The sequence below is a fragment of the Saccopteryx leptura genome, chromosome 5 (genome assembly GCF_036850995.1).
Source record: "Saccopteryx leptura isolate mSacLep1 chromosome 5, mSacLep1_pri_phased_curated, whole genome shotgun sequence".
Lineage (NCBI taxonomy): Eukaryota > Metazoa > Chordata > Mammalia > Chiroptera > Emballonuridae > Saccopteryx > Saccopteryx leptura.
The window spans coordinates 1,605,723-2,153,012 of record NC_089507.1 but is presented as its reverse complement, the minus strand read 5'-3'; the positions used below and the strand labels follow the sequence as shown (position 1 = coordinate 2,153,012).

The window sequence follows — 547,290 nt, the reverse complement described above, 5'->3', positions numbered from 1 at the left end:
TGTTTGTGAACAGTTTGCAGCCGGAGCAGCTGCGTGCGCTGAGCCAGCACCTAGCCGGGGGGGGGGGGGAGTTGCTGGCCCCCTGACCAGCAAAAGGCCAGGCAGAGAGGAGGCTGGGCGCACTGGGCTCCGTGTTGCAAGCAGTGACAGGAAGGGGACTTCTGTTGTCTCTCCTAGGATGAGCCTGGAACGGGGACCCCTGGAAGTACAACGGGGGACGGAACCACAGAGCGCGCCTCGGTCTGCCCTGGCGTGGTGTGCCCGCCTCTCCCGGACTCCCTCTTGAGTCCCCAGCAGAGCCCTGGCCAGGTACCCAGGGGCCGCCAAGAGCCACAAGGACCTGGCTTGGGGTCCTGCGCGGTCCATGAGCGCCTCAGTCCCCATCTGTGAGCTGGGGGGGGGCACGCCTTACATGCCGCTGCAGAAGCCCCCCCAGCCCAGAATGCAGGCTTCCCACGTGGGGTGCAGAGGCCGGCCGGCCCTGGGTCGACCTCGCTGTGTGCCCCCAAACCATGTGCCATCAGCGCAGAGGGAGGGAGAGGTGCTGGGCACAGGGGTGCTGACCCTCTCTCCATTGTGACACCATCCCCCCAGGTCCTGCTCAGAGCACCGCTCCCTGGGGCCGCTCCCTGGAAGCATCCATAACAACCCCACAGCATTGTGCTCTGAAGCCTGACAGACCCAGCAAGAGCAGACCCCACCCCTCCCCCACCAACTCTGAGGAGGAAGGGTGTTGGGGGCCCCTCAGCATTGAGCTGTCAACCCTGGGGTTCCACCGAGGCCACCTGGGACAATGGCGCCATCTCTATCTGCTTCAACCCGACACCACACAGTGCCTCTGCCCCCTGGCTTGCCACCCGTCCCTTTCTGACTCGGCTCAAGCCATTCTGTAACCAAACTCATGCCAGCCTCAGGACCTTTGCACAGCCTGGACACTCGTTTCCTAGGCCTTCTCAGCAGTCAGGTTCCCGCTCAGATAATCCCTCCACAGACAGGCCCCGGCCAGAGCACCCCTCCAAGTGAGGTCAAGGGCAGGGCAGCTTGAAGGGCCCCCACTGTGCCCCAGAGAGGAAGGCTCGCAGTGATGTGCAGGGGAGGGTGTGAAGTGGACAAGACCAGAAGCTGACCTGTGGGCTTGCCTCCTCAAAGCCCGAGAGCTGTTTCTTCTCAGCCCCAGCCCTGACGCGGTCACGGAGGCCCCAAGGAACGCCGCCCTGAGGACAGACGGGGCCTGGGGCCCCAGCACGCAGGAGGAGGCCAACGCTCAGGGGTCCTTGAGACTCTTTATTGGGGGACACTGGGGGCGCAGGGGACAGGGCCAAGGAGCCCTTGAGCCATCCCTGGCTCGTGTCCAAGTCCAGGCCCTCGGCCCTCTGCTCGTTTGGCTCCCAAGGGCATGGCGGCCAAGGCCACCCTTCTCCAAGGCCCTCAAGATGGGTTTGGGCTGCCTGCACGAGGTCATGGGCCTTCATGTTTGTGTCCAGGCAGGCAGCTCGGACGCAGGGGCCGCTCGGACGCAGGGGCTGCCAGCGGGGCAGGGCAGTGGGCAGCTTCAGACGAAGGTGGCGTGGTGCGGGCTGGCTTTGGGCTTGGCGGGCCCCCCTGGCACAGGGCTCAGGCTGCGGAGGTCTGAAGCCGGGGGGCTGCTAGCCTGTGGCCTCCTGGGGCCCGTCCACACCCCTGGGACTCTGTGGCTCAGTCTCGGTGCCGGGCCAGTGACGAGGTCCACATCGATGATTGTGTTGACCGGGAGGCCTCGGCTGCTGTGGACCCCACCTCCTGTCACAGGGGAAAAGAGAGAGGCTGTCACCTGTCTGCCTTGCAGCCCAGCTAACCCCAGGGCAGGAGTGCCCACCCCACCTGCCTTGCTCAGACACGGGCCATTGGATGGGTAACTTAAATGCCCAAGTGCTTCCCAGAGGCTGGTAACCTCTGACTTCAGCCTTTCCACCCAGGTCAGGGGTCTGCAGAGCAGCAACCTCGAGCCTCTTGTTACACCAGCAGCCCCTCAGGGGCCCACCCACGGGAGCCCCTCGCAGAGGCCACACAGTGCAGGGAGGGCAGAGACTGGGCTGTTGGGGGTGAGGTCGGGTGTTGTGCCATGGGACACAGAGGAACCCCTACTGGTGATGGAGACACCAGGGCCCCTTGTACCCTGCCCTCATCCATCTAGTCTGTTCCGGACCGGGCTGGGCCCCTCAAGAACTTCTCAGTACCCGGGCGCCTACCGCAGCCACCTCCTCATTCCTCCACCCCCGCCCTCTGGCTCCCCAGCCTGACGGCACTGAACTGTCCCCTCAGCCAGGCTGAGTGGAGTGGGTGTGCAGGCTGTGCCGTGGGGTTTGGCGGGGGCTCCGCATGGCAGAGGAACTGGAGAGAACAAGCATGGGTCCCGGGCTGCTCAGAGGGACTCGCTGGGCTCGAGTGGGCAGTGGCCAGCGGAGAGCAGTGTGGGAGAACTGTCTGTACTCCGCCCCCGTCTCAGGAACGGAGCTGGGCCCCTGCCGAGGTCTGAGCCTCATCTTGCCTTGAGCCCCCCAAGGCCAGCACAGCCCCCCACCCCCTCCTGGGGAGCTGGTGAGTGCCAAGAGGCAGCCCCCTTGCCTGGGCTCAGGGTTGGACCAAGTGCTGGGTGGGGGTTCGGAGGGGACTGGGGCGCTTGAGCCCCACCCACAGGGCTTACTGTCAGCATCTCCGCAGGACGCGGCTCACAGGGCAGGGACGGGACAGCTTCTGCACCCTCAGGGCCCCCCAGCCTGGCCACCGGGTCGTCCACCTGCCTGTGGCCTCAGGCCCATCTTCTCCCTCACAAATTCAGTCCTTCCTGGCACCCCGCCTGGGTTCTGACGATACCTCCAACCCTCACCACGCCTGGGCCTCAGACCCGGTCCCCACCCAGCCAGCTGTCTGCCGCCCCTCCAGGCTGCTCAGTGCCCAGCCGGCCCTCTCCTCGCCCCCAGGACTGCCGGGGCTGCTGGAAACCGGCCTTGGAAGTTTCCAGACCTTGGGAGGGGCAGCCCCAACACCAGGCCGATCACCTCTGGGAGGCCCGCCTGCCTCACACCAGGGCTGCTCGGACCAGGTGTGTCATATCTGAAATAATGGAAAAGGTTTTGGGGAAAAGCTGCCCCTCCTGAAGTCCAAGGGTCCAGTTGTTTAGTCATTCAACAAACACTCCAACTGCCCACTGGGGTCTACCCGGTCCCAGCTTGTCACTGGGACCCCATGCTCTGAATGCCGGCTACAGGGTGGGAGAGGGGGCTGACCTTGAGTTTGGCTTCAGAATGCGGAGAGCATGATTTGCCCCCATTGGGGCATTTGTCAGGAGCACTAAAGGGCCTGGCCCTTTTCCACACGGCCCCAAATGCACCCCTGGGAAGACAGAGGCCTGCATGGGGGACAGGCCCCAGCCACAGGCCCCAAGCCCAGGACAGCTCGAGAGGCTGGTGCATGGGCAAGCACGTGCATGTCACAGGGAGGGCGGCCCAATCTTGCTCTTTTGAGTAAGGGGCAGCCCAGGCCTGTGACTCGGGCAGCCAGCGGGCGGCACAGCGGGGTCCGGCCTGCTCCGGAGCAGCTGCCCTCCCGGTCTCCCTGGCAGGCGGTGGTACAGAGCACCCCACAGGCCCCGGGTGCCGTTTCCAAAGGGAGCCTGATTCTGCTCGTGTCTCGTGTCCCTCACACACCACATGTGAGGCTGGAGCCAGGACCCCGTCTTGCCCCTCAGGCTGCCCTGCCAACCCCTCCCCCCTGGAGTGCCACTGCCCCCTACTTCAGCTGACCGAGCTCTGACCCTGCACAGCCAGCCCCTCTGACGGCCCTGCTGGAGCACTCACTGCCATTTGGGGCCCCGAGAGCCCCTCCTGGAGCCTGCAGAGACCCTGCCCTTTGCCTGGTGGTCAGCCCACCTCCTCCCCTCTGCCGCCTGCCACTGGTCCCCTGGGCCACCCTTTCCTTCATCCAGTAGCATTCTCTGCAACGGCTGCCATGTCTGCTCTGGCCCTGAAGACCACATCAGGACCCCACCCCTGGGTGAGTGGGTACAGGGCTGCACTGGCGGGTCAGGGTGGGGGTACCGCCCGACCCCTCACCACCTTGAGCTTCTTCTTGTGGATCCAGCCCCGGCTTCCTGTCCCAGGGCCCCTTCCTGCCCCCGGGGGACTCCGCTTGTCCTCCTCTGCCCTGTCTGCCACTGCCGACCGGCTCTGACCCCCGCCGTGCCACCTCCTCCCAGGCCAACTTAGCCCCCCCAGCACGGGCCGACGCGGGCACGGCGTGCTCTGGCTCGGTGTGGCCCTGGCTGGGATGAACCTGAGTGGGGCCCTGAGAGGCCCTCCTGCTGCGTGCCCAGGACCCCACACCAGCCCAGCGTGCTCCGTGGGCCCCAGGGGTTCAGAGCATGACTCACCCCACCCCTCCTCCCGGGGTGCAGTGTCTCCTCACACCCGGGTCCCTAGACCCTGTGTCTGGACGCTGTATGAGGGCTCCCCCGGGAGAGACCCGCCCAGTGTGCAGTGTCTCCTCACACCCGAGTCCCTAGACCCTGTGTCTGGACAGCTGTACGAGGCCTGCAGTTTCGCTCCTGCATGACCACTAAGGACTGACAGTTGCTGAGGACACCTGCAGCCCAGCTAAGGAGAAGGGTGTGTGTGTCCGGAGGGGTCCAGATGGGCTGGGAGGGGTTCAGTCAGAACCCTGCCCCCGGCTTCGGGCTCCAGCACAGCCAGGTGGTCTGAGGGGAGGTGGGCAGGGCTGGGACCGCAGAGGGGCTGGTGGGGGCAGGGCTCTCTTGGCCCACCCTACAGGCAGAGGCAGGGGCCGTGGGAGAGAGATCTCTCCAAGCCCTAGGGAAGGGCTGCAGACGGCCCCTTGCAAAGACCTCTCCCAAACACCACACGGTCGCACCTGTACCCTGGGGTCTCCTGCCTGCGGACACTTAGCTGAGTTTTGCGGAATGCTCAGCCCTGGGAGCCAAGGAGAGGCCAGGACTCAGACCAGCCAGCACCTCAGTGCAGGGGAGGCTGGGCCAGGGGCACTGGGCTGCTGGTCAGCACGGCAGGCAGCTGCAGGGTCAGCTCTGGCAACACCCTCACCAAAATCGCAGCTCAGCGGTGCTTTTCTCAGAAGGAAGGTGACGAGGTAGCTTCCACACCCTGTGTCTGCTTGAGGCCACAGGGCCTCTCCCAGCAGTGACCATGCCCATGGCCCCACAGGACTGACAATCAGAATCTGACACTGGTTCTTCCGGGACCCGAGAGCAGCCACTGCTCTGCCCGGTCCTGCCCAGGACGGGAAAGGCTGGAGGACACCCTCACACTTCCAGGCTGTCTTGGGAATTGGGACCCAGGCAGCCTCCGGACACCTCTCACACTGTGCCGGGGGGGGGGGGGGGGCACCGGACACCCAGGCTCGCTCTTCTTGCTCATGTCCTTCCTGAACATCTGCATCTTCCCCAGAACCTGTTCTAGAACCTCCGTTCCAAAACCCGCTGTCCTCGGCCATGCAGGGTGTGCACGGGGCGGTCTGTACGTAAACTCGGCACTGGGGCGGGGCCGGGCCGGGCCGGACCGGGTGGGGCGAGCAGGGTGGCTCTGGGTGCTGGCGGCCCACACGCTGTGCCATGGGGACCCAGGGCCCGGCTGCAGCACCACCCTGTTCTCATCCAGGACGAAGGGTCCCTTCTGGCCACCAGGCAGCAAAGAACAACAGCAGTTGTTGAAACCGGGGAAAGTGACTGAAAAAAAGCCACCTCCAGACACTGGGAACCTCGGTCGGTCTGACAGTGCCGTCAATCACCACACTCTGGGCTCAGGTTCCCTTTATCACAGAGGTGTGGCGGTGACACAAGGCTGTGCCCGCAAGCCATGGTCCCAGGCCCTCCCGGGCCCTGCCCAGCAGCCGCTGGTTAGCTCCAGGCAGACACTGGGTGGCTCCTCATGGCCAAGCCCCTCCTCACCGCTCTCCTGCTCAGGACAGCCGAGAGCTACAGGTCCCCATCCCCCTCCCTGGGGCTGGGGGCTGGCTGTGGCCCTGGAGGTGGTCCTGGCACTCCTACCGAGCTGGTGCCCCCACCCTCCACTGTCCACCCATCAGGGGAGCTAGGTGGTGGAGGGCGCCGTGTCCCTGCAGGATGAGCCAGGGAACAGAGGGCACCTGGCTGGGGCGCACCGCCCCGGAGCAGGTACACCGAGGGGCCCAGCACGCCTCAGCGTGGGGTGTGGAGCCAGAGGCAAGAGGGAGCTGAGACGTCAGCCACCACAGGGCTGCCGGCGCCACGCGGCTGTGCATTACCAGGGACACAGGGACACAGGGACACAGACAGGCGGGAGGGCGTGGCCCGGCCACCTCACCTACCAGGTGGCAGCAGATGGGCGGGGCCTGCCCATCCCCATCGACAGCACCGGTGCTCCCAGAGGGAGAGGAGGCCCTACGCCCCACCCCACACCGACCCCGGCACAGCCCAGGGTGCCCGTGTGCTCGCCACGCCACCTCCCAGCACAGCTGAGCTGTGGGCACGTGTAAGGTAGGTGGGAACACCGCTGAGTGAACGGCTATTTGAAAGCTACCGTGTTAGGGTGAACCCACTGAAGTCCCTAAATGTGTAATATTTTTCCTGCAGTAAAATAGAACTAGAATTTGCTAAGAAGAAAATATACATTCAAGTAGAAAAAATAAAGTTTTAAACCAGTCCAATGATGAGCTCTAGAGTTTATTCCTCTTGGAAGAACACAGACTCAGACACGGGGGACACGGCGCACGGGTGTCCACAGGAAGAGCAGAGGCAGCCGCAGTGCCGCCCATCAGCATGCACGCCCACGCCAGGCTGCCCCGTGCCTGCGGGCCGTCTTGGCGGGAAGGTGTGGGCACACCCACCCAGCACGCACCTGCACACGCCAGGTGTGCGGGTACGGAGCACAGTGACAGCTGCAGGGCCTGGGGCGGGGCCTAGGCCACCAGGGGACCCGGACGCCCCAGCACAGGGGGTGCCTGCAACCCTGCCCGCAGATCATGGCTGAAGTGTCCACACTTCCGAGTGGGACCCGGACGCCCCAGCACAGGGGGTGCCTGCAGCCCGCCAGCAGATCGTGGCTGAAGTGTCCACACTTCCGAGTGTGCAGAGGGGGAGGTGGCCACTGGGGGCTCTAGCAAAGCGGACACTGAGGGGCTCCTTGTCCACACCACGGGCGGGGACGGGGTGCAGGCACACAGCCGTGGCACTGGGTGGGGCAGGGAGCCCCTGTGGCAGGAGGCCGGGAGCCTCGCTTCCACTTCCGACAGGCTGGCTCCCGGGGACAGACCTGGCGCAGCCACCCTCACGGAGCTCGGAGAAGGAGACTCAGGCTTCGGGAAGCTCAGAGAAACGCCTGTGGCTGCCGGGGCAGGGGCGGCCCATGGAGCTCCCTCGGACCCCGGGACCGGGCCACACCAGGCACAGTGCGGGCGTCCCTGTGACCGGGCTCCGAGTCAGAGCACGGTCTTCCTAAACCGCCCGGCTTTACTTACTTCTCAAGATGAATGTTCTGTTTTGTTTCAGTCTTGAGACTGAAAATACTAAAAATGTTAGCTCTGCGTGTTTTAAAAGTAACACACACATTTTTCAGACACCCGCAGGGCCTCGTGGCGTCTCTGGACCCAGGACCAGGGAGAGGCTGGTGAGGAGAGGGTCGCTGTGGTGTGCACGACACGGGCACACCTGCTCAGAGCCCCTCCGTGACCCATCCTGACCACATGCCAACCAACCTCAGCTGCCGCCCAACGCCGTCCTGGTGGCAGGGGCAGGGGCAGCCCACAGTAACCATGGTAACTGAGAGGGACGGAGCTATCGAGATGCCTCCCTAGGCGATGGTGGGGCAGAGGGTCGACCTACCACACTGTGTCTTTTTCATGGGGACCACATGGACGTCCCGGGTGGAGTGGAGAGCAAACAGTCAGAGGTGAGCAGGGGAACCAAGCCGAGAGGTACCTGGTCTGGGAGGTCCGGCCGAGTCCTGCGGGGTGGACGGCGGCGGCAGCAAAGTGCTATTGGGGCTGCTGATGTCCCCCTCCCCCGTGAGCGTCAGGTCGGCCACGTGCTCGCCCTCCACGGTCTGGACGCCCCCGGCCTCCACTTCCTGTGTGTGGGGCGTGGGCATCACGGGGCTGGTGGGGGCGCAGGAGGCGGGGCTGTCAGCCGAGCTGGGGCTCGTGGTGGGGCTGTCAGGGTGGTCTCGGGCGGGCCCCCAGGACTCCTGGGGCCCAGGCGCCTTCTCCTGGCCGTGGTGGGGTGCGGTGACCTTGCCGGGGAGGCCGGGCTCCGCGGTGCCGGGGGGTAAACGCAGAAACTCAGGCAGCACCAGGTCTTCCTTCCTCAGCAGCCCACGCTGGTCGTCTGCTCTGTTGCTCTGAGCTTTGGAAATAAGCTCAAAAAACGCTATTGGAAGAAAGCCCACATCGACAGTTTTAGAGTTTCACACCTGGGCACCCCGCAGCAAAAGTGCACATCTGGAAATTCTTGTCCTGTTGTGTCGCTGCCCTCAAAGTGCAGGCTGCAGCCGGGGCCACCCTCGCCTCCACGGTGACCTCCACGCACAGAGCTGTGAGAAGGCCCATGCTTTAGACCATTCCAGAGACCGGGGTGAAGTCCAGCCTGGAGCTAGTCACGCCGACGGCCCGGCCCAGCACAGCTGAGCCAACAGACTTCAGGAGCATGCTGCCTACGCTCTGGCCAAGAATGATGGCTCGGGGGGTCCTCACACCCAGTCCTGGGTCCCGCCCAAGGATGAAGGGAGTGACCCACAGGTGCTACAGCATGACACAGCAAGGGGCCAGGTGAGCCCGCCGTGACCAGGACGGGGACCCAGAGGGGCTCTGTGTGAAGGAAGCCCGTGGTGGGGAACCCCACACCTGGGCCTGGCAGCAGGGCCACGCCCTCTCCTGCCAGGGCCACCTCCCTCTGGGCCCGCACCTCCCTGGCATCCTCCACAGCCTGCTGTGCACCTGCAACTTCTGCACTGGCTCCTCCAGAACCCCCTTTCTTACCTGAGGGGCTTTTCAGCTGTAACTCAAGGCCACTGTTCAAAAGAGAAGGCACTAAACTGAGCTCTCTCTAGCATTTCAACTGCACTCTCCATTTTTGAACAAAGACAAGGACTTTAAAATCTCAAATCTGAATGCTTCTCAGAAATGCGCCAGCTTCAGAGTGGGCGTGTCTTTCCCCTCTGCCCGTAGCCGGCGGGGACGGAGGCAGGGGCAGGGGCTGAAGGGCGGTCTGCCCCGGGAGCTGACAGCTGACGAGGAAGAACCCCTGAACTGAAACCCAGGAAACAGCAGCTGCTGCTGCTCTGACTGCTGTTCATGCTTCTTTTCATCCGAAGTTTGTGGAAGAGACCCCCCCCTCAGCCCCACCCACAGGCCCAGGCGGTGCAGCCCAGCAGGCCTCCTGCAGGCCCACCCATGCAGGTCAGCAAGCCCGGGACCACTGTGCTGACCCCCGGCCCCCACGGGGACTCCCTGACTCATGGGAGCCCGGCTCAGTCTGAAAACGGGTTCTGGTAAAATTGCACCGAAAACCCCAGAGACACAGGGGAGCACACTCATGTGACAGGGATCACTCAGAGGAAGTTCTAATAATCGTAATAACTAACATTGTATTCACTAAAAAACGTGCAAGTTCAAAAAGTACACATACCCTCAGCTTCGTCCAAATTAATTTTCTGATTTTTTTTTTTCCCAATCTTTCCAATAGATTCTTCTCTCTTTGAAAGCCGGGAATCCCTAGCATTTTTTCCATTTTCTCCTTTTATTTTAATAGAATTAGACTTGCCTAGTGTTCTCTCCTCTCCCTGCATTAGAAGGAAAGTCACAGTTCTACTCACATTTCAGACATGACAGCACACAGTTCATCAGTTACAGACAGGAAGGTCTGAACCAGACCGCACTGACGTACAGGAAGCAGTCACCGTGACAGAGATTCAAGCAGCACGCAAGGGACAGTGCCCACCACAGGGGCAGCGAGCTGGCGAGTCCCAGGTCCCAGGAGAGGGCACCCGAGGGCGCCACAGGGGCTCACTGGGGAGCATGTGGCCGCTGCCCCGGGGCGCAGGGCACCACACGGGTCGGGCGGGGGAATTACCGTAGCCGAGAAATGTCTGGAGCTGGAGTTTGCAGCCATGTTCTGTTTGACCGGCGCCCCTTTCTGCTTGTCTGCAGGGCATGAACAGAGGGAGGTAAGCGTTACAATCACAGTGAACAGTTACACACACTCCTGGTCCTATGAAGACAAAGGTGTGACATGTCTGTATCTAATCTGTCGGCTCCACCTTTGCCAGGGCAGGATGTGCTGTGTGTGCAGGGTTTTGGGGGCATGTGGCAGCTTGACCACATTTATTAGGACATTTCTAAGGTAACCGAAAAGATTCTTTCAGCCTTGGCCAGGTGGCTCAGTGGATAGAACACCATCCTAGCGTGCTGAGATCGCAGGTTTGATCCCCTGCCAGGCACGTAGGAGAGGCAATCAATGAGCACACAACTAATGTAACTAAGTGACGAGTTGATGCTTCCCTTCCTCTCTCTCCCAAATCAATGGAAATTTTTTTAAAAAAGAAAGAAAAGAAAAGCTTGTTTTGTGGACTATTGGCATGAATATCCTCCGAAAAGAAGAGAGTCATGTATCTTCAAATACAACTATTGCCCCAGTCAGGGCTGACGTCTGACTTCCAACAGCTCACATGACCCTGAGCCCACTTCTTTGGCCCAACGAGGCTGGAGGGCTGGCCACACGGCCTCCCAGCAACTGCTCAGACCCCCGCCTGCCCTCCTTGCAGCTGCTCAGAGGCGTCTGGGCACATGCAGCCTGAGGTCCACCCGGCAGCCCTGGGCCGAGGCGCTCAGAGGCGTCTGTGCACACGCAGCCTGAGGTCCACCCGCAGGCCCTGGGCAGAGGCGCTCAGAGGCGTCTGTGCACACGCAGCCTGAGGTCCACCCGCAGGCCCTGGGCAGAGGCGCTCAGAGGCGTCTGTGCACACGCAGCCTGAGGTCCACCCGCAGGCCCTGGGCAGAGGCGCTCAGAGGCGTCTGGGCACACGCAGCCTGAGGTCCACCCGCAGGCCCTGGGCAGAGGCGCTCAGAGGCGTCTGTGCACACGCAGCCTGAGGTCCACCCGCAGGCCCTGGGCCGAGGCGCTCAGAGGCGTCTGGGCACACGCAGCCTGAGGTCCACCCGCAGGCCCTGGGCAGAGGGGCTCAGAGGCGTCTGGGCACACGCAGCCTGAGGTCCACCCGCAGGCCCTGGGCCGAGGGGCTCAGAGGCGTCTGGGCACACGCAGCCTGAGGTCCACCCGCAGGCCCTGGGCAGAGGGGCTCAGAGGCGTCTGGGCACACGCAGCCTGAGGTCCACCCGCAGGCCCTGGGCCGAGGCGCTCAGAGGCGTCTGTGCACACGCAGCCTGAGGTCCACCCGCAGGCCCTGGGCCGAGGCGCTCAGAGGTGTCAGTGCACACGCAGCCTGAGGTCCACCCGCAGGCCCTGGGCAGAGGCGCTCAGAGGCGTCTGGGCACACGCAGCCTGAGGTCCACCCGCAGGCCCTGGGCAGAGGCGCGCCGTCCATCCACCCAGGAGAGCCCAGGGAGGAGAGCACAGCGTGCTGGACCGAGCTGGCCCAGGAGGTTCTCTGCTTTGACACGGGGTCCTGTGGCAGAGGAGCCACCACCAGGGCCCCCACTGCCGTGCACCAGACGGGACAGACATCTCAGAACTGAGCAGCTCTCAGAAACCATCTGGTCCAGTGCTGCTGGGCCTCAGGCAGCTCCTTGGAAGCCACCTCCCCACCCAGGTAATCAGCAGGCAGTGCCACAGCTCTCTCCAGGGTCACTCCCCACCGCCCCCGCCTGGAAGGGGGCTGGCGGGGAGGCAGGGGCCTAGCTGCAGGACCCCAGTGCCCCGGATGTGGCAGGATGTCGCTGAGGTAGCAGTGTCCCCATGGGAAGAACTCTACAGACCACAGGACTCCCGCACAGAGAACGGGGTGTGACACCTCCCAGTCCGTGAGGCCCCGGGACCGTGTCCCTTGTTCACGGGGTCTTGACGCGTCCCAGTAGAGCTCTCTCGTTAAAGCCATCCACACCCAGGCATGCCGAAGCTCAGAGCAACCCTGGGGGTGAGGGGACTGCAGGGCCTGTCCCCTGAGACAGGCTCAGGGACGTCTGTTCTCAGGAGGCGCATGGCTCCCCGCGAGGCCCTGTGTCCTGCTCCTGGGGCCTCCTGCCCACAGTCAGCCCTCGGAAGCCCAGTGTGGGCTGTGCTCTGCCCAGCTCTACCGGCAGGAGTGGCGGCCGTAACAGGAGGCCCTCGGAGTGGGCAGCAGGGTTGGGCTTCTGGGAGGCAGCGAGGGGGTGTCAGGGCCTCACTCACCTTTCCCTCTGGAGGGGTCCTTTTCTTCCAAGATGACCCGTTGTCCGTCCAGACTCGATATAGGGGCACCCAGGTCCAGGGGCTCTTTCTCTCCGCTCTAGAGACCAAGACGGTGCGCTGAGTAACTCACCCACACTGGACCTTTCAGGACAGCGGCCAGTGAGCCAGCTGCTGCTAACAAGACCAGTCCAGACTAGGAGTCACATGCCAAGTGACCTGGTCTGGTCACCTCAGCAGGGCTACCCTAGCCTGAAGGGCCTGGGGCTGGGCACAGACTCCCGAGGTGGAATAACGAGGCTCAAGCCCCGGTGGCACCTGGAACACGAGGGCCTGAGGCTCCATGTGTTGGGGCTGCTTCCGCCCAAGTGACAGCTGGTGGCCTCACTTCACCAAACCAAAGACCCAGGGGTGAAAGAACACACAGTGGGTGCTGCAGAAATCTTAGTCCATAAGTTCAGTGTTTTTATTTTATTTTATTTTTTTAATTTTTCTGAGGTTGGAAATGGGGAGGCAGTCAGACAGACTCCCGCATGCGCCCAACCGGGATCCACCCGGCATGCCCACCAGGGGGCGATGCTCTGTTGCAACCAGAGCCATTCTAGTGCCTGAGGCAGAGGCCACAGAGCCATCTCCAGCGCCCGGGCCATCTCTGCTCCAATGGAGCCTTGCTGCAGGAGGGGAAGAGAGAGACAGAGAGGAAGGAAAGGGGGAGGGGTGGAGAAGCAGATGGGTGCTTCTCCTGTGTGCCTGACCGGAAATCGAACCTGGGACTCCTGCATGCCAGGCCGACGCTCTACCACTGAGCCAACCAGCCAGGGCCAAGTTCAATGTTTTTAAATATAAAGCCAAGTTGGCACAAAAGTGCTGACACTGCTCACAGCCTGGATGAGGGGACCCTAACACCCACGTGCTGCCCGGCAAACACTGTCAGGAGGTGCATGCGGACAGCAGATGCCCACTTTGTGGACAAGGACACGGGCAGCGATGTGAGTGGGGCTGAGAGGGGACATGGGGAGACCACCTGCTATTCAGGACCCACAAGCACTGTTTAAAAAGAAACCTCAACTGGGAGCTCGGCTTCTAAAATTCCCTGACAGCCAGGAGAACAGTGAGCGTGACCAAGGGCCACGTCAGGGAGTGACCGCCAGCTCCCTGAAGGAGCCCGTGGCCCTGGAGCTTGGCCCAGTGCAAAGACCACCATGGCTAGCGGGGCCCTGCCTTGCCTATGACATTGCCAGCTCAGGTGGACGCACACATTCAGTGAAGGTCAGCTCATATGTTCACTGAAAAGCCACGTGTCACAGCCAGGAGCCAAGGAAGCTGAACTGCTTCCTGGCAGGGAAGCGGCCTTACCACCGGCCGGCCGGGAAGTCCCACACAGCCCTACAAACCCATTTTACAGAGAGGGAAACTGAGCACAGAGAGATTAAGCAATGGCTTGGAGGCTCAACAGCAGGAGAGCAGGGAGGCCGTGGGGAGCCCACGCCTGTCTCCGCCCAGCACATCTGGACTCTGGGACCGTGGTGCTCCGCCCAGCTGGGAAGGGACTCCAGGTTACCCTGGGATGTACGTGAAAACTTAACACAGTTTTGTCCACATGAGAAATCCTGAACAGTTTTAGGGCCTGTTTCAGAGAAAATTAAAATGCTAAAAATATTTCAAATCATAGTTCTGATAAAGTTCATTTTCTAAGGGAAATGAGAACACAAGGCAAGCTACACCGTAAGTCACTGCATTCTGAAGCAAATGCACGCAGTTTGCTAGACACGCAGTGATTCCAGACTCAACGAGACCCGACACAGCTCCCTGCATGCCCTCAGGACACAGTGATGGGGACCTGCTCTCGCCAGTCCTGCTTTCCTCTGTCCCCAGTGTTCTCGGGGTGCCAGGGACGTCAGACCAGCCGAGGGAACGTGGGAGATGGGGAAACGTAATGAGGGTGCACCCAAGCCGCCAGCTCAGGCCTGGCGACCGCGGGGCACAGGAGGTGGGGCCTCCCCAGTCTCTGCTCCTGCTCAGACTTGCAAACAGTAGTCATACTTCAGGGGTCTTTGTTTGTTTCTCATTTGGGTTTCCCACGACCAAAACCAAATCTCAGATACCAAGCCCAACCCCTCTGGGAATGACCCAAGGATAAATGAACGAGTGTTTCCACTCCGCAGGGTGAGGAGGTGGGGGAGGGAGGCAACGCCCCCCACGCAGGCGGGTGTGCCTGGGCCCTCAGAGCTCCGCGTGGGGGGAGTCGGCACCCTGCCCCACCAGCAGGCTCGGAGCCTGTGGCTCAGGGAACACGCGCAGACCCTCACATCACTCACCAGCCTGGCCACCAGCTCACTCAGGTGCAGGCCGTACTTGGCCACCACGGGCCGCAGCACTTCTGTCACGGGCTTGGTGGGCTTGGCCTTGAGCCCCACGGACCGGTTAATGGGAACCAGATCCAGCCTGGTGAGGAGAGACAGGACGCGCTCCACTACAAACCTCCGCTGAGCTCCCTCAGACCTTCCGTCTCCAGAACAGCAGGGCACCCACGGGCCCCCGCAGTGCCTGGGCACCTGGCTCAGCCCGGGCTCTGACTAGGAGGTGAGCCTGCAGGGGCTTCTCCAAGGTCCCGTGGGGCTGAACAGAGTGGGCACACCTGGCAGAGAGGGACCCTCCCCAGGGTGACCAGCTCTCCACCCAGCCTGCCCACCCCGGTGTGGCCCTGCTAGGGTCACGGGCAGGAAGGGACAGCGGCCCTCGGGCCCCTGGGGCTCGAGGGTCTGCGTGCAGCTGCCACCCCCACCCCAGCTCATGATGGGGCTGGCGTTCCCTTCCCGGCGACCCCCTGCCAGAGCAGAGGCCAGCGGGACCGCTGTCAGAACACAGTGTGGCTCTGGGGACCTCACAGGAATGACAACTGCAGTGTTCTCACCTAAACAAAGTACGCTTTTCCAGGCGCAGGTCCCTGGACGCCAGGATGCTACTGTCCTGATGCAGCACCAGAGGCTTGGGACACAGGGAGGAACAAAGGCACGATCAGCGTGGGAGCAGGGGCGCCCGGCGTGCTCCCTGTGTGCAGCAGACGCACAGCTGCGCACAGACCCGCACCAGCACGCAAAGGGCCCCGGCAGGGGACCCAGCCCTCAGGACAGCCTCCCTCAGACTGATGAGACACGGGGCGTGGAGCAGCGTCCACCACCAGGACCTAACACGATGGGCCAAGAGGGCAAGTCATCAGGCAGACTTGGTTAACAAGACAAAGAGATTAGCTGGTTCCCCCACAGGCCAGTTCCTCACGCTGGTCCCCACAGGCAGGTCCCCCAGAGGGCTGGCCCCCACAGGCAGGGCCCCCAGAGGGCTGGTCCCCACAGGCAGGTCCCCCAGAGGGCTGGTCCCCACAGGCAGGTCCCCCAGAGGGCTGGTCCCCACAGGCAGGTCCCCCAGAGGGCTGGCCCCCACAGGCAGGTCCCCAGAGGGCTGGTCCCCACAGGCAGGTCCCAAGAGGGCTGGTCCCCACAGGCAGGTCCCCCAGAGGGCTGGCCCCCACAGGCAGGGCCCCCAGAGGGCTGGTCCTCCCACGAGAAGGTTCCTGAGGGTCCTCTGGGCAGAGTACCTTGTCCCCGCCCACCAGGAAGAGGTCCACTGCGGCCCCGTTGATGCCATGTCGCTCACAGAGCCCGGACAGGACCTCCTTGATGGACAGCCCCGCCTTGACGAGCACTGTGCAGGATGTCCCGTCGGGGAGCTGGATGCAGCAATGCTTGGCGGCCTTGTCCCTCTCGGGCACCAAGGTCCTGCAGGCCTCTGCCTGGAGAGAAGACAGGCACTGGGCTCAGCTTACAGGGAGCACCCAGGGCGCCCGAGAGGCCGTGGCTAGCTCACACCTGCTCAGGGAGGCCACGTCCACTGCAGAGATGTGGACCTGCTGGGACACGACAGGGACTGCTGGGCTCAGAGCCGACGAAGGGCCAGGCTTCCACGTGACACAGGAACAGCCATAATCTTCTTCTTGACCAGACACTATTTACACTCGTCCCAGGTCTCAGAACCCACATGCTCCTGGGCACCCTTGGGAAGGAGCTCTCCTAACAGGACGGGCCCTCTGCGTGCTCTTTCTTGGGCCTGGCCCAGAAGCAGACGGGTCACGCTCTGGAGCCCACAGAAGCCACTCTGTGACCTGAGCTGCCCTCGCCCACCTGCGCCTGTGGGACTGGGACCCATGCGGCGGTCTGAATCACACGTGGGGGCCCAAAGCCTCCCAGTCTGGGCCTCTGCTGCTTCTCCTCTTCCCAGCTGACCCTGCCCGACTCCCCAGGCCCAGGTCTCTCCAAGAGGCACGGACTGACCTCGTGGGTAGCTAGTCAGCCTGAGGGAGGAGGCCGGGAGGGGAAACGGGAGTCCTGGGAAGCTACGGGGTGGGGGTAGGGGCTGTGTGGGCACAGTGGGAGTGTAGGGGGCGGGGGCTGTGTGGGCACAGTGGGAGTGTAGGGGGCAGGGGATGTGTGGGCACAGTGGGAGTGTAGGGGGCAGGGGCTGATTGGGCACAGTGGGAGTGTAGGGGGGTGGGGGCTGTGTGGGCACAGTGGGAGTGTAGGGGGCGGGGGCTGTGTGGGCACAGTGGGAGTGTAGGGGGGCAGGGGCTGTGTGTGTGGACACAGTGGGAGTGTAGGGGGCAGGGGCTGTGTGGGCACAGTGGGAGTGTAGGGGGGCGGGGGCTGTGTGGGCACAGTGGGAGTGTAGGGGGCTGGGGCTGTGTGGGCACAGTGGGAGTGTAGGGGGGCAGGGGCTGTGTGGGCACAGTGGGAGTGTAGGGGGGCGGGGGCTGTGTGGGCACAGTGGGAGTGTAGGGGGCAGGGGCTGTGTGGGCCCAGTGGGAGTGTAGGGGGGTGGGGGCTGTGTGGACACAGTGGGCGTGTAGGGGGGCAGGGGCTGTGTGGGCACAGTGGGAGTGTAGGGGGGTGGGGGCTGTGTGGGCACAGTGGGAGTGTAGGGGGGCAGGGGCTGTGTGGGCACAGTGGGCGTGTAGGGGGGCGGGGGCTGTGTGGGCACAGTGGGAGTGTAGGGGGGCAGGGGCTGTGTGGGCACAGTGGGAGTGTAGGGGGGCGGGGGCTGTGTGGGCACAGTGGGAGTGTAGGGGGGCAGGGGCTGTGTGGGCACAGTGGGCGTGTAGGGGGGCAGGGGCTGTGTGGGCACAGTGGGAGTGTAGGGGGGTGGGGGCTGTGTGGGCACAGTGGGAGTGTAGGGGGGCAGGGGCTGTGTGGGCACAGTGGGCGTGTAGGGGGGCGGGGGCTGTGTGGGCACAGTGGGAGTGTAGGGGGGCAGGGGCTGTGTGGGCACAGTGGGCGTGTAGGGGGGCGGGGGCTGTGTGGACACAGTGGGCGTGTAGGGGGGCAGGGGCTGTGTGGGCACAGTGGGAGTGTAGGGGGGTGGGGGCTGTGTGGGCACAGTGGGAGTGTAGGGGGGCAGGGGCTGTGTGGGCACAGTGGGCGTGTAGGGGGGCGGGGGGCTGTGTGGGCACAGTGGGAGTGTAGGGGGGCAGGGGCTGTGTGGGCACAGTGGGCGTGTAGGGGGGCGGGGGCTGTGTGGGCACAGTGGGCGTGTAGGGGGGCGGGGGCTGTGTGGGCACAGTGGGAGTGTAGGGGGGCAGGGGCTGTGTGGGCACAGTGGGCGTGTAGGGGGGCGGGGGCTGTGTGGGCACAGTGGGAGTGTAGGGGGGTGGGGGCTGTGTGGACACAGTGGGCGTGTAGGGGGGCAGGGGCTGTGTGGGCACAGTGGGAGTGTAGGGGGGCAGGGGCTGTGTGGGCACAGTGGGAGTGTAGGGGGGTGGGGGCTGTGTGGGCACAGTGGGAGTGTAGGGGGGCAGGGGCTGTGTGGGCACAGTGGGAGTGTAGGGGGGTGGGGGCTGTGTGGGCACAGTGGGAGTGTAGGGGGGCAGGGGCTGTGTGGGCACAGTGGGCGTGTAGGGGGGCAGGGGCTGTGTGGGCACAGTGGGAGTGTAGGGGGGTGGGGGCTGTGTGGACACAGTGGGCGTGTAGGGGGGCAGGGGCTGTGTGGGCACAGTGGGAGTGTAGGGGGGCAGGGGCTGTGTGGGCCCAGTGGGAGTGTAGGGGGGTGGGGGCTGTGTGGGCACAGTGGGAGTGTAGGGGGCAGGGGCTGATTGGGCACAGTGGGAGTGTAGGGGGGCGGGGGCTGTGTGGACACAGTGGGAGTGTAGGGGGGCAGGGGCTGTGTGTGTGGACACAGTGGGAGTGTAGGGGGCGGGGGCTGTGTGGGCACAGTGGGAGTGTAGGGGGGCAGGGGCTGTGTGTGTGGACAGAGTGGGAGTGTAGGGGGCGGGGGCTGTGTGGACACAGTGGGAGTGTAGGGGGGCGGGGGCTGTGTGGGCACAGTGGGAGTGTAGGGGGCGGGGGCTGTGTGGGCACAGTGGGAGTGTAGGGGGGCAGGGGCTGTGTGGGCACAGTGGGAGTGTAGGGGGGCGGGGGCTGTGTGGGCACAGTGGGAGTGTAGGGGGGCGGGGGCTGTGTGGGCACAGTGGGAGTGTAGGGGGGCAGGGGCTGTGTGGGCACAGTGGGAGTGTAGGGGGGCGGGGGCTGTGTGTGTGGACACAGTGGGAGTGTAGGGGGGCGGGGGCTGTGTGGGCACAGTGGGAGTGTAGGGGGGCAGGGGCTGTGTGGGCACAGTGGGAGTGTAGGGGGGCGGGGGCTGTGTGGGCACAGTGGGAGTGTAGGGGGGCGGGGGCTGTGTGTGTGGACACAGTGGGAGTGTAGGGGGGCGGGGGCTGTGTGTGTGGACACAGTGGGAGTGTAGGGGGGCGGGGGCTGTGTGGGCACAGTGGGAGTGTAGGGGGCGGGGGCTGTGTGGGCACAGTGGGAGTGTAGGGGGCAGGGGCTGTGTGGGCCCAGTGGGAGTGTAGGGGGCAGGGGCTGTGTGGCACAGTGGGAGTGTAGGAGGCAGGGGCTGTGTGGGCCCAGTGGGAGTGTAGGGGGCGGGGGCTGTGTCGCCCAGTGGGAGCCTAGGCTCCATCCTGTTCTGGTTGCTGGCACAGGGTCCGCCCCATCAGCATGAGGGACAGACCACAACTGGTTCTGCCCAGAGAAGACTAACAACCTTGCCTGGACGAGAATGTGGCCCCAGTTCACTTGCAGCTCCCCCAGACTCACAGTCCTGAGACACATCTGCAGGTGGGGGCAGGCCTTCACAAGAGCAGCATCTATGATTGGGTCGTCTGCACTACTGACCCCACACCAGGTCAAGAGCCCGGGAGACTGCTAGTGAGCACTTTCCCCAGGCACAGAGGAGGGGCTCCTAGGCGGCTGTGGGTGGGAGCCAGCCCAGGACAGCGAGTCACTAGCAAACCTGGGGCTCTCCTGAGACCTCCTCTGGGTCCCTGAGTCACAACCTCACTTCCTCACCAGAAACGCTCCCTACACACAGCCCAATGTACAGCTGGCCCTGCCGGTCACTTCAGTCTCCTCGGGACACTGAAAGTCACCCACACGTCACTTCAGAAGACTAGTTGGCAAGCGGCAGACTGCCTGCGGCGGCCTGGGCTGGCCCTCCTCCCACACTCAGCGCACTGAGCCCGAGCTCTGGGTGGCCTGTCGGGGCAGTGGCTAACTGAGGCCTGTAGCCCTCACAGCTGAAGAAGAAAGTGCTCTACACACATTGCCGCTTCCATTCCCCGTGACCAGGACACTGGCAGCAACAAGGTTTTCCAGAACAGGACTCGGACGGCAGCTAGTAAACCAGCAGGTCCTAGCCCGTCCCTCTCCACCTGCCCTCACCTCAGGGAAACCAGGACAGAGCCAGCAGCTGGACAGCTGGGTTGGCAGGTGGGGGGCGGAGCGGCCCGGGGGGCCGGGTGGGTGGGGAGGAGGCCTGCAGCCCCCCAGACGGGAATGTCTGGGCCAGCGGGGTGTTCAAACGGTGAGACAAGGACAAAGAACCTGCCTGCAAAGCTTTTCTTTGTTCTCAGTGGGAGTTTAAAAAAATGGTAACTGAATGAGAACAAAAGATGAAAAAAATCAATTCAGAGATCGGTTAGTGCCTGGGGAGGCCCCTCCCATCTACCAAACAGTTTCTCACCCAACCTCGGAGCCCCCCATCTCCGAAGCACCCGTCAGGTTTTGACACGTGGGCTCCCGGTGAGCAGACACGCGTGGGGCTCGGGACACGTGGGCTCCTGGTGAGCAGACACGCGTGGGGCTCGGGACACGTGGGCTCCCGGTGAGCAGACACGCGTGGGGCTCGGGACACGTGGGCTCCCGGTGAGCAGACACGCGTGGGGCTCGGGACACGTGGGCTCCCGGTGAGCAGACACGCGTGGGCCTCGGGACACGTGGGCTCCCGGTGAGCAGACACGCGTGGGCCTCGGGACACGTGGGCTCCCGGTGAGCAGACACGCGTGGGCCTCGGGACACGTGCGCTCCCGGTGAGCAGACACGCGTGGGCCTCAGGACACGTGGGCTCCCGGTGAGCAGACACGCGTGGGCCTCGGGACGCGTGGGCTCCCGGTGAGCAGACACGCGTGGGCCTCGGGACGCGTGGGCTCCCGGTGAGCAGACACGCGTGGGGCTCGGGACGCGTGGGCTCCCGGTGAGCAGACACGCGTGGGCTCAGGACACGTGCGCTCCTGGTGAGCAGACACGCGTGGGCCTCAGGAACGCGCGGCCTTTGGGCCAGGGGCAGGCGGTGACTCACCAGGTCCAGGCTCCCGGCAGAGGACACGGAGCCCTGTGACTCCCTGCGGCCCAGGCCTCCGTTGGCGTGCAGGGGGTCTTGATGGGGAAACACAGTGACTCAGAATCAAATAGCTCCGCTTGTCCTCAATACAGAAGCCCCAGTCAACGGTCAGGACCCCCCACCCTGAGACCCTTAGGATGAACAGACGCCTGTGAGGACAGAGGCAGAATGGGACAGGCCTCCGAGGTGCTGCCCTCCCCAGGACTCAGCCCGTCCTCGGCATGTGCCGCAGCCAGGGGCCGCCACGGCTGCAGAGACGGGGCTCCCGCTGTGCGTGGCCACACCCACCGGGTGCCCGCGGCCTGGATCAGGGAAGTAAGTGCGGCCCCTGGGCAGGACCTCCCTTCTCTTCCTTCAGCCCGGAATTTTTATCCAACTGGTGGTTTCTGGGCCTAACCAGAAACTCCCCTGTGGACAGCAGCGAACACCCAGCTGGTCACTGCACCGTTACCTATGACTCCTATCACGCTTTCCTGCAAAGTCCTAAAGCGAGCCAACAGTCACACCACCCACTGTCACTGGCGGGGCTAGCTGTGATCTCAGACTAAGCTGAAACCATGAAAACCCTCATCTAGAAAGGCCCTTTCACAACACGGAGCCTGCTCCCCAGTCATGCTGCTGTCCTGGGGTGAGGGGGCTGCAGGGGGCCGGGGGTGGGGGCTCAGGGACTCCCAGGTCCCACTGTCCCTCTGAACCACTAGCCCACCTTCCAAAAGCACAAGGCTGCCAGGACACCACCCGAAGTCCTGGGCAGTGCCCTGGAATCAGGATCTCAAGTTCTCTAAAGAGCCGCCAGCCACGAGGCCCAGCCTCCGGGTCCTGCTCGGATGGGCGGACTGTGAGCTGCCGTCACCCTGGCCACCCTGCAGCTGCTTGCTCACTGACTGGCTCTACCGCTGCGCTGCCTGCATAAGTCACCCACAGCACAGCCCAGGGACACGGCTCCCAACTCAGGCCCACATCCTGCCTCCTTCCTTCTGGAACATGGGCTGCTCAGAGGAGGAGGTAAAACACACCATCTGCCCGCCGGGTACAGCTCAGCCCTGTCCCGGGAGCGGCTCCTGGAGCTGCCAGGCCAGTTCCTGGAAAGCACTCCATCCTTAACAGTCTCTAGAGGGGAAACCCTTCCAAACTCTCGTCTCCACACGTCTCGGCAGCTGGAGCATCCAGCCGGCGCTCTGTCCCCTCTGGCCCTGCAGCGCCCGGCCGAGCTGGCACTGGCAGCTGGCAGGGACCCCTCGGCTCCAGGACAAGCCCATCTCTGTCTCACTAGCTTCTCAGTGACACAAAGAAACTGAGGGAAAACAGCTAGAATGGGTGACCTTTAAGATTTACAATAAAAAACTACAATTTTGAAAACACTTGATGCCAACCTCTGGCATCACGTTCTAGAAAGAACGCCAAGGCTGGCACCGCTGGGGGGGGGCCTGTGCCCCCCGAGGGCAGTCAGCACTTCAGAGTTCCCGCCCGCGTCCCGTAGAAGTCCAGGCAGAAAAAAGAAAGCGGTCTGGGTGGGCAGGTGGCAGGTGTTTTGGGGGTTTGTTTGTTTGTTTTGGTGTTTTTACTTGGTTCTATTTTTCAAGTTTTCTCCCAAAAGCAGCTATTCCTGCGCGAGCCAGACGAAGGCAGGACAGGGACACCAGGCGAGGTGGTGGCATGCAGGGGACCCGAAGCCCCCCCGCCCCACGAGCCTGTGTGCCCCCCGCCCCGCCCAGGGGCCCGCACACCACAGACCGTTCGTGTGGTCCCCGTGGTCCTTCTTCTTCTGGGAGCGCCCGGTGCTCCTGGTCCTGGACCAGGAGAAGAATGCGCCCCTCCGCCTCTTCTCGCTGTCCTCGTCCCCCAGCTCCTCATTCAGGGACCGGCCCGATCTCGACTTTCCACCCAACTGTCGTGACATGGATAACGGTGGTCAGCCCTGTGCAGGCGCCATGACACAACGAGACGCACCAGGACGCGGGCGGGAACTCTGAGTGCTGACTGCCCTCGCGGGCACAGGCCCCCCAGCCCCCCAGCATGGCTCGCCCTAGACCAGGGGTCAGGAACCTATGGCTCGCGGCCAGATGTGGCTCTTTTGATGGCTGCATCTGGCTCGCAGACAAATCTTTAATGAAAAAATAATAACGTTAAAAATATAAAACATTCTCATGTATTACAATCCATTCATTTCCTACCGCTCATGTTCATGGTTGTGGGTGGCTGGAGCCAATCACAGCTGTCCTCCCGGACAACACCAAATTTTTATTGGATAATGCGTAACGTACACAGGTCGTTGTATGGCTCTCACGGAATTACATTTTAAAATATGTGGCGTTCATGGCTCTCTCAGCCAAAATGGTTCCCGACCCCTGCCCTAGAAGGTGCGTGCCCCCCGCAGCTCTCGTCACCACAAGGGAGAAGCCCCCACAGCACACCACGCTTCCTACAGGCCGCTTTCCTCTGAGGAGACGAGCAGGGCAGGCCGGGCACCTTTTTGGGCGTGGACACGTTGGAGTGGTCGGAGCTGAGGCTGTGCTTGGAGGCGGGGCTGCTGGGCACCGGCTGGGAGTCGGGGAGGGAGCGGCCCTCCACCTCCGCCAGGATGCACTCCTGGTACAGCGGCGACTTGAGGAAGCGCGTGTAGCTATCAAACTTCATCAGGTTGAAAATCTGCAGTCAGAGCAACACGGCTGGGTTATGAAAGGAACCAGAAGAGTCAGCCCTGAGGGTCCCAGGGCACAGGACATGCGGATCACCGACGGGCCCTATTCTGAAAGGACGTCATTGGCCCTCTGTCCTGCCCACCTGCCCGAGTCACTGTCCCGAGCTCCTTTACATCTGACCACATTCCCTAGCAGGCCGGTCTTTCGTTCATCACAATCAGCGGGTCTCGACCGCCTCCCTGAAGCCAGCCTCACGTGGAGCCCGGCGCAGCCAAGGTGTGGCCCTGCAGGAGCCGGGCTGAAGTAAGAACGAGCCCCAGACCAGGGAGGCTCCGGAGGAAGTGGGGACTGTGTTTGAAATGGCTTCCTCCATTTTCTACGTGACTCATAAGACCCCGTCTGGGCCGCACCCGTGGCCTGTGCTCTCACAAGGGGCACGTGTCCCGGTGAGCCAGCACTGTCGCTTGTGGGTGGTCCCACCGAGCTGCACGTCCGGTCCGCCACACTGTGACACCAGAGCCTGGCGGGCGGCGAGTTCCTTCACTCCACCTACGCCGACCGGCTCCTCCCTCCCACCCTGGTGGTGCCTGGGAGCTCGCTGCTGGGGACCTGAACCCCCACCCCGTGTCCTGGCCAAGAGTCCCTGTGGGAAACCAGGGTGTGCCATCACCTGGAGCTGCTGCTCCTTGAACATGTCGGGGTGCGGGGCGCTGAGAATGTCATCGGCCAGCTGGGCCTGGCTGTCGATGTTGACCGGGGTGGTGGCTTTGCTGCATAGAAACTTGCTGAAAATCTCACGGGCCCTGCAGGAAAGCTGACAGGCCCGTGTGTGAGCCAGACACACAGAACACAGGCTCCCTCGTGTGTGTCTCCTGCGTGTTTCACTGCTGTATCCAGATGCCTGACATGGTTCCAGGCACTGGAGATACAGTTTTGTGGGGCCAGCAGATCCTTCTTGTTTGAATAAATAAATACAAGAAAAAGCCAACATGAAATGTTCACTGAATCAGCTCCTCTCTAAACTTTCTCCACGGCGATGATGTGTCCCAAAGACTCAGAGGCAGCACTGCCACCACGGGACCCGTGTGCCAGGCCTCACACAGCTGGTCTGTAAAGTGGGCACTGCGTCTGGGAAGCCCTGGGTGCCGTACGCAGACACGTGGCCTCACCACGATGGGCCTCGGGCTGCCGGGGTCAGGACCAGCCAGGTGCCACACCCAGGGCGGCTGCCCCTCATGTGCTGACACAGTCCCAGGGTGCTCTCCTGCCTGGACCTGCCTGCGCGGGCCCTGTCCACACTGAGTGGGGACGCGGCTGTGGGGGGAGGCGGGGCTGCGACGTCTGTGCAGACTGTTTAGCACAACTGAGCACCGCGCGCGTGAAGAAACCTGCTCTGAAGAGCACGTGAAGACGCCCTCACACGACTTTCGGACTGCGCCAGAGGCTGGCCCACAGTCAGATCGTCCTGCTCTGGGACCACCCACTTTGGGGACACGAGAAAGCATACCTCTTTTTTGTCGTGTGCGGGAACATGATTGAAATGTTCACAGGCCTGCCAGAATAAAATGTTCTCTTCACTGAACTCCTTCCGTAGGAAATCCTAGAAAAGCATAGTCAGTTACTGTCCACACAGCGTCTAGAAAGCTTAGGTCAGCAGTTTCTGTGGGACCGGCCGTCCTCCTGGACTGTCCCTTCACTCCTCCTTCCTCAGCCGGGGGACGCGCTGGAAGGTGCCCGCTGTCAGGGCTGCTCTGCATGGCAGCTGTCCTCATAAGGGCTCCGCACCCCGTGGACGGGGGACCTGCCCACACGCCACTGCCTCCCACGCGTTCATGAGGAACTCCGACGCTAAGCAAGCGCCCACCTGGTGACCCCCCCACTTCCCCAGCCACCGTCCTGGGCGAGCCAGCGTGCCGAGGCCCGGCCACACTTACGGAGAAGTACCGGACGCCGAGGGGGTCCTGCAGAAGACGCTCGAAGGACACGGCCCAGCTGGCGACCCTCCTGTCCCGCAGGCGCCGGCAGCTCTGCACGCTGGGCAGGCTGGCATTGCTGCTCAGGCTGTGGGTACTCGCGCAGTCCTTCAGGTCGGCGCCGTTCAGCTCTGTGGGGCCGGCACACACTCAGCCTCAGCTGCGTCCGCGCCCGCCGCGGGCAGCCACACTGTGCACCGGAGACGTGCCCGGTGTCGCTCAGGGTACCGGGGACAGAGCGCGTGGCAGGACTCACCCTGAGCTCAGGGGCCGCACGGGGACACACAGTTGGCAGGACGAAGGGCGACCACACCATGCACAACAGGCCACCCCAGCAGGAAGCCCATGGGAGACCCCCGTGAGGCTTGGCGGTGCAGGAAGTCAGGCTGCTCACCGTGGTGAACAGCGTGCAGGAGCAGGGCCCGGGGGCGTGGCGTGGGCTGCGAGCCCCTCGCACAGGCACACCTTCTGTGCTGGGCTGGCCTGTGAGGGACGCTCAGGCAGAGCACCCCAGTGCAGTATCTCAGCACACACGTCAGTGTGGCAGCTCGGTCACAATGCGGCCGTCACATGTGCCCCAGGGGCTTGCTGCTGAGCCATCTACAAAATGGCAGTAGAAGATGTCTAACCGCCCTGGCCGGTGGCCTGTGGACAGAGCAGCACCCGGTGCACTAAGGCCGTGGGCTCGCTCCCTGGTCGGGGCACGCAGAGGCAGCCAGTGGGTGCACTAAGGCCGTGGGCTGGCTCCCTGGTCGGGGCACGCAGAAGCAGCACCCGGTGCACTAAGGCCGTGGGCTCGCTCCCTGGTCGGGGCACGCAGAGGCAGCCAGTGGGTGCACTAAGGCCGTGGGCTGGCTCCCTGGTCGGGGCACGCAGAGGCAGCCAGTGGGTGCACTAAGGCCGTGGGCTGGCTCCCTGGTCGGGCACGCAGAGGCAGCCAGTGGGTGCACTAAGGCCGTGGGCTCGCTCCCTGGTCGGGCACGCAGAGGCAGCCAGTGGGTGCACTAAGGCAGTGGGCTGGCTCCCTGGTCGGGGCACGCAGAAGCAGCACCCGGTGCACTAAGGCCGTGGGCTGGCTCCCTGGTCGGGGCACGCAGAGGCAGCCAGTGGGTGCACTAAGGCCATGGGCTCGCTCCCTGGTCGGGGCACGCAGAAGCAGCACCCGGTGCACTAAGGCCGTGGGCTGGCTCCCTGGTCGGGGCACGCAGAGGCAGCCAGTGGGTGCACTAAGGCCGTGGGCTGGCTCCCTGGTCGGGGCACGCAGAGGCAGCCAGTGGGTGCACTAAGGCCGTGGGCTCGCTCCCTGGTCGGGGCACGCAGAAGCAGCACCCGGTGCACTAAGGCCGTGGGCTCGCTCCCTGGTCGGGGCACGCAGAGGCAGCCAGTGGGTGCACTAAGGCGTGGGCTCGCTCCCTGGTCGGGGCACGCAGAAGCAGCCAGTGGGTGCACTAAGGCGTGGGCTCGCTCCCTGGTCGGGGCACGCAGAGGCAGCCAGTGGGTGCACCACTAAGTGAAACAGCGAAGTCAAACACGAATTGATGCCTCTCTCCCCTCAGATCAACGAAAAAAGTCTAACCACTGTGCACACACCTGAAACTAATGTAACATTGAACGTCAACTGAAATTGTAAATTTTAACTATTTTCAGAAAAAAAATGGGTAATATTAAGCAGAAAACTCAAACTGAGAAAAGAGCCGTGGCTCCTACGCTCTTTACACGACTCTGGAATGATCTCCCGTCACAAGGAACCCCACGTCACCCTCGCCACCCCGTGAGCAGCCTGGACGGCCGTCCCTGGGTAGACAGGCCTGGCCAGCGAGGCCTGAGAGGAAGGGACGGAGGCCAGGCAGGCAGGGGCAGAGACCGGGACCAGGAGTCCCCAGGCCCGCGTGGGCACAGGGCTGAGGCTCGGCCTCTCACGGCTCTGTGGCGCGAAGCTGCCCCACAAACCAGTCTCCGTTTCCTGTGTCCCGCGTGGCTGTGTGTCTGCCTGCTGCCCGCAGTACCGTCACTGTGTGCAATGACCCGTCCGGGCTGGTGGCGGTGAGCCGTCTCGAGCACCAGTTAACTGGCTGCCGGCCATTTCAAAGGCATCTCGTTCATGACGAGGGATCGAGAGGTGGGAGCCTTGTGAGGGAGTCCGTGCAGCCTTGTGAACCCCGGACGGGGCAGAGGAGACGCCCACCTCTAAAGAAAATCCCTCCACAGACACGCGGACGTTGGTGGGGACAGAGGCCCAGCCCGAGGCTGCCAGGCCACGCGGACGTTGGTGGGGACAGAGGCCCAGCCCGAGGCTGCCAGGCCACAGCCCAAGATGAGGGCAACCCAGAGCCCGGAGGCTGCAGAGGAGGCCAGGGCGCAGACCGCCATGTAGGGAACGAGGCCTTCAAGGGCCAAGAGAGCGAGACCAGGAACAGAACAATCGACTCCTTTCCTCCCAAAAGCTCAGAAAGCAGCTAGACGTGAAAAGGAAAACAGGAGGCCGAGAGTGATCAAATAACAAACTACTACAGAAAAATCCAGCTAAGATTCAGAAGTTCTGCGAGACCAGAGGACACTTAACTTCTCCCGTGAGGCTCATTAAAACCACCATGCGGCACACGTCACTCTTGAGATGACACACGGTGACAGCCGCCACCAGTGCTGAGCAACGACCTAGGCAGCGGCTCCGACCTGAGCTTGTCCACAGGTTGGAGCCGGCAAAGCTGCAGCACGACAGACAGTGGGCAGCAGGGCGCGGGTCCACGCTGGGCCTCACGTACACGGAACTCCCCGGAAACACCTGGCTTGAAGGATCCCGACCTACGGCCCTTCCCCACGTGGAGAGCTTTCCCTCTCACACGCTCAGGACGTGGACGGAAAAGGGTTCTGCGGAGGGTGACCTCACAGGAGATGGGCTGTAGAACCCTGACCCGGCAGGTGGCGTGGGTGCCACACCCACCGACACGCCCCTCCGTAGTGAATGCCATCGTCGCCGGAGGCCAGCCTGTTCCTCTTTCTGGGCCTCTAGGTCAGGGCTCTCAAACTCTGAAGTTGGGGCGCATTTAAGATCCTACAAATAATTGTAGGTGCACTATATACAAATTTCTTAGAAATATGTTATAATAATTAAGTCAAATATTAAAGAAAAAAATATAGTCCAAGCGTGCTTTTATAGTAATTAAAATAAATATGACAAAGTTAAATTTATTCTGACATTAAAAACCATTTTTATGTTACATTTTTTGAGCAATGCTTTTTAGAATTGTAAAATAGAGGGGCTAAAAAATTAAAAAACAACAAAAAAGTTATCTGTTTATATATATATACATACATTCTTAGTAAGATTTAATAAATTCGGCAGGTCCTGGTGCGAATATGTTAAGTTTTTTCATCCTTGTGTTTATGAAAAACATGAGCCTGATGTGTCCTAGTGATTTCTTCAATGCATGGGCATATATTTGAAAGGCAAACTCTCATTTCCTCATCAATACATTGAAGAATTCCTCTCTTTTTACTCTTAATTGTGCTGAGTGCAGAAAACCCCCACCACAGATATCATCTTAACTTTACACCAAACAAAGGATAGAAGAAACTTGCCTCCAGTCTTTCCGGGGAATATGGGAGATAGTGTAAACAATCCAGCACCACAGTTTAACAGCCCTTTGCAAACTAATCAGACAAGTGAGTTGGGGGGTTGGGGGGTTGGGCAGACTGTTAGTTTACAGCCAATTCCCCACACCTCTGTCCCCCAAAAATCTAAACTCCAAAAGCCCTGTTGGTTTTTTGGTCCCCAACAAGCACATATTTCTCTGGAATACCATTGGGCGTACCTGGAAATCTTCTAGGGCGCACCAGTGCACCCTGGCACACACTTTGAGAACCACTGCTCTAGGCTAACACACCTGTGAAATGCCTCTTTTCAGACTCCTCCTGTCAACCATTGCCACCCTCTGAGAGAAGCACCTGATCTTACACTCCTGCCACACATCCACCCTGCTCTCTCCCACCTCCTGGGATCTCCTCCATCTTCCTCCCTCACCTTCCTCACTCACCTTCCTCCTTCACCTTCCTCCCTCACCTTCCTCCCTCACCTTCCTCCCTCACCTTCCTCCCTCAGCTTCCTCCCTCACCTTCCTCCCTCACCTTCCTCCCTCACCTTCCTCCCTCACCTTCCTCCCTCACCTTCCTCAGCTTCCTCCCTCAGCTTCCTCCCTCAGCTTCCTCCCTCAGCTTCCTCCCTCACCTTCCTCCCTCACCTTCCTCCCTCACCTTCCTCACCTTCCTCCCTCACCTTCCTCCCTCACCTTCCTCCCTCACCTTCCTCCCTCACCTTCCTCACCTTCCTCCCTCACCTTCCTCCCTCACCTTCCTCAGCTTCCTCCCTCAGCTTCCTCCCTCAGCTTCCTCCCTCAGCTTCCTCCCTCACCTTCCTCACCTTCCTCCCTCACCTTCCTCCCTCAGCTTCCTCCCTCACCTTCCTCACCTTCCTCCCTCACCTTCCTCCTTCAGCTTCCTCCCTCACCTTCCTCCCTCAGCTTCCTCCCTCACCTTCCTCCCTCACCTTCCTCCCTCACCTTCCTCCCTCAGCTTCCTCCCTCACCTTCCTCCCTCAGCTTCCTCCCTCACCTTCCTCCCTCACCTTCCTCCTTCACCTTCCTCCCTCACCTTCCTCCCTCACCTTCCTCCCTCACCTTCCTCCCTCACCTTCCTCCCTCAGCTTCCTCCCTCACCTTCCTCCCTCACCTTCCTCCCTCACCTTCCTCCCTCACCTTCCTCCCTCACCTTCCTCCCTCACCTTCCTCCCTCAGCTTCCTCAGCTTCCTCCCTCACCTTCCTCCCTCACCTTCCTCCCTCAGCTTCCTCCCTCACCTTCCTCCCTCACCTTCCTCCCTCAGCTTCCTCAGCTTCCTCCCTCACCTTCCTCCCTCACCTTCCTCCCTCACCTTCCTCCCTCACCTTCCTCCCTCACCTTCCTCCCTCAGCTTCCTCCCTCACCTTCCTCCCTCAGCTTCCTCCCTCACCTTCCTCCCTCACCTTCCTCCTTCAGCTTCCTCCCTCACCTTCCTCCCTCACCTTCCTCCCTCACCTTCCTCCCTCACCTTCCTCCCTCAGCTTCCTCCCTCACCTTCCTCCCTCACCTTCCTCCCTCACCTTCCTCCCTCACCTTCCTCCCTCACCTTCCTCCCTCACCTTCCTCCCTCAGCTTCCTCAGCTTCCTCCCTCACCTTCCTCCCTCACCTTCCTCCCTCAGCTTCCTCCCTCACCTTCCTCCCTCACCTTCCTCCCTCAGCTTCCTCAGCTTCCTCCCTCACCTTCCTCCCTCACCTTCCTCCCTCACCTTCCTCCCTCACCTTCCTCCCTCACCTTCCTCCCTCACCTTCCTCCTTCAGCTTCCTCCCTCACCTTCCTCCCTCACCTTCCTCCCTCACCTTCCTCCCTCACCTTCCTCCCTCACCTTCCTCCCTCACCTTCCTCCCTCACCTTCCTCCCTCACCTTCCTCCCTCACCTTCCTCCCTCACCTTCCTCCCTCACCTTCCTCCCTCACCTTCCTCCTTCACCTTCCTCCCTCAGCTTCCTCCCTCACCTTCCTCCCTCACCTTCCTCCCTCACCTTCCTCCCTCACCTTCCTCAGCTTCCTCCCTCACCTTCCTCCTTCAGCTTCCTCCCTCACCTTCCTCCCTCACCTTCCTCCCTCAGCTTCCTCAGCTTCCTCCCTCACCTTCCTCCCTCACCTTCCTCCCTCAGCTTCCTCCCTCACCTTCCTCCCTCACCTTCCTCCTTCAGCTTCCTCCCTCACCTTCCTCCCTCACCTTCCTCCCTCACCTTCCTCCCTCACCTTCCTCCCTCAGCTTCCTCAGCTTCCTCCCTCACCTTCCTCCCTCACCTTCCTCCCTCACCTTCCTCCTTCACCTTCCTCCCTCACCTTCCTCCCTCACCTTCCTCCCTCACCTTCCTCCCTCACCTTCCTCCCTCAGCTTCCTCCCTCACCTTCCTCCTTCAGCTTCCTCCCTCACCTTCCTCCCTCACCTTCCTCCTTCAGCTTCCTCCCTCACCTTCCTCCCTCACCTTCCTCCCTCACCTTCCTCCCTCAGCTTCCTCCCTCACCTTCCTCCTTCAGCTTCCTCCCTCACCTTCCTCCCTCACCTTCCTCCCTCAGCTTCCTCCCTCACCTTCCTCCCTCACCTTCCTCCTTCAGCTTCCTCCCTCACCTTCCTCCCTCACCTTCCTCCCTCACCTTCCTCCTTCAGCTTCCTCCCTCACCTTCCTCCCTCACCTTCCTCCCTCACCTTCCTCCTTCACCTTCCTCCCTCACCTTCCTCCCTCACCTTCCTCCCTCACCTTCCTCAGCTTCCTCCCTCACCTTCCTCCTTCAGCTTCCTCCCTCACCTTCCTCCCTCACCTTCCTCCCTCACCTTCCTCCCTCACCTTCCTCCCTCACCTTCCTCCCTCACCTCCCTCACCTTCCTCCCTCACCTTCCTCCCTCACCTTCCTCCCTCACCTTCCTCCCTCACCTTCCTCCCTCAGTTTCCTCCCTCATCTTCCTCCTTCACCTTCCTTCAACTTCCTCCTTCAACTTCTTCCCTCACCTTCCTCCTTCAACTTCCTCCTTCAACTTCCCCCTCAGCTTCTTCCCTCATCTTCCTCCCTCACCTTCCTTCCTCAACTTCCTCCTTCAACTTCTTCCCTCACCTTCCTCCCTCACCTTCCTCCTTCACCTTCCTCCCTCAGCTTTCTCCTTCACCTTCCTCCTTCACCTTCCTCCCTCACCTTCCTCCTTCACCTTCCTTCACCTTCCTTCCTAAACTTCCTCCTTCAACTTCCTCCCTCAGCTTCCTCCCTCAATGCAAATGCGCAAAAGAAGCTGCAAACTTACTCTCTGAAGTATCTGCAATCTTGCTCCCTGGCATATGTTGTTAGTTTGGCTCAGATAAACTCTTATAAACACTTTCTACAGGCCTGACTAGGCGCTGGCACCGTGGGTAGAGATGACCTGGGATGCTGAGGTCCCAGGTTTGAAAGCCTAAGGTCACTAGCTTGAGTGTGGGGTCAACACCATCCCAAGAGTGCTGGCTTGAAGCCCAAGGTCGCTGGCTTGAGTCCAAGGTCGCTGGCTTGAGCAAGGGGTCACTGGCTCGGCTAGAATCCCCAACCCCCATCAAGGCCCGTATGAGACGCAAGCCATGAACAAGTAAAAGTGACTCAACTATGAGCTGATACTTCTCCTCTCTCTCTCCCTGCCTGTCTCTTCCTCTCTCTCTTGCTAAAAAAAAAAAAAAAAAAGAAAGGAAAAAACTACAGGTTTGCTTGTTTTGTGCGGTGACGTGTGGTGACAGGCTGTAGGAAATGCTCCGCATGCACTCACACTCACACTCACTCACACTCACTCACTCACACTCACTCACACTCACACTCACTCACACTCACTCACACTCACTCACACAGTCTCTCTGGGGCCAGAGTCCTGGACAAGGCCCAGCTCAAAGTCTGATGTCTGCCCAGTAACTGGAGCATTGAGGGCTAAGCACCACGATGTCAATGCTCCCTAATTAACACAGAGCCCAATATACTTTCCCACCGATGTCTTATGAGAACTAGACAAGCTGGGTGTCAAAGTCCATGTGGAAAACTAAACCTGAAACACTGGGAAGACAGAACAGGACAGAGGGACGCGGCAAGGCCAGCCCTGCCCAATGTTAGACACGTCCCACCCGGCCCTCAGCGGTGGGCGACGGAGCCAGGCAGAGACAGCACCGGACAGAACACCCCGGGACTGCTTGGTCAGTGGTACAGGCACACCTGGGTGACCATCTGGAAAACAGGTGATCGGGCCCTTCCAGCACACGAGAGTGAATCCCACTGCACCCAAGATTTCAAATGTGAAAATGAAATGAGAAAAACACGAGAAGCAAGCAGGGTCACACTCTGAAGTATCTGAGTCGGGGGCCAGCGCACGAGCCTGACGTTGTAAAAGAGAACATGACACCACAGGCCGGTGGGAGGGAGGGTGTCCAGTGGGTCACGTGGGTCAGAGGTCCAAAGTGAATGAGTCGGGCATGTGATGTGCGGCACGGCGACTGCAGGTAGTAACACCGTGTTTTGTGTTTGAAAGCTGCTGAGAGTGTAGATCTTAAAAGTTCTCATCACAAGGCTGTGGAGAAAAAGGAACCCTCACTCACTGCTGGTGGGAATGTAAACTGGTACAGACACTATGGAAGACAGTATAGTGGTTCCTCAAAAAAACAGAACAGGGGGCCCTGGCCGGTTGGCTCAGCAGTAGAGCATCGGCCTGGTGTGCAGGGGACCCAGGTTCGATTCCCGGCCAGGGCACATGGGAGAAGCGCCCATTTGCTTCTCCACCCCCCATCCCCTCCTTCCTCTCTGTCTCTCTCTTCCCCTCCCGCAGCCAAGGCTCCATTGGAGCAAAGATGGCCCGGGCGCTGGGGATGGCTCCTTGGCCTCTGCCCCAGGCGCTAGAGTGGCTCTGGTCACGGCAGAGCGACGCCCCGGAGGGGCAGAGCATCGCCCCCTGGTGGGCAGAGCGTTGCCCCTGGTGGGCGTGCCAGGTGGATCCTGGTCGGGCGCATGCGGGAGTCTGTCTGACTGTCTCTCCCCGTTTCCAGCTTCAGAAAAATACAAAAAAGAAAAACAAAAAAACAGAACAGGCCTGACCAGGCGGTGGCACAGTGGATAGAACATCGGACTGGGATGCGGAAGGACCCAGGTTCGAGACCCCGAGGTCACCAGCTTGAGCACAGGCTCATCTGGTTTGGGCAAAGCTCACCAGCTTGGACCCAAGGTCGCTGGCTTGTGCAAGGGGTTACTCGGTCTGCTGAAGGCCTGCGGTCAAGGCACATATGAGAAAGCAATCAATGAACAACTAAGGTGTCGCAAAGCGCAACGAAAAACTGATGATTGATGCTTCTCATCTCTCCACTCCTGTCTGTCTGTCCCTGTCTATCCCTCTCTCTGACTCTCTCTCTGTCTCTGTTAAAAACACAAAAACAAACCAGAAGAGAACTACCATCTGACCCAGCAACCCCTCTACTGGCTATGTATCTGAAAACTCGAAAACACTGGCACCTAAAGACACATGCACCCCCATGCTCATCGCAGCATTACTCACAGTGGCCAGAAGACATGGAAACCACCAGTGTCCCTCAATAGGGGACTGGATATATGTGTGTGTATAGGTGTACACATATACAATGGAATACTACTCAGCCATAAGAAATGATGGCATAGTGACATTTATGACAACATGGATGGATCTTGAGAACATTATACTGAGCAAAATAAGTAAATCAAAAAAAGCTAAGAACTGTGATTTCATACACAGGTGGGATATAAAACTGAGACTCATGGACACGGATAAGAGTGCAGTGGTCACTGGGGAAATGGTGGGGAGTAAAGAGGGACAAATATACGGTGATGGAAAATGATTTGACTTTGAGTGACGGGCACACAATACAATCCACAGTGTTTTTTTTTGTTTTTTATTTTTTTTACAGAGACAGAGAGAGAGTCAGAGAGAGGGATAGACAAGGACAGACAGACAGGAACGGAGAGATGAGAAGCATCAATCATTAGTTTTTTGTTGCGCATTGCAACACCTTAGTTGTTCATTGATTGCTTTCTCATATGTGCCTTGACCATGGGCCTTCAGCAGACCGAGTAACCCCTTGCTTGAGCCAGCGACCTTGGGTCCAAGCTGGTGAATTTTTTTTGCTCAAATCGGATGAGCCCGTGCTCAAGCTGGTGACTTCGGGGTCTCGAACCTGGGTCTTCCGCATCCCAGTCTGATGCTCTATCCACTGCGCCACCACCTGGTTAGTCACAATCCACAGTTTAAACGCTATAGAGATGTTCACCTGGAACCTGTGTGTTCTTAAAGACCAGTGTCACCCCATTAAATTTAATTTCTAAATTAAAAAAAGTCCTCATCACAAGAAAAAAAATTCTGTAACTATGCCAAATGATGGATGTTAACTAGACTTACTGTGATCATTTCACAATATGTACAAATAACAAGTCATTATTGTACATCTGAAATTAACAATGTTGTGTATCAATTATACCTCAGTAAGAAAACCAAAAAAGCCCCACAACCAAAATAAATAAAATAAAACCTGTGTGTAAAAAACACCATAAGCTAAGTCAAAGGACAAAAAGAAATTGGGAAAATATACTATATAACACATAACACAAAGGACCAAATTCTCTTATATTTAAGACGACCTACACATCAATAAGAAAAAGATCAATGAATCAAAGAAAAATGAAAGCATGGACATCACAAAGCAGGGGCCTGCGGTGGCTCCTTCCCTCACAGAGACGTGCTCAGGCTCACCTACGAGCTGAGGTGAGCGCAGAGGATGCGCCCTTCCGCACCCACTGACAGGCCAACACCACAACCAGCCCGGTCTGAGCAAAGGCCCCGGTGCCCTTTATGTTGATAAACAAGGCGACCTCACAAAATGAATATTTTTAAAACACTCTGTACTTATCAGCACCAACACATTCTCCCTCAGCTATTTTTTCCCTTGCGGCAACAAAGGTTGAACTGAGGACTGAGGGATGAGAAGGTAACTGACCTCAGGATAGCAGAAAAAGCCTTCCACGACAAGGTCGTGCAAAGGCCCTGTGACAGCAGAGACCTGGCTCAATTGAGGAGCAGGAGCAATGTGTATTTTACCCCATGGGACAGGAATAAACAATGGAATGTCAAGAAGAGACCTTCCTTCTTTACAGGTCCTCTGGCTGTGTGTGGAAGGCGGCCCTGAGCTCAGTCCCAACAGGCCAGCTGAGGGATCTGGTGGCCAAGACTGTTGAGGCCACGGAGGCCACCAGAGGCAAAGAGGAAGACAGGCCGCAAACTGCAGACAGAGCAGCTAAACCCTGTCAAGGGTGTTGGGGCTTTCATTTCTCAAATAGAAGGTGTTCGGATTCCAACAACACAGCAAGTGGAGTGATTTATAACGGTGGTTTTTTCAAACACAGGTCCACCAGATTTTCATGCCTGTCCGCGAGAGTTAACCACCCTGATGTCGTGTAAAGACTATAATCTTGATACAGTATCAGGGTGGTTAACTCTCTCACAGACAGGCACAAAATCTTGGCGGACCAGCACTGGTCTCCAGCCCAGCAGGGCACACAGGGCCACAGGGAGACTGCCCTGCTGACCCACAGAGCCGGGTTCCCACTCTCCTTCCAGGCTCCCTCTCTCCCTCCGGAAAGGCACCGGCCCACGGCCTCGTTTCTGACTGACACGCCCAATGCCTGCTCCCTGGGCCTTGACTCAAACATCAGGGGAGCTCACAGAGGGAACAGCAGACAGGTGACCAGCCAGGGCGGGCCAGGCCACACAGGACACGAGGCCGCAACTCTGGCCATCTCCCCCTGAGACAGCGGGGCTCCAGAGAGACACTGGCTCACAGGGCACAGCAAGTCCTTTCCCTCATAAAACCTTCAGGTGCTGGCTGACGGTCCCTGAGGAAGAATGTGGCGCCCCTTGCTGGTGCACAGCCCTGGAGGGAGGTTAAGGGAGGTGCCCACGTGATCTGAAAATCCCAGCACCTTCCTGTGTCCTCGACACACCCGGAAGGCCCCTCATCTTGAATATTCATTTTCAAATTCTGAACCTAGTAATGCACGCCTCCTTCGGGCTCGCGCTGGGCCTGTTCTTGACACATAGAAAATGCCACACATTTATAAAAATGACTTTCAGCCTGAAATAAAGTTCCTTCAAATGCCAGGACTCCCACCCACCCAACTCCAAGGCCAGGAAACGGCGTCCCCGTATGTCTGATCTGCCGCCCGACCCTCCCTGTGTCAGGTGTGCTAAAAGCACGCACCTGCACACTCAACAACGGGGGCGCCCACCACCCCGCCTTACAGTGTCAGCTCAGAGAGCATTTCCTGCTTCCTGTTGTCACTCCTGTGGTTTCTTTTTTCTTTCAACTGACCAGTCTGAGTCAAAGACATGCCTTCCTGGTGAGAAAGTTTTAAGGTCTGTTTCAGGCCCGCTGAACTCTGGAAAAGCCCCACTCTGTGTGGGTGGGACACACAGGTTGTCTGCTGCAAGTGACGATGCCATCGTATTCAATAGCGGACGATTCTGTGACTCGGTCCCACTACTGTTCCACCAGACTGCCTCTCCCACACCATGGCCTCAACAAGCCTGGGCAACGTCTCCATGCCAGCCCAGCCCCAGGGCACCTGCAGGGCCGCATGCCGCAGGCGCCCACAGCCCTGCACACATACCTGGAGACCGCACAAGCCAGCCTGCCCCCGCCAACCACAAGGCGCACAACCACGAGGGACTTTACCTGGGTAGAGCTGATAAGAGCCACTGTGATGCCATTTAACCAAATACTTCCAACCATTCACCGCAAACCACCCCTCTGAGTCCATACCAGGGTCAGCCGGCACGGCCCCCAGGGGCCACACACAGAGACATTGCTCCTAGCTCGCTCCCCAAGGAGGCGGGTGGGTTAGCGCGCTTTCTCCGCGACGGCAGTGGCGCAGGCGGTGCAGGCGGACAAAGCGCTTCTCCCTGCAGGCTCCCTCCGGAGAGGAAACCAATAGTGCACTTAGCACAAAGCACCACAGGAGACGCATGTATAATTCACAGGAGACCTTTAGCCTGCTGCTGCGCACAGCTGAATTATTTAGGCAGCTGAGCGAGCGCTGCTGCAGAAGCTGCACTTAGAGGCACAGGTGCCCAGGACAAACACAGCCGGGCCTTCCCTGCACGGCTCCGCTTTGCCAACTGGGTTTGTTAAACTCACAGTGGTGAGGGAAAAAATAAATACTTGTAGCTTTTTATAATAAGTATGAGGGCTTAACCTCTTATCTCCCTATGTATTTTCCATCTAAACACATTTTCATCTCATAAACATAAACCCGATCTTTTTCATGAGAAGTGAGCATCACAAATACACCTGGCATCAGGAAGAATTATTAGGTGCTAAGCAACTACACCAAATGGAACTTTTACTCTGTAAGGAGCAGTTATAGGTCAAAGCACAGGATGCACGTGATGTGTGCCCTGAAAATACTGTTACAGATGGTGGCCGGCTGGAGCTGGCGGCAGGCCGGTCCCTCTAACAGTCTTGGACGGCTATGGTGCACAACCACCACAAGCTGGTGACAGCTTGCATCAATGTCAACATTTTCCAAGAAAACAATTCCGGCCTGACCAGTGGTAGCACAGTGAATAGAGCATCAGTCTGAGATGCTTATTAGCTCCCTGGTCGAAACCCCTGGGGTTGCTGGCTTGAGCAAGGGGTCACCAGCTCAGCTGGAGCCCCCCAGTAAAGGCACATATGAGAAAGCAATCCGTGAACAACTAAGGTAAAGCAAGTACGAGTGGATGCTTCGCATCTCTCTCCTCCCTCTCTCTCTCCTGTCCTGTTCCCCCCCCCCCCTCTAAAAAAGAAAAAGAGAAACAAACAAAAACAATTCTGGAAAAGGGTCCAGAGATGAAGCTTGGCCTCCGTTGGCCCCACCCTCCCGTCAAGGTCCTTTCTGACCGCAAGGCCCTGCAGCAGAAGATGAGGCCACAAGGGCTCCCCGGAGGGGCTGCGTCAGGCTCGGCCCTCCCTGTGCCTCTGCCCCTCGGTGTCTCGGTGTCTCGAGGACAGTGCAGTGCAGCTGGTGTGCAGGTTTCCCTCATAAAACCTTCACTCGCACTAGAATGGCCCCTTTCTCCCGCTATCTGTTTGGGGCAGCTTTTTATCTGATGTAATTTCAAACCTGCAGAAAGGTTGCTGAGAATAGTCAAAAGCTCCCACAGACCTTCCAGCCAGACCCGCTGTCTACCTTTGCCCTGCTGGCTGTGTCCGTCTCTCCTCTTCCCATCCTCTCTCCTACCACGCACACTCACACACCACACACTCACTCACACGCATTCTCTCACACACACTCATGCACGCAGTCTTCTCCAACCTACTGGACTCACCTTGGAGACACAGACGTCTTGGTCCTTAAATACCTCAGTGTGCGTTTTCTGTAAGCACAGACATTCTCTGTCATAACTGCAGGGCAGCTAATACAGCTAAGAAATATCACCAGTCCTCACTCCCATTTCATCGGGAATGCCCTTTCTAGCTATTTCCCCGCAGTCCAGGATGGAATTCAGGGTCACTTCCCTGTTGTCTCTTTAAAAGTCTTTCTTTTTCTTGGCCAGTCCTGCAAATGCTAGCCGCTTCCTGATGAGAAAAGCCAGGCACCAGGATGTCCTAGCTCAGGGGATCTATCGCATCGGGCCCCTCCCCACGAGCCAGGATGCCCACCCTGTGGCCTGAGTTTCCACCGGAATCAGTCAAGGACTTTCCCCTAGCACAGCCTCGGGCCCTGCTGGTACTCAGACCCACCGCACCTCTTCCGCATGTAGTCTAGAACTAGCGGTCTAATTTGACAAGTGGATCTGTGAGGTTTTAGGCCCGAGATGACTCAGTGACAGCGCTGGAACACCTCTCGCTCCAAAATGAGGTTCCTGCGTCCCAGGTCAGGAGCTCCCACAAGCTCACGTGGTCTGGCCGCCCAGCTGGGTCTCACAGCCCTGGGGAGGAGGTGCCGTGCCCCACGCTTCTCACGGAACCCTCCACGTGCCGTGGAACCCGGGGGCGCTCCGCAGACTCCCACCGGCCGGGGGAACGTGCACCGGGGAGAAGTGTGAACTCAGAGCCCTTCTGGGGTCCGCAGCAGAAGCGTCTGAGCTCTGCCTGTCCCAGCCGGGCGGAGCCCAGCCAGCCTCCTGCCCGCCGTGCGCCCGCACTCCTGCAGTGGGAAGTGCAGGCAGGTGCGGAGGTGCTGGAGAGCTCACCGCTGTGGCAGGAACAGCAAAGGGTCCATGTGGGAAGCGGGGAGATGAGCAGACACATGGGGTCCGTGTGGGAAGCAGGGAGATGAGCACATATAAGGTCCGTGTGGGAAGCAGGGAGATGAGCACACACACGGGGTCCGTGTAGGAAGCGGGGAGATGAGCAGACACATGGGGTCCGTGTGGGAAGCGGGGAGATGAGCACACACACGGGGTCCGTGTAGGAAGCGGGGAGATGAGCAGACACACGGGGTCCGTGTGGGAAGCGGGGAGATGAGCAGACACATGGGGTCCGTATGGGAAGCGGGGAGATGAGCACACACACACGGGGTCCGTGTGGGAAGCGGGGAGATGAGCACACACGGGGTCCGTGTGGGGAGCAGGGAGATGAGCACACACACGGGTCCGTGTGGGAAGCGGGGAGATGAGCAGACACACGGGGTCCGTGTGGGAAGCGGGGAGATGAGCACACACGGGGTCCGTGTGGGAAGCGGGGAGATGAGCACACACGTGGGGTCCGTGTGGGAAGCGGGGAGATGAGCACACACGGGGTCCGTGTGGGAAGCGGGGAGATGAGCACACACACACGGGGTCCGTGTGGGAAGCGGGGAGATGAGCAGACACACGGGGTCCGTGTGGGAAGCGGGGAGATGAGCACACACACGGGGTCCGTGTGGGAAGCGGGGAGATGAGCACACACACATGGGGTCCGTGTGGGAAGCGGGGAGATGAGCAGACACACGGGTCCGTGTGGGAAGCGGGGAGATGAGCAGACACACGGGGTCCGTGTGGGAAGCGGGGAGATGAGCACACACACATGGGGTCCGTGTGGGAAGCGGGGAGATGAGCACACACGTGGGGTCCGTGTGGGAAGCGGGGAGATGAGCACACACACATGGGGTCCGTGTGGGAAGCGGGGAGATGAGCACACACGTGGGGTCCGTGTGGGAAGCGGGGAGATGAGCACACACGGAGGGTCCGTGTGGGAAGCGGGGAGATGAGCACACACACGGGGTCCGTGTGGGAAGCGGGGAGATGAGCACACACACATGGGGTCCGTGTGGGAAGCGGGGAGATGAGCACACACACACGGGGTCCGTGTGGGAAGCGGGGAGATGAGCACACACACGGGGTCCGTGTGGGAAGCGGGGAGATGAGCACACACACATGGGGTCCGTGTGGGAAGCGGGGAGATGAGCACACACGTGGGGTCCGTGTGGGAAGCGGGGAGATGAGCACACACGGGGTCCGTGTGGGAAGCGGGGAGATGAGCACACACGTGGGGTCCGTGTGGGAAGCGGGGAGATGAGCACACACGTGGGGTCCGTGTGGGAAGCGCGGAGATGAGCACACACGGGGTCCGTGTGGGAAGCGGGGAGATGAGCACACACGTGGGGTCCGTGTGGGAAGCGGGGAGATGAGCACACACGTGGGGTCCGTGTGGGAAGCGGGGAGATGAGCACACACGTGGGGTCCGTGTGGGAAGCGGGGAGATGAGCACACACGTGGGGTCCGTGTGGGAAGCGCGGAGATGAGTACACACGGGGTCCGTGTGGGAAGCGGGGAGATGAGCACACACGTGGGGTCCGTGTGGGAAGCGGGGAGATGAGCAGACACACACGGGGTCCGTGTGGGAAGCGGGGAGATGAGCAGACACACACGGGGTCCGTGTGGGAAGCGGGGAGATGAGCACACACGGGGTCCGTGTGGGAAGCAGGGAGATGAGCACACACGTGGGGTCCGTGTGGGAAGCGGGGAGATGAGCACACACGTGGGGTCCGTGTGGGAAGCGGGGAGATGAGCACACACACGGGGTCCGTGTGGGAAGCGGGGAGATGAGCACACACGTGGGGTCCGTGTGGGAAGCGGGGAGATGAGCACACACGGGGTCCGTGTGGGAAGCGGGGAGATGAGCACACACACGGGGTCCGTGTGGGAAGCGGGGAGATGAGCACACACGTGGGGTCCGTGTGGGAAGCGGGGAGATGAGCACACACACACGGGGTCCGTGTGGGAAGCGGGGAGATGAGCACACACACGGGGTCCGTGTGGGAAGCGGGGAGATGAGCACACACACGGGGTCCGTGTGGGAAGCGGGGAGATGAGCACACACGTGGGGTCCGTGTGGGAAGCGGGGAGATGAGCACACACACACGGGGTCCGTGTGGGAAGCGGGGAGATGAGCACACACGGGGTCCGTGTGGGAAGCGGGGAGATGAGCACACACACGGGGTCCGTGTGGGAAGCGGGGAGATGAGCACACACGTGGGGTCCGTGTGGGAAGCGGGGAGATGAGCACACACGTGGGGTCCGTGTGGGAAGCGGGGAGATGAGCACACACGTGGGGTCCGTGTGGGAAGCGGGGAGATGAGCACACACGGGGTCCGTGTGGGAAGCGGGGAGATGAACGGACACACGGGGTCCGTGTGGGAAGCAGGGAGATGAACGGACACATGGGGTCCGTGTGGGAAGCAGAGAGATGAGCGGACACATGGGAAGCCCGCCACTGTCACACTGAACGTTCAGGACTCTAGGCTCAGAGCTATCAACTGACCACAAGTGGTTAACTTTGATTATTTACATTTTCCTAAAAGTTGTAATTGAATGTTTTAGTATAAAGTTACTCATGGACTTTTCTTTTTTAAATTTTTTATTTTAGTGAGAGAAGGGGAGGCAGAGAGACAGACTCCCGCACGAGCCCCGACGGGATCCACCCGGCATGCCCACCAGGGGGTGATGCTCGGCCCCTCTGAGGCCCTTGCTCTGTTGCTCAGGAATGGAGCCATTTTTTTTAGTGCCTGAGGCAGAGGCCACGGAGTCGTCTTAAGCACAGGGGCCAACTTTGCTTGAACCAATGGAGCCTTGGCTGTGGGAGAGGAAGAGAGACAGAGAGAAAGGAGAGGGGAGGAGTGGAGAAGCAGATGGGCGCTTTCCTGTGTGCCCTGACCAGGAATTGAACCCGGGACTTCCACACACCGGGGCAACGCTCCACTGCTGAGCCCACTGGCCAGGGCTCACAGACTTTCTTTACAACTTAACTTCTTCTCTAACTGCAGTTAGAATCCTTTTTTAATTACTGATGTTATCTTTGTCTCCTTATTCTTTTTCTTGATCATACTTGTTTTGTTTTCCATTTTGTTAGTTTCTATTTTATCCTTATTTTCTTAATCTTAATTCGTATTTATTTTTTTCTGTTTTTCCTGACCTCTTGTGTTGAAAGCCTATTGCCTATATTTTCTAACTTTTCTTTCTTTTTTTTTTTTTTTTTGTATTTTTCCGAATCTGGAAACGGGGAGAGACAGTCAGACAGACTCCCGCATGTGCCCGACCGGGATCCACCCCGCACGCCCACCAGGGAGCGACGCTCTGCCCACCAGGGGGCGATGCTCTGCCCCTCCGGGGCGTCGCTCTGCCCTGACCAGAGCCACTCTAGCGCCTGGGGCAGAGGCCAAGGAGCCATCCCCAGCCCCTGGGCCATCTTTGCTCCAATGGAGCCTCACTGCGGGAGGGGAAGAGAGAGACAGAGAGGAAGGAGAGGGGGAGGGGTGGAGAAGCAGATGGGCGCTTCTCCTGTGTGCCCTGGCCGGGAATCGAACCCGGGACCCCTTGCACGTCAAGCTGACGCTCTACCACTGAGCCAATCAGCCAAGGCCTAACTTTTCTTTTTTAAATATATATATTTAACACTAAAATTTTTCTCTGAATACTACTTTGGCTACATCCCACTGGTGTTAATTTGTAGCACTATGATTGTTAAACAGTTCTAAATTGTAATATAATTTCCATTTTAATTTTCTCCTTGACTTATGCATTATTTAGAAGTACAGTTTTAAACTTTCATTGTATAAATTCTTTTTATTGTTCTTTTGTGGCTGATTTCTATTTAATTACAGTTAGCATGCATAATCTGTCAATATTTTTAATTTGTAGGTACTGCATTTCAGGCATGGGACGTGGTCAGCATGGTGAACATTCATTGCACCTTTGGGAAGACACATCTTCTCCATTGTGTCAAGTTCTCTATAGAGCTGCTGGATTTCACGTTCCCGTTTTACTATTCAAATACTCTGCACTCTCACCTTTTAGCAGCTTGTTCTCCCGGTTTCGGGAGAGGGTGTGACAGTCTCCCCTAAGGGCTTGTCCACTCACCGTAGCTCCACCACTCATGTCTGAGTGGGACGCTCTGTGGGATGCACACGGCCCCTTTGTTCCCTCACAGTCTGTCCCTCTGATGCTCTGCCTGGTACTCACACTGCCCTGCCCGCTTTCTTTTCTTAGTATCTGCTTATTAGAGCTTCTTTCATTGAATTATTTTTAATCTTCCTGTGTTGTTTTGCTTTAAAACTGAATTTTTAGCAAGACTAAATGGAGACCCTGTTCCCTCCAAGGCCCCCCCCCCTCCCCTGGCTCTCAGCTGCCCCCCACCATCCTGGGCTCCCTCTCTACCCAGTCCCTCCAGGGTCAATCACACTGGAATTACTCGTCATGGTAGCGATCATTTTTTAGCTCTTTATTATGGACCAGGTGGTACTCTAAGTGCCTTACAGATGTTGAAGCATGAAACTCTCACAACAGTACTGTAAGGCAGCCCCCAGAACCCCGTTTTGCAGATGAGACAACTGAGGCATACAGCTGGTGGCAGAGTTGGGATTTAAATCCGCACAGTCTAACAGTGGAGCCCATGTTACTTCCCTGTGTTCTGTTGCCTTCAAAGCTCTCTCTCCAGCCCTCTTATCTCATAGGATTTAGACTTGCCTCTCCTGCATGATCTCTTATTCAAGTCTACTGAGACATTAAATCATTGTTATACTAATGACTTCCAAATGTATGCTTGCTGTCCAACCCTTTCTCTGCATTCATTCTTCACTCATCCAACTGTGGCCACTTAGAAATTAAATAAGCACCTCCAAGCCTCGAGTCCAGAGCAGAACTCTGGTTATCGCCCACTATCTGTTCCTTCCCATCCCTGCAAAAGCCATGATGGTCCCCGGGTGCCGGGTGGAGGCCGAGGGTGCTCTGGGCCTGTCTCCCCGACTCCACGCTCCCTCCGCTCGTGGCACACAGTCGCTCCCCCTCAGCATCCCCACTCCCGCCGCCCCTCCTGGCTTCCTGCTGGTCCCCCCGCACCCCAACTCAGCTCTCAGGCCTCAGCTCTGTGCACCGGCCAGGGCCTCGACCACGTCCACACCCCACCACACCCGTTGGCCACAGTCAGCCGGTGGCACTGTGGCCTCCCCACTGCTTCTCCCCGAGGGGCCCGGCCACCTTAGATACAGGTCCTTGTTCTCCCTGACCTCCTCTGAACAATGGAGTCTATCTGAGGGTGGCACTAATGCTGGTTTTAGACATTTACAGACATCAGTCATCTAAAAGAAACGGTGTTTCAAAGGCAAACAACCCGAGCCAGGTTTCGTTCTCACCACTGGGGAGACGACCTTAAGATTTTTAGTCAGTAGAACAGCCAGTCAATGGCCACGTAACAGCTTACAAGTGCGCAGAAAACTTCTGATCCTGTGACCGAGTGTGAGTGCCGGCTGCGGCTTGTGCCGGCAGCCCCAGCGCTGCTTGCCCAGCCCGGACAGAGGCCAGCACCGGAGACCTGCTGGGACTCACAAACGGGCTTGGATGTGCATATGCAGCGCAGTGGGCCTGGCACAGCCAGGGTGACCCCAGACACAAGCCACCACCCGATGACCCGGCCTCACTACAGAGCGACAGCACCCACGACAGGTGGTACTGCTCCAATGACACAACAAAGACAAACGGAACAGATACAGAGGGCAGAAACAGACCCGCAATATACAATTACCCGATAAAGGCGGCCTCAGCTCAGTGGGGAAAGGGTCCTCTTGTCAACAAACGGAGCATGTTCGACCGGACCTCATGTGGGGAGAACGGGTCTCCGTGTCCCACCACATACACAGAATCAGCTCCAGAGGAGCAGTAACGGTTTCACCCGCATGGCCTTGGGAAGGACACTGTCTGCTCTCAACGGGCATAAAAGGCTGTATCAGGAAGGAACAAAGGGCAGATTGGGTGGTATTAAGATAAAGAACTTTTGGCCATCCAATGGCATCACCAAGAGAACGAACAGGTGAGCTGCAGAAGGCTTCCCTGCTTACATAGATTCAACACAAGAATCACTACCAGAATATGTTTTATAAAATTTCTACAAACCAATAAGGAAAGGCAGATGATCTAATAGAAAAACGAGTATAAGTCTTATACAGGCACTTCACAGAAGAAGAGACTTGAATCACCAAAATCACGAAAAGGTGCCTGCTTCTCTAGTCGTCAGGGAACTGCAAGTGGCAGCACGCCTGTGCCGGTCCCCGCTGGATGGCCACAGGACACAGACCGGTCCCCGCTGGATGGCCACAGGACACAGACCACACAGAGCTGGAGGTGCGGGGGGCCCAGAGCCCCGTGCACTGCTGCTCGGTGCGCGGACCGTAACCCTGATCTGGAAAACTGGCAGTGCGTACTAAAGCCAACACTCACCAACCATGACCCAGCCCAGCACAGCAGGAGCGTGGGCATGTCACAGCAGCACCGGTGCAAACGCCGGAAGTCAAAACCAAGCTGAGCATCAGAGCAGTGGAATGGTAAGTCCACGGTGACGTGGCCATGAGAGTGAACAGTGACTGGTAACACAACAGGGACAAACTCACAACCCTAAGGTTAAAGGAAAGAAGCCACACACTGGGCCCTGGCTGGTTGGCTCATGGACAGAGCTTCAGCCCAGTGTGTGGAAGTTCCGGGTTCGATTCCCAGTCACGGCTCGCAGGAGAAGTGACCATCTGCTTCTCTCTCCCTCCCCCTCCCCCCCCCCCTCTTCCCCTCTGGTAGCCAGCGGCTCAGCTGGTTTGAGCATCGGCCCTGGGCGCCAAGGACAGCTCTGCTGATTTGAGCATCGGCCCCTAATGGGCATGCCTGGTGGATCCCAGTAGTGGAGCCTGCGGGGGTCTGTCTCTCTAGCTCCCCTCTTCTCACTACAGAAAAAAAAGAAAGGAAAGAAAAGCAAGACACTAAAGAGTACACATTGCATGAATCCATTTCTTTAAGTTCAAAACTGGGCAAAACTTGCAGATGGTGTCAACAGTCAGAGTAGGGGTCAGCTTTTTTTTTTTTCTTTCTTACAGAGACAGAGAGAGAGTCAGAGAGAGGGATAGATAGGGACAGACAGACAGGAAGGGAGAGAGATGAGAAGCATCAATCATCAGTTTTTCATTGCGACACCTTGTTCATTGATTGCTTTCTCATATGTTCCTTGACCGCAGGCCTTCAGCAGACCGAGTGACCCCTTGCTCGAGCCAGCGACCCTGGGTCCAAGCTGGTGAGCTTTGCTCAAACCAGATGAGCCTGTGCTCAAGCTGGCGACCTCGGGGTCTCGAACCTGGGTCCTTCTGCATCCCAGTCCGACGCTCTATCCACTGCGCCACTGCCTGGTCAGGCAGGGGTCAACTTTGAAGGGGAGTGGCCGACAGCAGTCATGGGGCTTCGGGGTTCTAGTAGCACAGGTGTGCTCAGTCTGTGAAAGTCCCTCAAGCCATTCATGGATGGTATGTGTGCACTTTTGGTGTTAAAGTTATTCTAAAATAAGAACTTTTCACTACTTTCACACAGTTATAACAAAAAATACATCTGAAGTGTTTGAATAAAGCAGTATCGTGAAATGTGAGAACAGAAGAGAGGTCTTTCTAAATTAGTATCACTTATTATAAAATGTAACTTTGCATAATGACGTAGGCTACATATTCTAATTAGATGCTTGTTATCTCCGTTCCTTTCTAGATTTGTTATCTATATTTTACATATTCAAACTGGCCAAGGTTGAGTTTGGGACCTGTCATTAGACAACAATCAAGACTTTTCTAAGTGAGGGCTTCCCCATGTTTGTCCAGCGTCTGTGTCCGTTGGGCAGGGCAGGGAAACACATGTCAGTGCTGCCCTGTGTCCCTGACACACAGACCTGGGGGACAGTGGAGGTGGCGTGCCTTTCAGCAAAAGAGACCAACGGGGCACAGCTGGCAGGAAGGGCAAGGGCACTGTGGCACAGGCCACCTGGCCACGGTGAGGACTGAATGCACGAGGACAACACCCTCGCCGCGTTCAGCTGGGACTTCTGCTGCCGCCAGCACCCCAAGGCCTCTCCTGACCCGAGGAAATTCACTTCACCGCGTGCAGCACCTCTGCTCTGTACAGGGGCTGTACAAGCCAGGCGCCCCGTCCAGCACCGCGCAGAGAAAAGGCGATAAAGAGAAAATCTGAGAAGCTCTCTTCCAGGTGGTCTGCCCAGAGGCACACCTCCGCTTCTGACAGGGCACCTTGCATGGGGGTGGGCGACCTTCCCAATGTGCTCAGCGGTCCTCGGGCAGAGGCCTGGAGAAGAGCAGGAGCCCTCCCCACCCTCTCCTTCTGGACCTTTGTCCTAAATTATTTTGGCCAATCAGATTTTCAACACAATCTATGTAATACATCCAGCAATTTTATACATTTACTCCTGACAAATGAATCTATTAAAAATTCCAGACCATTTAGAAAGTTCTTAGGTAAAAAAGCTTCAAATACATAAAATAATATTTATTATTTTAGTAAACCCTTTATTAAAGTCTACTTGAGAACACAGAGAAACATAGAAAAGTGCACAAGTCCTAAGTGCGTGGCTCACTGGATTTTCACAAGTAAACCAACTCGTGTAACCAGGGCCCGGACGTAGGGCAGAGCGCCCCCAGCGGGCCCCCAGGCCCCCGGCCGCAGTCCTTGCAGCTGTCACACCAGTTTCCTGAGAGGCTTTCCCCAGGGACCGGATGGACAGACCCCCTGCTGTGGGAAGGACACGCACCTGCGGCCAGGGCGGCCTCTGGAGAGTGGGGGTGGACACAGGAGTGGACCTCCCCTGTGGTCTGAATGCTTCAGACAAAATATGCCCAAACGTCAACACACAGTTCTTCTTGGAGCTGAGTACTCGGTCGCTGGTCTTACGACTTTTGAACTTCTGTTTGCTTGAGAAGAATTCCACAGTATAAATACTTACTAATAAAGACTCTCTCCAAATATCTGCGGGAGTGGAGAGGCGAGCCTGCTGGAGGCGTCCTGGCAGAGATCAAGTCTGCGCTTCCTTCGGCAACATCTAGTCTGCGAGTGTTTACAGACTCTGTACCCTATAAATATACTATGTTATTCTGCTATAATTTTAAGTTCCAAAGCAAACCATAAAGAATGTGATACATTAAACCAAAAAAAAAAAATAGAGTTCTGGTTAAAACAACCTTTCTCACACAGCAAATTACAAATTACTGTAATTCCATCTCTACCACTTAGCAAACATTTTTGAAAAATGTGTAATTAGGCTGCCCTGTTTTTCTAAGAAGGAAAATGTGAATTCACCAAAATTGTGCAAATGCCCACGGCACTGTGCTGAAACCTTCACACTGCTTTTTCTCTTTCATCGTTTTAGAGAATGCAAATCCATTTGCCAACACTATGAAAGTGTAGTTCCTTATACTCTAAAGAGGGACGCAGTGGAGCTCCTCCACTTCATCTCAGTGCTGGTCCCCTCGGGTAGGCAGCAAGGCCCCAGGTCACGGTGCAGGGGCCTCAGGGGCCTCAGCCCGGCCTCTGCACAGTGCTCCTCACACAGCGGAGAAGACACCCGGAGGGGGGATGAGGGCTCCGAGGGAGAGCGGACACGCCCTGCGCCCTGAGCTCTGCCTGGGAGCCGTGTGGCTGTGGAGGACCCCACCCCAGGCAGGGCCCCCGTGGGGAGGAGCCGGGTGGAACTGCAACGGTGGCAGGTAGTCAGCCAACGACCATAGGCACAGGGACCGCTCTGCAAGCCACACTCCTCTCCCATGCGGGTGACGCAGAGGAGCAGCCCTCTGAGTCTCAAACACCTGAAATAACGCCTCACTTGCACTTCTGGAAAGCAAGGCTCCCAGGAAGTTGAGGGAGTTCATGCAGAACAGCCTGCGGCAGACCCAGGCAGAGTGGGGCTGGGCTGTCAGTGGGAGGAGGAAGAGAGCCCAAGACTGGAGGTGGAAGCCTGACCAGGCGGTGGCACAGTGGATAGAGCATCGGACTGGGATGCAGAGGACCCAGGTTCGAGACCCCAAGGTCGCTAGGTCAAGCGCGGGCTCATCTGGTTTGAGCAAAGCTCACCAGCTTGGACCCAGGGTCGCTGGCTCGAGCAAGGGGTCGCTCGGTCTGCTGAAGGCCCAGGTCAAGGCACATATGAGAAAGCAATCAATGAACAACTAAGGAGCCACAATGAAGAATTGATGCTTCTCATCTCTCTCCCTTCCTGTCTGTTCTTATCTGTCATGCTCTCTGTCTCTGTCACAAAAAAAAAAAAAATTAAAATTAAAAAAGAAATAAGGGGGGAAACCAAGGCAAACCTCTGTGACAGAAGGTCTGACAGGTTTGTGTCTGACCCACAGGAGACCCAGCCGTCTCCCTGGGAGGACGTGAGTCATCATCCTGACACTCCTTCAGCGCTTGGACTGCGGAGTAGGATTTCACATCCACTTCTTCATGACTTCAGTGACGTTGTTTGAATCAACTCCTTCATAAAGTTGTTTTGACATATGAAGTAACGTGTGTCAGAATGTCATCTCACCGAATCTGTCCCTGATAAGCACCCAGCCATGCAGCAAGAGGACCCTCTGGAGGCTTACTGGTAAGACCATGTGGTCAAGTGACTACGGAAGGAGACATTTAGACTGCAAATCCTAGGAGCTGGTGAGGACTATTCCCGAGTTTCAGTCTGGGCAAAGCACCCTGGGATGACCTAAAGAACTCTCTGAAGGTCTTGAGATGTCTGTCCTTCTGTGGCCAAGGAGACCGGATGGCAGTGATACCAGCCCAGGCAACGCCCTAGAGCGGTACCCTCACAGCAGCCTGGCCCGCCCACCAACACACGCACCCTCCTGCTCCAGCCATGTGCGCCAGCAACAGGGACAGAGTCAGTCCAGCTCTGCTGCCTCTCCCGGAACAAAGCAGGCAGCATACTGAGGAAGCCAGGGGCAGTCAAGGATAAACCCTGTGGGCAGAGCCCCGTTTGGCACTGAGAATCTGCCTCAGGCAAGGACATGGGCTCAATGCTGTGGTCTCTCTGGGCTTGAAAATGTCAGTGCCAAAAAGCACAGTGTCAGAGCCATGGGACTGCTGACATACGTAGATGGGAGGATGAATGGGTGACTGGATGGAGGGATGGATGTGGATGGAGGGATATAAATGGACAGATGGAGGATGGATGGATGGGTGGGTAGGTGAGGAGGTGAATGATGAGTGGAAAGGAGGTATATAACATGCCAAAGGCAAACACAAAGTCTGGTCTGGAAAAAAACAGCCGCAAGAACTTTAAAATTCTTCATGATCTATGAGAGAAAGAGGAGAGCGCAGAGCGTACTAAACAAATGGAGGAAAAAAATCAATAATATTACAGAGCCAGTAAAAAGTAAGGAAGAGGAAAGATATAACTGAAATATAAATTAACTGATGTAGAAAAAAGACCTTCACAACCAAATTGCTTTGAGTATAATGAGACCCGACGGCGTTTCTCTAGGAAGCAGACACGGGAGGAGCAGGAGGAAGGCCCTGTGGCTCTTAGAAACCCCTGGGGAGCACGGGAAGGAGGCTGGACAGGAGGCTGGGGACGGATGCAGCCCTCTCCCCCCGACTCAACCCAGAGGGCAGCGCCCTGGGGCTCTGGAGAGGGTGCTCTGCTCACCCTCTGTGCCCAGGCAGGCAGCCTGGCACCTGAACCAGAGCAGTGGGGGCAGAGGAGGAGAAAGCGTGAGGTGCGGAGACAGCCGACAGGGGCAGCACCCGAGGCCGCAGGGGCCCACGGCGGGACGAGGCCTGCGCCACGCACTCCGCACTGCGACCTGGTGAGGGTGCTGGCGTGGCTCCAACAGCAGCCCACCTGCCCAGCGGCTCTGGGTAAGCAATGAAGCAGCGTGGACCTAGTTTTCAGTTGTTAAATTTGGGTTGGTTTTTTTAAAAAACCATTTTCTGTTTTACTTTTTCTTATCACTTAAATTATTTATAATGCATAACTATCATTTTACCAAGAAAGATTATTCTCAAATATTAGATATGTAAAATCAAATGGATACTAAAGATTCACGCCCATCAGCCCCCTGGCACTGCCCCCTCTGCGGGACCCCGCCTCCCGGAGCCCCCGCTCCTGGTGGTCCCTGCCTCTGGACCGGGGGCCGGGCTGCGGGTGCCGAGCACGCCCGAGACCCTCGTGTCAGCCATGGTGCCCTCGCAGTGCAGCTGTGGACCCTACGTCCCACTGCGGGCGCACCCCACGGTCCCTCCTCCACCACCTGCTGATGGACTGCTGGACCTGCCCAGCCGGGGTCATCACAACGGAAGCCAAACCGCACGAACGTGACCAGCACTCAGCTGGAACACAGCACAGATTATCCGGGGGCAGCTGTGGCCTCCGAGGTCCAACTCGCTGGTCTCGTCCGGCCCCCGGGCCTCATGCCCACAGTGCCAGCGGCCAAAGGTCTGAACTGCTTAGTGGTGGCCATGCACTGACAAGTCCCTCTGCAGAAGATCTGCAGACATGTGTGGCAAAGGGTTTATTTCCAAGTTTTACAGGGAACTCATACAAGTCAGTAACAAAAGACCAAATAACCAGATTAAAAACGGGCAAAGGGTCTAAGAAGACATTTTTCTTTTTTTTTTTTTTTTCTATTTTTTTTTTTTTTCTTTTTCATTTTTCTGAAGCTGGAAACAGGGAGAGACAGTCAGACAGACTCCCGCATGCCCCCGACCGGGATCCACCCGGCACACCCACCAGGGGCGGTGCTCTGCCCCCCAGGGGGCGATGCTCTGCCCATCCTGGGCGTCGCCATATTGCAACCAGAGCCACTCTAGCGCCTGAGGCAGAGGCCACAGAGCCATGCCCAGCGCCCGGGCCATCTTTGCTCCAATGGAGCCTTGGCTGCGGGAGGGGAAGAGAGAGACAGAGAGGAAAGCGCGGCGGAGGGGTGGAGAAGCAAATGGGCGCTTCTCCTATGTGCCCTGGCCAGGAATCGAACCCGGGTCCTCCGCACGCTAGGCCGACGCTCTACCGCTGAGCCAACCGGCCAGGGCAAGAAGACATTTTTCCAAAGAAGACATACAAATGGCCAGCAGGTACACAAAAACATTCTCAACATCACTAATTTCAAGGAAATGCAAATCAGAACCACAATAAGATATCATCTCATACCTGTGAAGATGCTATCAAAGAGACAAGAGATAAAAAGGGTTGGCAAGAGTACAGAGAACAGGGAACCCTCGTGCACTGCTGGTGAGGATGCGAACTGGTGCAGTCACTGTGGAAAACAGTATGGCGGATCCTCAAATAATTAAAAGTAGAATGAGCACATGATTTAGCAATCCCAATTCTGGGGTCTTTATCCATAGGAATTGGAATCAGAGCTCAAAAGATATCTGCAGTGCCGTGTTCACTGCAACACTGTTTCAATAATCAAGACATGAAAACAACTGGTGTCCACTGATAGACAGATGAAGAAATTGTGGTGTGTATATACAACGGAATGTTCTTTGGTCTTAAACAAGAAGAAACCCCTGCCTTTCAACAGCACGGATGAACCTAGAAGACATCATAAGAGGTGAAACAGCCAGACACAGAAAGTCAATCCTGCACAATGTCACTTCCGTGTGGAACCTGACAGTCAAGCTCACAGAAGCAGAGGAGACTGGCAGGTACCAGATAACTTTTAAAAGAATAAAGAAGCAGCTCCCGTGTGGGAAGTAGCTACTAGAAGTGTCAGGACAGTTCAGGCAGGCCGGGTACTGAGCCCGACCATGGACACATGACCTTACCTACAACTCCCTTCTCTTTGACACTGTGTTACAAGGCCATTTTATGATATAATCTTAGATATTTAGAATGATCGGCTTAGTTGTCTATACTGATTACAATTACCAAGTGACCCTCACCTGCTAGCACAACCTCTCAGCTACCTGTTAAATAAACTGGCAAGCAGGTGGTGAGTCCCGTTTCTGAACTCCGAGGACTGAGTTGATAAAGCCAAGGTCAGTCTCCCAGCAGATGAAACCCAGCACAGCTGCACTGACCTGACCAGTGGGGGCTCCTCTGCTGCCTGGTGACAGGGAGCCCCACCACATCGCCTTTCTTTCCTGTCACTTCCTAACCTGCCAGCCACCCTCCTGACCCCAGAGCCCGGGTGCACCCACAAGACAAGGGAAGCCTGCGGAAGGCAGGCAGAGAGCACTGTTACATCCCACCCATCTCCCTTCAGAAAACAGACAAGAATTTTAAAAGGTTTGCCTTTTCCTAAGACTTACTTCTGTTTTAAAAAGGTCCAAGTTTCTAGGTGAAAACAATAATCAGAATGATCAGAAATTAGTGGTTAGTTTATGGTTTAAAGTTTACAATCTACTTCAATGATTGTCAGAGCTAGGACGAGGTGACTATTGGAGGGGGGGACAGAATGGGCCCGATGGCCCGGGAACACGCGGCCGCAGGAGGCAGGGGCTGTCCTTGCTCAGGTCCACGGGCCGCAGCAGAGAAGCTCTGGGGAGGCTGGCCGACCGCCACCAACCAGACACTTCTGCTTCTGTGTTCCATCAAATGCATTCTTCTCCTGTCTGCCTGTCCTCTGAGAGGGGCTCACTAGAAAGGAAAGCTCCGCAAGCCACTGTCCTAACCCAGGTTAGGAGTAGGTCTGTCCCATGCTCCCCCTGACGTCAGCATAGGGTGACAGTAAATGCCTTAATTCAGTCGTTTATTCAACACTTCTCATGCCGTCCACCGTGCAGGGCACTGAGAGCAACCCTGAAGCCATCGCGTGGCACTTTCTAGTGGGTGGGGGAGCAAACAGAACCAATGACACAAATACTAAGTTACAACATGGGTCTGTATCCATTGTTGGGAGGAAAGGAAACTGGACTGACACTCAGGATACGGGCTGGTGGTCAGTGCAGGCTTCTCTGAGGGGCTGCCACAGGCTGGGGAGCAGCACACTGGTGGGGGGCGGCACCCGGGGAGACGCCTGGGGGGACGGCACCCGGGGAGACAGGGTGGGGGACGGCACCCGGGGAGACGCCTGGGGGCCCTGGGAGACAGGGTGGGGGGCGGCACCCGGGGAGACGCCTGGGGGCCCTGGGAGACAGGGTGGGGGGGCGGCACCCAGGGAGACGCCTGGGGGCCCTGGGAGACAGGGTGGGTGGACGGCACCCGGGGGGACACCCGGGGACCCTGGGAGACAGGGTGGGGGGGCGGCACCCGGGGGGACGCCCGGGGGCCCTGGGAGACAGGGTGGGGGGGCGGCACCCGGGGAGACGCCCGGGGGCCCTGGGAGACAGGGTGGGGGGGCGGCACCCGGGGGGACGCCCGGGGGCCCTGGGAGACAGGGTGGGGGGGCGGCACCCGGGGGGACGCCCGGGGGCCCTGGGAGACAGGGTGGGGGGGGCGGCACCCGGGGGACGCCTGGGGGCCCTGGGAGACAGGGTGGGGGGACGGCACCCGGGGGACGCCTGGGGGCCCTGGGAGACAGGGTGGGGGGATGGCACCCGGGGAGACGCCTGGGGGCCCTGGGAGACAGGGTGGGGGACAGGGTGGGGGGACGGCACCCGGGGAGACGCCTGGGGGTCCTGGGGGACAGGGTGGGAGACAGGGTGGGGGGACGGCACCCGGGGGACACCTGGGGGCCCTGGGAGACAGGGTGGGGGGATGGCACCCGGGGAGACGCCTGGGGGCCCTGGGGGACAGGGTGGGAGACAGGGTGGGGGGACGGCACCCGGGGGGCATGAGGGAGCAGGCAGAGAGCAGAGCCAGGTTAGGCTCCAGGTCAGGGCGAAGTGCGATGCCCCTGTGCAGGGGCGAGGTGAAGGGAGTGGGGGGTGCTGCAGTCTCGTGGGGCTGGGCTGCGGGGCGGTCACAGACCGGCACACCGCTGTGGGGCCCTCCGGGACCAGAGCCACAGAGGAGGCCCGAGAGGGACCCTGCGCTGGCTGAGCCGCACGTTTCTGAGACAGCCAGAGTGGGGGTGTTGCGAGGACACGCCCCAGACCCCGGAGCCAGCTTCCTCGCAGACTCCCCCACGCAGAGCCCGACGTGTGCCTGTGGGTGTGGGCGTCTGACACCACACGTTCTCCACTTCAGAAGTCAAACCCAGAAATGGCAGAAAACATTCAACCTTTGAGGATGTATGAGTTGGTGGCAAAGTTGCTTAGCACAGAGTGAAAAATGAAAAAAATAAAATAAGAACCAATTTTGTGACAATCAAGCCGCAAGGTCAGGCACCAGGCAGGGCTCTCTCCCATCACACGGGAGGGTCGCCCCTACGTCCTCCCAGCCGGGAGCCACCCCCGCACACCCGCTGAGCGCTGGGGGCCCTGTGCACACACAGGGCTGAGTCACTTCCCACGAGGCAGGTCGGCACATTTCAAGCCTCTCTCTAATGCTGGAATGTTCTTCTTTGTCTTGACATGGAACCTGCCTCCCTGGACCTCAGCCCGGGCTCTGGGGCACCCTCCACAGAGACTGACCACACGCCCCTCCTTACCAGCGATCTGGGCCTAGGGGGGCTGTCCTTCTGAGAAAGTGAGAACACCTGGAGCTGACAGAGACTGAGGAAGGAGCCCTGTCCAACTTCCTTAAATAAAGCCACAAACTGCATGGGGGGACACCTGGGATAGAAGCGTCACTGGGAGAGGGAACACAGCAGTTAGATGTCTCCAAACTAACTCCCTGACAAGGCTGACTGGACACAATATTTCAGAGGGCACAGTCTACTCATCACCAACGCGAGGCTTTCCAAGCGGGCCCCGAGTCACTGCGTGGAGCCGAGGGGTTTTTCCCGTAGAAACTGAGCGGCTGGCACAGCCCCCGGTGAGCCTGGGCGTCCTGCCCGACAGGAACACAAAACATCTGTGTCAGAAAATCCTGAGTTTTCATCCAGATCCTCTCAAAACACCTTTGTCCACTGCTGGGGGGGGCAGGATGGGGTCTCCTCTCCCCCCCGAGGTGTCCCCAGGAAGCAGGTACCAGGAGTGAAAGGGGCTCTTGGAGATACGGGATGGGACACGAGAGCACACAGGCCTGGGCAGCCAGGGGCCCCGGCGGCTCTGGTCACAGCCACTGCCCTCGGTGTCTCTGTGGCCCTGAGCCAACTGCCCCTTACTGCCTCAGAGTCTGCACGGGTCAGGATGGCAGAATGTAACATACGCGTCCTAGAACTAACATGCAAATTGAATGAGAGAATCTTCTCTTCTCATTTCAGTGAAGAAATGGAATAATGAAAGAGAACGAAACGTGACAAAGACTAAATAAAACATCTAAGCTGTCTGGTGCCGCACCTGAAACTCAGGCATGCTCCTGGAACAGTGGCCTTTCCCACTGCCCTCTGCCACGAAGCGACTCCAGGGACAGGCCGCCCAGTGACATCAGGGTCTGAAGTGGGACCAGCAGGCAAGCCCAGAGGGGTGGAAAGCCCCTGCAGAGGCGAGCCACTGCCACCAACCAGGACACCACTTCCTTAGAAATGACACCAGGCCTGTGAGCCAAAGATCTCCCACACTTGGCAAGTTCAGCTTCTTAAAAAACTATAGAATGGACTTATAATAACACTCCCTAAGGTTGTGCATCTACTGCTGACAGAAGAAAACTTCAGAGACAAATAAAGCTTAATAATTATTATTCAAATGAACATTAAACTTCTAAATTGATGGATGTTTTCTGCAGAAGTTAGAACACTGTAAGAAGGGCAAGCGTGAACAGAATCTCACAGAAACCACTCATTTTATCCTAGATTTGGTGACAGGTCTTATTTCTTTTAAGAAAGTCATTCCTACTCCCAGTGTAGGATGGGTTAAATGACATGCTTATCATTGTACATAAAATAGGTAACACAATTCCTTGTATTAAAAAAATAAATCCCCAAACACAAACTTTAGGACCTTGGTCTCAGCTCCAGGTATGAGATGTCTGTAATTCCAGGTGTGCGCCCCCTGCCCCGCCCGCGGCTGGCCGTCAGGATGACCACGGAGGGCCCCAGGCTCTGCCCCTCCTGGGAAGGCCGCGATGAAGCCAGCAGTTGTGGGACAACACAGTGTGTCATGAAAACAGGCCCTTGTTTCTCTGTAACCGACAGGGCGGAGGGCGGCCTCGAGCCCCCGTGGGTCCCGCTCTGGCCACTCTGGCTGTCATCGGGACTCCGGACCCACCGCCAGCACATAAATGAAAAGACAGCTACTGCTGGTACCTTTTGATAAATTATAAAATGCAACTCTCAAAAGACAAGATCAATTGAAATCATGTTTAAAAAAAAACCCTAAAAGCATAAGGACTTTAATGTGTTTATAAGAAACAAGGAAAATTTGGAAGAAATGCTCCAAATCATCTTGAATTAAAAAAAAAAAAAATCACTGAACTGAAATAATAAATATTAGAGAAATCTGCACTGAAATCATGTTTCTGGCCGTTTCCTTTTGGACAGTCAGCCAAAGAACCCCCACACCCGAATGACTTAAAGGCAGGAGGTTTTTTATTACTTTCCCTCAGAACTCTCAATTCATCTATGACACTTTTTCTAAGAAAGGGAAATTTATCAGCTGAGAGTGTCACCTGAATTTCCAGAATTGCTCAAACTCAGCAAGAGCTCCGAGCTCTCCCCTTGCTGGTGTCAGAGCTGGTTCTGCCGCCGGACGGCAGGCTCGGGCTTGTCGAGCCCGGGCTGAGGCCGGATGTGCCGCGGCCCAGCGCCCACTGACCGCAGCTGCCCGCCACGCTGAAACGCAGGGTCAGGACGCGTCTCTGCAGTCTCAGCACCTCCCAGAACACACTTGGCGGCCGCCCGGGAGTGAGGGAAAGCTCCCCTAAGTTACCCTGAAATCCGCCCCCCACGGGATGGAAACGGCAAAGAAGACGCCCATATTGAGTGAGTCAATGGAAAAACACTTTCTCAATTTGAAAACTTCATTAAAAATAATAAAAATATACAGCAGAAATTGTGACTTACCACCGTCAGATACAGTTGCAGACTGAAAGAAAAGAGAGAGAGACATGAGTTAATTAGGCCTCATGACAGAAGTCAGGACACAGCACGTCACCCAAGGAACAGAGCCGAGCTCTTAGGAGGCTCCGGTGTCCCAGGTGCAGGTGTCCCAGGAAGAGCAGACACCTCAGTGAGTCAAGTTACGCTCCCACTTCCTGAGCGAACTCCACCCCAGCTGGTGGGTGAAGCAGGCCACATCAGGGCAGAGCGGAAGTCATCGTCATTTTCATTGGAAAAGAACAAATCCCAGCACGTTGGACAGCGCGGTCTCAGCAGAGCCTCCGCGAGAACAGGCCTGGACATTCCAGTCTGATGAGCCAGGGCTGCCGTCTGGGAGCACACACAGCACCAGGGAGCAGGCCACCTGCCAACAGTCTGTTCAGGGCTCCTGGCTTGCAAGTCAGCTGTGCCCCGTGCCGGCGCTGCCCTGGACACACCACACCCCACTCGGGGCCCACACCGCTGGCACCAGGGTACTAGTACCACCTCCACTCCCCAGGGCAGACCCCAGGGTGCTAGTACCACCTCCATCCCCCAGGGTACTAGTACCATCTCCACTCCCCAGGGCAGACCCCAGGGTGCGAGTACCACCTCCACTCCCCAGGGCAGACCCCAGGGTGCTAGTACCACCTCCACTCCCCAGGGCAGACCCCAGGGTGCTAGTACCACCTCCACTCCCCAGGGCAGACCCCAGGGTGCGAGTACCACCTCCACTCCCCAGGGCAGACCCCAGGGTGCGAGTACCACCTCCACTCCCCAGGGCAGACCCCAGGGTACTAGTACCACCTCCACTCCCCAGGGCAGACCCCAGGGTACTAGTACCACCTCCACTCCCCAGGGCAGACCCCACGTCCAGAGGGCTCAAACAGCTCCCTGGGTTGGCAGACCACCGCCAGGTGGGGAGGAGGCCACAGCAGGCAATGTGGGGACAGTTTCCACGGACGGCAAGGCTGGGGCAGAGGGGGGGCCGGCTCTGAGGCCCCGGGGCCAAGACCACGTGCTGCAGCCGGCACTGGAAGGAGGAAGCTGTGCAGGGAGGCCCCCAGTGACAGACACTCAGAAAAACAAAGCAGTGCAGCCCTGTGGTGAGCGGCAGGTGGCTGGAGAGTCTATCTGGGGACATGTCTGCAGGTCAGACAGCTCTGAGACTCCCTCCGTCAGAAGGTCACTTCCAGCTGGACACGCAGAGGAAGGAGAATCTGGGGAAGTGGGCAAAGGGGCAGAATCCTGGGCTGGGGAGCTTGGAGGGAAGTGGGTTCAGTGCTCCGGCGGAGGTGTCCTGGTCACAGCACAGGCCACAGCTCCAGCGAGCTGCACGCGAGCCTGGGCCCAGAGGCAGCGGCCTTTGATGTTGGCACTGGATCGGGGACCGGTGCAGAACACCTCCCAGCTCTGAAGAGTGAGCCCACACACTCTCAGTGGCCACAGACCCCTGGACTCCAGCTTGGAAGTGAACTCACGTCCTCTGTGAAGGGGGTGACCCTGGAGGGCAGGATATGCAGAAGGCCTTGCCAAAGGCAGAGGGAGTGGGTGAGAAGGGCACGCGGACAGGCTGGCTTCCCGAACAGAGAAGACACCCCTTCCCAGGTCCTGGGTCCCAACCAGACCCTCAGACCAAACTGTCCACGAGCGAGACCCAGCTGTGCCAGGTGGGCTGGTTTCCCGTGAAACCCTTTCCCGCTGCAACGGGCACCACCAGGCCTCCACAGCACAGCAGGGGCGAGAGCAGGCCGTGCGCCTGAGCTGTAAAACACTCCGTGTCGACCCGTCTGCCACTTCTGCTATCACCGTCCCAGCGCCCACGCCTCACACCTGGCCCTCGGCCTGCACGGAACACGGGGCCCACTCCCACTCCACGCAGACCTGCTCTCAGCCCCGCACTGGGTGGGGCTGACCTGCAAGGCCAGAGAGTCCAGCTGGGTGACCCACCTTCTCCCCAAGAAAGGGTCTGACCGCGGACAGCGAGGAAGCCACTTCCTGACGGGTTAGACGAGGGGCTGCCTCAGCTTCAAAGCGTCCTGAGTCTCAGGACAGAAAGATTCTGACACCGGACCCTGCGCCTCATGAACAACCTTCAGTGTAAAACATGGCTGTGTGTGTCCAGTCTGTAAACTGTCACCCGCCAGACACCAGGCAGAAGCACCCGCGCAGCCAGTCCTGCGCTCTGGGCCCTGCGCCGGGTCTGGCTTCTGTCACAGGAACAGCAGGTGGGTCCCCTTCCCAGGGCTGACAGGAGGTGGAGCATGGCTGGCTGTCCTCCCACACTCACAACACCGCATTTCCCCATGTATAACACACACTCTTTTTCAAAAAATTGGGGTCTAAAAACTGGGTGCGTCTTAAACAGTGGTTGTAGGAGTGTGGCATTTCCAATGCCATAGATGGAACTGAGGACGAGACAATATGTGAAGACAGAGACTCGTCATCAGACACAGATGAGGACAAGCTAACGGATGGGAGTTTTGACAGTGATGAGGCGCTGTATGGATTCTATGATGCTCTGGCAGGAGGCTGCGGCTCCAGCCCTCGGGGCCTTCGCTGCACAGCACGCTGATCCCGGGAAAGCTCAGCAATCGTGCTTCTTAAAAGTATACTTTACCTTTTAGAACAGCTTTAAGTTTATTGAAAAATTGTGAAGACAGGACAGCAACAAGCACGCTTCCAGGCAGCCACCACCCCAGTCCTCTGGGGAGAAAGCAGGGGCCCACAGCAGTTCCAAAACCGAGCCCACCCAATATGAGCCCACAATTCAAAGAACCCCTAAGCCCAAAGGGAAAACCCACCACAAGAAAGAGCCAGCAGAGCCGACAACAATGGGATCTCAGATACTGGGCAGTCCTAACAGTCCATCAAACAAGTATGAAACCGTAGAGAAGTAAAAAAGTGCAATAAAGAAAAGAGGGCCCTGGCCTGCTGGCTCAGCGGTAGAGCATCGGCCCAGCGTGTGGAAGTCCCAGGTTTGATTCCCAGTCAGGGCACACAGAAGAAGTGCTCATCTGCTTCTCCTCCCTTCCCCCTCTCCTCCTCTCTTCTCCTCCCACAGCCATGGCTCAACTGGTACAAGCATGTTGGCCTTGAGCACTAAGGACATCTCCATGGAGCCTCTGCCTCAGGTGCTAAAAATAGCTTGTTTGCAAGCATGGCCCCAGATGGGCACAGCATTGGCCCCAGACAGGGGTGGCCAGGTAGATCCCAGTTGGGGTGCATGCGGGAGTCTGTCTTTGTATCTCCCTTCCTCTCACTTAAAAAAAAAAAACAACAACAACAAAGTATGGTAGCAGATTTGAAAATCAACCTCACAGAATGTTTGACAATGAAAACTACAGTTGTTGAAATGAAATGCTCAATAGAGAGGTTCACAGAGGTTAGCGGGGTGAAGAGAAAGTCTGGGAACTGGAAGACAGACCTGAAACAGTCACAGCACCGGCAGCAGAGATGAGGCTCAGACACCAGAAGGCACGGAGTCCTGGTGGGCGTGGAGCCGGTGGGAAGCCTGAGGAGCTCACGCCCACAGTCGTCCCTTCAGAGCTTCTCAAGTCCGTCCACCCGGAAGAGGTGTCCAGGGTTCCATGTGTCTCAGGGGCCAGCACTTTCCTTGGGGGACTCACAATCCTGAGCCACAGTCTCAAATGTACTTTCTTCCCTTCGTCCTGTCTAGGTCACTGTGCCAAAAGAGTATTTTCCAAGTCCAAAACTCTAAGGAAAGTTCTAGGCATCTGGGGAGCTGCAGCCTGGTGCCCCCTCTGTTTGCTGAGGGTCCTGCTGGGAGGGCCAGTGAGGACCCGGAGGTGACGGATATCCCCTGCCCACCCTCCATCTGCTGTGACCGCAGAACCAGCCAGATGGGTCCCATCCTGTTTCTAACGAGACCTGGACCAAAGTTCACAGCCTGGACACACCCCTCACAAGTGACACTTGGAACTGCTCTCCTCACCATGGAACCAAAGAGCCAGGACGTGTCCCGGACCGACCGCAACATGGGACCCTTTCGGAAGTGAAAGGTGTGCTGTCCAGGAGATCCGGTGCTGAAACCCTTAAATCCCACCCCAAACCCGGATGGAGAGAGATTTAAGCCTTGCCTCCTGTCTGCTGGCCAGTCAACTCACAGATGAAAGCTGTCATCTCTTCTCAAAAGCCAGTGCCATAGCGCTGGCTCCTCTGTGCATCGGGCAGTGAGCTCTATCTAGAAGCCCTGGGTCCAAGGTAAGCAAGTTCATGCTGGGATTGCTCCCAACACAACGCAGTGCGAAAGGGCCCCTGGGAACCAGCCACACAGCCCTTTATTTGTGGTCTCCCACCTCCTGTTCACAACACAGCCTGGCAACGGTTCAATCCCAACCAGATGTTAATCCAAAAGGAAGCCCATGGAGACCCGTCCTTCTCCAAGGTCACCACGAGCGAGAACCAGGCTGCTCACTCTGCAAACAAACCATGTATAATTGCCACCACCCCACTTCCTGTCTGCTGTCTGACACGTATCGCTTTGTAAGCACACATGTGGCCCTGGCAGAGCTGTGCCACTCTGCCGACCGATACCTGGCTACCTCCTGGGAAGGGCCCGGCGTGCGGCAGCAGCTCAGGAGCTTGTGGCTGGGCGTCATCCTAGGAGGCCGGGAGGTGTACCAGGGTGAAGCAGGCGCTGCCCACAGGGAGAGGAGGGCGGCAGGGCCCTGCGGGGAGTGTGGGGTACAGCCCACTTCACAGGTGGCCAGCGTTTGGTGTGGGAGGAGGAGGTGCAGGCAGCCAATCCACTGACAATGGGGAGTGTGGAAAGGATGGGTATCCCCAAATCATGTCTATTTGACCTGGGATTCCTAACATGTCCAACTCTGACCAAATTACCCTTTTTAAGCCTGGCGTGGCCTGACCTGTGGTGGCGCAGTGGATAAAGCGTCGACCTGGAAATGCTGAGGTCGCTGGTTCGAAACCCTGGGCTTGCCTGGTCAAGGCACATATGGGAGTTGATGCTTCCAGCTCCTCCCCCCCTTCTCTCTCTCTGTCTCTCCTCTCTCTCTCTCTCTCTCTCTCTCTCCCCCCCTCCTCTCTAAAATGAATTAAAAAAAAAAGCCTGGCGTGCATATTTTGAGCACATCCTAGCTGACAGGCAAAGCACTCCAAAATGGCAAAGCCTCAGAAACCCCCGACAACCCCAGAAGGACAGGCACAGAGCGCAAAGGAGGACAGACCTCGGCTCCATGTGACTCCTCACGTCAGGCCTTCCCTGGGTCCTCAGGCCCCACAGACCACTAGACCACCCTAGACGTTCTCATGAATTAAGACTTAACACCCAGCACACAATCTGTATTAGTAACTTTCACTTTCTGCGCTCCTGGTCTTCCCAAATGCCCAAGCCCACATGTGACTCTCCCAGGAGGAACACGGCGCAGAAACCCACATGTGACTCTCCCAGGAGGAACACGGCGCAGCCACGAGCTCCCAGGGAAGGTCCTGTGAGTTAGCAGCTCCCTCCGCTCACAACTCACACAGACCAGAAGTGGGCGGCTCTCGAAAGGTCTGCGGCAAGCCTCCCTGCTGGAATTCACACCAGCATAAATGTACTTGTTTGAAGGAACTTACAAAGTGTCACAGTGATGTAATTTAAGTTCAGACTGTCTCCAGCGCTGGGTCAGCTGCGGACACCAGCAGTTCAGTGGAAACTGACTTGAGTTTATTCCTGGCAGGAATTTGGACCACACACATTCCAAATATATTCTAGTTAATGTTTAGAAAGTTGAAATGATTTATATGAAGAGTGGTATATGATGAATCTGGCCTTTATCACGGTGATTCTGTTAGTAACATTACACAAGATAAATTATTAGAATATACCATTTCCAAATTACCTTGATATATAGCAATATACAGTGATATAAATTTTCAGTTTTGAGCTACTGACAAAATTTTCTACCTTTTTTTTTTACATGAGAATGTTTTATATTTTTAACATTATTATTATTATTATTTGTATTTTTCTGAAGTTGGAAACGGGGAGGCAGACAGACTCCCGCATGCGCCCGACCGGGATCCACCCGGCACGCCCACCAGGGGGTGATGCTCTGCCCATCTGGGGCGTCACTCTGTTGCAACCAGAGCCATTCTAGCGCGTGAGGCAGAGGCCATAGAGCCATCCTCAGCACCCGGGCCAACTTTGCTCCAATGGAGCCTTGGCTGCAGGAAGGGAAGAGAGAGAGAGGAAGGAGAGGGGGAGGGGTGGAGAAGCAGATGGGCGCTTCTCCTGTGTGCCCTGGCCGGGAATCGAACCCAGGACTCCTGCACACCAGGCCAACGCTCTACCACTGAGCTAACTGGCCAGGGCCTCTACCTTGGACATAAAAAAATATTAAATTACCACATATGGCTCTGAAATAAGGAACCAAAGGCCTGCAAGTTGCCCAATGGCACCCAAAGCTTTAAATACAAAAAGAAAGATAATCCAAATGATGAAAAACCTTAATGTAGCAATCCAATTTATATCTATGTAACTGGATACATATTTGACCTTTCAAACACCTGACCATTTGTTTTCAGGCAGCCCCTCACTGGCCGCGGTGCTTTAGGGAGCAGGCAGGTCCCCATGGGGCAGGGAAGACCTGAGAGGCGGGACCAGGGGCAGCAGACCGGGGGGCACAGTGAGGCACACAGGACACTCGCTGCGCAGCTCCTAGCCTGCCGGTGGGATCATGTGAGGGGACTCGGGCCTGCTGTGCCCTCTCACCAGCCTGCCCCCTGCCCCCTGAGCCCAGGGGTCTTCTCACCCAGCATGCTTCTTCAGGGACCTGTCCGATCAATTCAATGGGCTGTGAGCAGCATTTGTTAAATAACAAACTAAGATGAGACAGACCGTGAGAGCCATCCTAGGGGCTGTGCTGCCTTGATCTGGCTTCAGAGCAGGCAGAGCACGTGTGCACAAGGTCCTGCTGTGACTCGCACTGTGGGCTGTAATCCCAGGACCCTGAGAGCTCTGTTCAGAAGGACCCAGTCCTGTCTGTCCCCTCCCTGTGCCCCCGGAACGCCCCTCCCTGCGCCCCTGGAACTCTCATGGGCAGTCTCGCCTGGTGAGCCCGCCCTCCTGGGCTGCAGCGCACCGACACCTTCTCAGAAGCCTTCCGTGCGAGGCCCACCACAGCTTTGACAAGTGCCCTCGGGCAGCTCCCGGGCCCATCAGGTACTTGGGAGGGACCTCCTGCAGCCCGGGCAGGGCAGGGCCTGCGCACGGCAGCTGTGCTCCAGGTCCCACCCCGCACCAGCATCCCACACGTTCACACGCATGTGCACATCACACTGCTCTTTCCAGCAGGTGTGACGGAAGAGACAGCTGACAGAGGCTCTGGAGACGAGGAAAGGCGAGGAAAGAGGCACCGACTTCCAGGTTCAGACCATGGTGCTCACCATAAGGAATTCCTGCAACCCAAGAGATGATGAGGACGGGATGAAGGCACAGGGGGTGCGTGCGGTACTACGCAGTGACAAACAGATCGCTGGACCCAGGCAGGGATGCTGACGAGGGGACGGGCGCCCACAGCGCAGCACGCCGTCCGGGGAGCCTGAGAGGAGCGGCTGGGTGGTCGAAGGTCTGCACCCAGACGGAGCTCAGAAGGGAGCTGTGCTTCTTGTCAAGTGTGTGCGCACATGCGCATGAATGTGGTCCAAAGAGCTCTTCCACATTCAGTAAAACCAGGCAGACCCACAGTGACAGCCCTCTCCTGAGAACTGAGTAGCTCGTGCTCCGTCATGCCCTGGGGGGAGACTACCACTACTCACTGGAAACACGTTAGAAGTCAGAGGGACCAGCCTGCTGGGGCAGTACAGGCTCTGCCCCAAAGCTGTCCTCGGCGCCCCGGACCTCGCTGGCCTGACCTGACAAAGACAAGAGTCCCCGATACGGAGACGGGGAGGGGGTCGCGGCAGGGTCTGGGATGACATTCGGGGTTGGCATGCCAACAGGACAGCACTGAGCCCTGCAAGTGAGGTCGGTGTGAACACTGGCCTTGGAGAAGGCTCAGCCCAGACAGACACTGCCGCCTGTCGATGCTGAGACTAGCGCCCGAGGCCTCTCACCTGAACTTGAAGCCCACCCCAGGGGCACACTTCCTCCACAGAGACCACCTCAGGAGGGAGCCCTGTGTCCTGCCAGGGTGGCTTCTGCAGCCCCCGATTACCCCAGGCCCCCAGAGCGGGGCGCAGGCAGTGGAGGGAGTTGAGGGTGTGGGTCCTGGAAGTCGGCTGAGACTGCTTCCCGGTGGAGGTGCTCAGCTCCAGGGGAGGCGAGTTCAGAATCGCCAGGTCTCCGCCTCCAGCCACCGGGCTGGGCAGAGGAGGCGGCAGGCAGAGGTGGTGTCCCGGAGACTCTCAGTGGAGAGGGGTGTGGGAGGAGGGCTGTGCGGGGCAGAGTCGGGGGCCCAGGGCTCCAGGGGGGAGTGCAGCACTAGGGACAGGTGTGGGGCAGAGTCAGGGGGGAGTGCAGCACTAGGGACAGGTGTGGAGGGCTTGCTGACATGGATGACTCAGGGCTAGCCGAGAAGAGCAGCCTCAGAGAAGATTTGGGTGTGGAGAAGTCCAAAACCAACACGGACACTTTGGCCGCCAGGCCTCCTGCATATCCAGGGAGGAAGAGGAACATGGATGTATGGGGTCTGTGAATCCCGCCACAGGGGCAGGTTGGGGGGTAGTCTCTAAGTGACAGCACAGAAGGACCTGGGGCAGGAGGGAAGAGGCCAGAGAAGAGCTGCCCAAAGGCTGGGCATGCAGACAAGCCCTGCTCCAGAGGACGAGAAGCAGAGTTCCCAGCCGCTGGGGGTCAGGGAAGAAGGGGCAGAGAAGGGGACATGCGTGCATCCATCAGGGCCTGGAAGCAGGGGAGATGGGACAGCTCTCTAAACGGGGGCCAGAGAGGAAGGCTGTCAGTTCCGGATGACTGCTTCTTGGGGAGCAGGGACTGAGAAGAGTTCCCCTCAGATACACAGCTTACAGGAGTCAGAGCGCTAAAAAGTGAGGAAAGAATTGACCGGTGGTGGCAGTAAAAGAGCCTCGATCCAGAGTACCAAGGTCGCGGGCTTGAGCCTGGAAGTCGTTGGTTTGAACACAGGGTTGCTGACTTAAGCCCAAGGTTGCCGGTTCAATCCCTGGTCAAGGCATGAATGAAAGGCAATCAATGCACAACTGGAGCACCAAAGTGATGCTTCTCTCTCTCTCTCTCTCTCTCTCTCTCTCTCCTCCTCTCTCTCTCTCCCCTCCTCTCTCTCTCTCCCTTCCCCACTCCTCTCTCTCTCTCTCAAAAAAAGAATTTAACCAACTGAGTCGGGTAAACTCAGCCCCTCATCCACTTGGCTTTGTGGGGCTGAGTATGTGGGACCAGCGGCCAGGACTCTGCACAGGCCGGGGGTCCACATGGGGAAAGGGACAATGGATACAAGCCGGTCCATCCGAGCTAGACAAGAACCTCAAATGTCAAGGAGCGCGGTGCCAGCCGTGAGCTCATCCCTGCCAGGCTCCTCGACAGCAGGAGGAGGTGCCGCCAACACGTCGCCCGCAGAAGGGCATGCCTGGCGCTCCTCACATCCCACGGCCACCAGCAGCCGAGCACACAGCTCCAGATGCACCCCACGCCCCTTGGTGGTCCCCTCCTTCCCTGGGGCCCAGGCTGAGCTGAGAGTGCAGAGGGGACCCTCCCCTGCCCAGGCTGCCTGCTGGCCCGAGAGGAGCAGGACGGTCCTGGACCATGACGCAGGAATGAAGGCCTGGCTCTGGCACCAGAGGGACCTCACTTGTCACCGGTGGCCCCAACTGCTCTTGACCGCCAGGCCATCCTGCTGGGGACGCTCTCATTTCGCCAGGCACAAATGCAGAGCCCTGCCCTCCTCAACAGCAGGGCCGGTCTCGCCCGCACCCTGCCCGGCCCCCTGGGGTCCTACTCCTGCTCCCCTCGTGCACAGGCGCTCCACGCTGCCCAGAGCGCACGCAAGGGCCAGCACGTTCGTCTCCGACCCTGCTTGGAGCCCCAGTGCAGAAGCAGGTCAAAGCCCTCGGCCTCTGGAAACCCTTTCCTTCAGACCTGCGCAGCCCGAGTCAAAGCTGCTGCGCCACGTGCTCCCACACCGCTGCAGACGAGCCTCTGCCTGATGCCTGCTGCAGCCCAGCCTGCACCTATGCCAGGAAGGGGGGAGAGACCACGGCAGTGACAGCCGCTGCAGCCCAGCCTGCACCTATGCCAGGAAGGGGGGAGAGACCACGGCAGTGACAGCCGCTGCAGCCCAGCCTGCACCTATGCCAGGAAGGGGGGAGAGACCACGGCAGTGACAGCCGCTGCAGCCCAGCCTGCACCTATGACAGGAAGGGGGGAGAGACCACGGCAGTGACAGCCGCTGCAGCCCAGCCTGCACCTATGCCAGGAAGGGGGGAGAGACCACGGCAGTGACAGCCGCTGCAGCCCAGCCTGCACCTATGACAGGAAGGGGGGAGAGACCACGGCAGTGACAGCCGCTGCAGCCCAGCCTGCACCTATGACAGGAAGGGGGGAGAGACCACGGCAGTGACAGCCGCTGCAGCCCAGCCTGCACCTATGACAGGAAGGGGGGAGGGACCACGGCAGTGAGAGCCGCGCAGCCCAGCTGCACCTATGACAGGAAGGGGGGAGAGACCACGGCAGTGACAGCCGCTGCAGCCCAGCCTGCACCTATGACAGGAAGGGGGGAGGGACCACGGCAGTGAGAGCCGCGCAGCCCAGCTGCCTGAACCTGGCGCAGAAGGAGCCACTGTCTCAGCCTGGCGGTGCTGGGCACTGCACACACAGCATGGTGGGCACCCGCCTCCACAGCAGAGGGGAGCAGAGGACACAGGGTGGGCAGCAGGTCAGCAGCACCCTGGGCCCCACATGGGACTCGCCCCCGCTGCTCAGAGGAGGGAAAGGGCGGCCTGTGTTCAACACTGGTCGCCATGGCGTCGCCACGCTGCTCCTGCCCTGCTTCCAACTCATAAAGCCCTCCAGCCGGGCCCTGAGAGCTGCCCCCAGCAGCAGCAGCGATGGTCACGGCCCTCCAGCCGGGCCCTGAGAGCTGTCCCCAGCAGCAGCAGCGATGGTCACGGCCCTCCAGCCGGGCCCTGAGAGCTGTCCCCAGCAGCAGCGATGGTCACGGCCCTCCAGCCGGGCCCTGAGAGCTGCCCCCAGCAGCAGCAGCGATGGTCACAGCCCTCCAGCCGGGCCCTGAGAGCTGTCCCCAGCAGCAGCAGCGATGGTCACGGCCCTCCAGCCGGGCCCTGAGAGCTGTCCCCAAGAGCAGTGACGGTCACGGCCCTCCAGCCGGGCCCTGAGAGCTGTCCCCAACAGCAGTGACGGTCACGGCCCTCCAGCCGGGCCCTGAGAGCTGCCCCCAGCAGCAGTGACGGTCACGGCCCTCCAGCCGGGCCCTGAGAGCTGCCCCCAAGAGCAGTGACGGTCACGGCCCTCCAGCCGGGCCCTGAGAGCTGCCCCCAAGAGCAGTGACGGTCACGGCCCTCCAGCCGGGCCCTGAGAGCTGCCCCCAACAGCAGTGACGGTCACGGCCCTCCAGCCGGGCCCTGAGAGCTGCCCCCAGCAGCAGTGACGGTCACGGCCCTCCAGCCGGGCCCTGAGAGCTGTCCCCAGCAGCAGTGACGGTCACGGCCCTCCAGCCGGGCCCTGAGAGCTGTCCCCAGCAGCAGTGACGGTCACGGCCCTCCAGCCGGGCCCTGAGAGCTGCCCCCAGCAGCAGTGACGGTCACGGCCCTCCAGCCGGGCCCTGAGAGCTGTCCCCAACAGCAGTGACGGTCACGGCCCTCCAGCCGGGCCCTGAGAGCTTTCCCCAGCAGCAGTGACGGTCACGGCCCTCCAGCCGGGCCCTGAGAGCTGTCCCCAGCAGCAGTGACGGTCACGGCCCTCCAGCCGGGCCCTGAGAGCTGTCCCCAACAGCAGTGACGGTCACGGCCCTCCAGCCGGGCCCTGAGAGCTGTCCCCAGCACAGGAGCTGTGGAGCCTGCCCAAGGGGGCTGCAGGAAGCTTGTTAAAGCTTTCTTCTGTGACGACCTGCTTCTCCCAGGCTGTGGGCTCACGTCTCCTCAGCCAGTGCCTCCCTAGCAGCTGGCCTGGGACCGCCCTCGTGTGTGCTCTAAAGACAGAGGGCTCGGCTCTGGCGAAGGGGCATGGACACTCTCAGCCTACTTCAGCTGCATCTCGCTTCAAAACAGACGGGGAACTGGTCCAACCCTCCGGCCAGTGAGAGCGTCCACTCCTGGGCAGGCCCGTCGGCTCTCCTGGGCATGTCCAAGAGGCCTATGGGAAAAGCGCCTGTAAAGGCCCCGAGCTCTCCACTTCACCGTGAAAGCAGCTCTCGAGGAACACAGACTTTTAAACAAACGCCCGGTCACAAAGCACGGTCTCACTGCGCACACGCCCTCTGCACGGAGCCCAGCCTTCTGGGCCCCAGCATTGTCAAGACGAACAGGCTGAGGGCCAGAGAGGAGCCTCCCACACGGTCCCTCCAGCCTCAGCCCCGCCCACGTGGCCAGACCCCACGCAGGGCTGCCCTGTGATGACTGACCTGGTGCCCCAGCACCCCCCACCCCACTGCACAGGAGGGAGCGTCAGTTCCTGTACAACCACAACTAGACGGTGTTAGCACACGGAAGCAAGCAGCTCACTTGCCAGGTGGAGCATTTGCAACCATTTCCAAAGTAATCCAAATCATTATATAGGCTAGAAGTACAAAGGCAGATTTTAGTGACCATTTAAAAAAAAACTCAGAATAAAAGCCAACATTTTCTACAATTTGCCTTAATATTCTATTAAAATGAAAATGCAGTCTACATAGAGACAGAAACAACTGGTTACTTAGTCCATTAAGGACATAATCTGTCCAAAACACACCTCTCCAGCCCGGATGTGAAGCTGACTTAAAGGAACACATGTTCACCCGGCACAGAGGGCCGGAGGCCAGGAGCCCCACACGGTCAGCACTGCCCCTCCAGCCGGTCAGTCCGCTGTCAGCACAGGGGTTCCAAAATACATACTGAACATTTTTAAAATACATTAAAATCTGAAAGTATTTCAGCAGCATAATTTTCCCCTGTTCAGCAGTGTTATTTCTGCTTCCTATTTAAAAGGAAGGGTGCCGTCCAGTTTCCTGTCCCCAGGCTCCAAGCCCAGCAGGTCAGAGCGAGTCCCGTCCCCTCACTGCCTCCAGAAGGCTTTCCTAGACCCTAGGGAAGCCTGTGAAGATGCACCAGAGAGCACAGGTGTGAGACGCACTGCAGCTAGTGACCGTCTCCTGCAAACACTTCAGTTTAGGTCTGCGCACAGGAGAAAAATAAACATTACTCTCTAACCTTTAACAAATGTTAACAATAAGTTAACTTGATAAACTCAGAATAATCAATCATTAAATATGGTTGCCAGGGGCTCCCTATGAATGTATAGAAAACAGAATCAACTTGTGACATTTGAAAATGTGAGATGTAAAGTAGCAATTAAGAGTATAATAGATTTTAATACACTTATCTAGTTGAAATTTACTATTTCGACAAAATAAACTCACTCATCTTTAACAGCTGTTAGCATTTCTATGGGAAGGACAGAGAGCACCGTGCTGTCTGTCTGTCGAGCTGACTTAGGGGCCAGCAGCGTGGCCCCCAGGAGGCTGGGCTGGCCCCTGGCGCGACCCACCGCCACCCTGCCCGCTCTGGGTGCCGGCCTATGGCCGCAGAGCCAGGCGGTCACTTAAACGCTACCATTCGCTAAACAGGCTGAAGACAGAGCAGTCATCAAAATGCCAGGTTTTCTTCCACAATTCTGTTTAAATGACAAGAAACAGCTGGAATAACTTACCTGCTGATCACTTAAAATATGTGTTTCCTCTGACAACCCTTTTCCCAAATTCATCTTAAGACAAGAAAACTTCCGAACCTCGCCCGGCACGCAGATCTAAAATACACCGTTCGCACCACAGCATGCCTGTGCACGTCAGGGAAGTTTAAAGACATTTCAGATGAAGTTCCAGTCGGCTCCCTTCGTAACCCATGGCAACAGGACACTGCAGGAAGCTGTGGCTGGCCAGGGACTCAGACTCTGGATTGTCTCGTGCAAAGAAAAAGCCGTTTACATAAATCTCACTGTGAGATCATTTTTCAAGTATTTCCTCTATCAAATCAGAAGAATAACACTGCAGCTGATAGGGGTAATTTCTCAGTCGGAACACCAGCTGCAGAGAGCGGCAGGGAATCAGCAGCACGGGGCAGTCCACAGCCTTAATTACAGTCGCTGGTCCTATTGTTAGCCTGCATACGCACGAGTGCGCGTGGTGCCAGCCGGCGGACTCTGTGTCTTCCTGACCCTGCCCCGGGGCCTCTACCCAAGACCTGCTTTGCCTGTCTCCCCACATCTGACACAACCCAAGTGAGAACACCACGACCGGTCCTGGTTTAAAAAAGGACGGAGAGGAACTAGTTCTAGAACCTGGGTGTCCCTCAGAACTACCTGTTAGCGTCCTGGAGGCTCACCCCAGCGCAGCCTCACTGTCCCGTCTCACCGCAGTGGACATCAGCAGGGTCTCACTGGGACAGCTGAGGGGTCCACTAGACTCCCGCAAGGTCAGGAGGAGCAGGCCTCAGAAAGCATCTCGTCTGGGTTGCCATCAGCGCCCACGTGGACACCGGGCTGGGATGATGGCCCTCCAGTTTGGGGTCAGGCCATCCACTGACAAGTACTGAGCCCACCCTCCCTTCTGCTCTTCCCCGGGAGGACCCAAGAGTTCCGACATGAGCACCCATGGACAGAGTGAGGCTCCCGGCTCTGCTTACCACAGAAACACACACCTGCCTAAAAAGAGGAGAAGGGGAGGAGGGGGAGGGGAGGAGGACAAGGAGGGGGAGGGGAGGAGGAGGGGGAGAGAAAGAGGAGGGGGAGGGGGAGAGGGAGAAGGAGGGGGAGAGAAAGAGGGGGGGAGGGAGAGAAGGAGGGGGAAGGAGAGAAAAAGAGGAAGGGAGGAGGAGGAGGGGGAGGGGGAAGAGGAGGGGAGGGAAAGGAGGGGGAGGGGAGGGGAGGAGGAGAGGGGAGGAGGAGGGGGAAGGGAAGAAGGAGGGGGAGGGGGAGAAGGAGTGGGAGGGGAGAAGAGGAGGAAGGGTGGAGGAGAGGAGGAGTGGGAGGGGAGGAGGGGAGGGGAGGAGGAGAGGAGGAGTGGGAGGGGAGGAGGGGAGGGGAGGAGGAGGGAGAAGGGAAGGAGGGGGAGGAGGGGGAGGGAGGAGGAAGAGGGAGAGGAGGTCAAAGAGGTGGTGAAGGAGCTGAAGGAGGAGGAGACAGCAGGTCTAGGGCTGGGGCAGTGAGGGTGGGCGGGGCGGGGGGAAAGCACTGGGACTTGCGGTCAGAGAAGTGGGGTGGGAGCAGCAGCCATCAGCCTGCCTGGACGACATGGGTAGGACCCTTCATGTGCACTGCTGCCCCTCCCTAGAACCTGCAGCCGTGAAACAAGTCATGGAGAAGAGAAGCCTGCCAAGTCACTGTTAAGTCCCCTGGCGCACCACGTCCCCTGTTCTCCGGGCCAGGAGACTAGGATTCACTCATCAGAATCAAACATGAACACTGGGCAGTGTGATGGAAGGGGCTTCCACTCACAGAGCAGACCCTGTGGACACTGAACAAGGTGAGGTTGCTGTGAGCCTGCCTACCTCCGCAGGCAGCGACACCAAGGTGGGGAGCTGCCCGAGAGCTGTGTGGCACAGGGGCAGCCGGGCCACGCCCGAGGCAGACACCGGCCACAGCACCGCCCTTCCTCTCCCGACCCTCATGCTCCTCTGGCCCAATTCACCCCCCGACACACACACACGCACCCACACATGCGTGTGCACACATACGTTCTCAGAGAAAACACAGCAGAGGGTTCTGGAAAGAGCTGGCGATGGTGGCCTCCAGGCCAGCGCAGTGTGAGCATTTGGGAGTGGCAGGGGGTCCCGGGGACATGGGAGTGGCAGGGGGTCCCGGGGACAGGGGAGTGGCAGGGGGTCCCGGGGACATGGGGCTCTCTGGGCAGCGCAGGGAAAATGTCAGAGGAGGGGCCAGCCAGAGGGCCAGAGGAGAGGGCAGCAGAGGGCACTCCAGCAGGAACAAGGAGCCCGAGGCCGAGAGCACCTCCTGAGATGTGTCCAGGGCCCAGAGGCCTGGGCAGGGAACGCTCCTGTGCAGGGCCTGTCCCAGAGTGCACCCCACACTCTGGGTGCCAGCGTGGTGCTCACTAGCCACTGCCTCCAAACCCACGCCAGTCTTGGAAGGCCCTGGAGCCAGCAGGCCTTCCCACGTCCTCTGCCCAGTCCTAGGCCCAGCTGGGACCGAGGGGACAGACATACACGCTCTACTCAAGGTTCACAGTAACAGAGCAGATATGAGCATGAATAGCGAGACCACCTCAGATGAGGTTCCCATCGCCCTACGGCCCCTCAGCTCCCCAGCAGGCAAGGCTCAGACCACCCGACACACAGGGATGTCCAAGGCTTCCCCAGGAAGAGGTCGCGAGGCTCGCTAAGGGACGAAGGGCAGCAGAGGGTCTGCTGTGTGACCCAGGAGGGGCTCAGGCAGCGCGGCCTCGTGGGCCCTCCCTGTGTCTACCCCCAAGCCTCCCGAAGCCAGGGCTGCCTCTGACCCTGTGTGTGGAGACCCTGCCTGAGTCTCCCCCCAACTCGACGTCACCCCTGGGCCCAGGGAAGGTGTCTGTTTGCTGCCTCACTGGCCCAGGCCCCCAGCCCCTTACCTGGACCACCACATGACCCATAGTCCTAACTGCCCCGCCAGCTCCCACTGCCCGTTCTCAGCTTGGGGGCCAGAGGGGCCCTTCTCAAAGCTGGCCCAGAGGCCACCCCGTGCAGCACGCCTGTGCACGTGCACTCGCAGCACACACACTCCCACACACTCCTGCTCAGGTTGCTGCCAGCAGAGGCCCCTCCACAGGGACAGGGGCTATCGGTCTGTTCACAGGGGACGCTGCCACAGGGGACGCTGCAGCGGAAGCCCCAGCGCTGCCCCCCCACCCCCCACCCCCGCCGAAGAAGTCTGGACACGTGCTGGACCTTGGTGCCCCCTGCTGTCCAAACCGGGATCTGCCGGTCCCTGCCATCAACACCTGGGCGCCCTCTAGCTCAGCCCAAGCGAGAGAAACCTCGTGGGCTTCCTCCAGCCTGTGCTCTGGTCAGTGTTCTTCAACTGCCGGTCTGGGGACTGCGATCCACCAGAAACTTCGTGCCGATCCGTGAAAGAGTTAACCACCCTACTGTTGTTAAAAAAACCTGCTCTGGCTGGTGCAGAGGAAGGGCCGGGCTGGAGGGGCTGCAGGGGCAGCGAGAGGCAGGAGCCATCAGGGGCTGCAGGAAGGGGTGGGGAGCTCCGGTCAGGGATGTAGGCTACAGCCAGCCAGTGACAGAGTCCCGGCCAGCAGGACAGGTGGCCAGCAGGAAGAGGGTGGTGCCTGGGCCATGGGGGGGGGGGGGGCTGGAGGAGCCCACACACAGGCCAGAGAACAGTCTGGAGCAGGGCTGGGTCTCCTCCTGGGCCCTGCCTCCCGCTCAGCCCGGCACGGGGAGCAAGCTCACCAGGTGGCCTCACCAGGGCAGCCCCAGCTCTGTGGGTGACGCTCAGTCCACCACTCAGCTCTGCCCAGATGTGTGAGCTGCATGGCCGCATGCCAATAAAACTGTCTTCACCAGCCTCGGCCCAAACCACCACACCTCTGCCAGCCCAGCCCCACCCCCCTTCTCTCTGGTCTAGTCCACAGTGTGGACCACTCCTGGTCTTTGGAAACTTGAGAGCCTCGACTGCGAAGGTGGCTGTGTAGCCCCCAGCTGCCTGCACTGCCCCCCGTGAGTCGCACAGCCCCTGCCAGCCTCCACGTGTTGCCAGAGGGGCCCTCTAAACATGCGCGTGACCCCTCCAGAGGAGGGCGCCCAGCTCTCCACAAAGGCCGCAGAGCCAGGCCTGGACGCGAGGAAGTCGCGTTCTCACCGGCCCCCAAGGCTTCCTTCACACTTCAAACAAAACCCAAGGTCTCAGCCTGACCACCCGCCCTCTGTCCCCACATATGCTGCCTGTCCCCTGTCCCTAGACCTTCATGGCTGGTCCCCTCTTAGCAGCAAGAGCTCAGAGCAGCCCCCAGACCATGGCATGCGAGGAAGCCCCACCTCTCCCCCACACACCTGGCCTTGCCCCCACTGCCGTCACCTGCCCGGGAGTCGCTGCCTGACGTCCTCCTGTCTGAGGCACCTGTCTGGTCACATCTCTCACCTGGAGAGCGGTTCCCTGAGAGTGACCCCCTGAGCAGGGTGTGGACTCAGGCGAGGGCAGGAGCCTCACGTGGCGTCCGGCAGTGCAGGTTATGGTGACCCCACTCTGCACAGGGCCCGTGGGGTGGGGAGCTGCCCTCAGAGACTGCGGACACCATGGTCCTCATCACCTTACACAGAAACATGAGCCAAGCAGACCCCAAGGGGGCGGCGGACGCTGCAGGTGCCGGTGTCAGAGGATGACTCTAGGAACAAGGACCTCAAGGGCTTAGTACTTCTTACGAAGTCACAGCATTTAAACTGAACATGATGGCCACTGCTGATTTCTGAATTCCTGTCCACACCAAGCTGCTTGGAAGACTGAAAATGTGACATTTCAAGTCACAGACAACGTGACCAAGTGGAGTCGGAGACCCCAGGGCACCTCCGCCTCTCCAGCACGTGTGTGCTCTGCAAGCCTGCAGCCTGTGTCCTTTCCCTCCCACTGTCCTCTGGCTGCACAGCCGCCTCCGGCCTTTCCCTCCCACTGTCCTCTGGCTGCACAGCCGCCTCCGGTCTCTGAGACCCCAGGGCTCCTCGCTTGTCCACTTCCTCAGGCACCTTCCCGTGGTGGCTGCTCTGTCCATGACCCCAGGTCCTCCTTGGGTCAAGTGCCAGGTCTCCTGGGTGTCCCCTCTGATACTCCCGTAGCAAAGGTCTCATTGTCTTGCCTCCACTTCCTGTCTCAAGAGCCCCTTTCCCACGCTGTCATGAGCTCCTGTCGGCCCCATTCACCACCCCATCCACACCCCCTGCCCTCAGTCCCGTCTTCCCTCAGACTCATCCCACTCCCGCATCTCAGCAGGGCTAGAAGAGGCACGCACACCATGCTGATCGCTCTGACTACAAATTCAAAAAGAGCACAAAATATACACTTCCATGACTTATCTCAAAGTGAAGCCTGCGTAGCCTCACCCTGGTCATGACAAAAAAACTCAGTGATGTTCTCATCTTTCTTAATGGTTCTACGCTGAACACACCACCAAAAGCCAGGGCTCAGTCTGGCTTGTTTTCAGCTCCAGTGGACGGAGTCATACGGACGCACTGCTGTGTCTGTCCTCTTTCTGTGACACGTCCACGGGACAGAGGCAGCCACAGAGCATCTCACTGTGTGGGTGGAGTCATACGGACGCACTGCTGTGTCTGTCCTCTCTCTGTGACACGTCCACGGGACAGAGGCAGCCACAGAGCATCTCACTGTGTGGGTGGAGTCATACGGACGCACTGCTGTGTCTGTCCTCTCTCTGTGACACGTCCACGGGACAGAGGCAGCCACAGAGCATCTCACTGTGTGGGTGGAGTCATACGGACGCACTGCTGTGTCTGTCCTCTCTCTGTGACACGTCCACGGGACAGAGGCAGCCACAGAGCATCTCACTGTGTGGGTGGAGTCATACGGACGCACTGCTGTGTCTGTCCTCTCTCTGTGACACGTCCACGGGACAGAGGCAGCCACAGAGCATCTCACTGTGTGGGTGGAGTCATACGGACGCACTGCTGTGTCTGTCCTCTCTCTGTGACACGTCCACGGGACAGAGGCAGCCACAGAGCATCTCACTGTGTGGGTGGAGTCATACGGACGCACTGCTGTGTCTGTCCTCTCTCTGTGACACGTCCACGGGACAGAGGCAGCCACAGAGCATCTCACTGTGTGGGTGGAGTCATACGGACGCACTGCTGTGTCTGTCCTCTCTCTGTGACACGTCCACGGGACAGAGGCAGCCACAGAGCATCTCACTGTGTGGGTGGAGTCATACGGACGCACTGCTGTGTCTGTCCTCTTTCTGTGACACGTCCACGGGACAGAGGCAGCCACAGAGCATCTCACTGTGTGGGTGGAGTCATACGGACGCACTGCTGTGTCTGTCCTCTCTCTGTGACACGTCCACGGGACAGAGGCAGCCACAGAGCATCTCACTGTGTGGGTGGAGTCATACGGACGCACTGCTGTGTCTGTCCTCTCTCTGTGACACGTCCACGGGACAGAGGCAGCCACAGAGCATCTCACTGTGTGGGTGGAGTCATACGGACGCACTGCTGTGTCTGTCCTCTCTCTGTGACACGTCCACGGGACAGAGGCAGCCACAGAGCATCTCACTGTGTGGGTGGAGTCATACGGACGCACTGCTGTGTCTGTCCTCTCTCTGTGACACGTCCACGGGACAGAGGCAGCCACAGAGCATCTCACTGTGTGAATGTCACCATCTGCCCCTCCCACTGTGGGGGACAATTAGGTGCTCTAGTCAGGGATTTTACAACCACTGCTGTGTGAATCCTTCTGCATGTCGTTGGGTACACAGGGTGTACATTCTGGGTGCAGCAGAATTGCTGAGTCATGGGGCACTTTATCTTCAAACACAGTTGATGCTATGATGCGACCAAAAACTCCCCCAGTGGTGCATCATGTCCACCCCAACATCTGACACAGCCCGTGTCTTTTTACTCCGGCGACTCTGGCATGCAAACCGCACCACTGCTATCACTTGCACCTCCCTGGTGACTGATGGGGTGCAGACCTCTTCACATATGGCTTTGCCACTGGGATATCATCTTCCATCAGTGTCTATTAACCTCTCCGGCCCACTCTGCTCCTGGACGTGCTCAGGACAAACCGGCCTGGGCAGTTTCGGTGGTGCAGCTGCCTCGTCCCTGGTGAGCGTGGGTTTGGATGACGCAGGTCCACCAGACTCACTGAGTCTGGTCGGCGATCCTGGCCTTTGCGCCCAACCCCCTGGAGGTGTGTCTGTCGCCCTCCCTTAGCTCTCCTGATCCACTTAGATCTGCAGGACAGACTCCACCGCGTCTGTAGGCAGGGGAAACTGAGGTCCTTCTTTGTTTTTCCTCCATTTATTCCAGCACCACTGAAAAATCGAACTCATCCTGCTCTGGACACACGTCCCAAGGTCTCTCTCTGCTGCTCCCCTGTCTGTCTACCCTGAGATAATGCTGAGCGTCTTAAACTCTCTGAAACTTCATAGTAAGTTTTGGTAGCTGACAGAGGAAGTTTTCCTTCCTCAAACTTCTTCGAGAACATACTGGCTACTCCTGGTCTTTTGCATTTCCATGGAAATTTGAGAATCAGCTCCTTAAGTTTCATCAAACACCTGTTGGGATTATAATTAAAGCTGCATTGAGCCTGACCTGTGGTGGCGCAGTGGATAGGGCATCCACCTGGAACACTGAGGTCACCGGTTCAAAACCCCGGGCTTGCCTGGTCAGGGCACATATGGGAGTTGATGCTTCCTGCTCCTCCTCCTTCTTTCTCTTTCTCTCCCTCCCTCTCTCTCTCTCCTTTCTAAAATGAATAAAATCTAAAAAGAATAAAAAAAATAAAAAAAACTGCACTGAGCCCTGGCCGGTTGGCTCAGTGGTAGAGCGTCGGCCTGGCGTGCGGGGGACCCGGGTTCGATTCCCGGCCAGGGCACATAGGAGAAGCACCCATTTGCTTCTCCACCCCCACCCCCTCCTTCCTCTCTGTCTCTCTCTTCCCCTCCTGCAGCCAAGACTCCATTGGAGCAAAGATGGCCCGGGCACTGGGGATGGCTCCTTGGCCTCTGCCCCAGGCGCTAGAGTGGCTCTGGTCGCCGCAGAGCGACGCCCCGGAGGGGCAGAGCATTGCCCCCTGGTGGGCAGAGCATCGCCCCTGGTGGGCGTGCCGGGTGGATCCCGGTCGGGCGCATGCCTCTCCCCGTTTCCAGCTTCAGAAAAATACAAAAAAAAAAACAAAAACTGCACTGAGCCTGGCCTGTGGTGGCGAAGTAGATAAAGCGTCAAGCTTGTTTCAAAACCCGGGGTTTGCCCGATCAAGGCATATACAACAAGCCATCAATGAACAACTAAAGTGAAGCAGCTCTGAGTTGATACTTCTCATTCCACCCTACCCTCTTGCCTCGCTCTGTAAAATCAATAAATAAAATCTTTTAAAAATAAATAAAATTGCATTGAATCTGTAGGTCAGTTCCTAACTGTATTCAGAACTAATTTCTGTATATCCAGTAACCTTGCTAACCTCTTTTTATCAATTTTAACAATTAGTCTATAAATTCTTAAAGATTTTCTAATTTTAATCATATCATTGAGAATAACACCTTAATTTTTCTTTGCAAGCTTTTTAAACTTCAATTGTTTTTAACTTCATGAGACACTGACAAGCTCTTGCAATAAAAACTAAAATAGAAATGGCGACAGCGACATCTTTCTCTTGATCCTGACCTCAAAGGGAAAGTGCAAGTGTGAGGCATGCTCAGAGGTTTTCACACCCTCTCAGATCAAGGAGATCCCCTGTAATTCCCATGTTAAGCTTTGTGTTTTTATTAACCATGAACAAATACTGAATTTTACCAATTTCCTGCCTCTGTTGAGATAATATACAATTTCTCTACTATAGTTTTGAACGTGGCTAATCAGTCATTGATTTTGAAGTATGAGAAGAAACAGGACGTCCTTGGAATAAGCGTGCATGCAGGGGTCAGCTATGGACTTGCTGTTCCCCTCACACCTGTGTCCCGGGAGCCTCCCCTCCCCCTTCTCTCCTCTGATGTCTGCCAGGGTGCTGAGGCCCCACAAAACAAGCTGGGAAGTGATCTCTCTTTATTTACTCTTTTGCTAGTTTAGTATGTTAATTTTCTGTCTATTAATTTCTGCTTTTGCCTTCATTATTGCCCAGCTCTGCTCCCTGTGTGTCTGTTTCCAGCTTTCTTTCTGACCTCCTGAGGTCACTCTCCTCTGACCAGCACTGCGGATACACCTGTCGTAAAGCCCCGAGCGTCCCTGCCAGCAGAGTTCTAGCTATCGACCACGGGTTCAGACGTGTGTGTCTTCATCATCACTCAGTTTCCCACGGAGCGTCCCTGCCAGCAGAGTTCTAGCTATCGACCACGGGTTCAGACGTGTGTGTCTTCATCATCACTCAATTTCCCACAGAGCGTCCCTGCCAGCGGAGTTCTAGCTATCCACCACGGGTCAGACATGTGTGTCTTCATCATCACTCAGTTTCCCACGGAGCGTCCCTGCCAGCAGAGTTCTAGATATTGACCACGGGTTCAGACGTGTGTGTCTTCATCATCACTCAGTTTCCCACGGTGGTTCCTGATGGAGCCCCGGGTCCCTCGATGAGGTTCACTCCCTCCAGGCGGGCTTGCGGCCCCTGCTGCTGGCCTCCACTTCCGGTGGCAGAGGGCAGCTGCGGGGAGACCGGCCATATCTGTTGAGGCTTGCTCGATGGACCCGCACATGCCAGCTCTCGCAGATGCTGAAAGGAGGAGCGGGAAAATGTGTGCCCTGGCTGAGGGCCAGGCCGAGTCCAAGAATGCTGTTCACATCCTTGTCCCTGACTGATGTTTGGTGCGGTTCCTGAGCAGGGAAGGCTCACGATCCCCTGCTGTGAGTGCGGGCCAGTCTCCTCCTCCTCCCCCTGCTGTCAGTTTCTGCTCAAGATACGTTGAGACCACGGTGCTGAACGCATACAATATTCAGAATGACAACATCCCGCTCCCTTTTATCACTACGAAGGCTCCCTTTTCATCTTCAGATGTGCTTTCTGCCGTAAGTCCAGAGAGACAGGACTATGCCATTACCATCTTCTCAGGAACAGTGCGTGGCACATCCCTCTCCTTTTATTTGCATTCTGTGTCTTTAAGTTATAGCTGTATCTCCAACAAACAGAATAATAATAGATTTCAAATGAAGTCCGACAATCTTCTTATTGGAATAGTCAGTTCACACTTAACAGGAATGTAATTTTCTGATACATCTGGTCTGAAGCCATGCTGTCTTTCCTCTGTCTCTCCTCTTCTTTTTCACCTTCTTTCAAATTGGGTATTATTTATAATTCCATTTTTTCCTTCTATTAACTTGAAATGTATTCATTATTTTACGTCTGAGGTCACCCTGGAGATTACAACAAGCATCCTAACCTTATACAATTGTCAGGTGGCACCTTCCCCTCTCTCGCCAATGCGCCCTGAAACAGCCAGCTCACCGCGCTGTGCCCCCGCTGGTGTACTTGTGTGAGTCGACCTGGGTCTTCCTCCTCGTCTCGGTGTTTAGATGGCCTTCCATCTGAGTCTGCCCACGGGAGCCCAGGAAGTGGACTCGAAACTGGACTTGCGCAGAGGAGCAGCATCGGTCACGGTCAGTGGGAGGCCCAGGCAGGCTGCAGTGCGCAGAGAGCAGTACTAGGAAGCCCTGGGTGATTAGGTACCAATTAAGGGCACGACGACAAACTCTGTGCCTCTGGGGAGGGGGCTACACAGGTGTGAAGACCAGGAGCATGGGCCCGAGACTCAGGGAAGTCAGATACTGTGTTCAGCAGGCTGACTCCGCTTGGAAAGAGCCTTACAATGATGAGAACCAAAGAAAGTTATTTCTCGTCCTACATTTAGAAATCTTCAGGCAGAAACGTAGCAGAGATTCGATCCCATGCCTCTAATGTACTGTTAAGACAAAAAAGGCTGAGTATGTGGTGGAGGTCACGTGCTGGGCAGCCAGGCATGGCCCAAGCATGCTGCTGACCATCCCCGTGTCCGTCTGGTCTAAGTGAAGACAATGACATCGCCTCACGGGGCGGTCTGAAGACCAGAGATAAGAGCCACGGCTACCCAGTTGCCCGTGACCCCTCACTGGACAGTGGCACACACCGTGGTTGGTCGTGGAAAGTCCCAGCACGCCCCCCTGAGGACAAGCAGCAGTACCGCGGCCAGCGGAGCGCTCTGCCAGGGCCAAGTGTCACAGGAGAAGTGGAGTCCGGCCACACGCCGTTGCCACGCAGCGGGCAGTCAATCGCCAGCTTCTCCACCGCTAGGGAGTCTCAGAGACCCTCCTCCCAGGGCAGCAGGGGCCCAGCACTTGGCACAATACCAAACCGAGAAAGCAAGCTTGGCCGAGACCACCTGCCGGCAGGGACCAGGACAGAACCGAAGGTCCCCAGCAGGCGGGCCAGGCCCTGTTGGGACAGTGAAGACCCTGGTCTCCTCCAGAGTGCAGGGGGCCCCCAGAGCCTGCTCTGACCACAGCTGCCAAGCACAGCGCGCTGGCCAGGGGAGCCCTGGAGCACCCCGAGCCCCGCAGCCCAGCGGCAGCTCTGCTCCAGCCCCCGAGCGCCCGTGCCCCCCCGCACCCCCCCAGTGCCCCCCCCCGCACCCCCCCAGTGCCCCCCCCGCACCCCCCCAGCACACACTGACGGGGCTGCCAAGGCCTCGTCCAGCTCCAACCGCAGTGACTCCAGTTTCACATCAGAACACAAACTAACTTACAGTTTTCAGAAAACAAAACAACCAAAGTCAATATCCAGTTTATTATTAGTCTAAACAAAATACCTTAAGTTAATTTTTAGAATATAAGTCAACTCAAACAGGCATTTGTACCCCCATGTTCACAGCAACATCTCATGGTAACCAAAGGGGGGAGCAACCGTCCGTGTCCACTGGTGGACGGGGAAACAGTGTGGGACATCCACACGAGCGACACATTCTGTTGTGGAAAAGAAGGACGCTGACGCCTGCTACAACAGGGAGGACCTAGGACAACATGCAAAGTGAGCGAAGCCAGTCACGAAATGATGCGTATTGTGTGATTCCCCTGACATGAGGTCCCTAGAGGAGTCAAAGTCATGAAGAGAAAGCAGACGGATGGGGCGGATGGGGACAGAGGCTGGGGGAGGGGACAGAAGGAAGTGTGTTATGGGGACAGAGTCTCAGTTTGGGAAGATGAAAAAGTTGTGAAGATGATGGGGGTGGCCGCTGCACAACTACATGAATGCACCTGATCCACTGACACTGGACACAACAATGGGCAATTGTACGTTATGATAGTTTACCACCATTAAAAATATATATATATAACTAAAGATGTCCTAAACAAGGGTAGAAATAAGCCACAAAGAAGATATTTTCAAAATGTGTTTCAAAGAATTGTATCCGGAATATATAAAGAATTACTAAAAAAAAGTCTATTAAAAACCCAGTAGAAAAAGGACATAAACAAGCTACTAATTCAAAAGGAGAAAACAACCAAAAACCCATGATGCAATGCTCTGCCTCATTCGTAATCACTGAAATACAAATTAAAACAAGATGCCATTTCATTGAAACGAGGAAAAGTTCAGGTCTGAGAGTACCAAGCGTTGGTCAGGAGGGGGCACAGGAACCACACCCTGCTGGTGACCAGAGCGTGAGGGAAGAACTACCGTGAGCGGTGTCTGGCCAGGCCCTCGCCCTGCGACCTGACTGCTGGGAGCGCTCTGTCTGTCTCCCGTGTGGGCTCCAGGACACCTGGTGGACGTCCACTGACGCGGCCCTCAGATAGGCCATTTCCCACTTTGCACCAAGTGCCCGCCACCATTGGAGTGGAGACAAAAGTGCGGCACGTGCACAGTGGAAGGCCACATGACAAGTGAAGTGACTGACGCTACACGGGCAAGCCTTGAAACCATCAATCACACTACGCTTTAAACATAGTGGAATCAGACATACAGGACACTGCAGCGGATAAACATTTAAAACATATCAAGTAAACCAGTGAAAGATCACTGATGGCCAAGGGCTCAGGGGCAAGAGGGGAGGGACGAACAGACAAAGCAGTGAAGCCACTCTGCACGAGACCCTGACAACTGCAGACACCATCCATCTGTCCCAGCTCCAGAACGCACACTCCAGCAGCGAGCCTGAAGGACCGCATGTTTTGCTCCATAAGACGCACTTTTTTCCCCAAAAAGTGGAGGGAAAATGCCTGTGTGTCTTATGGTATTTTATTAAATATTTTAACACGCCATTTGGTTCAGAGGTTTTTTTTTTCTTATTTTCCTCCTTAAAACCTTAGCTGTGTCTTATGGTCAGGTGCGTCTTATGGAGCGAAAAACAGGGTAAACTACAGACGTCAGTCAGCTAATAATAAGGTACCACAGTGGCTCCTCCACTGGAACAACGCCCCACACGGATGCAGGATGCTGGCACGGCACGAGCTGGGAGCACACGGGAACTCTGCGCTTTCTGCTGAACCGTTCTGAAAATCTAAAACTGATCTAAAAGTAAAGTCAATTAAATGTTTAAGATCAAAGAAAAGAACCACATAAAATAGTATTATCTGTTTCTGTGCATGAGTATGGTATCTTTAAAAGGGGAATAATGATTGGCCTTCCCTTCCTCAAAGCCTTGTGAGGTTAAACAAGTTCATGTGTATACAGTACTTCTGACAGTAACTGATACACAGAATACAGCACTAAAAACACTACAACAGTGGCCTTGGCTAAGTAGCTCATTTGATTAGAGCATCGTTCCAATATGCCTAGGTTGCAGGTTCAATCCCAGGTCATGGCACATACAAAAATCAACCAACAAATGTGTAAATGAGGGGAACAACAAACTGATGCTTCTCTCTCTCTCTCTCTCCCTTCCTCTCTCTCTCAAATCAATAAATAAAAACTTTTTAAAAAACCCCACCTTGACAGTCCTACAGGAGCAGAAAAGCACCCAGATGTGCACTAGAACAGGGGTCCCAACCCCCGGGCCGCGGACCAGTACCGGTCCGTGGGCCGTTTGGTACCAGTCCACAGAGAAAGAATAAATAACTTACATTATTTCCATTTTGTTTATATTTAAGTCTGAACGATGTTTTATTTTTTTTTAAATGACCAGATTCCCTCTGTTACATCCATCTAAGACTCACTCTTGACGCTTGTCTCGGTCACGTGATACATTTATCCGTCCCACCCTAAAGGCCGGTCCGTGGCCCATAAAAGGTTGGGGACCACTGCTCTAGAAGACAGTGTTTACCTCGGGAGGGAGAGGAAGGCAGGGTCTGGGTAGAAGTCGAAGGAGCTTCAGATGTGTGTCTGTGAGACTGGTTTTCATGTCCAAACACCCGAAGAAGGGAAGAGCGACGACAATGCTTACCTCAAGGTCATCAAGGGAGCGAGTGACACTGAATCTCTTGGATCTTCCAAACGATCTCCGAGCAGAGGTGCGTTGAGAAGTCTGAGCAAGTCCAAATCCCCGCCCGAATTTTGAGCCCTAAACACAAAGAAAAGGTAAACTGAGTTGCCTCCTTGGGAGGAATGTTTAGCTTCGTCTGATGCATGAGCTTGCAGAGAACAGAGGGCCGAGGTGCAGAGAAAACCACGGTCAATGTCATGGAATGTAGGCATTACCTCTGTAACACAGTGCAGAGCTGGAACAAAAAGAGTCGTCCAAGGTCTGCAAGGATTCGCTCTGCCCCTGACCACCATGTGCCCAGAGACGACCCAGCCTCACCCTCCACAATCACCAGGGGACCTGTCGCCACGAGCAGATCATACAGCACGATGAACGCCTGTGCAAGCACAGTGTGATAGGGCAACGCTGTTACCACAAAGGCTGTTACATGCCTGTGTAAGCATTCAGGGAGACTAAAGACGCCCTAACATTCAGCCGGCATCTGAAGCCTAAACTGGCTCAGGTGCAGGAAATAACCAGCCAGGGAAACATCTTGTTCTCTCTCTGGGAAATGACTAGAATTAATTCACTGTTATTATGCCAGACACTTCTCCAAACGTGATCTTGGTTCCAGCAAACAGTCATCACATCTTTAAAATAACAACACCACAGCTGAAACCCTCAGATGTCCTGGGGCGTGAAGTCCTGAGTGGCCGAGGACAGGCAGAGGGAGCACCTGGGTAGAGACAACCCCCCTGGGACGGAGCCACACACCAGGAGGCTTGGAAGCCACCATCCTGAAAGTGACGCCACCCACACAAGTGCCAAGAAGAGCCACTGGGAGGTGAAGCCTCACAGCGGCCGCATGGAGGCCTCTCAGTTGCGCCCCTGCTGGTGCCAGCTGGAATTCCCACTATGAAATCAAGTTGTGCGGGGGAAGGTCTGCTTGTCCCCAAACAGGGAGGAGTAGGTCACCTAGGGTGACCTGTGTGTGCTCTCTGAGGTGAGGAAGCACAGGTTTACAGCTCCCGCCTATCACTCGGAGGCTGGCTGCTGGTCTGACAGTCACCAGACCCCGCCCTTCCAGTAAATGGCCTCTGAGACACTCCTGGGGTGAACCTTGTGTTTCCAACTCAGACACAGATGTGTCCTGCCCGGATGTTTCTCCTCCTGGTGACAGTGCCCTCGGGCTTCTCTGTGACAACTGGTGACCGTTCTGGGCATCTGCCAGGACTGCAGGCACCCACGCTGACTTCAGTCAGTGTCTGAGCTGAAACCCCTCTGCTGCTCTACCCCCTCTGGGGCACACCCAGCTGCTCACCCCGCTGCTTCCCTCTTGCAAGTCACAGAATTAGACATATTCTCCAGAAATATTTGTCCAAAAAATTTCTTGGTCCTGGTTGGCTGGCTCAGCAGTCGAGTGTCAGCCCAGCATGTGGATGTCCTGGGTTCAATTCCCAGTCAGAGCACACAGGAGAAGCACCCATCGCTTCTCTACCCCTCCCCCGTCCTCCTTCTCTCTCTCTCTCTCTCTCTCTCCCTCTTCTCCTCCCGCAGCCACGGCTCGACTGGTTCAAGTGCACTGCCCCAGGCATTATGTCTCAGGTGCGAAAAATAGCTCAGTTTCCAGCATGGCTCGGATGGGCAGAGCATTGGTCCCCAACAGGGGTTGCCAGGTGAATACTGGTCAGGGCACATGTGAGAGTCTGTCTCTCTATCTCCCCTCCTCTCACTTGGAAAAGGAGAAAAAAAAGAAACTTCTTTTCCAAAGAGTACGCCCCAGAGCTGACTCTATCTAGAAGATGTGTCTGAACCCAGCCGTCTCTTTCCAGGCACACTGCTTCCTCCTGGCCCGGAGGCCCCACCCGAGCCCTTCAGGGGCGTCCCTGCAGCACCCTGCAGGCTCTGGTCCCCGCCACCTGCCTGTCCCTCCCTGCGGCCCTCAGCCAGGGGCATCCCCGCCAGCTCTCCTTTAACCCCGGCTCCTAAACACACAGAATGAAACTGCACACACCAGCCTCGGAGGCCAGTCCACTAGAATCCTGTGTCACCGAGGGCAGCAGGACCTCTGTCCCTCCTGAGCCCGCTGCCCAGAGCAGTGCTCAGCTGCAGACAGAGCATTTGCTCAGAAAACATACGAGAGCAAACAGCATGGGGCCCTCTGTGCCCACCATACGGCCCCGGCCCCTGAGGGACATGCCAGTCCTTGTGGCCATTCAGGAGCACAGGTGACTCTACGGAAAATGTTCCGCATCCGTTACTAAACCAAAGAAGGCTCCGGATATGAAAATGAACCCTTTGTACAGATTCTACATTTGTGGGTCAGCATCTACACCGTTGTTCTGGTGGGAGGTGGTGGGCACGTGCTCTGTGATGAGAACGAGGTTGAGTTTCTAAGGCCCGCATCTGCAGAGCCCCCATGCAGTGGCACAGCTCCTGCGGCAGCCCAGGCACCGGGCCCTCCCGGGCACTGAGGGGAGCGCCTCACGTGCCCAGCTGTGCTGACATGTTGACACTTGGAACAGAAGGAAAAACCTAACAAGCAAGAGGCCAGAAAGAACTTCCTGCAAAGAGCCGGTCAGCTCCGTGGCGCGCTCCCTCACAGGGAGTCGCAGTGTCAACTAGTTCGTCTCCCACCTCGGATAAGACACACGTCTGATCTGTTAGGAAACACCAATGAGTGCCCCACGCAGGACTGCGCAGTGACGACCACTGTACAATGGCCGAAAAAGCAGCTCCTTTCTTCCAAGTCAACTTCACTGTTCAAATTGCAAACAAATCACAACAGCTCGGGAAGCGAGTGGAGACCAGGCCTCACTGTCGAGGCAGCGTGCACACCCGGTGGTCGCTGCTCCCCGACGTCAGGGGGCTGGGGGACTCCACCTCACTGCCCCAGGCACACACGAGGCCCGGCTCTAGGCACCGGGCACAGAACCTCACTGCCAGCGTCGACCTCAGCAGCCACACCTGGGCCGATGTGGCCAGTGTGCTTCCACAACCAAAGGACCCTCCACTCCTCCTGGTCCCTGCTTAGCACTTACAGAACTGACCCACCTGGTACTGTCGCCTCAAAATGCAGGGGTGGAGGGGTCCTGAGGGATGCCTCCAGGGTCACAAAGGAGGCCCAGAGAGGTGTCAGGATCCCTCCGGGGTGAAACAGCCAGTATACAGGGTGAGCACAGAACCCAAGTCAGCAGGCCCCACCCACCGCCCAGGGGGTCCAGCTGCCTCGGCCACTCTCAGCGCCAACACTGAGCTGCCCCACGGAGCCACTACTTCAGGGAGAGGACTCCTCCAGCACCGCCAGGCACCTCCTCGACCCACGGATGAGAGCTGGCTGCAGCGGGACTTGCTTAGGGCCACACGCAGGAGGGAGGCGGCAGGCAGATCCAGGTCCCATTCTGTACACTGTGACGTCCCAGTTACAACCAAAACTAGAAGGTCCCAACCTACAGAGCTTCAACACTGGACCCTGAGCCCCAGCGGGCAAGGGCTGGGCCTGTCAGGCTGGCCACCACGCCTCACCTCCCACGGCTCCTGGTACATAGTGGGTGTTCAGGAAGCACTTACTGAACAAATAAGCTCTAATCAAGAGGCCCATTTAGTTGAAAATAGAGACCAGATCATCGGAGTATTTTTCAAAACAGGGAACATGGAGATTCCGAGGTAAGGTTTCCAGCTGACCTATTTCTCCCGGGGTCGTGGGGGCTGGTCAGAAAGCAGACTGCACCAGTTGTTTCAACAGAGAGGATTTCGTGTAAGTAAACGCTGACCAGGAGCCTGAGAACCGGGAGGGCCGAGAGATCCAGGTCGTCAGGAGGCAGCCGCAGAACGACCACCCAGCATCCGGGACAACAGAAAGAGGAGGAGTTCTCTCGCCTCAGCAGCAGGACAAGGGGCCAGGCGTGCTGGGACCCAGACCTCGGTGTCTGAGAGGCGACAGGCTGTTCTGGGAGAGGTGAGGGACTGTGGCAGGAGGCAACGCCTGGCTGGGGGGGAGCACGGCTGTGCGAGACCAGACAAGAAGCAGGACCCCCCAGGCAGACCCTGCTGGGGACCCAGCGGGCAGAGGGGAAGGAAACACACACCCCTGGGTCCCACAGCTGTCACACAAGGCAGGCTCCGGGGTAAGGGACAACAGCTGAATAAAAGGCATAGCTTGTTAAATCCTATTACAACAAAACTCGACACACCAGGAAGAATGTGAAGTCCAAAACCAAAACAATTTTAGAATCAACAAAATTCCACTGAAACATAAAGCTGGAACCGTACAGAGGTGCCCACAGGAGATGAAGAAAGGGCTCCTCGTCCTGGGGAGTCGCCATCTCGGAAGGAGAAACACAGACAGAGACTGGGTCTCCTGTTCAAGAAAGAAAAGGATGAATACAGAGGAAAGGACATTTAAATCGAGACAAAATTAGGGGAAGCATTTATTTATTCAACAAATATCTAAGAGCTTATTATGTACCAGGCAACCAGCTAAGACAAAACCTCTAAAGAACAGGAAGAAAGCGTAGAACGCCCGCACCGATGGGGGTGATGGAGTGAGGGCACACACCCAAAGCAGCCCTGAGGACGGACCAAGGCTCTGCAGAGGCAGAAGACAGTCCAGAAAACACACTCACACAAAGCACCCAGGAATATCACGAAACCAAGACGACAGACCAGTAATCCCAGTAACTACACATGGACTAAATTCACCAAGTAACAGTCTTATAACATGGAGACGTGAAAAGCTTAAATAGACAAATAGAAAATGCTGATTCAGAAGAGCTTATATAATTGTAACAGACAAAACAGACTTCATCTGAATAGAACTCTTACAATAAAAGACTCAATGCACTAAAAGAAGGGGAGGAAGAAGAGGAGGAGAAAATGCCACCACGGATTTTATAACTTTCTGAGGCGAGAAAAACCTTGACACCAGCACCAGAGAAAAGACAATGAGAGAAGGGAAAACTAGTGCAAGGCCCACTCATAAACACAGACTGAAAAGTTCTACAGACATAGTGACAAACCAAACCCATTAGCGAATAAAAAGATAATCATAAGCTAGGTTTACCTCATGAATGCAAGTGCGATTTAACATCCACAAAGCTATCAGTACTAATCTGCCACATCGCATTTGAAATGAAGAAGCCTAGTGGATCTCAATGAAGGCAAAATAACCAAAAAAGAAAAGTCACAACTCAGCACACATTCATGATGACAAGTATTAACAAAGAGAAGTAACCTCAACAGAGCAGCTGAATATAAAATCAACAAATCAATTGTACTTTTACATATCATAAAAGTAAACATTTACAATTTTTAAGTAGATACCACTGAAAATGGTAACAAAATGTATAAGGGACCTAGGAATAAATCTAACTAAATAATCTAAGACTAGCCTGACCAGTGGTGGTGCAGGGGATACAGCATCGACCTGAGACACTGGGTCCCAGGCTCGAAACTGTGAGGTGCCTGACTCGAGCTCAGGCTCACCAGCTTGAGCATGGGATCATCAAAATGAGCCCCATGGTCACTGACTTGAGTCCAAAGGTCACTGGCTTAAAGCCCAAGGTCATCTGCCTGAGTCCAAGGTTGCTAGCTTGAGAAAGGGGTCAATGGCTCAGCTGAAGCCCCCCAGTCAAGGCACATATGAGAGAGCAATCAATGAACAACTAAGGTGCTGCAACTATAAGTTGATGCCTCTCATCTCTTCATCTCTCTTCCCTTCCTGCCTGTTTCGCTCTCTCCTCTCTCTCTCTCACACACACACACAAAGAATCTAAGACTAAATATAAGTAAAGATGTTCAAAAAGATAGTTATAGCCTGACCAGGTGGTGGCACAGTGGATAGAGTGTTGGACTGGGATGTGGAGGACCCAGGTTCGAGACCCTGAGGTTGCCAGCTTGAGCACGGGCTCATCTGGTTTGAGCAAAGATCACCAGCTTGAGCCCAAGGTCACTGGCTTGAGCAAAGGGTCACTCGATCTGCTGTAGCCCTCACCCCCATCAAGGCACATATGAGAAAGCAATCAATGAACAACAAAAAGCTGCAACGAAGAATTGATGTTTCTCATCTCTCTCCCTTCCTGTCTGTCTGTCCCTATCTGTCCCTCTCTCTGACTCTCTCTGTCTCTGTCACAAAAAAAAAGGTAGTTATAAAATTTTACTGAAAGAAAATAAAAGCTAAATAAATGGAGAGAAATACCATTTTCATGGATAGGAAGGCTAATATTCTAAAGACATTAACTCTTCCAAAGTGGCCTACAGATTAAAATATAACAAATAATCCCGGACGAGCCCCCAAAAAACAAAAAACAAACAAAAAATATATAACTAATAAAAATGTCAATAGCATTTTTAGAAAATTTATAAACATCATAAAATTTATGTAAAAGGCTCAAGCACAGTCAAGATACAGTGAGTTTTGCCCTCTCGGATATAAAGACATTATAAAGGTACAATTTTAAAATTTTTTTTTAAGATTTTATTTATTGATTTGAGAGAGGGGGAGGGTAGCGAGGTAGTGAGATCACAGTTGCTTCACTTTACTTGTTCATTGATTGCTTCTCCTATGTGCCTTGACCAAGCAAGCCTGGGGCCTTGAACTGGCAACCTCAGCATTCCAGGTCGACACCTTATCCACCATGTCACCACAGGTCAGGCTAAAGCTGCAATTTTAAAACAGTCGAGTACTGGCCCTGGCTGGTTGGCTCAGTGGTAGAGCGTCGGCCTAGTGTGCAGGAGTCCTAGGTTCGATTCCCAGCCAGGGCACTCAGGAGAAGCGCCCATCTGCTTCTCCACCCCTCCCCCTCTCCTTCCTCTGTCTCTCTCTTCCCCTCCCGCAACCAAGGCTCCACTGGAGCAAAGTTGGCCCAGGCGCTGAGGATGGCTCTGTGGCCTCTGCCTCAGGCACTAGAATGGCTCTGGTTGCAACAGAGTGACGCCCCAGATGGGCAGAGCATCGCCCCCTGGTGGGCATGCCGGGTGGATCCCAGTCGGGCACATGCGGGAGTCTGACTGCCTCCCTGTTTCCAGCTTCAGAAAAATACAAAAATACCCCAAAAAACAGCTGAGTACTGCTGGGGGCCCTGACGATGGATGGAGAAGAGCACTGAGACCAGTCCCACAGATAGACGTGCACATGGTATGCAGCAGAGGGCGCTCCTGAGAGGGAATTTAGTGCTCTAACACCTGGTCATCCACACAGGAAAAACTTAACTTGCCACCCACCTTATTCCATCATAAAAATCAACTCTAAAAAGTTTTAGTAAAAAAAGAAGAGGCTCTTTCTGATATCAGGGTAGCAATGAATGTGTCAAAGCAAAAGTGCAAACCATAGGAGAAAAGATTGACAAATTCATTGCTAAATGAATTTTAAAATTAAGAACTTCTACTCACCCGGACACCATAAAGCAAGTGAGAAAACAAGCCATGAACTGGGGGGAGGGGAGGGAAATGTGTGTGTGCGTGTGTGTATGGAGAGAGAGATAAATATACATTTATATGCATATGCATAATCAGCAAAGGATTATCATCCAGTGTCCATAATTCCTACAAGTCAAAGAGAAAAAGACAACCCAATAGAAAAATGGATATCAACTAAAGGAAACCCAAACCTTCATGATCAAGGAAATGCAAACTAAAGCCACAAGGAGAGGCCACTTGACAACTGCAAGATTGCCAAACACTGAAGACGTCCGAGAATGGCAAGTCCAGGTGAGGCCACGGAGCCATCTGAGCTCTTACACTGCCCGGTGTGGAACTGTTGGCATTCCGAGCAAATTCTACTGAGACCTGGGACCTAGACTAAAAGCATCAGGAACTTGATGGTGAACTGATGATGGGACAGACAGTGAAAACTCCAGGGGAGACTTCCTCCCCAGGGCAAGTTTCCCTCAGGGTGAGAGCCAGAGGACACCTCCCAGGAGCAGCTGGTCTTATTGATACATTCCTCTTGGGACACTTGCTTACACTGCAGAGGGGAAGAGGATTCTTCCCTTGGCCTCCGAAGAGAATTTGGTTACAGACTCCTCTCCCCGCTCAGGAGAGGAGGAGGATGGCATGAGTCCTGCTCTGGGGGCGCCCTGCGTACAGCACAACGCTGGTACATTCCTGGTAACATCTGATGTGGGTCTCACTGTGTTGCCCCAGGGTAAGAACTAGGCATGGGCCACCAGCACGGTTCCTAAGTAAGTAATTAAATCTGGTCTCCCTGCAGAAACCTGGTGTCTACTGTCAAGGTGAATGAAGAGACACAAAAACCGTGACACGCAGCCACTGCCTGCTCTGGGAATACCGCTCGAGACTAGCCAGTCTGCTCCTTTACACACAAGCGCGGAGACGCAGGAGGTCTGCCACAGCACCCCAGTCTCTCCGCAGCGGCTGGGAGTGTGTGTGCTGTCACGCAGCGGTAATGGGTGAACTGTAGCTGCAGGTGATCTCACAAATAAACTGGTGAAGTGACGATGGATGATGGAACACCAAGGGCTGAGACTGCTATAAAGCCAGAGGCGCAGTGCTCACTAGGTGTACACTGACCAGGGACTCAGTCAAATCAACAACTGTGCTGAATAAGGTGGCCGCTGAGCTCTGAATTTTCTCACTTTCCTGGACACAAAACGCAAAAGAGAACAGCACTTGGTGGCAGTTCGGTGCCTCTGTCCCTTTGGTGTTGCTGGCCAGGTCCAGCTTCTCCACTGTTCCCCTGGCCCCTCAGGCAGCCGTGGGGGCAGCTTCCCAGGTGCAGAGACCCCAGACAGCAAGCACTCAGCACACTCTGTCAAGGGAACTGGGAGCCCAGAGCCCCAGCCCCGGGGGCAGCGCAGACCTGTGGAACTACTTAACGGGAGTTTATCCCCACAGGCCCAGGCTCCCCGCACAAGCTGCCACCCTTCTTCCCTTCCCTGTAATCTGGGAGAGTGAGGCCCCATTGCCCGTGGGCACTGTTTGCCCAGGGTCATGATCAGAGCGTTCTTCTCCCAGGGACACTCTCCTCCCAGGGAGGTTGGCAGTATTCTCCAGATACTTTTACAATCTATTTTAAAACTTCCTGTCATTGTACCAGAAAAATGACAAGCTCCGTGTGTTGGATCGGCCCTCCCGGCTGGGGAGCTGCTAAGCCCGTGGCTCGCTGTGCCGCCGGAACTCAGCCGAGGCCCCCACGCCCGGCCGAAGCCTGTCCCACCATGCCCCCCAGCGCTACCCCCTTCTGCCTCGTTCATCCCTCCCAGTTTCTCCAATCCGACCACTGCTGTGCTTGCTGTCTCCCGGTGGGTCCTGACAGATACCGTCCCATTTTATGAAAAGTAAGGCACTTATGCCACTGTCACCAGAGACTTAGAGGAACAGGACTCGACGACAAGACACCGCAGGCCCCCAGCATCACCCTTCCCTTTCCTGGGGCCTCTTCCTCTTCTCATCTCCAGCACTGCCTTCTTCCTTTCTGGCCTGTCTTCTGCTCATCCTGACACACCTCCAGCCAGCTCCGGCCAGGCCAGGCCGGGAAGGGCCCCAGGAGACCCACCCAGAGCCTCTGGAAGCTTCTGTGTGCAAACAGAGGTGGCTGTGGGTTGACACTGAGCTAATGATGCAGGGAGCCCATTTAGTAAAGTAAAAAGCAACTGAGACATTTTACGGGATGATAGCAGGGACCCAATAAAACACAACGCGTTACTACTTATTTTAGATAAACAGTGTGTCCCATCACATTACAGAAGGAACTGTAGGAGGAGGTGATAGGACCCCTAAGTCTGCCTTAGTCTCAGCACTGACCTGCCACTTGACTGTGACAAATTGTTTACTATGCATAAGCCCTGTCAATAAATGCAAATAAAGGGATCCAGACTGAGGAGGTCACAGAACCCCTCCCCAGGTTCCACAGAGGACAGGGCACCGTGCCCTAGGGAGTGCTACACTGCTATCGGCCAACACGAGGGCATGTCACTCCATCACAGGCGCTCCGTCTTCGGTGAGCGTGCTGCACGCCAGTGCCGTCCTCCTCACTCCATCTTCTGGAATTTGAGCTCTGAATTTTCTCTGGAAAGAACAGGAAAAAGGGCCCTGGCCGGTTGGCTCAGCGGTAGAGCGTCGGCCTAGCATGCAGAGGACCCGGGTTCGATTCCTGGCCAGGGCACACAGGAGAAGCGCCCATTTGCTTCTCCACCCCTCCGCCGCGCTTTCCTCTCTCTCTCTTCCCCTCCCGCAGCCAAGGCTCCATTGGAGCAAAGATGGCCCGGGCGCTGGGGATGGCTCTGTGGCCTCTGCCTCAGGCGCTAGAGTGGCTCTGGTCGCAACATGGCGACGCCCAGGATGGGCAGAGCATCGCCCCCTGGTGGGCAGAGCGTCGCCCCTGGTGGGCGTGCCGGGTGGATCCCGGTCGGGTGCATGCGGGAGTCTGTCTGACTGTCTCTCCCTGTTTCCAAGCTTCAGAAAAATGAAAAAAGAAAAGAAAAAAAAAAAAAAAAAAGAACAGGAAAAAGGAGCCCAGGATCCCCACAGATACAGTCAACTGATAGTGGACAGAGCAGCAGACAGCACAGCGCATGAAGGATGGCCACTTCCACAAACGGTGCTGGAGCAACGCGACATCCACACGCAGAAAAGTGAACCTGGACACAGACCTCACACCCGTCACCAAAACCAACTCAGAGTGATCACAGGCCTAAACGTAACATAGAAACACAAAACTCCTGGAAGATAACAGGAGAAAACCCAGATGGCCTTGGGTGTGGTGATGCTTTCTCAGATACAACACCAAAGACACAAACCATGAACGGAAGAATTGATCATCTGGCCCTCATCAAAATTAAAAACTTAGCTGACTGGTGGTGGTGCAGTGGATAAAGTGTCAACTGGGACACTGAGGTCCCAGGTTCAAAACCCCGAGGTCACCGGCGTAAGCACAGGCTCACCAGCTTGAGTGTGGGATAATCATGAGCCCAAGGTCGCTGTCTTGAGCAAGGGGTCACTGGCTTGGCCTGAGCCCCCAGTCAAGGCACATATAACAACTGAAGTGACATAACTACAAGTTGATGTTTCTCCTCTCTCTCTCGCTTAAAAAAAGACAAATACTTCTGCTCTGTGAAACATAACATCAAGAAAATGAGAAGATGAGCCACAGACTGGGAGGAAATAGTCACAAAAGATACATCCGATAAAGGACTATTACCTAAAATGTATAAAAACAAAACTCTGAAAATTCAACAATAAGAAAACAACCCAGCTGAAAAATGGACCAAAGGCCTGACACCTCACTAAGAAGACACACCGGCCCTGGCAGGGTGGCTCAGTGGGCAGAGTGCTGTCCAGCACACCAAGGTCGCGGGTTCCATCCCCGGGCGGGGCACGTAGGAGAAGCAATCAATGAGGGCACACTAAGTGGAATGGTGAGTTGATGCTTCTCTCTCTCTCTCTCTCTCCCTTCCCTCCTCAAAACAATGGAAAAATTAAAATAAAATGAAAAACAAAAAACACACAGATGATAAGTAAACACTGAAAAGATGCTCAACCTGGCCAGACAGCTCAGCTGGTTAAAGCATTGTTCTAAAAAGATGCTCAAATTCACAGTCATCAGGGAAATGCAAATTAAAATGAAGATGAGACACCATGCACTCCTGTCAGAAGGGCCAAACCCCAGGACACTGACCACAGCCTGACAGGACAGGAGCAGCAGGAATGCGCCCTCGGGGCTGGGGGGTGAGGTGGTGCAGGGACTTCGGAAGGACTCTGGTGGCTTCTTACAAAACTAACCATGCACTCACCACACAATCACGCAACTGTGCTCCTTGTGTTCACCCAGAGGAGCTGAAAACTCACATCTACAAGAAACCTGCACAGGGCTTTACAGCAGCTGTACGCATAGTTGCCAAAACTTGGAAGTAATGAAGGTGGTCCTTCAGCAGGTGATGGATAAGTACGCTCTGGTCCATCCAGTGGAATATTCTTCAGCTCTAAAAAGAAATGACCCGGCCCTGGCCGGTTGGCTCAGCGGTAGAGCGTCGGCCTAGCATGCGGGGGACCCGGGTTCGATTCCCGGCCAGGGCACACAGGAGGAGCGCCCATTTGCTTCTCCACCCCTCCGCCACGCCTTCCTCTCTGTCTCTCTCTTCCCCTCCCACAGCCGAGGCTCCATTGGAGCAAAGATGGCCCGGGCGCTGGGGATGGCTCTGTGGCCTCTGCCTCAGGCGCTAGAGTGGCTCTGGTCGCAACATGGCAATGCCCAGAATGGGCAGAGCATCGCCCCCTGGTGGGCAGAGCGTTGCCCCTGGTGGGCGTGCCGGGTGGATCCCAGTCGGGCACATGCGGGAGTCTATCTGACTGTCTCTCCCTGTTTCCAGCTTCAGAAAACTGCAAATAAATAAATAAATAAATAAATAAAAAGAAATAAAAAGAAATAAAAAGAAATGACCCACCAGACATGAAAAACCACGGAGGAACATGAACGCACATTACTAAGTGACAGAAGCCCATCTGAAACAGCCGTACACTGTGTGGTTCCAACTCGGTGCCACTCTGGAGAAGGCAGAAGTATGGGGACAGGAAGGAGCCCAGTGCCTGTCAGGGTCAGGGGAGGGAGGAAGAGCCAGCCAGCACCGAGGGTGCTCAGGGCAGTGAGAACAGTCTGCATGACACGTGATGTGAACACCAAGCACAGAGGATGCACAACACCGAGCGTGAACCTCGCAGACTCTGGACTCTGGACGATGACGCCGTCTGTGGAGGGTCACCAGTCAGAGCAGAGCACCACCTGGTGGCGGTGTTCCCAGTGGGGAGGCGCTGCATGTTTGAGGGCAGACAGCATCTATGACATCTCTGTGTCTCTCTCAACTTCACTGGAAACCTGAAACTGCTCTGAAAAAACAGCCTTAAACCACGACCCTGCTTAACCCAACTCTGAGCCTGAGGCGTCCCGACCCTCCCAGGCAGGGGCTGCACCTGCGGAAGGACCACAGCCCCGTCTCCTGGGCCCCAGGCTCAGCCCCGCAGCGTGAGCAACCTCAGGGCAGTGCTCCCAGAGACAGACAGGACCCCGCGCACCCCATGCAAGTGCCGTGAAGGGCACTGCAGCCTCAGCGGGCAGACGAGAGACCCTCACTTACAGCACAGCAGCTGAGAAAGCCATTTACAGGAAATGGATTCCAAGAGATGGTGGGTTGCTTAATTTCATAGAACATTTTTGCCACTTCCAGGGCCCTCCCTCCCCCGCCCAGCCCCGCCCAGCCCCACCCAGCTCCAGGGCGGAGGCCCCTGGAGAAGGCTATGGGGAGGTGGGCCCCCACCACAGGTGTGCAGCCTGCGGCTCAGACCCTGGACGGGGTGGGGGGCGCACAGGGCAGAGCTGCGGGCACCCCCACTCAGGCCCCGACAGGTACGCCGCGGGGTCACCACTGCGCTCGTGGAGGAGAAACCCACGTCAGACACGCGAGGTCAGACTACGGGAGGCTGTCCTTCGCGCCCTCTGCACATTTTCTTAGTGTGTTTTATGATGAGAAACAGGACTCAGGAAGGGCATGGACCTTGAACAAAACCTCCACCGTGCCCACAGGGCCCACCCTGCAGGCTGCCCCCATGCCCTGTTGTCCTGGAGCTGCCAGCAGCCCATGGAGGGTTTGTGTGAGGTTTCAGCAACCGAGGACAAAACATGAGCAGACACAGACACGGTCCTTTACAATCATCAAAGTCCTCTGAGAAAATTTCCTTTGGAACCACTGAGCTCAGTGCCGACCTCCCCACACACTGAGCCAGCGCACACCTGCCCAGCCGCACAGCCGCACCGCAGGCCGCCTTCCCCCTCACGGGGCGCCCCCAACCCCCACACCCCGCGGCTGCCCTCCCTCCGCGGGCACGGGTCCTAATTTACGGTGAGCCCTCCCTCAGGCCGCAAGCAGAGCGCCTGTGTGGGGAGACGGAGAGCCCACAAGGACACTGGTGGACCCAACAGCTCGCGGGCTGTGCTGGACCCGCGTGGCCCCAGCTGTCTGACACTCAGCACTAGCCACTCTGGAGCTCGCGGGCTGTGCTGGACCCGCGTGGCCCCAGCTGTCTGACACTCAGCACTAGCCACTCTGGAGCTCGCGGGCTGTGCTGGACCCGCGTGGCCCCAGCTGTCTGACACTCAGCACTAGCCACTCTGGAGCTCCCTGGTGTCTGCAGCAAGTGTTCTGGAAGAAGGAAACAATGCGAGGATCGGTTACACAGGGCCACCCAGAGAATCCAGGGTGCCCTCCTGTCTCGGGACCCTTCGCCTGATTGCAGCTGCAAGGTCCCTCTGGCCATGTGAGGTGACATTCATGGTTCCTGAGATTGGGCATATTTGGTGGTAGGGGGACATTAGTCAGCTCATGACACCCCTTAAACAGGTCCAATGAGAAGACACTAAAACACATTTCTTGGACATCTTTAATATATATATTTTTAATGATTAGTATTAAATATTAAATGTTTACTCATAATATTTACATGATTAATTTAGCACCACTGAGATATTAAATAATATAGTAATTTAGAAATAAATTGAAACATTGTTTTTTAAATTTTTTTAAGGGAGCTGTGTCCTGACACGAACAGTCTCTGCACTTCCAGAATGTTCTCACATCAAAAGGGCACTCTGCCTTGGCCACTGGGGTGAAGACGCAAGCCAGAGACGTAATGGGCTTCAAAGGGAACTCAGAGACAGGACCGTCAGGGCACCGGCAGTAGGAAAAGGGCCAGAAGGAGTGAGAGACCCTTACACGGGCTGTGAGAAGTTACCGTCCCTTCCACCACCGCCTGGCCCACCAGACGTCCTGCCCAGGACTCTGAGAGCCTGCAAAGCCAGGGCCTGCTGGGGATGAAAACCCCCAAGGGTTCCAGGCAAGACAGGGCCCCTGCAAACAATCACAGCGGGCACCCCGTGACACAGACAGGTACCGCGGGCCGGGGACTGGGCAGTGGTGTGCTGTCATCCCACCAGTCATTAACTAAGCCATCAATCAGATCAAGTCCACTCCTGACCCACTCCCAGCAGCCTTACCTTTTTGTCTTCCTTTGTCTTTCTCACATTTCGATGAGGACCAAAAATGTTTTGCATCCCAAAAGCCTTCCTGGACCAGTCTCTCTTCTGGACGTTCAGGGGGGGCTGCACCAAGCTGCCCTCGACCCTGTAGCGGTCGGCGGGGATCTTGCTCATGGGTGGGGGCAGGGTGCCGCAGTTGACACTGGACCAACCGTCAGTGGAGTCCGTGTAAGACTCCTGGTCACTGGCGTGTCCGCACTGCCACTCCTGCAGGACATGGACCGGAAGCCACCGCTGGCTGAACCCACCGCCAGGGCCTACAGGGCCCCTCTTGGAAGGAGGAATCGAACTCCGTAAGGAGGCAGGGGGCACCTCCACATGAGAAGTGATCCCCAAAGGCTTGCTGAAGTCCCAGCACCTGTCAGTCTGCAGAGCAGCCTCGAAGGGGGGCCCTGCCTCTGGGTCGTGGCAGAAGGCCCCGTTCCACGGGCTGCCCCACGGCTGGGAGCCCCTCCCGCCCACACCCTCCCAGGCGCTGCTGCTGGGCCCATGCCTGCTCGAGCTGGCGCCCAGGTCGACCACAAGCACCCGGCTGTTTCTTTCTTCCTGGTTGAAATTGCCAATGCCACTGTCACTGTTGCTGCTGGTGCTGGTGTTCTGGTGGGCGTCGGCATCCCCGTCCACAAAGGCCCGGGCCCGCACGCCCTCGATCAGCTCGCCCATGTCCCTGTACAGCACAGAGATGAACTGCAGGACCGGGAGGGAGGATGCGGGGAACTCCAGGCAGCCATTGGTGTCGGGGTCGGCCGTGCACTCAAATCCAAACCGCCGGGCGATGCCTTGGTGGACCTTGTGGTTGAACAGGTCTGGGTCCACCATGAACACGTGGCAGGAAGTCCGCAGGACGCCCTCCTCCTCCTGCACCAGGCCGCCGTCGCCACTCTGCATCGTCACGAGCCCAAAAAACCTTCGGTCGTCCGGGCACACGGCGCTGAAGGCCAGCTTCTCGGCGGGGTACTCGGCCAGGACGGCGGCCTTGTCGGTGCACAGCTGCACGCCGTCGTGCATGATCTTCATGCTCACCAGGGAGTGGATCTTCTGCTCGGCCCGCAAGCGTCGCAGGCAGCCGCGGATGGCCTGGAAGCTGTCGGACTCCAGGTTGCAGCTTGTGGAAGGAAGCTCAATAGACCCTAAGTAGCCGACGACCATGGCAACATTTAGAATGCTCGCATCTAATCCAAAATCTTCATGGTTCTCCAGTCCAATACTGAAAACTGAGTCATCGTTAATAACTTTTGAGATCTCCTCCTTGGAAAGCAGGCCGGGGTGCGGACCGTTCACACTCCCATGTCCGAGGTCAAACCGCGCAGCTGCGGACTCGGAAAGGGATCTCTGTTTCAATTTCAAGGGCTCTGAACTGCTCGCACGAACCCGCGGGTTTTCAAAGATCATACTGAAAATGCCACCAGACTGCATTTCTTCAACGACCCTCTCCGCTCTGTTTATACCTAGTGCTTTGGAGTCGAGCCTGGGCTTCCGCCAGCCTTTCCCGTCAGACAGCCCCACTTCCTCGTCGCTGGAGCACGACTCCAGGTGGCCAAGGCCCTCGCCCACCACCATGTGCAGGACCCCAGAGCACTTCCCGATCAGTTTCACCACATCCTCATGGGATGCTTTCTTCACATTGATCTCATTGACAGCAAGGATCTGGTCTCCAGCACGGAGACCCACAAAATCGGCGGGGCTCCCTCTCATGACACAGCTGAGCACACAGGGTGCCTGGCCGGAAAGGGTGAACCCATACCCTGCTCTTCCTCGGGCGACCTCCACACTCCTCAGGCGCGGGGGTGCCGTCCCCGGTGGCGGGCGCTCCGCGGAGTCCCCCAGTCTGTGCATCTCAGTGTGCCTCCAAGACGGCCAGCATAGTCCTTCCCCCAGGCTCCGGGCTCAGAGAATGCTGGATGGGGCCATGCTGTTCTTGAAATAATGCCCTAAGAGAGAAAAACAAATAGCTCATTATTAAAGAGCCCAGATCCCGATTGCTTACTGGTATTATCTAAACATAAAGATAATCTGTAACAAAACCCATCACAGAAGGAGCCTCCAGTTACCACGTAAATGTCAAAGTGGAGGAAAGGCAATGAATCTTGAAGTCAAGCTAAGAATTTCCTTCCACCGTTTCCCAGGATGGAGCCTGTCAACCCGAGGCCCTCCTGCGAGGCTGCCTTCAGGACGCCAGGGGGTCTGCTTTCCGGCACTGCCCGCCTCCCACACCGAACAGCGAGAGGGACCCAGACAGCACACTCGCGATGTGGCCCGGGGTCCAGCAGCCCACCGCCAATGGGAGCCGGCCGCAGCACAGCGCTGGGCTCCCCGAAGACCCGTGTGTCCGAGGGGCATCTGAAATGAAGGGCAGAGTCCTACGGAAGAGCAGTGCTGGCTGCGGACTCCGGGTGGGGTGGCCCCGGTCCGACCCGTACTTGATCATAAACCCTCTCCAGAAGTTTTCCCCAGAGAAGACATGACCCAACACATCTCATGGTCCACCACACCCCCCGCAATCAATTTATTTGAACAAGGTACCGTGCGAGGAAAACATTCTGAAATACCTCAGTCCAAACAACAGAGAAAACTGCCAAAAAGAGCACAGGAGTTCAACGCTAACAATTATTCCAGGGGGACTGCTTCATAATTACAAGGTTGTTGTCACCAAAACAAACCCCACCGGGGGTCCAACGTGAACTAGAGATGACTCAGTAGGAGGACAAGGGACTGCGCACACAGCCTACCCACGGCTGTGAGTTCCTGCAGTGACGGGACCCAGAGCAGAGTTGGTGACAGGGGCTCAGTGTGCTCACGGCTGTGAGTTCCTGCAGTGACGGGACCCAGAGCAGAGTTGGTGACGGGGGCTCAGTGTGCTCACGGCTGTGAGTTCCTGCAGTGACGGGACCCAGAGCAGAGTCGGTGAAGGAAGAGGGGGCCTGGGTGCAGTTTCCAGAACCCTCTTTGAGTCACGGGACACGCTCAGTTCCACGCATTGCGAGTGACAGCACTGCGGAGTCAGTCCACCAAGGAGGCCCCTGAGACACAGAGCAGGGCTGGCCCCACCCAACTGCAGATCCCAGGAGGAGAGGGGCGTTGGCACAGACACACTGCTGGCACAGGGAACTGAGGCTCAGGGAGCTGCTCCATCAGTTAGGGTGCTGGGGACGCTCCCGACACCCGGCTCCCGGATGCCAGCCAAGGGCAGCCCTGATGCAGGCCTCCTGGAGGTCGGCAGGCAGGCCTGCTGTGAGAACGCTCTTCTGAACAAAACCCTTTAAAGGTCACTTTAAAAGGCAATACAGTTAACCAGTGTCACGCCAATAAAATTCAATTTTAAAAACAGCAATATACTAAGTGTTATGTAGCGAAAATCAAAATATAATAAAAATACGTTTTTTAAAGAGTGGGTTTTTAAGTAAGTTTTAACATTATTAGGAGAAATTCTTATGTCTTGGGATCAAGTTTCCAGTAACACAAGCATAATTTAAAGTAAGTTACATACACACAAACTGAGAAAACTGGACAGAGTGGGAGGTGATTAAATGACTCCAAGAGCAGCTCTAAGGAGGATGAAAACACTGCCACGTAGGAGGCATGTTTGAATAAAATTATTTCATGACAAGAGTAAAAAAAAAAGTTTCAATTTATTTCTAAATTATTATATTATTTAATATCTCAGTGGTGCTAAATTAATCATAAATATTATGAGTAAACATTTAATATTTAATACTAATCATTAAAAATATATATATTAGAGCATCAGCCTGGTGTGCAGGAGTTCCGGGTTCAATTCCCAGCCAGGGCACACAGGAGAAGCACCCATCTGCTTCTCCGCCCCTCCCCCTCTCCTTCCTCTCTGTCTCTCTCTTCCCCTCCCGCAGCCGAGGCTCCATTGGAGCAAAGTTTGCCTGGGCGCTGAGGAAGGCTCTGTGGCCTCTGCCTCAGGCACTAGAATGGCTCTGGTTGCGACACAGCGACGCCCCAGAGGGGCAGAGCATCGCCCCCTGGTGGGCGTGCCGGGTGGATCCTGGTCGGGTGCATGTGGGAGTCTGTCTCTCTACCACCCCATTTCCAACTTCAGAAAAATACAAAAAAAAAAAAGTGTGTATATATATATAAAGATGTCCAAGAAATGTGTTTTAGTGTCTTCTCATTGGAACTGTTTAAGGAGTGTCATGAGCTGACTAATGTCCCACCACCAAATATGCCCAATCTCAGGAACCACGAATGTCACCTCACATGGCCAGAGGGACCTTGCAGCTGCAATCAGGCGAAGGGTCCTGAGACGGGAGGGTACCCTGGATTCTCCGGGTGGCCTCGTGTAACCACGGGGTCCTTGCAGAAGGGGTGGAGGGTCAGGGTCACAGAGAAGGCCGCGTGATGAGGGAAGCAGAGACGAGAGGGATGGGCTTGGAGGAGGGAGGAAGGGCCAGGAGCCAAAGGAAGGCAGTGGCGTCAGGCAGCTGAAAGGTGAGGAAAGGGGTCCCCCACTCAGGGACCCCCAGAAGGAGCCAGCCTGCCAGCACCTTGACGTTAGCCAGTGAGACTGAGTTTGGACTTCTGAGCCCCAGAATGTGAGAGAGTAAATGCGTGTTGTTCTAAACCACTAGGTTTGTGATCATTCATTTCAGCAGTCAAAGGAACCTCATTCAAGGGGAGCCACCATATTGGTGGGCGTTTTTGCATGAAATAACCTACGTAAAAATGCTCAGAACAGTGCCTGGCTCCTACGGTTCCTGACATGGCTGCAGGGGCTGGCTGTCACTGTGAACTCTCCCAGGACAGAGGCCACTGAGGTCCTTGCTTGCTCCTCCAGGAATAGAAAGCCTCCTGGCTTTCTCTTCCAAACAATAACAGATCCTCTGTGGAAGAAGGATTCCCCAGTTTTATATGCAGAATCATTCTGTAATTCATCTGACCCCCAGAGTCATGATGCTGTATGGCTAACAGTTTTGTATGCAGTTCACCCAAACATTTCTATTAGATTCTTACTGTCATGTTCCTCTATTGATTAAAAGCAAATTGTTTCTAAATCGTCATACCTACAAGCACATTTTTTTTTTTTGTATTTTTCTGAAGTTGGAAACGGAGGCAGACAGACTCCCGCATGCGCCCGACCGGGATCCACTCGGCAAGCCCACCAGGGGGCGATGCTCTGCCCATCTGGGGTGTTGCTTTGTTGCAACCAGAGCCACTCTAGCGCCCGAGACAGAGGCCATAGAGCCATCCTCAGTGCCCGGGCCAACTTTGCTCCAATGGAGCCTCGGAAGCAGGAGGAGAAGAGAGAGACAGAGAGGAAGGAGAGGGGGAGGGGTAGAGAAGCAGATGGGCACTTCTCCTGTGTGCCCTGGCCAGGAATCAAACCCGGGACTCCTGCACGCCAGGCCGATGCTCTACCACTGAGCCAACCAGCCAGGGCCTACAAGCACATTTCAAAAGTTCATCCTACAGTTTCATTTTTCCTGAAACTGTATCAGTAATTAGTAAAACTAACAAACAGAAGTTCAGAAGAAACCACAGGGCACTAGTTTCCAGCTTCAACTGGCATCTCACGACCTGGGCAATTTGGGGTCCCTCCCCTGCACCCAGAGGCTCTGGGTTGAATGTTTGCATTCCCCCAAATTCATAAGTTGGAATGGACAGTATTTGGAGATGTACCCTTGGGAGTGATTAGGTTTAGATGAGCCCCCATGATGGGATAGTGTCCTTGTACAACAGGAGAAACAGGACCTCCCCACCACCCCTCCCTGCTCTCCACCATGAGGACCTGGGCCAGACAGCTGCCCATGAGCTGGATGCTGGAGCTGCCAGCACCGTGACTCTGGACTTCCAGCCCCGGAACTGAGAAGTGTGTGCTGTCGTTCAGGCCTCAGCCTGTGGTCTCCTGTTCCTGTTGGAGCACCGAGCTGACAAAGACATTGCTCACCCTCCTCAACCTGCAGAAAGGTAACTGAAGGGCTTCATGCAGGTGACAGCTGCCGAATGGCACCAACAGCTGTGACACAGGGTCTCCACTCTCACTATGCCCACTACCAGGGTCAGCCAAGTGCATGCCCAATGGTACTGTCATCCCTCCATTCACTCATGGGTCAAACCGATGGAACCTAGAATTACCGTATTTCCCCATGTACAAGACCCTCCCATGTATAAGATGCACCTTAATTTTGGTGCCTGAAATTTGAAAAAAATATATTACATAAAAGTTATTGAACTCAAGTTTTATTCATCATAAAACTCATACTGCTCCTCATCACTGTCAAAACTCCCTTCCATTAGCTTGTCCTCATCTGTATCTGATGACGAATCACTGTCTTCATATATTGCCTTGTCCTCAGTTCCATCTATGGCATTTGAAATGCCACATTTCATAAATGACTTGAAAATGATCTCAATCTTGGTATTATCTCAGGATCTTTTCACCCAGGTACAAACTTCTCCTATAGTTGGCTTCTTCACTCTTCCTGCTGGTGTCAAATTGTCCCCAGAAGACTCCATCCATTGGTTCCATTCATCTCTCATGGCAGCTCTGAAGGGTTGGTTCGAGTTGACATCAAGTGGTTGTAGTTGAGATGTCAAGCCTCCAGGTATGACAGCAAGTTTTGTGTTTTGCTCTGCAGCAATCTTCTTTGTGTTTTTTGTTGTGTGTGCCCTGAACTGATCAAGCACCAACAGGGCAGGTTTGTGTAAGAGCCCACCAGGTCTCCTCCAGACTTTCTCAAACCAGATCTTCATCCCATCCTGATCCACCCAGCCCTTGTCATGAACGTGGACAATCACTCCTCGAGGAATGTCTTCTTTTGGCATTGGTTTGTGTTTGAAAGTCAGCATAGGAGGCAGCTTGGTTCCGTCAGCACAACAAGCAAGAACAACTGGATAATGGCTCTTTTCATGTCCACTTGTCTTCACAGTTACAGTTTTCACCCCCTTCTTATCAACAGTTCTGTTACTTAGGATATCAAATTGAAGGGGGACTTCGTCCATATTTTCAATCTGTCCCAACTCAAACTGATGTGTCTTCTGACATTGACTGACAAAACGGTGAAATTCAAGGACCTTCTGCTCATAGCTTTCAGGCATCTTTTGGGCAAGTCTGATGCATATATGCATGCTTAGTCCATTTTGTTTCATGAGCCTGAAGCACCAATTGTGTCCTCCTTTGAAATCAGTAACTTCTTTTTCATCAGCAATTCTTGCCTCATGCTGGACCATCTTTGTGGACACAGGAATTCCAATTGCCCTTTGCTCTTTAAGCCATATGTTCAATTTCCTCTCTAAATCAGGCCACTTTGCTGACTTGCCTCTCATGGCCGTCTTCTGCCGTGGTGTTTTCAGTAGGGTTTCCTCTTCCTGTAGCCAGTCTCGGATGGACTTCTCAGTTGGAAGAGGACCAAACGTATGTTCAGCAGCACAATTTCCATTCACTTTTGCAAACTTGAATTCAGCACTATATGAAAATCTTTTCTACGCCATTTCTGGGCAGAACATGGCAAAACGTAACCTGCCGTCATATACCGGTGACAAGTGCGAAACAGTGAGAGCAAAGACAACAAGAGCAAAAAAGCAGGAAATGCAAGTAAAAAATCTACAGCCACTGTATAAGACGCAGCCAGTTTTTAGACTCCAAATTTTTCGGAAGTGGCTGTGTCCTATACATGGGGAAGTACGGTAAACACCAGGCACCACAACGTTTCCCTACTCCTTCCTTTCCAGGGTTTAAATCTGCTATAAAACAAGTCCCATTCCGGTGAATTCCGCCACTCACCGCCCTGGAGTGAGCGCCCACCCCATGCCAGGCAGCATCCTAGACCCAGAAGCTACAGAGAGGGTCCAGGATGCCCTGAGTGGGAAGAACAGATGAGGCCAGCGGCCACCCCTCCAGAGCAGAGCGTGTCCAGCCCCAGGCGTACGCTTGGTGCCTGGAGCAGAACGCTCTGCCGATAAGAGGGAAAACCATGCCATGCAGAGGGGACGGGCACAGTGTGCACGACTCAGGCCTTCAGTGCAGCCTGCATCTGCCCATGCAGAGGGGACGGGCACAGTGTGCACGACTCGGGCTATCAGTGCAGCCTGCATCTGCCCATGCAGAGGGGACGGGCACAGTGTGCACGACTCAGGCCACCAGTGCAGCCTGCATCTGCCCATGCAGAGGGGACGGGCACAGTGTGCACGACTCAGGCCACCAGTGCAGCCGCATCTGCCCGTGCAGAGGGGACGGGCACAGTGTGCACGACTCAGGCCACCAGTGCAGCCGCATCTGCCCGTGCAGAGGGGACGGGCACAGTGTGCACAACTCAGGCCACCAGTGCAGCCTGCATCTGCCCGTGCAGAGGGGACGGGCACAGTGTGCACGACTCAGGCCATCAGTGCAGCCTGCATCTGCCCATGCAGAGGGGACGGGCACAGTGTGCACGACTCAGGCCGTCAGTGCAGCCCGCATCTGCCCATGCAGAGGGGACGGGCACAGTGTGCACGACTCAGGCCACCAGTGCAGCCTGCATCTGCCCATGCAGAGGGGACGGGCACAGTGTGCACGACTCAGGCTATCGGTGCAGCCTGCATCTGCCCGTGCAGAGGGGACGGGCACAGTGTGCACGACTCAGGCTATCGGTGCAGCCTGCATCTGCCCGTGCAGAGGGGACGGGCACAGTGTGCACGACTTAGGCTATCGGTGCAGCCTGCATCTGCCCGTGCAGAGGGGACGAGCACAGTGTGCACGACTCAGGCCACCAGTGTAGCCTGCATCTGCCCGTGCAGAGGGGACGGGCACAGTGTGCACGACTCAGGCTATCGGTGCAGCCTGCATCTGCCCGTGCAGAGGGGACGGGCACAGTGTGCACGACTCAGGCTATCGGTGCAGCCTGCATCTGCCCGTGCAGAGGGGACGGGCACAGTGTGCACGACTCAGGCCACCAGTGCAGCCTGCATCTGCCCATGCAGAGGGGACGGGCACAGTGTGCACGACTCAGGCCATCACTGCAGCCTGCATCTGCCCATGCAGAGGGGACGGGCACAGTGTGCACGACTCAGGCCGTCAGTGCAGCCTGCATCTGCCCGTGCAGAGGGGACACTTTGTGAGAACAATGCTCAGTTGATCAGGATTGTGCCACCAAATGTTAGACATTCACAGTGCCACAGGCCTGGGCTGAGCACAGGCCAAAAGACCAAAGCAATAAAGAACAGTGCATGAGGCATGACCCGAGGAGAGACACTGAGCAGCACAGGGCAGACAGCATCCAGTGCACGAGGAGGAGTGAACGCTCAAGGTAGTGCCAGACAACACTCACACCTGCAGTGCTAGGATGGGCAGGGTCCTCAGGACGTCACACACAGTCACACGTGTGCCCATGAGCAGCATCACGTAAAGCAGGTAAGATTATTATCTCCATTTTGCAGATGAGGAAATGGAGGCACAGAGAAGTTAAGTAACTTGGCTAAGACTGCAGAGCCAAGCCTGACTTGTGGTGGCGCAGTGGATAAAGTGTCAACTTGGAACGCTGAGGTTGCTGGTTCAAAACCCTGGGCTTGCCTGGTCAAGGCACATATGGGAGTTGATGCTTTCTGCTCCTCCTTCCTTCTGTCTGTCTGTCTCTCTTTCCTTTCCCTCTAAAAAAAGGAATAAATCTAAAAAAAAAAAAAAAGACTGCACAGCCAATTCGTGTCAGAAGTGGATTGGAACTCAAGCTGTTCTCGGCTTTCTATACCACACACAGGGGTTCTTGAAGGAAGCGGAAGTGCCTCGGCTGAGGGAGCAGGCGCTGTCCACTTCCACAGTTCCTCCAACACTGGGGACGCCCCATCAGCCTAGCCCCAGTCAGTACAGGGGCCTGGTGGCACCATGCTACCTTCTCTAACTGGGATCTGCCCACCAACAGACCCCAGCCCCTCATGCCTGCCCCCAAAGCCATCCTATCCCAGCCGCTATCTCCAATCACTGCCCTGGCACTGCCCATGGTGCCAACTACCCACAAGACACCACCTCTCCCAACACCTCCATTGGGAACATGCACTCAAAACACCCTCCACACAGACACACGCTGACTGTCCCTGTGTCTCAGCCACCTCCCCCTCCAGTCCATCCTAGCGGCCACCACCTGACCCTTGAGATGCTTTCCCGAGCCCCAGCCTCTCTTCCAGCCCAGCCCCTGACCCAGGCTGACCTGGACCCGCCCTCCCTACACAGCAGGTGCCCACAACACCAGGAAGGACAATGGCTGATTCTCAGCCCTCCAAGACACTTCTGGGCCATTTAGTCACCAACAACCAACAACCAACACCCTTGCCATGCTGTGAGCCTGAAAGGATTCCTTTCCAGCCCTTGCCACCTGACCCACCTGCTGTTCATCTGTGTCACCGAGTGCTGACAATGCACACGACTGGACCAGGCACAAGCTGCCACATGAGGGGAGACTCCCTTCCTGAGGGGTGCTGGCTCCCTAGCTATGCAGCACCCCCCACCTCTGCACACCTGGGGCTCACACACAAGGCCTGGACAGCAGTGCCCAAGGGGCCTGAGGGGCACAGCACACCCAGCAGGCACCCTCTGGTGGTCACAGCCCCACCCCCTGCACTCCATGGAAGGTGCTGTCCACTCCCTCAGCCCAGGCCAGGACCTCTTGTCTGTCTCCCTGTCCCTCATCCCTTCAGGGCCCATTTCCTCTCTAAACTTCAGTACCCTCCCCCAAGGTACTGGTGGGTGACCCCAAGCTCCCCCCACTTCCCTGGGAAACTGGGCCCACCTCCAGGTTCTGGTCTCCCACGTGCTGGTCACTGGCCCACGTGTTTTCTCCTGAAAGCTTGGGGGCACCTCAGTCCCAGCAAAGCAACAGTCAAAACACACTCTCGGCCCTGGCCGGTTGGCTCAGTTGGTAGAGCGTCGGCCTGACGTGCAGGAGTCCCGGGTTCGATTCCCGGCCAGGGCACACAGGAGAGGCGCCTATCTGCTTCTCCACCCCTCCCCCTCTCCTTCCTCTGTCTCTCTCTTCCCCTCCCACAGCCGAGGCTCCATTGGAGCAAAGATGGCCCTGGCCCTGGGGATGGCTCTGTGGCCTCTGCCCCAGGCGCTAGAGTGGCTCTGATTGCGGCAGAGCATCGCCCCCTGGTGGGCGTGCCAGGTGGATCCCAGTCGGGCACATGCGGGAGTCTGTCTGACTGCCTCCCCGTTTCCAGCTTCGGAAAAATACAAAAAAAAAAAAATTAAAAAAATTAAAAAAACAACACACTCTCTTCCCAGAGTGGCCCCTCTCAGTGACTAGCTGCCATTCCCACAGACTCACAGGCAGGACACAAGTGGGACTCCCAGAGGGACTCCCAAAATCCTTATCAGGACACATGGAGATTCAGAAAGATTCAACCTCAGAAACAGGCTATCACAAATAAGGAACAATCATGCAAAGAGAGTCTACAAAAATGTACAAACAACACAGGGCTAGAGGGTAACACAGGGCAGCTTCTGCAGCAGAGCAGGGACCAGGAGATGGAAGACACACTGCAGAAAAGCTGAGAGACCACCCAGGAGCTGCCACGCAGAGAAGGATAGAACGGAGGGGAAGAAAACACACAGTCAATTCAATGAAAGAGTCTCTGTTCATCTGTCCAGGCGTCCCCCACAAAGGGCAGCCAGAAAGGATCTCCCCAAGTTTGCAGGTTATATTTGGGGTTGTAGGACTTAAATTGTAGATTCAGTGTTCTCTTTGGAGAACACAAAGTTCTCTTTGGAGAACCTTGGAGACAGCTGAAATTGCAGCAGCTAGAGCTTAGTATTTAGTGAAATATTTGGCCTTGTTTGATGGGGGTAGGGGGAGGAAGGACTGAGAGAAAGAAACCTCAAGAAATAGCAGAGGGATCCTGCAGCCACCAAAACACAGGGAGCACTCCCCAGCTCCACTTCCATGACTCAGGGGGCATGGGCTATGGACTCAGGCTCCAGTGGACAGAAAGTTTCATTACAAGCCACCAATTATGCTCAGTCTCAGGGAGTGGTTCACAACCAGGCTGCTTTCACATGAGCAACTGGTGCCCACAGCTCAGGGGACACAGCTCTGGCTATAGGTAGATAGATGGGTGGTGGGTGGATGATGGCTAAATAGATGGATAAACAGAGGAGACAGAGGAATGAACAGAAGGGTGGACAGGAATACGGGTGGGTGGGTGAATGGATAGACTAAATTCAGTAGTGGTGGTCAATGTTTGTCCAATAACAAATTCTGGTTGACTAGTTGATCCAAAAATTAATGGACCATTTCCCAGAGTTACAGAAAAACAAGACCCTTTAAATTCAAAAGCCCCACCAAGTACTAACGTGCTGAGCAGGGCAAGTGAAAAAGCCCCCCCCCGAAACTTTCAGAGAGAAAAGATACGCTCACGCAAAGGAACAGAATCTGGCAGCCAGTGTCTAAGGGGGGAGGACCTGGCCGGCAAGGTCCTGTGGCCCCACGTGCTTGTTGAAGAACAAACATGTAAGGTGAGAAGGCGGGAGGCAGCGAGGGCCGGGGCTGGGAGTTCTGGCCAGGGTGCCCTAGTGCGTCCGCAGCGCACCTGCAGACTGGCCACACTCCTGGGTGCAGCTGGCAGCCCAAGTATTTGTGTGAGCAAGTCCACTGTTAACGCCACACCCGAGACTTCAACCTGTGGAAGCTCTAAACCAGTGATGGGCACTCTTTTGAGCTTGGTGTGTCAAAATTCGCCAAAAAACCGAGCATAACTCTGGTGGTGTGTCACTTCGAGAAAAAAACCATAATTTTGTGATATTTATAGTTTAAATAACAAAAATGTATAATTGTAATATATAACTGTATTTAATAAACCAAAACTAATTATTTAACTTAGCTGCTTAGTGGCTTCTTTGTTCATCTGTCAGTCGGTTTCTTTTGTTGGTCTTGATATTATTTAACTTGTGTGGGGTGCCATGAACTAAGATAAGTGAGGGGGAGGGGGAATTCTTTAACCTGCCTATTAGTGACTTTTTTGTTGCTGAATTTCATTGGCTAAATCTTCAATTGAAGGTTGGTATTTTGTACACTTCAAGCCCAAGCAAGCACTACTAACTTCATCTGTCAATCTGTTTCTTTTGTTGCTTTTGATATTATTTAACTCTGAGAATAAGGTCTCACAAAAGTATGTAGAGGGGAAAATTGTGAGTAAAGCCATTGCTATATTTTTCAGGGTGCTAAAAGTGTCTGGTAATCGGTTCCAGGCACTCCAAACCTCCTGTTCGTAGTGGCACTCCTCTTGATTCTCCAAGCGGCACCTTTCCAGATTCTCAAGCTTTGACCTCAAGTCGACAAACACCTGAGCCCAGATGCTGTCTTGAAATTCTGCAAGTTGCATCTTATGTAAATTAAGATGGCTGCTGCTATTTCTAATGGCGGGAAACGGCACCCATAGCACAGGCCCTCGCCTCTCCCAGCCTCCCCCTCACTTCTCTCAGTAATGATGGTCAATTAGAAATCCATGACACCCCAGAACAGCAGATTGGATGATGGTCGCTGTGGTTATGTGGTTGCTGGTAATGGCGATCACAGGGCCCCAGAGATGCGTCCCCCGCAGCATTCCGCTGCTCCCTGCTCCCCCAGCGGGAAGTGAGGTCAAAGATCCCCTAACAGCCTAACCAGAAGTCCCAGAACTAGACGCTCTGTGCCGGAGTTCTGTTGTTTTGGCCTACCGACCTTCGGCACAGAGTGTCTACAGTAGAGCAAATGTTTTATCCTCGGCTACTGCACCTGGCCCTGCAGGAGCCAAGGATGAAACGTCCTTCTCGGCATGCGGCCCCATACTTCTCTGGTATGCGCCCGCATGCGGCCACGTGTCATCGAAAATGGCTACGCGTGTCAGTGCTGACACACATATCATAGGTTCGCCATCACGGCTCTAAACTGTGAGGGTGACCAGAAAAAGTAGCATGTGTCAGCTCACCATTTTAGTGTGATGGTCAGCCTCGAGCAAGGGAGGCTGCAATGAGGTTTTCTGTGTTTGAGTCCGTCCCACTGCCATTACCGTCAGGATGAACTGGATATTCCTGACTGGGAGCAGTCTCCTACCAATACCATTAGTCTAACTCCTTGGATTACGTTTCTCTTTGTTCACCCACCATGCAAGCTCTAGCCCAGGGCTGGGCTGCCTTGGGAGGGACCAGCCCTGCCCCCATGTAAACATCAGCAGAAGAGCAGACTGAATTAGTCACCCAGCTAAGCAGGCAGATGCGCTGCAGGCAAAGAACCCTCCAAATTTGGTCGCACCCTCTTGAACTCCAAGAATCTGATAAACAAGTCCCCGTGCACTTCCTCTGCCCAGGCCCCCAGACACAGAGTGGGGTGGACTGGAGCCCAAACACCCCAGGCAAGGAAAACTGCCCCCCTCCCTAAAACACTTCGTGGGCTTTGGGAACAAAGAAGGAAGTGCTCTTTCTAAAGCGACTGCTAGGCAGTCCCTTCTCAGTGTAGAACTGACACCTTTCCCTCAACACCAGAGGCACTAAGACAGCTCTGCAATACAAAAGGAGCTAGCTACTGGTCCTCTCCAACCCACAAACAGCCAGGTGCCGTGTCCTGTTCACGCACTATTCTAGGAACAGGGGACACGGAGACAAGAGGTCCATTTGGGGGGGCTGCCTGTCCTGGAGGAACATCCTGGGGGACCCCATTCTGAGAGAGCCTGACATGGAGTGGCCTGTCCCAGGGAGACCATCCGAGGCAGGGCCTATGAGGGGCCTACCCTGGGGGGGCCTGCCTAAGGGAGCCTGCTTTGAGGGACTCCATCCTGAAAGAGCCTGTCCTCGGAGACCTGTCCTGGGGGAACTTGTCCTGGGGGACCCTGTCCTGGGGGAACTTGTCCTGGGGGAACTTGTCCTGGGGGACCCTGTCCTGGGGGGCCTGTCCTGGGGGAACTTGTCCTGGGGGACCCTGTCCTGGGGGAACTTGTCCTGGGGGACCCTGTCCTGGGGGCCCTGTCCTGAGGGGCCTGTCCTGGGGGAACTTGTCCTGCAGGGCCCTGTCCTGGGGGGCCTGTCCTGAGGGGCCCTGTCTTGGGGTACCTGTCCTGGGGGAACTTGTCCTGGGGGGCCCTGTCCTGGGGGAACTTGTCCTGCAGGGCCCTGTCCTGGGGGGCCCTGTCCTGGTGGAACTTGCCCTGGGGGGCCCTGTCCTGGGGGGCCTGTCCTGGGGGCCCTGTCCTAGGGGCCTGTCCTGGGGGCCCTGTCCTGAGGGGCCTGTCCTGGGGGGCCTGTCCTGGGGGGCCTGTCCTGGGGGCCCTGTCCTAGGGGCCTGTCCTGGGGGGCCTGTCCTGGGGGAACTTGTCCTGGGGGACCCTGTCCTGGGGGGGCCTGTCCTGGGGGGCCTGTCCTGAGGGGCCTGTCTTGGGGGACCTGTCCTGGGGGAACTTGTCCTGCAGGGCCCTGTCCTGGGGGGCCTGTCCTGGGGACTCTGTCCTGGGGGGCCCTGTCCTGGGGGAACTTGTCCTGGGGGGCCCTGTCCTGGGGGGCCTGTCCTGAGGGGCCGTCTTGGGGGACCTGTCCTGGGGGAACTTGTCCTGGGGGGCCCTGTCCTGGGGGAACTTGTCCTGCAGGGCCCTGTCCTGGGGGGCCCTGTCCTGGGGGGCCCTGTCCTGGGGGGGCCTGTCCTGGGGGACCCTGTCCTGGGGGACCTGTCCTGGGGGGCCCTGTCCTGGGGGGGCCTGTCCTGGGGGACCCTGTCCTGGGGGACCCTGTCCTGGGGGGCCCTGTCCTAGGGGGCCCTGTCCTGGGGGAACTTGTCCTGGGGGGCCCTGTCCTGGGGGGCCTGTCCTGAGGGGCCGTCTTGGGGGACCTGTCCTGGGGGAACTTGTCCTGGGGGGCCCTGTCCTGGGGGGGGCCTGTCCTGGGGGGCCTGCTTTCTGGCAGCGCAGCAATAGTGGAAACAGTCCAGCAGGTTCAGTCAGGCCCTCAGACTGCAGAACCAGATGCAGGAGGCCCAGCCCTGGCACACATGTGACCTTGGTGGTGACAACCTTGGTACCATGAACAACAGACCACAGCGCCCCCTGCCTGAGGCAGTGAGGGTCAATGAGGTCACATGGGAGAAGCCTGGTAGAGGTCCACTTGCCTTAAACTTCAGCTGTGGCTTCATCCTTGCCTCGTGGTACAGAAATGAAGATGGCCTTCCCTCCCCAGTCACACACCAGTCCTCAGCAGGCACAAAGCAGTGGGGAGTGGCCCCTGCAGTGTGCACCTGCTGCTGCTGCGGGGATGGCAAGGCTGGGACACACACACCTCCAGGCCCCGGGAGCAGACGAGCAAGGCAGACTGCACAGGCTGCGGGTGGAAACACGACCATCGCCTCAGACCACCACCCTCCCAGAGCGTGGCGAGCACCTCCGGAGCGGGGGCGGGAGGCGAGCACCCCCTGGGGCGGGGGCGGGAGGCGAGCACCTCCGGAGCGGGGGCGGGAGGCGAGCACCCCCTGGGGCGGGGCGGGAGGAGAGCACCTCCGGAGCGGGGGCGGGAGAGGAGCACCCCCTGGGGCGGGGCGGGAGGAGAGCACCTCCGGAGCGGGGGCGGGAGAGGAGCACCCCCTGGGGCGGGGCGGGAGGAGAGCACCTCCGGAGCGGGGGCGGGAGAGGAGCACCCCCTGGGGCGGGGCGGGAGGAGAGCACCTCCGGAGCGGGGGCGGAGAGGAGCACCCCCTGGGGCGGGGGCGGGAGGCGAGCACCCCCTGGGGCGGGGGCGGGAGGCGAGCACCCCCCCGGGGCGGGGGCGGGAGGCGAGCACCTCCGGAGCGGGGGCGGGAGGCGAGCACCTCCGGAGCGGGGGCGGGAGAGGAGCACCCCCTGGGGCGGGGCGGGAGGAGAGCACCTCCGGAGCGGGGGCGGGAGAGGAGCACCCCCTGGGGCGGGGCGGGAGGAGAGCACCTCCGGAGCGGGGGCGGAGAGGAGCACCCCCTGGGGCGGGGGCGGGAGGCGAGCACCCCCTGGGGCGGGGGCGGGAGGCGAGCACCCCCCGGGGCGGGGGCGGGAGGCGAGCACCTCCGGAGCGGGGGCGGGAGGCGAGCACCTCCGGAGCGGGGGCGGGAGAGGAGCACCCCCTGGGGCGGGGCGGGAGGCGAGCACCCCCTGGGGCGGGGGCGGGAGGCGAGCACCTCCGGAGCGGGGGCGGGAGGCGAGCACCCCCTGGGGCGGGGCGGGAGGCGAGCACCCCCCGGGGCGGGGGCGGGAGGCGAGCACCTCCGGAGCGGGGGCGGGAGGCGAGCACCTCCGGAGCGGGGGCGGGAGGCGAGCACCCCCTGGGGCGGGGCGGGAGGAGAGCACCCCCTGGGGCGGGGGCGGGAGGAGAGCACCCCCTGGGGCGGGGGCGGGAGGCGAGCACCCCCTGGGGCGGGGGCGGGAGGCGAGCACCCCCCGGGGCGGGGGCGGGAGGAGAGCACCCCCCGGGGCGGGGGCGGGAGGCGAGCACCCCCTGGAGCGGGGGCGGGAGGCGAGCACCTCCGGAGCGGGGGCGGGAGGCGAGCACCCCCCGGGGCGGGGGCGGGAGGCGAGCACCCCCTGGGGCAGGGGTGAGCAAAGCCCCAGGCCAATCAACAACAACCTGGATCAGCATAACTCAGAAGAGTGAAGGAATGAAAGGGAACCAAACAGCAGAAAGCTGACAAAATCCCACTGACATGTGTCCGAGCTCCCTGAAGTAAAGCTAGAGTCCCTCCTTCCCTATTCCCAAAACCTATCACCCCTTAACCCCTTAACCCCACTCCTCCAACCACAGCTGTCGGCCTAACCGCTGGTTCATCAGGCAACAGGTGTAAAGTCCCCCCGCCGTGTCTCTGAAGACATCCCAACCCAAAGAGCAGCAGAGTGCACGGTGAATTCCTCGCCACAACCAGGACCCTTACTAGGAGCACCGGAATGCCCGGGTCACAAAGGGTCTTCTGTCCCACCAAGGGTCTGAGTCTTCTGGCATGCTTGCCCGCACGTCTGCGGGAGAGTTTCTTATGGACACATCCTAGCAGAAAGACGCAGCCTTTATGTCTCACTGACCCACTGGCCTGCTGACAGCATATCCATGTACCTTCCTGGTCCAGTGCTGACCCCTGGTCCAGCAGCCTCTCACAGACTGCCGCAGCCTCTCACGTCAGCCATGGGGTGGCCTCCAACAACAAATTCAGGCTCTCCAGCAACCAGATCACCACGGTCACCTACATCTCAGAGGAGGTGAGTACCTTACATGAGGAAGGTACTCCTCAGGTGCACACAGGTGCCTAGCTGACACACCCAGGTCGTATCTCTGTGCTGCTCTGACCACGTTCCTGACCATGCCCACAGTGTCCAGAAGCAGGGCCACACACCGCTCCACTGCATGGCTGGTGTGCACTGCTCGCTGCCCTCTGCCCCGCCTACCTTGTCAAGTACCCAGCCATGTCCCTGCTGGACACCCACATGTGGACCAGGTCATGTTAGCCCATTATCCAGCCCAACAACGGCTTCTGGGAGCCGCTCACCCACTATGAGTTCCAGCTCTTTGGCAAGATTCCCTATGGGAGTGATCCCTGATACCCGCTGCTGATTCCACCGTGAGCCATGCCACCAGCTCCCACACCAGGGTCAGAGGTACAGACCTACTGTTGATCCTACACTGAGATCTGAACTTAAACATTCTACATTTGTGATACAGGAAAAAGCAGGCGATGCCTTGTTATCAGAGCAATAAAAAAGGGTGCTGTAACTTAAAAAACAAAAGAAAAGGCAGCAGAAGCAGCCCACAAAGCAAGTCTTTGGCCAACAGCAGCCAGGGTGCTGCCAACAACAACCTTACTGACCTGGGAAGTGGGTCTTCTGAGGCCACGGCCACCACGTGCGCTCGCAGGTAGATCCTCGCCCACCGTGGCTCTGGCCAACAGTGTGTGTGAGCCCCGGGACAGAGGACCCAGCGAGCCTCACGTAGGCTCCTGTCCACAGAAACTCTTGAGATAATAACAGCCGTTGTTATAAGCTGCGATGATCTACCCAAGCAATCATGATCTCACAGGCTAAATATGCCAACTCCATTTTGCAAACAAGGAAACCGAGGCTCGGGCACCTTGCCTGTGACCGTGCCTGTGACCTTGCCTGTGACCGTGCCTGTGACCTTGCCTGTGACCGTGCCTGTGACCGTGCCTGTGACCTTGCCTGTGACCGTGCCTGAGACCGTGCCTGTGACCGTGCCTGTGACCTTGCCTGAGACCGTGCCTGTGACCGTGCCTGTGACCTTGCCTGTGACCGTGCCTGAGACCGTGCCTGTGACCGTGCCTGTGACCTTGCCTGAGACCGTGCCTGTGACCGTGCCTGTGACCGTGCCTGAGACCGTGCCTGAGACCTTGCCTGTGACCGTGCCTGTGACCTTGCCTGTGACCGTGCCTGAGACCGTGCCTGTGACCGTGCCTGTGACCGTGCCTGAGACCGTGCCTGTGACCGTGCCTGAGACCGTGCCTGTGACCGTGCCTGTGACCGTGCCTGTGACCGTGCCTGTGACCGTGCCTGTGACCTTGCCTGTGACCGTGCCTGTGACCGTGCCTGAGATTGTGCCTGTGACCATGCCTGTGACCATGAGGACTCACACCAGGGCTACTTCAGCTGGGCTCTTCGGTTAGCCACACCCTGTCCACTCCCATCTATCAGCACACAAGCAATGCCTATGTAGAAGCTGACCTCTCTTGAAGTATTTCTGCTGACAAAAATTATTAACTTGGTTCTCAAAGACTCTATCTCAATTCCCTGGCCGCTTCATCTCCCAAATCTGAACACTAACATAAGTTTAGGAAGCATATATAAAATGTGCCCATTCAGCATTTTATTATACAGAGATTTTGTGTGGGTTTCTTAAAAATGTCAATTCTTGATGTTTTACCACTTCAAGCCCCAAGAAATCAACAGGCCACGCTGCAGGGCGAGTCAGCGGCCTTGGTCCGGCTCCAGGAGCACGGCTCCCTGCCCCCGCGGTCTAGGTCGCCGCCATGTAGCCATGCAACGAAAAGCAGCTCTTGGAATTAGGAAACGAGGAGAAAGAAGTAAGGGAGAGAAGAAATTAAAGACTAGCAACTTTGAGGTCATTTCATTTCTTTGAACACATCAGAAATTTTTATACACAATTATTACTCACAATCTAATAATGTTCAAAGAACTGGAATTCCGAAAATATACAGTGAAGAAATATAGTCATGCATCACATAAAGTTTGAAATGCTAGCCTTACACTCGTCCCCCTGAGCCCCCTCCCGGCCTGGCTGCAGAGGAAGAAGGGGCAGCCCCTGAAAGAAGGGCGCGCCCACAGCCCCCCAGCAGAAGGGCGCCGGGAACAGGATCCCTGCCCTGCTGCTTAAATATTTTATCGCAGTTACTGGTGTCCCCGCCTACAGAAGGCCTCACACCAGCCAGCATCTTTAACTCAGACCTTTTCCTTTTTTAATATGTAGAGAAGAAAGTCTTCTAGAGTTAGTAGAAAAGATAATATTCTAAGTTACAAAGGTCCGTTTCACTGGTTCAAAAATATTAATATACAGTTGACCCTTGAACAACGAGGGGGTTAGAGGCACCGAAAATCCACGTATAACTTTTGACTCCCCCCAAACTTAACTGCAGTCCCTTGATATCTGTGGGAAATTGGTTCTAGGACCCCCCACACGAGACACCAAAATCCGAGGAGGCTCAAGTCCCTCCTACAAAATTGCATGAAACCATGCAGCTGGCCCTCCACATCCGAGGATTCCCAACCATGGGTCAAAAATACTGTTTTCAGCCTGACCAATGGTGGCTCAGTGGATAGAGTGTCGACCTGGGACAATGAGGTTCCAGGTTCAAAACACTGAGGTCCCCACCTTGAGCACCAGCTCACCAGCTTGGGATCAACATGATCCCAACATCACTGGCTTAAGCCCAAAGGTCACTGGCTTGTAGCTCAAGGTCGCTGGCTTGAGCAAGGGGTCACAGCTCAGCTTGAACACCCTCTGCCCACCAAGGCATATATGAGAAGCAATTCATGAACAACTAAAGGTAACTCAACTACGAGTTGATGCTTCTCTTAAAAAAAAAAATACTGTTCTCGGCTCTGGCTGGTTGGCTCAGTGGTGGAGCGTCGGCCTGGCGTGCAGGAGTCCCAGGTTCGATTCCTGGCCAGGGCACACAGGAGAAGCGCCCATCTGCTTCTCCACCCCTCCCCCTCTCCTTCCTCTCTGACTCTCTCTTCCCCTCCCGCAGCCAAGGCTCCACTGGAGCAAAGTTTTCCCGGGTGCTGAGATGGCTCTGTAGCCTCTGCCTCAGGCGCTAGAATAGCTCTGATTGCGGCAGAGCATCGCCCCCTGGTGGGCAGAGCATCGCCCCTCCGGGGCGTCGCTCTGTTGCGACCAGAGCCACTCTAGCACCTGGGGCAGAGGCCAAGGAGCCATCCCCAGCGCCCAGGCCATCTTTGCTCCAATGGAGCCTCGGCTGTGGGAGGGGAAGAGAGAGACAGAGGAAGGAGAGGGGGAGGGGTGGAGAAGCAGATGGGCGCCTCTCCTGTGTGCCCTGGCCAGGAATCGAACCTGGGACCTCCACACGCCAGGCCGACGCTCCACCACTGAGCCAACCGGCCAGGGCCAAAAATACTGTTCTCAATCTGAGGTTGGTCGAATCCAAGGAAGGGAAACTCAGGGATGCTGAGGGCCGACTGGATTTACTGAAAACAATCTATGTCTAAGTGGGCCTGCACAGTTCACACCCGTGCTGTCCAAAGGTCACCTGCATTCCATGTTGATTCTAATCCTCTGTAATGTCAAGTTTACACCAAGCAAAATCCATAGGATAACAAGTTGAGAGAAACAAACGTGCACAAGCTCTTTCATCACTTGAAACTCATGGTTTTGTGAACCATATGCCATCAAAAAATATTAAAAAATTAATTTAAAAAATTAGTACAACCATTATGGAAGAAAGTATGATGGTTCCTCAAAAAATTAAGAATAGAACTACCATATGATCCAGCAATCGCTGGACCCCCAAAACTTGAAAACATTGGCACGTAAAGACACATGCACCCCCATGTTCATTGCAGTATTATTCACAGTGGCCAAGACATGGAAACCACCAAAGTGTCCTTCAATAGAGGACTGGATAAAGCAGCTGTGGTATATGTATACAATGCAATACTACTCAGCCGTAAGAAATGAAGACATAGTGACACTTACAACATGGATGGACGTTCAGAACATTATAGTGAAATAAGTAAATCAGAAAAAAACTAAGAACTGTATGATTCCACACATAGGTGGGATACAAAACTGAGACTAATGGACATAGATCAAAGTGCAGTGGTTACCAGGGGGAAGGAGGTGTGGGGGAGGGGGAGGGGACAGAGGGTGGGGGAAGGGTGTAAAAAAGGACAAATATAAGATGACAGGAAATGGTTTGACTCTGGGTGATGGGTACACAGCAATCAACAGTTCAAATGCTACATAAAATTTACCTGAAACCTATGTATTCTTTTTTTTTTTTTTTTTCTGAAGTTAAAAGTGGGGAGGCAGAGAGACAGACTCCCACATGCGCCCAACCGGGATCCACCCGGCATGCCCACCAGGAGGCGATGCTCTGCCCATCTGGGGCGTCGCTCTGTTGCAATCAGAGCCATTCTAGCGCCTGAGGCAGAGGCCATGGAGCCATCCTCAGCGCCCGGGCCAACTTTGCTCCAATGGAGCCTTGGCTGCAGGAGGGGAAGAGAGAGACAGAGAGGAAGGAGAGGGGGAGGGGTGGAGAAGCAGATGGGCGCTTCTCCTGTGTGCCCTGGCCGGGAATCAAACCTGGGACTTTCACACGCCGGGCTGATGCTCTACCACTGAGCCAACCGGCCAGGGCGAAATCTATGTATTCTTATTGATCAGTGTCACCCTGTCAAAGTTAATTTTCTAAATAAAATTTTTAAAAAATGAAATAAATAAAAATATAAGACTGCTGACAATTAGAAAGTGCACTCTATTTAATAGTGGCTGGGTCACACACAAGCACGAAGGGCAGTGCAGACACCTCAGCCTCAGAGGACAAAGACAGGCATCCACGTCCCACAAACCCCTGCCCCCAACAGCGTCCCTGGTCTGACTCAGGGACTTTTCCTGTCACTTCCCATCACTCTCCAGTGTTTTGGGCTTAACACAGACACTGACGTGGTGCATTCTGAAGTAACTTTATTCGTATCACATCCAGGGCACTTTCTGCACATGAAGGAACTGAAGAAAGGTCTCAATGAAGTCAAGAAGCTCGGCAGGAGGAAGGCAAGCAGACGTCCAGGTGGAAGGTGGTGGAGTGATTGCAGCAAAGATGGGGGCAGGAGACAGGGTGAGGGGACAGGCTGGGGGGCTTCCTGTCACCCGGCCACCCGCACAGCCAGCGGTCCAGCACTCGGCCTCTCCTCCCTGATGCCGTCTGGCCCATCCACACCCACCCCACCCTCCTGGCTCATCTTCCTTACCCACATCACCCGCGCATCCCCATGATGCTTCTCAAAAGACTCAGCCGTACCCCAGCTTGCCTTCCGAGGCCTCCCTCTCTGGGCCCCGGCCTAACCCCCCGTGCACCACAGGCAGGCCCGTGCTCACAGACGCATGGTCTCCCTGCTCGCTCGCTCACTGACTCACTCGGTGGCCACTGAGAACCTTCCACAGCAGAACCAGGGTGACCAGCAATGGTCCTGCCCCTGGGGGACAAGACAACGCAACAGGCCAGTAGCACTCCACAGAGACGGTGGGGGACACACAGGAAGCAGACAGCCCTGACTGCGTGAGGAACTGCTCTTCCCTGAACAGACCCTCCACTCCTCGCTGCTCGGTGGCTCAGCTCGGAGCCACCTCCTCCCAGAGACTCCCACTAACTCCTCCATCCTGATCCAACCCCAACAGCCCCACACAGCCCTGGGCCACACGCCCTGGCCGTGCCTGCTGTCCACTCGCCAGGGCAGGGACATCACCGTGCAGGCCTTCCACATCCTGCAGGGGCAGCGCTGTGGGCACACGTGGCACTGGCACACACACTGAGGACACGTGCAGGCTGTGGGGACACATGCAGACATCGAGCTGAGACAGGCTGTGGGGAAGCTGTGAGGCGATGAGCGGGGAGGGGCACCTGGCAGTCCCCAGGACGCGGGGAGGGCCTGTGCTGGGGGTCCACCTGCCAGGGGCTAAAACACACGAGGCCACGCGCCCCAGAAACCCTAATGACCCGGAAGCACCACACCAACCGGAAGCTCAGGGCCAGGAGCCCCGCTGGCTCCCACCCAGCCCCGCAACCAGGACTGAGCCCAAAGGGCTCAAAGAGGGGAGCAACCTACCCCCCAACCAGGGGGCAGCCTCCGCCAACGAGCTCTGGGCACCATGGGCACCAGCTGCTGAGACAGGAGAGCCGAGCTACCGCCTTTCAGGGTCTACAGCGGGTGGGTGTGAGGGCCTCTTTCTCATTCCAGAAACAAATTCGGGCTCCATAACCTTGAAATGCTGAAGGTTAAGCCATGGCAGCCTTCCCTTCCAGGTACTGGCTTTCCCTTTCTCTCTCTACTTAATATTTCTGTTTGCGGTTTTTAAACCTGAGACAATGGGACTATAAATAGAGTTCCCAGATTTAGCGAGCAAAATACAGGACACCTAAACTTGAATTTCAGATAAAAGATGAAAAACCCTCTAGTATAATTATGTCCCAAGTATCGCCAGCACATTTTATCTGGCAGATCTGTGAAGGGACAGGCAGGCTGCGTGTCCTGCAGCCCTCACCTGACTCAAGGTCCCTGCCCTTGCTGGTCTGGCTGGCTCCCTTTGTCCCACCTAGATGTCACCGCCACCCCCACAACCCCTCCCCAAAGCTTCACAACTGCTTCTCTGGGCAAAGCTGACGGCGGCAGGTCCAGGACAGGAGGGCAGGCCCAGCCCTGCGTCCCTCTGCCCTGCCTGACCACCCCTCAGCCACACCCCCAAACACCCAGGACGGGCCACCTAGGTGTGACTCACCCACCACATACAAATGTGGTCGTGCCCTACACGATTCACGGCAGTGCTGGCCTGTCCTTCGTCTGTGTTTTCACTGGGGCTGTCTCTCCGCCACCCCCAGGAACACAAGAAAACCCGCATGCACACGAAGCCCTGGGCCCCCACTTCAGCAAGCACCTGCGGGAGAAGTTGTGAGCCTCAGTCCTGCTCACAGGTGGCTGGCAGCAGAACCCCTCTGGAAACAAGGGAGGAGGGGTGGCCAGAGGAAGTCACATTAGTGAAAGCCCTGTCCCCTCCTTGAACCCACATGGCTCACCTCCTAGGTCCAGGCAGGAGATAACAATGGGCTGAGTGGTGGCCCCAACGACCCCAGATAGACCCTAATCCCCATAACCTGGAACTGGGACCTTATTTGGAAAAAGGGTCTTTGCAGATGGGATTAGAATACCTGAGATGGGAGATGACCCTGGATTATCCAGGTGGGTCCTGAATGCAATCACAGGGTCCTTATAAGAGGGAGGCAGAGGGAAGGTCAGGCACAGGGAGAGGCCATGTGGCCAGAGGAGAGGCAATGCAGCCCCCAGGAGCTGGAAGAGGTGGGAAGGACCCTCGCCCAGAGCCTCTGAGAGCACAGCCCTGCTCACACCCTGGTCTGGACTTCTGTTCTCTGCTGCTTTAAGCCGCCCAGCTCCTGGTGCTCTGTTACAGCAGCCTCGGGAAAGTTAGACAAGGGGTGGGCCCAGAGAACCGTCCTCCTCCCGGCCCCACGGCTCCTCCCTCGCAGCGAGGAAGCTGACCCACTGCTGACTGCTTAGCTCCACAGGAAGTCCTCAGGGCTGGACCCGGCCTGGTAGGGAACCTGGTGAACGGGGTCTCACCAGAGAAGGACCAGCACTGCTTCACACTGTGCGGTATCACAATCGAGCTGTTCCACACGGAATCGTTTCCCTTTCACCACACCCCAAACGGGATTCCTGTTGGCACTGAACTGGCACCTATGAGGTTGACATTTCCTGTTAACCCTCACCACAGCCTTGCTATTAACTATTTTATAGTCAGAAACTGCAGCACAGAGAAAGTCTGACCATGGTCAAACCAGGTAACAGGCTGAGGTACAGCAGGTGGTACCAGGAGGCAGTGACCTGCATCTCTGCCTCTCAGCCCTCCGCTGGAGCTCGAGGCCTCGTCAACTCGTGCCAAGCCCAGAGAGCATCCACCTCTGGGAAGTCAAAAAACAACAGACCCCAGTCCTCACCCCCACGTGGCTCACATCGGAGAAGGACAACGAAGAACGCAACGCCTCTACGCCCCGTGCTCATCAGCTCCTTCACGTAAGGAGACACCAAGCGCCTGTCAGGCCAGCCCTTAGAAGACCTGGCCCTTGGCTTTATCTTACTCAGGATGTGTTCAGGAAAAGCTCTCTTTTAGACTAGGGTAGCTCACTCCCTGATTACTTGAGTCTCCGGATGAGAAACAAGTAAATCTCAAAGATCAATGCCTGGGCACTAATCCAGACTAATCCCAGTTCATCAATGCCCTGCAAAGCCTCGTGCACTCCCCTTTCTTGCTTCAGTCAAGCTCCTACTTAAAGACGCGGAGAGCTACAAAGAGCAGGCAGACCCTGGGAAGGAGCCATCCCCTGAAAGAGGCTGCAAAGCACAAGACCATGTGCGTTCACACCAGTGACGAGCTCAAGCAGAAAGCCGAAGTCCTCCCAGCTCCGAGCTAGAGAAGGGTTTGGGCGTGGCAGGCTGCCTGGACCGAGGGGGACGTCGCAACACCTCAGGAGGAAGGGAGCTGGAGCGAGGGGAAGGCCTGACATCTTTTCACAAACTGAGCCTCGGTCCCTGGCCAGCCCCTGAGCTGCCTGCACAGGGAGAATCCAAGGAGCAGGAGGAGGCCGCTGGCAGGCCAGAGCACCAGAGGAGAGTCAGCAGAGATGTCAGTTTGAGTCCACAGTACAGGGGGTCCGGGGTTACGACAGCCTCGACATACAACTTTCCAGTTTACAATGCTCACTCCCGTAAAAACTTTAAAAAATTGAGACATGAGTGTTTTGGCTTTATGCTGTTAACATCGTACTTATGGACTACGTGGGCGAACTAGTTTGGCTGCGTGCGGGCAGAATAATACACAGTAGGACGGCGTACGAGTGAGGGAGTGGGCGTCCCCCATATGCTCACCTGCGCCACTTTAGACTGTTAAAAGCGCAAGTGTTCCATTTGTGTTGGTTTGGTGACTTTTTGTCCCCTATTATGGCTCCTAAATGAAAGAGTTTTCAGATGGCAGTGCTTCAAAGAGAAAGTCATCACGATGGATGTCACAGAGCCACTGGCATCACACGGAGAGGAACTGTCTGCTAAGGATCTCACTCAGCTGGAGAAGCAGCTGATTGAAGAGGAAGAGGTAGAAACCTCAGAACCCAAGAGATTTCCTAACAAGGGTTTGGCAGAAGGTTTTCCTACGGTAGAGGATGGGCTGGCAACATTTCAGGCTGAGGACCCCAGCGATGACAGATTCAGTAAGGTCTACAGAGCTGTATGGATTGGATGCCTTGCAGTGCTATAGGCAGGTTTTAGAAGAGAAGACATCATCAACCTTCCAGACTAGCCTGGAACAATTCTCTAAGAAGGGAGAGAGGTCTGCAGCAGATCCTGTACCCTCTACATCAGCTGCTTCTCGAGATGAAACACCTGTCGTACAGGTAGAATCATCTCCAGCGTCTCCTGCTTGCTCCTTAGACAATCCTGATTCCCCTGACCCAGTGTCTCCAGCACCTTCTGCAGGTTCTCCTGCCTCTCCAGCTTCCTCCTCCCAATAGGTCCCTCTCTCCCACCTTGCAATGCCCCTTCCTGTGTGCCAGGCAACCACAGGAATAAAGGAAAGGAATTGTTTTTACACTCACTTTTTGTCATATTTTCTGTTAATACAGTACAGTGTACAATACAGTATATTTATGTCCTTTTTCTGTGGCTTAGTTGTGTTTCTATGTTCTAGATTATGATTTTACAACTGTGTTAGGACAGGTTAAGTGACTTAGGCTAGGGTGTGTTAAATCTGGGTTAAATCACTAGCGTAGGAACAGAACTGTGTTGTAACCTAAGGAACCCTTGTATCTTCCAGAACACAAAAATCAACCCTCTTCACAAAGAGAGTCACTGCAATGAACCATCTACTGCACCCAGTACACAAGCAAATATTACTAGAGTTCAAAGACACAAGATGTGACCCACAGTCAAGAGAAAAGGTCAACAGAGATGGATCCTGAGATAATCCAGAAATTGAAATGAGCAAATAAGAACTTTAAAGCAGCTAATAAAGTGGGATCAAGGATTTAATGGAAAATATGGTCACAATACACAGATGGCGTATCTCCGTAGAGAAACTGTAGAAGGAGGTGAAGAGAGACTAGTTTTCATCAGATAGGCAACGGAGCTGGTGGTCACCAACCCCAAAAAGTAAAGAACAAGTGATTTATCAGACTGGAAGCTTAAGGCAGGCTTCTTTCCTGGGACACCTTTTCTAGGGTGACTCCAGCCTCTGCTCCAGGGCAAAGCCGGGAAACCACAGGCCCTTCCGGACACAGGGGGGGCAGCACCCAGGACAGACCCTGCCCACGGCACAGGGAAGGGGCACGCGATGGGGCTCTCCTCAGCACAGAACGGGACAGCCCCAGTCCTTTCGGAAACAGTCAGGAGCACTGTGGTAGCTGAAGGGTGGGCCTCACAGACATCAGGTCCTAGCCCCTGGAACTCTAAGTATCACCGTACAGGGACTTTGCAGATGTGACTAACTTAAGGACCCTGACACGGGAGGGTTCCTCGGTTACACAGGTGTCCTTACAGGAGGAAGGTGGGGAGAGTGGAAGACAAGAGAAAGACAGAATGCAACCATGAAAGAAGGGGCGCTGGGCGCTGGGCCGGACGGCCGAGGGCAAGGACTAAGGACAGCCGCCAGGAGCTGAAACCGACAGGAGCAGCCCCCACCGAGGTTCCGGCCCGCGAGACCCAGGTCCAAGTCTGGCCAGAACTGCACGGGAGTAAGTTCCTGCTGTCCAAGCCCCCAAGTGGGTGAATGTTTCAGCAGCCACAGGAAAGTCACACAAGTGCTAACTGAAAAGTAAAATGCTTACAGGAGTGCCACCAAATTCAGAGCAAATAACACTCTGGCTGGCTGTTGGGTGTGCTCTCCTCACAGTACTGTGGGGTCATAACTAACATGCTTTCTCCTTCATCCTGACTCCTGTCAGAAGGTAAAATCAGAGAGGGACAGGCTGTTGCCTTCTGCTGTGGAGTGCAGGCTGTGGGCAGAGAGCCTGGCTTCCACGCATTACTCCTTCACTGTCTTGCTCCTGAAACGGGAGCTGCCCGCCTCCTGACCTCGCAGTCCCTGCCCCAGAGTGGGGCCATGTCGTCAGCCCGCACCAGCCCCTCACTGCCCCCTGCCTGGCCGCTGACGCCTTCCTCTCCGATGCCTTTACTCTAGCAAGGGGAGAGGAGGCCACCCCACACCCCAAGGCCCACGAGCCTCCAGTCCCCTCCTCTGCTGCGCAGGCTGGCTCCGTGCGCCTGCCCTCCCGACCCACCCCACCACCACCCTGGACGCTCCGGCCACCGTCACCGTCTTCCCCTGCTCGCTCCAGAGCCCGAGCCCACAGCCTGCCCTCCCGACCCACCCCACCACCACCCTGGACGCTCCGGCCACCGTCACCGTCTTCCCCTGCTCGCTCCAGAGCCCGAGCCCACAGCCTGCCCTCCCGACCCACCCCACCACCACCCTGGACGCTCCGGCCACCGTCACCGTCTTCCCCTGCTCGCTCCAGAGCCCGAGCCCACAGCCTGCCTTCAGCCTTCCTCTCCGGTGGCCTCCTCTGCTCCCCACAGTCACCTAGGTCGGGAATGCCTCAGCGAGGCTCCTCCAAAGAGCACCCCTGAAGCTGAGGTCCTATGCTGGGAACTTCATGCCCATTGGCTTCGGCCCTCAAAGCCACTAGGTAAGGAGGCATTTTTATGAAACGTCATACTGAGACAGCCATATTTCTAGAGTAAAACTCGCCTGGCCTGTGGTGGGACAGTGGATAGTGTCAACCTGGAATGCTGAGGTCACTGGTTCAACACCCTGGGCTTGCCCGGTCAAGGCACATATGACAAGCAAGCAATGAACACCTAAAGTGAAGCAACTATGAGTTGATACTTCTCGTTCTCCCACCTCTCTCTCTGTAAAGTCAATAAATAAAATCTTTAAAATAAAAAAATAAAGTAAAACTCGTCGGCTCCTGCTGTCACCCTCCCTCCACTGCCCATTCTAGGCTGTCCCCCACCCCTCTTCTCAGCGTCAGCCCTGTCTCTCCAGCTCCTCCACACTTCCCTCCCTGTCCCCCAGACCACCCACAGGGGACTGCTTGCTCTTCCATCCTGCTCTCAGGGAAGCCTGTGGTCCCTGTCCTGCACGCCACAGCTTCACAGGTGCCCTGCGATACAGCAGGCTGCAACCACGCAGATAACCACCACTACCTACCCTGAGCACCCCAGGCAGATCCACTCATGATCTGCCTCAAGGCTGGTCCCATTACCAACCCCATCCACCAACGAGGAAACCAGGGCACAAAGGGGTCACCTGCCCAAGGGCACATCACTGGAAAGTGAACAGGCTGGTGCCAGGCCATGCCCACTCTGGGGCCTCAGTCCACATCCCACAACTCAGGGCTGCTCCATCTACACCCCACAACTCAGGGACCATGCTCTGTCTACGCCCCACAATCCAGGGACTACTTCTACACCCCACAACTCTGAGGCTGTTCTCTGTCTACACCCCACAACTCAGGGACACTCCACACCACCCCGGTGCTCTCTCTACACCTCACAACTCAGGAACCGCTCTCTGTTTACACCCCACAGTTCAGGGACCACTCTGTCTAGACCCCACAACTCAGGGACCATGCTGTCTACACCCCACAACTCAGGGACCACTCTGTCGATACCCCACAACTCAGGGACCGTGCTGTCTACACTCTACAACTCAAGGACTGTGCTGTCTACACCCCACAACTCAGGGGCGCTCTCTGTCGATACCCCATAACTCAGGGACCGTGCTGTCTACACCCCACAACTCAGGGGCACTCTCTGTCGACACCCCATAACTCAGGGACCGTGCTGTCTACACCCCACAACTTAGGGGCGCTCTGTCTATACCCCACAACTCAGGGACTGTGCTGTCTACACCCCACAACTCAGGGACCGTGTTGTCTACACCCCACAACTCAGGGGCGCTCTCTGTCTACACCCCACAACTCAGGGACCACTGTCTACACCCCACAACTCAGGGGCGCTCTCTGTCTACACCCCACAACTCAGGGACCACTGTCTACACCCCACAACTCAGGGGCGCTCTCTGTCGATACCCCACAACTCAGGGACCGTGCTGTCTACACCCCACAACTCAGGGGCACTCTCTGTCGACACCCCACAACTCAGGGACCGTGCTGTCTACACCCCACAACTCAGGGGCGCTCTCTGTCGATACCCCACAACTCAGGGACCGTGCTGTCTACACCCCACAACTCAGGGGCGCTCTCTGTCGATACCCCACAACTCAGGGACCGTGCTGTCTACACTCTACAACTCAGGGGCACTCTCTGTCGATACCCCACAACTCAGGGGCGCTCTCTGTCTACACCCCACAACTCAGGGACCGTGCTGTCTACACTCTACAACTCAGGGGCACTCTCTGTCGATACCCCACAACTCAGGGGCGCTCTCTGTCTACACCCCACAACTCAGGGACCGTGCTGTCTACACCCCACAACTCAGGGACCGTGCTGTCTACACCCCACAACTCAGGGACCACTGTCTACACCCCACAACTCAGGGGCGCTCTCTGTCGATACCCCACAACTCAGGGACCGTGCTGTCTACACCCCACAACTTAGGGGCGCTCTGTCTATACCCCACAACTCAGGGACTGTGCTGTCTACACCCCACAACTCAGGGACCGTGTTGTCTACACCCCACAACTCAGGGGCGCTCTCTGTCTACACCCCACAACTCAGGGACCACTGTCTACACCCCACAACTCAGGGGCGCTCTCTGTCTACACCCCACAACTCAGGGACCACTGTCTACACCCCACAACTCAGGGGCGCTCTCTGTCGATACCCCACAACTCAGGGACCGTGCTGTCTACACCCCACAACTCAGGGGCACTCTCTGTCGATACCCCACAACTCAGGGACCGTGCTGTCTACACCCCACAACTCAGGGGCGCTCTCTGTCGATACCCCACAACTCAGGGACCGTGTTGTCTACACCCCACAACTCAGGGGCGCTCTCTGTCGATACCCCACAACTCAGGGACCGTGCTGTCTACACCCCACAACTCAGGGACCACTGTCTACACCCCACAACTCAGGGGCGCTCTCTGTCTACACCCCACAACTCAGGGACCGTGCTGTCTACACTCTACAACTCAGGGGCACTCTCTGTCGATACCCCACAACTCAGGGGCGCTCTCTGTCTACACCCCACAACTCAGGGACCGTGCTGTCTACACCCCACAACTCAGGGACCGTGCTGTCTACACCCCACAACTCAGGGACCACTGTCTACACCCCACAACTCAGGGGCGCTCTCTGTCGATACCCCACAACTCAGGGACCGTGCTGTCTACACCCCACAACTCAGGGGCGCTCTCTGTCTACACCCCACAACTCAGGGCCCTGTCTCCCCCGACCACCCTGAGCCGGGCCCCGGCGGCACAAGCGGCAGTTCAAGTCCGGAGCTGAGGTCCCCGGCGACGCCGCTGCCCACACAATGCGGCGCCTGTGAAGTCCGGCCCGGAAACCCCGGAAACCAGGACCCCCGCCGGCGGCGAGCGGGCGCGGTGGGCACGGCCGCGGGGTCGACCGACCCGGTCCAACCCGGTCCGACCCGGCCCGTCTGGGCCCGCCCGGGATCACGCCGGCCTCGCGGCGACCCACGGCCGGGCCCACGACAAGTCCCCGGAGTCGGGCCGGGAACAAAAGGAGCGGGGCTGGCGGCCGGGCGCGGAGCGAAGCGGGGGTCTCCGAGGAGCCGGCGGCCCCGCACCCCTCCGCCGAGCCGGGCGGGGTAGGGCCTCGGGGGGCGCGAGCGCGCGCCCAGAAGGGAAAGAAAGCGGAGGCGGGGCGGCCCCGAGCCCGGCCCGCAACCTACCGGCCGCTCTCCGCCCGCCGCGTCCGCGTCCGCGCTGTCCGCGCGCCCAACGGTCGCCGGAGCCGGAGCCGCCCGGGGCAGGGGCGTGGCCCGGGAGGGGCGTGGCCCGGGCCTGAGGGGCGGGTCCTGGGAGGGGTCGACGGGGTGGGCCGCCCGGGGGCCTGGGCGTGGCTGAGTGTGGCCTGCGAGCGAGGCAGGGGGCGTGGCCCCCACCGGCGTGGGCGTCTCAGGAGGAGGCCGCAAAGCTTAGCCGAACCCTCCGGGGGCGGAGCCCACAGGGGAGAGAAACTGGACGCGCCGCCCGGCCTCTAGGGGCGGGGCATCCGGGGACCGTGGTAGAAAGAAATGAGGGCGGGGCCTCAATATTGGGGGCGGATCTGGTGGGACGAGGGGCTCACAGGCCGGGGGCGGGACTTCCGCTGCCCGAGCCGCGGCGGCTGATCCAGCTCTCCCCGTGCAAGTTCTGCACACGCACCCCGCCCTCGGTTCCCTCCTCCGGACAGCCGCCTCTGCCTCCTCCGGAGGCCCTCCTGGGTTACCTCTCCGCCTCCCGCTGTCTTCTTTCCCCGCAATCACTATTTCTTTGGAAATTCCGTCCCCTTTTGTCAGTGGCCTGGCAGTATTTTCAGGAAACAGGCCACGTGGCGTTTACTGGACAATCTAAGTGCAAGTGCAGCGCTCCTGGCTAGTCAGGGCCTGGTGGCTCCAGCCCCGCCACTGGCTGGAACAGTCAGTCGGAGAACCTAAGTTGTACTTCGTGTGCTTTCCGGTGCTTTCCACATGACAGCTGGGCAGTTTTGTTTTACCACCTGGAAGGTTGTCAGTATGCATCTTCCCCCTGTATTTGCACATAAAATACCTCGACCTTGTTATGGAATGTGGAACTGGCCTTTGTAGATGAGCGCTCCTCAGAGGACAGGAAAGAGACTCTGAAGCTCAGGGGACATTGTCTCTACAACAGCACTACCATGGACATGTGTCATGCCCCCCTCCCCCAAACAAAAACACCTTATGTGCGATGTTGTTACAAGATGTGGCCTCTGGGAGGTCATTAGATCATGATGGTGGAGCCCCTGGTGAATGGGATTAGTGCCAAAGAGACCCCCAGAGAGTGCCCAGGTCCCTTCCACCTTTGTGAGGTGACAGATGTTAACAGTCTACGAACTGGGGAGTGGGCTCTCACCAGACACCAAATCTGCGGCCGACTCCCAGCCTCCAGAACTCTGAGAGATGAGTTTCTATTGTTTCTAAGCGCCCCAGCCCACCCTGTTTGGTATTTCTGTTGTATCACTGGGACAGGCTGGGGCAAGCACCCACACCCACCCCTGCTGTACGAAGTTCAGGGCAGGAGGGCCAGTCAGCGGCCACTGCTCCTTTCTGATCACAGGGCACATGCCTGCGTCCCGCCCCCTGGAATTGTCTTGTCTTCTCTAGCCTTGTCCCAGCCACCTCCTTAGCTCGGAACTTTTTTCTTCCTCTTCTCGTTTGCCCCCCCCCATCCCATCCCCCGACCTTCCTCTGCTCCTTCTTGCCTGTGCCGCCTTCTCTCCTGGACTTATCCCTCTTTAAACACATCACTCACAGCCTGTCCATTCTCCAAACTGCGTGCCCTGGGGACTCGGGTGCAACCCTTCTGTCTACTTTCCTCTTCTGAGTGTGTCGCCTGCTTTGTTTGACCTCAAGGATACCCCTTCCCCCTTCCCTCCCCCCTTCCCCCTTCCCTCCCCCCTCCCTCTTTCCCTCCCCCCCCTCCTTCCCTCCCCCCTCCCCCCTTCTTTCCCCCCCTCCGTTTTGGCAGCTTTTCCTTATTAGCTCCTTTGTTATGACTTCTGGTCCCAGGAGGAAACACATGGCATTCTCAAATGGGGAAACCTGAGAAGAGCCCAGTAAAGCCTGGATCTTTAGGGAAACCAGAGGGCTGGTTCAGAGCTGAACAGAAACAGCAGGGAGGACACAGACCACCACCTCTAGGGCGGAGAGATTGGGGGCAGCATAGAGTTTAGGGAACCCAGAGAGAGGAGGTATGGGGGGAGAGAAAGGGGAAAGAGAGAGAGTGAGGGACAGGGGGGAGTAAGGGGGGGAGAGAGAGGTGGCACTCACATACTTCTCTGGTGTCCACTCCCTCTGTCACATGGGTGCCACCAGGTCAGCTTCCCCAGCCCCTGCTCCACCTGTGGGGCATCAGCAAAGGGACACCCCATACCACCCCAGCAGATGCCTGCTCACCCCTGCCTTGCACCTCGCATCTCCAGCCATTTTCCCAGCGCCCGGCTTCAGCCTGAGGCCTCCAACACCTTCTTGCCTGGCATAGCCAGCCACCAACCTAGTTACCACCTCACTGGCCACTACAGAGCCAAGGCCTGGTGCCAAGAGCATCCCTCACGCTGGATGCACCCACCACCAATCACCCTCCAAGGTAGGTGTGTGCCACCCATTTTCCAGATGGAGACTGAGGCTCGAGCAAGGTCCTGCAGCAGCGCCCCACTAAGCAGCGGAGCTGGGATTTGGCTCCCAAAGCCTGACGCAGCTCCATGGCACCCCCCGCTTTCGTGCCCTGGACCACCAGCTGGAAGGGCCTCCCGGACCCAGCATCTCCTGCCCAGTGGCACCCACTGCCAGCCTGGAGGGCCGAGGCACTCTCCCCCTCCCCCGAGTTGGTGCCCTTCTGTTCCCTGTCTTGTCTTGGCAGGACTGCTGAAAGGCCACCTGCTCCCACACCTGCTGGCTACCTCCTCGCCTGTCAGGGCTCGGCTCAAGTATCACACGCCACACACCCCCACCCAGGCGGGAAGGAGCTCGTCCCACGCACTCCGCAGACCCATGCACACACCTGTCACCATCCTGTCACTCCGTAAGGAGGTCAAGTTCACAGCTGTCTCAAGCCCCCCACATTGGAGCTCCTGGACAGGAAGGAGCCCCTTTCATGGGACACTTCTGAGCTCCCCCCTGTGCCAGCCGCCACGAGCTAGGCTCGAGGACACGACGTCCAGGGCTCCAAGAACTCGTGGCAGACCAGCCTGGACGGTGTGATGGCCCGCGGGGGGCGAGCCGTTGGAGAAACCAGCAGGGTCACTTGGGAAAGGTTTGGGAACCCTATGCGAGGAGAATGGGCAGATTTGTGTTTCCAGAGGAGCCCTTGGCTCTGTGGAGGGAACGGACAACAGAGAGAGCCACTGGGAGGGACACTGGGGGACAGAGAAAGTGACCAGCCTCGGAGAGGGACAGTGTGCCCTGGGAAAGGAGCCATAGTGGACTTGAGAGGCTGGAGCGGGTGGTGTGGGCAGGCGAGGGGGTGGGGACCCTGGAGCAAGGACCAGAGGAAGGCGAGGTCCCCAGAGCACTGGGGCAGCCTGAGGACAAAGGGCTTCGATGTGGCTGAGGGCCCACCCAGGCCCAGCTCACACCCTGCCCCATCCGTAATGCTCCAGCCCCAAGCTCCCCTTATAAGGCCTTTCTGTGGGGAGCAAGACCTCCCCTACCTGAATACCTGCCAAGCCCACCGGCTGTAGCCCCCCATCCCCCGTGTTTTGGAACTCATTAGAATCAGTGAACAAATGAAACAAATCAAATGAAGCGTCACTGTTATTAACCAGGAGGCATGAGAGTAATTATTGATAAATTGAACAGAGCACTGTATTACTAAATAGAATTCAGGCTAACCAGGGACACTGTCACCAAATAGAATAGGTGTTCATTAAATAGACCCTATTGTTACAGAGCAGAATGTGTACTAACTAACCAGCCCACTTTGTTCCTACAATGGGACCTACTTCACTTTTCCTGGGGCCCCGAGAAGAAGTACCAGGGGAAGCTGGTGGCCCAGGATGAGGTGGGCCCACTGGCAGGCCAACCTCAGGCACGTTCGTTATCCCTGGGGGCCGGCGTGAAGGTGACCCTCTTGTGCGGGCCCGCCTTGGAAATGTTCAGCCTGTCAAACCACCCGCACACGCTGGGACAGCCTTGTTCCCGCTGGAAAAGTCCCTGTTTGGAGAGGGTTTCCCTTCCACAGAAGATACACAGACATGAAATACATCGGAACGCTCCCCTCACAAGAGGAAAAGGACAATGTGATAAATCCCCGAACGTGGCATTTTTGAGTCCCCTGAGCAATGACCGCGATCCTGAGTGCTTCACTCTCCAGGGGATACAGTGCGCTTTGCCATCCAAGGTTCACTTTCCTGGCCACTCAGGGAGCAGGACATTCCAGAACTCGCCTCATTATAGATGAGGATTTGGAAGAAAGGAGTGATCCATCTCTTAACACGGTGAACATCCCTGTTGTCCCCAAATGTGTGCCCACACATGCTACTGGCCAGGCCCTCGCCCAGCATGTCCCAGGCCAAGGCCACGTCCTGCAGAGGTGGAGCTCCCGGTTCTGTGCAGAATTCCTTCTGGCAGGACTCGCACCGACGGTCACCACCAATTAGGCGCCTGCTGGGTACCAGACAGAACGCTGAGTGCTGTGCCCTCCCTGACTTTTCAATCCCCGCATAACCCCGCCCATGACGACACCGAGGCTCAGGGAGGAGACTGAGGCTCAGGGAGACACGTGCACGGCCTAACCCAGGGATCCCCAAACTTTTTACACAGGGGGCCAGTTCACTGTCCCTCAGACCGTTGGAGGGCCGGACTAAAAAAAAAACTATGAACAAATCATATGCACACTGCACATATCTTATTTTAAAGTAAAAAAAAAAAACAAAATGGGAATGAATACAATATTTAAAATAAAGAACAAGTAAATTTAAATCAACAAACTGACCAGTATTTCAATGGGAACTATGCCCCTCTCACTGACCACCAATGAAAGAGGTGCCCTTTCTGGAAGTGTGGCGGGGCCGGATAAATGGCCTCAGGGGGCCACATGTGGCCCGCGGGCCGTAGTTTGGGGACCCCTGGCCTAACCCTTCCCTGCGTGCGGGGCCCCAGCCTGGCCTCCTGCCTCCCTGAGCTGGCTCCGGGCCAGGGGGCGGCAGGGGACTGGGAAGCGAGGCTCACTGTCCCGGAGGAGGAAGGAGGGTGTGGCTGGCCAGAGGGGCCGCCGTGGCTGTTGTGTGCCCTCCTCTGTCTAAAAACAGGAGACAGGCCTTGGCCAGTGGTAGAGCGTCGGCCTGGCGTGCGGAAGTCCCGGGTTCGATTCCCGGCCAGGGCACACAGGAGATGCGCCCATCTGCTTCTCCACCCCCTCCCCCTCCTTCCTCTCTGTCTCTCTCTTCCCCTCCCGCAGCCAAGGCTCCATTGGGGCAAAGATGGCCCGGGCGCTGGGGATGGCTCCTTGGCCTCTGCCCCAGGCACTAGAGTGGCTCTGGTCAGGACAGAGCGATGCCCCAGATAGGCAGAGCATCGCCCCCTGGTGGGCGTGCCGGGTGGATCCCGGTCGGGCGTATGTGGGAGTCTGTCTGACTGCCTCCCCGTTTCCAGCTTCAGAAAAATACAAAATAAATAAATAAATAAAAACAGGAGACAGACCATCTAGAGCTGAGCTCCATGTCCCCAGGGCCGCCCGGCAGACAGGTGGGGCGGGACAGGGCGGCAGGAGTCTGAAGGTCAGTTTCCTTCTCAGTCTGCACACGGCAGGGTTGCGAGGAGGTGAGCCACAGGACAGGATCAGGGCTCTTGTACGTGCACCCTCAGCCCTGGCAGGGAAGAGCCAGGGTCGGTCTGCGTCCGGGTGACAGGAGAGCCCAAGAGTAGGGTAAGGAGCTGTGACAATGGAGGTGAGACCTGGTCCCCGGAGAGAGCAGGAGGAGTCGGCGAGAGGTTCTCCAGGGTCTCCTGCTGCGGGGCCCACCAGCTCGGGGAGGAGGGGCTGCCTCCTCTGTGTCCCGTGCCCACCGCAGAGGGGACACGAGGGACCCGGTGTGGCCCGGGCGGCCGAGCCCATTCCACATCCTCAGTCTACGGGCACGAGGGATGCCTCGGTGCCCACTGCAGAGGGGACACGAGGGACCCGGTGTGGCCCGGGTGGCCGAGCCCATTCCACATCCTCGGTCTACGGGCACGAGGGATGCCTCGGTGCCCACGGACCACGTGTGGCGCCAGCTCGTTGACCTGTCACCCCCGGGAGCAGAGGGTTCAGAACAGGGACAGAAGTGGGCCCAGGTTCTGAACAAGGACAGAAGTGGGCCCAGGTTCTGAACAAGGACAGAAGTGGGCCCAGGTTCTGCAGGCCTAGGGAGGAGGGGGGGCCCCCACCCAAAGGACCCACAAAAGCACCCACAGAGATCCCAGGCCCCTCAGTCCTCTTCCTCTCCCCACCCAGCCCTCGACCTGCAGGGGTCACAAAAGGGGTGCCCGGCTGGGATGTGGTATGAGGGGAGGGGGCGTGGGGGGCCGCCAGCATCCAGCAGGCCGAGGGCAGGGGGAGGGGACAGGAGGGCTAGACTTGACTTTAGTATGGAATTCTGATCAATAGGTTAAACTTAAGAGCATGGATTTGAACTAATTTTTTTTTTTTTTTATTGATTTTAGCAAAAGAGGATAGTTGAGACAGACAGATAAAAACATTGATCTGTTCCTGTATGTGCCCTGACTGGGGATCGAACCGGCAACCTCTGAGCTTCAGGACGACACTCTAAACAACTGAGTGGATTTGGACTAATTCTGAACGGACACTCTATTGGCTGCTTGAGTGATGGAAACTGCCTTTTATGAAGAGTGAGCAGAAAATCCAAAGGTCAGTCAGAAGTTTTGAGGGCCAGGGGAAGTCTGCCCACAGCATCAGAGAAAACAGAGAAAGCTTCCTTCTGGTTGTATCATGAGAAATGCTTTTCAATGCACCAACCACGTACGAATAGATGTTCCAGACTGCTGGGTAAAAAGTGCAACCTTGGTCCCTTCTAGGGGGACCAAGTGTCCTGGTTTGCCTGGGCGTCTCAGGATGTTAGCATCCAACGTCCTGCTCCCCTGGTCCCAGGCACACTGGGAGGTTGGTCACCCCACTTCTGATGGACTTCACAAGTAACCGGGGAGATACCCCAGGCTTCACACTAAAAGGGATTCGGCCTCTTCACCACGTTTCCTGTTCATCTTCTCTGAGAGCCGGCGCCCAGCGGCTGATGTGCCGGGTGCGTTGGCCTGGGCCCACCCTGGCAGGACACCCTCCGGACGCTGCTCGTGTGCAGCAAAGCTCCCGTCCCCTCCTGAGAACGAACAGAGAGGCCCATGGAGGCCAGCTCCCCACGCTGGGTGCTCCCGAGACAGGAGACCTTGGAGTCCTCCTGAGCACTGTCCTCGCCCTCCAGGGACGGTCACAGGGCAGACCCCAAGAGGAAGGGCGGCCCCCGGGGCCCCAGGCTGGGCAGGACCCGCCCAGGAGAGATATGAAGACAAGCCGTCTCCCTCTCTCTCTCCAACTGCATTTATTTTTTAAACGTGAGACAATCAACCTTGCTTACTTGTTTACCATTTTCCATTTCTGGTGAGCGTTCTCAAATGTTATTAATAGCAATCAACATACTAAATGGCTGGAACGCAGAATCCATTTGAAATTGGTTCTGTTTTCCCTGTGAAGACGGCGATTCGTTGTTACGGGGGTCGGGGGGAGGAGTTTGCTATTTTGCTGGCCTCTTCCAGTGCAGCTTGAATCTTGTATAAATTAAACCTAACTAGCCCTGGTTGGTTGGCTCAGCGGTAGAGTGTTGCCCTGGTGTGTGAAAGTCCTGGGTTCGATTCCGGGCCAGGACACACAGGAGAAGCACCCATCAGCTTCTCCACTCTTCCCCCTCTCCTTCCTCTCTGTCTCTCTTCTCCCCTCCCCTCCATTGGAGCAAAGTTGGCTCTGGCACTGAGGATGGCTCCATGGCCTCCACCTCAGGCGCTAGAACGGCTCTGGTTGCAACGGAGCAAAGCCCCAGATGGGCAGAGCATTGTCCCCTGGTGGGCATGCCGGGTGGATCCCAGTCAGGTCACGTGCATGCAGGAGTCTGTTTGACTGCCTCCCTGCTTCTCACTTCAGTAAAATACAAAAAAAAAAAATTAAACCTAACTGCTTTCACAAGCATTTCATTGAATTCTTTTCACATTTCTGAGGGTGACGATAAGCTCAGACCTGATGCCTGTTTCATGCAGACGCTGCACCTTTGGGCAGACGGAGAAACCATCCAGCAGAGGCTTTGAATGATTTCCGCAGCACGTCACCCCTGTTGGCAGCCTCACAGCCAGGCTCCCAGTAACAACTCCAGGCTTTGGGTCCAGCTGGCACAAGGAAGGCTTCCGGGTTTCTGGCCAAAACCGTCGCTTGATTTACCTTCTTCTTTAGCCATCATGATGGCACCGTTATCACACGCTTCCCTTGACCGTCTAACAAAGGATTTAAATGAAGGCAACATTGTTTATTTGACTTTGGAAACATGGGATCAAATCGTATTAAATGACACGATCCACACCACGAGTGTCCGTCCATCTTGTTGCCGCGCATGAGGCAGCAGCCGTTTCGCTGCTAGGCCTCGCCCAAGGCGCACGGAAACATGAGAGAAATATGAACATGCGGCTTTGCAGGCACTCCTCAGCTGCTGCGGGGGCGGGAATGCGGGCCCCACCAGTCTCTGAGAGCCTCTGGAAACAGTCACCAAGAGAAATATGAAGCAAAGCAAGACATGCCTGACCTGGCGGTGGCGCAGTGGATAGAGCATCAGACTGGGACGCAGAGGACCCAGGTTCAAAACCCCAAGGTCGCCGCTTGAGCACAGGGTTGCTGGCTTGAGCGTAGAATCATAGACACGACCCCATGGTTGCTGACTTGAGCCCAAAGGTCCCTGGCTTGAAGCCCAAGGTTGCCAGCTTGAGCCCAAGGTCACTTGAGCAAGGGGTCACTCAAGGCACATAAGAGAAAGCAATCAATGAACAACGAAGGTGCCGCAATGAAGAATTGATGCTTCTCGTCTCTCTTCCTTCCTATCTGTCTGTCCCTGTCTGTCGTTCTCTCTGTCTCTCTCTCACACACACACACAAAGGAAAGACAGATGGACGCGGGCACTGTTGGGAAGCAGTACTGATGGGGTGAGAATCTACGGCATCCACTCCCCCTGAAGACAGGATTTGGCAAGTTGATTCATTTGTCTTCGATCTTAACCTAGGAACTTTCTGTGTGAAACACAGCAAAGGAAAGCAGGTGGCACTTCCTCTTCCAGCCGAGGAAGTAGAGGCTACTAAAGACTTTAAAAACCCAGGGGGGGGGGGCTGACCAGGCGGTGGCACAGTGGATAGAGCGTCGGACTGGGATGCGGAAGGACCCAGGTTCGAGACCCCAAGGTCACCAGCTTGAGCATGGGCTCATCTGGTTTGAGCAAAAGCCCACCAGCTTGAACCCAATGTTACTGGCTCCAGCAAGGGGTTACTCGGTCTGCTGAAGACCCATGGTCAAGGCACATATGAGAAAGCAATCAATGAATAACTAAGGTGTCGCAATGCGCAACGAAAAACTAATAATTGACGCTTTTTATCTCTCTGTTCCTGTCTGTCTGTCCCTCTCTGACTCTCTCTGTCTTTGTAAAAAAAACACAAAAAAAAAACCTGGGGAGGGGAATAATAATAATTGTACTTTTCTCTTGGGTTCGCAGACCAGTGGATGCAAGGCAACTTTTATGAACTGAATTCCCAAGATAGATGAGCCCTTCGCCAATGAACAAAGTGTGGCAGAAAGTCCACACCTGAGACAGGAGTCTGGTCCGCGTACCCGTGGACGGCAGAGCAGGGAGGGGAGGAGCAGCCCGGTCTCAGATGACAAGTTGCTCGGCCCTATCAGTCTGCATTCTCCCACCATCCTCCCATTTTGCGAAGAAAGTGGAGAGAGAGGCCAGAAGGCGGCGTGGGATCACTCAGTCCCCCGTCGTCTCCCGAGGCTGGGATTGCAGCGCTTGGCCACAGTCAAATCTAAGGGGAACCACACAGATGTGAAGCCGCAGGGGGCCCCCAGTTCAGACTCTGAAAAGACCCGAGAAGGCGCCGGGGAAAAGGAGGAGGTATGGGTTGGGCTGGACGAGGGGCACTCAATGTCACGGACGCTGAGTCCCAGTTCCGGAGCCAACCTGACTTTCGGAGGAAGCTGAGGATGAGCACCACACCCACACTGAGGAAACTGTTTGCATTCTGTGAGAAAGAAGCAGAATAAAACCAAAACATTGGCCCTGGCCGGTTGGCTCAGCGGTAGAGCATCGGCCCGGCGTGCAGGGGACCCAGGTTCGATTCCCGGCCAGGGCACATAGGAGAAGCGCCCATCTGCTTCTCCACCCCTCCCCCTCTCCTTCCTCTCTGTCTCTCTCTTCCCCTCCCGCAGCCAAGGCTCCATTGGAGCAAAGATGGCCCGGGTGCTGGGGATGGCTCCTTGGCCTCTGCCCCAGGCGCTAGAGTGGCTCTGGTCGCGACAGAGCGACGCCCCGGAGGGGCAGAGCATCGCCCCCTGGTGGGAAGAGCGTCGCCCCTGGTGGGCGTGCCGGGTGGATCCCGGTCAGGCGCATGCGGGAGTCTGTCTGTCTCTCCCCGTTTCCAGCTTCAGAAAAATACAAAAAAAAAAACAAAAAAACCCAAAACATTACGCATTTGTCTCTACCGTTCACTCACTATGATTTCTGGAATGGAACAGAAATGACAAGGCACATGAAAAAGTAGAAAAATACAACCTATGATCGAAAGAAGACGCGATCAAGAGATGTGTACTCCACATGAACCAGTAATTGAAATCAGCACAGACATAATGTAAAAAATATATATATACATATATATATGTATGTATATTATGTATGTAATGTAAATATATATATATACATATATATATGTATATTATGACTGTGGAAGAATTTACAGATAAAGATGGAAACAACAGGTAAAGAGATGAGGTCTCCTGGAAGAGAAATGGAGACTCTAAGATCTCCAAAGAAATTCAAACACTAAAAACTACAGTAACACAATATCTGAAAATTTTAAAAAGTGTATTAGGCTTCTAGACACTAAAAATAAAAAAATCAGTAAACCTGAAGACACATCAATATGAATAATCCAAACTAAATCACAGAGAGCAGAACAAATGATTAATAAACCAAAGGAAAAGAGCACCTGTGACTTGTGGAATGATATGAAGTGATTGTGACATAGGTGTAATTAAAGTTCCAGAAATATAAAATGGAGGTCATCTAGCTGCAGAAATAGCAGCCAAAATTTTCTCAAATTTGATATATTAAAAACAACAGCAACAACAACCACCAATCCATGGATTCCCAAAACTCAACAAACCCCAAGCAGAATCAATATAGAGAAAACCACACACCTAGGCATGAATTTATGAAAACTAAAAGGAAAATCTTCGAAGCAACAGGAGGAATAAAGATACATTGTACACATTAGTCTAATAACAAAACTGGCCCAGTTATTTATTACCAGAAAGGACAGAGACCCAAAGCTGTCAACTGAGAATTCTATACCCAGTGAAGATACTCATGAAAAATTAAGGCAAAATAAAGGCATGGGTTTAGGTCACCAGAAGCTGAGAGAATCCATTGCTAGTAGAGTCACACTCTAAGAAAGGCTAAAAGAACGTTCTTTGGCTGGAGGGAGGTGAGGCCAGGTGAGAACTCGAATCTGCACAGAGGAGTGAGGAACAGGAGCAATGGTGACTGCGTATGTACGAAAGACTACATTTTCCCTTTCTTCATCTCTTTAAGCACAGTTGAACTTTTAAAGCAAAATGATAATAATGTATGATGGCATTTATAACATAACTACATGTAAATTAAATGGAACAAGAGCACCAAAGATGAAGAAAATGGAATTATATGTTGAAAGGTCTTTACATTATGTGTGACGTAGTATAACGATTTCAAAGTAGATAGAGTGAGCCTGACCAGGCGGTGGCGCAGTGGATAGAGCATCTGACTGGGACGCGGAGGACCCAGGTTCGAGACCCCAGGATGGCTAGCTTGAGCCCAAGGTCGCGGGCTCCAGCGGGGGGGTTACTCGGTCTGCTGTGGCACCCCGGTCAAGGCACGTATGGGAGATCAATCAATGAACAACTAAGGTGCCGCAATGAAGAATTGTTGCTTCTCATCTCTCTCTCCCTGTCTGTCTGTCCCTATCTGTCCCTCTCTGTCTCTCTATCTGCCACAAAAAAAATTAATTAATTTAAGAAAAATCAACTAATGATGGCTTGAATGGGTGGAGCATCTCTCTGTCTCCCTTTCTCACTCTCTAAAAATCAATAAATTAAAAAAAGGTTTAAAATTTATTTATCGACTTTAGCGAGAGGAAGAGAGAGAGAGAGAGAGATAGGAACATCAATCTGTTCCTGTATGTGCCCTGACCAGGGATTGAACCAGCAACCTCTGCGCTTTGCGACGATGCTCTAACCAAATGAGCCATCTAGGCAGGGCTAAAAAAAGTTTTTTCAAAAAGGATATATATTGAAATCCCTGGAACAAACTCTAAAAAATAATACAAAGAGCGTTGAAGCTAAAAGCTCAAGGAAGGAGATAATTTTTTCTTTTTTAGATTTTATTTATTCACTTTTAGAGAGAGAGGAGAGAGAGGCAAGAAAGAGAGAAGGGGGAGGAGCAGGAAGCATCCACTCCCATATGTGCCTTGACCAGGCAAGCCCAGGGTTTTGAACCCGCGACCTCAGTGTCCCAGGCTGATGCTTTATCCACCGCGCCACCACAGGTCAAGCCATAAAATTTTTAAAAATTTAAAGCAGTTCATTCAAAAGAAGGCAGAAAAGGAAGAATAAAAGAGCTAAGAACAAACAGGACAAATAACCAATTGGTAAGATTATAGGTAGATGTGAGCCTACCTATATTAATAATTACATTACATATTAAAGGGCCAAACACAAAAGACACGGTAGAGCAGACTGGATTTTAAAAACACTTGCTATATTCTCTTTGAAAGAGACCCACTTTAAATGTAAAACCATATTTGGGTTAAAAGTAAAAGGATTTTAAAAAATCACCACAAAAAATAAGCCCAAGAAAACTCGAGTGGCTATATCTACAAATATCTGAAACAAAAACTGTGAGAGGCCCTGGCTGGTGGCACAGTGCATAGAGCATCATCCCAGACCACCGAGGTCACTGGTTCAATCCCTGGGTTGCTGGCTCGATCCTGAGGTAACCGGTTCAAGCCCCGGTCAGGGCACATATGAGAAGCAATCAATGACACAACTAAGTGGAGCAGTGAGTTGATGCTTCTCTCTCTCTCTCTCTCTCTCATAGCTGACTATCTTACATTTTTTCTATCATAAATTGATGAGAAAGCCTGACCTGTGGTGGCGCAGTGGATAAAGCATCGACCTGGAAATGCTGAGGTCGCGGGTTCGAAACCCCGGGCTTGCCTGGTCAAGGCACATATGGGAGTTGATGCTTCCTGCTCCTCCCCCCTTCTCTCTCTCTTTCTCCTCTCTCTCTCTCCTTTCTAAAAAAAATGAATAAAAAAAAAACACATAAATTGATGAGAAAACAAGGCAGTAAGAATATAAGAGATTGGAACAACAATCAGCCAACAATTAACTGATTGACATGCTAGAAGATTCTACTCATTAACTACAGAATGCAGATAATTTTCAAGTGCACATGGAGCATTTACCAAGAGAGAGGATATGCTGGGTCATAAAATAAACTTTATTAATTTTAAAAAACTGAAGCCACACAGTTTATGTTTTCTGACAACAACAGAAACAAATAACAACATGTAGAAAAGTATTCAACTTTCGACAATTAAGTAACACACTTCTAAATAATCCACAGCTCAAAGAAAATAATCACAAAGGAAATTTTAAAAATATTTTTTAACTGAATAGTAAAGAAAAGACACTATACCAAAATGTATGGTATATAGCTAAAGTTCTTATAGACATAAATGTATAATTTAAAGTGCTTATATTAGGAAAAAAATGGTTTGAAATGAATAATCTAAGCCTCCCTATTAAGAAGCTAAAAAATAACAAACCAATCCTATAGTAGATAAAAAGTAAATAATAAAAATAAGAGTGGAAATTAATAAAATAGGAACCACAGGAAATAAAACAAATAGCCAAAGGCTGACTGTTCAAAAAGATTAATAAAATTTATCTGGCCCTGGCCGGTTGGCTCAGTGGTAGAGCGTCGGCCTGGCGTGCAGAAGTCCCAGGTTCGATTTCCGGCCAGGGCACACAGGAGAAGCGCCCATTTGCTTCTCCACCCCTCCCCCTCTCCTTCCTCTCTGTCTCTCTCTTCCCCTCCCACAGCCAAGGCTCCATTGGAGCAAAGATGGCCCCGGGTGCTGGGGATGGCTCCATGGCCTCTGCCTCAGGCGCTAGACTGGCTCTGGTCGCAACAGGGTGACGCCCTGGGTGGGCAGAGCATCGCCCCCTGGTGGGCATGCCGGGTGGATCCCAGTCAGGTACATGTGGGGGTCTGTCTCTCTGTCTCCCCACTTCTCACTTCAGAAAACTTCAGAAAAATACAAATAAAAAAGAAGAACTCTTAAAAAGAAGTGTGCTGATCCCATCTTACTTAGGGATGCATCAAAAATGAAGAGTAACAAAGAGATGAGTATCTGATAAGGAAAGTAAGTCATTAACCTAGGAAAGGAACACGGCTGCTCATCATACAAGGCTGTCTACTTCTCTGAGCAGTTGAAAATTTGCATAATAAAATCTGAGGACAATCCAGCATTTTCCGTAAAGACACTCACCCACAGATAAAACCCAAGGACTAGACCAGCGGTTCTCAACCTGTGGGTCGCGACAGGTTGGCGTGAAGAAATGATACCACTGTGACTCGAATGCTTTTGGAAAATAGAAGATGATGGAATGAATGGCTTGAGTACAGGTTGAGGCCCACACGCCTCTTGAGGTCAAAACCTGACGGAAACGTCAACGAGAAAAGGACACGACAGTTCCGTGTTCTTAGGAACATGGGCCCAGAAATCCTTAGCAAAACACAACTACATCGAGTTAATACAGCATGAACAAGTACAGCCCACCCAAGGAACGCACGGTGGGACTGAGCATCCGGAAAGCAATCCCTGTGACTCGGCACGTGATCAAAACAAACGAAGAAGGAAAATCCTGTGATTGTCTCAACAAGAGCTGAGAAAGCACTGGTCAAAATGCAAGGCCTGTGTATGATGAAAACACCTGAAACAAACTAAAAATGGAAGGGAACGTCCTCCATCTGAGAAAGGGCATCTATGAGAAACCTACACAGCTCACACCCTCCTCACGGGTGAAAGACGATTCCCCCTAAAGTCTGGAACAAAGCAAGAATGCTACTCTTACTTACTTACTTTCAACCTGGTCCTGGAGGCGTCACCCAGAGCAATGAAGCAAGAAAAAAAAATAAAAGCATACGGAGTTGAGAGCAAGACGTCAACGGCCTTTCTTCACAGAAAACGTGACTGCGTGCAGAGAACGTTCTAATGCATGTATTTTTTTAAAAGATTTTATTTATTCATTCTAGAGAGGAGAGAGAGAGAGAGAGAGAAAGGGGAGGAGCAGGAAGCATCAACTCCCACAGGTGCCTTGACCAGGCAAGTCCAGAGTTTCAAACTGGCGACCTCAGCGTTCCAGATTGATGCTTTTTATCCACTGCGCCACACAGGTCAGCCCTAATGCATGTATTTTAAAAGCTTTTAGACTAATATATATATATAAGTTTAGCCGGGCTGCAGGTGACCAATACAAACATCCATTGTGCTTCTATATACTATCAACAAACAAACTGGAAAGTTAATACACTGAGGACTAAATTTAATAAAGGATGCCCTCCAAAGGGAACGATGTCCCAGGTCCATAAATCGGAAGACTCGGTATTGATGGGTGACATGCCAGGCCTCTCCAAGTTTAGCTACAAATGAACGCCATCTCATTCAAAATTTCAGCAGGCTTTGTTGGGGTACAAGTGGACAGGCTGACTTAAAACTTACTTGGAAATGCAAATTATCTGGGGCCACCAAAACAATTTTTGGAAAGAACAAAGAGTGTCTACACCACCTGACCTCAAGACTTTCTAATAAAGCTACAGTCATCAAGAGAATGTGGACGTATGGGACCAGTGGGACAGAATGGAGTCTAGAAATAGACCCACTCTTGCTCAGGGAATTGATTTTTTTTTTTTTTTTTGCACTTTTCTGAAGCTGGAAACGGGGAGGCAGACAGACTCCGGCATGCGCCTGACCAGAATCCACCCGGCATGCCCACCAGGGGGCGACGCTCTGCCCACCAGGGGGAGATGCTCTGCCCCTCCAGGGCGTCGCTCTGTCGCACGACCAGAGCCACTCTAGCGCCTGGGGCAGAGGCCAAGGAGCCATCCCCAGCGCCCGGGGCCATCTTTTGCTCCAATGGAGCCTCGGCTGCGGGAGGAGAAGAGAGAGACAGAGAGGAAGGAGAGGGGGAGGGGTGGAGAAGCAGATGGGCGCTTCTCCTATGTGCCCTAGCCAGGAATCAAACCCAGGACTCCTGCACGCCAGACCGACGCTCTACCACTGAGCCAACCAGCCAGGGCCGGGAATTGATTTTTGACAAAAGCAATAGAAAAATTCAATGGGGAAAGGGAAAGGCTTTTAACAAATGGTGCTGGGCAATCATATGGGGAAAAAGACATTTTAATATCTAACTCACAGCGGCCTGACCAGGCGGTGGCACACTGGAGAGAGCGTCGGACTGGGATACCGAGGACCCAGGTTCGAGACCCCGAGGTCACCAGCTTGAGTGCGGGCTCATCTGGTTTGAGCAAAGCTCACCAGCTTGGACCCAAGGTCACTGGCTCGAGCAAGGGGTTACTCAGTCTGCTGAAGGCCCGCGGTCAAGGCGCATATGAGAAAGCAATCAATGAACAACTATCTCGCAATGAAAAACTAATGATTGATGCTTCTCATCTCTCTCCGTTCCTGTCTATCTGTCCCTATCTATCCCTCTCTCTGACTCTCTCTCTCTGTCCCTGTAAAAAAATATAAAAATAAAAATATCTAAAAAAAAATAACCCACAGCATATACAAAAATTAATTCGAGACAGATCCCAACCACAATCACGGCTTCTAGAAGATGATTATAAGAAAACACCTGAAGGTTTTTAGGACACAAAAGCTCTAGCCGTAAAAAAAATAATAATAATAAGTTAGATAATTTTTTATTTTCTCAAAAGTAAAAATCTCGCCTGACCAGGCAGTGGCACAGTGGATAGAGCGTCGAACTGGGATGCAGAGGACCCAGGTTCGAGACCCCAAGGTCGCCAGCTTGAGCACGGGCTCATCTGGTTTGAGTAAAGCTCACCAGCTTGGACCCAAGGTCGCTGACTCGAGCAAGGGGTTACTCGGTCTGCTGAAGGCCCGCGGTCAAGGCACATATGAGAAAGCAATCAATGAACAACTAAGGTATCGCAACGTGCAACGAAAAACTAATGATTGATGCTTCTCATCTCTCCGTTCCTGTCTGTCCCTGTCTATCCCTCTCTCTGACTCTGTCTTGGAAAAAAATAAATAAATACATAAATAATCAAATATAAATAAAAAAGTAAAAATCTCTGCCCGTCCACAGACCCCATTAACCTCCACTTCCCACCACGGTGGTCACAGGGTGTGATGGACTCGCCGCTCCTCCACTGAAAACCGTCCCAGACACACGGCACGGCGGCTTTCAGAGGCTGTTGGCCTGTAATTCTGAGATGAGAACCCAGCGAGAGGGGCCTCGTGAGGCCCCGGGCTCTGCCTGGGGCCGGCGTGACCGGGTGGCAGTGAGGACACCTCAGGTGTGCGGGCCCCCCTGGAGGAAGTCTGCTGTGTGCCCGGGCTTCCGGAGCTGGGATCAGGTGGCAAGGGAGGGGAAGCTCAGACCCTGGGCGGAGCCTGTGGGCCTGGCGGACAGGGGCCTGTGTTTTCAGGGGAAACACACTGACTTTGGGGCCCCAGCTCCGGGGTGCAGGTCCCACTCCACCTGACGGGGTGAGTCCCATCGCCCCGAATGCCACCTTCCCGCCAGAGGGTGGGCCGCGCGGCGGGCGCTCAGGTCCGCGCTCCGGGCTTGCTGCAGCGTTACTATTCTTGGCTGTCACCTAAGCAGCTGCCCATTAAAATTCCATTAGTTTCGGAGGCTGAGCGGCAGTGCATACTTCTAATTATTGTGAAATTAAAATTGTCTCCTGTAATTTAAGGATAATTGCAGGAGAAGCGCCAGCTGGCGCCCCGGGGAGCCCACACTGTTCCCGAGCAGAGCGTGAAAGAGTCTCTGGAAAGTTCTCTGAACGAGGGAAGACGTGCTTTGGAGAACGAGGGGGCTCGGGGGGTCCGGCACACAGCTGGAATCTGAATTTCAACGGTCACGGGCTCCGGTGGCCTCCGGCCTGAGCCTGGGACTGGATGGAAGGGGGCCCCACGGTGGGGGGAGTAAGGACACTAACAGCTCTCACGAGATGAGGATGGGAGAGGAGGCGGAAGTCAGAGCTGGAGGAAGGGTGGGGGTCTGTGTGCCCGGGTCTCTCCCCTACACAGGTGGGTGCCAGCCTGGCCCTCTGCCCTCCCGGTGGCTCTCACAGCTGACTGTGGCCCCCAAGTCCAGCCCCCAACTCCAGATGGACAGAGCCCAAGTCCAGAGGACCCCACAGGAGGAAGAGCAGATAAGTGTGGAGCCCAGGGCTCCCGCGGCCCCCTCTGTGGCACTCAGGGTCCCCCTTCTCCCAACTTGGGGCTCACGTGCATGGATGGTGTCTGGGGGGCAGCGGCCATTGCCTGGGACCCCGCACCCCCCCGCAGTCCCCGCCCCCTGGGGTCCTGAGCTGCCCCCCACCCTGCATCCCCGTCGGAACCAGCCTGGAAGTGGAGAGAAGAAGACCTGGCGTGCAGCCCAAGTCCAGGGCTCGCACTCACACGCGTCCCTCACGGCACGGGCTCCCCGAGGCTGCTCCTCCTGCCCTGGCAGGACCGTCCGATGTGACTGTGTCCCCAAGGTCACCAGAAGTCCCTCGACCCTCGGAGGGCCCCCACGGCTGGTGCCCAGCAGAGCTTTAGAAAACCGATTGTGTGGGCCCGAAGACTGAGGGCACCTTAAACTCGCCGCGTCGGGGGGGCAGCCCTGCAGCGCCCCCCCCCCCAGAGGAGGCGTGGGCTCGTCCTGTGGGCAGGCCACAACAGTCCCCACTGTCTCTGCGGCACGCGGCGGCTCCACCTGCATCTGCCCTCCTCTGGGACTTCGCTCCAAGCGGCAACAGGGGACCCACCTCACCAAGTGTCCTGGCCTCTCTCCCTCTGATGCTGCCGTCTCGGCCTGGGCGTGGTCTGCCCGCCAAGGTGGGCCGGTGATGGTTCCCGCGATGTGACGTGGGTCACCAGCTCTCCAGCCTGCGACGCATGGGTCCCCATGACCCCCGTACTGCTGCCTGCAGTCAGCCAGGACGTTGTTCTAGGAGCTGCTGTTGCCAGCCCCTCCTCCCCTTTCCTGGGACTCAATTAAACGCCGTTGATAAAGGAGTTTGGCTGCAACTCACAGAGGCTCGTCCGTGTTTTCCTGCCTGTCATACCGACTCAGAACCAAACACAAGGTCACAGTCGGCACGTCTGTCCCACGCGAAGTCCCTGCAGTCCTGTGTCTGGGCCTCACCGATGCCGTGACCCCGTGGCAATGCCATGTGACTGAGCGCCCTGGTCACTGACTTTTGCATTTCGCAGACCTTTACTCGCCTACGAACCGCGTGAGCCTGTCCCTTCAAGCAAAGCAGCAGCGAACAGTCCTTATCAACAAAAAAAAACTCAAGCTTATGTGCAAACATCAGAATTTTTGGAAAAGTTGGCAATGGCCTCCAGGGGTGTGACAGCTTCTCAAAGAAAAGGCTTTTCTGCTGAGGTGGACAGTGATACTAACACGAGTGACTTTCGGACACCGTTTCACCAACCGCGTCCTCCTTCAGCAGACCCGGGTAACCCCGTGAACCAGCAGCCTCTTCCGAGCGCCGATGCGCGGTGTGCAGAAGCCCGTGGGGACGACACTTGACTCTGGAACGACTGGGAGTGCGCTGAGTTCCTCCGTGTGCTCGGGCGTCTCAGACGACCCGGGCCACCTGGACGTGTGGTGTGGCGGTCAGAAGAGCTCTCGGCCCTCTGTGGACTCGCTGTTCCGGGTACACACACACACACACGCCCCAAAAACGGAGCTGGTTTTCACTTCTCTGCCAGCCGCCTGCCCGGCCTGGTGCTTCCGTCTCTGTGCATTGGCCGTGGGTGTCAAAGACCAAAGGACAACAGTGAGTGACAGAGAGCACACTCCGGTTTTAATTTCCACGTTCACGTGTGGTTTGGCTGAATCCTGTCAAATATTTTAGCATCGACAAAGCCACTTTTATCTTCCTCCACGGGCCAGTCACGTCAGGAGAAGCGGGAAGGTCGCTAAAGACAATGTGCGTGAAGGGCGCGCGCCCGGCGGACTGCCCCTGAGCTCCGCCCGCCCCGACGTGACTGCTCCGGAGCAAGGACCGCCCCTGAGCTCCACCCGCCCCGACGTGACTGCTCCGGAGCAAGGACGGCCCCTGAGCTCCGCCCGCCCCGAGGTGACCGCTCCGGAGCAAGGACCGCCCCTGAGCTCCACCCGCCCCGAGGTGACCCCTCTGGAGCAAGGACGGCCCCTGAGCTCCGCCCGCCCCGAGGCGACCGCTCCGGAGCAAGGACCGCCCCTGAGCTCCGCCCGCCCCGAGGTGACCGCTCCGGAGCAAGGACCGCCCCTGAGCTCCGCCCGCCCCGAGGTGACCGCTCCGGAGCAAGGACCGCCCCTGAGCTCCGCCCGCCCCGAGGTGACCGCTCCGGAGCAAGGACCGCCCCTCAGCTCCGCCCGCCCCGAGGTGACCGCTCCGGAGCAAGGACCGCCCCTGAGCTCCGCCCGCCCCGAGGTGACCGCTCCGGAGCAAGGACCGCCCCTCAGCTCCACCCGCCCCGAGGTGACCGCTCGGAAGCAAGGACCGCCCCTCAGCTCCGCCCGCCCCGAGGTGACCGCTCGGAAGCAAGGATGGGCCGGGCAGCCTGGCTCTCAGAGGCTGCCGAGAGGGCGCCGCCCCGAACTTGGACAGAGTGGGGAAGAGAAAACAGACCATGAACACAACCTCGAGGTGCAAATGAGAAAACGCTAAGTAATCCAACAAGGCGCAGTCACGGCTCTAGGGACGCAAAGATGTTAACGGTGTAAACCTGCTACAGTACCTGGATCCTCAACGTCACCTCGTGGTGGGGACAGCTGTGGGGCCTGGGCACCCTGACAGGACACACACATGGGCAGGTCGGTCCTGCGCCCTCTTGGGTCCAGCCAGGGCCCAGTGTTGGTTCAACGATTAAATTCTTGCAGGGTGTCTTGTTGAAGAGGCAGATGGGCGCCTGAGCTGGAGATGAGCAGGGCCAGCCCTGCAAACTCAGGTCTTCTGCACGACTTGTACCCCGTTCCCAGCCTTCTCAATGCACTGCTGGACTGGGCGGGTGTGCCTCTCCCCAGCGACAGGGTCGGGGAGGTCACGTGGCAGCTGGGGCTCTTTACACCACGGCAATGGGCAAGTCCCTACCTACATCGGGGCCCCAGCCACCGCCCTACACTGGTCATCATTCATTCACCAGACACACCTCTGCCTCCAGCACCAGAGCAAAAGGTTTGTGTCCACGGCACATGATTGAGGAGAGGCCTTCCCCACCCAGCTCTGCCGCTGGCCTCACACTACCGGCTGACCTCTGCCTGGCTGACCTCAGGGCCGCTGGAATATCATCAGATGAGCTAACAGCTGCTGCCCTGGATGACCAGGGTACCCTTTCTTTCTCGCTCCCCAACATCACCCAGCACAACCAGATGTAGCTTCTCTAGACCAGAAGTCAACTGTGTCCCCTCTCACTCATCCACCCACCCACCGTGTCATCTCAGAACCTGTTCTGTGGGCAGCAACGTGCTTGTCCCAGGGCAGAACGAGACACCCCTGGGCCCAGCCTCCCTGGAACCACTGACCCAAAGCCAAAGGCGGCAAGGGGCTTCCAGAAAGGCTTTCCTGCTGGCCCCTGTCCAGGGCCCGTGGCCGGAGGCTTCCCGGCCTCAGCCTAGCCGGCCTGCGCCCCTCCTGTGGCCTCTGGGATTTGCCGGGCCGCCCCGGCTCTGGGTCCGGCCCCTCCTCCGCCGTGGGGCTGGCCCTTTTCTTCCCGTGATCACAACCCACTCGACTTTACTTCTCTATTTATGAGTTTGTCTCCCCCGCAGGCGTAAGCTCTGAGGACAAGCCTGTCCCACCGCTGCCACCTGGGCCCAGACAGTGACGGGGCGGGGCACGTCAGCACAATTGTTAACTTTATTAGTGTGATCGCTGAGGAGGTGCTCACCGCCCCCGGTGGTCCAGGGAGGGGAGCAGAACGGCGCTGGCAGGCAGCCCGCTCCCTCAGTCTCAGAGGCTATTCTAGGGCAGATGCGGGGGCCCTGGTGAGGGAGGAGGCCGCCCCCCCAGGAGAGACTCCACTGCCGGGCCAGCCTGCCACCCACCTGTGTGCATTTGTTTTTGTTTCCGGAACGGACCAACCTGGCGTGTCCCTTCGGGCCCGGGAAAGCGGGCTCTGTCTCTGGGCGGAAGGAGAAGGCGCCCCCACTATGGGACGCCGTGTCCAGTGTCCTCGACGGCGACGACCGTGGTGGAGAGTGGACGGACTCCGGCACGCTCCCTCTGGGGAGCCCCCGGAGTGACCCCGGCCTGTGTCCGAGCAGAGGCTTCCACGCCGGAGGTGGGGCCTCAGGGTGAACCAGGGCCCGTGGGTCCTCGAAAGGCCCCTCGGAAGGGGCGGCCCGGGCCGGGGGCGAGGCCGGGGCCGGGCCGGGGTGAGCGGAGCCCCGCCCCGCGGCGCCTAGACGCTGGACTTGGCGATGATCTTCTCGAGCAGGCTCATCATGCGCTCCTGCAGCTGCAGGCCCTGCACCTGCAGGAGGTGCTGCTGGTCCAGCACGCGGCGCACCTCGCGGCAGGTCTCCTCCACGGCGCGGCCCAGCCGGCGCTGCTCCTCCAGCATGGCCTGCAGCAGCCGCAGCTTCCTCCTCTGCAGGTGGCCGGTCGGCACCTTGCGCTTCTTCACGGGCCGCGCCTCCGACCTGGGGGACAGGGCCCGCCGTCAGCAGCCGGCCGGAGCCAGGGCCCCAGAGGTCCCCCCCGACCCTCCCTGTGACCCCGCCGGGACCAACGGGACACGGACACTCCAGGGGGCGCGGCCACTGGCTGGCGTGGGGCCCGTCGTCTATGATGAGCGGGCACTGTTCCTCTTGGGGGCCCCATGACCTGGTCACAGGACACCTGCATCCCCTCGGTCCGGGGGGTGGAGACACCCCAAACTCACAGAGCTGGGCGGGCAGGGAGGCTCGGGCCCAGGGGGGGTTGGGTGAAGTGGTCCCCCCCCGGGGAGAGATGGAGGGGGGCGCTCAGCAGTGTGGCTGCTCCTCAGAGCCAGAGAGACCACCGGTCCTGGCTCTCCTCCAGAATACGGAGAAACGGAGGTCCCAGAACAAACGAACTGGCCCCGGGGTGCCCTGGACTGCCCAGCCAGCTGGGGGTAGGAAGGCAGGAGGACAGACACCTAGGGGGTGGGGCCCATGGAGAACCGGCCTCCCTCCCCAGGACCGGACCCCTGGTGGATGGGAGGTGAAGGCTGCCCAGGCCTGGGGCGCTCCCTGGGGCTCTCCGCTGTGGGGGGGTGGGCACCCCTGGTCGAACTGATCCCCACTGGTGGGCAGGAAGTTGCCCCATCCCACCAGACCCCAAGGTCCTGCCTGTCCCCATGCTTCTGAACAGAATACTGACCCAGCCCATCCTGGGGGGCAGCGGGGCTCTGGGTCCCCACCCCCCAGCCCAGGAGCACCACCTGTGGACGTGGGTCTGAGGGACCGAGCCCGGCCCACAGGGACAGGCCGTCGCGAGTCTCGGCTTCCCTGCTCAGGGGGCCCAGCTATCAGCAAAGACACTTTGCCTGGAGTCTTTGGACAAACTCAACAGTGGCCCCGACTCTGGGGGTGTCAGAATGGGGGCCCCTCACCCCAGTGCTGCCTGACAGACGGGAGGACAGAATGGGGGTGTCAGAATGGGGGTGTCCCTCACCCCAGTGCTGCCTGACAGACGTCAGAATGGGGGCGTCCCTCACCCAGTGCTACCTGACAGACGGGAGGACTGGAACTCGGGGAACGGGGGGCCATGGCTCAAACGCACAGTTCTGTTCTCCTCCCAACGGCCAACTCCTAGTCCCCCCTGGAAAACTCACCCCAGATGTCCCCTCCTCTGGCTCCCCCAGCCCCCACACCGTGGCGGGGAGTCCCCTGCGTGCCAGTCTGTGCACATCTTGAGGGCAGGGTCACGTGGCAGGAAGCATGTGACCCACAGCCGAGAGGACGGCACACCCACCATGGTGAGGTTGTTACAAAGCACCCTGTGCAGGCTCAGCCCGACACCCCCTCCCCGGTGCCCAGAGCACCAGCCAGCCCAGCGAGGGAGCCCCAGGCCCTGCACCCGTCTGCCCGCTCCCTGACACCCCGCCCTCCCCAGAGAAGCCACTGACTCATCCCCACGTCACACGAGGGAGACCGAGGCCCAGAGAGGTCAAGAGGTTTCCACACAGCTCCAAAGTGATACCAGCCAAGAGACAGACCCAGCCTGTGGCCGGGCCGGCCCAGGCCCAGGGCCACCTGCCGTCCTGCGGGCCCCCCCTCGGAGGCCTCCCTGTCCCTGCAGCCGCTCACACGCCACCGCCCCCCAGGCCCAGGGCCACCTGCCGTCCTGCGGGCCCCCCCTCGGAGGCCTCCCTGTCCCTGCAGCCCCTCACACGCCACCGCGCCCCTCACAGCCAGCCAGCCACCTGCGCGACAGCGCCCCTCGCTGCTCGGAGCCCCGCCTCTGGACAGCCGGCTCCTGGCCCCGCTGCGGTGGCAGGAGGGGGGGACGCACACTACCTGAACTTAAGGGACAGTAAGCTGGAGGAGCTGTCGGAGCGCTGGTCCCGGAGGCGGCCTTCGTAGGAGCACTGGTTATACGGGAAGTACAGAGGGGTGGACTTAGCCGACGGCGACAGGGACTCCTCGGTCTGGGATGCAGAGGGCCCCGGCTGCTGGCCGTCCGGCAGTTTGCCATCACAGGACTCGGGGACCTTGGCCAGAATCCTATCAATGGTTAGGTAATAGGGCCAGTCGGGCGGGATGGACTCGCTATCTGTCATGCATTTTAATTTCCTGAAACGAGACACACACAAGAGTCAAGGGTGAGACACAGACCTGGTCCCGCCTGGCCCGCCCGGCCCCCTGGGCGGAGACACGGTGGCTCCGGGACCCAGGGGGCCGCATGGCGCGGGCAGCAGCCACACGTGGGCGGATAGGCCTCTCTCTACAAAAACTGGCCAGGCTGCAGGGCCAAGGTGACACTGGACCGAGAAGTCAGACTCAGGAGGTAAAGTGGCCTTGGCCGTCCAAAGCCCCGACGTGAATGAGGTCACGGTCAGAGGCATGACCTCAGGCCGCCTCCTGTTATTTTTCTCCTCGCTCTGCTGTGGTGTCTGAGCTCTACAACGAGCAAGGACTGCTCCTTAGAGAGTCAGCCAGCCGTGGTCAAGTATCGTGATGCGATAAAACACGCAACACACACACACGAGAACAGAGCATCGTGACGTACAAAGGTCGTGAACCTGTGTTTCTGAAGAGGGCGCCTCGGAGCGAGAACCAAGGAGTCAAGAGCACAGGCTTCGGTACCCAGTCGGGCTGAGTCTGTCTCATGTCCACCACTTTGCTGTTTGACCTTGAGCAGGTTCATTAACCTCTCTGAGCCTCCATGTTCACATCAGTAAAATGGGGATGACCCACTTGAGCTGCTCACAGGCTGTAGAGAGGATTTAAAGATCGCCTGGTGGCCCTGGCAGGTTGGCTCAGTGGTAGAGCGTCGGCCTGGCGAGCAGAGGTCCCGGGTTCGATTCCCGGCCAGGGCACACAGGAGAAGTACCCATCTGCTTCTCCACCCCTCCCCCTCTCCTTCCTCTCTGTCTCTCTCCTCCCCTCCCGCAGCCGAGGCTCCATTGGAGCAAAGATGGCCCGGGCGCTGGGGATGGCTCCTCAGCCTCTGCCCCAGGTGCTAGAATGGCTCTGGTCACAACAGAGCGACGCCCGGAGGGGCAGAGCATCGCCCCCTGGTGGGCGTGCTGGGTGGATCCTGGTCGGGCGCATGCGGGAGTCTGTCTGACTGTCTCTCCCCGTTTCCAGCTTCAGAAAAATACAAAAAAAAAAAAAAAAAAAGAACGCCTGGTGCCTGGCAAACAGCAGGCTGTCCAGGTATCATGTTCGCTGAAGGTGCCAGGGGGCGGCAGGGCTGTGTCTGACAGGGGTGCTGCTCAGATGGCCTGACATCCTGATCCAAGGGTCTGCACAGCCCACCACAGGCCTGACCTGGGCCCAGGCCTTCCTCTGGAGGTGAGGGCTGAGGAGATGGAGCCCCCCGGGAGCTGGGCAGCCCTGGCCAGACCAGGAAAGAGGTCCCATTGTGGGTAGGGGGACTCTCTGCCCTATCAGACCCAGTGATTCCTGAGGTCCAGGGTGCCCCAGGCCTCCAGCCTCAGCCTGGACGCCCCCCCTCCAAGTTCCTGACCCAGGCTCCTCTGATGTGGGCAGACCATCAAGCTAGAATGCCCAGCGGCCAGGTGCCTCCTGTCTCCTAATATAGAGTTCCCGACCAGAATGTGGCCACTGGTCACTGGAAACGGGGCTGGCCATCTGAACAAGCTGCCCCCAGCCAACAGGTACAACCCAGAGGACGAGGGGGCTTGTGTCTCAGGGACGTGACCAAAGGCTGGCTACACGCAGTAGGACATGGCCTCGGGGACAGCACCCACTAAGTGGAGTGTCCTCAGCAGAATGCCAGGGACAGAGTATGTGTGGGAGAGAGTAGCTGCTGCACCATCCAAGCCATGGGCCCACTGCCCATCGCCCTGGCGGGCTGCGCAGACGCTGCACCCAGAGAGCGAAGGCCCAGTCTCTGCCCAGGCTCCCACCCAGCTCCTCTGCAGGCCCCAGTCAGGCCAGCCCTCTCGTTGGAGGAAAGAGGAAAGCCTGCCCCCAGCACGAGGGAACCCCGAATTCTAACAAACCACTCTCCACGGAGCCAGGCCACCCCTTCGGGCTCCCTTAGCTTGCTTGATAACCTCCACATATAAAGAGCTACTGTGAATAAATAAGAAAAGCCTCTGCTGGGAAAAGGAGGGGCATAGATTAAAAAAAAAAAACCTCATCAGCCAAAGTGTCGACCGTTTAAGGGTTGAGCAGCCTTGGGCAAGTTTCTCTCCTGCTCTGGGCCTCAGTTTCCCCCAGGGTGAGTGGGAGCCTTGAGGGGCCACAGTGTACGGGCGCTTCAAAAACTGTGAAGTGCTGCACAAGCCTGCAGCCCTCACCCCCAGCCCCAGGCTGCCGTGGGGGGCCGGAGTAGAGCCCCCCGGAGCGCCAGGTGTCCGCACCGCTGTACCCTCCTATCCTGCAGCCGCCTCGGCCCAGGTCCCCCACCCCCGGGAATGGAACCAAGTTCCTCCTCCAGGACACAGGAGGTTTTCAGGGATAGACAGGGAATAAGGGGGCCAGACACCAGTCAGAGCCCGAGCATTGCCGAGTCCGACCAGAGGCTGGTGGAGGACTCCTCCCCACCCCCACAGACGATGCAGCCCCGGCTGCCGCTGGAACTTATCACGGTTTTGCTAAGTGGCTCTGACGCCTGACGGAGCAGCTTGTTTCTGGTCCGGCCCTGGCTGGGGCTCAGAAATGGGCCTCTGGACAGAGCCAGACTCTGGACCTGTTTCTCCAAGGACCAGTCAAGTTAAGCTGATGCAACTGGAAACAGCCTTTTGGTTGTCAAAGACCCAAGGAGACTTTGCACACCTCCGGGCTCCAGAGGGCCGGGACCACGGACCAGGTGGAGGACTGTCGAGGAGGACCAGGTGGAGGACTGTCGAGGAGGACCAGGTGGAGGACTGTCTTCTCGCCTGGGGGAGGGGAGGGGAGGGGTGGTTCTCCCACAGTGTGACTCACGGTGCCCATGGCAACCCCGCAGGGCCCCTGGGAGGAGGACCAGGAGGCAAACAGAGTTGGAACCAGCTGGATCTCTAAAGGCAGCGCCCTCACTTCCTGGGACAGGGACAGACTCCTGGGGTCGCCCACAGGACCCTACGCACTCTACACTGCTCTCCCTCGGGGTACTGACCCCTGCTTGACCTTCACCCCGGCAAGACCATGGCCTGCCTGCGGCCTTTCGCCAGCCAGTGACTTTCGCCTGGACCGTGACCCTCTCCACACTGTGCACCTCTGCAGACAGGCCTGGGCCCCACGCCCCCTGACGTGCCAGGCCCATGGGCCCCACTTGGTTCCCTCTGCGGAGGAGCCTGGAACCCCATCTGTGGCCCTGACCCAGGGGCTCCCCTCAGGCTGCCGGGGCAGGGGAACCACCAAGGGGACGGCCTGGGGTCACACTGCCTCCGTCCACCAAGAAGGCCCCTCCCACGAGCAAGATCCTCCTGGGTGCTCAGGGTTCCCTGGTGAGTCCCAACAACACCTGTCCAACCCTGAGGTCCTGTGTGCCCACAGCGGGCTCAGTGGGCGCTGGAAATGCTTGTGTGTCAGGGCCCGGCAGGACGCACGGGCGTGTGATCTGAGCCTCTTTCCTGCCTCGGGCCTCAGTTTCCCCGCGCGGCAGGTACCCAGGAGAGCCGGGGTCCGTCCCAGCCCTGCCTTCCCCGGGCCTCGTCCCACCCCACCCCCCCGCCCCCCTGGAGGAGGCTGCACGCGTGGCTCCCATCCGCCCGGTCCCGTCTGCGTGGCAGCGCGAGGCGACCCCGCCAGCCTCCTGCCGGCACGGTCCCGGGCGAGGGCCTGGGGCGGCCGCGCGGGGGGCCCACCTGTACTGGAAGGTCATGTTGGTGATGGGGGGAGGGCCCACCTGTACTGGAAGGTCATGTTGGTGATGGGGGGGGCCCACCTGTACTGGAAGGTCATGTTGGTGATCGGGAGGGGGGCCCACCTGTACTGGAAGGTCATGTTGGTGATGGGGGGGGCCCACCTGTACTGGAAGGTCATGTTGGTGATGGGGGGGGCCCACCTGTACTGGAAGGTCATGTTGGTGATGGGGGGGGGGCACCTGTACTGGAAGGTCATGTTGGTGATGGGGGGGGCCCACCTGTACTGGAAGGTCATGTTGGTGACGGGGGGGGCCCACCTGTACTGGAAGGTCATGTTGGTGATGGGGGGGGCCCACCTGTACTGGAAGGTCATGTTGGTGATGGGGGGGGCCCACCTGTACTGGAAGGTCATGTTGGTGACGGGGGGGGGGGCCCACCTGTACTGGAAGGTCATGTTGGTGATGGGGGGGCCCACCTGTACTGGAAGGTCATGTTGGTGATGGGGGGGGGCCCACCTGTACTGGAAGGTCATGTTGGTGACAGGGGGGGGGCCCACCTGTACTGGAAGGTCATGTTGGTGATCGGGGGGGGGGGCCCACCTGTACTGGAAGGTCATGTTGGTGATGGGGGGGCCCACCTGTACTGGAAGGTCATGTTGGTGATGGGGGGGGCCCACCTGTACTGGAAGGTCATGTTGGTGATCTTGATCTTGATCTCCTCGCCCAGCCGGGGCTCGCCGGTCATCTCCAGCAGCCGGCTGGCCATCTTCTCGTACACCTTGGCGTTGCGCTTGGTCTGCTTCAACTCGTCGAAGAACTCCTCCCAGACCAGCATGAGGCCACGCATCTCCGCGTCGGTCCAGTTCCGGGCCCGCCGGTGCTTCTCCGCCTGCGGGGACACCAGGTAGCCGGGCGCTTCGGCGGCGGCCATGCCCAGGGCGCCTGCGGGGGCTGCGAGGGGCACGCTCGGAGGCCTGCGGCCCGCGCTGCCGGCGGGAGCCCCGCTCGGGGGGAGGCAGGCGGCTTCCACGCTCAAAATGGGGCCTACATCTGACAGGCAGGAATTTAGTTAAAAGCTTTTAAACGGGAAACGTCATTTTGATGTCACGTTTCCATAGCAACAGAGCAACTGCATAAGCTACAACAACAGAAACCTTTTAACGGAAAGCGCCGGAATCAGGGCCGCCCTGACGGGCCATCAATATTGCAGCGGGAGGGCCAGGCCCCAAAACCAGCAGCCCTCCCGGGCTCCGGCCCTGCCTCCGCCCCCAGCCCCAGGGCCGGGCCTCCGTGGCCACGGATCGGATCGACACGGAGCCGCGCACCCAGGCGAGGCCGACCCGGCTCCCAGAAGACAGAGTGGGGATGGAGACAGGAGCACGGGGCGCAGTCAGGCCAAGAGAGAGGGAGACGGGGAGGGAGACAGAGAGGACAGACAGATGGAGGGAGCAGGAGGGGCAGAGGTGGACACGGAGGTGAGAGGGGCAGGAGCAGACACCCCGTGGGACACGCCAGGAGCAGGCAGACACCCCGTGGGACACGCCAGGAGCAGGCAGACACCCCGTGGGACACGCTGGGAGCAGGCAGACACCCCGTGGGACACGCCGGGAGCAGACACCCCACGGGACATGCCCGGAGCAGACACCCCGTGGGACACGCCGGGAGCAGGCAGACACCCCACGGGACACGCCGGGAGCAGACACCCCGCGGGACACGCCCGTGCTCCTTGCCCCAGGCCCACGCACCAAGTCCCTGGCCCACACGCTCCCCCTTCCCAGTGGGGAGCAGAAACGTGTGAATGCCAGACTGGCCCGGAGTGGGGCTTTGGCCCTGAACACACCCACCTGCGTCCCTTCCCTATGTGGCCACCTCCCTCTCTGTGGGTGGGGCTGTTTGCCGGTCTGGGAGGACCCCGGGCAGTTCCTGAGCCCAGGGAGTCACTGGGAGCAGGTGGGGCTTCATGTGCTCCTCCTGCCCTGGGTGGGCAGCCCCACTACAGCCCTGACCACTCTGCTAGCCCAGACCCGCCTCTTCCCCTGGCTGGGCGGGGTGCTCCTTGTCTCCTCAGTACCCCACAGGAAAGGGCTGGCTCAAGGCTGGCTGAGGAAAGAAATGAACAAGTGAAGGGGACAACCTTCAGGAATCCTCCATTTCCCTTCCGAACAATCATTGAGGCTTTGCCTTGGCACTGACTGGCAAACTCCTATTCATTCCTCAAAACCCTGCTCTGGCGTCGTCTCCTCTCTGAAGTCCTCCTTCCCCTTTCCCCTTCTGCTGATGGGAGCTACCTTGAGCCAGCCTCTTATAGTCTCTCCTTCCAGCTGTGTGACCCGGGTTTAAGCACCTGCAGAAGCAACAGCCATGAGGACTGAGCCCTCGGTGGGCACAGTTGTACTCGCTATGTGCTTTCTACTTTGACCCTCACAACATTCTCGTGGGGGAGGCAGGAACTGTTGTTAATTCCCGTTTTATAGACAAAATCCTGGGGCCAAAGGGCAGCTAGCGTGGAGCTGGGGTGTGACCCTGCACTGGCTGGCAGGCAGGCTGCCCGGAAGGACATCGTCACCGTCCTCTGCATCTACGACGTGGCCGATGCAAACGGTTGCAGCCGGGGCCAAGTCTCCCAAGTTACCCCAGGGCCTCCTGGGAGGTCCCCGATGCTGGCTGACCCTTGGGCAAGGTGGCTGCTGGCACTGGAGCAGATCCTTGACTGTGGGACCCTCACCCTTTTTCAATGGGCCTGTCAGGGCTTGACTGAGGCTGTCCTGATGTCTCAAGGGTCAGGGGCCAGGACACTGACCTCCAGCACTAGCTGCATGGGATGGGCACTGTGAGATAGTGAAACTGTAATGGGGGAAGCAACCAGCGGTGGGGTTAAGAGCCAGACTGGGCTTGGGTCCCCACCTCAGCAGGGCTTAGGGACTGAGGTCCGTCCCCACTGGGGCAGCCATAGGACAGGAGACCAGAGCAGCAGAGCCTGTAGGGACAGCAGGGAGCTAGTGCCACCTAAAGGCATCAACATTCACACAGAAAGAGATAAAAGCAAGGGGTCCATCACACGAGCTCATTGCACCTGCTGGACAGGCCCCAGTGGCTCCCCCCAGTGATGCTGCCCAGTGTCCTTGGGGTTCTGCAGGGGCCTTAACTCCGGGAGGTGCCCAGGATGGGCGGCTGCTGGGGCGCCCTCCTCCCTGCAGTCACGGCTGCAAGGGCAGCGGGGGCACGTGTGGGAATCTGAGCAGGTTCCTGGGTCAAGGCCTGCCACCAACACTGACGGGGGCCCCGACCTCTCTGGGCCCCGGGGGTCACCGGGGGACATGGGGACTCCACCGTGCGGCTCTGTAGCGCCGCTCAGGAAAGCTAAGGAGTGCTGTCCTCGGGGTGTCTGGGCCCAGGAAGCTCCTGCTCCTCAGGCAAAGGCGGTGACGTTCTCGAGTGGCCCGGGAATGGCTCTCGGCCCCACCTGAGGACCCTGCCCCTCAGCATGTGGGGAGGGGGCACAGGAAGAGACAGAGCATGGCCTTGGAGCCTTGGGGAAGGGCAAAGGCTGGATGCCGGACTGACGGGGGGCGGGGGACTGTCAGGACATGCTGCCGCCCAGGGTCCCTGGCCTGGGTAAACACCAGGACAGCCAGTCCCAGTGCCTCTGGGGCAGCACGTGGCCTGTGGCTGTGTCACTGCCCACGCGCAGGGCCCTGGTGCCCGTGACTCCACAGGAGGCTCCTACCTCTGGCTTGCCCACCAGCTGGCATGTTCAGAGATGTCGGGGAAAGGGCTGGACTCTAGCTGTCTTTGTGCAGATCTCAGTGGACATTGGAAGCCCCGCAGTGGGGAGGACCCCTCAGGTCCAGAAGCAGAGCACTGACATTGGGTCCCCAAGGACAAGAAGCTGGGGGTGCCCATCTGTCCTCTGCTGGGGAGAGACTCCGTACCTTGGCACAGCTGCCTGGCCTGCTGGGACCCTCAGTCTCTGGGAGAAAGAGCAGAGGGCCAGGGCTAGGCGTCCGGCCACACCTGCGGGGAGAACAGGCGGTCAGGCTCAGGCGGGGAGGTCCGGGTATGCCTGCGCCCGTGCGAGGCCTCGTCTCCCTCTAAATCAGGGGTCCCCAAACTACGGCCCGCGGGCCACATGCAGTCCCCTGAGGCCATTTATCTGGCCTCCGCCGCACTTCCAGAAGGGGCACCTCTTTCATTGGTGGTCAGTGAGAGGAACATAGTTCCCATTGAAATACTGGTCAGTTGGTTGATTTAAATTTACTTGTTCTTTTGAACATTGTATTTGTTCCCGTTTTGTTTTTTTTTACTTTAAAATAAGATCTGTGCAGTGTGCATAGGGATTTGTTCATAGTTATTTTTATAGTCTGGCCCTCCAATGGTCTGAAGGATAGTGAACTGGCCCCCTGTGTAAAAAGTTTGGGGATCCCTGCTCTAAATGATGCTCCGTCCAGTCCCTGCGACAAGCAGCACCTGGCAGCCGACACGGCAGCCTGCAGCAGGGAGCACGCAGCCTCCCGAGGGGCCTCCAGGCAGCAGTGGAGGGAAGTCCAGCCCAGACACAGGGGTGTGGGGGGACGTGAGCCAGGCCAGGGGTGGCGGGCCCAGCTGGCTGACACCATCCTTTCCCTGCGTGTGCCAGGGGCCCAGACTCTTCACCTTAGGCCCTCTGCCTTGGTGGGCAGACCAACCCTGGCCCAGGGGCTCCCGTGGGCCCACCCACACCCCAGCACTCCCTAGGCCAGGGCAAGTGGAAGCCTGGCCATTGCTTGCCCCACCCCCGTGGGGTGAAAGCCTGGGAACCCCGAGGTCCCCAGAGGACATGGCTGTGACGAGGTGAGGCCATCTGGGTTGCCACCACACGGGGGGTGGTCTGGGCTGTGGAGGCCGGGAAGCCTGTGGGAAGTGCAGGAAACACTGGGGGTTTCCAAGTCCTGGTGAGTCCACAGAGCAGCCAGACGGCACCTAGGCCCTGGCAGCACACCTCGCCCGTGGGTGGCACCGCGAGGCCGCCGAGGGGCGAGGTGTGGGCGCACCGAGGCACACTCCACCCCAGGAGGGCTCTTCTGAGGGGACGGTCTCGCCCTGTGCGGCAGGGACTGGGCAGGGGTTTACAGCAGACAGGCCACTAAGACCAGGGCGCAGCCACTGCTTCCCAGGGGACCTGGGGCCCTTTTCTTCCTGGAAATAAGAGGTGTGACCAGGGGCACCAGCAGGGTCTGCCTGTCCAGACGTCACTGGGGAGCGGGCAGAGCTCACGCAGTTCTGAAGGGTGAAGCCACGAGCCCTGCAGTTTTGTCACAGCGGAGACAAATCTGGGAGGTGAAGTCACCTCCATGAAATGTTTAGAGCACCTGAGGTGGAACCCGAGTCAGATGTGGCCATGGGGCCTGTCCGCCTGGCCTCAGTGGCCCAAGGCTGCCACCGGCCGGGCCAGAGGAGGTCCTGTGCCTCAGGAGGGTGGAGGCACGGAGCTGCCCTGACTCTCAGGATGCCCGAGGGCATGGCCGAGGCTCTGCCCCGCTCTAGGACCAAGCACGGTGCCCGCTTGGGGTTGCCCTGCTGAGGGCCTGGAAGGACCACTGCCCAACATGACCGGAAGCCATAGGACTTCAGCAGACATTTCCAAGGTATCTGCCGAGCAGCTCACAGCCTTGAGTTTTCTTTGCAGGTTGGTGAGTAAACATCTGTCCCCAAGATCACCAGTGACGACGGCCCAGGCTCCCAGGGACAGGCCCACCAGAGATAAGGATGCACCTGTCAGCTGAGCAGACTTGGAGGACCCCTGTTCCGGGTGGGAAGGGCTTGTCGGCTCCAACAGTGGCAGCGGCGGTGGCACCGTCATACTCCGCAGCCCGGAAGCACAGGTGCTGATGGCCATGGGGCAAAGGGGCCAGCCAAGCCAAGGAGGGCTCACAAGTCAGGTCGTGGCCCCGTGGGAGCACTGCCATCCTGGCTCCGGCCCCTGCCGCCCCTCTGGGGCCCTGGGCCGACACAGAAGCCATCTCAGTGCTGAAAAACGTGACCCGTGTAACGCTTTACATCACATGACCAGCGTGGTGCCGGCGCCTGTGTCTGCTGGGCAGGACCACCGCGCTGGGGTCTCTGGGCCACATCCTCCCCAGCAGACGCGGGGTCTTCCCGCCGAGGCGGCAGCCTCTGCTCCCTTAGCAGAATCTCAGTTCCCCAGAAGCACAGCAGGCTTCGCACAGTTCAGGGTTTAATTTTTCCTTTAATTCAGACAGACGTACAACGTTTGCAGCAGTTTAGAAAACTTACACAGTTCACGTCAGTCCTCCCCTCCCGTTCCAGAAGCGGACAGTCCGGTCTGGGTCAGGCTCCGGGACACGCCCATCACAGCCCCGACCCCTGCCAAGAGCTCAGACACCCGCAGATGGCCACTCGCCCGCAGCCCCGTTGAGCTCAGAGCCAATCCACCTGCAGCAGGCCTGTGACGGCCGGGGGTCATCACAGTTTGCAACGGAGATTGCGGTGGCTGTCCAGGGTCAGATACTCCCAGAAGCACTGGGGGAGAGGAGGTCCCTTGCATTGCATAAAAAAATGACAAGGCTCCCAGGAGAGCGTAGCCTGGGTTCTCCCAGACGACCTGTGGCTGTCACCGCCGTCTGAGTAGGAGCCACCTTGCCAAGCACACAGGCTACAGCCCAGGACAGTGCAGGATGGCCCCAGTCTCCCGGGCCAGCCCTAGAGGCTCTCCAGGCCCCGCCCACCACCTCCTGGACAGAACAACTCGTCTCACCCCGGCCGGCGGCCACGGTGAGGGACAAAAGCCCAAGTGAGGATGCCTGCGAGGAAGGGAGCCCCCGGGACAAAGAGGAAGCTAGGCCCACTCCCCCGCACGACAGAGTGCCAAGCCCACAAGCAGCCACGCGGCCGCGGTCACCGCTGGTCAGCGTGTGTCCCACTGACCACAGCACAGTTCACACCAGCCCCACGGGAGCCACCCTGCCTGCGGCCCCCAGGAGCTCAGAAATACACCCAGCAGCAAGGGGTCTTCAGGGAGCGGGGCCTGGTGATGCCACATTCTGGGTGTCTGGGGGTGTTCTGTCACCACTCGCCCCCCTGGAAGGACAGTTGCGGGCACGGGGAGAGCACGGTCAAGTGCACCTGGCCGCTGGAAGGGACCCCTGCACACACTCGGCGGCCTGCAGGGGGCGGCATGTTTCCGGAGAAGACACACTCCTGTGATCGCCAGACAAGTCTACCCTGGTTTCGTTCAAATCTTTTACTGGCAGGAAAACACCCCCCCCCCCCAAAAATAACCCCCCAAATGTGACAAATTAATATTTCCAGCAAAATTTGACAATACAATTGGTGCCTACTGTAGACTCCCATTCTGCAGTGTTGACAAGGAGGGGTATTTTCTCAGTGGGACTTTAATGGGCCATGCCACCACCCCTCCCGGTCTTAGATGTCCCTGGCACACAGCTGGCTCCAGGTGGCAGGTCTAAGAGAAGTCAGCTTCTACACAGAACCGACAGGGCCCCTCCTGGAGGCCTTGCATCTTTATGTCTGGAGACACGTGCATCCACACCTGTCTGAGCACAGGAACTCCACTCACTAACACACACCCGGCTCCAGAGCACACAGGCATGCACGTCTCTGGTCGAGCACAGCCAGGGCTGGGCTCCAAGCCCTTTGTTAAGAGCTGACTGTTCAGGTCATTCTTAAAAGAGGCAAGGCCCATTAAACTCCCAGTGGAGCCCGGTGGTGTGAACCTAAGGAGACAGGTCCCCAATTCCACATTCACAATGTTCTCTCACAGACGTGAACCCCTGCTGGGAGCCAGCACCAGCCTGTGGCCTGCCTGCCTCAGAGCTGCAGACACCACACGGGCCGGTGGGGACGGCTAGTTCTGAGAACGTCCTGTGTTCACAAACCAGGACGTGAACGGGCCTTTTAGGGAAGAACCAGGATGAGAAATGGGAGCCCAAGTGAGCACGGAAGAAAGGCGACTTTCTCACCCCCGGTTAAAGCTCAGCAGTGCCCGAGGGGTCTGCTCAGATGCCCCCCCCCACCGGCCGTCATGCCTGCTGGGCCAAGGCTCTGCCGGGGCTACCGGGAGGAGATCAGGCTGCCATGAGGAGGGCCCGCGCCTCCCTTGTGTGTGAGCCACGGGCAGACCCTGCACCCTCGCTGTCCCCAAACCCTGCACCGGAGGCCGGAGGGAAGCAGCAGCTCTCGAAAGCCTCTTGGGTTGGAGCCCTGCGCTGGCCAAGACAGCGAGGTGACAGGGGAACCAACCAAAATCCTCTTCCTTCGCAGATATACAAAAGCAGTTTCAAAATTATCTCCACTCGCCACGTGAAGTTCCTTGAATGCTGACTACACTTGTTCTCAGGACCAAACAGCCAGCCTACCTCCGGGGACCAAGGAAGCAGAGTGCCCCCCGGGGAGGGGCCCTCGGTCGGACAGCAAGCAGAACCCACCCCACGCCTGAGCTACCAGGCCCAGGCTGACGGACTCTCCAGGCCTCGTTCACGTTGATATTGACTACTTTGGGCCCAAAAGCGAAAGCTGATCTGGGGCCCGGAATAGAGGCAAGTCTGAGGGGCCATGGGCTGGCCAGTCACTGCCCACCCCTCCCTGCCCCTTTAGGTAAAGCCCATCACACGGGCACGGCCCTGGCTCTCCTGGACTGAAAGGACCCCTGTGCACGGGTTGGGGCGGGAAGGGGCCCGAGGAGGTGCTAAGATCCTTCTCTAACAGTTGCCAAGACGCCGACCTTTGCTCTTGACCAAGAGGGGCCCCGACAACTGGAGCTGTTACACCTGAGGGACTGTGGGGCCAGGCACACAGCTGGGCCCCAACATGCAGGAGGGGCCCCATGTCCACGGATCCCTGGGCAGATGCAGCCCTGAGCCAGCTGGGGAGAGGAGGCTGGTCACAGCCGGGTGGCTGGCCTGGTCAGCGCAGGGCCTGGGAGGCCGCCCCTCACCGGTAGTGCCTCAGAGATGCCTCCTCCGCAGGGCAGCTCCGTGGGCACACTGAACCCTCAGCACGCCGCGGACAGGGACTCTGGGCACAGACGCCTGCAGGTGAACAGGCCCCGCGTTCTAGCTGACGTGACTTCAGGAGGACGGGGACTGTGCTGTGGGACGCTGCCGGAGTGCCAGGGAGGAGGCAGGTGTCCGGAGCTGCCGGACAGAAGCGACTGGGGGGAGGGCCGGGCCTGTCTCTCCCACGGGGGCTGCGGCGTGCCACACAGACTGTACACGGGGCATAGAAAAGTACCTTAAAATTAATCTCTTTACTGATAGAATTAAACTTTAAATCCTGAGAAGAAAACAGAGAAGGGGAAGCATGGCGCTGAGCCTCGTGCTCTCTGCCGCCCACCGCCCACCGCCACGCCACCACACCGCCACGCCGCGGGGAGTGGGGCGCAGCCCCCGGCTCCCTGGCTGCCCTGGGGGCGCTGCCTTCCACCTCTGAGGCAGCAGGGGGTCTCACGGCCAACCCACAAGAGCAGAGGACTCGTGTCCCAGACCCAAGAGCAGTGGCGGCTGGTCCCGGGGACCATGCCGGACGTCAGGAGGAAGGTGGACACCGGTTAACTGGCATGACCACTTGCTACACGGAAGGGCCAGCGACACGCTGCTCGTGCCGTCCACCAGGACTCAGGCTCAACCCCACGCTCCACTGCAGCACCCCCGCACGCAGCCTCGCTCGGAGAACCGCTGGCCGTGCTGCCTGCGCTGTCAGCAGGTGGCAGCCCTGTGGACGTTCCGCAAGCAAGCCAGCAGGCGCTGGTACGGGTTGCCCGGCGCCGCGACCACCTCGAACACGGACTGGAAGGCCCGGCGGTCCAGCTCCTCCTCTATCTGGTGTCTGTAAAAGTCCGTGGCCACCAGGCAGAAGAGATTGACGTCCACGTGCTCCAGCTTGCCCATCCGGCTGATGACGTGGGGAAGGCTGAGCCGACGTTAAGGAGCAGGGCTGCACGAGGGGCACCCCAGGGGTCCCAGGAGCTGACCAGAGCGGCCGCCGCCCGCCGGGGCCACCCTGGCCTAGTCAGCAGTGGCTCCCAGAGGCTGCCCTGTCCAGCTGAAGGCAGCACTGCCCAGGCGAAGCCGAGGGGGTGCAGAGCTGGCTGGGGAGGCCAGAGCCCTGCAGGGGCCACTCCTCTTGCAGCACTTACCTGGCCTGGTTCCCCACACGGCGCTGGCTCTGGTGCTCCTGGCCAGCCCTGAGCCCACAGAGTGAGGGCAGAGCCGTGGCCACCCAGCCCCGGCCTCCCAGGAGCTGGGTGAGGCCCGCTGTCAGCGCCAGGACGCCGTCTGCTCAGAGGCCCCGTGGACTCCCCCTCTGGCAGCCAGCACTTGGGGGAGGAGTGGATCTCTACTTAAGCCTTTACCCGAGGGGATGACACAGGGCACAGTGACCGAGACTAATGAGAAGCAGGGCCAGCGCAGACCTGGCTGCACAGGGAGGGCCGCAGGGGCCTCTGCCCACCTGGCCCCGGGCCCTGCCTCCCTGGTCGCGGTCAACATGCTGTTTCCCTGTGTTTCACTTTGCTGGGGCTTAGGGTAGATGTCATCTCGACATCTGGGGTCCTGACAGAGGTTAGGCTCAGTAACGAGCAGATAGCACCCGGGAGGATGGCCGGAGAGAGAAGGCAGGTGGGAAGCGGGGGCTGCACCCAGCCTGGCCAGACCCCCGGGAAGGATACATGGCCGACACCCACGGGCTGGTGGACGCGCTGACGAAGAAGCAGGAGAGGCTCCACATGGCCATCGCCACCGGGGTCCGCTGCGTGAAGTTGGAGAGGGACAGCATGACCCAGTCCCGGACCATGGACGACTGCCCCGTCCTGTGCAAGGTCTGGAAGACCTGAGGGGGGAAGGCCCCGAGCGTCAGGGGGGCTGGAGGGGACACAACCCCTCGACACACCAGCACTGCTGGTTTCAAGGGGGAAGGAGCCAGCACGTCCCCGTGGTGAAGGCCCCCAGGCTCCAGAGCTGGGGTTCAGCTGGCTCAGGGCTGCCCACCCCGCCCCTCACCTCGTACACCACAGTGGCCATGAACTGCGGGTAGGGCTGCTGGTTGGACAGAAACTCTCCGATGACTTTGTTCATGACATCTTGGGGTGGAAAGAAGTCGTCTAGAAACTGAGGGAGGATCCGAGCCACAACTCGGGCTTCGCAGGGAAACCCTTTCCTGATCCTGGAAGGGGGAGCACAGTCTGAGCCCACCCTGACCCGGCTGGGACCTTCAGGGGCTTTCCACGCAGCTGTCACAAGCTGGGTGCCTAGAACATCAACTAGGGGCCTCCCCAGTGGCCCACAGACAAACGCCCAGGCTTGGGGCTCCCTTCCCACAGGAGGCCAACGATCTCAAGAGGGGTTTGCAGTCATGTACGGTATGAGGCAGAAATGGTCTGGATGGTGACACTGCAGATTAAACCTGCAGTGAAAACACTGGCCCATGTGACATCCTGCTTTCGTCCATGCCCAAGCGCTCTGCGTCCTCTCCTGCCATGTCCTGACGCTGTGGCGCTGCAGTTGGGGGCCTTTCCTCTGACCTAACTAGACCCACATCCTCATGCGGGCTCCTCCCTGACAGACCCTGCAGTCTGCACTCGGGCAGCGTCTGGACGCAGGGAGACCGCCATGGGGCTACCTGGTGGTGCACATGGGAAAGTGGTTTACACTGAGCTTGCACCTCCGGCCGGGTGTGCCCACATCTGCGAGTCTGCGGCCACTAGCACGGGCCCAGCACCCACAGCTGTCAGCCCCTCCTGCCAGCCAGTGTCCCCACCTAGGGTGGGCAAGCTGACGCCCGTACCACAGCTGCTGGCACGCTTCCCTTGTTGGCACTGGAGTGGAAGCCCCATGAAGGCAGAGACCAGGAGTGGCCCCTGCCCACCACCGGCTGGACGGGGCCTGACCATTATGGGTAGCAGATGTGCATAACCACATGTGGAAACGGACCTATCTACTCAGCTGTCCAGAGCGGACACAGAGGAAGTCTGGCTCGGCCAAGCAAGGCAGAACCACCCTCCCCTGAGCCACAAACATCACGTCCCCTGGACTGAGGCCTGGGGAAAAACTCAGGACTCTGTCCTGCAGAAAAAGCCCAGTGACCAAGAGGTGGCACAGTGGATAAAGCGTCGGACTGGGTGGGATGCAGAGGACCCAGGTTCGAGACCCTGAGGTCGCCAGCTTGAGCGCGGGCTCATCTGGTTTGAGCAAAGCTCACCAGCATGGACCCAAGGTCGCTGGCTCAGGCAAGGGGTTACTCGGCCTGCTGAAGGCACACAATGAGAAAGCAATCAATGAACAACTAAGGTGTGTCGCAACGAAAAACTGATGATTGATGCTTCTCATCCCTCTCCATTCCCGTCTGTCCCTATCCTTCTTTCTGTCTCTGTAAAAAAAAAAAAGAAAAAGAAAAAAGAAAAGGCCCAATGAGGCGCCTAGCCCATTTTACAGAACTGGCAAGCTGAGCGGATCCTGGCCACCAGCAGTGTGGGGAGGGGGCTGAGTCCCACTCTCAAAACGCGTGTGCTTGTCCACCTTTAGCCGGTCTACCGAACTCTCTGCCTGAAGCTGTCCTGACGCAGTGCTGTCCCGTGGCCCTGAAGGGACTGTGTGTGCTGCCAGGACCGAGGGGCTCCTGTCCCCAACGTCAGCAGTGTCTGATGGATGTTCTTGTCGCTGTTCAGGGCTCCACACCCAGCCCTCCACGCATCTCACTGATGTGCCTCCCGACACCCACACTGCTGGGTGCTGCCCAGCCACAGAGCTGGTCAACTCCACACTCCTGGGTGCCAGGGTCCAAGGACTGCCCTCTCCTGCAGAGCCCTGAGCGAGGCACGTGCTCAGCCGGGCTGTGAGCTGGCAGCTCTGGGCAGTGGCGGGCTTCACTTCTTACCTGTCGAAAAGAACAGACACACGCTCCATGGCCACGATCACAGACTCGCTGTCAGGGGCGGCAGGGCTGGGGTCAGAGGTTCTGCCTGGACTGATCTTCTCCTTTCCTGAGATGAAAGGCACTCAGTATTATTACTGCGTAAGACTGGACAGGCTTTGGGGACAGTGCCCTGAATGCACACAGGAACCCCCAAATGATCTGAAACCAGGTGCGGGAGCCCTGAGCCACTCAGGGCACAGTGGCCAGTCCTGTGTACAGACCTGTGTACATGCAGGTGAGCATCAGGCCCAGGGCCGCCATGGCCCGGTGTGGGCTGTGCACGTTCACTCTGTCCACACTGAGCTTGACCAGGGACTCTGCGTCCAGCCGGGAGAGCTGCTCGGACAGCAGGAGGCGCTCCAGGCCCCTCAGGACACAGTGGTAGACGGTGGACGGAGTGGACTCCTCACTCCCAGACAGCATCATCCCACACATCTGAGCGAGAAGGGTGACATCCAAGTCAGGAAGCTCCTGTCACCGTGCTTCCTCCCGAAGCGCAACCTCTCAGGGGCACCACCCTCCCCGGGGAGGAGGAAGACGCCCGGGGCCTCGCACCTGTATGATGGAGGCAGAGAACTCCGGCCCCACGTCCAGAGGGTAGTTCTCGATCAGGTAGAAGGCGGTGGCACACATCACCAGCACGTGCTGCTGGCTATGGACATTCACGCAGCTGGAAACACCAGACAGTGAGCTCAGCCACACCAGCAGGCCGCTCCATCTGGCAGCGTGCAATGTCTCAAGTGACCCCAGCCACTGTTCCCATGGGAACGGGGTCTGCTTGGGCTCCCACTGACCCCAGCCTGTGCGCTGGCCCGCCAGGGTCTTATGCACACTTTGAAATGGGCAAGGTCACTTCCCCAGCCCAGCCGGGCCCCCACCCAGCCAGCCCCGCTCACTGGGCTGTGCCTTTGAGATTGGAGAGGAGATAGTCGCTGATGATGGGGATGAGCTGCTTGGCCGTGTCGTCCAGGAGGTCACACTCCAGCACGTAGAGGACGCCGTGCAGTGCCCCGATCTTGCTGGGCAGATGGCTGCTCCTGAGCGTGCTCTCCAGCAACCGGCTGACTGGTTCTGCCACAGCCTTGTCCTAGAGCAAGGTGGACAAGAGGCCAGACCCCCGATGAGACAGGAGAGGCCATAGAGGGGCTGACCTCCAGGAGGCCTGGCATCCGGGAGCCGGTGTTGGGAGCGTCCCCAGCACCCTGACGGAGCAGCTCCCTGAGCCTCAGCTCCCTGTGCCAGCAGTGTGTCTGTGCCAACGCCCCTCTCCTCCTGGGATCTGCAGCTGGGTGGGGCCAGCCCCCGGGCCAGCCCTGCTCTGTGTCTCAGGGGCCTCCTGGGTGGACTGACTCCACAGTGCTGTCACTCGCAGTGCGTGGAACTGAGCGTGTCCCGTGACTCAAAGAGGGTTCTGGAAACTGCACCCAGGCCCCCTCTTCCTTCACCGACTCTGCTCTGGGTCCCGTCACTGCAGGAACTCACAGCCGTGAGCACACTGAGCCCCCGTCACCGACTCTGCTCTGGGTCCCGTCACTGCAGGAACTCACAGCCGTGAGCACACTGAGCCCCCGTCACCGACTCTGCTCTGGGTCCCGTCACTGCAGGAACTCACAGCCGTGAGCACACTGAGCCCCCGTCACCGACTCTGCTCTGGGTCCCGTCACTGCAGGAACTCACAGCCGTGAGCACACTGAGCCCCCGTCACCGACTCTGCTATGTCCCGTCACTGCAGGAACTCACAGCCGTGAGCACACTGAGCCCCCGTCACCGACTCTGCTATGTCCCGTCACTGCAGGAACTCACAGCCGTGAGCACACTGAGCCCCCGTCACCGACTCTGCTCTGGGTCCCGTCACTGCAGGAACTCACAGCCGTGAGCACACTGAGCCCCTGTCACCAACTCTGCTATGTCCCGTCACTGCAGGAACTCACAGCCGTGAGCACACTGAGCCCCCGTCACCAACTCTGCTCTGGGTCCCGTCACTGCAGGAACTCACAGCCGTGAGCACACTGAGCCCCCGTCACCAACTCTGCTCTGGGTCCCGTCACTGCAGGAACTCACAGCCGTGAGCACACTGAGCCCCCGTCACCGACTCTGCTCTGTGTCCCGTCACTGCAGGAACTCACAGCCGTGAGCACACTGAGCCCCCGTCACCGACTCTGCTCTGGGTCCCGTCACTGCAGGAACTCACAGCCGTGAGCACACTGAGCCCCCGTCACCAACTCTGCTCTGGGTCCCGTCACTGCAGGAACTCACAGCCGTGAGCACACTGAGCCCCCGTCACCAACTCTGCTCTGGGTCCCGTCACTGCAGGAACTCACAGCCGTGAGCACACTGAGCCCCCGTCACCAACTCTGCTCTGGGTCCCGTCACTGCAGGAACTCACAGCCGTGAGCACACTGAGCCCCTGTCACCAACTCTGCTATGTCCCGTCACTGCAGGAACTCACAGCCGTGAGCACACTGAGCCCCCGTCACCGACTCTGCTCTGGGTCCCGTCACTGCAGGAACTCACAGCCGTGAGCACACTGAGCCCCCGTCACCGACTCTGCTCTGGGTCCCGTCACTGCAGGAACTCACAGCCGTGAGCACACTGAGCCCCCGTCACCCACTCTGCTCTGGGTCCCGTCACTGCAGGAACTCACAGCCGTGAGCACACTGAGCCCCCGTCACCAACTCTGCTCTGGGTCCCGTCACTGCAGGAACTCACAGCCGTGAGCACACTGAGCCCCCGTCACCGACTCTGCTCTGGGTCCCGACACGGCAGGAACTCACAGCCGTGAGCACACTGAGCCCCCGTCACCGACTCTGCTCTGGGTCCCGTCACTGCAGGAACTCACAGCCGTGAGCACACTGAGCCCCCGTCACCAACTCTGCTCTGGGTCCCGTCACTGCAGGAACTCACAGCCGTGAGCACACTGAGCCCCCGTCACCGACTCTGCTCTGGGTCCCGTCACTGCAGGAACTCACAGCCGTGAGCACACTGAGCCCCCGTCACCGACTCTGCTCTGGGTCCCGTCACTGCAGGAACTCACAGCCGTGAGCACACTGAGCCCCCGTCACCGACTCTGCTCTGGGTCCCGTCACTGCAGGAACTCACAGCCGTGAGCACACTGAGCCCCCGTCACCGACTCTGCTCTGGGTCCCGTCACTGCAGGAACTCACAGCCGTGAGCACACTGAGCCCCCGTCACCGACTCTGCTATGTCCCGTCACTGCAGGAACTCACAGCCGTGAGCACACTGAGCCCCCGTCACCAACTCTGCTCTGGGTCCCGTCACTGCAGGAACTCAGAGCCGTGAGCACACTGAGCCCCTGTCACCAACTCTGCTCTGGGTCCCGTCACTGCAGGAACTCACAGCCGTGAGCACACTGAGCCCCCGTCACCAACTCTGCTCTGGGTCCCGTCACTGCAGGAACTCACAGCCGTGAGCACACTGAGCCCCCGTCACCGACTCTGCTCTGGGTCCCGTCACTGCAGGAACTCACAGCCGTGAGCACACTGAGCCCCCGTCACCGACTCTGCTCTGGGTCCCGTCACTGCAGGAACTCACAGCCGTGAGCACACTGAGCCCCCGTCACCGACTCTGCTATGTCCCGTCACTGCAGGAACTCACAGCCGTGAGCACACTGAGCCCCCGTCACCGACTCTGCTCTGGGTCCCGTCACTGCAGGAACTCACAGCCGTGAGCACACTGAGCCCCCGTCACCGACTCTGCTCTGGGTCCCGTCACTGCAGGAACTCACAGCCGTGAGCACACTGAGCCCCCGTCACCAACTCTGCTCTGGGTCCCGTCACTGCAGGAACTCACAGCCGTGAGCACACTGAGCCCCCGTCACCGACTCTGCTCTGGGTCCCGTCACTGCAGGAACTCACAGCCGTGAGCACACTGAGCCCCTGTCACCAACTCTGCTATGTCCCGTCACTGCAGGAACTCACAGCCGTGAGCACACTGAGCCCCTGTCACCAACTCTGCTCTGGGTCCCGTCACTGCAGGAACTCACAGCCGTGAGCACACTGAGCCCCCGTCACCGACTCTGCTCTGGGTCCCGTCACTGCAGGAACTCACAGCCGTGAGCACACTGAGCCCCCGTCACCGATTCTGCTCTGGGTCCCGTCACTGCAGGAACTCACAGCCGTGAGCACACTGAGCCCCCGTCACCGACTCTGCTCTGGGTCCCGTCACTGCAGGAACTCACAGCCGTGAGCACACTGAGCCCCCGTCACCGACTCTGCTCTGGGTTCCGTCACTGCAGGAACTCACAGCCGTGAGCACACTGAGCCCCCGTCACCGACTCTGCTCTGGGTCCCGTCACTGCAGGAACTCACAGCCGTGAGCACACTGAGCCCCCGTCACCGACTCTGCTCTGGGTCCCGTCACTGCAGGAACTCACAGCCGTGAGCACACTGAGCCCCTGTCACCGACTCTGCTCTGGGTCCCGTCACTGCAGGAACTCACAGCCGTGAGCACAGGTGAGCTGGGCTAGTGCTAGCAGCAAACACGGGGGTGGTTGTGGGATGCAACCATCGTCTACACAAGCAGCTGTCAATTCCACTTAGCATCCTAAAGACAAGTTAAGTAGGAACCTGAGTTCCTTTTTTTTTTTGAGACAGAGAGAGAGTCAGAGAGAGGGATAGACAGGGACAGACAGACAAGAACAGAGAGATGAGAAGCATCAATCATTAGTCTTTCATTGCGTGTTGTGACACCTTAGTTGTTCATTGATTGCTTTCTCATATGTGCCTTGACCGCGGGCCTTCAGCAGACCGAGTAACCCCTTGCTGGAGCCAGCGACCTTGGGTCCAAGCTGGTGAGCTTTGCTCAAACCAGATGAGCCCGCGCTCAAGCTGGCGACCTCGGGGTCTCGAACCTGGGTCCTCAGCATCCCAGTCTGAGGCTCTATCCACTGCGCCACCACCTGGTCAGGCTGAGTTCCTACTTTTGAGACAAATTAAGTAGAACACCGAGTCTGTGCTCTTCACTTGAGAGAAGACTCCGCAGAGCGCGTGGGGTGGAGGGTGACAACAGTAGTGTCTCCCAGTCACCCCTCGCAGGGGGGGCGGCCACTGCTGGGGGACCCTCGGTTCTGTCCACTCCTCAAAAGCAACAGGAGGCTGTCTGACCATGCAGCCCCACAGGAACTGTGTCCCGTGTCCTGGGTGACAGAAGACCTCCTTCTTTCCTCCCACCAGCACCCACGGATGGCCAGACACCTCCAAGGGGCTCCCACCCGTTGGCGGGCCCCAGCTCTAGAAGCACCAGCAGGGGCGCAGCGAGGGGGCAAACGTGCCAGGAGGAAGAGCTGCCCCAGCACCGCTGCTGCGCAGGGAAGCCCCGTGCCCGGCAGCACCGCGGAGTCCCCGTGGGCCCTCTTGCCATATCTGATGACCACTCACTGCACTTACTGACACTCAGCATCTGCCCAGGGCACGGGGCCTGAGCACAGAAACACACACTGAGGACGAACCAGGGGCGGGAAGTCCCCTGGAAGACAAAGGGCCCTTCAGGTCCAGCTGCTCCTACATCATCTCCCAGCACCCGAGGGTGCAGGCTCGCAGACATGTGCTCACGGAAGGAGCCAAGGGACACTGCTTCTGTTCCTGGGACGCGAGCACCAGGCAGAAGGCCACCCAGGATGAAGGATACCTCTCTGGGCCCTTGATTCAGAGGGACAAATTCTGCGGGAAGAATAGCTGGGCACTGGCATGGCCTCACACACCTCTGCCCTGTCCTGGGTGACCCAGAGCAAGATGGCTACCACCCTGGCATAGATAAGACACAGGGCCTCACCTTGGGCACACCATGGAGGGGACTGGGCGGGGTCCAGGAGAAGGGCTGCTGCCATGGCACATGCTTACTGTCACTGTCAGGACAGACAGGACCGAGCATGGGACGTGGCATGAGACAGGCTAGGGCAGGCCTGCCACACCTCTCACCAATGGTCCCAAGTGTGCGGCACATGGCCCCCTCGTGTTGTAGAGTACCCGCGCCATCATAAGGAGGGACCCCACAATTACTGGCCGATGTCACAAGGTAGAGAGCAAGCCACCGCCAGTTGTGGCCAGTGTGCATCAAGTACTCTTCCCTAACAGCAGAGCTAACCCTCGCCAACACGCGGAGGGCCCCTTCACCTGTCTACATGGGGTCTGTGTAGCAGACACCGTGTGGGGGCAACCGCACAGAAATGGGGGTGGTGCTGGCCGCTCTCATCAACGAGAGGCAGAATAAGGAGGAATTCAAAACAACGCCTGTCTGCCCTCGTGGTAAAAAGGATGCCAATGCCCGCACCTGTGGGGCAGGTGTGCAGGGTGGCTGTGACAAAGCATCCCCAGGAGGGAGGCCCTGTCGACAAGAGGCACGGGGTCTACAGCATGTCAGAGGGGCGCGGGGGAGTCGCAGGGTGCGGGGGAGTCGCAAGGAGACTGTGCAGCAGTCAGTCCCACCGCCACCGCCCGCACCCCCAGCTCCTGTGATGACCTCACAAAGCGGGCTCACCACCCACCACAGCAACCCTCACAGCACCCTGAGGAGAAGCCCCAAGGGAAAGGAACCCCCCAACACCTCACAGCTGCTGTGGATGTTCCGGACAGCCCTTCCAAGGCTGACGTGGCCCCCACGGCACTGGGCCGCCACCCCCGCTTACCATGCCCAGCACGGCGGCTGCCTTGCAGGTGGCGGGCACCAGGTACTGCAGGAGGATCTCGTCCTCTGAAGGGTGCACCCTCCGCAGCTCCGTCAGCGTCTGGTACATCATCTCAAACTGGCTGCGCTCAGTGAACAAGTCTGAGACCACGAGGAGCTGCAGGCAGAACATTCGGACGGATGGGGCAAGCTCCCCATCGGTCCAGCACGCACATCCTCACAGCCGAGGGACCAGGTTGCTGAGGGAGGGGTCACAGCGCCCTGACTGGGCAAGGACACGGGCAAACGCCCGGAGACCTAGAATGCAGTGCGGACATGTGACATGAACACGAACGGGCCAGTGACGTCCCCTCACAAGGTCCACGCCACAGGTTGGGCTGAGCGGGACGCAGCCGTGACTGCACGGGAGGGGGGAGGGGCCCCGAAGCCGTTCTGCTGACAACCCCTGCGTCTGCTCCGCTCCAGAACACCCGGGCCTCCCCCTGGCGAGGCGGGTCAGGCTCTCCACAGCCCGAGGACAGAGACGTCGTTTCAGAAACAAATGCTCTGCCAACTATTCTTTCTGTCTCCCCCAAAATGTTTAGCTCTCTACCGTCCAGTTCTTCATGTTACATCTGAAAAGGAGCCCACGAGGCGTGAAGGCCCCTGCACTCCAGGGGCGCGCGGGAAGGTGGGGCTGGCCCTTCTCAGAGGGCCCAGGTGAGCTCAGGCGGGACAATAGGGGGGTCACCAGGTGGAAACTACTTCCATAATAACGTTAAGACCTTATTTGCATTCTCACATCTGTTCTTTTCCAACTGGGTGGTGTTTTCTAGAAGTTACACGCAGGGGTCGTCAAACTTTTTATAAAAACTGCCCATTTTTGCAGTGCTGGTCAACCTGGTCCCTACCGTGCAACCAAACAGCGCTGCGATTGGCCCATCATGAAAGCTGGAACACCCACTAGTGGGCGGTAGGGACCAGGTCTACCAGCACTGCAAAAGTGGGCGGTTTTGACGACCCCTGACTGAATGCAGAGCAGGTGGATATGAGAATTCAGCTGCTCTCCGAAAGCCAGACTTTAAAGAGACTCGCAAAAATGTCAAGGAGGCCTCTTCTCATTGATTCAAAATGTTATTTTTAGATAAAAATTATCACTGTTATTTTAAAACATTAACAAGTAACTTTTTTCTTAAAAATTTAAGGCTTTTATTCATGGTGCTTATAGTTTGACAATTTTTTAAATATCAAGTTGTAAATTTTTATTAAAATTAAAAATAAAGTTTTTAAAAATCTTGACTAGACGTGGGTCAATTTAAAACCCTTTAAAGGTGTACTGAGAAAAACCAGGCTTAATAAAATACATCTGCATTACTAAGAAGCAGCCCCTTCATGTAAAATAGTCAAGTCCCACGCTGGGTGCATAAGGCAGCGGGGTCCAGTGCTTGGGTCATAGGCAGAAGGGGGCAGCCACAGGTGCTGGCCGTAGCCGGGTGCCCACGCCCGCCTAGCGGACAGCTGCCTGAACAATGGGAGAAACGGTGAGCCGGCAGCTAGGAAGTTAAAGTTCCTAAATCTTTCCAGGTATAATTTCCAATACTGTAAATACCAACAGAAGTCAGTCACGTGACAAAGGCCCTCTGGGGTCCTCACTGATTTGAAGCAGATCCCGAGAGCCCAGTGTGAGAATGAGAGATCCACCTCGTGCTTCTCAAGGGGACCGGGGACCGAGGCCCAGGCCTGTGGGCAGAGACTCATGGACAAGGAGAGGGAGCCTTCAGAACTGGGACAGCAGCGTGAGGTTTCCACACACTCCCCCTGTGCTCGAGACTGGCATGCAGAGAGCTGCTCCTGCACAGGCTGGAGAAACACTTCAGGGTCCCTTATCTCTGAGCTCTGTTTCTTAGGTTCCCAGAGATGACAGATCCCGTGTGTGTGCGCGTGCACCCGCCTGAGCACTGTGCACACAAGGAGGGACGGGCGGGAGACACTTACGGATCGAACCACTTCGCTGATCAGGATGACGGGGGTCCTTCGGGCCAAACCAGACGGCAGGATCCAGCGACTATACAATTCCAGTAGGAACTGCGAGCAGGAGTGGATGTCAACGCCAGCCCGGTGTTTCCTGCAGAGCATGCGAGACGGGTAACTGCCCTGCACACAATGGGACAGGTTTGTCTAAGAGGCATCCCAGATAAACCAAACAACCACTAAACCTCAAACTGCTTTAACCCAGAAGGCAGATGGAGACCTGGAGTTAACTGGAGATGTGGGTGGGGACGAAGGTGCAGGGACATCGGCCTCCTCCTCCTCCTCCTCGTCCCACTCCTCCTCTCTCAGGGGGGTGATGTTGTTCCCCAGCCACACCGAGTGAATGGACACCTTCAACAAACACAGGACACCGGGGTCAGTGTGCAGAGGCCAGGCAGGTGCAGCCCGGGGTCCCAGGAACTAGGCAGACCTGTCCCTGAGCAGTGCCTGTTCAGACTCAGGGGGTTCCGGGTGGAGAGCCAACAGTCTGGGAGGGGCACAGGGCACTTTGGGACAGTCTGGGAGGGGCACAGGGCACTTTGGGACACTCTGCCTTCAGAACTAGAGACTGGGAAGAGGGAGCATCTGAGGACGGACACAGTGCAGGGACGCCTGAACAAAGCCCGGCAACACAGAGCAGCATGGGACTCCCTTCCCCAGGGGCGAGCCTCCCTGGCAGTCATCTGCGGTACACCTGCAGCTCAGAACACCCCGGCAGAAGCAGAGGGGTGGTGCCGTATTCTGGAGACAGCAGAGTGGGGAGGGCTCTGGGAAGCCTGGGAGAGAACCCACGGGGCCGGCAGAGGAGCAAAGCCTGGGAGAGGACCCACGGAGCTGGTACGGGAGCAAAGCCTGGGAGAGAACCCACGGGGCCGGCACGGGAGCAAAGCCTGGGACAGAACCCACGGGGCCGGCAGAGGAGCAAAGCCTGGGACAGAACCCACGGAGCCAGTACGGGAGCAAAGCCTGGGAGAGAACCCACGGGGCCGGCACGGGAGCAAAGCCTGGGAGAGGACCCACGGGGCCGGCACGGGAGCAGAGCCTGGGAGAGGACCCATGGGGCCGGCACGGGAGCAGAGCCTGGGAGAGGACCCACGGGGCCGGGAGAGGAGCAGAGCCTGGGAGAGGACCCACGGGGCCGGCACGGGAGCAGAGCCTGGGAGAGAACTCATGGGGCCGGCACGGGAGCAGAGCCTGGGAGAGAACTCATGGGGCCGGCACGGGAGCAGAGCCTGGGACAGAACCCACGGGGCCGGCACGGGAGCAGAGCCTGGGAGAGGACCCACGGGGCCGGCACGGGAGCAGAGCCTGGGAGAGGACCCACGGGGCCGGCACGGGAGCAGAGCCTGGGAGAGGACCCACGGGGCCGGCACGGGAGCAGAGCCTGGGAGAGGACCCACGGGGCCGGCAGAGGAGCAGAGCCTGGGAGAGAACCCACGGGGCCGGCACGGGAGCAGAGCCTGGGAGAGGACCCACGGGGCCGGCACGGGAGCAGAGCCTGGGAGAGGACCCACGGGGCCGGCACGGGAGCAGAGCCTGGGAGAGGACCCACGGGGCCGGCACGGGAGCAGAGCCTGGGAGAGGACCCACGGGGCCGGCACGGGAGCAGAGCCTGGGAGAGGACCCACGGGGCCGGCACGGGAGCAGAGCCTGGGAGAGGACCCACGGGGCCGGCACGGGAGCAGAGCCTGGGAGAGGACCTACGGGGCCGGCAGAGGAGCAGAGCCTGGGAGAGGACCTACGGGGCCGGCAGAGTAGCAAAGCCTGGGAGAGAACCCACGGGGCCGGCACGGGAGCAGAGCCTGGGAGAGGACCCACGGGGCCGGCACGGGAGCAGAGCCTGGGAGAGGACCTACGGGGCCGGCAGAGGAGCAGAGCCTGGGAGAGAACCCACGGGGCCGGCACAGGAGCAAAGCCACCTGCCCCACTGCCCCCTGCCCGTCCAAACAGACCATGCCCCCTGCTGACAACCACCTGTCCCCTGGGGGGGCTCACGAGGAGTCACCAGCACTCGGCATGTGCCGTACTGCCCCCATCGTCCGTGACTCCAGCCGCCAGGCCTGCTCGGCACCACAGCGAGTGCTCCTCCCAGCCCAGCCCGCAGTGCAGCCAGAGCAGCAGGGGCTTGGGCTGTCGGGCCGCCCCCAGCTCAGGCTACACAAGACCCTGGCAGAACCTTCAGACCCAGGGGCAGCCCTGTGCTCCCTCGCTCCCTGCCCGACACCCTGTCCTAGGAGCCAGCGGCGGCTCAGTGCAGGGCAGGAGTCATCACACTGCTCTCGGTTCTCGGGGCAAGCTGTGGCACAGACACTGAAGGAAGGACGCAGCTGAGCAAATGCCACTGGGCCCTGGAACAAGTCCCGCAGCCCTGGGCTTCTTGCTCACAGCCAGGTGCTCAGACGCTCCTGCTTAATGACACAGAAGGCTCCCACTCACTCTGATCGGGGGAAACTTCTCTGCAAAGGACAGCGCGGGGAGTGTCTGTGGCTCCCTGATTGCTGATGGAGGCGGGCAGGACAGCTGGGACTCCTGTGTGGCCCTGGGGTCCTGCTGCCCAGCGCTCGTGAGGAAACCCCGTGAACTGCTTTCTGAGTAAACCAACAATATGCTAAGAGGAGGAACATGGCAGCCATGGGGCCCACGCTCCCACACACGTGTCCTCACACTCCACCTCACGGCTCCCAACCTCACTGTCATAGGCACTATGTCCCCATTTTTCTGATGAAGTGCAGTTCAAAGTGACCCACCCAGCAGGCTGTGTGACAGCACCTCCCTCTGCTGGCAGCTGGGCTGCGCTGGCCTCACCGCTGGCCCTCCGTGTCTTTCCCACCTAAGTCTGCCTCACACTACGTCACTGTCCTTATACACACCTGTGTTATCAACACACCCTTCCTGGAATAAACAGCACAAAGCAGATAAAGATAACCCTCCCGTCTCCTGAGAACACATTTAACTTGGCTTCTGAGTGTGCTCAGGGGTCCCCACCTGAGGACAGGCCAGAGCGGGGGCGCGGAGCTGGGGGAGGAGGGACTGACCTGGCCGAGCTGGTAGCTCACGCTGCCCAGCTCCCGCTCGGCGTTGGTCTGCAGCAGGAGCTTGTCGTGGCTGATGAGGACACCTGCAGGCGACAGGACCGTCAGAGAGGCACAGCTGGGCCCCTCAGGAGGCGCTGTGACCTGTCACTTCATGACCGCAACGCTAGCAGGGCCAGCGAGACACTGCAGGACCGTCCCCTTCTCTCCCTGACACACCAGCTCTGACTCTCATGGGAACCGGCTTGGGCTGAGCTACAGAAGCTTAAGTGTCAGTAGCTACGGACAAGGCAACAGGCCAGCAGGCGAGCCTCTGGGCAGCGGAGGACGAGAGCAGTGGACACCTCCCAGGACCCTGTCTCAGTGCCACCTGTCCAGCCGCGTCTGCCAGGAGCAGGTGTGGGCCAATGCCCCCTTTACCCATCAATCTTCCCCCAAAACCCCTCACTGTCTTCCAGCCCCCCAGGCCCAGGCCAGATGAGCCCACACTTCCTTCCGAGGGGTGTCAGCCTGCCCCAGCTCTTCAGAGACTGCCCAGACCCCCAGAAACGCCTGCTCTCCTCAGAGCTCCTGCAGCAGATGCCTGGACCTCTCTGACAGCCATGCCATCTCCCTCCCCTACTGGCCATAGCTCCTTGAGGGACCCAAGCTCCCACACAGCGTCAGTCAGTGCCCAGTCGTGTCTGAGGGCATGGGACACACTGCCTTTTCACGTGGAACCTTTACCAGGTTCAGGACACTGAAACTCGCAGGACCTACAACTCCTAAGAAACCTCGGAAATCAGCCCTGGCCAATAGCCCAGATGTTTAGAGCATCGTCCCAAAGCGCAGAGGTTGCTGGTTCCATCCCGGGTCAGGGCACATGCAGGAACAGATCAGTGTTCCTGTCTGTCTGTCTCTCTCCCTTTCTCTATTGCCAAAATTGAAAAAGAAATAAAAAACTAAAAAATCAGAAAAACTGTGGCCTAAAACACTGTTTGTTCAATAGCAAAAAATGTGCATTAAAGAACTTCCCCCCACACACACAACATTCCCTTCTCTGAAGCCAGGGACAGGCTCCAGTGCCCACACAGGGCAGGCACCCAGCGGCAGGCCCAGCACCCGTCTCGCGAGACGCAGAGCTTGCGTCCCATCCGGGCTTTACCTCCCGGCCCGAGGGAGATGCGTGTCGCAGGGAGCGAGGGCCGCACACCAAGTCAACAGCCAATCGCTGTCAGCACATGGGCCACACTCGTGTCCGGTCCAGAGACACGGGCCCCTCCCCACAGGTACCTGTAGTGGCTGGAGACAGAGAAGGGACGGGGTCCCACACTTGGTATAAGTGATGGGTGGCGATATTCTCTCTCTTGGAAACCATTGCTTGGATTTCCTGCTCTACGATTCCTCTGATCACGCTCAGCTTCCTCCCAAACCTGAAGGTCAGGACAAAGGTTACATACATATTTGGTTCCTTCAAAATCTTAGAAGTGAAAGACACTAGCCACCCCCCCCCCCGCTTTGCCTGAAGGAAAGAGGCACCTACAACACCAGATGACGCTGCCCTTTAAGCCATCCCTGCCCCACGTCCCTGTGCAGACATTCTGTTAGCAAGCAAATCCTTGCTCTGCTAGAGTCAGGTGACCCCATGTCACCATACGTCTCCTTTTCACTGTCACTGGTCATCAAATCGCTTTGAATTTGCAGCCCTTGCAGCATGGCAACAGGCACAGTGTTCTTGTTAATTTCAGCAGCAAAGGAAAGGGCCCTGTTCCCGGCCAGGGCACACAGGAGAAGCGCCCATCTGCTTCTCCGCCCCTCCCTCTCTCCTTCCTTTCTGTCTCTCTCTTCCCCTCCCGCAGCCAAGGCTCCATTGGAGCAAAGTTGGCCCCGGGTGCTGAGGATGGCTCTGTGGCCTCTGCCTCAGGCGCTAGAATGGCTCTGGTTGCAACAGAGTGACGCCCCAGATGGGCAGAGCATCGCCCCCTGGTGGGCACGCCGGGTGGATCCCAGTCGGGTGCATGTGGGAGTCTGTCTCTGCCTCCCTGCTTCTCACTTCAGAAAAATTTAAAAAAAAAAAAAAAAAAGGAAAGGGCTCTGGATGAGGCTGCTGGTCACCCTGGGTGGGTGGGGGGCACCTCGTAGGCCCACCATGGCAACGCAACCTACCTGGTGTCAAGAGCTTTCAGGGGCTTGTTCCGGGGCTGCTGCTCCAAGCAGCTCACGGCTGGGTTGCCGGCCACAGGCACAGTCATCGCACTCAGCACCAGGGAGGTGATGGCCTGCACGGCCAGGACATTGATCTGGGTCCTCTCCGTGTCCTCCTGGAAAGAGAGCCCACATGCCATCACGTTGTGATTGGCAGCCAGATACCAACCACCATCTGTGGCCCCAGCGGCATGCAGACCAAGAAGTCTGTGACCTCAGACCCTGTGGCCTTATAGCAGGAGCCCTGAGTGCCACCGTGGGACAAGCTTTCCCAGCCAGGGTCCGGCTGTCTGCCCGCCCTCACAGCCTACACACACTGATGACTTGAAACAAATCTGATGGGCAAGTGTCACTGTTCAAAGCAAGGCCTCCCTTGGGAACAACCTCCAGATAGGAATATTTAAATTTCCCAATTTCAAGAACTCTGCACATGGCAACCCATTAGCTTCCACACCTGAATTCGGAATGTTGGTTCTGACACTCGTCCACTCTGACCTGTCCCTTCTGCAAGTCCTGCCACACCTCCTACCAGAATCAAGGGCCTACATCCCCTGACTATTAGTATCTCTATTTTTGCCTTATCTAACCATCTAATATCTAAGTACCGACTTATCCAACACTGGCTTTAGTACACTAACATGTTAACATAGTACATGCTCCAAGACGGCGGCCTTTGCAAGGCACACGGTCCCCGCGCAGCCTTCGTCACGTGCCCACCGTTGATTCCAGCTGCACACTGAGAGCCAGAACGCAGACCTGTGACCTGCTGACCACTAACGTGGACTGCACCGCGATTAAACACATTCCAGCCGTGGCGTTCTAGGCAGGACACCCACCCCTGGTGAGATTTGTTCCCGCCCTGGGGCATCAGTCTAGACACGACCTGGCTCCTCTTTTCAAAATAAAATGAGACACAGAATATGAGCTCGCTGCCCTCCCTTGCCCACTGCTAACAGTTCACGAGCTGCCCCAGCGGACGCACGGCCCGGGGGCGACCTTACTTCTGGGGGGCTCTCCTCCTGCTCCGTCACAAGGGGCTGAGTCACCAGGACACCGAGGAGGGTAGCCCACGTCTCCTCAAATTGCGTTCGGCTGGTCCACCCTACAAATGCAAACGTTACGTGAGATAGAGGGTCACCCACCCCTCAAACTCTTAACGTGATGTTGGGCCACCAGTTCTCACTAGAACAGGCAGTGCCACACACAGCAGCTCCTCAACCCAGGACAGGTCTGCGATGCAAACACCTGGGCAGCTCCGCCCGTCAGCGAGGACACTGAAGCACATGTGTCCAAGCTCAGCCCAGGTGGCCGGTGGAGAGGTGCCTTGGCCCTGCCCAGGAGCTGAGCCCAGCAGACCGGGTCCCAGGGTCAGGGGGGCTGAGCTCCTGGATGCACTCTGCACACACCACCGGCCAGCACCTGCAAGTGAGGGGCCACGTGTGTGCAGTGTGAGCCCCGCTCAATACGACTGCTGAAATAAAAGGTAAAACATGGCGTCTCTGGCCCTGTCTAAAACAGATCAAAAGGTAGCAGTCTAGAGAGGGGACGCAAGTCCTCAGCGGGAGCGGATCGGACAGGCCTCCTCGGGCGTCCACACCACAGGCCGCACTCGGGCGTCCACACCACAGGCCTCCTCGGGCATCCACACCACAGGCCCTCCTCGGGCGTCCACACCACAGGCCGCACTCAGGCGTCCACACCACAGGCCGCACTCAGGCGTCCACACCACAGGCCGCACTCGGGCGTCCACACCACAGGCCTCCTCGGGCGTCCACACCACAGGCCGCACTCGGGCGTCCACACCACAGGCCGCACTCGGGCGTCCACACCACAGGCCGCACTCGGGCGTCCACACCACAGGCCTCCTCGGGCGTCCACACCACAGGCCCTCCTCGGGCGTCCACACCACAGGCCGCACTCAGGCGTCCACACCACAGGCCCTCCTCGGGCGTCCACACCACAGGCCGCACTCGGGCGTCCACACCACAGGCCCTCCTCGGGCGTCCACACCACAAGCCTCCTCGGGCGTCCACACCACAGGCCGCACTCAGGCGTCCACACCACAGGCCGCACTCGGGCGTCCACACCACAGGCCTCCTCGGGCGTCCACACCACAGGCCGCACTCGGGCGTCCACACCACAGGCCGCACTCGGGCGTCCACACCACAGGCCGCACTCGGGCGGTGCCAGAGAAGCGGCTGTGTCTGAGGGCTGCGCTCCGTGTTACCACTCGCCACCCGGGACGTGGAGGTGCCAGGCCACCTGCACTGCAATGACATGTGACAGGATCTCCTTGCCAAACTGGACGTAAAAACAGAGATCGGCAGACTAAGATGTGAGCTAGACACACACGGTTGGTAAATACAGACAGAAACATATATGGGAACCCACCCAGGGGAAAAGGAAGAACGAGTCCCACAGGAAGAGCAGGCAAGAGCAAAGGCAGACATCGGGACAGATCACAGAACTGCCCTAGTCCGCGTCCAACTGACAGTTCAAACACAAGACAGCTCAGGAAGGAGGAGGAGCTGGTATCAGGTCGGGAGGTCAGGGGCTGCCCGAGAACAATCTCTAAGGAGAGGAAGGAAAACCCCTCCCAACACAGCCGCCCAGCCTGCTGCTCAGATCTCATTTTGGATGGGAGGGGGGTGCACGGCGGGACGGGGGTGGGGCCCAGCAGGGACGCACTGCAGACAGGAGGGAAAGGCAGATGAATAGGGTGCCTGCTGCCTGAACCTTCAGGGTCAAAGTAAGCAGCATATCTGCGCCAGCCCGAGGTAGGAGGGCACCAGGGGATGAAGGGTGAGCCTGTCATGTGCCCAAGTGCCTATGTCAGAATCCCAAGACGCATGTCCCTGGAAATGCCCTAGCAGGGCATGGCCCCGCAGCACTGCTAGCCACAGCCCCCCCTCCCCTTTTTTTTTTGTATTTTTCTGAAGCTGGAAACGGGGAGAGACAGTCAGACAGACTCCCGCATGCCCAACTGGGATCCACCCGGCACGCCCACCAGGGGCGAAGCTCTGCCCACCAGGGGGCAATGCTCTGCCCCCTCCGGGGCATCGCTCTGCCGGGACCAGAGCCACTCTAGCGCCTGGGGCAGAGGCCAAGGAGCCATCCCCAGCGCCCGGGCCATCTTTGCTCCAATGGAGTCTTGGCTGTGGGAGGGGAAGAGAGAGACAGAGAGGAAGGAAAGGGGGAGGGGTGGAGAAGCAAATGGGCGCTTCTCCTGTGTGCCCTGGCCGGGAATCGAACCCGGGTCCCCCGCACGCCAGGCCGACGCTCTACCACTGAGCCAACCGGCCAGGGCCTAGCCACAGCCCCTTAACAGATCACACCTATAGCCACAAAGTGGGGACAGAAAGAGGCCACGTATGCTGTGCCATAGCAAGCAGGAGTCCTGACAGCTGTGGACCGTGTGCAACTGTGTGTCCGAGAATTAAAATACGCTGCAGCTCTACGGGGTGGCCAAAACCCCTCTGATGGATGACAGAGCTGGGCCTAGGAGCCGAGTGGCCTGCCCACACCAAAGCCCCTCACTCTTGCGGTGACAATTTTGTATATACTCAAAATGCATCCAGGGAGCAGGTCATGCCCTAAATCCCTGATGGGACAAGAGCAGAGCCCCCTTCCGGAGTGCCGGCTTTCCCCGAAGCTGCGTGCTGTCCCTATGCAGGGGCGGCCCAGACTACCTAGAGTGTTGATGCGGTAGATGAACTCCTTAAAGACTTCCTTTTCCTGGAGGAACTCCACAGGGATCTCGGGGAAGATGGTGCCGAAATCCCCTCCCGGCTTGGGTGACCACCCGAGTTTCCAGACCTGAGGGTGGAAAGAAACAAAGCTGCTGAGCTGCAGACGGCAAGCACACCGGTCAGCCGCCTCCCGTGCACCTGCCTCGGGCACTGGGCCCGCCCTGTGCAGGAAGAACCCTCCGTGAGGGGCTCACCCAGGCAGGGTCTGCGCGGGCGTGCTCCCCCAGCCCCGTGTCAGACGAGCCAGCACCTCTGCTGACTCCAGCTGTCCGTCAGGCCCGAGGGAGCCAGACAGCTGTCAGGACATGTGCAGCACCCTGCCCACCGCTGGCAAGGCAGCCCCGGGGCCAGCCCGACCCGGGTCGCTGGGATCCCGCCCGTGGGCCCGTCCCTGCAGAGAAATGGCCCGACTCACCAGGGGCGGGACACGCGTGTAGCTGTTGACAAGGGGGAGGCGGCCCAGACTGACAATGATGTTCCTGAGCGCCGAGGTCAGAAAGGCGGGGGTGTTGCTGTTCCTGTTATGCCCCAAGGCCAGCACGGAGGTCAGAGACTCCACCATTTCTGCCACCATCCTGCAGGCTGCGGCAACATACTCAGGGCCTGAATAAACACCGTGGTTAAGCGAGGATGGGCTATTCAGTGGAAACACAACCCAAGCCCCCCCAACCCTCCCACCCTCTCAGAGGAGAAGGCATATCCCACAACCAGACAGGAGGCCCCGCTCCCCCGCAGACTTCTGGTTGGTCACTGACTGTCTCATCTCCCTAACCGCGCACGCAGCCCTCCCCATGTCAGCCAGGGCTGTCACCATCGTCTTGAACCTGGTCTCCCACCTCCGCCCCTGCCCCCAGCCAGCCGTCCAGGGACCATGGCATCAGGCCCTCTCTGGGCGCCAGCTCTCTCTGCTTCTCCTAGCCCCTGCGCTCGTCCCTAAGTGGCGTGCGAAGACCACGCTTGATCCCAGCTCCCTGTTCCCGAGACGGGGGTGCTTGGGGCAGTGGGTGCCCCAGCCCGGAGCCTCCGAGGCAGGATGCTGAGGGAACCCTCGCCTTCAGGAAGTCCCTGGCACCCGGAGAGCAGGACTGCTGTGACCCACTGCAGTCTAACGGCGCGTGTGTGCCAGGAAACGACCTGCTGCGCTGGTGAGTGTTAAGGGCTGTGTCACCCAGGGTCCACGAGCCTCAGCAGGTAAGGGCACTTCCTCATATGGAAACGGAATGGCTAACTTTGACCAAGTTTACTGGACCATCTTTAGAGGAGACCAGCCTATGCAGGTGATAAACAAGCTTCTTCCTCGGCCAGGAGGAAGCCAACGGGCCTGACCTAGGCCCCAGAGGAAGAACTTAGTCATAGCAACCCCAACTACAGGGCCCCTCCAGTGGCCCGCCTGGACTCACACCCTTCGGTGCCCGAACTGTGTCCAGAGCGATGGAAATTCAGGCTTTGACGGAAATCCCAAGAACACTGGCTGAGTGCCAATAATGAGCCTGGTACCTGTTCTGTGTTCACAGGGGTTACTTTACTCAGTCCTCACATCAGCTCCGTGAGGTCGAGGCTGCTCTTACCCTCCTGTGAGGCAGGAGTCAGGATAGCTCACTCGCCAGGGGCACTCAGCTAAAGGGCGGCTAAAGAGGGAGCTGAGCGTTTCAGAGTCTCGGGCACCAGCGTGAAATCACAAGCGAAGGGCTGACAGAACCAAGTTTCGAGAAGCACCTGGCAGGGAGCTTGGCCATGTGATGAACCACTGCCTCTGGGTGCTGTGTAACCACAGGACCTGGAGCAGGTCACCAGGAGGGAAGTTACTACGCTCAGGACTAACGCCGGGAAACTGTCATTACCTACGATTGTACAGAAGCTGGCAACAACAATAAAACCACAAAGCATTCATGTACTTGCTATGAAAAGGGTATGTTTCTTGAGCCAATGGGGCACGAATAAGACTCCAGTATTCCAAACAAGTGTCGCCATGAGACACAGTCCAGAGCTGCAGGGGCTGCGGGGTGAGGGATCTAGTCCCATCTCTGTGGAACAGGCTGCAGGCTGGCATCCAACCAGACCCTCCATGAAGGGCTGAAATGACCCTGGAGGCTGGAGGCAAGTGACAAGAAACCACTCAGCCTAAAAGTCGCCCTGCCACCCTGCCTTGCTACCAGCCTCAGAGTAAAACACCTGATTCAAGAGAAAGTAAAGAACTCAAGAACAGGTTTAAGTGAATGGGAGGGGCACTTTTTGATGCTGTAGGAAGAGAAAAAATTTTCACTTAAAAATCCATCAAAGTAGATGGCAAAAATAGACATTCAGGTTACCTAATGTTCAGGTAGGTATTTCTACTAGCTGCAGGTACCTCAGTATTTCTACTTATTCATTCATTACTCACAAACATCTGTTGGTCACGTATAGTAGTGAGAACACAGAGAAAGGAAACATACTCCCTGTCCTCAAGGGGCCAAAGTCTGAGGTGAGAAACACACAACGCTGTGAGTATGCAGAGAACAGTGAAAGGATGGAGGAGAGATGAAGGAGAGGATGAGTGGAGGAGAGGATGGACGGAGGAGAGGATGGACGGAGGAGGTGGTGGATGGAGGAGAGGATGGATGGATGGAGGAGAGGATGGACGGAGGAGAGGATGGACGGAGGAGGTGGTGGATGGAGGAGAGGATGGATGGATGGAGGAGAGGATGGATGGAGGAGGTGGTGGATGGACGGAGGAGAGGATGAGTGGAGGAGAGGATGGACGGAGGAGAGGATGGACGGAGGAGGTGGTGGATGGAGGAGAGGATGGACGGAGGAGAGGATGGACGGAGGAGAGGATGGACGGAGGAGGTGGTGGTTGGAGGAGAGGATGGATGGAGGAGAGGATGGACGGAGGAGGTGGTGGATGGAGGAGAGGATGGACGGAGGAGAGGATGGACGGAGGAGAGGATGGACGGAGGAGGTGGTGGATGGAGGAGAGGATGGACGGAGGAGAGGATGGACGGAGGAGGTGGTGGATGGAGGAGGTGGTGGATGGAGGAGAGGATGGACGGAGGAGGTGGTGGATGGAGGACAGAGGATGGACGGAGGAGAGGATGGACGGAGGAGAGGATGGACGGAGGAGGTGGTGGATGGAGGACAGAGGATGGATGGAGGAGGTGGTGGATGGACGGAGGAGAGGATGGACGGAGGTGGTGGTGGATGGACGGAGGAGAGGATGGACGGAGGTGGTGGTGGACGGAGGAGAGGATGGACGGAGGAGAGGATGGACGGAGGAGGTGGTGGACGGAGGAGGTGGATGGACGGAGGAGGTGGTGGATGGACGGAGGTGGTGGTGGATGGATGGAGGAGAGGATGGACGGAGGAGGTGGTGGACGGAGGAGGTGGATGGACGGAGGAGGTGGTGGATGGACGGAGGTGGTGGTGGATGGATGGAGGAGAGGATGGATGGAGGAGGTGGTGGACGGAGGAGAGGATGGACGGAGGAGAGGATGGACGGAGGAGGTGGTGGACGGAGGAGGTGGATGGACGGAGGAGGTGGTGGATGGACGGAGGTGGTGGTGGATGGAGGAGAGGATGGACGGAGGAGAGGATGGACGGAGGAGAGGATGGACGGAGGAGAGGATGGACGGAGGAGAGGATGGACGGAGGAGAGGATGGACAGAGGAGAGGATGGACGGAGGAGAGGATGGATGGAGGAGAGGATGGACGGAGGAGAGGATGGATGGAGGAGAGGATGGATGGAGGAGGTGGTGGACGGAGGAGGTGGTGGATGGAGGACAGAGGAGAGGATGAACGGAGGAGGTGGTGGATGGAGGACAGAGGAGAGGATGGACGGAGGTGGTGGTGGATGGAGGACAGAGGAGGTGATGGGTGGAGGAGAGGAACGCTCTCTGGGCGTGTGACGCCCCTTCTGAGTTTGGAGGGTCAGCCGCAGGGAGCCTGAGGAAGGGTAGAGACGTGCAGGAGGACGGAGCAGGTGTAGGACAAAGACCCAAGGTCGCTCTTTGATGTTGGGATGAGCAACAGGTCAAGGGCCCACACTTACCACTTCAACTATCTCTACTGTAAAGGAATTTCAAGCCTCTAGAACCACAGGTAAGAGAAGACAGGTCTTGACACTTACTCTGCATGTGTGCATCTACTTCGTCCTCTCTCGCAGCTTTTGGGGCGTCTGTCCTTCTTTCTGGACTGAGAAGCTGGTCCCCGGGCTGCACCACAACTAAAATCATAATAGAACACACAGAAAAATTTCCAAACACTTTTACCATTCCTTTTTATTCCAATTTCACCTCTATTCAGTCTCACAACATTTCAAAGTGATAGGCCTTGTCAAACGAGACCTAAACATTCTAGTACCAACTTTAGACCGTACGAGGCTCAGACATCAATGTCGTGGTCAACCTGAAATGCACAAGGAGCTTGGCTATTACTAGATTCCTAAGTTCCTCCATGGTCTGCCGTGGCCACCTCCAGCCCTGAAGGTTCTGTCAGGCCATTCAGAGGTCGTTGCTACTGAGAGAACACCATAACCCCGAGACGCCTGGCTTAGGAACATGACTCCCTGGACCTTCATGTTCAAGCTGACTGCAAATGCACAGATGAAAGCAATTTAAACAACAAAACTTCAAAGCACCACTCTATAATGCTCAATTTAAAAACACAAAACTTCAAAACTCTCTCCAACATGTAAACTATGTCTAATTTGTTAAAAACTTTGGCTAATGACCCTTGATGAGGACATCGTCCCTTGGAAAGAATTGCTTTTATGTTTTACAACAGATTAGAGTATTACAATGCAGTATAGAAACAAGCACTTTGACTACAATAGAAAACAAGTAAGCTTTTGAATGTAATCTTATTCATCTACGACCATTCAGGTCTAAAAGCACAAAAACAGTCAACTAGAACCAGATATCAGAGATACACAAAATTACAAGTACTTTTATGAAAGCCGGAACTCCAAAATCTAAACAAAATGACCACGAAAGCAAATGTGGTTAAATCCTAGAGTAGACTGCAAGCTCCTCGGGACCCAGGCAAGGAGGCAAGGCCCATACCTTACCCACCTCTACGCCTCCGCTTTTTTTTTTTTTTTTTGCATTTTTTTTTGAAGTTGGAAACGGGGAGGCAGTCAGACAGACTCCCGCATGTGCCCGACCGGGATCCACTCAGCACGCCCACCAGGGGGCGATGCTCTGCCCATCCGGGGCATCGCTCTGCCGCAATCAGAGCCATTCTAGCGCCTGAAGCAGAGGCCACAGAGCCACCTTCAGTGCCCGGGCAAACTTTTTGCTCCAATGGAGCCTCGGCTGCGGGAGGGGAAGAGAGAGACAGAGAGGAAGGAGAGGGGGAGGGGTGGAGAAGCAGATGGGCGCTTCTCCTGTGTGCCCTGGCCGGGAATCGAACCCGGGACTCCTGCACGCCAGGCTGACGCTCTGCCACTGAGCTAACCGGCCAGGGCCTTACGCCTCCGATTTCTAACGCAGCACCTGGCAGACAGGTGGCGCAAACTCAATGGGTGTGAGCAGATCTGTAGAGCTGAGTACTCGTTGTGACAAAGGACAGAAACCCGGCAGGGTCAGGGACTCACTGGCTTCCAGGATGAACCGGACGCAGTGGATGAGGGAGCAGGCGTGGGTCACCATCTCCAGGGAGCACAGCAGGCTCCAGAGGCTGGGCAGCTGCAGGGCCAGGCAGCAGCAGTCCAGGCCGGCCTGGAGATCCAGACTCAGTGGGATCTGCTCGTGGATCAGGTGCCAGGACAGCGCCTGCAGGGAAGGTCTGCATTCGAGGCCTGGGCCCGCTCTCCCTCCGGCAACAGGTGCTGCTGGGGAGCAGACACCTCTGCCTGTCCAGAGGCCATCAGAGACCCGAGAGGCCGGCAGGCCCCCAAATCCCCGCCCAGCCAGAGGGACAGGCAGGCATTGCCACTCCCTTCCGTTCAGTCCTGACGCCCCGCTCCCCAAAGTGCCCGGGGCTCCCCTCTCTGCCAGGATGCCTGCCCTTGACCACACTCTCGGCCAGAATCTTGCTGGGGATGGGGTCACAGCCACCTGACTGGGCCTCGCTTCAAGTCAGTGCTTTCTCTGGTGTCACAGTGGGCTGACTGTACTCTTCTCTGCTGCGAAGTGGCAGGCACAGCTGCTGCGGGCTCGGCCAACGCAGCTCCCCTCTCTGCTCCAAGGAGGCAGGTCAGGCACTTTCCAAAGTTGTAGGAAAGGCTGTGCACTCACAATATGTATCCATTCTGGGGTCATTTTAAGTGTTAACAAAAACAGAGTTCATTCCCCACAGCTGAAAAGTCCAGGTTTACTGCTCATCATAGATTTCCCAGGTTATTATTTCTCAAGTATTGAAAGTCAGGACTCACACTAAATTTGTGGTGCTCCCTTTTCCCTGAGAAAACACTGAAATGGTGGTCTGTGCAAAAGCAAAGGCATCCTAGAACCCGGGAGGCAGGCACGTGCTGCTCAGACCCAGAGGGCTGCACTCTCCCCTCAGCCACCCCGCTTCTCCCTGACCTTCCTTTCTCCCGCCCGCCTCTGTGAGGGACGCCCTCTCTGCTGAGCTGCTTCCAGGCACGGCAGCACCAGCCATGGGCATGCGGAGGTGGAACGGGCTGTGGGCAGGAACCGGGTCTCGGGCTGGCCCCCGGCCCCAGAGCCTCTGCCCTGGGCTCTGAAGAGGGGCAGGAAGGGCAGTGTGGCCATCGCCGGAGGCAGCGGCAAGCAGGCACGAGACAGCGCGCAGGAAGGTGAGGGACAGCCCAGCGCTGGACAGGCAGGTGTGGCTGGATGAGGAAAGGGCACACCGGCCTGTGCACACGTCCGGGCTTCCAGCTAAAACTGCCTTCTTGTTGCAAGTGCCAGTGCCAGTCACGCTTATCTCCGCACAGAAACACCGAGTGCCGCAGCACCCCTACCTCGAGGGTCGTGACCACAAACTTCACAGTGTCTCTCTCCTTCTCGGGAGGAAGGTGCAGGTGGCTGGGCAGCCTGGGGAGGAGCAGCAGGTACTGAGCCAGGGCGCGAGCCAGCGTGGTCAGGGAGCGATAAGGCCCGGCGTCCCCTGAGAAACGGAAGGTCTCTGTGGGTGGACGGAACTCGGCAGAGGCACGTGACCCCCAAAGATCAGTCAGGCAGTTTTCTGAGACGCAGCTCCCACAGCCTGCCAACCTGTGCGTGTGCTCTGGACCCACACCCCCCGGGGCCTGCGCTAGTGTGCCTCCCCGGCTCGGAGCCCAGGCTGGGCCAACACCCCAAAATACACGAGGAGCTGGGGACCCCATTGCTGCTGTTACCCCTGATAATGCCTTCACTGCACGAGAGCCACAGCATTCAGCACATGTGTACTTGGTGTGAAGCACGGTGCTGGCTCTGGCATTTGTACATGAATTACCAAACAGATCACTCAGCTGGCTCCAGTAGGCGGTGGGCTCTGTGGGCAGGAAGGGCTGGAACACCTGGTGGACAGCAGGGAGCTGCTGGACCACGCTGGTCACACGGTCCAGAGTCGCCACGCGAGCCGCTTCAAACAGGGGACTCTTCTGGCCTCCAGAAACCTCGCGCATGCCGAGGCCCAAGCACGGGGCTAACAGGCTTACGTTGAACTCCTGAGTCAGGGCATTCAAGGGTCAACAGTTACGAGCTTTCGATCAGGCAAAAAAAACACACAAAAAAACAACGAAAGACAGGATAACGCAAACAAGTCTCAGAACAAAGATTAGAACACTGTAAAGAAAATTGTGAAGAATATTTTACTGTTATAAATAAATGAACTCAAACATATGCTAGTGAAGTAGACTTCTGGTGCTTTAATTTTAAAGAAATATTTTTATTTTATCATGCCTTCAAATTTGTTTGAAGTTAAAAATGTAATACAAGAAAAATTTGATGAAAATACTAAATCAAGCTGATTAGTCATCCAAGAAGTCAGAAAAACACCATAACAGTCCCAAAGTTTGAAAGAGGTGGGTTATGTTTGAAAGCAGCTGAAATAAATCAAAGTACCATGTAAATGCCACACTTTTGACTGGAAAAATAGCATTTTATATGAGGTTGCAATTTGTATTATTTTGCCAATTTTTAAAACCGTTTTGGGATTTTTTGGCCAATTTTCAGGCAGAATGTCAATCTTTAGCTAATGTTCAGAACAGCATGTCATCAGCATCAATGACCAAAACTGAACCTCTGTTACAGCCAGAACCTTTAAAAGCAGTTGTAAGTCGCTCTGGCTGGTTGGCTCAGCAGTAGAGCGTCAGCCCAGCGTGTGGAAGTCCTGGGTTCAATTCCCAACCAAGGCACACAGGAGAAGTGCCCATCTGCTTCTCCATCCCTCCCCCTCTCCTTCCTCTCTCTCTCTTCCCCTTCTGCAGCCAAGGCTCCATGGGAGCAAACTTGGCCCAGGCACTGAGGATGGCTCCATGGCCTCCGCCTCAGGTGCTAGAATGGTTCCAGTTGCAACGGAGCAACGCCCCAGATGGGCAAAGCATTGCCCGCTGGGGGGGGGGATGCCAGGTGGATCCCGGTCGGGTGCATGCGGGAGTCTGTCTGCCATCCCACTTCTCACTTCAGAAAAATAGGGAAAAAAAGGCAGTTAAAAATCCAACTACCACTGCACTTGGAGAACTTAATAAACTGGTCATTAAACAAACAGATCACATAGCAAACAGCTTTCACTGAATGGATCTTAACTTAGCAAACTGATTTTGGGCCAATTCTCGTGTTTTTTTCCCCCAGGGTAGCTCTTATTTTGACACTGATGGAGAATCAGTACTTGGGGACACTGTCATCCTCACCTGGCCAGTCTTTGTTGCCCCCACCCAGCACATCTGCCAGCCCCACAACCCCCAGTGCAGCACCCTGCTCCTCCCAGTGGGTCTGAGGAGGAGCCCATGATGGCTGTGGCTGAGGACACAGAAAAGGGGGCTCCACTCCTCACAGGCCCGCCCAAGCGCAGGCAGGGGCACAGAAGCTCTGCAGGGGCATCTGGAGTAGGGGGTAGGGGGCCCGGTGACAACTAGTGAGGAAGTAGGGACCTCACTGCATATGGGAAGGGCTTACTAAAGGTCAGTTTCCAGAACACGAGAGTGTGAAGTCACACACAGTGCATGGTGACAGCACTAACTATGATGCCTTTCCACCAGCCCGCAGGAACAAACAAGCACGGCAGACCCTAGTTCACGTGAGCCCATTTCCTTTACACGCGGGAAAAGCTGAATTCAACACAAACCGCCTCCTTCTGGACTCTAACTAGACTGAAACAACGTCCCGACCTGCCTGGACCAGAGTCCCTGCCACTGAGGCAGAGCGGGAGGGGGACCCAGCCCAGGGGCCACACGACAGCGAGAGAAATCAAGCATGCTTAAGCAACGGCAGAAAGAGAGATGCCTCGCTGCTCCCGCCGTACCGAGTTCATCATGAATGCACTCATGTCACCTGCAGGAATCCGATTCACCAGCTCCGCCCCCTCCAGCAGCGCAGAGTCAGACCGCGTCCAGCACTGGGATTTGACCAGGCATATGTACCAGTCCTGGAAAGAAGGGAGAGGTAATGGCCTGCCGTGGAGCAGGGCTTTCGGGGGCTTCAGCTCTCCTGCAAACAGGGACCCCTGCCCCAGACTGGAAGATCAGTGGCCTCCCTGGACCATGAACGCAGTTCCGTAAAAACACCGCTGGCTGGCCATGCAGCCACTGCCCACACCATAGGAACTGCTCTGCGGGCTTGTCTGTGAACTTGCTTTGCTTTCTGGACACCTCCTGCTCCTTCTCCCCTTCACCTGGAGAACGGCCAACTGTCCTTCAAACTCAGCGACAGTACTGCGGTCGCAGGCCCCCTGCCCTCACTCTCACTGCTTGGCACTGTGCCCCTCGTCTACCACTGGCTGGCAGCTTCTGCTCCTCTCTCCCCAGGGCCAGCAGAAATGCTTAACACCTGAGAACAAACCGAACCTGAGATCAGAGGCCCGAGCTTTTGCTCTCTGCCTGGCCTGCCGGTTTCTGAAATCCAATTCACATTTAAAACTCCCCAGGAACGTAGAGTACCACGGCTCTACCAAGGGCCCCAACGGCCCAGCTCTGAGTGTGAGTGGAGACGGTGAGATGATCTAGCAGGGTCCTTGGGGTGGCGGGGTCTATAGGCAGGCGGTCAGCAGGTGTAAGGACAGGGAGAAGGCCTGTGCAGGCATGCGTGTGGGCTGCGGCCACCCAGCTCCTGCTTCCCCGTCAACAACCCGGACACCCTGTCACAGTGTCCCGCGTCAGCATTTCCTTTCTCACCCCACACCCTCGCCAACACCCTGAGCTGGGCCTCAGGCATCGTGTCGGGGTCGGTCCCGGCGCCTGGCTGGCAGGAATGGCAGACGGGAGCCCTCCGGAGCTGTGCCAGGTGTGCTGTGCTGCTGCCTGGACCACTGCTGCACGCTCAGTGCCCCGACCGGGGCCATGCGGCACATACAAGGCACGCTGGACACTTACTTTGTCTGGACTCACTGTCTCGAGTGCCAGGGGCCCATCCCCGTCCAGCGGGTGGGACGTGACCAGAGGAGAGGGGCCACGGGACCCTGGGGCAGTGGCAAGACGAAGCCTGTCCAGTAGGGAGTAGAGCCTCTGGTGTCTGGAATTCAATCACATGTGGGGTTAGAGCCCCGCGTCACCGGAAGAAATCACTGTGCTTCTTACAGTGAGATGCAACATGACTGACAGCTAGGCTGTCAGAGCCATTTCTGACCAAATCTCAAACAAGTCATGATGCATATTCATGCCCTACTTTACTTCTTTTAAATTTAGAAGTTAAATGCAATGAGGGTGACACTGGTCCATAAGAACACGCAGGTTTCAGGTGAACGTCTACCGCATGTGAACTGCTGACTGCATTGTGTGCCGTCACCCAGAGTCAGATCACTTTCCGTCCCCGTGTACTTGTCCCTCTTTAGTCCCCTGTCCTGCAGCTTACTTTTAATAACCAGTCTGTGCCCTACAAATGTTTCTCAGAAACTTTCTGTATACTCAAACACTGCAAAAGGTAATATAAGGAATAACCACTAATAAAAGCATTCTTTTTTTTTTTTTTTTTACAGAGACAGAGAGAGAGAGAGGGATAGACAGGGACAGACAGGAACGAAGAGATGAGAAGCATCAATCATTAGTTTTTCATTGCGACACCTTAATTGTTCATTGATTGCTTTCTCATATGTGCCTTGACCGCGGGCCTTCAGCAGACCGAGTAACCCTTTGCTCAAGCCAGCGACCTTGGGTCCAAGCTGGTGAGCCTTGCTGAGACCAGATGAGCCCGCGCTCAAGCTGGCGACCTTGGGGTCTCGAACCTGGGTCCACTGCATCCCAGTCCGGCGCTCTATCCACTGCGCCACCGCCTGGTCAGGCAATAAAAGCATTCTTTATAAATGCAAAATAGATAGTCTGTTCTAAGATCCATGTGCCCTAAGGGCCCCAACAAGCCGTAATTTATACCAACCTGGGCCCTGCCCACCAATCATGCTCATCTTCAGTTAGAAACACCTTCAAGCTACTCTTAAGACTGGGTGACAGCAAATACATAGATGCTCTGTCTCTCTCACATTCATCGGCTCCCACCCACCCCTGGGGTAGGAAAAAAGGTGAAAGTTTCTCTTAATTTACTTTGCAGTATAGAAATAGATTCCTATAATAGATGCCATAATTCCTGATAAAGGCTACTGAAGACTCTGCAAACAAATTAGGTGATAAACACCTATAAAGAGATAAAATTGAACAAGTGGCACACAAGAGCTGGGTAAGGTCTTTCAGAGTTGACAACTCTTACCTAGCAATCAGGTTATATGCTTCGACCTTGCTAAGATAAAGCTGATCACTCACGTTCCCGTGGTGATCAGAGGCAGGAGAAATGCATACTACCTCTCAAACCACCCACAGGAGCGCAGGCCCACCTCCATCAATGCACAGAGGAGATTCTGCCGGTTGTTCTTGACTTTTTATAGAGAGAGACCCAACGGTGTTTAAAGTGGAAAGGCTCTCTGTCAAGGCCTCTACAAAAAAGCATCCGTGAAGCTTGTCCCCTCGCGTGCTGTGTTCATCCCCTATGAGTGAAGTATATCCAGAAGCAGGGAACGCTGGTTCCGGCCTTACCTCTGAGCTAGCCCGCTGCTCTGAAGGTGCTCCTGGATTCTGTTCAGTTCCTCCACTGGCAACTGGGCCATGCTGCTCTGAAGTAGACAGGACCACATCAGGGGTTTGTAACACACAATGAATCAAAATAGCCAAGAGCTCACTCAGAGGATCAACTGACGTGTGTGTCTATAGTAGCAGAGGCAGACGAGAGGAAGGTGCAGAAGCACCCATACTACACACACAAAGACCACCATTCACACGCTGTGTGCGTCTCTCTCAGTGGCTGTCAGAAGAACATGCCCGTGGAGGAAAACACCCAGCCAGCTGTCTGGCTTGCCCTGCTAAATTCTCAGTAAAAATCAGTGTCCGTTTTTTATTCAGTACCTGTAAATTTGCAGCCAAAAGCATTTCTACCCGGCGACAAGCAAGGGTGTCAACCATGCGAGCCAGCACACGGAACGGAGTACACAAAAGCTTGTCCACATACAGCGTGAGCACGGCGCCCGACTGGCTGAGGTGGATCCCTTCCAAGCACTGAAGGGTTTTCTTCAGAGTGGTGGGCTGGTGTCAGAGAGAAATCAGCAGTTAGAAACCCCAGTGCTCTACTTTGCAGGCACAGAGCACTGTGACTGACAACAGCTGGCAGCAGGGACACTCACGGCCGAGAGGTTTTCACAACGAGACTGGATGGCCTGGATGAAGAGACCGCTGGCGGCGGAGTTCCGGTGGACAGCGCTGATGAAGTCCTGCACGGGAGGCTCATGGGACAGGCTGATCAGATCCTGGATGTGGTTCACAATGAGCCACGTCAAGTGCTCGGAATCGTGCAGGTTCTGGCACTGTGGAGACAGTCAGTCCAGGACTCACCCTCCAGCAGGCCCAGTGGAGACAGCAGACATCAACGCCACAGTCAAGGCCGGGAAGAGGGAAGGGGAAGCCAATTCCCAATTACAGCCTTCCCTGGAAACAGCTAGTGTCTGCCCACCCCTAAGCGACGGCGTAGGAACAACTTCACAGAGCCTGTCACCTGCAGCCACACACTGTGGCTGAGACGTTCCAAGGGAGACCCCACCGGGGAAAGGCCATCCAGCAGTCCAGCTCCAGGGGACACAGCCAGTGGCTGGAGGAGGAGAGAGCACGGCCCAGGGCTGTGGGGGTCATCGGCACCCGCTGCAGCCAGCACCGTCCCAGAGCAGCCGTGGCGGGCGGGGCACTGTCCTTACTGGTGACCAGCCCGAAGCTGGGAGCTCAGATCCGCGGCCAGCCCTACTCTCCATCAGGGTTCAGTCTGGCCTCCTGAGGGTTTTCTCCAGTTACTCTTTCTCCAGGGTTGGGACAGGTCAGTGGAAACAGGGAATTCCCTATAAATATCGCAGTTTCGATAGGACTCCTAAATCCACAATATGAATGGATGCCACATATCTACCCAAAAGGGAGGCAATTTCACTTAGATTTATAAGGAAACAGGAAATACCCACTTTGAAATACATATGCATCATATAATTCTGTTATTTCTCAGAAGTCTAACAAGACAAGAAAAACTTTCAAGATCAGGAATGTAAAGCAACAAATGAACCTCAATAAACTGCTATCACAAGAAAAACTGCAATGAGAACTAGTTCAGTTGAAGAAAGAAGTCTGTACTTTCTTTTCTGATTCCGAATGTTTAACAGTGTTCTGCTCTGTGAGTCCACCGTGCATACAGTACTGTGTTTGTACCAAGAAACACCTAAGCTTTATACTGGTGTGGAAAAAAGAAACCCTAGCCAAAAAGTAACAAATGTGAGGATCTCTCTTGAGTAATACAATTACAGGAAACTTTATTTTCTTCTGTTTAGTTATTTGGTTTTTAGAATTTGGGGGGGGGGGGGAGGGTAAGAAAGAGCAAGGGACAGAAAGGGAAGAGATGAGAAGCATCAACTTATAGTTGTTCACTGATTGCTTTCTCAGATGTGCCTTGACCCGGGGGCTGCAGCTGAGCCATTGACCCCTTTCTCAAGCCAATGACCTAGGACTCAAGCCAGAGACCTTCGGCTTCAAGCCAGCAATCCTGGGCTGAAGCCAACGACCATGGGGTCATGTCTATGATCCCCTGCTCAAACCGGTGACCCTGCGCTCAAGCTGGTAAGCCTGTGCTCAAGTTTGTGAACCTACACTCAAGCTGGAGACCTCAGGGTTTTTTTGTTTTTTTTTGTATTTTTCCGAAGCTGGAAACGGGGAGAGACAGTCAGACAGACTCCCGCATGCGCCCGACCGGGATCCACCCGGCACGCCCACCAGGGGGCGACGCTCTGCCCACCAGGGGGCGATGCTCTGCCCCTCCGAGGCGTCGCTCTGTCGCGACCAGAGCCACTCTAGCGCCTGGGGCAGAGGCCAAGGAGCCATCCCCAGAGCCCAGGCCATCTTTGCTCCAATGGAGCCTTGCTGCGGGAGGGGAAGAGAGAGACAGAGAGGAAGGAGAGGGGGAGGGGTGGAGAAGCAGATGGGCGCTTCTCCTATGTGCCCTGGCCGGGAATCGAACCCGGGATCCCTTGCACGCCAGGCCGACGCTCTACCACTGAGCCAACCGGCCAGGGCCGAGACCTCAGGGTTTTGAACCTGGGACCTCAGCATCCTAAGTCGACGCTCTATCCACTGCACCACCACCAGTCAAGCTAGAAATTTTCTATGTTAAACATGTAATGTTAAGTTTTCTGGTCAAAAATTAAGTTATTTTTTTAAAAAAGAATGACATTCAAAGAAAACTCTGTTTTAAAACGTAGTAATAAACACCCAAACCTTCTCCCCAGACCAAAAAAAACCTGTTAACCAGAAGCCTCCTCTAGTGAACACCCCCAGGGCTCCCCCCAACACCACAGCCTGCCCAGCACTCGGCGGGCACGGAGCCGTCACTCCGCGTGCGCTCAGCAGGGAGCTGGACGAAGCCTGCAGACACACCTACACCATCTCCTTTCGCAGGTTCCGTCCCAGCAGGACCGAGCACCACCACACCTACACCACATCACACCCATCTCCTTTCGCAGGTTCCGTCCCAGCAGGACCGAGCACCACCACACCTACACCCCACATCTCCTTTCGCAGGTTCCGTCCCAGCAGGACCGAGCACCACCACACCTACACCCATCTCCTTTCGCAGGTTCCGTCCCAGCAGGACCGAGCACCACCTCTGGGCTTCCCCTGTGGGACGACGGGCAGGCAGCCTGGCCGCAGACGGGGTCCCTCAGGCCCGCACCGCCCTCACGCGCCCCCACTCACGACGTAGTCGCAGAAGAGGATGAGCGCTCCGCGCCGGACGATCTCCCGGTGGCACACCCCCAGCCTGGACGCCAGGTCGGAACCGTGCTCCTCTCCGGACATCTGGGGACTCAGCGACTTCGTGCTGGACAGACTGCGTCTTCTGGAAGGAGCAACAACAGACGCGCTGCCAGGGTTTCCGGGAGGCAGTGAGCTTACTCCCACAAGACTGAAGGTGGGGAGGGTCGTCCTGGCTCCAGGGCAGGTGCTGTACACCCGCCACGGCAGAGCAGGCACGCGTGACACAGACCCTCAGCTACTGACTTCGGAGGGGCACACACGGGAAACGAAAGGAAGCGGAGGCCCTCACAGGAGGAATACAGCAACACCGGCCGGAAGGTCACGTCTGCGTGGCTGCGTGTGCACCGGCACACGTACTCCCGGCTCCCTGGCGGCTGAGCCCCGCTTGGTCTGCAGGAAGCTGTCAACAGCCAGGAGACCTTCGGGTTCTGTTTTAATTTTCCAGTGCCAACGAAACGTACAACTACAGCTGTGCCCACAGTGTACATGCTGTGGTGGAAACCTGCTTAAAAGCATTTCTGCAAAACGGATTCCCACTGTGAAGGTCACTGCGTTCACGTTTCCTTCTTCTGTCTCCTTTCTAAGGAGGCAGGAATTACAAATCTGAGACTCTCGGTTCTATCCCAACACTTAAACCACAGTGGCTGCCCACTCGCAAACAGCTCCTCGAGCTTCCCAGCCACAGGGACCTGTGCGTCTCTGCTAAGGGAGACACGGAGGTCCCGTCAGGACAAGAACATTCAGAAAGGTGTCCACTTTTCCTGTTACGCCTCAGCTTTTAGAAGAGGGCTGGTACAAAAGATCCAGGCTGAAAAGTTAAAAACTACCATTTCTCTGTTTTTCACCTGGGGTATCCACATAAGCAGGGAGCAGTTGACCTCAGCTCTGCAGCCCCAGCAGTCTACTATTGCCAGAACGTTCTCTCCCCACCGTGGGCCCTGCAGCCCCAGCAGTCTGCTATTGCCAGAACGCTCTCTCCCCACCGTGGGCCCTGCAGCCCCAGCAGTCTGCTATTGCCAGAACGTTCTCTCCCCGCCATGGGCTCTGCAGCCCCAGCAGTCTACTATTGCCAGAACGTTCTCTCCCCGCCATGGGCTCTGCAGCCCCAGCAGTCTACTATTGCCAGAACGTTCTCTCCCCGCCATGGGCTCTGCAGCCCCAGCAGTCTACTATTGCCAGAACGTTCTCTCCCCGCCATGGGCCCTGCAGCCCCAGCAGTCTGCTATTGCCAGAATGTTCTCCAGCAGTCTACTATTGCCAGAACGTTCTCTCCCCGCCATGGGCCCTGCAGCCCCAGCAGTCTGCTATTGCCAGAATGTTCTCTCCCCGCCATGGCCTCTGCAGCCTTCCAAAACACTGCCCTGAGGACTCCACTGGGGGGACAGGGTGTCAAACCTTTTATTTCTTCATGAGCACAAAAGCCTGAGCCACACAGCGCCCAGAAATGGAGGCTTAAAACTGAAAACTTTCTGCAGAAACAGGGCCTCCACCACCAGGTATTCAACATGTCTTTTTAAGTAATAAAAAATAAGGTATTTCCAAACAGTTCTGAAATGTTGCTAAATAATTACTGCATTATCTAAGAATAACGAAGATCATATTTAACTTATAAGAAGTTTTAAGACATGGCCACAAGCTTGGCTCTGGAACCAATGTAGGGACGAAAACCTAGCAGGAGGCATGCGGGGTGACAAGACGGCCCCCAGGACGGAACAGTGTCAAAGAGTGTGTCACACACATCACGCTCACAAAGCAGCACCACTCTGAGTGCCTGCAGTCAGAACACACTTTCCTCTACAACAGCACCTGGGAAAGAAAGATGAGCATGCAGCCAGACTTGCCAAAGCCTCCCGGAACCGCGGCCAGACCTCGGCCTCCGAGGGGCTCTGGGGCGGGCGACGTACCTGGGGGTCTGCTGCACCTCGGCCCACCAGCGGTAGTCAGTGTGGCTGACGAGCAGCAGGATCTGACACCAGAGCAGCACGAGGGCCGGGTGTGTGGGGACCATTGAGCGCACCCGCGCATTCAAGCTCTCCAGGCTGTAGAAGCTGCCGTTGGCACAGTCTGCGGTGAACAGTCTGGAGGCAGCTGCCGTGATTCTCCGGAACATCCCTAGAAACAAACCCAGAGCAACACTGATCGAGGGAAGCTCTCCGTGTGGCTCACTTTGTAGCGAGGAGGAGACTTTACGTAGAAAGGCCCGCACAGCTCTTTCCCCGAGTAGTACTCAAGACCAGCAAGCCCTCTCTGCACTGCAGCTGCCGACCAAACAGCCCCTTGAGGGCCGCCAGCAACGACAGGCCCATGTGGCCACGACAAATGCCAGAGGAAAGAAACAGACCGTGCACCACACGAGTCCCTGGGTCAGCGCCCTGCAGGCTGCTGAGAGCCGAGGGCTGGCTCGGGGCCACCACGAGGTGTCCTGGGGCTGGGAGGCCACAGGATCAGCGCGTTAGACACAGCGGGACTCGGCCCAGGAGTTTCTCCACAGCACCCTCCTCAGTATCTAGAAAAATCCCCTGGGAATGAGTGGTCTCATTCCAGCCCCTTTGCACAGACCCAAAGTCGGCTTATAACAGGCCCCCACTGTCACCCTGCATGGCTTCACCTGGGCTGGCCCTCGCCCTAAGGACGCGGACACTAGCCGCACGGCACGGCACGGCACGGCAGGGAAGTGGCTCCTTGTCCCTGAGTCTTGGGTCTGGTGGAATCATGGTGGAGAACCCAATCTTATTTCCGGTTTAAATTTCAACACGTGGCAAATGCAAAAGGGCTCTAACACGGGAAAAGAGATGGAGGACTTCTTCCTCATCAGTACGCGACTGGTGACACCTCTGACCCGAGCAGGGGGAAGAGCCCTAACAAGAGCACAGCTATCAGAGACAAGGCGTCGAGATTGCAATTTGGTCTCTGGGCCCCATTTCCAGGGTTTCTCTCTGCTGGTTCATGGCCAGCCTTGCCCACTTCCGTCCCCCCACCTGCCCACTCCTTCTCTGCGCCCTCCGTGACCACATAGGCTCCTTGTGCGGTCAGTGGACACAGGGAAGACACTGGAGCCAGGCCAGGAGCATGGGAACAACAGTCTACAGCTGTGGGTTTCCTGCGCAGGTACAGGAAACCACAGTCAGAACCAAATGTTTCCATGTTGTCGTCAGGGGAGGTTTTGGGATAACACCCACCCCGTGGTGACGGGAGGAGGAACCGGACCCACCTGGTGGGAAGGCTCTGGTTCCAGTCTGCAGAGCCCGGGTGGACGGCTGCCGGGAAGCGGAACTGGAGGTGGGGTGGGACCCAGCACTGGTCAAGGCTGCTGACAGCACCCTGCTGCCCACCCGGTGCCCCTCGGCAAATGGCTCACTCTGAAGCGTCTGCTCATCCTGCCGGGACCTGCCTTGTCCCCTGACCTCGGTCACCTGGAAGCTCCTGGTTTCCATCCCTGTGTCTCTATCAGAGGTGGCAGACTGCCACCCAAATGTGTGCCACCCCCCCCCCCATGAACACTTTGCAGCCCGTGTGGGGCTGGGCTAGAACTAGTCATCACCAGAGAAACGTGAAAAGGCATGCGTGTCAGGTCCAGACCACGGCAACGACGCCTTGTCCACCTCCCCTCACCTCCTGCAGCCAGAGACCAAGGCCTGCCGGCCGGGACCAGCACTCCAGGCAGGAGGGACTTGGGCCTGGATCCCCAGGGAGGGCATCTTCCTTCTCCCTGACTCTGGGCCATGGGGACCCGGTCACCCGCCTCAGTGCCCCATCCCCTCGACCCCTCCCACTCTCAGCCGCCTTCGTGGCTGCTCAGGTCTGAGCTCTGCAGTCACCCTCCATGTGGCTGTCACTCACTGTCTTTCCTATCACAGGCAACACCAAGGCTTCCAATGACGCAGCCGCGAACCATCCTCCCCACCTGACTGCACGCGCTTCGAAGGCAGGCGCCGTGCCAGCCTCGCGGCCCGCCCGCCCCCTCATGGTGGCCAGCTATGTGACTGCTGGTGAGCGATCAAGGCCGACACTGGCAGCTGTCTTCTGCTGCAGGTGTAGGGTGTGTGCGCTCTAACTTGTACTAAAATAAGGTCCACGTGACTTAAAGTCACATAACAGGGCTTCTAGGTTCGTTTTGTTTTCTGCTTTCTAAACAACAAACTTAATCCTCACACTTCTGGAGGCTGAAGTCTAAGGTCAGGGTGCCGCACCGTCACGTTATCAGAGCCTCTTCCAGGCTGCAGACGGCCACCTCTCACGGTGTCCCCCCTCCCATGCCGGGAGGGTCAGGAGCTTTGTCCTGTCTCGTTCACAAGAGGATTAAGCTCAGTCCTGAGGTCTCCACTCTCATGACCTAAGTACTTCCCCAAAACCCCTCCTCCTCATACTATCCCTTTGGCCATTAAGATTTCTCTCTTTTTTTTTTGCATTAAGATTTCAGCATATGACTTTTGGGTGAACACAGACATTCAGACCATGGGAAAGACTTCTGCTCCCTCTTAAGAGTCTCAGAAGCTTGCACAAGACACTCTGGTTTTATCCATTCATCAGAAAGTCGCCATGTGTTATATCCAGTTACAAAAGGAGATGTAAAAATGAAATCTTCACGTGGACAGCCATGGGGCCGCATACAAGTCGGGTTCGTGTTGCTCTGCTAGAACTGGAGACAGTTATTTAGGAAAGTCAACAATCTATGCCACGCGTAGGGCTGCACATCCACGTAGTAGACGGACGAGGCTATAGGGACCCGACCAAAGATGTGAGACTACGGTGTTGGCATCCAGGTTTGGGAGATGCCCTCCCGGCCCCCGCCCAATTACTCAGGCCTCACCCAGTTAGGGAGCTGGCTCTTACTTTTACTTCCTGACTTAGTCAGAGGTGGCTACGGGTCTCCTTCAACAAAAAGCACACTCGAGGTTGGCAAACCTGTTTGGATACGCAGAACGGATCACAAGACGAACCCAGCTTGAACTATATCCTTCATTGACTTAAAACTCTGCCAAAGAGATAGATCAGATCTTTTCATTCTGGTCATTTATAAGGCCAGAGTAGGGAAAAGGAAGTTTCTAAGGGCTTCTGGTTCTTAAGTACCCTGCCTCATCACTGAGAGCAGCGACCACACTGCAGGAGCCCACACCAGGGACCTGCTCTCCGGCTCTGGGAGGGTGAGGCCTATCCCTGCCACCAGGTGGCTGACAAGGTGTCTGTTCTGGTTTACAGACGCCACCCCGTTAGCACAACACGCTACCTCCTTCTGACCTAAGCGACCTTTTCAGTTCTGTGCAGTGACTGCCTCGCCTCCAGGTTTTGATCTGTCAACCCCAGATATTACTGCCTAACCCGACAACGCAAGGTGGGAATATCGGTGCCCCCAATATCGGTGCCCCTATCCCTCTGCCTCTTCCTCCACCTTCCAGTTCCCAAATCAAGTTGGTCAGTTTCCCTTTTATGTTTGTCAGAACTGGAAACTTTCTGTTCTAACACCATACTGGAAGTAAGTGAATTTTCAGCTTTATTCATACAGTGACTAAAAAAAAAAATTTCAATAAACAGCACTTACAGTGTGACTACTGTGGCCACAGTTCCCAACAAGGCCAAGAAGCCTACAGGGACAACAGCTCTTTCTATGGGTCTGGGGTCCTGACCTCTGAGCCACTTAGAGAATCTTCATACAATTAAGGGTTTTCATCAGATCAAGTGCTGAAAATCATGCCATGTTTGGGTCATTTCACATCTGGACCAGGACCTCCTCACTGCCTGTTTTCCTAGAGATTAAAACTCTTCATTTTCTGCTGAGAAAGTATGCCTGTTCCCCATGCCCACGGTCTTTCCACATCTCAGTCACTCACTGCGTCTGATGCCCGGCCCTGTGCCCACGGTCCCCTGCACCTCACTCACTGCGTCTGACGCCCGCCCCCATGCCCATGGTCCCCTGCATCTCACTCACTGCGTCTGATGCCCGTCCCCGTGCCCACGGTCCCCTGCACCTCACTCACTGTGTCTGATGCCCGTCCCTGTGCCCACGGTCCCCTGCACCTCACTCACTGCGTCTGACGCCCGTCCCTGTGCCCATGGTCCCCTGTATCTCACTGCGTCTGACACCCGTCCCTGTGCCCACGGTCCCCTGTATCTCACTCACTGTGTCTGATGCCCGTCCCTGTGCCCACGGTCCCCTGTATCTCACTCACTGTGTCTGATGCCCGTCCCCGTGCCCATGGTCCCCTGCACCTCACTCACTGCGTCTGACGCCCGTCCCCGTGCCCACGGTCCCCTGCATCTCACTCACTGCGTCTGACGCCCGTCCCCGTGCCCATGGTCCCCTGTATCTCACTGCGTCTGACGCCCGTCCCCGTGCCCATGGTCCCCTGTATCTCACTGTGTCTGACGCCCGTCCCCGTGCCCATCACTGAGTCTGATGCCCGTCCCCGTGCCCACGGTCCCCTGTATCTCACTCACTGCGTCTGACGCCCGTCCCCGTGCCTATGGTCCCTTGCATCTCACTCACTGTGTCTGACGCCCGTCCCTGTGCCCACATCTCACTCACTGCGTCTAAAGCAAGGCCTTCTAGAAAGCACACATTTCACTTGGGAAACGTCAACTGTCCTAGAATCAACTGGCTGCTTCCTGTGCTTGATGCATGACCGGCATCTTGTGACGTCCCTCTGGGGTTCAGTGTCTTTTTATATTCACAATCATGTATAAAGTAACAGAAACATCACGGCCTCCCAAATACTGAGAGCAGGAGAAAGCTCTCGGGTTGTGCTGACCACCCCCCGTTTCCCAGCGCCCCGAGCCGGGCAGAGCCGCCCTACGCAGCACCGGGACACGCTCCAGCAGGCGCAGCCTGCACCTACCGGACTTGAAGACGTGGATGAGACACATGAGCAGCGTGCCCAGCTCCTGGCAGTAGAAGGTGTGCTGCTGCTCACTCATGTCCACTCTCAGCTGCTTCGTGACGATGTCCTCCAGAAGAATGCCGACCAGCTGGAGAAGAAACCTTCGAGGGAGAGGGAAAGGGTGACGGTGAGTGAGGAGACATTCTGGAGCACGGAGGTGGGACAAGCCTGTAAAAATGTACCCAGGAGATACAGTCTGCACAGGACACGCGAGGAAGGGACACCGAACCCTCAGACCGAGTCCGCTGCCTCTCTGCATCCCCTCTTTCCTCGCTCCTGAGGGGGCGGTAAACAGAGCACCCTCCTGTCACAAGGACACCATGACTTGTGAACTGTAAAGATGCCGGTAATGGGACGGAGCACGGGAATTTAATTTCGTCCGTTTTAGCAACTCGCTTAATGACCCTGCAACCAGGTGCCATGTGGGCCTCCAGGGCTCATCTCTCCACACACGGCACCCCCCCCCCCCCCCCCGTGACCATGAAGGACGGCTAAGTGCACATTACGGTGGCCCCGGCTGGAGGGAACATGCGGCAGAAACTGCAGCCACAGCATGTCCTCTGAGCCACTCTGCCTCGGTGAGCGCCCCGAGTCCAGCCAAGGTGGGAACACACTCGTCCAGCACAGCGTCTGCAGAGCTGAGTTGGAATCACTACCCTAAGGAGCCTCTGAACAATGTGGGACAGACACGATTTAATACCACAGTGTCCCACAGGGAGCATGACGGGAGCGGCCTCCCTAGAAGGGAGAGGGTTTTATTACAAACACCGTTTAGCATGGCCAGCCCAGGTGCGGAGGAGAGTAAGAGCGACTTCCAGTGGGTCCACATAGGTTCTGATTTCTCGGCAGGCAGCACACGCCCGCACTGCCTGCACCCAGGACGGGCACCCCGCACATCGTCTGTCAGGAGGACATCAGGCAGGATGTGACTGGGCCGTAAAAGAGGCACGGACCAGAGCCACCAGCAGAGCAGCCATCTGCACCCGGCTCAGAGGGTGGAGGAAGATGAGCAGCTGTCCTGACTTTCTCATGGCCAAACACACGGCTTCCAGGAGGACAGGAAGTAGAAGGGTCAGACATACAGCATACCTCGAGAATGTTTCTTCTGGCAGAGAATTCTTCACCTGTCTCCCTTCACTGGGTTCTTCTGGTGTTGAGTTACTGTCCCCATCTCTTAACCTGCTAATGACCGGGCAGGAGATTAAATACGGAGAGAAGGACAGCTCCTGAATACGAGAAAGAACAATATCTTCGGTGGACTGGGAGATGAGGACCCTCAGGACGGCCAGGATTCCTGAGACCCAGAGCTGGACGGTGCTCACAGACGCCTGAAAGAAAGAAGACAGTGCGCTGAGTCAGTCAGCGCAAGAAGAGGACACTCTTCCCGACTGCCGACATCACCTCCCCCAGGTCTCTGCGCACTGAGCTCTCGGCGTGGCCCTGGACAGGCTGCACCGCCACCGGCTGGGAGACGGGCTGCAGGGCGAGTCTCAGGCCCACCGTGGCCCGGCGGAGCAAAGCCGGTGCCCTGGTGCTGGATCCAGGACGCCGTCGGGAGGCCAGGGACTCACCATGGTGTCTGGAGTAACGAACATGCTGCGCAGAAGCATGTCCACGGGCCGGAGGGAGGAGGGGGCCAGGATCTCAAACAGAGTGTTCAGCACGCCCAGGGCTTCATGGGAGTCAATGTGCATCTGTTGCAATTAAACAACAAAAACGCCAACGCTTACACCTCAGGGTGGGTGGCTGTGGGCCGTGTGGCCCTGACCTTCCCATCCTCACCACCCTGGCAAGAAAGGTATCTCAACGTCAGTAGTAACCAAGCAAACACTTTTCAAAACCAATTGTACCAGCTCCATTTTTTCCCATAAAGCAAGTGTTTTCACACAGATTTTTATTATAGAAACAGTATGTTTTCTGTAAGAATTAAATACATAAAAGAACAAATCAGCCTGATCAGGCGGTGGCACAGTGAATAGAGAGTCGGACTGGGATGCGGAAGGACCCAGGTTCAAGACCCCGAGGTCACCAGCTTGAGCACGGGTTCATCTGGTTTGAGCAAAAGCTCACCAGCTTGGACCCAAGGTCGCTGGCTCGAGCAAGGGGTCACTCGGTCTGCTGAAGGCCCGTGGTCAAGGCACATATGAGAAAGCAATCAATGAACAACTAAGGTGTCGCAATGCTCAACGAAAAACTAACGATTGATGCTTCTCATCTCTCCGTTCCTATATGTCTGTCCCTGTCTATCCCTCTCTCTGTTTCCAAAAAAAAAAAAAAGAACAAATCAGCTGGAAACACGCCCCTGATACAATCACACCCACGTGGGGAGCCAGCCCCGTGCACCTTTATACATACAGTTGCCCTAAACAGGTACAATCCACACAACCCGACTGTTTTTCTTTGCTTTACCTGTGCCCCATCCCTATGGTGCCGTTAGAGTAGCAAATGTTAACAAATTTATCTACTGTATTTCTTTCTTAACTTTCTCCACTGTTCCACACAGAAATTTTGTTTAACTTGTTTTGATACATCATATAAGGTCTACTGGAAAGTTCTGTCTGTTTCTATCACAATAAGTTTCAACACGTAAGCACGTTTATTTGGCGCATGTGTGCCTCTCTATTTTTATCACTTAATGTATACATACTGACGTAGCAAATTAACTAAAAGTTGATTCACGTTAGTCTTATGTGTGAAGCGATAGTGTACTCATGGCTACTGATAAAGTTCATTTACGCCACTGTAATTTTTATGCACCCTCCGACTATCACTTATTTTTGTCCTTACAAAATTTTTTGAAGGGCAAAAAATTCAAAAATGAAGAAGATATCAAACAAGCACTGGTTCAATTTTTCGCAACATAAGATAAAACATTTTTCAAAAATGAGATATACAGGCCTGACCTGTGGTGGTACAGTGGATAAAGCATCAACCTGGAATGCTGAAGTCGCCAGTTCAAAACCCTGGGATTGCCTAGTCAAGGCACATATGGGAGTTGATGCTTCCTGCTTCTCCCCCTGTTCTATCTCTTTCCTCTCTTTCTCCCCCTCCCCTCTAATAAAAATGAAAAAAAAAAAAAAAAGATATACAAATTGCCCTCACGCTGGCAAGAAATCATTAATAATAATGGCAATTATATTACTTAATAGTTTATTGACGGTAAGAAAAATTTGTATTTTGTTTTATTCAAAAAACGGACAGAACTTTCCGGTAGACCTTATATAAATGTCCCTGCTTAGACTCTCAAGGCAACAGGCTTTCGAGTCTAACATTTTTAGTGGATGCTGGGTCCGCTAGGACACTCGGAGCTGAGCCTCTACGCAGTGCATCTAGCGGCCCTCCGACCACGGCGGGCACCGACCTTCCCAGTCTGTCACTACTAACCAGTGTAAATACAGTCGGCACCTCTGCCAAGGGATGTCCTTTTCCAGGGGCAGACCTGAAGCCACGCAGTGCTGGGCCACACCTGCCTGCAGGGGACCGTGGAGCATGGAGAGACCCGCGTGCGCCTGACACCGACCTGGACTGCATCCAACTCTGCTCTTCCTGGTGCCCATCGACAGGGCCCACCTGCCTGTGAGCAGCGTCCCTAACCCAGGGCTGGTGTCCCCTCGGGGACCCTACAGTCACAATGCCCTAAGTCCCGCATCGCCAGCCCCCTCTGCTTCTGCTCTCAGCGGACATGCAGACCCTCCCTCCTCCAACGTATCCCTCCTCTGACCCCTCTCCTCCTTGGGCAGCTGCCTGGGCATGCTCCTTCTTAGAGCAACTCCCACTGACACCCAGCGGGGCCACTGCTCCCTCGGCCCCTCCTCTCGGCGGCCCTGGTCTGCCCTCCGCCCCTCCTCTCGGGGGCCCTGGTCTGCCCTCTGCGCTGCCTCTCGGGGACCCTGGTCTGCCCTCCGCCCCTCCTCTCGGGGGCCCTGGTCTGCCCTCCGCCCCTCCTCTCGGGGACCCTGGTCTGCCCTCCGCCCCTCCTCTCGGGGGCCCTGGTCTGCCAAGCACTGGCTCAGTCCCCAGGGCTCACAGACACAGCCTCTCAGCAGGCCTTCCCTGCATGTCTGCTCTTCTTTTCCGCGCTGCCTGTCCCTTCCGCGTGTCCGCAGTGGCTCTTCCGCACTGCTGTGGCCTCTAGGCTGGGGCTGCCTGGGTACGGAGCTCGCCCCCTCCTCCCACTGCTCCCCTGGGTCCCACAGTGCCCTTGTGCAGTCTCAGGTGCTTACCCCTGCCCGGCTCTCTCCCAACAGTGCCAAACCCGTGCACCCCAACGCCTGTGGCAGCCTGCACACATGCCTACCAGGTATCCCAAGTGAACACCCCCAACTCCAGCTCTGCCTCCTCCTAAAGCCCACTGCTCTGTCTCCCCACCTCGCAGCCCCCCCACACCCGTGCAGTGGCCCACCCACCTCTCCTCTAACGCCACACACCTAGGCCATCAGCAGGGTCGACTGCTCCTGTCTACCCTGGACTGCCAGGCAGAGGGCCACTCCCGGCCACGGCGCTGCCGCCACTTGCTCCACACCTCCCTTCGCCTCAGGGGCTGCGCTGCTCTGCCCGCCCACAGCCCGCAGTCTGTTCTCCACTTGAAGATCAGCCAGGCCCCTCCTGTACCACGTGCTCCGTGGCTTCCCAACATCCCGGCAGCAGCCAGAGGGACCCTGGGACCGTTCCAGGCCCCACTTCCTGCCCTCCTACTTGCTGCTCCTTGACCCCAACAGAAGGCTCCTGCCTCAAGTCGGTGCTGCACCTTGGCCTGGACACTCTCAGCCCAGGGGTCTGCTGGGCTCCGCCATGACTTCACCTGAGCCAGGCATGACTTCCCAGTCCAGCCTCACCCTGCACCTCCTCAGTCGATGCCCAGAACGAGGAGAGTGGGCAGACCCTTCGTGGCATTACTCTAAAAACTATGTGCCCACAGGCATGGAGTCCTGACCTCATTAAAACACCAATTGTGACAACTTACTAAAACTGCCGCTTATTAGCTTAACACTTGCCCGCTCTACGTGGCCTCGGTGACAAGTCTGTACAGAAGCAGCACCAGGCTGACGTCATGCAGACAGGAGGAGCAGTGTGCGTCCACGCTCCTGTCACGTGCCGAGAGCCCTGAGCATTGCTACCCAGAGTTCTTGCTTCCTCAGCGGGGCCAGGACGAGCACAGCGTCCAGGTGCTGAAGACCGAGAGCTGGGCCTGCACCCGGTGAGCTGTCCTGGAGGGACCTGCCCTGGTGACAAAGCTGCTGCCGCCAACAGGTGCAGAGCGTCCTGTCCCCTCACACTGGTGGCAGACATGGCTTGGACACCTGGAGACAACTGTATGGCACAGCCAGACCACCTCCTTCCCTGGGTTTGTGGAAATAACCAACTGTGCCATTTGGTAACAGAAACTCTGACTCAATGATGGTTAAGTGCTGATTACTTCCTGGGTGAGAAGCGAAAGTGCCCACCTACAATCAAACAGGACTGAGGGGACCGGGAGGCAGGACAGTACAACAAGAAGGACACAGGCCCCGGGGACAGACTGCTCATCGGGTCCCACCTGTCCCTGCCTGCTGGGCGCCCTGAGGAACCACGCCACACCCCTGAGCACAGGCGCCCAGCTGCAGAGCAGGAGACGCTGAGAGACAAGGGGAGCCCCCAGCTGCAGAGCAGGAGACTCTGAGAGACAAGGGGAGCCCCCAGCTGCAGAGCAGGAAATGCTGAGAGACAAGGGGAGCCCCCCCAGCTGCAGAGCAGGAGACGCTGAGAGACAAGGGGAGCCCCCAGCTGCAGAGCAGGAGACGTTGAGAGACAAGGGGAGCCCCCAGCTGCAGAGCAGGAAATGCTGAGAGACAAGGGGAGCCCCCCCAGCTGCAGAGCAGGAGATGCTGAGAGACAAGGGGAGCCCCCGCTTGGGGACCCACACTGACGCCGCCGTGGGAGGTGGCGCTCCTGTGATTCGCTGCAGGCTGGCACAGTCCCCCACAGCCCCCCACGGCCCTGTCCCAAGGACACACCTGCTGCCTGGCTAGCATCGGGAGGATGACGTCGGCGACCTGCCGGGACAGCCGCTTCCACTTGTCCTCGCTCTCCTTGTGGCACTGCTGCAGCACGAGGATGAACATCTCCAGCACCTGCGGGTGCGGGCAGCGGTCAAACCCTCACTCCACGCTCCCCCCACGGCAGGTGGTCAGCCCCTCACCACGCCCCCCCACCCCAGCTCTGCTGCAGGAGCACCAGGACCCCCCGTGAGGGCACGATGAACCCACAAAACCCTGCCCTGGGACGAGGAAGACAGGGGGCCAGAGGACAACACCAGAACCCGGGAGATACTCCTCAAAGGCGCTCTGGCCACACCTGCTTCGGCAAGACGCACCCTTGTTATTTCGTGGGAGTTCATAGCCAGAGACAAGGCACAAAAATAAAACCAAACTTACATCAACCTTTGGCAAAACCCACACCCAGTCCTGACTAAACACCTGTAGCCGCCTCGTGGCCTTGTGGACACTGACGTCAACTGTGTTCCCTGCAAAAGTCTTCTGCTGGATAGCGCTGACATTCGGCAGAGTGACCGTGCTTGAGCACAACCTCACCGGTGACCATTTCTCAACAGAGGTATCTAACGGCCTGCAGTTGTAAGGTGGGCACACAGCCGACCCCTGATGAATATCCTAACAGTTTTATCCACAAAGCAGATGTGAGTTGCAACAAGCCACATGGCCTGCAAAGCTAAACATATTTGTCATCTGCTTGTCTACAGAAAACAAGGGAGTAAACAAAGAAAAAGTTTGCCAACATGGTCTATTAAACGTAACTGCTATAAAGACAGAGACAGGCTGACTGGTGGAGACACAGTGGACAGAGCGTTAGCCTGGGACACTTACGTCCCAGGTTCGAAACCCTGAGATTGCTGGCTTGAGCATAGGCTCATCCAGCTTGCATGCAGTGTCAATGGCTTGAGTGGTGTGGGATTGTCAACATGACCCCATGGTCACTGGTTTGAGCCCCCCAGTCAAGGCATGTATGATAAGCAATCAGTGAAAAACTAAAATGATGCTACTACAAGTTGATGCTTCTCATCTCTCCCCTTCCTGTCTCTCTCTTTCTCTTGCTCTAAAAAAAGACACAGACATACCCATGGAAGCCCCGTCTACAGAGCCACCCCAGCGCCCCTTTCCACACTGTGCCTGTGCTGCATGAGAAAATATCTGCATGGGACCGACTCCCCTGCCCGTGACCGGCCCGCCCTCTCTGCTCTGACAAACCAGGCCGCAGCTGACCCACGCTCTCCAGGCTCCCACCAACCCAGCGCTTGCCCAGTCGGGCTGACTCACAACCTCGCTGCGGCAGTTGTACTTACTATCGTAATTACAGGATTCAGTTGAACAGCTGGGCGTCTAAGTATTACTTAAATTAACCCAAGTGAGACTGCACAGAGAAAAGTGTTCTGTGAGAAACGCTTCTGACTTCATCAAGGTTCAAAGACAGAGGAAAAGGAAGTACAAAATGAGTGAGGGCTAAGCTGCCAGGACAAACCAAAAGGGAGGAGTCACGGAGAAGTCAGATGTCTGCATGTAACTCGTCTCAAACTACCTGACATTCTTGCTCCACCTCAAGGAAAACTACTCCAGAATCAGCTCAAAGAAACAGATCAACACTGTCCAATAATTATTTCTGGTCCTTGTTTTAGAAAGGAGGGGCTGGGCGTGCACCCCACTCTGACAGATGTGACCGCAGCCAGTGTCGGGCTGTGGTGCCACGTCACTGACAGACCTCTACGGACCGCCCTCTCCTGGCATCTGCCCCGCCGAGCACCCAGGCTGGCACAAAGCCACAGGCAGACAGCGGCCCCGTGGCACCCCCCGGACCTGCACGGACGACGGAGGACAGGGCGGCCCGTGCTGCCCGCACCTGATGGTACTGGATGAGTCTCAGCAGCATCGACACCACCACCTCCTTCTGGGTCTCCAGCTCCTTCCCCGCATCGGCTTTGTTGGTCCCTCTTAACACGAAGAGGTCATGGACTATGGGCTGCAGAGCTGGGATGGCTGCGGGGACACAAGTCTGCACTGAGAAGCCATGGAGTGACGCTGACATCTGCAACACGGTGTTGAACACCTCCAGACGGCTTCAGTAAGGAAATACAGGAAGCCCTAATCCATACGCGGTTATGATAAGGGACAAATCAGGCTTATTGATCATTGTGACATTATCAGTACACCACTGGGAAGATCACTGATCTTTCTCGGACACTTAAATGGGAATTTTGCAAAAGCTTTAAAAAAAACAAAAAAACCTAGGCGGCCTGACCTGTGGTGGCGCAGTGGATAAAGCGTCAACCTGGAAATGCTGAGGTTGCCGGTTTGAAACCCTGGGCTTGCCTGGTCAAGGCACATATGGGAGTTGATGCTTCCAGCTCCTCCCCCCTTCTCTCTCTCTGTTTCTCTCTCTCACTCTCTCTCTCTCTCCTCTCTAAAAATGAATAAATAAAATTAAAAAAAAAAAACAAAAAGAAAAAAAAAAAAAAAAAACCTAGGCTTTCTGTGACATAATATCACTCCTGACAAAGAAGAGACACAAATCCAAAACTAAAACTCAGAATAATAAAACCTTCCCAGTAACAACCTATATTTATACATAACCTACTTAAAGGTTTTTCTGAAAAAAGACAAATACTTCTTTGGGCCCTGGCGGGTTGGCTCAGTGGTAGAGCGTCAGCCCAGCATGTGGAAGTCCTGGATTCGATTCCCAGTCAGGGCACACAGGAGAAATGACCATCTGCTTCTCCATCCCTCCTCCTCCCTCTCTCTCTTTTCTCCTGCAGCCATGGCTCAAATGGTTAGAGCAAAGTTGGCCCCGGATACTGAGAATGGCTCATGGCCTCAGCCTCAGGTGCTAAAAATAGTTTGGTTACCAAGCAACAGAGATATGGCCCAGCTGGGCAGAGCATCACCTGGTAGGGGTTTGCCAGGGGGATCCCCATCAGGGCACATGTGAGAGTCTGTCTCTGTCTCCTTGCCTCTCACTTAATAAGAAAAAAAATATATATATATATACTTCTTAGGAAATATTTCCTCCAAGTGTCAGACTTCTATGTCATCACCAGTAATTAAACTGAGGTTTTTCTTTTTTCCCTAAGTTTCTTCTTTGTCTGAACAGCAGCCAAATTCTTTCACAACACTACATGAATAAACTCTAAGAAATGCCTCACTGGGAAGGGTGCTGCCCAATCATGTCACCAAGATCAAGGCACACTGTCACACCTAGTGACACCCGTGGGTATGCTTATCTAGTGACACACACACATGCATATACTCACACTGGTGACACATACAGAGGCACACCAGCCTTGTGTGCACACAGAGCACACAGTGACTAGTGACATGTACACACAGGCATGCCCACCTCATGACCAGTGACACGCACTCACCCTGGAGACACACACCAGCACACATGCTGACTTCCCACAGGTGACAGCTTTCCTGCAGAAAGCAGTGGGGTTTGGCTGCACGTTTATTTTCTATCCACAGACCCTCTGATGTAGGACACCTGACGTCCCTCTATTGGACATTTGCACCGTCCACTATGTCCAGTGACCCTGTGTCCATCCATGTAGCACGGCGTTTTTGCTGAGCCATGAATTCTGGCCCCCACGAGGCCATGTGAGTGGGGACACGGAGATGGGCCCCTGCCGTTTGCTTGGTCCCCTGCTGTCCTGCAAGCACACTGACGGACAGCACATGTGGAGCAGCGCCACCCTCACGTCTGGGTTTGCACAGGTGTCAGAAGTGTCCCTGTCAAAGTTCAAAAGCCTACAGGTTCCTGACTATAGCCAGAGAGGAGTCAGAAGAGAATGCTGAAGACCAAAGCTCAAAGAAAGATTTTAGCTGGTTCTTAAAACCGCACTGCCTTGTTCTACGGGGGGAACGGGCTGCTTAAGCAGCCGCCCCTTACTCTGGGGCCCTTACAGAAGCTCCTGTACAATCCCTGATGGACAGAGGGTCCTGCCCCGAGGCCACTGTGCCTAATGCAGCAGGAGCTGGACTTCTACATTCCCCGTGTCATGTGGACAGACCCTGTCTGCACCTCACAGCAGCTCAGTGTCTACACTTCACCTGAGTAAGCGCAATGCCCTCTCCACACACACAAGCACACGTGTACACGCACACAGCGCCCACAAAGCGTGGAGCAGTGCGGGCAACCCGTGACACCGCCGTCCCGTTACCGTGCGTCACAGCCTTCCTCCCGCTCGCCATGATGCCATCACAGAGTTGAATGATTTTGGGAATCCCAATAATCTGTTTTGAATGATAGCGTTCGTAAGACAGGAGTACCAGGAAGAAAAAGATGTTTGGAATAATCGCCTCCGATTCCCTAGAAACAAAAACATCCATTTAGACATTTCCCTTTTAAAATAAGATACACGATCAATAAAAACTACAGTACATCGCTCAAAGCGCAGTGAGAGCTCGCACACAGGGAGCCCTGGCAATCTATCCCAGTCCCGTCTGGGGTGGGATGCCTGTCCGTCTGAGGAGCCTGCGCTCAGCAGGGCTACACGAGAGTGCAGAAAGCACCCCAGCACGGGGGCCACCGCTCGGGTCCTGAGCTCCCCCCTGCTCCTGCACTCTGCAGGAGAAGAAACTGAGGCCCACGGAGGAAAGGTGACTGCCTCACGTCAACAGTCAGGGTGTTGCAGGATTAGAGTAAGAACCGGGGCCTCCAGGCCCCAGGGACTCTCAAGACACGCTCCTCTGCACTGCCTCCCAAACTACTTAGTAAGCAGTGCAGACTCTAAAGCATTTTCATTTTCAATAGTTATACACCTGTATGCACAGGAGAAAGTAGTAAACCTTCCTGTCTAACAAGGAAAGTGCATAACAATTACCTTTACTAGTGTCAACTGTACCTAAAAAAACATTTTCTTTAAAATTAAAAATTACTGTTGTACCAGATGAGATTTCATTTAGCAACCTTGTATGATAATTAACACACTTTGAAACCCAAAATGAGAACTGGCATCTATGATTACCAGATGCAGAACGGCTTCTAAACAAGTTTTCAGATACTTACTAATTTCTAAGGGAAACAAAATGCATGGCACGTTAATCTGACTGCCATTCAAAAATACCTAGCAAAGATACCTAACAATCCTTTAAAGTATGTTCATGTTAATCATCTAAGTGACCCGTACTCAGGTAACAAGGACATGCAAAGTTACAACACACTGCTACCTGAACTGGCCCACTTCAATGTATTCAAACTGCTTCAGCACGAATCCAATAAACACCTGCAGCAGGAAAGAAACTTCACGTCAATAATCAGTGTGCCGAGGGGGCTATTTTTCTCCCTCCCTACTTGTGTGAATTTATAACAGGTTTCCTGACAGCTGACCCGTTTCTAGTGTATAAGAACTCAAACGTATTCTACTGACAGACTGGACCAGCTCAGGACCCACCCTTCCAGAAACCTCTTTCAACACAATCACTGAGCACTGGGGTGGAACTCTGGGAAGCACGAACAAACCCCAGGAGACGTCAGGCAGTACCCGGAAGACACAGGCGGGACCCTGGGTCAGAGTGAGGAGCCCCACGCTGGAGGTGCTGACAGGTGACCGACGGCCCAGGGCAGACGCAGAATGTCAGGCCTGCGTGAGAACCGCCTGTGCGTCCCGCTCAATTCTGCGCCCCGTCAGCGCCCTCGCCCCTGAACATGGAGACGGAGCTTCACGTCAGCTGCTTCCCCAGCTCAATTCTGCGCCCCGTCAGCGCCCTCGCCCCTGAACATGGAGACGGAGCTTCACGTCAGCTGCTTCCCCAGCTCAATTCTGCGCCCCGTCAGCGCCCTCGCCCCTGAACATGGGGACGGAGCTTCACGTCAGCTGCTTCCCCAGCTCAATTCTGCGCCCCGTCAGCGCCCTCACCCCTGAACATGGAGACGGAGCTTCACGTCAGCTGCTTCCCCAGCTCAATTCTGCGCCCCGTCAGCGCCCTCGCCCCTGAACAGGGAGACGGAGCTTCACGTCAGCTGCTTCCCCACGGCCCTGGCGTGACACCCACCCGCAGCAGGTGCTCAGTGAACCATGTGAAGTGCGCTCGGTGGTCCACCGGCTCTAGATTTCCTTCCTGTTCAGACAAACTGTCACTGCACTGAATCCTGAGAACTGGGGAGTGGAACTGAGTAATACACACAAGTGAAAACCAGCGAGAGGGAGAAGATTGAGTGGCAGAAACCCCAAGACCCCAAGTCAGGGTGGGGGAGACTTGGCTGTGGTGGCCGAGGGGGAAAGGGCTGGGTCCCAGAGGGACTCAGCACGTCTGCCGAGAAGCACGGCCCGGAAGATCCTCAGGGTGGCCTCCCTCCATGTTTATGGATCAAGTGGAGGGTTTAGAAAGACAAGAAAGCAACATAAACTGTACTACCTTTAAGAACAGGCTCTACATAGAACAACTAAAGAAAGAGTTTGATGAAAGTCAAGTCTATCTGAGAGGTCTACACCAGCGTGGGCAGCTGTTTATGCCCCTTGTCTCCCAGGGAGAGTCCTGAGAGACCAGCCTCTGATACAGGGACATCTGTTCTAGCTGCAGAAAGTCAGAATTGGGAAGTGGGGAGTGGGGACAGGCGGGCCACAGCTCCGACACGTCCTCACTGGCATGGATCAAGCCAGCGGCCTTGGCTTCCCCTCAAAGTGGCTCTGGCTATGAGCCCCGGGCCTCTTCCCAGGAAGCCCCACGAGCCCTGCTCTGTCCTCAAACTCCTGTCCCGAGCCCTACATGCCTTGGCTGCCCGGTCCACCACTTCAGACAAGGGCTTCCCCTCCCAGGAGAAAGAGAATGACAGCTCAAACCAACCCCCCAAAAGTATCTCCTACGAAGAAGAAAATGGTGCTTTTCAATGACATTCCGCTAACTGGAGCAGAAGGAAGAGTGAGCAGGCACCCCTGCTGTCCCCTGCCCCGGGTAACAGCTCCCAGGCTGGCTCTGGGGAAGTCGGCACCTTGACCATGCTTCCTGGTTTCTCCTGAAGGAACAGACCCTTTAGGGCAGGGGTCGGGAACCTATGGCTCGCAAGCCAGATGTGGCTCTTTTGATGGCTGCATCTGGCTTGCAGACAAATCTTTAATAAAAATAATAATGTTAAAAATATAAAACATTCGGCCCTGACCGGTTGGCTCAGTGGTAGAGCGTCGGCCTGGTGTGCAGAAGTCCCAGGTTCGATTCCCGGCCAGGGCACACAGGAGAAGCACCCATCTGCTTCTCCACCCCTCCCCCTCTCCTTCCTCTCTGTCTCTCTCTTCCCCTCCCACAGCAAGGCTCCATTGGAGCAAAGATGGCCCGGGCGCTGGGGATGGCTCCTTGGCCTCTGCCCCAGGCGCTAGAGTGGCTCTGGTCGCGACAGAGCGACGCCCCGGAGGGGCAGAGCATCACCCCCTGGTGGGCAGAGTGTCGCCCCCTGGTGGGCGTGCAGGGTGGATCCCGGTAGGGCGCATGCGGGAGTCTGTCTCTCCCCGTTTCCAGCTTAAGAAAAAAAAAATATATATATATATATACATAAATATATATATATATAAAACATTCTCACATATTACAATCCATTCATTTCCTACCACTCATGTTCATGGTTGCAGGTGGCTGGAGCCAATCACAGCTGTCCTCCGGGACAACACCAAATTTTTATTAGATAATGCGTAATGTACACAGGTTGTTGTATGGCTCTCACGGAATTACATTTTAAGACATGTGGCTTTCATGGCTCTCTCAGCCAAAAAGGTTCCCGACCCCTGCTTTAGGGTGTCAGTGATGACGAGTGTCTATGTCTAGGGAGAGAACTGTAGTATTTCTAACTCAAAAAATGTCCTACCTCACATAGGCAAGTAGGCAAGATCACAGCTCAACAACGAAGCCACATTTTGATGACTTAAAGGCAACTTTCTCTGTAGTGAATTTACTGGCGTAAACCTCGGTTTAAGAGAATTCACACTGGGAAGTGACACAACTGGCCAGTCGCATACCCATAGCAGCTACGTGAGCAAGGCCCAGCAGCTGAGCCCCCTGGTGAGAGTGAGAACAGCCAGGGACGCAGGGGCTCCTGGGACCCAGGGATCAGTGACTCCTTAGAGCCCCTTACTTGTTATAAGGTGAGCCTACAGTCAAAAGCTTCAGACTGGATATCACAACTGACAGTCTGTTTAAAGTAAGTCTCTGGATTTTGTAAAAGTGGCCCCCAAACAATAACTCTTTTTTTTTTTTTTTTTTTTTTTTTTTTTTAATTTTTCTGAAGCTGGAAACGGGGAGAGACAGTCAGACAGACTCCCGCATGCGCCCGACCGGGATCCACCCGGCACGCCCACCAGGGGCTACGCTCTGCCCACCAGGGGGCGATAATCTGCCCATCCTGGGCGTCGCCATGTTGCGACCAGAGCCACTCTAGCGCCTGAGGCAGAGGCCACAGAGTCATCCCCAGCGCCCGGGCCATCTTTGCTCCAATGGAGTCTTGGCTGCGGGAGGGGAAGAGAGAGACAGAGAGGAAAGCGCGGCGGAGGGGTGGAGAAGCAAATGGGCGCTTCTCCTGTGTGCCCTGGCCGGGAATCGAACCCGGGTCCTCCGCACACTAGGCCGACGCTCTACCGCTGAGCCAACCGGCCAGGGCCAAACAATAACTCTTAATTATATCTCACAATTTCAATTCAAACTTATCTTGTAGTGGGGGAGGGTGTGCACAGGAAGAACCTCTGGCGGATGTGAAAAGGGGTCGAGGGTCACCCTAATGGCCCAGCATGGATGGGCACGCCTGGGGTGGGGGCTGGGCTGCCAGGCCAGTACGCCCCAGGTCCTCCGTATGGCCAGCCACAACCGGTGAGACACAGGTGGTGGGGAAGACAAGCGTGCACGCCTTTCAGGGAGGCAGTCTCCCTGTCTGTCTGAAGTTGCGAACGTGCCCCGCAGCTGAGAGACCAGAGTAACCAACCTGGTCTGAGTCCAGGAGGCAGTAGTTCACCCGTAACTGAACCAGCTGCGCCAGCAAGTCCAGAACCTGCTTCTGCAGCTGCACAGACGTGGTGGTCGTGTACTGCTTCAACGCCTTTATGACCAGTGGCTCGAACAAACGAATGTGATTGTGAATAGCGTTCTACGAAAGAGAAAAACAGAACCCCTGAGTGAGTCCTCCAGCAGCCAGCTGGCGGGTGCCGGCCCGGTTTCCCTCCCGGCCGTCACCTGCCGGCTCCTGATTACCTTGTCTGCACGGTTCTTTGTGACGCTTGTGAGGTTTGTCTTCAGCTGGGTGGACACTTTCTGGAGGACATCAAACCACCTGCCAAGGGAAAAAAGGCGAGGGAACAATGCCCTTCGATATCCCGCCGCACGCTGAGCAAGCCCAAGTGGCACGCACACACGCACACTCACAGCACTGCCAGGGTGGAAAGAATGCACAGCCACGCTCTTCCTTTAATGAAGGTGACTAGATGACACCGAGTCACAGCTGAGTGAGCAGAACCCTCAGACAGCACCTGCCACCTCAGGACACGGACTGCTCAGCCCCACAGGCCTGAGGGGACAGCCATGGCAAGACCAGGGACGCAGGAGCTATCACTTCATTTCCTTGGAAAGCACTGTAACTACCTACATCAGTTACACTATTTTCTTTGTAAAAACTGCATACGAAAGGACAGTACCACACACCCTCACACACGCTTTATTTATGCCCTCGTTGTTTCAGGGTTTGCAGAGCCTGCTCCTGAGATGGGGACACGAAGGAAGTGTGTCCCCAAGGGGAAGCCCGGGTCACGCCTTTCCCCTGGTTCCTAACTCGGGCATTCTAACTGTAGCTGACTTACCACTGTATCCATAAAAGGGAAAAAAAGGCATTCCACAGATACTACACAGAGTAGTAACCAAATATCTGCTCATAATTATGGTAATTTAAGAAACACCTACTCTAGTTCAGGCATTAAAAATATAACCATCAATTTAAGTAAAAAAAACTTTTAGCCATCAAGTTACAGAATAGAAATACTATCCAACGCTGCCCTCTGGTCCTCAAAAGCCTCTGCACACTACAGCACCGTCCACACGGAAGCGTCCGCTCATTTAGGTGTCTACCCACAAAGTGCGCCGACACGCAGCGGCTGCTGCAGGAAAGTGCAGGGGAGCACGGGGACAGCCCACGCCTCCACACGGGAGGACATCACGCACAGGGGAGCACGGGGACAGCCCACGCCTCCACACGGGAGGACATCACACACAGGGGAGCACGGGGACAGCCCACACCTCCACACTGGAGGACATCACGCGCAGGGGAGCACGGGGACAGCCCACACCTCCACACGGGAGGACATCACACACAGGGGAGCACGGGGACAGCCCACACCTCCACACGGGAGGACATCACGCGCAGGGGAGCACGGGGACAGCCCACGCCTTCACACGGGAGGACATCACGCACAGGGGAGCACGGGGACAGCCCACGCCTCCACACGGGAGGACATCACGCACAGGGGAGCACGAGGACAGCCCACGCCTCCACACGGGAGGACATCACGCGCAGGGGAGCACGGGGAAAGCCCACGCCTTCACACGGGAGGACATCACGCGCAGGTGCCGGCCTGCAGTCGGCAGTGAGGCTGGCTGCTCACTCTTCCTCGTCCCCTGGCCTGCCCCTCTGAGGGCACCAGCCTCAGGACCCCTCGCTCACCAGGCCACACACTCCTCTGAGCACCTCTGTAGCAACCATATGTCCTAGGGTTCTTTGAACAAAACAGGCTCTTAGAAGATGTTGGTTACTATCTTTCCGTATTTCCCCCACAGACCACGCCCGACAGAGTGCCCCAGAGGGACAGGTGCAGTTACCCCGAGGTGTCATGGTCCTGCTCCGCCTGCACCATGTTCCGCAGGCTGGCATCGGCCAGTGCCTGGGTGAAGTGGGTGTAGGGAGCCATGAAGCAGTAGTGGTACAGGCCTGGCCGCACGCTGGATGAGCCAAGGCGCTGGGCTCGGCCCTGAGACTTGCTGGGGTTGGACGATAAGCCATCAAACTGGGAGGCCAAGTTTGTCCCGAAGAGAGTCTTCAACAACTAGAGAGAGAACAAAGCCACTGACATGTCACTCAACGCAGCACGAGCCACACGCCCACACCAACAACACAGCCATCCAAGAGGACAGGGTGGGTGAGCACAGGTGCAGACAGGAGATTCTCAGGGAGAATAGCCGTCACTCCCCGTGAGACCGCTGCTGGGAGGGACTGTGTCCACCTTCAGGGACCACCCTCACAGTGACGGTCCCTCTGTGGCTGTAAATGAGACCGCGCATCCTAACACCTAGAGGACACGAAGACTCTGCCCTGCCCGCTAACAGGCCTCCTCCTCTGGGACACAGCACAGCACCCCCTTCCAAGTGACAGGCAGTGTGACGTCACTGCGCCTGGAGTGATGGCCTGGGAACCCGTCCTACCTGCTGGACGCAGACCGTCGTCATCATTGGCTCCCGGCTGAAGCAGGACTTCAAGTAGCCCAGGATCTCCTCAACACACTGTGGGAGGAAGTGGTGAGATGTCAGGAGAGGGACGTCCTCTCGTGGTGACGCCCAGACTGACCTCTCCTAATAGACGCGAACAAGCACACGGACGCTCAGTTAACAAATGCTCGCGGGAAGCGACCCCCTCCCAGGGACCACTGCAGGCGCAGGGAACACAAAGATGCAAACAGAGTCCAGAGGACGTTTGCTGGCGCCACAGTCAGGGAGGAAAATGAACAGAGAGAAGACTGTGTGCAGGTACAAGCGTAGACAGGGTGGCCGGGCAGGCCTCACCGAGGGGGCGACATCACGACACCTCTGACAAGTTTCACTGAGGGGACACTAATTGAGTATCAACAGAAGAAAACACTAGCTGTTAGAAACAAGCGTATGCACTTGACGTGACAACCGGAAAACGGCACAGGAGTAGCCAAGAAGAAATACCACGTGTCCAATGATTAAACCCAGGCAAGCTCTCATGCACATCAAGAGAAAGATTGAAGAAAAAAAAAGAGAAAGATTGAGATGTGAAGACAAGCGAACGTCACTAGGTATCCTGCATTTCACTTACGGAGACGCATGTTTAAAGGGGGCTCTCTGTACCTCCCTTTGAAATTCAGCCAAAAATAAGATGCCAGACAGATGGATACAAACAGCAAAGCAAAGCCAGCAAAACGCCGTCGGCAGCCTCTGGGTCGTGCACACACGTCGCACGGGCAGGCTCTGCGCTCTGCACAGCACTCTGCGCTCCCCTATGCGTCTGAACGTGTCCTTACAGGACGGGGCGCAGGGAAACGCTGGACGTGGAGCCCAAGTCTCCTCTGCTGCTTCCCAGGGCACCAAGGGGCTCGCTGCGCACCCTTGTCAGGTCTGCCGCTGCCCTTCCCACTTGCGACTGTCAAATAAGACACTAAAGAACTCCGCAGCACAGTGCAAACCCACCCACTCTCTTCTAGACTAACATGGACCTAAGCTAATGTACAGGAAGTAACTGAAAACAGGGTACAAACTGAACCCCCAACCTGAGGCTGAGACAGATCAGATTCGGGTGCAGTGACATAAGCACAGCAGCGTCGCAGAAGCCCCTCCCCAAGCTGTGACCGCTTCCTGACTGTGCCGGGAGGGCCAGAGCCCACCCCCGGAGGCACTGGGCCCCGCGGTGCGTATCAGGTGTGCCGGCTACGGCTCAACGAGATGACACGAAACCCGAACCTTCCCGATGTCGTGCAGCGTTGCCAACTCCAGAATCTGAGACAGCACGTCCAGGGCAGAGCGCAGAAAGCCCCCGAACTTCTCCGTGCTGTTCTGAAGATCCAAGGTGACCTGGAGGAGGTGGAGAAGACAGGCTTACTGCACGTCCCACGGGCTCGTCTGAGACACTGGCCGTCTGGGGTGCTCCTTCCTGTCTGCCGTCTGCTTCCAGTGCTGGGAAGTCCCCGGGAAGGAGACTGCGCTTCCAGGAAGTAACAGAAAACCGCTCTCCTTCAAAGGCACCTTCCAATTTATACTGACTCCACCAACAGAAATAACTCTTAACCTTCTGTAGTAACGGAAAACTACTTAAATGTCCGTTGTAACCAATACCTGACAAGCAGCATATGAAAAAATAGAAAATGCATGTCCTGCTCCATATACATAAGGATCCCTGGGCAAAATCATTATCAAATTCACACTCAGCCTTTCAGTCTGGCTACAACAAAATATTAAATTAGTCTTGATAAGTATTAAGATTCTAAAAGCCTCAGCTTAATTAAATTATGCAGCACCTCCCCCATGAAATAAACCAAGAGAATGTGGGTCAGGTCTGAAAATATAATACAGTATTGTAAGAACAAGGTCAAGGGGGAAGACATTGACCGTGAAAATAAAAGTTGGCAAAAACCCTGTAAAAGTGTTACAATACACAGAAAGTTGCTCAGTGAAATGAAACCAAGAACCAACAATGAACCAGGAAAACAGTTAAGACACACACAGGAGGAAAATACAAGGGGACCCACCCCTGCAACCACCCCCGTGTCACCCTGAGGTGACAAGCCAAGAAGGAGGGGAGCTCCAGGAGTGACAGCAGCACAGACCGGGACTGGGGGTGGCGGGGGAAGGGCCTACCTCCAGGGGGCACTGGGGGGAAGGACCCACCTTTGAGTTGGTGGGACGGGGTCAAGGGAGCGCATTAAGATCAAAGGGTTCTGGCCCTGGCCGGTTGGCTCAGTGGTAGAGCGTCGGCCTGGCATGCAGGAGTCCTGGGTTCCATTCCCGGCCAGGGCACACAGGAGAAGTGACCATCTGCTTCTCCACCCCCACTCCTTCCTCTCTGTCTCTCTCTTCCCCTCCTGCAGCCAGGGCTCCATTGGAGCCAAGTTGGCCCGGGCGCTGAGGATGGCTCTATGGCCTCTGTCTCAGGCGCTGGAATGGCTCTGGTTGCAACAGAGCGACGCCCCAGATGGGCAGAGCATCGCCCCCTGGTGGGCGTGCTGGGTGGATCCCAGTCGGGCGCATGCGGGAGTCTGTCTGACTGCCTCTTCGTTTCCAACTTCAGAAAAATACAAAAAAAAAAAAAAAAAAAGATCAAAGGGTTCTGAGGAGAGCTGAACAAGGACCTGGAGGCTGCCATAAGTAAGGATAAAAAACAGCCTTGGGAAAAAAAATGACTGTAACTCAGGTCCCCCTGTACGTACAAGCTATGACCCTGAGGGAGAACATCAGGAACCCACGAGACACCTGGGTATGTTGCACACGTTTTTAAGAGCAGTGGTACCTTGTAGTTGGCGTGAGTAGCTTTCAGAACATCATGCAACTTGAGGTATGAAGGAAGGTGGTAGAAACTCCCCAGCGATGAGGATTTATTTGCTGTGACAGGTCCTGAGGCATCTGATTGTCGAGGAGCTTTAAAGAAAAACACATAAAAAAAAGTTAAAATCAAATGTAAACATTTGCTAAGTTTTAAAAAAAGATTAAACTTGGCATGCCTGACCAGTCATGGAGCAGTGGACAGAGCATCAACCTGGGACACTGAGGTCCTGGTTCGAAACCCCAAGGTTGCTGGCATCAGAGCTGGCTCATCAGTTCAAGTGCGGACTTGCCAAGTTGACTGAGGGGTCACCGGCTTGAGCACGGGGTCATCAACATGATCCCAAGGTTGCTGGCTTAAGCAAGGGGTCACTGGCTCCGCTTGAGCCCTTCCCCCCACCCCTCCATCAAGGCACATAGGAGAAGCAATCAACGAACTACTAAAGTGAAGCAACTACGAGTTGATGCTTCTCATCTCTTTCCTCTCTCTCTTACACAAAATTTAAAAAAAAAAGATCACTAATAATAATAATTTTTTTTTTTTTGTATTTTTCTGAAGTTGGAAACGAAGAGGCAGTCAGACAGACTCCCACACACGCCCGACCGGGATCCACCCGGCACGCCCACCAGGGGGCGATGTTCTGCCCATCTGGGGCGTCGCTCTGCCAAGACCAGAGCCACTCTAGTGCCTGAGGCAGAAGCCATGGAGCCATCCTCAGCGCCCGGGCCCACTTTGCTCCAATGGAGCCTTGGCTGCAGGAGGGGAAGAGAGAGACAGAGAGGAAGGAGAGGGGGAGGGGTGGAGAAGCAGATGGGTGCTTCTCCTGTGTGCCCTGGCCGGAAATCGAACCCGGGACTCCTGCATGCCAGGCTGACCCTCTACCACTGAGCCGACCGGCCAGGGCCAACAATAATAAATTTTTAAAGTATTCTAGTAAAATAAAATCCAAACTTTTCTCTGACTTTTGATTAATTAGAAATAATGAAAAAAAGACTAATAAACATAAGGAGAATCTGGGTACCTCTCAAAAAACAATAAAATATAAAAACAAACAAGAAAAGCATCGTGACGCTCTTGTTCACTTGTCTTGATCTGGACGCCTATCTAAAATTGGAGGAGCAACTCATTCAACGGCTATGGGCCAATTACAATGACACAAGCTCTCAGAGTCCGAGGCTGCCAGTGGCAGGACGGGGCTCACCCACAGCAAGTTAGGTCATCATGGCACGTGCAAACACGCTCTGACAACTATATAAAGGACACACATCATCATTAAAGCAGTATTGATGTTTAAATGCCAGGCACTACATAAACTGCTCAAGCTTTAAAGAGTTTTGACTTGGAGTCCTCCGTTTATTAGTCATCAGAAAGACGAGCAGCCAATACTGGTAACTGCTTCTGTGACGTTCTGGAGCTTTCCAGCTGGTAAACCGTTCCACAGAGCTGCCGTCAGCCATCCCTTAGGAAGCAGCAGCTTCAGAGCCCTTAGGTACAGGCTTCCCGGCAGAACGCATAGGCGGGTGCTGAGCAGCCCCCCTCACCAGGACAGGGAGTCCACGGTCACCCGGTGTGCCTGGCAAGCACAGACTACGGAACTGTGGTCAGTGAACCTCTGGCCCTGCAGCTCCGAGACTCCCCGGGGTGCAGCAGCCCCTCTAAGCAGCTGTGAATGTTCCAGGTCCCTCTCACTCAGACGACTGTTTCCCTTCCTTATCCCCCGGTGGGCACTCCCCACTGCAGATTTCCCATTTCCCACTCCAGAACCCTCCCGAATCACCTCCCCTCCAGGACCTCTGTTCCCAGCCATCCCCCCCTCCTCACTTAACACCAGGACCGTGTCCACTCTGCAGGGAGGGGAAGGTCAACACAGGAAGGGGGCAGCCAACGCGGCTCCTGGCTGCGGGCTTGGCTCGGCTTGGTTCGGCACGGCCCAGCCCAGCACGGCCCGGCCCAGCACAGCTTGGCACGGCACGGCACGGCCCAGCATGGCCCAGCATGGCACAGCACGGCCCAGCATGGCACAGCATGGCACGGCACGGCATGGCCTGGCACGGCACGGCACGGCACGGCCCAGCATGGCCCAGCATGGCACGGCCCAGCATGGCACAGCATGGCACAGCACGGCCCAGCATGGCACAGCATGGCACGGCACGGCATGGCCCGGCATGGCAAGGCACGGTTCGGCTCAGCATGGCACGGCACAGCAGTAAGTGACACTGAGAGCTGCTTAAGACCAAGTGTGGTCTGTGTGTGCTCCGTAATTAACATGCACTATCTGAAACCACACCTGGGAAACCACTTCTCTGGCTTTACTGCTGTGCATTTCATTTCCAAAAAGTACCAAGTAAGACGCTAACTTTGAGGTGAACATGGTACACCCTGAATTTCTGTGACACAGACGATGTCCCACATCCCCTTCTTCCCGTTGCCATGTCGTACCTGGACTGGCCTCACTGCCCTTCTTGGGGCTCAGCGGTGCAGATGCCTGCTCGCCTGGTTCCTTCTCCTTCCCCTTCCGTCGGATGGGACTCAGAGAAGGGGGGTTCGTGAGGGACGGCAAGGCTGCCTGAAAGAGAACGGGGATCTGGGAGCCCAGCCAGCACAGAAACTGCAATCTACAGCATATGCTTTTACGTGTATTGAAAAGAATCAACCCATATGTTTCCTCTTCGAATCCCCATTTCCAGAGCTCAGAAACTGTACATACCCCGTGTACTTCTTTCAGCCCACACGACAACCACACACTTGGGCGGTAGCCGAACTTGCTGACAGGTTAAATGTGAGGTATGGAAGGGGTCCCCAAAGCCCTGGGCCCGTCACCTCCAAGACCAGCAAACAGAGCGCAGTCCCGGAGCCACGACCCCGCAGAGGGTGTGAGGCCATGTTTTAACCTCTGTCTCCCAGCAGAGGGGAGGAGCTCAGAGCAGAAGTAACCTATCTGAGGTCCCAGCTGACGGGCAGCAGAGCTAGAACTGAACAGACTACAGAGTGCCAGGCTCTCACACCACCAGAGACCATCGGCACGGGCAGAGCGAAGGTGACAGAGACTGGACAGCGGCCTCAGCTCCACTGCCCATTGGCAATCTCAGAGAAGTCACTGTCCACACCAAGCCTGGTCTGCACAGCAGGTGAATGGCTATAGTCGGGGAGGACTGAGGCAGCAGGAAGGAACACAGAGCAGTGCAGAGGCTGGTGCCCCTGGGAACACACAGACACTGCGTGTACGGCTCCATCTCCATGAATGCTGGAACAGGCACATCCGCAGAAACAAAAGGAAGGCTCCTGGTTGCCTGAAGCCAGGGGCACGGGAGGGTTGAGGGGTGACAGCTAAAGGGCACAGTGTTCTTTTCTGGGTTCTAAAACTGACAGTGGCGATGGCCAAACAATTCTGTGGGCACCCTGAAACAAACTGAACCGTGCACTTTAAGTGGGGAGTTACATGGTATGTGAATTATGCTCTAATTGTACCGTATGTCAATAATGCTGTTTAAAAAAATAGAGGCGCCTGACCAGGTGGTGGCGCAGTGGATAGAGCGTCGGACTGGGATGCAGAGGACCCAGGTTCGAGACCCCGAGGTCGCCAGCTTGAGCGCGGGCTCATCTGGCTTGAGCAAAGAGCTCACCAGCTTAGACCCAAGGTCGCTGGCTCCAGCAGGGGGTTACTCAGTCTGCTGAAGGCCCGCGGTCAAGGCACATGTGAGAAAGCAATCAATGAACAACTAAGAAGTCACAACGCACAACGAGAAACTGATGATTGATGCTTCTCATCTCTCCCCGTTCCTGTCTGTCTGTCCCTGTCTATCTCTGCCTCTGTAAAAAACAAAAAAAAAAAAACAGGCAACTACAGTCATCCAAAGGAGAGCCCCCATCCACCTAGACCAGAAAAGCAGCAGTGAACATGAAGAAAACCGTGTGTGTGCACATGGACATGTGCGTGTACACATATTTGTGCATGTACGTAAGTATGCAAGATATAAAGTTCAGCATAGGGAATGTCAATAATATTGTAATAACTATCCATGGTGCTAGGTGGGTACTAAACTTATCACTGGTCACTTCATAAATTATATAAATGTCTAATCACTGTACTGTACACCTGAAACTAACATAATGTTGAATGTCAACTGTACCTCAAAAAAATAATAATTTAAGAAAAGTCCAGTCCCTCTGTCACAGTGACATGGCAGGTGTGCAGCTGCCAGATGCTAGTGTCCCGGCTGACGCGTTGCCAGGTCACAGGAAGCTGTCCCGGATAGCACTGGCCCAGAGCAGGAAGCAGGACAGAGCCTGGAAAGCACGTGGTGGCCTGAAGACCGAGCCCAGAAAGCGCCTGGAGTAGTGAGGCCAGGGGCACCGAGGCGGCCCAGGAGACGAGAGCAGCGCGCAGCGCAGGACGGGACGCAGTGTGCAGTGGGGCAGAGGGAGAGGAGACAGGGCCGGGGGCGCCCACACCACGGGAAGCCTGACCCGGCAGGAGGAGCTGCGTGGACAGTGGTGGCAGGAATCAGACCTGCAGTGGCTAGGGACTAGGTGGCCGGCCAGAGCAAGGGACAAAGGCCAGGCAAAGAGCCTCCCAGAGGGGGCCAGGGTCAGAGCGGTGGCTGTCCTTAGGGGAATGGCAGACAGGACTGCTCAGCGGCGTGCGTAGGAGGGAGAGGCAGCGGGGCGGCCAGCGGAGCCCCTGAGGTCAGACCAGTCTCCCTGGGATGGAGGGGACCGAGAGGAAGACACAGGCAAGGGGGGGAATAACCAGATGTCATTAGGAGTGTACTGATCTCAAGTCCGCTGGGCAAAGAGTTTGCTATTTTTCTTGAAGTTGATTTTATTGAACTGCACTTCACAGAGAAGCTAAACTATCTGCCAACATTTCAGGAGAGAGCGAATGTGTCAATACGCCAGCACTTCACATCCTGCTTTCTCAGCGAATGCTAAAAGCCTAAGAACAAAGGCAGCCTTTCCCCCTGAGAGGTGACAGTATTCAAGATGACACCAAAAGGGGTCTGGGTTGGATGATCGCATTTTGTGTTAAATTCAGTGTCCGTTTAAAGCGGAAGAGAGCAGGGAGGGGACGGAGGGTCAGCAGACACAGGCGAGCTGAGCAGCCCATCCCTTGACACAAGGTTACCTTCACCGCGGGCCCGGGAGCCACCTCGTCCAGCACGTGCGCACAGATGTTGAGCACCTTCAGCAGGTGGGAGAAGAGCTGGTCCACCATGGGCACCAGAGTCCGGTCACCCAGAGCTGGCCACGCCTCTTCCTGCTTGATGGCTGCCGGGCTGCCCTCTTCCTCAGCAGTCCAAGAACTTCTCAGAGACCTGGGGGCACTGGCTGCAATACAGGCACCTGCGTCAGCTCCTAGCTCCACCGTGTGTGGAGAGGAAATGGCTTAGGAAACATACCACTCAGACCCACTCACATGGACATCTCCACCTGATGATAATCAACTGATACCTCAAGTTCAATAGGGGATTGACATTCCCCCCCCAAAAAAGTTTCCTATTTCCATGACTGTCACCACACACCCCCAGGATGTGACGGTCACCCTGGGCCCCTCCTTCATCTCTACAACTAAAGTTCAAGAGGGGACCCAGGCCCGCTCTCCTACCTCCTTCATTCTCCTTTCCCAGCCTCTCCCCACACCGCACAGCCAGCATCTTGCTTAGACCCTCCCCCTCCCCCTCCCCCTCCCCTCCCTCTCCCTCTCTCTTCTTCCCTCTCTCTCTCCCTCTCACTCTCTCTCCCTCTCTCTCTCCCTCCCTCTCTCTCTCCCTCATTCCCTCCCTCCCTCTCTCTCTCCCTCCCTTTCTCTTCTTCCCTCTCTCTCTCCCTCCCTCTCTCTCCCTCCCTCTCTCTCTCTCCCTCTCTCTCTATCCCTCCCTCTCTCTCTCTCTCCCTCACTCCCTCTCTCTCTTTCTCCCTCCCTCTCTCTCCCCCTCTTTCTCTCTCCCCCCTCCCCTTGGTGACAGTATGAACCTCCCTCATTTCCCGCCTTCTCCTCCCGCCCACACTCAGGTCAGACTAGTCATCTTTCTAAAACATGGGGGCAGACAAACACAGGGTCACAGTTGTGAGGATAGAACACAGGCGTGACTGTTGTGTTTATTACTAACACTACTGTTGCCCACCCATGCCAGTCCGATGGTTGGTCCCTGTCCTGACCTCTTCAGTGAACTCCCACAGCAAGCAATACAAGTCCCCTCCCCCAGATGGAGACTGGTGACACCCACACCACTGATTTCCACGGGTCTCTCTCGCTCCTAGTCACATTCTCAATCCTACTCCTTGTCCTCACGTATGACATCCAGTTCTCAATGTCACACCATTTTTCATGTCTCCATGCCTTGGCATGCTGTGCCCTCCATCCGGTGTGCCTTTCCTGCCAGCTTGTAAGTCCTGCTTCCTGTCCCAAGCCCCAAAGGACAGCAAGCACGGCCACTCTGTGCCACCACTGTACTTCAGTCTCCTGTGTCTCCCCTAATTGACACTGACTTGAGGACAGAGCCCACACATGATACTCCCCGCCCCCGCGCTGGGACAGTGCCTGGCCCATGGCGCCCCCACAACGGGTCTGGCTGTAGCTGAGGGAGGCCTGGACTGGGAAGGCTCAGCTAGAACACTGCACACAGACCTCTGCCTGCAGCACACACGTCTGCCGTCGCCGTGGAGGCCGGGCAGTGCTCTCCCTCCACGTGCACACGACACCCACCCGCAGAAGGAAACCAAGAGCTCCCGTCCAGGCCTCTGCTCGGCTCAGTCCCCATACCTGCAAGCAAGTTCCCCGCCAAGATCAGAGCGTCCTGATGGGCGGAGAGGTCCAGCGGGAACCACGCTGACGAGAGCAGGGTGAGGACCACGGTGGCCATCCCGACAGTGCAGCTCTTCCTGGACTCCTCGGAGGTGCTCAGCGGGGGCGCCCTGGGGGCACGCGGGGCCAGGTCAAATTACAGAAAAGTCTTAAGGCAAACAGTTTTGCTTTTCCTCCTGAGCCAAGAGGAAGGCAGGTCACTGTACATTTTACACCAGCTCATAAAGAAAACTTACCACTAACTAACATCTCTCCTATAAACCACAGCTCTGTGAAAATCATTTCAGAAACGAGAACAGGTAGCCAATCTGATTAAAGTATTACCACTGTTTATTTTGATAACTTTCTAACTTCCTTTAACGTTTGGGTTAGCACATTTTACTCAGTGCTAAAGTCAAATGCTGGACCTATGACCGGAGACTAACTGCCCGGCACTCGCTGGCAGAGGAAATCACCCTTCTGGACAGGACGATGCAATCCGGGTCCGCAGATGCCGCTGGGCCTGGCGCTGACACACCCGTGAAATCTGCACATTTAGTTCCCACAGTGACGGCGACTAGTACCAGCCAACATAAAAGAAGCTTACTCACTCCTTACTGCTGCGGAAGACCCAAAATTACTCCACAGGAGCCACTGGGCCCCCGGCGGAGCATCATTTCAGAGGTCTCAAACTCGCGGCTGTGCGGCCCGCCCACCAATTTTGTGCAGCCCGCAGACTAATCAAACTTCGTGGATTAATCTGCGGGCCAGTCTGCGGGCCACACAAAATTGGTGGGCGGGCCGCATGCGGCCCGCGGGCCACAAGTTTGAGACCCCTGTTTAAAAGGAAAACTGCTGGTGCAGTTCCTGACCCTCATTCCTGGGATTTACGGTTTTACATGACAGTCACATTTGATTTCAAACAAAAAAAAGTTGTTAAATTTTTAATACATATTGAATAATTCTAAAGAGAAGCAAGCCAATTTAGTAGAAGTCTTTGGCTGGCATATACAGTTCTCGTAAACGCCCCCCCACACACACACAATGCTGGAGAGCGAGCGTCTGACGTCCCTCATTATAGCCAGCTCGGCATCTCCCGGAAGCGCCCACCGCCCGTTCCCACACAGCTAACAACAGAACAAGCGTCCATCGAGGATTTTTCCAACAGGCCAAGCTAATAAAGCACTTAAGAAAAGAAAGACAGGATCCCGATAATTGTGTTTGTGCCATGTAACTATAGACAGCCACATGGCAAGACATGTACTTACCCACAATGCCAACCTAAACTCCAAATGCAAACCGGAAAGGCAGTTGAAAGAAGACACAAAGCTTCACAGCATCCGAACTAAAGAGAGAAATAAGGCAATCACACCCAAACACCAGAAGGCATTTAGTAAATCAAACCTCCCCTGACCCTTTATAAAAAGCACAGTGGAGATCTGGGTTGAAGGCTGGGATGCCTGGCCAGTGTGGCACAGGCCCTTCTGCTGAGAGCTGCGATCACCCTGTGCCGCCACCTCTGCCCGCAACGCCCTCCCCACCCCACGCCCACTCTGCTCCAGCTGGTTAACGTCCACCCCCAACCGGACGGCAAGAACCACAAGGGCAGGATCCTCTGTCTTTATCAAGCCTAAAACAGTGCCCGACACATGGAGGTCACAATAAATACAAAAAAGTTACGCGTATGATGTTTTTGAACAAATCAATGGAAGACTAATAAGCTACAGAGTCCAAACAACCTTGAGGTCTGAAAGGCAGGTATGGACTTACTGACACAGCTTAGTCATAACTGTTTTCCACAACATGGAAGCGTTTCTTCTGCCACATAAAATCAATGACAAGGTTTGACTTGGTAACCAGCAAATTAACACTACTTTTGTATAATACCTTTTTATGATTATAATAAAAGTTACAGCTGGGTCCTGGCCAGGTTGCTCAGGGGAGAGAACAGTGTCTTGATGTATCGAGGTTGGAGGTTCAATCCCTGGTCAGGGCACGTGTAAGAAGCAACCAATGAGTGCACAACTAAATGGAACTAAGAGGAACAAATTGATGCTTCCCTCTTTCACTCTCTCCCCCTCTCAAATCAATGGAAAAAATTTTAGATAGTTGCACTTGTTTTAGACGTAAAAGAAAACAAAATTCCTCCAAACTAAAATTAATTTTGGCAGTATTCTGCCAGTCCTTCTCGAGTATGTGAGAAATGCATTTACGTAAATATTATTTATCGTAACCGAGATCTGACTACACACAAGCATACAGTTTTATTGTGCCATTTTCCACTCAATATTATAACTCAGGTAATTTCTTTGTGTGTGTGTGTGTGTGTGTGTATGTGTGTGTGTGTGTGTGTGTGTGTATGAGAGAGAGAGAGTCAGAGGGACAGACAAACAGGAAGGGAGAGAGATGAGAAGCATCAATTTTTCATTGTGGTACCTTAGTTGTTCATTGATTGATTTCTCATATGTGCCTTGACCAGGGCGGCTACAACAGACCAAATGACCCCTTGCTCAAGCTGGTGAGCTTTTGCTCAAACGAGATGAGCCCGCGCTCAAGCTGGCGACCTCGGGGTCTCGAACCTGGGTCCTCCACGTCCCACCCAGTCTGATGCTCTATCCACTGCACCACTGCCTGGTCTGGTCAGGCTTAACTCAGGTAATTTCTCTCCGTACTGTTAAAAATTCTCCAAGCATCAAAATAATAGGTATGTAATAAACTACCATATACACTGAGTTTAGTCATAATCAGAACTTAATCATTCTTGGAGGCTAGGATATTAATAGTTTGTTTCCAATTTGAGCATCACAATGGTAAAAATAGTTACATTATGCAAAAATTTTTGTTGGCATTGTTTTAAAGATTTTATTTATTGATTTTAGACAGAGGAGAGAAAGGCAGGGGGGAGGAGCAGGCAGCATCAACTTGTAGTTTCTTCTCGTAGGTGCCTCGACCGGGCAAGCCTGGGGTTTCGAACCAGCAACCTCGGCGTTCTAGATTGACACCTTATCCACTGTATCACCACGGGTCAGGCAGTATTTCTGATTTTGATATACATTACAAAGTCACTGAGTCAATTATATTAGAAGCAGTTTAAACTTCTGATTACCAATTCAGATTATTTTTACTTTTCTGTCCTCTTTTATTGGCTATTTTTTTTAATAGCTAGCATTTTTAAAAGATTTTATTTACTGATTTTAGAAAAAGTAGAGCGAGAGAAAGAGGAGCAGGAAGCATCAAACTCATAATAGTTGCTTCTCATATGTGCCTTGACCGGGCAAGTCCTGGGCTTCGAACCAGCGACCTCACCATTGCAGGTTGACGCTCTATCTCCTGTGCCACCACAGGTCAGGCAGTAGGGCTGGATGTTTTTACGACTATTTGTTACTTTAACAATCAGAAAAAAAGTTGTTTACATTCCTATTGGAAGGAAACACAAGTCTGAGTAAGCCCCACATACAGAGTCTAATGCATCATCTTTAAGAACTGACCTTACAAACTACTGAACACTAATTCATTAAGGCCAACCAGAGGGGACTCACTGTGAGCGCCCGTGTGGTGGACGTGATGAGCTGCTGAGACACCGCTGCGACCGCTCTGGAGAGGTTATTCTCCATGGTTACGTCCGTTATGCTTGGTAGTAAATTATAGCCTCTATATATTCTGATAAGAAAAAGATGAAAACTTAAAACCTACTGTTAAAGCTTATGACACTTCAAAATTCAACTGGCTTTTTACAGTTTAAGATTAAAAGCCACAAAACGTTCAAGTAGCCTTGGCTTACACATTAAAGAAAGACTGGAAATAAATTGGCCACTATACTATAAAAATGGCTGAAACGACCCCTGCCTCCCTCCGGGCTGCCCTGACGCCTTCGCCGCGGGCCTGGAGCAACACTCTCCTCACCATGGCCTCGCCTGCAACCCCCCCCCCATGTCCTGGGTCACCCATTTTTCAAACTCCAAGTGAAAAGAAATCTGACATGAAGCTACTCCTGGTTCCAACAAAAGGAAGTCCTTCTCCCACGGGACCACTGGCCCCATCCCACTCACCATCCATGGCTTGTAGGACTCAGACCCCTCCCTGTAGCCACACAGGAATCCCAACTCTCTGACTCTACGAACGAGGCCCGAACAGGCCGGTGTTCAATGCACTTCTGCACAGTGTCCTATCCACGGAAGCGCTCAACAATACACTAAGAGAAGGCTGTTCTCTGCTGACATCAATTCTGCAACAGCGGATAGCAAAGCTACAGACACAGCACCAGTGGCCCTGGTGTTCACACGGACCATGGCTGAAGGTCAAGGCCAGCCTGGGTTCGGAACTGGGAGAGTTCTCAAAGTTCAGAGTTAATAACCAATTTTAATGAAACTCTATCTGTGGGCACCTAACATACATATTCTGAAATGACATTTAGAAAAAGCGACTCCCTAAGCTTAACAATTCCTTGTACAGTCTGTGCTGCTCATCTGAGAATCAGACGAGACTGTAGAGCCATTTGAAACTGCACATAAAAGTTTCTCACAATGAATGTTAATATTTACTGCAAATCACTGACCCAGTGGATAGCCCTAAATAACACTGGCATTCTTAAATATCCCGCTCACCTAAAAATTAACAGGCATGCTGCAACCAGGCACATAGAAGGTAACTGAAAGTGAAAAGTTTAATGGACAAGTTCTCAGATAAGACAGCAAACAGAAAACACACTGTCGGTATGTGGCTTGTGATGAACAAGCTGAGGTTTACGGTGTCACTCTGCGTGACTTACTCAATAAAGAGGTGGGTGCTAAATTCTGAAAAAGAGAAATCTCCTGTCCAAGGAAGTCCATCTTCTCAAACAGCCTCACCTAAACCCCTAAAGGGTTTTTCCCCCTAAAAATCCTTTGTAGACAAAAGCCCTACAGCAAGGCACCAGGAAAGGGGGCGTCCCCCCACGCTGCTCGGCGGTGTACCTGGTGATTGTGCTGACGGAGAAGTGCGATGCGGGCTGCGCCTCGTGCATGAGGAGCTTCAGGTAAACACTGCTCTGGTCCCTCGCCACAGCCACGACCGGGTCAGCCTGTCCTTGGTCGCAGTCATAAAACAGCTTTGGGACAAGCCTAGGGCATAAGAGTAAGGTTTATTCACTTCCAGAGTACCGGAACTCACCTTGTGGGCTCACCACCCTTCTCTGCCGAGGTGGCCAAGCCTCCAACACCGCCCGCCCACAGAAGACCACCCCCCTTTTCCACAGGCGTGGCCACCCCTCTCAGCTGAACCCCACGCAGGGCACGGGTGGGCGGCTCTCCTGCAGGTGCTGTTGGCACTCAGTGCGCACTGTACATGCGAGAGGACCCGCACACTCATCACAGGTGGTGTGGGGGGTGGAGCTGCTGGAAACAGCCCACTGTTTTATCACGTCGGTTTGTAAACCCCAATATCTCTCATTTAAACCTCCTCCACAGAGTCTTGGTCATGAAGCACCATTTTCTCCAGGGTATATAATAAACCGCTATCATTTTCAGAAAATGGTAAAGATAGAAAATCTTTGACGAGGCAAGTCACACAGACCCAGTTAAGTCACTGAAAAGGTTCACCTCACGTGCAATCAAAGAAATGCAAATGACAACACTGCAAATGGACAGGATGTCACCAAGTATGACTTTGGTTTTCACTGAGTAGTTTGATCACAAAGATTTTTACTTATTTTTTTGTTTTCCTTATACTTTGTTCAGTAAACAAAGTATCTTTAAAGTATCTTTTATCTTTAAAACCAAAGTGATTTTAAAAAAATACCAATTTCTTTTTTTTCTAAATTTTTATTTATTTTAGAGAGAGTGGTAGAGAGAGAGAGAGAGAGAGAAAGAGAGAGAGAGAGAAGGGGAGGGGCAGGAAGCATCAATTCCCATATGTGCCTTGACCAGGCAAGCCCAGGGTTTTGAACCAGGGACCTCAACGTTCCAGATTGATGTTTTACCCACAGGTCAGTCAGGCAAAAAACACCAATTTCTGTAAACAGCTGACGTGTATTTGACTGTTCCTGTACTGTCGGTCTGGCGAGCAGAACGAGGCACGGTCACGGCCTGGCGTCGGGAGAAGAAACTGGCACACGTCAGGAGAGTCGCCTCACAGCGCGTGCCAACACCCACAAAAAGCCCACTCCTGGGGCCAATCCCAGAGAGTGAACAGGAGCCCACACAAAGTCTTCTGGGCAAGTGCTCCCAGCAACACTCAGTCTCAGGAAGTAAATAATACCCATAATCTGCGAAAGGGAAGAACGAAATGGTCCCTATGACAGAAGACTCTGCAGCGATCGCAGGACGCACCACTGGGAGCCGCTACAGCACGCTGACCCTCACACACTCAGTGAAAGAAGCCAGGGCCAGCTCACCTACTGTATGGTCCCGTCTACAGAACATGTCTGGAAAGGGGGGCTCTCTGGAGACAGGAAGTGGGTCTGTGGTTGCCTGGGTATGGGTGGGAACTGGGGGTTTGCAAACGGGCACAAAGGATCTTTGTGGGGTGATAAAGATGTCCTAAAATTGGATTGTGGTGATACTTACACAAGTACGTAAATGTACTAAAACTCATTTAATTTTACACTCAAGAAATATAAATTATACCTCAAAAAAGCTATTAGAAAAAAAAAAGCATCAAAAAGCTTCCCTTAGTACCTCAATTGCCAAAAATTAAATTAATGGAAAAAGAAATGATACATAAACTTTTATGTGTAACAATGTTGACTGAAGCACTGTTCATTATTTAACTTTAGCCTGACCAGGTGGTGGCACAGTGGAAAGAGCGTAGGACTGGGATGCAGAGGACCCAGGTTCGAGACCCCGAGGTCACCAGCTTGAGCACAGGCTCGTCTGGTTTGAGCAAAAGCTCACCAGCTTGAAGCCAAGGTCGCTGGCTCCAGCAAGGGGTTACTTGGTCTGCTGAAGGCCCACGGTCAAGGCACATATGAGAGAGCAATCAATGAACAACTAAGGTGTTGCAACGTGCAACAAAAAACTAATGATTGATGCTTCTCATCTCTCTCTGTTCCTGTCTGTCTGTCCCTGTCTATCCCTCTCTCTGACTCACTGTCTCTGTAAAAAATAAATAAATAAATAAAATTAAAAAAAAATTAAAAAAAAAAAAACCTTTAGAAGATTTGTGGTAGTGAATACACAATATGCAGATAGTATTATATAACTGTATACCTAAAACCTATATAATCTATTAACCAGTGTCACCCCCATAAATTCAATAAAAAAGATAACTTTAACATCCAAACAAATAATATTTATAGAAAAGCTTATCAGAGCAATATAGTAAAAAATGGCACTAATCAAAATTTCTTCTTTAGAGGAGTATTAGGTAACTGGAAGATGCTAATAATATAAGTGGAAATTATTAGATTGCCAAACCACACATATATTTTGACCCGATGTTGTGAAAAGAAACTCCTAGACAGGACACACAGCAAAGTATCAAGAGTAATTATCATCTCCAAGAGGCAGAAGTGAAGGGGACTTATACATTCTCTAAGTTCCAAAGTCTTCACAATGAAAGTCAATACTGCTATAACAGGAAGTTAGTATTTTGTTGTTGTGTCCATTGTCATTGTAGACTCTTGCAGGAGAGAACAACTTCTTTTTTGAGAGTTTAGGAGTAGCTAGAAGTGACCTCGAGATTCAGGAACACTGACCTATGACCTGCGAATGTTCCCTCTCTCCCCACTCTCACAACCTTAGTGCTTGAAGCAGAGACGCGAATAAGGAGACAGGTGCGTGGTGCGTACCTCATCAAGGAAGCAGCAGCAACGTGTCGCACCCTGGGGTCTTCATCTCCGAGCAAATAGATGACCACGTTGTTGAGCACTCGTTCTTGTAGTTTTAAAAGCTTTGGGGATAAGAAAAGAGACAATCTCCATATTTAACTAAAATTTTCAGTATGAAATTTTGGAAAACCAATGAGAAAGAACTCAAGAGCACTCGTCTCAAGTTAACACCAAACAATCACAACTTGCACAACTGAACAGGAGTGAGACTCCGCACCAGGACAGGGTGACATGGAGGACCAACACAGCCTCACGGAGATGCACTGCTTACCCCTGTGTAGTGGTGAGCGCCTCTGTGCAGGTGTTCTGCTTTTGCTTCCAAGAAACTCACCAACCTAACGAAAGAACACATTTCACAATGCAACAGTTCATTACTCCAAACACATCTCTGATGGCCGGAATGATGCTATTAATAAATCGCTAGGGCAGGCCGGCCCCAGAGTGGTTTAGTCTGGGCACTGAAGAAACCTGAGGGCAGAACTTACTTAAAATAATGGAAATACTACCACGTTACAGCAAGAACTTGTATCCCCTCATACTTGCAGACTCCGGGTGCCCTGAGGATTAGCTAAAGGCAAAGGCAGAACGTGGGCAGCTTCAAGAAGGGGTCGCCCCGCCCCGCTCACTAGCTGCGGCCAGTGGCACTCAGTGTCCCTTCTGGGGGTGTAGGGGAGACGATCCCCAGTTCTCAGAGGGGTCCTGAAGATGCAAGCAAACATCCAGCAGAGGGTGGCAAGCACGCCCCTGGTACACGACCAGCCTCTGCAAATGGAGTTCCAAAAAAACCTGGGTAATAAAGGAAAATTTCGCTTCTGAAAGAAAGCAACACGAACCAAAAAACTCAGTTCTAATGAAAAACTACAGCACATCAAAATTCATTTTTTTATTGTGACAGAACAGAAATCTGCTCTCTGGCCCACATTCAGGATGGTGATGAACACACTCCTCATAAGAATGCAGACCTGACATGAGCTTTGGATCTTAAGTCTGAGCCCTCTGACCTCACCATCAGAGAAGACGAAGACCACCAGAAAAGTGCCCGCGCTGCCGCACTGAGAAATGTCCAGGAGAGGGTGGGGTGAGACAGGGAAAAGCGCTATCGGCTATACACCCCTCAGGTTTCTGCTGCTGGTCACCTGGGGATGCCCACTGCCTGGGGGGGGCCCGGTACAGCTAAGTACCTGGGATTATCGAGTGATATCTGGGGGTTGCCTGGAGACGCTACCTGGGACTAACTGGCAATGCTCACCACCAGGGGCTACCTGGTGACAGTACCGGGGCTACCTGGCGACACTCACTACCTAGGATGACCTGGTAACCATCACTACCTGCATCAATGGCCTGGGCCTTCCAATACGCAGTGTGAACCCTGAGCGACCGCAGTCCCCGTATAGAGAAGCCGGCACACACACCTGAAGTCCATCTCCGCAAGAGTGTCCAGCAGCTCCGTCCTCACCAGCCAGTAGGAGCTGCTCCTCAGGCTCAGCACGTCGGTGACCAGCTGCAACCCCAAGTCACTGTAGCTGCTGCTGCAGAGGCTCATGACGCAGTGCTGGAAAGCAAGGCCACCGCGACGGCGTCCGGTCAGTCACCTCACTCGCACACACTTGCTCCACGTGTCTCAGCGATGCTGACAACATAGGCTTCGCTCCAGTCAACTCAAGTTTCAGAGCATCTTCCTGCCTAATCTTAATTCTCCTCTTCCTCCCCCAAAACACCCACCTCACAGACCCTTACCAGCAGCAGAGGGAGACTGGGCAACACCACCCCACTTCTAAAGCAAGTCGAAGAACCAGGGCGCAACCCGGGGCCCACACCCTTGCTGATGTCACTATGCACAGTGCTCCACAAGGGGACAGAACAGGGCTCCAGTGGCCACACGGCCCCTGTGCCCCAGCACACACATGGCACTTCCACACACAGGCTGATGAGGGGCCAGCGACCTGACCATGCTGACAGCACATCTCTGCTCGACCAAAACTTGGCCGTTTGGTACTGAGGAAGGATTCTGGCCAGGCCACGAAATTTGAAAAAGGGAAGGCAGCCTACAAATGGACAACTTAGGGCTTTTGTTTTGATTTCTACTGGTTAGGTTTTCCCCTGGTGACTGGCCCGTGTCATTTATGAATCAGGTGGCACAGAAAGGTTGGACATGCTACCACACAAAGGACAGAGGCCACGCCACTGACACCAACAGAGGTGACTCATGACCTCTAGGCCTTATTGTAACTCGGCATTCTGTGGCCTAATGGAGCTGTTGTTTTTAATTCAATAGGTTTGACACTTCATGTTAGCAAGCTCTACTTCTAAATATACTCATTTTTAATTTTATTTATTGATTTCAGAGAGAGAGGAAGAGAAAGAAAGAAAGAAAAACATTGATTTGTTGTTCCACTTATTTATGCATCCATTGGCTGACTCTTATAAGTGCCTGACCGGGGATCAAACCTGCAACCTTGGCGTATGGGGACAATGTTCTAACCAACTGAGCTGCCCAGCCAGGGCTCTAAATATACTCTTCATGAAAAAGTATATGTCAAACAAATACTCTGAGAATCAAAACTTAAAAGTCAACTGAACCGCAACTTTATCAGCAATGGTTTGTTTCTCTCCAAAGCTAAATATGTATTATTGTTTACAGCTTGAGAACATCTGGATGTATTTTATATTCTAATTATAACAATGGTCAAGTTTCCAGTTCTCAAAGAAACGGGTTCCACGATGCTCACCCGCACAGCTGTACACGCCAACTTGCAAGTCACGGATGACTCATCCTTCAGGGTTCTCTGCAGCAAAGGAACACAGTCCACCAGAGAGAATGTATTTCCTGACCAGAAGAGCAAGGAACAAACGCCCTTCATGTCCACTGGGACATGGCAATGGCACCCAGGAAGGGCCATCCTCAGAGGTCGCAGTTACCTGTCTGAGTTCGAACGGAGCCCATCCAATCCCCCACCTGGAAGTGGGACCGGCTGAGGATGGAGCAAATGAGCGTCCCGCACAGAATGGCCGTGGCCCCTCGGACCTGCGGGTCCCCATGGTCGATGTAGCTCAAGATGTCTGAGACATACTGCTCCTCTGTGGGGACAAATGGCCCAGGCGCTCGGAAAGGTCCCACCTTCAACTTCCTGACTCAATTAAAGCTTAATTCCCAGGAAAGAGGTAAGAAGGGCCACGGGCGTTCCAGATCCAGACAAGACCCGACCAGAGTAACCTCAGTGGTAAATGTGTCCAGGGAACAGAGGCTCTTGATGTGGCATCTCCCTGGTGTCACTCAACACACAGCAGGTGACAACCACAGACTGTCAGCTGGTAAGCAAAATTCTAACTTTTGACTTCAAAGAAGATTAGAAAAAATTCAGACTAGTCCACACCTAGCTAAAACATCCAAAAGCACAAGTCTGTCCCCTCACCCAAAGAAAGAGTGAGGAAGGGAGGGTGCGAGGCGAGTTTCGGGAGCGAGGCCTCCCCGCCACAGCTCAGTAAGGAGGTGTGACCAGGACGTTTGCTGTGGGGGCCACACCAGAGGACGCCCCGGCCGCCCTCAGTCCCCACCTGTCACTGAGGGTGAACATCGGGCCCGGCCAGTGGGGCTGCGGTACAAATGTTGATTATGTACGAATTTGTGCTTTTGGAAAAAACTCAACATACAGTCAACTGGGCCTTACACTCCCAGAATTCTATTGTCCTGTTGTGTGTATTCCAAGACACCGGGATCTATGTGTTAACGGAGTGCCACACACAGTTCAGATACCAGTCAGCTGACCACGCAGTGCTCTGAAACTAAAATAGGCACGGTGGACAGAAATCGTTTTCAAAATAGCGATTAAACAGAGGAAGGAGGCGGGAACTGTTAACGCACCAGGGCACTCCGCGGTGGCCAGAGGCACTTTATAGAGCTTGCTGAAGAAAGCCTCGGGGAGAAGCGCCACTGCGGCCCCGACACAGCTGAGCGCCAACGCCTTCACGCTGACACGCACGTCCCGGTCCGGAACCAGCGCTGCAGAGAAACCCCCTGCATCACCTTCAGCTTCAGAGCAGCAAACATTTAGCTCCCAAAAAAGCAACACCAGACCCACAAAAGCCGTGGCCTGTCATTCCCTCCCTTCGCCCTCCTGTCTCTGAAACCGATGCTCACGCTCCCCCCGCCCTGACTTCCTCAGCAACTGTGACCGGACATGAAACTGGTCACCAGGCCGACTCTGAAACCCAGCGAGGCTTCCCTCAACTCCGCGCCGGCCCTTCCATACTCACCATTTTTCTCCCCGGTCAGCAAAAACGAAGCCGATAAAAGGCGGACACAGTGGACGAGGGGGGCAGAGTCTTCGTCAGCAGGCTGTCCGATGTTGCCTTTGATCCGGCACGGCTAAAACAGAGAAGCTGACACTTGTCTGTCTGAGAACCGAAGATCCTGCACATTCGGCCTTTGGTTCACCCCAGACAGTTCCCGAGCAGAGGCCAGGCCGGGTGCGGGGGATGCACACACGCCTGCTTCTCTGCCCGTGGACACACGTGACCTCAGACCATGGTGGGGCAGGCTCAGACTGGTAAGGGGTCATTAGGACACAGGGTCATGTGGGCTGTGGCGGGGATGAGCTCAGTGCAGAGGGCACAGCAGAAAGGAAGGCAGCTGAGAGCCAGCACTCAGGAGAGGCTGCTCGAGGTGTACATTATGAGCCACACAGGACAAGGAGGAACTCCAGCCTGCGGAAAACTCAAAGCTGAGAAAGAGGAGGCCTTGCTCAGACATGAAAGGAATGATGGAGGTTGCCATGGTGACTGAGCACCTATGTGGGACTAAATACAAAACACTATTTCTTGCCCTCAAGGGACTTAAAATTAACTGGGAGGACAGGCAGTTTATCAAAAGGGTAAATACAGAATTACTGTATGACCCAGCCATTCACATCAGAGGATTGAGATATACACTCATGTTCATAGCCACATTGCTTTATTCATAATGGCCAAAAGGTGGAAGTAACCGTGTTCATCGGTGGACAGAAAAACAAAATGTGGTACATACATATAATGTAGTATTATTCAGTTTTTTTAAAGGAAGGAAATTCTGACACCTACAACAAGGATGACCCTTGAGGACATTATGCTCAGTGGAATGCACCAGTCACACAAAAGGTCAAATACTGTATGATTCTACTTATATGCGTCCCCCAGAGGAGTCCAATCCAGAGAGACAGAAAGGAAAACGGTGGGTCCCAGGGGCTGGGACAGGGAATGGAGAGTCTGTTTAATGAGAACAGAGTTTCAGTCTGGGAAGATGAGAAATATCTGGAGATGGATATGGTGATGGTCACAACAATGTGAATGTACTTAATGCCACTAAACTGGAAAATTTTAAGTTCTGTATATTTTATCACAATAAACAATCAATCAATTCAATGGAACAAGAACAAGAAATGATGCAAGGCCATACGGACCATCGAATGACTGGTGCAGGAAATCGGGAGGGAGACAGGACCGGGTGGGAGAGCAGCCCAGGGAGGCGGAGCCCCAGGCAGCGGTCTGGGAGTGGGCAGGCCCTGGAGAGGCAGGCGAGGAGAGCAGCCCAGGGAGGCGGAGCCCCAGGCAGCGGTCTGGGAGTGGGCAGGCCCTGGAGAGGCAGGCAAGGCAAGCAGCCTGGGGGAAGGCTGGGCAGAGGCCCCGCCCAGGAAAGCCAGCGAAGCACATAGCTCTGACCCCCAGCAGCCCCCACGCTGCCCTGCCCAGCCTCAACCCCGCACCTTGTTCTCCTGCTCTCCTGGGTCAGCAGCCTCCTCTCTCGATACAAATCTGTCCATGCTGCTGTCCGAGGGCTGTCTGCCGTGGCCCATGCTTTTCAGTAAGTGTGCCTGCTGAAGGGCTTCCGAACACAGAAACCGGGACTCAGTGACACGCTGCCCATTAAAATACCCATGTGCACACTGACACAAAGACAACGCTAAAGAGATCATTTCTCCGTTGGTCTTCCTCCTTAACAACTCAGGAAACAGAGACAGCAAACTTTCCTCCTGGGAGCTCAGGTTCCTCAGCAAGTCACTGACGCCGACCTACCCACTGAGGAGTCTGTGAAGGCATCGATGTCTTCATCGGGGAGGATGCTCATGGGCTCTTCCTCCTCCTCCTCCTCCTCCTCGTCCTGGGATGGGCCCAGCTGCGTCTCCATTGCCGAATACTGGCCATCAGCGCCATCTAACACCTAAACAGTTCACAGGGGGCTGTGAGGGTATGCAGTGTCACCCCCGGGGGACAAGCCCTCACCACAGAAGGGCAAAGGCGATACCATACATGTGACGGACCACGTCTCAAACACGAACAGAGGCTGTTCCTCAAATGCATATAGAGACACGTGCATAAATTATCAAGAGCTGACCAGTCACATTACTACTACGTTATAAAGAGCTTGAACTCTAAAAATTCCAAAGAATTTCCAATCTGGAAATTTCTCTTTCTGAGATATATATACATATGTATTTGTGTGTGTATGTGTGTGTGTGTGTGTGTGTGTGTGTATTTTTTTTAATCCAAACAAAATCTTCGTCTTCACAAGCAAGTTTTACAGTAAGTCAAAAATGAGGAAAAATCTTTCAGACCCAAAGCTAACAATATACCAGGCTATCTCCTCAAATGCCAGGCCTGAATCAGCAGATTCTTGGACACAGTCTTTCATCTATGGAGCCACAAACTGGGTTATGGTTCCACACAGCAAGACTTCTCACATCTACTCAAAGCCCCGTGTAACTGGTGAGCTTTCCATATGCTATTAAATTACTACAGAAATAAGTTCTGTATCATATTTAAAGTATCATTTCAAATCCTTCTAGTTAGTTTTTCTTTAAATAATTTTATTGGCCCTGGCCGGTTGGCTCAGTGGTAGAGCGTCGGCCTGGTGTGTAGAAGTCCCGGGTTCGATTCCCAGCCAGGGCACACAGCAGAAGCGCCATCTGCTTCTCCTCTCCTTCCTCTCTGTCTCTCTCTTCCCCTCCCGCAGCCTAGGCTCCATTGGAGCAAAGATGGCCCGGGGCGCTGGGGATGGCTCCTTGGCCTCTGCCCCAGGCGCTAGAGTGGCTCTGGTCGAGGCAGAGCGATGCCCCGGAGGGACAGAGCATCGCCCCCTGGTGGGCAGAGCATCGCCCCCCTGGTGGGCGTATCGGGTGGGGCGCATGCGGGAGTCTGTCTGACTGTCTCTCCCCGTTTCTAGCTTCGGAAAAATACAAAAATAAATAAATAAATAAATAAATAAATACAATAATTTTATTTAGAAAATTACATTTAATGGAGACACTGATCAGTAAGAACACACAGGTTTCAAGTAAACATTTCTAAAGCATTTGAAGTGTTGATTGTGTTGTGTGCCCATCGCCCCAAGTCAAATCATTTTCTGTCACCATATATTTGTCCCTCTTTACTCCCATCCCCCTAACACCTCCCTTGGTAACCACTTTTTTTTTAAATTAATTTTAGAGAGAGAGGAAGGGAGAGAAAGACAGAAATATCAATCTGTTTCTGCATGTGCCCTGACCAGGGATCCAACCAACATCCTTTGCATATCAGAATGATGCTCTAACCAACGAGCAATCCAGCCAGGGCCCACTTCACTTTTGTCTGTGTCCATGAGTCTCAGTTTTATATCTTACCTACGTGTGAAATCAAATACAGTATTTCCCCATATATAAGACACACCTATTTTCGAAAAATTTGGGGCCTAAAAACTAGGTGCTTCTTATACAGTGGTTGTGGCATTTCAAATGCCACAGATGGAACTGAGGACCAGGCAATATATGAAGACAGTGATCCTCATCAGACACAGATGAGGACAGGCTAATGGATGAGAGTTTTGACAGTGATGAGGAGCTGCATGAATTTTATGATGAATAAAACTTGAGTTCAATAACTTTATGTAATACTTTTTTTTCAAATTTCGAGCCCCAAAATTAAGGTGCATCTTATCTTATACATGGGGAGATATGGTCGTTCCTGGATTTTTCTGATTTTCTTATTTCATTTAGTATAATGTTCCCAACCAGAAAAAATTATTTCCTCCACTCTCCATCCTCCAGCTGAGTTAACAAAAAAAGCCAGAAGCTCCCTGACAATAAACAACATGTTCTGAGTGCATCACCGCACACCAGGCAGAGTGAAAAGCACTTTTCAAGTATTACGTGCCCCAACCTTCATGAGTCTCACAGCACAAGCACAGTGACCATCCCTCCTGTGTGGAAGGAGAGCAGGGACAAGAAGGGCATACCTGCTCCAAGCTCCACGGCCCGATGGCACAGCCCCATTCTCCTCCTGGCAGGCTCCCCAAGCCAAGCCCCGCAGCCCCTACACCGAGCTGTCACATGAGGAAACTCCCACCCCAACCTTCAAGTTGCTTGTTTTTCTCTATGGCACTTAAAATCACCGGGCTATGTGCTTGCTTGCTGACTGGTTATTGGCTCATCACACGCACCACACATCAGGCACACATAGTAGAAGGGCGTGCACACCTGGCCCACTACCTGTTTTTGTAAATAAAGCTTTATTGGAACACAGTCATCCTCATTTGTTTGCACACTGTCTACATCTGCTTCTGCTCCACAAAGGAAAGGTGTGTATACGACAGTCCACACACTCCAAAACCGAACAGGGTCACTCTCTGCCCTCCAAAGAAAGTCTGATGACTGGTACTCTGGTTTACCAGCTGCATGGGAGCAGTCTCGTACGTTGTGCCCTCAATTTCAGCCCCAGCTTGTAGGACACTCCCTGCATTTGTTCAACCAATAATTAACAATTAGATACAGGACATGGCAGCACCTCGACAATGGAGAGAACGACAGGGTGTGAGAAACACCAAGGGAAGGCGCTGCGCCCACCACAGGCCAGAGAGACCAGCGCCAGCCACCCCAGCAGTGTCCCCCGAGAGAGAGCATCCACCATTTCCTATGGTCAGTCTTCTTCCCTCGAATAAATATATCCATAAACCACCTCCTAAAAAGAGGAGAGCTTCCCATGGAGCTGAGGCTGTGAACAAACAACAACACCCTCCACAGGCTCCCAGCTCCTGAGCCAAGCACCCTCCCCACCCCCTACCCCACCCCACCCCCGCCCCCAAGTGCTAGCAGAACTCGCTCACCCATTCCTTGCTTAAAAACACTGCCCAGGCCCTGGCCGGTTGGCTCAGTGTTAGAGCGTCGGCCTGGCATGCGGGAGTCCCGGGTTCAATTCCCGGCCAGGGCACACAGGAGAAGCGCCCATCTGCTTCTCCACCCCTCCCCCTCTCCTTCCTCTCTGTCTCTCTCTTCCCCTCCTGCAGCCAAGGCTCCATTGGAGCAAAGTTGGTCCAGGCGCTGAGGATGGCTCCGTGGCCTCTGCCTCAGGCGCTAGAATGGCTCTGATTGCCGCAGAGCATCGCTCGCTGGTGGGCATGCCGGGTGGATCCCGGACGGGCACATGCAGGAGTCTGTCTGACTGCCTCCCCGTTTCCAACTTCAGAAAAAAAAACAAAAAAAACACAAAAAACAAAACAAACACTGCCCACTATGCACTGTCTGCCCCACCCTCCTACAGGTCGTCTGGTTAAAACCCCAACCACCAGCCAGCTCATGTAACCAGGGAACTGTAAACCCACATGCAGGGCACAGCTGCTCAAAGGGGACATGTGGGTGCCTGAACCCAGAATCTGCAGCTGGGTGTTTCTGTATTCATTAGCGTATAAACAAAACAAAGCCATGTTCCTAATAAGTTTGTTCAGTAGGAGCAAAACACTTAGTTGTACAAATGTTTTAAAATAAAATTGGGGTATAAAACTTAGTAATACGGAGTGAAATAAGTAAATCAGAAAAAACTAAGAACTGCATGATTCCATACATAGGTGGGACATAAAAACGAGACTCAGAGACATGGACAAGAGTGTGGTGGTTACAGGGGGAGGGACACAAAGAAAACCAGATAGAAGGTGACGGAAGACAATTTGACTTTGGGTGACGGGTATGCAACATAATTTAATGTCAAAATAACCTGGAGATGTTTTCTCTGAACGTATGTACCCTGATTTATTAATGTCATCCCATTAAAATTAATTTTAAAAAAAGAAATAAAAAAAATAAAAATAAAAAAAACTTAGTAATAATCACTCTTGCACTAAACTTCTGATTTTGACTGTCCTTGAGGTATTTCCTGTCCACTAACGCAGAGATGACAGGTACCTAAGTACACGCTGTAAGGTGGAGTATGTTGTAAACATTTTTAGAAAAGTCAAGCATCAACATAATGCAGTGTTAATGTTATTAACCACATTGCATTAAGCCCACAGATCTGTTAATAATAGGTTCCTTAAAGATTCTTTTTTTTTTAAATAATGATTTTCACTTCTACCCAATAAGTCTTAAAGAATTTAAAATGCACTCAATTTTGCCTGACTGGTGGTGACGCAGTAGATAGAGCATAGATCTAGGATGCTGAGACCCTAGGTTCAAAACCCCGAGGTTGCCAGCTTGAGCGTGGGATCATCGATGATTCCAAGGTCACTGGCCTGAGCAAGGGGTCACTGGCTCTGCTTGAGCAAACCGGTCAAGGCACGTATGAGAAGCAATCAATAAACTAAAGTGATGCAACTACGAGTTGATGCTTCTCATCTCTCTCCCTTCCTGTCTCCCTATCTCTCTCTTTCTCTCTCAAAAATTAATAAAAAGGCCTGACCTGTGGTGGCGCAGTGGATAAAGCATCGACCTGGAAATGCTGAGGTCGCTGGTTCGAAACCCTGGGCTTGCCTGGTCAAGGCAAATATGGGAGTTGATGCTTCCAGCTCCTCCCCCCCTCTCTCCTCTCTCTCTCCCTCTCTCTCCCCTCTCTAAAAATGAAAAAAATAAAATAAAATATTTTAAAAAATTAATGAAAAGTAAATGCGTCTGGCCTGTGGTGGCTCAGTATACAGAGCATTGACCTGGAACACAGAGGTCGCAGGTTTGAAACCCTGGGCTGGCCGGGTCAAGGCTCGTATGACAAGCAATGAACAACTAAAGTGAAGCAATTATAAGTTGATACTTCTTGCTGCCCCCTAACCTCTCCTCTCTCTATAAAGTTAATAAATAAAATCCTAAAAAATTAATTTAAAGCACTCAGTTTTAGCCGAGTCCATAGCATCAACTAATCTGATTTCTGACCTCCATGTTCAACACAAAAGACACTAGGCCAATTCCCTCAGGGAAGGTCTCAGAAGGATCAAGCTCTCTAGTCACGAGCTGAGCTGGTGCCCTCTGCACTGTTTTTACTGAGTCAGGTGGGAAGAGGGTCCGGATCTGGGCCACCAGGAAGAACCCCTGGCAAAAACCAGGGCACCCCTCGTCCACTTACAATTTCTGAACTGTCAGAAGGGGTCACGGCTGAATCGGGGCCCTCGGTGGTGGTCTGGGAGCTGTCACTGAGGGGTGAGGAGGCCTGGGTCCCGTCGTTCAGGTCCATGGCCGGGTCGGACGGGACAGCGCTGATCTGACTGGAGCTGTGGCTCAGGATGTCCTCCTCGTCCCCATCGGTGGCAGCGCTCGTCAAGTCACAGCCGGTCAGATCCACCGAGTCTGGCTGCAGGGTGTGCTGGGAGCGCGGCTGCTCGGTGATGATGTCATGGCCTGTGGAGTCGGCGGCCGAGCTCACAGAGCCAGGAGTGGAGACCCCAGAAGAGGCCGCCAGCTCCCCGCAGATCTCACCCTTGACTGAGGCTGAAGACAAAGAAACACTCATTCCTCAAAGGGCCGGGGAAAGCATCCCATGGGGATCAAATACCCTAAAATCCACTGTCACCCTTTTAACTGCAAAATTCCTGAAATACAGTGAAAATATGAACTAGCGTATTTCAAAAGCTAGATCATAGTGCATCCTTCAAACGTAACCAAAAGTGCTTCCTTCTGTGGCATGCACCTCTCACCACACCATTGCATCATGTTAATGAAACCAGGGTCAGCAGCAGACGCCTATGAAGTGCTGAGTGTTCCCCTCACATGTCACTTTGTATCTCAAGGCAAACCTGAACTGCATCCACCGCTGCAGCCTCTGCTCGGAGCTGCATGGCAAGAGCGGCCGCGCGTGGGCAGCGGGCTCACGGGCAGGGGGCTCACGGGTAGGGGCCGGGGCCACACCCGCAGCACCCTCTGCTCCAGGCAAGCAGTGTTCAGAAATGACAACATGATGGTAAACTCAGCACCACTCCCAGGTGGCTTCTCCTCCTTCCCAGGCCTGTTCAAGACCCCAAGCTGCTCCGCTTCTCCTAGAGCACAAATCTGCACCCCACGTTCCTCACTCAGCTTTCAGTTTCCATAAAAAAAAAACCAAAACACTACATAAAAACAACTACAGAAAGAACTACACCAAGCTGTGAGCAGTGGTCACTCCTGGAAGCCACGGGGTCAGCAAGAACTTGAGCTTTATTATTATAGCTATACTTCTGTTGTTTTAACTCTGTTTTTTGTAATTAGAAAATCAATTTCTATTTTGTAAAATAAATATGTAAATAATCACCACTAGGGTTATCACATTTTTCTTCCCTAATAGTTCAGCCTTATTTTCAGTTACGTAAAAATACTTTCAAATAGGATCCCACAACCTGAACGACTCTCTTTTAATCCAATTATTAGTATCTGAGTCAGTGCTCAGCCTCTGTAAGGTGAATGAAGAATCCTAAGCGGTAATTACCTGTAAACAAATGGAGAATTCTTCCAAGTTTATTAGACACAAGTTTTAATCCCATTTCCCCCTCACAACCCATGCAGTTCACTTTTACCCACCAGCCCCTACTCAAAAAGACTTAGCTCAAGGAGTATAAACCTAATTTTAAAACAGCCCAGGAAAACAGCAAATGTATGATGCAAGAAAACAGACACATCTTTTAAAGTAACCACTAAAAGAAGCCTGAATTCTCCACCTCCACCATGAGCAGGCTGGCTTCACCGCTGCCCAGGGCAGGGGCAGGGGCCAGAGGACCAGAGGAAGGGGGACTGGAGCGCCACCCCTGAGAGCTACCTGCAAAGGCCGGGCTGCTGGCCTCCGACCTCGACTCAGAGTCTTCCTCCAAGGCTGATGCTTCTCCAAAGAGCACTTTCCCTGGGGAGTGACACAGCAAGAGTTCTTTAAAGTTTGCCAAAAGGAAGGGCTTTGAAGATCAAATAAGTGACCAGTTTAAGTGGACAATCGCATATTTTATTCACCCTCACACAGTTTATCATTATATGCATTTTTATCCCTCTAGAGTGTTAAACACAAAGACTGCAGAAATATTGTAGAGTATTATTAAAATTAATAAACCTGGCCCTGGCTGATTGGCTCAGTGGTAGAGCATCGGCCCTGCATGTGTAAGTCCCGGGTTTGATTCCAGATCAGGGCATACTGAAGAAGCAACCATCTGCTTCCCCACCCATTCCCCTCCCCCCTTCTTCCCTTCCTGCAGCCATGGATAGATTGGAGTGACTTGGCCCCAGGCGCTGAGGATGGCTAAATGGCCTCCACCCACCTAAAGTGCTAAAAAGAGCTCAGTTACTAAGCAACAGAGGAATGCCCCAGATAGGCACAGCATTGCCCCCTAGTGGGCTTGCCGAGTGAATACCAGTTGGGGCGCATGCAGGAGTCTGCCTCCCCTCCTCTCACTGAATAAAAAAAATATATACACACACACACACACATATATTAATAAACCTGTATGGAAGAAAGTTTAAAGCAATAATTCTCCAATAGTACTGCCAAGTATTTTAATAACTAATAAATATTTATTGGCTGAGATTACTGTTAATGTTAAATAATTAATACTCTAGTTTAATCTTAACAATGGTAAGCTATGGCTGGAACAACTCTATGAGCCCTTGTGATACTTGTGCTGGGTCTCCAATAGCATATCAGAATTTATGTATAAGACTGTTACACCAAAAGGTCACTTCTATTTTGTCATCTTTTTTTTGTTGTTGTTTTTGTTTTTGTTTTGTTTATTTATTTATTCATTTTTAGAGAGGAGAGAGAGAGGAGAGAGAGACAGAGAGAGAGAAGGGGGGAGGAGCTGGAAGCATCAACTCCCATATGTGCCTTGACCAGGCAAGCCCAGGGTTTCGAACCGGTGACCTCAGCATTTCCAGGTTGACGCTTTATCCACTGTGCCACCACAGGTCAGGCTTATTTTGTCATCTTTTAATTTGCTAGATTCTAAGGTTAACAATCAGAACTCAAGTACTGTACAATTTGGGAAGTTTGAATAACATCTCATCTTTTGCAAAGTTCAATAAATATATTTTATAGATTATGGTTTCAAGACTACATTAATAAGAAAATAAAAAGTCTTAACACAGCGGTTCTCAACCTGTGGGTCGCGACCCCGGCCCACAGGTTGAGAACCGCTGTCTTAACATAATCTAACTGGGCTTATTAAATCTTATGGTTACATTACATATAAATGTCATTAAATGACAGTAACAAATAATTACTGGCAACTTCTAATTTTACTGCTCTTCAAAGAACTAGTCATAGGTGTAACAATGTCCAAAAGTCTAAACTGATGTGACATTGAGGGCAAAGTTAAAAAAAAGCAAAAGAAACCCAAAATGTAGATGAAAGTGACACAACTTCACTTATCTACTAAATAATAGGGTTCCCTTGCCTGACCTGTGGTGGCACAGTGGATAAAGCATCGACCTGGAACTCTGAGGTCGCTGGTTCAGAACCCTGCACTTGTCTGGTCAAGGCACATACGGGAGGTGATGTTTCCTGCTCCTCCCCCCTTTCTTTCTCTCTCTCTCTCTCTCCCTTTCTCTTTCTCATACTCTCTACTCTCTCTCCTCTCTAAAATGAATAAATAAAAGAAATAAAAAATAATAGGGTCCCCTTTATTCCAGAACAAGCTATTTACCCTGAGAAAGCCCATGAAGTGCCACCTTGTGAGCTCAGGTGTCAATGAAAGCAGTCTGCCTGTGGAACCAGCGGTTTACAGATCTGTTCCCAGCAGCCCTCCCCAAGGGGAGCAGGGCCCGCCGGGGCCAGGCCACATACGCCCAGCCTCACAGGATCCTACATCCAACAACTCCACTTTTTTCTCTTAGATTGGCAAATATTGTTTAAAAAATAAAAAGATTTTGAGGTTACAACACAAACATATAAAACTACAGCTCTCAATGAAAAAAAAAGAATGCTGGAAAAAAATTAAAAGGCATGTGAGGACATATCCCTTGTGCCAGCCGAGAGGACACAGGACAGCTCCTCCCGGCCACAGCGTGCAGCCATCTCCCTTCATCACTGGACAGAGCAGCTCAGAGGCAGGCAGGCAAGCAACGGAGTAACTTGGCCACAGGCTGAGGATCTCCAAATTCAAGAACAGAAGGACCAGCTTTTCCTGGAATCTTTTGGCTTTCAATCTCAGTGTTTCACCAAAATCTCAAAGTTGACTAAGTATCCCACACCAGGATGGCCAAAATAGCCTAAGTTCTTCTAGGAGATGGTTGCTTAGCTCAGTCAAAGGTAGGGTATGATTCCTATTAACATCATCTTCAACACTTCAAATACTATTAAGCCTCAGGTTCTCACTCAACTCATGACACACAGAAAAGATTAATATGCTGTATGTCAATTACACCTCAATAAAAAAAATTTAGTCTTTTAAGATTTCAAAATAAAAATATGATAGCAATTACCTCCTATGGTAATCTAGACTAGAAATAAATAACTGGTGTTGCAAAGTGATAACATGTACCAAACTATCAAATTATATCAGAAACACTTTGTTCTAATTAAAATAATTAATTATATGACAACACTTTGGCCTGTACAAAGCCAAATACAGCTGAAAAATTAAAACTAGGCCCAAATTAACTAAGTAATTAACCAAACATTATTCCTGACTAATACTAAGCAAATTTGACTGGCACAATAAGTTATCTTTATAAAACATAACACACTCCTAAAACAGAAACAGGCAACGTACGGTCCGCCTGCTCTGTAAATAAAGTTTAGTGGGCCTGACCTGTGGTGGCGCAGTGGATAAAGCGTCGACCTGGAACACTGAGGTTGCTGGTTTAAACCCTAGGCTTGCCTGGTCAAGGCACATATGGGAGTTGATGCTTCCTGCTCCTCCCCTCTTCTCTCTCTCTCCTCTCTTTAAAATGAATAAATAAAAGCTAAAAAAGAAAAAGTTCAGCTGGAACGCAGCCGTATGCACTAGCTTAGTGCCATCAGTGTCTGCCTTCCCGCCATGGGACAGAGTCCACGGTCGCAAAGGGGGCAGCGAGGCCCACAGGGCTGAAATATGTACCACCTGGCCCTTTACAGACAAAGGTTGTTGACCCCTGATCTAAAACATTTACAAGTTTATGATAAAAGCCACCCCACTGGGCCTATTCGATTCCTGCTACAGTGTATCCACAACCACTCTGTAAGAACAGGCACAGTCGACTGCATTATGGAAATACAGAAAAATCAGCAAGAATCAAGTCTCTGATTGTGGAAATAATCACCTTTTTGTTTTCTTGAAAGGACAGGGCTGCATGAAGAACCGCCTCCAGCTGCAAATCACACACACACACACACACACACACACACACACACACCCAAAAAAAAAAATGGCAGAAGTAAGGTTACAAGCTACTAAAATCCAGGAGGAATTAGAAAAACTCCAAAAAGCTTGACTCAACTTTAAAATCAGAAAATGTGTGAACATATTCATGCAGCTGGTGCTTAAACACTGCACAGCTACGCTTTAACTTTGACAACATGAAAACTACATTATCACTCGAGTATACTAGTATGTCTAAAGCTCTAGACCTAAAATTCCAAAAGAGCTCATATAAAATGCATTTAACCCTGAGTATTGAGTTTTTTTCAAGCTTGCTGAACCCCGGGAGTGAGGTGTTTTTTTTTCAAAAAATAAAATTAGTTACAGTTACAGTTTTAACTTAAAATCATATTTGTTTAATAACCAATTTATGGAAACAAGAAGAACATACATTTGCCTTTTTTTAATGTTGCCTTACACATTTTTAAAATAAATCAATCATACTCTGGATGGTCAGGAGGCACAAGGACATACATGATGAACATTTTTGTACTACTCAAAGGGTTAAAAAGCCAAATTGAAAACATTAGAAACATCAGATTATTTGATCAACTAATAATCACATATAAACTTTCATTAGAAAAAATCATTAGAAGCCCTGGCTGGATAGCTCAATTGATTAGAGTGCCATCCCGACATGCAGAGAAACAATCATTAGAAATGAGTATTTCAGCAATCAGTTTTTGTAAGGCCCGCATTCCACAGAGAAAAGGGTCCTTCAGCACAGAGGGCAGGGGACAGGCACACTAACATTTCTGCTCCTGGTTCAGGCAAGCATTTCTGTTAACAAAGCAGCAGTCAGGCAAACGAGCCAGTCCTGTGGTCTGTGGGTGCTGAGTCAAGGCCACGCCCCACACCTGCTGTCCTCTGCTGACCAGACAAAGCGAGGCGGAGGGGAGGCTGGGAGTTACGGGAGCCTCTGCTCCAGACTCACTGCAGAGGCTGCGACTCAGGCCCCCATGGGCTCCAGCTCCCTAGAGGCAGCTCCATGTCAGACAGGGCCCAGTCTCCAGGAACCAGTGGTCAGTGTGCGGCAGCATGGGGGACGGCCTCGGAGCCCCCTCCCCAGAGCACAGGAGGAGGCCCAGGGGCAGGACCGGGAGGGCCTCTCTAAAGTCAGTCAGGACAGCAAATGGGACCCAGAGGGCAGAGAGAAACTAAAATCCCCGGAAGACTTGCAGATGCCATCTCTGGTCAAGTGACAGAGGTGACAGGTCCCGGGAACCCTCCCCCCACTGTTTTCACTTCACGACAGCAGAAATACCCCGTGGAGGCAGCCATGCCAGAGAGAGTGACAGTGCTTTGCCCTCACTGCCTCACACTTGTGTTCCTCTGCTTGCAGGGCGCTGTACGTTTGGTGAGGATCCCAGATGTCACTAGCCCGGCCCAGAACCCAGTGGAGGAGCCAGCATCACTGTGGTCCTCGGTCCTCATGCTAAGAACTCACCTATCAGCTCCACAATACTGCCACTGCGACTGCGGCTTCCGAGCTCCCGGCTGGGGGCGCCGAGCTGCGCCAGGCCGCCTGGCGTGGTCAGGGCCCGCAGCAGCCCCGGGGGAGGGGTCCGGAGGAGCTGCTGCAGGAGCTCCAGGGCCCCCGTCACCACGTTGTGGTCCGGGTGCTGCGCGTAGTGCAAGGTCAGCTCGTAGACCTGGGGGCAAGAGACAAGGGCTGCCGGCATGGTTCTCGAATGGGCACGGGTTTTGCTTTCTGCTTCCGATAGTCTCAGGCTGGCAAAACGTGTGACTGAATTTCTGCCCCTATAAATTCCTGTCGCTTCCACCCGGGTGATCATTAGCTTCCACATGGTCTTCTCAGTTCCCACCATTTCTCAGTGTTCTATTCATTCCTTAGAAGCAGTGGAGCAGTCCCCAAAAGCGGAGGCACACGAATGAGGCTCTCCCTCCCCCCGAACTGGGGACGGACTAGAACAGGAGAGGACAGTGTCTACACTGAGGACGATGATGCTGACACACATCTCTTCACAACGAAACACAGTCGTGAGCGTCACTGAGAAAGAGCTTCCCAAACTTCTAAAGGCATTAGGTTAAGTGTTACATACTGTTTCTAATACTATATCATGTTATACGGAATTCATGAATTTATTCTTCCCCCTTTAATTAGGGTTGTCCGATAAAATACAGAGCACCCAGTTAATTTGAATTTCAGATAAACAGCCAATCATTTTTTGTAGGATAATTATGTAATTTCAGGCATACTTACACCACAAAATTATTCAGAATTATTTTATAGTTCAAAATTAACTGAAACTCTGTATTTTTATTTGCTGAGTTGGGCATCCTTACCTTTAACATCATAAAAGAAACACATATTTAAAAAAGACAGCAACAGTACTGAAGGGGATAAGTAAAAACTCTCAGGGGCAGAGACTGTTAACCACTTGTTTGTAGTTCTTCTGGTAGGAACCTCTAGCATGCGGATCACAAGTCTGCAAACTGCAGTGACAGGCAATATGGCCTCCGCCTGTCTCTGCACGTGAAGTTCAGTGGAGCACACCAGGTCACGGCCCAGGTGAGCGGCTGGCCCGTCACAGAGAGAGCCCACAGCCCTTGCACCAGGTAATCGGCTATGCCTTGATTTCTAAAGCCACCTACTGTGAACAAACCAGCACAGAAAACAAGGACTCAGCAGCCCACACTGCCTCCACCACACCTGCCCTTCCAAATGCTGTCAGCAGCATCCCCACTTCATATTACAGGGCTTAAAGCATGTAACTATCTCAATCATACGTCTTTGCTGAGTCTAAAAACTGAATAAAAAGACAGTATGTATCTTATTATGTGTACAAACTCAGGACTGAACGGGAGGTGGAGAGATGTTTATCATGGGCCCTGCTGTTAGAGACAGGGGGACAGAGATCTCTGCCAGGCCAGTTTCTGCAGGGTTCCTGGGACACTCCAGTAACCTTACGAGAGATTACCTTCATTTCCCTCTGATGGGACTGTCCTACGGAGCTCACAGAGCTAGAGGCTGTGGCCTAGGCCCTGGACCGTGTGGTCTGGCTCCCGAGTCCACATTCTCAACCCTCGGTTCTGGGGCTCCCCTCTGACTCTCGGGAAGCCAGTCATTTCCGTGTCTGCACTAGAATGGACCAGGGCTCCTACCTGCACCAGCTGCTCTGTCGAGGGAGAGACTTCCATTTCTTTCCGCGTCACCCCAAAGCTGCCTTTCAAGCTGGTGTCCTTGACCTGCTGCTGCAGCAAGGGCACCAAGTACCTCAGTGTAAGCAACACGCCAAGGATCAGCAGGGGAGGGTGCTCGTCCTCGACAGGAACCAGCAGACCTAGGAAGGCAGCACAAGGTTCTTCACATCGGGTTCACTGCAGGGGACTGAGGACTCAGGGTGAGAGAGAAGAGATCCACAGCAGCCCCTGCCTGTTATGAGGCTGGCAATGAGGGACCAAGATGGCTCAAACATCATGTGAAAACATACAAGGACATCTCACCACGGAGGAGTATCACAGGTGCCCTTAAGTCCTCAACCTAGCAAGGCCTTTCTCTACATTGAGTTTTGCTGCATTTGAAAGTCAGGTGGGGCCCAGGCCAGTTTGTTCAGTGGATAGAGCATCAGCCCAGAATATGGACGTCCCAGGTTCAATTCCCAATCAGGGCACACAAGAGAAGCAACCACCTGCTTCTCTCCCCCTTCTCTTCTTCTTTCCCAACTGTAAGTAGAGTGGTTCAATTGGTTCAAGCATCAGGCCCCAGAAGCTGAGGATAGCTCAGCTGGTCCAAGCACGTCAGCATCAGGTGCTAAAAATAGTTCACTTGATTCGAGCACCAGCCCCGGACAGGGGTTGCTGGGTGGATCCCAATGGGGCGCATGTGAGAATCTGTCTCACTATCTCCCCTCCTCTCACTTTAAAAAAAGAAAGTCAGGCAGTCCTTTCGTAATAAGTGTCCACATGCCAGCTACAGCATTTGCTGGGGCTGATTCCCACAGCTGCCCCACATTCAAGATAACAGAGAACAGACCTACACCATGAGGAGAACCGCAGGGCCCTGCTGCTCAGGGTCAGGCCTCGGGGACTCCCTGCACTCAGAGCCACCGAGGCCGGCTGTGCTGGCTCTGCTGCCTGGCTGCATGGAGCCAGGCCCAGGAAGCCAGGCGGGGTGGCACACTGGCCCCACCTACAGCCCTGCTGGCCGTCCACGGGCATGGCTGCACCCGCACTCCTGCACAGAGGACGCTCAGCCCTTCCCAACCCTGACAGGGACCCCATGCGAGCTCCCGGCAACCCCGATCTAGTGCACATTTCCCAGTCAGCCAGTGCCCAAGGGTCTGGTCCACTGGCCAACGAGTCACCTGCTCTCAAAGGTCCATCTCTTGTGAATGCTGGAGATACTGCTGCCCCGGGGAATCGCCATCTGCCCACCCCTTACCTAGGAGCACATTCAGCAGCCAGCTGTAGAAGTACTGTGTCCGTCTGGAGTGTTGGCAGACGCTCACCGCGGAGCCAGCTGCCGTCCGCCGGACGGTCGGGGAGCTCGACTTCAGGTTCGCTATGAAAGCCTTCAGCAGAACCTATGGACACAAAAACCCACCAGATGGACGAGGAGCTCCTGTGAGGCTTACTGTGCGTGGCAGCAAACCTGACCGGCACCAAGTCCCTGCAGAGCACACATCAGTCAGCAGCACGCGGACTCTCCTAAGCTGACGAGAAGCAGCCAGAGTCCGGGTGTAGCGAGCAGTCTGCAAACAGGCAGTCTGTACTCACTGCCTTGTGAAGTGCAGAGCCCTGCGAGAGTGGGAGCTGCAGCTCTGGGAAAGCTGTTCCCACAGCACCTAGGGCCCGGGCCCGGAAACAACACTATGTAAAATAAACGCAGTAAGAAAAAAAGACAAAGCATGGAGTCAGAGAAAAGGGCACTAGCCCACGAGAGCAACGTTCAGCCTAAAAAACTCCTGTACATGTGCTGCGTGCAAAGGTCACTAAGTGTCCTCGGGTCTAGTGAGCATGCAGCCTGACTGAACTGTGACAGCACACTACTCACACCCTTCTAAGAAATCAGGGAACGAGACGTTGTCGCTGGACCTCCAGAATAACCCAAAGGGGGGGGGCTGTAATTCTAACCGTGGCCCCTGAAGACTTAACAAATGGCCAGAGAACGAAAGAGGTGACCATCTTGTTGCATGCATTTGGTGACTTATGTGACCTGGGAACATCCTTTTCCCATGCTTCTAAACTATGCTCTGAACAGCAACCTGTCCCAGCCCCTGGCGGGCGCATGCTGAGCAATGCTGACCTAGTCAGGGACACCACCAGGGCCCTCCACTGGAGATGTGACCCTTGGCAAACGAGCAGCAAATGAACAGCCTGGTGTCTGATCTATAAACAGGTCTTCCTTAACAGCAGAGTAGGCATCCCCTGGTCTCAGAGGTGTCTCGGCCCTTGGTGAATTTACGGGCCAGGTCTCTGGAACCAGAGAGTAAAGGACCACACCCCGACCCCAGTAGTTTGTGGCATCCAGTCAACTTATCTCTGACAAAGAATTTAGCTCCAACCTGACCAGGCAGTGGTGCAGTGGATATAGCATCAGACTGGGACACAGAGGACCCAGGTTCGAAACCCCGAGGTTGCCAACTTAAGCACAGGCTTATCTGAATTGAGTGCGGGATCATAGACATGACCTCATGGTTGCTGGCTTGAGCCCAAAGGTCGCTAACTTGAAGCCCAAGGTCGCTGGCTTGAGCAAGGGGTTACTTGGTCTGCTGTAGCCCCCAGGTCAACGCACATATGAGAAAACAATAAACGAACAACTAAGGTGCCACAACGAAGAATTGATGCTTCTCATCTCTCTCCCTTCCTGTCTGTCTGTTCCTATCTGTCCTTCTCTCTGACTCTCTCTCTCTCTCTCTCTCTCTCTCTCTCACACACACACACACACACACACACACACAGAATTTAACTCCAAAATGATACTGGCATCTTAAAGAACTCCTTTGAGAGAAAACATACACAAATACCTCACTGAAACAGTAAATTAGAATGTAAACATGAGGAAAGTTAAGCACTATTATGAAGCATCAGCCCACAGTGACCCTAAACAATTTAGAACATTAAGTTATAAAACTGAATCTGAGAGCCTGACCAGGCAGTGGCGCAGTGGATAGAGTGTTGGACTCGGATACGGAGGACCCAGGTTCGAGACCCCGAGGTCACCAGCTTTAGCATGGGCTCATCTGGTTTGAGCAAAGCTCACCAGCTTGGACCCAGGGTCGCTGGCTTGAGCATGGGGTTACTCGGTCTGCTGAAGGCCCGCGGTCAAGGCACATATGAGAAAGCAATCAATGAACAACTAAGGTGTCACAACAAAAAACTGATGATTGATGCTTCTCATCTCTCTCTGTTCCTGTCTGTCCCTGTCTATCCCTCTCTCTGACTCTCTCTCTGTCTCTGTAAATAAAAAAACCAAACTGAATCTGAGAGCTTGTAGGGGCCCTCTCACGTCCAAATCCCCCAATGCCAAGAACGCCTCGCAGCGGCAGGAGGTGCCGACAAACAAGGAAGCACCCCCAGAAGACTAACAGTGGGCATCCAGGCACCGGGCATCCAACAGGAGAACCGCAAAAGGAACTCTCAGGTGACAGTGAGGAAATGCCCTGGGGGTTGACTGTGCAACAGACCAAAAGGCCACCCCCACCCGCCTGGAGATGGGGAATGTCACTGGAGAGTTCTAGATATGACTCTAGTTGGGGAAATGATCCAATAAAGTATCTGTCTTGTGGAAACCATGGAAATACATTTTACAAAGTTGCTGGAAGGTGCAAGAACACACAAATGGCCAAAGAGGCAATTATTAACTCCAGAAAAAAATAAGAAGTACAAAGAAATGTCACAGCACAGAATGTAACTAGCTGTGACATTAATATAGCTATAATAAAAAGATGGGAGAGGGCTGGAGCTAAATTCATCTCTTTCATAGTAAAAATTTCTAAAAAAAATAGCCATATAAGCATGTTATTTAGAAATATGGAGGGAAATACTAACACAGGACTGATTCACAAAGGCAGGAGGTCAAGAACCTGAAATCCTCAAGCCTGACCCGTGGTGGCGCAGAGGACAGAGCGTAGACCTGGAACGCTGAGGTCGCCGGTTTGAAACCCTGGACTTGCCCAGTCAGGGCACATACAAGAAGCAACTATGACGAGTTGATGCTTCCTGCTCCTCCCCCAACATCCCACCCGCCTTCTATCTACTCTTAGAAATCAATAAATAAAATCTTTTTAAAAAGAGGGAGAATCTGAAATCCTCAGATCATGTGGCAGGGTCACAATTTTTGGGCATTATAAACAAAACAGCAAAGCAGGTTGAAAGTAGCTTGCTGGGCACAGAACAGACAGGAAGTCAAGTGGCTCCTGACAGTCCCTGAGGGCACGGGACCCACAGGGAACTCAGTGCCCTGTCTCCTTCCTGCAGTCCCAGGACAGTCACGTCCTCCCCGCCTGGGTAGGGAGCCAACACAGTACCCCAAAAACCAACCCGCTCAGGAACAATGCCTTCTGAATTTGCACGGATCTACCAGCCCCTGGTCAAGTCTTCACCACAATAAGAGCAGAGTGGAAAGAAGCTCTCTTAGGGAACCTCAAAAGATTCTAATCTAAATTAGAAGCACGACAGAACTCAAGAAGCACTCTCAGATGACTGCCTGTCCAAAGCCCTAACTGCCCACCCGACTCATTCACAGGTTTGTGATGTGGGGTAACAATCATACCTTAATTTCATTGTCATTTGCAAAATTGCCAAACGAAGCCATAATTTTGGGTATAGCTGCAGCCAGGGTCTCCTGAACGGACTCCTCGGGTCTCCTGCTTGTTCGCGTTAGGCATGGCAGAAGGTTTACCAAGTAAGGCCTGCATATGCGAGAGGAACATGGGTGATTCTACCAGGTCTACTTGAATGAGATGTAAGTAACGATATAGTTTAGTGCCGGCTGGAGAAAGGCCAGCCTTTACAGAAAAACAGTCCTCAGTGGGAAGGGGACACACAGCTAAAGGAACAGGAGGACGAACTGCAAACGAAGTCGAATGTCGGGAGACGATCACCCTTCGTTTCTCCTATAACCACAGAGGACTCTCCAAAGCTCAGTTTAAAAACTTTTTACAATAAATTATAATAGTTATTAAAATACTCGTATTTTAAATTAGAAAATAATAGATATGATAAGAAAGCACCACTTTAGAAATAAAAGTTAAGAAATGAGAATAAAGCTTTCTTGGAAAAGCATTACAAAACTTTTTTCAGTATTCAAGCTACAGACGCCCTGGAGCTGAGAGCTGGCCCTCCAGAGAGAGAAAGGGACTGCGCAGGTCAGAGGGGCCCCAGGCCAGGTGAGGACCAGCACCTGTAAAACAAGGCAGCGCCCTCTAGTGCAGAGGCGGGAACAAGCAGGTCTACACCCAGGACTGCATCAGGGAGCCCAGGCCCACCTTTCTAGGACAATTTTGTGGAGACCCAAGGGGGGGGGGAAAAACAGCCAACAAGAAGAGAAACCTGATGTTTTGAAGAAGTAAACTCAGGCCAATGAGTCAACAGAGAGTGTCTAAGATGACGGGGCCCTGGGGGGCAAGGTCTCCCTGGGCCTTGGTGAAAGAGTCTGGATTTTATCTAACAGCTCTGGGACAGGAGCCAAGAGTTCGAGCCAGGGAATAATTTAAATTTAACCCAATCACATCTTTTTAAGGTCACTTTGGTTGGGTGCCATGTGGAGAAATGGCGATGTGTTGTTTTAGAAATATAACAAATCTTCTTAAAATAAGAATAGCAAAAGCAAAAGGTTATATAAAGAGAAATTTCCTTAGTGACTGTATCTCTACAACCATATAAGATTCTTATGAAACTCAAACACACTGAAATAAGTAATTGTTTCATATTCATAGTAAGGGATTTGGCCACCCCACCCGTTCCTCGGGCACAGCCAAGGGTCTATGGCTGTTCTGCCAGTTAAGGAGACAAGGATGGAGTTGAAAAATGTGGTCTTTCTTTTGTTTTTCCCAACCCATTAAAATAGAACTGTTTTAGTTCATCAAAACTTGACTCACAGTTTACATCCACATTTTTTACCTCTGTCACAGACAAAGGTCTCCCCTTAATTCCCACGGTAAGCAAAATGAGGTGGGGACTCAACCTCCAACCACTGGACAAGCATCTTTTCAGCAGCGACCACATGCAGATGCTGTTACCAGTGCTGGGCTGCAGAGGGTGGACAGGGAAGACCCCTGCTGGCCCAGGGTGTGCACCTCCCACGTGTCCTGGGGGAGGGTGGGCCAGAAAACAAACAAGCACACAGATGAGGGGGGCCGGGGGAAATGTTCCTGAGAGCACAGTGCAATGAAGGAAAAACAAACTGGACGGCACAGCTTGGAGGGCGGAGGTGGGCATCTCAGTGCACAGGGCAGACCTCTGAAGCAGCGACATTCGCACTGAGATGTAAAGAACCCACAGGAGCTGGCCCCACCGAAGTAATAACAATAATATAGTAACAACGATCCAGAGCGTACCACCTACCTGCATTTCTGAGGCCGGACCAGGTGGGCCAGCTCAGCAAACCTCCACAGGGCAGCGCGCAGGCTCCGAGAAGCACCGTTCTGAGCGGAGTTAACGAGCAGCGTGTTATATTTAAAAGTCATGGACACTAGTCACCAAGAGGACTTCATATAAACACAAGTATTTTTTTCATCGTTAACTTCTATGTTTAGAGAAAAGGCCATTTAAACATTTAACCACTTTAGAAATTTTAAGGTCTAGTGGCATTACAAAAAGTTACGACTTTAAATTCCCACCGCATCTAATAAATAATGAAGAGTACCTTTTGAAGAAAAGTAAAACAATAAAGTCTACTTTACCAAACCACTTTCCCTTCTAACATTTTTACTTATTAAGAAGATAAAATTCTACATAAACTGCTCAATACAGTGAAACCATTTTTTCAATAACAGAAAATACAGGCGTACCTTTTTAATTTCCTTATAGAGTTCTAATTGTAGTCTTGGGAGATTAGAGTCCATCAAAGCCTACAACGAAAAGACAAGAGGTCTGTTCAGGGAAGACACAGTCCATTAGCAGCTCTGAAGAAAGGTAAAAGGCAACTTAAATTTCAATCTTGGGACAAAGTAGAATAGAAACCTAAACTAAGAACCTATTCATTAATAAAAAAGCACATATGTGCAGGAAGTTATCGGAATAGCTAGGTTTAGGTGACTCACTTGAATATAAATGAAAGAGGAAGAATTTAACTTTTATTACAGTCAAATACTACATAATATCAAAATTAAATGGCAGGTGGTTAATTCACTCTAAAGCTCTTATCTGAGACCCATAATAGCAACGAGTGAAGAATACCCTGGAAGGTTTCCACTCTTTGTTAAAGTCCATTTCTATTGGGTGAATCACACACCAGCAAGGCCTTGAGGCAGGGGTCCCCAAACTTTTTACATAGGGGGCCAGTTCACTGTCCCTCAGACCATTGGAGGGCTGGACTATAAAAAAACTATGAACAAATCCCTATGCACACTGCACATATCTTATTTTAAAGTAAAAAAAACAAAATGGGAACAAATACAATATTTAAAATAAAGAACAAGTAAATTTAAATCAACAAACTGACCAGTATTTCAATGGGAACTATGGTCCTCTCACTGACAATGAAAGCGGTGCCCTTTCCGGAAGTGTGGCAGGGGCTGGATACATGGCCTCAGGGGGCCGCACGTGGCTGCAGTTTGGGGACCCCTGCCCTGACATCTGGGCGCCAGTAGACAGCAGAGCGCCTCTTAAGATCAGAGTCGCTCGCTCGGCCGCGCAAACACACTGCTGACACAGACCCCGTGTCCTTTCTGAAGGTGCGGTCCTCTGCGGATACCTGGGCACTCCCAGCCCCACAGCTCCGGTGACCCTCGGAGCCCGAAGCCAGCTGAGAGCCTCAGGCCCCTCTCAGCCCGTCTCCTGCTCACACTCCCAGGGCCCATGGGCTCTTCCCTGGACCACTGCCTCCGTGGATTCTCCACACAGGGCTTTCCCCACCCACAGCAGGCTTCCATCGTCACCACGTTGCTCGTCCTAAATAAGCACTCCTCAGCGATCCTCAAGAGCTCCTCCTTCTCCACCAGATAAAAGCACAGAGCCCCTGAACTGACCCTCAGCGCCTCCCACCCTCCTCTGCAAGCGGCAGGGGCTTCCCGGCAGCCTGAGAGGCTGCACGCCGCAGGGCTCAGTAGGCCCCGAGTCTCCTGGCTAGCCCATCAGCCACCCCCTCCAGCAAGCCTTCTCCATGTCCCCCCACAGAAACCACCACAGCCTCCGGATGCGCAGCCACAGCAAGCTGCCAACCTCCCCCAGAACTAAGGGTTTACAATGCATGCCGTGACTTCTGTCCAAGCACGCTGCCTCACACAAGACTGGGCCTGAACTGAAGGCTGCATCGGATTATCAGGGCACTTTCCTACATAAACGAAGAGCAAAATATGCCCCTTTCCTGGTCATGCAAAGTCTGGACCTCATCCTAAGCATGTAACAGTGCTCATTAGAAGACAAGTCCAGGGCCTGACTCCCACGTGTCCGTTCCTGTGTTCCTGTCTGTCCCTGACACGGTGCCTGGGGCCATCCATGTTACCAAGCCAGCCTATCCTCTGCTACAGTGAGAGCAGATCCAGCCAGACCCTGACCCATGCCCAGCCGGCCAAGCCTGGAGACTAGAGCACCTGGGAGGCAGAAACCTGAGCACAGTCCAATCCCACTATGTCCAACTTGGAGCAGAAAGGAGCGGTGGAAAGAGACGGGCCTCGTCTTATGTTCAGGTCACAACATGAGGCACTGGAATCTCTGTACTGGGAGGCCAGAAACAAAAAAAAGGGGGAAATGGGAAAGAAGTAGAGCAAGGGCCAGAAAGAGAACCCAGGACCAAAAGCTACGAGCTCGGGTCAGGTCCACAAGTCCAAACATACACCACCCCGGTCTGTCCAGCAGTTCTTGGAAGCAGGTCTCTGAAGACAGACTTCAAACAGAATGATGCTGACGTGTAGAACGAGCACATCAGAGCTCTGGGGGTCATACTGTTCTCCCTGCCCTCTTGCCACGAACCAAGGCAACCTGTGGTGCCCTCTTTAGGTTTTCTGATCCTAAGACTCCAAGTTCACGGACTGACCTATCAGCCCAGCATGGTCCGGAGTGGGAATAATAAAAGCAACCTTGGGCTTCAGGTCTGGGAGGAAGGTAGTGCAACTGAAAAAGCCATCCACAAACATGCTGTGGGTCCCCAGGTACACGCAGTGTCACCAACAGACCACTGGGCATGGTTAAATGGCCACTGGCCGGGACATCACTGCGGGAGGCAGGATGCAAGCCAAAGCAAGAGAGCAAGAGGAAAGAGGCCGAGCGACAACCCAGAGGGGAAGAGGGACCTCTCTGGGCTGCTCCTGACACAGGCAGCTAAAACCTGATGGCGACAGAGAAGCCAGCGTCCTGGGCACAGCGGGAAACTGTGCTGCCAGGTGGGAGGGCTCCCTGGGCAACAGGGAACCGCAAAATCCACAGGACAGAAGATGGAGAGCAGCTGGTCCGTACGGAAAAGCCTGGTATTACTGTGAACACCTCTCACCACTCTGAGGACCGGGAAGAGTCCAGGACAATGCTGCCCAGCACGTCATGCACGTGACTGCCTCTCACACTCACACTCATGCACACACACACAGAACAAAAACCTGTCCGATTCCCTTTATGGTTAAGGACACCGAGCCTCACGGAATAAATACATTTCCCGAGACTATTCAGCTAGGAGGGAGCAGAGGCAGGATTCAAATGCACGCTGCCTTCACTCCCAAACCCACATGCCCTCTGTCTGCCTGGTAACCACGCCTCATCTCCTGAAACCCAGGAGTCACAGGGTGACCATCTGCCCAAGGAAAACCGGACCCGTGAAGGAAGAAGGAAGAATGACTTCTTGGCCAATGTAAAACGTGGGAAAGCCCTGGGGAAGCCTCCAAAGAACAGTTTTGTTTTTAAGACCCTAACGAGAAGGGAAATAGTTAACTAACCTATGTTCGTCTGGCCAAGTACACATCACTAGGAAGGGTGTCTTCCAGGAAAACAAGACACGCAGCCTCTTCTCAAAACCTATCTAAATCCCAAGGGTGAACTCAAGGCAGCAGGGGGAAGAAGAAAAACTGGCAAGGTCCATTAAACAAGGATCCCTGCGGAGAAGGGAGCAGGGACATTCTGCTCCTTAACCAGTATGAAGAAACAGTTTTTAGAGAAAGTGTCAGGAACTATGTCAGTGAACATGCCTTGTGTTGGTAGGCCTACAGTGGGAACAATGTCTAAATTTATACATACAATTCAAAAAGCCCATTCACAAACTCAAAGGTGCCCTCAAGGATGGTGATCAGGATGGGTGGGGACACAAACCAGGAGCAGGGCAGAATGAGAAACACGAGGCCAGTTTCCCGACACATCAGGAACCACAGAAGAAGGACTCTATTACCTGGACAGCAGGAAACAGAAAAGGGGACAGTAGATGTAGAGCCACGTGATCTCGGGCACATCAGGAAGCAGTAACAGAAGTCAGGTGTGCCCTGCTTGGGCTTCAGCTTTCTGGCTACCATCCTTTCCTGGCAACCGCGTGCTGCCCAGTCAGGTCACACCAATCCCAGCTAACCTACTGCAGAGTCACATCTTTACCTGCAAACAGGACTGCCACGCCCAGGTCTTAGGAGGGCAGAGAAAGGAGACAAAGGAAGGAAGCTAGAGACACCAAACACGGACTCCAGGGGCCTACAGTTTCTCTGGGCAATGTCCAGAGTGAAGGTGGTGCCCGGACTGACATCTCCCCCAGAGCAGCCAGGGGCCAGCATCAGCGGCCAGCGCGGCCCACGCCCTGCGCAGGGGAGGGGCAGACAGTCCCTCAGGTGCAGCAAGCAGGCCGGCAGACACAGCCGCCTCCAACCACATGGCAGAAACGCACCAGGTGCAGGGCCCTAAGGGACTGGGTCCCTCAAAACGAGCAGCCGTGGCCCAGGATCACAGCTCAGACCACACCGGCCGCCAAGTCTCACTTTTATGACTTTGTTGAGGCATTCGTCAGCCACCATCCTGACATCCGACTCCACGTCGTCACTGCACAGCAGAAAGAGCTCCATAGCGATGCCCAGGAGTTTCTGAAACTCGGGAGAATTTCTAAGTGAGAAAAGAAGAGAGACTGTCACCAAGAGCTTACGAAGACATGACGACAAAATGTCATGTGGCGTCTGATGTCCAGTGTCCTGTGTGGGATTCTGGAACAGAAAGAGGACATTACATAAGAGTTCAGGTTAATGGTCTCGCATATTCATTCGTCAACCAGGAAACACGTACCACAGAAACGTAAGAGGCTAAGAACAGGGGGCACCACTCGTGGGGTACACAGACACTCTGTGCTATCTTTGTAACTTTTAAAACTACTCTAAAACGTTAAAAGTTTAGAAAAAGAAGTTGTACTTGCAAAACAAATCTCATTTAAGTTTTAAATTCAAAACTCTTCAGCCTGACCAGGCGGTGGCACAGTGAATAGAGCGTTGAACTGGGATGTGGAGGACCCAGGTTCGTGACCCCGAGATCGCCAGCTTGAGCGTGAGCTCATCTGGTTTGAGCAAGGCTCACCAGCTTGAGCCCAAGGTCGCTGGCTTGAGCAAGGGGTTCTCAGTCTGCTGTAGCCCCCCAGTCAAGGCACATATGAGAAAGCAATCAATGAACAACTAAGGAACTGCAACAAAGAATTGATGTTTCTCATCTCTCTCCCTTACTGTCTGTCTGTCCCTATCTGTCCCTCTCTCTGACTCTGTCTCTCCCACAAGAAAAAAAAATTCAAAATTCTTCAAAGGACAATGCTTTTTGCATATTTTAACTCAAAACAAAAAACATTACTTAAAAACAAACACACGGCCTGACCTGTGGTGGCGCAGTGGATAAAGCGTCAACCTGGAAATGCTGAGGTCGCCAGTTCGAAACCCTGGGCTTGCCTGGTCAAGGCACATATGGGAGTTGATGCTTCCAGCTCCTCCCCCTTTCTCTCTCTCTGTCTCTCCTCTCTCTCTCATCCCTCTGTCTCTCCCTCTCCTCTCTAAAATGAATAGATAAAAAATAAAAAAAAACACACACTGGCTTGAGATACTTAAATCCCAGACAGCCATCTGGTCCTTGCCAACAGGTTGCTCTTACTTGCAACATTCTTGATATCTGAATCAGAACACCAGCATAACTCTTTTACTTCCTTTGAATCTTGCTTTCCAGTGTCCCAACGTATAAGCACAAGTCACCGCAGACTCAACATGACCATGGTCAGACTATGGTCTTTGCTCTGCCACAGCCTCACAAACACGGGACTCTACGCAGTGTTTGTGAGCAACTTGAAAACGTTTAACTGACAGCCTGTTCAGGCTGTCCTGATCCAGTAGGCAAACAGCCAACACAGAGACAACTGATAAGCTCTAGTCATGGAACCAATGTCACTCACACCAGTGGGAAGTGTAGCAAGCTGACAATACAGCCCCCGAATAATGCTGCTGTTTTTCCAATATCAAAATCAGATGGCTGTTTCCTGACCTCAGCCTAGAGTGCTCAGAAACAGAGCCACCCCCCACTCTGTACGTCATAATTCCTACCAACGGTCAGAGAGCCCGGGAGAAAGCAAAGGACTGCATTAGCAATGATCCACAAATCCAAGCAAGAAACAAAGCATGCCACTCAGCACTATTCCCGACCTCATCCACACAGAATACAGCTGGGAAGACAGGACAGAGGAGGGAAGGGCCCTGAGATGTGGGGGCAGCATTCAAACGCTGCTCCAGCAGTGCTACCCACAGAAAAACCGTATGAGCAACATGTGCGACTTTATACTAATAGACGTATCAGAAATCAAAAGAAACAGGCAAAATCATTTTAATACATCTCACTTAACCCAATGGTTGGCAAACTCATTAGTCAACAGAGCCAAGTATAAACAGTACAACGATTGAAATTTCTTTTGAGTGCCAAATTTTTTAAACTTAAACTATATAAGTAGGTGCATTGTTACTAACTTAATTAGGGTACTCCTAAGCTGGCATTTGCTAATCATTAGGTTATTTTGTGGAAGAGCCACACTCAAGGGGCCAAAGAGCAGCATGTGGCTCGTGAGCCATGGTTTGCAAACCACTGACTTAACCCAATGTATCAAAAATATTACTGCAGCAAATAATTAATAGAGATAATTTATTGATATAACAATCTTTTTTATATCTCAATTGAGGCACAAAATTTTCATCAGAAGTACTTTCTCTGTCCTGACCTCATAAAATTCACAACTGAAGTAGATTCACTTATTCCTACTAAATGAGTAAGTCCTAGAGACCTTAATGCACAACATAGTGAGTACAGTCACCAATACAGTATCATATACCTCGAAGTTGCTCAGAAGCTAGATCTTACCTGTTCTCAGCACAGTAAGAAAATGATTATCATGTGACCTGATTAAGGTGTTTACTAAGGCTACTGTGATACTCATAATACAATAGACAAATGATTGAGGAAGGGGTCACTGACTCTGCTGTAGCCCAATGGTCAAGGCACATATGAGAAAGCAGTCAATGAACAACTTAGGTGTCTCAACAAAGAACTGATGCTTCTCATCTCCCTCCCTGCCTGTCTCCTCTCTCTCTCTCACAAAAATAATAATAAATACCCCTTTATAATCCTTTAACAGCTGTACAACCTATACTGATAGCTCCCTCATTCCAGATAGCAGTAATTCGTGACTTCACTTTGTTCAGTCTAATTTGACTGATGTTTTCAAATAACTCACTTTGGATTTTACTGATTTCCTACATGACTTCATTTTCCACTTTACTCACTTTCATTCCTTTCTCCATTCTCTATTACATTTGGGCTGCATCTGCTCTTCTTTTTCAAGTTTCCTGAGGTAGAAGCTTCTTTTCCAAATGGATTTAGTGCCAAGTCCCCCTCAATTACATGAAACAGCAGCACACCACAGGTTGCGAAATCCTCCGTTTTTTATTTTCAACCAATTCAAAATACCTGTCCTCTCCAATTTCCATTTCTGACTTCTTCTTTGACCCATGGGTCACGTGGAAATGTATTTTCCACCCATTTCTATTTGGGGCTTTTCCAGACTTTCTTTCTATAATACTACAACTTAGAGAGTCCACTTCGTATGCTTTGAGTTCTTGTACATTGATAGACTTGTCTGACGGCCCAGCACGAAGTCTATGTCCTGTGGGAACTTGAAAAGGGTGTGTCTTTTGCGGTTCTATAAGAAGTGTCTATAAATGTCTCTCAGGACATGGAAGTGGACAGTGATTTTCAAGTCTTCTAGATCCAGATTTTACGTCCATGTGTTCTAAGAATTAACCCTCTTGTATATATGCTGTCAGTACTTTCTCCAAGTTCAACTTACTTTTGAGTTTAAGGTGGATTCTGACATACAGTACTGAACTATATTCCAGTCAAAACCATTTTTTCCTTTATTTGCTGGCCTTCCTCAGCCTAACAATACAGGTTCTTTTTGTAGTAATTTTGTTGGTTTTCTATATTTAGGAAATTAATCTGACATTTTTATTTTTGTTTGCAATTTGAGGCAGAGATGTGAGTGTCCCCTAAACCAGTGGTCCCCAACCCCCGGGCCACAGACCGCTACCGGTCCGTGGGCCATTTGGTACCAGTCTGCAGAGAAAGAATAAATAACTTACATTATTTCCGTTTTATTTATATTTAAGTCTGAACGATGTTTCATTTTTTTTTTTTTATTGATTGATTTTTTAGAGAGAGAGGAATGAGAGAGACAGAGAGAGAGAGAAGGGGGAGGAGCAGGAAGCATCAACTCCCATATGTGCCTTGACCAGGCAAGCCCAAGGTTTCGAACCGGCGACCTCAGTGTTCCAGGTCGGATGTTTCATTTTTAAAAAATGACTAGATTCCCTCTGTTACATCCGTCTAAGACTCACTCTTGACACTTGTCTCAGTTACATGATACATTTATCCGTCCTACCCTAAAGGCCCGTCCCTGAAAATATTTTCTGACATTAAACAGGTCCGTGGCCCAAAAAAGGTTGGGAACCACTGCCCTAAACAGTCAACTGGTTCAATAATCCATCATTCCTCCAATGATACTATATTTATCATCAATTTACACACCCAGATACACACAGACACCTTCCTAACTCTCTACTCTACACCTTCTTTCATGTCTAATGGCTATCTTACTGTCATGTGCAGGTCTTACCATATTACTGATGGGTTCAGATATTCTTTGCAGCATTCATGTATTTATTCTTGCAGATAAACAAATTCAAAATATCCCTATTAGAATTTTGATCCAAATAATTTTAAATTTAATGATTAATTTAGAAAAAATTCAACTTTAAATTAAAAAATCTTCCCACTTAGGAAGTAAAGTAGTCATCTACGCCTTTCAAAAAGTTAATAGCAGGCCCTAGACGGTTAGTTGGCTTAGTGGTAGAGCATCAACCTGGCATACGAACACCCCAGGTTCAATCCCCAGTCAGGGCATACGGAGAAGTGACCATCTGCTTCTCTTCCTCTCCCTCTCCCCCTTCTCTCTCTCTTCCCCTCTCATAGCCAGTGGCTTAATTGGTTTGAGCATCAGCCCCAGGTGCTGAGGATGGCTCAGCTGATTCAAGCATCAGCCCCAGACAGGGGTCTTAGGGTGGATCCCAGTTGAAGCATATGCAGGGTACGGGGGGGGGGGGTCTATCTCCCCTCCTCCTACTTAAAAAAATGAAAAAGTTAATAGCAATCTTTGTGTAATTTCTGCATATTTGTTGTCAATTCCTTGAAATTTTATATGTTAGAGCTACTATGAATAGGATCTGAACCATTCTACTTTCTAGCTGATGTATGCATATTGATATATGATAAATCTATGTATTTCTGAGCATTTATTTCTACTTAACCACCTTAGCAAGGTGCACTTGCTTACATGTGGGTTCATAGGGATGTCCAAGAACATAGTTTTAAAAACAAACGCCTATACTTCGCCCAAGCAGAGGGTGCAGGTGTGCTAAGAAGAGTAGTGAGGTTTCCCCCTTACTGCAGTTTTGACCAACTTCCCAGTTGATATTGATGCTCTTCCATATTTAGGAACCGGCAGGTTAGACCAGCAGATGAAGAGCTCAGGTTGCTGCACAGTCATACTGTCCATGGAGCTTTAGCTAAATCCCCACCTTAAAACATCCAGAAGCCAGCACTGGACTACCGCCCAGGAGAGAAAGTCAGCACAGCACAGAAGCTACAAGAACATACCATACTGCTCACAAATATTAGGGGATGTTTCATTACTTCCTATTCATTCTGAAGCATCCCCTACTTTTTGTGAGCTGTGTAAAAATTCAGTGACACACAAGGAGAGCGCACAGGAAAAGACCAGCCATCAAGATTTCATAAAATGTGTTTCAGACATACACAAAACATTCCCTTCTACATGCCCAAATTCTTTTTTTTTTTTTTTTTTTTTTTTTACAGAAACAGAGAGAGAGAGGGATAGACAGGGACAGACAGACAGGAACGGAGAGAGACAAGAAGCATCAATCATCAGTTTTTTGTTGTGGCACCTTAGTTGTTCATTGATCGCTTTCTCATATGTGCCTTGACCGTGGGCCTTCAGCAGACTGAGTAACCCCTTGCTCAAGCCAGCGACCTTGGGTCCAAGCTGGTGAACTCTGTTCAAACCAGATGAGCCCGCGCTCAAGCTGGCGACCTCGGGGTCTCAAACCTGGGTCCTCTGCATCCCAGTCCGATGCTCTACCCACTGTGCCACCACCTGGTCAGGCTCTACATGCCCAAATTCTTGCAAAATATGGAGCGTATCTTAAAATAGACTTGTTCATTGCTCTGATGAGACTCAAAGTGTCCTCTCTGGGTCCACACCCCATCCAATATCCTTTTAACAAGCTCCTCTACAGAACAAGAAGTATAATGACTGATGGCATCACTCCATACAAACAGAATAGATACCCTAATGTAAAACCATTAACAGCTATTATTGTGATTTAAGATGGCAAACTGAACCACAAATCAATCTTAAGATGTCGCAACATACTTTACTAATATGTGAACGGAAGCCAACATTCCATCCACTGAGAATCATCAAGAAACAAAAGCATGAAGCACTCAGAGTGGAAGAGATCTCTTTTTCTGGGTCCAAGAGATCTCAAAGTAAAATGTCATTCCTGGGGCCCCAGAAAGTGGAGGTGCAGTAAACCAAGCTGTGCACGGCTGCAGAGAATCCAGAGTTGTCAGGGACTTGAGATCATTTCACACAAAGTGACATTAAGTGACAGATGATACATGCCATGACAGGAGGTTAGTGACTGCATCCATGGAGTTCTGGACAGTTTCCCAGGTGACCCTTGACCCTAAAACAAAGGCTCCGAGACGCTGAACTTATCTAGCTCGCCCTGGTGAAATCCAAACCTTTTCTCCTTTTCCCCACTTTTATCCCAATACTGTTTTCTACAGCAGCATACTAACTCAGAACTGTTACACAGGGGTAGGCAAAAGCAGACTTCCAGTTGTGAGTACACGAAACATTGAGTTTATTCTTGAATTGTTATTATTGTATTATTTTCCATACAAACAACTGTAAACCTACTTTTGCCCACCCCTGAATTTTCACTTTCAGGACATATTTTCACTTGTTACATTTTCTTCCCACAAAGTTTCTATGAATTAGATATAATAGAAACAGAAATCATCCACCATATTTCATAAATGATGGAACAAGTTAAACTAAAATGAAATATTATATGTGAAATCCCTTTGAAAGTATAAAATACAAATGTACAGTGCCATTAAAATAAGTGAGTCTCCGAGTTTCTGTCGGCACTAAAATCAAGATGACTATTCTCAGGGTGTTTCCTAACAGAGGAGAAAACAGCCTCCTGGTGGAGGGGGACGTGAATTATTTATTCCATGGGGAAGAAAAGCGAGCGAGTATTTCACACATGCCCATCTGGGTGACAGAATTCTGAAATCATAGGTGCCTCTGTCTCCTCCCCAGGCCCTTAGAAACAAGCCCAAAACATTTCCCATCTGCTGCTACTAAGGCCTGTGGTCAGAAAGACCAGCAAAAGCAAAGAGAACGAGGAGAATCAGCAAAGAAGCCACAAAAGAAGGTGCTGTTTCAGTCGGAAGAATAATCCTGCAAGGGAAGCAGACCTACAGCCCACAGCCCGACTGGCTGCCCACGGCCCGCGACCCCGCGTGTGGGGAAGCTCAGGCAAGCAGCCAGCACCGCGGAGTCCCACAGCTGCGCAGGGCCACCCACGGGCAGCCCAGTGCCAATGAAAAGCAAATGAACATCTGATCACTAGACAGGCTCGTGTTGTCCGCATTACAAAATAATGTACAATATCAAACAAAAGAAGATTTTTAAATGATTACAGTTACCAAGAGTGCCTATTATTATATATAAACATGCTGCTCATGTCATAATGGTTACAACTGCTGTCTGTACGATGACAAAAGAGAAAGAGCTGCCCACACCGTGTCTCGCAGCCTTGACATAGATAGCCAGAAGTATGGGGAAAGGGTCTTCTAAAGGCTTGAGACAACTGGGGAGACAAAGAACATTCTAGCCCATTTAGAATGAAAATGTAGACCTTGGCCTGGTAGCTGAGTTGATTAGAACGTTATCCTGATACACCGAGGTTGCTGGTTCAATCCCCAGTCAGAGCACAGAACAATGAAGACACAGATAAATGCAACAACAAATCAATGTTTCTCTCTCTCCCTTCATCTCTCTGTAAAACCATTAAAACTTTTTAAAAGAATGAAAATAGATCAAGTTTATATTTTCACTAGAAGGACAAAGGGCACTTACCTGAGAGACTGAGCCACGATGTTTTCACAGATTGTCAGACAATGATTCACACGGTCCTTCTTGGTGGCTGACAATTCTTTCTTTCTAAAAGAAAATAAGAAAAAAAAGAAGTGAACATGTGTTGAATTAATGCATGCCCTTACTTCTACATGCCATTAGTGCCTTCAGTAAGCACTCGTGACCGCTAGGAATCACCCTATACTCTGTGGTGGGCGCAGGGCGGATTCAGGCCTGGAGGGCAGACGGCCTCTACCCACAGCTTCCTCCACTACCCTGCTCCACAGCAAAGACAGCTGATGCTACCCAGGCATCTTATTTTTCCCAATTGAGCAGAGACATTACAGTACAAACAGTGACTCGTCCAAGATGACACCAGCAGAGGGGCATGCAATTCAATGAGATACAATTACACAGTACTTCCCTGTATACCTAGCTGCCTCCACTTCTCAAAATCACGTTGCTCACCGACTGCAAACACCAGACCACACAGACCTCATGGTCTCTGTTAGGTGTAAATTACAGACAATGGCTAATTGCTTCTATATCCCCAAACAGCTAGAAATAAGCCTCCTGCTTTGAGCCTTTCTCACATTCAATCCCTAGTAAGGGAACATACAAGAACAAATGGATGTTCCTCTCTCTCTCCCTCTCTGTCCCACTCTCCTTCCTCTCTAAAATCAATAAATAAAATTATTTTTCAACATATATTTTTAAAAGCCTCCTACTAAGACCTCTCAGCCAAACAAAGGAGATAAACAGCCAGGTCAAGAAGGTCAGACAGGCCCTGGCCGGTTGGCTCAGCGGTAGAGCGTCGGCCTGGCGTGCAGAAGTCCTGGGTTCGATTCCCGGCCAGGGCACACAGGAGAAGCGTCCATCTGCTTCTCCACCCCTCCCCCTCTCCTTCCTCTCTGTCTCTCTCTTCCCCTCCCGCAGCCGAAGCTCCATTGGAGCAAAGATGGCCCGGGCGCTGGGGATGGCTCCTTGGCCTCTGCCCCAGGCGCTGGAGTGGCTCTGGTCGCAACAGAGCGACACCCCGGAGGGGCAGAGCATCGCCCCCTGGTGGGCAGAGCGTCGCCCCCTGGTGGGCTTGCCAGGTGGATCCCGGTCGGGCGCATGCAGGAGTCTGTCTGTCTCTCCCCGTTTCCAGCTTCAGAAAAATACAAAAAAAAAAAAAAAAAAAAGGGGTCAGACAAAGGTGCCGCTTCCCGCCCTAAGCCAGCGCCTTCAGGTCCTCAGGGTGGGCATCCCTGAGATAAGGCAGAGGGAGGGTCCACAGAGGATAAAGCAGCCTAAGAACTAAATCCAAGCGAAGAACCTGAGTGTAGTTACAGTACCTGAGACTAACTAGAAACAACTAGGTTTTCGAGGGAATTCTATTACCAAAGGGGGGAGGAGAGGACTCTAACCTACAAATACTGTGACTGTTGAATCTCTAATGCAACCCTCAGGCTCCGGAAAGTGCACCTGGAGGAACAGCTGGTACAACTGCAAATCCAGGGAAGGCATGCCCTCCGAAAGCCACTTCAGTTGTGGCCCGGAAAGAAGACAGAAAAGGAAAAGCCTCTCAAGGGGAAGTCAGGGGCCAAAAGGAACAGACAGGGGTTCCAGGCAGAGGAGAGAACCAGGGCCTGAACCAGAGCCTGGTTCATGGAAGGGGAGAGGGGCTTCCAGACAACTACCCAATGAGAGACCCTCGTTACAAAGGCTGGGGAGTGCTTCCCACCACGTGTGTCTCCTTCCTGCGTGGGACTTGCACCGGTAAGTCACACTGCGGTGTCAGTCGTCCACCAAAACGCCATTCTTCCCTTCCTGGACACATGCCTCCCGCTCTGAAGTTCCATCGCCTGGCCTCCCTGCAGCTAGAGACAGACCCTGACTCGGTCCCCCGAGAGGAAACAGGACAGGAGGCCTGCCTCGCTGGCTTCCCAAGGTGTCCCCTCCCCGTTCACCTGCCTCCAGTTGGACATGCCAACTCCCAGTTGTCACTCAGACAGACAAAGACTCCAAGATGGCTGCAGAGCCATGGGAGGAAAGTAGAGGCCCCCAGCCCATCCTCACGGACACCCACTTCACAGCTCTATGATGGAAACCACCCAGATGGCAGATGGAGGGATAAAGCACTCGACCAGATGAGGGACTCCTCCTTGGCAGTGAGAAGGGCAAACTGTTCATACACGCAAAGGTGAACCTCGGTGTACCAGGCTGAGGGCTGCACACTGGATGAGTCCATTTATGTGACGTCCTAGAAGAGACAGAACTACAGGAACAAAAGTGACCAGAAGTTTCCATGGGCCGGAGAAGGAGCTGACAGCCAAGAGGCATGGGCATGGGGAAGGTCAGGGGTGATGGGCCTGTACCAGATCTTGAGTGTGGTGGTCATTACACAGCTTTCTGCACTTGTCAGAAGCACAGAACTGTACAACAGAAAGGGTACATTTTACCTTATGTAAATTATAACGTGGTTTTAAAAAGAAAGAAGTGCTATGATAATTCAAGTGCTCTCTCCTTTAAACGGCCATATCAAAGTCTCTGTTACAGCAGCTTAGTTTACTAGCTTAAGACAGCCATCAAGAAAGTTAAAGAACAGGGACAAATTTAAGCATTTTAAGAAGAAAACTAACTCATCTGTCTATTACTCTTCAATTTCCAAAGACAAATCTGCCCAAGGCCTTACATGAACTGAACTCACTCATCCAGACTCAAGGCTGTGTGGGTAACAGCCCCTTGACATGGAAGTCTCTTACACAGGGTCTGAAATGATCTCTTCGGGGATGGTAATAAGAACAATATTGACAAACACTAAACCAAGTGGACTTTAAATGGCGTGGAATAGAAATACTCATGACAGCAGTTTTTAGCAAAATCAGAACCTTCCTCCTGTGGTGTTTCTGCCTCCAAGCCCAAAAGGTGGTTCACAGCAAGTCCCTCTGCTCTCTGAGCCCGACTCTCCCAGCGGGAACCGATGGGGCTTGCTAACTAACGTGAGTGCTAGCCAATGTCTTGGATGGGCCAACCCTGACCAGTTGGCATGGGCTACCAGAATGAAGCCTGGAGAATACTTTAAATCCTATTTGTATTCAGTAAGAGAGAATGCTCTCAAGGCCTGCTGCCCAATTTCATAACACCTGAGTGTGCTGGCCCCACGGGCCAAACTTGAGCATGTCCACCAAACTGGGACTACCAAAGAAAGAATGTGGTGCAAACTTCCAACAGCGGTTAACATGGCCCATTCCCATCTGGCCGCAGGCTACTTTAACCTCCACCCTGGGTCAGTATTTCCGAACCTCCGGGAGCTCTGGCCACTGGAAATAACTCACTTGTTTTGGTCCTGCGTTTTCAAGCTCAGGTCCTGTACATTCCTTGGCCCCTGCTTGAAATATGTCCTTCTTATCTTATTTTGTCCAATACACAAACTAACACGTGTAAGAAAACTACAACTATTGTTTCCCCCATGAAACTGAATTAGATGGACGGACTGACATGTCAAACTGACTTGCTCCACGTGAAAAGTAAGTATGGAAATGAAGGTGAAAGATGGAAGCGCCTTGCTCTGGGCAGGAACTGGATGAACAGGTGACTACTGGATAGACAGGGTCAGAAGAGTCCTGACTCTTGAACCGTTTTTGGTAAAGCAGTCATTGTAATTTCACCTCCAAAGAAAAAGCAAACCTCCCTCAGCACCTCCAACTGTAGAAGGAAACAGTCTGCACAGAAACACACCTTTGGAAGGAGGGCCGTAGAAAAACCAAATCCTCTACAGCACGCTGCCATCCTGTCAAAACAACTATCAAAGAACCAAGGCTAAAAGTGGGAATTCAAGCCCTCTCCTCTAAACGCTTACTTTTAGAATATGTTACAATTGCGCAGGGAAAATGTGGTTCCAGGCTGAGAGTGGGCAAGGGGAGGCCTGGACCACCTGAGGAATAGAAGTTCCAATCACTCATGTCACACGAGCCTGGCCATCTGTGCGTGCAAGCACTTCTGTGTACACATGCCAGCCGGCACACACACAGCCCACACGGCCAGAGGAACCGAGGTCGAGGCTGCGTCGCCCTCAGGCGGGGACCCTGCTCTGACTCCTCCCCAGCTGTTCTTTCACTTGCCAAGTCCTGTAACAGAAGAGCATTCCTAGAAAAATAGGACTCTTCCAAAAAGATTTCTTTTAAGTGAGAGGAAGGGAGATAGAGGCAGGCTCCCACATGCACCCCGACCAGGACGCACCGGTAACCCCCGTCTGGGGCCGATGCTCAAACTAATTGTGCCACTGGCTGTGAGAAAAGAAGAGAGAGAGAAGGGGGAGAGGGAGGGGAAGAGAAGCAGATGGTCACTTCTCCTGTGTGCCCTGACCGGGAAGGAACCTGGGACAGAACCCAAGACGGAACCCAGGATGTCTGCACACCAGGCCAACACTCCATCCACGGAGCCAACTAGCCAGGGCCTCAGAAAGATGTTTTTAAAGAAGAAATGGGACACCAAAAGTCATTTTGGAATTATGTTTCACACATAATTTAAAAATAAAAGTGGTGGCCCTGGCCGGTTGGCTCAGCGGTAGAGCCTCGGCCTGGCGTGCGGAGGACCCGGGTTCAATTCCCGGCCAGGGCACATAGGAGAAGCGCCCATTTGCTTCTTCACCACCCCCCTCCTTCCTCTCTGTCTCTCTCTTCCCCTCCCGCAGCCAAGGCTCCATTGGAGCAAAGATGACCCAGGCGCTGGGGATGGCTCCTTGGCCTCTGCCCCAGGCGCTAGAGTGGCTCTGGTCCCGGCAGAGCGACGCCCCAGAGGGGCAGAGCACCGCCCCCTGGTGGGCAGAGCGTCGCCCCTGGTGGGCGGACCGGGTGGATCCCGGTCGGGCGCATGCAGGAGTCTGTCTGACTGTCTCTCCCCGTTTCCAGCTTCAGAAAAAATACAAAATAAATAAATAAATAAATAAATATAAATAAATAAAAATAAAAGTGGTGCTTGATTAGGGGAATCAGATTTCCTCCACCTGCAGTCTGTACTAGAGAAAAGAGGCCGTTAAAATAAAGGCTTTCTTACTAGTGGACAAACCGAATACAGGAACAACTGCCAGTAGAAAGAGGTGCTGTTCAAAACCCAATCTCTTATGCCTAGTGAAAAAAGTCTGACACAAAGCACCCCATCTGTGTGAGGCCAATCTAAAAGAAACATCCGGAGCAGGCAAATGCAGAGATGGAAACAGGTGAGTGGCTGTGGGGACTGGGGGCCAGGGGGACATGGGTAGTGACAGCTAATGGGGAAGAGCTCTCTTTTGGGAGTGAGGAAATGTTCTGGATATCAGATACTGGTGAAGGCAGCAGAACCCTGTGAATAGAGCAAAGCCCACTAAATTGTATCTGTTGATGGTAAATTTTATAATAACCACAATCTCAATGTTCAAAAACTCTCTGCAAATGCCATCAGGTCTTCCTCCACAGATCCAGACTCTGACACCTGTGCTTAGGTTCATGATCCCTGTCCACCAGGGTGGCCTTTTTTTAAGTGAGAGGAAGGAAGACAGTGAGACAGACTCCTGCATGCACCTCCACCAGGGTTTACCCAGCAACACCCATCTGAGGCTGATGCTTGAATCAACCGAGCTATTTTTAGCACCTGAGGATGACACACTCAGTCCAACCGAGCTATCCTTAGCACCCAGGGCCAATGCTTGAACCAATCATGTCACTGGCTGCTGGAGGGGAAGAGGAAAAGAAGGGGGAGAGGGAGAGAAGCAGATGGTCAGTTCTCTGTGTGCCCTCACTGAAAATGGTATCTGGAACGTCTGCACTCTGGGCCAATGCTCTATCCACTGAGAAAACTGGCCAGGACAGCCTTTTTTTTTTTTTTTTTTTTTTTTTAAGATTTTACTTACTCATTTTAGAGAGAGAGAAAGGGGGAGGAGCAGAAAGTATCAACTCCCATATGTGCCTTGACCAGGCAAGCCTGGGGTTTTGAACCGGCAACCTCAGCATTCCAGGTCAATGCTTTACCCATTGCGCCACCACAGGTCAGGTGACAGCCTTCTTTTTTAATTGAAGTTTTTACTGAGGTAATTATAGATTCACATGCCCAGCTCACAGTCAGCGTTACAACCTACTTTGCAGCTACACAAATGCTCGATGGCCCTCGGGCAGAAAAGTCTCACTGCCTCAGCTACACCTGGACACCCGTGAGCCACAGAAGGCCTCCCTCCCGAATGCTGACAGCACCAACAACAGCGGAGAGGCCGTAGCCCCAGCAGAGCTTCTCAGCCTTCCAGCGCAGAAGCTGCTCACTGAACCTGTTAGCATGCAGACTCGGACTCGGTGAGTCTGACAATGGGCATGCGCTCTGCACTTCGCAGATGCTCCCAAGTGACACCAAACTGCTGGCCTGAGGCCACTCTGAGCAGCAGCATCCATAGCATTCACGCCTCAAACAGACAGTCTAAAATCAGAGCTGATCTAACACAATATTAAATAGTGTCTTCATGCAGCCCCATGTTCATTGCAGCATTGTTCACAGTGGCCAAGACATGGAAACAACCAAAAAGCCCTTCAATAGAAGACTGGATAAAGAAGATGTGGCACATATACACTATGGAATACTACTCAGCCATAAGAAATGATGACATCGGATCATTTACAGCTAAATGGTGGGACCTTGATAACATTATATGAAGTGAAATAAGTAAATCAGAAAAAACCAAGAACTGTATTATTCCATACGTAGGTGGGACATAAAAACGAGACTAAGAGACATTGATAAGAGTGTGGTGGTTACGGGGGAGGGGGACACAAAGAAAACTAGATAGGGCCCTGGCCGGTTGGCTCAGCGGTAGAGCGTCGGCCTGGTGTGCGGGGGACCCGGGTTCGATTCCCGGCCAGGACACATAGGAGAAGCGCCCATTTGCTTCTCCACCCCCACTCCCCTCCTTCCTCTCTGTCTCTCTCTTCCCCTCCCACAGCCAAGGCTCCATTGGAGCAAAGATGGCCCGGGCGCTGGGGATGGCTCCTTGGCCTCTGCCCCAGGCGCTAGAGTGGCTCTGGTCGCGGCAGAGCGACGCCCCAGAGGGGCAGAGCATCGCCCCCTGGTGGGCAGAGCGTTGCCCCTGGTGGGCGTGCCGGGTGGATTCCGGTAGGGCGCATACGGGAATCTGTCTGACTGTCTCTCCCGTTTCCAGCTTCAGAAAAGTACAAAAAAAGAAGAAAAAAAAAGAAAACTAGATAGAAGGTGACGGAGGACAATCTGACTTTGGGTGATGGGTATGCAACATAATTGATTGACAAGATAACCTGGACATGTTTTCTTTGAACATATGTAACCTGATTTATTGATGTCACCCTAGTAAAATTAATTAAAAACAAAAATAAAAGAAAAATAAATAAATAAATAGTGTCTTATTTTTCCTTCTTGTCTAAATAAGGTACATCTATTATTCCAAGGTATTGTGCCAAATGGCTCCCTTGCAGGGACTGGAGGTCATAGAACTGGGGCTCTTAAGGTGGGAACATGTGTCAGCAGCCCATTTGAAAGCCAGGACAATGTAAAGCCTTTACCTTTACATCTCCAAAAGTCCTCTTTTAAAATAAATGCTACAACATCATACAGCGATTAATAAAAATTATGCATGGCTTGAGCGCAGACTCACCAGCTTGACTGTGGGATCACAGACATGACCCCATGGCCGCTGGCTTGAGCAAGAAGGGGTCACTCACTCCGCTGTAGCCCCCAGTTAAGGCACAAATGAGAAAGTAATCAATGAACAACTAAGGTGCTGCAACAAAGAATTGATGCTTCTCATCTCTCTCTGTTCCTGTCTGTCTGTCCCTATCTGTCCTTCTGTTTCTGTCCAAAAAACCCCCCAACAAAACTTACAATTCAACAATAAAAAGACAAATAACTCAAAAATAGGCAAGAATGAGGACAAGGGCATCAAGCTAAATTTACAAGAGCCTTAAAGTAAGGTCCGTAATCTTACCGTTGAACTTCCTCAAAAGGACAATAAACTCTGAGCTGTGCAAGCTGTTGCAGCAGGGCTGTTATTTACAGCTGGAACAGAACCCTGGTAACACCAACTACAGCTAAACTAGGTGATGCTTAGTAGACAGAGATATGAACAGGTCCTATTGGCTCTGCCTTCAAAATCAGTGCCTTCTCAGGCCCCTTGCCTCTGCGAACAACCTGGCAGAGCCTGGCACACCTCACCAGCACACTGCAATGGCTTCCTACGGTCTCCTGCACCTGCCGTGCGCCTCTTCACTGGTTCTCAGCCAGGGTTCGCTGCAAAATGGAACTCAAGGGCTGCTAGTCTTCAGACCAAACAAACTCTGTGATGACTTCCTATCTCGCTTAGAATAAATGTCGATGTCTTTATTCCACCTACAAGGAAAAACCTATTTATTGATCAGTGTGGCCCTCCCCCACCTCTCTAACCTCACCTCCTGCCAAGAGTCTCCCTCTGACTAACTCAACCAGCCAAACTGATATCTGTGCTTTTCCTGAAACAGGGCTCTTTGGCCCCATTCCCCAGCCTCCATACACCCTCAGTTATTTACTTCAAGTCACTACCTCGGTGGCCCATCCCTGGACACACTATCTAAAACGTCAACAACCCTGACATGGCCCAGTCCCCTTCCCTGCTTTGCTGCTCACGAACATAAAAGCTTCGTGAATGCAGAGCGTTCTCTGTCCACTGCTGGAACCCCGCGCCTACTAGAACAGTGCCTGGCACACGCTGAATGTTCAGCAAAACATTTACTAATGCCTAAATAATTAAAGTCAGGGCAAAACTAGGTGGGAATCTGAAGGAGAATGAGGACGTGCCAAAGGCAGAAATGTCAACTGCCTCCCAAGCTCAGGCACTCCCTGCATGCCAGTCCCGCCCAGGAGCCCAGCATCCTCCATGCTGAGCCAAGAGCTGCCACTCAGATAAACTTCAAGCGAAGCCCACGCGTGGCTGGGACACTACAGTTCCACACAACAGAGAGGAAGAGCCATAAAATTAGAGCAGACACTTTCCAAATTGCTTTCGGCCAATCTCACGTTGAAGAACAGATTTTTCAGCCGAAGCATCTGAACAGAAATGCCAAGCTCCCAACTGGTAAGCCATGAGTTTGTTACTCAAAATTTATGAATACCTGCTCTTTCAACAGCAAAGGACATAAAAATATGATACTTACTCGTTTTAGTTAAAAAGAACTCTAAGCCTAATGCAACTGAATCCAGAGCATGCAAGGAGCCTTTAAAAGCTACTATGTGGATATACTTTTGTTTTTAAAGAATTTAAAGTCTATCCTCACCTTTGCACTGATTATATATATCTAGAAGGATTCACAGGAGGAAGTATCACTCAGTGCTTGCCTCTGGGAACAGTCAGGCACTCGGGAGAAAAAAGTGGAAGACAGATTTTTAATGATTACCTTTTGGAATGTGCATCATATCAAGGTATTACGTGAAAATAATAAATTTTTTAAATTAGCCAATCATACATTACCTTAAAATAAAGTAATGAAACAAAAATCTACCTACTTGGTCAGGCTGGCTTTAGAAGGAAATCTCTATGCCCATATTTTAAAGATCAGCAAATTGAATAGGTTCTGTCAAATCAGCAGTAAGAAACATGACAGCATATTGACGAGTGTCTGACCAAACCATCTGGGCAGCAGGAAGACCCTGCTTCCCGCCCGAAGCCCCAGTGCTGCCTGGTTTACACACGGTCCACAGAACGTGTGAACTTCCAGGTCATCTACCTCCTAAAGAGGCACCACGATACATCTGGAATGGGTTGTGATTCTAAATTACCTGTTGTAGTAATTTATATTAGTAATACCAGTTGTTTTTTAAAAACTGCTTTTTCTCTAAGTATCCAAACAGGGTTTTTATACTTCTAGGAGTTAAAAAAAAAAATTATTTCTAAATTTTATTCTAACAGATACTCCAACACCCCTCCCTATATCCACATTTCCTAATTAAACTCTCAGGACCGGGCCAGGATCACACCAGAAACATCAAGAACACAAGAAAACATTACAAAGAGAATCAGTCTTCACAGAGTGAGCTGCCCTTTTTTTTTTTTTTAAGGGGCTGGCTGCTTCTTCACTTGATCTTTAGCCAAACGTCCAAAAAGCGACTCAAGGGGCTGCTTCTTGAAAACTACCCCCTTCAGTCCCCCCTGTACACCTGTGCAGGTCAGAAATGAAAGGCTGGAAGGGGCCAGAAGCCTGAACCGCAATACAGCACCTCCCCGAGCCTCTGTGGAACTCTCAGCGCACGAGACTTCTGGGGAAAGGACACATGGGCTCTGATAGACGGTGCTCTTAATTGGTCTCTTTCAAATATTCTCCCAGACACCAGCAACGGACACCTCTACCACCCAAGCGGTACCAGGTTGTGAACCACGCAGTCAACCGGCGCCGTGCCCGGTCCGCCAGACGCCCCGGTCCCGGAAAGCTGGACGCCAACACCGGAAAACGTCCATCACGCACCCCCCACCCAGCAGGTAACCTCTCCCCCAGCGATGTGTCGTTATTAACAAGTGACAAAGTGGCAATACGCTAACGTCAACCCTTCCTAATAGCCGACTTCCGTCTTATTCCTTCTAGCTTGTTCATCAGAACGGTCTAACTAAGTAGGTCACCACTGACTTGGCAACCAGAATCACTCACTCGCTGAAGGGCGCGCAGACCGAACGTGAGCTTTAGACAGACGGCGGGTCTCTTTTTTGAGGCTTAAAAGCTACGGCGATTCCCAAACTAAATCAATGACGTGTCTCGAGAAGGTGGAAACACACACACACACACACACACACACACACACTACCACCACCACCACCACCACCACCACCACCCCTCCGGGCACGGGCTGTTTGCTGAAAGGGCCCCGGGCAAAAGCATCTCTCTCCACTGGAGCGCGTCCGCTCTCCCCCGCCCCGCCGGGCTCAAGGCAATGATGTCATGCCCGTCCTCACCGCGTCCCGGCTCCTCCAGCAGAGTCCTGCGCCCCCCAGCCCTGCGCCCCCCGGCCCTGCGCTCCCCGGCCCGCCGGACTCAAGGCAATGATGTCATGCCCGTCCCCACCGCGTCCCGGCTCCTCCAGCAGAGTCCTGCGCACCCCGCTCCCTGGCCCACCGGGCTAAAGGCAATGATGTCATGCCCGTCCCCACCGCGTCCCGGCTCCTCCAGCAGAGTCCTGCGCCCCCCAGCCCTGCGCCCCCCGGCCCCGCGCTCCCCGGCCCGCGGGACTCAAGGCAATGATGTCATGCCCGTCCCCACCGCGTCCCGGCTCCTCCAGCAGAGTCCTGCGCCCCCCAGCCCTGCGCCCCCCGGCCCTGCGCTCCCCGGCCCGCGGGACTCAAGGCAATGATGTCATGCCCGCCCCCACCGCGTCCCGGCTCCTCCAGCAGAGTCCTGCGCACCCCGGCCCCGCGCTCCCCGGCCCGCCGGACTCAAGGCAATGATGTCATGCCCGTCCCCACCGCGTCCCGGCTCCTCCAGCAGAGTCCTGCGCACCCCGGCCCTGCGCTCCCCGGCCCGCCGGGCTCAAGGCAATGATGTCATGCCCGCCCCCACCGCGTCCCGGCTCCTCCAGCAGAGTCCTGCGGCCCCCGGCCCGCCTCCCGCTCCGACGAGGGGAGGGGAGGGACGCGGCCTCGGCTCCGCCGAGTTCTGCTCGCTGCGCAGCACCGGTTTCGGGCAAACGCGGAGCAGCAAGTTCCTTCCCTAACTTCGCACGCCGAGAAAGGCGGGGGGCTGAGGACGTGTCCGCCCCGGGGCCGCCCGCAGAGGGACGGAGACCCACGCGGGGGAGACCCGGGACGAGTCCTGCGGCGGGACCGGCAGGCAGGGGCGGCCTCCGCCGGTGGCCCTGTCGCCGCGGGGCCCGGGTCTGCGGGGACGTCGCCCCCGCCGCCGTCGCCGAGCGGGTAGCTGCAGAGAGCCCGCACTCACGGTCGGTGCAGCGGCTCCTCGGCCACGGCCGGGCCGGGCGGCGGAGGTGGCGGCGGTGGAGGTGGCGGCGGCTGCGGCTGAGGCGGCGGCTGAGGCGGCGGCGGCTGAGGGGGCTGCGACGGCGGCGGCGGCGGCTGCTGTTGCTGCTGCTGGAAGGACTTGAGAGACTCGAAGGCCTTCATCAGCTTCTCCAGGGTCGCCATGGCGGCCTCCCGCCCCGCGGGGACAGCTCCGGGAGCCCTCGGGCCGGCTCACAGCGCCGTTCAGCAGCGCGGCAATGAATGAGATGCGGGGACGCGGACAGTAAGGAAACAGAAGCGCACAGCCATCTTGGGCTCGTCCCGGCAGCCCCCGCGGCCCTGCGTCCCAAGACGTTCCGCCGCCGGGGCGGGGCCAGCCGGCCGTCGGGATTGACAGCAAGAAGTAGCGGCCTTTGCCAATGGCCAACCGAGGTACCAGCCCGCCCCCCGCCAGAGTGCCTTCTAGAGCTGGCGCCGCCGCTGAATAACAGCATCCCTCTGGGACCAGGACACGCGGCGCTGAGGGGCGGGACCTGGAGGTGAGGGCGGGGCGCGGAGTACTAAGAGGAGGGAACAGGACAGCGGCGCGGCGCTGAGAGACAGGACCTGGCGGTGGGGGCGGGGCCTAGTGCTGAGGGGCGGGACCTGGAGGTGAGGGCGGGGCGCGGAGTACTAAGAGGAGGGAACAGGACAGGGGCGGGGCGCGGCGCGGCGCTGAGGGACAGGACCTGGCGGTAGGGGCGAGGCCCTATAGGTGAGGGGCGGGGCCTGGTGCTGAGGGGCGGGACCTGGAGGTGAGGGCGGGGCGCGGAGTACTAAGAGGAGGGAACAGGACAGCGGCGCGGCGCTGAGAGACAGGACCTGGCGGTGGGGGCGGGGCCTGGTGCTGAGGGGCGGGACCTGGAGGTGAGGGCGGGGCGCGAAGTACTAAGAGGAGGGAACAGGACAGCGGCGCGGCGCTGAGAGACAGGACCTGGCGGTGGGGGCGGGGCCTGGTGCTGAGGGGCGGGACCTGGAGGTGAGGGCGGGGCGCGAAGTACTAAGAGGAGGGAACAGGACAGCGGCGCGGCGCTGAGAGACAGGACCTGGCGGTGGGGACGGGGCCTGGTGCTGAGGGGCGGGACCTGGAGGTGAGGGCGGGGCGCGGAGTACTAAGAGGAGGGAACAGAACAGGGGCGGGGCGCGGTGCTGAGGGACAAGACCTGGCGGTGAGGGGCGGGGCCTGGCGGTGAGGGCGGGGCGCGGAGTACTAAGAGGAGGGAACAAAACGGGCGGGACGCAGCGCTGAGGGACAAGACCTGGCTATGAGGGACAGGACCTGGCGTGAAGGGGCGGGGCCTGGAGGTGTGGGCGGAGCCCGTTGGTGAGGGGCGGGGCCTGGAGGTGAGCGGCGGGATGTGCGGTGATGGACTGGACCTGGGAGTGAGGGATGAGACCTGGCGATGAAGGGCGGGGCCTAGAGGTGAGGGGCTTGGCCCCCACCACTCTCCTACCCCCCACCCCCTCACCCCCGCACCCTCCTACCCCCCACCCCCCCACCCCCGAGATAGGCCTGGGGTCGCAGGGAGGCCTTGGCTTGGGCCGAAACCCCGCCGGCTGGGCGCGCTATGGGCGGGGTCGCCCCACTGCCCTGCAAGGAATGGGGCTCTCCTCGGCAGGAGCACGGAGTGTGTGCGCCCTGCACAGGTCCCTCGGGCGGGCGGGTAGCCCAGGCGTGGCCCCAGGGAGGAGGGGCGGCCCTGGGGAGCAGGCCGAGGTGGTAAAATCCTGCCTGGTCAGTGCCTGTTGCCCGGAGAGGCTGGGGCTGTGCAGCGGGAGCTGCCCCCCGCAGGAGTGACTGCCCGACCTCAAGACGTCCACTCCAAGCACCGGGACTTCTGCCCACACAGGGTTGTGGGCACTCCTGCCTGGTGCGCGGCAGGTGGTCCACAGGGGTCCAGGCTCAGGGGCCTCACCACCTGGCAGGGAGGCAGATGAGGAAGCAGGGGCCAGCAAGGAAGGTGGGGCACCCGCTGGAGCATCTATCTTGCCTGCTGGACAGGTGTGGGCTAGCCTGGGAAAGACCCACTCAGGGACCACAGCACATACAGGAAGAACCCTCTCTGATCAGAGCAGAACTTTGTCCTGGGCCACAAGCCCCATCGCTACCCTCTCAGAGACTCAGCTGTCCCAAGTGTCAGGTGAAAAGAAACCCAGCATCCCCTCCGGTACCGTTATCCCCAAAGGGATAGAAATAGCCCCTTTCAGTGCCAGCCTGGATGTCCCAAGTTCCCTGATGTTCATAGAGGCTCTTATCCATGTACCAGGCAATGTGCCAGCCCCCAGGCCACCATGGTGATGGCTGCTCCCGGCTACCAGGTGCTGTGGTGGCAGACTCCTTAGATGGCCCACTGACGCCCTCCTGTTGTTCCTGCCCTATATACTGCCCTTCCTTTGAGCATGGGCTGTCCCCTGGTGGCTTGTTTCTAACCAACATAAGGAAAAATGGCATTCTTGGGACTAGTGACGAAAGATTGTGGCTTCTGTCTTGCTGGCTCTGTTCCCCTCTTGGCTTGCACATGTTCGTGATGAAAGCTGCCATCTTGGAGAGGGGCCTACAGAGCCACCAGCTGGTGAGAAATGGCCAGGGGACAACTGAATCCTGCCAACCCCACATGCACTTGTAAGCATATCTTGCCTGGTACAGCTTTCAAGTGACAGGCAGCTGGCACTTGACTGTCCGCTTTCGGGAGACCGGGAAGTAGAGAATCCAGTTAAGCTGTGCCCAGATTCCTGCCCCACGGCAATGCTGTTGTGAAGCCACAGTGTGATTGCTTACACAGCAATAGATACATGTGTTAGCTGCCAGGGCTGCCATATGTAGCAAGTTACCACACACTTGGGGCTTAACAACAAAAACCTGTCTTCTCACAGTCTTGGAAGCTGGAAGTCCAAGACCAAGGTGTGGCAGGGTTATTTCTCCTGAGGCCTCTCTCCTTGATGTGTAAGTGGCCCCTCTTTTCCGTGTCCTCAAATGGTCATCCTTCTGCGCATCTATGTCCTAATCCCCTCTTCTTATAAGGACACCAGTTATATTGAATTAAGAGGACTTGACCCTTTTAAAGTCCTCATCTCTAAATATAGTCATACTCATTCTGAAGTGCTAGGAGTAAGGACTCAACATCAATTTTGGAAGGACATATTTCTGACCTTCCGTAATAGGACCTCTTTTTTCTTTCTTTTTTTTTAAATTTTTACATTGATTTGAGGGCAGAGGGAGAAAGAGACACACAAAAGCATCAACTCGTTTCACTTAGTTATTCCATTTAGTTGGGCAACTAATTGATTGCTTCTATGTGCCCTGACTGGTGGTCGAACCCGTGACCTCTGGTATGCCAGGCTGATGCTTTACCACTGAGCCACCCAGCCAAGGCCTGAACATCAGTTTTCTTTTGGTTTTGAGGGTTTTTTTTGTATTTTTCCAAAATGAGGGGGTGGGGTAGGCATGCGCTGGACAGAGATCCACCCGTCATGCCCACCAGGGCATGGCCCCTTTGGGGCACTGCTCCACTGCAATCAGAACCATTTTAGCACCTGAGGTGGAGGCCATGGAGCCATCCTCAGTGCTGGGGCCAACTTTTGCTCCAATGGAGCCTTGGCTGCGGGAGGGGAATAAAGAGATAGAGAGAAAGTAGAGGGGGAAGGGTGGAGAAGCAGATGGGCACTTCTCCTATGTATCCTGGCCAGGAATCGAACCCAGGACTTCCACACGCCGGGCCGACGCTCTACCACTGAGCCAACCGGCCAGGGCCTGGACCTCAGTTTTTATCTGGGCACTTTTCCACTTAGTTAAAATACTACATTGCTCATCTGTTCCTTTTTAGCGTGTGTAACCATATGATTAAAGAAGTTCCAACTAATGAGATGTAAGCAGAAATGATGAGAGGTAGTTCCAGAAAGCCTCCTGCTGCCTGAAATGCGGATGTACTGGTTGGCACTTGAACAGTTGTTTTGGGTCATAAGGATGAACACCACCTCCTGGGACAATGATGTCGGAATAAGCCATCGCCCAGACAACAGGGTAATGCCACGCCAGCCTAGCTTGCCCATCTGAGGAAAATATGATTCTATTTTGTTTAAGCCACTGTTACTTCAGATTATTCTGTTAATATGGTCCTAAACCAAATTTTTATGAGTGCAGAGAAGTCATGGGTGAGTGAGACCTTATATCATCTGCGCAGCAGATCATGACTGCTTCAGCCATGGCAGGAAGAGTCATTTCCTAGAATGTACTATAGTTCTGACGAGAAATCTTATCAGAAACTTACAGAAAGGGACTGTCAGGAAGGCAGATTTTTTAAGTTCAGAGAAAAGCCTAGCATAGTCCACAAAGAGAGCAAAGATTAACATCACTGGGTGGGCAATTTGGCATAGCGCCTCCAAAGTCCTAACAGTGGGCACAGTCCCTGCACAACTTTAATGAAATGACAGTTCAGCTACTGATGTAGAAAAATCTGCAGACTCATGGCAGCGTTTTAAGATGTGACACGCCTATTTATTGCAATTCACATGAAGGATGAACGTGGAGCCAGGAGCTCCCGGGCACTGGGGCAGGCTCCGGGCAGTGCGCGTCCCTGTCAGTGGCCAGCTCTCCCTTCTCTCAGGTTCCGTGGCCAATGCAGCCCTGCAACACATGGCGGGCAGTCAGTCGGGGACCTTTCTGATGCACGCTGGGGTGACTGTCCTCGACTGGGAAGGACAGTGGGCAGTCTTTGGGGTGCTAACTTTCAATCAGACAGAACCCTCACTCATTCTCTTCACTTCACTGAAACCATCGCAGTCCCTCTCCCCTCGCACTCCTCAGAGAGGAGCGGCTTCACCTGCACAGACACCCATCAGCTGGTGGCTTCCTGGACAGGCCCCACCACCTCAGGGTGGGCGCCGTGCGGAGGCCCCCGTGCAGGACTGACCACGCTGGGACAAGCCCTCCTGGCGGAGGCCCCCGCGCAGGACTGACCACGCTGGGACAAGCCCTCCTGGCGGAGGCCCCCGCGCAGGACTGACCACGCTGGGACAAGCCCTCCTGGCGGAGGCCCCCGCGCAGGACTGACCACGCTGGGACAAGCCCTCCTGGCGGAGGCCCCCATGCAGAACTGACCACGCTGGGACAAGCCCTCCTGGAGAGCGCCGGGGCTCGCCCAGGCTCAGCGGGAACGCAGTCAGCATGGTCAACGCACTGCGAGACTTTTACCACCTCAGGCTTGTTCTTCATACAGAATGTCAGAGGGCAACCTCTGAATAAAGCCTTCCAGAATGACAGGGCACAAAGCAGGATAATCCACTAGCCCAAGGAGAAAATCTCACTTGGAAAAAAAATGCGAAATTTCATGTTACTACAGAAGTCTCTCCAAACCATTTTCAAAAGAGAAGCAGCTTACCCAATGACAGCGAGTGAATGAAAATCAGAATGTGTAATATAGAAACTTAAATAATATGTATTGTTTTGTGATTTCTTCTGTAAGATACTGACTTCTGAGCCTAGCTTAAAATGCTCTGCCACTGATAGAAAAAGCAGGGTTTTGGGGTTTTTTTTTTTTGTATTTTTCTGAAGCTGGAAACAGGGAGAGACAGTCAGACAGACTCCCGCATGCGCCCGACCAGGATCCACCCAGCATGCCCACCAGGGGCGATGCTCTGCCGCAACCAGAGCCACTCTAGAACCTGGGGCAGAGGCCAAGGAGCCATCCCCAGCGCCCGGGCCATCTTTGCTCCAATGGAGCCTTGGCTGCAGGAGGGGAAGAGAGAGACAGAGAGGAAGGAGGGGGGGGGGGTTGGAGAAGCAAATGGGCGCTTCTCCTATGTGCCCTGGCCGGGAATCGAACCCGGGTCCCCCGCACGCCAGGCCGATGCTCTACCGCTGAGCCAACTGGCCAGGGCCAAAAAAGCAGGTTTTGAGTGTTGCTAAACCATTCGTCAGAACAGGGCCTTCATACCAACGGCAAACGTGAGGATTTTTCTGGCTGGGCTCAAATAGCACCCTATAGCTGGCTTTTAAACTATGTGAAATCTTTTATATAAGAGGCATTGAAAAAAGAGAAAATTTTAACTTGGTGAAGATATTTTTCACACATAACATTAAAAATCCCAAACCATAGTAACAAAATGTTTTACCCTTAGCCACCTTCTGAGGAGTCTATGGAAGAACCCTGGCTTTTGCTTGACACATGCTTGACAGGTTTTCTTATTTTCACTCTCATTGATGTCCTTGAAACACTCAGTTTCGATCATCTGCATCCACAGAAGGGCAAGAGAGAGAAGTAGGGGACACCCCGGTCAGTCTGCTGCACCCTGGCACCACGCCAGCCTCGTCCTCCACTCCCGCCGCCTGACCTCTTCTTGGTAATGTGGTCTCCCCTCCCCCAGGGTGCTGGCCAGGGCACTCAGGGCAGGAAGCCCCCATCTGACCCAAATGGCCACCTTCTGTCTGCCTCCTGTGAAGGGACCAGGGGGTGGCCACTGTAAATAATTTTACCTCTCAACACACTAACACGTGTGTGTGTGTGTGTGTGTGTGTGTGTGTGTGTGTGTGTGTGTGTAAAATAGATAAAAAGGTCTCTTAAAGGAAAAGCTGTAATACATACACATCTGAGTGATTTTCCTTTCATCACGTAACTAGGGTATACGTGCGGTGCTGACAAGGGCAGTACCTCGTTCTGCCAGGGGATGGAGACACACCCCGTAACAAACTGGCTGTAGAACGTGTTGTCTGCGGTATCCAGGTAGACGCCTTTCACTGTGGAGAACTGCTTGATGTCCAGGACGTCCTTACAATAAACTGCATGTGGCTGTGCACGGAGAACAAGGAGGTACCGGCCATGAGGTCACCGGGCCCCTCAGTTTCATTAACCACTAAGGACACGGTGCACAGAGTCGAGGTCTGAATGCCTCCTCCAGTCCCAGTTCTGGCCGAGCCCCACATTGGAAGCACTTCCAGCCCCTTCCCTGGGCATGGTCAGTGTCACAGGCCCACGGGCACTGTCCAGCTAGCTGTCTTGCCCACACACCTCTTGAGACCCATGTGTCCTTTTCCTGCAGTGGACAGTGGATCACAGACATGTCAGCGTGAAGAGGCAGCCACGTGCTCTTGCAGGAACACAGAAGGGTGGAGGCTCCCTGCCCTAGAACCTCACCCCGGCCTCCACCTCCAATCCTTGGCCCCCCTCACATCCGGTGCCCACCTAGTCTAAGTGAACGATGGCATGCCCCATGCCCTCCTCCAAGGTCCCCCGGCAAAGGTAATCTAGGGTCTCCAGCGGGTGTAGGGTCGGCAGCCCCTCTGCACAGGGCGTGTCCGTGTGGCCACCTGTGCTTCTGGGAGTGAGGAAGAGGGCAGGCCCAGCCAGTGCCCGGGCGCCCTGCAGCTCCGAGAACGCACACCCCCGTGAGTGCGAATACCAAGGAAGTCGTGCTCCCGCTGTCACTGGTCATCATGAACTTCTCTGAGAGCCGCTGTCACCACAAGGTGGGTAGACAGTCCACAGGGAGGCTGGGGAGGGCTGTGCCATAGCCCAAGGCCCCAAACTCATATTGCTTCCCCCTCAGAAGAAAGAGCCTGACACATCCCTACCAGGTTCTGCTGTCGCCTGGCCCCCATAGGTCCTCTGGTTACATTCCGGAGAACGGCCAGGACCGCCTGGACCTCTGCTCACACTTCTCAGCATTGCACCACTGCCATCCCACCCCTCAGAGAAGACTGTCCCGCCGGCCCTCCCTGCCCAGACCCCAGACAGCCCCGGGTCTGGCGGAAAGAAGGCCAGAGGTGCCTCTACTCCCTGCCTGGTGCTCTGCTCTCCTGTAATGGTTTCACTGCCAGCCTGCAAGTTCCCACTCAGCAGAGACCTGCCACATCGTTCCCCCCGTGTGCACACTACAGCCACATCCTCGATAATTAACGGAACTAATTCAAGGGAAGAAGTTACTCATATACAAGATAATGGATATAAACCTAAGTCCCGAACTGGGCAAGTGCAAACGTTTGAACTGTACACCTTGCTTCCATCACACCCTGAAGGACCACCTCATGTCCACACCTCTAGAGCATACCTGCAGCAGACTGTGAGGACAGAGCACAGACTTGTTAATCCATCGATGCCTGTGTCCCCACCCGGCACTGACATGTGCCGGACCCAGGGGTGAAGCCCTCATCTGGGCCCCCCAGCATGCTCAAGTAACCACGCCAGGGCCCTCTGTGTGGAGCCAGGACCTCTAAACACCAGTGGGAAGGCGAGTGCACCAGCCCTGCCATCAGAAGGGGACACTGGTCACGGGAAGGGCCTTGCAGGGCTTGCTGAGGAGGCCATGACACGGGCTTAGTTCCACCAGCAACAAGGGTTCCCAGTGGACGCCAGGCTGCCAGGCCCGAAGCTTCAGTGCTGCTGGGAAGGTAGGTCTGGGAGGACTGGCCTGGGGCTGCGGGAAGGGGGTGTGGGGAGGGAGGAGGAACCAGATTCCAGGGGACCAGCAGGGATCTGACCCAGGCAGAAGCCACACCCAGCTGGCTGTCCCGGGTGACCTGGAGCTGCTGGTGGGAGGTGCAGCCTCTCTGGGACCCGTGCCCCTCACTCCCTTGGCCGCATGGTACTTACATCAGGGCAGAATGGGGGCTCTAGCTTATGCACTTCCAGCCTCTGGAAGTTGATGTCCTTGAACACGGGGTGCTCTCTCACTCCAGCCGCGCCATCGTCCCTGCAGCCCAAGCGCTGCTTGGGATTCTTGTTGAGTAACTGCAAGAAGCAGGAATGCTGTCAAAAAGCTCCTACCCTGTGGCCCCGAAAGTAAGACAGCCCCCGAAAATAAAACCCAGTGCAATTTTTTTCAAGCTTAGAAATACAAGATCTCCCCTGAATATAAGACCTAGTGTGTATTTAGGAGCAAAAATTAATATAAGACACTGTCTTATTTTCGGGGAAACAGGGTAGATTGTTGCACATGGAAATAGAGTCACAAGAAATTCTTGACAGAATTCAGAGTTTGGCTGATGTTTGTGATGACATGACTACAGTATATTAATAAATGTTGATTTTTTGTTCAACAATAAATGTGAATTCTTGTTCATGGAAAAATGAGACATTCCCTGAAAATAAGACCTAGCGCGTCTTTAGGAGCAAAATTAATATAAGACACTGTCTTATTTTCGGGGAAACATGGTAGGATCAAAAAGAAACTCAGAGAATCTCCATAGCAATAATCAAAGAATTGAAGGTGACGAGCGTTCAAATTTCTACGTATCAACCAAACTTCATTAATTCAGATTTTACTAATTTAGAATATATGATGCTTCAAGAAGGAGTTAAAACTAAAGTTTGTCTTTGAGATGTCAATAAATAAAGAATTGGCTAAATAAATCTTTAAGTTAAAAAATTACCATTAAGGCCCTGGCCGGTTGGCTCAGTGGTAGAGCTTCGGCCTGGCGTGCAGAAGTCCTGGGTTCGATTCCCGGCCAGGGCACACAGGAGAAGCGCCCATCTGCTTCTCCACCCCTCCCCCTCTCCTTCCTCTCTGTCTCTCTCTTCCCCTCCCGCAGCCGAGGCTCCATGGAGCAAAGATGGCCCGGGCACTGGGGATGGCTCCTTGGCTTCTGCCCCAGGTGCTAGAGTGGCTCTGGTCTTGGCAGAGCGACGCCCCGGAGGGGCAGAGCATCGCCCCCTGGTGGGCAGAGCATCGCCCCTGGTGGGCGTGCCGGGTGGATCCCGGTCGGGCGCATGCGGGAGTCTGTCTGACTGTCTCTCCCTGTTTCCAGCTTCAGAAAAATACAAAAAAAAAAAAATTGTTAAAAAAAATTTTTTTTAAATTTACCATTAAAAATAAGGGGACTTAGGCCCTGGCCAGTTGGCTCAGTGGTAGAGCGTCAGCCTGGCGTGTGGGAGTCCTGGGTTCGATTCCCAGCCAGGGCACACAGGAGAAGCGCCCATCTGCTTCTCCACCCCTCCCCCTCTCCTTCCTCTCTGTCTCTCTCTTCCCCTCCCGCAGCCAAGGCTCCATTGGAGCAAAGATGGCCCGGGCGCTGGGGATGGCTCCTTGGCCTCTGCCCCAGGCGCTAGAGTGGCTCTGGTCGCAACAGAGCAACGCCCCGGAGGGGCAGAGCATCGCCCCCTGGTGGGTGTGCCAGGTGGATCCCGGTCAGGCGCATGCGGGAGTCTGTCTGACTGTCTCTCCCCGTTTCCAGCTTCAGAAAAAAAAAAAAAAAAAATTAATAGACAGTATCTCTTTCTAAGGTATTTCTTACTTATATATCTATAATGGTCACAAACTCAAAAAGACCTTCCTCCACAGTTATAATCCATCAGAAAGGTTTGGTTGTGCTCAAAGCAACACAGGGAAGACCCGGAGCTCAAACACTCAGCACAGACCCAGGCTGGGAAGCTGCAGCCTGGGTCTCATCTCCCGCTGCCTGACTGGACACAGCTTTCCTGGGAGCACAGCGGGCCCAGTGGTCCAGCCGTGTCTGCTGCTTCTGTACTACAAAGATGGGGCTGAAGAGTAGTGAGAGAGGCCTGCAAAGCTGAAGAATACTGACCATCTGGCCCTCCCCAGAAAGGTCTGCCGACCCCTGGTCATACTCACAGGCAGCACCCACTGCTCTTCTGAATATAAATCAAAGTCCCAGGCAAAGGCCAGAGCCCAGTCTCGTTCCGGCTTACCTGCTTTTCACTATGGTTATTTTTATGTTTGTTTTAGGCCTGCCATGAAGTCTGATTCATATTTTCACATTCCTGCAGCCCTATTGGACTGTAGCAGCACTCAGTCAATATTTGTCAACTGAATATAAACAGCAGCTGGGCCAGAATGTTATTAAATATGGAGGAGCTAACTAAACAATGTCAGTTCCAGGCAGAATGAGCTGGAAAAAATGCCCCTGATCCCACTGCTTAGTGACAGGCCACTAACACACAGCACTTGTACGTGGAAACAGGAGAGAGGAACCGAAATAGTGACTGTCCGGCCACTACCCACTCACATGAGTTACTGATTCACTTCAGTAACAGGGGTGCCTGCTGGGTCCTCCACCCCCGCCCCTGCCGCTCTCTCCCGGTCACACCCGGACTTTTCATGACCAGCAAGCCCCCCTCGGCTGCATTTCAAGCAGCTTCCTCTCTGTTTGTCCCCCATCTTTCTAACCCTGGCAAGGAGGAGTCATGACTACAACAGGCTGTGCTCCTGTGACAGGAACATGACACATGTGGGGCCACCACCCTCCCCCTTGATTTAGTCCACATGGGTCTTCGATGCTGCCAGGATGGCCCTCACCTCCATCTCTTCTCCACTGGACATCACGCCTCCACTCACGCCTCCAACAGCTCCCTCCCACGCTCACGGGACTGATGACCTCAGAGAGCAGAAGCCACAGGTGGTCACAAGCTCCCAGGCCACATCGACTGCCCGGCCACTCTCCTGCACACAGCATCTTCCCCACACTCTGCCTCTCCTGCCCACGTTGTGTGAGGCACAGCCCGGTCAGTGTCCCAGCCCTTCACCCCTCCCTGCAGAGCTCGGATTCCCCACATCAGACCCTGCAGCGGTCACCTCCCTGTCCAGCCAGGGTCTGAGCACCTCTTCCCGCTCTGCCACCATCCGGGTCTGAGCTGCCACCCCCACTGGAACTTCGCCAAGCCCTCGCTGGCCTCCCTCTGTTCGTCCTCGCTGTCCCTCCCCAGCACGTCAGTCCCCTTGGAGCCCTGCAAGGGCGTCCCGAGGTCAGGGAACGTCCTTCCTTCCCCCACTGTCTGAGGCTGCACTCTTTCCTGTCCATCCCCGTGACCCCTGTAGTAGGGCTCTTGTCTGTTTCACTCACTGCTGGGGCCCCAGTGCCTAGGACAGTCCCATAGGAGATGCTTATGTGAGTGGAAATGAATGAGAAAGTTGTCAGAACATCTAAGTACCGGCTTAAGGAACTAACAAAGAGAGTTCCTTTCACCCCCTCAGTGTCTAGGCAGCTGCGGGCAGATGGGGCCAACCTGACTGCACCCCCAGAGACTTGTGTCCCCACCGTGACACACAGCCTGTCAGGGCCCCTGACACATTGAGGAAAGAGGCAGGAACGTGGCAGGTCGAGCCAGGGTGTCAACAGGACGACAGTGCCTGGCAGCTGCGAAAGGGAGAAGAAACCTGAGCGAGAGGAGCCTCCTCCCGTCTCCCAGTGTGCTGGGGGCCTGCCATGCTTAGTGTCACACGGCACTGGTCAGGGACGGGAGGCTCAGCTGGGCTTGAAGGGAGTGACCACGGTGCGGCCCTGCCTCAGCAGCATCTCTGAGAAAGCAAGAAACTCGGCTCCACTCCGCTCTGCGGGTCAGAGACCCACACATGTCATTTCCCCAGGTGGCACCTGGAGCATCCCTACCACCAGACTTGAGCGGAAGCCCCACGGGCATTCGTCTCGGGAAGCAGAGAGGACCTCGGTGCACCTCCTGAGCCCGAGCACCTTGCCGCCACTGAACACAGACAGAAGACTGCTGGCTTTTCCACCCAGTTATCGGGGCAGTGCAAAGAGGACAGAGACACTCCACTCCCAGCCTGTCCGGGGCCTGACCCACCATCCTGCAGATGGACTTGGCATCCTCCGAAAACTTCTCGGAATACTCCTCAGTGTCGTTCTTCACACGCCATTCCACCTCCTCCCGTTTGAGTTTCTCCTTGGGTTTTTTGAATGGAGAATGCCCCTGGATCATTTCATATATCAGACAGCCAAGTCCCCACCAGTCAGGGCTGAATGTGTAGCTTTCATTGTTGATAACTTCAGGAGCTACATAACAAATACGGGAAATTTAAATTAAATTTTAGTTTTAAATTTGATCACAATTCCAGATAACACACTATATATTTAACGTTTGTCACAACATGGATGAACCTAGAAAATGTTATGTGGAAGAATGAGAAACAAAGGCTGACAGGTGTGTGACTGTCCTTCTATGAAACAGGCATGGGGACAGCGAACAGCTCAGTGGCTGCAGGGCGGGGTGCGGGGAGGATGAACAGGGAGCGACTGTGGGTGGGCCTGGGGGTTCTTTTTTGAGGTGATGAAAATGATCCAGAATTAGACAGTGGTAGTAGTTACACAACACTGTGAACATATGGAAATCTGCTGGATTGGACACTTCAGATTGGTGGGCTTTACGGTACGCGAATTCTATTTCAATAAAGCTGTCACTAGAGTCTGTGTACTAGACAGCAAGAAATGAATCCCCACAGAATAACCACCAACAAGGGTGCTCTGGGGAGACCCCACCTCCCGCAGGGGTGGCTCCCTCCAAACACACAGAGCCAGGGCCACGAGCCCCTGGGCAATGGCCGTCTATTCCCAAAATGGCTGAGCCCACCAGTGGCAGGTGACAACAGAAACAGGGGCTGTGGGGAGTTACTGCAGGACCCAGCAGAGGCCCTCAGGGTCCCTTGCTGACCTCAGAGGTCCCTCCAGGTCAAGCTGGCACCCCAGTTGGAGCTACGAGGTTACTCCTCTGGAGTTGACCCAAGGTTGAGCCCCCGTTCACCCAGGCTTCAGAATGACCAGGGGACACGATTTCACGAGGGGTGGCAAGGCCATCGTGTACCGGGGGTGGCAGTGGCAGAGTGAGACAGGCTGCCCGGTCCCAAATCTGCCTTCCCTGTGGGCCTCAGTCCCACGTAGGAGAGGAGTGGACAGGAGGACCCCTCGGCTTTCCCACATGACCCAGTGTGACCTCGGGCGCCACCTGTGCCTCTGACAGAACGGGCCCCAGGTGCACTGGCATCTTGAATCCTCTGTGTTCTGAGGACTTGGGCACCCAGACAGGAAGTGCAAGGATGGCTGAAGGGGCCTCCTACATACCCATGTAGCCGACTGTTCCAGCTCTTCCTCGAACCGTCTCCCCTTCTGGGACCTCAACGGCTAAACCAAGATCTGAAATCCGGATATGTCCTGTGTGTATTCAAATACATTATACACATCACAAGGAAACGTACTGACACTTCAACAACAATACAAAATGGGGGGGGAAAAAATCTAAAAATCATGAATGGAATTTATAGCAATCCACACTCACAGATACTGATATCTAAAATTACATTTAACTTTTCCACATGTACTAAAATACTATCCAGTGTGTTCAGTTCCACTAACAGCAGGAAATTCCATTTATGCCTGGCCACTGGCATAAGCCCTTTAACCCAGGGGTAGTCAACCTTTTTATACCTACCACCCACTTTTGTATCTCTGTTAGTAGTAAAATTTTCTAACCGCCCACCGGTTCCACAGTAATGGTGATTTATAAAGTAGGGAAGTCACTTTACTTTATAAAATTTATAAAGCAGAGTTACAGCAAGTTAAAACATATAATAATAATTACTTACCAAGTACTTTATGTCGAATTTTTGCTAAGTTTGGCAGAGTAAATCTTTATAAAACAACTTACTATAGTTAAATCTATCTTTTTATTTATACTTTGGTTGCTCCACTACCGCCCACCATGAAAGCTGGAACGCCCCCTAGTGGGCGGTAGGGACCAGGTTGACCACCACTGGTTTAACCATAGACAACCAGCTGGTAAGCCCTCCAAAGCACTGAAATAGTTCTAAATCAGTCTACATAATGCTCAAGACAGGAAAATGGACCTTGGACTTAGAATGACCTGCATCACAAACCCTGTCATGCGTGGGCACACGCCCCCCCCCCCTCCAGGAGGCAAGACAGAAGAAGAAGGGTTAGAACAGATTCCAGAGCCACAAAGCCCGAGTTTGAGTCCAGTCCTGCCTGTTGTTGTTGTTGTTATTATTATTATTATTATTGATTTTAAAGTGAAAGAGTGAGGGAGTGTCAGAAACATTGATCTGTTCCTGTATGTGCCCCGACTAGGGATCAAACCAGCAACCTTTGTGTATCCGGACGACGCTTTAACCCACTGAGCTACTCAGCCAGCACCAGCCCTGCCTGTTATCAACGTGTCTCAGTTTCCTCCTTCCATACAAAAGATTCACTCAACAACACAACTTTATGTATTTTATGCTTAAGCAGAGCACACACAGGTGCAATTTTAAGTTCCTCTGTTTTATTTTTCTTTTAAAAAGTGATTTTTTTTTAAACTGAGAAGTGACAGTAAACGTACTGACAAACTGACAAAAACTCCAAGTGTGAGAACAGGGGCTGTGGGTGGGGTGTGGGGAAGCAGGTACGCTCACCCCTGCTGGTGGGAGCACAAACCAGCACTACGTCTTCCGGAGGAATCTGGCAGAACTCCCCCCAGTCTAGCCCATGGCCTAGCACCCCACTCCCGTGGGTCTACCCAGACACCCACACGGCACAGAGTACCGTGTGCGCCAGGCTGGGCGCTGCCGCACTACGGAAAGCAGCAGAGACTGCACTGCCCGCTCTTTCCTGGCACGGCGCCTCTGCAGGCAGCGGACTGAGGGCCCGGGAGAGCTCCACTGAGTGTTGGAGAGTGATCTCTGTCACACTTTAAAGGAATAAAGTGGAGAAAAATATTCTAAGTATGTTAATGTCATGAGGAACTACTATTTTCAGGATTAGGAAAAAACACAAATGCAAAAGGAAGACGTTAAATAAGAATTGGGAATATCAATATGAATCCGTAATGACTATTTTTTTAAAAGGGGGTAAGCACACAAGATGGTGTATAGAAATGTGTTGTAGAATTGGGCACCCAAAACCTGTATAATTATGTTAACCAGTTTCACCCCAATAAATGCAATTAAAAAAAAAAGAAAAACAGGCCCTGGCTGGTTGGCTCAGCGGTAGAGCGTCGGCCTGGCGTGCAGGAGTCCCGGGTTCGATTCCCGGCCAGGGCACACAGGAGAAGCGCCCATCTGCTTCTCCACCCCTCCCCCTCTCCTTCTTCTCTGTCTCTCTCTTCCCCTCCCGCAGCCGAGGGGATGTGGCCTCTGCCTCAGGCTCTAGAGTGGCTCTAGTCCTGACAGAGCGACGCCCCGATGGGCAGAGCATCGCCCCCTGGTGGGCGTGCCGGGTGGATCCCGGTCGGGCGCATGCGGGAGTCTGTCTGACTGCCTCCCCGTTTCCAGCTTCGGAAAAATGAAAAAGAAAAAGAAAAAGAAAAACAAAACATGTTTTCTCTGTCCGCTGAAAAGGCCTAGGAAGAACGATCAACATGGCAGGGATGGGCACCTTGGCGCCCACATGGGGTCTCTCAGTGATGACGCTTCCCACACAGAAGACTGGGGTCTTTGGAGAAATGGTTGACTCCAGGTCTCAGTCAGCACACGTGCAAGATAATCCTGGAACATTATCATAGCAGAAAACAAGGAAGGTATTAAAGTCTACTCTACCTTGACCCAAATGCCCAAAGATGGGACAATCTGAACATCAAAAAGAATAATGAGCCTGACCTGTGGTGGCACAGTGGATAAAGCATCGACCTGGAACACTGAGGTTGCCTGTTCGAAACCCTGGGCTTGCCTGGTCAAGGCACGTATGGGAGTTGATGCTTCCTGCTCCTCCCCCCTTCTCTCTCTCTCTCTCTCCCTCTTTCTCTCTCTCTCCCCTCTCTCTGAAAAATGAATAAATAAAATCTAAAAAAAAGAATAATGACACCGATGGACTAAAGCATATCAGTGTTAAAACCCAAAACATCATAATGAGAGTAAAACAGAAAAAACAAACACCTCTCTGTCATCTTGGAGAATGATACAGAACTAAAACAATATTCTGAAAAGTGAAAACAAAGGGAAGTCATATTCAAGTATTTCTCCTGATTTTCCTGAATAAACAGGTAAACAAATGTTGATGAAGCAAAGTACTTTTTTATAGATGAATCTCTACAAATAAGTGCAAAAGAAAAGACAGAATTAAAATATCATCATTTGGTCCTGGCCAGTTGGCTCAGTGGTAGAACATCAGCCTGGCATGTGGATGTACCAGGTTCAATTCCCAGTCAAGGCACACAGGAGAAGCTACCATCTGCTTCTCTACCCCTTCCCCTCCCCCTTCTCTCCTCTTCTTTTTCTACTTTTCTCTCCTCTCTTCTCCTGCAGCCATGGCTTGATTGATTCAAGCGCATTGCCCCGGGCACTGAGGATGGCTCCATGGAGCCTCTGCCTCAGGTACTAAAAATAGCTCGGTTGTGAGCATGGGCCCCAGACAGGGGCTGCCCAGTGGATCCCAACAGGGGCGCGTACAGAAGCCTGTCTATCTCCCCTCCTCTCACTTGGAAAAGAAGAAAAGATAAATAAATAAGATAAAGCTGTTTTAACCCTCACTGGCCAGCAGCACAGCACTGAGAATGAACCGCAGGTGTTGGAGTTGGGGCTGGGGTCGGAGTAAAAGGAAGAAAAAGAACAGCATCAACAAAAAGAATGAACCACAGGCTAGGAGACAGAAGCTGTGGACACAGTCTTGGCACAAGACTTCCAAAGCTTGGTGTCTTTCGCCTTTTATCAAATGAGAACTCATTCCCTCCCTCACAGGGTGGCTGTTTTATGCATAAATCAGAAAGCAGCAGAAGAGCACTCGGCGGACGGACGTGTAAGGGAGCCAGGGCATCGCAAGTGCCCCATCTGCCGTCGGGATTCTTGCCTCAAACCCTGCCCTCTCCTCTGGCAGAGTCCTGTCGTCCTGTCGGCCTTGTCTCGTGCTCTCCGCTGGACCAGCGATTTTCAACCCTTCTCCTCTGGCGACAGGCCTTGCACGCCCTGGTGCAGTTGTCCCCAGAGAGCCCAGGCCTGAGTGAGCGTCCCTGCTGATGGCCAAGAGCCAGCCCAAGGGGCCCATTCCTGTCCACTGCTACATTCCTGTCCACTGCTACATTCCTGTCCACTGCTACATTCCTGTCCTGTCCACTACTACATTCCTGTCCACTGCTACATTCCTGTCCACTGCTACATTCCTGTCCACTGCTACATTCCTGTCCACTACTACATTCCTGTCCACTACTACATTCCTGTCCACTGCTACATTCCTGTCCACTGCTACATTCCTGTCCACTACTACATTCCTGTCCACTGCTACATTCCTGTCCACTGCTACATTCCTGTCCACTGCTACATTCCTGTCCACTACTACATTCCTGTCCACTGCTACATTCCTGTCCACTGCTACATTCCTGTCCACTACTACATTCCTGTCCACTGCTACATTCCTGTCCACTACTACATTCCTGTCCTGTCCACTGCTACATTCCTGTCCTGTCCACTGCTACATTCCTGTCCACTACTACATTCCTGTCCACTGCTACATTCCTGTCCACTGCTACATTCCTGTCCACTACTACATTCCTGTCCTGTCCACTGCTACATTCCTGTCCTGTCCACTGCTACATTCCTGTCCACTACTACATTCCTGTCCACTGCTACATTCCTGTCCACTGCTACATTCCTGTCCACTACTACATTCCTGTCCTGTCCACTGCTACATTCCTGTCCTGTCCACTGCTACATTCCTGTCCACTACTACATTCCTGTCCACTGCTACATTCCTGTCCTGTCCACTGCTACATTCCTGTCCTGTCCACTGCTACATTCCTGTCCACTACTACATTCCTGTCCTGTCCACTACTACATTCCTGTCCACTGCTACATTCCTGTCCACTACTACATTCCTGTCCACTGCTACATTCCTGTCCTGTCCACTGCTACATTCCTGTCCACTGCTACATTCCTGTCCTGTCCACTACTACATTCCTGTCCACTGCTACATTCCTGTCCTGTCCACTGCTACATTCCTGTCCACTACTACATTCCTGTCCACTGCTACATTCCTGTCCTGTCCACTACTACATTCCTGTCCACTGCTACATTCCTGTCCTGTCCACTGCTACATTCCTGTCCACTACTACATTCCTGTCCACTGCTACATTCCTGTCCACTACTACATTCCTGTCCACTGCTACATTCCTGTCCTGTCCACTACTACATTCCTGTCCACTGCTACATTCCTGTCCACTGCTACATTCCTGTCCACTACATTCCTGTCCACTGCTACATTCCTGTCCACTACTACATTCCTGTCCACTGCTACATTCCTGTCCACTGCTACATTCCTGTCCACTGCTACATTCCTGTCCTGTCCACTACTACATTCCTGTCCACTGCTACATTCCTGTCCACTGCTACATTCCTGTCCTGTCCACTACTACATTCCTGTCCACTGCTACATTCCTGTCCACTACTACATTCCTGTCCACTACTACATTCCTGTCCACTGCTACATTCCTGTCCACTACATTCCTGTCCACTGCTACATTCCTGTCCACTACTACATTCCTGTCCTGTCCACTACTACATTCCTGTCCACTGCTACATTCCTGTCCTGTCCACTGCTACATTCCTGTCCACTGCTACATTCCTGTCCTGTCCACTACTACATTCCTGTCCACTGCTACATTCCTGTCCTGTCCACTACTACATTCCTGTCCACTACTACATTCCTGTCCACTGCTACATTCCTGTCCTGTCCACTGCTACATTCCTGTCCACTGCTACATTCCTGTCCACTACTACATTCCTGTCCACTACTACATTCCTGTCCACTACTACATTCCTGTCCACTACTACAGGGTCCCCACTGCCAGCGTGAGAGAGCCGCTCGGCCATCCGTGCTCCTGCCTGTGAACCGTGCTCTGTGAGAGGACAGCGCCAGGGCAGCGGGCCACTGTTTGGGGGACTGGAACCACACATCTAAGGAATAAAGTAAGACGTGATCAACCGCAAGAGAGGAGAAAGAAAAATGTTCTCAGAGTTCACCTTGACGTGCTTCTAAAACTCAATGATCAAATGCTGCTTGTCCAAATACAGGGGAGTGACAATGTCATCCACGTCATATTTTTAAAAGAACGTGTACCAGTTTCTCTTTTCATGGTTGTTTCTGTGTCACATTAACTGGCTAGGTCCACGTGGACTTCCTGGACCCGAGACCCTCTTAACCAAGTGCATACGTTAGACGGGAAGGGCTCACTCACCGTGATCATCGAGGAGAATATTCTCAGGCTTTAAGTCTCTGCAAAGGAAGAAACCACAACTCAGAGCTCAGCTGTGTGAAGTCGACCCTGACCCATCAGCAGTCCTCAGAAATAACCCGACGTCTCGGCGCTGTGAGCAGCAGGAACGGCAGATCACACCACCCCTGACCCATCAGCAGTCCTCAGAAATAACCCGACGTCTCGGCGCTGTGAGCAGCAGGAACGGCAGATCACACCACCGCCCTCTGTGGATCAAATGAGAAGCCCTCATGTTGTCACGAGGCTCCCGCCGTCGTCACATGGAAGGACAAGTTGTCCACAGATCTAAGTGACGACATTTCAGCATTGAAAAGTGCAGTTCAAACATCAGAAATGAGTCCTTAATGAATTTGGCAGTTTCTCTTGTTATTAATATACTTTTTAAAATGTCAACAACTGAAAAGTCATCACACTAGAAAAACTGAGTTTGGGGGGGTCAGACAGGCGTGGATTCAAAGCCTGGCTCTGCCCTGATGGAGGGTGTGACCTTGGGGAGGGGCGGCGGGAGGGTGGGGTGGTGGCTTCTGTGTTTGCACTTTCTAGCCGTGTGTACACGCTTCTGCATTGTCTGGGTGGAGAGGTGAGCGTTTCATGTTTTTCGTTTTCTTTTCTGTATTTAAAAAACAAAACCCCTAAACCCTCACTCCTCCATGTGTGGGCCGGCATCACGGCAGAGCTGGCCCGCCCAGACACTGCCCGGCCTGGCTGGGGACCAGCATTTCGCCTGGTCCTGACATCACCGGCTCATCGGAGCCTGACGTCGCCCCGCCCAGGAGCATTTCCCGCGGCTCCTCCCCAGCCCACCACACACTGTCCGTCACCCGCTGGTCACCCGGCTCAGAAAAGAAACGTGTGTACACATTGCGAAAAATAACCACAGTAGGAGTAATAACACCTCTCCACTAACTCTTACACGCCCAGGCTCGTGCTGTAACTGTCACACAGGCTCCATGGGCAGCTGCTGACAATGTGCTCCTCCTGAGGTGCAGCAAAGGGAAGGGACCTGCAGAGGCTGGACAACGCTGGCACACCTGCCAAAGCCGGGTGCTCACCCACCCCACACCGTGCGGGGACGAGCGCCCAGCTTCGGGCCACCAAGTGTTGTTGTGTCTTGACCCTTTCCTCAGAAACCGTTTCTCCAGACTTGAATCACAGTTCTCTGGCACCGTGTCCAAGTGCGGGCACAGGGTGTTGTATGGAGAGGACACTGGTCAAAACAGTTTTCTATAAAAGAGTTGGCTGATGCCTTTTGTCTCATTATAGCAGGAACGGCGACGTTAGAGGAGCGAGATCCTGACACGGGGACGTTCACCAGAGTTGACCGTGCAGTTCCTGGAGGCCCGAGATGCTCCAGGGCCATTGATGATGAGAAAAGAAGAGCTGTGTACAGCCTCCCCGATGCCGACTTCCAGACACTGACTCCAGCAGCAGAACCAACTCCTGACTCCCTGACACCAGCCCCAGGCTCTCCAACGAGCCCCTCATCTTCTGCGTCACCCAAGGCGGTTTCAGGCTGTGTTTGAACATGTTTGTTTATATGCACAGAAAGGTAAAAGTAAATGCTATGTTAAGACAACCATCTGTCTAAGTAGCGTTTAATAAGTAAACATAGCTGTTCCAACTTACACACAAATCCCACTTAAGAACAAATATGCAGAACCTAGCTCGTTTGTAACCCGGGGTCGGCTGTACATGGGCAGACCCCACCGTGTGATCTGTTCCTCAGTGTGGATCAGACTCAGCAGCAATCGCCCTGTGTGTTCATGTGGACAGTGCTGTCCAACCACACGTGGCATCCAGTTCGCAGTGCGTTCGTGACCTCACCTGCCTCCAGGAACACGCCCTTTGCAGAAACCTGGGGCCACATCACGTGGAACACACTTCCTACTCCTGAAGCCACCAGTGTGTTCTTCCTCCTTTGAGAGAGCAGAGAGTCTCGGCTCTAAATAATCTTTATCTTAAAAAAACCTCACGCTCTTTGCAGAAACCAGCCCAACCTCTCGGAGCCACATATATCCGCCCCACTGCACAATGTCACTCTTTCGGAAAGAAAAGAAGTGGCTTCTCCATCCTTTACAAAGCGACATGTCAGGTCACTCCTCACTCCCATGAACAGCGCCAAGTGTCCAAATCCACTTGGAACTCCTGAAAGACTGTGACTGTCAAACACAGCGTCAAGAAAGCACTGTGAGGCCGTTTAGGGTTGCCTTAGGACACGTAAATTGCTCTTCAGAATTTAATAAAACCACAAATAATTATCCTGGACAGCACAGTCACTTTTGTTTGTGGATGTGGTGTGAGCCCTGACAGTGGCTTTCCTGTGTTGTCATGCAGGTGCCTGACTTAAGCTTTGGTTGCGGAGGCGTCCCCTTCAAAGAGGGCGACCTGCAGTAAACACACTGCCAGCCACAGGAGCAGAGAAAGAGCCAGACTACCCTCATCTCTTTGTTTTAGAGATCCTGGTTAGCTTTTTGGGTCACTTGCTTTTTCTCTTCCCACTCTTCTTTTTTTTCCCTAATATTTTCTGTACTGATTTTAGAAAGAGGAGAGGGAGAAGGGAGAAGGGAGAAGGGAGAGGGAGAGAAAGGCAGGGGATAGAGGGTGGGGGTGGGGAGGAATAAGAAGCATCATCTCAGTTGCTTCTCACATGTGCCTTGACCAGGCAAGCCCGGGGTTTAGAACCAGCAACCTCAGCATTCCAGGTTGACGCTCTATCCACTGCGCCACCCCAGGTCAGGCAACTCTTCCCAGACTTTAAATACCCACACTCTTATGTTTTAAATCCACCAACAAAGAGTGAATCCTGAAACACTAGGCCCCTACCCTCAACCCCAGGTGTGCCATGTAATTTCCAGGACCTGTAAGTAATGAACCTGCCTGTCCCACTTTCCCGATAGTCACTGCTGAAGGCGTCCTGCAATCACAAGAGCCGCCAGGGCCAGTGCAGCGGCAGCACTGGCTGTCCACAGGCTGTGACTGGCACGGACACTGGGTTCATATGGAAAAGCTGTCACTGCAGAGACATGTCCTGATAAGGTCTGGGTTAGAATTTTTATATTCCACCAAGATAAAGCAAAATAATTGACTGAATGGTTAAGATAAACAGCAAAATTTATCTCCCAATCTGAGACCTGGCCCAGTAACCTAGAGACCTGTGCAAAGTGGAAACGCAAAGCCAAACCTAAGAGAACTGGAGACCTTGTCATCTACAGTCCAGAGTGAAATTACGATAACTGCATTTTAAATAGAATAAAATATTTAGGAATAATTTTTTTTTTTTCCTGAAGCTGGAAACAGGGAGAGACAGTCAGACAGACTCCCGCATGCGCCCGACCGGGATCCACCCGGCACGCCCACCAGGGGCGAAGCTCTGCCCACCAGGGGGCGATGCTCTGCCCCTCCGGGGCGTCGCTCTGCTGCGACCAGAGCCACTCTAGCGCCTGGGGCAGAGGCCAAGGAGCCATCCCCAGCGCCCGGGCCATCTTTGCTCCAATGGAGCCTTGGCTGCGGGAGGGGAAGAGAGAGACAGAGAGGAAGGAGGGGGGGTGGAGAAGCACATGGGCGCTTCTCCTATGTGCCCTGGCCGGGAATCGAACCCGGGTCCCCCGCACACCAGGCCGACGCTCTACCGCTGAGCCAACCGGCCAGGGCCTTTAGGAATAAATTTAACAAAAAAAGCATAAGACTTACACACCGAAAACTACAGAACGTTGCTGGGAGAAATGAAAGACCATCTAAATAAATGGAAAGATAATACCGTCCATAGATCGGAAGATTCAGTGTGGTGAAGATGTCCACTCCCAAACTGATAGAGAGAGTCAATGCAAACCTCAGCAGGCAAAACATCTTTTTTCAAAACTGACAAGCTGATCTTTAACATTTATATGGCAATGCCAAGCAAGGACCCAAAATAGCCAAAATCATCCTGAATAAAAACAAAGTTAGAGGCTTCATATTTCTTCAGAGCTGCAGGAATGGGGACAATGTGGCATTGGCAGAAGAACAGACCTACAGGCCTACAGAGTAGAATACAGAGTTAATAAATAACATCAGCAAAAATCTTCATGCTGTTGGGTTGGACAAAGATTTCTTTGATATGACACCAGAAGTGTGATAGGTAAAAGAAAAAAATTATAAATTGGACTTCATTCAAATAAAAAACCTTTGTACTTCAGAAGAGGCTATTCATAAAATAAAAAGACAGGCCACAGACTATGAGAAAATACTTGCAAATTTTGTATCTGGAAAAGAACTTGTATCCAGAATACATAAAGAATTATTTCAACTCAGGAAGGCAAATAACCCACATTAAAAATGGGCAAAATAGCCTGATCTGTGGTGGTGCAGTGGATAAAGCATCAACCTGAAACACTAAGGTCACTGGTTCAAAACCCTGGGCCTGCCCAGTCAAGAAGGCACATATGGGAGTTGATGCTACCTGCTCCTCCCTTCTTTCTCTCTCTCTCTTCTCTAAAATGAATAAATAAAGATTAAAAAAAATTTTTTTTAATGGGCAAATAGCCTTGGCCAATCGGCTCAGCGGTAGAGTGACAACCCAGCGTGTGGAAGTCCTAGGTTCGATTCTTGTCCAGGACACACAAGACAGTTTCTCTTCACACAAGAAGCCCATCTGCTTCTCCACCCCTCCCCCTCTCCTTTCTCTCTGTCTCTCTCTTCCCCTCTGGCAGCCAAGGCTCCATTGGAGCAAAGTTGGCCTGGGCACTGAGGATGGCTCCATGGCCTCTGCCTCAGGCGCTAGAATGGTTCTGGTTGCAACAGAGCAACGCCCCAGATGGGCAGAGCACTGCCCCCTGGTGGGCATGCCAGGTGGATCCCAGTTGGGCGCATGTGGGAGTCTGTCTCTCTGCCTCCCTGCTTCTCACTTCAGAAAAAGAAATGGGCAAATTATCTGAATAGACATTTTACCAAAGAATACATAAAATGGTCAATAAAAGAACATATAAAAATGGTCAATAAGCATACGAAAAAGTGATTAATATCATCAGTCATCAGGGAAAGGTGAATCAAAACCACCCTGAGATACCGCTTCGTACCACTAGGACGGTTAGAATCAGAAAGTCAGAGGACAGGTGTTGGAGGTGGCCGAACTGGAACCCCAGAAGGAATGTAAAATGGTGCAGCCATTTTGGAAAACAGTTTGGAATTTTCTTAAAAAGATAAACATAAGTTTCCCAGATGACCAAAACATGCCTGTTATAGGTATCTACCCAAGGGAATTGAAAATTTATGTCCACAGAAAACTCATATGCAACATTATCTATAATAGCGGAAACAATTCAACATGTCCAAGCTTGGGACCTCGTCCACCACAGACACCTAACCTGCGGTCTGAGGTGATGGGGCCTGTGGGAGGCAGCAACAGGGACCCGGGTCCAGTGGTTGGCTTCCTCGGCTGGGCACTGCACATGGGCTGGGGCTGAGTCCCAAGGAACAAAAGTTGAGAGAGAACTTTTGGGATGGGGCTCGAAGAGGTGCTGAGAGTTTAAAGCCTGGGGTAGATGGGGAGATAATAAATGGGAAGAAGCCATCACAAACGTCCCCAAGCTCAAAGAAACATGGAGACAGCTTCTTTTGGACAGCGTTCTGTTGACTCTGTAATCCTATGCCACAGACTTGAAAACTGAGCAAGATTTTCTCAGTAATGAGAGAAAAGCAGGTCCTGCAGGCTCATTGTGGTCAGAAGAGGCTCTTACACCAACTGTTGGAACTGACAGGTTAAGATAAATGGGCTCCATGTTGCCTCAGGGAAAATCCATGAAACATCCATGAGAACTTTATTCTAAACTGATATTCATTGGTGCTTGAAGAGGAGGAAAGTCTAGATCTTTCACTTTTTTTATTAAATACTAAAAGGAGCCTGACCTGTGGTGGCACAGTGGATAAAGTGTCAACCTGGAACTCTGAGGTCACCGATTCAAAACCCTGGGCTTGCCTGGTCAAGGCACATATGGGAGTTGATGCTTCCTGCTCCACCCCCTTCTCTCTCTCTCTCTCTCTCTCTCTCTCTCAAAATGAATAAATAAAAATCTAAAAAAAAAAATACCAAAGGGAAAAGGAGCAAAGGTGTTGTGGTAAGATGAACTCTGACATAAGAAGACATGTTTGCCTGACCTGTAGTGGCGCAGTGGATAAAGCGTCAACCTGGAAATGCTGAGGTCACCGGTTCGAAACCCTGGGCTTGCCTGGTCAAGGCACATATGGGAAGTTGATGCTTCCAGCTCCTCCCCCCGTCTCTCTCTCCTCTCTCTCTGTCTCTCTCTCCCCCTCTCTCTCTCTTCTCTAAAAATGAATAAGTAAAATTAAAAAAAAATTATTTAAAGACATGTTTAGAGGTTGGAAATAGAAGACTTAGGAATCACTGCTAATTGATTAAATATTAAATAATATATGCACAGATATATATATATAGACTGTTATTACCAAAAAGAGAGACATGTAATTGGCTCTGGGACATGTCAGACAAGGAATAGTCCAAGCTCCTCAGAATAGGGATGGATGTGATAAGAGAGCCTTCTGTGGAGCTCACAGCCTGGAGGGATCCGGCTGGAGGGGACAGCAGTGCTATGAAGATGCCGCGGGGGTGCCCACCCCCGTGTGGTCAGGAGAGGACATGGGGGTGCTAACTTAAGCAGGAGCAGGCACCCCTCAGTGGAGGGGTAGTGAAGAGAGGCTCAATACAGGAACCACGTGCAAAGGGGTAACAGTGCGAGGCCACAGAGGTTCTGGGAGCTGCCGCTACGTGTGAGTGACAAGGGCAGAGGGTGCCCACGTGGGAGCGGCAGGACACGGGCCAATGTGGGGATGACGTGGTGGGCTCAGAGCCATGCTCCAGAAAGGCCTGGTTGTCACTGTCATGGAGCAGGGGCTGGGCAAGACTGGCAGTCGGGAGACCCGTTCAAGTTTCTGCTGCGAGCTGACCTAAGGAAGGCACGGACTAAGCAGTGACCCTCAAAAATAAAGTGACTAGGCCAATATGCAGGAGAGATCTGGCAGCCACTGAACAGGAGGGTCAGACCAAGGGATGCCTGGGCCCTGGGGCTTTAAGAGAAAGAGGAAGAGGAAGAGGAAGAGGAAGAGGAAGAGGAAGAGGAAGAGAAAGAGAAAGAGAAAGAGAAAGAGAAAGAGAAAGAGAAAGAGAAAGAGAAAGAGAAAGAGAAAGAGAAAGAGAAAGAATGAGGCTGGCAGTGCCAACCGGGGAGTGACCACAGGGAGTCTGCAGAGGAACCTGAGGTGAACAGGTGAAGCGCCCAGGGAGTGACCGCAGGGAGTCCGCAGAGGAACCTGAGGTGAACAGGTGAAGCGCCCAGGGAGTGACCACAGGGAGTCCGCAGAGGAACCTGAGGTGAATAGGTGAAGCTGCCCAGGGAGTGACCGCAGGGAGTCGGCAGAGGAACCTGAGGTGAACAGGTGAAGCTGCCCAGGGAGTGACCGCAGGGAGTCGGCAGAGGAACCTGAGGTGAACAGGTGAAGCGCCCAGGGAGTGACCGCAGGGAGTCGGCAGAGGAACCTGAGGTGAACAGGTGAAGCGCCCAGGGAGTGACCGCAGGGAGTCCGCAGAGGAACCTGAGGTGAACAGGTGAAGCTGCCCAGGGAGTGACCGCAGGGAGTCGGCAGAGGAACCTGAGGTGAATAGGTGAAGCTGCCCAGGGAGTGACCGCAGGGAGTCGGCAGAGGAACCTGAGGTGAATAGGTGAAGCTGCCCAGGGAGTGACCGCAGGGAGTCGGCAGAGGAACCTGAGGTGAACAGGTGAAGCTGCCCAGGGAGTGACCGCAGGGAGTCGGCAGAGGAACCTGAGGTGAACAGGTGAAGCTGCCCAGGGAGTGACCACAGGGAGTCGGCAGAGGAACCTGAGGTGAACAGGTGAAGCTGCCCAGGGAGTGACCACAGGGAGTCCGCAGAGGAACCTGAGGTGAATAGGTGAAGCTGCCCAGGGAGTGACCACAGGGAGTCCGCAGAGGAACCTGAGGTGAATAGGTGAAGCTGCCCAGGGAGTGGCCACGAAGGCCAGGGCTCTGGGGCTCCAGCCCTCAGGACGGCGGGGGGGGGGGGCTGCTTTCCCTCAGACTAACACAGTGTCCATCTAAACTGATTCTGCTAATTCAATGATCTTACTAAATCCTAAGATGTAAAACATATATATATATATTACATAATATATAATATATATCACATTGTTGGACGTGAGCTGCAAAGTATAGAATTGTGGCAATTCCAGTGCCATGCGGACTTTTCCTGGATGTGGACTTTTCCTGGACTCCTGCTCCTTGTGACAGCTCCTAACAGACTGAACTGGGGTTGGGTTGCATTTGCAGTGATTTGGAATGGTGTTGGTGCCAACTTGGACTTGGTGAACATGTTAAGGACACTACTCTTTTCTGGATTCTTGTTGTATTGGCCAAGAGTCTGCTTAAAGGCTTTAATCACAGTAAAAAAAAAAAAAAAAAAAAAAAAATATATATATATATATATATATATATATATATATGACTGGATAAAGAAGATGTGGCACATATACACTATGGTATACTACTCAGCTATAAGAAATGATGACATCAGATCATCTACAACAAAATGGTGAGATCTTGATAACATTATACAGAGTGAAATAAGTAAATCAGAAAAAAAACAAGAACTGCATGAGTCCCATTGGTGGGACATAAAAACGAGACTAAGAGACATGGACAAGAGTGTGGTGGTTATGGGGGGGAGGGAAGAAGGGAGAGGGGGAGGGGGAGGGGAGGGGCACAAAGAAAACTAGATAGAAGGTGACGGAGGACAATCTGACTTTGGGTGATGGGTATGCAACATAATTGAATGACAAGATAACCTGGACATGTTTTCTTTGAATATATGTACCCTGATTTATTGATGTCACCCCATTAAAATGAATAAATCTTTACGTATAAAAAAATATATATATATAGATCACATTGTTTTATATATATATATATTTTAAAGATTTTATTTATTGCTTTTAGAGAGAGGAGAAAGAAAGGCATTGGGGGAGGAGTGGGAAGCATCTTCTTATATGTGCCTTGACCGGGCAACGTTGGGGTTTTGAGAACAGATGACCTCAGCATTCCAGGTTGATGCTCTATCCACTGCACCACCACAGCTCAGGCTTTTTTTATTTTTATAAGCTAGAGAGACAGGAACATTAATCTGTTCCTGTATGTACCCTGACTGGGGATTGAACCAGCAACCTCTGTGCTTTAGGACAATGCTCTAACCAACTGAGCTATTTAGCCAGGGCTAAGATGTAAAAATATTAAAGCAAGTATAATTTTTATTCTATTTTATTTTTTAGGTGAGAGGCAGGGAGATAGTGAGGCAGACTTCTGCATGTACCACAACCAGGATCCACCTGGCAACCCTATCTGGGACCAAGGCTCAAGTACTGAACTATTTTTAGCACCTGAGGCTGATGCCCTCAGATTTATCCTCTGCGCCTAGGGACAGGCTAGTGCCAACGGAGCCACTGGCTGCATGAGGGGAAGAGGGAGAGAAGGAGGAGAGGGAGAGACGCAGATGGTTGCTTCTCATGTGTGCCCTGAGCGGGAATCAAATCAAGGATGTCCATACTCCGGCCATCTCTCTATGCACTGAGCCACCTAATTATGTGAATATTTTGCTGGAAGCAGAGTCCACAATCCTTAGCAGAGTGGTCAAAATGTCTAAGAATCTTGGAAACAGGTTCTTCTCCTGCTATGTGAGTAAATCAACTTAACAAATGCAAACTACTTACTAGAGATGAAAGAGAAACCCAAGTCCACCTCTGACTGGCCGTAGTGTGACTGAACAGCCCCTAGGAAGTGCCACCCAGCGGGACTCCTGGCCAGGCCACTTAGCAGGACCATGCAGGGCTCGGGAGACGCCGGCTCTGAGGCCCGAGCAGTGGGGGCTGCCCTTACCTGTACACTATCCTTTCCCTCTGCAGGTCCTCCAGGCCGCAGCACAGCTCTGCAGCATAGAACACAGCTCGGTGTTCTTCAAAGCCAGGTCTGCCCAGGTTGTAGATGTGGAACTTCAAGTCCCCTCCGTTCAAAATGGTGAGCACCAAGCACAGGGAGTCCTTGGTTTCGAATGTGTAGCATAAACTAACCTAGAGACATCAGCATCACAGAAACAAAACAGAATTACCCGCTCACTGACAGTTCACTCGCCAACAAGATTCAAGCGACACATGTCGGGTTTGTAATGAGAACACCTGACACTCTGTGCTTCAGGGAACTGTGCACCCGCGTCCGCTGCTTCTGGGACCTCTTCCTGTTGAGGACCCCTATCTCTTGGCAGGTCTGTGCGGAGAGGGAAGCACTTGCCACGCCCAAATGGGTAGACGGCAAAGCTTCACACACACACTGGGATCAGGATCCCAAAGCTATGCTCTCAGCCCGGAGCACTGGTACCCCATGCTTCCAGAACACCTGGACTCAGCCTGCAAGTAAATCGTGCCCCCCAACACACTCCCTGCAATGCAAGAAAGGTCCCCCTGCTGCAAGTCCTTCCAACATCTGTGTTGTTAGTCAAAGCGGGTAGAGACACAGGGGTCTCTTCTTGTGATGTCAATCTGCATTTCTCTGAATGTGCAGACACAGGGATACGTCTCACACTTTTTCATATACTTTTACTTGTGGGACCCTCTTTTGCATGTTCAAGGTTTTTGCCCACTTTTCTATGGGTTTGTCAACACACACACACACACACACACACACACACACACACACACACACCCTTGCTGGGATTGTGACTGGACTGCTCTTAATTCATTTAATTTATGCAGCAATTTGTGGGAAAACTGACATCTTCACAGCACCAAGTCTTCCAACACTGAACATCATACCTTTCTGCTTCCTTAGGTCTTTTGTAATTTCTTATACAAAAGCATTTTATAGCTCTCAGTGGAGATGTCTTGTACATTTTCAATTTTTTTTTTTTGTAACAGAGACAGAGAGAGAGACAGAGAGAGGGACAGACATGAAGGGAGAGAGATGAGAAACATCAATTCTTCATTGCAGCTCCTTCGTCTCCTTAGTAGTTCATTGATTGCTTTCTCATATGTGCCTTGACCGGGGGGAAGGGGAGCTACAGCAGAGCGAGTGACCCTTTGCTCAAGCCAGCAACCTTGGGCTCAAGCCAGAGACCTTGGGCTTCAAGCCAGCGACCTTTGGGCTCAAGCCAGCGACCATGGGGCCATGTCTATGATCCCACACTCAAGCCAGTGACCCTGCTCAAGCTGGAGAGCCTGTGCAAAGTCGGATGAGCCGTGCTCAAGCCGGTGACCTCGGGGTTTCGAACCTGGGTCCTCCGAGTCCCAGTCTGATGCTTTATCCACTGCGCCACTGCCTGGTCAGGCAATTTTCAATTTTTGCCTAGAATTTGCTATGGTATCAATAAAATTTTTTCATTTTTTAATTGTTTGTAGATAGTATCAGTATAATTTAACTAACTTTCCAAGCAGTTACCCAGAAGTCTTAGACTGTCTGCACACACGCACAATCATGTGGGCCAGGGTGATGGTGGGGAGCAAGGGGGAGAGGAACATGACATGGAACAGGTCAGACCCCGCTGACCAGACACATGCAGGGGAAACAGGATTAAGGATGAAGACTATTTCGAGGTTCCTGGGAAGTGTCTAAGAAGGCAGAAACCAAAGCATTTTATTTAAATAGAATAAACCATAACTACTCTTGATGTCCTTTCATTAAGCTAGGTTGTAGATTTCTATGTTTCAAGACAGTTACACAAATATGTTTACAGCAGCTCTAAGATGAGCCCATTTTATTAAAAACTTTCATGTAACATCCATCAGACTGACATATCAGACACACAGTTACCCTATAAAATTTAGATGATGGCCATCCACCTGTCCCCCAGCACAAAGCAGCAGATCTCAGAAGTAAATGACTTGGAGGAGGTAACTCTAACCCTACAAATCATTTTACAAACTACCTTTCACTCTCTCCCTTCAACCACACCTTGGTGATACAGTAGATGCTACAGGAAACAGCCGATTAGGTGATGAGAAACCAGGTTGGGGAGGAGGACCCCACCACCTGATGCTCCAGCTAGGGCCTGCCCCAGGTCCGGAACTCACCCCAGTCCCTCCCCTCCCCCCCACAAGGAGGAATTTGAGTCTTCATACCATTGGGGTGTGACCTGAGGGCCAAGCAGTGAACATGCCAGGTGTCATAAAGAGGACAGGGATGGGGAGACTGCTAGAGAAGTGATCCCCAGGCAGGCCTGTCAGTGTGCCCCCAGGGCCAGGACCAGCTGGCTGCCTAGAAGAAGGGGGCAAGGGCACCGGGCCAGCCGTGCAGGCTCGCAGGGGTGAAGAGTAACTGCCAGATAAGGCAATGGTGGACGGCAACACACCTGTAACAAATCAAGGTCCCAAGTAGGGTCACCGCTGTCTATGTTTGTGTCCAGTAAGAATTGAAAAAAAAGAGCACAGTTATTAAAATAAAGCTGTTCCCACACCTCTCCCTGCACAAGGCAGCAAAGCCCCAGCACGCTGACCAAGACACACCAAGCAACTGTGGTCGGAAGGGAGGGGAGCTCAGGAGTAGGTAGCTGAGCAAGGTGCTACTCACCACACATCCACACCGAGGACGGAGGAGGTACTGCCCACAGATCTACGGGGCCCTCTCTCCAGGGTCCACAGTGAGGACAGGGGAGGTACTGCCCACAGATCTACGGGGCCCTCTCTCCAGGGTCCAGCGAGGACAGAGGAGGTACTGCCCACAGATCTACGGGGCCCTCTCTCCAGGGTCCAGCGAGGACAGGGGAGGTACTGCCCACAGATCTACGGGGCCCTCTCTCCAGGGTCCAGCGAGGACAGGGGAGGTACTGCCCACAGATCTACGGGGCCCTCTCTCCAGGGTCCAGCGAGGATGGGGGAGGTACTGCCCACAGATCTACGGGGCCCTCTCTCCAGGGTCCAGCGAGGACAGAGGAGGTACTGCCCACAGATCTACGGAGCCCTCTCTCCAGGGTCCAGCGAGGACGGGGGAGATACTGCCCACAGATCTACGGGGCCCTCTCTCCAAGGTCCAGCGAGGACAGGGGAGGTACTGCCCACAGATCTACGGGGCCCTCTCTCCAGGGTCCAGCGAGGACAGAGGAGGTACTGCCCACAGATCTACGGGGCCCTCTCTCCAGGGTCCACAGTGAGGATGGAGGAGGTACTGCCCACAGATCTACGGGGCCCTCTCTCCAGGGTCCAGTGAGGACAGAGGAGGTACTGCCCACAGATCTACGGGGCCCTCTCTCCAGGGTCCAGTGAGGACAGAGGAGGTACTGCCCACAGATCTACGGGGTCCTCTCTCCAGGGTCCACAGTGAGGACAGAGGAGGTACTGCCCACAGATCTACGGGGCCCTCTCTCCAGGGTCCAGTGAGGACAGAGGAGGTACTGCCCACAGATCTACGGGGCCCTCTCTCCAGGGTCCAGCGAGGATGGGGAGGTACTGCCCACAGATCTACGGGGCCCTCTCTCCAGGGTCCAGCGAGGACAGAGGAGGTACTGCCCACAGATCTACGGGGCCCTCTCTCCAGGGTCCAGCGAGGACGGGGGAGGTACTGCCCACAGATCTACGGGGCCCTCTCTCCAGGGTCCACAGTGAGGACAGAGGAGGTACTGCCCACAGATCTACGGGGCCCTCTCTCCAGGGTCCAGCGAGGACGGGGGAGGTACTGCCCACAGATCTACGGGGCCCTCTCTCCAGGGTCCAGTGAGGATGGGGGAGGTACTGCCCACAGATCTACGGGGCCCTCTCTCCAGGGTCCAGCGAGGACGGGGAGGTACTGCCCACAGATCTACGGGGCCCTCTCTCCAGGGTCCAGCGAGGACGGGGGAGGTACTGCCCACAGATCTACGAGGCCCTCTCTCCAGGGTCCAGCGAGGATGGGGAGGTACTGCCCACAGATCTACGGGGCCCTCTCTCCAGGGTCCAGCGAGGATGGGGAGGTACTGCCCACAGATCTACGGGGCCCTCTCTCCAGGGTCCAGCGAGGATGGGGGAGGTACTGCCCACAGATCTACGGGGCCCTCTCTCCAGGGTCCAGCGAGGATGGAGGAGGTACTGCCCACAGATCTACGGGGCCCTCTCTCCAGGGTCCACAGTGAGGACAGGGGAGGTACTGCCCACAGATCTACGGGGCCCTCTCTCCAGGGTCCAGCGAGGACAGGGGAGGTACTGCCCACAGATCTACGGGGCCCTCTCTCCAGGGTCCAGCGAGGACGGGGGAGGTACTGCCCACAGATCTACGGGGCCCTCTCTCCAGGGTCCACAGTGAGGACAGGGGAGGTACTGCCCACAGATCTACGGGGCCCTCTCTCCAGGGTCCAGCGAGGACAGGGGAGGTACTTACTACAAATCTACTGTGCACTTTCTCTAGGATTCTTCTCTCATTTAAAGCCATGGATTCACCTTTCCTCTTCTTTATTCTTTTTTTTTCTAGCCTTTTACAGGCATACATTTTCCCTGTAGCTCTCACTTGACAGGCACAAACCTAGTTTCAAAAAAGAAAAGGTTTTCATACACACAGCATTTCCCAGGCTACAGAGAGAAACCTGTCTTCTGAGAAAACTGTCTGCAAAATTTAGCGGCAAGAGAACCTGATGAGACAAGACCGCGGACATCGTGACACTTCTGTTAGAGGCTTGGAGTCGCCCATTCCTGCCTGGGCTTCACCGTCTGTGGGCGGGCTGCGGCCATCAGCCGAACAGAATGTGCTTTATCAAACCAGACCGTGGACACCCGGGACTGCTGGTTCATATGTGATCATGGTGCAACTGTTTAAATATATATGTCTCCCTATTTCTTTTCTTTTCTTTTTTTTTTTTTTTTTTTTTTTTTTTTTTTTTTGTATTTTTCTGAAGTTGGAAACGGAGAGGCAGTCAGACAGACTCCTGCATGCGCCCGACCGGGATCCACCCGGCACGCCCACCAGGGGGCGATGCTCTGCCCATCCGGGGCATAGCTTTGTTGCAATCAGAGCCATTCTAGCGCCTGAGGCAGAGGCCATGGAGCCATCCTCAGCACCTGGGCCAACTTTGCTCCAATGGAGCCTTGGCTGTGGGAGGGGAAGAGAGAGACAGAGAGGAAGGAGAGGGGGAGGGGTGGAGAAGCAGATGGGCGCTTCTCCTGTGTGCCCTGGCCAGGAATCGAACCCGGGACTCCCGCACACCAGGCCGACACTCTACCACTGAGCTAACCGGCCAGGGCCATGTCTCCCTATTTCTTCTTCCACTTTGTACAAGAGCAAGTTTTAGAAACTAAATAGATTTTAAAAATTCAAAAATAAAAAAACTGTATTTCATAGAATTCATACTTTCATACTTATTGTACTTAGTTTCAAAGTCATATTTATATATTAAGTTTATATATATAATTTATATATATATATATATATATAAAATTGTGTGTGTGTGTGTATTTTTTCTGAAGTGAGAAGCAGGGAGGCAGAGACAGACTCCCGCTTGTGCCCGACCGGGATCCACCCGGCATGCCCACCAGGGGGCGATGCTCTGCCCATCTGGGGCGTCGCTCTGTTGCAACCAGAGCCATTCTAGCACCTGAGGCAGAGGCCATGGAGCCATCCTTAGTGCCTGGGCCAACTTTGCTCCAATGGAGCCTTGGCTGTGGAAGGGGAAGAGAGACAGAGAGGAAGGAGAGGGGGAGGGGTGGAGAAGCAGATGGGCGCTTCTCCTGTGTGTCCTGGCTGGGAATTGAACCCAGGACTTCCACAGACCATGCCGATGCTCTACAGCTGAGCCAAGCAACTAGGGCAACAGTAACTATTTTAAAGGAGACTTTTGAGCAGTTTCATCTGGAGAGACAGAAATAGAAATGATCCAATCAGAGGAATGAAAGGCTTTCACTAGCTGGGCATCTTGAGCAGGGTGCACTCTGTCAGCCTGAAGCTGTGAGGAGCCAACCGGCCAGGGCTAAGTTTATATTATGAGAATTTTCAAACATACAAAAGGCGAGAGAATAGTATAAGCCCCCAGGTACCAGTCCCCGTGCTCTGGACTATTAGTGTATGGCTGACCCCCACCCATATCACACACACACGAAACCTCCTGCATCCCATACACACCTACTGCACAGCTGCACACATACACACATGCACACACAAGGACTACTTTACTTATTTATTTTTTAGAGAGAGAGAGAGAGACAAAGAGGAAGGGAGAGAGATGAGAAGCATCAACTCATAGTTGTGGCACCCTAGTTGTTCATTGATGGCTTTCTCGTATGCGCCTTGACAGCAGAGCAAATGACCCCTTGCTCAAGTCAGTGACCTTGGGCTTGAAGCCAGCAACTTTGGGCTCAAGCCAGTGACCATGGGGTCTATGATCTCACACTCAAGCCAGTGACCTTGCAGTCTTAAAACTAAGACCTTAGCATCCTAGGCCGACACTCTATCCACTGTGCTACCACTGGTCAGGCCAGATTTTGTAATTTTTTAAAAGCTTGTAGCTAGCAAAGAACCTTTTCCTTAAGCTTCAATCTTACTTCTCTCACAGTTGGCTAAAATTATTCTACAAATACACAGGAAGGAAATAAACGTACTGGCTACATGGATGCCTTACCTGGCAATCATGTTTCAAGTACTTCGCTGTCTAGTATTGCTGCTCACAGCTGATCCCACATTACTCACCTCTCCAAATCCACCTTTTCCAAGGACTCTGTAATATCTAAATGTATTCTTTGTTACTGGTCGCCTAAGTAATTAAAAAGAAAAGTTTTAGTTCTCACATCACATTGTTATTTTATAACAGAAATACCTACCTCACTGTGTCCTAGGGTTATTTATGGAACCACATTGGTCAAGGGGAATGCCCAAGACAGGGGCGCTTGTGCTCAGGGGCTGTGGCGCCCTCCTGTGGGACTGCTCTCAGCTGCACTCAGCAACAAGCACATGTAAGATTTATTAAGATTGATGCAGAAGAGTCTGTTATCTTGACTAACTAAAGACAAGTCTGCAACTAGCCCACACTGTGAAGTATTTTTGTGCTCTTAGAGAACTCTTGAGGAAAAGACATAGCTACATGTGTCCTTTGGAAAAATAACTCGAGCCTGACCGGGTGGTCGCCAGCTTGAGCGAGGGCTCATCTGGTTTGAGCAAAAGCTCACCAGCTTGAGCCCAAGGTCACTGGCTCAAGCAAGGGGTTACTCGGTCTGCTGAAGGCCCACGGTCAAGGCACGTATGAGAAAGCAATCAATGAACAACTAAGGTGTCGCAATGCGCAACAAAAAACTAATGATTGATGCTTCTCATCTCTCTCTGTTCCTGTCTGTCTGTCCCTGTCTATCCCTCTCTCTGACTATCTCTCTGTCTCTGTAAAAAAAAAAAAAGAAAAGAAAAAGAAAAAAGAACTCAGCATCTCAAAAAGCATGTATGAACTAGAACTAGGAATGTGGTCAGTGCTGATTGCAGTAACAACACAGGTGGCGGCTAACACTTTCTGTGTACCTTTCTCTGCACACAAGGACTAGGAATGCTAAGCATTTCACACCAGTCCTCCTGCGATCAGACCCGGCAGTGTGGATCACAAGTACCCAGGGGTGGGATTCAGCCCGTTCGCACAGGTTTGGCAGAACTGATAACTAATTTTTTGATGAGTTCAGAGAACCGGTTGTTAAAATGTCACTTGTCATCAGGGTTCTCCCTAAGGTGGGCGCCTGTGCAGCCGCCTAGTGTGGAAATCACACATTTACATTCCTTACTCTTTTTTTAAAAAACATTTATCTGTTCAATAGCATATTCTAAGCACTCGTAGTCATGTTCATTCCATCCACAGATGAAAAAAAAATTGAACTATGCTTGCAATATTTATTTATTCATTTCATAAAACTCATTATACCTTTGATGAAATACATTTTAATTCCCTCACGTTTGTTACTTCAGCAAACAAACATATAACGTAGAAATGGCAAACAGCCAGGAGGGTGACAACTTGTTATTTTTTGTCAGATATTATTTAATATTTTTCATTAATATTTTTAAACTTTCTTATAATCTAGTTTATTTTTTAAATTTTTATTTATTTATTTATTTTGTGGCAGAGACAGAGAGAGTGAGAGAGAGGGATAGACAGACAGGAAGGGAGAGAGATGAGAAACATCAATTCTTCATTGCAGCTCCTTAGTTGTTCATTGGTTGATTTCTCATATGTGCCTTGACTGGGGGGCTACAGCGACCAAGTGACCCCTTGCTCGAGCCAGCGATTTTGGGCTCAAGCTGGTGAGCCTTGCTCAAACCAGATGAGCCGTGCTCAAGCTGGCAACCTTGGGGTCTCGAACCTGGGTCCTCCACATCCCAGTCCCACGCTCTATCCACTGCGCCACCGCCTGGTCAGGCTCTTATAATCTAGTTTTGTGTACCTCTTTTATTGTTCTTATTTAAGAAGTAAGTGCATGAAATAGTAAACTATCTTTTGGTATACCATTTTTTTACACTTAAAAGAGCCATTAGAGCAGAGAACCAGTTGTTAAATTATTTGAATCCCACTGTTGTAAGTACCTCTATGCCACACAACAAGGACTTGAAGTTCCTAAAGGCTAAGTCACTTGCCTGAGGCCAGCTGCATTGTATTTCTCTGACCCTAGGACATGTTTTATTTTCCAACTACAGCACCAAAGGGCTGACTACTGCTTCAAATAGACAAAACAGAGTTAACTGAATGAGAATTGAACAATATACATTAATAATTTCCATACAAAAATACCATATACAACTCAAGATTTCCAATAGTGCTTTAAATATATATTATATATATATGTATGTATATATACACTTTAATGTTTATTTATTGATTTTAGTGAGAGAGAAAGAGAGACAGGAATATATGTATTTTTTTAAAAGATTTTATTTATTGATTTTAGAGAGAAGAGAGAGAGAGAGGAAGGAGTGGGGAGGCGCAGCAAACATCAACTCCTATATGCGCCTTAACAAAGGTAAGCCCAGGGATTCAAACCAGCAACTTCACTGTTCCAGGTCAACGGTTTACCCACTGTGCTACCACAGATCAGGCTGAGACACAGGAACATAGATCTACCCCTGCATGGAACCAGCAACCTCTGTGTTTCAAGATGGTGCTCTTTCTAACCAACCAAGCTATCCAGCCAGGGCCCAATAGTACTCTGACAAATGGGAAAGTATATATCAATCAGGGGCATTATGAAAAGTTACTAATTGTTTTCACTGAATCTTACCTTTCCAGCCATTTCCACTGTAAAAATCGAGAAAAATATGAGCTTTCTTGGTATTCTTCAAATGGTTCTTCACTTAAATAGCTACGAACAACTCTAGAAAAAGATTGTTTGCAATTATTATTATTATTATTATTATTTTACAGAGACAGAGAGTGAGTCAGAGAGAGGGATAGATAGGGACAGACAGACAGGAACGAAGAGAGATGAGAAACATCAATCATCGGTTTTTCGTTGCGACACCTTAGTTGTTCATTGATTGCTTTCTCACATGTGCCTTGACCGCGGGCCTTCAGCAGAGCGAGTAACCCCTTGCTCAAGCCAGCGACCTTGGGTCCAAGCTTGTGTGTGAGCTTTGCTCAAACCAGATGAGCCCGCACTCAAGCTGGTGACCTCGGGGTCTCGAACCTGGGTCCTCGGCATCCCAGTCTGATGCTCTATCCACTGCGCCACACCTGGAACACAACTGTGCTCCAGTGCAGTAATGAGCCCTGGATGTGGGAAAGTCAAGCATCACACTATTCAATGTATTGGATTTCACAATTATAGACTTCCAGAATAGTTTCTAATGCTATCAGTGAAAATATGAAAGCAAGATTTCAAAAGAAATGAAATCAACTTAGTCTCCCAAAGTCAGAGGTTCTTTTAATGTATATAAACAACAGAGAAATAATTACTCGATAAAAGCAATCCATCAGTAAAAAGTCAATAGTTTAATGTATATTCAAAGTACGTGTGTGCGTGCATGCATGAGCATGGGCATGTATAGTTCAGGAGGGAATGTAAAACCTTTTGTAAGTAAAATGGAATGAATAACAGTCACAAGGTAGAATGTTAGTATGTGACACAACCTTTATTTATTTACCTATTTATTTGACAGCTTTTTTAATTTTTTTTTTTTTTTAGAGAGAGAGAGGAATGGAGAGGGAAGGAGGGAGAGTGACAAGCACCAACTTGTGGTTGCTTCCACTTTGGTTGTGCATTGATTGCTTCTTGTACCTGCCTTGACTGGAATGAACCTCGGGTTCAAGCTGAGCCAGCATTCCCTTGCTCAAAGCAGTGACCTCTGGGCTCAAGCTGGCAGCCAATGGGGTCCTGAGGATGATTCCTCCATGCAACCCAGCAACCCTGCACTCAAGCTGATGACCCCACGCTCAAGCCCACGAGTCTGTGCTCATGCCCACCAGCCTGCACTCAAGCCAGGGACCAGGGGGTTTCTAACCGGCGACCTCAGAGTTCCAGGTCAACGCTTTATCCACTGTACCACCACTGGTTAGGCTCAATTTCTTTTTTTTTTTTTTTTTTTGGTATTTTTCTGAAGCTGGAAACGGGGAGAGACAGTCAGACAGACTCCCGCATGCGCCCGACCGGGATCCACCCGGCACGCCCACCAGGGGTGACGCTCTGCCCACCAGGGGGTGATGCTCTGCCCCTCCGGGGGCGTCGCTCTGCCGCGACCAGAGCCACTCTAGCGCCTGGGGCAGAGGCCAAGGAGCCAACCCCAGCGCCCGGGCCATCTTTGCTCCAATGGAGCCTTGGCTGCGGGAGGGGAAGAGAGAGACAGAGAGGAAGGAGGGGGTGAGGGTGAAGAAGCAAATGGGCGCTTCTCCCCCACACGCCAGGCCGATGCTCTACCGCTGAGCCAAACGGCCAGGGCCACAATCTTTTTTTAAAACAGTGAAAATAAAGAATACAATATTTTGTGCTACCCATTTCTTCAGATTTTATGCAATTGGTCATGCCTCTTATGTTTTATTTATTATTTGATTATATGAGTATTAAAAATTCTACTTGGGGATAAAGGACAGAATGTAGCCTCTCCTTGGAAACAGCTCATTAGTTAATAAGTATCTACTGAGTAGACTACAAGCACTGTGCTGGATGCTGGAGGAAAAACAGTGTTCTGAGGACCCCTACAGGTTCTGAGACCTGTTCAGGGGTGTTTGATAACAAAATTGTATTTATAATGCGAAGACCTTGCGTGCTATTATTATTTATTTATTTATTTTTTTTCTGAAGTGAGAAGCAGGGAGGCAGACAGACTCCCACATGCGCCTGACCGGGATCCACCCGGCACGCCCACCAGGGGGCGATGCTCTGCCCATCTGGGCCATTGCTCCACTGCAACCAGAGCCATTCTAGTGCCTGAGGCGGAGGCAATAGAGCCGTCCTCAGTGCCCGGGGCCAACTCTGCTCCCATGGAGCCTTGGCTGCGGGAGAGGAAGAGAGAGATAGAAAAGGAGAGGAGGAGGGGTGGAGAAGCAGATGGGCGCTTCTCCTGTGTGCCCTGGCCAGGAATCAAACCCAGGACTTCTATACGCTGGGCTAATGCTCTACCGCTGAGCCAACTGACCAGGGCCAACCTTATGTGCTTTTTTAAAACCTCATTCTCACCTGACCTGTGGTGGCGCAGTGGATAAAGTGTTGACCTGGAAATGCTGAGGTTGCCGGTTCGAAACCCTGGGCTTGCCTGGTCAAGGCACATATGGAGTTGATGCTTCCTGCTCCTCCTCCCCTTCTCGCTCTCTTCTCTCTCTCTCTCTCTCTTTCTCTCCTTTCTAAAATTAATAAATAAAACAAAAAAATAAAAAAATAAAACCTCATTCTCACAGATGGGTTTTCTTTTTTTTTTTTTTAAGATTTTATTTATTCATTTTTATTGGTGAAAGAGAGAGAGAGAACAGGGGGAGGAGCAGGAAGCATCAACTCCCGTATGTGCCTTGACCAGGCAAGCCCAGGGTTTCGAACTGGCAACCGCAGCGTACCAGGTCGACGCTTTATCCACTGCGCCACCACAGGTCAGGCACTCACAGATGGGTTTTCTAGAGGCCACATGACTTGTGGCAACATCACCTCTGAGAGTAAAATGTTTGTGCCTTCTTATTTTTATCAATATAAAAACATAACTCACATACACAAAAGCTCTTAGGGTGCTCCGTAGTCTTAAGAGTGTGCGGGGCCCTGAGAGCCAGGGTCTGGGACTGCTGCTACACTCAGTCTTAGAACTGAGCCCTGCTCTGCCTGGACCAAGTCCTCACCTCTTGGTGGAGAGGGCCTGTTCCCTGACTCCAGGGGCTCCCTTCAGCTGTGTGCACAGGGGCAGCTCAACTCCACACCTTTCTGAACCGGCTAAGGGATCCTAATCTCACTGGCTTAGTTACATCATCTTTATCAAAGTATTTAAGAACTTCCACAAAAAGAACAACAAAATACCATATTCTGTAGGGTGGGGTAAAAGTAGGTTTACAGTTATTCATATGGAAAATAAAGCAATAACTAATAAATATCTATAAAATATTAAGTTTTATAATCATCTTGTTTATTAATAAGCAAGAATAAACTGTTTTGCATACTCACAACTGTAAACATGTGTCATATGTGTATGTGTCACAGATACGAATTAATGGCTGCCGTCACCTGCCAGTGCTCTCAGTTTCTCTTCCGATACTGCTGACCTCAAACAACGACCGCTCCACTGCTCTAGTCTGGGATAGACCTACTGCACAGGTTAAAAAGAAGTAACTATGACATTTAAGTGTGTATCAGTTCAGCGATGGCTTTTCGAATATTCCGCTAGGCAGCCCTCCCACCCGGGATGTGTGCCGACTGTCACCACAGCTGCGTGTGGGGAACGATGGGGTCCCTCGTGTACCTTCCACGGCACCAGCATTCTAGGATCCAAAACAAGAAAACAAGGGTGGGGAGATCAAGGTTGTAACAACACCAAAATGAGGCAGGATAACAGAAAACACTGAAACTCTTGGTTTCTACACAATATGATGCTGAAGGCTGCAATATGATGCCAAGTAGCTAGTGCCTGGCGTGATCGAGGGCAAACGACAGGCAATCAATACCCACAAAGTGAACAGTCATCAGCTGCCTGAACTAATCTAACAGAGAGATGTCCCAGTACCAAAACTTATATAAAGATTACCAACTTTGCCTGACCAGGTGGTGGCGCAGTGGATAGAGCGTCGGACTGGGATGCGGAAGACCCAGGTTCAAGACTCCAAGGTCGCCAGCTTGAGCGCAGGCTCATCTGGCTTGAGCAAAAAGCTCACCAGCTTGAGCCCAAGGTCGCTGGCTCAAGCAAGGGGTTACTCGGTCTGCTGAAGGCCCGCGGTCAAGGCACATATGAGAAAGCAATCAATGAACAACTAAGGTGTCACAACGAAAAACTAATGATTGATGCTTCTCATCTCTCTCTGTTCCTGTCTGTCTATTCCTCTCTCTGACTCTCTCTCTGTCTCTGTATATATATATATAAAAAAAAAGATTACCAACTTTAAGTCCCTATATTGAAATACACACAGAAGGAGGCAGGATTTTATATCAGTATAATACAGTCATGTATATCAGCCTGATTTTACAACAGGACAGAATTCAGAAAGGTTTGCTTAATCAGAGATTTAAAAATGCAAACAAATCTAGTGAACAGATACATCAATGACGAATCCTAAGGCTAAAAGAAGTGAGCAAACTGTAAATAAAGAAAAGATGCTCTTAGAAGTGAAAAAACAAATTATGGAAAAAATTAATTATTATGTAAGTTAAATGACATCACCTGCTAAAACCTGAAATCCAAACAACAGGTAAACTAGTGCCCAGTAACAAGAGGCACAGACCTACTCACAGGAAAAGCCCCTCATTATGTACCTGAGCGGGCTGGGTCCTGTGATCACGGCCCTGTGAGCATGCTTGGGTCTGTCTCTTGTACTCACAATGTGTCCTTTCTCCCCTGTGTAGGGTGGAGACTTTGGTATACCCTGCCATATTTGTCCTTGTTTTTTTTCTTAAAAAAAAAACAACCCTAATGCTGATGTATGTTATGGACTGAATGTCTGTGTCCCCGCAAAGTCTTATGTTAGAACTTAATCCCAACGTGATGGTGTGAGGAGGTGGGCCCTTGGGAGGCGATCAGGTCATGAGGGTGGGCCCTCAGTGATGGGATGAGTGGCCTTAAAGATAAGGCCAGAAGGCTAACTCACTCTCTTCCTTTCCACCAAGTAGGGCCACAATGGGAAGGCGGCCATCACCAGAACTCAACCATGCGGGCTCCCTGACCTCGGGCACCCAGCCTCCAGAGCTGTGAGTAGTAAATGTCTGTGGTCTATAAGCCGCCCAGCCTGTGGCACTGTTATAACAGCCTAGATGGATGAAGACACTGCTTTCGGGGTGTCAGTGAAAAGGCCGATGAGAGGCTGTCTGGCCTTGCCCAAGGAGAAGTGGGCCTAGAGGAGTTCCTGTGAGCTGTGGCTGTCCCGTCTTGTCTCTGTGACGTCACCTGGCCAGGCTGTGACTGAGGCCCTCAGTCCTCTTTTGTCTCCAATGTCTCTTCTGCAGAGGACCGGACCATCAGCCCAGGATGTCATCACAGGCTCCGTCCTGTCTCCTGTCCTCTCAGGGAGGATGGGTGGTGCCGTGCCAGTGCACGAGGACAGGCCGTCGGGCAGACTCCTCGGCACGCCCTGTGAAGTGGAGGGCAGGCTCAGGCCTGGCTGCCAACACACTGTCTCACGCTCAGGGCAATGGGCGCTCCTCCTCCATGAAGTGCTGACCCGTACACCACTAGACCACATCCCTACTCCACAGACACGTGTAGCTCTTTAATAATTCCAAGTCACAAAAGAATGCTCCAGGTCAGCAATATTTTGTTGTTGTCTTTTATTTATTCATTTTAGAGGAAAAAGAGAGAGAGAAGGGGGGAGGAGCAGGAAGCATCAACTCCCATACGCGCCTTGACCAGGCAAGCCCAGGGTTGTGAACCAGCGACCTCACTGTCTCATGTTGACGCTTTATCCACTGTGCTACCACAGGTCAGGCTAGGCCAGCAATTTTCAACCAGTGTACTGCAAGAACTGTTAAACATGCAACACCTGACTACTCAGGGCACTGACCTCTTTCCCTCAGCTTGTCAAATAAGAAAAATGACAACAGCCAACACAACCATAGCCCATCCTATGTTAATAAATCAAAATTTAACCAAAAAAAAAATTTAACCTATTTTTTCTCAGATCAGCCAAAAATGTATTTTTTGGTGGACCGCAGCATTTTAGTAATTAACGTGTGCCATGGAATGAACAAGGCTGAAAATCGCTAATCTAGGCTGCACGAAGTGACTGACTAGCAGACACCATTTTTCTTCAAGAAACACGAGAGAAGGGCGGAGCCTACGCCAGTGTCAGACGGACCTAAACCCGCACTGTGGTGTGACTGTCACCCAGGTCCTAGCGATGCCATCCACTAGGATCTAACAGGACCTAAGCCCACACTGTGGTGTGACTGTCACCCAGGTCCTAGCGATGCCATCCACTAGGATCTAACAGGGCCTAAGCCCGCACTGTGGTGTGACTGTCACCCAGGTCCTAGCGATGCCATCCACTAGGACCTAACAGGACCTAAGCCCGCACTGTGGTGTGACTGTCACCCAGGTCCTAGCGATGCCATCCACTAGGACCTAACAGGACCTAAGCCCGCACTGTGGTGTGACTGTCACCCAGGTCCTAGCGATGCCATCCACTAGGATCTAACAGGACCTAAGCCTGCACTGTGGTGTGACTGTCACCCAGGTCCTAGCGATGCCATCCACTAGGATCTAACAGGACCTAAGCCCGCACTGTGGTGTGACTGTCACCCAGGTCCTAGAGATGCCATCCACTAGGATCTAACAGGACCTAAACCCGCACTGTGGTGTGACTGTCACCCAGGTCCTAGCGATGCCATCCACTAGGATCTAACAGGACCGAGTGCTCCAGTTTGTGTCCACGAGTGAACAGAGAATCAGAGCAAGGAAAAACACCATGTCCAAAGTAACAAAAGTTAATTTTCAGGGTTTTTTTTAGTTTCTGCAAAATGAAAACGGAACAGAAAAGCAGTCAGTTCTAATACTGGGATCTTTGCAAAAGGTGCCTATACACCCCAAACCTGTGACAACACCCTAGATGACATCACCCTAGACGGCCCCTGAGACTCTGCAGTATGACTGGGTTATCCAGCTGGGCCCAAAGTGCCTATACACCCCACACCTGTGCCATCACCCTAGACGGCCCCTGAGACTCTGCAGTATGACTGGGTTATCCAGCTGGGCCCAAAGTGCCTATACACCCCACACCTGTGCCATCACCCTAGACGGCCCCTGAGACTCTGCAGTATGACTGGGTTATCCAGCTGGGCCCAAAGTGCCTATACACCCCAAACCTGTGACAACACCCTAGATGACATCACCCTAGACGGCCCCTGAGACTCTGCAGTATGACTGGGTTATCCAGCTGGGCCCAAAGTGCCTATACACCCCACACCTGTGCCATCACCCTAGACGGCCCCTGAGACTCTGCAGTATGACTGGGTTATCCAGCTGGGCCCAAAGTGCCTATACACCCCACACCTGTGCCATCACCCTAGACGGCCACTGAGACTCTGCAGGTATGACGGGATTATCCAGCTGGGCCCAAAGTGTCACCACAAGTGACACCACAGTGTCCTTACGAGAGGGAGGCAGAGGACAATCTGGACACACAGTAAGAAAGGCTATGTAGAACAGAAGCAGGGAGACCAGAGCTGCTACATGCTGGTTCGGAAAGTGGAGGGAGGGACCAGAAGCCAAGGAATGTGGCTCTGGAAACTGGAAAAGATGCCCTGGCCGGTTGGGGAAGAGTGTCAGCCCAGTGTGGGAACATTCTGGGTACAATCCCTGGTCAGGGCACACGAGAAGCGACTCCACCTGCTTCTCTCCCTCTTCCCCTCTAGCAGCCAGTGGCTCAACTGGTTCAAGCATGGCCCTGGGCACTAAGGATAGCTCAAATGATTCGAGCATCTGCCGCAGACTAGGGTAGCTGGGTGGATCCCGGTCTAGCGCATGCAGGAGTCTGTCTCACTATCTCCCCTCTTCTCACTTAAAAAAAAAAAAAAGAGCCCTGGCCGGTTGGCTCAGTGGTAGAGCGTCGGCCTGGCGTGTGGAAGTCCCGGGTTTGATTCCCGGCCAGGGCACACAGGACCATCCTTCCCCCTCTCCTTCCTCTCTGTCTCTCTCTTCCCTTCCCGCAGCCAAGGCTCCATTGGAGCAAAGATGGCCCAGGTGCTGGGGATGGCTCCATGGCCTCTGCCTCAGGCGCTAGAGTGGCTCTGGTCGCAACAGAGCGACACCCTGGATGGGCAGAGCATCGCCCCCTGGTGGGCGTGCCTGGTGGATCCCGGTCGGGCGCATGCGGGAGTCTGTCTGACTGCCTCCGTTTCCAGCTTCAGAAAAATACAAAAAAATAAAAAAATAAAAAAATAAAAAGAAAGAAAAATAAAGAAACAGGAAAAGGCCAAAAGTGGATTCTCCTCTAGACCTTGGAGGGGCACAGAGCCCTGCTGACACCTGGGTTTCTGCCCAGGGACACAGCCTCAGGCTTCTGACCCCAGAACTGTGAGAGAACAAAGGTGTGCTGTGACTCATCCCATGTGGTTATCCACTCCCCAAGCACAATGAGCCAGTTCATGTGCTTATCATTTTATTTCCAGAACCTAGATCAATGACAAGCACATAGTAGGTGCTTAATGTTTCCCAAAAAGAGTAACTAATACACCACGCCACAGCTCTGGAATTTACAGTGTGTCCGTAAAGTCATGGTGCACTTTTGATCAGTCACAAGAAAGCAACAAAAGACGATAGAAATGTTAAAAAAAAAAAAAAAAGACAATAGAAATGTGAAATCTGCACCAAATAAAAGGAAAACTCTCCCAGTTTCATACCTATTCAGTGCAGTTTGATGTGGGCTCATGCACAAATTTTTTTTTTTTTGTATTTTTCTGAAGCTGGAAACGGGGAGACAGACAGACTCCCGCATGCGCCCGACCGGGATCCACTCAGCATGCCCACCAGGGGGCAATGCTCTGCCCATCTGGGGCGTTGCTCTGTTGCGACCAGAGCCATTCTAGTGCCTGAGGCAGAGGCCACAGAGCCATCCTCAGCGCCCGGGCCAACTTTGCTCCAGTGGAGCCTTGACTGTGGGAGGGGAAGAGAGAGACAGAGAGGAAGGAAAGGGGGAGGGGTGGAGAAGCAGATGGACACTTCTCCTGTGTGCCCTGGCCGGGAATCAAACCCGGGACTTCTGCACGCCAGGCCTACGCTCTACCACTGAGCCAATGGGCCAGGGCCTCACGCACAGATTTTTTTAGGGCTCCTTAGGTAGCTATCCCGTATAGCCTCTACAGACTCGTCACTGACTGATGGATGGACTACCAGAACGGGGTTTCTCCACCAAACTGCCGGTTTCCTTCAGCTGCTTATCCCACATAGTAATGTTATTCCTATGTGGTGGCGCTTCGTTATAGACATGCCGATATTCATGTTGCACTTTGGTCACGGATTTGAATTTAGCGAGCCACAGAACACACTGAACTTTCCTCTGTACTGTCCACATCTCGACTGACATGGCCATGGGCTGCTCCGCTGTATACACGGTGTTACGTCATCATCTGCGCATGCCCACATGCTGCCACATCATCCTACAGAAACTAGGAGGGTGTTCCTTTTATTTGGTGCAGATTTCACATTTCTATCGTCTTTTGTTTTATTTACTTTTTTATTTATTTATTTATTTTTCAGAGAGAGAGAAGGATAGACAAGGACAGACAGACAGGAACAGAGAGAGATGAGAAGCATCAATCATTAGTTTTTCATTGCGCGTTGCAACACCTTAGTTGTTCATTGATTGGTTTCTCATATGTGCCTTGACCACGGGCCTTCAGCAGACCGAGTAACCCCTTGCTGGAGCCAGCAACCTTGGGTTCAAGCTGGTGGGCTTTTTGCTCAAACCAGATGAGCCCGCGCTCAATCTGGCGACCTCGGGGTCTTGAACTTGGGTCTCTGCATCCCAGTCCAATGCTCTATCCACTGCGACACCTCCTGGTCAGGTTCTATCGTCTTTTGTTGCTTTCCTGTGACCCATCAAAAGTGCACCATGACTTTACAGACACACTGTATATTTTCTTAAGGCATGTAAGAATGTTAACTTTAAGCCAGCAGGGTTTTATTTTGTTTGGTTCTCAGCTATAACCTCAACCCACAGAAGGAAACTATTATGTTTCCCCCAAGAGCTATGTCCTTAGCCTGTCTATACCTGTAAATGAGACCTTACTTGGAAATAGAATTGTTGCAGGTATAATTAGTTAAGAGGAGGTCATATGAGCACTACTCCGATACGACTGGCATGCCTGTAAGAGCAGAGAACAGAGACAGTGATACACAGAGAAGATGGCCCTGTGACAACAGACACAGAGACTGACAGGATGCAGCTACACGCCAAAGAACAGAGGGTGTGCCGGCAGCACCAGAAGCTGGAGCAGAAGCTGCAGAAGGCAGGGAGGACCCTCTCCCGCAGTGGCGAGAGAGCACGGCCCTGCTGAGCCCTGGCCGTCAGCGCGCAGCTCACAGAGTGGTGAGGCGTGGACTCTCGAGCTCACGGTGCTTTGTTGCTGCGTCCCTAGGATACCAATACTGCTCCCGACACGAAGGAGGCTCTCAGGGACACCTGCTGAGTGAGTGAGTGACACACCAGTGTCTGCATAAGGACTACATGTTTGGGGCCAGATCACTTCCGAAACCATTCTTTCCTCCTGTGTAGGGCTCTGACTTAGAATTTTCCTACCCGTATTGCAAAGGTCTGGTGAAAAATGATTTTCAGCAAGTGCCTAGGCCTAAGAAAACATTTTACGAAAATTTCATCCTAGACACAAGCATTTTGGGAGGCTGAGCAGAGAGAGCCAGAGCCAGCAAAGCAATGCTGGCACACTGGCGTCCAACGAGGCCCGCTTCAGCGTGTCATGCGCGCGCGTGAAAATTACTCTTCTCGTCTTCTAGTGACAGCAGCTGTCTTCATTTGGAAGGTGCTCTGGTGAGAACTTGTCTTGTGCAGAGAAACCTCCTGCAGGCCCGTCCCAGGCAAGCCACAGAGGGGCAGGGCGCGCGAGACCCACTCACCTGGTGCACTCCTCGAAGACATCCTTCGAGGGTTTCTCCTTCAGTCGCAGTATGCACCTTCGTAAGACATGGGCCGGCATATGTGACAAAGGGGCTGCCGCATTCTTTACAGCACAAAGACAATGACAGTTAGTGACTTCACAACTTACTAATTGAGAGCAAAACCTAACGCTTATTGTAACAAATGAAAACACAAAGCACATGAGATAACAAGTCAAAGTCCCACCTACACTCTGCCACAGTCTCCTCTCCCAGGGTTCAGTGTTGCCTTTCCCCAGGGTATCCAGACAGTGGGAGCGGGTTCTCCAGAGATGCTGTACCCATGTTCACAGCATCACTCACAACAGCCAAGGGTGGGCACAGCCCATGTGGCCATCAACAAATGGATGGACAAATACAATGTGGTCCCTCCACTCAACGGAATGTGATTCAGCCTTCAAGTGGATGGAGATCCCAACACCTGCCACAGCACAAATGGAGCTCGAAGACAGCACGCCGAGTGAGCTAAGCCAGTCACAGAAGGACAGATTCTCTGTGACTCCCTTCTACAGTGTCCCCACAGCAGTCAAACTCATGCAGACAGAAAGAACAGGGGGTGCCTGGGCTGGGGGAGGAGGAATGAGGGGCTATTGTTTAATGGGGACAGAGTTTCAGCTTTGCAAGATGAAAAAAATTCAGGAGATCACGGTGATGACGGTTGTACAGCAATGTGAATGTACTTAATGACAAATTTTATGTTATATGTTTTTTACCACAATTAAAAATACATACACATGCAAACCCTTAGAAAATGGACTTTTTCCTCATACAAATGGAATAAAAACTATGTACAGATGCTCCTCAATTTATGAAGGGATTATGTCCCAGAAAACCCATCCTGATTCAAAATACTGTAAATCTAAAATGCATTTTTGCCTGGCCTGTGGCGGCGCAGTGGATAGAGCACCGGCCCGGAACACGGAGGTCCCAGTTCAAAACCCTGGGCCTGCCAAGTTAAGGCACATACAACAAGCTACCAATGAGCAGTGAGAGTGAAGCAACTACTTCTTATCTCCCCCACCCCTCTGTAAAATTAATAAATAAAATACTTTTTAAAAATGAAAAAGTGCATTTACCTCACCTAACCCTACCCTACATCACAGCTTAGCGAGCTAACCGTCAATGTGCTCAGAGCACTCACATTAGCCCACAGCTGGGCAGTTATCTTGGGTTCGCCTCCAGTCACTGCCTTTCTCCTCCTCTCCCCAGAAGCGGGAGACACGGGGCATTTTGCAGACATGACGGGATGTGAAAATACAAAACACAATAACCAGAAGACGCTGACAAGCAGCATGCCGTAGTGTCGGCTGTTGACCCCCACGATCACGTGGTACCACAAAGAGTACCGTCCTGCACAGCACTAGCCAGAAAAGATCCAAATGCAAAGTACAGTGTGCTACATGCTTTCACAGCACTGTAAGGTCCCAAAGCCGCAAGTCCGGCTGGTCTAGTCCTGCACGTGCTGACGCCATAGCGCCACCATGTTTTCTCTGGTGACGCCTGGCTCTCCAGCATTTATCTGCCCCCATGAGACACGCTGGCTGCTGGGTTCTCCCCGCAAACACCACTGCTGCGAACATCTTGTCCAGCTGTGCTTTACAGGATAGGTTCCTAGAAGCAGAACTACCAGTTCAAAGGATACATACATTTGAAATGTTGACTTTTATTATAAAGCTGCCCCCCAAAAGACTGTACCACTTCCTGTTCTCACTCACATGTCCCCAAGTGCCAGTTCCCCATTCTTCTAACCCTCCACCAGAGGATGCTGGGAAAGGGGAACACAACAACAGAACTCTTGTCCAGCTTCATTGAGAAACATACCCAGATTATGCCCAATTGTACATTTAATTTGTCACTAGAAATTAGACGTGCATTCTAGACTGATTTCTGACTGTGGTATAGCCAAATTACCACAACAAACCTGTTTTTTCTATAATTCAGAGCAGCTATTTCATCAAAGAAATTGAGCTATTAAGTAATAAAAATATACAATGAATAAACTCAAATTTTACCCCCAAATACAATGTTATACAGTAGTACTTTGAGATACAAACAGACCAACGTACAGTTTTTTTAAGATACGAGCTGCGACTTGGTCCATATTTTTGTTCAAGATCCAAGCGAAATTCCGAGATACAAGTTGTGATTCAGGAAGCTGCCGCTAGTTGGCGTGTTGGCGCATGGGTTCAGTATTGGCAGTTTGATATAGGAGTTGACTGACTTACGAGCTTGGTTACAGAACAAATTAAATTTGTATCTCAAGGTACCATTGTAATTAATAACGATTAATAGTTGTCATTTAAATTATCTAAAACAAGTGAGGCCTTTTCATGGGCATATACATCAATCAGGCTCACAACCATCTGGATGGATGAGGTTTGGGCAGCTACAGAACATTCCGGGACACCTATGGCCAAAAGCGGGAGGGCCAAGACTGAACCAGGCTCTTGGGATTCCCCAGACCAGTTTCTTTCTACACGGCAAGGTCATGATGAGGATAAGGGGGTCTATTCATTCCACCACTTCAGAAAAGAAGGCTGTAGCCCTACCCCGGTAGCATAGTTGGTTAGAGCGTCATCCTGACATGCTAAGGTTGCCAAGGCTGTGGGTTCAATCCCCTTGGCACATCAAGGAGGCAGCCAATGACCGTATAAATGGGTAGAACAACAAATGGATGTTTCTCTCTGTCTCTCTCTCCTTTCATCTCTAAAATCAATAAATTAATTAAATTTTTTCCCCATTGACTTGAGAAAGAGGGAGGGACATAGAGAGAAGCATCAACTTAGTTGTGCACCCACTGATTGCTTCTCATACGTGCCCTGACCAGGGCTCAGACGAGCAACCCTGTGATTGAGCCAGTGACCCCAGGATCAAGCCAGCAACCTCAGCACTTTGGGATGATGCTCTATCCACAGAGCCACCATCCAGGGCTTAATAAATTATTTTTTTATAAATAAATTTTTATTTTAATGGGGTGACATCAATAAATCAGGGTACATATATTCAAAGAAAACATTTCCAGGTTATCTTGTCGTTTAGTTCTGTTGCATACCCATTACCCAAAGAGAGATCGTCCTCCGTCACCCTCTATCCAGTTTTCTTTGTACCCCTCCCCCTCCCCCTCCCCCTCCCCCTCCTTCCCTCCCCCCACCCCCAAATTATTTTTTTAATTAAAAAAGAAAGAGAGAAGGCTGTTCATTTATTTACTCAACATATACATATGGTTCCAGGCACAGGAGACAACAGAAACAAAATTTTCACAAGAGATAAAGCCATTGAATTCCAACACTGTCTCGAAAGTACATATTTTTAAGAAATACTTGGCCTGACCTGTGGTGGCGCAGTGGATGAAGCGTCGACCTGGAAATGCTGAGGTCACCAGTTCGAAACCTGGGCTTGCCTGGTCAAGGCACATATGGGAGTTGATGCTTCCAGCTCCTCCTCCCCTTCTCTCTCTCTCTGTCTCTCTCTTTCTCTCTCTCTCTCTGTCTGTCTCTCCCTCTCCTCTCTAAAATGACTAAATAAATAAATTAAAAAATTAAAAAAAAAAAAAAAAAAGAAATACTTGTATATTCCATAGTCTTAGTTCCTTTGCCAAAGTCTTGATTTTCTGTAGCTAAATAACAGGTTGATTCCAATGCTGTTTAACAATGAATTAAGGCTGTTTAACAATGAATTCCCCCTTGTATTTTTTGCTAACTTAGAAAAGTTTTATATTAATAGTACCTTATTCCCACACAAAGGAAAGTGATGTCTGTAACCTTCCATGAGCAGAGGTAAGCTAAGCTAAGCTAAGGCACACAAGCTATGGTATGGTCCTACTAGCCTGATGAGAAACATAGTAATAGTAAAAGAGAAACTTCTGCTGGGTCCTTAAATTGAGAAACAAAAATTACTTTTCAGAATAGGCAGTTGCCAGGGAAATGTACCAAGTGACTCAGCGCCTTGCTTTTTAAAGTTTTGGATATCAGGAACTGTGATAGGAAAGTCTACTGGTGGGGAGAGAGAGGGGGGTGAATTTTGCAAAAATATGCTTATTTTTCTGTGTTAAAAAATATACAGACTTTGTTATTTCAATTGGGTTGTCTTTGCTGATGAATTTTAAGAGTTCTTTCTATATTCTGGATACTCGACCCCACACAGGTATTTTCTCCCATTCTCTAGACCAGGGGTCCCCAAACTACGGCCCGCGGGCCACATGCGGCCCCCTGAGGCCATTTATCTGGCCCCCGCCACACTTCCGGAAGGAGCACTTCTTTCATTGGTGGTCAGTGAGAGGAGCACATTGACCATCTCATTAGCCAAAAGCAGGCCCATAGTTCCCATTGAAATACTGGTCAGTTTGTTGATTTAAATTTACTTTTCTTTATTGTAAATATTGTATTTGTTCCCGTTTTGTTTTTTTACTTTAAAATAAGATGTGCAGTGTGCATAGGGATTTGTTCATAGTTTTTTTATAGTCTGGCCCTCCAACGGTCTGAGGGACAGTGAACTGGCCCCCTGTGTAAAAAGTTTGGGGACCCCTGCTCTAGGCTGTACTCTCACGGTCTTGTTTTTTCATTTTGCACTAAGTTTTTCATTTTAAGTCGTTTGCTTATTGATTTTGGTTGCTGTCTTTTAGATGTTCCACTTAAGAAATCCCTGTCTAAACCAAGGTCATAAAGATCTACACTTTCACGCCTAAGATTTACACCTCAGAGATTTCCTCTAAGAGTTATATAGTTTTAGCTCTTACATTTGCGTTCAAGCCATGTGAAGTGGCTTTTTGTACAGAAGTAAGGGTCTCTTTCTGTATGCAAGTACAGGTCCAAATCCACTCTTTTGCATGTGGATGTCCAGCTGCCCCAGCACCACCTGGTGAAAGGTGTTCTTTCCGCACTGAGCTGTCCTGGCTCTCTGCGCTAAGTCCAGTGACTGCAAACACATGACCTGGTTCCTGCCCCCCAGTCAGTGGCTTCTATCCCACTGACCTGTACGGCTGTCCTTATGCCGGGACCATACTATTTCTAAGACTAGCTTGCTAATTTCTGCAAAAACGGGAGCTAGGATTTTGCTCAGTATTATGATGGTTCCATAGATCAATCTGGGGAGGGTTGTCACCCTAACAATATCAGTCTTCTCTAATCCATGATCATGAGATGTCTTTCCATTTACTTAAGCTCATTAATTTCTTTCAATGATGTTTTCAAGTCTTTCAGTGTATAAAAGTCTTGTGCATGTTTTGTTATATTCACTCTTGTTTTATCCCTTTTGATGCTATTGTAAGTGGAGTTGATTTCTTAATTTCATTTTTGGATTTTAATTGCTAATGTATAGAAATACAATTGAATTTTGTATGATGACCTAGTATAACCTGTGACCTTGGGGAACTCATTTATTAGCTCTAGTAGTTTTCCCCCTAATGTATGTTAGGGGGACATGTTAGGGTTTTCTACATACAAGGGTGATGGCCTGAATGTGTCCCCTTGGAAGTCATATGTGGAAATCCTACCCCTCAAAGTGACAGTGTTAGTGTTAGGATGCAGAGCCTTTGGGGTGCTGAGATCAGGAGGAAGGGGTCCTCATGAATAGGATTAGTGCCCTCCTAAAGGGGGTTCCAGAGAGCTTCCTCACCTCTTCCACCACGGAAGGACACAGTGAGAAGGTGCCAGCTATGACCCAGGGAGAGGAACATTTATAAGAATTTAAAGATTTTAACACTTGTTATATTTTATCCAATTAAGTAAAAACAGCTCTGCACTCTAATTATTTAAGTATTCACAACTCTTTATATCTAAAGAAGAAAACACACCTCATTAATGAAGAATGTGTCTAAGACTAACAGTCCAATATTTCTTCGGTCCTCATCAGTGGCGACTTCATATTCTGCCTGATTGTAGACATGACCGGAAAAATGATGTTAGTTAAGCTTCTTCACTGACTTCATGATGTTTCAAGTTCTCTGACATACGGAAGTGACTTGGTAGCCTAAGAACCAGAGGACAGCTCTATTTGTTCAAGTGTCTCCCCCTAAGAGCTCTGAGAGGAAAAGCCCTTTCTTCTAAGGGTTAATAATGTAGCAGAGCAACACATTCCATGATGCTCTCTGTCTTATTGCATTTTCAGCCAGTAAATGAGCCCAAATAAAAGGGAACAAGATAAACAACTCGGGCTGTCACAGGCACTTGGAAAGCTGAGTGCAGCATCCTCCGGGGGGTTACAGTGAGCCACAGCTAAGTGGGAGCCATCCACATACAGGAGTCAGGTGAGAGACCAGAAGAGTGGACAATACCACACAGGCCAGAACACACAGGAAGTATCAAAAGCAGAACCTGGTCAGTATCTAAACATCTTTAAAAGGTAAGCAAGGAGGAAAAAATGAAAAAGAGTTAACAGAAAAAGAAAACCAGCCTGATCTGTGGTGGCGCAGTGGATCAAGCAGTGACCTGAAACGCTGAGGTCACCGGATCGAAACCCTGGGCTTGCCTGGTCAAGGCACATATGGGAGTTGAAGCTTCCTGCCCCCTCCCTTCTCTCTCTCTTCTCTAAAATGAATAAATAATTTTTTAAAAAAGAAAGAAAACCAGAGGAGACAGCACAGAAGCCTAGTAAGAGAGTCTCTAAAAGTGGCTGCTCAACAGTGTCAGAGACAAGTGGGGGGGGGGGGGGCTCAGCGAAGCCAGCGGCTCACAGGGAGAAGAGTGGGGAAGTGGAAAGTCAGACAGAGCTGAAGACAGAGTGAGGACAGCGGCTCACAGGGAGGAGGAGAGCGGGGAAGTGGAAAGTCGGACAGAGCTGAAGACAGAGTGAGGAAATGAAGCCCTAAGGGAGCTGACCTACTGAGCACATTACAAGCACTCACAGAGAAAGTCCCCGTGGTGGGACCCAACCCTTCACCAGCCCGCGCAGGGGCCACGGCCACCAGGCTGCTGACCGGGTCAGAGCCTGCTGCACGTTCTGTGTTCAGTGCATAACTAGCACACCGTTTACCTAAAGAACCTGTAAACCTCAATTCTGGGAATTCTGTTTACTACATGAGGAAATCATTATGATTCTGTGGTGGTCTCTCTTTTTTTCTTTTTTTAAGGATTTTTATTTATTGATTTTAGTGAGAGGATAGAGAGAGAGGGAGAGAAAGGTGGGGGGGGGGGTGGAGCAGGAAGCATCAACTAGTTGTGGTTGTTTGTTGTACGTGCCTTGACTGGGCAAGCCCAGGGTTTTGAACTAGTGACCTCAACGTTCCAGGTTGACACTCTACTCACTGCGCCACCACAGGCCAGGTGTGGGGGTCTCTTGATGTGCCTGTTTGGGAGGCAACAATCTCTAGTTACTCAAACACAAATCTAGCTACTGCTGTGACGGCGTTTCTAGGTGGGGTGACAGCCTGTGTCAGTTGACTTTAATAAGGGAGATTACCCTAGTTAATCCGGGTGGGCCTCATTCAATCTGTTGAAATGCCTTTAAGCAGAGCTGAGTCTTCCTCAAAGAAGTTTCTGCCTCAGGACAACAGCTTCGCCCCATTTCTGGAGAGTTCCATCCCGCCCTTCCTGATGGCCTACCTAATGGACTTTAGACTTTCCTAGCCAGACCGCACAATCATGTAAGTCAATTCCTTTTGATAAATCTCTTAATATCTGTCTCCTAATGGTTGTATTCCTTTCATTGAACCCTGACTGACACAGATGTCATTAATTCTTTCAACAAACACAGAGCATGAAACAACAAACAGCCATGCTAGGTGCTCAGGGGCAAAGGGCAAAATGCAGTCTCTCTAGTCAAGAAGTTCAGAGAACCTAGAAGCCCCAGGGCAGTGCAGGCAGGTGTCCTCAGAGCAGTCTGCCTGCACAAACTGCACAGCAGGTGTTATTCGTAACCCACACAGCTGCCATCAAGGAGCAAAACAAAACCTGTCATGGCACTCAATCAGCTGTCACCTAATAACTAACAGGTGTAAGGACACCATCAGATTTAAAACTGAAAGAGGGTTTTTTTTAACAATGCAGTTCAGCCAATTTAAAACAAAGTCTTGTAGGCCTTTAATCCTTAGGATAGAGCAGCTGGGCAGATAGAACCCAATACCTCAGACATCTCTCGTTCTACCCAGAGCTGAGGAGGCCTGCCCTGCGGCATCTGGGTTCCGGCTTTACAGAATGACTGCTCCTCTGCAAGCTTGTCTTACTCTAGCGAGGGTACCAGGAAGCAAAGGTGGGGGAGGTCCAGAGGGTGGGGAGCAGACAACAAAATATGCAAGAGCCTCAAATGTTTTTCTGGAAGAATACATTATAAATACATGTTCTTTTTTTTAAAAGACTATGTCAGAAAGAATGAGTAAACACACAATGTTATAAGACAGTACTTTACGTATAATAAGTAGTTTATACACACTTGCTGATACGTCTGGGACAGGCCCAGGTAGACACAGCAAGGGCCATAAGCTTGGTGAGAGAGCTTTTCTGTCAGATTCTACCAAGTTTCTACTGTTAACTTATGAAAAAATTTTTTTTTACTGTTTGCTTATGAATTTCAGTTTCAAAACTTCTACATTTGCCAGAGCTATCTCTAAAGATTCAGAAATCCAGTATTTCTTTACCTATAAGGAAATCACAGTAAATATCAAAGAGATGCATGAGAACGCTGGAACATTTTATAAGTCATAGAACTTCCACTGAACATGACCATCCTTCTTACACTAACTATTCCTTCTGTACGCTTCTGGGTTAGTGTTTGAAGTAGACAGCATCTGCTACATGAAGGCAGGAAGGTTACTTCTCAGGAAACTGTCAATAAGCATGCAGTCTTCACTAGCTGTTCAACCTCCTCACAGATTAAAGCAGCAAGTTTCAAAGTTTTTCATTAGTACATGGGGCACGTGATTCTCCAGCACGTGAGATGTATGTAGTTCTGTGTGAGCAGACACTTTATACTACAGGGCGTTATGGGCCAAGAGATAACTGACATCAAAACAACTAGTTCACCTACTCTCGCCTCACTGCCCACCTCGTCTAGTTAACTCAGAGCCCATCTTAGCTTTTCCTTTCCAGAGGACAAGACTAGCTGGTCCGACACCAAGATAAACAGCTCACCACCGCATCCAGGAACTCAATGCACCTCTTCAGGTTGTGTTTTGTATCACAGAACTGCCGGAAGAGAAGTCTTCCTATTGGCTGCTTCTCACAAAGACTCATATAATCCTTTTCTGGGTGAAGAAAAGGGATAATATAATTATTACCATTCAGGAAGTTCTTTTTATGAACCTTACTGTTTTCACCTAATACAAGACAGGTCAAAAAAAGAGTATTTGCAGTATTATTTTTTAGACACTATTTTATCAATTCAGACTGGGTTATGGAGAATATTTAAAATACCTAAGCAGAGGCAAAGGTAGCTGGAAGAACTGATAAAAGTGTGTGAACCTGACTGGAAATGCCCTGCTTCCCCTGAAAGGAAATACCCGATGGAAATGAGCGGTCATTGTCACGGCCCAGGAACAGAACGGAGTGACGCTTGGGACAAATTACATGGATGTGAAATTCACCACAGAAATGTTTAAGTTAGATTTTTATATACTCTTTTCCATTTTGCTACCTTTCTATACATTCACAAGTTACAAATATTGTTAATGCTTAATAACTTTTTAATTGCTTTTTCTTTTTTCTGTGGAATAATATGTTGTATACATTACCTTACCCAAAACACTGACACTGTTTTGAAAACAAGGCACTATATTTGGTCAAAGTGTCAAGAAGGATATAAACAAATATGTTCAAAATAGATTAATATAAATATCAGTAAGAAAATCAGTTGCGGCCCTGGCTGGTGGCTCAGTGGATAGAGCATCAGCCCGGCATATGGAAGTCCCAGATGCAATTCCCGGTCAGGACACACAGGAGAAGCAACCATCTACTTATCACCTCCTTTCTCTCCTCCTTCTCTCCCTCTTCCCCTCCTGCAGCTGGTAGCTCGATTGGTTCAAGCATGGCCCCAGGTGTTAAGGATAGCTGGGGTGGTAGAATGTATTAGCCTCAGGCACTAAAAATAGCTCAGTACTTAAGCATCAGCCCTAGATGGGGTTGCTGGGTGGATCTCAGTCGGGCGTATGCGGGAGTCTCACTACAGTCCCTCCTCTCACATAAAAAAAAAGAAAATTAATTGCTCTTTTAGCAGTGAGTTTGAATTTGAAATGAACATAACTATGTTTGGGTCCTCCTGAAATGGCTGTAGAGCTGAAGAATTCAATAAAATTCATGAAAAGTAGGCAAGCCATAAAAAAATCCTCAATTGAAGGGTTTATTAATGTCAGGTAATTCAAAAATCTAAGCAATCTTGTATTGTTTATTGACTAATTTTAGAAATACAAAGAGGAAGGCAAGGGAGCGGAGTTGAGAGAAAGAGAGAGAGAGTGAGAGTGAGAGAGAGAAAAAAGCATTCATCTGTTATTACATTTAGTTGTGCATTCATTGGTCTCTTTTTATATATGCCCTGGCGGGAGATGTATGTGCCCTGGCCAGGGACAGAACCTGCAACCTTGGTGTTTGGATCACTAAACGTGTATATAGGAGGTAAGGTGGCAAGAGTGTAGGTGTAAACATTTGGGGCTCAGGGCACAAACAGTTGTTTCCACAAACATTAACAATGATGTCCAATGTGTCCAATTTGGCTACATTTTATTTTAGGGGTACTCACTAACTACATTTTTTAAAAAGACACAAAGCGTCCCAGAGCAGCTCAGTTGGTTAGTCACACAAGGACACCAGGTTGCGGGTTTGACCCCCAGTCAAGGCACATACAAGAATCAATTGATAAACGCGTAAATAAGGGGAACAACAAATCAGTCTGTGTGTCTCTCTCTTTCCCTCCCTCTCTCTCTAAAATTAACTTTAAAAAAATACACTCGGTGGTCAAAAAGTGATGTTTCTTAAAAGTTGTGAGTTTTTAACACTTTTCTTCCAAATTCCAAGGTTCAGAAACGTCCCCGTACCCAGGTGAGGACAGCAGATGGAGCACACAGGTCTGCCTCCTTCTCAGAGTCCTACTGGGAAACGAAACAGAAACAGAACCTCAGCAAGAAGAGCGAGAGCTTCCCAGGGCGCCCTCGGGAGCTGGAGTGTGGGGGTGACCTGGGAGACATGAAGCTGCTGGGCTGCAGTTAGAGGAACAGCAGCCGAGACCCCCGAGAGAAGCGGGGGCTCCCACAAATCTCTATCCTGGGAGCCCCTCCCAGTCCTGAGGGGCTGGCCCAGGGGCTTCTCCTTCCGGCTGGAGCCCCTTTACAGAAAGTGGGTGTCTGCCAAGAGAGGTTCTGGGACCCCGAGGGAGAAGCAGAGACAGCGACTCCGTGTGTGGCAGCTGGCACCTCACTGGCACGGCCACCCACTGAACCCCACCCGAGAGAGGGGTGCCTGGGGAACAGAACTCGGCAACCACAGAGCGAAGCCAAGCTGGCTGCTGGGTGAACAGGCGCAGCCCTTGGTATAAACTCCCAGCACTAGCGAATGAGAAGCCAATAAAAGGGGGGGAGGGAGAACATTTTCCAAAATTTCAGAACTTAAAAAATATACCTTCCATTCAACCTGTATCAAAAATAAATTACTTGAGAGGCTATAATAATACCAAAACAAAGAAAGAGAAAGAGGACAGGACGAAAACCAAAAGGGAGGGACAACCCAGAGGAAGCAAAGAAAATGAGGAAAATATCATATAAGTGACCTTGACAAGCTGTCCGGAAGACTGTCCTTGGCGAAGTGTGGACAGTGCAGAGTACTTTCTTTTTTTTTTTTTTTCAATTTTTTAAAAAAATATTTTATTGGCCCTGGCCGGTTGGCTCAGCGGTAGAGCGTCGGCCTGGCATGCGGGGGACCCGGGTTCGATTCCCAGCCAGGGCACATAGGAGAAGCGCCCATTTGCTTCTCCACCCCCCCCTCCTCCTTCCTCTCTGTCTCTCTCTTCCCCTCCCGCAGCCGAGGCTCCATTGGAGCAAAGATGGCCCGGGCGCTGGGGATGGCTCCTTGGCCTCTGCCCCAGGCGCTAGAGTGGCTCTGGTCGCGGCAGAGCGACGCCCCGGAAGGGCAGAGCATCGCCCCCTGGTGGGCAGAGCGTTGCCCCTGGTGGGCATGCCGGGTGGATCCCGGTCGGGCGCATGTGGGAGTCTGTCTGACTGTCTCTCCCCGTTTCCAGCTTCAGAAAAATACAAAAAAAAAAAATTTATTTATTGATTTTTAGAGAGAGGGGAGAGAGAGAGAGAGAGTGAGAGAGAGAGAGAGAGAGAAGGGGGAGGAGCAGGAAGCATCAACTCCCATATGTGCCTTGACCAGGCAAGCCCAAGGTTTTGAACCGGCAACCTCAGTGTTCCAGGTTGAGGCTTTATCCACTGCGCCACCACAGGTCAGGCCAGAGTACTTTCTTGTTTATGGCTCCAACCATACTCACTTCCTTCCAGATGTGAAACATACACAATTAGAGTATTATGCTACTGTATTCAGACTTTCATTCTTAGAATAATTTGTGAGCCAAGAGACACTGGAGGTGAGTGACTGACCCAACAAGCAGTTCAGAAACTGAGAAGAGGGACAGGGAGGGAAGAAAATGAAGAGGCAAATGAAACTTTTAAAAAAAATTTTAAAGCTGGGGTCAAATTTTCCAAAAGCCTGATGCCTTGCCTGACCGGCAGTGGTGCAGCGGATCAAGTGTCAACCTAGAACACTGAGGTCCCAGGTTCAAGCCCCAAGTTCGCCAGCTTGAGCGTAGGCACAGCTGGCTTGAGTGTGGGATCACAGACATGACCCCATGGTTACTGGCTTGAGTCCAAAGTTGCTGACTTGAGCAAGGGGTCACTGGCTTGGCTGGAGCCCCCCCCCCCCCCCCCCCCCGTCAAGGCGTGTATGAGAGGCAACCAATGAACTGAAGTGCCACAACTATGAGTTGATGCTTCTCATCTCTCCCCCTTCCTGTCTCTCTCTCAAGAAAAAAAAAGTTAACTAACGATGTTGTACACACACTTGTACAAAGTATTGTCAATTATATCTCAATAAAAACACTAATGTTTTTTTAAAAAGAAAAAAGTTAACTAATGGGATATTCAATGTAATTTATACTTCATTCTATGTACTAAAAAACTATCCAAAAGACCCAAAAATACACTGAGGTAATTTATGTGCAAATATACATTAAAATATAGTCCTATTAATATTTGACAGCATACAGTCCCAAAGAAAAGTTTACATTATCTTAATTATAATGCAAATGTCATAAGATGGAATTAACCTCCATATTAATCACTCAGTGCTAAATCCAGAAACAATTACTAATAACACTATGGAGCAAAAATTAACTGGACCAAGGAGAAACAGGCCCATAGGCACATAAAACATGCTCAACATCATTGGCCATTAGGAAAATACAACTCAAGAAAGTAAGTGTTGGCAAGGATGGAGAGAAAGCGGAACTGTCCTATATTACTGTTGGGGACGTAAAATGATGCAGCTGCTTTGGAAAATAGTCCGGCAGTTCATCAAAAAGTTAAACATAGTTGATTTTTGATAAAGGTGTCAATTTGATGGTGGAAAAAAAGTCATTTCAATGAACAATGCTGGAACAAGTCGTCCAGTGAAAAAGAAATGAAACCGGATCCCTACCTCACCCTGTGTACAAAAATAACTCCAAGGCCTGGCCTGTCAGTTCAGTCAGAGTGTCGTCTCAAGACAACAAGAGTGCAGGTTTGACCCCTGGTCAGGGCACACACAGAAACAGACGGATGTTCTTGTCTCTCTCTCTCCCTTCTTCACTCTCGCTAAAAATCCACCAATCAATCAATAAATAAAATAGAAAAAGAAAATGCTCAACACCATCCATGATTAAAACAAGACATCACTTTTCAAATTAGTTCACCTTTATTAAAAATACTGATAACAACCAATGTTCACAAGGTCATAGACAAAGAAAACTCATCATTACTGTTGGCAGGAAAGTATATTGATACGACCTCTTTGGAGAGTAATTTGACAACATCAAAATTCTGAATGCACGTACCCTTTGGACTGGAAATCATACCTTTTAAAAAACACAATTACGATTTCCTATAAACACGGCTCTACATCGACTTCTTGTGCTCACCACAGGCCCTGTATGTAGCTAAGGCTCACTCTTCACAGCTGCACGGCATTGCATTACACTGACGTCTCTTGTCCGACTAATCCTTTCCTAAAGTTATCACCCATAATTCCTGTCTGGAAAGAGGCTGAGAAACGATGGACTGTTTTCGCTTCTCTAGCTATAGACTCTGCAGCTCTCATTAGAAAATGTACAGGGTTTCCGCACCCCCCCCCCCCGGGAAGAATCATGACAATATAAAGAGAACTACTTTGTAATTTTTGAAACAAGTAAGAAGCTCAAGAAGGAATACAGTTAACGAATGGAACAATGGAATGGAACAATGGCAGACCTGCCTCCACACAGAGGGCTTCTATTTACTCACCAATGGAGTGTCTAAGCTCCTGGCACTGGCTAACGGGGGGCAGCTTCAGAATCTCCCTCCAGTTTTTACTACGACCACGTTTTTTGCCATATCTTCCTAAATTTGAGGGAAAAGAGACATTTTTTTTAAAGTGGTCAGAAATATCCAATCATAACAATTACTTCCACTAATGGCATTTACTCTAAGGCAGATGCTTCTCTAGAAGTTTCTCAAGTCTACTCACTAAATCCCCCCATCAACCATACTGTTGCTATGCTCTTGTTATAATCCAAAATTTTAAAGGTGAGAAAACAAAAGCACAGGTGTGTGAAATACCATATTGTATACATTGTATAAGGTGCTCCCATATATAAGACGCACCTTAATTTGGGGGCCCAAAATTTGAAAAAAAAAGTATTACATAAAGTTATTGAACTCAAGTTTAATTGATCATAAAATTCATACAACTCATCACTGTCAAAACTCCCATCCATTAGCTTGTCCTCGTCTGTGTCTGATGATGAATCACTGTCTTCAACAATGAGCACAAAAACAAGTGTGAAAAAGCAGGAAATGCAAGTAAAAAAATCTACAACCAGTGTATAAGACGCACCCAGTTTTTAGACCCCAAATTTTTTCAGGAAAAGGTGCGTCTTATACATGGGGAAGTGCAGTGATTTGCCCACAGCAGTTTTAGCTAGTAAACAGAGAGGCTAGGATTTGAACCCAAGTAATAACACTGGACAAGCCGGGCCAAGAGGAACTAAGGGGTTTGTGCTTGAAGGTATATATTTCACCTTCTCTTTCTTGAATTTAACAAAATAACAAATTGCCCCCTTAATCTCAAATTGCATACTACCTGCCAATTAAATGGTTAGCACTGAAAGGGATACAAAATAAAAAGAAAAGCTCTGCCCGGCCCTTACGCAGATTACAATTGAGCCTGAGAATCACTGACTACACTGTTAAGAACCGAAATTCCCAGAAGGCAGAGTGTCAAAGAGGAGGATGAAGGTAAACTGGACCTTGAAGGACAAAAAACACCTGAAATACTAAAAAGGCAAAAAAGGCAGTTCATGGAAGGCTGCAATTGAAAACATACTAGAACATGTGCAAATGAACACAAAAGTTGTTCATTTCTACAATAAAAACGCATTAAGTAGCTTTTGGTGTAGGAACAAATTAAGTACCATAAAGGAAACAAAAATGTTGCCCACTATAAAATTATGCTTCAGGTGGGAAACAAACTGCTACATAACTGACAGCCTGAAATCAGAACGGAATCGCTACCTAATACCAAAATCCCATGACACATACACTCCTCCCTCTGCATGTACTCTGTCAACTTTTCTAAGACATAGAATGGGGTTTAAGTCTCTTGAGAAGTACGTGAAACAATTTAAGCTTATCATTTAAAGCAAGTAAAGGTTATAAATTGCTTAAGAAATGTATTACAGGGGGGAAAAAAATCCCAATTTTTAAAAAAAGTGGTGATTTTTTTGTGTTTTATTTTACTAATAACAGGATTATTTCATACTTCCTCACCATGTGCCTGGCATTACTGACACACAAACAACTTTCCCAATGCAACATCACCTGCCAACATTAAATTTTTTCCCCAATACAATTGACATTTACTATGTATCACATTAGTTCAAGTGTACGGAACAGTGGTTAGACATTTACTGTATTGCCCATGTATAAGACACTCCCACGTGTAAGACGCATCTTAATTTTGGCGCTCAAAATTTGAAAAAAAAAAAAAGGTATTAGTTATTTAACTCGTTTTATTCATCATAAAATTCATACAACTTCTCAACAAGCGCAAAAAAGCGGGAAATGCAAGTAAAAAAACTGTATAAGATGCACTCTGGGCCCTGGCCGGTTGGCTCAGTGGTAGAGCGTCGGCCTGGCGTGCGGGGGGACCCGGGTTCGATTCCCGGCCAGGGCACACAGGAGAAGCGCCCATCTGCTTCTCCACCCCTCCCCCTCTCCTTCCTCTCTGGCTCTCTCTTCCCCTCCCGCAGCCAAGGCTCCATTGGAGCAAAGATGGCCTGGGCGCTGGGGATGGCTCCTTGGCCTCTGCCCCAGGCGCTAGAGTGGCTCTAGGTTGCAGCAGAGCAAAGCCCTGGAGGGGCAGAGCATCGCCCCCTGGTGGGCAGAGCGTCGCCCCTGGTGGGCGTGCCGGGTGGATCCCGGTCGGGCGCATGCGGGAGTCTGTCTGACTGTCTCTCCCCGTTTCCAGCTTCAGAAAAATACAAAAATACAAAAAAAAAAAAAAAGATGCACTCTGTTTTAGACCCCAAATTTTTTTGAAAAGGGTGTCTTATACATGGGGAAATACGGTATATAATTTACAAAGTGATCCCCCTGATAAGTTGAGTACTGATGTCCCTGAAAGCAGAAAAGACTAACAAATGTTATGCTGGACACCAAAAAGAGAGAGGTTAATTTTATTTTAAGTAAATCTAGAAAATGACTGGACTCACTAATATTATTAAACCAACCCCAGGCCCAACATAAAACTATTGTGCCCCATGTGAGCCAGAGAAAGTAAACAAGGAGCTAGCCATGTATAAACCCGTGGCCAAGAAGACACTTCCAGGGAAATACTCTAAGCTTCTAAAGCAAATAGTTTTCCACTTGGGAATACAGCCCTAAAGCATAACTACCACTCAACATCCATTCATATCTTTCTAATTATTTCATATTCAACTTCTCTAAGCATCTAAGCATTAGTCACACTGACCTAATGACTTCGTTTCTTTTTCTTTCCTTCCTTCCTTCCTCCCTCCCTTCCCTCCTTCTCTCTCTCTTTCTTTCTTTCTTTTTTAGCAAGACACAGGAGAGAAAGAGAAAAACAGGCAGATAGGAAGGGAGATGAGAAGCATCAACTCATAGTTGCAGCATCTTAGTTATTCATTGATTGCTTCTCATACATGCCTTGACTACAGGGCTCCATCCAAGCCAGCTACCCCTTGCTCAAGCCACCAACCTTGGGCTTCAAGCCAGCAACTATGGGATCATGTCAATCGATGATCCCACACTCAATCTGCTGACCTTAAGGTTTTGAATCAGAGACCCCAGCGACCCAGGTTGCAGCTCTACCCACTGTGCCACCACTGGCTAAGTTTTATTTTTCTCTACCGACTCTTGAATACAGAGGTAAACACTCTGCGCTGAGGGCCAACATCGTAAGTCACCAAACCATGAGTTAACACTTTAGGTAAGAAAAATTAAAGCTCTCTTTAAACCAGGGGTCTCAAACTCGCGGCCCACCGAACAATTTTGTGCAGTCCGCAGACTAATCCACGAAGTTCAAAATATTTTGGATAAAATTAAGTAAGCCTAGGGGCCTACTTGTATTTTTCATTTCTCTAGCATCCTAGCTAGATATTAGCTTAGTTAACAGCAGTTGTGATGAGAACTACAGTTTCTGGTCGTTTTGTGACACTGAGTAAACTGCATGTACTATTGTGCTTGTTGTACTGATTTTTTTTTTTGTTTTCAACTGCAGTGAGAAAAGTGTTGCATAACAGTTGCCTTTTGTAGACCTAGTGCGGCCCACCGAAAGGCTGTGATCTTGCTCTGCGGCCCACATGCTGAGTTGAGTTTGAGACCCCTGCTTTAAACTATCACTGTGCTATTTAGCATTTATGGAGCAGTTTGCTCTACCTCCTGATGTAACCTCTACAGCTGGTCCACCAATCCCTGCTATGTCCATGACACCAGAGAGCACAGAGTGGAAAGAACAGAGTTGGCCTCAGTCAGATCTGACTGCTACAGAGGACGATGCACTTGCATGTCCTATCTGGAGTTCAGAGTGAGGGACACGGACACAATCAAATGCTCCAGTGAAGCACACCCATCTAGAAGAGTAAGGCCAGATTCTCTTCCCTCTTTCAGCTCTTCTCAAAATCATTCCAGTTATCGCACAAAAATACTGAGCAGGCAGTCTCTGTTGTCAGCTCAATATGAAAGCAGGTTACAAAATGAACCCTCACTACTCCCTAGTCGGGGATCCCTACCTTCTAGTGGTCTGCCCTCTGCCTGTTTCCAGAATTCCTGTCTGCCTGACCAGTGGTGGCACAGTGGAGAGCGAGCAACCTGGGACTCTGAGGACTCAGGTCGAAACCTCGAAGCCTCCAGCCTGAGCACAGGTTCATCCACGTGATTCCAAAGCCATGGCTTGAACAAGGGGTCACTGGCTCTGGCTAGATGTACCCTGCACCCAACCCCTCTCAAGGCAGGTATGACAAGCAATCATTGAACGACTAAAGTGCCTCAACTACAAGTTAACGTTTTTGTTTTATTTTAGTGAGAGGTGGGGAGGCAGAGAGACAGACTACCACATGCCCTGTGAGAACAGAGATGAACCCAGCAAGCCCCCTAGGGGGCGATGCTCTGCCCATTTGGGGCGTTGCTCCATTGCTCAGCAACCCAGCTCTTCTTAGAGCCTGGGACCAGCCCACTCAACCCAAACTATGGCTGTGGGAGGGGCGCTGGGGAGAAAGAGAAATAAAGAGTGAAAGAGAGAAGGGGGAGGGATGGAGAAGCAGATGGGTGCTTCTCCTGTGTGCCCTGACTGGGAATTGAACCCAGGATATCCACAGGCCTGGCCGACGCTCTACTGCTGAGCCAACAGGCCAGGGCCTTGTTGATGCTTCTCATCTCTCTCCCTTCCTGTCTGCTTTTCCCTGTCCCTCTCACTAAAAATATAGATAGATAGATAGACAGATAGATGATAGATTAGATAGATGATTGATAATTAGATAGATATATTAGATAGATGATAGATAGATAGACAGGAAAAAGAAAAAGGAAAGCACCGGTGGAATCGGGCTTTGGCATCTGAAAGGCACCAAGGACACAAATGGCGGCGGGGAGCTTGAAGACCGAGGAAGCACGTGCGCTCCCCCCGGGACGACCCCCGGCCCCGCACAAGCGTCCGGGACGCCCCTGCACAGGCGCCGGGCTCCAGGGGCGGCTCCACGTGGGCCGGGGGTGCCGGGGCGCTCGGGGTTCGGCGGGCACCCACCGAGGCGCGCTTTCAGCAGCAGCATGTTGGCCAGCTCCACGGACCGCCGCCGCAGCCGCCGGGGCCCCCTGCTTCGCCGCCGCCGCCGGCGCTCCCGCCGCGGGCGCGGGGACCCGGTGGGGGCGGGCCGAGGGGCGCCGCCGGGCCGGCCGCCGGGCTTCCCCGCCGTCACCACTGCCGCGCCGCGGCCCGGGCTCTCGGCCCCATCACCCACGCTCCGCGCGCGCACCGCTCTCCTCTCGGCTCGCCGCCCGGAGCCTCCGCCGAGCCCGACCCCAGGGCAAAGCTCCCTGGCAGGGCCGCCCCCGGCGGCCAGCCGCCTCGCAGCGCGGCCGGCTCCCCGCTAACGGCTCCCAGAGGACGGAGCACGAGCGCCCCCTCACGCGGCACCGCGGGCGGCAGCCGAACGGCGCGGGCGCCGCTGCTGCTCCCGAAGGCCTCACGCAGGGCGGAAGCGGCGCGCCGGCCGCGCGTGGCCTGCTGGGACTTGTAGTCGCTGAGCCGATTAGACGGGTTGAGCCGGATGTGTGTCTACCTGCGGACGGCTCGGGATCGCGACACGAGGGCGGGGCGGCTGCCAGGTCCCCGCACGTGCGTCCTGCCACCCGCTCTCCACGGGCTGTCTCGGGCCGCGTCCTCGCTTCCAGGTCTCCGAAGCCGTGCGGAATCGGGCACCGTGGGGCGCGGCGAGCGTAGGCCATGGGGAAGGCCAGGGCCAAAGGGGCGCGCGCTAAGGCCCCCGGGGCCCCGGAGCAAGCGCGGGGCGGCCGGGCGAGGCCCAACCCCAACCCGTTCGAAGTGAAAGTCAACAGGCAGAAGTTCCAGGTTCTGGGCAGGAAGACGCGCCACGACGTGGGGCTGCCTGGGGTGTCGCGCGCCCGGGCCATCCGGAAGGTAAGCAGGACGCCTTTTCCCGGTGGCCGTCCCCCCGCCAGGTGGCTGTCTCCTCCCCAGTGGCCGTCCCCTGCCCGGGCCGCGCATGCGGGCAAGGGTGGCGTCTTACCCTATGGGTTCATTCCTGAGCGCAGCCCGCCTGCCAGGGACCCCTAACACCCCCCCGCCCGGCCTCCCTGCCCCCGGCTTGGCTCGGGCCACCACGGACCACCATACTCGCCAGCGTGATTTTTATATTCTGCCGGCGCTGCACCGACGCGGGAGCCGGATTGCTGCGACCTGGGCCACACACTGGCTTGCCCGGGACGCCCTGGGCCCGCTGGCTGTTTCTCTGTGCCTAAATTTCTTCATCTGTAAAACATACATCCTATGTCACTTAGATCGAGTGATCATGCCTCTGCTTTTGCATGGGCTGGAAGGACCTTCCTCTAGAAAACTGCCCCTTCCTCGAGGCCCAGCACACGTGCATGACTCCTTTTAAATTCCGACTGTGCTGCCATGGCATCTGTACAGACCTGTTATCACCTTTCCTCCTTGAGACTTTGAGCTCTACCGGTTTAGGGATCTTTTTCTTCACAGGATAGGGGGTGACACAGGATGCCCAGTAGGTGTTCAATGAATGGGTATTTCTCTTCTTTGAAGCATATGACCTGTCCATTGCCGGGTTGACTGAAATGCTGCCTTCGGTGGAAACGTCATGGCTTTCATCCGTGGCCCCCAGCGTAGTCTGTACCTTTCATATTCAAGTGGCATCCTGTATTGCTTCTGAGACCTGTTCATTCATTGGGTTGTTGAACAAGATCTATTGTCCCCCTGAGGAAAATACATTTGTAGGTTGATGAAAAAGTGCCAGGAAGGACAGGTGAATTTCCTAGCTTCACACAACTGGTAGGACCTGGGGCTTGCACCCGGGGTGAATGTGTGTGAAGCCTTTATGCTCCACTGAGCACTCATATTTAAGTTCTTTTCTGGCTCCTGGAGAGGATAAAGATGGATTAAGTCTTGGCCTCTACCTTCAAGGGCATGTAATCTATATTCTGCCCCACAGTGTGCGATCCAGTGGATCTTTGAACTGAATCAGATATCACGCTGCTGCAGGAACTGGTGGTGTGTACAGCGGACAAGACGGGCTTCCCACGGACCTTGATGGCCCCAGGGCACACCCCAGAGCAGGCAGGGAGGACCAGATAGTGCAGCCTCTGGAATAGACACTTACACCGTAGTTTTCTTATTTCTTAAGTGGGATAATAATAGATACCCTCTCTCTCCTGGTGGTTGTAAGAATTAAATAAATTGTGCATTAAGCACATAGTAAGTGTTTTCTAAATAACTGCCTATTATTCGTAAATTTCTCAGCTTGTCATTCCCAGACTCCTTCACAATCTGGCTCCAACCTATTTTCCTTGCTTTTGCCTTTTACAACTCCATTTGTCCCGAAAGGCCTGTTTTATCCCCCAAATCTCCCAAGGATCTGGCCAAGCCACCACTCTGATGCTTTCCCGAGCCCCACAACCCAGAGAGGACAGGGTGCTCGTGCCTCTGATACCTGATAGGCCCACCTCCCTCTGTGTGGAAGGCCTGGGGGAGCCCCCGATGCTGTCCCTGAACCCCCCAGTGCTTGGCCCAGAATACAAACTCGAGGTGTTGACGGAATCAGAACTCAGGGCTTCCGGGCGTCTCCCAGTCATTGTGCCATGTAGTGGAGTGTGTTCTGAGGCGTGAAGTCCACGAGCTCAGAGCTGTCTGGAGGGACTCAGGTCGTCCAGTCGAGTGAGGTCACGATTTATGCAGAGAGACAAAGAGCCCCCAAGGCAGGCTTGACTGTCACAGGGACCTGTGACAGTCCCTGGGCAGTGAGTGGGCTGTCCTGGACATCTCTGGTCAGCAGTGGCATTTTGAATGTAAAGTGAGAGCAGGCTTCGTGTTGGGGCTGCCAGGGGCCAGTCCCTGCCATCACTGTACAGCTGTGCCTCAGTCCACATTTCCAACATCGTTTGCAAAATAACCAGAGGTATTATTTCTGATCCTGTACAGTGGGACAGGCGCTGTGTTAGGAAGGTTACGTTTAATCCTCACAGCGATTATCCCCGTTTCAGACCTGGGGAGCAGAGACAAAGAACAGCTCTGTAGTGGGACCCAAATCAGATTCAAGCACTTAGTGCACAGCAGTTCCCCTGGGCCCGGCCCTGTGTTAAGCCAGCTCCTCCTGTTAACTTTTTTTTCCCCCTGAAGTGAGGAGTGGGGAGGCAGGAGACAGACTCCCGCATGCGCCCTACCGGGATCTACCTGGCATGCCCACCAGGGGGCGATGCTCCGCCCATCTGGGGCGTTGCTCTGTTGCAACCAGAGACATTCTAGCGCCTGAGGCAGAGGCCATGGAGCCGTCTTCAGTGCCCGGGCCAACTTTGCTCCAATGGAGCCTTGGCTGTGGGAGGGGAAGAGAGAGAGAGAGAGAGAAAGGAGAGGGGGAGGGGTGTAGAAGCAGATGGGTGCTTCTCCTGTGTGCCCTGACCAGGAATCGAACCCAGGACTTCCTCACGCCAGGCTGATGCTCAACCACTGAGCCAACCGGCCAGGTCCTCCTCCTGTTAACTCTTGTAACCCCCTGAATGACAGGTGAGGCCTCTGTGGGCAGAGGGGCTGGGTGCCTGCTCGAGTCCCCACAGGATTTCTGTCCACACCCTGGGCTGCACGTCCCAGGCCAGGTGCACGGGTCAGTGAGTGACCTGCCAAGTGCTGCAAGTATCGGTCTGAGGTTACAAATACGGTTTAACAAGTAGGCAAATTTGCAGATACGGAACACAAATAAAACAGGATTGACTTACACACAGACAAACACATGTACATAACAAGCTAGGAGAGAGTATGCTGCCAGTCTGTGCCTGGCTCTGAGCATGATGTTGGGGTTGACACAAGGTTTCCTTTTCAGCTCCTTGTTCAGAATTTCCCTTCCTCTCAGCTGGCACCCCAGCTGCTCCAGCCTCTTCACCTGACGCGGTGACCTCTGAGTGCTGGCTTCTGCCACCTCTGTGGTGGTTGTCGTCTCTTCACCTGACGCGGTGACCTCTGAGTGCTGGCTTCTGCCACCTCTGTGGTGGTTGTCGTCTCTTCACCTGACGCGGTGACCTCTGAGTGCTGGCTTCTGCCACCTCCGTGGTGGTTGTCGTCTCTTCACCTGACGCGGTGACCTCTGAGTGCTGGCTTCTGCCACCTCTGTGGTGGTTGTCGTCTCTTCACCTGACGCGGTGACCTCTGAGTGCTGGCTTCTGCCACCTCTGTGGTGGTTGTCGTCTCTTCACCTGACGCAGTGACCTCTGAGGGCTGGCTTCTGCCACCTCCGTGGTGGTTGTCGTCTCTTCACCTGACGCGGTGACCTCTGAGGGCTGGCTTCTGCCACCTCTGTGGTGGTTGTCGTCTCTTCACCTGACGCGGTGACCTCTGATGGCTGGCTTCTGCCACCTCCGTGGTGGTTGTGGTTCCTCTTGAACCTTCGGGATTGGGCGTGCCCCGGAGGGTTTCCCTGTGGTCACCTGAGGCCTCTTTGTCTCCCTTGTACGGCGGCAGTCCAGTTCCCCCGTCCGGTACATTGGCCCTTTTATTGGACCATTGGTTGCAAGTTGCCTAAGGCACACACCACTGTGGTGTCCTCTGTGGAAGCGTTTTCCCTTTGGGGACTGAGATTGCCAGGCTTGTGTCCCGATGTTTTCCAGCGCACCCAGACGCTGCTGAAGGAGTACAAGGAGAGGGATAAGTCCAATGTGTTCAGAGACAGACGCTTCGGGGAGTACAACAGCGGCCTCAGCGCCGAGGAGAAGATGGCGCGGAGGTTCGCTCTGGAGCAGCAGGTGAGGGGACTCTGGGAGGAGGGTCTGCACACAGAAGTCAGGCACGTTCGTGCATGCCCCTGGGGGCTCTCGCCCACTGGGTCCAGAGGGTGGGTCGAGTCCTCCGGGCCCTGGTCTGGCATGGGCAAAGGGGAAGCAGCCCTCTGCAGCTCCCTCTGGGTGGGTCAGTATCAACCAGAGTGCACGGCCGTGATGAGTCCTCTAGTTCTGACTAGATGCACTGCCTTCAGCTGGGGGGGGGGCGGTGAGTGGCCAGCGGGGCGTTCCCAGTGGGTGAGGCTGTGACGTGCCGCAGCGCAGCCTGTCCCGCTGACTCCCCTCCTGCGGCGTGTGTTTATACTGGAATCACTGTGTCCAGGTGACCCAGACGCCCCTCGGAGCTGCTAAGGCTACACCGTCACAATGCCTGAACAGTAGAACGATAATTAAATTTTTGCTCTTCAATGGATGTGGAATTTTAGAAAACTGACTCCCCCTCCCCCCACCAACTTCTTCTATTAGCGACAACATGAAAAGAAAAACATCTACAACCTAAATGAAGATGAAGAATTAACTCATTACGGCCAGTCTTTGGCAGACATCGAGAAGCACAACGAGGTGCTTGACAGTGACAGTGACACTGAGGAACGAGGAACGCTGTCTGGTAAGTGCAGGCGGCAGGGGACAGGCACCTTCCCGCCACTCAGCTGTCTTCCTGCCCTTCTTGGAGACCTTGAAAAGTGTAGTAGCTGGGTAAAAGTGCCACCGGTCCTTGACCTCTCAAGAGGGATTTTCTCGTCAGTCCTAGGACTTGAAGAAGGTGTGCGGGCAGACGCAGGTGGAGGTCGCTAAGACTGGCAGAGGCGTCCGCAGGCTGAGAAAGCTCGGCAGGCTTATTTGGGCGTCACCCCAGTTTATTTTAGCCAGGAGTTCAGAGGGACCAGGTGACCCGTCCAGCCGTGAGTCCCAGGTGGGTGGGTGAGGCGACAAGCCCAGGAGTGTGGCTGACGCTGTGTCTCCTTCCTCCACCTGCATCCGCCTGCACAGGTGTGGCAGGGGACAGGGGTGGCTTGATGTAATAGCCAGGTGGCAGCTCCAACCCAGGAAGCCCAACGGGAGCAAGACGAGGCTGGAGCCCCGCTCGGCCCCGGGGCTGGCGGGGCTGGGAAATCAGCTTAAACATTCCGTTTCCGTGACTGTGATGAGATTGGGGGCAGACTGCCAGACATCTAAGCCTATTCTCCCAGCCCATAAAGAAGTGGGATTTTTATTTTATTTATTTATTTATTCATTTTAGAGAGGAGAGGGAGGGAGAGACAGAGAGGAGAGACAGAGAGAGAGAAGTGGGGGAGGAGCTGGAAGCATCAACTCCCATATGTGCCTTGACCAGGCAAGCCCAGGGTTTCGAACCAGCAACCTCAGCGTTTCCAGGTCGACGCTTTATCCACTGCGCCACTACAGGTCAAGGAAGTGGGATTTTTAAAAAGTTTCTTTCCTCGTCAGTTCCATGGCTCCCCTGGTGCTTTACTTCTGTGCCCTGGTAACTCGGGCCGGCTGACGAGCAGCGGGTCTTGTTGGCCGTCACGGGGTGTGAGGGCCAGAGGGTCGCAGTGGCCCTGAGCATCGGCCCTTCCTTCCTGGGGCTGGATCCCAGCTGGGTCTGCTGCGTTTGCTGCTCTTTCACAAGACTGGATGCAGTGAAGAAACAGGTCCTTTTCTGTGGTGGTTCAGGTCACTCTGGGTCAGGGCCAGTGGGTGGTCGTCTTGGAGTGGCTCATCCTGGGCATTTAAGTGCCACTGGGCATGGGGTCACAGGCCAGCCCCTGGGTGTGGGGTTCCTCCCTGGCCGTGGAGTGAGCTCACAGCACTGGGTGTGGGGTCTCAGGCCAGCCCCTGGGTGTGGGGTTCCTCCCTGGCCGTGGAGTGAGCTCACAGCACTGGGTGTGGGGTCTCAGGCCAGCCCCTGGGTGTGGGGTTCCTCCCTGGCCGTGGAGTGAGCTCACAGCACTGGGTGTGGGGTCTCAGGCCGGCCCCTGGGTTTGCGGTTCCTGCTTGATGTGGAGTGTGGTCCCAGGACTGGGCGTGGAGCAGTGTCTGTGCCTGGGCCTCATGGCCATGACTCTGCTCTGTCTGCAGCGGAGCTGACGTTGGCCCACTTTGGAGGTGGAGGGCTCGTTCAGTCGACCTCGCAGCAGCCAGGCCAGGGTGGGGAGAGACCTAGATCCCGCAAGGAACTGATTGAGGAGCTCATCGCCAAGTCGAAACAAGAGAAGGTACGCTGCTGGTGTTCGGGGTGCGGGGCAGCTGCGTCCCACGCTCGCCAGAGCCCTGCAGCTTTCCTCCGTGCAGGGTTCTAGGCTGCCCACTACTGTCTGCGGACATGGTGAAGGTGTTCAGCATGCTCAGTGTCTCCGAGCAGGGACTTCCGATGGCTTGTTGTGATTCGGGGGGTTTTGTTGGTTGGATGATTTCAATATTTTGACATAGAGCAGGATTTGCAGAACATCACTGCTCTTTCCCAACAGTGCGTAGGCTATAGCAGAAAACCAGTGCTGTCCACTAAGGTTGTGTGGCTTTGTGTAGAAAGTACTGATCGCCGGTGGTCCCTTTTCCTGTGGACACAGCAGCGTGGACCCTGCGGTGGTCGGGGTGGCCGGGGCAGAGTCCAGCAGTAACTGTGCGCTGTCTGCTCTTCCTCACCAGCGGGAGAGACAGGCTCAGCGGGAAGACGCCCTGGAGCTCACGGAGAGGCTGGACCGAGACTGGAAAGGGATCCAGAACCTGCTGGCTCGCAAGGCGCCCCCGTCACAGGACAGAGACAGAAAGGAGAAGCCCCAGGTAGGAACCGTGTGGCGGACACAAGCACCAAGCTTACATCCGCTGGCTTGACCTTCGTTTGCAGAAAAGGTGGCGTCTGGGTGACCTGGTCTCTGGTTCTCTTTGGACCTGAGTTTCTGCTCAAGTTGTATCGGGTTGTCTGATTGTGTTACATTGGGGTGGACATAAACTAAGGATTACTTTAGTATCTGTTCCACACTGATTAAAGAATACTCCTGTGGAGAGAGGTGTTTGGATGGATACATTTACCAGTTTTTCCTCCAAACAATGTTTGGTTCCGCACTGCCAGGCTTTCCCTGGGCCGCAGGGTTGTGTGCTGTTGGGTCACCTTTGTGAGTTCCCCTTGCTGTGCTGTTTCCTCCCCCAAGCTCTCTTTGGGAGGGGGGCTTATCACCCAGATGAGCCATGTTCAGTTCTATTACTAAGGCAGATGTCTTTTTTTTTTGTACTTTTCTGAAGCTGGAAACGGGGAGTCAGTCAGACAGACTCCCGCATGCGGCCGACCGGGATCCACCCGGCATGCCCACCAGGGGGTGATGCTCTGCCCATCTGGGGCGTTGCTCTGTTGCAACCAGAACCATTCTAGCGCCTGAGGCAGAGGCCACAGAGCCATCCTCAGCACCCGGGCCATCTTTGCTCCAATGGAGCCTTGGCTGCAGGAGGGGAAGAGAGAGACAGAGAGGAAGGAGAGGGGGAGGGGTGGAGAAGCAGATGGGCGCTTCTCCTGTGTGCCCTGGCCGGGAATCGAACCCGGGACTCTCGCACGCCAGGCCGACGCTCTACCACTGAGCCAACCGGCCAGGGCCAAGGCAGATGTCTTTTGAGGAGAACTTTCTAGAAGCTCTGAAAAGTCCTCTGTGACCTGAGAACAGCTTTCTCTCAGGAAGACAAGACTCAGATGTGGCCCTGCTTCTTCTGTGACGGATCCAGCTGTGACTGAACATGCCGGGAGCTGCCTGGCAGGTCTATTTGTCTTAAAATAAACAAACTAAAAATGAAACCTTCCTTCTGCCCGCCCTAGCCTGATGCTTATGACATGATGGTTCGGGAGCTGGGCTTTGAGATGAAGGCCCAGCCCTCGAACAGGATGAAGACGGAGGAGGAGCTGGCCAAGGAGGAGCAGGAGCGGCTGGAGCACCTGGAGGTAGGGGTCACATGACAGGGGATGCGGGTCACCTGACAGGGAGGAAGCCTGGGACGCCCCAGCCGATTCCTGGCAACTGCTGTGACCTTCCTTTCAGGACTTTCTGCTTTGTTCTGTAAGGTGGGGTGAGGATACTCTGTTTCAGTCAGGGGAACCTTGATAGGCTGTTTAAAGCTTGCTTTTTTTTTCTGCTTTTTTTTTTATATTTTTCTGAAGTGAGAAGCAGGGAGGCAGTCAGACAGACTCCCGCATGCGCCCGACCATGATCCACCCGGCACGCCCACCAGGGGGCGATGCTCTGCCCATCTGGGGCGTTACTCTGTTGCAACCAGAGCCACTCTAGTGCCTGAGGCAGAGGCCACAGAGCCATCCCCAGGGCCTGGGCCATCTTTGCTCCAATGGAGCCTCGGCTGCGGGAGGGGAAGAGAGAGACAGAGAGGAAGGAGAGGGTGAGGGGTGGAGAAGCAGATGGGCGCTTCTCCTGTGTGCCCTGGCCGGGAATCGAACCCGGGACTTCTGCACGCCAGGCCGACGCTCTACCACTGAGCCAACTGGCCAGGGCTAAAGTTTATGTTTATTTTACTATGTATATAAATGTCTTTTCTCTTTTTGTTTTAATTGATAAGTATCTTTTCTCTGATTATAAAAGCATAAATGTTGGGTAATACCCCTCCTCGTCAGGGCTCCCCACGTGACCCCTCTCTCCTGCTCAGGCTGAGAGAGTCCGCAGAATGCTCGGGAAGGACGAGGACGCAGCTGCTCAGAAACCCACACACGTGTCTGCCGACGACCTGAACGATGGTTTTGTGCTGGACAAGGACGACAGGCGTTTGCTCTCCTACAAGGTGAGGCGTCTGCCTGTCTTCCTGTTCTCTTCTGCTTACGAGAACCCAGTTTGGGGTATTTTACTGAATAGGGTTATCCCAGGAGGAAACCATCTTTTTAAGTGTTTCCCTGAAACTCCGTGCTTGGCACCGTGTTCGGGCCCCAGGGCCAGGGCGGGCGACAGTGTGATCCTCACCCTCCCTCAGGTCTCCTCTCACTTGTACCCAGTTGCTAACAAATGTTTGATTATCCGCGTGAACTCAGAGTTCATTCATGTGGGGAATGAACTCACCACGGTGAGCAGCCTGAACACTTCCCAGTAAAATACGTTTCTGAGTTCACTCGTGAATCTCCCCTTTTAGAGCGTGTCAGTCGGGGTGCAGGGCAGGCCGGTGTCTCCGCAGGAAGGGGCCCGAGGCAGGAAACTAGGTGCTCACAAAACACCGTTATCTGGGGAGACAGTCAGGTCTCTCCCAGGTATTGGGGTCCTGCTACCCCTAAATGCAGCCCAAACCCCAGGAAGCCCCTGCTGACCCAGCTGCCCTCTACCCCGCAGCCACTGGGGGCCAGCGTCTGGCGGTGGGGGTGGGGGGTGGGGGGTGGTTCCAGCCGTGACCCTGTGACGGGTTCTTGTCGGGGGCTGGACAGGGAGGGTCGGGCCCGAGGACAAATGCAGCAGAGGCTGCGCCCTGCCGGCAAGTGAGCACGGCCCTTGTGTGTGCACGGCCCCTGGGGCGGTCGTGGCAGCTCCAACCTCTTCTCCTGGGGTCGTGATGCGTGTGGCTTCTGTGTTCTGCTCCAGGACGGAAAGATGAACGTCCAGGAAGAGCAGAGCGAGGGAGCCGGTGACAGCTCAGACGGCGAGGGGGAGGGCGAGGACTCCGGCGAGGGCTCGAGCGAGGGTGATACGGAGGACAGCGGGGGCTCGGACAGCCACTCGGACCTGGGAAGTGACGTGGACAGCGAGGAGGACAGTGGGGGGCTGGCGCAGGAACCGCGGCCGACTCCTGGGGCAAGGCCGGCCGGCGGTGGGCAGGGAGCACGAGAAGCTGCCGGAACCGAGCTGCCCTACACGTTTGCAGGTGACAAGCCGCCGGGCTCTCCTAGGTTTCGGGACAATGTCCAGCCTGGCGATGGGTCTACCTCGCTGCGGCTGCAGGTGGAGTGGGGTCTGAGGATGCTCTTCCGGAGCTGTGGACACGTGCTGTCTAGACCCTTGCCTGGTGGGCAGACACTGTCCTCTGTGTCTCTCGGTGTTGCTCTGGGTCCCAATCCAGGTCCTGCCACAGTGGTGGCCTCTGCTCTGTGACCACGGGCAGGAGGAGGGCAGTCACACACTTTTCTCTGCAAGTGCCTTCGTGTTGTTTCTTAAACGTCAGCCCTTGTGGCGCACAAGCAGCTGCACAGAGACCCAGGCCGGGCGTGGGGGGGGGGGCAGTGAGCCACCTGGCAGGGGCTGCCTATGTGGAGACCTGGGCCACAGCATCTCAGACAGACTCCAGTGAGTTCTCTCCAGGATACAGAGGAAAGCCACCCGGCTCTGGTCAGCAGTCCCACTTTGTCCTGTGACTGCAGGTCATTTCCAGAGACAATCAGCTTGCGGGTGAGGCTGGTTCCCCTGGAAGTGGTGGGAGTCTCAGGTGCCACGGCTCCTCACGTGGCTCCCTCTGGCCCAGTCTCGCCTCCACTCACGGTGGGCTGGGTGTTTAGGCAGAGTCCTCTGAGTGTGAAGGTTGCAGGTCATTCCTCATGGTGCGGTTCTCAGGTGGCTGCTTGCTGCCAGCCCAGCCTCCTCCCCCTCCCACCCGGGACACACAGGTGTCTGTGATGTCACAGCACGCAGTGACATGCACATTTCTGTAAACAGATGTTAAACTGCCTCCCCGAAGCAAAGGAAGTAACACCGCTTACCTACATTGTGCTGTCCCCAGGAACGGGTCACTCTCATTCTGAGCGGTAAGTGTGGAGTGTGTGTTTCCACAGCCCCTGAGTCCTCTGAGGATCTGAAGTCTCTGCTGTCAGGAAAGTCGATGGAGGAGCAGCTTCTGGTGGTGGAGAGAATTCAGAAATGCCACCATCCCAGCCTCGCTGTGGGAAACAAGGCAAAACTAGAAGTATGTTGGGTCAATGGGTTCAGGGCATCAAGCCATGCCCTGGGCTGTGGGATCGGGGCGCTGGAAGTTGCTGGTCAGCAAGAGTGCCTGGCCCTCTGGGGCGTGATGGCCAGGGCTGATGACCCAGGTGGGGGTTGGAGCCGGCACGGAACCTGGACACGCATCACCCTGAGGCCCTGGGCAAGCCTGGAGGAGGCCCACACCGGTGTCCGCGTGTCACCCACGCGGTGGCTTTGTGCAGCCATAGACCAGCCCGTCAGCCAGGCCAGACCGATGGGGAGCCGGTGACGTGCCTCTTCCCTCAGGAAGTGCTGCCGTCGCTGTACGGGGCGCGGGGCGCCTGTGCCCCTGGTCTCCGGTGACGGCTTGGGTGCAGTCTGCGTGCCGTGCGGGTCTCACCACGCTCTCGAACCCACTCCTCTGAGGGCCCAGCGGGTTCTTTGCCCGTCAGTGGCCCGGAGCCCCCCATTCGGCCAGAAGAGGGGACCGTGCATGCCTGCCCGTGGCTCGTTCCGGGTCAGCACTGAGCTGTCCCCAACATGTCCCCCCAGAAACTGTTCGGCTTTCTTCTGGAATACGTTGGAGACCTGGCTACCAGCGACCCACCAGACCTCAGAGTGATTGATAAGCTGGTTGTGTAAGTAGAAACTGGGCCTTGGGCTGAGCGGAACCATTTTATCCTAGTCAGTCATAAGAGATAATAAGAGTCTCTGTCAGGGTTTTTGAGGTCGACCTGGTAAAGGGGCACCATGGGTACGGCAGTGGGCGTGCTCCCAACAGGGAAAGCTCGCTGCCACCACCCTAGGGAAGGACATGTCTTTACTTACAAACAGAGTGACCCAAAGACGGCCAGACGCCATCAGACTGGTCGATAGTGTTGGATGGCTGGTCCGCTGTTTCTTTCTCCCAGTGACGTGTCACGCTCTGCCTGGGTGTCCGAGGGGTGTCTGGGGTTTGTCGTGGTGGGCGGCATCTCATGGTCGCCCAGGTCCGTGCCTCAGTGGCACCAGCGGGCTTGTGTGGAAGCTCCAGTCAGGAAGCACATCCCTCCCGTCCACCTGTCCTGCGCAGGGCCAGGAGCTAGTTTCGAGCGCTTGGCGCACTGAAAACCCCGTGAGAGCAGAGCCCGCACGGCGCTCCTCCCTGTGGCGGGGTGCCTGGGACGGGTGGCGGCTCCTCCCCGCGGCGGGGTGCCCGGGGCGGGGGGCAGGGCTTCCGCGCTGCTGGGTTGGTGAGAGCTTGGGGCCTGCTGGCCTCTGCCATTTCAGACGTGCTTGTGAGGGACAGTGAGTTCACAGTGAAGTGCTGTAGGCGGTCGGCCAGGGTGGGCACAGAAAGCAGGCTCCACCCTCCCCCTCAAAAAATGAATGTGCTCCTCAGTCTGTCAAACTGAGTGTAGGTCAGTGGTTTTCAGCTGCATTGTACAGGCTGGTGAACTCTTCACGGACCAGCATCGGTGCTTAGACTAGCGGTTGAGAAACCCTGGTATAGATTATGTGGATTATTATTATGTGGATTATCGTACAGAAGTCACCCGGCTCCCCACAAAGCCAGCCAGGTGTCAGAGGGAGTGGGTCGTCCAGTGGCTTCTGGCTCCACCTTGCAGTCAGCGGGCGACGTCACAGGAGTAGCCACCTGGGAGGTCTGGGATCTTCTGTTTTCTCCTCCGAGTGATGCCCTGTTGACTTGTGTTTCTGACGAACAGGCAGTTGTACAACCTTTGCCAGATGTTTCCGGAATCGGCCAGCGAGTCCGTCAGGTTCGTCCTCCGCGATGCCATGCACGACCTGGAAGGGACAATCGAGGCAAAGGGCCGGGCCCCGTACCCAGGGCTGGACGTGGTAAGCAGGGCTCAGTCTGCCCAGGCGCCGTCCCGCGTCCTACAGACCGCCAGGGTGGTTGTGGGAGGCTGCCCGCCCCTCGGGCCCCGGGGTGACCTGGGAAGGGTTGTTCGTTCGTTAGTGGTGATCTGCAGCGTGTTCATGAGAGAAGCTGCTCTGGCTGCATGTGGTTCGGATGTAGTCTTCTCGGCAAAGAGACTTGGAGGCAGAGGAAACGTCTGCAGCTGGTGTAGCCGCCCCCATGTCCGGCCGTGCCCCGGGAGGTGTGGGACCGGGTCCCCGTGTCCGGCTGTGCCCCGAGAGGCGTGGGACAGGGTCCCCGTGTCCGGCCGTGCCCTGGGAGGCGTGGGGCCGGGTCCCCGTGTCCGGCCGTGCCCCGGGAGGCGTGGGGCCGGGTCCCCGTGTCCGGCCGTGCCCCGGGAGGCGTGGGGCCGGGTCCCCGTGTCCGGCCGTGCCCAGAGAGGCGTGGGGCCGGGTCCCCGTGTCCGGCCGTGCCCCGGGAGGCGTGGGGCCGGGTCCCCGTGTCCGGCCGTGCCCAGAGAGGCGTGGGGCCGGGTCCCCGTGTCCGGCCGTGCCCCGGGAGGCCTGGGACCGGGTCCCCGTGTCCGGCCGTGCCCCGGGAGGCGTGGGGCCGGGTCCCCGTGTCCGGCCGTGCCCCGGGAGGCGTGGGGCCGGGTCCCCGTGTCCGGCCGTGCCCCGGGAGGCGTGGAGCCGGGTCCCCGTGTCCGGCCGTGCCCCGGGAGGCGTGGGACCGGGTGATGACAGCTTTGGGGGGCAGAGCCCATCAGTGACGTTTGGAACGTCTGCTCAGTCACTCCGTTTTCTCATCTTTGTGCTGAAAGGAATGAACAGGGATGAGTGAAACGTAAAGACACGGGATGTGTGTTCGTGGTTTTAAGACTCCCCAAAGCAGGATCCAAACCAGTCAGTGTTCGTGGACCCTTCCTGGGCTGCGTTTCTTCCGGGGGCCCCAGCCAGCATGATTCCTAGATCTTTCCCCGTCATCCGCGACGGGTGGGTACGCAGCCCCGGCCAGGGTGGCCCCGTCTGCCTCCTCAGAGCCCACCTCTACCCAGGAGTATGTGGGGGCTGAGGGGCGCGGCCAAGGCAGGAGTACTGTGGGGGCCGAGGCAGGAGTACTGTGGGGGCCGAGGCAGGAGTACTGTGGGGGCCGAGGCAGGAGTACTGTGGGGGCCGAGGCAGGAGTACTGTGGGGGCCGAGGCAGGAGTACTGTGGGGGCCGAGGCAGGAGTACTGGGGGGGCTGAGGGCGCGGCCCGGGCAGGAGTACTGTGGGGGCTGAGGGGTGTGGCCGAGGCAGGAGTACTGTGGGGGCTGAGGCAGGAGTACTGTGGGGGCTGAGGCAGGAGTACTGTGGGGGCTGAAGGGCTGCCTGGCCTTCGACCCCAGCGCCGTCCTCAGAGCTGCTGGTCCTGCTTCCCCCCTGTCTGTGGTGGGGCTGACGGTGACTCTGCCTGCCTTCTTGGTGCCTCGTGTTCTAGTGGCCTATAGGCTGTCTGACCCACGGGAGTCCCTGAAAGGAACAGCTTGCTACCATCATCACCCAAGATGAAACGGCCACATTTATGTTTTGGGTGTCACCCTGGGAGAAGGAGGTTGAGGCAGCTTCACGTGGTGGATACAGCTCAGGCTCCCCTCCTCCTGGGGCCGAGTGGGCTGGGCAGTGCCCAAGCGTCCACCTCGGAGTCCCGTCCCGTCCTGTCCTGCTCCCTGATGGTGCCCGCCCACCTCCACCCGCTCTCACACGTTTCCAGTCCCGCCACCTGCATTCATACCCGATGTGGAGCTTGAAATGTCGCCTTTCGTGACTGGCTGTTGTCTGAAATAGGCCTGGAGCTCTGTGGTCCTGTTGTCCCACGGTGAGCAGAGCGGGGCTGGCCCTCAGCTGGACGGCAGAGAGCTCATGAGAGCACTGAGGGGACGGCCCCTCCAGCCCCCCCACTGCGCCAGCAGCCCGCGATGTCCTCATCTGTAAGGGTGTGCTACGCCCGGTCCTCACGGTGACCCTGCAGGGCACTGGGCTGTCACAAGAGGGATTCTTCCCTCCGAGCTTACAGCTCAGAGCAGAGTGGACAGTGGCGGCCACTGCCTCCTGAGCCAAGGCAGAAAGGGCAGGGGGTGAGCAGTCAGTAGTGACCCCTGCCTCAGCGTGTGGGCCGGACACCCCAGGACAGCTGGCCAGGGCTGGGGCCCCAAACCCTGCCAGGCTGCCAGAACAGGGCAGCCTCATCCTGCTCCCCCCAGCAGCCTGGCAGGGAACCCCGCACGCTCCAGAAGAGCCTGGCTGTGTGGTGTGGCTGTGGCTGTGGGTATGGGTGTGGTGTGGGGTGGGTGTGGTGTGGGGTGGCTGTGGGTGTGGTGTGGTGTGGGGTGGGTGTGGCTGTGGGGGTGGTGTGGTGTGGTATGGGTGTGGTGTGGGTGTGGTGTGAATGTGGGTGTGGTGTGGTGTGGGTATGGGTGTGGGGTGGGTGTGGTGTGGGGTGGCTGTGGGTGTGGTGTGGTGTGGGGTGGGTGTGGCTGTGGGGGTGGTGTGGTGTGGTATGGGTGTGGTGTGGGTGTGGTGTGAATGTGGGTGTGGTGTGGTGTGGGTATGGGTGTGGTGTGGGTGTGGTGTGAATGTGGGTGTGGTGTGGTGTGGGGTGGGTGTGGTGTGGGGTGGCTGTGGGTGTGGTGTGGGATGGGTGTGGTGTGGGGTGGCTGTGGTGTGGGGTGGGTGTGGTGTGGGGTGGCTGTGGGTGTGGTGTGGGATGGGTGTGGCGTGGGGTGGTATGGGTGTGGTATGGGTGTGGGGTGGGTGTGGCTGTGGGTGTGGTGGGTATGGGTGTGGTGTGGGTGTGGTATGGGTGTGGTATGGGTGTGGTGTGGGTGTGGTATGGGTGTGGGTGTGGTATGGGTGTGGGTGTGTCTGTGTCTGTGGGTATGGGTGTGGTGTGGCTGTGGTGTGGCTGTGGGTGTGGTGTGGGTGTGGGCAGCTCCCGCGGGAGCCCCAGCCCCGGCCACGAGGCCACCGTCCCAGGGCAACACTGTCAGGGTGTCACTGGTACACCAGGTGTCACCATTTTGCTCCTGAGTCCTTCTTGCAGGCAGTATGTTAGACTCCGTCTACCCTCTGTGATCCACATGGTTCCACTCTTTCCAGCTCGTTTACCTGAAAATCGCCGGGATGCTGTTTCCTACCTCTGACTTCTGGCACCCCGTAGTGACGCCCGCTCTGGTGTGTATGAGCCAGCTGCTCACGAAGGTACGTCCTTGTGCACGTGGACGATCAGACCCGCTCCCTCAAAGCCAGCGGGCTGAGTAAGGGTCGTGGACACTGACCGCCAGGTCGGGCAGAAGAGCAGCTCATCTGGAGGTCCATGGGGACGAGGTGGGAGCCCTGAGGTCAGAAGCAGCCCCAGCCCCTACAGCACCCCGGCCTCAGCAGGCCCAGGTGGGGTGGGGGGCGGCTTCTGATTTAGCAACTGCAGGTAACAGAGGCAGTGACCACAGAAGACAGCCTTTCTAGTGGAAACAGTACCAGGTCTGATAGGGGTCTTTCTATTCCCCTTTTGGCTTAAAAAAGTCCAAGTAGTTCCTTTTCTTTTGATTAGGCGTAGGACTGGGCACACGCATGCCATCACCGCGGACCTTAGATAAGCAGAGCTGCGTGGTGGTCTGCCTGGCGCAGTGTCTGGACCTTGTCTCCCCCAGTCACCGAGCCCTGTTCCTTTGCCAGTGCCCCGTGCTGTCTCTCCAAGACGCTGTGAAGGGGCTCTTCCTATGCTGTGTGTTCCTGGACTACGTGGCCCTGTCCCGGAGGTTCATACCTGAGCTGATTAACTTTCTCCTTGGGATTCTGTACACAGCCACTCCAAACACGCAAAGCCAAGGTGAGTTGATCTGAGGGAGCTTTTTCAAATATATTGTACTTTAGAATTTTTTTCAAGACTTTTTTTTTTTTTTTTTACTGAAGCTGGAAACGAGGAGAGACAGTCAGACAGACTCCCGCATGCGCCCGACCAGGATCCACCCGGCACGCCCACCAGGGGCAACACTCTGCCCACCAGGGGGCGATGCTTTGCCCCTCCGGGGCGTCGCTCTTCTGCGACCAGAGCCACTCTAGCGCCTGGGGCAGAGGCCAAGGAGCCATGCCCAGCGCCTGGGCCATCTTTGCTCCAATGGAGCCTTGGCTGTGGGAGGGGAAGAGAGACAGAGAGGAAGGAGGGGGACGGGGTGGAGAAGCAAATGGGCGCTTCTCCTGTGTGCCCTGGCCGGGAATCGAACCCGGGTCCCCCGCACGCCAGGCCGACGCTCTACCGCTGAGCCAACCGGCCAGGGCCTTTCAAGACTTTTAAAAGGAATTTGTCCTCATTGTAGAAAGTTTGGAGTGTAGGAAAGTGGACAGAAGACAAATGCCTAAAGCCCACCACTTAGAATAGCACCCTTTTCTTCCTGTGTGTGGCGGTGTACACACCCACCGTTTGCAGAAATTGGGGCATTTTACCTGCACCACAGAAGCCAGAAGCCACATGTGACGCTGCACTGTGGCGTGCCCCAAGACCCACGGACACCCAGACAGCCACGCTTCCCACCAAAACGTGGACACTGTCTCAGCCTTCTACAGGGACTGTGTTGACATAATGGTCTTATGTGCTGGCTTACGTAGAACACATAAGATTTACGTTACGTCTCTATGTGGCAGCAAGCGAGCGCTGACGCGCATGGGGCTCCCCCGTGCTTCCAGTGGGCAGTGCCAGGCGGTGTGGTGCCCGCAGTCTTCTGAGTCTCGGGAGGAGAGAGGGTCGGGCAGCTTCTGATGCGGACGCGGCTGGCACTTACTGATCTTCTGAACTATTCTCCCTATCACTCCCTCCACTCCCGGGGCGCTCACTGTGCCTTCCAGAGCTGTCCTCCCAGCACTGCTTCCCTTGCATCGTGGAAGACACACCCGGCCTTGGTCCCCTCTCTCGGCCACGTCCGTGGGCTGCGTGCCGTCTGTCCTGGCTGCTTTCCTGCCGTCCTGCACGTGCTGCCACGTGCTCCCTGTGCCAGCGCGGTGGGCATGGGGTGGGCACAGGCCTGCCCCAGAGAGCCCCTCAGAGGTGGCTGTGGTCAGGGCCAAGTGCAGCATACAGCAACACGGCCGGGCAGCAGGTGGGCGGCTGTCGGCCTCTCGCCTCCCTCTGCTGTGCCCTCCCCACAGGCTGCTGCCCCCTCTGCCTCAGGTGCCTCTCCAAGTGCCGACAGGGTTAGGTCCTCCATGCCCTGGGCTCTCTGCCGGCCTTGCCTTGTGGGACAGGCCTCCGACCCGGTGAACTCCGCAGCCCAGCAGCCGTCCAGCCCTCCTGACTGACCCTCATCCTCCTCTGCTCCTGTGTCATCGACTGTTTCTAATTTTCAGTCCAGTTCATCTGTGTCTAATGGGTGTTCTTTTCAGCCTGCCTCCCCCACGAGGCAGCAGACGTGTCCCCGGAACCTGCCAAGGCCATCACCCCAACTCCGCTGGAGCCCATGCGTCTCCGCCATGCTCACTGCCCTGTCCCCATTGAAATTCAGGTTACACCCTGGTGCACCCTTTCCGACCTCTGGGGAAGAATTCGGAGTTGCTCCTGGTGTCTGATAAAGAGGACAAGGCCACGTGGCAGAGGAGGAGCCTCTCTCTCCACTGGGCGAGCGGACGGAAAGCCCAGACTGAGAGAGAGGCCAACCACACCAGGTGCGTGCGGCCCCGAGGTGCCGGCCCAGAGCTCAGAGGCCGGCCAGGAGCCAGGTACCCTGGGGCCCAGACCAATAAAAAAATTTTTTTTAAGTTTTAAAAAAAGAAGAAGAACCTGACCAGGCGGTGGTGCAGTAGATAGAGCGTCGGACTGGGATGCGGAAGGACCCAGGTTCGAGACCCCAAGGTCGCCAGCTTGAGCGCAGGCTCATCTGGTTTGAGCAAAGCTCACCAGCTTGGACCCAAGGTTGCTGGCTTGAGCGAGGGGTTACTCGGTCTGCTGAAGGCTCGTGGTCAAGGCACTTGTGAGAAAGCAATCAATGAACAACTAAGGTGCCCCAACGAAAAACTAATGATTGATGCTTCTCATCTCTCTCTGTTCCTGTCTGTCCCTATCTATCCCTCTCTCTGACTCTCTCTCTGTCTCTGTAAAAAAAAGAAAAGAAAAAAAAAAGGAAGAAGAAAATACTTAGGAATCAAAGGGGTTAGGATACTTGTACAATGAAAACTACAAACGCTACTGAAAGGAACTGAGAACGTAAGTGGGAGCATCCCGTGTTCCTGGGCTGGGAGGTGGAGTCCCCTCCAAAGGCATCTCATTTGAGATTGTTTTTTTTTTGTTTTTTTTATTTTTCTGAAGTTGGAAACGGGGGAGGCAGTCAGACAGACTCCCGCATGCACCCGACCGGGATCCACCTGGCACACCCACCAGGGGGCGATGCTCTGCCCATCTGGGGTGTTGCTCTGTTGCAACCAGAGCCATTCTAGCACCCGAGGCAGAGGCCATGGAGCCATCCTCAGCTCCCGGGCCAACTTTGCTCTAATGGAGCCTTGGTTGCGGGAGGGGAAGAGAGACAGAGAGGGAGGAGAGGGGGAGAGGTGGAGAAGCAGATGGGCGCTTCTCCTGTGTGCCCTGGCTGGGAATCGAACCTGGGACTCCTGCACGCCAGGCCGACGCTCTACCACTGAGCCAACCGGCCAGGGCTAGGACCACGCTTTCTTATTCATCCATAAGTGGGCGCTTGAGTTGCTCCCACATTTCTGCTATTGTGAGTAATGCTGCTGTGAACAGAGGTGTACGAGTATTTGAGTCCCTGCTTTCCGTTCCTTTGGGGATATTCCCAGAAGGGGAATCGCTGGATCGTAAGACAGTTCTATTTTTTTTAAGACAGTTCTATTTTTAATCCTCTGAGGAACCTCCATACTGTTTCCCACAGTGGTTGCACCAGTCTGCATTCCCACCGACGGTGCACAAGGGTACCCCTTTCTCCACACCCTCAGGAACACTTGGTTTCTGTTTTGTTTTTGAGAGAGGAGACAGAAGTATCAACTCATTGTTCCACTTGTGCAGCCATTGACTGCTTCTAATACGTGCCCTGACCTGGAGCTCAAACCAGCAACCTCAGGATTGAGCCAGTGACCCTGGGATTAAACCTATGACCTTGGTGCTCTGGGACGATGCTCTATCCGCTGCACCCTGGCCAAGGCCATGGATTTTTTTTTCTCTTTTTTTGAGTAGTCACAGTAGCCATCCTAACAGGTGTGAGGTGGTATCTCGTGTGGTTTTGATTTGCATTTCCCTGATGATTAGGGACACTGAGCACTTTCTCACATGCCTGTTGGCATCTGTGTCTTTTTCAGAAAAATGCCTGTTCAAGTCCTGACACCCATTATTTCCATGAAAAAAAACCACGCCACTTTCCCAGAGTGTATTATTTTCTTAATATACTTGCTTCATTTTGGAAACAGTAACTTAAACACTGGAATAGGAGCCCCTCTTCTGGACCTGTCCCCGCGTTCCCACGCCACTCCTGTCCAGGGAGACGGGCTGCATCTTGCAGCCCTCGGGCCATGGGCAGATGTCCAGCCTCCGTCTGCTGTGGCCGTGTTGGGCTGCTCTGAGTTGTGTTGGTTGGAATTATCGCCTGTAGCCCTGAAGCTGGTGTCGCCCCTGCAGGCTGTCCTGCCTGGCCGTGTGTCTGGCTCTGGTGCAGCGCTGTGTGCTCCTGTATGGGGCACTGCCTGCCTTCCACGACATCACGAGGCCCCTCAGAGCCCTCCTGGGACAGCACCTGGCTGACCACAGCCACCCCCGCGAGCTACAGGTGAGGCTCCCAAACATGAGGGCTCTCGGCCCCGCTTGGCCGTGTTCATGATTAGCGGCAGGTTAGTGGGCCCTTCTGTCCGTGAGGCTGCAGCCCTGAAAATCAAGGGCACTGTTTTCACAAATGAAAAACTCAAATGGGAAACAAAGTCTGTGGTGAGAAACTCCGAGAAGCAATTGCTGGACGGAGTCTGGACCTGGGATTTATCTGAGAACTGTCATGCTGTCATGTGTCCCCTTCTGCCTGCCCACTGCCCACCAGGGCTTGGGCATATGTCCCTCCTGGGCCGTGTGGGTTTCCTGAGGCTGGTCTCGCCATCCCGGACAAAGCCACAGCTGTGTGGGACCGCCCCTCACCCCCATCTTCCCTGGAAGCTCCATCCAGTCCTCGGCCTGCACTTCACTCCGCGTTCTGCTTCCCACACGTGCCCCGTGTCACCACCCCGTCTCTCTGCCTGGGCTCTGGCCTGAGGGCCTTCCACACCGGCCCTGGGATCCTGTTAGGGGCGTGGTCCCTCCTGTGGCAGCCGGGCCTTCCCCTACACCTCTGACCTCACCTGGGTCTGCACCTGTGGGCTCCCTCTACTCGGCCTGCGCTCTGTAGAAACACAGGACGAACCCTCACTTCCCATGCCTCTTCTCCATGGCATAGCCACCTAGGACGTGGGCCTATGAGGGCATCCTGTCATCTTGTGGGAGGTTGGTAAGGCTGAAGTGTCAATACCTGCTTTTGCGTCCCGTAGACATGCTTGTGGCTTGTCCCTTAGTTTAAAGGGCAGTGTGGCTCTCTTGCCCTGTGGGATTCAGGCTGGCCAAGGGGCCACATGCTCGTGGACTCGAGGTGAACTGTGCTGGTCATACTTTGCATGTAGTCCCTATGGAGTCAGGGCATTTGGCCCTCAAAGGTGAACCTCCAGACCGAGTGGGGGAAGCCTGAGTTCTGGGACACACCTGTGTGAGGGGAAAGGAGAGGAACTAGCATCAGCAGGCTGGATCACTGGTGCCCTGTGCTGGCAGGTCTCTCTGGGAAAGAAGACTCCATCACGGGTGTTAGGTGCCGGATGCACAGACTGCCCTTACTAACTGCCCAAGTCAGACGTCCTTCCCATCAGTCTTGGTGGGTCCACAGCCCTGGCTCGTGGGGGCTGAAGGCTGTGTGAGGAAGGGAAGGAGCTGCCTTGGTGAGCACCGTCCTCCCCCAACAGCAAGGTGAAGCTTCCATCACAGCCAACCACACCTATGAGCAAATCTGTGTACCTCAGCCCTTACTTAACAGAGGCGATAAGCCCAGGAGAGTGAAGGGGGCGAGGTCGCACTTCTGCCTCCTCCCTCCCAGAGGCTGCACGGCTGACTGGAGGGGCCGGTGAGGCCACGGTGGGCTGTCACAGCGCCACTTTTGCCCCTGTTCCAGGAGCTGTGTCAGAGCGCACTGACCGACATGGACGCCCAGGAAAGGCGTTATCGGCCCCTGATCTGCGAGAAGAGCAAGCCGGTGCCGCTGAAGCTCTTCACTCCCCGGCTGGTCAAAGTGTAAGTGCAGCCACCGCCACAGGGTCTTCACAGGGGCGGCACCCCCTCCCCCGCAAAGGCCCAGCTCACGAGGGGGCCGGGGTTGGAGTGTGGGCCCACCTGCGGTCATAGGGGGACAGCCCCGCGGAGACAGGACTACCTCCACTCTGGCCTCCTGAGCGCTGGCATCTGCTTTGTAGGCTCGAGTTTGGAAAGAAGCAAGGGAGCAGCAAGGAGGAGCAGGAGCGGAGGAGGCTGGTCCACAAGCACCGGCGCGAGTTCAAGGGCGCCGTGCGGGAGATCCGCAAGGACAACCAGTTCCTGGCTCGGATGCAGCTCTCGGAGATCATGGAGCGGTGTGTCCTCCTCCCCGAGTTCCCGGGGCCTGGGGGCGGGGCAGGGCGGGGCGGGGCCCCAGCAGGTTACAGGTTACATCCCCTGCCTGTCCTCTGTCTGCGCATCCAACCTCCAAAGAGTAATCCAGAAACGGGCTTTTTTCTTGTTGTAGGGATGCAGAAAGAAAGCGCAAGGTAAAGCAGCTTTTCAACAGCCTGGCCGAGCAGGAAGGTGAATGGAAGGCTCTGAAGAGGAAAAAGTTCAAAAAATAGTTTTTTTCAATGAGGCCAGGGGACGTTGTAGATTGAAAGCAAAGACGTTGTCATTTCAGTGTGACTTCTCTCTCCCTGTACTTCAGTTCCCATTAAAACACCCCTCCTGAGGAATGTGCTCTCAGAACCGGGAACAGTTCTCCCTGAGAGCTAAGCGCTGATAAACCAGGTGACTCGAGTCATCGAGTTTAGACAAAACTCCATCACAGGGTCTGAGGACTGAGAGGATTCTGGCCAATGTCACGTAAGGATATTTTTCATGTATAAAATGCAGTGTCATTTCATGTTCTAAATCCTGTTTTTAATCATAAAGTGAGTTTTGCAAAAATACATCGAAGAGGCAAAAATCACCCCTACCTCCTGCGCTCTAACAGTGGTCACGATTGGCACTGTTCTAATTCATTCTTTATCTGATGCTTTGGGGTGCCCAGTCTAGGTTCCGAGAGCTGGCCGCTGTGGACGGGGGTGGAGGGGGACGTGAGCCCGGACTGCACGGAACCAGGAGGCTGTTTGGGTCGTAACATGTTGGAAGATGCAGAGGTCCTGGTTAAGGTTGCAAGTTTGTAAGTTAAACAAGGAGCAGCATTTTCTTTTCTTTTTTTTATTTATTCATTTTAGAGAGGAGAGAGAGAGAAAGGGAGGAGGAGCAGGAAGCATCAACTCCCATATGTGCCTTGACCAGGCAAGCCCAGGGTTTCGAACCGGTGACCTCAGCATTTCCAGGTTGACGCTATACCCACTGTGCCACCACAGGTCAGGCAGGGGCAGCATTTTCATCCTCTGCACAGACCAGAAATGTAAGCACGCAGGACAGGCCCTGGACAGGTAACTCAGTGGGTTAGAGCATCACCCCGATATGCAGGTTCAATTCCCAGTCAGGGCACAAGGAAGAACCAACCAATGAGTGTATAAGTGGAACAATAGATCGATGTTTTCTCTTTTCCTCTCTAAAATCATCAGATAAATACTTTCAAATGCAAGGTGGTCAACATGCTGTTTGCTGGACCCCAGAGGGGCTGTGGGCTGCCAGACGTGCAAGCCTACTAGGTGCCCAGATTGGGACTAGTCTTAGCATTTTGATATGATTATATTTGCATATTTCATCCAACTCTTTCTTTCCCTCCACTCCCCTACCATATGAGGTTAAGAAGTTGGCTTTCTATCTCAAGTCTGTTAAGGGCTACAAAAGGAGGATGGTTGTTCAGCAGGAAGAGAATGAACATCAGCCAAATATGGATAAGAGGACAAAGCTCAAAGGTTTTCTTTTGGGTTGTAAGTGGAATGATTGTGTATATTAGGGCACAAGTGTTGCCGTTATTATCCTTAGGTGGGTCTTTAGTATAAAGAGGAGTATTCGGGTGCCAAGGTGAAAAGGGGTGGGTAGACTGGGGCGCTCCATTCCGTGCCAACTTGGAAAGTGAACTTGTCCTAGAATCCCCTTCCCCACTGTTTATGGTTAGGGTTGGCCACAGAAGTAGCATGAATTGTATAACGTGGAAGGGCACCAGGGTAGTAGTGCTGGCCAGGTACTCGTGTCCAGAGCTTCCCCACCTGTGTGGGGTCTCTTCCCTTGCACCACCCTCCACCCACCGCGGCTCTCGGCCAGGTGCGAGCATGCCCCAGTGAAAGCACCTGCTTCTCCTTCCCGACCCCGGGAAGCCAGTGCGCTGCCAGCGGGGGGCCTGAGGCTCCCATGGCCTCTGCTGTACTGACCTCACGTCCCTCTCTCCTCCTCACCTGCCTGTCCTGGGACTTAAGGCTCTCAGCATCAGATGCAGTAGCAACTGTCCAACCGAGACACGTGTGGTCAAACCCACGGGGCCGCGCACACCAGCGGCGCTGCCAGTCCCAGGCCGGGTGGCTATTTGTAGTGGCCGCCTCTGTCCTAAAGCACCAAGGCTGAATGCCACCCTGCGGCCCTACAGGGTGGAGGGCCCACAACGCCAGGCCCTTCGCAGGGAGGGAGAGGGTCACCCCCTCGGGCAGAGGGTGGGGGGCAAAGGGGACTGCGGCCCTGTCCGCGCACTCGGCTTCAGCGAGCGCCCCTGACCACGCCCGGGCCCGGCGGAAACTGGCCCACGGCCGAACGCCGCCCTGGGTGTGGCATGGAGCCCCGCGGCCCGGCGGCACCGGCGGGGTCGGGATGGCGGCCCGCAGCACAGCGCGCCCCGGTCCCCAGCATACCGGACCGCGGGAGGCAGGGAAGACGGGACAGCAACCCGGAGCGCCAGGACCGACTGCCGACCGGAAAAGAACCCAGCCGGCCAGAAAAGAAAGCGGCGCGACCCGCCACTTCCGGGGGCGGGACCGGGCGTGGATGGGGCGGGGCCTTTGCGCCACGGCCCCGCCCCCGCCGGCGTGCCTAGCGATTCTTTCCGCGTCTCTCAGTCAATCCATCAATCCGTTGGTCCGTCCGTCCATCCATCCATCCGTCCCAAGCACGCGGCTGCGGCAGGTGCAGGCGGGGTCCTCCGTATCCCAGCAGGCGAGCACGGGCGGGGGTTCGGGCCGGGCGGGCGCGGTTTCCTTTGGGGCGTAGAGACCCCCCACTGCGTCCGCCCGGTGCCGCAGAGGTGCCGCCCTCCACCGGACCTCAGTTTCCCGGCCCGGCCCGCCCCACACGACGAGGTGGAGCGGCTGCGTGGGGCGGCGGATGCCGTCTGGGGCCCCGATGACCCCTCCCGGGCCCCTTGGGACGGTTGGCCTCGGTGGCTGCGGTTTTCTTGAGCAACCCCTGCGGCCTGAGTTTCCTGCTGCTCGCGGTCGGGGGGAGCGCGCACCGAGGGACCCCGGGGTGGCTGACGGGCGCGCCCCAGCGGAGCGGAGAAGGCACCCCCTTTAGGGTTCCCCTGGCTGTTACCGGGTTGAGGGCGTGAAGGGAGCAGAGGGACTGTTTTTTCCCCTTTGGCCGGGTAGGCGTCTAGGGCTGCGGTACCACGGGAGCCCTCGCACAGACTTGCCACACCCCCATCCAGGCCGGATCTGAGCTCCCCCATCATGGGCTGGGGAGCTGGCGGCAGCTGCACCCCGCGCCCACCCATCCGCCAGCAGCCTGCGTCCGAGACCCGCGTGGTCACTGTGGTCTTCCTTGGCCTGCTGCTGGACCTCCTGGCCTTCACTCTGCTGCTGCCGCTACTGCCTGGGCTGCTGGAAAGCCACAGCCGTACCCACGTGAGCCCCTATTTGCTGTCTGCCACTACATTTCCTGCTGCTCAGCCCACAGGGTGCCTGCCCGCTGGCCCCAGCGGCTCAGGGACTTCCCAATCAATGCTTTTTGTCCAGCAGGATCCTCTCTATGGCTCATGGCAGCAAGGGGTGGACTGGTTTGCTGCAGCCATCGGGATGCCAGCGGAGAAGAGGTACAACAATGTCCTGTTTGGAGGTACGGTCCTGAGCCCCATTCTGGGAGCCCTATAGGGTCCTATCTCTAGACCCTGCCCTCTTCACTGCCTGGGCTCCTGTCTTCATGCCCAGGTTCTTGTCTGTCTCCGTTCTCCCAGGCACCAGGTGCGCCCTCTTTGAGTGTCCACTCTCTGTCAAGGGCCACTTTGGTTTGAGTCCACGGCCTGGGAGTGCAGGGCCAGTGTGAACAGACCCCTGAGGACTGAGACTGACCTGTGGTGACTGTGACTTCTGTCTCCTTCAGGTCTGATTGGCTCGGTCTTCTCAGTCCTGCAGTTCCTTTCTGCGCCACTCACAGGGGCCATCTCTGACTGCCTGGGGAGGCGACCCGTGATGCTGCTGTCGCTGGTATGGGTGCCCCCTGGGGTGGTGCTTGAGGGGCCAGTAGCCCTGAGTCTAAGCCAGGCTGCCCAGAGCTGCTACTGCCACCCACAGGACATTGGAAACACAAGTGGCCCTTGAGTGCTTCAGAACAGAGCAGGGACCCAGGGGTGCTGCTGGGTGTGACGGCCCCACTCTGGGCCCTCCTGGCTTCAAGTGGCTGTACCCCCCCTTTGGCTTCTGCCCCGAGGTAGGCAGGTCTGGTCACCTCGTATGCTGTGTGGGCTGCCTCAGAGAGCTTCGTGGCCTTCCTGGCCTCCAGGGTGATTGGCGGCATCAGCAAGGGGAACGTCAGCCTCTCCACGGCCATCATTGCTGACCTGGGCTCTCCACCTGCCCGCAGCCGAGGCATGGTGAGTGCACATGCTGGGGGACAGGGACTGGGGACCCCAGGGCCTGCATGTCCCTCCTGGCTCAGGTGGCCTTCTTTCCAGGCAGTCATCGGGGTGGCCTTCTCGCTGGGCTTCACGTTGGGCCCTATGCTGGGCGCCTCGCTGCCTGTGCAGACGGCACCCTGGCTGGCCCTGCTCTTCGCCATCTCTGACCTGCTGTTTGTCTTCTGCTTCCTGCCAGAGACGCTGCCCCCAGAGAAGCGGGTATGGGGGACCCAGAAACTATTGACAGGTCCTAGGGCTGGGGGGTCACTTCTGTGGGCCTGTAGGGAGTCCATTGTGTGTCAGGGGAGGCCAGGTTGTTCTCTGCTTGTGTCCGAAGGCTCTTGGGGACACAGTGCCTCTTCTGGTGTCCTGGGCTCCCAGGCTCCCTGCCTCTAAGGCCTGGTGGGTGGACTGGAGGCCAGGCTGCTGGGGTCGAGCAGGTTTGGGTCACGCCCCTCCCCAGGATGCCGGGCCTCGGGGTACCCCCAGCCCCCAGCAGGTCTCTCCAGTTCTTCCTCCTGCCAGGCACCCTCCATCAGCCTGGGATTCCGAGCTGCTGCCGATCTGCTCAGCCCACTGGCTCTGCTCCGCTTCTCTGCTGTGGCCCGTGGCCAGGACCCACCCACTGGAGACAGTAAGGAACAGCTACTCATGAGGATGGGGCTCCCCCGGCTGCTGTCGGGCTGTGGAGCCCTCACACCCATGCCCACTGCCCCCCAGGGCTCAGCCACCTGCGCCGCCTGGGCCTGGTCTACTTCCTCTACCTCTTCCTGTTCTCGGGCCTGGAGTACACACTGAGCTTCCTTGCACACCAGCGCTTCCAGTTCAGCAGGTGGGAGTGCGGGCGGGCCCTTGAGGGACCTTGCCTGGGGACAACCTACCATCTCCCCATCCCCCTGGCCCTAGCCCAGGAATGGGCACTGGGCCACCAAGGCTGGGAAGCTAAGGTCCCTCCCCCCAACCCAACCCTCAGCCTGCAGCAAGGAAAGATGTTTTTCTTCATCGGCCTCACCATGGCCACCATCCAGGGCGCCTACGCCCGGAGGATCAGCCCCGGCGGGGAAACTGCAGCTGTGAAGCGGGTATGAGGGCTCCCCGGAAGTTGGGGGGGGGGGGAGTCTCCTGAGCTCTGCAGAAGCAGCAGGAGGTCCTGAGGTCTGCTCTGCCTCCCCCAGGCCCTCCTATTGCTTGTTCCCGCCTTCCTCCTCATCGGCTGGGGGCGCACACTGCCTGTGCTGGGCCTGGGGCTGCTGCTCTACTCCTTTGGTGAGTGGGCCTGCCAGGGCCTGAGGTGTGCCTGTGGGGGGCTGGTGGCTGCAAATCCCTCGAGTCACAAGCCCTCCATCTCTGCTCTGGGCTGACGGGTGCCTCCCTGATGTTCCCCCCTAGCTGCTGCTGTTGTGGTCCCCTGCCTGTCCTCTGTGGTCGCTGGATATGGTGAGGCCCTTCCCAGCTGAGAAAGCCCAGGGTGGGAAGAGGCCGGCAGGCACCTGACGGCTCCCTCCCTCTCCCCTACAGGCTCACCTGGGCAGAAGGGCGTGGTCATGGGCACCCTGCGGAGCCTGGGCGCCCTGGCCAGGGCGATGGGGCCCATGGTGGCTGCCTCAGGTGAGGGCCCTGGGGAACCAGGCCAGGCCTTGGGGGCTGCTGGCTCCTGGCTGGAGCCTCCTTCACTGGCCTGCCTCTGCTCCTTAGTTCTGGCCCCGTAAACCCACAGCTTGGCCCTGCCGCCCTGAGGCTGAGGGATGGGCGGGGACAGGGTGGGCATGGTGGGCCCAAGTAACTGCTTGCCTGTCTCTCCACAGTGTACTGGCTGGCGGGGGCCCAGTCCTGCTTCACCCTGTGCTCAGGGCTCTTCCTGCTGCCCGTCCTCCTCCTGCGGACCCCGAGGCCCACAGCAGAGACAAGCAAGGCCGAGTAGCTAAGCCAGCCTGGCCTAGCCCAGCTCAGCCCAGCCCTGGGGAGTGGAGACAGGAAGTCGGAGACTGGGGCCAGGACCACCCCTAAGGGCTGGGCTGGCCTGACCCCTCCCTTCCCCTGGAGCCCAGCCCAGGAAGCCCCAGGGCCTGCAGCTGGGGGGAGGGTAGCGTCCCCTCCTCCCAGCAGACCTGGGCAGCCCTGCCTGTTTCACACAGGGCAGGGTCAGAGAATCGGAACCTTCCAGGCTTCCGGTTTGCTTGTTTTTTACTCTGCCGAGAATAAAGCAGCTGTTTTATACCAAGTGCCTCCCTCCACACTCACTATGCCCTGGGAGAACCGGGCACCAGATGCCGAATGCCCGTCACAGCTCCACCAACAGGGCTGCTTGCCTTCGGCACACGGCAAAGGCGGGAAGTCGGGTACAGAACAGGTCAGCACTGGCCGTGACACCTGGCTGTACTCTGTCCACTGGCAGACTAGGGAGGAAGGAGCCTTCTGCTGGGCTGTCCTGTCTGCTCAGCGCTACCCAGGCGGACTGCAGGGTCCGTTCCACATGACACAGGACTGTTTGGCTGTCCGTGCTCTGAGCCCTGCACAGCAGCCTGGGCCACCAGCACCAGTTCCCAGGGAGAAACAGGCTGGCACTGGGGCAGGGCAGCTCTGGGTTAGAAGGTCCTCCCCAGTCCAAAGTGACAAATGGCGTTTCATCAAGAAATAAAACATTTTGGGGTTTTTTGGAATGTGAGACAAACTTCTGGAAATCAGCCCAATTTTAAAGAAACAAAGAAAAGGGATTAAAACGTAAAACTGCCTCCCAGGTTTAGACAAGGATACTGCTTAAAGAACTTTATTTGTGAGTAAAATGTGTTACAATGCAGAAAGGACACAGGGCCTGCCCTCCCAAGCCTGTGTCCATATATGCGACTAAAGTTCATGTTGTGATACAAAGAGTTAAAATAAACTATAAAAGTGAAATTAAAGTCATTGCATATGTGGGCTGAAAGGAGGGTCAAAGGAAGAGTCCACAGTGAACTCAAGGACAGGGCAATGGTGGGGAAGGGCACACACCTGGGCAAAGCGACCCACAGAAAAGCAGCCTGCTCACAGTCAGCTCAAGTGGTGACCAGTGCCATGCAGCTGGCCTCAGTCCTGCTTGGGTGCAGAGGATGTAAGGCCTGAGCCCATGTCTGGCACCAGGTCCACCAAGGGATCCTCCCGCCCCCTGGGGGCCTGTCTGGGGGAGGAGGGATAGGCAGGCTGGAACAGGTCCCGCTCCAGGAGCCCACATGGCCACCTGCTGGCTCCCACCGAGCAGTGTTCCACTACCCTCCAGGGCCTAGAGAACGAGAGCAAGTTAGCACTCTGTGAGTGACGGGCATGGTGGCCAGCTGAGACCATCAGCGCCAACTTCTGCCTTGAGCTATGCTTTGTCAAAACCAGGTATCTCTCAGGTTGTTGTTAAAGTGTTAAAGTAAGAGCAGACCCTCTCTGTTCTAATACCTCCCCCAAACGGGTAAACAGTGCCACATGACAGGTCCTAGGGGGAAACTAATGCAGAAGTCACCGTTCACGTTCAGTCGCCAATGTAGGATGAATTGCAAATCTGCTGAAAAAAAAAATTCTAGAAAGGACTCTTCCCCCTACTGATGTACCCTCCCTATATCAGGACTCGAGACCCCAGTGAGAGACACTGAGCCCGAATCTGGTTCTGGCCGTGGGGTAACCAGTGAGACCATGCATAGGTTGCGTTGAGTGTACACAGGCCCGTCAGCTGCTGGGTCCCCAGCTCCGCCCACTCGCCTCTCCTGGGCTGCAGCAGGCAGAGGAGTGTCTGCACAGGACCAAGGCATTGTGTTTACCATCAAAGTGAGTTTCACTGAGCAGATAACGCCGACAGGAAGCTGTGGGTCTGTTTCAGTCCCCTGAGACCTTGAGGTGACGGGAGCCGAGCAGGGACAGAGTGTGGGTTACTTCACAACAGAAGGAGAGCAAGAGAGGTCAGGGCCAGAGCCGCAGGGACTCTGACTATGCAGCCAGAATCATGACTGAACGCCCCCAGGGAGCGCGTCCCTGAGCAGCAGACAGACGGGCACAGAGGTGGACATGGGGGCAAACCTCCCCAGACCCGAGGCTGAGGCCTGGGCACTGGGGAGGCCACTGCGAGCACAGGCGGCTAGCACCGGTCTACAGGGATGGGTCAGGCGGGAGGGGAGCTCTAGCCACACGGAGGGACAGGCTTGCATTCCATTGCACAGGAAGACAACACAAGACAGTCTGTAGAGGACGGGCCTTCAGCAGTCACTCCTCTTCTTGCTCTTCTTCAGGAAGGAGGGGGTGCGGAACTTCTTCTTCTTTTTGGAAGGGGACTTGCCTGGAGACCCATCGCTGCCAGGGTCTGCGGCAGCCCCCTCCTCAGCAGCTGGGGAGGGGGCCTCTTCAGCCGCCTGGGCTGGGGCTGGCTCGGGGCTGGCCACCATGGGGGACCTGGCGGGGCTGGAAGGGCCACGGGCTTCGCCAAGCCCCTCTTCCTCCTCCTTGTCCAGTGCTGGGAGGCCAAGTGCTTCTGAAGGCTCATCGGGAGACAGGTCGGGGAGAGTCGGCTTAAAGGTGGCGGCATCACTGTCGTCTCCAAAAACAGGATCCTGCGGCAGGTCTAGTAGGCAGGTGGGAGAGACCAGGGTAAGGGGGGACTGCCCAGCCCTCCAAGGGTGCCGTCAAGGAGGTGGAGCCCTGGACAGAGACCGCCCCCGTCCTGACTCCAGGGCCTCCACCAAGAGAGAGTAAGAAACTTGAAACCACGTCACTACTTGAAGGCTGGATGGAGCTCACCTTGCGGTGGATTTTGGCTCCTTCTCACAGAAGCATGCCAGCAAAACCAGGCTCAGTCCCAGGGCCTCAGTCCCAGTAAGACGTCAAGGCAACCGGGGAACACTTTCAGTGCACACTGTTCTGTATTAAGCCCTTGAAACGAGGGTGCTCTAGACCCCTAAGGCTGCACATCAGCAGTCCTAACATTAAGCCTAAATCTGGGTCCACAACACCTGGTCTCCCCCAAGGAGAAAGAAACATGGAAAACGATGGCAGCCCATAGACACGAGTTAACTCCCTGACCATGTTCAACATCAGCATCACATCAACACTGCCATGGTCATCAAAAGGGGGAGTCAGGTAAAGAAGGGCAAAAATCAAGCCATTTAACACTCTCCATTTTACAGTCTGACCAGGACACATAAAGAACAAAATGTAACCTGTCTTCAGGAAAGAGCCCGAGGGCCGGTCTATAGTGAAGATTCTCATCACCAGACTGGCTGGGAAGAGGGGAGACCAGTTTTGCAGACTTTTAACAACAGCCTACAAAGTTACGAGCGACTGGCAGGTGAGGAGCACCACACCGGGTTAGTGCTTCCACCGCTGGGCGGAACCGCAGGTGGTGGCCGGAGAGCTGAGTGCTGGTGCCAAGTGGCCACAGGGGGCTCGGGCCCCAAACACTGAGCACTTAGCCCTGGACAGCTGGCAAACCCCTCCCTCCTGGGACTGGGTAGGAGGAAGTTGGGAGTCACTCTGCAAAGCATGCAGAGGTGGCTTGTGGGTACTCGAGGAAACCTTTATCATTGGACCAAATGTCACATTAAAAAAACAGCGCCAAATGTTGCTCTTCTGCCCCCCTTTAAATTAAGCTTTAAGCACTGAGCTTAAGCAAAGGTCCAAACTCATGCAATCCCCAGGCAGCCAGTGGGAAACTCCCACCATGTCTGAACCTAGTCTAGACTCGGGTCTTTCCTCCGAGCAGTCAGTCTCTGACCAGGAGCGGCCAGGAGACTCACAGTGCTCTGCGCACTGCTGCCACGTACGCAGGAGCTGCCAGGGCAGGCCGCCCAGCACACCGCTCTCAGGTGACCGAGCCCCTGCCAGGAAGACCAGGGCCCAGAGTGGGAAAATGGGTACAAATGAGGGGGCGAGGCAATGTTTTTCTTTTGACTAAACAGGAAACAAAATGTAATAAGCAACAAAGAAGCAGAATGAGGCAAAGCGCAGGGAAGTGGGCCGGGCCGGGCGGTACTTACTATGGCAACAGGTACTCTTTAGCACATCCTCCTGCTTGCAACGCAGCCACAAGAAGAGAAAAGCACAGGTAGAGAAACTACGCATTCAGTCACAGCCGCCAGGTTACAGAGGAGAATGGCTAAGCCATTCTTGTGGGCACAGATGGACAGGAAGGCGAGCCACAGGCTCCCACAGACACAGGAAGCTCGACATACGAGACTGAGGGACAGACAGAAGGCCACACGCCACACACATGCAGTGGGTGGTCTGAGGCCAATGGAGGCCAGTGCTCTCCATGGACTGATAACACGGCAAGTCAAGTGACATCCTGTAGCCCAGACACCACGGACGACATTTCGGGAGGCGTAATATGAGTACAGGAAGGCTTAGGGAACACTGGCATCATAAATGAAGGTGGGTTCCAACCCTGGAGTCTGTCCACCTGCCTGTGGCCTCTCAGTATCCAATCTGTTTTGCCTCAAGTTTCCCGGGAGAGAGCCACACAGGAGCAGAGGTGGCCAGGGCCCAGAACCACGTGCTGTGCTGGTTCCCACATGTGCAAAGGCACATGTCCTCCTTAGTGTCAGCTGCCTTCCTTCCGCTGGACAGGACATCAGTCTGCTCCCCACACCCCCTGCCGTGGACCCCCATCCACACAGCCACGGGCCCTCCCGCACGGGGCAGCCTCGCCCACCCGCAGCCCCGGCTCACCTTCCTCCAGCTTGACAGGGGAGCTGGCAGCAGCAGGGTGCTCTGGGGGACTGCCGCCTTTCTGCTCTCGGGACTCATCCAGGTCCTCTGCAGGTGAGAAGGTGAGAAGGGTGTTCAGACGCCACCCTGAGCCTGCACCCCCCTCCGGAGTGGGTGGGCCTTCGCTGGCCCAGGGAGGGCGTGCCTCTGAGGGCAGAGCTGCGAGATCAGGAAGGGCTCATAGCCAGGCTGTCTTTAATCTTTTCCACATTCCTCCCCAGAAGAGGATGAAGGAACTCGATTATCACTGGGGTGTGGATGGGGATTTCAGAAAGAGATAACTAGCTTTGGATACAAAGATACAAAATTAATTTCTATTCTTATGCCCAAGAGAACCTGCCAGAGCTACCTCTGTGGATACATTGTGGCTGGTGAGCCGCGAGCCGGGCCTGTCCTCGCCTGTCCTCCAGCGAGGTGCCGCTCCCCTCCTCCTCACTGTCCAGCCACCCCAGCCGCTGAGCAATCAGCCTGGGGTCCCCAGCACCCTCACCACCCTCCTCGTGACCTCCTGGGACCTGATGTTAGCATTTCTTTGGTTTTAACTTTTTATGCAGAACATTTTCTACCAATAATGGAAACTTGACAATTGTAACAAAACAGTTTCCTTTTCTAACGAAAATATATGCTAATAAAGACCAGGGGAAACACTGCAGGAAAAATGACCCAGGATTCAGAAAGTTCCAAGTCTACCTCTTCTCAGGGAGAAATATACATCCTACTTATTATCCTAGCTCCTCAGATCCTCTCCTCGCATGTCAACTTTCACAGTAACAGCTCAGGACCACCCGCTCGCTATTTTGAACAAGCAGCTGCAATCAGCAAGGCCTCTGATCCCACAGAGATCCCTGAGCCTGCAGGCACCTTCATGAACCAGGTGTCTACCCAGGTGTCTACCCACCAAGGCCTTTACACCTCCTCTGATTGCAGAAGCTGACCTGACCGCACACAACATGCCCCACCCCGCCCCGGGCCAAGGGCCAGCACCAGCGCCAGGCAGGGGTCTCCTGGCAGTGCTCCCAGAGCATGATCACTACCGTCTCATCCACTCACTGCGGTAACATCCCGCCACTGGGAGCCGCACAAGAAGAGGAAACCTTTTTTGTGTGTATGACAGGACAGAGAGAGAGAGGGACAGATAGAAACAGACAGACAGGAAGGAAGAGATGAGAAGCATCAATTCTTCATTGTGGCACCTTAGTTGTTCATTGATTGCTTTCTCATATGTGCCTTGACCAGGACTACAGCAGACCGAGTAACCCCTTGCTCAAGCCAGTGACCTTGGGCTAAAGCTGGTGAGCTTTGCTCAAACCAGATGAGCCCTGCGCTCAAGCTGGTGACGTCGGGGTTTCAAACCTGGGTTCTCCGCGACCCAGTCCGACACTCTAGCCACCCGTGTCACCACCTGGCCAGGCAAGAGGAAACTTATGACTTATGGCTTGATAAGGGAAAAGAAAAGAAAAGAAAAGAAAAGAAAAGAAAAGAAAAGAAAAGAAATCCAGGTTTTCAAATCCTGGAAGGTCCAGAAGGCAGACACACACACCGGCACATAAACTGGGACAGGCGCAGGACCAACGACTCAGGCCCGCGCAGCACCCCTAGCTCACCCTCTGTGGCAGGCAGCGGTGGCCATGGCTCAGAAGGGCCACTCTCCACAGCCCACGGAGCCATTCAAGGGAGAAAACTGCAATCAGGACAGGCTGAGTCCATGTGCAGTGAGTTAATTTTAATACACATGGAACAGAAAGTGACTCTGACATTGTAACACACACTACTAATTGGTCTGAAACAAGGTATGAAAGAAGTGGGGCGAGTCAGAGGGTCGAGCAGCCATACAGACTGGCTGGATGACCCGCATCGGCCCAGGAGGGAAGCACGAGAACCACACACTGCGGACCTCGCTCCTGGCTGGCCGCCTCCCGGGGCAAACCGAGGAGAAAGTGCAGCCATGCTTCAAGCCTGCGCCTTCAGAACAGAGCAGGGCTGGAGCCGCCGGCCCTGAGGACAGCAGCATGGGCTTCCTGGAGGAGTGACATCCGTGCCCCAGGGTCTTCCCAGTGCCAACCGATGCTCAGAGAAAGTGACTCACCCCATGTGAGCCTTCATGGCAGAGGCTGGGAGAGGCTGGGTCTCTCATTATTCTCAAAAGGTCTGAATCTACTTTTCAAAACGTGCTCCATGAGGTTCTGGCTCTTGTAGCCTTTTATTTTCACTTATTGTAAAATAGTCACACCCCATTTTACAAAAACATGTCCTCCTATTTCAGTGAGTGGCCAAGAAAAGCAAAGGCTGCACCAGTGCCCAGCGAGCATGGCTGCCTGGGGAGACGAGAGCATGTCCCAGCGCCCCCCAGGCTGGGGTACCACTGTGGTGACGACCAGCAGTGGCCACACACCCCTGTGAGAGAAGACTGGGCGAAGGTGCAGTGCGGGCCGTGCCAGGTCCGGGCTCTGCTGCACATGGCCTTGGTCCTGCTCCCTCTGTCTCTCGGGGTTACTGTGAGGACTGGATGAAACACGTGTGTTTGCAGCCCTGGGCTCAGGGCCCAGCACTGTGTGACTGCCCAAAGGCACCTGCTGAGTGTCACTGAGACCATCGGAACCAAAGGAGGCCTCTTCCAGCGAGATGTTCAGAGGAGAGACTACGTATGTCAAGTGCTAAGTGTCTCTTACAAATGACACTGAGACTGGTTTTGCTGCTACCTGTTCAGAGGAATGTCCTGTCCTGACTACTCAGCACGCATGGCAATCCAGCTGGAAGAATCAGACCACCCATCACACCCGAGTTCTCAGGGTCAGTGTGCCTGTGGTGCCACTGAGGCCACGAAGGCCCCACGCCCCTCCCTCTCTGCTCCCCCTTCCCATGTCTTCCCGGCAGGTTCTGAAAACCAGGGCCCCTTCAGACCTGGCCTCCACCCACGGCGTGTTGTGTCAGCACAGCAGTCTAAGTGGTCACGTGGAGCTCTGAGTGGTCTCCCGCACACGCACTGTGGGCACCCAACCGGCACACTCATCACAGTGTGACTGACCTGCTCCCTCCGGGCCTGGCCTGAGCCAACAGGGAGGAAACCCTGTGCACAGCGGGGCCCCGAGACCCAGGCGCTCACCTGCGGGGCCCTTGTGCTTGCGCTCCACCTCCCTGCGGGGCCCCGAGACCCAGGCGCTCACCTGCGGGGCCCCAAGACCCAGGCGCTCACCTGCGGGGCCCTGTGCTTGCGCTCCACCTCCCTGCGGGGCCCGGAGACCCAGGCGCTCACCTGCGGGGCCCTTGTGCTTGCGCTCCACCTCCCTGCGGGGCCCCGAGACCCAGGCGCTCACCTGCGGGGCCCTTGTGCTTGCGCTCCACCTCCCTGCGGTACTCCTCCAGCTCCTGGTCGGTGAGCGTGTTGAAGGGGTTGGGGCCCGTGGTGCTCACGATGACGTGCGGCTGGTACTCCTTCTCGATGATGGCCTTGGAGGCCGTCACCAGTTCCCCCTGTGGACAAAGAGGAACGCTGGGTCTGCAGGAGCCCTGACCACGAGGATCCTCCCCCTTCCAGCCAGGCTGCAGCACGTGGGGGGGGGGGGGACAGCTCTCCAGGGGCACAGACATCCCTGAGGCTCAGGTTAAGCACCAGCCTTCAGCAGTAGGGGACAGGGAACATGACTTTGATGCAACAAAATAAACAAGAAAAAAGAATCCCAGGGAAGTCTTCAGGTGTCAGAAGCAAAGGCAGCCAAGTGCAGATCAAGAGCACAGAGCACCTCAAGGAGAACCCATCCTCACTGACAGATGGGAGGGGACTGAGTCAAGTACCTGCCTCATACATCAGAAAATGTCAGATTATAACACTCAGGTGAGGCAGGCTGAGAGAGAGCACAGGTAAGTTCTGTTCTTTTGATATTGAGAAAGAACAAAATATCAAAAACCACCAGTATTTGCCTGAGGAATTTGGAAAACTGATGATTTGTAAAAATAATAAGTAAACATATCCATTAAATAAATAATTTTTAAAAAGCAAAGCGCTGAGCAGCACCACTATGGCTCAAAGACCAGGCCCACCTGTCAGGAAGAACGGCCCAGGCAAGCGGGCAGGGCAGGGCCAACACAGCGGGCAGTGCAGGGCCGGAAAGCACAGGCCTGGCACAGCGGGCAGGGCAGGGCAGGGCCAACACAGCAGGCAGGGAAGGGCCAGGCAGGGCAGGGCAGGGCAGGGCAGGGCCAACACAGCAGGCAGGGCAGGGCAGGGCAGGGCAGGGCAGGGCAGAGCAGGGCAGGGCAGGGCAGGGCAGAGCAGGGCAGGGCAGGGCAGGGCCAACACAGCAGGCAGGGAAGGGCCAGGCAGGGCAGGGCAGGGCAGGGCAGAGCAGGGCAGGGCAGGGCAGGGCAGGGCAGGGCCAACACAGCAGGCAGGGAAGGGCAGGGCAGGGCAGGGCAGAGCAGGGCAGGGCAGGGCAGGGCAGAGCAGGGCAGGGCAGGGCAGGGCCAACACAGCAGGCAGGGCAGAGCAGGGCAGGGCAGGGCAGGGCAGGGCCAACACAGCAGGCAGGGCAGGGCAGGGCAGGGCAGGGCAGGGCAGAGCAGGGCAGGGCAGGGCAGGGCAGAGCAGGGCACAGCGGGCACGGCAGGGCCGGGCAGGGCAGGACAGGCCCAGGAGGGAGGGAGGAGGGCAGAGAGCCAGGTGAGCAGCCCATGGAGGTGTGAAGTCCACCACACACTCCACGCCCCGTGGCTCAGCCTGGTTGGCCCCTAAATGCTCAGGGGTTCATCTCTGAGAAAGTTACCCAGAGCTCATACACATGCCCTTTATTTAATGAGAGCTTCCAAACACAACTGACGACAGGAGAATACAGAATCACTGTGATGCCAGGCCCGGTCTGTCAGCGTTCTCCTCAGCAGGGTGAATGTCGGGGCAGACAGACCCCAGCAATGAGCACAGGAGACAGAGCCCAGCCGAGGCTGGGGACACCTGCGCTGAGCGGGCCTGTCCCATGAGCTGGGTACAGAGTGTCTGGAGCCTTCTCGGACTGGTCAGTGAGTGACACAGACTCCAGGGGACAGGAGGAAAGGGCCTACAGGAAATCAGCAACCTGTGCTCAGAGACACAAGATTTGAGAGAACCTGGATGGGTCAAGGTTAGCCCACTTTCTGACCAGGCCTGGTCCAAGTGAACGCTTCTCATTCAGAAGCAGCTCTGCCTCCCCAAGAAAGACTCAAATTCTTCCCACCACCCGGCAGCACTGTGGCCCCAGACAAGCCCCTTCCTGACCAAGGCCTATTTTATTTTACCAAGAGCCTGCTGGGCTGACCACACACTGGCCATCGTGTGAGCACCCCTGGAATCACTGCCAGTGAAACTGGAAGGTGATAGGAGGGTTGAGAAATGCTTACATTCATTTAAGTCAACTTTTCAAAATCAGCAAAGGAAAAAACCCATCCCTTGGGTTCTCAGTCAGAAATAAGCATCTCCACACTCGCCTTACCAGGGAGGGCGTTTATTTATTTGTGTATTTTTGTGTGCGCGTGAGAGACAGTGAGAGAGTGAGAGAGCGAGAGAGACAGGCAAGGCGAGAGATGAGAAACAACCTGTAGTTGCAGCACCTTAGTTGTTCGATTGTTTTCTCATATGTGCCTTGACCGGCGGGGGTGGGGGGGCTACAGCTGAACCAATGAGCCCCTTGCTCATGCCAGCGACCATGGGGTCATGTCTATACTCCCTTGCTCAAACTGGACGAGCCTGCACTCAAGCAGGTGACCTTAAGGTCTCGAACCTGGATCCCCAGCATCCTGGGTGAATGCTGCAGCTCCTGTACCACAGCCTGGTCAGGCAGGAAGAGGGTGTTTTTAGAACATTAACCAACAGCCCTGTTCATCTGGTTAAAGAGAAGTCCAGCTTGTCAGCAAGCAATGCCACCTTCCAGAAGGAGCTCCGCTATCTGTGCTTTGTGGTTCACAGACAGTGAGAACAACCCCAGTCTAGGACATCAGAGGAGTCAAAGCACATTCTCGCCACCAAAATGAAACATGCTTGCATGGGAGAAAGACCAAGAGTGCTGATGTGAGCACTCAAAGAGGGCAGCAGGGAAAAGAGGAGCCGAAACAGAGCTGGGGCATGTCCTCAGCTGGGCTTGGTGCCTAGTGGCTTCCTCTGCTGATCCCACCTGGACAGCCTCCTCACAGGGCCTGGTCGAATGTTCTGACCCGCGGAGCACGGGGCACTCCCCAGGAATCCCACTCCCACAGCCAGCCAGGAGGGGCCCACGTCTGCACTCCAGGAAGCCTTCACAGGTGACTGTGACACACACCCAGGTCTGAGCACTGATGCACAAGCAAGACCAGCACTGTGACTGGATGAGAAACTGGCAACAGCAGCCCTGAACACGGTCTACCTTCTAGGAGGGCAGCCTTAGAGGGACAAACAGAAACCACTAAATGCGCCCTACTGCCAGAGCCTGTAAAAGCCCCTCTACCCACAAAGCCAGAGGGCTGCTCTGCTGGGTCTGCCCCGGAGCTCACGGACTCAGCACTCCTTCACACACTGAGAAAACAAAGAGGAACCAACAAGATCACGCAGTATGAAAGCATGAAAACCGAGCTGACGGGCTAGAGGCCATCTCTGGCCCCTGCTCTTAGAAGCTCCTCCACGAATGGTCACTGGAAGTAGATTTTAAGGACAAGGGAAAATGGGGCCCACTGAAATAATATGTAATGTGCAAAATAATGTTATTAGCGAGGATTCCAGAGAGGAATACAGAATCTCTGGGAAAAATCAGCTTCTCTCTGGCAAGTGGAACATGGATAAATAAAAGGATGCTTGCGTCTCATTGGAGGTGTGTTCACTGAGAGCCAGGCCTTGAGAATTTCCTGTTCACAGGAAGAACGCCCGAGCCCTGAACCCTGTGAGCAGCCCCTGCCCTCGGCCCCGGGCGCTGCGCACCAGCAGCCTCAGAGGCTGGCCTCCCGCCTGCACATGTAACACCAGACGGACTCCTCACTGACTGAACACAGGAGGTAGGTGTGTACCTGGAGAATTATAATTTCGGGTTTCAAATTTTCAGTCTTTTTCCCCTTTGCAACATTAAAAAAATTATCTAGGGTGTTTTTGAAGGTCAAAATAAATACATATATAATCAACGAGCACTGACAGACACTGTCCTGCTTTTCTCCCCCAGCAGGGAGGCCTTCCCTCCATCCCCCTGACTGCACGTAACTGCGTGCACGGCCCCCGCAGAGCGGGAGCAGGCCGCGTGGCAGCACGGCCAGCACTGACCTGTCCCACGCAGGACTTCCAAGAAGCACGCCAGCGTTAACATGGCCACTTCTCAGCAACCATGCAGAATGCTGAAAACTGTAAAAATGACTTCATACCAAATGTTTCAGTTACAGAATAGAGGCGGTAGAACAGAACCTCCTGTATAGTCTCACAAATGATGTAGGGACCCGTGTATAGCTATCAGTAACTAGGACAATGCCAGAGGGAACGGACGGTGAGGGACAGGCAGGCAGAAGGCAGTGCGTGCCGAAGGCAGTGGAGGGCAGGGCAGCAAGTACCTTTCTAAAAGAGAGAGATTGAGCTGGACTAAAGGTCTGCTCTGTGAGCTCGAGCCCTTCGATTGTCTCCGTGCAGTCAGAAAGGGGTGCGTCCTGCAATAGTAAACTGAGTCAGCAGAGCCCCAGGCCCAGCTTGAAGTGCCAACCGAGCACACAGGATGGCACCGCTGAGAGCATGCAGCAGAGACAGCCGGCACAGGGAAGGCAGCGGACATAGCGCTGCCACGTGCAAGCACAGACCCCAGATCAGGACCAAGAGTGGCCAGTCGGAAGAGGCAGTGACAACCTATCCTGCAGTCACGTGTAAGGTTCCAGAGGCAACTACTTACACGGTCACCATCCATGGGCCCCAAGGCACCATCCCTTTATAGAAATGTGGGTCACTGTGGACAGCAACATGGACAAGAACAAGTCTACCGAACCCCCTGGTCTAGCAGCTCACCTGGCGCACCAGCACTCAGTCTGGGCAGGTGGTCCCCACGCAGCCATGCTGCCCCCACACAGGCATGCACTGCACGGAGCAGGCTAGAGGACAGTCCCGGCATGCTCGTGCTGGGACGACAGCTCAGGAAAAAGTGGCCGTGATTTCTCATCAGGAAGGTTTTTAACAAAGACTGGTTGCCTAGAACACTTACCTCACAGTCATTCTCTCCCAACTTAAAAAAAAACAATAATTTCTGAGCTCTCACCTGGACGAGGCTCCTGTCCATCACTACACCACACAAAACCTGGGACTGGGGGCCGGCTGTCTTAATGTCCTGCAAGTTTTGCTCTCGGATCTAAGGATGGCAAGGAGAGAAACACACATCAACAGCACAGACGCCTCACCAGGACTGGAACTCCTGCCCACAGACACATGCCGGCCAAACCTCCCATCTGCCCAGCCCCCACCGATCCTGCCCGAGTACCTGAGCACCGGGCCTGCGCCTGCTGGAGGGCGCTGGTCCCGCCCACTACGCATGGGTACGAGGGGAGGGAAGGCCCGTTCCTATATTCTGCACCTTCTGCATGACCTGGGCACTCCCTCCCTTGGGGAAACTCTCTCTGTGTCCATCCTACCAGGACACTGTGAAGGTGGTGGGTCTTGTGCTCTGACACATCCCAGTTCACAGGGTCCCGTGCCCCCCCCCCCCCCACAATGCTGATAGGCAGAGTAAAGGCTCCGCATGCCAGAAACAGGCTGTGCAGCCTCCGGTTCCGCCCTGCTGCGGAACTGCCAACTCAAGAACCACGGGCCCCAAGCCACCTGCTGCTCCTGACCACACTTTTAGCACAACAGCAGCAGTGCAGCAGTGACCTCAGCTGCAATAACGGTGTCAGCGAAGTCCTCGGCCAGAGCCAGCTCTCTCTGCCCCACAGCAGCGAGATCCCACCACCCGCACACGAATACGCACCTTGTTCCTCATCTCCTGGACCTCTTTCGGGTTTGTGTTCAATGGAACAAACAGGTTAGGGACAGCAGAGGTGGAAGTTCTATGTCCATCCTCTTTAGTCCACTGTAATATCAAGAACAGTTGAAACATCAGAATTGGGACCACAGTAAGTGACACCACAACTTATCTCACATGTCATGCACTGCACATCACAGAGAATGAACCAATGAGCACACTCCTGTGCCACCGCAGCAGTCCATGGGCAGGGCGTGTCCGGACAGAAACCAGGAATGGCTCACTGGCCAGGGTCATGTGGAAAGCCCCGCTGAAATCTAGGGTCTGACACAAGCGGATCACAGAGCTGTGCCTGTTACCCCCGTGGACCAGCCGGTGGGGACCCTTCAGAGCACATTGGTTCACTGGTCTGAGCATCAGCACCACAGCCAGCTGGAAGCATGAGATGACAGGGTGTGGAAAGCGATGTGGTGTGCTCCCGGAGGGAGGGGCACTGGTGCTGGGAGGCAGGAGTGGGCATCACCAAAGTTCTGCATTGAAATGAACTACAGCCTCAGAAGGTATTATTTGTCACTATTTCAACCCAAGAGAGTCGCTGAATGGACACTTATGCACCCGGAGGAAGATTTGGTGATGTCGAATATTTTATATAACTTCGTACTTGGACTGTTACAAAAATATCCCAGACGAACTTGAAGCGCTATGACCCTGCCTAGAAGGCTGTTTTAGGTGTCAGTGCACATTGGCAGCAGCCTGCGCCTTTCATGTATATATATTTTTTTGGATCTCCAATCAAATATGACCTTTTTAATCACATTGTAGTTCTAAGGCATTATAGGCACTGAGCATTAAAACAAGCCCACCTTAGAGAGCAGATGTTATGCTTTTCAGAGGAGTCTCAGAGGCACTCAGAGTGCCAGACACCGTGAGGCCGGGAGGAAGCGGGAGTGGCGGGCTCAGCACTGTGGGGGTGCGATGGGCGCGGAGCTGGGAGGTACTCACTGACGTTATCTTCAGATTACACAACTCCAGCTTGCCATTAAAGATCACTTTCAGTCAAAACATGAAACCAGCAATTTCAGGAGCTTGACCGCGTTTGCGAACGTGAAATAGTGACTGCAGGTGAATATACCAACCTGGGAGCACGCACGGGGTCACTCCAGAACAAGAGACACATTCCAGTGCTGACCAAGCTTCCCTCCACGTCAGCACTGACTACAACACCCAAATAACTTCACACTTGTTCACGCTACAGCACATGTGGCGCAAAGCTGCTGCCACACACACTTCAGAAAAATCCGGCACAGCATTCGGCACCGTGTACAGATATCAGCACAAAGTCTTTTAGGCCCACTCCCTTTAACAAGTAAAATCAGTAAAAACAAAACAAATGACACGAGAAAAGAAAGAGGGAGGGGGTCGAGAGAAGGAAGGGCAGGAGGCAGGAGGAGAGCAGGGCCGGCTCACACCCTGAGCTGCTGCCCACGGCAGCCCGTCCTTGGGGCAGAGGCTCTGTCGCCGCCTGAGCCTCAGGAAACAGCAGCAGCACCTGGAGGACAGGACTCCCGACAGGTCTCTGGAGTCAGAGCACCTGGGAGACAGGACTCCCGACAGGTCTCTGGAGTCGGAGCACCTGGGAGACAGGACTCCCGACAGGTCTCTGGAGTCGGAGCACCTGGGGGACAGGACTCCCGACAGGTCTCTGGAGTCGGAGCACCTGGGGGACAGGACTCCCGACAGGTCTCTGGAGTCAGAGCACCTGGGAGACAGGACTCCCGACAGGTCTCTGGAGTCGGAGCACCTGGGGGACAGGACTCCCGACAGGTCTCTGGAGTCGGAGCACCTGGGGGGACAGGACTCCCAACAGGTCTCTGGAGTCAGAGTACCTGGGAGGAGGCCCGCTGTGCCGGGGGCCTGTGCTCCCTCCGCCTGCACTACGGGACTAGTAGTGCAGAGCTGGGTCTGCCCATCTGTGTCCCCACACGGCTCCACTGCAGGAGCAGGGGACTGTTCAGGCTAAGCTAGGGCCGGGAAGACCATCTTCACAGCGGAGTCTAAGGGCCAGGACCGCGAGGACGGCTCGGGGCCGGTGACTAGGGGCGTGAAGCACGCTGGCAGCAACCGTCCGCTGCTGGTGCCTGTGTGGCCTGCGCTGCACTTGGGTCATGCCACACCCAGCAGGAGTCAGAAGACTCCGCGATGGCCGTCTACTCACATGCAACAGTCCATGCAGGAGGCAGCTGCTGAGGGCGTTCGGAGGCTTTGGGATAAAAGCGGGGGCAGAGGCCTAATGAGAGAGGACCGGGCCAGCCAAGAAATCACCGAGAGCCCAGAGGAGAAACTGCGTAAGAAAACGCTCGACGTGTTGAAGAACAGATACAGTGACTTACTGAGACCACTGGTGTTTACAACACCGAATAAACAGGCCACAACTGAACTGCCTTTTGGCGCCTAAAGTAGTAAGATTCCTCAGATACAATGTGACTTAAACGGCAGCTTCTAGGTTTAGGTTAGTACGCGTTAGTTGGTACTTTTGCTAAGTACACAGTTAGGTAAAGATGGAAATACTAGAGAGGGACAATGTATCTTAAGCAGTTTCAAGCAGACAGTACTATTTGCATCACGTCTGACTAATAAAGTAGATGTGGGTTCTGGCTACAGAAGGTTAACAGGAAGCTCCGCCTTAAATCTCGGGTCAGCAGGGCTGGTTCCCAAAGCCTCCGAAGCCCCAGCTACCCAACTTGCTCTACATCATCTAACTATGAACAGTAAGGTAGGCACAGACCAAGCAGTTGGTAATACAGCTTGGCACGCAGACACCGGACGAGAGAGACTGCAGCAAGGGTTTCACGTGATCGTGTGTAATGTTCGTCCACACCTTAGTCTTCGACTTGGGGCTGCTTCCACTCTGCCCTTCCTCAGAGCCATCGTCACCCCGGCCAGAGTTCAGCCATCTTGTCTTGTCTCGTTGCTGCTTCTGAAAACTGTGTCTGAGAGGAGAGCAAGTGCCCGAATCACCGTCACTAGCAAAGGAGTAACCTGTGACACTAGCAGGAACCTCCACATCGCTGTATTTTTTAGACTTCTCTCTCAGAGCCGGGTATCGGTACGGGTAGCCAGTTCTGTAACCCTAGGGTCCAAAGAGAGTGAAAGACAGTCAGCGTTCCACTTTCACTACGGAAAAGTGTGTGGAAATACCTACAGCAGCTGAACACGGGCGCACCCTATGACTCAGCAATTCCACACCTAGGAATGTGCCCAACAGAAACGTGAATGATGTTCACCAAACAAAGGGACTACATGCTGACAGCAGCCCTGTTCCTAACAGCCCCACCCTGGAACCAACCCAGAAGTCTGTCAGCAGTGGCACGAGGTGTGCTCACCAAGACCAAGGAAGTGACAGTGAGAATACATCTATACACCAGGTGCAGCCTGAGGGTGCTGCTGCATGAAGACACCAAGTCTCACTCATTTATACTGGACCGGAGGGGTCACCTGGCATGGGGTAAGTGACTCAGAGGGGACGGGCTTCTGTGGCACTGGTTACCCAGTGTGTTCATTTTTTAAAAACTAATAAACTAAATATTTAAGTAAGTACAGTTTCCTGTTTATTTAAAAGTTTAAAAAAATTTTAAAACAGGGCTTACTTGTTGCTGGCTACAGTACAGGTTATATTAATCAATCTACTTAATTATTTTTTACCTTTGAAGTCCCAGTTTAGAAACAATGATACTCTCAGGAAAACCAAACAAGTATGCCTTCTGACAACTGGCTCTTGGCAAAATATATACTTTACCTTGAACTCTAACTTAAACATTCAAGTTCAACCTTCGATTCTGCCTTATAACCTTTTACTCTGCTTTAAAACGTGCCCTGCTAATTCTCACCTGTGGGACAGCACTTGACCCACTGTGCTGGACCAACCTGTTTGCTCACGCATCATAGGCAGTGCCCCCAAAGCAAGGGTGGGCCTTACTCATCCCTCCCATCCAGCATCCAGGGCTTAGCACTGGGTGGTGCAGATTTTAGGGTGACCCATGGTTCCCACCTCCTGTAATGCCCTCTCTGATAGACTGTGGGTAGGCAGTGGCTTGCTTCTGATCAGTGGAACGGGCAAAGGTGAGGGGACATACTCCATGACTGAGGCACCCATCCTGAGTCTCTGTCACTGGCTCTGAGCAACACGTGGCCATGCCCACTACAGCCACAAGAAAATGAACTCTGCCCACCTCCTGCGAGAGCCTGGAAGTGGATCCTCCCCTAGCCGAGCCTTCTGAGAACCCAGCCCAGGCCAACGCCCTGACTGTAGCCTGTGAGGCCCAAAGTGAGGACCCAGCTCAGCTGTCCCTGCACTACTGACCCACAGCTTCATATGTGGACCAAGCCTCCCATAGCAACTTCACAAGGAAAGTCAAAGCTTTGGGATCCAAAAGAATTACAGGGGCTGTTCACAGTCCTTTCTTTCTTTCTTTTTTAAAATTCTTATTTAGTGAGAGGAAGGGAGGCAGACAGACAGACTCCGCATGTACCCGACTGGGATCCACCCGGCATGCCCACTAGGGGGCGATGCTCTGCCCATCTGGGGCGTTGCTCCATTGCAGCCAGAGCCATTCTAGCACCTGAGGCGGAGGCCATGCAGCCATCCTCAGCGCCCGGGCCAACTTTGCTCCAATGGAGCCTTGGCTGCAGGAGGGGAAGACAGAGACAGAGAGGAAGGAGAGGGGGAAGGGTAGAGAAGCAGATGGGTGCTTCTCCTGTGTGCCCTGGCTGGGAATTGAACCCAGGACTTCCACACGCAGGGCCGAGGCCCTACCACTGAGCCAACCGACCAGGGTCTGTTCACACTCCTTTGTATCCAGGCACTCCCTCACCCCTCTGGGCGCTGCCGTTCTTCGTGAGGCCTCCTTCATGACCCACCACTCCTTCAACACTCCCTAGCTGGAGCTGGTAGTGGCTGTTTTCATAACTGTCCTCAGGAAGACAGGTGTCTGCACTGGCAATTTTTCCATTTATGAGCATGCTCTGTTGAGGACTCAGCTAAAAGATGACTGTCTTCAAAAAAACACAACAGCTCTTAACTCAAGTTTACTCTTACTTAGAGAGCCAGGACTGGAGTAATCTCCATGACTTTAGGATAAACCACCCAGGACTCCATAAAGTCTTACCTTCCCAAGGTGTGGGTTTGTTCTCTATTCTTCCCTTTAAATGTTGTCAAGGTAAAATTAAGAGGCAATATGCAGACCTAAGACCTCTTACACGGCTTCTAGTGAAAAACATGGACTCCTGCCTTCCTTGAGACACTGGAACTATCTTGACTTCACGGGAAACAATTCAGCACTTCTGTGTGTATGCTGGAACGAACTCTCTCAGAGCGAGGGTCCTCAGCTGTCCTCTACCCTTCTCAAAGGTGAGCACACACGACTGATCAGAACACTAACTGAATCACGGACTGTAATCAGTGGTCACTGTCCAGTTTATTTTTTTATAAACCACATAGCCTTCTAGTATTAAAAATGGTAACATGCTCTCTGCATACGAAGGACACTGAGTAAAACACCCCTGTTGTAATGAACGTTTCCAGGGTCAGCCTTTCACCCTGATCTCCCTCTCGCCAGAGTTACTGCTCATTTTGATCTCCCTCTCCCCTTCCAGAACAAATGCACTCACAGTGGGCGGCTGCTGTGCCTCCCATCCTCTCTCCTGCGCCCCACTTGACTTCAGGAACAAGAGTGAGACAAGAGAGAGAAGGGCGGTAAGACTAGGCCCCCCAGCACTGGTCATACTGCCGAGCCCGCAAGGGCATCTGTCTCCCAGCGCTGACACCTAGGCCCCCGCTGCCCCTCACAAATCTTCTGCAGGTGTGTCTTCCCCGAGGGTGCACGACCCTGGCCTGACACCTGGCTCCAATGGCTCCTTCCATCTTCCAGGTGAGCTCTGTCCCTCTTCCTGCTCCCTTGACCTGGTCCAGCCGTCTGCCTACAGCTTTCATCACGCTAAGGGCACAGGGCACAGGTGCTGGGCTGCATACTGCAGTTTGTCCATCTCCCTGGCTAGGGCAAGAGCTATGTCCTGTTTCCGGCTAAAGGCTCAAGAGCAGATGGTCAGTAACTGCTTTGCATCTTTACCGAGCACGTGATATCAGAAGTTATGAGAGACTGCTCACTGCTTCCCTCACTAACCAACTCTACTCCTGAGGACACAGCCCCTGAGGACACAGCCCCAGAGCACACCCTAAACCAGATCTATGAATTCCTTTTGCTCCAAAATCTTTAAGAAAGTTAAACCTCCTGCAGCCACCCATGGCCTCTGTGACCTGTCCCAAAGTCGGGATGTTTTATGAGAGGGTGGACTGCGTCTGCCGGGGGGTGCACTTGAGAGCACTCAGAACAGGGACACACTCAGGACTGCAGCCCTCCCGGCTGCCTTGTCCCACATGCCAGGACAGGAGAAAGGACTCGCCCGAAGCCCATCTAAGAGGGCACAGTGCAGTATGAAAGGGTCCTGTCTTATCTGCAGTGGCTCTGACCCCACGGGCCTTGTTCCGAGGAGCCTGAAGACCCTGTCAGTCAAAGGTGGACCTGAGAGGTGCACCCCGACCCCCACCGCTGTGCTTCCAGCGCCACGGCCGCCTCTGCCGCCGAGCCCTCCCCCACCCAGCTCGGCCTGCCGCGCGTCCACCTCTCCTCAGGTCATTCCCAAGTGCCACCTACAGTTTTCTCCCGGATCTGTGCCCAAGGACACCGTCCCTCACTGAAACCGCCAGCACAGACCCCCCCTGCCGTGTGCACACAGTCCCTGTTCTGCCAGAGCTCCACCTCCATGGCACCCGCTCCAGGCTGGGCCCGGGTCCCTGCTTCAGGACGAGGGTCCCCACACAGAAGTCAGCAGCCTCTGTCGGGGGAACAGCCCTCAGCCCCTCCAGGCTGGGCCCGGGTCCCTGCCTCAGGACGAGGGTCCCCACACAGAAACCAGCAGCCTCTGTCGGGGGAACAGCCCTCAGCCCCTCCAGGCTGGGCCCGGGTCCCTGCCTCAGGACGAGGGTCCCACACAGAAGTCAGCAGCCTCTGTCGGGGGAACAGCCCTCAGCCCCTCCAGGTTGGGCCCGGGTCCCTGCCTCAGGACGAGGGTCCCCACACAGAAACCAGCAGCCTCTGTCGGTGGAACAGGCCTCAGCCCCTCCAGGCTGGGCCCGGGTCCCTGCCTCAGGACGAGGGTCCCCACACAGAAACCAGCAGCCTCTGTCGGGGGAACAGCCCTCAGCCCCTCCAGGCTGGGCCCGGGTCCCTGCCTCAGGACGAGGGTCCCACACAGAAGTCAGCAGCCTCTGTCGGGGGAACAGCCCTCAGCCCCTCCAGGCTGGGCCCGGGTCCCTGCCTCAGGACGAGGGTCCCACACAGAAACCAGCAGCCTCTGTCGGGGGAACAGCCCTTAGCCCCCAAACAGCTAGAACTGGCTGTGAACACAGATAACAAAAAATACTCCACTGACTGCTGCTCCGGAAGGCGTGAGCGAGAACGGGTGCTGAGCTGACCCTCTCCCCAAGAGCTGGTGACCCAGCAGCCTACGGACCGTAGAGCCAGGAGTGTCCATGCTTTTGTCTCCAGTGCATCCAAACTACGTTACCTTTAAAAAACAAAGACAACTCCTCCCTCTGCACTTCCTCATGACTGACTCCCAGTGAAACTGCCCTGGTGGTGTGTGGGGGTCTCAGGTGAAGTGCTGAGAACAGAGACACCACGGCACCCCCTCACCTGCCCTAAGAGCACCTTCGCCATGACGGGGAAGAACGTCCTTACCAGGTTGTCGAGCATCCGCATGAGGGCTTCGAATTCCTGCTCGCCGATCAGCCACTTGGGAGGCGACCCGGTGCCCTCCCCTGCGGGGGACTCAGGAGAACGGGATTTGGCTTTGTACTTCCCAGGGTCCAAGAGGACTAAGTTGTCCGGCCCTCCAGCACTGGCCATAGTTCGAACCTTTTCAAAACAAGTAAGCATTACAGTTTGAGCTCCTGACTGAGAGCATGGGAATGAGATGACTGAGAAGTCATATAAAAAGAAAGACAGGCAATAATTTGAAGCTGTTTTCTTTTTAGATGGAGCACCTGCTGCTTGCAGGGCCGGTTTCGCGGGGCGAAGCAGTCAATTTCTTCCAGCAGAGCTGGTTCTGCAGTATGCACGAGACACTCACAATAAATAAATTCTGTAAGAGGATGCAGAACAAGATGGAGTCTACAATCCCAGCTCTGGCACTTACTCCTGGAGCTGGGTTACCCTGAGCAGGATCTTTGTGGAAGGAGCACCCGCTATGAAGGCAATAAAGCAAGGTCATAGGATAGTCACTAGATTTGTTGTAGGGGAGGGAGGTGACTTTAAGTCCTGTGATCAGGCCCTGGCAGGGTAGCTCAGTAGAGCATGGTTCCAACACGCCAAGGTTACAGGTTTTGGTCCTGGTCAGGGCACATACTGGAATCAAGCAATGAATGCATAAAAAAGTGAAACAAGAAATCAGTATTTCTCTCTTGTGCACTCTTTCACTAAAATGAATTAAAAACACAGAAAGAGGTTTCAAAAGAAACCAAATCACTGAGTCTAAGAATGAAAAACGTAGAATGGACAGTGATAGACTAATCACAAGGTTATTTTCAGAAGTTTTTATTTAGCTTGACAAGAATATCAGGCAGGCCTATTTGGAGGAGAAACAGAAAATCAAGTACCTCTCATGAGCGTGTGAAACAGAACGGGGGACGCACTGCCGCACAGACACTGTCAGGGTGACAGCGGGGAGCACACCGGGTTGAGCCAGCCTGGCGCACAGGGCTCTACGGCCGGGAGGCAGTGTGCAAGTCCCTAGTTCTCTGTCCATTTCTTTAAAAGGAGCGCCAGGAGGGTCAAGTGAAACGCTGAGTAACAGCACACAAAGCACCCAACACCTGGGCTGGCACACACCAGTACACCATAGATAGTAGTGACTTACGTGTCTGCCAGCCTGAGTCACTGAAATGGCACTGCCTGGCCAATCCCCAAGTCCATGAGCTCAGATCTGGCAGAGACCGCTCAGGCTTGTCCCTGAGAAGTAGCACCAGAAATCTCCGGGAGCCCTGCACACAGTGCACGCGGACGGAACGGCAGCACCGACCTGGATCTCACACGCCACCACGAGGTTGTGGATGTAGTAGAAGGCCTCCTCCACGCTCTCACCGACAGACACCAGCCCGTGGTTCCGGAGGATGAGAACCTGAGTGGCAAACATGAAGGCTCCATGGAGCTGGACAAGGGCACTGACGCCTCTCCTTTCTCCTTGTCCCCTCCGCATGTGAACCCCAGATTACATGCCTACTGACCTTGCTTTTAGGCCCCAAGTTTTTCTGAATTAAAATCTTTTCCTCTTCATCAACCAAAATCCCGTGATAATCATGATAGGCCACTTCTCCCAGGGAAAGTGCCTCTGGGGAGATGGGCAGGAGCCCGCATTTCATCGCAGAGACCTAGAGAACACAGAGCAGCACTGAGTGAAGACACAACAAGAGTTACATGCTGACCAGGCGATGGCACAGTGGATAGAGCGTTGGACTGGGATGCAGGCGACCCAGGTTCAAGACCCCGAGGTCGCCAGCTTGAGCGCGGGATCATCTGGTTTGAGAAAAGCTCACTAGCTTGGATCCAAGGTCACTGGCTTGAGCAGGGGGTTACTCAGTCTGCTGAAGGCCCGCGGTCAAGGCACATATGAGAAAGCAATCAATGAACAACTTAAGTGTCGCAATGAAAAACTGATGATTGATGCTTCTCATCTCTCTCCATTCCTGTCTGTCTGTCCCTGTCTATCCCTCTCTCTTGACTCTCTGTTTAAAAAAAAAAAAAAAGAGAGAGAGAGAGATGTGCTGACTGATGTCATTTTCTTCTCTTTTCAGAAGGAAGTGAACCCATGAGCTTAAGACAAATGCTGCTTCTGGGCTTACTACCAATGCAGTTAAAAATGCAGTGCCCTCTTCTGACTCTCCCAGTCATGATCCAGCCTGGGCTCTGCTGGTTCCGGCTGAACCTCTGTAGGTAGCCATTTCCAGAACCGGACCTCTCCCTCCCACGCCTGGCCGCTCCCCCACAGCCCACCAGCACGATCCAGGCTCCTGCATCCCGCTGGCCCTCCCCTACGCCCACGGCACTTTTACTGACCACCCGTCCTGCCTGCCCTCTCCTCAAGCACGGGCTCTTGACTGCCCCCCGTCCTGCCTGCCCTCTCCTCAAGCACGGGCTCTTGACTGCCCCCCGTCCTGCCTGCCCTCTCCTCAAGAACGGGCTCTTGACTGCCCCGCTGGAGTTCTGCCCTCTCCTCAAGCACGGGCTCTTGACTGCCCCCCGTCCTGCCTGCCCTCTCCTCAAGAACGGGCTCTTGACTGCCCCGCTGGAGTTCTGCCCCAACAGCGTCAGTAACATGGAAGCCCGGCCTCCATCATCAACAAGCCGGCAGTTTCTAATCTGGAAGTCTAATGGGCGTTTTCAGACTTACAGGTTTTTCAGTATAAAGACCTCTTAAAAAGGAAAAAAAAAATCTTCTAAGGAAGTCAAACTAAAAAAATCATTTTAATCGAACAGTTAGGTTCATGGACTTACTGCAACAGGCAAGGCACATCCAAGGAAACATGCAGAGCCTGTCACTACACAGCGTTCACACTGTGTGCAGAGCCTGTCACTACACAGCGTCACACTGTACGCACCGCCCCAGCCACACTCACCGCGGCCCCTGCCGGTGTGTGGATGTGGACCACACACTTCACGTCTGGTCGCGCAGCATAAATCGCAGAGTGCAACGTGAAGCCAGCTTGATTTACTCCTAAATTAGTGCTTCCACGATCTACGATATCTCCTTGGAGATTGATTTTCACCTAAAAATAAAACAAAAATTTTCATGTCAAGAGGATTTCAAAATACCCTAACTAGAAAGTATTTAAACCAAAGTTTAAAGTGTTTATAACTATTTTAAAGGTTTCTTTTTGAGTTAATCACAGAACACAGAGACCCTCTTCTTCCTTGCGTGTTATGTGTCTAACGGGATTAGAAGGGGTTTAATTAAGTAGCATGACATACACATTCATCGTGCCCAAGAAGGAAGGGCATTCTTACCAAACTGGATGCAGTCACTTCACTGTAGAGAAGCCCAAAAGGTACAATGAGGAAGTGCTCCTGCTCAGCGCTCACTCTGGTCTGTGGGGACATGACTAAGTTAGCACGACATCTAAAAGAAATTATTTGCATCTCTTCCAGGCTACAACACTGGTCTGTTGAACATCTATACAATATAGAATATTCATTGTGGTAATTTATCAGGTACATAAAGTGCATCTTACAGTCGTGGTAATTAACTTTAGAAAGAAACAGCTGGTGGCGACTGAACCACTGGCATGTGCAAAAGAGGTGTCACTCCCTGGGAGTGTAATAATGAAAACCCAAGTTTACTTCTCAGTCAAAAGAGATTTGTGTTTAGTGCTCAAAACTGCAGGACAAGAACAATCACAAAACAAACGAGAGAGCACATACATCCCTGGCGTGTTTGCTTCTTCCACAGTACTTTTCTTTCCTCAACTCATCCTAACGAAACGGCACCTGCCACCTATCTGCAACGTACACAGATGCTAATAACAGAGCAGGAAAAAGATGAGTCCTGCCCTCAAAGAAATTCAGTTTAGTTTTCATAACTTTGGGATAGACTTACCAAAGCTATTTGGTTGGGATACATTTACTATTGAGTTAAGAATTCTGTCTAGGGTCAGGCAGGTGAAGTTTCCTATTTGTTGAAACAGCTTTGAAGCACTTAATCCAATTTCCTAACTAGTGCAGCGTCTTCTGTGGCAGAGCACGCAGACACACACATGGCTGTCTGGGAAGCTGTAGTGATAAGGATGCTCACCACTCTTTTGTGTGTGTGTGTATTTTTCCAAAGTTAGAAGTGAGAAGGCAGTCAGACTCCTGTATGCGCCCGACCGGGATCCACCTGGCATGCCCACCAGGGGGAGATGCTCTGCCCATCTGGGGCATCACTCTGTCGCGACCAGAGCCATTCTAGCGCCTGAGGTGGAGGCCATGGACCTGTCCTCCGTTCCCGGGCCAACTTTGCTCCAATGGAGCTTTGGCTGCGGGGGGGGGGGGGGGGGGGGGGGGATAGAGAGAAAGGAGGGGGGAGGGGTGGAGAAGCAGATGGGTGCTGCTCCTGTGTGCCATGGCCAGGAATCGAACCTAGGACTTCCACACATTGGGCCGATGCTCTATCACTGAGCCAACCAACCAGGACCTCTCACTTTTCCATTCAGCAAAGTCACTGAGTATCTCTGACATCCTGGGGCCAGGAACAGCAATGAGTGAATCCAAGCTGGAAAAACCTCATCTCTAAAACATCCTCTCCCACACTGAGCGGAGCTGTCTTCCTAAGGTTCTAGTACTCCACACAGAACCAGCTCCATCTACCATTCAGCTCTTAGACAGCAGAGACTGTCCCACTGCCTCTGTGTCTTCATGCCTGAATGTGCTGGATTACCTCAGTGGATTTCACTGAAGACACAGTCATAGACGACTTAAGTTAAAATCCTAGCTCCACCAAGAACAGGCTCTGATCCTTTGGGCACCCTGGGCTCCTGACCCACAGGTGGGGATGACGGCTCACATTCACAATGAAGGGCTCAGTCAATGGCACAGCCTGGCTATTACTGTCCCAAGTGGTGTAGGAGCAGTAACAGTAAACCATCACCATTGACAGGTCTGCTCTTGGTAAAACCCTGCTGCCCAGCTCAGAACACAACAGGCAGCTGACCTTGGCATGTACCTCCCAGGAGCCCCAGAGCCAGTACATCCAGTGACAGCTTGAGACGACATCAAAACATCACCAACCCAACCACATTCACAAGCAACACACTCAAGAAGTGCACGCAGCCAGCACCAGATCCCCGCTGAAGTCTCTGTGGTGTGGGCCCCTGCACAGCTGGTCCTCCAGGTGGGTGGTGACAGCAGCCAGCACCAGATCCCTGCTGAAGTCTCTGTGGTGTGGGCCCTGCACAGCTGGTCCTCCAGGTGGGTGGTGACAGCAGCCAGCACCAGATCCCTGCTGAAGTCTCTGTGGTGTGGGCCCCTGCACAGCTGGTCCTCCAGGTGGGTGGTGACAGCAGCCAGCACCAGATCCCTGCTGAAGTCTCTGTGGTGTGGGCCCCTGCACAGCTGGTCCTCCAGGTGGGTGGTGACAGCAGCCAGCACCAGATCCCTGCTGAAGTCTCTGTGGTGTGGGCCCCTGCACAGCTGGTCCTCCAGGTGGGTGGTGACAGCAGCCAGCACCAGATCCCTGCTGAAGTCTCTGTGGTGTGGGCCCCTGCACAGCTGGTCCTCCAGGTGGGTGGTGACAGCAGCCAGTCCTTGCAGCTAATTGGCCCCAGTGACGTGCCAATAGCAATCAAGGCTCAACTACAACAGGAGGGTGTACACAGTCCCCACAGGGGGTGCACCTCAAGTGCCAGGTTTGGGTGACCTGTGCCACTGGATCCTACAGAACACCAATTACATTAGGCTACTCTACCAAGCCTGGGAGACGCAGTGGCTCTACCTAACACACAGAAACACAGAGAGACTGCCAAAACAAGGAGACAAAGAAATATGTCCCAAATGAACACAACTCCAGAAAAATAACAACAAAATGGGGACAAGCAATATACTAGACATAGAGTTCAAAGCACTGGCTGTAAGGATGCTCACTGGACGTAGTGAGAGCCTCAGCTGCACAAAAAGCAGCAGTCAGAAATGAAGGGTACACTAACTGAAACGAAGGGTAATTTATAAGGAATCAACAGTACAGCAGATGAAGCTGAGAATCAAATCAGCAATGTGGGGTCCTGGCCAGGCTGCTCAATAAACAGAACATCATCCTGGTGCACAGAGGTCACGGTTTTGATCCCTGGTCAGGGCACATACAAGAAGCAATCAATGAGTGCACAGCCAGATGAAGCAACTAAGTGGAACAATGAGTTGATGCCTCTCTCTCTCTCTCTCTGTCTCCCTTCCCCTGTCTCTTTCTCTCCTTTCCTTTCTCAAAATCAAAAGGAAAAAAATCAGCGATTTGAAATATAAAGGAAAAAAACACCCAATCAGAACTGGGACACCTTCAAGCATACCAACATTGGCATCCTGGGGGCTGGGAGAAAACAGAGCAAGAAATTGAAAACAATTTTTGAAAAAATGAAAGAAAACTTCCCTAACTTGGTGAATAGAGTAGACATACAAGTCCAGGAAGTGCATGAACCTAAAGGGGCCCACACAGCCTGACCATGTGGTGGCGCAGTGGATATAGTGGATACACTATATCCTTTCAAACACAGAGGACCCCGGTTTGAAACCCTGAGGTTGCTGGCTTGAATGCGGGCTCATCAGCCGGAGTGTGGAGGTTGCTGGCTTGATCAAAGGATCACTGTTTTGGCTGGAGCCCCCTGGTCACGTATGAGAAAGCAATCATTTAACAACTAAAGTGCCACGACTTCTCATCTCTTCCTTCCTCTCTCAAAAAAAGAATTCAAGAAAATAGTTTTAAAAATGGCTAAAATTAGAGTAGCTATAGAAGTAAAATAAGAGATAGAAGGAAAAAAAACATTTCATTCTTAGGTTTTGAGGTATAAAGAATTTAAGAACTGACTATATTTTGGTAAATAATCATTAGGTTAGCATGCGAGAAAGGAGTTTAAAAGAACTCCTGTGCTCATAATTCTTAATTCAAACTGGCTATTTCCCAGATTATTACACTGTGCAGTCAGGAATCGGAAAGAAACTGTTTCAAGGGTTACTTCAGCTCAGTGGATTCCCCTTCTCCTAACCAGAAGAGGTGGGGCAGACACACACCACTCCACCATACCATTCAGTTACTATCCCACCCATACTCACTGTCAGATGATTATAGATAAGCTGAGACCACCCAAAGAGATCTGTCAGTCTGTAAAATGCTGCCAATTTACACCGCAGTAACTTCTCCCCTTTGTCGTAGGCAATCGAATCCGATCCTCTAAGGTCATTCACAGGAGTCACCATACCAAGACCTGAAATAAACAAGAACACAACTCAAAGATTTAATATTTCTTACCATACATAAATCAAACAATAACAGTTATGAGATATTAATCTTCCATACACCATAAAGTCAATCTTGAAAACCCAAAGGCTGTTTCATAAAGATCGTATTTCCCAAAATTAATATAATTAAATTGAAATCATTAACAAAAGGTAGCAATATTTTGGGGATGCAATATAGCACAACTCAGAAAAACTTTACAGTATTAAACATTTATTAGAAAAGAAAAAAAGGGCCCTGGCCGGTTGGCTCAGCGGTAGAGCGTCGGCCTGGCGTGCGGGGGACCGGGGTTCGATTCCCGGCCAGGGCACATAGGAGAAGCGCCCATTTGCTTCTCCACCCCCACCCCACCCCTCCTTCCTCTCTGTCTCTCTCTTTCCCCCCCGCAGCCAAGGCTCCATTGGAGCAGAGATGGCCCGGGCACTGGGGATGGCTCCTTGGCCTCTGCGCAAGGCGCTAGCTAGAGTGGCTCTGGTCGCGGCAGAGCATCGCCCCCTGGTGGGCAGAGCGTCGCCCCTGGTGGGCTTGCCGGGTGGACCCCGGTCGGGTGCATGCGGGAGTCTGTCTGACTGTCTCTCCCTGTTTCCAGCTTCGGAAGAAAAGAAAAAAGAAAAAAAAAAAAGAAAAGAAAAAAAGTTTTTTAAAGAAAGATCTGAATATCTACCTACCTTTTGGAACTAGAAAGAACAAATTAAATCCAAAATTAAAAGAAAAAAGAATAATAAATGAGTCAGTATAAAACAGAAAAAATAATAGAGAAAAAAACATTTAATCTTAAGATTAAAAATGAAATAAAATTCTGAAAACAAAACAAAATAAAATACCCCCAGATTCATCAATAAAACACAGTAATGACATAAGTTACAAATGTAAAGTAGAGCGGAGACATCACTACGTATCTTTCAGACATTAAAGGGATGATATAAACAAATATGTCAGCCAATATTTTTACCTCAGATAAAATAGACAAATTCCTTCAAAGACACAAGCTACCCAAGTTCACTCCACAAGAAACAGACATCCTGAGTAGCCCCACTTCCAGGCCCAGATGGCTTCACTGTGAATTGTAACACACATTTAAGGAATAAATAATACCAGTTTTACAAAGTCTTCCAGAATCCATTCCAATGGATTCTACCAGGCCCAGCATTACCATGACACCAAAAGGACACGGAGACACCGCATTACACAACATGACAAGGAAAAACAGGCCAGAACTCTCACGAACACCAACTAAAATGACAAGATTTAGCAAACAAGCCAGCAAAACATGAAAACAGTAACACATCATGACTGGGAGGGTTTATCTCAGGAATGCAAGGTTAGTTCGGCATCCAAAAACTGATTAATGTAATTCACCATATCAAACTGAAGAGGAAAAATCACAGAATCATTTTAATAGAAGCAGAATATCATTTCATTAAATTCAACATCCATTTGGGATAAAAGCTCTCAGCAAATTAGGAATGGAAGAGAACACCCTCAACTTGATAAAGGCCATCTAACAAAAAACTTACCATTAACAATGCAAAGATGTATACTCCTGCACTCTTACTGAATACTCTACTGGGGATCCTAACCAGTGCAATTAAGCAAGAAAAAGGAGAAATAAACAAACAAAACACACACATTAGATAGAAAGAAAGAAAAAAGTATTTGACTGCCTGATTCTACTTGTTCATGACAAAATCATACTCATTTAGATTTGATCCGTTTTTATCTGTGAACTATCTCAAGCATTCAGGAAAGTATAGAGAATACAAAGAACCACATAATTATCATCCTGATCAACACATCTCTCTTTTTTTTTTTTTTTTTTCATTTTTCTGAAGCTGGAAACAGGGAGAGACAGTCAGACAGACTCCCGCATGCGCCCGACCGGGATCCACCCGGCACGCCCCCCAGGGGCGGTGCTCTGCCCCCCAGGGGGCGATGCTCTGCCCATCTTGGGCGTCGCCATATTGCGACCAGAGCCACTCTAGCGCCTGAGGCAGAGGCCACAGAGCCATGCCCAGCGCCCGGGCCATCTTTGCTCCAATGGAGCCTCGGCTGCGGGAGGGGAAGAGAGAGACAGAGAGGAAAGCGCGGCGGAGGGGTGGAGAAGCAAATGGGCGCTTCTCCTATGTGCCCTGGCCGGGAATCGAACCCGGGTCCTCCACACGCTAGGCCGACGCTCTACCGCTGAGCCAACCGGCCAGGGCAACACATCTCTCTTTATAAATATTTTTACTGATTGATTTTAGAGGTAGGGGGCGGAGAACCATTGATTTGTTGTTCCAGTTATTTACATAATTAATTGGTTGTTTTTTGTATGTGCGGGAATTGAACCCACAACCCTGGCGTATTGGGATGATGCTCTAACCAACTGAGCTACCCAGCCAGAACTCAACCTTCTACTTTCTTGGAAGATTTTTCAGAAGACGGTGGTAGTGGCAGTCTAGTTTTGAATCTTAAATATCTATCCTAGCCCCACACAAAAAACTAACTAGTGCAACTAGGGTAGTAAAACCAAATAGCAAGGTTTTCTCTGGCACACTAGGTAACAAGGTAAGCCCAAGACCAAAAATGGAAGGGGCAGGGTTTTAACAAACAGGGCATGGTATCAGCATGGACCATCTGCCAGACTTGAGACTCCCAAAAGAACCAACAAGAACTCACTAGCAAGCTCAGAGGGCCAGTTTCAGAAGGGCAGCTGAAAATAGGAGGTGTTGTGCACACTTTAATCCAAACGAGCCACCCAAAACTGTCTTTCAGGACAAAGTCTCACACTAAGATATCAGTAGAAATCAGAACCCAAACTGAGTACAATAGCCCATCAAGTAAAAAAAAAGAGCCACCTGGTCTGTGGTGGCACAGTGGATGGAGGGTCGACCTGGAATGCTGAGGCCACGGATTCCAAACCCTGGGCTTGCCTGGTCAAGGCACATCAATGAACAACTAAAGTGAAATAAATATGAGTTGATAAATTATCATTCCTCCTCCCCTCCTCCCTTCTCTCTGTAAAATCAATAAATAAAATGTTAAAAAAAGAAAAGAGCAATCTGACCAGGCAGTGGCGCAGTGGATAGAGCGTCGGTCTGGGATGCAGAGGACCCAGGTTCGAGACTCCGAGGTCGCCAGCTTGAGCGCGGGCTCATCTGGTTTGAGAAAAAAAAAAAAAAAAAAGCCCACCAGCTTGAACCCAAGGTCGCTGGCTCCAACAAGGGGTTACTCGGTCTGCTGAAGGCCCACAGTCAAGGCACATATGAGAAAGCAATCAATGAACAACTAAGGTGTTGCAACATGCAATGAAAAACTGATGATTGATGCTTCTCATCTCTCTCCGTTCCTGTCTGTCTGTCCGTATCTATCCCTCTCTCTGACTCACTCTGTCTCTGTAAAAATAAATAAATAAATAAAATTTAAAAAAAAAAGAAAAAGAAAAGAGCACCGGGTCAGTGGATGGTTGGCCCAGCGCCCCAAGAGCTTTGGTTCCATCCTGGTCAGGGCACGTATGAGAAGCAATCAACGAGTGCACAACTAAGTTGAGCAATGACGTGATGCTTCTTTCTCATCAATCAATGAACGTGTGTGTGTGTGTGTGTGTGTCAGAGACAGAGAGAGGGACAGATACGGACAGACAGGAAGGGAAAGAGATGAGAAGCATCAATTCTTCGTTGCAGCTCCTTAGTTGTTCATTGATTGCTTTCTCATATGTGCCATGATGGGAGTGGAGGAATACAGCAAAACAAGTGACCATTTGCTCAAGCCAGTGATCTTGGGCTCAAGCCAGCGACCTTGGGCTTCAAGCTAGCAACCAAGGGGTCATGTCTATCTATGATCCCACGCTCAAGCCAATGACCTCGCGCTCAAGCTGGTGAGCCTGAACTCAAGCCAGCAACCTCCAGGTTTCAAACCTTGGTCTTCTGCATCTCAGTTCGACGCTCTATCCACTGCATTACCTGGTCAGGCTCAATAAACTTTTTAAAAATTTTTATTTATTGATTTTAGCAAGAGCGGAAGGAAAGGAAAGAGAATAAGACACAGGAACATAGATCTGTTCCTGTATGTGCCTTGACCGGAGATCAAACCAGCAATCTCTGTTCTTCAGGATACTCTAACCAATGACACTATCCAGCCAGGGCAATAAATAAAGTATATTTATATATAGAATTTCTTCAAAGAAGTCTTCCTTAGGAAAAAAAAAAAAAAAGAGCCCTTGTTAGATGGCTTCATTGGTTGGAGCATCATTCCTTTAAGGAAAAAAAAAGGTCCCCTTTTCCTATACAAACTGCACCACAAGGTAACCAAGCAGAGTTGAGAGAGTTTCCTTATATTGTATGTGTGTCGAGGGCTGACTTTCCATAAATCACAAGATATGAGATACCCAAAAGCAGGTTGTCTAAATCAGTGGTCCCCGACCCCCAGGCCGCGGACCAGTACTGGTCCATGGGCCATTTGGTACCGGTCTGCAGAGAAAGAATAAATAACTTACATTATTTCCGTTTTATTTATATTTAAGTCTGAATGCTGTTTTATTTTTTAAAAATGACCAGATTCCCTCTGTTACATTCGTCTAAGACTCGCTCTTGACGCTTGTCTCGGTCACGTGATACATTTATCCGTCCCACCCTAAAGGCCGGTCCATGAAAATATTTTCTGACATTAAACCGGTCCATGGCCCAAAAACGGTTGGGGACCACTGGTCTAAATGGTTTAGCACCAGGTTCCCCAAACGTGTGTGACAGGAAGAGATTGGTCACCTTTCCAGCCATGCCCCATTTCCCAGGGAAGTTCCTCTTTATAGAAATATTCTAAGTAATAAATATGGAAAAAGAAGGCCCTGGCTGGTTGGTTCAGTTGTAGAGCACTGGCCCAGCGTGTGGATGTCCTGGGTTCAATTCTTGGCCAGGGCACACAGGAGAAGTGCCCATCTGCTTCTCCACCCCCCCCTTCCTCTCTGTCTCTCTCTGTCTCTCTCTTTCCCTCTAACAGTCATGGCTCGATTGAAGTGAGTTGGCCCCGGGCACTGAGGACGGCTCCATGGACTCCACCTCAGGTCCTGAAAAATGGCTCTGGTTACAACAGAGCAACGCCCCAGATAGGCAGAACATTGCCCCCTAGTGGGCATGCCGGGTGGATACTGGTCGGGCACATGCAGGAGTCTGTCTGGTTCCCCTCTTCTCAATAAATAAAACAAACAAAAAAACCAAACTATAGATACAATTAAACTAAAAAGATGTCTCTGTTCCTTTTTTTTTTTTTTTTTTGTATTTTTCTGAAGCTAGAAATGGGGAGAGACAGTCAGACAGACTCCCGCATGCGCCCAACCAGGATCCACCCGGCACGCCCACCAGGAGGCAACGCGTTGCCCACCAGGGGGCGATGCTCTGCCCCTCCAGGGCATAGCTCTGTTGCGACCAGAGCCACTCTAGTGCCTGGGGCAGAGGCCAAGGAGCCATCCCCAGCGCCCGGGCCATCTTTGCTCCAATGGAGCCTCAGCTGCGGGAGGGGAAGAGAGAGATAGAGAGGAAGGAGAGGGGGAGGGGTGTAGAAGCAGATGGGCGCTTCTCCTGTGTGCCCTGGCAGGGAATCGAACCCGGGACTTCTGCACGCCAGGCCAACGCTCTACCAATGAGCCAACCGGCCAGGGCCCTTTCTTTTTTTGGTATGGCATTATTGAAATAAAATTTCCTTTATGTCTGACTAGAAGACAATATACAAGTAAATGTATTACTTTATGAAATGTCACAGGACTACATTAAGAATCCCTTGAAAATATGAAAACCTTACTGATAACCATTTATTTGACTTCATGATGGAGATTTGAGCTAGTAAATTAAATGTCTCTAGACCAGGGGTCTCAAACTCGTGGCCCGCGGGCCCTGCCCAACAATTTTGTGCGGCCGCAGACTAATCAAACTTCGTGGATTAGTCTGCGGGCCAGTCTGCAGGCCGCTCAAAATTGTTGGGCGGGCTGCATGCGGCCTGCGGGCCGCGAGTTTGAGACCCCTGCTCTAGACATTAATGAGATATCACTCTGGTGAATGTCAGTCAACTTCTAAGAGTTCCATGGAATGAATAGGTAAGCAACAAATGCCAGGTGACCTAATGGAAACCAGCACCTGATGCTGGTTACGCAGAACCATCAGAGCTGATTATAGCATTTCACGTCTGCACAACTCACTGTTCTTGGTTCATATTCTCACGTTCACCCACCCAACAGTTCCGTCTGGCTTTCTTTTGGAGTGTTTCTGTTTCCCACCCATTTGCACGAAGCAGTGAAGAATGGTGGGAAAGACAAGTTGGCCTGGCTAAAATGAGTTCAAGCATTATTTTTGCCTCGTTTAATTCACAGAGGATCTGAGAAGCCAAATAAAAAGTCATCTGCCTGAGAAAGAACAGTCTCATTGGCTCACAAAAAAGGAGTCAAAAAAAAAAAAGGAGTCCAAAACATTTCAGGCTTACAGACTATTTTTTTTAACATTTTTTTTTTATTTATTCATTTTAGAGAGGAGAGGGAGAGACAGAGAGAGAGAGAGGAGAGAGAGACAGAGAGAGAGAAGGGGGGAGGAGCTGGAAGCATCAACTCCCATATGTGCCTTGACCAGGCAAGCCCAGGGTTTCAAACTGGCGACCTCAGCATTTCCAGGTCGACGCTCTATCCACTGCGCCACCACAGGCCAGGCCAGACTATTTTTTACTGTAACTAAAACACATTAATTTTCAAAAAAGTCTTATGTATTACAACTATTTCACCTAAGAAAGCGTCAGGAAACTTTTCCTAGAAAACAGCAGCAGGTACAGTCAGGAACTACTCACTCATGTTCAAGGCGGCCATCCCTCCTTGTGGGGCTGCTGGGTAGACGTTTGGAACACTCGTGGTCATAAAATCTGCAATCTGTTGCAGTGCCAGCAGGCCAGTGGGATTCTTCCCCTTCTTAAACTGTTCCTGTATCATTGATTCCAACTCTTCACAGAAAGCCTAATATTAAAGGCAAATTCAGACAGTGAGACACCATTTCCTTTCTGTTCCTTGAGAAGACAAGGGTAGCTCTCACACAAACGGAGCTTCTGCTCGGTTCCGTCTAGTACTGCAAAGGTGAGTGGCTATTCTCAGACTGCTACTTGAAGCATAAATTGGTACATTCTTCATGGAAAGCAATTTAACAATTTAAGAGCTTAAAAACTGGACAGGCATTCTATTCCCAGGAGTCCTTTCTAAAGCAATAATCAGCACACGGACCTTCCCGACAATGGAATTCTACACACACATTCAACACGAAAGGCCAAAAAAAATCAAATGACATAAATTTGTTCTTGATATATTTGAGTTAAGATTATAAAGCAGTACAACCAGTTTTTATAAGAGCAAGTACATATGTAGACACAGAAAAAAACTAAAATACATCAAACGTTCACTGTAATTCTCAGTGATAGGATTACTAGTAACTTTCATGTTCTACTTTGTGCTTCTCAGTATTTTCTTCATAACACATTTTTTGAAATTACCTTAAAGTTGAAAAAGAAGCCTTAAAGCTTTCATCTTTTATAAATAATCTTATATTAGGCAGAAGTTTAATTTCGGTGAATGGCTATTTTAATATAAAATCACTACTGAAACAAAAAACACAATTTATAGTTTCCCCAAACTATACTGAAATAGTTTTTTACATATCATATAAAGAAATGAATCTTGTCAAGTAATTATATAGTATGTGAAAGTGTGAGCTTATTGATTATCCAGATCTGAGTATATGCACTCCAAGGGCCTCAGGATGATTTCTATATGAAACTTATTTCTAGTTTCTCATTGCTTAAGCTGAAAAGATCACCAAGGGACAGACTAAGTAAACCTATCACTTGAGGGAAAGAAGCAAACACAAATGCAGTGGTGTCAATTCAATGGCATCAAGGAGCGTCAAGAGCCACACACGATGCGACATAATGTCATACATCGTATTCGCATTAGTGAAAGAGGGAGGGAAACACTGCAGCTCTGACTGCAAGAGAGAAATAAAATAAACCACTAGACATGGTTATGGGGCCGTCTATGATGCAATACAGACTGCACTGATACAGATAGATAATAGATATGCACAGCTATAGATACAAAGAGAGACGGACTACTAAACCTCAGAGTGCAATGGGCACAGGGAATGAAAAAGCTGAATTAACACCTCCCTGCCTGCCGTACCAGGCAGTGGCGCAGTGGATAGAGCATCGAACTGGGACTCAGAGGACCCAGATTCGAAACCCCAAGCTTGCCGGCTCATCAGTTTGAACAAGGGGTCCCTGGCTTAAGCGTGGGATCATAGATATGACCCCATGGTCGCTGGCTTGAAGCCCAAGGTCGCTGGCTTGAACAAGGGGTCACTCTGCTCTGCTGTGGTCCTTGGTAAAGGCACATATGAGAAAGCAATCAATGAACGACTAAGGAGCTGCAATGAAGAACTGATCCTTCTCATCTCTCTCCCTTCCTGTCTGTCTATCCCTCTCTCTGTCTCAGTCACAAAAAACAACAACAAAAAACAAGAGTTCCCTGCCCTCATGGGGCCTCATTCTGAAAAATCTATTTATTTCCATGGTCTTCAAATCCACATACAAATCTAGGAGAAGCTCAATTCAATGTAACACTATAACCACTATAACATGTACTACACACGCTACACACTATAATTCAATACAGTGTGTATATAATATATGTATATAATATAATGACAATACATACCACATGTACTACATACATACTATACACTGTAATGCTACATACATATACTACCTACATGTACCACACACACTAAACTATACTGTAATTCAAAAACCATACAGTTCAACACACACAGAAGTACCAGGCACTAAGCATATAGAAATAGAAAAGATGGTCCTTGCTATGCAGGAACATAAAGCTTAATAAGGAAAACACAAGCCTTGGTCGGGCAGTTCAGTGGATCTAGTGTCATCCTGCCTCGTGTGCCAAGGTCACGGGTTTGATCCCTGGTCAGGGCACATATGAGAGGCAACCAAGGAGGGCACAACTAAGTGGAACAACGAGTTGATGCTTCTCTCTCTCTTTCTCCCCTCCCTTTCTCCATTCCTCTCTCTCTCTGATCAAAGGAAAAATTAAAACACACACACACACACACACACACACACACACACACACACACGACAGTACATTCTGTTTCGGTAACATCCCAGATGACCTGTATGTACAGTACGGGTCTAAGCTTAACAGTGACCAGTGATGGCCTGTGAGCCACCCATCTGGATCCCAATGACCCTGTGTGCTTCCTTGGTCCTAGCTCCTGATGGTTCAACATCTACACTCTCACCTCTCAGCTTCCTGACTGTTTCTCCTCCAATGACCCTGTCATCCAACTCCCCTGGGCCACCCACCTCCCCAGTCAGCTCTAGACCTGCTCATTCCTAGAAACTGGGATGTCTTCAAGCTCAGAGCCACGCATGTGCTCTCCAAACAACTTCTCCTGGCACCCAGCTCACTCCTTCTTCAATCCCATGGTGACCCTAAAATCTTTGCTGCGCCCCTTACCTTCCCTGTGTGCTGACCCCCCGCAACCATCTTAGATTCCTGGTTGAACACTATACTCATTTCCTTGCCTACACCTACAACTCTTCCCATTTCACTGGGCACAATCCCAGCACTGGTTAAATTCAACTCTTCACCCCTCCCACTTAGGCTGCTGAACGTGGCTGGAGGAGAGACAGAAGACAGGCTGTGTGTCACTGTAAGTGCAGGACCACCGCCCTGAGAGCACCCTCTGCACGAGCCCCGCGACCACTCTTGGTCTCCAGCACCAGGTCTGTTACTGGGAAATGAGCCCAGCCTTCCCAGGCTGCACCCTCATGTTGCGTCTCCACCCCGGGGCCCCGGGACCCCATGCTGCATTCAGACAGGTAACGGAAGGGGCTGACCTGGCACAGTGCCTGATGCACACACGGTGCTGGGGGCTTAGACCCTGCACTCTGTCCCTAGGGATTCTTACTCGTTTCCTGTCGCTTTTATGTAGGACAACTGCTCTAGCCAACAATCTAGATGTTGTCCTGACTCTTTTTTCCTCCTATCACCTCTCTTGCTCCTATTTATCCCACACTCAAAATAAAACTCCAACCCTGGCCTGATAGCGTTAGAGCATCGTCCCAAAGTGCAGAGGCTGCTGGTTCCGATCCCAAGTCAGGGCTCCTTCAGGAACAGACTGATATTCCTGCCTCTCTCCCTTATTCTCTAGCTAAAATTAAAAATAAAAAGAACCTCAGATGTGTCCACCTCTCTCCAGTAGCGCGGTGACTCACGCCACCAGCACCTCTTGCTTAGAAGACAGCTTTCTGCCCTGCCCCACAGGGTGCTCTCTCTCTCTAAACCAAACCCAGAAGGAGCTCTGTAAAATATGAATCGCCTTTCCTGTCTGCAGCCCTCCAACGACTCTGTTGTCCTCTAAAGGTGACATGGACTCCCGGTCTGGGCTCCTGCACCCTCCAGGACCCACTCCCACTCCCTCTCCCTCTCCAGCCCGGCTGCACCTCCCTCCCTGTCTCTGCTGTGCTTAAACACACTGGCCCTCCTCAAGCTCGTCCCGGTCCCAGGCATGCACATGCGCTCCTCCCTCAGAGGCTTCTACTAACCGAGTCATACAAGACCCACTCATCCACCTGCTCCCAGCACTGCTCCTGTCTGTCTGTACTGTGCACCACCAGCTCCCCCAGTGCAGTCTGAGACCTGGTCTGGTGCTCACCCAGGCATCACACATGTCAAAATTCATCAAGCTGTACAACTGAGATCTGTGTACTTTATGATACGCCTCAGTCAAAAGTGAGTAATAATCAAACAAAAAAATCAAGAGTTAGAGGCCAGGCCTGGTTGATCAGGGCACATAAAGGAACAGATTGATGTTTCTGTCTGTCTGTCTTTCTCTAAAAAAGAAAAAAACAAATAAAAATTTTTAGAATATGTATTTTTAAAAAAGAGGCTAGTTCCTTGAACACATGAGATAATGAACATTATTAATACAATGATTCCATGACTATCTGCCAATGGCACCCCAAAATATGAACAGAATAAAGGACAGAGCAGCAGAATGAGGCACACAGGGCAGCGGCATCCACATGAGAAAACGTAAAGACAGCACCCCTTAGAGAAAAAAAACACAAAATGCCGATCAATCAGTAAGTCAGATACGGCAGCGGCCTACCATGGACCCAGCACCAAGCTAGGTATCATGAAGGAAACAGTAATTTTTAAAAGGTGCCAATAGGCCTGGCTGGGTAACTCAGCTTGTTAGAGCATCATCCCAATACGCCCAGGTTGTGGGTTCAATCTCTGACCAGGGCACATACAAGAATCAATCAATGGGCCCTGGCCGGTTGGCTCAGTGGTACAGCGTCGGCCTGGCGTTCAGGAGTCCCCGGTTCGATTCCCGGCCAGGGCACACAGGAGAAGCGCCCATCTGCTTCTCCACCCCTCCCCCTCTCCTTCCACTCTGTCTCTCTCTTCCCCTCCCGCAGCAAGGCTCCATTGGAGCAAAGTGGGCCCAGGTGCTGAGGATGGCTCTGTGGCCTCTGCCTCAGGCGCTAGAGTGGTTCTGGTTACAACAGAGCAACGCCCCGGATGGGCAGAGCATCGCCCCCTGGTGGGCATGCTGGGTGGATCCTGGTCGGGCGTATGTGGGAGTCTGTCTGACTGCCTCCCCGTTTCCAGCTTCGGAAAAATACAAAAAAAAAAAGAATCAATGATGGCATGAATAAGTGGAACAACAAATAGATGTTTCTCTCTCTCTATCTGCCCCTTCTTATTCTAAAAATTAGTAAATAAAAGATGTCAATGAATAAACAGACTCTGAAAAGCAGTGAGGGTAAAAATGAGAAGTAAACACCTAGTCTCCTGTGTGGCACTGAAGACCTTCCTTCATTGTGTCCAATAACTTGAACTAAACTGAATTCTTTCAACAGCGACACACACCCGAGGCACTGGTTTCCTGTGCTGTTCAGACAACCTGAGTGTGACACACCCAGAGCCCCAGAGCTAACGCACGGGAGGAGGAAGAGGACACTTGGAGAAGAAGCTGCTCTTACAGGACTCTGCAGAATCATGGACACCCTCTTCTTCTGCTCCATCATGTTGAAGTCCTGGCGAAGGTCAGGTGCCATGTTCCTCTCTCGCAGGTACTCTGGATTGTTCTCATCCACCCTGTCGAAGTACCTCTCTTTGTGAGGGGCCGTGGTTGGGGGTGGTGAGGTCACCACGGCGGCCTGAGTATCACCATTCATCGCACAATCTTTCTAGGTTCCTACAGAATCAAAATGAAAGGAAGTATTATTTGTGAATCAATATGCAATAGCATTTCATAAGAGCACGTCAGCCTGATACACACATCTTCAGCGTGAGGTCACTCTGACTGGCTGGCCAGCTGGAGCCATCCCTTGTGGTTTCTCTGTGGCCACTGAGGCACACGGCTGATCAGCTCACTCCCACCCTTCCACCAGTCAATGGCTTTTCTTGTCCTTGCCATTGTTCCTCAGCAGACAAGAGAACAATCTAACAAAGCTATTATGAACTCTGACAAACTAAAAAAGTAAATAGTAAAAACTTCATTACAAGATGGTTTCAAACCAGGACACTGTCCACACCAACAGAATCTGCCAACAGGAACATACTTCATTTCTGGAGAAATTTAATTTGTATAGTTTTCCCAAAGAGAGTATCAGCAGTAATTGTGCAAAGGATGCTCTGAACAGATCAACAGGAGAGAAGCTGCTCACATATCCATCCACACAAATAAGAAATGACTCTCATCAACACCACCATTTTGGTTCAACAGTAGGTACCGAAAATGTCACGTGCTACTTTATAAATAGCCTAAAAAATGCCAAAAGGGCACAAATTTAAAAGCCTAATATGGCTACCTACTTTACTTTCTTTTTAATCCCAATCTTCTTTTTAAACCCCAATCTTTTATTTGAAATAATGTTCAAACATACTAAATTATGTTCATCTTTACCAAATTTCTAAACAGAACATTTAGTAATCATAGAAGTAATTCAATTTTGCCTGACCTGTGGTGGCGCAGTGGATAAAGCACTGACCTGGAAATGCTAAGATCACCAGTTCAAACCCCCTGGCTTGCCCGGTCAAGGCACATAAGAGAAGTAACTACTACCAGTTGATGCTTCCTGCTCCTCACCAATACCTTCTCTCTCTCCCTATATCCCTCTCTTTCTCTCTAATAAATCAATAAATAAAATCTTGCATGACCAGGCAGGTGGTGACACAGTGGATAGAACATTAGCCTGGGACGCTGAAGACCCAAGTCCAAAACCTCGAGGTTCCTAGCTTGAACACGGGCTCACCAGCTTGAATGCGTGGTCGCCGGCTTGAACATGGGCTCGCAGACATGATCCCATGGTTGCTGGCTTGAAGCCTAAGGTAGCTGGGTTGAGCAAGTGGTCACTGGCTCAGCTGAAGCCCCCCAGTCAAGGCACATATGAGAAACCAATCAATGAACAACTGAGGTGCTGCCACTATGAGTTGATGGTTCTCATCGTTCTCCCTTTCTGCCTGTGTGTGTCTCGCTTTAAAAAAAAAACAAAACTTAAAAGTAATTCAATTTCTATTGTTTCTATACAATACTGAATGATAGCTTTAACAATATACATACAATATTTACTGAGTATCTCTTATGTCTAGACACTATGCTTTGCAAAAAAAATTAAATTGGCAAGAAAGTAATTTGTTTTGTAGTATAAAATAACATTTTTTTAATACAAAGAATAAACTTTAATCAACTATATATTTTCCATTTTGTTCAATGACCTTTTGACTTCTTTCTTGCAGCTTCATGATTCCGCGCTCATAGAAATTTTGGTCCTTATCAGCAAAGAACTGAACTGAGTCTGATTTAAGGTCATCATCATTTGTGAAAGTTTTACCATTCAAAGAATTTTTTTTTTTTTTGGTATTTTTCTGAAGCTGGAAACAGGGAGAGACAGTCAGACAGACTCCCGCATGCGCCCGACCGGGATCCACCTGGCACGCCCACCAGGGGTGATGCTCTGCCCACCAGGGGGCGATGCTCTGCCCATCCTGGGCGTCGCCATGTTGCAACCAGAGCCACTCTAGCGCCTGAGGCAGAGGCCACAGAGCCATCCCCAGCACCCGGGCCATCTTTGCTCCAATGGAGCCTTGGCTGCGGGAGGGGAAGAGAGAGACAGAGAGGAAGGCGTGGCAGAGGGGTGTAGAAGCATATGGGCGCTTCTCCTATGTGCCCTGGCCGGGAATCGAACCCGGGTCCTCCGCACGCTAGGCCGACGCTCTACCGCTGAGCCAACCGGCCAGGGCTACCATTCAAAGAATTTTATTTTGTTTTTTGTGACAGAGACAGGGAGAGAGACAGATAGGAGCAGACAGACAAGATGGGAGAGAAATGAGAAGCATCAATTCTTCCTTGCAGCACAAGTTGTTTGTTCATTGATTGCTTTCTCACATGTGCCTTGACCAGGGGGCTACAGCAGAATGAGTGACCCGTTGCTCAAGCCAGTGACCTTGGGCTCAAACTGGTGAGCTGAGCTCAAACCAGATGAGCCACACTCAAGCTGGCGACCTCGGGATTTCAAACCTGGGTCCTCTGCATCCCAGCCTGACGCTCTATCCAGTGTGCCACCACCTGGTCAGGCGCATTCAAAGAGTTTTGCAAACTTTGAAATAAATGGTAATCAGATGGTACCAGGTCAGGGCTGTATGGGGGATGCGACATCACTTCCCAAGCAAGCTCCAATAATTTCCCACGAGTTACTAAAGATGTGTGAAGCTTCGCATTATCATGGTGGAACATAATTCCTTTGTAATTTGCAAATTCTGGCAGTTTTTCTTTGATTGCTTCATCCAATTTCATTAGTTGTTGACAGTAAACATCTGAATTGATCATCTGGTTTCTTGTAAGCAGCTCCAAATACATAACACCTTTGTAGTCCCACCAAATTGATGGCATGACCTTTTCTGATGTAATTCAGCCTTAGACGTGGTTTGTGCTGGTTCATCATGCTCGGACCATGACATTTTCAAATGATGTTACTGTAGACGACCCATTTTTCACCACTAGTGATGATTCTTTTCAAAAAAGGGTCCGTTTCATTGTGCTTGAGATGCAAATGCCAAATATTGATTCATTGTGTTAAGTAAATCTTTTTCAATTCATGTGGAACCAACTCAAATATCGAGCTTCTTAGTAAGTCCAAGACATTTTAAGTGATTTTCAATTGTTGTGTGCGATACATTTAACCTCCCTGCAATCTCTCGAACAGTTATATGATGATCCTCTTCAATTATGGCTTTGATTTGGTCATCAACTTCAGTAGGTCGACCAGAACATTGGTCATCTTTTTTTTTTTTACAGAGACACAGAGAGAGTCAGAGAGAGGGACAGACAGACAGGAACAGAGAGAGATGAGAAGCATCAATCAGCAGTTTTTTGTTGCGTCACCTTAGTCTTAGTTGTTCATTGATTGCTTTCTCATATGTGCCTTGACCGTGGGCCTTCAGCAGACGGAGTAACCCCTTGCTCAAGCCAGCAACCCTGGGTCCAAGCTGGTGAGCTTTGCTCAAACCAGTTGAGCCCGCACTCAAGCCGGCAACCTCGGGGTCTTGAACCTGGGTCCTTCCACATCCCAGTCTGACGCTCTATCCATTGCGCCACCACCTGGTCAGGCAACATTGGTCATCTTTGAGTGAAAAATCTCCAGAACAGAATTTTTAAACCAATTCTGACACGTGTGTTCTGTTATGCAATCAACAACATAAACTTCACATATCTTTTTGTGGGCCTCAGCAGCTTTCTTTCCTTTACGGAAATAAAATAGTAAAATATGCCAAAAATGTTCATTTCTGCACTCCATGTTAAAATTGACCCTAAACTAACAGCTACAAACAAAATTACACACAATTTGCTTCTAAAGTAACCTAAATGTGACTGATAGAAAATGTCAAAAGGAAAAAAACCATAACACTGACAGAAGTCCTTCAAAACAATTACAACGCTATGTGTGACCTCCAAAAATACTTTCTTGCCAACCCAATAATTAGACAGGGTCCTCGCTCTCAGGAAGCAGGACGCACTTAGAAGGCCAGAGGTATTGTTTCGAACTGGGAGGACTGGGATTCCAAGGAAGGCGATCTGACTGCAGAACTTTTGTTCTTAAACTCTCCAGGCGTCCCCAAACTATGGCCCACAGGCCGCATGCGGCCCCTTGAGGCCATTTATCTAGCCCCCCACCGCACTTCTGGAAGGGGCACCTCTTTCATTGGCGGTCAGTGAGAGGAGCACTGTATGTGGCGGCCCTCCAACGGTCTGAGGGACAGTGAACTGGCCCCCTGTGTAAAAAGCTTGGGGACCCCTGCACCAGTGGTAGGCAACCTGGTCCTACCACCCACTAGTGGGCATTCCAGCTTTCATGGCGGATGGTAGTGGAGCAACCAAAGTATAAATAAAAACATAGATTTAACTATAGTAAGCTGTTTTATAAAGATTTGTTTATTCTGCCAAACTTAGCGAAAATCCGACATAAAGTACTTGGTAAATAATTATTATTATATGCTTTAACTTGCTGTAACTCTGCTTTATAAATTTTATAAAGTTACTTCCCTACTTTATAAATCACCATTACTGTGGAACCAGTGGGCGGTTAGAAAATGTTACTACTAACAGAGACACAAAAGTGGGCGGCGGTAGGTATAAAAAGGTTGAATACCCCCGCTCTAAGCCATACTGTAAGTGATGATGATGACAGTGGGTGGCAGCATAAGTGGGGAGGCGGGGGGCTTCCCCAAAGGGATTGGAAGAGATGGAACCAACGGCACATATGCAAAGGCTGGCCTTAACAGGAGGCCCCAGCCGAGGGGCTGGCACTGTTAGCTTTTTAATATGCACACACAGGGGTGGGCAAAAGGAACTTTACAGTTGTCAGTAAAAGAAACAGTTAATTCTTGCATTATTACTTATTAATTATTGTATTATTTTCCACACAAACAACTGTAAACTTACGCTTGCCTCACCCTATAAGTCATCCGGGAATCACACTAAGATAAAAACTTAGACTCAGTAGGTCTGGGTGGGGCCTGAGATTCTTCACGTCTCATGATATCCCACGAGACTTAAAAGCCACTGCACCTGGACCACAATTTGAATAGCAAGACTTTAAAGAATAGTTTATTTACAAAAAAAATATTTTCTGTTATCAAAAGCCAAAGATTCAATTTAAGAAAACAACCAATTTGTATACTGCCCTTCTGGAACCTAAAGATACTATAGAAACAATAGCATGCTTAAGTGACTGTGTCAAGGACTGAGAGGCAGGTATGAAAACAATACGGACTAAGAGTCAACATGAAATGAATGAACCAATGACTTAAATGTGATCTTTAAAAGTACTGCTCTCTAAACATTTCCTTTCAAATTTTTAGTTTAATCTGTTTACTTGAACCTAGTTTGTTCTAAAAGAATAACCCAAAGAGCAAAACAATAATTATCTGGCCTGACCAGGCAGTGGCTCAGTGGATGGAGCGTTGGACTGGAACGCAGAAGACCCAGGTTCGAAAACCCAAGGTCGCCAGCTTGAGCATAAGGTCGCTGGCTTGAGCAACGGGTCATTTGGTCTGCTGCAGCCCACTGGTCAAGGAACATATGAGAAAGCAATTGATGAACTAAAGTGCCACAATGAAGAACTGATGCTTCTCATCTTTCTCCCTTCACGTCTGCCTGTCCCTATCTGTACCTCTCTCTGTCTCTGTCACAAAAAAAAAAAAAATTCTCTACTATCAAATGAATCCCAATTTTAAACCATTTCATCAGTAAATAGAGACAGGGGAACATTTAAGAGGCAACTATAGCTGCTTCCTGGCTCCCACAGCTGACTGAAAGAAAAAAATATCTTGCCTGACTAGGGGGTGATGCAGTGGATAGAGCGTTGGACTAGGATGTAGAGGATCCAGGTTCGAGACCCCAAGGTCGCCAGCTTGAGCATGGGCTCATCTGGTTTGAGCAAAGCTCACCAGCTTGGACCCAGGGTCGCTGGCTTGAGCAGAAGATTACTTGGTCTGCTGAAGGCCCGCGGTCAAGGCACATATGAGAAAGCAATCAATGAACAACTAAGGGTCGCAACGAAAAACTAATGATTGATGCTTCTCGTCTCTCTCTGTTCCTGTCTGTCTGTCCCTATCTTTGCCTCTCTCTCTGTCTCTGTAAAAAAAAAAAATCTTGATACAACCAACATGTTAAAGATAAGGCAGAGACAACTCTGTTTTTATGAGAGGTTGCCTTGTGTGTAGAATAAGACAAAGATTGAGGACCACATATACATGCATTTCATTCCTTCAATAAGAAAGTCATTTTTTAAATTTTTTAAAATAATTATTCATTTTAATGGGGTGACATTGATAAATCAGGGTACATATGTTCAGAGAAACCATCTCCAGGTTATTTTAACATTTGATTATGTTGCAGACCCATCACCCAAAGTCCAATTGTCTTACGTCACCTTCTTTCTAGTTTTCTTTGTGCCCTTCCCCTCCCCCCCACACCCATAACCACCACCCTCTTGTCTATGTCTGAGTCTCATTTTTATGTCCCACTTACGTATGGAATCATATAGTTCTTAGTTTTTTCTGATTTACATATTTCACTCAGTATAATGTTATCAAGGTCCATCCATGTTGTTGTAAATGATTCAATGTCATCATTTTGTGAAGAAGCACTACGAATCCTGTTTCTCCCCACTATGCACGGAGCACCATCAGTACACACCAAAATAAGTTTATCCATCGGTAGATTTTTTTCTTTAGCGAATGCAGTGAAAGACTTAAATAAATCCTCCCCCTTGTTGTCTCTTTTATAGGCAAAACAGCAAGACTTTCCTCACATAGTGTGTCACCAACAGTATACCTTGCAATCACGTTGAACTGGGATAAATAGCTTACATCTGTTGACTCATCCAAAGCGAGAGAAAAGAATGGTGATGCATTTATGTCCTTCACTTGTGTTGACTCAATTTTTTCTTTTTTTTGTATTTTTCTGAAGCTGGAAACATGGAGAGACAGTCAGACAGACTCCCGCATGCGCCCCACCGGGATCCACCCGGCACGCCCACCAGGGGCGATGCTCTGCCCACCAGGGGGTGATGCTCTGCCCCTGGGGGGGGGGGCGTCGCTCTGCCGCAACCAGAGCCACTCTAGAGCCTGGGGCAGAGGCCACAGAGCCATCCCCAGCGCCCGGGCCATCTTTGCTCCAGTGGAGCCCTGGCTGCGGGAGGGGAAGAGAGAGACAGAGAGGAAGGAGGGGGGGGGGGTGGAGAAGCAAATGGGCACTTCTCCTGTGTGCCCTGGCCGGGAATCGAACCCGGGTCCCCCGCACGCCAGGCCGACGCTCCACCGCTGAGCCAACCAGCCAGGGCAGCCTCAATTTTTTTTAAAGATTTTTTTTTTTTTTTTTCATTTTTCTGAAGCTGGAAACAGGGAGAGATAGTCAGACAGACTCCCGCATGCGCCTGACTGGGATCCACCCGGCACGCCCACCAGGGGCGATGCTCTGCCCACCAGGGGGCGATGCTCTGCCCATCCTGGGCGTCGCCATATTGCGACCAGAGCCACTCTAGCGCCTGAGGCAGAGGCCACAGAGCCATCCCCAGCGCCCGGGCCATCTTTGCTCCAATGGAGCCTTGGCTGCGGGAGGGGAAGAGAGAGACAGGGAGGAAAGCGCGGCGGAGGGGTGGAGAAGCAAATGGGCGCTTCTCCTATGTGCCCTGGCCGGGAATCGAACCCGGGTCCTCCGCACGCTAGGCCGACGCTCTACCGCTGAGCCAACCGGCCAGGGCTTTTTAAAGATTTTATTTATTCATTTTAGACAGGGGGGGGGAGGGAGAGGGAGAGGGAGAGGGAGAGGGAGAGGGAGAGGGAGAGGGAGAGGGAGAGGGAGAGGGAGAGGGAGAGAGAGAGAGAGAGAGAGAGAGAGAGAGAGAGAAGGGGGTTGGAACAGGAAGCATCAACTCCCATATGTGCCTTGACCAGGCAAGCCCAGGGATCGAAACGGTGACCTCAGCGTTCCAGGTTCACGCTTTATCCACTACACCACCACAGGTCAAGCGTGTTGCCTCAATTTGCTTTGCTATCATGATGGTATGATCATGAACAGTTCTTGCCGACAGAGGCATGTCTTTTATTCATTTGATTATGTTGTCTTTATCCGAAAAGTCGTCAAAAAGTTCATTGGCAACATCAAGCATGAATGTTTTGGCATACTCCCCATCTGTGAATGACTTTCCATTTCTCACAACTGCTAAAGCCCCAGCAAAGCTAGCTGAATTCCAATCGCCTTGTTGGGTCCAAACATGGAGTTGCTGCTGACTAGCTTGCACTCTGCACAGTAGCTCTTGACATGCTTTCTTCCTGCTGTTCCCCATTGGATATTTCAATGCAAATGTAGTATGTATGGCATGTGTCGAAGTGCCGCTTTATATTTGACCATTCCATCGATGCAATTTTATCATTGCATATTAGACACACTGCAGAACCTGCTCTCTCCACAAAGGCGAATTCCTCTGTCCATTCCTGCTGAAAAGTATGATATTCCTTGTTTTTTCTTTTAGCCATCTTCTTCGTCAAAAGGGTTTCTGCAATTAGCTAGCTGACTAGTTGATTAAAAGGAGGGAAGTTTACTTCCTGACCTCACAACGACCTGTGTACGTTACACATTATCCAATAAAAATTTGGTGTTGTCCCGGAGGACAGCTGTGATTGGCTCCAGCCACCCGCAACCATGAACATGAGCGGTAGGAAATGAATGGATTGTAATACATGAGACTGTTTTATATTTTTAACATTATTATTATTTTATTAAAGATTTGTCTGCGAGCCAGAAGCAGCCATCCAAAGAGCCACATCTAGCTCGCGAGCCATAGGTTCTGACCCCTGCTGTACACTGTACTGCATATTCTTCGCTGCGCTCAACCGGACTAGTTCACCCACCTAGTCTGTCAGTACGATGTTAACAGCGTAAACCAAAACACTCAATATTTTTAAGTTTTTATGGAGTGTCGTAAACTCGAAATGTCGAATGTCAAGACTGTCATAAGCCAAGGAACCCTTGTACTTGATTTTTTGTCAGTTATGGCTTCAGGGGTTTCACTAACTTAGCTTTTAAGAGTGTGTGTTAAGCCTGACCAGGTGGTGGTGCAGTGGATAAAGCGTCGGACTGGGATGCAGAGGACCCAGGTTCGAGACCCCGAGGTCACCAGCTTGAGCGTGGGCTCATCTAGTTTGTGCAAAAGCTCACCAGCTTGGACCCAAGGTCGCTGGCTCAAGCAAGGGGTTACTAGGTCTGCTGAAGGCCCGCGGTCAAGGCATATATGAGAAAGCAATCAATGAACAACTAAGGTGTCGCATTACAACAAAAAACTGATGATTGATGCTTGTCATCTCTCTGTTCCTGTCTGTCTGTTCCTGTCTATCCCTTTCTCTGACTCTCTCTGTCTCTATAAAAAGTGTGTTAAGGCAGCAAATTTTAGGAAGATATCTATAAAGAAATTATTTAATCCAATTTTTAATGAACAAATACAGATGTAAAAAAATTTTTCTAGGCCCTGGTCAGGTAGCTCAGTTGATCAGAGCATCATCCCAATACACCAGGGGTCCCCAAACTTTTTACACAGGGGGCCAGTTCACTGTTCCTCAGACCGTTGCAGGGCCGCCACATACAGTGCTCCTCTCACTGACCACCAATGAAAGAAGTGCTCCTTCTGGAAGTTCAGCGGGGGGCCGGATAAATGGCCTCAGGGGGCCGCATGCGGCCTGCGGGCCATAGTTTGGGGACGCCTGCTACACCAAGGTTGTAGGTTCAATCCCGTGTCAGGGCACATACAGGAATCAACCAATGAATGTATAAGTGAAACAACAAATCGATGTTTCTCTCTCTCTAAAATCAATCGGGGGAAGGGGAGTAAAGAGAGACAAATAGACCCTGGCTGGTTGGCTCAGCAGTAGAGCATCAGCCCAGCACATAGAAGTCCCGGGTTCGATTCCCGGCCAGGGCACACAGGAGAAGCGCCCATCTGCTTCTCCACCCCTCCCCCTCTTCCTTCCGCGCTCTCTCTCTCTCTTCCCCTCCTGCAGCCAAGGCTCCATTGGAGCAAAGTTGGCCCGGGCGCTAAGGATGGCTCCATGGCCTCTGCCTCAGGCGCTAGAATGGCTCTGGTTGCAACAGAACAATGCCCCAGGTGGGCAGAGCATTGCCCCCTGGTGGGCATGCCGGGTGGATCCCGGTTGGGCACATGAGGGCGTCCGTCTCTGCCTCCCTGCTTCTCACTTCAGAAAAATACCCCCCCAAAATAATAATAAATAAATAAATAGGGACAAATATATGGTAACAGAAAATGATTTGACTAGGGTGATGTGTATACAACGCAATCAACAGTTCAAATACTACAGATATTTACCTGAAACCTACATGTTCTTATGGACCAATCTCCATTAAATTTAACAAATCACAAAAGAAAAAAATGAAATAAGTCAGTAAATTTTTCTTTCAATTCTCTACATGTGGGCCAGATGGGTACTTGAAATATCAGGGGACCACTCTATAAAGTACATCACTGTCCAACTGTGCTGTACATCTGAAACTAGTACAGAATAATACTACATATAAACTGTAATTGAAATAAATAAAAGGAAAAGAAACCCAGGTGTAGACTTATTTTCCCCACTCTGGGGTTATTTTTATAACTGAGAAGGATTTTTTGTTTTTCTGGAAAAATAAAAAGAATGGGATTCCAAATCTGGCTTAGAAACTTTTTTTTTTTTTTTAATTTCTTTGTTGATTTGAGAGAGAGGACATCAATCTGTTTTTGTATGTGCCCAAACCAGGTATCAAACCCACAACCTTTGCATATCAGGATGATGCAGAGCTATCTGGCCAAGACATTTTCACTGGTAAATCTCAAAGAGCAACATTTTTACTTTGTGCCAGTTATGCCAAGTACAAGATGAAATCCATCTGGAAGTAAATAAAAAGTAGCCTTTTATTTTGCTAAGAAAAATTATCTAGCAACTTAATTTTAAAAGCAGAAACAATCAACGTCTAATACATGAATGGTTTTGACATAAATATTAAAATCTCGGTACAATATTATAAAAACTATGAAGGTTCTTTAGCATAATATACATATAATATTATAAAATGTTTAAGTGAAAACTATAAAATTTCCTATTCTATAATCTTACCAATATTATAATTATAATCACACATAGACATCATGGCAAATAAGTTGTATAAAAGTTAAGCAAATTGATTTAAGAAGGACAGATAATGTTTCTCTCTCAATATTCTATAAATTTCTATAATTTTACCTGTGTAAAAATTTTAGATTTCATGAATCTTAACATGTTGATACCTAAATCAATGAAATCTCTGGGAATGATACTTTCAGACATATATACCCAAAAGATGAACCACAAGAAACAAGCCTCGCCTGCCCATGTGACATTTCACATTGCCACTTTCTCCTTCCTGACCACGCCACTCTAATTTAGACAACGACCACCCACCTCCTGGATATGCAACAGCCTCCTAACGAGTTTCTCTACTTGTCTCCTAACCACCACCACACCAAACCGTTCTCCACACTAGGCCAGAGATGGTTCAGAATCATGTCAGTCACTCCCTGCTTAAGAGCTGAAAGCTAATTGGAAGACCTTAGCTGGATCTTGATTCCAATAAACTAAAGAAAAAAAACCCTAAAATTGACATTTGAGATAATTAGAAATTTGAACACTAACTGGACTTCCATGGCATCAAGAAATGACCGAAAAGACACTTCTCTCATGAAGACAAATAAATAGATATATGAAAAGATGCTCATCTTGCCCTGGCCAGTTGGCTCAATGGTAGAGCATCGGCCTGGCGTGCAGGAGTCCCGGGTTTGATTCCCGGCCAGGGCACACAGGAGAAGTGCCCATCTGCTTCTCCACCCCTCTCCCTCTCCTTCCTCTCTGTCTCTCTTCCCCTCCCACAGCCAAGGCTCCATTGGAGCAAAGTTGGCCCGGGTGCTGAGGATGGCTCCATGGCCTCTGCCTCAGGCGCTAGAATGGCTCTGGTTACAACAGAGCAACGCCCCAGATGGGCAGAGCATCGCCCCCTGATGGGCATGCCGGGTGGATCCTGGTTGGGCGCATGCGGAAGTCTGTCTTGACTGCCCCTCCGTTTCCAACTTCAGAAAAATACAAAAAACAACAACAACAACAAAAAAAGATGCTCATCTTCACTAGCTATTAGAGAAATGTGAATCAAAACCACAACATGTAGACAGCCACTGCACCTGAATGCATCGGCCTACCTGCAGCTGAGAGCAGAGGAAGGGCCCTGCTCGGCCTTGAGTGACCTGGCAGGGCAAAGTCACTAAAACAACCTGAAGGCTGATTGTGGCATTGATGCCAAAAGCAGGGCCAGCGATGACACACAGATAAAGAGTGTTGGACTGGGATAACAAAGGACCAAGGTTTGAAGCCCCAAGAGATCGCCAGGCTGAAAACAGCTTTGGAGGCACTGGGTCTCCATCAGAGCACACTGTCCTACCTGGCCCAAACTGGACCTATGTCTCTGTGTTTTCCTACATCCCCCATCGCCCTCACTCAGATCTGTACTTCCCCTCACTGGGCGCAGCAACGAGATACCACCTCACACCTGTTAGACTGGCTGCTGTCAACAAGACAGGTAGTAAGTGTTGGAGCTCTGGCAGGATAGCTCAGTTGGTTAGAGCATCAACCTAAACAGCAGAAGTTGCTGATTGGATCCCTGGTGAGGGCACATACAGGAATGAATCAGTGTTCCTGTCTCTCTCTCTCTCTTCCTCTCTCACTAAAATCAATGAATAAAAATTAAAATAAATAAATAAAGAAATAGTAAGTGCTGGAGAGGCTGTGGAGAAAAAGGAACCCGCATTCACTGCTGATGGGAATGTAATCTTGTACAGCCATTATGGAAGAAAGTACGGTCCTCAAAAAATTAAGAATAGAATTACAATATGATCCAGCAATCCCCCTACTGGGTATCTACCCCCAACATTCAAAAACACTGGTACCCAAAAACACATGCACCCCCATGTTCATCGCAGCATTATTCACAGTGGCCAAGACATGGAAACAACCAAAGTGTCCCTTGATAGAGGACTGGATAAAGACGATGTAAAGACATGAAAACAATCAAAGTGTCCTTCGATAGAGGATTGGATAAAGAAGATGTGTACATATATAAAATTAAATACTACTCAGCTGTAAGAAACGATGACTTAGTGACATTTACGACAACATGGATGGACCTTGAGAACATTACACTGAGTGAAATAAGTAAATCAGAAAAAGCTAAGAACTGTATGATTTCACACATAGGTGGGATATAAAACTGAGACTCATGGACACAGACTAAAGTGAAGTGGTTATAGAGAAGGGGGGGAAGGGAGTAAGGAGGGACAAATATATGGTGACTGAAAACAATTTGACTTGGGAGATGTACAAACAGCGCAACCAACAGTTCAAATGCTATGGAGATATTTATTTGAAACCTATGTATTCTTACTGACCAATGTCACCCCATTAAATATAATTTTTAAATAAATTTTAAAAACATAAGGTGGCAGTTAATCAGAAGCTATTTAAAAACTTTATACTATAAAAAAATTTAAGGCCCAAACAAAATTTTAGGCCTGGCCTGTGGTGGCACAGTGGATAGAGAATACACCTGGAATGCTGAGGTCGCTGGGTTGAAACTCTAGGCTTGCCACGTCAAGGCACATATGACAAGCAACAAGCAAGCAATGAACAGCTAAAGCGAAGCAACTATGAGTTGATGCTTCTCCCTTCCCCCATCTCTCTCTCCTCTCTCTGTAAAATCAATAAATAAAATCTTTAAAAAAAACTTTATGTGTGATATTATTCTGGTCATATTAGATACTTCCAGAACTATTTATGGATGAAATGACAGGGCATTGTATGTGTGGAAAGGTTACACAAGAGAAAGAAGATTAGCCGTGAGTTAATAACTGTTGACTCTGGATAAAGGATAAAGCAGGATTCATCATACTATTTATTTTATATGTGTCTGAAATGCTCTTAGATTGTACCTCCAGACCTTACATACGCTGGTGTCTACCTGCCTTCAGGTGAACACATTTCAACATGTTCTTTCAGACAGATATTACGGATATTGGGATGAAAGGCTATTTGAAGATTAACATCCCATGGGCCCTTGCCAGTTGGCTCAGTAGATCAAGTATCAGCCTGTTGTGTGGAAGTCCCAGGTTTGATCCCTGGTCAGGGCACAGAGGAGCGACCATCTGCTTCTCTTCCCCACCCTCTCCCCTTTCTCTCTCTCCTCTCCTCTCTCGCAGCCAGTGGCTCAATTGGTTTGAGTGTCAGCCCCAGGCACTGAGGATAGCTCGGTTGGTCCAAACATCAGCCCTACACGGGATTGTCAGCTGGATCCCAGTAGGGGCATATGAGGGAGTCTATCTCCCTACCTCTTACTTAAAAAAAAAAAGGTTAACATCCCTTCTTTTCTAATGTCCCAGAAGACACCACTCTGCCTAGTATGTCACTTATTGACAGAATAACAAAGGGTACCCTGGAACACTCTTAGCAAGAGTATTCATTCCAGCCCCAAGAGAATCCATCCTCACTAGTGTGTAACTAAATCTCAGATCAGAAACCAGACAAACTTTGCCTCTTTAAGATATTTAATGCGCTTATTCTAAAGCTTTTGGGCAGAGTCAACTATTTCTTGGCATTGTCCTTCTGGCACAGACATTCTGCTAACAGCTAACTATTCCACATAATTTACTTTCTAATACCTAAAGGCAGAACACTCAAACCACAGGCTGAAACAAGAAGCTGGCTATTACTACGATGCTCTGGGCAAGGCATCTACTAGAAAAACCAGAGACTCTTGTCAGTTGCTAAATGTTTTTTTTTTTTTAAGTGAGATGCAGGGAGGCAGAGAGACAGACTCCCGCATGTGCCCTAACCAGGATCCACCCAGCAAGCCCCCTACCAGGGTGATACTCTGCCCATCTGGGGCCACTACTTCGTTGCTCACTAACCAAACTATTTTTAGCAACCGAGGTTGGAGGCCATGAAGTCATCCTCAGTGCCCAGGGCCAACTTGCTCCAATCACTTTGAGCCTTGGCTGCAGGAGTGTAAGAGAGAGAAAGAGAGAGAACGGGAGGGGGAGGGCCGGAGAAGGAGATGGTCGCTTCTCTTGTGTGTCCTGACCCAAAACTGAACCCAGGACATCCACATGCTGGACTGACACTCTACCACTGAGCCAACTGGCCAGGGCTGCTAACTGCTCTTAATACATATCTCAGAAAGCATAATGACTGCCAGGTGATAATGAATTATTATTCCATTAAAAATAAACCAGGAGGTATCACATATGCTTATTAAAAGTGGTGGCCTCTACTGGTGTCCTAGGCCAGCGGACACCCAACTCAGACAGCCTTTGGCATTGTCAACAGAGGACACAAAAAGAGGGGACCTCTCTACAGTATCTTTCTTTCTAGTAATTCCTGGCGCTTAATATATCTCCACAGAGTACTTTCCACATGATGTGCAAGGTACCAGAGATAAAATGTTACAAAACTGGCAGCCGATGATAGACAAATAAATGCACTAGAGTCTTGGTGCCATGACAAGAAACCTACGTACACACCATCGGAAGGAACACGTCCAGCGGTGGTGGCAGAGAGTATTATGGGATGACTTGTGTCCCCAAAAACTCAGTACCTCAGAATGTGTCCTTTTTGGAAATGGGGTCTTTGCAAACTAATTAGTTATCAAGTCCTAATGGAACAGGGTGGGCCCGAATATAACATGACTGGTGACATCACAAAAAGGGGGAATTTGGACACAGACACAAATACAGGGAGAAAGCCACATGAAGGATCAGCTGAGGTGATGCTCTACAAGCCATGGAACCCAAAGATACCAGGAAATCACCAGCAGCTGGGGAGAAGACTTGGAACAGACTCCCCTTCAGCCTCAGAAGGAACCAACCTTGGTGACATCTTGATCTTGCACTCTGGACTCTAGAACTGACAAATTTGTTGTTTAATCCACCCAATTTGCAGCGCTCCGTCAGAGCAGCCCAAAGAGCCTACTACAGAGGACTGTACAGAAACCATCACAGAAGACGTGCTTTTAGGGCTAAGCAGATGCTTTCGGGTGGCGTGGGGCAGGTGACAGTCACCTGGCGAATGAACAGCTACTGAACTTTAAAGACAGCAGCACAGAAGAGACAGCACAGTGAGTAAGCGGTCAGTGTCCCAGTGCCTGTCAACAGCTCAAGGTGCTATTAAATGACCTAACTGAACTAGTTCTCTCTCTTCCGAACCTCAGCCCCACTCATTCTCAAGATCTAACTCACCAGTTGCTGTTCTGTGAGGCTTCTCCAAGGCCCTGAGGGTAGCACTTGGCTCCCCGTGTTCCCAGATAACTTATTCTCACCTCTTCTCAGCCATTTCAAACCAGACCACATATGCTTGCTCCTTCACCAGTCTGTGGGCCCATGAAGAGTAGGGACACTTAATTTCTAACTCATTTTTGTAAGCGAACCCTGAGAGAGTGTTTCACAAACAGTAAGGACTTGACTTGAGAGACCCTGTTCTGCTGCAAGGGATACCCTAACTTCTCTGGAAGGGCTCCATGAGGTTCACATCAGAAAGAACTGCAGGCCCTCGCTGACTGCCTCGTGGTAGAAGATTGGCCTGGAGGGTGCATGTCCTGGGTTTGATTCCCAGTCAGGGCACACAGGAGAAATGACCATCTGCTTCTCCAACCCTCCCCTTTCTCTCTCTCTCTTCCCCTCCTGCAGCCATGGCTTGATTGGTTTGAGCACATCGGCCCTGGGCACTGAGGATGGCTCTGTGGAGCCTCCCCCTCAGGAGCTAAAAATAGCTCAGTTGTGAGCAGGCACCAGATGGACAGAGTATCATCTCCAGATGGGGCACAAGTAGGCCTCTGTCTATCTCCCCTCCACTCACTTGGAAAAGAAAAAAAATATTAAAAAAAAAAAAAGAATGAAACATCACCATTTGTTTTACTTAATATAAAACTCCATGAAATAGAAGGTGCACTTACCAAAACAAGTAACCAAGAGAGGTGATGGATATGTTCATTAACCTGATTGATGGGAATCATTTCACAATGTACACACATATCAAATCATCATGGTGTACACTTTAAATATAATACAATTTTGTCAGTCATACCTCAATAAAGCTAGGAAAAAAAACTACATAATTAAAAGTGAAACCTTTGCTGGAGTGACAAGATTATTTTTAATTTATTTTTTGCCTAACCTGTGGTGGCACAGTGGAAAAGGTGTCAACCTGGAATGCTGCGGTCGCCAGTTCGATACCCCAGGCTTACCGGGTCAGGGTACACATGAGAAGCAATTACTATGTGTTGATGCTTCCTGCTCCTCAACCCACCCACCCCCGCCTTTCTCTCTCTCTCTCCTCTCTCTAAAATTAGTAAGTAAAATCTTTTAAAACTTTTATTTTTTAGTTAGTTGATACACAATATTATATTAGTTTCAGGTGTACAACATAGTAGTTAGACATTTATACACCTTAAGAAGTAATCACTGTTTAAGTCTAGTATCCAGCTGGCACCATACAGTTATTACAATATTACTAACTATATTCCGAGGGATATACTTTACATGGCTGCGACTACCTTGTACTTCTCAATCCCTTCACATCAGTTTGTTCTATGTACCTATGAGTTTGTTTTGTTCTGTTTGGGTTTTTGTTTTTTGGTTCCATGTAAGTGAAATCAACAGGCATGGAGGCATCGACACTTAGGGCTAAGCCCTGGCTGGGCTGAGAACACGGCTGCAGATAGTCCACACTGCCTGGCATTTCAGGTGGGAAAGCAGAAAACACTAGGGCACCCCAGCCAGAAAGTCATCACAAACTCAGAAACCTATGATTCTAGACAGGGTGCTGAGCCAGTGAATGAAAGGGGAACCCCTTTTTCTTCTCTCTTTTTTTTTTAGTTTATTGACTTTAGCAAGAGAGGAAGAGGGAGAAAGAGAGAGAAACAAGAATATCAATCTGTTCCTGTACGTGCCCTGACCGGGGATTGAACTGGCAACCTCGGTGCTTCAGGACGTTGCTCTAACCACCCACGCTATCCAGTCAGGGTAAGGGGAACCACTTCTATGGGCAGGAGAAAGCCCAATGTTGGAGCCCTCTCCCAAATAAAAGGGAGCACACCACTGCACACGTACATACCAGCTCCCTACTTCTGCAGGACACCCACCTTTTGTTTAGGGTTCCTCCTCACAGCTTCAGGGTAATAGAGTGCACCCTGTGCAGGACACCCAGTTAGTGAAAGCCTTTAATTTCTCTGATCGGATCATTTCTATTTCTGTCTCTCCAGATGTTCTCCTACAGATGAAACTGCTCAAAAGTCTCCTTTAAAATAGTCACGTTTATTAAAACAGTCACTGTTGCCCTGGCCAGTTGGCTCAACAGTAAAGCATCAGCCCGGCGTGTGGAAGTCCTGAGTTCAATTCCTGGCCAGGGCACACAGGAGAGCGCCCATCTGCTTCTCCGCCCCTCCCCCTCTCCTTCCTCTCTGTCTCTCTCTTCCCCTCCCGCAGCCGAGGCTCCATTGGAGCAAAGTTGGCCCAGGTGCTGAGGATGGCTTCATGGCCTCCACCTCAGGCACTAGAATGGCTCAGGTTGCAACAGAGCAACGCCCCAGATGGGCAGAGCATCGCCCCCTGGTGGGCATGCCGGGTGGATCCCGGTAGGGCACTGCCTCCCCATTTCCAACTTCGGAAAAATTAGATAGATAGATAGATGATAGATAGATAGATAGATAGATAGATAGATGATAGATATATAAAAATTAAAATGTCACTGTTTCCTATGTGGTAAGTACTGTTTGGAAATTCATTTTTATAGGTATGCACTCACTGTTATCAGCAGGTAAGAAAACTGAGGCCCAAAGCAGTTCAGTAGCCAATAGTGGGGTTGCCAGGATCTGAACTCGGGCTTCTGGGCTCCAGAGTGCCTGCCCTTACCTCTACTGCATACTGCCTCTGGCCATCACACATACCAGCAAGTTCAACTTAGAAAAGAGGAAAGGCAAAAAGGAAAATGAATCCCAGCCATACTTCCCAGCCTTGTAACCTATACTCAGGCTTTTAAATAGAACTTGATGATTTGGTGGGTCCCCTTCGTCCTCTCTCCTTTATGACAAGTGGTTAGTTCAGAGGTCTCCAGCCTAAACACCCACATTTATGAAGTCTTACATACAGTTATGCAGCTGCGCTGTGTTTCACCGAAAGCATTCAATCAACCCCTCGGTGTATCACCAGAGATCCCAGTAACGTGCACAAGGCTGCAAGGCCACCAGTGAAGAAGAATGTGAAATGAAGACTAGGACTCGGAGACTGTGCTCTCAAGTGCTTCTCCAGAGACAGTTTTCTTGTGCTGAAGAGACGACACTCCAGGACAAGGGTTGGTAGTGGGCAGTGGACAGGCTACTGAGCCAGGGATCACTGGTTAGCCTTGAAGACAGAAGGGCATGAATAGTTGACTAAGTCAGTTTAAAAAGTAACAACCTACAGTCATGCAGTCCCTTTATCAGCTCCTTGAAGCAACTTGCAACACAGGCAAAGAAAAACTGTGTAAGTCATCAGGAAAATGGTCTGAACCTCTCCCTCACACCCCCACCCTCCTGGAGACACAAAGTACACACAGGTCTACAAAGGAATCGGTGTCTTTCACATGAGAGCTGTAAAAGGTATGCCAGACTCAAGAAAGCTAACTTCAGGGAGCTCATGTCTTGGTGCCATGATGCTCCACCAGCTAATAAATCCTATTCCTCCAGAATGCTGTCTGGGCATTTCTGTCCTCTGGGAGTCGCTCCCTTTGTTCCTGTGGTAGCCCCCACTCGTGCCACTGGGTAACTTCAAGATGTGCAAAGTCCTCATCTAGGAAGTAAAATATCTCCCTAACCTTGTGATCAAAAGAGACAACACAGCTGCCAGCACCTTGGGGAAAATGGGAAAGAGGCCCAATCCTCATCTCCATGAGTCCCAGACTCCACACTGACTCCTCCCCAAAGGTAGTGGAGGCCACTAGAAAACACAGGGACCCAAATGCGTGACCAGTGTGCGGAGGTCGTAAGGACAGTGCCAGAGAGCCCTGCCGAGTTCCATGTGAAGTGTGGAAAAGAAAGGCTCTTAACATGAATAATTTTGGCAAAAAACTTACTTTATCTAAAACAGACTTTTAGCAGAACTTACTTTTTCTTAAAAGACTCTCTATTCTTGGCCTTGAGGCTGGTCTCCCAGACTGTAGCCATGGGCTAGCTTTGCGAAGAGCAGGTGTTCTCAGAATGTTTCTCCCTGAATTAACCTTGTAGATAAACATTGTAAGAAAGCTTGTTTCACTGCTTTGTTTTACTGCTATGCTTCCTCTCCTCCCCATTCCTCAGTTAGTATGTAATTTTCCCTTTATAAGCCAGCCCCAAACTATGTTCCCCACTGCATTGATTTGAATGACTTAGGTCTCCATGCCGTATGCACAGCAGGTTAATTAAAGACTCCCTAATTTGGCTAATTAATTGTGTGGCAAGATGTCTGTTATCTCGCTGTTCCATCATAACACGTTTCCACTGACTAGTTCACTGAACTGAGTTCCCCGCTTGCAGAATTGTTCCAATTCTGAGGCCTCACTACAAAGGGCCAAGTCAGGACCCAAATCCAAGACCACTCACTCTAAATGCCAAGCTCGGGCACTGGCTGCCACACAGGAAGCCGGGAGCAGGCAGGTGCACAGGCTCCTCTGTCTGGTGCAGCATGACTGCCCCACCATTCCTAGTGACAACCAGTACTTTCAGATGGTATGTGAGCAAATACCAGTCTGTTTACTCATGTAAGTGCTTTCCAAAAGTCATTCTACAAGGAAACAGCAACTCATATTTCAGAAGAGGAATATGAGAGAAGTGACCTATGTAAGGTGTCTCACAATTTAACAGAGAACCAACAGAGCTCAGGTGGAGCTCCACTATGGTTACCACACCGATTTGTTCTTCTGAGCCACAGGCCTGAGCTGTAAGTAGAAAAAAGGCACACATCAGCTTTTTCTTCTGCAGTACTGACTGCTGGAAAAATTAAATCTTTCAAAAGTTTGTTTTACTGAGACAATACTTCTCCTGAATTTCATTCCGTGAGTGTGGCTTATGAAGTAAGGATCTGAGTTTTATTTTCCTGGGAAAAGGGGGACGATGGGGAGTTTTGGCAGAGTTGTAAGTAAGGATAATTAAAATACTGACCACAAAAACAGGCAGTTTTTTCAGAATTTAATGGTCAGTAACCAAATGTTCCTATTTGTGAGGTAACTGGTTTCCAAGGAAGACAAGCGATAAAAGAACTGAGACAACACCACCGCTGAGTGTGCTAAGAAACAAATATTCCGGACACATAAAGGCTGAAATATGAGCTACTTTATTAAGTCTGAGTCTTCTGAAAATGGGACCAGGTTTTCCTCTTTAGAGCTAGGCAAGAAGTACCTAAAATCACAAGAATAAACCTAAGTAAAATTCTGCCAAAGGTAGTGTCTGAGACATACTTATGCCAACTAATGGACACAGAAACCAGTTTGAGCTAGCAAGTAATTATGAACACACAAGATTTCAGATGGTCTACTTGTTGTAAAAATAAGAATAGAGCGTGAGCCTGACCTGTGGTGGCGCAGTGGATAAAGTGTCAACCTAGAAACGCTGAGGTTGCTGGTTCAAAACCCTGGGCTTGCCTGGTCAAGGCACATATGGGAGTTGATGCTTTCTGCTCCTCCCCCCTTCTCTCTCTCTCCTCTCTATAATGAATAAATAAAATCTTTAAAAAAAAAAAAGAATAGGCCCTGGCCGGTTGGCTCAGCGGTAGAGCGTCAGCCTGGCGTGCGGGGGACCCGGGTTCGATTCCCGGCCAGGGCACATGGGAGAAGCGCCCATTTGCTTCTCCACCCCCACCCCTCCTTCCTCTCTGTCTCTCTCTTCCCCTCCCGCAGCCGGGGCTCCATTGGAGCAGGGATGGCCCGGGCACTGGGGATGGCTCCTTGGCCTCTGCCCCAGGCGCTGGAGTGGCGCTAGAGTGGCTCTGGTCGCGGCAGAGCGACGCCCCGGAGGGGCAGAGCGTCACCCCTGGTGGGCGTGCCGGGTGGATCCCGGTCGGGCGCATGCGGGAGTCTGTCTGACTGTCTCTCCCCGTTTCCAGCTTCAGAAAAATACAAAAAAAAAAAAAAAGAATAGAGCGTCAAGTAAAAAATAGATATAGAAAATGATGTACATATGATACCTTTTGGGAGAAAAGGAGGGACTAAGAAAAATATTCATATCTGCTTGCATCTGCATAAAGAAACGTAGGAAGGCCTGACCAGGCAGTGGCGCAGTGGATAGAGCATCAGACTGGGGAGCAGAGAACCCAGGTTCCAGACCCCGAGGTCGCTAGCTTGAGCGCAGGCTCATCTGGTTTGAGCAAAGCTCACCAGCTTGGACCCAAGGTCTCTGGCTCGAGGGTTACTCAGTCTGCTGAAGGCCCACAGTCAAGGCACATATGAGAAAGCAATCAATGAACTACTAAGGTGTAGCAACGAAAAACTGATGATTGATGCTTCCCATCTCTCTCAGGTCCTGTCTGTCTATCCCTCTCTCTGACTCTTTCTCTGTCTCAGTTAAAAAAAAAAAAAAAAGGAGCCAGACTTGTGGTGGCGCAGTGGATAAAGCATTGACCTGGAAATGCTGAGGTCGCCGGTTTAAAACCCTGGGCTTGCCTGGTCAAGGCACATATGGGAGTTGATGCTTCCAGCTCCTCCCCCCCCTTCTGTCTCTCCTCTGTCTCTCCCTCTCCTCTCTAAAATAAATTTAAAAAAAAAAAAAAAAAAAAAAGGAATAAAAGAAACGTAGAAGAAGGTGGTGGTTTATGGTCCTGGCAGGTTGGCTCAGTGGTAGAGTGTCGGCCTAGCATGCAGGAGTCCCGGGTTCGATTCCCAGCCAGGGCACACAGGAGAAGCGCCCATCTGCTTCTCCACCCTTCCCCTTCTCCTTCCTCTGTCTCTCTCTTCCCCTCCTGCAGCCAAGGCTCTGCCTCAGGCGCTAGAATGGCTCTGGTCGCAACAGAACAACAGCGCAGATGGGCGGAGCACCGCCCCTGGTGGGCATGCCAGGTGGATCCCGGTTGGGCGCACGAGGGAGTCTGTCTGACTGCCTCCCCGTTTCCAACTTCGGAAAAAAAAAAAAAGGTGGTTTACTTGTGAGGAGTGACAGGGATCCGGGTGAACGGAGGACAGAGATGGCCAGGAAGCGTTTACTGTTCATACACACACACACACACACACACACACACACAGGGGAGGGCAAACACAGGTTTACAGTTGTGAGTACCCAAAACACAGTTTGTTCTTGTAGATTTACTTATTATGGTAAACCAACTTTTACAGACCCCAGTGTGTGTGTGTGTGTGTGTGTGTGTGTGTGTGATTTAAAAAAAAAGAAAATTTTAAAAAATCCATTAAGAACATAAAGACCCTGCCCGACCAGGCGGTGGCGCAGTGGATAGAGCATCAGACTGGGATGTGGAGGACCCAGGTTCAAGACCCCGAGGTCGCCAGCTTAAGTGCGGGTTCATCTGGTTTCAGCAAGGCTCACCAGCTTGAGCCCAAGATCACTGGCTCGAGCAAGAAGTCAATCAGACTGCTGTAGCTCCCCCCCATCAAGGCATATATGAGAAAGCAATAATGAACAACTAAGGTGCCGCATTGAAGATGCTTCTCATCTCTCTCCCTTCCTGTCTGTCCCTCTGTCTCTGTCACAAAATAAATAAATAAATAAAGTTAAAATGCTTAAAACAAAACAAAGCATCAAGACCCTGGCTGGTTTGCTCAGTGGATAGAGCACTGGCCTGGCATGTGGACGTCTTAGGTTCAATCCCTGGTCAGGGCACATATGAGAAGCGACCATCTACTTCTCTTCCCTTATGTCTCCCCCTTCCCTCTCTTCTACTCTAGCAGACAGTGACTCAATTGGTTAAAGTGTCAACCCCAGGCGCTGAGGATAGGCTGGCTGATTCGAGCATCGGTCCCAGACAGAGATTGCCAGGTAGATCCTTGGGGCGCATGCAGGAGTCTGTCTCACTATCTCCCCTCCTCTCACTAAAAAAAAAAAAAAAAAAAGTATCATGGAGAACATAAATAAAATAACCATCATAGAACAAATCAAATGAACAGAGCACACAGTACATTCTATTTCCAGCAGCATGATGAAATAAAATTTGTTTGAAGTTTTATAGTTGAATATAATCTTGTTACGTGTTTTCATAGGGTGATCCTATCCTGATTTTCCAGGTGATGAAATGTAGGTTCTCAGAGGCTGTCTTAGCCTAAAGTAAATACAGTAAGTTAACAAACTGTTGAGTTGAGTTGGGAGTGTATAAGGCAAGGGTCAGGAACCTTTTTAGCTGAGAGAGCCATGAACGCCACATATTTTAAAATGTAATTCTGTGAGAGCCATACTACGACCTGTGTACGTTATGCATTATCCAATAAAAATGTGGTGTTCTGCCTGACCAGGCGGTGGCGCAGTGGATAGAGTGTCGGACTGGGATGCAGAGAACCCAGGTTCAAGACCCCTAGGTCGCCAGCTTGAGCGCGGGCTCATCTGGTTTGAGCAAGGCTCACCAGCTTGGACCCAAGGTCACTGGCTCAAGCAAGGGGTTACTTGGTCTGCTGAAGGCCCATGGTCAAGGCACATATGAGAAAGCAATCAATGAACAACTAAGATGTTGTAATGCGCAACGAAAAACTAATGATTGATGCTTCTCATCTCTCCATTCCTGTCTGTCTGTCCCTCTCTCTGTCTCAGTTAAAAAAAAAAAAAAAAAAAAAAAAAATTGGTGTTGTCCCAGAGGACAGCTGTGATTGGTTCCAGCCACCCGCAACCATGAACATGAGCGGTAGGAAATGAATGGATTGTAATACATGAGAATGTTTTATATTTTTAACATTATTTTTTTAATTAAAGATTTGTCTGCAAGCCAGATGTAGCCATCAAAAGAACCACATCTGGCTCACGAGACATAGGTTCCCGACCCCTAGTATAGGGTTAGAATAACCCCCTGCCCCTCGTCTCTCCACCAGAACCACTGATGATGGAGCATTTCTTTAAAGCCACACTGGCTCCATGTCACAGACACCACCTGCACCAGAGGAACAGAACACCTGCCTCTGAGCAAAGTGAGGGTTCATCCCATAGGTGCCAAGCCAGGTATGATGTACCTTCCTCTAGTGTCAGGAAACAATGGGCAAGGTTTACTGCTGACCAGTAGGATACTCGCTACACTGGCCCATGAGCCTACAGCTATTAGGGTAACTCTGCCCCTCTAGCCCACGGGGAGAGACAGACCAGGTTTATCGATTTCTGTACTGACAGCATCTTCCACTGCCATCTGGAGCACTGGAAGTGCTTGTAAGACAGTGTGCTGAACTGAGGAGTCAGTGGACAGCGGAGGGCCTTTGAGCCTTTCTCACTTAATGTTATCAAGGTCTCTGCTGTAGTTTAAACATGACTCTTTTGTTTTAAAAGTAGGAATACTGAGGCTCAGAGAAGGGGGAAGATGGAAGAGATCAGCAGCCTGGTGTGTGTCTGGAGTCAGACTTAGACAAGGCTAAAGTCCACCATGCTGCCTACTAGTCGTATAATCCTGGGAAAATTGTTTAATCTCCCTGGGACTCAGTTCCTCATTGATAAACTGGATGTTGTAATGACAACCTTGAGGGGCAGCATTAAGAAGTGCTGTTTGGAGAGCATTTCATAAGTGTCTGGCAGGCAGACCACAGACACATGGGGGGGGGGGGCTATGATTACTGAACAAACCTAGGACCAACGTGTCTCCTGGCCAGGCCTGTGCACACTCCACAGCACCGAATTGCTTCTTGCTCACATGACTTTCATTGTTAAGACAAATAACTGAAAATTTCTGATATCTCACAACCACAACTGATTTAAAAAATATAAAAATAGTTTCTCATCAAGCCTGACCAGGAGGTGGCACAGTGGATAGAGCTTCGGACTGGGATGCTGAGGACCCAGATTTGAGACCCCGAGGTCACCAGCTTGAGCGCCGCTCACCCAAGGTCGCTGGCTTGAGCAAGGATTCACTCAGTCTGCTGAAGGCCCCCAGTCAAGGAACCTATAAGAAAGCAATCAATGAACTAAGGTGTTACAACAAAAAACTGATGATTGATGCTTCTCATCTCTCTCCGTTCCTGTCTGTCCCTAATTATCCCTCTCTCTGACTCTGTCTCTGTAAAAAAAAAAAAAACACTTTCTCATATAATTTATTTCTCATTGTCACTACCATATTCCCATGTTAACATCCAAACAACATTTTTTTTTTTTTTGGTGGCAGAGACAGGGAGAGTCAGAGAAAGGGACAGATAGGAACAGACAAGACAGGAAGGGAGATGAGAAATATCAATTCTTCATTGCGGCTCCTTAGTTGTTCATTGATTGCTTCCTCATATGTTCCTTGACCAGGAGGCTAACAGCAGACCGAATACAGCTACCCCTTGCTCGAGCCAGCGACCTTGGGCTCAAGCTAGTGAGCCTTGCTCAAACCAGATGAGCCCGTGCTCAAGCTGGCGACCTCGGGGTCTCGAACCTGGGTCCTCCGCGTCCCAGTCCAACGCTCTATCCACTGCGTCACCGCCTGGTCAGGTCCAAATAACTTCTAAAGTCTTAAAATACCAAATGATAACCAAAGGAGAAAATTATGAAAATCTTAGTAACTAGAAATGTGGGGGGGAAGGCCAAAAACAAATTTAGAGAAAGAAAAATTATGCCTAAAATTACAAATACTTATTATACTGCTCACAAACATTAGGGGATATTTCAAAATAAATATGAAGCGATAAAATATCCCCTAATGTTTGTGAGCAGTGTAGTTTTACTTAAAACGGTGCCACTTCAGAAGACATGACACCACCGAGGTGGAGGAAGAGTCCAGACCCTAGATGGCTCTGTACTCGGCAGGGAGAGCAGTGGCGGTTCTCACGCAGCAACTTTCAAATGCAATTGAAAGAGAAGCCAAAGAATACGATCATTTTTTCCAGTAACTCCATATACACCGTCCATCCAACATGCACTGAGCACCTACGGGGAGGCGAAAGGGGCCAGGCACTGTTCTTCCACATGGATGCTGGCAGACGTCAAAGCACAGCACAGATTCCTGCCTTCAGGGAAGTTAAGCTCGGGCAGAGGGGCCTGGCAATAAACACAACATTAAGTAAGTCAATCACACAGTATGTGAGAAAGCGCTACGTGCTATGCAAACCTAGCAAGTCCAAAAGAGAACTCTGAATCTTCCCAGGTCTTGTCTCTGTTTGTACTCTTAAACTCTTATAACTTCTTCTCCACAATAACATAATCAAATCATGTCCCACCCCTAGAACACAAATCTAATCTTGACCATGGCCAGCAAGGACCTCCCCCTCAGCGTGGCCTGCAGCCATCTTTCTGTGGTGTTGTCCCAGATGAACCAGCCTGCCCCTGTCCGCACAACACCAGCTCCTTCCAGCCTCAGAGCCTTGTCTTTACCCAGAACAAACTGATTCCAGCTATTCTGAGTGTCTTATTTCTTGTCAGCCAGGTGTTGGGGCAAAATTCACCTCCAAATTTTGAGACTGCTTTTCCTGACTGGCATTTTCAGAGTACCTCCACTCCAAGCTCTCTCAAATCACCCTGGATGTTCTGCACTCTCATTCCCTTGGGCATTGAACAGCATGTTCAGAAAACAGACTGTGGAGCCAGACTCCTGCTCTGTAAGCTTCAGAAATGTTTTTAACTTCTCTGGTCCCACCTTGTACATCTGAAATAACAAGGCTAACAACAGTGCCACCTCACACAGTTAATGCATGCAATATGCTTAGGACAGTGTCTGAGACACAGGAAGTGCTCCAGTGTTAGTTAGTAGGATTACTGTCAGAAATTCATTGTCTCTCCTATTAGAATATAACCCCCAAGAGGGCAAACTCGTCACCTCATCACTACTGCATTCACCAGGTTATACCTCTTAATAAGCCACAATAAATATATACTGAGGAACAAATCCAGTCCAGGTCTAACCCTCTGGACTGACAATGCTAAGTTTGGATGCCAGAGGCATCTGACTGTAAGAAAAACCGTCACTTTGCTGCTTCACTCTGATGAATGACTGAAGTGGCTTTGGGGATAGAGCAGCTAACTAAACAGACTCCAAGTCTCATTCCACCACCCACAAGGAAGCTCCAGGCTGCAAACGGACAATCTGTATATCAAATTGGGTTTTGTGTTTTGAGTTACCTGGGTTTTAGGTTTCTAAGAATTACGTCAATTCCCAAAGTTGATATACAAAACAAAAGTAGTTTTTATCTGTCTCTAACGAGCTGGACTTGGAGACTCAAGCAAGTACAACTCCCAGAGGTAGGGAAATAAAAGGAAGGAAAGGAGAATTCTAGACCTCACCACTAAGTGTGCTGGTACTGACAGTGAGGCCTTTAAGACCACAGGAAGATCAGCCCGGTCCATTGGCTCAGTGGATAGAGCACAGACCCAGTGTAAAGATGTCCCACGTTTGATTTCGGGCGGGGCACACAAGAGAGGGGAGCATCTGCTTCTCTCCCGCTTCCTCTCCCCCTTCTCTCCCTGTTCCCCTCCTGCAGCCAGTGGCTCAATGGTTTCAGCACTGGCCCTGGGCACTAAGGACAGCTTAGTTGGTCCAAGCATTATCAGCTTCAGGCAGTAAAAACAGCTTGGCTGAAAAAAACAAAAAACCAGCTTGGCTGATTCAAGCAGTGGCCCAGACAGGGGTTGCCACATGGATCTCAGCTGAGGCGCATGTGGGAGTGTGTCTCACTATCTCCCCTACTCTCACTTAAAAAAAAAAGACTGCAGCAAGATCCAAATGAGTAAGTCAGGAAGCATAGGCTGACCAGACCCATGTGAATATAGAAAATTCTGTGTAGATTTTTTAAAATATTTTATTTATTAATTTTTAGAGAGAGAGAGAGAGAGGAGAGAGAGAGAAGGGGGGGGGAGCAGGAAGCATCAACTCCTATATGTGCCTTGACCAGGCAAGCCCAGGGTTTCGAACCAGCAACCTCAGTGTTCCAGGTCGACGCTTTATCCCACTGCGCCACCACAGGTCAGGCTCTGTGTAGATTTTATAAGGAAAAAAAACACTCTGTAATCCAGTTAAACATATTAGGAGGGACTGTTTGACAAGTAGCCTAAGATGAAAGCATTTCCTCTGAAAAAAGATATGGATCAATATTGGGGGCACAGCTAAATGTTATGAAACAGTAGGAGGGAAACTACTTAGTCATAGAAATGATCTCATGAGTTCTCATGAGCAATACACTGCCCATACGTGAAGCTGTTAAAATGGCACAAACAGAACTGAGGTGTAGCCATATAGCAAGGCGAATACACAACAGAGACAGAGACCAACACAGCTAGACAGGAGCTTCTGTCAAGCTCTCCTTCACTCTGCAGCCCCAACTATCACTGGCAGAGTAAGAACAGGCTGTTTGCCTAGCTATTTCTCAGTGGTCATGACAGCTCTGTTTTCCACCTGCCATCTGCCTGAAATCAAACTCCCATGGGAGGCCATCAGGTGGTAAGTAAGTGGTACATGAGTGGATGATCCTCAGGTCCTACAACTGCCAAAAAGCAGTGGTAATTAATGGGAAGGGAGGAAGGATCTAGGATCATCAGGGTCCCAACTCCAGCCCAGATACTAGGAACGTGCTTGGGCAAGCTCACTATTTGTATCACAGTATTTCTACTGGCAGAAGGGGGACAGTAACAACACCTATCTTACAGGACTGTTGAGGAGTGGGCATGATACACTCAACCTGAAGTCCCATTCACTGGCTAGCATAAATAAGATTGATAGCTGGTACCTGAAACTCCTTTCCTGACTTTCAAAACCCTGGAATATAATAAAACATACTTACCACTAATAAACACTTAGCAAATTAATCTTTGGTGTTCAAAATTCCCTAGAATTATATTACTTACTTAAATGAATGTCAATAGATCTCAAATATAAACTCCATTTTTATTTTTTTTTTGTGGCAGAGACAGAGTCAGAGAGAGGGACAGATAGGACAGACAGACAGAAAGGGAGAGAGATGAGAAACATCAATTCTTCGTTGCAGTTCTTTAGTTGTTCACTGATTGCTTTCTCATATGTGCCTTGGCCGGGGGGCTACAACAGACCGAGTGAACCTTTGCTTGAGCCAGAGACCTTGGGCTCAAGCTGGTGAGCTTTGCTCAAACCAGATGAGCCCACGCTCAAGCCGGCGACCTCGTGGTCTCAAACCTGGGTCCTCCGCATCCCAGTCTGATGCTCTATCCACCGTGCCACTGCCTGATCAAGCTATAAACTCCCTTTTTAAAAAAAGTAGTAACATTTGGAAAAGAACAACTTGGATGACAGTAGAAAAAGATTCACATTCATTTTACCCAGACACACAAAGGGGCGATTTTCTCACTGGAATTGTAGAGGAAATCCCTGCAGACACAGGCTGAAACCATGAGCAGTATGCTCATAAAGGAGGAAGTCTAAAACCCAGAGGAGGCCAAGCACGCTTCTCAAGGGAGCAAAGAAGATGTCTATCCCTTCCATCTGTCATTTAATACTTAGCTAAACAACACTAGCATTTTTAACCTGAACTTGACCCAGCTTTGAAATGAATGAGTAATTCATTCTTTCCCAAGTATGTTACACTGTGTGCCTAGAGAAATCTTGGAGCCCTGGTCTTGCAGCCTGACCTTCTCAGGGTTATACAAGATAGAAAGGATCCATTTAATCAGATGTAAATCCCAAGACTCTAATGAACGGTAACACCTCACTTACTTAGAGAAGGTAATTCTAACAAGTTCCAAGAGCATGACATATTTCAAAATCATTTCCACACAGTTCAGAACATTTCTGAAAAAACTACAGCATATTTTAACAAGCCAATAAAAATGCAAAGCAAACTTGAATAACTGTAACATCAAAAATAAAATTAAAATCCTAGAAAATGTGACCCCTCTAAAACATCCCAGTTGCAGGGCCTTGTCTGAGGTGGAAGCTCAAAGCACTGTTGCTGAATAAGAAAGGGCTGCTTTATCTGGCATTTCTCTGATCAGTAGGTGAGGATGAATGTTTTTATGTTTATTTACAGCTGAAATTTCCCATGGGGTCTATTAATATGTCTACCTCATTATTGACACCTTGTTGCATTTATTCATACAAATTTGAATAGTACACGTATTGACCTTTTGTTATAGTTCACATTCCATAATTTTTCTTTCAATGAGCAAATACTTGAACATTTTGCATATTTAGGTCTGCAAACCTTTTCCTTTGAGCTCTGCTTTCACAGAAAATATTATCATTCCTTCACAGGCACATGTTTAATAAAATGGAGCCAGAAAGTTTTAAAACATTATCTCTAATAAACATTTTACTTTGCTTTTTCTCCATAATCTCAATAATTTTAACACTTCTCCTTAATACACCTGGAATTTATTTTGATGAATGATATGTTCTCTACTTATCTCATCGCCAATAACACCTTCTCCCTAGAGACAGAGGTGTGTTTCTTCAGTCCCCACCAGGACTCTCAACTGTGCACTAGCAGCACCCACTACTGACTCCTAATCTCCTGTCTGACTGTGCGGTCATCTTTGGCACCCCAATTTCCTTCCTCATTTGTAATAAAATATATTCAAGTCATATGTTCCAAAGTTGTTGAGAGAATTTGAAATAACAAATGTAAATAGCCAGCACACCCAGGCTGGAGAGCTCAGCTGGTTAGGGTCCTGGTAGGCTAAGGTTGCAGGTTCAACCCCCAGTCAGGGCACATACAAGAATCAAACAATGAAGGCATAAATAAGTGGAACTGAAATTCAGCTTGATAATGTCAGCTTTAGTTATAATCAATAGGCTTAATGGTTAATGCAAGCAAAAGCTCTGTCCCAGGAACTGGGGTGCCTGAACGGGCCTACATGAGTTGACAAAATCTGCAGGCAATCCACTGTTGTGCCCCAGGGACAGAACACCCGCTGACTGTGATCTAATTGACTTGTCCTTGAATTCCAAACCCCTTTCCTACCCTTTTCTTTCCCTTATACAAAGATTGGCTTTGTCTATGAGGAAGCAGTTAAGTCGGCTTTGGGTATGTGACCCCCTCACCTTCTCAGATCTCTGGCCATCTGAATAAAGTGCCCATAAAGATTCAATCCCCACCCAAACTGTGTTGGCGCCATGGATAGATTTTTGACCTGGGACCCGAAGGTCCCAGTTCAAAACCCTAAGGTCGCTGGCTTGAGTGCAGACTCACCAGTTTGAATGTGGGGTCGCTCGCTGGCTTGAAGCCCAAGGTCACTGGCTCAGCTGGAGCCACAACCCCCCCCCCTCCCCGTCAAGGCACGTATGAGAAGTAATAAAAGAACAGATAAAGTGAGGCAACTACGAATAAATGTTTCTCATCTCTCTCCCTTTCTCTCTCTCTCTTAAAAAAAGAAAAAGAATCATTCCCATTCTCTACTTACTTTGGCTGCGTGGTGACAGGCAGCACACCACCAATATTTTCAGTTTCAGAACAATTTGATATTTCTCTCTCTCCTTTCCTCTCTTTCTATAATCAATATTTTTTCATTTTAAAAATAAAATATCTAGCACAATGTCTGACATATAATGGATACCCTATAAAGAAATACTTTAATAATCTAATATCTGATGAGAACATAAAAGTAACATGCTACAAAATTCATTTCAAAAATGTTAAGTTTACACAATTAAAAGGTAAAATAGATTATTTTAATTTCAATTATAAACTCATGACAAGTAAAATTCCTGTGTTCTATCTGTATCAATACATGTAACACTAATAAGTGTGGTTTCTCACTTTAATTCAATCCCTAAACCAATATTCTAGTGTAGCTTACTGAAACAGTCTTGGGTGTGGTTTTGAAAACAACTCCGGGTGAGGCCAGGAAGATAAGCCAAGCAGCCATCTGTCTAATCAAAGTGAACTTGAATGCACCCTCTCCTATTTCTAGTTCTAAAATCTGTCTGCTGACATTGGTACAGAAAGAATCTGGCTTGGGTCTTCAGCAAAATCCCATTAGCTTCTCAATGCTAACTGATTAATAAAGTGCTAGTTAGGTCCTTAGGGCCACCTGAGTTCTGACCCCAGTTCACCACTTAGAACCAGTGTAACCTTAGGAACACTTCACTCTCTATGCTTCAGTTTCTTCATCTGTAAAATGGAAATGATTACTTTCTTGGTTTAAGATTAAACGAGTTAATTTTTGTCAAGTGTTTCATACAGTGCCCGGCACATAGTGTTAGGGCAATACACAACCACTATTTCTATCTCTAATAAATACTACTTGGAGAGCTCAAGTAAGACAAATATTTGAGGGGCCCCACCACTCAAATAAGATTTTCCATAAAAACCTGTTATTCTGCATATAAGAAATACATGAGCCTTCCATGGGCTAAACAAAAAAAGAACGCAAAACCATGAGAATCAAACTAGAACTCTTAATGGAAATACTCACATAAAGTGATACTATCAGAAGTCAAATGCCAAAAATCAGCATTGCTGGAGGCAAAGCAAGAAGGAGCTGGTGAACTGGAACTCCTTAAGGAGTAAAAACAGTATCAGGCAGGCAGTGACCCGGCTCACAGTGGAAATAAATACAGTCATCTCAGGAAGAAAACAGCCAGAGGGAATGCTGACTCCCGGGTTTTCCCACAGATAGACATCAAGTAATACGAGGTCCAAGTCAAAAATTCAACAAAGCCGAAAACAGTTTCCATGACTGACAGTCATCTGAAACAATAAACCACAGGTCTTGGCCCTCTGAGACTTCAAATATTAAAATTACAATACAGAACACAGAATAACCATAAAATGTATAAAAGTATAAGTTCATTGCCTGGCCTGTGGTGGCGCATACGGGAGTCTCATGTTCTCCCTTCCTCTCGTGTTTAAAAAAAAAAAAAAAAAAGATATTTAGAAAAAGTAAAAATTTATCAAAATCACAATAACTGCAACTGTACTAAACTATGCCAGTTAAGAGAGACATTTATACCCACTGTATAGAAGGCTGAATAATGATCACCAAGATGAGTCTTACCCCCTGCAATCTGTAAATGTTACTTTTCATGGAACAGACTTTGAGGATAGTGTGATCATCCTGGCTGATCTAGGTGGACCCCAAATACTATCACCAGTATCCTTATTAAAAGGAGGCAGAGGGCCTGACATCTGTGGTGGCGCAGTGGATGACACGTTGACCTGGAATGCTGAGGTCGCTGGTTCAAATCCCTGGGTTTGCCCAGTCAAGGCACATACAGAGAGCAACTACTACGAGTTGAAGCTTCCCGCGTCTCCCCCTTTTCCCTCCCTCCCTCTCTCTCTCCCCCCTTCTCTAAAAGTCAATAAAAATTTAAAAAATAAAAGGAGGCAGAGGGCACTGTCCTCTTCCAACCACAGAGATATAAGAAAAGAGGGCGATCTGACCAGAACATAGGAACTGGAGCAATGCAGCCACAAGCAAAAGAACACCGGCAGCCGTAAGAAGCTGGAGAGGAAGGAAACACTCTCCTCTAGAACCTCCAGCAGAAGTACATCCTGGCAACACCATGATTTTGACTCACGGATACTGATTTCAGAATTCTGGCCTCTGGAATCGTGATAGAAAAATTCCTGTTACTTTAAGCTTTAAGGCACATTTGTTCCAGCAGACACACACAAACACACATATACAAATAAACCCGTAAAACATAAAAACAGCCCTGGCCGGTTGGCTCAGTGGTCGAGTGTCGGCCTGACGTGCAGGAGTCCCGGGTTCGATTCCTGGCCAGGGCACACAGGAGAAGCGCCCATCTGCTTCTTCACCCCTCCCCCTCTCCTTCCTCTCTGTCTCTCTCTTCTCCTCCCGCAGCCAAGGCTCCACTGGAGCAAAGTTGGCCCGGGCACTGAGGATGGCTCTATGGCTTCTGCCTCAGGCGCTAGAATGGCTCTGGTTGCAACAGAGCGACGCCCCGGATGGGCAGAGCATCAACCCCTGGTGGGCATGCCATGGATCCTGGTCAGGCGCATGCGGGAGTCTGTCTGATTGCCTCCCCGTTTCCAACTTCAGAAAAATACAAAAAAAAAAAAGGTACATATGAGAAAGCAATCAATGAACTAAGGTGTCACAATGAAAAACTGATGATTGATGCTTCTCATCTCTCTCCATTCCTGTCTGTCTGTCCCTATCTATCCCTCTCTATGACTCTCTCTCTGTTCCTGTAAAAACAAACAAAAAAACAATACACATGGATGTTTCTCCTTCTCTCTTTTCTTCCTCTCTCTAAATACCAATAAATTAAAAAAAATTTTTTTAAGTATATAGAACCTTGCACCTCCCTGCTTTCCAAAAACAATTAATATAAAGAATACATATTCTTCTCTAGACTACAGGGAACATTTGTAAACACACACCTCATATCTGGATGGAAATAAGGAAAATCTCAACCAATTCCAGAGAATCAGAATCAGTAGCAAACAATCCATTTCTCTAGTCACAATACAATTAAAACAAATCAATAACAAATATTTTTTTAAAAAAACATATTTGGAAATTTTAAAGCACACTTTTAAAAGTTGTGCCAAAAATAAAATCATAGTAAAAATTTAAACATTTTCATAATGAAAATATTACAGTTGAAAACTGTCGGGTTCAGTAAAGAACTACTTCCAGAGAAATGTATAGCGTTAAACACATATTAAAAAAGAGAATACTCTTATCTTTTCTTTCTCTCTCTCTCTCTTGCTCTCCCCCTTCTGCAGCCATGGCTCAACTGGAGTGAATTGGCCACAGGTGCTGAGGATGGCTCCATGGTCTCTACCTCAGACACTAAGAAGAGCTCAGTTGCTGAGCAACAGAGCAATGTCCCAGATGAGCAGAGCATCACCCCTTAGTGGGCTTGCCAGGTGGATAGTGGTTGGGGCACATGTGGGAGTCTGTGTCTGCCTTTTCTCCACTCACTAAAAAAAAAGAAAAAGAAGAAGGGATTGCTTCTCAGTCTTTTGGCTACTAAGATCAAGTGTAGTATCTATTCTTATCAGCTTAAAAAAAAAAAAGAATAAGTGCCCTTTTACTAGAAGTTAGAAAAAGAATGAACTCCAAACCATTCAGTAATCACTCTCACTATGCTTAATATATATAATTTCTAACCTTAAAACACCTCTGAAGATGAAACTTAGATTATAGCTACAAGTGTTCTGATTACCTGAGTTTAAAAAGCACAAACCACATGCCCCTTCAGGGAAAAATAATGTACATGACATAACATGTAATTTGTACACCCATTCTTGTAAATGTCATGCAGCCTTAATTTTTACTGAGAATAAAGATGACGTCATGTTATTTTTCACAGTACAGTGAAATCTGGGGTCAACAACCCCAAGAGCTGAAATAACATACAAATAACTCATTTTTGAAAAAGTACTGGCAATCTTCCATAGCTGTAGTCGGCAAAACCTGCACTGGCTGCATGAGGACTCTACTCCTCCCCTAAGTGCATTATGAAACAGAATGGAATTGATTCACCAAGAAAAACTAGTATGTCCTTTAAAGAACTGCTCGCTTGATTTTTATAAAACAGAAGTGATAAAAAAAAAAAAAAAAAAAAAAAAAAAAAGTAACTTGGGTGAGTGGAATGAAAGTAATCCTTGGGATGGTCCTCTGACCTGAATAGCCAACAGGCCCTGAGGCCCTGAGGGGAGGCCTGTTCTTAATCTTTGATTTCCCAATGCCTACAGTGCCTGACTCATTGAAGACCTCTGAATAAGTTCAATGACTTAGTCAGTCTCTCAAAATGTTATCACTGCCACCTAGAAATTAAAGACAAAGAAAATTCATACCCTCAACCCTTGGCTAAAAGTTGGAAAATAAAAAACAGTGCCCTGAAGTATGCAATTCCCAGCTTTCGAAAACAATCACTCAAATACCCCCTGTAGAAAACAGGGCACATTCTATGATATATCCCAGGCTCAGCAGGTCAGCGACAATCCTAGTAGTTATACTGTCAAAGCACTCATGCTTCAGCCACCTGGACAATGCTCAGCAAACTGAAATAAGGGGTATCTGGGTGGTGGGGTCATCTAGTTCTCCTAAAGATGGGTAGATTAACATCACATCCCTTCCTGCTGAAGTAGACACTCAGTCTTGCCTGAAGCTGTATACAGCAAACTGGATTAATAGTATCATCTGGGAACAAGGTTGACACTTGGTAACTAAAATATTCTTAACCCTTTGAGTAGTACGAACGTTCGTGTACATCCTCACTCAGAGTTAACAAAAAACTCACTACTCAAAGGGTTAAATCTTAAATCTTAGCATGGCTTAACCACAAAGTTCTTGCTAGGCTACAAACATGTACAGCTGTAACAGACAAAAATATCTCTGCACAGAGCTTTATTAAAAAGAAAATAGACAGTAGGAATAGTTAGTAATCATAGCTCTTGGTGGCCTTCCTGTGACGTTCCCTCTTTACGCTGGGTCCTCCCTTGACTACACCCTGGAAAAGGAGGCAAGGGAAGCACACACGCTAGCAAACATGCCCATACGTCCTCACATGTTCTCTCGCCGTGGCCCCACACCACCACATGCAGTTAAACAAGACTGTTCTGACTACTGCTCCTTCAGCAGATGAGAAAAGGGAGTTCGGAGAATGTCACCAACTTAATACAGAACCACTTATTTTGAGCAGCAAAACAGACTTGCAGCCTGACACTATATCCCTAATACCCAGCACTATACCAAAGTTGACAAATGACTCCTTTTTGGTGAGACAAAAAATCCTAATGTATTTGCATTTTTATAGCTTTATTGATATATACTCACAAATCATGGAATTCATCCATTTAAGTGTATAATTTAGTGATCTTAGCATATTCAGAGGGATATGCAATCATCACCACAACCCAATTTTAAAACCCTGGAAGAAACCCTCCACACATGCCCATTGTCCCGCCCCCGCCCCCCCACCTCCAGCCTCTTTTTCTTTCACTCAGCACAACATTTTCCAAGTTCACCCACATGCAGCATGTATCAGCACTTCATCCTTTATTACTGCCACATAATGTTTCATTGCAGGAACACAAGACCTTTTATCCATCCATCCACCAGCTAGCTGATGGACATCTGGGTTGTTGCCACTTTTCAGCAATAGAAAACATTTGTGTAAGTTTTTGTGTAGGTGTATGTTTTTCTTTAGCATTTGCATTTTCAAAATATCTGTACAATATTGTCTCCTTTGGCCCTCACGGCGGCTTCATTCTGTGATGACCACTAGAGCCAAGGGCAGGCACGTGACTGGATCACTCAGGGCTGACAACCGGTTTGTTCTCTTAACACTGCGAGGAATTCCAAGCAGTACTGCACAGATGAGAAAAACCATTGTTTAGGTAACAAGCTCCCTAAATCCTTCTCAATAAGTCAATCCATAATGCAAATTAAATGAAGCCTTGCAGAGTAGGAGAATGGAGAATGAACGGTTCAGGATGGAACACTCTACAGGTCCCTCCCAAGTGACTGACCTCCTTCTTCCTGTGTTAACATGGGAAGCTGCTATTCTGGGGTGCTGCGGAGACACGCACTGAAGTCAACACCTACTGAACCCCATCCCTGCAGGCAGCGCAGTCCTAGCAGAAGTCCCTGTGGGCTCGATCCCCTAACATCAGCCTCATGCTCCCAGGGCCCTGGAGCTCCCAAAGCCTCGATGCAGAGCTAACATGTTCTGATACTAAGTGACAGTATTTGAGGGGCATATATTGCTATGGTCAACTGTATAATGTTCCAACCTCCTGAAACAGTTCCTAGGCTTATAGTATTTCTGGTAATAAAAATCAGAAATATGGATAATAATTATATTAGGAATATATAACAGCCCTTTACTGACAGCTTACTAGACACCTTTCATACACTTAGTTTGTTCATCCTCACCATAACTGTGAAGATAAGTACTATTATTACCCTTGTGTTACATGTGAACACTTCCTTATACGGAAGCATAGAGTTGATGGGAACATAAACTGCTATGACTTCTTAGCAGAGTAACTGAACACAGCTATGAAAACTGCAAGTGCAAATATCCTTGGAGCAGACAACTGCACTTCTGAAAATATGACTACAGATATACTTCATAGAGCCCAAACCTGGAATGCAAGAATCTTAACTGAAACAATCCTAACAGTGGAAACAGATATTCACAATGTAACAGTGAATAAATTACTGTGCATTTATAAAATGAAATAGCTGAGACTGTTAGAATAAATGGATTTATGTGTGCTGATAGTGAACATCTCCAAGATGTGTTAACGGGGAGAAGATGAGCATCACTATGAACAACAATTCACTTTTCAAGGGAGGTATATGGCCTGACCAGGCGGTGGCGCAGTGGATAGAGCGTCGGACTGGGATGCCGAGGACCCAGGTTCGAGACCCCGACGTCGCGGCTTGAGCGTGGGCTCATCTGGTTTGAGCAGAGCTCACCGGCTTGGACCCAAGGTCGCTGGCCCCAGCAAGGGATTATTACTCAGTCTGCTGAATGCCCGCAGTCAAGGCATGTATGAGAAAGCAATCAATGAACAACTAAGGTGTTGCAATGAGCAATGAAAAACTAATGATTGATGCTTCTCATCTCTCTTTGTTCCTGTCTGTCCCTGTCTATCCCTCTCTCTGACTCTCTCTCTGTCTCTGTAAACAAACAAACAAACAAACAAACAAACAAAAAACCCTGGGCTTGCTGGGTCAGGGCACATATGGGAGTTGATACTTCCTGCTCCTCCCCTCTTCTCTCTCTCTCATCTCTAAAATGAATAAATAAAAATAAAAAAAAAGGGAGGTATATGTACACACCACCGCTCTGGCTATGTGCTCTTAACATCTCTCATGGTTTTCTCATCTGCAAAATGGGATGATAGTAATACTTCTCACATAGTACTCAATAAAAACAACAGCTTAATACTATAAATTTTTTGAGAGAAAGAAAATGTGAGAGAGATAGGAAGGAGAGAGAGGGTAAAAAGCATCAACTTGTACTTGCATCACTTTAGTTGAACATTAAGCTTCTCATCTATGCCTTGACTAGGGTCATGCCAGTGTCCCCTTGCTCAAGGCAGAGTGACCTTAGGCTTTTCATGCCAGAGACCTTTGACCCCAGGGTCTTGAACCAGCAACCTCAGCATTCCACACTAACGCTTTATCCACTGTGCCATCATCAGTCAGACTATTACTGTAGTTTAATGACTATTTAATTATGACACTACTACTAATAACAATAATTTGTCATTAGATGGGCTCCACAATAATAATAATAATAATATTCCAATTCATGCCTCTATCACCCACCGTCAGGCATCGGGCAGGTATAGGGAAACTGAGGAAAACACCATCTGCTCCGCTTCCCCATCCCGTTCCCAGCCCATGGGGGTCTCACTTCCAGACACCTCGCCCATGAGACCTGCTCCTGTCAGCACCTGCCCCAATGGACAACAAGACACCATGTGCACTGAGGTATGTCTCCACTGCCCAAATGCTCTCCCCCAGACACACACAGACATCTCTGGTCAATGTCACCTCCTTGGAGAAGCCGACCTCGCTCCATCTAAAACAGATCCTTGCTGCCATCATAATCTATTTCCTTATCTTGCCCCCAGTCTTCTCATCAGTTAGCTCACATTCTAGTAGTGTTTATTACCTGTCTCCTGTTCTAGAACTAAGCTCCCGAGAGAGGGTAATGTGGCTCCTTCCATACTCTGCCCATTGTGCACAGACACTAGGTGTTCAGTCAATAGTTATGAAGAGATGGAACTGAGATACAAGTTAATAAAAGATACAGAATAGATTAAAACATTAAAAAATTTTATAAAGCTACAGAATAGAAAATATGTTTGTGCCCTGGCTGGTTGGTTCAGCGGTAGAGCGTCGGCCCAGTGTGTGGAAGTCCAGGATTCAATTCCCAGTCAGGACACATAGGAGAAGCACCTATCTGCTTCCCACCTTTCCCCCCTCTCCTTTCTCTCTGGCTCTCTCTTCCCCTCCAGCAGTCAAGGCTCCATGGCCTCCACCTCAGGCACTAGAATGTCTCCAGCCGCAATGGAGCAACGACCCAGATGGGGAGAGCATCGCTCCATAGTGGACATGCAGGGTGGATCCTGGTGGGGCGCATGCAGGAGCCTGTCTGACTGCCTCCACACTTCTCATTTCGAAAAAATACCAAAAAAAAAAAAAAGTTTGTGAAATAAGATTGTAAAAAATTACTGTAATCATTTTCTCCTGGCAGAGTAGTCTCAAGATTCTGTTCAGCCAAAAGTTAAATGTCCTATAGACTCTAGTCCTACTGTTTTTATTTATTCATCGATGAGAGAGAGAGAGAAAGAGAGAGAGAGAGAGAAAGAGAGAGAGAAGGGGGAGGAGCTGGAAGTATCAACTCCCATACATGCCTTGACCAGGCAAGCCCAGGGTTTTGAACCGGCAACCTCAGCGTTTCCAGATTGACACTTTATCCACTGCACCACCATTGGTCAGTCCAACAGTCCTACTGTTTTTAAAATGTCATTTTCTTCCTATGTAGCACAAACTCATATAAAGTCTTGTTAAACAATATGCTCAGCACTTTTAAGCTAACAGATATAAAAAACAATGTTATATATTGGTAATACTGTTTTAAAAGATGCTTCTGGAATAAATAAAGCTCAAGGCCAAACTGAATTAAAGTTGTTCCCCTTGATTCCTTCCAACTCAAGTTTCTTGCATGTAGGTCAGAACAAGCATAACATTAAACAGATTTGTTAAAGTCATGCTATGTAAAGATTCTTAACTAACCCTGGCGAGATAGCTCAGTTGGTTAGAGCATCGTCCCAAAGTGCAGAGGTTGCTGGTTCAATCCCAAGTCAGAGCACATACAGGAACAGATTGGTGTTCCTGTCTGTCTGTCTGTCTATCTACCTACCTATCTCCCTTCTTCTGTCTCGCTAAAATCAATAAATAGCCTGACCAGGCGGTGGCGCAGTGGATAGAGCGTCAGTCTGGGATGCAGAAGACTCAGGTTCGAAACCCCGAGGTCACCAGCTTGAGCGAGGGGTCGTCGTGTTTGAGCAAAAAGCTCACCAGCTTGAACCCAAGGTTGCTGGTTTACTCAGTCTGCTGAAGGCCCACGGTCAAGGCACATATGAGAAAGCAATCAATGAACAATTAAGGTGTTGCAACGCACAACGAAAAACTAATGATTGGCCCTGGCCGGTTGGCTCAGCGGTAGAGCGTCGGCCTGGAGTGCAGGGGACCCGGGTTCGATTCCTGGCCAGGGCACATAGGAGAAGCGCCCATTTGCTTCTCCACCCCCACACCCTCCTTCCTCTCTGTCTCTCTCTTCCCCTCCCGCAGCCAAGGCTCCACTGGAGCAGAGATGGCCCGGGCGCTGCCCCAGGCGCTGGAGTGGCTCTGGTAGAGGCAGGGTGACGCCCTGTAGGGGCAGAGCATCGCCCCTGGTGGGTGTGCCGGGTGGATCCCAGTCGGGCGCATGCGGGAGTCTGTCTGACTGTCTCTCCCCATTTCCAGCTTCAGAAAAATACAAAAAGGAAAAAAAAAAAACCTAATGATTGATGCTTCTCATCTCTCCGTCCCTGTCTATCCCTCTCTCTGACTCTCTGTCTCTGTAAAAAATTAAATAAAAATTAAAATAAAATAAAAAAAACACAAAGTAATTGTTACTTAAAAAAGACAATACTTTGGAAAAATGATATTTTAAAAAAAATAAAAATAAAATCAATAAATAAAAATGGAAAAAAAAGATTCTTAACTATTTTAAAGACCTATGTGATTGCTAGTAGGTATTGAACAAACTAAGTAGGTATTAGTATATTAGTTACAAACCAAATTTTAAATTCAATTTTTAAAACCATATACATGACCTGTGGTAGAGCAGTGGATAAGGCGTCAACCTAGAATGCTGAGGTCACTGATTTGAAACCCAGGATTTGCCCAGTCAAGGCACATACACGAACCAACTACCATGAGCTGATGCCCCCTGCTCCTCCCTTCCATTCTATTTCTCTCTCCTCTCTCTAAAATCAATAAATAAAATCTTTACATAAATAAATAAATAAAACCTTAGAACACAGGAAATTCAAAAACGCTATCCCTTCTACTTGCCAAAATAATCTGCCAAGGCACAAGGGGGAAATGAAAACAAAACAATATTCAGGAATCACAGATAACTGGGGGTTTTTTGGTGACTTCAGACTGTCAGGGACGTTAGAAATTTGTTTAAAAAAAAAAAAAAAAGGCCTGACCTGTGGTGGCGCAGTGGATAAAGCGTCGACCTGGAAATGCTGAGGTCGCCGGTTCGAAACCCTGGGCTTGCCTGGTCAAGGCACATATAGGAGTTGATGCTTCCAGCTCCTCCCCCTCTTCTCTCTCTCTGTCTCTCCCTCTCCTCTCTAAAATGAATAAATAAAAAATTTAAAAAAAAAGAAAAAAAGAATGTCACACCTGAACAGGTGGTGGCATACTGGATAGAGCATTGGACCAGGACACAGAGGACCTAAGTTCGAAACCCCAAGGTCACTGGCTTGAGTGCAGGCTCACCAGCTTGAGCGTGAGGTCACTGGCTTGAGAAACGGTTCATTCGCTCTGCTGTAGCCCCCCAGTCAAGGCACATATAGAAAGCAATCAATGATCAACTATGGAGCTGTGACGAAAAATTGATGCTTCTCATTTCTCTCCATTCCTGTCCGTCTGTCCCTATAGCTGTCTCTCTGTCACGCACACACACAAAAATGTGACTTGCCATCCAAACACATGAAATTTTTTTTTAAATTTTTGTTTATTGATTTTAGAGAGAAGAAAGGGGAGAGAGAAACAATTTGTTGTTCCACATATTCACACATTCACTGGGTGATTCCTATATGTGCCCAAGGGTCAAACCCACAACCCTGACATTTAGGAAAGACACTCTAACCAACTGAGCTACCCCCGCATGGCCACATGAAAAATTAAAGTCCTACTGCTAATTAATAGAACAAAGTTCAAAAATATTTATAGGAATCAGTAATAACTCAGAACCCAACACTGTAAAATTTAGTGTCTGGCAACCAATAAAATATTACCCAACAAGCAAAGAATCAGGAATACATGACCCACATTGAAGAGATAAATCAATCAAAATCAATCCAGAAGTGAAAAAGAAGTTAAAATTAGTGGACAGGTCATTACAACAGTTAGTACAATTGTATTCCACATGTCCAAAATTATTATGTAGAAAGATAGAAGATATAAAAAAAAGAAATTAGAAGTCTACAACTGTAGTAAGCTATAATGTATAAAATGAAAAATTACACTGAACAAGATTAATGGTAGATTAAACAACACAGAAGAAGCATTAGTAAACATACAGCAATAAAAACTACCCAAAAAGAGCATACCAAGAAAAGACCAATGAGCCCAAGGACAGACAGACAGTAAGAGAGAGAGATGAGAAGCATCAAATCTTCACTGTAGCTCCTTAGTCGTTCACTGATTGCTTTCTCATATGTGCCGTGACCAGGGGGCTCCAGCTGAGCCAGTGACCCCCCTGCTCAAGCCAGCAATCTTTGGGCTCTAGCCAGCGACCCCACACTCAAACTGGTGAGCTTGCGTGCAAGCCAGCAACCTCAGGGTTTCGAACTTGGGTCCTCCGTGTCCCAGTCCGACACTCTATCCACTGCATCACCACCTGGTCAGGTGAGATAAATAACTTCTGAAGGTGCACTTAACAGAAGTTAATGCACTATTAGTAATGGTTCCTCTCTCCTTCTTTGCCCCCAAGTATATTCTAAGTACTGTCTGTGGTAACTTGAGCAGCATCTACCACTTAGGAAGTACCTTGTCATTTCATCTCCATACAGACTCTCTGAAGTAGACAAGGACGGTAATTATCATATCTACTGTGTAACTGGGGGAAATGAAGGTCACAGAAAAGGGAAGTGATCTGACCAAGGAAGTGAAGTGGAGGAAGTTGTGGGGGTAAAAGCAGGAAAGCTGTTTATCATTTCTTGGGTGTGTCCTTTAGGCCAGGTAAAATGTGAAACAAGGTGAATTTGGCAAAGAAACACAGCCAATGTACCTGACTCCAAGTAGCTCTCACTCCAAGTAGCTCTTTCTATTAAACCACAGCAGATATATTAAACTAAAGGAAAAACATAAAACATAAAAATACATTCTACTCAAAACAGGTCTCTCAATGAAAAGAAAGAACAGTATTTCATTTTTTTATAACAAAACCCCCAACAGCCTGACCTGTGGTGGCGCAGTGGATAAAGCGTCGACCTGGAAATGCTGAGGTCCCCGGTTCGAAACCCTGGGCTTGCCTGGTCAAGGCACATATGGGAGTTGATGCTTCCAGCTCCTCCCCCCTTCTCTCTCTCTGTCCCTCCTCTCTCTCTCTCCCTCTGTCTCTCCCTCTCCTCTCTAAAATGAATTTAAAAAATTAAAAAAAAAACACCCCAACAATTGCCCTACAATTAATACAATATGTTTCAGAACAATATTTCTCCTACACAGTTCCTTAATGTACACTAGAACATGATGCAATCAGTCCACTGGCAGACAAAGCAATTCAGCTCAAGAGGCAGATGTCTAATTTGATCTAATGATAAAATTTAGACTCTCTGGGCAGAAATAAGCAAATGATAACCTCTCTAAACTAAACTCACTGCCTGTTTTTATAAGTACCACAAGCTAAGATTGGTTTTTAAAGATTTAAAACATGCAGTCTGACCAGGCAGTGGCATAGTGGATAGAGCGTCAGCCTGGGATGCTGAGGACCCAAGTTCAAAACCCCGAGTTCGCCAGCTTGAGGGCTGGCTCATCTGGCTTTAGCGTGGGATCACAAATATGATCCCATGGTTGCTGGCTTCAGCCCAAAGGTTGCTGGCTTGAGCAAGGGGTCACTGGCTTGGTTGGTGCCTCCTAGTCAAGGCACTAATATGAGAAGCAATCAATGAACAACTAAAATGCCACAACTACGAGTTGATGCTTCTTATCTCTCCCCCTTCCTGTCTCTCTCTCTCAAAAAAGAAAGGTTTAGAAAATGCTGTGGCCAGATAGTTCCATCAGTCACAGCATTGTTCCAAAGCACACAGGTTGCTAGTTCAATCCCCGGTCAGGGGACAAACAGGAACAGATTGATATTCCTGTCTCTCTCTCCCTTCCTCTCTCTCTAAAATCAATAAAATAAACATTAATAGGCCTGGCTGGTTGACTGAGTGGTAGAGCGTTGGCCCGGCATGTAGATATCCCAGGTTTGATTCTGGTCAGGGCACAGAGAAGTGACCATCTGCTTCTCCACCCCTCTCTCCCCCCTTATCCTCCTGCAACCATGGCTCCGTTGGTTCCAGCGCATGGGGCCCAGCCACTTGAGGATGGCTCCATGGAGCCTCTGCCTCAGACACTAAAAATAGCTCAGTTGCAAACATGGCCCCAGATGCACAGAGCATCCATCCCAGAGCGAGGTTGCCGGGTGGATCCTAGTCCGGGCACATGTGGGAGTCTATCTCCTCCTCTAACTTGAAAATAGAAGAAAAAACAAAGTTTTTTAAAAAGAATATATGAAACATTAATAATAATATGATAGGCATGAAAATCAACTCAAACTTCAGCATCCATAAATAACATTTTTTTAAGAACAGTCTTTCTCATTCATTAACAGATCGTCTATGGCTGCTTTCATGCAACCAGAGCAAACAGAGCATTTGCAACAGAGAGCAGTCAGCCCTCAAACCCTAACATAATTAACTGGCCCTTTACAGAAAGTTTGCCAACTCCTGCTTTAAGGAATTTAATAAATTGCCATGAACACTATTTCTCGTAACTAAGCTTTTAAAAAATTAACTGAAAACAAAACAAAATAAACTTCAAAGAATTCACTCAAAAATTAATTCAGGCCCTGGCCGGTTGGCTCAGTGGTAGAGCATCGGCCTGGCGTGCAGAAGTCCCGGGTTCGATTATCGGCCAGGGCACACAGGAGAAGCGCCCATCTGCTTCTCCACCCCCCCCCCCTTCCTCTCTGTCTCTCTCTTCCCCTCCCGCAGCCAAGGCTCCATTGGAGCAAAGATGGCCCGGGCGCTGGGGATGGCTCCTTGGCCTCTACCCTACGCGCTAGAGTGGCTCTGGTCGCGGCAGAGCGTTGCCCCCTGGTGGACGTGCTGGGTGGATCCCGGTCGGGCGCATGCGGGAGTCTGTCTGACTGTCTCTCCCCCGTTTCTAGCTTCAGAAAAATAGAAAAAAAAAAATTAATTCATTGCCTAACCTGTGGTGCACTGAATAGAACACTGACCTGGAACGCTGAGGTCACCAGTTTGAAACCCTGAGTTTGCCTGGTCGAGGCACATACAACAAGCAATTACTACGAGTTGATGCTTCCTGCTCCCCCCTTCTCCCCCCCCCCATTCTCTAAAAATCAATAAAATTTAAAAAAAAATTAACTCACCAATGCAACAAACTTTTAATTGGTTGATTTTTTTTTTTGTATTTTTTTCTGAAGTTGGAAACGGGGAGGCAGTCAGACTCCCGCATGCGCCCGACTGGGACCCACTCGGCATGCCCACCAGGGGGCGATGCTCTGCCCATCTGGGGTGTCACTCTGTTGCAACCAGAGCCATTCTAGCACCTGAGGCAGACGCCACAGAGCCATCCTCAGCGCCCGGGCCAAATCTGCTCCAATGGAGCCTTGGCTGCAGGAGGGGAAGAGAGAGACAGAGAGGAAGGAGAAGGGGAGGGGTGGAGAAGCAGATGGGCGCTTCTCCTGTGTGCCCTGGCTGGGAATCGAACCCAGGACTCCTGCACGCCAGGCTGATGCTCTACCACTGAGCCAACCGGCCAGGGCCTAATTGGATGATTTTTGAGAGATAGAGAGAGGGAGGGAGGGGTAAAAGAGAGGGAGAGAACCATTCCTGTGTTGTTCCACTTAGTTGTGCACTCACTGTATACACACTCGTTGCCCCTGTATGCCCTGACCAGGAGTCAAACCTGCAACCTTTGTGTTTCAAGACCATGCTCTAACCCAGTGGTCCCCAACCTTTTTTGGGCCACAGACTAGTTTCACGGACCGGACTTTAGGATGGGACGGATAAATGTGTCACGTGACCAAGACAAGCGTCAAGAGTGAGCCTTAGACGAATGTAACAGAGAGAATCTGGTCATTTTTTAAAAATAAAACATTGCCTGACCTGTGGTGGCGCAGTGGATAAAGCATCAACCTGGAAACGCTGAGGTTGCCGGTTCAAAACCCTGGGCTTGCCTGGTCAAGGCACATATGGGAGTTGATGCTTCCAGCTCCTCCCCCCTTCTCTCTCTCTGTCTCTCTCTCCTCTCTCTCTGTCTCTCTCCTCTCTAAAAATGAATAAATAAAAAATAAAAAAAAATAAAAAATTTTAGTCTAAAAGAACTTCCGTTTCTCCTTCACAAAATGACAGCTGTTCTCTTTATCCACTGTACTTAGCTTTCAATGGTAAGTTTAAATTCCACCTTCTTATGTAGCCTTCCCTGAAGGTTTATGACCTGTGTATTTAGCTATCACTTTCCCAAGAATGTGACAATTTCACAAGACTTAAAGAGAATGCTTTTAAGTCATTCATTTATTCTACAAATACTTACTGGGCACCTGTTGTGAGCAAAACCAAGAGGGTAAGAGATGTAGAGCTGAAGATATGGGAAGAGGCCAAAGCCTGAGAGCCTAGGCCAGAAGCTCAGCATCTGGGTGCCATGGAGAATCAGTGGAAAACTCTGAACAGGGAAGTGACATGGTCTAGTCATGTCACCCATTCTAGCTAGAACATAGAGGGACTGGCTTCAATAGTGGATAAACATACTCTCTGCCTCCGTGGAGAATCATTCATTCTTGTGGAAGAGGAAACAAGGGTCAACAGATAAATAAGTCATTAGAATAGCAGGACGTAAGTATCTGAGTTAGGGAATAACATAGAAAACCTATTGTAAGAAGGAAGTTAGGGAGGCATCTGAGTAGGGACCTAAAAGATGAGAAGGAGCTGGTCACGCAGACTGGGGAAAAGTATTTATTCTAGGCAGGGGGATCACACAGAAATCCTTGAACTGGAAAAGAGCTAGACCCATTTCAGGAAGACCCCTGTAGATGCAGCAACAATGAGGAAGCTGAAGAATGGTAGAAAGTGAGCTTGGAAACCATAAGAAGTTTGGATTTTGTTCTAAGTATAATGGGAAGTCACAAGGTTTTCTTCATTTGTTTGTAATATCACTTATTTTATCCTGAGTACATAATCCAGATACATATATCAAAATGTGAAAGGTATAAAAGGCTCTGTAGTGAAAAGTAAGTCTCCCACCCAGTTCAACAGCCACTCAGTTCCCTAAAGGCAACAACTTCATCAGTCTTCAAAAGGTGTTAGCTAGGCAGAACACGGCCTGGTTTATAATTTACGTAAATCGCCCTGGCCGACAGGTGGAGAATAGGTGGAAATAAGGACCTGGAGGCCAGCAGGAGGATGCTGTGACAGTCCCAGGGAGAGATGATGGTTGCGGGAGCCCTTCAGTGAGTGTGGAGATGGACTATTAGGACTGAGTTAGGATGTATTCTGAAGGCACAACTGACAAGCTGATGTTGGCAAGACAGCATCAATGACGACAGCTCAAGGTCCTGTTTTTCACACACTCAGAATCTACAGGCCCAATATTTAAGACTTTAAAGCTTAACCACTCAGAGTTCAGCGAATACATAAATAATGAGTAAGAGAATAAGTATCTGTAATGATAGAAAAAAAGATTACTAACATGTGATGTTAACAATTTGATTAATAATAATGAACATACTGTGTCAACAGGAATTAGATCAGTGGTTTTCAACCACCGGTCCACCAGAAATTTCATGCTACTTCACACAAGAGTTAACTGCTGTGATGTTGAAAAGCACTGAATTAGATTATTTTTTCCCTCAGAAATGGCAGCTGTTTAAAAGAAAAATGTGCCTTGGCTGGGTAGTTCCCTTGGCTAGAGCATCATCCCCATATGCCAAGGTTGTAGGTTCAATCCCTGGTCAGGGCACCAGAATCAATCAATGAATGCATAAATAAGTGGAACAACAAATCTCTCTCTCTCTCTCTCTCTCTCTCTCCCCCTCTGATGAGGTCACCAGTTCAAAAACCAGCACATATGAAAAACAACTGCACGTATGAAAACTAGCACATAGAAAACCAGTACATATGGAAAGCAACTACTGGGAGTTGATGCTTCCCACTCCCCCACCCCTTTGTCCTCTCTCTCTATTATCAACAAATAAAGCCTGACCAGGCGGTGGCGCAGTGGATGGAGCGTCAGACTGGGATGCGGAGAACCCAGGTTCGAGACCCCGAGGTCGCCAGCTTGAGCACGGGCTCATCTGGTTTGAGCAAAAAGCTCACCAGCTTGGACCCAAGGTTGCTGGCTCGAGCAAGGGGTTACTCGGTCTGCTGAAGGCCCGCGGTCACAGCACATATGAGAAAGCAATCAATGAACAACTATGGTGTCGCAACAAAAAACTGATGATGCTTCTCACCTCTCTGTTCCTGTCTGTCTGTCCCTATCCATCCCTCTCTCTGACTCTCTCTCTGTAAAAAAAAAAAAGTATATATATATATATATATTTATATATATTTATTTATTCATTTTAGAGGGGAGAGAGGGAGAGAGAGAGAAGTGGGGAGGAGCAGGAAGCATCAACTCCCATATGTGCCTTGACCAGGAAAGCCCAAGTTTTTGAACTGGTGACCTCAGTGTTTCAGGTCGAAGCTTTATCCACTGCACCACTACAGGCCAGGCAATAAATAAATTTTTTTTAAAAAATCAATAAATATAATCTTTAAAAAAAAGGTGTAACACAAACACACAAGAAATATTATTCATCCATAAAAATGGAAATCCTTCCATTTGTGACATGATGAACCTTAAAGGCGTTATGCTAAGTGAAATAAGCCAGACAAAGAAAGACTAATACGCTCTGATCTCATTGACATGTTAAATCTTGATTGATTGATTGATTTTAGCAGAGAAGAAGGGAGAGAGTGAGACAGGAACATCAATCTGTTCCTGTTTGTGCCTTGACCGAAGAGCAATCAAACCAGCAACCTCTGTGCTTTAGGAGGAAGCTCTAACCAACTGAGCTATCCCGTCAGGGTGATTGTGGAATCTTTTTTATTTTTTAAGATTTTATTTATTCATTTCAGGAAGGGAATGGGGGGAGGGAAGGTGGGAGAGAGAGATGGTGAGGAGCAGAAAGCATCAACTCCCATATGTGCCTTGACCAGGCAAGCCCAGGATTTCAAACTGGTGACCTCAACGTTCCAGGTCAACACTTGATCCCACTGCACCACTACAGGTCAGGCTGGAATCTTAAAACAAAAACCCAGAAACCAAATCTGTACTCATAGATAGAGAGTAGATTGCTGGTTGCAAAGGTGTAATGGGATATACCTTGTTTACATGCTGGCTTTTATAAGGCTTTTCATACTTTACATACTTAGAAACCAAAATTAAATTTTAAAAAAGCAATCGCTAAATACTGAAAGCAAAATAAAATCCATCGAACCAAAGTACACATCCAGTACAGTACTGTAGTGGCAAAATCACAGAACAACAATTCTAAGTGACGTTAGCACAGTAATTTGACTACATATCCCTAATAAGTATACCAAAAAAAACACAAAGAGCCTGACCAGGCGGTGGCGCAGTGGATAGAGCGTCGGACTGGGATGTAGAGGACCCAGGTTCAAGACCCCAAGGTCGCCAGCTTGAGCGCAGGCTCATCTGGTTTGAGCAAAGCTCACCAGCTTGAACCCAAGGTCACTGGCTCCAGCAAGGGGTTGCTCAGTCTGCTGAGGACCCGCGGTCAAAGCACATATGAGAAAGCAATCAATGAACAACTAAGGTGTTGCAACGCGCAATGAAAAAACAAAAACAAAAAACACAAGGAAACAGCCTGACCCAGTGGGGCTGTGGAGCTGTGGATAAAGCGTCAACCTGGAATGCTGAGGTACTACTCTGTTCGAAAACCCCGAGCTTGCCCCATCAAGGCACATAAAGACCCACTCCTCCCCTCACCCTTCTCTTTCTCTCTCCCCTCTTTCTAAAAATCAATAAAAAAAAAATCTTAAGTAAAAAGAAAAGACTGGGAAACAATGATCAACCTAGTGACAATGAACAATCAACCCCAGCGCCCAGACTGTGGTTACTAAATACAATTTTTCATTTAGAGAAACGGATGATTTCAGGGCTGGGACTGCACATGTACAAGAGGAGCCTGGTGCAGTCTGTCATACCAGAAAGAGCACTCAGACTATCAGAGTTGTGTCTAACGGACTTAAGAGCCAATGTGAACAGAGTCCTACTGGACAAAGATGGGATAATCTGAGCATCAATAAGGATAATATCAACAATGGATTGAACCCTATCAAATATGCTTAAATTCACCATGAGTTCACAATGACACAAACATACACACAACTCTCTGCGATTAAATTTTTAATATTCTCCACTGCTTTACAATCTCAGCTACTCAGAAGCAGAAGCATCTTTGATTATTGGAAATTGAGATATTTAAGAAGATAGTGATACGCAGAAAAGAATTCCGCGTGTGACTAATCTAGGGTTAACTTCCAATAATTGGTTGAATGGATTCGTGATACTTCTTTATTTTTTTTTTTAAATTCCATTATAAAGATTTACAACTCTTATACTCGTCTGTACTCGATATGAACTGTTTGACGTTTAGCAGCAATGTGAAAACCACATTCTTTTATTTATTTTTAATTTTTTTTTTTTTTTTGTATTTTTCTGAAGCTGGAAATGGGGAGGCAGTCAGACAGACTCCCACATGCGCCCGACTGGGATCCACCCGGCACGCCCACCAGGGGGCGATGCTCTGCCCATCCGGGGCGTCGCTCTGTCACGACCAGAGCCACTCTAGCGTCTGGGGCAGAGGCCAAGGAGCCATCCCCAGCACCTGGGCCATCTTTTGCTCCAATGGAACCTCGGCTGCGGGAGAGGAAGAGAGAGACAGAGAGGAAGGAGAAGGGGAGGGGTGGAGAAGCAGATGGGCGCTTCTCCTATGTGCCCTGGCCGGGAATCGAACCCGGGACTCCTGCACGCCAGGCCGACGCTCTACCACTGAGCCAATCGGCCAGGGCAAAACCACATTCTTTTAGGCAGAGTTTGCCAGAACGCACCCAAGGTCAAACAATTCGTTATTTTTGTGGTCAAGTGGAACTGTAGCACAGATAATAGCTGCAGTTTATAACTGAAAACGTGTCCAGGCCGTTTGTAAAACGAAATAATTGTTTTATTTGCGAAATAACCCCTTCAAGATCATTCTATTAATTAAATATTGTTTCAATTGATTGTGATACAGTTTGACATTTACACAGTATGTAATTATATTTTTATTAAAATAAATTGTATATTAAATTTTTTCACTCACATTTATTCATAAACAAATTACATAAAATTTTGTTTACTTAAACGAATTGTTTTTGTATTTAACATTTTTTTTTTTTTTTTAACAAAGAGAGAGAGAGAGTCAGAGAGAGGGATAGACACACAGGAACGGAGAGAGATGAGAAGCATCAACCATCAGTTTCTCCTTGCGAGACCTTAGTTGTTCATTGACTGCCCTCTCATATGTGCCTTGACCGCGGGCCTTCAGGAGACCGAGTGACCCCCTGCTCAAGCCAGCGACCCTGGGTCCAAGCTGGTGAGCTTTTTGCTCAACCCAGATGAGCCCACACTCAAGCTGGCAACCCCGGGGTCTCGAACCTGGGACCTCCGCATCCCAGTCCGACGCTCTATCCACTACGCCACCACCTGGTCAGGCGTATTTAACATTTTTTAATTTTAATATTTCGTCCTGCCCGTGAAAAAATTTTTCTTTCTAATCTGGCCCGAGGGCAAAAACTGTTGGCCACGCCTAGGATAGAGCATTCACCTGGCATGCTGAGGTCACTGGTTTGAAACCTTGGGCTTGCCCAGTCCAGGCACAAAGGACAAGCAATCAATGAACAACTAAACTGAAGCAACTATGAGTTGATCCTTCTCACAGTTCCCCACACTTCTCTCTCTCCTCTCCCTCTATAAAATCAATAAATAAAATCTTTAAAAATAAAGTATCCACATTTTCAACAAGTAAAGAAATAATGGCTGTAACCTTGAGCACCAAGGGCTGCTAATAAGAAGTCTACTCATCTATAAAGTCTTCTTGCCAAAATAAATCAACCCTGAATCTGATTACACCTTTAGATCTAACTAAAAATGTATAGTAGGCCCTGGCCGGTTGGCTCAGTGGTAGAGCGTCGGCCTAGCGTGCGGAGGACCCGGGTTCGATTCCCAGCCAGGGCACACAGGAGAAGCGCTCATTTGCTTCTCCACCCCTCCGCCGCACTTTCCTCTCTGTCTCTCTCTTCCCCTCCCGCAGCCAAGGCTCCATTGGAGCAAAGATGGCCCGGGCTCTGGGGATGGCTCCGTGGCCTCTGCCCCAGGCGCTAGAGCGGCTCTGGTAGCAATATGGCGACGCCCAGGATGGGCAGAGCATCGCCCCCTGGTGGGCAGAGCGTCGCCCCCTGGTGGGCGTGCCGGGTGGATCCCGGTCGGGCGCATGCGGGAGTCTGACTGTCTCTCCCCGTTTCCAGCTTCAGAAAAATGAAAATAAATAAATAAATAAATAAATAAATAAATAAATAAATAAATAAAAATGTATAGTAAATTCTGTGTAGTGAAATGACCATATAGAATAATATCCAGACTGTGTGTAACTCCAAGAGACAAACCATAAAGTTTCAGCAACAAAATTACAAGAGATAAGAAAAGATGGAGGGAGAACTTAGAGTAGAGCAAGTCACAACATATGAACATTTGGATCCTGATTCAAACTTGAGACAAAAAAGATTTTGCCCAGGCCGGTTGGCTCAGCGGTAGAGCGTCGGCCTGGCATGCGGGGGACCCGGGTTCAATTCCCGGCCAGGGCACATAGGAGAAGCGCCCATCTGCTTCTCCATCCCCCCCTTCCTTCCTCTCTGTCTCTCTATTCCCCTCCCGCAGCCAAGGCTCCATTGGAGCAAAGATGGCCCGGGCGCTGGGGATGGCTCCTTGGCCTCTGCCCCAGGCGCTAGAGTGGCTCTGGTAGCGGCAGAGCAACGCCCCGGAGGGGCAGAGCATCGCCCCCTGGTGGGCGTGCTGGGTGGATCCGGATCCCGGTTGGGCGCATGCGGGAGTCTGTCTGACTGTCTCTCCCGGTTTCCAGCTTCAGAAGAAAAAAAAAGATTTAACACTGGTTGGATATCTGAAGGTAATAGGAATTCTGTAATAGTGGTATTTGTGTTTATCTCTTTAAAGAGATGTATGCAGATACACATACTGGAATATTCAACAGCTGAAATGACACCTGGGTTTAGGGCTGCAGATACAGCAAGATTAGTGAGGTGTTAACTGCTGAGGCTGGATGAGAGTACTGAGGGCTCATTCTATTCTCTGTGTGTGCGAGAGACAAATGAAACATGTAAAAATAAAGTCAGTTTAAAGTTTCACATAATAAAAGTCTTAAAATTAACCATCAAACTATTAAGAAATTGAGACAAGGGGGAGGGGGAGAGGCACAAAGAAAACTAGATAGAAGGTGATGGAGGACAATCTGACTTTGGGTGATGGGTATGCAACATAATTGAATGACAAGATAACCTGGACATGTTTTCTTTGAATATATGTACCCTGATTTATTGATGTCACCCCATTAACATTAATAAAAATTTATTTATTAAAAAAAGAAATTGAGCCTGACCTGTGGTGGTACAGTGGATAAAGCGTCAACATGGAAATGCTGAGGTCGCCGGTTCGAAACCCTGGGCTTGTCTGGTCAAGGCACATATGGGAGTTGTTACTTAAAGCTCCTCCCCCACTTCTCTCTCTCTGTCTCTCTCTGTCTCTCTCTCCCTCTCTCTCCACTTTCTAAAATGAATAAATAAAAAAATTAAAAAATAAAAGATAAAAATTTAAAAAAAAGAAATTGAGACAAGAAAATTTTGACACTCATTAGGTACTTGAGTTTTTCAGTGTAAGTATGTGTATCAGTACTTGAATTAACTAAAAACTAATAACCATCTAAAGAAATAGCTTTTATGGTAAAAATCAATAAAACAGAAACAACACCACCACCAAGGTAAACCTCATCAGTATCACATAATGTCAAACAGTCAAAGGAGAAAAACAGCCCTATAAGTTGCATTTCAGAAGGAAAACTAGCCCTGAGTAGCACTCTGATTCATGTCAGACCTACACCCACAGCGAGGAAAACAAATCACACCATCTGTCCTGCTGTAACCACATCAAACCAGGGAAAGTGGTTCCGAATGCCGAAACCATTCACTTCCTTTAAAAACAATTTGGCTGGGACCTGGTCTGGGGTAGTGCAGTGGATAGAGCACCAACCTGGAGCAGCTGCTGGCTGGAACCCCTGGGCTTGCAAAGCACATGCGACAACTAAGGTGAAGCAACTTATGAGTTGATATTTCTTGTCTCCCTCGCCCCTTCCTCTCTATAAAATCAATAAATAAAATCTTTTTTAAAAACCCAAAAATTGTACTGGGCCCTGGCCGGTTAGCTCAGCTGGCCATCCTCAAAGGTCAAGGCTGCAGGATGGGGGAGGAAGCAGAGGAATGCACAACTAAGTGGAACAACAAATCAATCAATGCTTCTCTCTCCCCCCCCCCTTCCGATCTCTCTAAAATCAAGTTTAAAAAGAAAAAAAATATTTTAAAGATTGAGGATTTTAAAAAAGCATGTACAGGAAAAAAAGAAAAGGTAGTAATGTACATGCACGTCGCTGGCATTTGCCTGACTAATCTTTCTACAAACCCCGCCACATAATTCACGTTGGCCCGGTCCGCCCTGCGCCCTGGGCCTGGGGCCCGGGGCGGGCAGACCGCCTCCTCCGCCCGTCTCCTGCTCCTGCTCGCGGGGGCCCCCGGACGTGCAGCCGGCCGACCTCCTATACCCCCACCCCACCCCATCAAGGCTGCCATCGGCGCTCACACGCGACGCGGACCCTCGTGCCACCACCTGCCAGCTCCGTGCATGCCCAGCAGCAGCCAGGCTTTCGGGCGTCTGGGGGACGTGACACCTGCTCCGGGTCGTGGAAGCACGAAACCACACGGCCCCACCTGCAGCCCCGTCGGATGAACCCACATGCTTATTTCAGGAGGGCGCGCGCGCACGCACCGAGGGAGCGCAAACCACCGAGCAACCCGGCAGGAATGACAAGAGTCGGAATCAAATGTCCGAGGCCGAGGCCCCCGAACGCCTCCCCGAAACAGAGAAGGAAGGAGGGAAAAGGAATGAAGGAAGGAGGAAAGGAAGAAAGGAGGAAAGGAGGAAAGGGGAAGGGAAGGGAAGGGAAGGGAAGGGAAGGAAGAAGGAAATAAGGAGGGAGGGAAAAAAGGAAGGAAGGAAGGAGGGAGGGAGGGAGAAGGAACGAAGGAGCTCCAAGTTCCAGGACGACCTCTCACGACCGAGTGCGCGCAGAGCCCGCTTTTCTCTTTTTCCGCAAAGCCGTCGTTTAAAAAACAAAACAAACCACCAAGGCCGACGGGCGGGATGCGGCTGCCCGCCCGCCTCTGCGCACGGAGGGGCGGCCGGAGCCCCGGGGACCCCCGACCCCAGCCCGCGGCCCAGGACCGAGCGCGCGTGTGCAGACGGGCTCGCCCAGCCTCGGCTCCCGCACGGGGCCAGGTCGACGGGCGGGACCAGTCCGGCCAGCGCCCCGGCCCTCCGCCCGTTCAGCAGGCCGCAGACCCCGCCGCCCGGCCTGGAGCTCCGGGCCCCGCCGCCGCGGCCGCCCTCGCGCGCGGGCCTCACCTCAGGGGCGAATCGCGGGCCGCGCGCGCGGGACCCCCAAGTCCGAATGCAGTCGCCTCCACCGCCGCGACTCCGGCTCTGGCTCCGGCTCCGGCTCGGGCTCCGCCCCCTTGTCCGCCGCGCGCACACGGTCCGAGCTCTCCACCTCTCCGCCCCCCTCAGTCCTCGGCGTTTAGCTCGGGCCGCTCGAACTGGGTGCGGCCTGCGAAGCCGCAACCTAAAAACGCGCCGCTCTATAGGCCCAGCCCGCGCCGCACAGCCAAGCAACGCGCCCTGTGATTGGTCGTACGTGGCCAGGCGCGGTAGGGCGTGGCCTGGAAAGGCGAGGGGCGGAGCTTCCGCCGCCTTCCCGCGGAGTCCCGCCTCGACAGCGCCCCGCCCAGCCCGGGGTCCAGGGTGCTACAGGTCGGCTGTGCGGGGCGTGGGGACCGCGGAGCGCTGCCCCGCAGGCCTCGTCCATGAACGAGGTGGGGTCGGTTGTGCCAGCGGCGCCTGTCCACCCGGAGCCGCTCGTTCTCTCGGTCATTGTCGTCGGTCAAACTTTGATGGAGGCCACCTGGGCCGGGTCCACCGGGTGCGCCGCTGGGTCTTCTAAAAGGGGCCCCGTCTGGGACCGTGTCGGCCTCTCTCTGTCCGCCTCGTCCACTCCTCCCGCAGACGAGCACTGCCCGCGTGCTGGTCCGGGGCCGCAGCCCCAGCGCGGCAGGCGCGTCTGCAGGCCGACTGTGGGGCCGGACGGGCAGCCAGGGCGCGGTCTGCGCCGCGGGGCCTGTGGACACTGATAAGGCTGCACAGACAGGGCGGCTGCCTGGTGCCGGCCTGGCCTGCCCATGCGGGACGGGACGGACCAGCACCAGTCACTTTCTCAACCAGGCAACTAACGAGACCAGGGCACCTGCCCATGATGACCTGGAGGCTCGCCTGGACGCCAGACCAGCACCTTTCCCCTACCCCCCACCCCACCCCACCCCCCAAAAGGCCTGGGAGACTGACAGGCAAAGCTGCTTGTTCCCTTGTAGACACCCATGCAAAGCGGAGCTCCAGAGCTGGGCAGTGGAGGAACAGAAGAACCAAAGAAAAAGGGGCCCCCTGCTGAACCTGACAAGCTCAGGGGAGGCCTGCTTGGTGGCCTTACAGACTCAGGGACCTAAAATAACCACACAGGAGGGTCTGAAATGAACACTTTCTAACGGAAAGCAGTTCATGGTGGGTAGTCATGTCCTAGAGAGGTATTTTTCTCTAACAACGGTACGTGCTTACCTTAAATTGAACCTGTCTGCTGTCTTTTGCATCTACAAGAACATACTCGATAACATACCCTTGAAAAGGAAGAGTAGTCTCTCCCTGCCCCCTGTGGGTCGCCACCCAACCAGAGCAGAAACCACACAACCCACCCCCATTGTTATTCTCTTCTGCCTGCCTTTGTAAAAGAAGTTGAGTCGTTACATTTTTACTTTTTACCCAATCCCAAAAGTTTCCCTGCTTTGCTTTCTCCCGCCTCCCTCATCTATCTCCAATGGATTTCATGCAATCCCGTTTTCCCCTTTGATTCTGCTGTTTACAGTAAGTGGTAAAACCGTATTTTTTCCGGAGCCTTTTCTCAATCTGTTGAGATTTTGCTTCCCTGCAATTGTTGACAGGTTGGCTCAAGTAAGCTTATAAAAAATTCATATATGCCTGACCTGTAGTGGCGCAGTAGATAAAGCATCAACCTGGAATGTTGAGGTCGCTGGTTCAAGGCCCTGCGCTTACCTGGGCAAGGCACATGCAAGAAGCAACAAGTTGTTTCCTGCCCCTCTCCCTCGCCTTTCTCTGTCTCTACTCTCTAAAAATGAGTAAATGAGCCTGACCTGTAGTGGTGTAGTGGATAAAGCATCGACCTGGAAATGCTGAGGTCACTGGTTCGAAACCCTGGGCTTGCCTGGTCAAGGCACATATGGGAGTTGATGCTTCCAGCTCCTCCCCCGTCTCTCTCTCTGTCTCTCCCTCTCTCCTCTCTAAAATGAATAAATAAAATAAAATTAAAATTAAAAAAAATTCATTAAAAATGAGTAAATGAAATCTTCAAAAAAAATATTCTTATAGGTTTGGAAATTTCTTAGGCTGACGGGCTCCCCTCCCTTAGCCGAGACTCTATGGCTTTATCCACAGAAGGGTCAGGGATACTGTCTATGCATAGTAGTCAGTGACCTCTGATTTCCACACGTCTCCCAAATAAAGACTCCACAATTCTGTGTCATTCACATGTTTCCCTGGCGCCCAGCAACAAGGCCTGGCCCACAAAGCGTGTCAGTGAGGGCTTACTGAAGAAGAGAGGGAGAGAAGGAGGGGAGTAAAAGACAAGTGAGCATGTTAAGTAGAGACAGAGATATAAAAAGGACCAAATCAGCCTGACCAGGTGGTGGCGCAGTGGATAGAGCATCGGACTGGGATGTAGAGGACCCAGGTTCGAGACCTCGAGGTTGCCAGCTTGAGCGTGGGCTCATCTGCTTTGAGCAAAGCTCACCAGCTTGGACCCAAGGTCTCTGACTTGAGCAAGGGGTTACTCGGTCTGCTAAAGGCCCATGGTCAAGGCACATATGAGAAAGCAATCAATGAACAACTAAGGTGTTGCAAAGAAAAACTGATGATTGATGCTTCTCATCTCTCTCTGTTCCTGTCTGTCTGTCCCTATCTATCCCTCTCTCTGACTCTCTGTCTCTGTAAAATAAATAAAAATTTAAAAAAATTAAAAAAAAAAAAAAGGACCAAATCATCATGGAGCTGTAAAGTACAGCCGAGGGAATATAGTCAATAATGGTGTCATAACTATGTATGGTGTCCAAGGTTCATTGGGATGATCACTACAAAATATCTTTTTTTTTTTTAATTTATTTATTCATTTTAGAGGAGAGAGAGAGAGAGAAGGGGGGAGGAACAGAAAGCATCAACTCCCAAATGTGCCTTGACCAGGCAAGCCTAGGGTTTTGAACTGGCGTCCTCAGCATTCCAGGTCGATGCTTTATCCACTGTGCCACCACAGGTCAGGCTACAAAATATCTTATAAATAAATGTCAATAGTCACTATATTGTACACCTGACACTGACCTAATAACTGTGAACTAACTGATAATTAAAAAAAAAAAATAAGACAATCAAATGGATAAAGGTGAAAAAACAAAGTCAGAACTGAAAAATACACTGGAGAGAATGAACATCAGATTAGACACAGCAGGAGAAAAAGTAAACTAGAAGATATAGAAAAGAAACCAAATAGAACGTGGAGATAAACGGCCCAGAAGAGAATGAACAGAGCCCCAGTAAACTGTAGGACAACCTCGAGAGGCCTAATATGTGTGTAATCGAGGTCCCTGAACAGGGGGCTGAGGCTGGGAGGAGGGTGGATATAGCATTTGAAGATGTAATAATGGCTATTTTTTCTGTTTCCCCCCCCCAAAAAAAATTTGATGAAAACTACAAACCCACAGATTCAAGTAACTTAAAAAGTAACTCTGGCTTGCTACTAGGCTCTGGTACAAATGGAATGTTTCCATGGAACATCAAAAGTGACTGAGCCCAGAACTGCTGTCATTTGGTTGTCAGGCTACCAAGACATAAAGTCAGGCTTGGCCAGGAAGTGGCGCAGTGGCAGGGGTCCCCAAAATTTTTACACAGGGGGCCAGTTCACTGTCCCTCAGACCGTTGGAGGGCCCCCACATACAGTGCTCCTCTCACTGACCACCAATGAAAGAGGTGCCCCTTCCGGAAATGCGGCAAGGGGCTGGATAAATGGCCTCAGGGGGCCACATGCGGCCCTCAGGCTGTAGTTTGGGGATGCCTGGTAGAGCCCAGGCCCATGCTCTAAACCCAAGGTCGCCGGCTTGAGCTCAGGCTCATCCAGCTTGAGCGTGGGGTCACTGGCTTGAGCATGGGATCATAGACATGACCCCATGATCGCTGGCTTGAACCTAAGGTCACTGGCTTGAGCAAGGGGTCACTCACTCTGCTGTAGCCCCTGGGTCAAGGCACATAGGAGAAAGCAATCAATGAACTGAGGAGACTAAAGAGCCACAATGAAGAATTGACACTTCTCATCTCTCTCCCTTCCAGTCTGTCTGTCCCTCTCTCTATCTCTGTCTCTGTCACACACAAAAAAATAAAAAGATAAAAAGCATAAAGTCAGGTAGATTCATTGTATTCTGGGATTGGAAGATCCAGGATTGGGTTTACGTGGGCTCAGTCCCCATGGTGTCTGCCATTATCACAACAGTATCTCTCAATACCTATGGTCTTGGGGAGTCGCATGTGACAGTGTCCCTGCACCCCCGTCAGGCAGTTTTTTCTGGACAGAACAGGACTTGCCGACACAGAGACAGAACTGGATGTATGTGTGTGTGAGCTGTCCTCGAGGGGACCAATGCTGCTGGGTCACAGCAGGAGAGAGACTGTGGCCCACCCCTCACTGTCCCTCCCCTAGAGACATTTGGTCTAAGTGCCAGCTCTGCTTAGTATTCCTTGGTGGCCTTGTGTCCTCTAGGTCTGCCCTCGAGACCAGTCCCTGTGGACTCTGGGCAAGAAATCCCATGGCCACAGGCTGCTTCTTCCCCAGGGCCATCAGAGTCACCTATCCCACCTGGGGTGCAGGAAGTTCCTCATTGGACCAGCAGGGGGCGTCCATCAACGTGACCCTGAGTAGGGGTGGGGACTGGGAGCAACTACAGACCTGTTTTGTGAGGTCTCTGGTTTTAAAAACATCTTTTTTTAATTTAAAAAAAAACAAACTCTAATAACAGAAGGTATATAGAGGTTCACCGCATGCTTTCTGATCAACAGCAAAAAAAGTAAAACCATGTCAGTCCTTGGTGTGAAGAAGCTTCCCAAAATGTTTGGGGCCCTTTTCCCATACTCAAAAATGGACCCCATCAGCCTGACCACGCGGTGGCGCAGTGGATGGAGCGTCGGACTGGGATGCGGAAGGACCCAAGTTCGAGACCCTGAGCTCGCCAGCTTGAGCGCAGGTTCATCTGGTGTGAGCAAAGCTCAGCAGTTTGGACCCAAGGTCGCTGGTTACTCAGTCTGCTGAAGGCCCGCGGTCAAGGCACATATGAGAAAGCAATCAATGAACAACTAAGGTGTTGCTTCTCATCTCTCTCCGTTCCTGTCTGTCTGTCCCTGTCTATCCCTCTCTCTGACTCTCTCTCCGTCTGTGTAAAAAAAAAAAAAAAAAAAATGGACCCCATCTCTGAATACACCATGATCCAGGCAAGGCAGTGAATGCTCTCTGGGCCCCAGTATCCATGTCTAGAAGAGGGAGCAGAGAGCCCCTAGGGCAAGTCCTAGGCTTCCTGGTGGTTTATCTCCAGAGGCAAGTCAGTAGACTTGTGGCCCCCTCAGCTGGGTGAAGGGGTGTCCAGAACCCTGGGCAGCAACCTAAGCCCCCATTTAAAAATGTCACAGGAGGACCTGGCCGGTTGGTTCAGTAGTAGAGCATCGGCCTGGCGTGTAGGAGTCCTGGGTTCGATTCCCAGCCATGGCACACAGGAGAAGTGCCCATCTGCTTCTCCACCCCTCCCCCTCTCCTTCCTCTCTGTCTCTCTCTTCACCTCCCGCAGCCAAGGCTCCATTGGAGCAAAGTTGGCCCCGGCACTGGGGATGGCTCCAGTTGCAACAGAGGGACGCCCCAGATGGGCAGAGCATCGCCCCCTGGTGGGCATGCCGGGTGGATCCCGGTCGGGCGCATGTGGGAGTCTCTCTGACTGCCTCCCCGTTTCCAACTTCAGAAAAATACAAAAATAAAAATAAAATACAAATGTCACCAGAAGGGAAGCTGCAGCCACAATGGGGAACAGATGTATCTCAGAGTTCCCCAAGCGAGTGGAGGACAGAGGACTGCTGGCTTCCCAGAGAGAGTGCAGAACACCGGAAGCCCCTGTGCCAGAGGCAGGCGGGCTGTAGAGGAAGTGTCCGCAGACCACTCGCACATTTGGTTTCTGGAAGTCGACGGCTGTCTGCACAGCACCCCACATTATCCCAGGGCATGGCCTCCCACACTGGCTGACCAGCTGCCTTCGACTCCTCCTCTTCTTCAGCAAACCATCCCACCACAAAATACCCCCCCCCACCCCGTGGGGAGAGAAAAGTCCAGAGGTCCTTCTCCAGGGGACAGTAGGTACAAATGATGTCCTCAGTGTGGGTCTTTACACAGCCAATTTCTTCTCCCAACATGAAGTGCAGCGAGGATTCAATGATCCTGGGGTCCCTGCCAGCCCTCATCTCCACCTCAGGCTGTTTCACACACAAAAAAGTGTATCTAACCAGGATGGCCATCCATCCTGGTTAGTGTGGCCCGCTGGAACTCCTTGGCAGTGCGGGATGGATGGCAGCTCGGCTGAGCCATGTGTGGCCGGAAGGACACAGCCATCTGGGGGCCACTGTCCCCACTGACCCTTGGCCTACTCAAGACTCACTCTTCCTGCCTGACCAGGTGGTGGCGCAGTGGACAGAGCGTCGGACTGGGATGCGGAAGGACCCAGGTTCGAGACCCCAAGGTCGCCCGCTTGAGCATGGGCTCATCTGGCATGAGCAAAAGCTCAGGGGGTTACTTGGTCTGCTGAAGGCCCGTGGTCAAGGCACATGTGAGAAAGCAATCAATGAACAACTAAGAAGTCGCAACGCGCAGAGAAACTGATGATTGATGCTTCTCATCTCTCTCCGTTCCTGTCTGTCTGTCCCTGTCTATCTCTGCCTCTGTAAAAAAAAAAAAAAGACTCACTCTTCCTCTTCCTGCTCCTCTCTAACAGTCACTTCCTCCAAGTCTTCCTGGAGCCCCAGCTGGACTGCAATCCCTGAGCCCCAACATGCCTGGCTGCTCTGGGCAGCGTGTGCTGTGAGGACTTCCTGCTCAGCTGTCTCCCGGGAACCATCTGTTAATCTAGCGAATGATCCAACTCCAGTTGTGGGGGCCTTTGAGCTCTGCAGCCCCACTGCCCTGGACCTGACTTGTGGCAGTACAACCTGGTGCTTCGGAACGTGGGCTCTGAGCCTGGACTGCTCAAGTGTGTGTCCTGTTCTATTTACCATACCAGCTGTGCACCCAGGGCAAGGCATCTACCAAACTGTTGTCCTGGAAAATGGGGAGCCCACTTCTAAGGGTTCCTGTCAGCTGAGCTGCAGCAGTCACCACTTGGAGGTTGGTATGACAGTTACACAACAAGGCCAGTCACCCCCTCCCAGTAAGCCCAGCCACCAAGGCAAAGGTCGTCTGTGCTTTATTGTGCAGCCAAGGCCCCTCCTGGAGCCCGAGTCTTAGCGTTCCTCGAGGGGGTCCTGTGGCCTGCGCCAGCCCTGCCCAGCTCCCAGCCCAGTGCAGGGTCAGTGTGCCTGGGGAGACCAGAATTCCTGCTCATAAAGCCCAGGCGGGACTTGGTCCTGGGACCCTGGGCGTGTGACAGGGCAGGCGAGGGGAGATAGGAGAGCCCCCAGCCCTCCGGAGCTGGGGGCCTGGCCCAGCCCCCAGGATCCAGCCTGCTGGCTGGGGCCTGGCCTGGCAGATTGCACAAGGTGTCTGTAGGGGAGGCCTCGGGTCAGAGCTCCGTCTCCCGTGCAGGCCGGTTTCATCTGCATGGCCCGAGTCGGCCTCTGCCCGGCAGTGTCACCTGGGCCCAGCGTAGCCGTAGGGGTGCTGCAGCAGCAGGCTCTGGTGGCCGGGCAGCAGGTGCGTGTGGTAGTGCTCCACCAGGCTGCCCACGCCCACAAACAGGACCTCGCCCTCCAAGTAGAATTTAGAGTCCTGGAGAGGAGATGCAGGGGAGAGGGTAAGGTCAGGGATGAGGACACAGCTAGGCAAGAGAAGGGGGGAAACTGAGGCAGTGAGGGAGAGACGGTGCCCAGAGGTGCCAGCCTCAGCCTATCCACTGCCACACTCTGTCCTGCCCCCAGCCACAAGCCAGGCCAGGGTCCCCTTCCCGCTCAGGGCCCTCAGATGAGCCAGCCTGCTTACCTTCTCAAAGATGCGGTAGTTCCTCACTTTGTTGGAGGTTTCATCCCACACGACCAAAACCTTCAGGGAGAGTAGGCAGCAGGGAGGGCAGTGAGACAGCTGACCACTGGACCCCAGGATAGCCAGGGTTCAGGGACCCGGGGTGGGGGTGGGGGAGCAGCATCTAGGCTGAGTCCTGTGTCTCTCAGGAACAACATGGGGAGGAGTCGCCCTGGTCATGGCAACAGGGTAGGGAAAGGGCAGTCCTTTGCCCCAGGGCTCCCGACCCCAGACAGCCTCTGATGAGACCTGAATAGCATTAACTTCACTGATATACATGGGGAAACTGAGGCTCAGTGAGGTTATACAAGTCACCCTTGGAGGGTCAGAGACAGAGCTGGCAGGTGACCTGCCATTCCCACTGCCCCAAGCAGCCTCCCCTTCAAAGTACAGGAACCATCGTACACCCCCACGAAAGTCGGGGTCCCAGACCCTCTCTCCCATCTCGTGCCAGTACCAGGGGGGTGGCCACCATTGCTCCCAGTCTGTGGATAGTATTTAGTTCCTAAGAATGGGGAGGGGGGCTTCTAGGCAGAGACCCCAAGAATATGGCACTCAGCTGATGACAAATAGAGGCTGCACGGGAAAATGATCTGTAACTTGTCAAGTCCCGGGCTCGCTTGCAGACATGGAGTGTGGAGGGCCAGCAGACATCAGCATAATGCAGCCATCCCCAGGCTTGGCAAGGCGCCCACTAGGGCACCACCCTAGACGCCTACCTTCCCAGACTTGGTGGAGGAGTTGCGGATGCAGTACAGTCCGTCTTGGGGCTCCCCCCGAGGGCTCGTGGCTTTGAACAGCCTAAAAAAGTCAGCAGATGAACCATCCTCAGCCGGAGCCCGTGGCTCCCAGGGCACCCTCCAGCCCCGGCCCCCAGCTTGACTTTTGTCCTCTTGCTATCCTGCAGCTCAGGTGCCATGAGCAATGTGCACGGAGAGGGCCAGGCCATGCAGCGCCCTGGGCCACGCCCAGGGCGAGTGCCGGCTGCGGGACTGAGCAGACAGACAGCATCTGTCGTTCTGCCATGGTTCTAACTAGACTCAGCTGTGCACTTGTAACAGCAAAGACCCAGCAGCAAGGTGAACGAGGGGAACAGAAAAGCACAGAGAAAGAACCTCACGTCTACAAAAACAAGGCTGTGAAGAAAGAAAGGCTCCCCACTGACCTCTCCACCTCATAGGACTCTGTGGTGTTAATAAAGACCGAGCTGGGCAGGGGCACCTGGAGAGAGAGGTCAGCGGTGGTCAGCGGCAAGGTCTGAGTGGTGCTCGTGGCTGGCAACCCCACCCTTGCCCCCACCGGCTGCCAGCCCATGCTAAGATCCCGGGCTTTGCACCCTGTTCTGTCCCCTCAGCCCCAGGATCCTGGGGGCCCCTGGCTCGAGATGGCCAGTGCGGGGTCCCCGGCTCGAGATGGCCAGTGCGGGGCCCCTGGCCCGCAGCTCTCCGGCAGCCGCCCACCCGCAGCCAGGACCTGGGCTCTCCGCTCCGCCTTGCCTTCTCATAGTCCTCGTCAGAGTCCTTCCCCCCAGAGTCGGCCTGCAGAGCCTCAGTCTGCGAGGGCAGACGGGGTTTTTCAAAGGAGAAGCTCCTGAAACTCTGCCCATCGGGGGGTGATCGCCTGGGAGGGGAGCAAGAAGGTCAGGACCCTGCACAGGGCGGTGCCCCTCTGCTCCTCCCAGCGACCGCGCCAAGCCCAGCCTCAGAACCCACGGGTCTGGCAGCTAGACCCCGTGGCTGGGAGAGGCCTACCACCAGAGCCCCAGGAGGCCCGTGCTGACCACCCTGAGGTGGCAGGAATCGACGGAGTCCTGGACGCCTGAGCTGGGGGTCAGGGTTGACAGTGACACCAGTGAAGGGGGTGCTGGGGGCCTGAGCTCTGATGTCATCACAGCACGGACAGGTGCTCTGGATGCCACGGGAGAAAGCCCAGGCTGGGACATCTCGGCCCCAACTCCGCCACTGACCAGCTTTATGACCTCTGCCAAGTCACAGCCCGCTCAGAGCCACAGCGTGGATGGACATGAACAGGCCGGGCCAAAGGGACACGGCCCACATGTGTGGCCGGGTGGTCTCGGGGAGAATTAAAGGAAGCCACACAGGCCAGGCTGCTGGGCTGTGATGAGACTGTGCTATAGACAGTCGTTCAGACACCCGGGCCCCGATCCTGGGCTCGGCAAAATGACCGTCGGCACTGCTGTGGCCCCTGGTGAAACAGGTGTGGGTGTGGCACGGGGTCCTCCCACGCAACTCCCTGGGCAGCAGGGCTAACAAGAGTCCTGGGAGAGGGCTGCCCCGGACCAGGGCGCTCCGGGAGCCGGCAGGGCACCCCCTCGAGGCCCACCCCCGTGGCTCCCAGGGCCTTGACCACTGTAGGTCCCAGGCATCTCTGACCACAGGCTGCTGACCCTGTGGAAGTGGAGGACACTCTGGTGTCCTGGCACTGCCCAGCAACAAAGCAGGAAACATTTCAAACAGGCCTCTGGGTTGAGTCACAAAGGCAGCCTTGGTGGCCCCAGAGCCCCAGGCAGGGTCTGGAAGGCTCGCAGCCCAAGCTCCCGTCCCCACAAGGCCTCTCCCAGGGACAGCGGTCAGCCCTGCAAACCCCTCCCTTGACCCCAAAGGCCCTGCCTTGATACAGAGAAAGCTCTGGAACCTGTGCCCCCAACGCCCCCCTCGCCCAGTGCTCCCTGCAGCAGCCATGGGCTCCGGGCCTACCAGTTCCTCCGCAGGACACCCCTCAGAGGCAAGGGCATCCCCTGGGGCCCGTGCAGAAAAGGCTGTTCAGCCTAGACAGAACCTCCCTCCCCTGCACAGGGCCACCTGCCACCCATCGCGGGCTGAGCGGCAGGCGCAGGACACTGGGGTGCCCTGGCAGAACCAGCCACGTTGGGGGGGCTCCCTGAGTGGCCCCAGCCTGCCCGGCACACTCACTGGAGCTGAGGGAGGGATGGCTTCTCTGGCCTGGAAGGGACTGCAGACCGCGCTGTGGCCTCTGGCGTGGGCAGCTTCAGGGCTGGAGGCCGGGGGCCCACCGGGGGCACAAAGAGTCCAGGCCTGGCGACCTCCCTCAGGGGGGCCTCCTCAGCCTTCATCAGGAATTTGGGCTTGTTGGCTGGCACCGGCGGGGGCTCGGGTGTGGGCGGCCCCCGGGGGGACAGGTGGAAGGACTTGAGTTTATCACAGTGCCTGGAGGTGCCCGCGGCCATGCTGGCAGAGCCGGCCCCGTGGCTGGGGACCCGGGGCTCTGGGCTGAGGCTGGGGCTCTCAGGGAAGCAAGGGGGTTTCCGGAGGTTGGGCAAATTGGGCAGGCTGCCCGTTGGAGGGTCACTCATCCTCCGGGGGGTGGCAGGCACCCTGGGGCAAGGCTCCACCCGCCTCAGGCCCAGCTGGTCCCTCTTGGAGTCCTCAGGAGTTGGACCAGTATCCGGGAGGCCACGCTTAGGGGGCGGGGGTGGCAGCAGAGGGCCCAGGCCCTTGGAGGTAAAGGAGTGGGCCCGGGGCACATCAGAGAAGGCCGGCTTCCTGGGCGTGGGCACGGGGGGCGGGGGGTAGGCTGGCGGGTGCGTCAGGCTGTCTGTAGAGCAAAAAGAGTCAGTTGGTGAGCAAGTATCGCCTGCTGGAGACTGGACCAGAACTGCTGGTAACAGATGGCTGGGACCGAGTGGGTGTGTGGCCCCCAAGGAAGTCCCCACACTCAGCATTCCCGAGGCAGCCTCCCTCCTGGGGTCCTGGGCACCCCGTCCATCCTGCACACGGCAGCCTGAGCAAGCTTCCTGGAACCCAGATGCCAAACCAGAAGCCACCGGGTTCCAGCAGGGAGATGAGAGAGAGGAGGCAAGGAATACCCCGAGGATCTGGCCTCGGCTGGGGCACGGGGATTCCCGCTAACAGCAGTGAGAAGGGTGGCGGGAAGAGGGGGGTCGTGTCGGCTGCTGACAAGTTTAAGATGCTGAGAGACATCCTGGGGAGGCCGACTGGGCTGTCCGGGCCACAGGTAGAAAGTTCAGCGGAAGAGCCCCGGCTGGAGATGTCAATGGAATCAACAGCCCACTGGTGACACTGGGTGTGGCCCAGGAATGACAGGAGAGGAGTGCACGAGGCCTGAGCTCTGGGGTGTCCCTTGGTCACAGGGAAGGGAATTGAGGGGCTGGCCCAGGGCTGACAGTGAGGGGGGAGGGGACCCGGAACACAAGGCCCCTGGTGCTGAGAGACCAGTGAGGAGCAGGGAGGCAGGTACCAGGCCTGTTGTGGCTCCTGGCTGCTGAGTGCTGCATTTAGCAGAAGTAGGAACCCTGATTAAGGGATGTTGTGGAGCAAGGACAAGGATGGGGCAAGCCCAGAGAAGGGTACCTGGACAGGAGGGAGGGAGGGAGGGAAGAAGGGAGGGAGGGAGGGAGGGAGGGAGTGCACCCAGGGGACGCAGAGAGGTTTGTGGGGGCCCTGGGCCTTGGAGGCACCCATCTGGGCAGGAGACGGGAGGCCGCATTCTCATGCCCAGCACCCTGGGCTGCAGGTGTAGGTGAGACAGACCGAGGTTGGGTCACGGGCCAGGGAGAGGGGAGGGCAGAGCCTGTGAGTGAGGGGCTCCTTGCCGGCGGCAGGAGCAGAGGCCTATGGCGCGCAGGGGCTGGTGGGCTGCATGCCTATGGGAGCTGGGGCCCCAGCGGGAGGGAGCCAGGAAGAAGGGAGGGGGCTGGACCCGGACGCACATGAGAGGGAAGCGGAGTAGAAGGGACACAGGAGCGGAGGGGACCCAGGGGCAGAGGGGACACAGGAGCGGAGGGGACACAGGGGCAGAGGGGACAGAGGAGTAGGGGCTGAAGTAGGCAGAAGACAAGGAAGTGGAGAGGAGGCCAAGAAAGAGACCAGGGGGTGAGGGGACTGTCCCCAGTCCCTCGGGATAATGGGATTAACAGAGTGAAAGGAGCCTGGGGTGGGGTGGGGGGCAGAGTCCGAGGGAAGGGGGAAGAGATGAGAGAGGGATGGACAGTAAGGGTAGGTAGGGAAAGACGGGGACAGACAGAAGGACAGAGGCATAGCCCTGCCCCACCCAAACTGTGCTTGCCAGTGACACACATGTGACCTGGTACATGCTGCGTCCCTCACTAAGCCGTGTGCTTCGGGAGGTGGGGGTGGGAGTAGGGCTGTGAGTGACCGGCCTGTAGAGCACCACAGAGAGCTGCTGGCCATGGGGAGCAGACCCTGCTTCGGACCCACCCGCTCTGGACCGGGCTGGCTCGGCACCCTAGGAGTGAGCCCCCACCCCGAGACACAGGGAGCAGAACAGCCAGAGTTTGCACCTCTTCCACTTCCATTCCTCCCGACACTCGGTCCACAGCCCCTGTTCTCTGCCCCAAGTACCCCAGGCCCACCAGCTGGACACCTACCCTCGGGCTTCCAGGGCTCGGGGCAGTCAGGCTCCAAGTACGAGTCGTCCTCGTCATCATGCTCGTAGTCTGGGGACAGATGGGGGAGGTCAGACCAGCACAGTGCGTCAGAGAGGCCCGGGGCAGAGCCGTGGACGAGCAGGCGGGCTGCCGGGCAAGCCACAGGGACGGAGCAGGCAGGAGAAACCAGTCCGCCTCCCCTCCCGGGCAGCAACCCCAAAGGACGGCCCTGTCGGGGCCGGGGCCCGGGTGGGCGGGACACGCCGAGACGCCTCACCTTCGTTGTCCGTGGGGTACGGAGAGAGGCTGATGTCCACAGGCCGCTCGATGGCACCATAGAAACTGTCTGTGTCTGAGCTGGAGTCGCTGAGGTTTGGGGAGTGCGGGTGGGAGCCAGGCAGTGAGCACAGGGCACAGGGTTCCCTTCGTGTTCACTCACACGGACACACCTGCACACGCGCGGACACGCAGACCGACACGGACAAACAGGCATGTGGACACACTGGACACACAATGTGGACATAGGCACAGATAAACACATGGACACACACAGACCTAGAAACACGGACCAACACAAACCAGTCACGCAGACAGACAGACAGACAGACAGGCTCCGTACGAGCAATAAGGACCAGCATGGGAACAAGAGGCTGTGGTGCCTCCTGCCCCCTCCACCCCGTGGTTCTTGCGACAAGTGTGGCCCCCCCGACTGGCCAGATGCTGCCAGGCCCGAGGACCCCTGTCCCCGCCCGCACCTGCCACAGGGGCTCAGTCATCTATAGGCGGAGCCTACTGAAGGACAGAGGCCGGCCCGAGGGCCAGGAGCTCCAGAGGCAGGTCGGGTCCTGTGGAATGGCCTTGGGTGTGCCAGGCCTACTCTGGGCCTGTTTCCTCATCTGCGAAAGGCTGGGACGGTTTGTGTTCTGCCCAGAGGGTTCCTGCTGCTGGGCGGGCCACCTCACAGTGAGGGCGCCACGACCCCGATGGACTGAGCTGGTGCCTTGGGGACTCGTTCTGGTCTCAGTCCTGAGCCAGCCAGGGCGGACATGGCGGAGGTGGGTACTCAATGCTCTGAGCTGCTGCAAATGCTGGGCCTCTGGGGTGGGCAGATAAAAGCATGTGGCCCCCTAAACAGGAATGGCTAACGGGCCACAAACAAGCATGCACGCTGGGGTACGCTCACTCGGTGAACACACAGACAGGACTGCAGACTTGGGGCACACATGCAGGTACACGCCCAGAATACCCGCAGCCCAGCTGACACCTCCAGAACCTCTGAGGAAGGGACAGGAAGCGGGCGCACAGGTGAAGTCCAGGCAGGACCCCTAGTGACACCTGCCCGCCCAGCCGAGCCCCAGGCCCACCTGGTGTCCAGGGGCAGCTCCTTCTTCTCGTGGAGGTAGCCGATCTCCCTGCGCAGCAAGGCCATCCAGCTCTGTGGGTCAACCAGGGCCACGGTGGGCACGGAGCTGCCCAGGGCATGGCCCCCTCACTCCTCCCCTCTTCACTGCCCACTGTGCTGCAGGGCCCACGGAGATCTGGGGAGACCACCCCGGCTGGCCCTCTTGGGGCTACGGCCACCCTCAGCCCACTCAGGGCTCCTCCTCAGAGCATATTCTGAGTACCTCAATGTGAGTACACAGCTCTGAGGGCCAACACCTGCCCGTGGGCTAGCCACGTCCCCACAGGGCCTGGACAGGAGCCCTGGCAGGTCCCCACCTGTGCTGATGGGCAGGCCGGCCCAGGATTCAGCCAGCACCCCGCCTCCCGGCAGGTCCAGCCCCCCCACCCCCACCCCAGTCACCTTGCGCTCGTCCTCAGAGGAGGCCGAGAAGAACCAGGTACGGTGCTTCTTGCTGATGTGGACGATCTTGAAGGGAAAGACGTTGTTCGATGTCGTCTCCTCAGCAGCCCGCATCACCCTGAGGGCACAGAACCCGTGGTCGCCACCTGGTCCCCGCCCAGAGGACTGCCCTGCCCCTAGACAGACCCTTGGCACACAGCACCCAGCTCTGAGGGACACGGGCAGTTCTGGATGGTTGGGCAAAGGCCGGGAAGTTTCAAGCAGAGGAAAATGTGGGTGCACGGGTGGATGGACGAGTGCTGGGCGCAGCAGCGTGTGGGGCTCCAAGACAAGGACATGTCACCCTCACTGCCCATAAAATGGACACCACCCTCCCATCTCAGGCCCTGCCTGCCCCCGCCATCCTGAAAGCATTTCCAGAAAGCGACTCTCTGGGGTCTCTCCCCCAGCTACGATGTAGGATTTGCACAGAGGTTACAAAGCCTACTACGGGGGCACCTACCAGGCCGGACACCTGGACACCTGGGGCAGGTATGCGGGTCTGGCCCCCCCCTGGGGCAAAGCTGCACCCCCAATAGGCAGAAGGTGGTTAGTTTGCAGGAAGAAGAAGTGTCTCTTCCCAGGTGACCCCAGAGCAGCCACAGGGCCCTGGGGCCTCCTCTCCTTCTCAGGAGTGCTCCAGCCAGCCTGTCACTGGACTAGGTGCTTGGACAAGACTCCCCCACTAAGCTTGTGTGGCTGGGGTATGAACCACGGCCTAGAGTCACTCCCCGAGGGTCCCAGCCCCGCCTGTGGAACCACAGGACCCGGGGCCAGGCCGCCCACTTCACCCTCCGCCTCGGGCCCCTGAAGCCGTGGGGCGGATCTGGATGAAACTAACGGGCCGCACGCACGAACATGCTCGTCTCACCCAGAGAACTCCGGCCCAGGGCTCGCCTGCCCACTAGCCTGGGAGCCCCTCGAGGCAAGGCTTGCGGCCAACAGGCCCACGGGAAGCAGGGAGCTGGCCTCAGCCCGGGAGGTCTCTGCAGCCAGGGTGGCCTTGGGCAGGGAGTGGGGTTGGCTGGGATTGGCCCGAGAGGGAGGTTGTGGTGGGTGAGGAAGCAGGGAGGTGGGATGCAGAAGACACGAGGCCGCTGGCTGAAGGGGGACCCTGGAGAGCTGGCTGTCCTGACCCCAGAGGCCTGCGGCGGGACTGTGAGGAGAGGAAGGCACCATGGGGGACGAGAGACAGCAGGCAGGGCGGGCCGTGGGGCCGAGGGGTAGGGACCTGAGCCATCTCGGCAGAACCCTGGCAGGAGCAAGGGGCAGGTCTGGCCGAGCGCGGCTGGGAGCACCAGGGGAGCAGCTGGCCACGGGGCCGGGTCTGCGGCCAGCGGCACTCACCGGTTGTAGCCGCTCAGCGAGAAGGCGCCCTGCGGCGACGCAGACGTGCTGCTCTTGAAGTAGTAGATACATCGCTTGTGGATGATGACAAAGCGCAGAGGCCCTGCGGACAGCGGGTGTGGGCAGGGTGAGCCGCAGGGGCTGCGGGCAGACCCCATTCTGGGCACCCTCTCCGGAGGCCGACCGCGGGACCAGCCTGTGAACCCCACTGAATGGGAAGGCAGGGAGCTGAGCTGGCACCCTGGCCTTTCCCTGGAGGTCACCAGGTGAAAGGCAGGCACATTCATGGGCACGATGGCCAGCCCCACACAGGGGCATCTGTGGAGGGCTGGCTGTGCAGAGGGACCATGGCCCCCAGGGACACGGCTGTGAGGTTGGCTCCAGGGAAGGCAGACACAGGGCCAGAGGACCAGGGGGACCAGAGCCACCTTGCTGGGTGCTGCTGGGAGTTCCCTCTACCGTCTATCCCAGGCTGGTACAGTGAGGGAGGCGGCACAGAAGCCCAAAGAGATTGCCAACGAAAGCCACCAGTGTAGAGCCAACCCCCAGGCTGAGTTGTCCCCGAGAGCCCCCACGCTCCACTGCCCCATCCTCAAGCAGCGCCTCCCAGGCCTGGGGGCAGGTCACTGACAGCCCATCCCTGGCGGCTCCCTGTCCATAGACAGCAGACCTTTTCTGGTGCCCACAAAGAAAACAATCAATCAGTAAGTAAATAAAAAGAAAGAAACCAACTGCCCAAGCTCGGTCAGCCTGACCAGACGGCACAGGGCCAAGACGTGGCCGCTTGAGGCTGCTCAGAGGGGTGGGCAAGGCCCCGATGCTCGCTGGCCATTCAGTGTCTTGACAAGAGGACATCCCCCAGGCCTGGGGGCTCCTTCCCTCCCCCAGCCTGCTATCCTAGGGACAAGAGCCCAGGTCTCACGTGACTCTAAGGGTCTCAGCGTGTGGGGTCATCTCAAACTATAGTGACCATCCAATTTACTGAACACCCACCAGATAAGGCAAGGGCTCAGCCCCACACCAGCTGGTCAGCCCTGTGCACCGAATCAATGCCCATCCTGTCTCTACACCCCCCAGGACACTCTCCCAGTCCTGCGAGCTCCTGGCCCACCTCAGGTGCCCCAGGAGGTGGTGGCCACCAGGGTGGGAAGGGAAGTGGAACTGTGGAAGGCCCACCGTGTCAGCTCGGTCCCGACATCTCCCCCACCGTAAGGGACTCACATTTGAGCAACTGCAGCTGGGTGCCACCCTTCTTGTGCAGGTAGCCAGCCTTGGTCACACCCCCCGGCATGGTGAGCAGGTTCTGGGCACCGATGGCCTTCATGGGGACAGGCCAGTGCATCTCCTCAGCCGCCATGAAGCTGTAAGGAAAGGGGAAGTGTCTCTACCAGGCCCGGGGAAAGAAGAAGGCTTAGCAGGGGGACTCTACCAAGACCCTGGAGACAGCATGAAGGTTCAAGGCAGCCAGGGGTGAGAAAGCTCCCTTCTCAAAGCCCCAGGCTTCCAAGTGGAAGCCCAGGAAGACAGGGCCACGTGGTTCAATGGTCAGCCTCTGGTCCATTAGGCCACATACCCGACCCCCAGGGACTCTGACACCTAAATGTGTTCCTTCATTATTATTACTGGTTCATTAAGCGCCCACCCAGTGAGCCGAAGGGTCCGTGAGTGTAGGGTACAGTGGTGAGTGAACTCAGAAAACCACTAGCCTAAGTCAGTCAGGCCTTAGGCCATAACCACCCCAAGTCTGAGTGCCAGGCGAGCCTATAATGGGACCAACCCTAGACAGGAAATTCAGGGAGGACTTCTAGGTGGAGGTGACAAGAGTCACAGCCTGAAGGAGAAAGTTAAAGAGATATAGAGGCTGGGGCGCCCTGGGCACCCTCTTTACCAGCTCTGACCTTTAGCAGGAAGGAACATGGCCCCCAGATAGCACACCCTCCACACATACCTGCCCTTAGCTGGCTTTCTATCCATCTCTTTCTTTTTCTTCTTTTTTTTTTTTTTTTTTTGTGTGTGTGTAACAAAGAAAGAGAAAGAGAGACAAAGAGAGGGACAGACAGGCAGGGAGAGAAATGGGAAGCATCAACTCCTCGTTGCAACACCTTAGTTGTTCATTGATTGATTTCTCATGTGTGCCTTGATCGAAGAGCTACAGCAGAGCGAGGGACCCCCTGCTCAAGCCAGCGATCTTGGGCTTCAAGCCAGTGACTTTTGGGCTCAAGCCAGCGACCATGGGATCTACGCTCAAGCCAGAGACCCTGCACTCAAGCTGGCGACCTCAGGGTTTCGAACCTGGGTCCTCTGCGTCCCAGTCCGACACTCTATCCCAGAGGTCTCCAAACTTTTTACACAGCGGGCCAGTTCACTGTCCCTCAGACCATTGGAGGGCCGGACTATAAAAAAAACTATGAACAAATCCCTATGCACACTGCACATATCTTATCTTAAAGTAAAAAAACAAAACGGTAACAAATACAATATTTAAAATTGGCCTGACCTGTGGTGGCGCAGTGGATAAAGAGTCGACCTGGAAATGCTGAGGTTACTGGTTCAAAACCCTGGGCTTGCCTGGTCAAGGCACATATGGGAGTTGATGCTTCCAGCTCCTCCCCCCCTTCTCTCTCTCTGTCTCTCCCTCTCCTCTCTAAAATGAATAAATAAATAAATAAAATAAAATAATAATAAAATAAAATAAAGAAAAGTAAATTTAGCCTGACCTGAGGTGGCGCAGTTGAGAAAGCGTCAACCTGGAACGCTGAGGTTGCCAGTTCAAAACCCTGGGCTTGCCTGGTCAAGGCACATATGGGAGTTGATGCTTCTTGCTCCTCCCCTTTCTATCTCTTTCTCTTTCTCTCTCTCTCTCTCTCTTCCCTCTCTATAATGAATAAAGTCTTAAAAAATAAAATAAAAAAGCTAGAGCCTCTTCCCTTAAAAATTTACAGATGACTGACTTTGAAATAAAGTGCTCATATACTTATAAAAAAAATTTAAGGAAAAAAGAACAAGTAAATTTAAATCAACAAACTGACCAGCATTTCAATGGGAACTATGGGCCTGCTTTTGGCTAATGAGATGCTCAATGTGCTCCTCTCACTGACCACCAATGAAAGAGGTGCCGCACTCTTCCGGAAGTGCGGCAGGGGCCGGATAAATGGCCTCAAGGGGCCACATGCGGCCCGCGGGCCATAGTTTGGGGACCCCTGCTCTATCCACTGTGCCACCGCCTGGTCAAGCTATCTATCCCTTCCTTAAGGCCCTTAAAGCAGGAAGCAGAAAAGCAGGTAACCTCCCAGGTAGGACAACCTAGGTTCTTGTCCTGGCTTGGCCTTCTGGGGGATCCCTCAGCCTCAGCTGCTGGGGGTGTACATGGGGAAGACAGTGCAGACACAGCTTGGCACAGAGCACACCCTCAGCAGCAGCAGCCATAATGACCAGCTGGTGAGTTGGATGGTATCTACCATTTCATCAGCCGGGGCATCACTCCAGCAGAGACCACACAGTACATGGTCACCAGGGACAGGCGGACTGCCTAGGGGTTAACCCAGACCACAGGACCATACATTCCAGGTCCTGACTTAGGCCTGCACCTCATGCTCCCAATTGCTGTCCCCAAAACCTGCCAGACTATTTCACTAGTCGGACCTCATTGTTACCACCCCCTCACCCCCACATGGAGAACTCCTATATATCCTTCAAGACCTAGATTCAGAGCTCCCTCTTCTGTGTGGCACCTTAATGTCCAGTCACATTTGGGCTCTGCCCCTAACCCTGCTTGCTCTGAACAGCACCCCCCACACCTTGCACTGTTAAGTCTGTGCCTGCCCTCACCCGTCCCCTCCTGCCCTCGGGCCTGGTCCCTCCTAGGACCGCAGTAGAATTCAAGGGGGTGTGTGGAACATAGTAGAGCCCTTAGCGGAGCATCTAAGGATGGAACCAGACGCCCAGGCCTTCGGGAACTCCTGACACTTCAGCCCCATCCCCCCAAAACACAAAGAAAACCACTCTGCTCTTCGAAAAGCAGCACCCTCCATCAAATGTTCACAGCCTCCGGGCCCCGGGCTGCTCTCCGGCCTCTGCCCAGCCTCAGTCACCCTGCGGCTCCATCAGTACACAAAGCCAACCCCTCAGGCCAAGGACCCACCAACCGCACAGGCTGCGAACAAAGACGCGGCCTCCACTCCCGCGCCGGCAGGCTCGCGACGGAGCCCCGCAGGGTTAGGGAAGTGGGTCCCGAGCCCGCCCACCGGGAGGTGCTGCAGACGGGCAGGCCCGCGACCCTCCTACAGCCCCCGACTCACTCGCCCGCCCGGGGCCGGCCCACGCCCGCCTTTGTTCCCGCAGGAAGGGCCGGCCCGGGGTCCTGGCTCAGTACTCACGGCGTCCACGCGGCGGGCATGACCGGCTTCCGCCGCCCCTGCGCGCACCGACACGGCCCCGGGCCGGGCGCCCGCGCCGCCTCGCCCCCGGCGCACACCTCCCGCCGACCCCAGCTCCGCGGCCGGAGCCCCGCTCCCGCCATGCCGCCGCGCCCCCGCCCCGCGCCGCCAGCTCCGCCCTCTCGGGTAGGGCGGGCTCGCGGACAGGTGAGGAGCCCCGCCCCTCGCCCCGCCCCGGCCCCGCCTGCAGGTAAGGAGCCCCGCCCCTCGGCCCCACCGGCTGGTGAGGAGCCCCGCCCCCAGGCGAGAAAGCCCCGCCTCTCGTCCTGCCCCTTACCCCTGCGAACACGCCCATTCCCGTCACTTCGCTCCAGATCTCCGGACCTCCCGGAACCCACCTGGCCCCACTGGCGCCCACCACGCCGTTCTTTCTCTGGGCTCTCCTCCCGCTTTCCAACTCTTGAACGCCTGCGCGAGCCAGACCCCTGGCTTCCGTCACCCAAATCCACCAGGCACCCTCCTCCAGGCATTCGTCCACAGTTTCCACTGCCCGTGGTTGCAACTGAAGTCAGCCTCAAGAGCTGGCTCAAAGGTCCTGGCCGGTTGGATAGAGCTTCGACCCCGCCTGCGGATGTCCCAGGTTCGATTCCTGGTCAGGGCACACATGGGAAGCAACCATCTGTTTCTCTTCCCTCCCTTTCTTCCTTCTCTCTCTCTCTCCCTCTCCTGCAGCCATGGCTCTATTGGTCTGAGCTTTGGGGCACTAAGGATGGCTCTGTTGATTCGACCATTGGTCCCAGATGTGTGTTGCCAATGGATCCCGGTCGGGGTGCATGCAGGAGTCTGTCTCTCTATCTCACCTTTTCTCACTTAAAAAGAAGAGTTGGCTCAAATAAACACCAACCCTTCACACACCCTTGCAAAAACAGAAGAAGGAGAATCCCATTCTATGAGACCAGCATTACCTTGATACCAAAATCAAAGGCATCAAAAAAAACTACAGACCAATATTCCTCATGAATGTAGACATAAAAATCAGCATATACTAGCAAGCTGGTTCTACACCATGCCAAGTGGGATTCATCCCAAGAATGCAAGGTTGGTTAATATTCAAAATAATTTTTTTCTTTTGTTCGGTGAATGGAGGGGAGGCAGAGAGACAGAGTACCACATGTGCCCACTGGGATCCACCTGGAAAGCCCACTAGGGGGTTATGCACTGCCCATCTGGGGCCATTGCTCCATTGCCCAGCAACCGAGTTCTTCTTAGCCTCTGAGGTGGAGGCCATGGAGCCATCCTCAGCACCCCAGGGCCAACTCACTCCAATAGAGCCATGGCTGCAGGAGGGGAAGAGAGAGAGAGAGAGAGAGAGGAAGGAGAGGGGGAAGGGTGGAGAAACAGATGGGCGCTTCTCTTGTGTGCTCTGACCAGGAATCAAACCTGGGACATCCACAAGCTCTACCACTGAGCCAACAGGCCAGAGACGGATAATATTCAAAATTCATGAGAGTAATGCATATCACTCAAATAAAGGACAAACACCACATGATCGTCTCAGAAAAAAAAGGGAGCATCTGACAAAATTCAACAATCCTTCATAATAAGAACACCACTCAACAAAGTAAGAATAGGAGGAAACTTCTTCGACCTGGGGAAGTGCAGCTAGGGAAAGCCCAGAGCTCACCCAGGACTCAGTGGGGAACGACTGAAAGCATTTCCCTAAGATCAGGGACAAGGCACGGACGCCTGCTCCCATCACTGCTATTCAACACGATACTGGAGGTTCTAGCCAGTTCAACGAGGCCAGAAAAAGAAACAAAAGGTATCCAGACTGGAAAGGAAGAAGTTAAACTTCACAGATGATCATGGATATTAGAAAATTCCACGGGATCCACTAAAAATGATTGGAACTAATAAACAAGCTCAGCTAGGTGGCGGGATACAAGATCAGTAAACAAAATCACCCTGGCCGGATAGCTCACTGGTTGGAGCACTGCCCCAAAGCGCAGAGGGTGCTGGTTTGATCCCCAGTCAGGCCCCATACAGAAGCAGATCGATTTTCCTGTCTCTCCCTATCTAAAAGCAATACAATAAACATTAAAAAAAAAAAATCTGGCATTTTTCCATATATTAGCCAAGAACAATCCAAACATGAAAAAAGACTTAGCTCAAGTGTCCCCTCCTTTGGGTAGTCTTCCCGTAACTCTAGGGGGTCCACGGCCCCTCTGAACACTGACCACAGCAGCTTGTCACTGTCCCCAAGCCTCACCAGCTCAGGCTCAGCACAGAGGAGCAACCAGGGAGCCCCAAAGGAGAGGTAGAATGTTGACTCTGGAGGGAGGTGGGGACTGCAGTTGTGTGGAAGGCACAAAAAGCGGAGACAGAGACCTCACTCTGGTGTGTCACATCCTTCCCAACCTGTAAGGAGACCTGGCATGTGTGTGGGGGCAGGGGCCGCCACTGTGAGGACGGATGGCACCCATGTTCCCGGCTCCACACCTGGCCGAGGTAAGTGGGGGAGTCACACAGCCCCGCTCCAGTTCAGCTCCGTGGCCAGACAGGCACCGGTCTGTGAAGGCTGTCATTCTTACCCAGCCACGACACGTCCCTCCACAGGCACCGTGAGGGCTCGTGGTGGCCCCTGACTGGCCTTGGGTAGGAAGAGTGGGTTGTGACAGGGCCAAGCTGCACTCCACCTTCACCGCTCCAGGGATGTCCTCACTTCAGGGACAGGTGCCACCCTCTGCAGCCCCTCTCCGAAGGAGGGTCGGTCCAAAGGGAAGCCCGTCCTGACACCCCAACATACTCGGGCCACCGCCGGCCCTGCCCTGCACCAGTGGGTGAACTGGGTTGGTTGGTTGGTTGGTGCCAGCTAAGGGCTGAGCCACTCTGTCTGGGAGCTGTCAGAGACAGCTGCCAGACAGAGAAATCTAGTGCCAGGCTAGGCTAGGGCAGTAAGGGGGAATGGTGGCTGAGGGTGAGGGTAATAACAGGCCATGGTGGCCATAATGACCACACAGCTTCTGGGGACTTCCAACCGGGCGAGTGGAGGGGAAGCTCCAAGGGGCACCCATCCTCCTGGTCAGCCTGGCCTCCCTGGCTGTCTCTCTCAATGCCATGGTGTCACCCTTCTAGCCCCAGTGACCTGAAGGTTAAACTCCGTTCACCCCAGGGGGCCCCCAGGGGCCTGCCTGGCAGCTCACCGCAGGAAGCCTCAGTCCCTTTCTCTAGGGGGGAGACACCCTCTGGGGGCCCTCTCACCATGCTGCTAGAGGTGCCAGCTAAGGGCTGAGCCACTCTGTCTGGGAGCTGTCAGAGACAGTGCTGGCCACTGGGTTCAAAGCCCACCAGGATGTCCTCCACCGAACTCTGCTTCCTCCAGTTTAAAGGAGGCACCTAGCAGCACAGGCTCTATTCCCTGCAGCTCAGAGGGGCTGCCTGGGGCAGTGTCCTGGAGACACACAGGTCAGTGTTGGGTGGCCAGCGCGGAGGTGGCTGGGCCCCACGAGCCCTTCTGGCAGGTGTGTGTGGACTAGGGAAGGTAGGTGCCCGGGGCCCACTCTGGGTCTCTGGTCCTGGGCTCGCCCCCCCCCCCCCTCTCAAAGCTGAGGCTGGTCTAGGAGGCTCAAGGCCAAGGCGCAGGGGTGAGGACAGAGGGGCGGGTGTGCACGGCTCCACCGCGCAGAGACGGCCGCCATCCTGTTCTCGGAAGTGAGGCCCTGCGGCAGGCTGGCCGCAGGGCTGTGGGACTGTGTCCCTGGGAGGGGCGTGCTTGTCGCCTGCACGGCCCCCCGTGTGGGTCCACACAGCCAGTCAGGGTCACGGGTGGCACGCTCCACAGAGTGTGTAAGAGCTGCGTGTCTGGAATGCAGGAGGTTCCATGTGTGTGCACGGCTGTGAACCTGGGCGTGAGAGCGGAGTGGGGGACCCTGAAAGGCTGGGCTCCTGCGGGACACCTGCAGACGGGGCCTTGGGGCCCTGGGAGGCCGTGGTGACCACAGTGTCAGGGAGTTCCTGTCAGTGGTGACCAGGCCGGCCCATCTGTGGGAGCCACAGGGTGAGGAGAGGCTGAGAGAGACCAAGTCCCCCGGCACACTCATTCACACACACCCACGCACACACGTACTTCAACACTTAGCTCACACAAAGGCACACATGCATCCTCATATACATCCACTTACACATATACATGCACAGGTAATGCTCACTCATGTGTGTATTTGTCTGTACATGCTCACACATGCATATGCACACTTCATGTAAACATGTATACACACACACTCACATTCATTCTTACACATGCGCTCATTCTCACACCCCCTCACACTCATCCAAATGCGCAGTCATTCACTTGCTTGCATGTATGCACACACAGCCTCCGGGGGCTGGCAGGAGCCTTCATGGGTGGCCCCCAGTGCCCTGGGCCGAAGCGTGGGCCTGGTCAGACTCACCACCACCAACCCAGGGCCAAGTACAGCCTGACAGCTCGTTAAACCCACAGGCCTGGTGCCGTGCTCCCCTTTTACAGACCAGAACTCACCCCAGGCACCCTGGGCACTCGCCGTGGGCACTTCATGTCATCATCCTAACCTCCCCTGATGTGGGAACCACCGTCACCCTCACGTCACTGAGGAAGACACCAAGGGTCAGAGACACTGAGTAACTCGCCCAGTCACGCAGCCAGTAAATGGTGGTGTGCTCACCCTGCCCAGGCGCGGGCACTCTCCCAGCCGGGCACCGGGGGCACAGAGGGCACAGGGGGCACAGAGGGTACGGGGGGGGTGGAGGGATGACAGCTGTGGGAGTGGGTGGGGGTGGGGGGCCGCCCGGTGCCTCACACTCAGCTCATTTGTTCTTGCCTTTCGGTTTCCCCTTCCTCTTCCTCTTCCCAGAATCCTTCTCCATAGAAGAATCAAAACCAAAAATCTACGAAGGCGGGTGACCAGCCATGCCAGAGGGAGGGGGCCAACCAGGCTTCAAAGGGCGAGCCCCCCACCCCGGCTCCTCAGCTCTCTCCAAGCAGGCCGCCAGCGGCTCACAGGGGGCTGCCTGAACCTCCGGGGCATGGACTCACACACTCGTTCACACTCGCAGTGCTCTCACACACAATGTGTGCACACAGAGGACCCGAACACCAGGCCACCCCCAGCAGGCTGTTCAGTGAGCAGGCTCAACGGAACCTGGGCCCCCACCGAGCAGGCTGGCCCGGCCTCCCTGCCAGCTGCCGGCTGAGTGCCGGGGGAGGGGGGCGGGGAACTGTGCCCACCCTCGTGGCCCCCGGGACCTCCCCAAGTGGTTCTGCAGGCACCGGGCCAGCACCGCCTCCCGAGGGCCTGCTCCCAGGGCTGCCTCACTGACCTGATGGCACTGACCCAGCACATGGCTCTTCTCCTGCCGGGCAACGGGTTGGCAGCAGATGTCCTGGGGCCCAGGGCGGCCATGTGGCTCAGGCGCCATGGGATGGGGCTGTGGCCTGCATCCCCCGAGCCAGTGAGGCCCGCTGCCCTTTTGCTGCCCAAAGGATCGGCCGGCTGGCTGCGCCCACAGCTCCCTCCTGCTGACAGCTGCCCGCAGCCTTTGGGGGCCTGTGGCCGCCGGGGCCTCTCCCCTGCTCTCCTGGGACTTCCTGTTACCGGTCCCTGGGCAGCCCCGGATAGCCCGGCAGCCGGAACTTCCTGCCCTCGACTCAATGAGACCTGAAGCCCAACTGAGGCCCAGTGCTGTGCACATCAGCACAGTTCAGCCCACGGGGTTTTAGTGGCCCCTGCTTCAGCCTCCTGTGGTCAGAGACCACAGCTCTCCAGGCCCCTGGGTGAGGCCAGCTGTGTCCCCTGGGAGGAAGCTCCCCACTGGTCCCCCCACAGAAGCCACCTCTGCAGACTTGGCTTCTCCCTCCAAACCACTGAAGCCTCTCACAGCCTGGGTGTCAGGCCCAGTCTCCTTGGCCCCAGGAAGAAGCCGGTAATTACGCTCCACACAGGGAGCTCACTACCTCACCAGCATGCTCCTTCCACCAATGCGAACACTACTAATGCCCAGCGCTGCCCTCTGAGGCCACACCGGCGGCTGTGCTCCCTGCACCAGAACCTTTTGGGTTTCATGGTAATCACCTCTCTGTCCTTTGACACCAAAGGACCGAGACACCGGTTTTAAGCCTGGGCCCAGGCACTAGGCTTCCACCTTTGCTCCTGTCCTCCTTGCACGCCAGGCACAGCCTCCGTGTGGGAGCCATCTGACACTCCAGGGAGTGCCACTCTGCTGGCTCTGAGAACACTGGGCTTGCTAGAAAGCACATATAACCTGAGCAGCAAAACACGCTCCCTTTATTCCTAGCTCCTGCCCCAGGTCCCACTGAGAATGGCCCCTCTCAAGCTGGCTCTGCCCTGCCACAACCCCGGGAGCTGGGGAGCAAGGGTTCAAGTCCAGGCTTTTCATTGCTGAGACCCCATCCCCCTGCCTCTCCTCCTGAGCCTGGCTGGGTCGCAAGGTCAGTCCCCTCCCAGGGAGGACTGCACCAGCCAGAAGCAGGAGCACTTCAGGGCCACCCTCATAGCAGGTTTTGAGGGTGATAGTCAACAGGATTCCTGGGAGTTGCAAAGGACTCGTCTTGTCCACAGTTTTCCTAGAGCACAGCCCCCACAACCAGTTGTGCCAGCACCTGGTGTCCTGTGTACCTGCATGTGGGGCACTGCAGGAGGGTGGCTCCCAGGCCGGGGGCCCCCGTCTCCCACTGTGTACACACAACTCCAGACCTCTGCCAAGGACCCGGGCCACCTGGGGGCCAGATCAGGGTCACAGACATCCCGAGGGTGAGGAGTTTAGGCTTTTTTTTTTTTTTTTTTTGTATTTTTCTGAAGCTAGAAATGAGGAGAGACAGTCAGACAGACTCCCGCATGCGCCTGACCGAGATCCACCAGGCACGCCCACCAGGGGGCGACGCTCTGCCCCTCCGGGCATAGCTCTGCCACGACCAGAGCCACTCCAGCGCCTGGGGCAGAGGCCAAGGAGCCATCCCCAGCGCCCGGGCCATCCCTGCCCCAATGGAGCCTCGGCTGTGGGAGGGGAAGAGAGAGACAGAGAGGAAGGAGAGGGGGAGGGGTAGAGAAGCAGATGGGAGCCTCTCCTGTGTGCCCTGGCCAGGAATCGAACCCGGGACTTCTACACGCCAGGCTGACGCTCTACCACTGAGCCAACCGGCCAGGGCTGAGTTTAGGCTTTTATGTCCAAGCTCTCCACAGTGTGGGCACAACCACCCTGACCTCCCCAGCATGTGCCAGACTCAGTATCCTCTGGTGGCTGAGGACAGAGAGCTGGCCATGACAAGACAGACAGATAGTGATGAGGGGAGGGTTCAGAGAAGCCCTTTCCCCTCTCTTTTGGATATATGGGAGGATGGATGAGGAGGCCTGTGGTCCAGCCAGTGACAGAGCCTCCCCCTGCCCTGTCCCCCTAAAGTCCCCAAGCACATAAATGCACAAGGCTGACCCTGGCCAGTTGACTCAGTGGTAGAGCGTCAGCCCGGTGTGTGGAAGTCCCGGGTTCAATTCCCAGTCAGGGCACACAGGAGAAGCGCCTATCTGCGACTTCCCCCTCTCCTTCCTCTCTGTCTCTCTCTTCCCCTCCCGCAGCCAAGGCTCCATTGGAGCAGAGTCAGCCCGGTTGCTGAGGACAGCTCCATGGCCTCTGGCTCAGACGCTAGAATGGCTCTGGTCGCAACAGAGCAATGCCCCAGATGGGCAGAGCATCGCCCCCTGGTGGGCATGCCGAGTGGCTCCCGGTCGGGCGCATGCGGGAGTCTGTCTCTCTGCCTCCCCGCTTTTCACTTCAGAAAAATAAAAATAGCCTGGCCTGTGGTAGCACAGTGGATAAAGCATTGACCTGGAATGCTAAGGTCGCTGGTTCAAAACCCTGGGGTTGCCCAGTCAAGGCACATATGAGAGTTGATGATTCCAGCTCCTCCCTCCTTCTCTCTTTCTCTCTCTTTCTCTCTCTCTTCTGCTACCTCTCTAAAATGAAGAAATGAAAATTAAAAAAAAAAAAGAAAAAGAAAAACAATGAAAATTTAAAAAAAATAAATGCATAAGGCCACACCCACCAGACCCTGACCCAGCACTGTGATGCCACAGGGGAACTAAGGCCCAGAGCAGAGGAAGAGGGGCCCCTGTGGGGGTCAGAGCTGTGGTGGTCCTTTCCCCAAACCTAGCTTCCTTCCGGGAAGCTGAAGTCAGGAGTCCTGGGCTGCTAGGTGACCTCCCCAGACCTCTACGCTCCGGGCCAGCTTCTCCACGTGCCCTCCCATCGCCCAGACAGCATTCAACCCCTGCAGCAAATATCACTGCCACTCACATTCCTGAAATCAGAGGACATTCGGACTTTGACAACCCTCCAACAATGGCAGATCCATGACCTTTTTTTTTTTTTTTTTGTATTTTTCTGAAGTTGGAAACCGAGAGTCAGTCAGACAGACTCCTGCATGCGCCCGACCGGGATCCACCCGGCACGCCCACCAGGGGGCGATGCTCTGCTGCAACCAGAGCCATTCTAGCGCCTGAGGTGGAGGCCATGGAGCCATCCTCAGTGCCCGGGCAAACTTTGGTCCAATGGAGCCTCGGCTGCGGGAGGGGAAGAGAGAGACAGAGAGGAAGGAGAGGGGGAGGGGTGGAGAAGCAGATGGGTGCCTCTCCTGTGTGCCCTGGCCGGGAATCGAACCCGGGACCCCTGCACGCCAGGCCGACGCTCTACCACTGAGCCAACCGGCCAGGGCCAGCTCCATGACCTTTACACAATGCTGGAAATAACCAGAGTGATGACCCCACACCAGCACCCAAGCAGCGGATGCTTGGGGCTGGCGCACCACTGGGGTCCCCACATGGGGCAGCTCAGGTCTCACTCCACCGTCCCCATCCCCAAGGAACAGGGCCTCAAAGTACCAAGGGCCGACCCACCATGCCAGACCAGCGCACTTACCAGAGTGGGTGGGAGCCAGCCAGCAGGGCCAGGCCGGGACCAAGGGCCAGCCTAAAAAAAAAAACAGAGGAAGGGAGAGCCTTCACTCTGGGCTCCCAGGGTCCCTAGTTGGCTCAGGTGGATGCCCAGAGGGCACTGTTGGCTCTCTCCACAGCTGCAGGGATTATTTCCTACGTCATTAAAGACTCACCCGCGCCTGACCTGGGGTGGCGCAGTGCATGAAAGCGTTGACCTGGAACGCTGAGCTCACTGTTGGAAGCCTCAGGCTTGCCTGGTCAAGGCACATACAAGAAGCAACTATGACAAGTTGATGCTTTCTGCTCTTTCTCCCCCTCCCCCCCCTTTCTCTCCTCTTTATTATTGAAAACAATAAATAAAATTTAAAAAGAAAAAAAATTAAGGACTCATACTAGATTAGCTAGATGGGTCCTAAATCTAGGGACAAATATCCTTATAAGAGGTAGGCCTGACCAGTGGTGGTGTGGCCTAGTGGATAAAGTGTCAGGCAGCCTGGGACACTGAGGTTCCAGTTTCAAAAGCCTGAGGTCACCAGCTTGAGCACAGGGTCACTGGCTTGAGCGTGGGCTCATCAACATGATCCTCTGGTCCCTAGCTTGAAGTCCAAGGTCTCTGGCTTGAGCAAGGGGTCACTGGCTCAGCTGGAGGCACACATGAGAAGCAATCAGTGAACAATTAAGGTGCCACAACTACGAGCTGATGCTTCTCACCTCTCCCCTTTCCTGTCTCTGTCCTTCTCTGTCTGTCTGTCTGTCTCTCTCTCTCTGAAAAAAGAGAGAGAGAGAGAGAGACAGAGGAAGATAATCAAAGAGAACACCCCGTGAAGACAGAGGCAGAGATGGGAGTGATGTGGCCACAAGCCAAGGGAGCCACAGATGACCAGTGGTCACCAGAGGCTGGAAGAGGCCAGCAAGGAGGGACTCTCCCCTGGAGCCTCCCAGAGGCCTGTGGCCCTGCCAACACCTTGATTTTGGACCGCTGCCATCCAGAAGAGAGGTCACTTTCCATTGCTCCAAGCCCCTAGAGTGCAGGACTTCCTCGCAGCAGCTACGGGAGACCACTGAGCACAGGGATGTGCCAGAGCCCTTTCCCTGGACCAACCGCAGCCTTCCACCTCGGCTGGTCTGAGGTCCCGGCCTCCCTGGATGTCCGCAGCTTCTCTCGGACCTGGCTGACTACCCCCCACCCCTCCCAGGCGTGGGGTCAGTGCTGGGCAGGCCCACACCCGCCGCTCGTGCTCACCGCCCGGATGCCTATTCACATGCGGCCAGCCCTCCCCTGGCTCCGTGAGGGCCTTTCCCTCGGGGAGCGGGGCCCAGCCTGGTGCCCCAGCCGAGTCTGTGGGGTCTGGCTCCCACTTCCTACCCTGGGCCCTGTCGTGCAGGACCACGGCGGGCCATTCCGAGAATGTGCAATTTCCTCTACTGGGCAACTTCACTCTCCCTAACACAGAACCTTCTAGAACAGGGGTCCCCAAACTTTTTACACAGGGGGCCAGTTCACTGTCCCTCAGACCGTTGAAGGGCCGGACTATAAAAAAAAAAAACTATGACCAAATCCCTATGAACACTGCACATACCTTATTTTAAAGTAAAAAAACAAAACAGGAACAAATACAATATTTAAAATAAAGAACAAGTAAATTTAAATCAACAAACTGACCAGTATTTCAATGGGAACTATGCTCCTCTCACTGACCACCAATGAAAGAGGTGCCCCTTCCAGAAGTGTGGCGGGGGCCGGATAAATGGCCTCAGGGGGCCGCATGCGGCCCGCGGGGGCCGTAGTTTGGGGACCCCTGTTCTAGAACCTCATGGGTTCGGTGTCTTGTCCACACTCATGGCCAAACCCCCGACACGGCTCCAACCAGCACATGCGTGGGCCAGCACTCAGAGCCACAGTGAAGAATTAACTGTGCCTTGCAGCCTCACCTGACCCTCAACAAGACCTGATTTGCCACATGGCTGCACCCAAGGCCCACCTGTGCCCCAGGATGTCTTCACTGGGGTTGGCCAACATTCCTGTCCCCAGAAGACAGTGGCGTGCCGGGCTCTAGGAGGCACCCAGGGGCTCCTCGGGGCTGCCCTGGATGAGACGAAGGCAGTCTGGCCACTCCTGTGTCCTAGACCAAAGGGAATTCAGGAAAGTGCAGGAAGGGGTAGGCAGACCCGGCCGCCCGCATGGAAGACCTGGGCTTCTGAGGACGATGGCCAAACTGCGGGAGGGATGCGGTTACCCTCCGCACCCCCAGTGTTCACGGTCTATGCCCACAGAGGACTCAAAATGCCCACACATCCCCACCAGCCCCACAGCAGCCCGGCGCCTCCCTCTCCCGGGTCTGGCGCCTCTTTCCGGGAAACGCGACATCTCCCGGGGGCCGAAGGCTGAGGGCCGGCTGAGCACTCAGAGCAGGGCTGGGGCCTCACAGAGGCAGGGCCGCGCCTGGGACGGAGCCCTGGACAAGGCAAGGCTGCCCAAGAGGGAACAGCGCACGGGGAGGAGGGAGGACGGCTGGGCGGGGCTTGCAGGCCGAGGGTCGCTGTGCTCAGGCAGGAGGTTGGTCCCATGACAGGCAGACCATGGTGAGAGGCGGGTGAGGACGGCACAGGTTGGTGGTGTCACTTTCCTGAGCCTCTCCTGCCTAAAACCACAAACCAGTGGAGGCGTTTCAGGATTCACACTTCAGTTCATCAATAACACTGATAAGTTTCCACCTTTTAATTGCTTGAGAAGACACTCTCCATAGTGCAGACGCCTGGGCGGGTCCACCCCCGAGTTCCTGGGCCCCTCCGCCCACAGCATTCTGCCCCTCTTGACAGCTCTTGACAGCCTTGCCCAGCCTGGTCTAAAGAGGCTCCCTGCCCCACACTAGGGCCAGTGTGGGCATCCCACGGCCCCAGGCCCTGCTTGGGGCACTGGGTGCCATCCTCGAGGAAGGCACTCGGTCTATATCTGCTACCATGAGACTCTGTCCCACTCACCACCCACATGATCTTGGATGGCAGGACGGGATAGTGGTTAGAGCACGGGCTTCCTTGGAAACAAGCCAGGCTCAAGTCCCCGCTCCTAACCTCGTGGCCCACTCTGAGCCTCGGTTTCCTTATCTGAGAGCTCCTGAGTGGGGCTGGTGAGCAGGGTTACTCCGGGGCCACCTGGTCCCTGGGTTTCTGTTGACAGCACCATCCTCACAGGCACGCTAGGGAGGAAGAGCCTTCTCTGAACTGTCTGGCCCCTCGAGCACCTCCGGCCCACCGGGGGCCCCTTTCTGAGCCCCATGTGGGGAATTCCGCGTGGAGGGAAGCTGACGGATGTCTTTGTCTTTGTCACAGTGGGCCGCCCAGCCTGGAGGACCGTCGGCCCCTCGTCCAGTCCACACTAGCTGCACGCACAGCCCCTGCCCTTCCCCTGTGCAGGTCCGCCCATGTGAGGGTTAGGAGAGGCCGCCCCCCTGCGCACCCCACCCAAGCATTTCCAATCCGTCCGCTGAGGACATGGCCCCTCCCTTGACAACAGCTCCATCCCGTGTGTCCATCCCCTGCAGTGAGCTCAGCTGCACTGGCTACCTGCAGCACAACCAGATGACATCTCTCTCTCTCTCTCTCTCTCTCACACACACACACACACACACACACACACACACACGCTAGCTGGACACCTCCTACTCTCCGTGGGGTCTAGTTCATGGAGCTCATTTACTGAAATTACACCATCATCTCACCCCAAGCACCCACCCCACTTCTCCATCCTGGTGGGGGTCTCTGGCCGCATGACAAGATGCTGAGCTCCACCGCCCTCCAGCTGACCTCAGCCAGGCACTTGGCCTCCCCAGCCTCTCCAGAGGGCAGCCCTGTCCGCAGGGCCAGGGCCAGGCAAGCCCAGCCTGTGGGGGGCCCAGACCACAGCCCCTCACTGGAGCCCCTGGTGGCCAAGCCCCAGGCAGAGCAGGCTGGCCCACCCTGCTGTTGGCCCTGCAGGGGCCAAAGGGATGTCGCCGGGCAGTAATCAGCCAAGCACCTCTGTCAGGATGCACAGAAGGACACAGGCCATCTCCTCTGAGTCAGGCTGACCCGAGGCCAGACCAGACACCCACAGAGAGCAGATCTTCCCCAAATCCACCACACCCCAACTCCCCACTTCCCAGAGGCCACTGAGCCCCCCACTCAGTCATGCACGCCACTCTGGCCCCCTCAGCACACACTGGCCAACCTCTGACCCTGCAGGACTGAGAAGGGTACACTTCCTTGTCTGCAGTCACCTCTTGAGAGAGGAAGGCCAGGCGGCCGGGCCCGGGCAGGGGCAGGAAGCACCCACCCTCAGAAGATGTCTACTCAGTGCCAACAGGTTTGCTCCGTGGCCCACTCAGTCCCCAAGTCCCCAAGGGTGAACCTCTGCTCCCCATGAGGAAGTTGAAGCTGAGCGGGCTGCAGCAGCGGCCACCCAGCCAGCACTGCCCATGTGACCCAGGGCCCAGGACACCTCGCCCATTTCCTGCCAAGCCTGGCTGTGAGGGGCAGAGGAGGCCCCAGGACCTACTCTCAGGAAGAACACTTGGGAGGAAAATGTACCAGCCCAGAGGGCAGCCAGGGGGCACAGGCTCTGGACAGAGGCTGGGGACCCAGGGGTGGGCCACACTGCCTGCTGGTCTGCCCTCCTGGATTCAGAGTTTGCCTGTTTAACCTCATCTCCAGAGGACTCAGGAGACCACCAGCCACAAGCCCTTAGCCCGAGCCCTACTCACGGCCGCCGGTTCCCGCGGGGGTGGGAGTCTGGTGCTCACCCGGGAGCAAGCTGGCAAAGAAGCAGAGCCTAGGCCTTAGTGTCCCCCTCGGTGGCTCAGGCTGTTCCGGGAGCTGTTGGGAACAGCACCGGGCTGTGTGGACAAAGACTCAATAGAAGCAAAGGGGCAGGCAGTGTAGATATGTGGAGAACAGTGTCCCTGACGGAAATGGGGGCCCCTACAGCCTGACCTGTGGAGGCGCAGTGGACAGGGTGTCGACCCGGAATGCTGAGGTCGCTGGTTCGAAGCTCCGGACTTACCCGGTCAAGGCACCTCCAAGAAGCAACTACTACGTGTTGACGCTTCCTGTTCCTCCCCCCACTCTTGTCTCTTTCTTTCTCTCAAATCAATAAATTAAAAATATATATATATATAATATATATAAAAGAAAGCAATGGAGGCCCCTTCAGAGCAGTGGCCAAACCCCACTGGGCGCTGAGAGAACTGAGGCCAGAGACTGGCCCGCTGTCGCCCACGGCCGGCTGGGCTGCGTGGCCACCACGGGGCCTCTCTTCCTGCACACAGCATTACGTCGGCCCCAGATTCAACCGCATCAGGGCAGAGGGAGGCAGTCGGGGCACCCCACCTGCCTGCACACCCCACACCCTTCACCCCAGGGCCAAGCCAGCCTCCCTTCCATCTGGGGCTGGCAATCCGCTGGGAAGGCGGCCACCTCTGACTCACGGCCTTGTGACAACCGTCCCGCCCAGACAGGGTGACACATCAGCCAGCGTTCTGGGAGGAAACTTCCACACGAAGGAGCCACACAGGAAAGGAAGCGCACAGAAAGCATCTCGGATGAGGAGCGGCCTGGGCTAAGGGCCCGGGGTCGGGGTGCGAGGAGGCGCACGCCTTCAGACAGAAGGCACAGAGGAGGTCCGTTCCAGAACCACGCATACCGGCGGAGTGTGGGGGAGGTCTCGGACCCAGGCCTGGGCACCGTGCGGGACTGACCCAGGTCCCGGCTTCTCCTCTTGGCACTGGTGACCTGGTACAAGGCACCTTGTCCCGAGCTCGCTTCCTCACTCTCCATCATGGGCTCACAGGGACGCCACCACAGGCAGGGGCCCGTTGCTGGGTGGGTCCCCGGGACCCCGGGGGTCAAGAGCACCCTGCTCAGCCCAGATCACAGCCCTTGGGTGAGGTGACAAGAGAACATGACGCTCATGCTGGGGTCGGCGTGGGGATAAAGAAGGCAGCCAGAGAGATCCAGTCCCACTGACCCTTGAAGGAGTCCGGCCTAGAGGCAGAGGTCAGCCACGGCGGCACACTGCATGGACACCTGCTGTCTGCGGTGCCAAGGCAGGGCACCCCGGGCGGGACACCAGGGACACTGACTGGCCTTGACCTCTCCAGCAGCCAGTGGCTTTGGCGGCTCTGCCATCTGTTCCATTACTCATCTCTCTCTCTTTTTTTTTTTTTTTTTACAGGGACAGAGAGAGAGTCAGAGAGAGAGAGTCAGAGAGAGGGCTAGCTAGGGACATACAGACAGGAACGGAGAGAGTCCCCAACCCCTGGGCCACGGACCGGTACAGGTCCACAGAGAAAGAATAAATAACTTACATTATTTCCATTTTATTTATATTTAAGTCTGAATGATGTTTCATTTTTTAAAAAATGACCAGATTCCCTCTGTTACATCCATCTAAGACTCACTCTTGACGGTTGTCTCGGTCACGTGATTCATTTATCCATCCCACCCTAAACTAAAGGCCGGTCCGAGAAAATATACATATTTTCTAACATTAAACCGGTCCGTGGCCCGAAAAAGGTTGGGGATCACTGAATTATCAGTTTTTCGTTGCGACACCTTAGTTGTTCACTGATTGCTCTCTCATATGTGCCTTGACCGCAGGCCTTCAGCAGACCAAGTAACCCCTTGCTTGAGCCAGCGACCTTGGGTCCAAGCTGGTGAGCTTTGTTCAAACCAGGTGAGCCCGTGCTCAAGCTGGCAACCTTGGGGTCTTGAACCTGGGTCTTCCGCATCCCAGTCCGACGCTCTATCCACTGCGCCGCCACCTGGTCAGGCCATTACTCGTCTCTTTTGCCTCTTTCCTGCCATGGTGGCCTCCCTCAAACCACTTGGTGGCATCCCTCAGATCCTACAGCTCCTGGGCACCTGATGGCACTTAACTAAGTCAGGGCTCCCAGGTCAGGACCAAGGGCACCAGGACCCAGGGTCATGAGGCCTGGCCCCGATCTGGCTCATCCAGCCAGGGGTCTGACCACCCAGGGCCGGGCTCACCCTCCGTGCAGAGGGTTCCGACTGCCGCCCGCTCTGCTCCGGGGGCCAGAGCCATCAGGAGGGGTTGTCTACACGCAGGGTCACCTTCCTCCTTCCACTCATATCAGCAGCTTAGGGTCAGGTCTTTCTTCAGTTTAAATTCATTTACTTTTCTCCTTTTAACCTAACGTCAATACATATTTTTAAGCTGTTTTCCCAAACGTCTTCCTTCTTTGACGCTGTCAATTAATTTTCGCTCGCCGCGTTTTTTATTTGATGGCACCGTCTCCCGCTTTGGGCCGCGTTTTTATTCCTTAGTAAATTTTCGGTTGGCCTCAGGAGGGAGGTTGCCCATCTGGGCTGGGTCTTGTCCTCTCACTGGCTACCTCGTGGGGTCACCCATAGGCCGGGAGAACGGCTCCCAGGTGACGGCCGGCCCCCTCTGCCAGGCAGGGGTGTGGGGGAGCAGCCACTCCCAGGTCTGGGCCCCGGCTCACAGAGGCGGGGTGGGGGTGGGATAGACAGGCCCAGAAGGGAGAAGGCAGAGAGAGGACACAGGAAGAGGCAGACAGAGGGGCAAAAGAGGGGAGGAGGGGCCGGCAAGCCGCGAGGTGGGGGAACTGAGAGCAGCATGTTCCTCCTCGGCCGGCCGAGAGCCCCAGGCTCGGGCGCTGGGCAGGATGAGTCATGGCCACTGGCCCCTGTGCTTGGGCCCACAGGGGGCCTGGCTGACCTCCCTGTTCCCAAGCACCCTCACACTGCCCCATTGTTCGCAGGCCCAGTGCCGAGAGGGGTCTGGCAGTGGGCCTGGGATGGCGGGAAAGGGGCCCAGCCTCCCTGCCTTTTCTTTTTTTTTCTTTTTTTTTATTATTATTATTTTTTTACAGAGACAGAGAGGGAGTCAGAGTGAGGGATAGACAGAGACAGACAGACAGGAATGGAGAGATGAGAAGCATCAATCATTAGTTTTTCATTGCGCATTGCGACACCTTAGTTGTTCATTGATTGCCCTCTCATACGTGCCCTGACCTCGGGCCTTCAGCAGACTGAGTAACCCCTTGCTCAAGCCAGCGACCTTGGGTCCAAGCTGGTGCGCTTTGCTCAAACCAGATGAGCTCACGCTCAAGCTGGCGACCTCCGGGTCTCGAACCTGGGTCTTCCGCATCCCAGTCCAACGCTCTATCCACTGCGCCACCGCCTGGTCAGGCTCCCTGCCTTTTCTGGCGCAGTCTGTACCTGCCCTTGACAGACAGGGCAGGGGATAGGAGAGAGCAGGGGCCGGGGCCGGGTCTCCCCCTGTCCTGCACACTGTCTTCTTTCCAAGGCCAGTGGTCTGGTGGGATCCTCCTCCCCACCCCCACCTTTCCCTCCCCCATCCCCCTTGCTCTGAGCCGCTGTCCCAGCCACAGCAGAGGTGACTCTCAAAGTTGAGTGTGCCCACTGTCAAGTTCAAGGCCCTCTCCTGGTTGATGCCCAACCACGCTGGACACCTCAACAACCTCCCCTGCACTCCTCATACTGTGCCCATCTGACAAACTTTCGTCTGGTCTTCAGCCCAGCTCAGGACACCCCAATATACCCGCTGATGCCCCATCAGTGAGACCAGGTAGTGGTGCCTTCAGGGGTCCCTGGGTAGCGTGGGGATGACAGAGCCCAATTCAGGACTGGAGAAGAGAGCCTCTGGTGGACACTAATCCCCGCTGCTCCCTGGAGACTCCAGGCTGGGCCCTTCCTCAAAAAGTGGACCGTTGGCCTGACCTGTGGTGGTGCAGTGGCTAAAGTGTCGACCTGGAAATGCTGGGGTCGCCGGTTCGAAACCCTGGGCTTGCCTGGTCAAGGCACATATGGGAGTTGATGCTTCCTGCTCCTCCCCCTTCTCTCTCTCTGTCTCCTCTCTCTCTCTCTCTCCTTTCTAAAATGAATAAATAAAATAAAATAAAAATTAATTAAAAAATTAAAAAAAAAAAGTGGACCGTTCCAGTCAGGGCCCCTGGCCACCACAGCCTCGGACCTGTGCGAGCCCCAACGCCTGGACTCTCCCATTCATTCACCCATTACCTCTACACCCCACCCTGGCACAGGGGTCTTAGATCACTGGTCTCCCAGCAAAGGACCTTCCTAGCTCTGCTGCCAGCAGGGAGGGGACATCATGGGGACACCATGAGCAGGGCTAATGTTCTTATCTGGAGGTTGGCCTAACAGGGTCCCAGAGGCAAGGTGGCCTCTGGTGGTCCGCAGAGCCAGGAACCAAGCAGCCTCCTCCTGGTTGGGGACCTGCCACAGGGTGGGGCAGCCTCAACTGGGTGAGGAAGGAGGCAAGGCTCAGTGGGTGCTGTAGGGACACTCCCCCCTCCCCAGGGAGATAACCACTGGGTCATGCACTGTGGCCAGAAGAGCCAGCAAAGAAGTCTTGGGAGGGGGTGTGGAGGAGCAGGTTGGCACTGCCGGCTCCGCAGCCCTGGCCCCAGTGGCTCCTCAACGGGGCCACCGACCTTGGCCTGGTTGGCTGACTCCCTGCCCCCCAAGAAACACACACCCAGCCCTTCCGCAGGCCCCGCCCCGGCCTCCTCAGCTACTGCTGCGGGATGGGAGGGGGGTGTCCAGGCCCCAGACGAAGCTTTGAAAATATGACCCAGCCACTGCTGAAAGCCTCCCAGGTCCTGGCCCGAGCTCCAGTCCCTCTGGCATCTCCGGCCTCCTCCTCAGGGCCACCTGGCTGCACACTGCGGGACCCTCCGTCTGGCTCTCCTGCCCTCTGCCTGTCCCACCCCAAGAAGACTCCATCTTGGGGTCCCACGTGGCACCTCACGCACCATTCTTGGGCACTGCCCACTGGAAGAGGTACAGGTCTGCAAGCAGAAGTGTGAATCTACTTGGAGGCCACTGGTCTGGGCCCGGAGTGGGGCCACCTCCTCCTGCTTCCCAAGCCCCCAGCCCTGGACCAGCTGTCCCCTCAGTGCCTGGCTGGCAGGAACGTTGGCTTGAGGAGGGACCTCCCAGATCCTCCCTGGGAGGTGGGGGACCTCTTTCTTCACCCTCTTCCTTCCCCAGTGACTTCCTGCCCCCAGAAAGGGCACAGCCGTCACCAACCACAGCACTTCACCCTCCTGGTCACATTCTCAAGAAAATGGGCAGACTGGTCTCAAAGAGCCCCTGTCCCAGTGCCCAAGACCCCAGCATGGGCTGGAGGACTCAGAGACAGGCTCCACCCCTCACTCCATGTCAATGCAAGAGGACAGCACAAGACCCCAGCATGGGCTGGAGGACTCAGAGACAGGCTCCACCCCTCACTCCATGTCAATGCAAGAGGACAGCACAAGACCCGAGCACGGGCTGGAGGACTCAGAGACAGGCTCCACCCCTCACTCCATGTCAATGCAAGCGGACAGCACAAGACCCGAGCACGGGCTGGAGGACTCAGAGACAGGCTCCACCCCTCACTCCATGTCAATGCAAGCGGACAGCAGGGACACTGAAGCTGAGTGACAACCGGGCCGAACCCTTGGCCTGACAAGAGGAGCAGGCACCGGCCTCCCAGGGCAGCTGCAGCCCAGGGTCTGCAACCCCTGGGCCAGGCCTCACCCAAGAGGACTTATTTCAGACACCCCTGCTCTCACGGTCCCCCTCCCACACCTGCTCCTCCCCCATGTAGCGAAGAGTGGGAACTGGGGGCCCCAGGTGTCAGGGTGCTTGGCGAGGCCCCAGAGCAGTGTACCCCTCCCTCCCTCCCTGGGGTGGGATTTGAGAGAAGGCAGGAGGTAGAGGGGAGGAGGACTTTGTGGGGGACAGACGGCCGGTGAGGGTTCGGCACAGACAAGGTCCGGAGACAGGGTGGGGGGAGGCCAGGGCGCCTCCACTCCCAAGCACCATCGGCTCTGACCGGAGCTGGGTGGGTCAGCAGGGAGAACTTGGTGGCCTGATGCTGGCCGCAGGGGCTCTGGGGTGCTCTGCTGCCTCCGGCTCCCGGCCTGGTCACGGCTGCGCAGCCTGCTAGCACCAGACGGCCACCATGCCTTCCTAGAGGTCTCAGGCCAGATGGTGACGATGCCCTCACACTGGCTGACGGGCGAGAGACATAGCCAGTCCATCAAACCCACCCAGCGACCCCTGACCTTCCGGCCAGGGCCAGGCTCCAGCACTGCGTCTGCCCAGCCATCAGGGGGCTCAGAAGGTCAGCATCAACACCTTCTCCCCCCAAATAGGAGGAGAGGAAGCCACTGGGGTTACGGGGGTGGGGGGGCTTCTTCACGAGGCACGGTGAGCGCCTGGCCTCCTGGTACTGCTCCCTCCCAGCCCCCCCCAGGGCTGTGCTCCTGCAGGGACCACTCAGGGCTCCCAGGACTGTTTCTCTGCATCCTTTCCCACTCTCCCAGCGGCTGCAGATCTGACCCGGCCGGTTCACCTGAGGGGCTGGTTCCTTGGGACCCGAATCCCAGATCTGTCATGTGGCAGGAGGTTCAGGGGCGCACCGGCTGGCCCCCAACCTTAGCCCCAACATATGTCTCCAGAAGGAAGAGAGAAAGGACCTGCTTTTGCGTAGGATGGGCCCTTGAAGACACCTGGTCAGGCAGGCCTCAGATTCCCCGTCTGCACGGCTCCCAGGGCCCCCGAGGGTGGCGACCGGGGTGGAGGGCTGTGGCGGAATCCTGGAGAGTTGGGAGCAAGGCTGCAGTACCGCCCACTATTATCTGACCTGAATCCTGCCAGCCCCGCGGCAGGGGCCTTCCAGTGTGACTGAGCGAGTTTGTCTCCCGTACTGAGCGAGAGTTAGACACAGGTGAGGCAGAGAGCAGCCAGCCGGCGTCCAAGAGCACCTAGCCCAGCCTGGCCCTGCCCCAGCCTGCAGAGGCCCGCCTGCCTGGTGCCTGCCTGCCCGGTGTGCCTGCCCAGTGAGCTTGCCCAGCGCGCCTGTCTGCTGAGTGTGCCTGCCCAGTGTGCTGGCTTACTGGCACTTCAGGTCTGCAGAAGCTTCTGGATGCTCCAGTGGACTTTCCACTGGGAGGGTCCACACTCCACCTCATCCCTCGCCTGGGCCAGGCGACATGGACACTGTTGAGCACTCAGATGTGGCCCTGTCCTTCATGAGCTCTCCGCTGGGCAGGGGGAGCCAGACAGGTCACCATGATGACCAGGAAAGGTTCAGTGGAGGCAACCAGCCCAGGCGTGGCCAGGGAGGGGTCCCCAGAGCACAGACATTTATGCTTTTTATTAAAGTGCTTCTGAGGGAGAGAGCAGCAGAGAGGGCCAGACAGGCTGAGCTGTGACCTGTGTACATTTGTCAGCAGGTCTTGCCCTCTGACCTGTGGGCCTGTCCACTCCCTGGGGTCCATGCCTGGCACAGGTCCTGGCACCCAGAGCACCCAGCATGGATGAGAGGAGCAGCCCCCGGCCCTTGGTGTCCCACCAAAGAGGTTCAAGGACAGTAGCCAGGAAGACTCATGCTCCTGATGGACTCAGGCCTTTACCAAGAGACCCAAGTGGGAGGGGACCTGGAGGCTTGCCCTCTGCCCCGGGCATCTCCAGGTCCAGCCCCACTCCTCCCCCACCCCCAAGCAGAGGTGGCCCTGCCGTCCCTGCTATTCAGCCCTGAAGGAGAAAGCAGCCCAGGGATTCAATCACTGAACGTGCCACCATCAGCCCCTTGGACGTTCACAACCCCCCTGCGATAGAAAGGGGTTCACCGCCCAAGTGTCGAGATGAGGAGAGCAGGGCTCAGCAGTATGAAGCCTCCTGGCCCAGGGCCCTTGGCTGGTACATGGTGGCAGCTGGATTCAAAGCCAGGGCCTCTGAGACCACGGCTGGGCCGCTGTGTCGCCCTGTGCGCCCCAGGCTTCCCGTCTGTAGGCGTGCGTGCGTGCGTGCATCCGTGTGGGGAAGGGATGGTGGGGCTGACTCAGCACCCCACTGTCCTCTGTCCCTGTGAACAGGAAGGGAGGGCCAAGGCAGATCTGGAGCCGCCCGTCCTCCTGTCTCTTCCCGATCAGCCTCCTTGGTGGCCCCTCCTTGACTCTATAGGCCTGAGGGACTCCCCCAAAAGGCCATGGCCTTCTGTCAGCCCCGCTTCTTCCAGATGGCTGACAGGAACTGGCCTGCCTCCCTCTGCCCAGGGTATGCCCCAACACAGGGCGCAGGGCCAAGTATAGAGCAACAGGGAGTTTGGCAGAGTCCTTGCTCCTCAGATCCCCCACCGGGGTCCACTCAGAGGAAAGCCCTGGCTCCCAGAGGGTCCCCTGCATGGGTGTCTTGGGTAATGCACACAGTGGGCGGAGGAGACACAGAAGGTGGAGCCCAGGCCCCTCCTCTGGTCCTGCAGGACCTGGCCCAAAGAAAGCAGGGGGCTGACCCATGGTCACATTGAGTTGTGCCCGGCTGGACTTGAACTTGGAATCCTGCTCCCACTCCATGACTTGCCAAGCCCCCTCAGCCCTCAGACTGTCACACAAAATATTTTACACATTCTGTCATAACCATTAGATCAAGTAACCTTAATTGAGCCCCCTTTGTTTTGGGCCACATTACGCAGTTCATCAGTAAGATCATACTGGTGAATCTCACACACACACACACACACACACACACACACACACACACACACACGGGGGGCGGGGCATGACTGCCATGTCCCCGCACCTAGAGGCCAGGGCCACTCAGCATGGCCATCCAACGGGCAGGCCCGGACATCACCAGCGCTGACGACGAGCAAACTCAGGCACAGAGAAAGGATGCGAGGCCCTGGGTCACACAGGGTGGTGGAGAGGACAGGCTCTCTCCACACCCCCAGAGGAAGCCAACTGTCAGCACCACTCTCCAGGGCAAGGGAGCCATGGCCCAGAGCAGAAGCCAGGACCCACACCCCCAACTCGCCCATCCATCCTGCCCTCCTCTCTGACACTTCGCTGTTCACCACAGTAAGAGTGGCAGACTTCCCAGAGCCACAGGACTGGCAGTCACTCACACTTCAGTGTGAATCAGCCGCCACAGGCAGCTTTCCTCCCACTTCGCTGAGCGGGCTGCGGGAAGGAAGGTCTGGATCACCGAGAGGAGGCGGGGGCCGATTCCCCGCCTGAGTCTTTGGAGGCCGCGATGGGTGGGTCGTGGAATGGAGCCTGCGGAGGGCTTCCAGTCCCACGGGCCTGGGGTTGCGAGGGTCAGAAGGACGACGGGGACGCGGGACAGACGCGACGCCACCGCCCACCCTCCTGCCCCCGCACGCCTAGGCCACTGGGGCGCACCCTGCTCCAGCCCGAACCCGCGCGCTTCCGAAGGCAGGGGCGCCCCCAGGCCGCGCGCTGACCGCCCCCCACCTTCCCCACCGCGAGGACCCGAGCGCGGGGGGGACCACGGCGAGCCCCGGGGACGCGATCGCGCCCCGCCTGTCCGCTTCCCGCCGCCGAGCCTTACCCGCCGAAGTGCTGCTCCCGGCCCACGGGCTCTGCGTCCTGGCGGCGGCTCCCGGCTCCTCCGCCAGGAGCTCCCGCCCGGCGGTCCGCCAGGAGCTCCATCCCCGGCGGGCCCGCCCCTCCTGCTGGCCCCGCCCCGACCGGCCACGCCCTCCTGATCGGCCACGCCCTCCCAGGCGTCCCGGCCCCGCCCCCCAAGCTCGTCAATATTCCACACCAGCGCGGGGGACCCCTGGCGCAGCTCTTAGTCGTGGGGTTCGAGGTTGGGTGCCGAGACATCAGGGTACAGAAGCCCTCACCTTTCCCCACCCCCACTCCCAGGGACAAGGCGGGTGTTGGCTGCAGGCGTGGACACACCGTCCATGCACGGCACACAGTAGGTGCTCAGTAAATGCAAGTAAAAGAGCAAACAGGACCAAACCACCTCTGTTCCTTGGGCGTGTCCCGCCCCGTGACACCCGGTGGCCCACCGGAGGAGGCGCTGCGCTTCCTCATCCCCGTGATCCTGATCTTGCGGGAGGAGGCCAAGGCCATCCAGCCCCCACCCCTGCCTCGTGGGTCTGACTCAGGTCAGGAGGCAGTAGGCAGGGGCTGGGGATGAACCCCTTCTCGCAGAGGCGGGTTTGCCCAGAACCGAGCCGCTGGAACCCTGTGGGCACCTTTCAGCCACATCCCAACTGGGGCACAGCCTGCTGACCAGGCCTGGATTACCATGGCCCAGGGGTCTGGATCCAACACTGCGAGTCCCAGAAAACAGGGGAAATTTCACTTTGCTTTCTGGGAGGCTCCTAACCAACAAGGCTCCTCCCCACAGGCTGGGGGCAGGGATTGGGCAGAACACAAGTCCGGCTTTAGACTTAGATAACCCAGTTTAAGGGTCAGGGGCCTCGAGAGAAGGGGCTTCCTATGAGAAAATGGCTTCCTGCAGGGAACTCCACGGGCCAGCTGGAGATGTGGGTGGTGGAGATAGAGTGGGGTGTTCTAGAGAGACAGAGCAAGACCTGCAAGCTTGTAGGTAAGTGAACCTTCCAGAGAAGGGACCCAGTGCTTGGGGCATGAGGAAGAGAAAGGGAGGCTCATCTGCATGGGGTGTGGGGTCCAGACCCCCAGTCCCAGGGCCCAGGAAGCCACCAGCAGGGCAAGGACAGAATCTGGCCCAGGGCCCAAAGGGACTGAGGGGAGGGAAAAGGTCAGCCCAACAAAGGCTGAGCCCTGTCCAGATGTGAGGCCAAGGTCAGCCCCTCTGTGCTGCGTGGGGCATGAGGGGCCAGAGTCCAGCAGGACTGGTGGATCAGAAACGGGAAGGGCAGGGGGCATTCAGGGGTTGAGTTTGGGTCAGGCTGAGGCCAAGGTCCCCAAGGGCCTTGAGAAGACACCGCCAGGCCACAGGGATCCTCAGAGTGGTGGCTAGACAGAAAGAACATGGGCCACGTCACTGTCCCAGAGCAGTCCAGCGAAAGGGGAGACCTGGCTGCAACAGCACAGGAGATCCGCTGGTGAGACATTCTGGGGGTGCAGATGTTAACCACGGGTGCGGGGAAGTGAGAGAGGCCAGAACACCAAGTGGCCCGGGTCTGAGACCACCAGGGAGAGACAGGACCAAGGCTGGACTGCTGGAGAGAAAGGGGCAAAGTGAGGGGAGGCCAGGCTCAGGCAGGTGAGGCCACAGGAGAGTCTTCAGCCAACAGGGCCTCAGTTTCCCCATCTGTAAAACGAGGGCTCCCCTCTGCTGGAGACTTGGAAGGAAAAATAGGGGGAGGATGGGAGCAGGCAGAGCACCCCAGCCCTGCAGCCCCCAGGGTTGACACATACTTGCCTTGCCTGGGAGGCTCCTAAACAACAAGGCTTCTCCCCACAGGCTGGGGGCAGGGGCTGGGCAGAACCCAAGTCCAGCGTTAGACTTAGATAACCACGGGTTATCTCATCCTGGCCCCAGTCGGTGACTCCGTTCTCTCACAGCCCAGCTCTCGGGACTGGACTTTGGGACCCAGAGCTCCTGAAATGTTGTCCCTCCCAGCTCACACGCCTGCTG

At 53.6% G+C, this 547,290-nt stretch overlaps 9 protein-coding genes, 1 long non-coding RNA gene and 1 other non-coding gene across 37 annotated transcripts; 4 read left to right on the top strand and 7 right to left on the bottom strand.

Moving 5' to 3' along the window:
- Nucleotides 1-1,130: 1,130 nt before the first annotated feature.
- On the bottom strand, nt 1,131-136,048 carry RGS12 (regulator of G protein signaling 12). Of its 4 annotated transcripts, none has more exons than XM_066386833.1 (18): nt 135,941-136,048; nt 102,794-104,766; nt 87,775-87,891; nt 59,543-59,564; nt 25,683-25,852; nt 25,256-25,348; nt 24,419-24,562; nt 23,576-23,755; nt 22,841-22,994; nt 21,065-21,141; nt 15,978-16,172; nt 15,297-15,370; nt 14,701-14,827; nt 12,386-12,482; nt 10,112-10,182; nt 9,668-9,821; nt 7,964-8,410; nt 1,131-1,779 (listed from the first exon to the last, which is right to left on the bottom strand). In XM_066386833.1, exons 2-18 carry the CDS (start codon nt 104,669-104,671, stop codon nt 1,553-1,555), a joined length of 4,227 nt encoding a protein of 1,408 aa, XP_066242930.1. In that variant the 5' UTR covers nt 104,672-104,766; nt 135,941-136,048; the 3' UTR covers nt 1,131-1,552. The 4 variants fall into 4 exon arrangements, with proteins under 4 accessions (XP_066242930.1, XP_066242931.1, XP_066242933.1 ...); XM_066386834.1 differs by lacking the exon at nt 135,941-136,048 and adding an exon at nt 121,597-121,699; XM_066386836.1 differs by lacking the exons at nt 87,775-87,891; nt 102,794-104,766; nt 135,941-136,048 and adding an exon at nt 73,413-73,595 and having other exon boundaries at nt 1,262-1,779.
- Nucleotides 113,663-113,739, top strand: TRNAV-GAC (transfer RNA valine (anticodon GAC)). The gene has a single exon. It is a non-coding gene; the product is annotated as a tRNA-Val (tRNA).
- LOC136405738 (proline-rich protein HaeIII subfamily 1-like) lies at nt 118,070-118,917 on the bottom strand. The gene is made up of 2 exons (XM_066385212.1): nt 118,894-118,917; nt 118,070-118,738 (listed from the first exon to the last, which is right to left on the bottom strand). Exons 1-2 carry the CDS (start codon nt 118,915-118,917, stop codon nt 118,070-118,072), a joined length of 693 nt encoding a protein of 230 aa, XP_066241309.1.
- Nucleotides 136,049-158,185: 22,137 nt separating the features above from the next.
- Nucleotides 158,186-165,879, bottom strand: MSANTD1 (Myb/SANT DNA binding domain containing 1). The gene is made up of 3 exons (XM_066385208.1): nt 165,468-165,879; nt 160,827-161,102; nt 158,186-158,984 (listed from the first exon to the last, which is right to left on the bottom strand). The coding sequence occupies exons 1-3, from the start codon at nt 165,719-165,721 to the stop codon at nt 158,744-158,746; spliced, it is 771 nt and encodes a 256-aa protein (XP_066241305.1). The 5' UTR covers nt 165,722-165,879; the 3' UTR covers nt 158,186-158,743.
- A 5,117-nt stretch (nt 165,880-170,996) lies between these two features.
- Nucleotides 170,997-303,171, bottom strand: HTT (huntingtin). Of its 4 annotated transcripts, none has more exons than XM_066386829.1 (67): nt 302,828-303,170; nt 290,904-290,987; nt 283,087-283,207; nt 278,995-279,054; nt 278,549-278,628; nt 276,756-276,894; nt 273,423-273,564; nt 272,144-272,322; nt 270,465-270,669; nt 268,920-268,967; nt 265,456-265,536; nt 263,797-264,158; nt 258,517-258,661; nt 258,207-258,325; nt 256,723-256,834; nt 256,331-256,468; nt 255,388-255,546; nt 255,198-255,295; nt 253,881-254,020; nt 252,740-252,803; nt 252,430-252,530; nt 249,617-249,763; nt 248,204-248,324; nt 245,933-246,009; nt 244,644-244,795; nt 243,006-243,208; nt 240,320-240,446; nt 237,848-237,975; nt 236,305-236,415; nt 235,030-235,107; nt 234,430-234,653; nt 232,816-232,894; nt 232,550-232,711; nt 228,817-228,872; nt 227,808-227,956; nt 225,494-225,630; nt 223,600-223,716; nt 219,178-219,300; nt 218,696-218,934; nt 217,565-217,707; nt 212,636-212,843; nt 210,672-210,813; nt 208,076-208,255; nt 207,801-207,977; nt 207,435-207,511; nt 205,788-205,926; nt 204,722-204,844; nt 202,712-202,925; nt 202,236-202,381; nt 200,904-201,081; nt 199,437-199,532; nt 195,750-195,937; nt 195,275-195,401; nt 192,587-192,687; nt 191,547-191,701; nt 190,674-190,813; nt 189,405-189,487; nt 186,590-186,720; nt 186,334-186,463; nt 184,361-184,516; nt 178,614-178,804; nt 178,273-178,387; nt 177,939-178,152; nt 177,679-177,784; nt 175,806-175,968; nt 175,475-175,635; nt 170,997-174,717 (listed from the first exon to the last, which is right to left on the bottom strand). In XM_066386829.1, the coding sequence occupies exons 1-67, from the start codon at nt 303,028-303,030 to the stop codon at nt 174,504-174,506; spliced, it is 9,408 nt and encodes a 3,135-aa protein (XP_066242926.1). In that variant the 5' UTR covers nt 303,031-303,170; the 3' UTR covers nt 170,997-174,503. The 4 variants fall into 4 exon arrangements, with proteins under 4 accessions (XP_066242926.1, XP_066242929.1, XP_066242928.1 ...); XM_066386832.1 differs by lacking the exon at nt 302,828-303,170 and adding an exon at nt 300,182-300,227; XM_066386831.1 differs by lacking the exon at nt 184,361-184,516 and having other exon boundaries at nt 302,828-303,171.
- A 104-nt stretch (nt 303,172-303,275) lies between these two features.
- LOC136406744 (uncharacterized) lies at nt 303,276-309,634 on the top strand. Its single transcript, XR_010751695.1, has 3 exons — nt 303,276-303,386; nt 306,711-306,907; nt 309,503-309,634. It is a non-coding gene; the product is annotated as an uncharacterized lncRNA (long non-coding RNA).
- On the bottom strand, nt 307,363-372,865 carry GRK4 (G protein-coupled receptor kinase 4). Its single transcript, XM_066386858.1, has 16 exons — nt 372,530-372,865; nt 367,513-367,608; nt 362,126-362,238; nt 358,855-358,932; nt 353,025-353,128; nt 342,065-342,157; nt 339,507-339,570; nt 337,212-337,352; nt 332,754-332,944; nt 322,782-322,819; nt 316,688-316,777; nt 315,417-315,625; nt 311,472-311,609; nt 309,468-309,671; nt 309,008-309,114; nt 307,363-307,510 (listed from the first exon to the last, which is right to left on the bottom strand). Exons 1-16 carry the CDS (start codon nt 372,552-372,554, stop codon nt 307,378-307,380), a joined length of 1,824 nt encoding a protein of 607 aa, XP_066242955.1. The 5' UTR covers nt 372,555-372,865; the 3' UTR covers nt 307,363-307,377.
- A 170-nt stretch (nt 372,866-373,035) lies between these two features.
- NOP14 (NOP14 nucleolar protein) lies at nt 373,036-396,301 on the top strand. 2 transcript variants are annotated; one of them, XM_066384673.1, is made up of 18 exons: nt 373,036-373,423; nt 377,134-377,268; nt 377,770-377,911; nt 379,384-379,520; nt 379,951-380,085; nt 381,107-381,229; nt 381,943-382,074; nt 382,857-383,136; nt 384,038-384,168; nt 384,720-384,805; nt 385,874-386,009; nt 389,169-389,270; nt 389,745-389,898; nt 391,565-391,724; nt 393,682-393,829; nt 395,240-395,358; nt 395,538-395,693; nt 395,846-396,301. In XM_066384673.1, exons 1-18 carry the CDS (start codon nt 373,229-373,231, stop codon nt 395,943-395,945), a joined length of 2,571 nt encoding a protein of 856 aa, XP_066240770.1. In that variant the 5' UTR covers nt 373,036-373,228; the 3' UTR covers nt 395,946-396,301. The 2 variants fall into 2 exon arrangements, with proteins under 2 accessions (XP_066240770.1, XP_066240771.1); XM_066384674.1 differs by having other exon boundaries at nt 381,107-381,235; nt 381,949-382,074.
- A 1,532-nt stretch (nt 396,302-397,833) lies between these two features.
- Nucleotides 397,834-402,327, top strand: MFSD10 (major facilitator superfamily domain containing 10). Of its 3 annotated transcripts, none has more exons than XM_066386854.1 (13): nt 397,834-398,400; nt 398,862-399,116; nt 399,231-399,327; nt 399,592-399,695; nt 399,923-400,081; nt 400,163-400,324; nt 400,631-400,739; nt 400,826-400,937; nt 401,079-401,187; nt 401,281-401,371; nt 401,495-401,542; nt 401,624-401,810; nt 401,911-402,327. In XM_066386854.1, the coding sequence occupies exons 1-13, from the start codon at nt 397,849-397,851 to the stop codon at nt 402,110-402,112; spliced, it is 2,187 nt and encodes a 728-aa protein (XP_066242951.1). In that variant the 5' UTR covers nt 397,834-397,848; the 3' UTR covers nt 402,113-402,327. The 3 variants fall into 3 exon arrangements, with proteins under 3 accessions (XP_066242951.1, XP_066242952.1, XP_066242950.1); XM_066386855.1 differs by having other exon boundaries at nt 397,834-398,430; nt 401,624-401,713; XM_066386853.1 differs by having other exon boundaries at nt 397,834-398,430.
- A 529-nt stretch (nt 402,328-402,856) lies between these two features.
- On the bottom strand, nt 402,857-501,102 carry ADD1 (adducin 1). Of its 13 annotated transcripts, none has more exons than XM_066386846.1 (17): nt 500,901-501,102; nt 442,891-443,105; nt 437,623-437,785; nt 430,638-430,789; nt 426,852-426,932; nt 426,464-426,613; nt 425,075-425,218; nt 424,870-424,968; nt 423,531-423,707; nt 418,520-418,864; nt 415,741-415,842; nt 415,036-415,125; nt 414,347-414,439; nt 410,134-410,290; nt 406,781-406,867; nt 406,090-406,123; nt 404,547-404,678 (listed from the first exon to the last, which is right to left on the bottom strand). In XM_066386846.1, coding segments are annotated over exons 2-17 (2,070 nt in total). In that variant the 5' UTR covers nt 443,086-443,105; nt 500,901-501,102; the 3' UTR covers nt 404,547-404,677. The 13 variants fall into 13 exon arrangements, with proteins under 13 accessions (XP_066242934.1, XP_066242941.1, XP_066242939.1 ...); XM_066386848.1 differs by having other exon boundaries at nt 406,090-406,120; XM_066386837.1 differs by lacking the exon at nt 406,090-406,123 and having other exon boundaries at nt 402,857-404,678.
- A 7,029-nt stretch (nt 501,103-508,131) lies between these two features.
- SH3BP2 (SH3 domain binding protein 2) lies at nt 508,132-545,366 on the bottom strand. 6 transcript variants are annotated; one of them, XM_066385661.1, is made up of 14 exons: nt 545,260-545,362; nt 530,840-530,890; nt 518,718-518,857; nt 517,497-517,599; nt 516,111-516,228; nt 515,671-515,741; nt 514,584-514,672; nt 514,307-514,375; nt 511,851-512,493; nt 510,414-510,537; nt 510,083-510,138; nt 509,637-509,718; nt 508,879-508,938; nt 508,132-508,668 (listed from the first exon to the last, which is right to left on the bottom strand). In XM_066385661.1, the coding sequence occupies exons 1-14, from the start codon at nt 545,358-545,360 to the stop codon at nt 508,531-508,533; spliced, it is 1,845 nt and encodes a 614-aa protein (XP_066241758.1). In that variant the 5' UTR covers nt 545,361-545,362; the 3' UTR covers nt 508,132-508,530. The 6 variants fall into 6 exon arrangements, with proteins under 6 accessions (XP_066241758.1, XP_066241760.1, XP_066241761.1 ...); XM_066385663.1 differs by lacking the exon at nt 530,840-530,890 and having other exon boundaries at nt 545,260-545,366; XM_066385664.1 differs by lacking the exons at nt 530,840-530,890; nt 545,260-545,362 and adding an exon at nt 527,231-527,508.
- Nucleotides 545,367-547,290: the final 1,924 nt, after the last annotated feature.

Bases quoted from the DNA above. Each gene is read 5' to 3' on its own strand.
- SH3BP2 (XM_066385661.1), bottom strand. From the start codon at position 545,360: ATGGAGCTCCTGGCGGACCGCCGGGCGGGAGCTCCTGGCGGAGGAGCC. The intron at 530,891-545,259 runs GTAAGGCTCGGC...TTTTTTTTTTAG, and splicing joins CGGGAGCAGCACTTCGGCGG to GCTGGCCCTTGGTCCCGGCC. The intron at 515,742-516,110 runs GTGACTGGGGTG...GTTGACCCACAG, and splicing joins CCTCTGAGGACGAGCGCAAG to AGCTGGATGGCCTTGCTGCG.
- LOC136405738 (XM_066385212.1), bottom strand. From the start codon at position 118,917: ATGAAGCCACAGCTGAAGTTTAAG. The intron at 118,739-118,893 runs GCAAGTGGACCT...CTGGTTCTGCAG, and splicing joins AGCCACAGCTGAAGTTTAAG to TCTGAGGGCCTGACTGAACC.
- RGS12 (XM_066386833.1), bottom strand. From the start codon at position 104,671: ATGCACAGACTGGGGGACTCCGCGGAGCGCCCGCCACCGGGGACGGCA. The intron at 59,565-87,774 runs GTAAGCATTGTC...CTTTTCTTTCAG, and splicing joins GCTCCCTTGATGACCTTGAG to TCTGCAACTGTATCTGACGG. The intron at 24,563-25,255 runs GTATGCTTTCTC...CGGGCCTGTCAG, and splicing joins CCGCACACGACAAAAAAGAG to CTTTCCTGCAGGGCCCGTGA.
- GRK4 (XM_066386858.1), bottom strand. From the start codon at position 372,554: ATGCTGCTGCTGAAAGCGCGCCTCG. The intron at 315,626-316,687 runs GTATGTAGGAGG...TTTGTTATGTAG, and splicing joins TGGAACAGTCGGCTACATGG to CTCCTGAAGTTATCAACAAT. The intron at 311,610-315,416 runs GTGGGTCAGGCC...TGCTTCTTGCAG, and splicing joins CCAAGTCCATCTGCAGGATG to TTACTCAACAAGAATCCCAA.
- HTT (XM_066386829.1), bottom strand. From the start codon at position 303,030: ATGGCGACCCTGGAGAAGCTGATGAAGGCCTTCGAGTCTCTCAAGTCC. The intron at 255,547-256,330 runs GTGCGTTAACAG...TTGTCCCCACAG, and splicing joins GGCCACCGCGGAGTGCCCTG to AGGAGCAGTATGTCTCAGAC. The intron at 208,256-210,671 runs GTGAGTGGGGGC...CTGTCTCCACAG, and splicing joins TCCTCTTCTGCGACTACGTC to TGCCAGAACCTGCACGATTC.
- MSANTD1 (XM_066385208.1), bottom strand. From the start codon at position 165,721: ATGGCCGCCGCCGAAGCGCCCGGCTACCTGGTGTCCCCGCAGGCGGAG. The intron at 161,103-165,467 runs GTGGGCCCCCCC...GTCTCGTTTCAG, and splicing joins AACATGACCTTCCAGTACAG to GAAATTAAAATGCATGACAG. The intron at 158,985-160,826 runs GTAGTGTGCGTC...CCTGTCCCCCAG, and splicing joins TTACTGTCCCTTAAGTTCAG to GTCGGAGGCGCGGCCCGTGA.
- MFSD10 (XM_066386853.1), top strand. From the start codon at position 397,849: ATGCCACCCTGCGGCCCTACAGGGTGGAGGGCCCACAACGCCAGGCCC. The intron at 400,325-400,630 runs GTATGGGGGACC...TCCTCCTGCCAG, and splicing joins CGCTGCCCCCAGAGAAGCGG to GCACCCTCCATCAGCCTGGG. The intron at 401,543-401,623 runs GTGAGGCCCTTC...TCTCCCCTACAG, and splicing joins CTCTGTGGTCGCTGGATATG to GCTCACCTGGGCAGAAGGGC.
- NOP14 (XM_066384673.1), top strand. From the start codon at position 373,229: ATGGGGAAGGCCAGGGCCAAAGGGGCGCGCGCTAAGGCCCCCGGGGCC. The intron at 383,137-384,037 runs GTGACAAGCCGC...GTGTTTCCACAG, and splicing joins GCTGCCCTACACGTTTGCAG to CCCCTGAGTCCTCTGAGGAT. The intron at 384,806-385,873 runs GTAAGTAGAAAC...TCTGACGAACAG, and splicing joins GTGATTGATAAGCTGGTTGT to GCAGTTGTACAACCTTTGCC.
- ADD1 (XM_066386837.1), bottom strand. From the start codon at position 443,085: ATGAATGGTGATACTCAGGCCGCCGTGGTGACCTCACCACCCCCAACC. The intron at 418,865-423,530 runs GTAAGGACGTTC...TTTGGACCCTAG, and splicing joins TGCGGATGCTCGACAACCTG to GGTTACAGAACTGGCTACCC. The intron at 415,126-415,740 runs GTGCGTATTCGT...TGCCATCCTTAG, and splicing joins TCCAGGAGATGAGGAACAAG to ATCCGAGAGCAAAACTTGCA.